The sequence below is a fragment of the Cygnus atratus genome, chromosome 5 (genome assembly GCF_013377495.2).
Source record: "Cygnus atratus isolate AKBS03 ecotype Queensland, Australia chromosome 5, CAtr_DNAZoo_HiC_assembly, whole genome shotgun sequence".
NCBI lineage: Eukaryota > Metazoa > Chordata > Aves > Anseriformes > Anatidae > Cygnus > Cygnus atratus.
In genome coordinates, this window is record NC_066366.1 from 1,721,297 (window position 1) to 2,125,629 (window position 404,333).

Here is a 404,333-nt window from a genome sequence, read left to right on the forward strand (position 1 = left end):
TAGAATTGTATATAGAGGGGAGATAACTAAAATAATAGAAATAAATAGTCCTGGAATGTTAGGTATTTTTTGTTTCCTTGAAAATTATTTACAGATTTATGAAAGAAAACATGACTTCACAAAGGCTACAGATTCCTACAGGAGGTCATAGAGAAAAAGATTCCTACTTGATGCACTTCTCACTTCCTTTACCTTCCAACCGGCTTTTTCCAAACCTGAACACTAACACCTAAACACTGGCATACACATGCAGATTTCATTTAGAGTTTTCAAAGGTCTATTCTGAGCAAATATGTGCTTTGGAAATCCATTTAGCAACATGGACACTTTTCTTAGACAGTAAGGCAATGAAAATGGACATTTATGCCTCTAGCTGAATATTCCACAGAATTAAGGAGAGGACCATTCCTAAATAAGATTAGTATTGAGTATCTTGATATTCTGTGATTCTATATATTTTATAAGTTCTTAGATACATTTAATTTATTCTTGTACTAAAGAGTATCTTTAACTAGATATATCGCCTCCTAAATACTTTGTAGATCTTCTGGATACAGAACATGACCAGTGTGTGCTATTTGAACTTATTTTTCTGAATCACTTTTATTGCACAAGGAACCCGTGCCACTGTTCCGTACAAATGAATACAGCACACTGTATTCACCTGCAGACTAATGTTTTCTTGCCTATGAACTGACTTCTACCATACATTCTCTAATCTGTGCTATGTCTAGCCTGTCTCATTCTTCTTAACTACCTCATTTCCACTCTTCAAGTTTTTGACCTCGTGTAGCTCTTTTTGTTTCAGATGTCTACATCTTTGCAGTTAGAGTCTGAACCCTGACTGTTTTTTATCCAGACGGTCCCAGTTCTCCTACCACACCCCAGCTGTCAGCACAGACATAGGCAACCACTCCCCATGGCAGCATAGCAGAATGGGCATGAACCACATAGAACTGCTTGGCTCAGGGACCAGTGATTGCTCCTTGGAGGACATGACATAATCCATAAAGGTGTAGCCTGTTTGCATGCTCTTGTCTCCCAGTCTCCCCATAGTATCCTTGTTTTCTCTTCTTGCCTTAATGTCACTACTGGTAATCATTTAATTGCCCAGGGAGTCCTACTACCTTACAAAATGAGAGTCACATACATAGGAAGTACAGGGAAAAAAAACCACCACAATCTGTCATCAAGCCCAGGAAGATAAAGGTGTTTCTAGAAGAGAGAAATTTTACTTACCTAATCAGGGAGAGAGATGTCCCCACATGCTCATGGACTATGCTATCATACAGGTTCAGCTTTGTAATTCTGTAATTACTTGGAGATATTTAGTCAAGTACAGCTGTATTGCATACCAAGATTGCCCATTTATGGGTTACTGTGTAGCCAAATTCTTCATAGGTGGCAGCAAGGCAAGAAAGTAATTGTAATTCAGCATTTGGAAAGTTGGCATACACTTGTATGTCAGCTTCCATTTTTAGCTAAATGCTGTTTCAAAAATCTTAGATGTTAGACAAGGATGAAAATAACTTTGATATTGGAGGAGCTTTTCAGACAGGAGTCATCAGAAACCAAACTCCTACTCTATCTCTGCACAATATAGACAGTATTTAAATATTCCAGGCATTTTCACAGTGGTTTGAGTTGGAGGAAATCTGTATAGAACACAGACCATAATCTTTTTAATGGCATTTTAAATTTGTTGAACACATTGACAGTTAGACAGACAATATTACAGGAAAGGGGTTATGTCAGAATAACCTAGACACATGCAGGAAAACCATTACCTTCTCAAGGCATTCTGCGTGGAATAATATTTTTGAGACCTACAGAAAGGAGTGGACCATATCACAAAAGTAAACTTAGGAAGGAACACGTGGTCTAATGAGCACTACAAAAGAGCAGAGGTGTTGATACTCCCCACTTTCCTGCTACAGAAAAAGAAGCCTAAAAGGCTGAATGCTGTTTAAGTGGAAAAGTTGACAGCATGTGTCTGGGAAAGTAATTGCCTTCTGCCTCAGGATAGCACTGTCAGGCAGTACCACCTCAGAGTACCAGTATGTGGGCTTTTGGGCTGTGTGGGAAATGCTGCGGTTCCAAAGTGCAGTATCACTTTCAGACTGGGAAGTAGCAGCTGTGAGGGAGATAACTGAGCACAGTTATTACCAGACTGTGCTGAACGGATTAAAACAGCAGGCTCTAAAGCTGTGCCATGGCCTAAAAACTGTATTTTGGTATGGTTCCATCCCAGCTATTTGAGGGACAAGAGCACTCTAATCAGCCATTTAATCCATTTACTTCTCTCTCACGTCTGTGACACCAAATGAAGTCCCAAGGAATTCAGAGCAAAACACTGAATGTGTCACAGTAAGCAAAAATATTTTTCTCATCTTCCTCTGGATTCCTAGGCTGTGAGCTAAATCATGTTTGCTTTCCTTTGCCATCCACTTCTACCACATAAACAAAGCAACCACTCATCTATTGCAGTGTGTATGAGGAACCTGTAATCACCATGCTGACAGTAGTTGGTATTTGCTCTGGTCACCTTTACAGTCATGCTAATTAAAACTGACTTTCCTACTCACATATTGAAAGAAACACAGTATCTGGAGGCAAGATCATGTTGTCAAGCATCCCAGGAAAGCTTTAATAAATCCCTGTGCACCAGTGTCTGCCTCCCTGAGAGCTGGCAACAGTCGGTTCCACGCTCCAGGGAAACAGTTTGTCATATTCTCTGGGCTCATGTCCTCTCAGTGTGCATCAACAATTCCATTAGGAGAAAAAGGAAGGTTTATCAGGCTAGAGAGCCAACTAGCACACATTGATTGGGCATGCGTGTGACAGCCAAAGGTATTTACTATTTTTTTTCTGAACAGTTTGCTTTCCTCTAGTGCTTCACTTGAGCACTTTTCATTAATGTGCATAACAACCCCAGAAAGGCTTAAAATAGAAAATACTGAAATAGGAGGAAGAACTATGGAATACAGATTGCAATTCCTCAGGTGTGGGATTTAGTCAGGACCCTGGAATCCTTACAGGATACATAACAAGCTCGATAATTATGACATGGTTTAATGTTGTCTTGAAGTATCTCCAGCATCCTTTTGCCATGCAATTCAAGTTGGTTCCTTATGAAATCAGCAGAAATTGCCCACACTTCTGAAACATTAGCACACTGCCCACTGTGCCAGTTCAGCTGGGTATTGTCCATCCAGTCACTCACTGGCTACTGACATTTGATAAGATGAGATTGGAGTCAGAGACTTCAGAACAATAGAATGACTTTGTCTAGTAACCTCTGTCTGCTCAACAAAAACTTCCTTGAAGACTTCAAAGTCATTGAAATCTAACATAATAGTTCTAAGAGGACGGCTTGCAGTTTCATAAGATATTAAATGTTTTTACTTACAAAAACTTGAAATCTATGCCAGGAAAACTAAAATAAAGAAGCTCAAAATTAGATTAAATAGATACCAGTGAATTTTCCAAGGCTCTTTCATCTTTCATTTTCTAACTTGTTAATACAAATGCTTCTGCAAGAAGGAGGTCAGTACCAAGAAGAAAATTGCAATGTTTGTGACTTGCTCAGCTTTAATTCATGCTATGTTATTTAACTGTTGTTTATAAACCACTGATAAAACTAAAGACATACTTGCCTCAACATCTTCCTTAAGATTTTATAACTGAATATTCAGGTTCTGATGTAAGTGAGAATCACAAAAATTGTAGGTTCTAAATGACTACAAGAACTACAAGATGTCTTGATTAACCCAAATCTACCAGCATGAATGTTAGCTTTTTCACTGTTCTCTAATGTAGGACAGTACAAAAAAAATAGGCATAGTATATTGGTGTAAGATGTTCACATAATTTGGTGGACATTGCATTTCTCTTTTTTCTTCTGTCCTGCATGGCACTGCTGTCTACCATACCATTTAGTAGTTACATAATTGTTCCCTCTCAGGCATACAAACAATGAGGTCAACTTGAGTCATGTCAAATAACAAGAGCAAATACCACATATGAAACCATTTAAGATAACAAGTCATGTGATCAAATATATTACCTCTTGCCTGAATTTTCTGGATCATACTGGAAGTGTGTTAGAATACACAAAAGCTACAGAGCTTACCAGCTGACTGTTTTGCCTACAATAAGCCACTGATGAGCAGTTTATTGCAAAGTATTTAATACAGACAAGCTAGAACTGAAAGCTACCTTCCTCTAAATCATTATGCTTCTTCTTTAAAATGACCTTTTCAAGGCAAAAACCTATGTTTTCCTGCAGGAAAAAAAATATGTCAGGGATGAAGGTTTAATTTTATTTTAGTTGTTTTAATAACATTCAGCTATGTTACATTTTAAAGCTGCCTAATTATCAGATGTAACATCTGGGATACAGTTCCTATCAGACTGTGTTTTATCCAAACTGGGCACGGATACAAGAAAGTGTTATTTGTGTTTATTAACTGGAACATAAAGAGAAAGGTCAACACTTTCCCTATTCATCCTTCATCAACACAGATGCTGGTGTAAAAAAGGAGGGTAAAAGTAAAACTCCTTAATCAACAAAAAACTTGTGACTACAGAAATATGCAAGACGCATGAAAGCAAAGAATAAATTCTTATCCAAGCATTTTTTTTTCTGTTATTGAATATCACTCAGTTCTATTATACTCTTAGATCATATACTCTTAGATCATTATACTCTTACATCATGGGCCTCTGCTGTTCTTAGCTGATGTCAGACGAAGTGGTTTCTCTCTTGCTACAGTGGTTGACAAGAAGACAACCATTAAAACAGTCTTCTTAAATAAGCAACAACTAAGAGAAAGAAGAACATGATTAAAATAGTTCCCATCAATACATTTTATTCCACTCTGCAGCACCCTTGAAGCAGTTGAAGTGGCTAGTTGCTTCCATGACCTTCCCAGCTATGTTCATGGTAGTTACAACTACTGGCCCATGAACACAAGTTGTTCTGCCTTGCATCCAGAGATTTTGTGAGTTTTTCTCTTGCTATCTACATTGCAAGGCCTCACAAAGTAGAGCTAACTATATTCTAATCTTACAATCCCAGAGTGATTCAAGCTGCTGCTAGAGGGTACACGGATGTATAGCTAGAACAATCCTGTCAGTATTTCTTAAGTATAGACATGTATTTTTCTATCAGTAAGTGCTCTCATTAGCCAGTTTTAGAGTCCTCTGCTAAAGCATCAGCACCATTCATATTCCCAGTATATCATGATAGGATGACTTTTCTTACACAGAGGGAATTCTCAACACGAAAGCTTTATTCATAAGAACATAAAAAGTGTCTGATTGGGTCTGAGCAGTAGTCTATCTAAGCCAATGTGCTGTCCCCGCTGTCCTGAGGTGAAAGAAGAAGGTAGAGTTTAGGCACAGCATGTGAACCTGGCCTCTTCCTGGGGTTTGTTCTCCTCATGTTCTCCCAGCATCATTGGATTAAGGAGTTTAAATGGTACGCCCCTGCCTATGCCCTATAGTATCTGTCTTGATACTGTTATATATTTTCTCATTCCTTTCTGGACTTGCTGATGCCATCTACCTCCACGACCTCACGGGACAAGAAATTCACCAGCTTCTGTGTAAAAAAAAAAAAATAAAAAATTTCTTGTACAAGTTTTAAACCATTTCCCTACTGGTTTCAGTGAGTGCCCTGCCCTTAGTTCTAGTATTGCAGGATTTGGTGAATGACACTTCTACATTCACCTTATCCACCATCTTAATGAGTTTGTACCGTTTGTACCTGTGATCATCACGCTCCTCAGCCTTTGTCTCTCCACATTGAAGAGTTCTGGCCTTTTTAGTCTCTCCTCAGAAAACAGCCACTCCATCCCTTTGATCATTTTTATTGCTCTTCTCTGTGCCTTCTGTAAATCCACTACATCCTTCCTGAGATGTAGAGGTCAGAACTGTGTACCAGACACAGGCTGGCTGAGGTTTTGTGTAGTTCCAGACTGACCCACACATTCTCAGTAACCTTCCTGATGATGTCCAACACACTGACTTCTGGCTGCTGCTATACACAGCTAGACGATCATTTTTCCCTCCTCAGCATTTCTGCTTTGGCCTACAGCACCTCCCCTCTTCTTAAAAGGATCAAGGATTTCCAGTCCCTTTCTCCATCATAGGTCTAGGTTGTTTGTTGTTTGTTTTGTTGTTTGTTTGTTTGTTTGTTTCCTCCAGCCATACTTACTTTTTATATAAGATAGCTGACAGAGTTAAAATCCAGGCTAATTCAGTAACTTGACTTTACTCTGAGGGTGGTGAGGCCCTGGAACAAGTTGCCCAGAGAAGCGGTGGATGCCTCATCCTTGAAGGTGTTCAAGGCCAGGCTGGATGGGGCTTTGTGCAACCTGGTCTGGTGGAAGGTGTCCCTGCCCATGGCAGGGGGGGTTGGAATTACATGATCTTTAAGGTCCCTTCCAACCCAAAGTATTCTATGATTCCACGACTGGTGGCTTCAAACTTCTGTGTTTTAAACCAAAGAGCAGAACTGAATCCAAAGTGAAAGCCAAAACTGGATCTGGAACAAAATTTGAAATATCTCTTCAAAGACCTTTTCAAACATATATAAGTATAGAGCTACTGTTTCAAAATAGTAATTTGACTACGAACTTAATCTTCTAGCAGAGACCTGTTCAGTACAGGGACTGTTTAGATTAGTTTTTGCATAATTCTTTTTTTCAAGACTGCTGCAAGGTTGCCCCAGCAGCTCTGTGTGCTCTTCAGATTCTTGCTGGGCTTTATTACACAGAGGTTTACCCCCACTACTTTTCATAAACAGCCTTTAATGGAAAAGGGCTGGCAGTAGCTTTGATTCCTCTTCTTCTATATTTGTCAGTTGTGTGTTTAGTGCTAATGATGTCCCCTGTACATGACAGTTGGCCCAAGTTTCTCAAGCCTTTTTCCTTCAGTCCTACAGTGCCTTACTAGTTAGGTGTGTTTACATGTATATGTTTCTGTGTTCCCACGATTTATATGTGCATGTGCATTAATTTATTGGGTAGTGGTGGTTCATTAGTCCTGTCTTCCACTCCTCTGCCAGAACTGTTGGTAACTGCAGTGCTTTACCTTATTTGTAGCCCTACAAATTTAGGCAGAGGGAAGCTGTTTTTCTGGCTTGGGAACATGACTGATACCTGTCTGAAAGCAAGGAAATAAAGATGTAGATACCCCTACCACTTCCATACAACATTTCCATTTTCACATTTGTAACCATTCATAGCAGAGCATATAACATGTAAACTGGATGGGCTAAATGAATTAATTAGTGTATCACTGTATATCCAGTATAAAGCAAATTTAACCAGCATTGAATCCAAAACAGAAGTAAATCAAAAATATGCTGCTTCAACCACCTCTTTTAAACACATGGAAGGGCTGAATGTTGTCCATAGGCATCACATTGTATATAACTTATGAAGAAATTCTACAGTCAGAGAGATGAGACGTATTTTGTTGGAAGGTCCTTTCTCCAATGCCTGTTTTTGTATTCAGCAGTATTAATAATAATTTTAAAAGTTCACATAAGCCCAGAGATCTTTACAATCTTTTATAAGATCTACTTTCTTTATCTTCATTAGGTAGAATTAGAAGAAACCTTTTATACTAGATATACTACTTCCTCCTGCAAGTGTTGGATTATCTGTTATAATTAATACATTTTGCAGTGGGTTATTTATTAAAATAAGAATACTTGTATTGTACTAAGTATATATAGCATAATTATATCAGAGTTAATATGACTGTGATTTCAATCCAAAGTTCACATCTAACTACCACTGAGGGGCTGCATTGTTTATGACTTAGATAAATGGCAGGCCAGTCTGATTCATCATACACTGTTCTAATTCCTGCCTTTTAAAAATATTTCTGTCTAGAAATGAAGAGCATGTGCACATCTCTCCATTCATGAATGCTCCTGAATAGGCAATGCTGCTCTTTCTAGCTTCAGCCTTCTTTACTCATCAGCGAATAGGTAATTCCTGTAACACTCGAAGAGCCAGTGTTCTCCTTTGATCCCTTCATGTCACACCTTGAAAACATTCTTTTCTCCAAAAATGCTGCTGTGGTCACGGCTATCTTGGTAGCCTACAGCAAAAGTGGTGTTGGGATAGAGGAGACATCTAGGCATCCAATGGGTAAAGTGTAAACCCTGAGCTTGCTAAGACTAACAGCAAGAACAGAATAGTTTCCTTTTTCCATTTCCTCAGAATATGTAAAGGTATTATGCTGTTCTTGCTTTTTCTGAGTAAAGCTGAGGAGATATTAAAAATTTGAGCCTAGGCCTTACTCAGCATACTGAGTAACCAGCCCAGGCCAGATAAAAAATCTGTGTAAACGCAGGCCTCCCTGCTGGCAGCAGCACTGTGCCACTTTGACATCCAGCAATAATTTTAAATGAGAGTGATTTATTTTTCTTTAGAAGACAGCAGATGGCAGCAAAGTTGTACAGATGTGCCAGACTAGTAGAAGGAGAAAAATATCTTGGTACACAAACTCTAACAACATTCCATGGAAAAAACGTATCATTTGTTTCTGTCTGTCTTGCAGTGTGGTTAACACAATAAATCAGGTTTAATGGCCCTTGTGCACTTGCAATATGAGGGTTTTTTTCCTCCATTATCAGGAGTTAATGAAATCAGACTGGGGCAAGTTTATGTGAGTAATCACTCAACAAATCATCTTTGTCTTTGCAGGACTCACTTCTTTGTGCAAATCTTTTTATACCCTTCATTAAATAGTTACCAATTACCTTGTCTGTGTGTGTGCCCTGACTGATGCAGCAGCTCTGACTGCCAGTTTCTGCTGTAAACTATGTACACCACTCATTGTCTCATTTGAATTGGTTGTCTGGATATGGCCTTTCATGAGGTTTCAGAATAGGTGATGAGATTAAAAAAAAATAGAGAGAAGAGAGAGGGGAGGAAGGAAGTGCTGCTATATAAACTCATAGTGTTTGAAATACTCCAAAATCCTACTTCATTAATGGCATCTGGGTTTTGGACAAGAACACTGGAAGTTTCTGGTATTCAGTGCCCCCTCATGAACACATTTAGCACCTCACTTCATACATGTATGTTTGCTGAAGCTGTCATTGCCAGCAGTACCACATCCACTTAAGAGGAGCAGCAATGATCATACATTGCTGAACTGATTTCAGAAATGAACAGTCTGGGTTTGTTACCTCTTTTTGACACAGTTCCTGTCCCTTACTTTTAATTTTTAGCAGTTTCATCAGTCTTCAAAAACAGAACTCATGAATAAATGAAGTACAAAGCGTAACTTACAATACAATTTTTCAGTGTAGAAATAGCCATGGGTTTGAAAGAATGCTATGGCTTAGGCGTTTTTCCTGCTGAAGTCACTAGAGGTTTTGTTTCGATTAGATGGGATCCGTCTTAGGCCTGGGATTTGGTGCTGAGATTCCTATCTTGCTCACCAGTACATCACCAACAGAACGTCTGATGTCTGCAGGCAGTAAGGAGACTAATGATATATGCCAGTTGCATATTTGTCTTGTTGTTTATCAATAAAGGGCCAGACTATGAATTTGTTCCTTATGCAGAATGGGATGCAGAGCTTCACAGCCCCAGGAAAAAAAAAAAAAAAAGAAAAAAGAAAAAAAAAAGACTTAGAAAAAGGGACTTAGAAACCCATCATTTTTTCCTTGGGTCTAAAGAGAACAAATACACTTTACAAGGTGCAGCTGTCTTCTTCCAGTGTGCAGACTCAGATCTGCTCCTGAGTCCTTCTGTGCAGATGGGGAAGTGCAGTGGCCTCTGAGGGCTTACTGCTTTCTAGCAGAGAGCCACAGTAGAGTCAGGTCATGTAAGGGGAAATGAGGAACCCCCACCCCCTTTACTGCTCTCCTGTAACAGCAGTGAGATGAATCCATCTCACATGGTGGCCTTTCAGTTTTTGAGTGTGTGGGTTTCATGATAACTCCTGTGACAGCAACCACCTATTAAAAGGACAATAATCATGTTCATTTGATGAACTGCTTAGTTTGCTCCTGAACTAACAGATAAGAAAGATCCCTTATGTTTGTTATCCTGTTTTCTGCCAGTACTACTGGACATCAGAGATTAAGACCCAGACGTTTGTTTGTTATTACACTATGTTAGGAAAGCATGAAAATAATATTAACAGTTTTATAATTACTGGAATAGCTACATTGAATTTGCAAACTGACATCTGGAAAGTGATAGTGAACTGGAAGTGCTGGAGGAATGTTTATTGTGCAAACATATTTTGAGAGTCAGTATTTATTACAAAATTTTTGACTTCAGCTGGGTTGGACTGGTCTTGCCTGATTTTGGAAAAAAAAACAGGCTTTTGTAAGCGGATGGAAGATGAGGAGGTGTAGTTACATCTTTGATAAAAGTTATCACATAATCAAACTTAATCAAAAGTTTTCATTTGGACTCCTCATTGCTGTTGTTGTTGCTGGGAATTTGGAAAGCAAAAAACTCCAGTCTTATCAAGCCATGGATTCTAGTTTTAATGGAACCATTTGTTTTTCATTTGGACACATTACACTTATCAAGCGCCTTGACTAGTGTGTTGTAAAAATGGTTTTACATAGCAATGTTCTTTACCTCATGAACAAATTATGCTTCCTCTCCTCATGAAGGATATATGGCCCTGTTCCAAAGAATTAAGTATTTGAAAATTAAAACAATTTCCAAGTTGACACAAATTATTTGGTGAAAAAAGTGTTCTTTAAGAAATATTTGGATAATAAAAGCAAACCCTTGTGAATGCAATAAACAAATTTTAGTTAGGAGTAATTGGATTTAGTTATTGGTAGTACTCAGTCATGTTGGAATTTTTTCTCCTGATGCCTGTGTGCTCTCCACTACTTAAGTATGATGTGAGATAATATAAAACGGTGTATTGACGGCACAAGGAAAATATTTGGATGGCTGTCTGGAGTTGCCATTATTGGCTTTAATTATGACTTGCTGTCCTTTGGGTACTAAATGAGCCAGAAAAGGCTTCATATGTGCCAAAGTGTTCATTAGTATTCCCCTTTCTGTCATTGTATTTGAAGAAAAAGTCTATATCTGGCACCTGACTGCAATTCTTACTAGCGTGGACCAAGATGCTTTGCAGATTTTGATAATCATCTGAAAGTACACCAGTATCTCTACTTTTTGGATACAGTAGAAGTCGTTCCTAGGTAACAGTGGCAGAACTCTTCGATGGCTTTCTGATGTATTCGGAAAACAAACGTCTTTTCCAGTCCTCCCCACGACATGGTTGCTTGAAGTAAATTTTGTGGTACCTTCTGGAGAAAGAAATATGATTACTTGGTTCCGTCCTCCAGGTTAGGGGATCTACACTAGGATTTATGGGAAAATGCTTGCATATCAGCATTTTAGGCCTCTTGCCACCATTCCATATAGAATAAATAATGGAGCCACAAAAGTCTTTCTGAGATAAAAATAGCCTTTGCAATCAATTTTGGTAATAGAAATTGTCTATAGCAAAGTCCTTTTTGTTTGCCATGGGATGTCTCTAGGGTAGGCACAGAGCAAAATAGTACTTCATAAAGAATATTCTGTGAACATTCCTGACACTTCACCATGGAGGCTCTGCTGAGAATGGTGACCGCTCCTTTGGCATTTGTTCTTGGATAGACTGATGCACAAGGATGAATTTCTGCTTCAATACGTATTCACCATTGCAAAACTTTTTTTTAATTATTATTATTTTTAATTCAGAATCTTGTTTGAACTGAGCTTATAGTCATGTTTCAAGCAGCCTTTGAAATGGTGGCTTACAAGGCACAAGGCTGTTTTTAGAACCTGATACTTTAACTAAGGTATTGTGTAAACAGATGCTACTGATTTTGGAGGCATTTGATGCCATCTTCCACTTCTCATCTGTCACATTAGAGCATAGGCTGGCCTTGACCTAAGCACCCCACTCTTCTTCAACTTGTAGGACTTTATGAGGAAGCTTGCTCTCATGGGCTGACAGTCTGTGAGCACTGGGAGTCAGCTGCTCATTTTCATCCCTGAAGGTCAAAGGGCTGCATCTTATTCCTGTGTTTTTTCCTGGTTTCACAGGCTTGTTCTCGCTGAGACCCCAGTGGGGGTCAAAACACTAACACTCCTCAGAGATTTTAAGCAAGTTCACATATGAATTTCAACTACTGTTTGAAAGTTCATGCCCAGCATTTTGCTTTCTGGGATGTTCATAGTGAAAAGATGCATTAACCAAAGTTCTTCAGTAATGTCCCCTGCACGGAAGAAAGAACTCTCACAGAAGGAAGAACTCTCACCTGGACAGATCTCATCTGGGGCAGGTGCAGAAATGGACGAGGAAGGAGAATGCTGTCTCTGTTTATTTTAGCCCTTAGGGAACAGCTCCCCAAGACTATCGTAACAATCCTAAGGATGCGGCCTTAGCCATGCCACAGGAAGGAGTCCCTGCTTGCTCTGTCATTCTCCCCCAGCCTATCTAGCCTATGGGTTAGATAAAATACTCAGTTGCTCTTTTTCCAGGGAGTTTACTTTTCAGCTTCATTCCTCCTGCCATTCAAAACACATGCTGTCTTCCAGACACAGGGCTACCCACTGCTTTCTGGTGTATCTGGTCCAGCGGTGCTGGTCTTTACACTTTATAAGTCATTATGGTTTTCAAGATTTGTGGGGGTGGGGGAATCTTTTCTTTAGTTCCTGTTTATTGCAACTGTGAAGTTTTGCTTCTCCCTACAACCACGGCAGGTGGTGCTCTTGAACCTTCCAAATGGGAATTGCACTTAGGGAGCTCCAGTAAGGTCAGAATTCCCGATTTTAACCCTCTGTGGTTAGGCCAAGGATATTTCAGCTTTGAGTGAAATGATCTTTATCAGGGAAAGGGAAAGGAGGGAAGAAAAGGTATTTTAAGTGGGCATTGTTTTTTGGCAGTAAATGAAGAAAAGATTAATACAAACAAAGGTAGCTGGTTGGTATATACATACTTAACCACTATAGTCCAGTATGTCCCAAGTTTAGATGATAAAGGTGCTAGCTTTGTAACCCATAAATAAAATACTGTAGCTATTAAAGTGTAGGGCTCTATGGAAGTCATTCCAGCTGTGCTATGTACTTGGGTAGCTTCGGTGCTTTCACCTACATATTGTAATTTCCCACTGCAAGCTCCCCAAAACTAATAAGTAGCAACTAGCCTAATTTGAAGAACTTTAAATGATTTCAGAATAGCCTCTTGCTTGTGTCTCAGCTGGCAGCTATAGTCTACATTGAAGATTGTGTGATTGCCATCATCCCTTGTCAACTAGAAGGTGGTATTTGGAAGTCTGATACATTTCAGTCCATACTTCTCTAGGTCTTTACGTTTTTACCCATCCTATGTTGGCACCCTAGAAAATCTGGACCAGCAAGGCCATCAGCAGCAGAGACACAAATTCTCTTTCAGCTGGTAACAAACAGATGGTGATTAAAACTGGCAACTGGCGACATATATGCCTTTAAAAACAAAACAAAGCAAAACAATGAAAAATAGAATATTTCAAACGGAAAACCCACCTCTCAAGATTCCTAGTTTGAAAAAGTTTAGGAAAGTAGCTTAAAAATAAGCACTCTGAGCAGAATTTCAAAACTTTGGGAAGAAAAATGATTACGAGTATATGCCAGTTACCTAGTTGACTGAATCCTACCCAAGCTTTTTTGCAGCAATTTTCCTGGCAGTGTACCATTGCTCGTTCTTTTGATTATTTCTTGGAAATAATGTTTTCCTTCGGCACTTAGGTAAAAAAAAAATAATAAAAAATACACCCACTTAATTTCTTCTAGCAGCATTTAGTGCTTCTGTTCCCTTACCCTCTTCTGTCTATGTCCACTGTCTTCAGAGACATATGCCTTAGGGGAAATGGTACGTTTGATCCAAAATGTTACTCAAATACACTTGTTTAGTTTTTTAGGGATTTGTTTTGTTGAAGGATGAAGAGTCGACACCAATAGATGGTGCTGTTGGTGCATTAATAAGGTTCAGTTTCACATTTGTTTTCTGGTCTGTGGCTGGAATTTGTTTAAAAAAAAAAGAACAAAACAACAAAATCCCTAATGCTAAGCTTTTATCCAAGATGAAAAACACTGCCCACACTGAACCGGTCACCGTTTAACTTTAACCTGAACTGTGGCCCAGGAAATCCTTCAACATAAATAACCTTGGAAGCTGCTATGACCATTTTTGGAACATGCTCCCTCAATAAATCTGTTACTTTGTTGTGCAATGTTGAAGTGTGCAGTTGTTTCTCTGATTAATTAGGGCAAAAAATAAACTTGCGCGATCAATCCAAGCTGTGACACGTTTCAGCCCTGGCTGGGACATGTGGGTAAAAGAGGCCTTAGAGCCTTCTCAACAGCTTTGCCCTGGGATTTTAACGTGCACGCTTTTGAGTTTATTTTATTTGACTAGATAAGGCAACTGCTAACAAAGTCTGTATCTGCCACATTTCAGGCTGTCACAGCATTGCCATGCCAGGTAGGTAAGGGTAGGACTGCAGAAAGTAAGGGTTCGTTCATCTTCACCACCTGCCCCTACTAAAAATGACAGAAAAGCTTTACGTAATAGTGTTTACTTTATTTCACATATTACCCATGGAGAACAGCTGATACATTCTCTACATCTTTCACCAGTCTGGAATGCGAGATAAAAAAGGTATGGAAAAAGAGTTTAACAACGTTTGACATTCACGATATGAAAAATAGAGGGGTTACAATGTTTTAAAATGCCCATATGCAATATATATATATAAACGTATAAAAATAAAATATATTTTCCAAAAAAGATACAAACAGGACATGACACAGGACAATCTTAAATATCGATACGTATCTCATGATCCACACACACCGCACCGCACATAATTAACAAAAACCACGTACAATTGCACTTTTCCTCTCTGTGACGTTCAAGTATATCGCAGTCCCCGCAGGGACTAGTGAGTGTCCGATTCCCTGCCGGGTGCAGATAGCGCAGAGGGTAGAGCAGGTGGGGGCGACCTGGCCTGCCCGGGGGCCGGCTGCGGGGCTCCCCCGAGCGCCCCTCCTCGGGGCGGCCGGAGCCGGGCAGCGCAGGGCGCAGCCTCCCGGCGACGAAGGCCCGGTCCCGGCCCCCGGCGGCGAGCACGGCGCGAGGGGCGGCCGCCTTCCAGCCCCAGGCGGCGGCGGCGGGGCCTCGCCCGGGGAGGGCGAGGAGACCGGGAGCGCCCCGGCGGGGCTCTCACAGCTCCCTCGGCGGCGGCACCACCGGCGGCGCGTCCCGCCGGTCCTCGCTGCCCCGCCGCCCCCGGCCCCGGGAGGGCGCGCCGGGGTCCCGCCCGAACGGACGCTCTCCGCGAGTCCTCCACGAGCTCCCGGGGTGTCTGTGCCTGAGTGCAGCCGGCCGAGGCGCTCACACCCCCAGCGCGGGTGCGCGGGGGAGCGCCCGCAGAGTCCGGGGGGAGCGCAGGGAGCGCCGCCTGCGGCCGTAGCCCTGGGGGCTGATCTTGCTGACGGGGGCGGCGCCGTCCTTATCCTTGTCGGTCAGCTGGTAGATCTGGTGGGCCAGCTTCTGCACCGTGCACGTCCCGAAGCGGCACCCCGTGCGGATGGCTTGAAAGTGGGGGAAGCTGTTAATGCTCTGGCGGTAGCGCTTGACGCGGATGTGAGCATCCTCCCGGCTGCTGTGAGGCAGGAAGAGAGAGCAGGAGTGAGAGCGGCGCGGTGGGGCCCGGAGGAGAGGGCAGGAGACCTGCCGTGCAGCCCCCCCGGCCCTGCCCTCCGCCGAGCGGCGGGAGAGGGGCGACCCGAGCGCGGGGCAGAGCTCGCTACCCACGGGAGGAGAGGCCCCGCCGTTTTGTGGCCGTTACTTTATCTAGGGATCCAGAGCTCAAGTTACTATTTATATTTGGCTTTCGCAGTGAAAGCGCTGCTATCTTCCGCCGGCTGAAGAGCGCGGGGAAAGGGAGGCGGCTCCCTGCAGGAGCTGTCTCCGGGGCTCGGGGATTTGCAGCAAGGACCCGAAACACCCGGAAACGAGGGGACCCGGAAACTTTCTGCTGGCTTGAGCAAGTGTCCGAGCCCGGAGGGTTCGAGCTGGAAGTTACCTGGGATGCGAGACGCGGGGATCCTCCTTCACGTCCTGGGGCCGTACGAGTGGCTGCACGGCGGCGGCTGCTCCCAGAGCTCGGAGCGCGCCCGAGGGCTTCACGTCCCGCTTGGCTCGGCTCAGTGCCCATTTCGTCCATCTGAAAGGAGCGCAAAGGAAGAGGACAGCCTGTTAGTGCAAGCCTGCAGGGCGGGAGCCAAGCCAAACAGATTCGAGGGGCGATAATCTTTGCCAGCGCTGAGATTTTCCGGACTTTTTTGGGGATGCTTCCTGAAAGGGCACGCGGCCCTGTGCAATTCCCGCAGGGAGTCCGGTCCCTCTGGTCGCAGCCGGAGCCCGGCGCTGGGGCGCGGAGGCTCCAAGAGCGGCTGGGCGTGCTCCCATACTCACTTTCTTTTGAACTCTGTCGCTACGTCCACCCTTGCAGCATCCACCCCGAAGAAGGTCGCAGAGCCGAGATAGAGCAGGGCTACGTGAACCAGTTTCATTCTGGCTGAACTCCTGGTGGATAGAGAAGAGAATTTATAAGCATGTTTGCTAAGATAAGCCAAATAAGGTCTGTCCGTTTCTTTTTCTTTCGGTGGCTCCGAGAACCTCTTCCCTCGGTAGAGCCCCCAGCCTACCGGGAACTTTGTGTGCGATGTGAACCAAAAGCTAGTATTTGCTCAGCAACTTATCGCAGAGTAAATAACAGAGCCTCTAAAGTTTACATTTGTCGAGAGTTTTACTTGTACAGGCGGCTGAAAACCAGCAGGATTGCCAGAATACCCCCAGCGGCTTGCATTAGGATTCAGCAAACCCACGAGATTAGAGGGAGCTGGCTTTCAGATGCATCGTTTCCCAACTCCGAGAAGTGTTTTGCTGCCTGGAAGTTTATCCCCGATAGCTCATCTTCTCGCTTCACACGCAGAACTAGCTAATTCTGGACCTTATGTTGTAAACTGCAGCTGATGCCAAGAGCCAGTGCAAGGCTCTGCAGCGTAACTTCAAGCTCTTCAAAACAGCCCAGATTTAGCAGATTTCCACTTCCTCTCCACCTCCCCTTCATCTTTTTTTTTTAGGGAAAAAACAAACAAACAAACAAACAAACAAAACTCTTACCTGACAGTGAGGCTAATCCACTGAGACAAACGTTCTTGCAGTAGCGATCCGAACTCGCAGGGTTTCCTGAGGAGCGAGAGCTCTGTCTTTGTGTGTCTGGAGCAACCACTGCCGAGCTGCGCTCCACCGCTCCCTTTTATAGCGCAGCGCGGGGGAAGTGGGTGGACCTTGGCGTGCCTGGCTGGGCGATTTCTCTTTGACACTTACCCCCACCCCCACATCCCAGGCACTGCTTAATCGTTCTAGCATGGACTGGGGGCAACCCATCCTGGGGGAAAAATTGGAGGATTCATGTAAATTATCTTCAACACCCCCCCGTGGTACTTTATGAATTATAACGACAGCTTTTAGGTGTGGAACCCGAGTCCTGGCATAACTTGCAAAAGCTGCTAAGCCCCTCGTTCTGTTTTGCTGGGGACAGTGGTTTTAACTGTCGGTATAGTACAGAAGTAAGTTTGCACGGTCTGTGCCGTGATTTCTCATTTCGGGCACGTTAACCTCAGGTGGGGGGAAGGAGGAGCATAGGAACCGGACCCGATCGATTTCAAGATCCATGCAAATCCAAAAAACAGCAAGGTTTCACAAATAAATCCATATTTGGACAACGTGAATTGTAATGAGTAACTATAATGAATGTCAGCCTTCTTTACATAAGCTAAGAGGTGACAAATCAGCCGTCATTAATATTTATGACTCAACGTAGGTGCATTTTTCATCTAATAAAGTGTTATTGATGTATTTGATCCGTTCAAATCAATCAGTTTCAATGGGTTTGGAAGGCGAAGGTAGGAGCGCACGTTGTGCCCTCGGCCAAGGGGAGCGGTGCCGCTGCCACAAACACAAGGCACCTGAGGTGCGCGGGGTCACGGCTCCAAGGAAGCCTTGCGCAGCTCGCCGGGTGCCGCAGCTCGGTGTACATGACTGCCTTTACTTCACCGGCTCCGCTGCTAAACCAGTGCCCGAACGTCTCCAGGACCGGGGGCCCTAACAGCATTCTCCTGGCTGACCGGAGGCAAAACCTGTTTTTTGCAGCCTGTATCATCTGCGCCCCGTGGCGCTTCGGCCCCGCAGAGCTCTCGCCGCGCAGGGGGTGCAGAGCCGGGCGCGGCCGGGCTGGTTTTCCTCCCCGCCGGGCCAGGGGTAGCGCCCCTCGCCCCGCGCCCGGCCGGAGCCGGCCCCGGGCTGCGTGTGCCGGGTGTTTCGCCCGCATCTCGCCGCGAGCGCGGTGTTTCAGAGATCAGGTGAATTACGTGCTCGTGACTCTGCCTTGCTAGGTAGCCGCGCTGCCTGCTACACCCCGGAGAGGTATGTGCGAGGGGATGACTGACACTTCCCTACGCGCGGCTCACTCGGTGGGAGCTGCCGCCTCCCTCGCCAGCAGCAGCAGGGCCCCCGGGGGCTCCCGGCTCCGGCCCCCCCCGACTGGGGCAAGCTGGTGGCAGCGGCTCGCCCTGCCCGCTGCCGCCCCGGAGGGGCAGCGCACGGCTGGCGGTCACCCTGCACCCCCGCTCCGTTTCCCCGGCCGGGAGCTGGCCTCTGGGGCAAGCCCGGATCCGCTCCTGCGCCACACCTGCCGGGCCGGAGCACGGGGCGGGAGGCGGCTGCGAGAGCCGGGCAGCCCCGGGCTCTGCCTCGTCCCTTCCGCCGCTGGCTCGGGCGGTCCCGCGGAGCCGCAGCCCCGCTGCCCTCCACGCGGACCGTGCTCCGAAGCAGAAGTGCACCGAGCGAGGGGCTCGGTTTCTTTCCCGGGGAGAACGGGGGAAGAGGTGGCCTAGAGAGGGACGGTGTCGCGAGCGGAGCCGCGCAACTGCACCACATCACAGTGAGCGGCCTTCCGAGACCTCATGAGGCAGCTCAGGCTCGAGGGAGTCTGCACGTTTACTTGATCAGCAGAAGCTGGAACTGAATCTAACTTCTCTGAATGAGAAGGCAGGATTTTGTGTCACGGGCATTGCTTTGATTTAATTTAAATCTCTTGTTCCAGTAAAAAATCCCACACTTCCCAAAATGCTGGAAAATCCCTCATTAGAATCCTTGGCCAAAAGGGAAGTGCATTTTGTATACTCTTAGGCAAACAATGCAGAAAGAATCCTACGTTGGTTTAGGAATAATAATACTATTAAGACAAGTCACATGTGAGTGCCATGCTGACTACAATGGCCATTTTAGTGACACAAAATTAGCTCATTCAACTTTGCGTGTGGGCAAACTTTGGCACATAAATGATCAGGCAAGCTGCAGTTTGTTGCTGACGTGATTTGTGAAAGGGCTTCAGCAGGTAAAGCTGGTTTCAAATCTAACACAAAACATCACATTCTCAGTTCAGATGCTCGTTTTGTTCTTCCTCAGCACTTGCATTCCCAAGCAGCTTGAAAATGAGCAATAGTCACTGAATTTGTGCAATGAGGTAGTAACAAGTTCTGCTTCATAAAAAATTACTTTGTAAATAGCTATTTACATTTCAAAAAAAATGATACAGAGTGTTCTGTGGACTTTTTTTTGGCAAAGTATTATTCTGAGGCAATGCCACATAGTTCCGCAAGACTGGGCTCTTTTCAAGAAGTGTAGGCTCTCCTCTGGGTGCTGCCTCATCTATCACAGAGAAGTTGGCCTGGAGAAACATCCGGCTCTTGTACTTGTTTACTGATTATCTTGGGCATGTCATTCAACCTCTCAGTATTGCTGTATGTACAGAAAATTTTACAACATCTACCTAGCAGGGAGATTGTGAGGATCTCCCTGCTGTTTTGTGCTCTTTTGTACAGTATTTTATTCAGGTGAAGTTTTATTCCAAAAGCAAAGGTCTTAACACCTGCAGGCATCAATGGCAAATAAGTTTGAGGCAAATATTCTATGTTGATTATGCAAGAAAATTGTTATTTGAAGCCAGTGGGAGTGCTTTTGCATATTTCATTCCAGGTTGGTACAAACTTCACTGAATTCATAGGCAATGAGTATGAATATACTTGATTGTACTTCAGGCTGTATGAAATCAGCACAAAGATGATACTAGCAGAAGAACGACACCCTATGAAGCGTGTAAAACCCTTGTCAAGCTCCACACAGAAAAGCCTCGCTGTTGGTGCATGTACTCAGACAGTGTACTGTGTCAAGGGTACAGTGACAAGGGACAATTCCATCTCCAGTGGTCCGACTGGAAATGTGATGGTTTCAGTGTGCCTCATGTCTGGTAGGTTTGAGTATGCTAAACAAAACCTCCTCAGTGAGGGAGATGCATATTGGCAGAGAAAAACTGCTCAGGGTCATGGCTGCTTTCCTCTTCTGGTAAGGGGTGTCACTAAACTGATGGGTGACACTGGATTAAGGGACTGCAGGCTGAATGTGACCTTCATACTTGCTGAAGGAGAAGTTGACTGTACAAGCTGCTGAGAACCTTCACATCTTTTTGGTGCCAAGCACATAGTCTGAGTGCTGCAACATTATCCCTTGTATGCTTTCTGTCTCCTGGGGGGCGGACACTGCCCCACAGTTCTTGCCCAGGTCCTGCTGGAGACCTAGGCCTTGGTGTCCACCCACAGCTGCTGCTCTAGGAACCCCTTCATGGCCCGGTAGCAGCCAAGCTACTCTGCTGGAACAGAGGGAATTTTATTTTTGGTGGTCTGGATGAAAGTTTACTTTGCATTAGACTTTAAGCGAGCAAACAACGTCTGCTCCACTTCCTCGTTTGTCCTATAAGAATATTAGATTACCCTCTACTAAAGGGAAGTTAAGGAAGTAAATTACGGCTGACTGAATCCTTTTGGTGTCCATGCAGGTACGCAGCCAAACAACTGTGTTGGAGCCCAGATGAACGGTGCCCTTCCTGTCACGAGTACCTAAGACATGCCACTTCTTATGACCTGCTTTATAGACTAACCAAGCTTTGGTTGTATTGGTCTAGATGGAAGAAGGAACAAGGCTGTATGTAAAGTGGGTGCTAGTACTATTGGGGACTCAATAAGTAATATTTTCCTCTTGATCTAGCATTTGTTAATGCCCTGAGAAAATTTTTAGGTGGTATTCTCCTCCCAGAGGTGCTGGCTTAAAAGAGAAGTGAGACTTAAGTACTGAGATTTGTCATTGCATATTGAACCATTTTATGAGTGCAGATATGATAACCCTAAGGTTCTGTTTGAGCTCCAAATTAGGTAATTTCTTAGCGTTTCTAAACTTTCTCTCCAGGTTTAGCTACACACAACATTATCCTGTGCTTTCATAAACTGTTGCATGTCCTGGCTTTGTGCTGTTGAACAGCTGCAGTGTCCACCCCTAGGAGTTATGGCGCTGAGCCTTATCCTTGTCCACTTCACCAGCAATATGTGGCTTCATTAATATTTGCATTCCTTTTTTGCTACTTCAGAAATGCTTTAATCCAAAAACTCATTGTTTTGAAAGCAGCTTTCTGGGTCTCAGTCATTAAAGCCTACAGGATCACGGTCCAAAAAGCCTATGTGTAATTTAAGAAAGGTATTCCTTCTAGCTCCTGCCTAATATAGGAAGTAACTGACCCCACAGCGTGCATCTCTTGAAAAGTATTTCCAATTTTTTCGATGTATATATATGTTATTTCCAAAGTTAATAAGCAATTTATTAAACCTTAGATCTTCCTACATGGAGTTTGACTTGAAAATAGTTAAGCCATGAAGCTGATTGTTTGAAGGAGATTTTGACTGCAGTCCTTCTGTGAGAAGGTACGAGCAAGAACATTGTAATTGATTCTTGAAGCTTCCCAGCTAATTTGCCCCTGGGTTATCAGCAAGACATTGCATTGCTATGTCTCAGCTAAGCAGGAGGTGTAAGTATTGCATGCTTGAAACAGAAATGTCTCTGTGAAACTGCTAGTGACTAACTGCTGGGTCCTTCTCAATGGTGGATGGTCAGGAGCAACTTCAGTGAATTTGCTGAATTTCCATGTGCACCGCGGCTGCTGCAGCTCCTCGCTGTGGTGTGACTGATGTCCTTTGTATTGTTTGTTCTCTCTGTGCTGTCAAACAGGACGTACATGGAAGCTTATCATAATGTTTTGGCAGACTCTCAGCCAGTTAGCCAAGCACCGCACTGGCAGACACCCTGTTTATCAGCAGCATCTCTGCGACTGCTGGCAAGCCCGTCGGGCTTTTGAGGGTAAAGAGTCTAAAAGGTGCCGGCCTCACATGCACGTTACGAACAAGCAGCGCGACCTCTCCCCGCCGCTTTGCGGGGCGCCCCAAAGCAGCACGTCGGAGGCGGGGAGGGCGACGAGCCCGATCCCCGGAACGCCGGCGCAAGCCCCGCGACCCGCACTGACGGGGCGGCCGCGTCGGGCGGGAGGCCGGGCAGCCGGCGGGAGCGGGCAGCCGCGCTCCGCTCCGCACCGCAGGGCCGGGCAGGGCGCCGCAGCCTTCGCTTTCACGCCCGCCTTGCCCCTGCCCCGCCGGTGCGGTCGCCGTGAGGGAGAGCGGGGCCCGAATGCTGCTCCCGCCGCGCGGCTGCCTGGCAGGCGGCCGGCGGGCAAGGCGGGCACGGCGCCCTTGGAGCGTTCAGCGCGCGACCGTTGGAGCCGTTAGCACCCGGCCGTTGGGGCCGTTAGCGCCCGGCCACTGGGGCAGTCGGCGCCCAGCCGTTGGGACAGTTAGCGCCGTCGCAGTCGGACCTCCTCTCGGCAGCGACATGTTCCGCGCATCCCGGACAAAACGTGAACAGGAAACATCCTGGAAATGTGGGTCACGATTCCCCAGGAAGAGCTCCCGGCCGCAGCTCGCAGCCCGCTTTATTTTCGCACAGGCTGAGGGGGGCCGTGGCCCCGGCCCCCGCCCCCGCCAGCTCCTCTCAGAGGTCCCCGCCGCAGGGCGTCGGGCAAAGCCCCGCTCACACACCGAGCTTTTGGCAGAGAGCTGGGCGCACACCGCCGCACTAGGGGCTGCCCGGGCCCGCCACCATTGCTGCAGAAAATACCCGGTGCCCGGGGGGTGGGTGTTTCACCGGACGGACAGCCCGTGGCGCTGCGAGGAGACAAAGACCGCAGCGGGCAGGAGGGACCCGGCCGAGGGTAGCATCTGCTGCGGGGGTTGGCGGTCCCAAGGCCTCCAGCGGCCCCGCTCGCCTCTCGCCTGGCCCGGGGCAGCGCGGCCGGACCGGGGCCACAGCGGCCACTGCATCCGCGTGCCGCCGGCGATCCCGCAGCCCACGCCCAGCCCGGCGGGGTCACGGCGCAGCGGGCTCGGCGGCGCGCAGGCGCACAGCGCGCCCGCGCCTCCAACATGGCTGAGATGGTGCCGCTTGTCCTGCGGCGGGCGCGCCGGGGAGGATGCTGAGCCGCCCGGGAGCCGCCGCCGCCGCCGCAGCAGGGGTGGCCAGGCCCGAGACGGGCCCCTCTCAGCCATGGCCAGGCTGGCCGACTACTTCATCGTGGTGGGCTATGACCACGAGAAGACAGGTAGGTGTGGCTGCGCGCAGGGCTGCTCCGCCGTCCTGGCCTCTTCCCCCCTCCCCTCTCTCCTGCTCGGCCCCGGCCCCCTCCCGCCTCCGGCGGGGCCGCGGGAGGAGGAGACTGGCGCGCACACGGCGCCCGGGCCGCACCGCGGGGAGCAGGGCGCCCGGGGGCGACGGCGCCGGCCTTCCCCCCGCGAGGGGCACGGCGGGCTGGGAGCCGCGGGAGGGTGAAGCCCCCTTTCCCGAGGCGGAGTGGGGCGGTGAGGAAGCGGGGGGGCTGCTCTCCCGGCCGGGCCGCGGCACCTCCGGGCGGCGGGGCGGCCTCGCCTCCGCCCGGCGGCCTCAGCCCACCTGGCCGGCCCCGGCCCCGCAGCCTCGTCCCGCTGCCCCTCGCCGTTGTTAGCGGCAGCGCTTCTCTCGAGCAGCGGGGCCGCGACAAACGGCGCCTGGGGACCCGCCCGGCAGCCAGCGGCCCCTCCCGCGGGGACAGCGGGAGCGCTCTTGCGCGCTTCTTTCCCGAGTGATCTGCACAGAAAGCAGCGATACCGACTGCTGGCCCCCGTCTTCTTTGTGCTCTTAGCTGAGGCACGTACACACGCAGCCACAAAGGAAAACGAAGACAGGGATGGTGGAAAGCGACAGGGGTTTTGGCCGTTTCAACTGGGGGTTTGCAGCTTTTCAGTTAACCGGTGATTACAGAGGTGCCGCTGCTGACACCTCGGGAAGCACTGTGCGTTCAGTAGGCTGTTCAGGAATGGCTGCTTTTCTTAGGGGATCGTTTTCTTGTTTTTTGTCTGCTCGGAAGAAAGGAGAGTGGTGTTATCTCTTAACATTTTGTGGGTAATGAGAGTAGCTTCAGTTGTGTAATCTTCTGTTTTGGTAATGTCACACTCCTTTGCTGAAAAGACCCGAAATCAGTATGTGAACTGATTTGAAAATGAACTGATTGCCAACTGATACGTGCATGTGCTGGGTATTTCAGAATGATTTTTTGAATGTATGTTGTCAATAAAATAGTATTCTAAACAGTTGAATGTTCCTTAATTTATTTGGCTGTACATAAAACAAACAACACTCAAGTTTGTTACTCTATGTTATTCTTTGAAGTGGCAATTGCTTGGAGACTATATTTGTTCATTGTAAAATATTAGGTAATAAACTATTAGAATAAGATCTCTTTGTTTTTCAGAAAGATAACATTCAGAGAAATTATGGTATCTATGTGTTTAAAGATATAGTTGCCCACAAAGTTGTACCAAGAGTCTCCAGGATTTTACTATACCAGTATTATTACAGTAATTATGGTGTGGTTCCTCCTCCACTCACTTTAAATAGACTTGTCCTAACTGTAGTGGCAAAATTACAAGACATTTGAAATGGAGAACACTTTGTCTGAAATAACGTCTTTCCACTCTGCTGTTTGGAACATTTTTCCCTGCAATATTAGAGAGCCCAAGTCAAAACAAAGAAACAAAAAATCCAGGAGGAGGCAAAGGAAGTAGACTGCCCTCTTAAAGGTTATGATCGGTCTGACATAGCCACTATGTGGAATAAAATTGCAGATTATATTGGAAAGCTTTATGTTGGCGGAATGTCTTCATCTGTAGTATTGAAGCACGTGTTTAGCTTCCTGTACATAAATTGTCTTAAGTTTAGTAGAATTGCTTGTATGTATGAAGTTGAGCAGATCCAGAAATAAGTCCAGGATCAAAACCTTAATTTTTAAAGGTCATGCCCAGAAAGTAACTATTTAGACTTCATTATTTAAATTACTTCTTGCTACTTTAATGCTTCATAATAAAAATGTTTGAAGAAACAACATTCTGTTGGAGACTAGGCATGCATTGTTTTCCAAATTCCTTTACCCCCACATCCAGTCCCATAACACATGGAGTACTGACCTTTCTTTTTCTTGTAAAGTCATAGCTTACTTGATGTGTTTATGCTTCCTTCTCAATGAAAAAGCAGGAGCATATGTTTCTGGGACTGTGGACTTATTACCTGTGAATCTTTTAGGTTTTTAATTATGTTCTCTCTTTTTTTTTTCTTCTTCTTCCTATTTTCAACAGTATTCTGGCTTGGTTTAAATACATTTGATTTTAATTTTGAGTGTAATCATATTTTGTATTGTTTTTCAAGGATAAGGTATGGAATATCTTTGTATAAACAAGCAAACAAAAATCCTGTAATTTTTCCCTTTTTCCCCAACCTATATGTCAGCAACAGTTTGGATAATATGCACTTGAAGTTAGTAAGAAAAGATGTTTATATTAATGACTGTTAGCCCCCAAAAGCTCTCGTGCCTCTTCTGTCTCTTTCTACAGTAGCCATTATCCGTCCCGATTTCAGATGGGTTAAATGGATTTATTTACATGTGCCAATATCTGCAGTGTATTGAAAATGTGGCGAAGATGTTTTTTTCATGTTAGTCTAGCAAACCATATTTTCTAGTTTATCAGATTATGTAGCTTTATTAAAAAACATTCACTATAAGTATCTAAAATTATGCATTTGTGGTCTTGTGCAATTTGGGAGTGGGGTTCTAGATTTTCCTGTAGTGGAAAAACTTTGATTTTGATGTTAAAAGTTTTTATCCAAAATGATTGGAGAATGTTTTTCTTGTCCTCAAATGAACCAAAGAGAGTATCTGTATCTCAAACATTGCAAAATTCATTTCTGTTACTATCTGGGTCTGTGTAAATTGCTGTTAGTGCAGTCCTCGTGGCCATCCCTGTTAAGTCTTCCCTTCACTTGCACTAACACTGTTGGTGGACCTTCTGATGGCCCACTCTAGGATGCTGACCTGTCAGAAGGACCCTTCTTGCTGACTAATTTGTCTATGTGACTTATTTTATTTTTTTTTCTGAGTTAGTTTTCTGCTCATTTTTCAAACACAGTTTACTTATCAGGGTATCAGATGAGTGCAGGATCAGCATAAAGGAGGAACAGGAGCATAAGTCACTGCAGCCTGAATTTGTTTCAGCTTGAATCATCCTAGAACCCTGAGCACAAAGCTTTTCGTCAGGTGCCTCTCTCTCCTTCGTACTGTGGGTGCCTAAAAGTAGATCATGGAACAGGCGGTTTATTTATGCCTGGCAAGATGTATGGAGATCAGCAGGAGTGGAGAATGAGCTTTGCCATTGATTGCTTAGATGTCAGTAGGCTTTCAGGCACCTAGGAAGTGAAGAAAAAATCTTTGTTTTAAAGGATGATCTCAATCACCTAGCCTTTTATCTATTTCAGACACAGTTGACTATATTTCTGTTTAAAAACTACTTTGTCCATACCTTTCCCCATGAAAATAAACTTGAATTTATCATAGTTATTGGTACTATATATTTTAAAACTGATTTTGAACCACTACAGAAAATCATGATAGTGGTAGTTCCTGCTGGACTTTTGTGTTCATTCCTTGGCAGAGGTGGAGAAACCAGATTTAATAAATTTTCCCTGCTTGTTTTAACAATGGAAACGTGAAGGATTTCAGTGATACACCAAGGTCGATTGCTTTACTGTGTTTATTTTGCATTCACCTGGACCTTTACTAAGGGGGATAACATTTTTCTCCAACATATCAGTGCAATATAAAGCTGTTACATAACTTGCTGCAAAAGGCATTTACAGAAGGCTCTTTGAAGGGAACAGATGTGCTAGAAAATGGAGGCTCTGGGTTATAAGCAGGACAAAATCCCAGAAGTCCCTACTGTATAGCCACTTTGTTTTTCCATCAATTTTGAAGTGTACTTGATGTGTTGCACCAAAAGTTTCCATTTCATATGTTTGAATAATGGAATGTGGATGAGATTTAGGAAGAACACAGATGTTTGCAAAGATCATAGAAGGGCATGAGAAAATGCTTTTTTTGTTTTGTTTGGTTTTGTTTTTGCTGGTATAAAACTATACTCATAAATTTATCACTTGAATTTCCACATGGTGGCACATGTAAAAAGTAAGAGACAACATTGTGTGTCTTTCTTGTCTCAGAAACTGTAAGGTAGGATTAATGAAGAGAGAACTAAATACTGGATTTGTTTATTCTGCCCACGCACCCATAATGGTCTTGCTATAGGATGCTGTTTTGTACACACCTGTGAGAGGGAGAGAATGTTTTCTGTGAGACTTTTCTGCTGTTTTTTTTAATGTTCTTCCTTGTTGTGTGTAGTTGTAATGCGTATGGCAGAAGGTGTAAGGCTTGCAACAGTTTTATAGCAGTTTCATTTGACTGTTGTCATAACTGATAAATGCTGATACAATGTGTAGGCTCTGTTGTGGTTGTTTCTGTTATGATTTTTATCAGCTTCTTTTCAAGGAAGCCTTTCTTGTCTAACCTAGTTTCATATCCTAATGGGTTTTGAAACTAGATAAGTGATTACTGATAGAGTGGGAGAAATTCCTAAATGCAATTGTCTGATACTGTTTTTTTTTCTGTTCTTTTTTTCCTCTTTTTTCTTTTTTTTTTTTCTTTCCATGGGCAGATTTTGCCTGTGAAAAAGTATTATTTTCATTTTGGGGGTTAAATAGCATATAATATGATGAAAAGATGTTTTTTTTTGGGGGGGTATATTTATTGTGTATTCATAGTTGGGCATTCCACTGGGCTAGCACATATATAAGGAGTGGATGATTTCTTGGTGTCTTAATATGCAATTCTTGTAAAATAGAACAAGTAGAAAAATAAGGGTATCAAGTAGTTACTTCAGTGGTTTTCTTACCTGTGCTGGAGCTTAATTTGATTCAAGTGTGATCTAGATCTGAACATGCAAATCTCAAAGTGAAAAAAGACCATAAAAACTAGATTATTTCTTTTGTGGCAAAAGGAAGAATCTTTCTTGTAACTGTAGTTTAGTGAAGCATTAGCTGTAGCATCAGAACTGAATCAGAATGCAGATATATAAGTATCTGCGTTTTGGCAAGAGATTACTGTGGCTGGGTATGGCTGAAGAAGGGCACGAGTGCCCTAAACATTTTCCAAGCAAATTAGTTGCTCTAATGTAGGAAGGTATCTCTTGTAACCTTGTTCTTGCTTGGGTTAGTCTTTTGATACAACAGTCTCCCTTGTACCACACAGAAACAGAAAAACAGAATGAGAGAAGAACACTTTTGCTGCTTTTTTTTTTTTTTCCTTGTAAGATAAGGCTATCTTGAAAAGCTACTTGGAGGAAAAAAAAACAGTATTTTTCTGGTAGCATTTCTTCCTTGAATGTATTCAGGCTATAGATTCTAATATGTAATGTTGACAAAAAACAGGAAAAAGCTACTGTTGTTTTGATTTATAGATTCACTAACATTTCAGAAAAAAAATTAACACAGTTCATTTTAACTTTTCTTTCCTGCAAATGTCTGTTACTGAATCTTTCTGAAGAACTTGTATTTGAAACTCTCTGCTCACTTGGTCTTGCCTTCATAGCAGCAGTAGCAATATTTTTTTTTCTGCCTATTCATTTAAACTGAGACATTCGCGAGGTTTGAATGTTTATGGTGTAAGCTATCTTAATTTCTCCTAAAACATAAGGACACAGATTTTCTTGAGGGAAGTAACATTTCTTGTCTTTGGGGAGGTTTCAAGGCTAAATTGCAATAAAGAATCTCTTTTCCCTTTTCTGTCCTGGATTAATGTTGTGGATTACCTAACAAAAAGACACTTTTCATGCAGCATGTTCATGGAAAACAGTTTGTTATGCAAGCCTGAATACTGTTTAAGCACTGGCCTTCTATAACTGCAAGCATATTTTTCAGTGGGGGACAATGAGAGTGGCATTTAACTCCTACAGCATCACAAACATAACAGCCTTATCTTACAACACTGGGGAAGATAATTTTTCTGCTGTGGTAGTTCACTGACAAGAATTTAAAACACCAACCACCTCCTGAGCTACTGGTACTTACGAAGTGAAAAACAAAGGAAAACCACAGTCACTGTGGAATCATTTACATGTGGAACAGTAGATTCACTGTTCAACCTTAATAAACATCAGTGTAAGTTGCATCTTACAAATATACACTGGTAATTAGGAAGCCCTCCGTTCAGTTCATCTGTTCTTTTACTCCTTTGCAGTAACATGGGATTTTGCAGCTCATTGTTTATATAGTGAAAATAATTATTTCTAATAATGAACTCTGTTGATGCATTTTCTTCAGTTTGGTGTTTTGGGGCTTGTATTCCACTTATATGTACTTGTTGAAATAGATGATTCCTTTGGTGTCAGTGGTATAATCTGAAGTCAAAGACCATCCAAATAGCATTGATTTGGATTTGACAGCTAAATCCCTGCTCATTGAGCCAACAAGATGCTTGTCATTGCTATCTATTAGTGACATGATTTCACATCTCTGATGTTAACAGTTCTCAATTTTCTAATTTTCTACAAATGATATATGAAATGATGAAATCAATTAATGCAGTTTCACTTTGTTTGCTTTGTAGTACTCTTGGGCTCAAGGTAAAGTAACTGATCACAAATTTTCTTTTAAACTGGACATAGGTGACAGATGCTTAGTACTGCTGCCAGAACCAGTGGTAGTACACACAGGTTTTGTGTAGCTGTAGTAGAGGAATGCTAATATACAGAAAGTATAAAATTGTCATAATTCTGGATGCAAATTCATGACAGCTGTATATAAAACCACATTGGACTCTGGAGGGCCTCAAGAGATAAAAAGAGACAAAGGAATATTATTAAGATTACAAAATCAAGTACTTGGAGATTAGGAAAAAAAGGTAGGAATAACATCCTTTTAATGTGACTTATATGTAGCTTCATATGAGTGAAAAACACTTAAAACACAGAAAATTCATTATCTGATACTTGGACAAGTCTTCAGCAAGATTGGAAATGTCTGTTGAAATAGTACAGACTTGTATGTTGGATCTAATGGAATAGTAACTCAAAGGAAGATGAGACATTCTGGCAGAGGTTTTCACAGATACTTGCAGATGCAAAGGGATGGTGACTCCTCTCTAGAATTTTGAATTCAGTTGTGGAAAAATGTGCTTTGGAAAATGGGTTGCATAGAGTTACTTTTGCCAAATGGCATAATTATTAATGCCAGTAGTATTGAGTGCTGTCACTTGGCAGTGTCCTTTCCTCTCTCAGCTCTGTAGTGGGCTGCATATCACTTTATGTATCTTGTGACCCCTTGCTCTGTATGACATTGGTGGCTCTTACTGCTTATGTTTGGAGTATTCGGGTATTTTGGAGTTCTTTATGTCTTCTAGTTTGGTTTTCCAGTCTTATCCTGGAAGAATCTCTGACTTATATGTATCTCTTCCTCTGCTTCCTCTTTCCCTTTTCTCTTAATATGTTTAGGCAGTTTTATCCACTCTGTGTTTTTTTCTGATATTAAGTCCTCTGGTCCAGTCAGTCTGGTTTCTCCTGGTTTTCATCTTCTCTTCTTTGTAGCCTGCCTTTTGTCCTTTGTTTCAGCTCCCAGCAAGATTGACGTCTGTTGGCACATAGCCTATATGAAGGAAGATGTCACCTGATTCGATTCAAGTGAAAAGAAGTACTGTATTTCTGTTCCTGTTCTTAGGCAGACTTTAACCCACGGTTGTTGCTTTTGCAGAAAAGTTCATCTTCAGATTGCCTTCTCTTCTTAGCTTTGGACAAGAGCACGTTTTGATAGCATGCATGTGACCTGATCATTAGTTGGGTTGATATGACAGCCATTAAGCATTACATTTGAGATGAAATTTTCAAATGGTTAAAATAAATATCTGTTTGTCATGTAAACACAAAGGCTGGGTTTGATTCTGATGTAAATTTCAGGCCTAAAAGAGTGTTTGTAAGAGTTTTAGTTCAGTCAAAAAAAAAAGTCCTTGTCCCCAGTCTTATTTCTTAGAAACAGCGTAAGTATTTGCTCTGAAGTTTTCTGAAATAATTCAGTTAGAGGCAGATACTAAGCATTGAGACATAAGATGGTACATTTAGTTTGGCTAAATTAGAAATAATTGAAAATAGTTATATTTATGTAAATGGATTAGATAAATTACATAGCTATATCAATTTTACCTTATAGAATAAGAGGTTAGAACACCCTGAGTAAGGCTTATGTCTGTGAGCTATTTGCGTATTTAAAGCATTGCACCAGCTATAGCACAATAAACCTTTTAGTTTCAACACAGCATTATTTAACTCTTCATTTTCACATTTTTAATTTGCACACTTAACATATATATTTGTGCTTTGGACAAAGAAATATGGACGCTGGTCCTTTTCCGTGACTTCTGTTCTATGAAATATAAATGTAATTCCTAAATGGCAGTAAGCATAAGCTGACTGTACTACTAACAAAATACCGATGACTTTTGAAAAAGTACGGTTATGATCTTGTCCATTAACAAAGCATAAAGATAATGTAATGGATTTTTAATTCTTAAGTACCGGTGAATGGGCATACCATACTTTTTAAATAACTGTAAATTAGGAAACTGTGTTTTCTAATGGTATTATAGGGACAGCATTTCATAAGAATATAAACTGCATAGAAAAAGCCATGTGTTTTGTTTCTGCAGAACTATTTCTTCATAGTAGCCTCTTCTCCCAGAAACATATATAGTGGGTCTGTGGAGCTTGTGCAATGACTAAGCTGTTATTGTTCTATATTGTTAGCATATGCTATTTTAAAACTGTTTAACACAAATGATTCTAGTAGAAGTTACCAAAGCACTTCATTGTCCTTTCTTCTTGACTGGTAACTTGTGAAGAGAGGAATTCGATTTTTTTGAAGAACTTGGAAATTTGAAAGGATAATTTCAAAGGAAAAATGATACTTTTCCACCCTAAAACACTGATTTAAGACCATATTTTTTTGCCATATGGTATTGGTAATTAATTTATTTCCCATCTCTTTCAAGTTGTGAGTTTTACAATAACAAGACCTGCAGAAAGGTGAAAAAAAATCTTCACTGATTTTTGTTTAGTACAACTCTCAATTCTGATCCTGTCAGAGATGGTAGTGGACGCTGATGTGGTTGGTCTAAAGGTGTTGTTGAATTCATCATGTCTAGTAGAAGTGGCCAGATTTGCCCTCGACATACTCCTCTCTCTCAGCTTTGAAAACTCATAGTACTTCCTGTGGAGTGCTGTGGCCGGGGGTGGCTTTTGTGCAGTTCAGAAGGTTGCCGCTCGGTGTGTGAGCGCAGGGTCCTTCTGGAGGTTCCTGGTGCAGGCACTTGATTGCTGGTGGGCTCTTAGGCAGAGGCTGCTTTTGTGAGGCAGATGAGCTGGGACATCTATCTGAGCAATAGAGGGTGCCTGCACTGTAGCTGAGGCACTAGTCTGAGGCACTGAGGGAGGGGAGAGCTGCTGCCTGAGCACTGCCCACTTTGAGGTTCACCCCACATTTCTTAGAAACATTATTAATGAATTATTCTTATTTCATGCTTCTGAGGACCTACTTGCTTCGGCAAAATATGAAGCTGAAAGTGCATGTTTCTCATGATCAGCAAGTTTTGTCAATGGTAGAGAGCACAAGGTTTGGAATGGATGCTTTTAGAAGTATTTCCGAAACACAAGTTAATTAGGTGTATGTGCAAAATAAAATGATGCTTTCTGTAGTAATAAATAGTCAGGATTTAGAGCTTGTGTTCAGAAATGCAAGCCAGTTCATAGGGCTGTGGAAAAGTAGCTTCCTCTCTAGATGTTTTATGGGTACTTTAGTAATTATTTTACTTATTCTAAGTTTTAGCAACGAATTCTGGTCAACTTTGCTGAAGGGATGTGAGGTAATGCCTGTTGAACTCTCAGATTTGCCCTTTAGCTGGAGGCAACTACCCCTACAACAATTTTGGACACTTGTGCCGGTTCCTTGCTAGTTCCACTAATGAACTGACATTTTGACTCAAGCTGCCAGTAAACGTGCTTTAAGCTGAGACACCTGAATTTGTGTTGACGTGGTTGGAGCATGGGACACATTTTTCCAGCTCTGGGGAGCTGATAGTTTCCAGCAGAAAAGCAGCAAAAAGACCTAGAGGTGTTAACATCCCAAACCATCTCAGAGGGTTTTTCTAGGGCTAGGGTGTCAAAGCTGTGGTGTCAGCTGCGATGGCATTGTAATCCAGGACTGCCAAAGCAAGTGTTGTGTTTTTTCAGTTACAGGCAACCAAAAAGAAAACAAAACCATATAAACGCACATGCTCATGATTTGGAATTCAAAACTCATCTTTCAAAAGATTCTCTTTCCTGTTTGATTAATCTGCATAAATAATGATACTAGGTTTGCCACTGCATAAACAGTGTTGATTCAAATAGTGATACTTTTATAAGGTTGTTTTTTCAGTACTCTGTTTTCCAAATATTTTGTTTATAGTGTTTATTATGAAGAGAGATGAGATCATACATATTTAACAAAATACCCTTGTGGAGGCCGTTTTTATTATTTTGTTCTCTTTTGCTACATGCCATATTTTTGGAAGAGGCAAGACTGTCACTTGAAGCATTTAATGTTTTGTGAGAGTGTGGTCTTGAAATATGTCCAGAAAACATACTTTCTAGCTTTCTGGCTTTGTAAGATGCTTTTGCATTTTTTCTAAATTAATTTTGTTTGTATATTTGCTCGCTTGTGTATGTTGGTATGCAGTTTAAGAACACGCAGCGTCACTGGTCCAGTCTCTAGACATAGTCATTGACACTCCGAGTTCCTTTTTAATAGTCTAGTAGCAGAGAGAAGATACTGATTTACTTCCATGCTTAATTCAAACAAAGCTGAGGATTGTTCTTCGTTACCATGAGACGAGGATTTTAGAGGCCTACCTCAGAAGACTATAATTTTAATGATCTGTTGTTTATATTTAAAGTTAGAAAATCCAGAATTACGATTTACATATGAGTAATAAAAATAAACTTAAAAAAATCAAGTCCTAATTCAGACTGGACACATAGTGTCGTAGGTCTTGCAGAATCAACTGTGGAGGTGCTCCCTGTTCCAAGGTTGTGATGACTGAAGATGGGATGTTGGGAAATAATTGGTAACTCTAGTCTTTCTTTGTTATGGAGTTGTGTGTGCTCTGTTTATTCTCTCTGTGTGCTTAAAGTTATAATAAATTTTGTGAGCTGTGTCATCTCCCATTGTGAAATTCTTTCCCTTTTCCCGTCCCTGTTCTCCGATAAAATCAATAATCTTGTTTCTTGTCAATCTTTAGGTCCTGGCTACCAATATACTTTGAAATCCTGAAGCAGAGGACTCTTGACCTGCAACATATAATTTTGAAGTAAAAACAATTTTCTGTTCTATAAAGACTGGGTTTGTTCATTCTTCTTGAGGTTGAAAAAAAGGGGGGTAAATATTTCATCAGAACCTAAAAATGGATCAGATACTCTGGTCGGTTTTGGTTATGCATCCTCATGTTTGCTTATCAGTTGCACCATTCCAGTTATCCAATTTTTCTTCCTCTTCTGTCAAACCACACAGTTTTTATAGTGCCCCCCGAGCCCACCCCCCCCCCAAAAAAAAAACAAAAAAACACAAAGCCTCTCCAAAGCCAGAAGGATGACCATGTAGCTTCTGCCGAAAAATGATACAGAGTTGTAACTTTGAAAAAATCCCCATGTGAAGCCTAGAAATAAGCAGCAGTTAGTGAGCATGAAAAATCTCTCATCTTCTGTTTAAATCTGGTATGTACTCCCTACCTGAGACTAACCATGCTTCCTAAAGTATAGATAGTAGATTTGCAAGGACCAAAATATTAACTTAGATGTCTTATTGGGTTTAATTGATTTATGAAGACTGGATTTAATTTTTTTTTAAAATCCTATATATTGGAGTTACCAAAATGAGATTTGGTCTACAATAATCTTAATATGGTAGTACAAAGCATCATGTGCTTTTTACAGTTCTTTCAAAGAGTCAGCAAGCAGATGGACAAAGATGTCAACACTGTCTTGCCAATCATAATTTTCAGTGAGTTTTCCTGTCCAGGGCCCTTTTTAAAGGACCTAAACTGTTGCTGGTTAAATGGTAACAGTCCAAAGAATAAATTGAAAAAGGAAGCAAGTGGTCAGTATTTGTAGGCATGGCTGGTAGCATGGATTCCTGGGGTCCATTTTGCAGACCTTTCCTGTTCAACATGTAAATATATCCCATATGAAATGAGGGGTTGAATAGTTAGGGGGTGAGATTTGCAGATAATCTAAAAATAAAAATAAAAAAGAGTGTAGCTGAATCTAAAGCTTACTGTGAAGGTCTTCAGAAAGAACTCTGATACTGAATGAGCAGATACTGAAATTTTGGATGAAATGCAGTGTTGAAAAATAAAAGCTAATGTACAAGCAGTGAGGAGCAAAGATGATCCTAAGCCATTCACAATGATCTCTAATTTAGCTATCGTCACTTAATGAAACAATTCTTGGGATGAGTTGAGGCAGTTCTTAAACATCAGGCTAGTGTCTGGTGATAACAAGAGTATAAGCTAGAAATAAAAAGTGTTGAATTGTGTGAGAGAACTGAAAAACCAAGAGAAAACACTGCAGTGTTGGGACTTACAGCCTAGGGGACAAGAATGGATTAGGCGGTTCCCAGAGGTCCTGTTTAGCCCTGGTTTCTGTAGTCCTGAATATTATGTAAGAGTGGTAAATAGCTCTGGGAATCATCTGATCCATTCTTCCTCACTAAGCTGTAGCCTTCATTGGTCTTGGTGGATGTTTGTCTAACTCATTCTTAAAAACCTCCAGTGACAGCAGGCTTCCAGCCTACAGTGTCAGTCTATTCCAGTGCTTCGCTGCCTGACCTTTAGAAGGGTTTTCAGAGTGTTTAACTCAAGTAGTTTTCTGGTACGGTTTTAAGCATATTATTACTATTCTCCTTGAAGTGTGGTGACCAACTGCATGTAGTAATTTACATGAAATCTTGCCAATACTAAGAGCGACACTGTTATTTCCTGGCTTTGCAGGCAGTTCTAGTGTGTAGACATCACTCTGATGTTTTTATTTTTTTCAACATCACAACACTTATGGTCACTTAACACTCTACTTTAAGCTCTCCATCCCTTTTAACCAAGCTGCTACCCAGCTAATTGGCCACCCCATCTATGTGCAATCAGCTCTTCTGACCGAGCTCTGAAGCTTTGCATTTCTTGTTAGCCATACTCCAATATTTTTCATAACTTTCTCCAGTCAGGATAATTTTGAATTCTCATCTTGTCCTCTAATATGCTCATTATCTGCATTTTCTGAAAGAAAAAAATTACATCTGTGTTACGTATGTCTGTATTTTTGTGTATAAATATACAAGGAAAGGTGTAGAACAGCTTCAGTTACATTTGTATTGCAGCCTGTAGTGATTTTAATAAAACAAAACACCCCAAAACAAAACTGAGCACTGAGCCCAATAATCACTTGCGTATTGTAGCTAGGAGATTTTTGCTAGGAGATCATTCTATGCGTTTTCGTCTTTTGTCTTGTGTATCCCTGCTGCTAATGTTTCTGCTGCCCTGGTAATGTTTCTACTGGACAAGCAACAAGGTGTCTTGAATACTTGTTTTTTTCAGATTAGGTTTACTGGTGACTATTTATTGAGGTAAAAGGCTGTTGATCACATAGACCTTGTTTCTAATGGAAACATATCTGAAAGTAGCATTGTTACTTCCAAGATCATGATTTACTGACATGTAGAATACCTGCTTTCCTTTGTAAGAGACACATTATACTCTTTTATGCCCCTCTTAACATTTTGGGCTTGTCACAGCCTCAGAAGGGGGAGTTATGTTCTGTTAACTCATTTTGGACTCAAAGTGGTACTTAATTGTTTGCTAGGATATGGATGCAACTCTGTTTTCTTCAATTATGTTTTAATTTCAAGCAATCAATTCCTTCAGTTTCTTAAAACTTCCGAGTATGGGTTGAAGATTTTTTTAAAAATTATTTTTACTGCTACTGATGCATGCGATGGAAATGCAGTTTGACTTGTAAAATCCTGGCAGTGTGGATTGTTTATGGGGAGGGAGACTGCAATAAGGGAATATGTCACTTTGGGTTACCAGGACAATAAACACAGAATCGTGTTATTTTTGCAGTACAGTTTTAAGAGAATTATCTCAAACTGAGGGAACATACTCATTGTTTAAAATCTAAAATCAGTGTTTATCTTAGGCACGTGTATTTTTTTTCTTGCCGTAGTTACCTAAGTATTTAGCAGCATTTGCAGTACTTGTGTAAGTATGCTTACAGGTCGGGTGACGTGATGTTACTCTACATGGACAATTGACATGATACAAAGCTCAGCTTTTGTGAGGAACTGACTACTAGTGTCAAGAGAACTGGAAATACACAGTAACATTTAAGATGTTTAAAAGTTCATAGGTGTAGATTTAAATGAAATTTAAATATGTTATATTATTTTTCAGTGTCTCTTAGAAATGACTGCATTCTTTGTGTTGATCCCTGCTTAATTTAAGTAACTTTGGCAGCTGTATTCATAGGGGAGGAGGAGGTGAAATGTACTGTAACCTTTGAAAGCTAGAATACAAACAAATACTGTTAACTTGTGGAAATTTGTGGATGTTTCAAACAATGGTGTTAATTTTGATTGCCTTTTTGAAGTCAGCCTGTTCTTTTTGTTCTTGTTTTGGAAGCTAGGCATATTGTTTGAAACATTTCTGCAGCTGTGAAGAACAAAGTTGGTCATGCAGTAGCTTAGTAAGATGACATCATGAGTTGATTTTGACCACTGTGTGATAATCTTTCTTTTGCGGTTGTAGACGTGATCATTGGTGTGTACTCGTTTCTGCTTCATTAAAATCAAGAAAGTATTGATAGGGTTGCATTCTGTGGCTATTTACTTGACACCGTTGTTCTGGGCTATTGTTATTTTGATCTGAAAAGCATTCTGCTCAAACCCTGCCCCAGTTTGTTCTAAAAAATGCTCCAGGTAAAGTTGTTTTGTCTTTAGGCAGGGGAGCATTCCTCCTGGGAATGGTGGGTTACTTGGGGATGTTTGAATGGTGCCACACCAGTTCTTTGAAATTGGTGCATCACAGAAGGCCAATAACTGCAGAGTTAGGCTTGAGAGTCCCCAGTCACTGTGTCGTGTGTCGTTGTTGCTCTTCCCGCCACCCCCCTCCCCCTAATTAGTATTGAAGAATGCAGAGCAAAACCCTGAGATCATCTTACGTTGCTTTACAATACTGACTTGCACATACGTGTGTATTCTGGTAAGTGAGTAAGGAGCTAGTTTTTGTTAAATACATATGTGCCATAAAATATGCTCACATTTACTGGAAACTCTTTGTTTTTGATGTGTTCTTAGTCTATAGTCAGTCCAGACAAAATATTTGTCCTACCAGGATATGTGAATCATTCTTTGTAAAGTTTTGTTTGTCATCTGTGTTCTGAAAAAATGTTTTGCATGAGGGAAACATTGAATACCTTCAGTAATTTTATTGTTAACGTGCGTTTTTACAGCTGTTAGGTAAAAATCATACTTTGGTGAGATCAAAATATTATTTAATTGTTTTATCATACTAGAACCACAGGAAACACACAGGGTGGGAAACTTCTAAATGACTCTTCACTCCTTGTCACCTGTAGGTGAGCAAAAGCATGCACACTTAGAAAACAAACAAACAAAAAAAAACCAAAAAACAAACAAAAAACAACCCAAGAAAAAAATCTTAGCAGCTCATTATTTCTGGGAAGAGAAAGGAGAAAAGCTACTCCTTCATCCTGTATGTACAGCTGATATTCTGAGTAGAAAAAATACTTCAAATTTTCCTTTATCAATACAAAAAGGCATATATGGTATTAATTTGATGCTAAGGATTGAGTGAACATTGACTTCTTTTTTTTTTCTTTGGAGTCTGGTTTTAAAAGATACTAAGGGCATGTGGACGTGAATCCAGGCAGGAAGGGCTCTGTATAAAATTTTACGTGGATTTTCAGTGTGTGTCTCATTACCTGAAGGGATGCAGCAGTTGTTATGAAGTAGAGGGAAAAATAATGTTCCATGTAGACCACTGAGATGACCTTCCAATCATGAAATGCTGCAAGTTTTGAACAGATTTTCAATAAACATGCCATCAGGAAGTTTGATGGTGTGATACGTATGAGTGACCTCTGTTGTGATGGGAGCGCATACAGCTCCACGTTCCAATTCCTCTCATTAAAGAAGCATGGCTCTCTAAATACGTAGAGGGAGGAAGTGTTATAGAGAAGTGGAATTTTTAACAAGAATAATTGTAGAACAAGGGGACTAGAAGAGGGTTTGAGAGAATATAATCATTGCCTTCTAGAGAGCACGTCTGCAGTATGCAGAAGAATGCTGGGAGAGCAGTGGAGGGAGAACTGTAAGGATTTGGAAGGTGAAGAAACTTCTTATGCAGAGGCTTTAAAAGTAGATAAGAAGGAAGTCAATTTTTCAGAGCAAATATTTTGAATAAGATGTGGTAAAATACATTAACAGATTGGAGTTGAGATGTGGGCAGCATGAGCAAGCTTTGAAATAGGAATTCATAGTGATGTGAGTGATAAGGAACTTTAAATAAACACTTGATTGAAGGCTGATGTGAGAAAGTTGGAGTAATTGGTTGCATGGTTATCTGTGCAGCGCTGTCTTTGTGGGGGCTATCTAAAGGGCCCTGTCTTTGTGGGGGCTATCGAAAGGGCCCTCGAGAGGATGATTCCATCTGTACACATTTCGGATGTGAGGAGGGTTGTTTTGATTTGGGCGATGAAAAAGACAAGTCTGAAGATACTGTTTTTGGAAAAAAAGGAAGTGAAGACAGAAGGGATTGATCTGTCTCTACTGCCTGACCTATGCTGTAGTTCTATATAGACCCAGTGTTGAAAATTTCAAATGAGCTGTTACAAGCTTGAGTATAAGATACTCAAGAATATCTTGAACTTTGAGGTGTTAATTTTTAACATAGTTGGCAAATAGTATTCAAAAGTAATTTTAAATCTTTGAAAGTTGTGATAATTCCCAGTCTCTAGAGTGACAGTGTGCCCAGTGTAAAGCAAGATAAAGCTACTCAGATGTTGCAATTCAGCAGGAAATGTGGATCTTTCAAGTAAGTTTTGGGTCAAGTATGTATTTCCTTTAATTCCACACAAGTACTTCTTACTAAACTTTATTTATTTATTTTGTTTAAGTTACGGTAATATTTCTGTTATTGGTCAACTACCTAACCTTGAAATATTTTTGGAAGTGGTGACTGCTTTGCTTCAATGTACATGGTACCAACTTGAACAAGCTGCACTGTGCTGTTTTCGTAGAATAAGTTTCTGGAATTAAAAACAAACAACCACACAAACGAGATTTAAAGCTTTGTTATCCTTCACCTTCAAAAATGCAGAAAGTTTGTTACCTTCTTTATAAAGAATGTTATTTAGTGAGGATTCTGTTATTTACTTTAAATCAAGATGCATATTGTAAAGCATACTTATTTTGGCTTCTTGTTTCTTGGCTTAAAGAAGGGACTGCTTTTCTGCTGCTGTGTCTTTTACACAGATGTGCGTTTTATTTCTTGCTTTATTTTACTGTAATCCTTCATATACACATTTGATGACAAAGTAGTAGTAGAAGATCCTTTACAAAGCATTTGGATATTTTATTGTGTACCAAATCATCATTTTGAATTTTGGGGAAAATGAACATAATGAAACAGCTGAGAATGAGATCCAAACATGTCAGAATTGAGTTTGAGAATAAACATTCTGCATTTCCAGCTGCTATATGCAAAACACTCTTTTAAAGCATGAAGTATGTAATTGCTATGTGTGAGAAGATGCAAAGCACTTTTTGTTTGATGTAAACACTGTCATAATGCTTCACGACCTATTTCACTTTGTTGGTGATTACTTACTAAATAATACAAAGTGTAAGAAAACATCAAGAATCTCTAAAGAAACATCACAAATATTCCAGATTATCTCAAAGATAAATTTTTTTTTTTTCTTAATGGCAGTCTTTTCTTATTTTTATTGGAAGACTTTAAAACTTTATTTTTCAAAACCAGAATACAAGCGTTTGTCTTTGAGCCATTAGCTAGACAGGAAGCTCGAAATGCCACAAAATGCTTTCCACTAAACCCAGCAACTCTTTCTAGCTTCTTCTTTCCCTTTTGCCTTGAACTCCTCTCCCTCAAAACAGACTTGAAACTTTTTATGGGTATACCTCGCTTAACTTCTTCTGCTTGAACTTGTGAAATTTAACTTCATTTTTCAAATGGCAAGCAAACGGTTTCTTATGTGTATAGCCACTGCTCCACATATAGTGTGTATGTGACCGCTAGATTGCCCAGGCCTGTTTCAAGGCATCTGAAATAATCTCAGGCTTAAGATTTTTATTTGATTTTTTTTTTTCAGCCTTGTGTTTCAAGATTTATATGCTAGTGAACTCAGTGTCTTTCTTTCAGTCTGCGACTTTCATCAGGCTTGATGCCTCATAGAGTTGTGTCTGTTCTCTTTAAACAAATTCAGAATTGCGAACTCAAGGTAAACTGGATTTTCCCTCTCCCAGCCTCTTTGCATGCTGTTAAAAATAAATAGTCCCCTTCTCTCTCGCAGGAGATGAGCTTTCTAGAAAGACTTGGAAAATCCTGAGTGTAATGATGATCAGTTCATGCTCTACCTGTAGATGTACATCTCTGAGGTATCAGATGTATGTGGAATGTATATGGAGTGCCCAAAAGATTGCGTAAAAATTCCAGGTCTGTGTTGCAAGCGTGTTGCTGTAGATTAAGGTCTAGGGCTGCAGCAGAAGCTTGCTGTAGATACTCAGAATGGCTCGTGTAGATTCTGCTGTACTTACTGTCTTATCTGCTAAATGTTCATAGTTCCCTTTTCAATTTTATATAGCTTTTCCTGTTCTAGTAACAGCAAAAATCCATTTTTTTTCTATCTTACTTACCTGCAATAAGATTTTTTTTGCTTCTAAAACAATGACTAAGCATTCTGATTTCTCTGTTAGTGCAAAGCCTTGTGTATTGTTTTGGTGTTTTTGTAAGTTTTGTTTGTGTTTGATTGTGAAAGTTCATTTTTCGCTTTGAAAGCTCTGGAGTTTGACTCCTCTCTCTCCAGCAAATTCTTCTCTTTGTTTTTCCATAGACAATGAACTTTGCAAAAAAGTCTGTGAGACTAATTAAATGATGACAGGTACAGATTTACAATAAGAGTGTTTGATGTTGTCTGCAAGCCCTGTAACTTCTTTTTGTAAGTTTCTGTGAAAACATTTAGGACTTACGTAATGCAGGTCCTCAGAAGACTTAATTAACATGCAAGATGTACATGCAACGCTTGGAAGTCATGGTGATGCCAAACAATATTGGAAATTCCTATTAAAATTTAAAACTGCATTCGCTGTATAACTAGATGCAGAATATGTTACAAAACAAACGATATTGTCTCATGGCTTCTGAGTTTTTAGTGTATTATCTGTTGAGCTTTCTGAAAACAACTTCTCTTGAAAGACTTGGAAGTTTCTACCAGCTAATAATCAACTATTTCTGTACGACGGTATGACTGTTTTGCTAAAACAAGAGAATGGCAACAAGTTATAAATGCTAGGCAGTAGAAAATCTGCATCTTCTCTGTCTGCAACTCTTCTCAGTAATTGTCAAAACATAAGAATTTTTGTCAGAAAGCATTAAGTTACTTGTCTCAGCTGCCACTTGAACAAAAATCAACCTCCAAAGCCAATCCTGAAAAGTTGCACAAAATGAAGGGAGACCTGGAAAAACAAAACCAGCAGAAATAACTTTCTTTGTTTTCCTCATGTATTTCCAATAGAGTTGGGCGCCTTCAGATCCACAAGTAGCTTCTGTCATGTCAATTATTGAAGTACCTGATAGCAACAGGTTTTCATAGTGTATGTGATCAGCCACTTGAGGGAGGTAATACATAGCATGAGAACGGAAAGGTAAGATCTGTTTCTGCTGTACAAGACTTTTTTGTCTGTTTGTTGGTTTGACCTTATTCTTTCAGGAAGGCCCCTTTGCTAAATCACGCCAACCTCTATATGGTTGAAAAACTGCTCAGTAATAGGGTAGTGAGGTGCAGAGCATCAACTGTTCAGCTTGTCTTCTGCAAACTTGTGGTGTTAAAATAATAAAAGTACATGCCATCACTAGTTCTGTATGCTGTGCATGGAGATTAAAATGATTCATTTCCAGACTCCAGGGTAGGGGAAGGAAGGAAGAAAGCAGTAGAAACAGTATCTTTATTTGTGAGGGGTCAGGAGGCATTTTTAAGATTTGTTCTGGGTATGTTCCTGCCTTATTTCATTATGCCTTTGCATTAAAATCTGTCCTACTTCTGTTAATTTAAAATGAATATATATTACAATTGTATTGTGCGTAAGTAGGTCATAACCTGAGACATAGTTGGAGTATATGAAAAACTACTTTGGTTTAAGAACAAATTACTTCATTATAAGCTGCACCTTTGAATACTCGTGTTGCAATATTACATGTGTTTTTGTCATAGTGATTGGTTCTGCGTGATGTATCAAGTATATAGAGGGCCATCTTATTAGCCAGTACTGTTCCTGATTTAAATAGAAACCTTCAAAAGACATTGGTGGATTTTTTCCTCTCATATTCTTTCACAGCACTTGACAAAATAACAAAGAAGAAAATGAAGAAATTAACCTAGCAAGATTTTTTTTTTCCTGATTAACCTAATGTGTTTTCTTTTTGGCATCATACCTATTAGAAAAAAAACTGAAAGCAGGACTGAAATTCAGACTTTTCTGTTGCCTTGCAATAATAACTACTTTGTTGTCATGACACTGGAAAGTAAAAGACAAGTAAGGAATGACGAGTGGGGAAGATCCTCTGCACAAAGCTGAGAGTTGTGTAAAGGAGATACAAAGCGAAGAGGGAAGTAGGTAGACAGTGTGCCCAGGAGAGCAAGCTGAGTGGAAGCTGTTCTTTTACCTTAATAACAGTTGAAATAACGTTGATGATTGACTGTTGGGAAGTTGGCATGGTCCATAAAAAGATTCATATGCATCTAAATGGTAGATTTGTGTTGCATTAGTATGGATGCTCCTTGGACTTTTTTCATTCTGACAGGTTCTGCTTTTTCTCTTGCATTTCCATGGAGACTTTCTGGAGTTAGAGTTAGCAGAAATTTTGTACACACAACATTGTCTTGTCATCCAAAACTTCTCAGTTCTCTAAGCTACTCCCAAGCATTTGTTCAGTGTGTGATATCTAGATTTTTACACTGTACATAAAAACAAATCTTAGAAAGGAGAAGGCTGCTTGTCTTGGACACTGTTTTTCTGCCATGCTCTTCTTTCATTGTCAATGTTCTGGCTGATACCCAACGTGGGTCAGGTGAGTAAAGAAGCTGACAGCTCCTAAATTTAGAGAACAGCTCTCATTTGTGGCATTATTTATTTCTATTACACAGCATGCTGAGACAAAATCAGACAAGTGCATTACAATACTTTTGTTAAGAGTAAGGGTGGTGAAACCTTTTCCTTTGGCAAATAGATTGTTTGCAAAATAGAGATTTGCTTAGAATACGTGTCAAATTAGACTATCTGCTAATCATTTTTCTTTTGGACCAGGCTTAAAGTGTTAAAATGTTATCCATAGAAGGGCAAATGGAAACAGTTTTTAACATAGAGCATTTCCTGGCTTTTGTCTCTTAAGCTTACAATAGTTTCTTTCTTATTTCTACAATAGTTTCTTTCTTATTTCTAAGATAAGATACACGTAAGTTACATGTTTAACAAATATATGCTATATGTTTTTGTTGCATATGTATTCTTTGGTAACACTGGCAGGGGGGGAAAAGTCATCCTGAACAACCTAGTGGACCATAGCCAGGTTTTTGTTGTCCCTTTACCAGATGCTCCAGTGGGGGAGACGCAGTTTGTGTAATTACTCTGTGTTGTGTGGGGGATTTTTTTTACCCCTCAGTAGCCATGCAGGGAAGGTTGGAAAACTGAGGAAAGGATCGACTTGAAAGCGTAGGGCTTTTTCCTTAGATCTTCAAGTAATTTATTTAATGGGAAAAACAGTTAAATAGGATTTTGCAAGTCCAGTGAAGAGAACTTCAGTGTTTTTTTATTTTTATTATTTTTTAAGTGCTACTATTTTTTTTTAAATGACAAAGCTATAAGCTTTTCCATTACATTGGGAAGAAAAGTAATGGAATATTGTGGTTTTCAGGATTTGCTTACTTAAGGAGGAGAGGTTTCAGACAGGCTGTTACTATGGGTGACCTTAGTTATAGTGTAGCGGTAGCAGAGTTTAGTACTTAGTTTCTCAGGTCTGCAGAGGGCTAGCAGTGTGGTGAGGCAAAGTGTTTTTATAGCTGATAAATCTTCACTGAAAGAAAGTTTTGTGCTATGTAGAGCTGCTATGGTGTCTTGGCAATCTTCAGCTTCTGTAACAGCCACTTGAAGGGTATGTTTAAGAGCAGCCCTTAGGCTTTTTGTATAACACTGAGGATTGGTCTTATTCCTGCCAGGCAAAGGGTAAGGGAAGTGGAAAGGTGGCTTTTAACCAACTTCCACTTGCCCTCTGGTCCTGTGTGGCTGTTCTGGGGCACCTGGCCAAACATACATAATGTGAAAGACTTGCTAGGAAATCACAGTATTTGAAGATAGAGATTAAGTGTAATTTGCAACAATTTGTCCATGATATTGAACAACGTTGTGTTTTGCAGGTAGCAAAGAAGCAAGCCAAATTACATTACCAATTTGCTCAACAATGAGTGTTTTATAACTTGCAGTTTTCATCTCAATAGTATTTAAGAAAAAAAGTAATTTCAGACATGCTAGTCTCACGATAGATCCCTCATTCCTTAGAAGTTGAATTCTTACTCATCTTTTCCCCTGCTAGAAAGCAGTAGCTCCCATGTGCTCTCCTTATCTGAAATGCATTGTCTAAGTACTAAAGAATGTGAATGGTATTTCTTAAAGTAAATTCTTTTGTACTCAGGGAAAGTATTTACTTATACTCTTTAAATATTTAAACTTCTCGACTGAACTGTAGTTAACTTAGATTGTATCATTCTGCTTGTTCTAGACGTCTTACGTGGAACACTTTTCTAGTAGTTTCAGTTTGTAGCTGGTACATCTCTGCTATTCCTATATCTAAAATGTGCACTTCCAAAAACAAAAGCAAAACAAAACCAAACAAAAAAACCCACAACCGACCCCCAAACACCCCTCTCCCCACCTCCCAAAAGACAACTTGTAGTGTTATCTTCTTATAATACACCTTCATTAGAAGTACAGATGATGCTGAAGTCATTCTGCTATGAATATTCACTAATGTAAATGATTTTTTTCTTTCTGACTTCTCTTCAGCACTGAGATCAAATGCTGTATTGTTCTCTCATCTCTACTTCCCTTTCTGTGCAGGACTAAATCACCAATTGAGTGTTGCTTTCAGTGTATCAGTGTATCAGGACCTAGTTATACCTTTGTTCATGATTATTAATTTGTGTCATTTGAAGCCAGTTTTTAAGTGTGTTCTGGCTTTGGCATGTTGAACTACATGGTCCCCAAATATTCTTTAAGAGTCTAGGTCAAATGCTTAAGCTTTTATCATGAAGCATGTTGCTATGTATGGAGATATTCATAGCTATTTCTGTATTCCTCTCTTCAGACCTGACTCACATTTGAAACCTTTTTTCCTTCCAGTAGAGCTCTGTGTCAGTATGCGTTGGTTTGAAAAATATAGCATATTTATTTATATGTCCAACTTTGGTTTTGTTTTCTTGCTTGTTTTGTAAAATAGTGTGATGTTAAGTATTGTGATACTTTTTCCCATGCAGATGACCTCCAGAGGAGCTGCTGAAGTTGAATCCATTTGTTGCAGTTACAGTACAGTACTGTGTGTATCTCTGTCACAAACTGGAAAAGATCCAATATAGAAATCTTTGAAGTATTGCATCAGAATCCACAAGGTTGCTAAAATCAGTGTGCTAGATAAATACGATGTATTTAAATAATGTGAAGTTGTCTCATCACCTCTGAAACTAACAGGAAAGTGATATAGGTGTGATTTTATGAAAGGTTTACTTGAAATTTAAAATTTTTCAGAGGTAGGTCCATTCTTTTTTTTTTCTTTTTTTTTTTTTTTGAACCAAAATGAAAAAAATGCTTCACTTGTTAAGGTAAAGTTTACTTTTAAACCTGTGGCAGCCTTCCTCTAGATTGTACATTGTCTAACTCACAACCATATTAGATCATTCATTCTTTTGTTAATGAATCATTTGAATTATTTCTTTAACAATGAATCACAAAGCACATTTGAAAGAAGCTAATCGAGGAGTGTATTATTATATCAAATTTGCATCACAAATGCAATGTTCCTACGTATATTCCATTTGGTTTCATTAACTTACTGATCCTGTTCTTCCTCTCTACTCCTTTCTACCCCCCCCGTCTCATTTTATGTCATTCTCTAAAAGGACAGCTTGAATTCAAGCTTACTGCCTTAGATAGTTGTTGCATTTTCTTTTTTATTCCTTTAGCATGATGATTTGCCAATCCATTTTTGTGGATAAGAATCTGCCCTAGGAGTAAAGTGCACCACCTACTAGCTCACACTATTTTGTACAAGTAAGACTGGATATAGAAGTGTTTTATTTACAATTCTGAACATCTACACAGGTAATTTCAGGGTATTAAAAGAAAAATTTTAATGTAAAATTAGCTGAGAATGTAGATATTAGTTCCTAGGTAATGTTAAGGAAAAGATACACTGGTAGCGCCTGGAAGTCATCTACACTGTGGAGGTATATTGTGTGTGTTTAGGAGTTAAATTATGCATAGCTTCTAAATTTTGCTTTGTATCACACAATCAGTTTTCACCTGAGTTGGATTTTAATTACAGATGTTTTGATTTTTTCAATATATTCTAGGTTATCTTAAATAGCTAGCTTCTGATCTTCAAACTGTAATAATATTTTGTCTTGAAGTAGTATGTCCCTGCCATATAACAGCAATGAGGGCATCTTAGGTAGCACTAACAACAACACTTGATATCTCTGTGAAAGCAGAATTTTCTGAATATGTTGATCCAGTTGATAAACCCCCCAAGTAACTGTTATATATATATGTCTGAGTAGCTTGGCACCTGTGGCTGTTTACGAACATATTTGGTTCTTGGTAGAAAAAAATACGGTAAATATTAGTTCACAGCAGTTTACATCCAAGTAATTCACAATAAGTTGAGATTTTCATTTATCCTACTTCATTTTATATGGTTCATAGTGCTCTGGTTAGTTGGCTAGAGGAAGTTGTTTGTGGAGTAATGGGAAATTAGTGCTAATAACACATTCAGTGTTAAGAGAACTGCACAATGTTTTTTATTGGCTTTGTTACTTGTTTGGAGTTGTTCTAGATTTTTTTGTGATTGCTATTTTTCTTTTATAGAAGGGGAAAAACATGAAAAAGCAAATCAGAGTAGCAGGAAATGTGTGATATGTTATATAATTGATTAGCGAATGAAAAAGGCAAGTATATGTGCGTTATATTGACGCATAAGTTTTTATTTAATGTATATTTTTACAGTGTTTTATGAGTTTCTTTCTGTGTAGGCATTTTTTCCCTGAAGACCTGTGAGGTAAATGATATGCAATCAGGCTGTGTACCTTCTGTCCATGTTCGTACCCTTCATGCTGTTTCCACCATCTATACGCTGAGAAGTGCAGCTGTTTCTTAATAGGTGTGATATTTGGCTTTACTTTTGCTAGGCAATGCCATGGCTTTCAGCAGCCTCTGCTGCCCTCTCCTGCTGTGCTTTCTGGCTTCTGTTCTTGGAAAAGTGAGTGACTGCCAGGGAGGAGCCAGGACAAAATGGGCTTCAGAAATAGGTAGGGTGGAGGGCTCCATGCACCTTGATGCTCCTCTGTAAAACATATTTACCACTTAGTATGGGTTCCCCTGCCTCCTGAAGCAGCTCAGGGTTAGTTATGGAGTGGAGAGAAAGATTTCAAACATGCTACATATATTAACCTGAAGGTAAATAAAAAACACATCAAATTGCCATGCTGCTTTTGATGGTAGCATAGTTTCTCACATTTGAAGTGGTAGGCCAATCTTGCACAGTCAGGAACTTCTGTTATATTTTTTCATATTCTTTGGTCACAAGTAGTAGAAAATATACCTTCAGCTGTATTATTAGCGGTACAAGAAAAATGAACGCTGAGGTATGGAAGTTAACATTTCAGGTGTAATTCTGGTACTCTAGTCAATGTTTCATCAGATGCAGGCAAGAATTAGAGGTTTTTTTTGTTGATTTGTTGTTTTTGAAAAAGACAATCTCCCATTTAATAAAATATTACACATATAATTGAAATGAGGAAAAATAGTATTGAAAAGTTTGAAAAGTGAAAATTCTGTGTAAAGATGTATAGTAGGGTATGCAAACTACTCTGACAATTCCTACTGTAGGAATTAGTTGGTCTGAGGATAGTCTTTGAGGACACTAAGGAAGGGATTAGAAGCGTGTCTTAGAAAAACAGTCATGTGGGGTTTTGCATGTATCCCATTAAATGGTACAACAGCATCTTTAAGAGCTCCTGTTTTGGGTAACAAATAGAAAAACAGTTTAGAAAGAGTTTTTGAAAATGCATTTCATTGAGACTATAAATATGCAACGAAAACAACTGGGACTTGGATGACATTGTACAGGACAAAGAGTACTTAAAATGAAGACCTCTGTGGGAAAAGTATTGTTTACTTCAGTGAGTATCATCTATCAGTTTGACAAATTAAGCTTAACTGGCATCAAGTTCTGTTATAAAAATCTACTTATGTAAAAGAATTACTAGAATTTAGTTGCACAGTGAGACCTTACTGGATATATTAATTTGAAATGGCAAGTATCTATTCTGTTGTTTTTAGGTATTTGTCCTAGCTAGCTGTGTTGCAAAATGTATTTAGTTATCCAGCTACTTTTGGTGCTCAGGTGCTCATACAGAAGGCTGCACCTAATTCAGTAAGCATGCGTCTCTGGTGGAAATCAGTGTATCAATCGTGAACATTAAAATACCATTTAAGTTGTTATCTCTCATCTGGGGAATGTTATAGGTGCATTTATGATATTATCAGCTGCTCCTGGCAAATGTTTGATTGAGCAGTCTGTAACTGGCTCCCAAGAGCGTATTCTTCCTCAGAGCTGAGGCGAGTTCCTTTTCTCTTGCTGCAGGTGATGGGGAACTCAGTGTCAGGATTTGGAAAGGCTGTGTATTCTACGATAGGCATTGAGCAGTTACCGGGGGCCCAGTGCGCACTGATCGACACTCGTTTTACGGGTCTAATTTGGGTCAAAACTCATCCCAAAAGACAGAGTTTTGGTCTTATAAAAGTAAAGCTAGTTAACGTCTTGTTTCAAGTCAGCATGACATGCTAGGCATCTTTGTTGGAACATTTGGTAGGTTTCAGATACCCCTGGAGTTTAAAAAAATCTGTACTTAATTAAGGTGACAACATGCACAAGGAAGGATATCTCGAAATAGTTTGGGGTGTCTTTTTGATGTGTCACTTCCAGCACGCAGAGAAATTCTTTCCTTTTTGTAGCTGTGGCGATCTGGAAGGATACATTTAAGAACAGGTGGAAGTAATTTGGCAATTTGACATTCAGACTGTATTACACATGCAGGTCCCACAGGATTGCAAAGTTTGTGAGGCTTTTGCACTTTAATATCATTTTGCATGTAGTGGCAAGGCTGGATACTACTAGCATAGTATTTTCTTTTGGAGATTGTGTGTTAAAGAAGGTGGTGCCTGTAGCCCCTGGGGTTCTTCAGTGATAACATTCCAGGTCTGGAATCTAGGAAATGAAAAAATCTTAAGCCATAATCATTTGCTCCAATTTTGTTTTTTGCATTTTAAAACTAAAGGTGCCATTTCTAGTTAAGGCTTACAGTGGAGGTTCAGTTCGATGATACTCATCTGAATAAAAACAGATGAATAAAACTTAACGTATGTGGTGCTGTGTTATGGTTCTGAATACTTTCTTAACATTTCCATTGAGTCTTATGATTGTGATATATGCAGAATTCAATGAATTCCAATTATTGCTGATAATATACCATTTGGACACTCATAAATGGTATACAGATTAGATAGAAGGCATGCTAGAGTCCTAGCCAGTAGATGGAATTGCAGTGCAGTAGCTTTGTATGTAAATGTGAATGTTTGCTTGTAGATAGGTAGGTAGCATAGTTTTAATAGGCCTTCTTTTGTACAATCTTTTGAAATATGTACGCATGGATTATATGCAGAAGTGAAGCAAGTCCTCGGCTTTCCTACTTTCCTAACCATTAATCATTTGTATCACTCTTTTTTTTTTTTTTTTTTCCGCCAGCACATTTGAACTAACAGCATAGAGCTTAATGCGCAGATGATTTTAATCCTACACCAGTGTTCTTTATATACAGGTGATACTTATTTCTGGAAGAATTTTACAAGTCTTTCCATTGTAGAGCTCCTGTCCAATGATTTTTCCTTTGGAACTTCGGATGCAATTTTCATTTAGTTTCTTTTGGGAGGTAGGAGTGGAGTGTTGTTGGTTTTGGTTTCTTTCCTAGGGTGTTTTTTAAAGTGTTCTCTCTGAGTGACTGCAACATGTCATGAGTAGGTAGGCAGCTCTCCCAAATTAAATATTTAAGGTTTAGTCATGTTTAGTCATTTAAAGCAGACTTTGCCTGAATGTGCCAGAATTAAAAGACTTTCTCTGATACATCTGGTTCTGTTCCACTATTGAAATCCTTGTATGATTCAAAAATAAGAACATACGGGAACAGAGAACATCAGTACAGAACAATTGTCCCTGGTTGTACTCTTTTGTCCTCTATTCCAGAGGGTTAAAATATCCTTATGGGAGTGTGGTCAATAGGATTTTCTACAGAATTATATTATAAACAGAAGGAAGGCTTCCTGGGCCCTTTAACAGTATGTCTTCTGTAATGCATTTTTTATTTGAAGTACTACAGAATGAGTAGTTCTGTATTTGAATTTGTAGCCCACGTGAATATGAACACACCGTTTGCTGTTGAACATTTGAGAGTGGGGAATATTTTCCTTTTTACCGGTTCTGTAGATGGAACATTCATGCTCTGTGCGTGGAGAATGAGAAAACACATGGACGCATTAGCTGGAATGCTTCTGGCACGTCTCTTCCTTGGGGAGATGGAGTGTTCCATAGCTGTGAATTGTTTTCCTTTCAAAGTGGCAGAAAAAGTTCTGTATTTGTTCTTTATCCAAGAATATTCTGGCTTCCTGACTTCTTCTTTTGCAACTTGAGAACTGTCTCCATCTTGTACTCCACATATGTTGTATCCCACTTACCATGAAATGTTAAGATGATCTACCAAACGTTATTTATCAAAAACAAACAAACAATCGAAAAACCCACAAGATTTTCAAATTGCAAATTTGTCTTCTTGACAAGCCACTGAATATCTCCCTGGATCTGAGGGCCTGTGTCTGCCACAAGGTGATGTCATCTAAAGTCAGACCATTTAGCACAACTTTGGTGCCAGGCAAGTTTTTGTCAGCAAGCTCATCAGGTGTATCCATCCTAAAAAGTCCATCTTGAGGATATTACCTTTCTGTCTACATCATAAATTTGTCAACCTGTTCAGCACCAGCTCATTCAGTAAAATCCAGGAACACAAAGCTAAGATATGCTTGTAGTGCTGTCTTTAAGACCTTGGCCCTTGGACAGTATGGCTACTTGTGCCAGGAAAATGAAGGTAAGGTGCCAGAATTGTGACAGTAGCAGTCATCCTCCTTATCTTTGGGTTCTAGGTTTGCCTTCACAAGAGCTCTATTACTTATCTGTGGCTACAGTGCAGGCATTTGGTCAGTCTGGGCTGGTTACAGTACACTATCACAGAAAAAATACTGTAGGCTGTTCTAATCAGGTTCATCTCTTCCAGTGAAAATTCATTCTCTTCCAGTGAAAATTCCTCATCTTCATGAAAATAGTACCACAGAACCTTCCCAGAATGTGGTCTCTGTTGGAACTATTATTTTCTTCTTGGAAAGGATGATGAAACCTGCTGAAATAAATTGAGGATGCCCTTCAGTGTGGGAATGGAACCATGCTTTTTGGTCATGTTTTATCATCTGTCTGCAGCTTGGATGCCATTGCATGTTAAGAAAATCTGATTAACCTCTTTGAATTGCCTATGTGGTAAGTTTGCCCTGGCCAGCAGATGAGCCCCCCCCTACCCAGCTGCTTGCTCACTTATCCACAGTAGGATGGAGGAGAGAATCAGAAGGGCAAAACTGAGAGAAAATGGTTGCTTAAGATAAAGACATTTAAATAAGTGAAGGGAAAAAACAACTGATGCAAAAGTAATCAGTCACCACCTCCCACCAGCAGACTGAAGCGCAGCCTGCCTCTGAGCAATGTCTGCTTGGTAAAAACTCCCCCAGTTTTATTGCTGAGTGTGATGTTTTATATGGTACTGGCATATTTCTTTGGTCAATTGGGTCAGCTGTCCCAGCTGTGTTGCCTCCCAACCTCTTGTCCACCCATAGCCTTATTCACTTTGAGGGCAGAGGAGAAACAGAGGAGGCCTTGACACACTGCAGCAATAGCTAAAACATTGGTGTGTATCAACACTGTTTTAGTCACAACTCTAAAACATAGCACTATGTGAGCTGCTGTGAAGGAAATTAACTCTATCCCCACCAGACCCAGTACACCCCATCCCTGAAAGCCTCCAAATTCCGTTGTTTCACTGTTCACAGGGTAAATAGAGACTTGGCGTAAATGGTGCCTAAGGGGTTTTTAGGAAAGGTTTTAATCCTTTTTCATATGGATTGGCACTTGGTATAGAAGTTCCAGGTTCAAAACCAAGTATCTTAAGCACGCATCTGATTTCAGCAAAAGCATTTATTCCTTTTCCTCAGTGCATTTGGGCCGTCAGATTATTTCACACAGCTCTTCTGAAGTGAACAAGCTGTTCTTCTTTGACTTTCTGCCTGCTGAAACCAGACAGGATTAATTCTTACTCCAAGTTGTCTCCAGGACATTTCTTCAGGAGTTATTAAGAGAGACCTTGATGATACTGGTCTGTGGAGCTGACTGTGAAAATGAGTATGTGCAAAAGCTGAACACTGTATCGCTATAAGTTGTGTAGTAATTGGAGTTACTCTTGAATCCTTGGTGAGGAGAGAGCTTCCTGTGAAACAGGTTCCGGTCTTTAAGTTTGGTTCTACAATTGCCTACTCAGCTGACCATTGTGGTAAATCAGTACGTCTTCCTTTTATGACAGATGACCTATTTATCTCATGTGACTCATTGCACCAAATGTTACCTTGGATGACTTCAAGTATGTGGATTCTGAATTCTTCTGGCAAGTGTTCCCTTGGCAAGTGGGTCAACATTTCTTATATTTGCTGTGATAGTACTGTTCATCACTTGTACTTCTCCAAATCCTCCAAAACAGTGACATCAGATGTGTTTCATGAGAGATGGGAAACCCGGTTTCACTGCTCTGTTGTGCAAGAACTGTAGTCTTGGTTAGAGAAGTTGTTTTACTTCCATGTACTATGGCTTGGGCTCTTTGAAGCGAGGGAAAGCTCGGCTATGATGGGTAACCTCACCTTCTGTTACTAGATTAACAGATAACATGATGCAAAGTACTTTCTCTTTCAATATGCCAGTTGTTGGGGGGAGGAGGGAGAATAGGTGCATGGAAGATCATCAGTCAATAGCTCACCCACATAGGGCTTCAAACTCTGATATACAAATTTGGGTTGTGTTGCTTCTAAACCATAAGCAGCAGACATAATAATCCAATGATGAACTGTAATGATCAGTGATGATCAGTGATATCGTCCTGCTTTCCTTTCTACAACAACTGGAAGCTCTTCTGCTTCTAAATGTGTTTGTAGCCAAACTTTCTTGGATATGCTCTTGATTACATCAGAGTGTCTAGCCATGCTTATGTTTTTCAGGTTCCATTGTTTTAAAAAAAAGATCTTTCTAGCCCGAGGTGTGTCGCTGATTATCCACTTGTTTATATAAAGGTGATTTTGATATTTGGACATTCTGCAGTTCTTGGTGAAGTCTCTGAAATTGTTATTCCCTTACTAGCTGCCATAGATCATGCTATTAAAGTGCTACACCTTCCAGGCTGTCTTCTGTCAAGAGAAGACTGTTCTTGTAAATTGCAAAAAATTCTGTCCTTGTAAATTGCAGAAAAGCATCTACTGAGTGCATTTATCATGCTAGGTGGATGACTTTGAAGTTATAGCCATTTTTTGAAGGGGCATGTGGGTTATGTTGAAATACCAGCTTGAGCAAGAAGCTCATCTAACTCTCTTAGGTCTTATTTTGTGTTAATTTCTGCCCATCTGTATTTTTTCTTGGGGTTTGTTTATAGCTTTTCTTCTTCAGTATTTTTTCTTTCAGACTTTCCCCTGATATTACATATGGGTCCCCTGTTAACTAGTGCCACACCTGTCTCTGTTAGGTGGCTCCTTTATTTTTTGTGGTTTTCAGTGAAAGAGGTAGAGGAAATGAAAGGCCATGCATAGCCTTGTATGCACCTTATTTCTCAAGACAAGATATTCTGGTTGAATGCATTCCTCACTCTGCATTAGAGTGTTCTCCAGCCTCAAGTAATACGATGTTTTGTGCTGCGTGAGCACCTTGTAGCTTCAGCTCTGGTTCCTGGTAAGTAAACTTCCTGTGGCAATATTCCTTCTCTGTTGTTTCCTGTTTGTGTGGGTGGAGTGTGATAGTCTGTTTCCGTTCCAGTAATTTGCCTTTTTCCATCTCAAGTAACCGAATTGCTAGGCTTTCTGTGAGTTAGAATTCATGTCAGGTCATTCAATTTACATCCTGGCAGGGCTTCAGAAGTATATATAAGAGTGTTAGCTGCTGTTTTCTTCAGAACTACTGTAATACCAAAAACGCTCTTGGAGAATCACTGCCTGGTGCCTTTTATGCTGCAGAATTCTTCTTGCTGTTACATTAAGAAAGCATTCTATATGCAGACCACATAGGAATACCACAAAATTAAAGAGAATTATTTACTGAAGTTTAAAGAATGTCTATTATTAGGCTACAGCTGAGAACAGAATATGGTAAGAATTATTTTTTGTGGCAATAGTACTGCTTAGTAAAAATCAAATGACATTTTTAAGAGTTCAGATGCATGGCGACACAAGGACTGAAACCCCTTGGTGGAGACATTTCGCGAAGACATAAAGTAGCTGTACGGATGTTTTAAATAAAACTATTACTTGTGGCTTTGAGCAATTAATCTTTCTCTGCATATAAGATGGGGTATCTCTGTTTTGACAGGTTATCTGTCACCATGGTAACCAAACATCGTGTCCTTTATTAGAGATTTTGAGGTGTTAGGATGGAAAGTGTTATAAGTTGAAATATTAAGTTTGCGTTCTGACATCTGCAACAATGAAAATATCTTTTGAGTACAGCTGTTGGACCGAAGATAAATTATCAGGCAAAATGTTTGAAAATTAAATGGCTTCTCCTTAAATCTAATGGTCCAAACAACGATTTTATTTAGTACAATGTAGCCTCGTACACGTGTTCCTACTTCCCACCACTGGTTTATACCCCGTTTCATGCAGGGAGTTTCAGGGCTGCATCAGCACTCGGTGCAGAGTATTTTATATCATGTTAATGAAACAGATCTGTCAGCATAATAGCTGTTAATGCAAGATTCTGAAACTATAGGAGACGATACAGATACTATTCCTTTATGAGGTAGTAGTTCTTGAGACAGTGTTACCAAACTTAAAAAAAAAAAAAAAAAAAAAAAAAAAACCCAAACTGTTCAAATCTGAAGCTGACAGGATTTTCTGATAAAAATGCAGTAGCCACTATTGGATCCAGGCCTGCGTGTATTGGTGCAGGTTGACCAGCAAGTTCTTGCCTGTTAATATCTTTTAAATTAGGGATAATTTTAGGAAAGAAGAGTTGAAGGATGTGAACTTGTAGTTCCTCCTTATTTATGAATATCTTGAGCATTGCAGAAAAAAATCTGAACTTCACATTTTTGCTTTCTTTATGTATTTAAAGCAGTGCTCTCTTGTGTTTCTTTTATGTGCTTCATAAGATTATTCCTGTGGAAAGGAGGGTAATAGAGTTTTCATCTGTGATCTGTATGTGGGAATGGAGTAGTGCAAAGAACTCTGTGTGGTGTGTTAGCCAAAAAGAGAGTGGTGGTGATGGGTAACTCAAATAACACCTTTCTACCTGGTAGAAGAGTTAGAAGAGCATCTTCAGCTATTTCTGTTCTTGTAATAAACGTACTTTTTTGCTCAGCTACTTTTGATGTTAGCATCAAACCGATAAAGATGTTAGAAACCAGACTATGCAGAACTATCTCATTAACAAGTTGATCTTCAAGGACTTTAATATAACTTCTTTTGGAAGAAAGAGCCAGCATATTTGGATATTTCAGTAAATTTTTCAGATAGTTTCTGTAAAATATACCGAGATCTAAATAGTGACAAATGGCATGGCTTTATAACATTGATTTGTATATTCTGTTGGTTTTAAAAGGAAAACAACCACTTTTCTTGTTATTAGCTCTTTATACTTCACAGGTAGCTGCAAAACGTTTGGCTGCCAAACTATTTTAAAATCAATCACAGAAATAACTTTTATTGCTATAGCCATTTATCTCTTTTTTTCATAGAGGTCAGGAATACTAAGCCAATTGAACTTGTAACTGTATGTTTCTTTTCCTACTCCACCCATATGCTTTACATAGGTCAGTTTACTTCAAAAGATAGATGAGGATCTAGGGAAAGGCAGAATACATTCAGTTTCTAAGAAAAAAATGCTGATTTGTAGTGAAGATAAATCTTTTGCTAAGAGAGTCAAAATTTTTACTTCAATAATGTGAAGTCAAGACATCTAGAACTGTGTTCTGCTGTGTTTGTTCTTCCTCATAGCATAGAAAATCTGTGCTCAGTCTTCTTTCTGTCTCTCAAAAAATGTACTCTGCTTGCTTATCATGGGTCTGTATGTTGGTGAGCCTCACACTGAACTAAAGTTATCAGCCAGCTCTGGGAAGTGTTTTGCTTACTCTTTTGCAACATTGCATTCCCTGCTAATTAGATATATCCGACTCCCTGGTGCCTTTAAAACAAGTCAAAGCTTGAGAAGACACATTTGGTCTTGTACTGCGACATTTTTCCTCATCAGCAACATTTTCAGGTGATAATTCACCCTGGTACTCTAATTTTATCTTTTTTTCAAAGATAGACTGAGGTAGGGATAAGATTCTTCATGCACTCTTAATGTTTGCGTGAATTCCCTCTTGACAGGAGGTCTTAAATGCTGTTACACAAACCATTGTAATTTTTGGAGCAAACTTTTTTTTTCCCTCTTAGTGGTTATTTATGAACCTCTCCAATAGGGAAAATATTTTATATACATTCTGAGAAACCCATTTGCTTTGTATTATTTTGACTTTATAGATGCAATAGGCATGAAATTTTTGTCTTTCGTTTTGGAATGTGCTTTTGAATCACCATTTTTATGAGAGTTAGCTTCAAAGCTCTTTTCTTTTGACAGAATTTAAGCTCTATGATTCCTTCCCTCAAACAAAACCACTTTTTCAGATCATTGGATATAAATGTGTGCTCCGAGGGAAGTCTGCCTTAAAAATGTCTTTGTCCAAAACTTCACAGATCTTTTCAAAAGAAGACCCGTGTATTTGCTTATTCCAACATGTGTGTTCAGCTACTACTGATCTTGTTCTGTCAAATAGGCTAGGTCAAATACTATTCTGGTAGTGTGTGCATCAGTTCTGGAAGCATTTCCTGAGCTCAAGACACGGTTTCTGTAAAAGAAAAATTTCCTTGTTTGGATCTCAAAATAAACAATACAAAGGCAAATATTCTGAATGATGCATTGAGTTTGATAGTAACTATGTTATTGTTATATTATCAGGTTGGTTTTGTATTCCTACTTTTATTTTAATTATGCTTATAGCTAGCAGCTGAAGGGAGTAGAGAGAAGCTACAGGCTAACACAAGATGCATTGCATAAGCCTTGTTTCTTCAGGAAACCAACTCAGGAGCAGTGAAGATATCCTGTGCAAGCCAGAGAGCTAGCAGTTCAGAAGAGGTTGAAGGTACTGAGTTCTGATAAGTTTTGTGGAAACTTTTTTGTGTGTGTGTATTTAGGTAGTCCCATAGAACTGTAGATGTATTCTGTATTAGAAAAAACTTACATATAATAAAAATGCTATTGCACATCAGACAGCATGTGGAACAGGTGTTAAAGATATATTAAAAAAAATTATCTGCGCTCTGACCTTATTAAACTGAGATTCTAACAACTGGGATCAAGCCATTTGGGAATTCAGCCTTCAATAGCTTGATGCTCACAGTGCTGCTACCTGTTCTTCCTTCTTGCTCTCCTCATCTAGATCTTCAGTATTTTTTTTGTCATTTTGTCATGATTTTTTTCTTTCCCTTTGTTTAACTTGATTATTCCCTTCTTCATTTGTTATTCAGCATATGTTTATGAAAATAGAATTCCAATATTAAGAAATTTTCTTTGACATCACATACAGAGTTTTTGTCTGTAACTTGGCTAAATATTAGAAGGTCTGAAAGGACCAATTAAAAATTTATTTTCATAACCATATACATGGGTCTTTCAAAGTGAAAAATTTCTTATGATACTTCAGACAGCATTTAAACTGAAATTACATTGAACAGTGTCTTTTTGCTACTGTCACATGATCTCTCATATTTCCCCAGAATGTCACAGAAAGAATCTCTTTTTGTCTCAGCGTTGCAACCTTATTTTTCAAAGGTCACACAGGTACAAATAATGCTGATTTAAAAACAAACAAAACGCAAACATGGGCCCAAGCCAAAACCAATAAAAGCAAACTGTTTTTCTGACATTTTAGACAGAGTTTAATGGCATATTTCCATATTCAGCATACTGAGTCTGAATTTTGTTTAGGATTGTTATCTGTGTAATATCATCCATATAATTATGCATACAATGCATATAATTATGACTTTGTCTGTCTATTACCAGGCATGATTAGACACTTCCAAAAGCTGTAAGATCTTCTCATATTTCTTATCTTAGCTGTCAGATGTTTCTATTTTATTATTTTGTATATCTGAACAATAACCTGTACTTGGTAAAATAATAGATGTAGCATTCCCCCCCCACCTTAGTTTTGTTTCTACTCTGCAAAAAGAAAAAAACAACACATTAAAGCATGCTTGTACTTGAAATAAATAGCCAAAAGAAGTGTTTTGACACTTAGAGAATATCTTATAACTGTTGCATTTATGCTTGAATCTTCATATTCAGGAATCCCCTAAATGCATACTGATACCAAAAAACTGTTGTAAAAGATGTACTTCCATTTTTTTTTAATTTTTTTTTTTCCTCGAGCAGTCAGAGAAGCTCTAAGACCTGGATTCTAAGTACAAAGCAGAGGGCAGTTTTGTCATCTTAATTTTTATACCTTCCTTGAAAATAAATAGAACAGATTTTTCCAAGACAGCTGGGGAAGTCTTGTTCAGTTTGATGTGTTCAAAAGAATGTTTGTTCAATATAGAGTGTTTATTTTTAAGTCTGGTCTTCCTTTCCTATCCAAAAGCTGGCAGAAGTCAGTTGTTTGCAAACAAAAAGGGGAATTGTCTGTGAGCAGGAAACTTTCTCCCTTCCAGCCCCCCAAGCTTTTTTCCAACTTCTTGAATATTATGCCAGCCATTGGTGAGGGAGTAGCTTGAAAGCGTTTTAACATTCACCATTGCTTTGTCTTGTCAGTTATTTTCTTTCAAGACTTTTATAAAGTTGTGTTATCGTCCACCCAGCAAAAATGTAGTGTATGTCTGGAAGTGTAGTGTGTCCCAGAGTTCTTTTTGGAAAGGAGGTTCTGCAGACCCAAGTGTTAGAGCCAAGCTGTAGTAAATGCACCGGTAACTTAGATAAAATCTGGGGGTAATGAGAATCCCAGCGAAAGGTGGAGTATGGTGGTAATGAAGGGTACTTCAACAGTAACTGACACCTTTATAGGCTCTAGACAATAGAGTGTTTTCTTGAGTTTCTAGTCCTAGAGTTTTAAAGAACACTTCAGATTATTGCCAAATTGCTACATAGGCTTTTAAAAACAGTAGCTGCCACAGCAGCAAAAGGAATTTTTTTTTTTACATAGTTAACAATTGAAAAATGTCAGTGAGGTCCTTGCCACTAGTTGCTAAGCTTTTGGTCTAAAACACAGCATTCAAAATGAGATAGCACTGTACATGGCTAAAAAATTTTCAGGTATAGTTCTGACTTGGTGATGTTTGGTATGTGGCTATTCAGAGAGAGAAAAAATGATGGAGTGAGTAATGGCTGGCCAAATCATTTTGTATGCTGTCAGCCAGTGTTGTTGTGTCTGATACTGAGCAGTATTAGACATTGTTGGAGTAGGTAAATATGCATTGAACCAATAATGATTATAACATTTGTTTATTCACTCTTCTACCTCTTCATTCTGACCATGCTTCACTTTCCTCTGATTTCGCTTCCTTGCTCTTCTGCTTTGTATAATATTTGTCCATTTTCATTTTGCATTGCATTGGATGAAGTTCATTCCTAAAGGTTAATTTTTCCAAGACTTCCCAAACCTACTTTAAAGATTTTCTTACTGAGTAGGAATTGACAGCCTTCTTTTCACAGAAATAACTGTTGAATTAGTGGAACGAGATATGGTATAGATTGCCATTTTTTTCTTCTGTGCTTTAATTTAATTAAAATATAAGCTGTAGAATAGAGGCCTTTTCTCTTCCTTTATTTACAAAGCACAGAAATGATTTTTTTTTTATACCTAGGAATGAAGAGATTAGTAGTTGACCTGCACAGGAAAATATCTGTTGCAACAGCAGGAAGGATGATCCTGTGAATAAGGCACTGACCTGCAATTTGGTGGTATGGATTGGGGCCACTTCTTGTGTGTCCTCTGGGGACACAGACCACTTTTTCTGTGCTTCCTTTCTTTGTGTGTAAGATGGGTTATTGGTTCTGCAAACAGAAAAGTACCAAAATCAAATACTCAGATGTTCAGGAAATGGGACCATCCAAGTGTCTCAGGTAGTTCTGACTAACCGTGTCAGTGTTGCGTTAAGGGGTGTAGCCAATTAACCGTTATGGGTCCAGTTGGATTCAGGGTACTGAACTATCACAATCACAGATTCACCAATAACGCATTAACCGATATGGGTCTGATCGGATTCAGAACACTGAACTACCACGGTCACGGATTCACCAATAACATATAACTGTCCTTACTCTAGTCGCTTTCAATGAGAACTATCACGGCTAGGAACAATGCACAATTTATTACAGCAACAGGTACACAGGTTCTTTGGATTGCCGGCGATAGTTACTGTCTGCAAAAGCAAGCTAGCATGCATGAAATACACTGGTGCGCAGCCTGGAAATTAATGCGTTAAAAGGCACAAAGACTCTATAGAGATTTCTAAGTTTCCACGGAGACACAGTATAATCAAGTGTTCAAATCTCACCTGAAGGCGTCCCAATGCGGGGGGGAAGGGAGGCTCAGCCCCTCGACTGATCCCAGGAGTCAGGAGGTCCTCGGGATGGTATCTTCCCTAACATCCTCTCTCTCTCTTAGGCCGATTTATATTATTTTCTATCTTTTAGGTGGAGCTTGAGTGACTCTAGTCAAGCATATCTTAGTTACGATTGGTGAAAAGTTTTCCCGTCTCTGTTTAAAGGAATAGGCTCCAAGAAATTCAGAGCACATGCTCAGTGAGGGGTGGTCACACCTTGGAGGCGGGTAGCTTTTGGGAGGGAGGTGTGTTTTGGTATTATAATGATATTATAATGAGCAAAAGTACACTAGAGTACAGCATCTGTCAAAACATGACAGGTCGTTGGCTCAGGGTAGCAAAAAGTGTGGCTTATCGGTCTCGGTAATGCAGCTACACCCTACCCTGAAAGCCTCTTCAATGCTGTACATTTTCTTTAAAATGTCGATGTTAGTTTTATTTTCCTAGTTACTTTAGGCAATTGCACCCCAGTCAGTACATTTGGGGAGGATTAAAATATAACTTTTTCTTCTCTGAGAAGTTCAACGCAATTTTCCTGTTTACAAAGCGAGGGATCTAAAGATCATCTTATCCTGTTATTTTTTTATATCCTTGATAATATGGCAAGCATCCAGGATGTCTGTCGTTCAGATTCCCAAGACTGTTGAATGCATTTCTTTGACTTCATTAAGATGAACTGACTGAATTTTGCCGGTTGCACAAATAATATATGTGGTCATTGTGGGAAGTCTGTCTTGCTAAAAGCACCAGCATTTTTTTTTAACCTTTTGTGGCTGTTAGGCTGCAGTAAAGTGTTTCCTCTGTAGAATACACTAGTTAAATTCTCTTTAGGTAAATTTTAATGTCCACTCTACTTCAGACTTTAAGATGCGCATAACTTGTAATGTGTTACAATGGCTTTGAGCAGATTTTTAGAACTTTGTGCCATGTTTTTTAGGCCTATCAAAGAAATATTTTTATTTCTAGGTATTTAGTGTTCTTGTTCACCTTGGTTCCAGCTCTGATTTCCATTTTGGGACTGAGTTAAACTCTTCTAAAACAGAGATATCTTTTGTGATATTTTTTTCTTGGCATCAAGACTTCTGTAGCATAACTGGAGAGTTACAAGCCAAATAACAGAAGTCCTTCTGTTATCAGGGGTGGCAGGACTGAAAAGACCATCTTAAACACACCAGAAACCACAACTGCACTCCCCAGAGGCCATAGATAGTGCCAAGAGTTGAATTCTTTGGTTCTTTCTTAGTCCAGCTTCCAGTAAGCTCCAATCTAAGTGTTGTTCCTTAAGAAGCAGTTTCTTAAAGAAAATGTCACTGTAAACTGTGCAAAACAAGAAATCCTGGGAACATGTGTTGATACAAATTTGATTCTGCTGTCATCTAGACTATTTTATTCCTCTGCCACCCTTCTCCCTGCCGCAGCCCTAGAACAGGAAGACATCAAGGGGGGAAAACTGGAAGGCAGTTATTTTGGGTGGGTTCTTTGTGAAGAAAGAGTGAAGAATGCAGACCTGCTAAAGGGAGCCCAAAGGGACCCATAAAGGGGCCATACTCGCAATTTGTATTGGGATTTAGGGGCAGGAACCTCTTAGTTTATGAACTGAAGGTTGGTTTCAGTTGTGCTTAGGTGTCAGTGGTATGTCTTAAAACAATTGCTATGTTGAGTGTTTATTACGTAAAGGATATCCTAATCTGAGCTATTGTTGTTTGATGTAATCCATGCATATTTGTAAACACTAATTTCAGTAGGGGAACCAGTCTGCAAACTATACAAGCATTAGGTAAAAATGGTCTACCGATCTTTCTAATTGGTAAAATTGAGAGTTTTCCTCTAATTTTCTTTTTTTTTGTCATGTTCACATTCAGCTATCTGATCTTGCTGAAGGTCATGTTACCAGTGGTTTCTTGTGATCTGCAGGGGAATTCAGGTAGTTGGCTGCTTGTAGGTATGGCTGATAGGTGTTGAGGAGAAGCAAAGGTCGTTGTGTGTGGAAACGAGTCAGAGCGGTTTGGTATTAATAATGGTTGCTGTGACAACTTTTATCTGTGCTGGGCTCCAATTCCATTAATTGCTTGTTAGCATTCTTGTTGTGTGTCTTCTGTTAGATTTAAAAAGTTTACCCTCTGCTGTTTCAAATTGTTTAAGAGCATTGATGCAAAAGATTTCACTTCCCAGCAGATTTTAGTTATTTCTTGAGTACTCAGTACTGTTTTGTGAAGAATGATTAGCAGCACTTTACTCTGCCACTTGCACCTGTGTATCTTTCACTGTCAGTATATTTCTGAATTTCAACATGTAAACCTTTGCCTCTGAGTACTCAAAATGATTTAGTAACTTTATATCTAGGATGTATAATGGTAGCTTTGAAGTATTTTGTGTGGATTAATTCTTCTTTGTGTAGTGCCCCCTCATTCTTGATGATCAGTAGTGTTTCTTCTGTGCAGACTGAAAACGATGTATATTGTAGTTTTCTTTACAGATCGCCAAAGTGCTTATACCCTGAGCTTTGCTTGTGTAATTATTAACTCAAATGTACAACTCAAATGTATTTTTATCATGGGTTTGTAAGTAAAAAGACAGAGTTTATCATAGTTCTCATTAATTTGGAATGTAAGTTGCATTAACAGCTTGCTTCTGGAATTCCAAGGGCAAGCAAGAGATGACATGTGACCTTTCATGGGGAAAGATTTATATAAGAAGGGAGTTTAGGGGACTAGGGTTCAGGAACCAGCGAATTGTGCCAGAATTTTAATGTGTTGCATGTTTGTATTGCTTAAAGAGAAAGATGGGAAGAAGGGAATGAGAAAGAGGGCAGATTAGAAGAGTTTATCTGGGGAGAAAAGTTGCTTTTTCTTTGATTTCTTAAGGTATACACTGCTGATTCAGAATTCTTACAGGCTAAAATTTTGTTCTGGTCTTGGACAAATTAGCTATATATATGTATTGTACAGGCACAAAAATGTATGTCTAAAAATTCAAGTCTAATTTGCTGTTTGGTCAGCATTGGTTTGTAATACATTGACTTTAGTAATCCTCAAGATAAAGATACTGTTGGAGTTCTTTTTATTATTATTTTGTTCTACTTATCTTCATGCAAATGAAATTGTAGTTCATTGTTGTAGGTGTGAAATCACATCTTTCAAAATTACTAAAAGATCATCACAATTTTTGTACTCTATAGTACATTTAAATATCTTATTCAAAAATTGAAGAAAAATAATTGCAAAATACTTCAGTTAAAGTATAGGAAGAGTCTTGCTTTTGTAGGGTGTTTGATAATAGTAATGGTAGTGATTTTGTTGAAAGCACTTCTTTTGATTACTTGTTACTGCTAAGCATGTTTTGCGTACATAAATAACAATGAAAGCAGTTACTGTTTTACATGGAACACATTGTTAATATGCAGTGATCTTTCATGCTGTGCTCATGCATGTGTATGCTATACTAAGTAGTTTGAGGGATGTGGCTAGTGCATCTGAGTTTAAGCAGTCTTGAAAAATAATAATAATAAAAATTCCATGTAATCAATTTGCATATAGTGAGTAGTGTTGGTTATGGCATTTCCACTGGGTTTTGGGCAGCTCTGACATTATTTGAGAGGATACCAAAAGACAGAAACCTTTCCATCCTGCTGACTGTGACTATCTGAATCCATTAATATGGAAATAACGTGTTTTTCCAATTTAAAACCAAGGTGCCTGTATTAATGTCTACCAGTTCTTCCTGTTGCTCTCAGTAAATGGAGTCAAGTGAACAGGAAAAAAATTTGGGGATCTGTGAAGTTGCTGGAGGCACTAACTGAGGAGGCTGAGCTGCAAGTCCACAGGCTGCTCAGTGTGTTTGTTTAATGGGGCAACACGTTTGTTTAATTAGCTCTAGTTAACAGGACTTTCACTTGGTATTAAAGGAATGTCCTTGTAATGTTAAGAATTAATGAAGGGACCTTGAAAGGAGCCTTTGGAAAGGGTAGATACAGAGTGGGGGGAATGTGGTAGGGATCTAGCACTTACTTCATTGGAAAACCTTAATCACCTTATTTTATTATTTTACTTAGATAAAATGGGCAAAGGCTGTTACTTAACCAGTGAAAGCAGTGGAGAGAGGGACAGAGGTTACTGAGTTACTTCCTTCTCTATTTTAACCAAGTGAATTGTACAGTGGAGTGGAATGGGAAACTGCTGTTTGTCACAATGTCAGCATATGCACTTTTGAAGCCCACCTGATGCAGAGTGCCTCAGTTCGGAGAGAAACTTTATCTGTCATACAAAATCTAGGACACCAGGGGATGCATCTAAATGCATGCTGAAGGCATAGGGCAAAATTATGTATGTAAGCATTCCTTCCTCCTGTTCTATTTTTTGATTTTTCCTTAACAGAGATCTGCAAAAAAACTGTATACTGGAGTAGCAAGCAAAACCAGCAGTAAACAGTTTTCCTACTAACATCTGTATAACTAACCAGCTCTCCTAACTGAAGAGCTACCATCCATAGCCTTTACCTCCAAAGACAACGCCATCGTTCTTAAAGCCAGCACGGGAAGTGTAGTTAGGAGAGTCAATTGGTGAGTATTCCTCTGGCATTTTTGTAGTAGTCCCCTCTGTTGGTAATATTGTTTCAGTTACACATATCACCCGAAATTTCACATTTTTCAAGGCTCGTTCCGTCTCAGTTGCGTTAGGCACTCCTGTGATGTTTTCAGTTAAACCTGAGCCTGAAGAGGCAGTTAAGTCCGTTGGTGCACTTGATGATGGTCTACTTGTAGTTGGATCTGGTATACATGAATTAATTTGAACATCTGCAGTAGAGAAAGGAAACACGTAAAGGTTATGCTTCTGTTAGGTTTGTACTTACTGCACGCACATTTGCGGAAATTGTTACCCAGCCATTCCCTTCTGCAAATTATTTGTTGCCTTATCCAAATCAGGCACGCTTATTTCATATGTGTAGCTAAGACACCGATTATGCCCTTTTTATCATTACTCACATAGTTAAACACTTGGAGTAAATGCGATGCTCATTTTGTATTTGCATACCAATAATCTATTCCTCCTGAACAATACTTAGAGTAATAGTCCGTATTAAACACACACACACCCCGACCTCCTGCAGAGCAGAAAGCTTAACTGCAGTTTCAAGCTTCAAATATTTCCAATATATAACACACTTTAAGATAAATGCTATTTTAGGTACCTTTTATCCTTATTAGGTACCTTCCACGACCTAAAGGGGTCCTGCAAGAAAGCTGGAAAGGGACTCATCAGGGAGTGATAGGACAAGGGGTAATGTCTTTAAACTAAAAGAGGGGACGTTTAGATATTCGTACGAAAATCTTCACTCAGAGGATGGTGACGCCCTGGAACAGGTTGCCCAGAGAAGCTGTGGATGCCTCATCCCTGGAGGTGTTCAAGGCCAGGCTGGATGGGGCTTTGGGCAGGCTGGTCTGGTGGGAGGTGTCCCTGCCCATGGCAGAGGGGTTGGAACCAGATGATCTTTAAGGTCCCTTCCAACCCAAGCCGTTTTGTGATTCTATGATCTACAAATCTCTGTCATAGGAACTCTCTGTGGAAGGATTAAGTGTGTTGTGCTTTTTTTTCTTTACTTGTCTTCACACCTGATAGGAAACTTCTTTCTTCCAATGCTTGTATCTTGTGATTAAGAACTACTCACTTCCACATTTATCCTTTAAAATGGGCCGTTGCTATAATGTATCCTTCATGCATCCTTCCACAAAACTTTATTTCTAAGTTAGATCCTTCTTTATGTTGATGACTCTTTGAAGATTCATCTTAACTGGGTTGCCATAAAGACAGTTTCCTAGGTAAAGGAAAAGCTGTGTGCACAAGCCAAGCAAAACCAGGAATCCTTTGCTACTTCCCATCAGCAGGCAGCTGTTCAGCTGCTTCCAGGAGAGCAGCACTCATCATGCGGAACAGTTTCTTAGGAAGACAAACACCATCACTCTACATGCCTCCCCACCTTCCTCCTCCTTTTCCCCAGCTGTTATTGCTGAGCTTGACACCACATGTTGTGGGACATCCCTTTGGCCAGTCAGGGTTAGCTGTCCTGGCTGTGTCCCCTCCAGGCTCCTTGTGCACCCTCAGCTTGCTTGCGGGCAGGGCAGCACCAGCAGCTGAAATGACCTAGGCTCTGTGCAAGTTCTGCTCTGCAACAACTAAACAAGGTGTGTTATCACCACTGTTTTCATCAAAAATCCAAACCACAGCATTGTGTGAACCTCTACGAAGAAAATTAACTGTTCCAGCTAAAAACCACCATGACATATTGGTTAACGTAAATTTACTTTTGCTTTGCTACATTACATTGTGCTGTATCCCAGAGCTAAACTTCAGTAAAAAAGGTTATGGTTCTTTTCAAGATGTTCTCCAACAGTTCCAGCATGAGGAACACGCAGATTCATGTTTATGCATGTGTTCCTGTACCATTCAGGATGACAGAACACAACAGTTGAACATCTGTGTCTTGTCTGAAGGGCTTTGTATCTATTGCACTGTATCTTAAAAAAAGAAGGAAAACAAGAGAATTGGATGAGCAAAGTTAGTAGAAGTAAGCATTTTTTCTATACACTTTTCAGTGCAGAAAATTGCTGATGACTTGTCCTAGGAAGCGAACTGATTCATGTCAGGGCACTGTAATGTTTTAGGTAAACTGTCTAAACTTTTAACCTATGAACTTCACCTTTTTGGAAGACTGCTTTTTGACAAATGTTTGATTTTCATTTTGATTTTCATTTTTTATTTTTCTAATAATGGATGATCCATTATTTTTTATTTTAATTTACTTCTGTTTGTAGCCTGTAATAGCCCCAAATCATTTATCACTGTAAATGTGCATGGCAGCTGTAGGCTGGATGTAGCTTGCAGCTTCATTTCCTGTAGTGACTCCTCATGTTACTACTGGAGAATATTAAGATTGTATTTATTGTGTGACTTCAAGACACATTTGAGGAGCCTGTTTAGCTTCTTGGGCTGCTAGTATTGGTATATTCTGAAAATATTCTAAAAGTTATGGCAGTTGAAATTTCACCAGTTTGTATTTGAACTTTATCTTTCAGTAATTGAATTTATTTTTCAGCAGGCCCAGCAGAAGGTTTGGGAAAAATAATACAAAGATTTCCTCAGAAGGACTGGGAAGATACTCCTTTTCCACAGGGAATAGAGTTGGTAAGTTTGCACTACATTTTGTAATTTTTAGAACTTCTTTAACGTATAGTTAGAAGATGTGTCTGCCTTCACAATAACATATTATTTATCTTGACAGGGAATGGAGACAAGTTATGTGAGTAAAGGGGATAGATAATGGCTTTTAGAATAATAATTTATTACTGTTCTTTACATGTAAGTAGGTATTCCTAGAATACAGTAAGTCTGCTGCAAAGTTACAGTGTATTTATGTTTGGTTTGTGTCAATAAGTTTATCATTGACTACATTTTTTAGAAGTATCCTTCAGATTGCAGATGACTTTTCAAATCATTTTCAAATAAATAAAAATGTGTAATTGTATACTGTAAAATAAATAAATTAAAATAACTTCATGATTAACTGGCTTCATTAAAAGGGTTGGTCTTTACCCAGTATTCTGTCCTGAACAGATAGCACAAGGAGTGCTAAGGAAAACTGTGCTGAACAAGACTAGCATACAGTGATCTATTTTAAATACTCCTTGTGGTAATTCATTCGTTCCTTCCCTTGGTCTGATGATGTGAGATGCAATATGTAGGTTTATCTTACTCATCCAGGTCAGGAGTTGACTAGATACACAGCCCCAAAAGTCCTGCAGAGAAATGAAATAATGTGGTCATACACTGCAAATTAGGTTTCTGAGAAGTCAGAGTGAAACTTACTGCTGTGAACTTAGGAACTTCTGGGACAGGATGAGCTAGGGAAGGAGATGGTCTGTAGGAAATGTTGCAATAGAAGTCTTTGCACTGCAGGACAAAATCGGCTGCAGAGGACAAAACACTGATGCTTCATTAAACTTATTACACAGATAGAGCAGACATAGCAAGCTTTTATTGATATGATACCTTTCAAGTGCTGTTCAGCTAGCTCACAGAGTCATGCCTTTGGCTATGTCTTCTCCTGTGTAAGGAGGAAGGGGCGTCTTGGTGTTTAGTGCTTGCACCTGCTCTTACATGCCAGAGGTTTGTGTTCACTGTGTGCTGGTGTACACGACTGGCTGCTCGTTTTCAAGTGTGGTCCAAATTTCTTCATAGTCAAGCACAATCCTTATGTTCTGGGGGGATGTCATACATTAATTACTGGTATAAGCATTATTTCTGATACACGTGATGGATAGTTACAGTGTTTGTGGTACACTTGCGTAATACTACATTTAGCAATGTAGTGCTGTGCTGAAACAATGGAAGCTCCTGCTTTCTCCGGAGTATTTCTACTACTGTTACAACATTATACCACTATGTATAGCAATTGTTGTTTACTCTGTCTGGGAGCTGTCTTCTTAGTACATGCCTAGCCAGTGTGTGCTCGATGACTACTGACTGAGTTCAGATAAGTGACTATTTTACACAGTACACACACTTGCAGATCTTTAGAAGAAAAATAAGGCCTAGGTGTTTTTTGTTTGTTTCTAAACCACTCTCTTAGGGTTGAACTAGGTGGTTTGATCTTGCCTTAAACAACTGCAAGCATCTGAAGCATACTAAGGTGTTTTTTTGTCATAAATTACCAATTTCAAAGTAACACAGCTTGTTTACAATGATGTTTTGAAATAAATGAGCACGGTTTTAGTTAAAGCAGTGAAGCTACTTCATACTGTATCTGTACCCAAATGACTCAGTAAGCAAAGTCTTTGATACTTTAAACTTCCCAAGTAAAATGAAATCTAGCTACTTACAAGTTGAGGACATCTGTTCAGCTAGTCTGTAAAATTATGCAAGTTTTGAATTGCTATCTAAACTTGGTAATAAAATTTTATTTAATTAAGATCAAAGAGATATTGCAAAGATCATGTACTAAAGTAAATCATTTGTGAGAGTCAGATACTGGCAGGATGTTCTGTTCAAGTTTTTGGCTAAGTGTAGCATGAATCAGCATTGGTGGAAAGAAAAGAAGAAACACTATGTTACGACTTTCTGCTTGTCATCTTAAGGACAACATTAGTATCATCAGGTGGGTAACAGGCAAACCTGGAAAAAAAAAGGAGAAAGAAGATAAAAACAGAATAGTTGACAAAAATGTTTGAGAATGAAGATAGACATTTTTATGAATAGTACTTAGTTCTATGAAGAATTTGAGGAATTTGAGTTAAAATCCCTTAAGTGTGTTTCCTGCCCTTTGAATGAAGGATCTTTATGGAATTACATGGTTTCTCTAACTGGGAAATGAAAACCAAACCAAAACAACAATGGCTTGTATTAAAAAAAATAGTGTTATCCACTGTGTTTTCATGAAGGGAAAAAAAGGTCAAAGCTTTTCATGTCTAGTGTTAGGGTTGAAGGGGGAATTTTATTTTTGAGGCTTAAGCTAGTTCTTCTACCATGAATCACTGAGACTGTTGACTGATAATTGTGGTCATCCCCCACCCCCCAGGTGTTTTATGCAGTGTATTATTTGTCTGTGAGTTTGGACACTGAATGTCCAAGTTATTTGGACAAATAATTTAGGTCGAATCAGATAATTCATCATGGCAGCTAATGGAGGATGTGATTTAATACCATTTCCATCCATGTTGTTAATGGTATTTTATGAAACAAGGGGGGCAGAAATCTCAGAGAAGACCTATGCCCCTACCCACTCCCCAGGTTTTAGTACTTTAACATGGAAAATGCCCTTTTAGAACCCTAGTGATCAGCACAGCTTGTAGAGATGCAGTTTGCCCAAGCTCCACCCAAAAACTAATAGACAAAATCTTCTAAGACTTATATGGAGGGCTCTTCTCTCCCCACAACCCTGCATATATCCCCAAGTAACTCCAGTTTGGCCAGATTTCTGAGACCTGAATAAAGTCAGTGTAGAAAACAGAGTAGGTAAGGTAATTTTAAGCTGAATAATAAAAGCATTGCAGATAATCTTTTTCATTTTGTTGAACATCATTTTGAAAAATGCTAACATGGGAAGAACTGCATCTAACGGACCTGCTCTAGGCTGAGTGAGAGACATCTTGCTAAGGAAAGATTATGACAATGCAAGAACTTGTAGCATTCACTGTATTTGTCGTTTAGTTAATTTGACATATATATGGTGAAAATTGGGTCGCTATAAAATGTAATTGCAGTTTGAACTTTCCTGAAGGGTATTACTTTTGGTGTGTGTATATTCTGCATTTTAAGGATCAAGAGTGTTACTTCAACTGTTTTCTATTTTTCTATGTGCTGTGTGTTAGGAACATCCTGGTTTTGTTTAACATAAGCATAAATTCTGAAATAAACACATTGTCCAAAATTCAACAGAAATACACTTTAAGAAATTTTATGGAAGTCAAGAGTTTGAATTTATCTTGGTAGATAAATTTTATGGTTTCTTGTTGTCACTGGTAAGTGAGCAAAGCTGTGACAGTGTTCAATAGGTCTTGGTCGGTGTATTTTCTTAGAGCTTTTATCTGTCTGCATCTCATAAAATGACCTAAAGGGATTTTTCTTGATTTTTCATTCTTTGCATTTTCCATTTCTTCTATAGCTTTACAGCTTCTACCTTTGTTTTGTTTATAACTGAACAGGGAAACATTGAGAATGGAGTCACCTGCAAATTCTTGTGAAACATCCTGTAGATTTTTTAAAATGGATTATTGATTATTACAATTGCTAATAAGGACACTAATACTTTTTAAACTGTTTGTTGAATGTCGTATAACTGAGAATAAGGTGTGAGATTTCTTAACATTGCATATGAATATCTACTGACTGCGTTACTTCAAAAGCAGCAGGACGCTCTTCTCCAGTATGCTAGAATCTTCTGTGGGCTATTCACAGGGCAAAATAGGGCAAAATTTTATAATTTCAGCTTAGAATCTGAGCATCTTTAGTTTACTGACAAATCGCAGACCAATGTGAGTTTTCTCACGCATGCTTCATGGAAATAAGCTGATTTTGAAGAACAAAGAGAGATTTAAGAAAAAGCATTTTTCTCAGAGAAGCATTTAAGTCATCAGCTTCTAGAGTATGCAGTTAAAATTTACCAGTGTGATTAGTTGCATGGTATTTTAGGTACATATGTTTAGGTATCCTTCGCCATGATTTGTCTGGAGAAGTTGTTTCAGCTTTACACAGATACACCTCAAGTTTAAAAATAACTCCAAAATCAAGAGAGATACACACTGGTTTTATATTAGGATGGTCAAACTTCTTGTTCTCTCTTGTAGAAAGAATCTTTGAGAGAGTATGTTGTTTGCATGAGTTGGCTTTACATTTCTGCATATTTTTTTATTTATAAGCCAATTTTAATTCTGTTATAAACCTTTCTAGTTATCTTAATTAGTAATACATCAAAGGAGGAAGCTTCAGTATGTAGTGTGACAATGTATACTTGCATACCTTGGTATTCAAGTGTTACAGTGTATACTTGTTTTGGTCAGAGGGCTAAATTACCTGAACTACATGTCATTTGCATTACTCAGAGTTAGGAGGATAATGCTAATTAGGCCAATGAAAGTTACACTTGGAAATAGATTCATTGTCTAAAACTGGATACAATGTATTTGCAGTTTGTGAGTAAAGGGAAGAAAATTTCCCGGTATAACCGTTAGTAGTATTAGAGCTATCAGTTATTAATAATTTTGATTTCAGACATAGGCAAGCAGACAACTGAACATACATTTCTATACAAGCAAATGGCCTATCCAAATAACTACTTAAATTATAAGATGTAATTGTAAATTGTAAAAATTTTATATTTTTTTCCTTTTGAGAAAGGCATTACAAGCATTATGATGCAAAGAGAAATGCTTCTGAAGAAAGACTGTGTGCATCCCCTTGAGAGCAAGCAGGATGCTTGCCTCCTCTTAGAGGAGGAGTTGATGTTGTTGATATGAGCATACTATGCACTGGTGTTGATCTCAGCATTTCTAGACCTTTAAGCAGCTTCAGATATGAGCTCTTAACTATACATGAAATATGTCTTTTATGAAATGCTGGATTCAGCTTCCAGATTCCAACTAACTGAGACTTGGGATGTGAAAAAAAAAAAAAAAAAAAGAGTGTAAGGAAAGATGTTTTTGCATTTTCAAAGCATGTCTGAATTTTGACTGACTTAAAAGATCTCAATCTTTTGACAAAACCAGCTTTGTAGTCCTGTACAGCTTTCCACTTCACAGAGATGTACAGTTCTTAAGAGTGACTAACAGCTATACCTCTGAGATCTTAAGCGGATATACAATGCTGTTAGAGCTTCACAGGGGAGACAGGGGAGAAGAAAGCTATCAAAACAAAACAAACAAAAAAAAACAACAAAAAAATCAACCACCTAATTTGTCTTCATAGTTGTGTTGTAAAACAGAGTTGCTGTCAGTCAATTGAAGACATTTTAAGGTAAAACATCTTAAAGTAGCAATCGCCTAAACTTTTAGAGATTCCCGACAGAGAGTCTCTGAAAATCATAGAATCATTAGACATTCCTACAGAAGTGATACTCTTAAAATTCAAGTGCCAATCATTTAGTGTTATTTTTGTTTTACTGCTTTGGTGTAATGCTTGTTTTCTAGAAAAAATATCTGATACCTGAACATTTTACCTATATTTTAAATAAGGCATAAGGGAGAAACTGGGTTGCAAATGAGCCAGTTACAGCCTGAAGTGATTAAAGTTTTAAGGGGGTTAATCTTTAAATGCTTCAGTCTTAACTTGCTGATCTGTAGGCCAATTTTTCTGCAACATTAATGCTTTTAAGAACCTGAATAAAGGCTTGTCTGTGGTGTCTGTTTAACCCTCAGTGCACTTGATCAGCTGTAGATATTTTGGTTTTGATTTTTTTCCCTCTTTCCTCTCAGATGTTTTTTTTAGCTTTCAAAAATCATTGTGTATATAATTATTTAATGAACAACTACATCACAGAGCTTAAGGTAGTACTTCTAAATGCATTGCGGTGTTCTTTCCTTTTCATTATCTTGCAGCACTGGTGCTTTCAGCAGTGTAGTAGAAAACAGATGATCACAAAAGAACAGCTAACGTTTTTATTGGAGTTTTATTATGGACTCAGTTTATATTCCTTTAACTTGTCTATGTTAGCCTCCAGTGGAAATCTTACAGTGCCATAAATGTGTTGTGTTTTACAGCAGTGTCTCTGCTGTGCTGTAAAATAGTTATATTGAGGTTTTAGAATCCCACTACTCTTACTGATTGGATTTTAACTTCTGGATTTTGTAGATTAGTGGGGTAAAGTAATTTGATATTGAAATCCGAGGACTTGCAAGTAGTCCTTGTGTAGCAAAACTTGGTCCTACTTGAAAAAATACTGTGAAAGGATGCAATGAAAATGTTTGATCCATTTTTTTTGTTTGTCATCAAACTGTAAAATACAAATAAACAAGGAACATACCATAATACAGGCAACACTTTTGGTTAAAAAAAAAAAAAAAAGTTAAAATATTGAGGGAACACCTGTTTGGACATTCTGTGTTCACAGAACAATTCTGATGTAGTCCCAAGTACACAGAAATGAATGCGGATGTATTTATGTGCACTCTAACATCCAGATCTGTTGTTATATGAAAGTCCTGTTTTCCATCCGTTTCTTGTGCCATATGCACTTGACCTTGTCTAAGTGGTATACAGGTGTCAGTATTTCCTCATCCTTTGTTTTTGCAAACAAGAGTGTTGTGCATGTTGAGCTAATCATGAACCAAGGAAGTTTAACTTTTCAAAAAACGAATGCTGCTCAGAGCTGGACAGGTTAGGCATAAGAAGACTTCAGATAAATAAGAGACTACTGCAGAAGGGAAGAGAATGAACTGTTGTCCTTATCTTTTGAAAATAAGGTGAGTAATAGTGTATGGATACTGTAGCAAAGAAAATGTAGTGTAAATAGTAAGAAATTCAAATAGAGCTTAGAATGAAAATTTTGGTCAGTATTGTTCATTTTTGATCTCAGAAAATGTCTGGGAGGAATGACTTTTGTGAGGTTAATAGTGAGGCATGAAAGCAGAGTAGCCTGGATCATTTCCTGAGGTTCTTTTTTGATTTGTTCATCTGGAGGCTTTGGATCTCTGTCTGTCTGCTTGCTTGCTCCCTCTGCAGAAAGGGGCAGTGGTAACTAGCAGGTGTTTCCTCTAGAACTTTATCCTTGCTGGCCAGAGTTCTTTTTGTCACTGTCAGATCAGGTTCCTGTACCTATCTCATAGGAAGATAGAAAATCAAAATTAGAAAAATGTGACAATACAGTAGGACATTGAAGTGAAATGCCTCAGAATCACTTAACAATTTGTTGTTTAAAATTCCCATGTCTTGTAAGAAATTGGATTTTTTTTTTTTTAAAGCTAGACATGCTGTAATTTTTGCATTTTTGGACTGAAATTTCTGTTTGTATTTTTTTTCCCTGTGTGTTTGTACAGTGAGCTAAGAATCTGTGTGATTTCGGAGAGAGCCAGAAAGCAAGACTTGTCTACTGAATTCATAACTATATATCCAGTTATCACAGAGCTATCCTTTCTAGGGTTTTGTGAAGGAGCAGAGAGGCAGATAATGTGCATCTAATCAAATACAGTCTATTGGGCTGAATACAAGATTGTGAAATTTGAACTGGGTCATTGAATGTGTTCTGGAAATCCAGAAATAATTTATCTGTGAAGTTGATTCATATGAATATAAATCAGTTTGGAATGTTTTCTAATAGTTCAAGAAAACAGAGTAATGGAAAATAACCTTTATGTTTTTCTAAATAAATTTGTTAATGGATTGTATTTTTAAAACTGTATTTTTTAAAATAATATAAAATAAAAATAATTTAAAATAAAAACTGTATTTTTAAAAAATTGTATTTTTTAAAACTGATTGTGTTGGTTCCAAGAATTTCTAATCCATAGTACTTATAAATTGGGATCCTTCTCTCAGTTTGATCAACTTTTTAATTTTAACTTTTTATGTCAGTTCTGTTACATTTGATGCAGGTTTCTTCTGACTTAAATCATTTGGGCAATTTTAAAGATTGACTTCTTCAACTTCAAAAATGTTTGTGATACCTTTATACAGTGTAAGTGATAATTCACATTGTGTTATAAAAGGTGTATTTCAATTGTGTTCATTTAAAAAATAATTAAAGCAAGTGACAGATTTTAAGTAGTCGAAAGACTTTCCCAATTTGGCATATTCTGTGTGCTGCAGCTCACTGTTAGCCCTTGTATTATTCAATTAGAAGCCAAACCAGTATTTATACAGAGACTTTTTACTGTTCCCAATTTATTTAACCCCTAGTTTTAATTTCTAGACAGGGCAGAGCAGTTGCGTGCTCTAAGTGTACACGTGGCACAGTTACCTGTGCAGGCTTGGGGAGAAAGCTGACTTGAGCTGTTCAGCGCCTCACAGAGACTGTGCCATGCGGAGCCCTAGGGAAAGGACTTGGAGGCTTATTTCTTAATTTTTTTCAAAATTTTTTTTGTTGGCCTCAAGTACCTCCACTAATTTGAATTCGACTGCTTTTGATACTTAAAAATCCTGAGGCTGGTGACATTGGTTTGTTTGTTTATAAAGCAAAGACTGCTTAGTACTATTTCAGTATGGCATGTTGGTGCCAGCTTTTGAATAATTGCGTGGAATTGGCAAAAACGTGTTCAGATCTTTCAGTTTTTATTGTACAGCATTTTACTCTAGTTCTCTTTTGTCCATTACCTCACAACTTACAGAATCTGATATTTGTAGATAGAAAAAGGACAACCTTATGAATTAACTTGCAGGTTTGAAGATTTAAAAGGAGCTAAGCTATTTAGATGGCCTTCCTCCTATATTATTCTGTAATAATTTGTGGCAAGGTCTAACCTCGTTTTATTTAATAAGCTCTGGGATCTGTATGAACATTTATAATAAGGTGTTAATTTCAGTAGGATTTGGTAAATGGCTGTGAGAATAATGAAGATAGCTCCTTATTTTAAGTAAAAGTTATTAAACTGATCTTATGGAGTTCACTTTTGATCATAGTAAAGTACGAGTGAAGCATAAGCATGGCTTAATAGTGAATTTTGTGTCTCGAATCAATATTGTAGAACCTGTAATTTTGTTATCAGTTTACCTGAGCTTTTCCTAGCACTAACTTTCCTTCTGTCAGATACAAAACAGTGTAGGACAACCCCCTTAGAAGTGGTGGATTTCTAAGATGAGAGTGTTAATGATACAGTTTGATCTGTGAAGTGATATGACCTTATTTAGTGTTGCTAAAAGAGACCTATCTGACCTGTGTTTAGTTGCAGCGTCTTTATGTTCTTCAGGGACGTGCTGTCAAAGGATCATTTGAAACAGGTGCTTTTATTTAGCTGTAATGGACATCAGGATAAACTAGAAGATAATTTATTTCTGTATGAACAGTAGAGTAATAAATTAAGCATTTGAACTGGTATGTAGTATGGTTCTCTGAAGCTCCAACTTTCACGGATTTGGAGATAAGGCAGTTCAGACTTCAGCTGAAGTCAGTGTTACTTGTATGGTGATCCCTTTAAGGTTTGCAGTTCTTTCTCAGCCTGCAACTTAGTAAATCAGAGCTGCAGAGTGAACCTAGACAAAGGGGAGGAACAATGGTACCCAAATCTTTTGAATGACTTTTGGAACTCAAGGGCTTCCCTGGCAGTATATGGCAAATCTTGTTATTCCTAATGCAAGTTGAGGAGATAGAATAAGAGATAGGACATCACGTTTCACCTCACCTTCTCTATGGACATGTACAAGTGTCCCTAATCAAACAATCTGTGTTTTGATCTGACTCTTACCATTACCCGATTCCTTCATTTCTGTATCTGCATGCTCTGCATGTTTCCATAACATTAAAATATCGCAGTACCAATCTCCATTTTGCGTTATATCAGGAAAAAAAATAACGAACAAAACCCCAAACCAAAAATCCTCTGCATATTTAAAACAGAAGCTTGATCATTATGTGGTGTTCCTGAAGTGACTTTTTTCCCCATCTTTTTTGATTTGTGTATCAAACTAAGGTACTATTGTTCTTTTTGAAGCAACTATTCTGTCTAGATTTTGTCATAAAGGTGTCCTCAAACTGTTGCTCATCTTTTTCTTGCACTGGCTGGTTTCATAATCTTTCATGAGAAACCATCTTTTATTTATGTCAACAAAAGGAGATATGAAAAATAGATCACACTCAGTTACTTAATAGGTTTTCAGTTATCCTAAAGTCAAAAATGTCTTTGTTCTTTTTGTGTTGAAAGAGTACATGTTCTGACATGAGTCTCTGCGAAGTTACATTAACTAAAGCAACCAATATATACATAAAGTTAGGAATAAAACAATGCAATAAATAGTGGGCAATAATACTTCCCTCCCTCTGTAAAATGGTCTACTTACAAAGCTGCTAATATTCCTGTTGTTATTCAGTAATAAATTGAGAAGTTAATATAAGAGCTGGCGTTCTGCTTTTTTTCCTCCTTTCTCCATGATTTCAGAATTTAGCATTTAAGCCCTTTACCTAAGTAAAGGTAATTAAATTCAAGCCCATGGTAGCGTCTCTCTAAAATAAACTGTGATGGGGCAAACCCAGAGTATGTGATCACTTTGTAATATACTGTGCCAATCTACACATTGGATTTTAATTGAGCAAATACGATGTTAGCACTAAAAATGCCCAATGAAATTATGATTCTGTTGCTTTATCTTAGGCTCACTTGGGAGCTAAGAGCTCAGGAAACACATATTTCTTCTAAAAAATATGAATTCAGTCTAAGAGAAGATATCTACTTTTGTAATTTACTACAAAAATCTACTTTATAATGTAATATTTTGAAAGCTAGCACTAGTCCACTTCTCCAAATGGCATATACAAGATCATCCTCTGTTCATTTTTCAACTGTAAAAGTTGTAAAGCTGTAACCCTACAGCATGTAGAAGAGAGATGTTCATTAAAGTAATGGCTTATAAGTTTAGAATGAATAACGAATTAGATTTAATACCAAAATAGTGGGATAAGAAGTGGGTACTAAAGTTACAGAGTGCATTTGTGACCTCAGTATTTTTAACATTCTTTGAATACCAGATTTGTCTGCTTCTCGGCATCACCTCATGATTATTTGCTATAACTGCATACCAGAAAAGCTTATTTCACAATGATTTTCCTTCATTCTACACCAGTAATATACTTGTAGAGACTTGTTGGCATTTGCAATTTTTAAGATTTGTTAGACCATTTTCATATCAGTTTCACGTCGTGTATGTTGAATTTGATCTCCACCTCTCAAGTAATAGAGGAATGGACAAGACCTCTCCAAAGCGGTGTGGGGTATGGTGGGAGGAGAGTACATTTTCCTCCCCCAACTTTAGGCATCTCGCTGGTATGACCAAGATGTTTTAGCAGCAGTAACTTCTGTATTAGAAGCTTTTAAGCATCCACAGCGAGCTGTATTTACCCCGAGTAACAAAAATTGCATAGAAAAATCACTTGTTGCTAAATCGTTTACATGAGCACACCTTCAAAGCCTTCTGTTTTAAAATTCAAGATTTGTTTCTTGTTCCACTTTGATCAATAGTATTACTTAAAAGAAAATGTTGTGGTCATTTCATGTTTGAATGTCTTTAATCTAAAAGATTAGCAGCATTTCCAACTGTGTAGTTGGAAAACTGTTTTGGAATATTGTAATAAATAAATATCTACTATTTTCTTTGTTCTTGGGTAATACAATTGTGTAAATTTGACATGAAATGGGAAACAGTTTCCAATTTATATAACTGAAGAGATATAAAATGAACAGAGATACATTAAATAACAATCTTCTTGTCAAGACTGATTAGGCTTGAGGCATTTTCGATGTTAGTTTTTTGTAATAGTATGCCTCAGATGAAGAAAATAAGTGGTTGAGTTATTTTCAGTATGCCCGAGAAAGCATATAGTAGTCATAAATTCTATGGAATCATATGTGGTTAATGAATATTTAACTGCATTTCAGTTGAGTTTAAAACGAAGGCATATCAATGTTCAATTTTGTTCATTCTGGCCTGCCACAAACATACTTTTTTTGTACTTTGTGTGGCAAAGGTCGAGTAGTTAGTTTTCAGTTAAGTGTTCAATAATACATTTTCCCAAACGTTCAAGTTTACTTCCAAGGTGAATAAATATACAGTTAAGGAAAATATAACAATATCTGATCCTGTGCTGACTTTGGCTTTAGACTGCAAGCGGTATGGTGGTATTGTGGAAGAGTTCAGCGAAAACCACTTAACTCTTCAGTCTCTGAGTTCAAACTGTGAGTTAATAGAGGTAATTGAAGAGGGCCAATTTTATTAAATTGCTTCTTAGTTTGTTAAAGTTGAAAGGCAGATACAGTTTTAACCAAAGAAACTGAGCCTGCTTAAAGGTTTTTTTAGCTGCACATGTCTTTCAAAACTCACCTTTAAGCTTGCAAGAATGCTTCAGAGTTACAGAAGATGAAAGAGATTGTTTCCACGTACTCTTCATTCATTTTTTTTAACCTTTTTCCGTAGGAACTATGAGTGCATTACATAAGTAATTTTTAAAGATTTTTTTTTCTGTGTTTGTAATTTGATGGCGGTGAAAAATTTTGTTGAAATGGTTACCGAAGAAGGAACATTCTCTGGCATGGTTTATGTTTTTTTTTTGTTTTCCTTTTTTTTCTGATGAAACATATCACCCCCTAAATAGGCACCTATTCTAAGTATCCTCAGTTAATTTGTTAAATGCATAGATGTGATCTGTACTGAAGCATTTTAGGGTGTGTAGTATGGGATAATAGTGACATACTTCATGTATTATTAACTATTAAGGTGTGTCATTATTACAGCATATGCACACCCTATTCTGTCTTACTGCTTAAATATGATAAGCTTATAAGCTTTCCTTTTAAAGTATTAATTTACTGTGATGAGTTGGGTAATAGGATATTTATGTACATTATTTTACCTCTTATGGATGATACTTGCATGTGGGTTGCAAAAGCAGTACTGCAGTGGAATCTGTAATTAAATGAGGGATTGAATTTAGTAGTGGTTTCTGAAGAGTATTCAAAGAAATAAACTTAATGGCTCTTAGCTCTTCAGATTATCAGTTTTAAGGGTGGTAGAAAACATACCTTTTCAATGTTGGTTTTCCAGTGTTTTGTGTCTTACACTGTATGAAGTATAAATGGATTGGTCCTAACTCTGAGTTATTTAGCATTTTGTTTTAATACCATTTATCCCCTACCTTAGGTTTTCTTCCTTTGAGGTGTGGGATTGGGATTGCTCTCCATGCCAGAACTGATCCAGTATAAGAGAAGACCACCCAACTTTAGCTTCTATCTAGAAAGATGTGAACATGATTTGCAGGGAGAACTAAGTTATATCAGACCCCATATGAGAGAGTACAGAAAAGATGTGTGCTGTCTTTCTACCGAGACAGCATTAGGATGACTTGTTGTTTAAATTTCAAGTTGCAAAAAGCCAACTACAGTTTCTACAAAGTTCTTACTAGATATACAAGCAGAACCTTCTATTTCCTTATTTTTTCCTTCTATTTCTGTTTTTTATTATATGCTTTAGTGCTATGGGGCCCATATAAATAATGGAAGTCTGTCTTTTAAACATCAGTTTTAGCAGTGTAATAGATAAGTAAGTGTAGATATATTAATTCTGCCACAACTAGGAACATTATGCTACAAAGAAGCTGAGCTACTTTCCGTAGGTCAATCAAGGTTTATGGGAAAGTGCTGAAAACAAAGTTTTGCTTTTATGAGACTCCTGGAATAATTACACTAAATACCAATGGCAATATGGATATCCAGGATCAGAAGAGAAGTCCATCAGGCATATTGTCCAAAAACCGACAAGAATTGGCGCTAGGTAGTTTGGGAAGGCATGAGAGGTATCATGAGATGGCACACTGTTGCTTCTTTTTATATATAATGGCATATGCTGTTCTAATTTCAAGCAATCAGTAGTAGGAAGTGAAAACTGCGATCAATAACTAACTTTGTGTTTTGTTCGTTTGGAACTCTTGGAATAACACTCTCTCCATTCCTGGTGATTTGATTATTTGAGTTTAGTTTTTGTTTTCTGAAATATATATCTTTTGCTCCAAAATTACGGGTTTGTTGTGGGAGCTTCCCCAGACGTCTCTCCACTATATCTGAATATAGAAAATTCTTACTGTTTTGGGGGGGTTCTAGATAAGCTTTTCTTGAGTGATCATCTTTCCTTTAGTCATCCATTGTCCTCACCAGTTTTTACAAACTTTATACTTGTGATGTATTTTGAAATCTTTTTATTAGTCAATATGCTTTTTATTTTATTCCTCAGCAAGCTTCACCAACAGATTTGTTGATTAGTTCTGTTGGTAATTTTACACTTCATTTGCCAGTGTTGGAGAGTTTGTGCTCATTTTTACTTTCCTCAACTGGGATGAGTATTTTTTAGGCCTTTTATACTGTTCTCAGAAAATATGTCTAGTTACTGTATGATACCAGAAAAACAAGCTTTTCTGAAAATACTTAGACTGTCAGATCCCTGAGAATAGGATTCCATGGGCATCTCATGGAATGTGCTCTGACATGAGGAGACTTTACAAACTCATTACCGTTTCTTGGGGCCGGTCAAATCTTTGTGAGTTTTGTCACAATGACATGCCACAAACAAAACTGCTACATGTTATTGCTGTTATTTGTTATATTCCCACTCCTCCGGCTTTGGAGCCTGCTTGTCCTACAACCTGAGATCATTGCTATGAGATTGTTTTGTGCTGCCTCGTTGGCCCAGCCTGGTCCGAAGGGCCTGCTGCTTTCCTGGCAGAGAAGCAGCTGCATCATATTTGGAGGGGCAGTGCCTTGGGCCTAGCTCGACAAGGGAGCTGCATGGGCCACCTCCTTGTGGCTTGGGATGTGACAGGAGGAAGGAAGACAAATTGGTTAGTCTGGATGCCGATCTTTCAGCTTTTTCGTACTTACTGTCAAATTTTTCTTAACTTTTCAATTGATATTTGATGCAAGAACATCTAATAAATGTTTAAAAGTTTAAAAGAATGCTTTTAATGAGTTTTACGAAACAGGCATTTTGACTCTGAAATTTCCAACCAAGTTGCCAAGAGCGTGCTTTCATGAAAGCACGTGGCCAGCTTGCTCGTGTTCATTTGGAACAGAGCTTTGAAGCTCATGGTGTTTATCACTGCTTGATTTTTCCTCACGATGAACTGTTTTGAAATTTCCATGACAAATCTCCTGTTTGCGATTATTTCCTCTTTGAAATTAATTTGTGTATATTTTCACTGCACAGTAAAAAAAAATAAAAATCCAAACAGTATATTTTTGACTTTGTATGTACGACTTGTTTACCAGAGTCACAATATTGGAAGTGGTCCTTAAACATTCTATATGACGTCCTAAGCAGGGGGGAAGGAAAGACCCCTACAATAGGTATGTCCAAAACCAACCAACACATTGAAGCAGAAGAATATGTATGTGTTTGTCTTCCTGCAATTGACTCGAATGTCAGGGGCTGTAAGTGTTGAATTTTCCTGATTAAGTCCCTTTCTTCCTTTTGCGAGAGTCAGACTTGAAGAGAGCAAACAATTCAGGTCAGTCATCTTTGCTGAGGAACCTGAATAAGATGCTTGGATGCTCGTCTCACTAGGAGGGAGAAGGGTTAAAGCCACACATCCTCCAATCTTGACCAAAGCGGGTATTACTGAGACCCATGAATTAGACTAGTCCTGATTTTTCAACCGATGTTATACTGACTGACTTTACTTTGATAGGAAAATGAAAAGATTTTACTTAAAAGCTATACCAGTACTTACAGAACAGCTTACCAGTATTGTGGCACTTGTGGACTTTTTTTTTTTTTTTTTTAAACAAAATTTCAGGCTCTAATTCCAATGCCATATCCCATAAATTTTGCACAAGACTGCAATTCTCAAGTGATGTTTTCTGTTATAGTAAACATTACTAATGATCTAATCTAGAAAAGAATTATAATGCTTGAGGTCATGAACCTAATCCTTGGAAGCGCCATGGGTCGTAATTAGAGATGAGTTTAGTCAGTGTGATTATGTGTATGAATATGTGTAAAATAAAAACATAATCAGTTTTTTCATATATATATATTTTTAGAATTTCTGGATAGTGAAAGAGAGGGTGACTTCCAGAGCTTCATTGCATTTTTACTGTGGCTTTTTAAACACCTGTAAATAAGTATTTTCATAGTTTAAATTGAAACTGAGCATAAATGCATGGAATGATGCTTAGTAATTTTTGTCTTACATACACTGGCTATCTCAGTACAGGTTATTCACTTCCAAGCATACAAGAATGTATTCCCTTTTCAGTAATGCAATGTCTTTTTTTTTTTTTTGCCATATTTTGAATCAAATTAATCATGATCTTAAACAGAATTTAGGAACAAGCTTTGTGTAATACTTTGTTGAGGAGAGGGGCAAGAAGCTTGTTAAAGTCCATTAAATGTTGACATACATTTCCACAACAATTTGTGAGTACTTTTGTGTGGACTTAGTGGAAATGACGAGACAGAATATTTTTCTTAGATTTTTTTTTCTCTTTTTAGCTGGCAATATTCCTTTCTAACTTTTTTTGAGATTTTCCTTTACTAAGAAATCTATTTTTATATTAGGAAAAAAAAACCAACAACCTACTGTCTCTGGAAATAATTAGTTTAGATGAGACATTAGGATTATGCATAAATACGAACAATTTGATTTTTTCCTAACTTTTAACATTTGATAATATGATGACTTCCTCTGTATATAATTTCTAACATTAGTTTTGCAAGTTTAGACTAGCAGACCTCATGCAAGTTGGTCATGAGTTCTGTTTGCACATTTGTATAGAATGTAGTGCAAGCATGCATGACTCTTAACATTTTATTGTGTTGTGCCTTAGTGTTTTGTTTTGACGTTGGGATTAAAGGAAAATATTTAGTCACGTATTTAGCTTCTGAAGTTATTTTTGCTGTCTCATTTTGAGTATCAACCCTTGGTGCTCCAGACTGTCCTTGTTGAAGTGAATTGACACTGAAGAACCCCTCTGTTAGTATAACCAGTAGAAGCTGGTTCACATCAGTTGCATGAAGAAACCACAAGTATCTGGCTTCCAGCAAATACTGGAATCTGATACTGGAAGATACTATCTAGCGGATACTAGATTGAGCAGTCACAAAAAAAGCAGTGCTTCAGTCAATTTTCCTTTACTTTTTTCCCTTTACTCTGAAGTAAAAAACTCTTTGTTAATATTTAATGTTGCACAAGGATTTTTTAAGTACTTAAATGTATTCTGTAGTTTCACTTCAGGAAGAGCACTATACAATGTATGATTTGCAAGTCCAGGGATTTTTTAATGAATTTATTTTTTACTGCTTTTATGTGAGAGATGGTAATATTTAACTACCTTTATTATTACACTTTTGGGTTAAAGTACCTTTCTGTTTTCTTTATGCCGAGATACATAACTTCCTACTACAACTGAGATTAATGAAGCTAAGGAATGCTACCTTGGCTCGACCACTTGCAGTCCCTCAGTCACATTCTCTGCAGTCTGCCTGGTGCATTGGATGCTGGAGTGGAGACAAGGAATCGCACTGTGGTCCAGCTGCAGCCTCTTTCCATCACCTGACCTTTCTTCCTCCCGGTCTCTTACCCTATCCCACTAATCAGTTTACAAAATAATGACAGTGGGGGAAATTAAGCAGTTGGTAAGCTATTACTTTTTTCTTGGGAATAATGTTTTGACAATGACTGCTTAATATTTTGGATAAGCATCCTTTTTTATCTTGCATGCAGAGAGAGAGGTTATCCTGAAGAAAAAGCAGGAGATACTAAAGTGTATGTATAATATAGCAGTCCTTTAGGAAAGAAGCCAAAATACAGTGGATGTGAGAAACAAATAATTGTCTCAACATTAGAGGTCATCTGTTTGTGTGGAAGAGAATTTGTATTGGTAGGAGGTTTGCAATTTGACCATCATCATACTTACTGTTCTTTCAGCTTGCAGCTGAGAAGGTGAGGTGACATCACCTGATTATACACTATATTCAAAAGTGAAGAGAGCTCTCAAATCTTTCTGTCCCCAGATTTAAAATAGTTTTAAATGGCTGATCTGCTTAAAGTAAATGGATGCGTATATATATACACACACAAATGATGTATGTGTACATACAGACACACACACGTATATATAAAAATAAAATCAGGGCTCACTGCAAGATATTTTTTCAGGTATTTGCTGAGTCTTTGCAAGTGATTGCTCCTACAGATCAAATTTCAGAGGTGGAATTTTAGATTGTAAGATTGCCTAGAAATTTTCTAATTCCATCTGTAAGTTTAAATGTAACACGTAACTGCCTGATCTACTAGCTGTTCCATTAAGGACATTCTATCAGTACTAATTTTACTGTATCCCATTTTTGAATAATCTCCATCCTTGAAGGTTTTTACGACTGACTTGGTAAAGCCCTGAGCAGTCAGGTCTAAATTCAGGGTTTAGCCTACTTTGAGCAGGAGGCTGGACTTAGACCTCCTGAGGCACCTTCCACAGGCCCTCCTGTGATCTGTACCATCTTGTCTGTCATACATGTGCCCAGCTTGGTGATGAGAACGAAGAACTCTGCAGTGGGATTACATCTAGATATCTGGATTAAAGCTGCATCCCACCTTGTCACAGGTGGCTTTACTGAGTTAAAGACGATTGGTATAAAGAGAAGAGAATCCTTGCTGAGAAGTTTTTTTTTTTAAAAAAAAAAAAAAAAAAAAAAAAAGCATGTGCTTTCCATTCTAAATTCTTCCCATTCTTGTGAGGTTCAGTGTAGCTTTACATTTCCATGTGTCTTGGGAAAAAACCTTTGGGGTCAAAGGAAAGTTTATTTAAATCATTGGTAAGTAAAGGAAAAAATGTTGTAGAAATCCATGTCTGATGTGAGTTTAAACTACTTAAGTAGTTTGAGCTTGTAAGGTGAATTTATTTGCATTCAAGTATCTTGAATTTCTTTTGATATTAGCATTTGTTGTTAATTTGTTGGCAATCTATGTGCAATTTTTGGATTTTTCCCTGTCATCTGTTCTTGATGCATATTTCCAATTTTAACTGTTAGTGCAAAGTCTAGAATTGTAGAAATAGGAAAATATCAGTTGTAATTGTGCTGAGAGCAAACACTGATGTGAACTTTTCTGAGAACTTGAGGGACTTTTTAGTTAGACATAGTGTTTTTCCATAGTGAAGTTTTATTTTGAAAACATTTCAGTTTATATTTTCCTATATTTTTCAATTGTAGTTTTTTAGAGAAAGAAGGGATGATATTCTGTATAAAAAAGTATGAAATAGTTCCTGGTACTGATATAAATGTATTGAATTTACAAAACTTTCTTTCTTTGGACATCAGGCTCCTTCTGTGTAATACTTAGTGACATATTTTATGGTAGGACATTTAACCTTGGAATTTTAGTGGTTTGTTTGGCGAAAAGCCGTATATTGGAAAAGTATCTGGTAATTCAACTAGTTTTAGCTAGTTTGTCAGAGTTTTTGTGCGTGTGTGTGTGAATTATAGTAAAGCTGTCTGAAAAGAAAATGGGCTGTCTACATACTTATTTTAGTATCTTTTTAGGCTTGAAGTATTTTTAAACAGTTTTATTCAGTAAAAAAATCTGCAAGTTTACTCTAGAACTTGTAATTTTACATTGCATAGCAAATCAGTGATGTGTGTTTCTTATTACTACAACTTCTATAGTCTAGAACTCATGCGAAACAGGACACAGTAATGTCCTAGATGCTGAAATGTATTTCCAAGTTAAAGCTTGGGGTCCCATGGGCCAGGACGTTGCATTTGCCTTCATTGAACATGATGAGGTTCCTGACAGAGTCCATTTCTGTGATCGGGACAGGACTGCTTCAGTTAAGTCAGCTGCTCCCCTCCCCACCCCAGCTGGTATCATCTGCATTTTTGGCACCTTCATGCCCAAGCATCAGCTGGCTCAGCTGGAACAGGACTAGAAAGTAAAATTGCAAAGACCATATTGGCAGATTTTAAGTATTTGCATTTCTGAAGAAATCTTTTCTATATTTTAATATTTTATTACCTGCACAAATAGATACAGTTCTTCTCTTGCACTCAGAGAAATGCAACTGATTGCAGGTAAAATACTCGATTTGCGGTTGTAAGCCATTAATTTTTAATAACTTTTTTCATATGTATGTTAGCATTACTGGAATGAATATATTGTTTCTCTTTGGCTTCATCCCATCAGTTACCTTAACGGAAAAGTTTGCATTCAGACACTTACTTCTCTCTCAGGCAATATCATTTTTTTCATCTACTTTTGTATTTGCTCTTATTGATGCTTTTTTTAATAGTCTGAAAGTACATAAGAATCCAAAAACAATAAGTACATTGTCTGCTTGCCATTGCAGTTTGATTTTTAATGTTTAGAGACAAAATAATGCAACCATTGCATTGCAAAATGGCCTTACTGCTGCATGAGGTGGGCAGAGGTGAATCCCAGCATGTAGCTCATGGCATGACTGCATGGCTCACGCACATCTTGTGATTAATTCTGTATCCGTAGCAGTGCAGAATTATTCCAGCTCTCCTTGTGCTCCTCGCCCAGCATCACAGGAGTCCTTGCTCTGTGAAGGGGCTGTGGCTGCCCTTCTGCAGCTGTCAGTAGGGAACAGCAGCTTCTTCAGCTGCACAGAGCTCATCCAGTGACTGCTGGTGTGACCTGTTAACAAAACCCAAGTGCTCATTTCCAAAGTACCTTTTAGAGGATCTTGATGGAAATCAATGCATTTTTAAAGCAAAACATTGACAAAAAGCTGAAGTGTAATACAGGAGATAGGCCTACTTATTAACTGCTACAAGGTTTCCAACATTTTGATGTAATTAGCGACCCACTTCACAAGCCTCCACTTGAAAAAGATGTCTGAATATGACATTTCTGGAGAAGAATGCAGACAGGCTGAAAATACTTTTTGTCTTCTTAACCTTTAACAGGTATTGACAGGAAACTTGCATTTTATTGTAGAGTTGTTTTCAGTGCTCCATTGAATCACATGGTTTCTGTTTATTTTTCACAGAGAGAACCAAGTACACAATATATTGGTTTTAGTAATTGCTGTGTCTTGGCTTATACTGTGTCAGCAGCATCTGTTTTATATCAATGTGCAGTGTTTGTAGAAACTTGTACAAGAGGCTCTCTTCTGGCTCACCAGATCTCTGGTCAAAAGTTATTGGAGGCCTCAAAGCTCTTCCAAGTGCATCTGCTGTCAGCCCTATTGAGAAGCAGAGTACCTGCTTGGTTAACTCAGGGTACCTTTCCTTGTGATAAGTAATGCTGATCAGCTGACATGTTTGGTAGGAATTCTGTAGGAGGGTATGGATGTCTACTGAAAAATGCAGTGAAGGTAAAAATGGAAAACATCATGTTCAGTTGGTCTGAATGTTTTCATGCTGCATTCTCCTTTCCTAGGAGGATGAGCGAGGTTGTTCTTTCTTGTGCTCTGGGTGGGCTTTCTCATCCCTGCACTTGTATTGCTTGTAATTTGTACACTTAGAATGTGAGAAACAGATGCTGCAAGGGCTGGACAAATAAATTAGCATGCTTTATCACCTAATTATTTAATTTTCAGGAAAAGAAGCCCTTAAGCAATTCAGAAATGTTTCATGTCAGTGTGTGAACTTATTACTCATTTTCTAATCTCTTCCATCATAGAGGTCTAATTGTGGCCAATAGGCAAATTTTTCTTTAAACTTTATAAATGCTTAAACAAGCCTACTGGGCAGAACACTGTGATTTGTATTTTGTCTTTTAATTTCTTAGAAGAGCAATTTTTAATCACGGGTTAAATTTTGAACTCTGTTTAGATTATGAAACTCTATTTGTGTATTTTTATTATTTGTGTATATAACTTCAGGAAATGATGTGAAAAATGAAGCCATAATGTGTTGCACTTACCTACTATCTGTATCATATGAAATTATTTTTAATAACTCATTTTTTATGTTATCAAAATACTCAAAACTGAAGTGAATCAATCTACTGCAAGAGCTTTTCTAATTAAAATAACTGTTGGCAAAGTGGGATATTTTCTCTGTAAAAATGCTAAGCATTAACTCTTTTCATCTTGAATATAAGTTTATTTTTGTTTACAAAGTGCCTAGTAAAAGGTTCATGGGAATTACTTTAAAAGATATATAGATATCTTAAATATGCAAATCGTTGAAATGTGGTTTTGTATCTTATAGATGAAGTGTAATGAAACTGGTATTTTCCTCCAATTGAAAACAGGTGGCTTCTTAAAGTACCATTCTGGAAAAAGTTACTGAAATAGAAAGTGAAAATACCTGAATGGTTGTCTCCTATTAGTACTGGAAGATTCATTTGAATACAGAAAGGGAGTGCCTAGAGAAATTTAGGCTAAGACTGTTTTTAAAATGTGTGTATAAAGACAACTAGGTGGTGAATCTAAAGTTTATGTAAATTTATTTTTTTAAATCTGTGGTATTTCTGTGTTTTATTTCATTTTATGGCATGGCAAACCTGACTGGGCTTCACCAGATAGTTATGCATGGAGGTATTTATCTGACAGTGACTGCTTGACTTTTTAAACTCTTCTCATTGTTACAGCACAGTCCCAGCTGTAACGTGGAATGCAGCATGAGCTTCCGGGAAGTATCTGAACACAGCTTTAAAAAATGCCAAAATAGGAGTATCATCAGTTGGTGACTAAGGGTAACTGAGCTCAGCTTAGCAATTCTTTAATTCTTTTGTTTTCCTGTCCTGCAGTGAGACATGGTCTTGGCAATGAGTCTTATGATAAAGGAAAAAGAGAGGTGAATGCTGCTAATAAAGCAGGAACTGCAGGAGGCTGTGTTTGTTTCTCTTACTTGTTTTGTAATGAAATCTGTTGTTACAGTGAATAAGCAAGAGGCAATGACATGCAGAATTGCACGTTCTAGTGAGATACTGACCTGCCAAGATTCCTTTCATTTACAACATACTCCAGGAAAAGCTTTTAACCAGAAGTGTCATGTTACCACTTAGTAAGCTGTTGTTAGAACAAGAGAATCCAGCATTTCTGAAACTGCAATTTGACATCATGGTGTAAGAGGTTTTTGTGATTGTAATCAGAAGGGTTGCTTTGTTTAAGTAGTGTTGTAAAATTCAGTATTTTACTTTTTTTTTTTAAAAGTTACTGCACTATATACTACTTGCAGTATTTCCTCACGTTGTAGCTAGCTTTTGTTGTTGTTGTTTCTGAATTCATTTCAGGTTCTCCACTTGTGAGAAGTGGTACCCATTATTTATGTCTTTGCATCTTGAGAGGTTCTTTGCAGTCATTTACTGATGATGCACTGGAGCTGGAATTCATTTGTTTGTACCTGTATTGTGCTGATGAGAAGTTATCTTCTGATGTCTTTGAGTAGCAGTGTTTTCGTGACATGGAAAAATTTATGGCTATGCATACTGCACACTTACTGCCTACATATTTCTAGTAATTAAGAACACCAAGTCTTAGAGGAAAGGTGTCATTACTACATAAAAATACAGTGAATGATTTAATAAGAACTTTGTAGGTCAGGTCTTAGTTTAATTTCACAAGTGACCAAAACTCTGCGGAGTGAAATGGGCATTTTTTTATTTTGTGTATATATATTTATTTATTTATTTATTTTTTTAGAGCTAGTACACTCCTCACATGTTATTAAAACAAAGTATCATCAAATCTTTCAAGTTTGTGCACTGAAAGGCTAGTAGGGCTAGTTGTTATCAGAACAACTCATTAAATAATAGTGGATGTGCATGATTTTTTGTTTGCTTTTTAAAAAGGTGATGAACAAGATTCCCAAAAACAAAAAGTTGTTGGTTCCATGAAAGTAGTGTATTCAGGTTTGAATGTACATTCAGAACTGTATCCAGCTGCAGTACGGGCTGCTTGGTCCATACAGCTGATCCCTTTATCTTGTGACCTGGAGTGTGTGACACATCGGATAAGGGATTCATTCCTCTCTCCTGCATTCCATTTCAGTAAATCCTTCCATGCCCATGGCCTCATCCTAAGCACGTTTTCGTTTGTCGGTTCTGAAGTTATTTAGGGAAACCCCTGAAACAACGTACGCAGAAAGAAGGATGCATCCTGCTGACATGCTCTTCCTTTTCCAGGAACTGACGTTCCTTCACCTTGACTGACAAACACACGGGATATTAAGTTTTTAATACTTGTGTGAAATAAAACACAAAAGTGGGAGGGGAACGGCAGTATTTGAGAACTTGAAAAGTAACTTGGGGTAGTTTTTTCATTTGTTATTAGCCTACTAATTAAAATACACAGGTTTTAAAAACTGAAGCTGATCAAAATACAGAACAAAATTCTCGTGGTTCCACAAAGGAAAACTATGCCTCGCTAATCTATTAATATTCTCTGAGTGCATAAACCAAACAGTGGATACAGCTGAAGTCACTGACATAGTTTATTTGAAGATTCCAAGTCCTTTGCCAAATCTCTTCAAAATAGGTCAAGGAAATTACAAGGCAAGGGGCAGTTGTGAATCAGGTAGTGACCAAGAGCACAGAAAGGAAACAAAATTTTACCTTACGGGTTCATCACAGCAGAATTGTTCCATATTAGAGCTGAGAATGTTTATATGCAGTAAATATCAGGAATAGGATTAGCAAAATTACAGATATTAGTATTATTTATATAGTTAGGATCAGATAAAGCCCTTGAGGGAAAGTTGGGGGAGACAGTTGGATGAAACAGCAGATGAAATCCAATGCTAATGAATGCAAAAGCATGCATATTGAAGGCAAGTAATTTGAACTGCACATAAGCTTCACTGTGTTATGAATTAATTTTACAAATTTAGAAGACATCTGAGCAACATTTTGGACAGCAGAGTTGAAGATCTCTGGCTCAGTAACCAACAAGAGTCAAAGAAAAAAAAAGCAAAAGCTAAGATGCATTGGGAATAGCATTATGGAAATAAAACACAAATCAAGAGATCCACTGTTGCCTGGAACGACAGAAACAAGAAATTTGGCAATGATAATTAGAATGACAAGGTAGATGAAACGCTTGTGGAAATGAAGAGGGGGGCTGAACATTTGGACCATTTTTCTTGAAGATCAGCTGTTTGGAGTTCGGGACAAGTATGCAAAGTTTTAATTGGAAAGCTCTGATCCAGTACAAAGACAATTCTCAGCTCATGTTGAGCAGGGACGTTCAGTAGAATAGATAACTTATGAATGCAGATCCGTCTTAGCTACTGCTCTGGAGACTGCAAAATTGGATTCTGACAGCTGTACCTGTAGGCTTATTTTGAAGGTCAGTAATTTAATTAAATTTAAAGTTAGTTCTTTATAGGTGCTTAAAAGTAGACAACAGTAATGGCTCAAGAAAAAAATTTGAAAATGGTATCACCTCTGTGCTTGTGGAAGAAGTCCAATAGCAACTAACTAATGTGGTAGGAAGCATTTATTAGGACATTATTCTGTTGCAGTGCTGTAGCAGGGTTCATTCTTTGTAAGGTGATACTTGAACCACTAGTTGTATTTGAAGCAGAATGAGAAGTAGGTGAGTTTCTTCAGATTAGGTTGTGAACCTTTTGCATAAAATTACCATACTTGTTTCTTGAATGTTTTACAGAAAATATATTACTTGAAAGGTTTGAAAATGTTGTATATATTTTTTCTCATCTTCTAAAACATTGTATATTTTTATATCTTGTATAACAAAGGATGCATATTGGCAGGTCCAAAGACAAAGAAAAATGAGAAGCAATCTAAGTGATCAAACGGAAAAAAAATTCTGAACAAGGTGAAATAAGAGCCTGTGACATATGTGGGAGACTAGTAGGTTCTTTTTCACCAGTAGATTCTTTGCATTTTTGTATAGAAAGCATTCATTGTAGTTGAATGATTTGCTGGTTAGTGAACACAGCCTTTTAGTTTTGCTAAAGTGAATTTTTCAAATCCTTTAACTCAGTTAAATCTAATTCTGAATAGAAATTCCATATGTAGAGGAATGGCTTTTTTTTTTTGTTAACCCCTTTTCTTGACTCCCCCCAAGAAATCAAAACCAAACCAAACCAATCAAAAAAACACTAGTTCTATCAGAGCTCTAAATTGTGTACTTTATTTCAGCAGATGATAACCAATGGCATAATGAAATCTTTTCCATGCCTAACTGTACAAAATATCAAGTCTTGTGACTTCATAAATGACTAGTATAACATATTTGCTTGGGGAACTATTGTGATTTTAATTATTTAGTTATGATTGTCTATAGTACTGACAACTAATTGTCATAGTGAGTCCCTTAACTCTATTTGCTGTGCTTTTATAACATCCTACATATTGGTAATGTAGTACCCATATGGCATGTACGTTGGGCTTGGACATTGTGTACATCTGCTCTTAGCCTACACGTCTCGGTTTGTTTTTGAATACTAATCTTTGTGCCTTAGAGACTGGTTGTGTCCTTTTGATTTATGGGTCTGAGTTTATTAAGCTAATTATATCTGAGCATCTCATAAGATTAGCAAATGTTACTTTTCCTGCTTGGAGCAAGTGAGGCAGATTTCATATTAAAAATTAGCGTGCTAATTAATGGACGTGGTAGTTCTGATTTAAATAATCTCTGTAATACAAAACAAACTTTGTAGGTGCATAAAAATAAATTTGGGATTCACAATGAATTGTATGAGGCAGCAAATGTACATTTCTGTGTAGCAGGAGAACTACTTTAAATAGGCTTTCTGGCCTAACCAGATTTCCTCTAATAGGTATTTTGCAGCCTTTTCCTCAACATTGAGAACAGTTGCTGTGAAAAAATATGGTAGCTATCATGACTATTACATATCTTTTAAATTCAATATCCTCACTTAAAAGAATGTTGCAAAAAACACGTACCATCATAAAGAAGCACTAATCTTGTCTTGTTTTTCTAAACAGAGCAGGTTATTGTAGATAAAACCAGCAATTCTGACGTAAATGTATCTGCTACTGACAATTCTGTTCATATTAGTATGGCATGAATGGAATAAGCAGTGGCTTATTTTCTAGAAATTGAAAGTTTGAGGGGGTTGGAAACCAGGTTTGGTTCAGGGAATCGCTGGGAGTATAGCTCTTGTACATTTACCATTAAGGATGACCTTCACTGTTTAAATCCTTTTGTAATATAATAAGTAGGTATGTAAAGGACAGAGTGACCACTTTAATTTTTCCAGTAGTTAACATGGATAGCAGTGTAGGGTAGCAGACAAAAAAAACTTTTTCACACAAAAATGAAGATGTCATCCTGAAATACAGACCGAGGTGGTGTAGCAGTTTCAGTTCTGAAGTCAGAAAAAGGTGCAAGAAGAAATATATCGTGGACATTTTTTGTCACTCACTCATTAGGTACTTCCAATGGTTACACATATACTAGAGCTCTGCATTTGGCAAGTGAAGGTGAGTGGCAGTTGGAGGATGTTGTCATTCCAGGCAGGCATTCTGGCCATGAAAGAGGAGGGGTGGGTAGTTAGGAATTTGTCATAGTTGTACTGTCCTGGTCACTGCATTGTTCTTCCCGTTCATTGATCCACAGCGTTCCAGAGAAACTCAGGATGAAGTTGACCTTGAGGACAGTAATATCTAATGGATAAGATTATTCCTGTTCTCAGGTTTGACAAATCCCTATGTGCTCTACAGCTATATGTGATACCCCCAAAAGTTAGGTTACTTATCAAAGTCTCTTTCCTGCATTCCACATCATGGATTAAAGTATAGTTTACTGACATGCCTAGAACATTTTTTGGAAGAGCAAAGCCTGCTTATCCTGGATAAAAGCCCCAAACCTGTAGCCAGTGCAGAGATTTGCAGTTAGGGTTTAATGTTACCAGTTGTTTACACAGAAGGCTTGGCCAGCGTAGCCTTCCCTTCTGAAGAGCTGTGGCCTTTTCTCTGGGCTCCCTGAGTGTCCACATCATTCATTCAGTAGTTCAGTTGTTTGACATTTCTTGTCTCAAGGAAGCTACTTTTCTGAGCAGCTTCCTTTGTCCCTGGTTAGATAGCTTCCCCTTCTGTGTTGTCATTAGTTTCCTGAAGAAGTTACTAGGTCCACTTCTTTGTGCCTCAATCTAGATGTCTCAATGTAGTCAGTACTTTAATAATGAGAAAAGCTTTTCCTGTAGTGAGAGAGAAAGTTATGGCAGCATGATACTGTCCGAGGAGCTACAAATTAAAAACAAAATAAAACAGGAACACCTACTGTCACCAGCAAGAAAACCTGTAAAAATCCGCAAGGCTTTTCCATGCCTTGTTATAGTGGTCAATAAGATTCTTCTAGGCAAGAGTATTCGAATGTGACAGTATATGTAATGCATGTGCCTAAACAGTGACTTGTATGTGTGGCTAACAGCGTAAAGTATTTAACAGCAAACATCTCTAGCTGGCAGTACAGAATCAATGATAAGCAATATGAAGCATGTTAGTTCAGTCAGATGGTTTGCTTGTGAAAGTCCCAAGTGTCAGTGTAAGTCATTTCTATCTGGCTAAGAGTGTACAAGGAACTGCTTGTTTGTGCAATAAACTTTTTTTTTTTTGCTTGTAAAGCTGAAATCAATCTATATATGCTTATGTGTGTGTTAAAGTCATGCAGAAATGATCAGCCTTTGTGAATTGCCACCTGGATTTAGTTAGAGAAAATCTAAGTTGTCTGAAGTTATGTATTTTCAGGACTGTTTTTTCTTTTTCTGGCAAAAATGCAGGCAGGATATGCATGTTCTTCTCTTGTAAGAGTACTGACTGGTTACATTTAGACACATTCATAAATTCTTGTATACATATATTTAGCTAGGTAGTAAAACCTTGCAGTCTTCATTAGAAGACTAAATACTTTTCTTTGCATAGCTAGTTAAGGCCTTATTGTGAATGTATGAATTTCAGTTCTATGATTGAGAATATTGCTTTTTGAATAATGTTCAAATAATAGTTGTGTATACTAGCTTCAATTCAGTTGACAAATATAGGATATGAGAATAGATCTCCATGTGTATAATTTCACTTCTCTCTGCCCCTTTAATTGAGAATTTTATTAACCCTTATTATGCTGATACTTGAGGGTTGTTTGTTTTGAAGCATTATAGTTATGTAACAAAAACCCCAAAACCATAATGAATATTTATTAATGCTTTCTCATGTATTTGTCCTTTCTGTATAGCATCAATTTCAGGCAAGAGTGAATATTGCTAAATATGCTCTGCTAATTGGAAGAAAAATCATCTCTGTTTAAGGTTTAATTTCTTAGAGTACTTCACCTGGTATGAGCTAGTACTTTGCACTAACTTGAGGCAGTCAGATTAGCATGTTCATGCCAGTGGCAAAATTTTAAGCGTATATATTGCTTATTGGCACAGAGGATTGTGTGTTCCTTATCATATATCATGGAACTCTTTGTAAAACAAACAAACAAACTTAGTTTGGAATGCAGTCTTTTGTATCACATTGCCTGCTTATCTGTGTACTGCTTATATGTTGTACTTTTTAGTAAAAGAGGATTTTTTTCAGTCTATTTGTTTTATAAGTATAACCCAATTATTTGTCCTTCTCAAAGAGAAGAAACTAGAGATGCATTGACAAACGTTAGAAATATGGGCTTTGAAGTCTGACATTACTGTATGTGGTAAAATCTAGTCAGAAATAGAACTCAGTGAATTAGAACACATCTCTGTTTTACTTGTTGAAACTGGAAAATTATCAGAAAATCCCTATTGACTGGAGAAAGATATGTTGCACGCATCTTCAAAAACAGTAAAAACAAATAATAAAGCAACAAAACCAAACAACAACAAAAATGGCTCTGACTTACAGATCAGCCAGCCACTCTTTGTCTGTGGGGAAGATCATGGAGCAAATTTTCTGGGAATGCATTTTTGAGCACCTGAAGGGTGATGTCTGGGAATAATCAACATGGATTTTGCAAGGGTAAATCACATTTGACTGACCTGATTGCCTTCTGTGATGAAATGATGGATTTGTGAATAAGGGAGAGCAATGAATATCAGCTAACTTGATTTTAGCGAGGCTTTTGGCATGATCTTCCACATCGTCCTGGTATTCAAGTTAAGATGTTAAGGTCTAAGTGGCTGGATTCTACTGAATGGGTGAAAAACTAGTTAGATCATTGGGCTCATGGGACCCTGTCTGGAGGATGATTACACCTAGAGTTTTTATAAGAACCTACCCTGTTTAATACCTTTACTGATGATGTGGAGGAGGTGGCAGAATGCTGTGCAATCAGATTTGCAGGTGATGTCCAACAGGGGTGCAGTTTAATGGACTTGAGGGCGGATCTGTCATTCAGAGAAACCTAGACAGGCTGGAAGAATAGACTGTCAAGAACCACATGAAGTTCAGCAAGGACTTATATAACAGAAGAAGAACATTTTTTATTGTCAGGTGAACCAAGTACTTGCACAGGTTGCCCTGGGAGATTGTGGAGTCTCCCTCCTTGGAGATATGCAGGAGGTGTCTAGATGTGGTCCTGGGCAACCTGCTGTAGGTGGCCCTGCTTGAGCAGAGGCTTGGACTAGACGGCCTCCAGAGGTGTCACTTCCAAAACAAACCATTCTGTGAACTTAAATTTGCAAAATGTAGTAAAGATTACAGAAAGATTGAAATATGCTTAGTCAGAGTAATACGCATCATGATAGTTTTATGCTATAGTAAAGTCCTCTAAACATTCAGCAATCCATTGAGATTCATCCAAAGTGAATTCTCATTATACTTGTCATACAAGCAACTTTATGATCTTAGCAAACATATTGCATTTTGAGATTTATTTAGATGAATAGTGTTTCAAATTTAGCTGCCTAAGGTAACTGCTTGAGAAAAAAAAAGGTGCTCTATGTGGGAAGATTGATGTTCTTTTCCGTGCTTGTTTACTGATACTGGGCTCGATAAAAATCATTTTCTAAATCAGTACACAGAGGGTAGGTGTGTATTTCAGAGATGATTGCCACCAGTACCTGCTTTCCAGATGTCCAGAAAGGGAATAATGCACATTCCTCCAGCTCAGGAGAAATTCCAGAGAAGATTGGATAAATTCTCAGTTGCCAATTCTTCTACTGTTTGGTGTTTTCTAAATCTTAATGGGAAACTTTCCCATCTTAGCCAGTTTTCCAGAATTCATCTATGGTCTACCTCTGTAGAGCACTGAAGACACTTTATTGTGGTAGCACATCTATAGGCTATCTGGCAGACCTTAAACTGAGTATGGTTAGTGAGATCTTTTTTCTGTAGGCATTTTCTCAGTGTTAAATGAGACGAATGTTCTTGGAAAGTGCTGTTGTTTACAGGCCTTGTGCCTAGAGGACTTGTGTGGTATCTCTAGGATCTGGGACTGAAGAGATGGGAGGTGATGCAGCTGGGCACTTTGGAGAAGTTGGGCCCTGCTTGAAGGGTGCTTCTTTAAAGTCTGATCTGCTTTCCTGGATTCTCAAGCAGAGGTTGAGTTGTGATGGCGAGAGCATTGGTTCCTGGGCTCACCTGCTGGTCAGGGCTCCAGGTATGAGCATGTTCTTGGTCTTTCTCCTAGGGCATGAGCTTGGAGGCTGCTTAGTGCACTTCCTGGGACACCCCAGGTCCTGTTGTCAGTTGCAGTGCTGAACTAAGCTATTTGTGTTGCCAAAGATAAATGGCTATCCAAAATAGCAATTAAAATAATGGAAACGTGATCTGTGGTGAAACTGTAGATTTGAACTATGCTCGAGACCTGAAAAAGAAGGCATGCCAGTTTTATGCTGCTTCTCATGAAATAAATAACAAATGTGGTAAAGGGGCTAGATTTTAAAAAAAATTTTTTCTGTCCTGCTTATGCTTTCTTTTTATTCTTAGTAGAAGAGATTCTAATATGGTTACTGTTACTTGAATTAGCCTAACTCCTTGCGGAGAAGAGATTCATTCTCTTTGTGTTCTTCTGTCTGCATTTCATTTCTTAGAAATTCAACCAACAGCTACTGCTCTGTGAAGTTCTGAGTGACTGAGGGTAGAAAAAGGGCATTTTCTTTAGCAACAGGAGTTTTGCATTTGCACTTGTCCTAGATATCTTTCTCTCTGGCAAAGAGATGTCATGCAGATAATGTGAAATAATGATGCATGTTTGCAAGGTGACAAGTAAAGTAGAAGATGAAGATGAGGTGTTTTGACAATTTCTTCTAGCAATTAAAAATACAACTTCTAAAAACAGATTTATATTCAATAAAACATAGTGCTACCGAAGATTTAACAAAAAGGTTAAAAATTTGCTGTATTAAACATCTATCTGCATACGCTTTTATGGCAAGACCTCTTTGCTTCCCAGGAAAGTAGGCTGGCAGTTCTTGCTCTCTCCTCGCTTGTATCTAGTCATTTGGGCCATGGTTGGGAGGAAAATGAAAAAAAAGAAAAGGAGAAGCAGAGAAAGTCTTTTTCTGGGCTGCACAGCCACTGTGGCAGGAAACAGTTCGCTTCCTACACAGAGCTTGTCTGGGGTTTGACCATTTGAGTTGAAGACTGACTTTACCTTGATATAGTTTCATAAGGATGTTACTTTGCAGCTTCTATGCTAGCTTGGTTTAGGAAACAGTACTGCTCTCTTCTGCCCCTGTGGAGGTCTGTGTTACTGGCCTGGGGCTGATTTGCCTAGAACCTGCTGTGAAGTCTGCTCTTGAAGGGGGGTGCAGTGGCAAGTACACTGCAGGACTTGTCACAATAGTTTCTGCACTCTTAGCTGGGGTCTCACAGGGGTTCTCAGCTTCAGATCTGAGCTCGATTCCCTGTGGGACCATACCCGCAATGTTCATCCCAATGCACGGGCTCAGGAAACCTTTCTAGGATCGGGGTTGTTATGGTCACTCTTGAACTGAAGTTCCACTCAGAAGACAGTCGAAAAGTGCTTCCCAAATGACAATGCGTGTTATTAAGGATTATTGATTGAGAACAATTTCTGTTATCAATTTGTGACCAAACAGAGGGAAAGGTAGAAAACATGAGCCTCCTTTAGCAGAGTCAGAGGAGGGTTTTTTGCCTGGTTTCTGGGCTTAGAAAGGAACGTACTCAATTAAATTCACATCTGGTTGGCTGATTCTCTTCATGGAGAAGCTCCAAATTCGTTGTGAAGATTAGGGTAAGCGTTTATGGTTTTTCAGGATTTTGAATGGAATTTGAAGTATTGTGTTTTCAAGCAGTGGACAAATCAGTTTTCTCATAGGTATTTGTTCACGTTCTAATTTTGGCATTTCTTTGTCTATATTATAATTTTAAAAATTGTTTTATACTTCATGTTGTGTCTTGGGATTTTATAACGTGCTCAGTCTTACTGTAGAAATGCACACAAATCCATTGAAGTTCCTCATGACAAAAAGTTTTCATCTAAAAGACATTGCCAAGTTAGTTGGAGTCAGCTTATTTATCAAAATAAGCTGCTTATTAATGGGAGTGGAATTTGGAAATCATAAAAAAAAATTTTTTTTGATAAGTATATAATATGCACGATTTGTTTTAAGAGTACAAACACCCTATCTTACTGTTGCTTTTTCTTCATAATAATGGTTAACAAATGCATTCGTATCTGAAAGAGGTCTCATGAGCAAGATAAAGAAAAATAGTTAGCCTGTAAAAAGTGCTTGCCAGCTAAAAATGTCCTTCGTTTCAGACTTTATGAATCCCTTCTTCTGTATTTAAACTCATATATTGCAAATTATGTAGTCTTTTTGTGTAAATTGGTGTGGGTTTCTTAATGTCCAGCATTGCAGAACTTGAGAGTTTTCCACAGTATTGGCAATTAGTTATTAACTCATTTCTGGCATGTCTTTCCATCTTTGTTCATATATATATATTTCTTAAGTGTCCTGTATTCCAATAAGCTCAGAAACTGGAATCTCCCCCTAAACGTTTCTTGATCTTTATTTGAAAAAGGATTTTTTTTTTCTTGATTAAAATGCATTCATACTAATGCCTAGCTTAGTTTCCTCTTTTGGATATCCGTTGTGTATAAAGTGCAAGAATTTATAGAAATTGAAGATCTGTCTATCTGTCTGCTTATGCAATAGCCTAAAACTGTGTTTGAACCTTTGTGCTCTGTCACATAGGCAGAACAGTTTGTCTACATTATTTCATATTAAAAAGCAGGCATTTGAGCCTTTGGGCTTATTTAAAAAGAAATCTTGCAAATGTCTTTACTTAACTATAAATAAATGGTTGCATGTTGATTATATATGTGTGGGATGCAGGTATTACTAAAATACTTAATTACTGATTTTGATAATTGTGATGCAGATAGCAGCCACAGAAAATCATCATGTGGTCATCTTTGACATTTGAATTAATTGTTTGAAGAACTGTTTATTTTGGCTAAGACGAGGATAAAACTTTAGATTGGAAGTTAGTGTTCTGAAGAGTCCTAATCCACATTTTGTTTTTTTCAAACTTCAACGTGTTGGTTTCAGCAGGAACTTGAATTCTGTCAACAGCTTGTTGCAAAACATCTGTGGACCAGGAATCTAAAGACCAAGTTCAAGAAAAACTTTTGCTTCCAGTTCCAAATGTTTTTAAAGGAAAGAAGTGAAGAAGTTTAGTTACTCTAAGACTTCTGGTTGGTTTGTTTGTTTGTTTTTCCTCTGAGTCGTACATGCACATTATACAAAGTCATTGTAGGGGGGCATTGCTCTAAAATGCTGTGCTCTTTGGTTAACCACATCAAAACAAAAAAAGCCTTCCTGAGATTTTTGTTACAGGATGCTAAGGTAGCGACAGAACAGTCTAGAACAGTCATTCCGTAGATTCTTTCTAATTTAATTTTAATTTCCACACTGTATTGGGAAAGAAGATCTCAAATTTGTTTAGTAATTGATTCAAGGAGGATACCGACAGAATGATGCTGTTCTGGACTGAAGACAGAGTCCATGAGGTACAAATGAGGTACATGAGGTACAAATTCCCTCTCTGGTGCTAGTTTGGTCTCTTAAAGTATTATCACTGTTGAGCTGTCACAGCTGATGAAATAAACTTTAAAAATATATTTTAGAACTCTTATTTTTCTTTCTGCCTAGACACCGAAGCCAGACATCAACACCATCAATTAATTTTAGTGTTTCCATATTTTTTCCTAAAAATTCTGTGGATACGTAAAGGTTTTGTTGCAGTAGAGGTGGAGAATGTATTTGCACTATATTACCACACAAAGAGGGGTTCTGGGCATGCCTGATGCTGTAACCTTGTTCTAGAAATGGTTGTCATTGCTTTGTTCTGAATCTCTCTCAAGAGGTTTGGTGATGGTGGTGGTGGTTGTTACTGTTTTTAGCTATGTATTAGAAAGTCTTAACTTTTTGATTACTGAATTGAAAAATGTATTAGACGGAAGTAGTGAATACCTCTGAGATGATCAGAAGGGACTAAAATCACTAAGGGTCCTAGGTGAATCTGGATCGTCAGCTCCTAGCCTCTGATGCATTGAAGGGGGAAAGGGTCTCAACTCACTTTCTTTGGTGTAAGTGGTTCTGTTCCTCGCTCAAGAATCTTATCACCACACTGTGTTTTATTAAGGTGTGACACTTTTAAGTCTGCATCAACTTTGTTTGCCAAATCTGAATCGTTTGACCCAGATTTTTCAGGCTGGTAACATTGCTGAGTTTCCTGCCAAACTAAACATTTTCAAGAGTATTCCTGCTCAGCACTTCTGAAAGTCGAGCCCTGTGACTTTGGTGTCCAGTTGTAGCAATTAGGGAATACCTGTAGGGAATACCTGGCTTTTCAACATTACGCAGAAAATCTTTGGCAAGGGCACAGGGTTATATGCTAGTTCCCAAAACAGCAATCAGTTGACCATGTGACTGATCAAACACTTGTATTATTTCACTGTACAAACACTTCCCCTGATTTATTTTCTGTTTATAATTGTCCACCTATTGCAGCTGTTCTCTCCCTCTCTTAGAGGCAATGAATCTTCTTTGGAACACTTAATGGATTAGTGCTGGAATCAAGAAACAACCTTTAAATTTCAGCAATGTCAATTACAGTATTATGCATTTATCTTCCTTATTTTATAATGAGCTCATAAGTGTTTTTATAGCAAGGATTCTTATGAAACATGTTTGTATTCTTTTTGCATTTTTAAAGCAATATGTTTTTTTAAACACTGATTGTCAAGGCATAAGAGACTCTGACCATTTATATTTGCTTTCATGGCAGTATTTTTCATAGCCTTAGCTGTAGACAGTCCTGGTTTCATAACATGGATTGTATGTAGAATGTATTCCTAAGTGGTCTGAGGTGCCCTTCAGCCCTGTTCTGCCATAGCGTAGTTGTCTAAAATCCATATGAACTGTCAGTAGCATGTTTGCCTATGTATAGGAAGCTCAGGGTACATTATACTGTTAGCATCCTCTGTTCAGCTTATCTCATTTCTTGTGACAGATGATATGCACAGCTTTTCCACACACCTTTGCTTTTCTGAAGTTCCTTTTGGTCACTTAAGGTGACACAGTTACAGGCAGTGAATTAAAAAAAAAATAATCTAAATTTTGCTGTGCGGCAAAGAATGTTGAGGTCATCTTTATGTTCCATCTGAATTTTCTCACATTGTAAAGTGGTTCTAGTAAGCTCGTAAACAAGTGGCTGCAGTCGGTTCAGGGAGATCAGTGATTTCCCACTCCCAGCTTTTCTTTTAAGGTATGGGAAGTACTAGCACCATTTATACTCTACTTTCTGGCATTTGGGATACAGTTTCCAAGCTGGTGTGGAAATATTAGATTTGTAATAATTCTTCAGTTTTGAACAGCTTTTTGGTGTGCTGAAAGACACAATGTATGCTGTTGAGCATCGGATTATCTCCTTAAACATATTTTGAACATGTTTGAAGGCTGGGGTGTTGGGAGGGAGGTTCTGAAATGATTTTAGAAAAGTGCAAGGCATTAGAGCAAGTGAAAAAATTCTTGTTGCATTTAAGTATGATAGATCAATGACACTTTGCATGCTAAGTTGATTAGTGAAAGTGCTAGATAAGGTGAAAATATTATGGTGCAACTTTTCTCTTTATGTACATCTTAAAGATGTTACTTGAAGATTTGTAACTTTTTCAATACTAAGAATATTGGCATTGAATCATAGGCCATCGTTAAATCTTCATTTAGGCATGTAATTATTGTACAAATGTTAGCACGTCATGTGTTTTGTAGAAATAAAAAGGCATGATCCAGGCTTTCTTTTTGTAGCATTTATTTTCCCTCTAGTAACTCATGCTGCAGAATATTGAGTTGCAAGCTACCATTTATAGATGGACATCTATTTACCTAAGGCAAGTATAACTCGCATAGGTATAATTTCATAAGTAATTTTTCTTCTCAGCTATAGAGTTTGTATTTCATGAAGGACAGAATGTAAACCCTTAGGAACCTAAGAATATCAGTCAGTGTAAAGATTTCCAACCTTTTTGTTTCATTGCTAATTTAAATCTTTTGAAAATGAACAGTTATTTGTGTGATTTACTATTCTTTTACTATATTATAAGCAGGACACGGTTCTTGATTTTTCTTCTGTGCTTTTTACTTTATCGCTGCAAACAGAGCTTAATTTGCTGTGTGAGCTGTATTTGCAGGTGTTCTGAAGTCACTGGGGACAAAAAGAAAAAACAGAGTAGAATGTCAGTTTTGGGGAGCAAGTGGACCTAAAGATTACTAAAGTATAAAGAATAACCCTAGTTTTAATTGTAAATACTAGCTAATGCTAGTAAGCGTTACTGTAGCTGGGAATTTACATGAAATGATACAGAAATGTATCCATCTTGGTGTGGAGAAAAAAGCTGTGTTTTTTCTCATGCCTATTGTAAAACATGATCTGCTGGCATTGCTCTGGTAGCTATGAATATAACTTATAGACTATGCTGCATTCTCAGTGTCAGGATAAATTCTTTGTTAATTTTTTTTTTTTAGCCACTGACTAAATCAGTGAAGTATGAAGTCAACCAAAATTAAAGATATTAATGAAGATGCTGACTTACTGCATCCAATAACATTAAGCAAGTGTTCTTAAAAATATACAAGTCTTTATGTTTTTAGTTAAGTACAAATGCACCTTTACTAAACACACAGTCACCACAGAAGAGGAAGAATGCCCGGATTGTTCAAATCCTGTCATATCGTTCCAGAAATTGTGCTCACTGTTATTACGGTTAGAGGGTGCGGTCAGTGCTTCAGGCAAGAGGCCAACAAGTGAGATGCTGTTGCTGTGCCAGTTTCATGAAGATGGGTTTGTGGAAGTGGACAGCGTTAGTCACTTTGGTTCTGTCAATTTAAGATGGTACATAATTTTGTTATCGAAGTTGCCTATAGGAAAACCAATCTAAATCTGTAAAGTTCAATTATGTAGTACTTACCTTCTTCCTTATTGCCATGACTTCACCTTTAGGAAAAAATATCACGGACTATGTTGCTTCTGAGGCAAGGCCTGAGATTTTCTTCCTGCAGGCCACCAATTTCATTTTTACAGGATGTGTAAATTCTGCCTAGGAATTGTTCATCTCTGAGACTGTTGGGGATAGGATACTTGGCACATGCAAGACAAAGTCAAAATTCACAATGGTACAGGGAATAGGAGCTGATATTCTTGGGAATGAGTCATGGCTACAGTATTGCTGTCTCATTGTGGCTTTGGGGAAGTATTTTTTGGAATGGGCAAGCTTTTGATGAGCCATAAAACTGAGGTTTGCCCACTATGAGTATTGAAGATCTCTTCATGCAAACGTAGGAGTGTTAGCCACTGTTTTCCATAAGGCTGTGTCTTGAGTGATGACATTCTGCCTGTGTTTCTCCAGCAGCTTCCCTCTGATGAAGTGCAATATGTCTAGCTTTAAAATTGTTTTTTAATTTCTCTGAATGGGGAAAAAAAAAATCAATTTCAAAAAGAGAGTGTTACTTTTCATGAGTGGGATGCTGCCAAAGTATTTATGTGAGTAAAGTGCGCATTGTTGAATGTTAGGTGGAGTTGGACTGCAGGAGGCGGTGTAACACAGAAAGTTCCCTAGTTGTACAAATGGCTAAAAAAGAAACTACAGGACTCTTTCTCTATGAAGTTTGGATTAATGTGGAAGATCTTTGTAGTCACAAATGAAATTGTTTACTGCAACTGTTAGCAACCACAGTGGCAAACAGAGGTTTGAAGGTAACATGAGGAATGAGAAAAGAACTGGCAGGTAGCATCACATCTTATACCTCACTACAAACGGCGCTTTGACTTTAAGATTACTTGTTTCCCTGTTAGGGAGAATTAGTTTAAGTATATGCCAATTTAGAATTAAAGGCTGATGCAAAAATTAAAGAAAAGGATGCCCAAAAGTCTTAATTTAACCAAAACTTTTCATAGGAAGATATCTCAGAGATGAGAAGGCTTAAGGCATGCTTGACGTTTTTCCAGTGTGCATTGATTGTATATTGAACTATTGAAGAAAATGAATACCAGCATAGAAAAAGTATGTTACTCCTTAAGTGTCTGGAGAAATATAACATTGAAGAGAAGTAGTGGGGGGTGGGATGGAATCTGTGAGGCCATGTAAGGGGATGGTAAATTTTTAGTCTAACATATTGTAAGCCTTGTCATCAGTGTTTAAGAGAGAACCCAAGAAAGGGTTCTGCAAAAGATCTGATGTAGTTGCAGCAAGGAAAAACGATTGTTCAGCAGCCCTTTTTTTTTTTTTTTTTTAAATCATGTAGAATTATAGACTAAATTTCTTCAGTACAGGGATCAAAGGATGTGGCATCTCAAACCATGTACTTACCAATGGAATATAAGTGAAAGATATTTATTAGAGGTCATAATGGAAATGTTGTAAGATAAAGCAAGATTTTGGAACCAGAGGTAAGTGAAGAATGGGTCAAAAAGCTGCATGTCACTGGGTGACCAAAGAGTAGGTGGTCAGTTATGATAGAAAATTACATTTTCCTGGATTCTGGTGGGAAGGCCAACTGAAACAGACTCTGTGGATAATGATTCAAATTTTGGTCTGCCACTCAGTCTGTAAACATGTTTATACATCCAGTTCTTACTCTGAAATGATGATAAATCATTGTATATTGTTAATTTCTTTTGGCTTAACAATAATGAAATAAATGATGTCTTTTTTTTGTTGATATTTTCCCTCTCCCCCTACTGTGGTTGTTATAATTCTGTTTTTGAACCATAAAATGTCTGAAACAGTGAGCTGAGGGCACAGAGATGTCAGTTCTCTTACTGGCAGTATGTAGTTTGACGGCTTGGTCGTTACATCTGGACGTTTGATGGCAATTTCTGTGACTTGGAGGTAGTGTTTTGCTTGTGGTTTGCAAACTGAGAACACAAGTCAGTGAGCTTTCTCATAACCTATAGTTTCAGATAACACTGTCTAGATCCTGGCAGAACTATTCTTTTCATTCCCTCTGCTTAATTTTGACCTGGGTGTTGTAGTATGTTCTCCATTCCCATATCTGCTGCTCATCTGCTTAAGTCACTTGTTTATTTTCTTTACTTTTTTTTTAATGCGGACAATTGGAGGAATGTTTTTAATATTCGTGAGTTGTTCCATAGTAATACAAACACATTTTTTAGTTCATAGCTATGAGAAGTCTAGTTATGAGAAGAGAGTTTAGACTTCTGATGGTTTAGTAGACGGTGATATTGCATGGAGCAGGTTACAAGCATTTTCACTAGGCTTTCATGTCCGCCTATCTGTATTTGTTCTAATGAATCTCTTTCCATATTTGCAGGTGGACGGGAAGTTGAACCCATCTATAAAAATCACTGGATAGTAACGATTAATTTGATGAACTTGTATAGTTTGCTTTTTAGAAATTATTCTCCAGGTTCAGGACTTGGTATTTTCCTTTGTCAAACTTGTGAAGTTTTTAATATATGGATGTAGGATAACTCTTGGATTTAAGTTGATGGGATCCAGGGTAATTATATAAAAAAGCATAAGTCAACATAAAACTATAGCTAGTACCAGCTAGTTGGCATTGTCAGTATGTGTACATTATAGGTCTTTGTTATTTCAGGCTGGACAGTCTCTGAAAATATGAGCTTCAGTCCTTCAAACCAGCAGTACCAGCAGGAGTTGTTTTTACAATAATAATAAGAGGAGCTGTTTCTTTTTTCATACATTTATTTCCTAGCCTTAGGCAAAACTGCAAAAGATGAAATTAGTTTGGACATTTAACTTTTAGGCTTACAGTCATATACTGAAGATTTGAGCTAAATTAAAAAGAAATTAGAGCATAGTTCTCTCTTTGTATAGAGAGGGTTTTTTTGTTGTTGTAGTTCTGGGTGTAAATGTAGTTTATGAAATACAGTACAGTAATTTTCTGACTACTTACAGGAATTTGTAGGCCTGCATGTAACACTTTGCCTGTATACAATCAGTGTTTTCAAGTTGGTAATGTTAAAGTATTTAAGAAAATGTGCATTATTTTGAAAATATATCTATGGGGTGTGGGGTGCAGAGCAGTATTTATTGAAAAATAGAGTCTCCATCCATTGGTCTCTGTTCTCTATTTAGGTACAAATAAAATCTGTGTGTAATTGAAAAATCATTAAGGCACTCTATTGTGAACTTACTTGTGTTGGCCAAAATTATTTAGGTAATATCTCATGTCTGGTATGCTTTTTCTTAAGAAAAAATAATTTTTTGCAAATTCCATGATGTTCTGCTCTGTTTTTAAAGGGTTCTCCAATCCCCAAATACTCTGAAAAATTGCTTTTCTTTTGTGCTGTTGTAGATTGAGTTTAGAACAGAACTGTTAGCTTTCCAAATGTCGTGGGTCAACACATGTTTCCTGGTATGCAACTGTTGAAAGGGTTTTTTTTGCTTGTTTTTTCAGTTCATTTTTTTAATGTAACCCATACACACATTGTCAAAGCTCATATACTATTCTTCTAATGTTTGTCCAGTACTGCATAGTTATTTTCAAATTTTCACATAATTTGTTTGGAGTTTACAGCAAATATTTTTCATATTTTTTTAGTATGATCTGTTTTGTATTTTGAAGACTTAAGAATCTAGGAAACACTGATGCATCAGGAGACATTGCATGCAGCAGACTATTTCTGCTCATCTTGTATCATTACTCCTGAGACAAAATGATGAATACGCTGATGCACGTGTAGGCAGCTTTGCAGTCCTTGCTGCTCAGACAAGACCGTCACGTCTGAGATGTTGACATCTCCAGCACATGACATAGTCATCATCTTACCAATACAGATTTTGTCTTGCAGTAGCATTTTATAAACTTCATGATATATTGAATTTTAGTTTTAGTGTGAGCATATGGAAAGCTGTGTTCTTACTTCCCTGTGGAAATGTTACCTGTCATCTGTTGTCTAAAGCAGCAGTTTCACACTTTCATGGGCTTGTAGGTGTCAATGCTGAGCCACTCACACAATTTGGACCTTGTATTTCAGTCTTCTTTCAAGCTTGACTCTAGCAGCTGTGGTTTGCTTGGCTGTGTAATATATTATATTAAATGAGGGATAAAGCAACAACAACAAAAAAAACTACTTCAGTATTTCACCAGCACACTGTACAGTCTATTAATAGGGGTTAAAGAAAGTCCCCAAGTTTTCAGGTGATTTTCATGGTTCTTGTATCATGAAAGAATAAGTAGTCATTCTTTCAAAAGAACATGCTGTCCTTTTGGATAGCTGTATTGCACAAGTGATGTCCAAGTCAAAAGTCTGGTGTTGTGTTTTTTCTTTTTTTTTTTCTTCTACTTTTTATTTTTCCTGCAGATGGCTTCCTCTTGGGTATAATTTGGAATAAAATTCAGTACTGTTAAGTGATTTGGCTCTTTCTTTTATTCAAAGTATGTAGGACATTACAGATGCCTTGAAATATTTCTATTTCCTCTGTATACTTATGGGACAATAGAAGGGAACCCCCCACGGCTGACTAGTGTTTCTATTTTTATATATAGGAGTACCATGAACATCTGATTAGTTTTGAAGCAGAAGCATGTTATTCGTTTAACATTTTCAATAAGAATGTTGTTGTTAACATTTTATTTTCCATGTACCAATTTTTACAATTCAATAGCTGCTGCTATTATGTAGCAATTCTTTGATAATATTTTGCTATCAAGTTTATTGTAATAATTACATATATTGCCCATCTCTTGTTTGCCGTTTACATGAAAAAGATGTGGTTTCTATTTCAACTCCCTGTATTTTATGAGGTGATCTATAATTGATGATGTTCAACAATGGTCAGTTTGAAAGAAATTACAAGGGCAGCCTAGTTGCATTTGGATACAAGCAACTAGAGTTACCTTTGCCAGTAAAGAAATAAGAGGAGGCCTTTTCTGGGTGTGCAGTCACCACAGAGGTAGCTTGCATGCAATTGAGATGTGCAAGTGTATTTATACAGGGTATTTTTCTGCACTTGTTAGTTGTCTTGGGACATAAAAGGAAATGTGTGCTCTTTTCCACGCAGTAAAGTAAGCAGCTTGCATATTTCAGTTGTCTTAACTTTGCATTGTTTTAATTGATTAGCAATCACTGGCATTTTCAAGCCGTGAAGTATTTTACAATTATTGAGCCTGCCAATTATTTTCTATTAAATTATCAAGCCATGATATAATTACCTAGTGCCTATCAACCCACATGAAAATTCTTTATGCCTCTGTATTCAGTCCTATTCAGTACAAGAACCAAATTTTACTTCAAATGTTATAGCATTTTATATTGTATGTTGCTTATAAAAAACAACAACAACAAAAAACTTCCTTTTTTAAACAAATTGGTTTCTTTTTTAATCTTTTTCTCCCAACTTTCTGGCTTCATGGAGAAGACATATGTAATGCGTCAGTTGATTTAGTCTGACCAGAGTCTATTAATTAGCACCACTGATACGTGATATGATGTCCAGCAATTCCAGTTACATCAGAAAGATTCTGTTCTGTACAAACTGATGGCATTTTGAGGTGAAGATAAGACTAGAGCATCTCCTGAGCTTAAGTGAATTGATTGCCCTGATGATACCAACATGCTATACACTGCAAAGGAAACAAACAAACAAAAAAAATCCCTGAATCCTGTCAGTTTGATTTGGTAGAAAATTTCTTCTCAGCCCTTGGTTTGGCACATGACACTTAGTCTTGTAAGCAAGATAGGTCAGCCAGAATTCTCTGCAGCACCTGCCAGCCCAATGACGGGCTGGATCTCTGCTGTTGGCTCTCTTGCAAAAACTTGGATGTCTGATTAGGTACTTTGGTGGAAATTCTGTCTAAATCTCTATGCATGAATGGCTGAAGCTCTGAAGTATGAGATTTGATTATAATATCATAGTGTAAAGCTTCAAGTATTATGAGCACTTTTGAGCCCTAAAATGGAAAGAGGTGAGCAAGAGGTTTCCTATACAGATTTGAAGGTTAGAGGAACCTCCACCACAGTATGGGCTGACTTTCTCTGACACACAGGTGTTGAATGATGTCTTGCAAAAGCTAATTTCAGGAGCATCTTTCAGAATTACATATATATATATATATATATATGTATATATATATATTTATGAGTTAAGGACTTGGACTCCAACTGTGGTGAGCCCACTGCTTACCCCAATAACCTGTCCCAGTTTTCATCCCCTTCTTAGAGAGTGACATCTTATTTTGAGGTTTGAATTTTTATGATGATGACTTCTGGATCTTGTAATACACTGGATCTGGGAATGCTTTTATCTGCAGTCCACTTACTAGTAAACACCTTATCTGTGTATCTTATAAACCTCTTATCTAACATCTCACTATAAAGTGTTTTTCAACTCTCTTAGGAAAAAAAAAAAAGAAAAAGCTGAGATTTCTTTGAGATTTGTAATCAAAATCTTTTGAGATTTCAGCAGAGATTTGACAGATTTTGGAATCTCTTATTGTTAAACTCACAATATTATATTTGTTTTCCAGCCCTAGTTATGTATTTTTGTATTAGTTAGAAAACTTTCTTCTGCATTCTCTACACCACATTCTCAAGTGATTTTTGTAGCAATTCTGGGACTTCCCAGTAATGACACATGGGAAGGAATGAGGATTTTTTAGCTGGGAGGAGGTTTAGGGAATTAGATAATGCTGTCTTGAGGTGGTGCCTTCTACAACTGTCCTCAGTCCTCTGAGTTATAGCTTAAATGTGTGTGTGTGTTGGGGGGGAGGGGGAATGGGAAGCATTAACTGCAGTTTCATTTGATTAAAATGCCTGATTTTAAAGTGCCTTTTTTGTTGTTGTTTTTTCTTCATGTGTTTCCCGTCGGATTAATATTTTAATCTCATAATGTCATACTATTAATTTTTGAGTTACTGGTGGTCTTTACCAGTAAACTTTCTAGATGACTGTTGATTAGGTTATAAATATACCAAGCAGTGGTAGACGAAGCACTGCTGTCTGAAAAACCCCAGTAGAGGTAGCTTCATTGATGTGTATGTCTGCTAATAGTTCTCTTTCCCAAATTGTCAGGAAGGTAGTCTTTTAATCCATAGAATGTAGCTGTAGTAATTTCTTATAAAAAGTTTAATCATCACATAGCACCAAATCAAGTATCTTTAATCAATTAATTAAATAAAAAATCCTGTATGTCCTGCTGTTGTGGTTGCATTTATTAGCCGGGTTGTAATTCTGTTACCCCACCTCCACCCCCCCCAAAAAAAGGCTTAATGGCTTAAAAATGTTTTAATGGCTTTTTTTTTCCCTACATAAACATACCAGTTATCATTCTGTTTCTGACTTTGATTTTTGTCTCTGATACAGCTTCAAACTACCTTTTTGTTGATTTATGTGAGCTCACTGTTGTGCTGAACTAGTCCATAAATTCTTGTGGACATTCTTGTGACCCTTTTAAAGCATAGAAGTAATGTATGTGGTCTCTAGTTCCCTGGTATTTTCCCCTTCTGGAAAACTTGTGGAATATTAACTAATATTAGTGGTAAAGAGCTTCTCAGCGGTTTCATTTTACATGCAAGTTTCTTGAGCTAGTCTGTTTGAAAATGTTGAATTTTATCAAAGTTTCTTGCACTCTTTTTTTAATTCCGGTAACATCTTATGAAATAAGATGCTCCCATTTTACAGACATACAATTCTAAATAGAATTCCTGATGTTCTATTTTACTCTGCTTATGATGGAGAAAGGAGAACATACAAGCTGCAGTTTTCTGGAGATTGCACAGAACTCAAACCCAAGATGTCTTTCAAAGATGGAGTACAAAGGAGAAATGCTGAACTGGAGAAAAAGCAGGTACCAGGATTAGATAGGAACTGAGAAGTACAAACTTTCTCATTGCCAGTCCTCTCTGAAGTATCAATTTGGCAGATTTTGGAATCTGTTATTATCTTGTTTAGAAACTGCTAAATTATGCAAACCTACCTAGAGGAAATGCAGTTTATTTGTCAGAATTGCTGTTCTGCTGACAAGCCATTAATTAGTGCACGTGACAGCATTTGCACTGGCACCAAGTCTAGTTGTTTACACTAGAGCTTTTGCTAGACCAGCTCTCGCACAGGTATTTTTCGTGCCACATGCATAAGAAGTCATGCCTGTAACGTAGTCTGGCAGCAGCACTCACTGGTAGTAACACAGCACTTGACTTCGGGGGAACAGAGGACAAGTGTGGTCCTGTGCTGATTCCCTGTTTCCACACAGGAAACTGGAACTTCATGGAAAGCACCAGACTTTTCAGCTCTCTTTTCATGCTGCTGCAGATGGTGATGTATTTTAATTTGATCTCGGGGAGCGTGCTGACAGGAAGTGCATTTGATCTTTCTTCATTAACACTATGGAAATGTAAAATTCTGTAGGAGCAGCCAATGCACAGAATTCATTGTTTTAATGGGATACATTCATCTTGCAATCCAGTAAACTTTTTTTGGGGATTTATTTCAGGTCCTAGTCGAGGCTTTCACTCGCATGAGAAGTTGTTTCTTTGTGAGATTTTTAGCCACATTTTCCTGTTTATGTACTTTCCCTTCTGTTTCTTTGTGGAAACTCACACATGCAAAAGGGGAAATTGATTGTGACCCTAAGTGGGTAACAGTAACATGAGGCATGTAAGAAGTATTGTTAAATTCCAACATGAACAGACCAGAAGAACGGAGAAAAATATACCTCCTTTTCTGTAAGTTCCTTCAATTCTTTTGAATTTAAGTTCCCTTGGCTGCACGAAGTTTTTGGTGTGATGAACCTTTATCTCTGTCCCCTCAGTTTGCAGGTGAAACCGAACAGAGTGAGAGGTGGCAGAGATCGATGTGAGCGTGTGCTTGGCAAGGTGCTGAGCTGAAGGCTGCACTCCTGGATGCACTCTCATTTCAGGCCTTCTACTTCTCACGTGGATAGAGGTGCTTATGCTGGGCTAGTTGTCTGCCAGACCATGTAAACTCCCTTGGGCTTTCCAAAATGCCCTCCTCACACTAGCTGTCCCATACTCCTTGTGCTGGATTTCTCTGTAGTAATTGCAAGAGTTCAGTGGGCAGACTGCCTTTCTGGTGTTGGCATTGGAGGGACGTGTTCGCTCTGGTCTAAGCTAGCAGAAGGCTGCTTGGGGTGAGCGTCATCCACACGCCAGATCTTGGAGGCATACCGTGTTTAGCAGTATGTGTATGTGAAAATAAAAGAATAGGAGAGGGGAAGGCAGATGAATTTGCTCTCCGATGACCAGAACAATCGGAAGAACTGTTCTAATGTTCAGAAAAATTAGAACAATTTACTGGGATAGACTGCACTGCAATTTTGCTGGCATTATTTCTAGAGGATAGACCAGAAGACTTGGCTCCTGGTTAAGGAAACTGATTAAATTTCAGTCTGTGGATGGGAGGAATCAAACAAGACAAGAATAAGTAGTAAGCTGAATCCTGCAGAGGTTGAGTATGACGTACCCCAAAACCTGGAATGGTTTGTTTTACAAGCATATGTTTTAGTCTAATTTCTACTGTCTATATTAAGACCAAATTCTGAATTCTTGATTTGTTTGCATATTTCAAGACTTCCTGTTCTGCGTTTTGTCATCTGGAGGCTGTTGGCATCTCCTTCAAATCTCTAAGCCTATTTTGCTGCAACTGGCACAGGCCCTCTCACTGCTAGGCCTCTGTCAACTCGGATCAATGTTGGTTTTAGTATACAGGGCGTTACCACCTGGTTATACATGCATGCACTCATGTATGCACCTTCTCTTGAAGTGTTGAGTCTTGGAACCCTTTGCTGGCAGGTTTATTCTAAGGAATTACAAGATCATGAATGCAAAGATCGTAACCCAAGTTTGCTGATGTTTCTTTTTTGCTTGTTTGTTTGTTTGTTTGGTTTTTAACTGTTAGAGTACAAAGGAATGCATCTTTAAATGTGTTCATGGTAGCAAGGTTGGATGTGGTATTAATGGTGTGGTTTAATATCTGATTGTGCAGGTATGAACTATAAAAATAAGATAATGAGGACTTGGTGTATTATGGTAATATTTTATATAACATTGACCAGTTGCTCTGGAAGAATAGTTTAGCATTAGAATGTCAACTCAAAATTTATGCTCATATAAATACTTTACTATATGCCAGTTGTAACTGCTGAATGATGCATGGTAATTATCCTGCTGTTCTTTTTAAAAAAAAAAAAAAGAAATTGATCAATGCAATAATTATACATGCTGCGTATCTTTTGAAAGATACGATATAGCATTATCTAGAAAATCATTTGGGAAGTCATTAAAGACTTGAAAAAGTTTATGGTTGCTGTTGCATCACAGTGCTGCTGCTGTCAAAAGAAAAAGGATGAAGGAGGGAAGGCAGAGGAGAGAGGGAGAGAAGAAAGTGCATTAGGCAAGGCTAATGTTTCATGCTTGACTAATAAATACTATAAAATACTCAAGTGCATTTCTAAATTGAAGCTGTTTTTCTAGGGTCCTATTCTTCAGGTGACTAGCAATCTCCTTAAGTATATAGACAGCACTCTAATAACAGGGGGAAAAAAAAACACCAACAAACCAATTTAATTGTCATAGAAAAGTGTCCCAATGCATTTTAGAAAATACTTCTGAGCACTGGTAGTTCCAGGCTTTTACCTGGAAATAATTCTGAGTAACTTTAAGTGCATTAGTTTCATTTTAGACTAGGCTAAAGAGAGATAAGCGGTTTGTTAGATACAAGATGTTGAAAGGCAGGACGATGTTACAAAATTTTATGTATATTTTGTGTTCTGTTTACGTTCAGAGATATCCCCAGAGTTTCAAGCATTTCCTCAGATTTACAGCTTTATAACATTACTTTTTTATTATGCCAGTGAGCATTGTAATTGTTTTGTTTTGCTTTAAGTAGAGGTATGCATCTGAAAAAGAAAATTTCCCTGTGCCAAAATTCCGTACATAAGTGATTGGCGAAATGGTGAAATATTCAGCAGCTGGTGCTAGGTCATGCAAGTCCAGATGGAACAAAATTCTTTCACATAATGTCCAGAACATGGTCCCTTATTTTCAGGGAGTTTTGTAGAAAAGTTGATGATGGTTTGTGTTAAAAACAAAACACAGTTATTTGAGAAGTAAAAGAAAGCCTACAGAAGCAGAGTCAATAGAATGAAGCATTGTGCCCAGAGTGATCCAAGGGAGAATCAAACATTTGGTGAAGGAATTAAAATGAGAAGGAAGGTGAATATCTGTCAGATGTTTTAAATCCCAAAGGGATCTCTTAATTCGAGTCTTGTCAATAGATCTCAATTGTTTATTACTTTATGTGCATTCAGATAGCTTTTGATATTATTTAGCAAGAAACAAGTGCACAAACATGTTTTGAGAAAATACAGTGTGAGAATATATTTTAAAGATGTTTAATTATATATCTGCAGTGGTCTGTAATGGTATTTCATGGATGTAGTCATCTGTTCTCTTTAAGCTCATCAAAAAATGCTTTCAAAAGATGACTTGCAAAGAATGTATCATGTGGTAACCTTTCTGAACAAGGTTTTTCCCCATTCTGTTCTGGTAGTGCCATCAGAAGTAGTGGATTTCTGATGGAAAGCTTAACGGATTGTTGATACAGAAAACAATGGGAAGTGCAGACAGAGCAGTATTCTAGGCTGTAGCTAAACAGACCCAACTAGAACATTGGTCTGGGTTTTTGTTTGGGACTCTGCTTATCCTGAGGGTACAAGCCCAGGGGTAAATGACACAGTTCTAACAGGCAGTTCAGCAAATGAGTAATTTCTGCTCAGCAGGTACGGAGGTTAAATAATGCACTTCAGCTGTAATAAGGATACAAATTACTAAATTTTTTCTGTAATGACACTTGTACACCAGATATGTACTGTTCAGTATAGTGATAGCATCAAGTCTTCACTTCCATAGCATCCAGTAAGACTCCTTCCTACATCCTAATTCCTTCAGCGCTAGAATAGAGGTTGTGACTATTGCCTTCAATTTTTCAACAGACTTTAGAAACCTGTATACAGTATATCAAAGGTATGTGCTGATAAGTACAATGATTTATTTTCACAGAGGAGGACAAGGTAAGGCGTAGTACAACTATGGCTCTAGGTAGGAAAGAAGAACAAACTTATCAACTAAGGAAAGACGAAGTTTTTGGCTTATAGAAATTAGAAGAAATAAATGTCACTTTTAACTGAGCGCTAATCACATTTAGACCTTAGAGGGAAGCCTTGTGATGATGACATAAACACTTTTTAAAGGTGGCAAACCCGGCTACAGTATTTCAAAATGTTATGTATGATTTTTAAACCCGTGTAATTTCTTATTCTTGTTTGATCTGAAAGCATTTTGTGGGAGTAACTAAGAGAAAGTGCTTTGCTTCAGTGAACACCTGCAGTTTCAGGCAATGTTTGAAATGTCATTTCAACACGTTGACTGGAAGAACTCTGTTCCATATTCTTCAGCCCAAATTCTGGGTATTTGCACCAGATTTTAGAAGGCAATCACTTGTAATCTGGAGTGGATTTGAAGCACTCACCACGCTTAGAGGCTGAATTCTAGAAATAGTGAGTTGGACAATCTGATTCTTTCTAATTTTCAGTGTCTTTGATAGAAGCTGTGTTCTGGTTCCAAGAATTCTGGCAAATAAGTGAAACAGTATGGGAGTGCATTCATTTTTAAACTCCTCTTTCTTTTCTTGTTTACTGAAGAAGCACATGACCTTTGAATTATGTTCATAGTGGTGCTTTTGTCTGTTTTGGTATAGCGTCTGGTTGGTAAGGAAACATTTTCCTGTTCTTAGTAGCCAGACTCTAATGACAAGCCTACTGGATAGTAGCTTGTATTTATACTAATTCGGAAAGTTCTTCTCAGTGTTGTTTGCATTTCAAATATTACACTAATATTTATTACCTTATTTTAAGGAAACTGAGACTCATTCATTGTTTAATTTCTTGGAGGAGCATGTTGTCTTTATTCTCAATCTCTGTATTTATAAATTCCTTCCAGTTTATTTAAAAACAGATTCTCTGTATAGCCAGTGGGTGTACTCTGCTTCAGCTGTTTTCCTTAACAGTCACTAATTGTTGTTCACGAGTAATGAGTGAAATGTAGAAAGCATTATACACAAGATCATTTTAAGATTGGGAAGGATTTTCACTGACATGAGTAGGGCTTGGACATGTGCGGAAGTTGAGAGAGGGGTATTGAGAGCTCCCTGCCCAGCTCAGCAGTCACTTGGCATAGTTAGAAAGGTTTTCACTTTGCATTTCCAAGTTTACAGGGCAGATGCTGGTATAAATTTTATATGGTAGACCTGCCAATAATGTTTCATTACAACAAAGAGAAATATCATTTAAGTACACTTTATTTTTAAAAACATTAAAAATAGACCTACTGATACTTAAAAGTTTGAAATGAGTAGATTCTGTGTGTACTGTGCAAAAATCAGCTATGCATAAGATGCACATATCAAGCTCACATATTGGTCGTTGGTGTGCCCAACACCTTGTGGTTTATTCACAAATCCCAGGTTTTACGTGCCCTTAGGATGATGTTACTCAGCGTGCCTATAACGGACATTGGTCTCGGGATTCTGGACTTTCAGCAATCTGACAGATTCCCACTTAAAGCTGTGCGATGAGGAATTATCCTGAAAGCTAATGGGCAGTGAGCACCAGCGGAGCCTGTGGAGGCAAGCAAGGAGCTCCTGTCAGAGCTGGTAGGCTTGGCAGGTCTGGAGGAATGCTATGGTTGTAAACTCAAGTGTTCAGAGCTTGAGAAGTGCCAGAGCCAAGGCTGTGTGAGCTACTTCATGTGTATTATTCAGTTTTAACTGTATACCATGAAAAGGTTGCATTTATTTATTTATTACCAGAATGTTACTTTATTTGTTGCATTTTGGCTTGTAGTCATTGAACAAACGGCTATTTAGTGGTGTTGTGTTTTTCTATCTTTTCTGAGGTATAGATTCCAGGCTTCATTTACCAAATACCTCCTGACCTTTGCAATACATACAGATCTCTAATGATTTAATTTTCAAACTTTTTGATGATCCTTTCATCATAATGTCTGTATATATCTACCATATTATGTTATCTTTATAGCAGTCCTGCAAGATTAATGGTGGTATTTTCTTATTTTTAACTGATGTGGGATGAAAAACAAAGGGAGATTAGGTCAGTATTATCAAACTCGGGGACTAATACTGGATGCTTAGCTTGGAATGACTAGGATGTCTTTTCACAGAGTACTTTTTGATGCTCACAGCAGTCATTCTCAGTTGCAGGGAGGAGTGCTTAGCACTTCTAAGTATACAGACTCAGAAGTGTTAAGCTGAGTATCTAGGATATGAAGAACATAACATGAGAAACTTTTGGTTCTGAAGATTTTCCCAGGATCATAAAACCAACTGTATATCAGGCAGAGTTTTAACCGCTTTTCACCTAAGACTGCCCAAGTTTTATTGTAGGGGTTCTAAAGATGAATGTGTAGTAAATGCTTGCGTACAACTTACTTTTCAAAATCTTTCAGCTTTTAGTGGATGTCCAGGGGAAAGAAGAAATTGATAGAAACATGAGATCTCAACCTTTCTCTCTGGTTCCTTTGCTATCTTTATTGTTTAACAATTCTAGAAATTTCATGTATTTATTTATTTCTATAATTCCCAATCCAGGCATGGCCTGTTGCCTTCATGCCTTGTAAATTTTAAGTTTATGATTTTGTTAATAGCAATGTATTGTGATTTTTCTGTGTATGTGACTTCAAGTCTTCAGTAAAAGAAGCAATGAATACAAAATTCCATAAAGGGCATTTCAAGAATCTTCAGCAAACTGACTTCTCAATTTCAACCTTTCACTCTTCCATTTCTGGAACTTGAGCCTTCCACTCTTCCATTTCTGGAACAAGTTATCAATCAGTGATGTATTTCAGGCATAGAAAGAAGGAAAAACAAAACTAAACACTTTCCCCTTTGCTTTTGAGCTGTATTTCTTTTTACTCATGCTTCTTGTGTACCTCTGTTCTGAGGTCAGAATTCCTGCCAGTGGTTAGGGTGACTTACACAGCAACAGCTCTTGTCAGCTTGGAGGAATAAATACAGAAGAGACTTAAGCTTATTTGATATGTGTGATAGGTATTGCACATATTTCATCTGCTTGTTGCTGCAAGAGTAACGTCTTCAAAGAAAATATGATGTATTTGAAGAATTACAGCATCTTCGAGGCAAGAATTTTTTTGTCCCTGAGACATACGAAGTCATGAACTTTGAACATATTTTTCACAGGGATGGCAAAACTTATCCGTGTTATGATATGACATCTTACAAAATTTCAAATGTTCACAATTAAGTTTATAGAGATAATTAATAAATAGTTGAAAAATATTGCTCTATAAATAAGCATTTGTGGGAGTAGGTATTGAATGATTTTAAGTAGGTGTAAATGGAATATCTAATTTTGACTAGATAAACTAATGAGGAAAGCTGTTTTTGACAGCTAAGAGTGATTGTTAAGGACAAATACATCACCTGTGGCTCAGAAGGCTTGTCAGCTGAAGGCTAGTGGAAACCTTAATGGTAAGGAGACAGAAGTAACTGGGCAGTTACCCAGTCTTGTACTCTTTTTAAGCTTCTGCTATTAGCTCCTAATGGAAACAGGATACTGGACTTCTTTTCTTATCCAGTGTAGCCATTCTTAGATTTTATAACTCCTTATAATGACTACAGATGAAGAAATCCACTTAATCCTTTGATTTTTGTAAGAAGAGAGTGTGGGAAGCAGAAAGGCAGATCTCATGTCCTGAACTTCTACAATTTTGTTTTAAAAAGAGGAAGGTATGTTGCAGGGAGGAAGAGAAAAGGTTTGGATACAGCTAGTACTTGCACAGGAAAGGATTACACTGTAGTTGTGACACTGCATGCAAAAATCAATCATATCTAAAAGCAGCATTCTATGTTTGTATTTTATGATTGTCTTGACTATCTATTATTATATCTATTATCTATTCTTATTTCTATTCTATTCTATTTCTATTCTATTCTATTTCTATTCTATTCTATTATTATATCTATTATACATGTGCAAAAATGTGTACAACTCGTACTGTATATCAGTAGTTTTGTACTTCCAAAGATAATTTGAGTTGATCTTCTTGGTTTCTAATGAATCTGTAGGTTGCAACTTCTAGTTTTAGGAGTCCTGAAATAGATGGAGAAATTAAAAATGTAAGTGGAGACATTCCAAGACACGATGATTTTTAGCTTCGAATTCTGACCTGTTATCCAAATGAAACCTGCATTATCTGTCAGTTTATTCCTGTTGTTGCCTGTTAAACCCTTGCAAAGATTATCTTGAATACTGAATTTAAAGGGAACCATCTTTAGTGTGTACAGTTTATTACATCTCCCTGACTAATTCTAAGACGTGTTAGGTTTTTCCCATTTTCTCCAGATTTTGCAATCCTGTATATATTTGCTTTCAATGAAATTTTCTAAACTTCTTGTTTCAGACAGTATTTTGTTATCTTGTTTAAAACTATTTCTCATATTTCTTAGTACAACAGATATTATTGCTTAACTCTCTCTCTCTTTTTTGTTTCTTTAGTTTTGCCAACCTGGAGGATGGCAGCTTTCAAAAGAGAGAAAACAGCCAACGTTCTTTGTGGTGGTTTTGACTGATATAGACTCAGAGAGACACTACTGTTCCTGCTTAACTTTCTATGAAGCAGAGATTAATCTGCAGGTAAAATCTTTACAGTAAGTTACAAAAATGCAGAAAAAGGTGTCTAGACATAGAAGATTAATAATTTTAGAAAGTATCTTTCTCTTCTTGCTAAGAATTTATTGTTCCGTCATATATAAATGTGTGTATTTTTCTTCCAAGGTAAACTTGATGTGCTTGTTTGTGTTTTGTTGTTGTTGTTTTTATCTGCTTAAACAAACAAACAAACAAACAAACCACCTTAATAAAACCGAGAATGAGAATCTTAGAAAATCCCAGGTTGGAAGGGACCTCAGAAGTCATCTGGTCCATCTTAAATGCTGAAAGCAGGGCCTAGGCAAGATAGTCTAACACCTTGTCTAGCCAAACTTTAAAGGTCTCAAGAATTAGAGAATCCACCACATCCTTGAGGTTTTTCCAGTATTCCAATGATTGATCGCTCTCACACTAAAAAAATCCTCCTCTTATGTCCAATTAGAATCTTCCCTGGTGTAACTTGTACCCATTGCCCCATGTTTTCAACCAAAGGCTTTTCTTTTCTCCACCATATGCTTTTTTATTTTTTGCCACCATTTGTTTTGATTTTGTTAATGGGACAGTCAACAAAATGTTCCTTTCATTTATTTCTGTGTTTAACATAGCAGGAATGATTCTCATTTCCTTTAAGATAAAGGTTTATTAACTTCTGCTCCCTCTGCTGGACATCTCTATCAGACTAGCACAGGATAAATGTGTACACGTATGCTGTGATGTTACATACATATTTCTGGAAGTGCATTTATTGGCAAGACTGGTGTGGGTGTAAATAGCAAGATTGTAAAACTAATAGAAAAATTCTTCAGCTTTTAGGCAGGTCAGATTTTGGGTGTCAGCTACTTGGCAGTGTTTGTTTTAAACATGCATTTAATTAATTTTGGGCAACCTCAATCTTTCAAAAATAGACATTTTGTTTCCCATTTGATGTAAAGTACTTCACAGAATCTATGCTATGACTTAATACTTGGAATCTTTAGTAGCTAGAACCTAGGGAAAACCTAATCCAGTCCGTAATTGCAGACTGTTATGTTTTGAAATATTTTCTTTCCAACATGAAAAATCAAAAATAAGTAAAGCCTTGGCATTAAGAATATTAAAAAACTAGTTAAAATTACCTAAGGGGCTAAGTAAAATTTTTGTCTATTTTAGTGAAGAACTGTAACACCATTAATTATTTTAAGAACATGCTTTTAGTGATCCAAATGTATTCTGTTCGATACTGGTGTTGAAATCCTTCTCTGCCTTGTAGAATAATTAATAGATGTGAAGTAGCAATAATATTGTGCTTTTTCTAGGCACAATTGGAAGCCAGAAAATAATAATTGTTCCTATTTCGTTAACGCTACCATTTAAATGGCTATTTTTGTACATTATTGGAAGGAGCTAAAAGCGGAAATGTAACTGAAGAGTAGATATATTTTAGTGTAGATTAGCTGACATCTTCCTATTGATTTCCTTTACTTAATAAGTAAAGAGTGAAACATTCTACAGTAATTCTTTCCCAGCTGATAAAAATTTACAATGGTTGACTCTTCTTGCACTCTATGTATTTCATAACATATACTAAATTTAGCAAACTTGTTATTTATCCTGTGGTTTCTAGCAGCTGCTTTTGATTCATGATCCACATCTTCCAAGTAATGCTCATCCCAAAACATCCAGTATTAACTAAAAGGTTATTTTCTTATATTGCCTAAGTAGTGAAAAAAAAAAAATTAAATTTGAGTGCAGCAGGATGTTGGTTCTCATAATGCCATTCCTGGCTGTGTTGTAAAGAATGCATATTTTTCAGATGAACTTGCTGTGGTGAAATTTATTCTATGACTGTTTTGTTTATAGCCAAACTTCCTGTTTCTTTCTAAAACCCAAAGAGAATAATTGAATGTGCCCTGTTACATGGTCATTAGACAAGAATTCAGCACATGTACAATCTGTAATGAAACATAAGCTTATGAAGCATTGGGCTACGAAAGTGATGTTGATTTAACCGTTCACATGCACACCTTATTAAACAAACAATCCAGGAAACAATGTCCATGATTTACAATGAAATCTGGACAGTGCTTTTCACAGTTAAATTCCATTCAAGTTTTAACCTAATAATATAACACACTATGACAAAGATTCAGTTTCCAAAAGGAATGGTTCTTTCCTTCCTAGTTAGCCTGCACCAGGTAAATCTTGCACGTATTTAAGACTGGTCAGATTTCAGCTAGTGTAGATATGCTCTTTGACTTGGCAGAATCATCTTCAGAAAACACCAAAACCCCAACCCTTGGAAGTTTCTGTGGTTAGTTAAACTGCAAAGTGAAAGCAAAGTCATTTCTCTTCTTTTGAATGCTAGAGAAGTAGAGAACCTTTTTTGAGCCTCCTGCATAAAAATACAATACTCTTTTTGACACAATTTGTTAAGCTTGGCTTGAGAAGTCTACTTTTCTCACTCCAGTTGCTTTCATTACTGCTTCAGCTGTTTGTCACAGGATAGTTAGCATACATATGCCACTTGAAAAGTAAGGAGACTGTACTCACATGGTGTGTCTAGGTATACCTATGATAGTCTAGGATACAAGGTTAATATAGCAATTGTCAAAGCTCTATGCAGGAGCGTACAGGAAAAAGTATTGTCCTTGGTATCTCTGAAAGCCCTGGATTCAGTTAATCTCTTGGCAGTTGTCTGTCATTACAACTTTTCCAGAGATGATAAAAGCACAGGTTCTAGTAATATGCTGATGGGCTCTTTTCAACTTCCCAACCCTGGGCAGAATATAGAGTATTTGATAGACACCTGTGAATCGTACTTTGCATTGTTGCAATACTGACATTTTGAATCAATGCAGTACTTAGTATTTGTATAGATGTTGGTCCATTGTTTGATCAGCCTTCATCAAGTCATGACAGTATATCAAAAAGATCAACGTTAGATCTAGTCTGATTAATACTCCAAATCTGTACTCATGAAGAAGGTAAATATACGACAGTCCATTACATAGGGGCATAGAACTCACTTCTTGCCATGAATGCAGGTGATGCAGCTTTCCCATTTAATCCCCTGTGAATTGTTATAAGATGCTAGTCTCATTTAATTGTTCCAATAACAATTGTAAAATATATATAAAGATAAGTTCCTCATCTGAAATTAAAACCAAGCATTTGAAAGTTTGACCCTAACAGGAATCTAAAATTGGGAACATGACTGACTGATCATTAGACTACGAGGTAGTCTAATATAATCAATCAACAGTGGTAAAGACAGTTTAAAGACTTGCTCAGTTTAATTAAAAGCAGTTTAATATGCAAGATTTCTGTCTCACCTCAAGTTCCTACCAATACAAATGTAAAGAAATCTGAGATACTGCGCCAGTGTCTCCTTGCTTCCTGCTTTTTTTTTTTGTCTCCAGTTGGTCTAATCCGCTTTCATGTCTGCCTTAAGAGATCCTCTTAAGCATGCTTTAGAGATGCTCAGACAAATAAAGCTGGTTGCCGTACTGACTTGCATGTATCTACAAGAATTAGGAGGAAGAGGACAATAAGTCAAAAACACCTCTATTGCTTCTTCCCACACAGTGCTTTCAGGTTTTTTTGCATTACTGTATTTTGATCCTTGTTGTCCACTCTCTTGCTGTAAATTGTCATTAATTTGAAGAAAGCCTCATCCTCTAAACCAAAGTGTAGTATATGTTCCTTGTTATTCTTCTGGTGACTGAAGCTGAAAGTTGTTAAGAGCCAGAGGTTATTCAGAAGAATCATAAGGTACATCTACAAAATTCACCCATAAAACTCAGTTACTCTGTGTGTAACTTTATTTGCTGTCCAAAAAAATACACGTATGTGTAGTTATTTCTAATAGCAATTTCTGGATGTTACCACTTAACACACAAAGACTTGATTAATATATTTGACTCAGCAGTTACTTCTGTCTACTTCGGTGGTGCTTCCTACAAAATACAGTCAGAATTTATGCTAACAGCACTTGGGAAGAGCACCATAGATGGAATCTTTAAAAACAATAAAAAAAAACACATTGACTTGCATCATTGGGAACTTAATGGTCAAATTGTATATTGCTTTGTGCTTTGGAAAAAAATATCCTCACCCTAACCCCACCATCAACATATTAAACAATGATTTATGTTAGCAAATGAGCCTGTGCAACCGCATTTCTTGCATTTCAGAAATTCTGTTCAATGTGATCAGCAAGAAACTTCAGGTGTTAGTTTCTTACAGTCTTACTACAAGGTTTTATCAGTCTTACGTGTTGCCTTAAGTGTATGTATGTTAAAACATTGTGATCACAAAGTTAGGAAGAGTAAGTGTATCACAGACAAATGCAAGTAAGCAGTAATTCATCTCTCCTATTTCCTCTCATTCACGTTCTCTTCTTCTCTCTGCCCCCTTGCAAATATAGAAAAAAGAAACTGTAAAAATCCCAAAGCAGAAAATGGCAGATTAACAACATTCACAAATATTTCCTGAGTCAAAGGAAAATTTGCCAACAAAATGACATCATGCTTCATTAAGTTTTAATTTTTATGCTTGGACTGTAGAGTTGGTGATCCTACTGTGCTAAAGCACATGCTACTTGATGAGTCACTGATGTTTGGTTTTGAGCAGAGGATGAGAACACTCAGTTCAGTTGTATCCTTGTTGAAATGTGAAACCTGATCTTCTTTTGGGTATTACATTAGTGTATTGTTAAGATGAAGCTTAATAATTTTGTGAATATCCCAAATGTTAAACTTATCCTGAAAGTGACCTTATTATCAGTGCCTCAAAAGACATTCTGTAGGGGGTGGGGTGGGGGGGAGACCATTTAAAAATAATCAACATCTTTCTAAATCTGTTGAGAAATGGATGTTATGAAAACATACAGAGATCAAAGCAGTGCCTTCTTCCCTTCCTGTGAAGAGAAAATTACAGCTAATGTTCTGTATGATAAGAAATAGCCTTGTATTTTGAATATCAAATTATATGTTTAAGGTCTTCTCTAGACCAGAATTTAAAGTTAAGGTGAGAATGAATGAAGAAAATCATATTTTCATCTTTCTAGTAACTGTGGCAGTAATTTATCCTGTCCTGTTTATGTCTTGTGTGTGTGCTTGTGCATTTACGCACCTTCTTCCCAATTTGATTTCATGTTATTGCAGGGTGCAAAAGCTTATTTTGGGTAAAGGTAGTTGTCTTGTCTTTACTCCTGCATGGAGTCTACACAGTAGCCCATGGACTTCTGGCATTTATGTCGCACCTCCATGTGCGTTACCTTGGAATTCCCAGATCTTTTGGCATGTACATGGGCTAATGGCCCACTCAAGAAATATGTGTTAGCCTATGGTGCATACTTCTTACTGCTTTTTACAGCTGCATACTTTTACTTTTATTCCAAAAATCTTTAAATGTGTTTAGATGAAAATTCATATACGTACCTTCTGGGGTTTCAAAGTGAGGTGTGTTAAGTGGTATTCATATCATAGATGCTGCTGGTGTAAATTTTATGTAATGCTGGAAGGTGCAATGGGAACTCCTTATTTTCATATAGGAGTACTCTGCAGTGTCAGCAGTATTTAGGGAGTGAATGAATTGATTGTTACAGGGGCTTGAGGTTACTGTATTTGATAAGTTTACAGTCTGATCTTCACATAATCTTCTATCTTTGGTCATTTGTTTTTGTAGTTGGTGGAGTTGCTACTGTGAATTGGTACAGTTTATTCCTGTTCTGAAATGATTAAATCAAGATAATGGCTTTTTTGCTAGTATAATTATTCCAGTATAAATGTAGCTACTGTGGTATGATATATTGTGCATAGACAAGCCATGAAGTATATTTCTCACCTGTGGTTTTAGTTCAGTAGACCAGACTGATCAATGCAGATTGGTCTTTTGGAGGCATTCTGCTAAGTTTATTTTAAATTTTGTACGTGTCTTAGAATTTATTGGGTACGTGCATTTGCACAATCTGAAAAATAAATAAAATGAATTGTTGCTGAATGGCTTTTGGCCTTTGATTTTTAATAAACCAGCTATTTGGCTGCAAACAAGGCCAGCAAAGCTTAAACGATGTGTAGAGAAAGGGATCTGTCCCAAATGAGCAATTGGCATGAGATTACTAAAGCTTCAAATAATTTTTCTTAAAATAAGGAATCACGCGTGGTCTCCAAATCTCATTTACTGTGCTGTTAGTAGAAAAACAAAGGGCTTGCTGACCTTGACACAATTTCTGTGCAAAGTTTTGCAAAGGGCAAACTGTTTTTATAACTATTATGAAGAACTACAGTGAAAGTTTTTGTAATGGCAGATGTTCATTCTCTCTGACTGACTGAATTATTAAAAGTACAACTATAATTTCACTATTTGTTCATATTTCATAGAGTCATAGAATCAATAAGGTAGGAAAAGGCCTTTGAGATCATCTGGTCCAACCATACCCCTACCACCAATATTACCCAGTAGACCATGTCCCTAAGCACCATGTCCAACCTTTAATTTCCTTCGAGTTTGAAATTATGCCTGCCAGCTTCCACCCTCAGAACTGCAAAGCTACATCAAATGTTTTGTATTTTCTAACTTTTCTATTAATACCTCAGTTTAAATGGGTTTTCCTCACTCTGAAATGAAAAGGAACCTAATATTTCTTCTCTGCCCAATGTTAATCAGAACTAAATGCACTGACTTGAATGGCATGTGCATCCTGAGTGGAGATGTACAATCAGCATGCCTGGGTTGTCCTGATGCCTGAAGATTCCTAATGTCCCTAACAAAGGCAATTCACAGAGGTGGTGCAGATGTGATTCAAAGACCTGGAAGTACCTAGTCATCCTTCCAGGGGAGTCAGAGCCAACATAAACTAAGAGCAGATGGACAGCTGATAGTCTTGGAGAGTTGGATTACAGTTCAGAGTTGCTTTTTCTAGAAGTCTTCAATGTTGGAGATTTGATAAGCAGCAGATTTGGGCATACAAACTCAAGACAGACATGTTGAGGTTCTGAAGATGGAGGTAGGGGCAGAAGAGGAGGGATGGTTATGGTTCATGTGTGCTAAAATTCAGCTGAACTTTGATTGAACAGTTGTTCATGTGTTCTCAAGCTGGGTAAGTCCTTTAAGATCACCTACATTCAATAGCATGAACAGCTTTTTGGACTATGTTGGTAGGTCATTTTAATCTTTAAAAATTTACTTCAGTTCCTAATGTAGATTTTGGCTAGATTGTTTGTTATTTTTAAGTTAAATGTCAGTTGTTAAAAGCAGAGCTGACATCTTAAAATAATCTGATTGTGGTAGCAAAAGTGGGTTCGTGCAAGTTAAAGACTAGCCCTTAATGTTTGAGGGCTAAATCAGAGCAATGAGTATGTCTGTTGAATAAAAAAAGATACGGTTAACATGAGTAAAGTTGGCTGCTTTCATCTGTTTTCTTGGCTGCCATGTCTGTTGCCTTTAAATGAGCTGCTGTTTTTCACTGAAGTAACACAAAATCAGTCACTTCTTTCTACTCAAAGTTTTAACATAATTTCTTAAGCTGAAACTGAAGTTCATGTGAAAATATCCATTTATCTGTTCATTTTCCACAAGGAACATTTAAAACAGGTCCAGTATCAGTCACACGTGACTGACAGCAGAGATCTCCTTCCAGTAGGTTTTAAGTATGTAAGTGGGTAGGAAGCAGAAAGAGATGTTTTATAGTCCACTGCTACATGAGGGAAAACTATAAGCCCTTGTCCGACATGAGGTAATCCACAAATCTTTTTAATCTAATGACCTAAAGCTACAGGAAATGAAATTAATTCATTCTGCTACAAGGAGCTATTTGCTAATTCATTCTGCTACAACGAGCTATTTGCTCGTTATATGGGTGCTATAATTATTTTTCTTCTCTATTCCCCATAAATGAGGCCAAGTCTGAAATTAAGTCAGTTTAGGTTTTAGAATTGTATACATTTTTTCATTTGTAAAATTTGGTTTGTCAGAAGAAGTATGGGAATCAAAAATAGGTCAATATTCACCTAATTGGTTTTTTTTTCTGTATTTAATAAACTCTAATTTAGGCTTAACCCTGCATTAGTGTTTTGTGTGTTTGTGATTTGGGTAACAACAGAGAATTAATATGTTCTTAAAGCTGTTACATAACATCAAACACTGAATATAATAGTATGCTAGAAAAGTTATATTGCTTTATAATCTCTGAGTAATATTGTGAACCTATATCATAAAGTAAGATGCATTCAAATACGTTACTCTAAATGCTTGGAAGAAAATAAGCTATAATTTGGGGGCAGAAAGGAAAAAACATCTTGTGTAGTATTTTGTCTCTGAAGGTGGATAGGAGTAAATGTCAAGGGAGGAGTAGAGGAATGTGACGTGTGGTGCTTCCATGGGTGCTCCCTCCTCTGCAGTCTTTGGAGCAGCTGAGCCACAAACACCTGGTGCATGTTTAGTAACTGCTATGAATTTCATGAACATGTCCAATCCTCTCATGGACCCTGTGCATTTCTGTTACTTGCAGTGTTTCGTAGCATAAGAGTTTCATAAGTTAAGTAACTGTTGTGTGAAGAGCTACCTCCACTTGTTTATTTGAACGTATTTCAGTTAGCATGCTGATTTCCTGGTTGTTACTGTTTTTATTGTTGTCCCTTAAGACTAACTGTGAGCAACTAATTTACTTTGCATTTGCTGTTTTGGTTTTTGGTCAGATGTTGAGGTTTCCAGTTTCCATGTGAGGCTATCGGGTTCAGAAGTCAGAAGTATATAAAGAGTAAAACTAAGCAGTAAGTAAAGGACCTGATCCAAAGGACTTTTTAACAGTTTTGCACTCAGTTTGATTGGTTCAGCTCTTGTCATGTTTCATGCAGTGTGAGTGCTGCTGCTTTGGCAAGCAAGCACACAAAGTAGCTCCAACGAAATGTCTTTCTGACACTCCTTTGATGCTAAGCGTGGAAACTAAACAATTACTCTTCTTGGCCTTTACAAGATGTCATCTGAAACTCATAATTTTCAACTGTGAATATATATTTATGATCTAAAGCAAGCAAAATGCGTAGGATAGAAAATGTAGTGGGATTACTTGATATTCACCTTTGTTCCTGCTTCAGATTTGCCAAGTAGTGCATACAGTATGCTGAAGGAACAGGAGGCAGTGATGAACTTCTGAAACGATCTCAAGTAAATTTTGTTAACTGCACCTGTTATATTGTGCCCAGTTGGTTTTACACTTTTTCACAGCTGTGGAGGTTTTATTAAAGCAAAAAGACACTGTTATTGATTGTTTAATTTAAAGCAAAGTAATACCTTACTTAATAATGTGTATCAAGCCCACAAGTATTTGATTTTATTTACGTCTGAAAATGCATTAAACCGTTTTGTAGACTGTGGATTTGGGACATTGTGCCTGATCTGTTGGCAGGTAACTCCAGTTGTCAGTTACCTCCTGTATTAAAAATATTTGAATAATTAGTCTGAATTTGTCTAGTTTGGGCTTAATGCCATATACATCCCTTGGCTGAACTGAAGAACAAATAGTTCTCAGAAAACAAGCAAGCAAACAAATAAATAGCAGAGTAATGATTAACAATGCTGATCACAGTTAATTTTTCTAAGCTATTAGCTATCAGGCGGTTAATGCTGATTGTTGTGGTTTTGTTTCTTTTTGTCATCTGAACTCTAATTGTTTTGAGGGATTTTTTTTTTCAAATGCTTGCACAAATACATTTTATTAATTTGGCTACTTTTATTGACAAAGTTCATGAACTATAAAGTGATTCTGTTAGTTCTGTATCTGGTTATTGTACATTCCAGTTTACCTCAAACCCATCTGTTTGGGACACAAACATGCTAAATGTCCATTTCACATGATACGAGAAGAAAGGAAAACAGTTGGAATATATGCACTCGTGCTCTCTCTAGCCCTGTATTCTCATTTAAGTAAGAACCTAAAAACTCATTACTGTGTATTGCCAGGAGTTGACATATGAATTTTTGAGTTTAGGTGTGGATGTGTACATTCATTAAAACTCATGGAAATTTAAGAATGTATTGGTTTGCTGTAAATGTACAGGCCACACAGTTTCTTGGTCAGTCTCTGAACAGTTCACTATACAGCAGTGGCAAACAAGTTGAGGAAAATGAAATTGCATCATACCTTCAAAAGAATGTTCACTGTTTTCTGAGAGTTCATTATGTTTTTATGTATTATTCATTGGTAAAAAGGAAAAGAAAAAGGAAACAAACAAACAAAAAAAAAATAAACCATGGGTAAACAAATTAAGCAGCCTGCTGTAGAACCAGATCGGATTTTTCTGTTTCAACTTAAATTGATACATCCTCAATTGTGTTCTACTTGCATACACAATAACATATACATGCCTATTTAATTGTATTTAAAAACGTTAAAGATATAAATCTCTATGTAGTTTTAGAATTGATCATCATCTTGATTTTTTTTATGTTTTTTGATCTCATGGGAGATAGGTATTAACATTCATTGTTGTGCTGTTGTGTCTATACTTTCCCAACAGTTTGCAATATGACAACTTAAAATTAGTCTGAGAAATGCCTAACGTTAGCAGTTTGGCAGTGCCAATATATCCGTTTATCCAAGGGATACAGTGGAGCCTAAAAGAAAAAAGGCAGCCTTTAAAACAAGAAAAAGACTCCTATATACCTTCCATGTGTCAGATGCCAAGACTGTCACAATCAAAAATATGTGAACAAGGAACAAAGATTTATACAAAGATGGTTTCTGTTAGCTTGGAGACTTTGTGGATAAAGAACTTTTGTGATAAATATATTAAGAATTTTAGTATTATCTGGTGGGTTTTTCTGGACCAACTGCTTGATGGACTTGAGTCAGCCATAGTTTGCAGATTCCCTGTGTAACTTAATTTAGAAGCCAAGTCAAGATATGGAAGCAAAGAGGATTCTGGCATTGACAGGCAGGGGACAGGATCCTGATGAGCTTCAGTCAAACTCAATTAAACTTCAATCAAATAAACTTCAATCAAATTATAATTACAGGTGACCAAATATTGTGAAAACTTGTATGATCGCACATTATTATACAGTTCCTTTCGTTAATACAGTTAGGTCAGTCTGTTACCTATTCCTTAGCCTGACAAGAGTCTTTTTTTTTTTTTTTTAAGACCTTAACTCATTTGATGTTTAAAAAAACCACAACACAGAACATTTATTCGTTTCTGTTCTAAAGTCACAGATGATTCTGAATTAGATTTTAAATATTTATCACTTTTTGAACTAAATGGATCTTTAAACATCTGGAATACTGTTTTGCTACCCAGTGGTATTTTTTCCTCATCTTACCTGTTTTAAAAGTCTGTCTATATGTAGAGGTAGAGAGGGAGGGGAAAAAAGGAATCTGTTTGAAAATATAATTAAAATTAAGAAAATTCTGAATATGCTCTACCATAATATGAAAAACTACTAGCCAACAACATAGATGAAAGATGTTGGAGAAGCTTCATAGCAGTATGCCAAATACAATTATCATCTTCTTCCAACCAGTACAAGTGCCAAAGGAAAACTGTAGTGATTAACTAGATTTGTTTTAAAAAAACAGTAACAGCATTATCCCAGTTCTTATTGAAACCATTTAATTTTATCTTTTAATTTATGTATGCTTAGAAAGGTTTTCTTTAACATTCAATTATTATTAATTTATTTTTAAACTGAATGCTATGTATAAAAATCTATTAAGAACAAAACTTGATATTGTTCGTTGTTTAGAGAATATTTTTTCCTTAGATGAGAAAGGGAATTAAAAAAGGTGAAATGTGCATGTGTCTGAAGAGAAGTACAACTAGAAAGAATTAAGTTTGTGGTTTTACCACTTTGTATTTAGCATTGCTAAAGAATGCATGTGCTGTTAATACTTTGCTTCAAAGTAGGTTAGAAGTCATGTTTGCCATGAATATCTGCTTAGTTTCCTGACTTCCGCTAATATGCCTGCCTGCCTATCAGAATGCTTAGCTCGGGAAGGAATATGGCTGTAGTCACGTTGTTACATTTGTCTGTACATCTTGAAGTAAGAGAAATTGTTTTAATAGTCTAAATGATTTATCAGTTCAATACCGTGCTGCTATTGTGCGCTTAAAATTTTAAGTTGTATTTAGTTATGAATTAAGACAGGACTTGATATGAGGTTGAGTGGATTTGATGAAAATGACCTTTTATAGAAATCTCTTCCCTGTCTATGGATCCTGAGTTTTCATTATCTTAGTACCGCTTTCATCTAGAGAAACTTCCATGTTCCTTTGCCTTGAGAAATGTTGAATAAGTTTTAATTCATTTTTCCCAATGTTGTTGTTGTCCAAAATTTGTTGGCTAGCCAGAACCTGCTACTTTTATGCCTAGAATTTATAATTGTTCTGTAGAACAGTTGATCCAATAAGCTTTTTTTTATATGTTTAGTGGTATATGGTGGTTGCTGGAGGTAGGGAGAGCACGCTGGAGAAATGGCCACGCAGAGCTTGCTCTTTTTCAGGGGTGCCCGTGACATTCAAGATAGGATACTAAGCCATATATGAGCCTTTTGTTTGATTCCTAACATATAAGCATGACTATACAATTTTTGATATCTTGAGAGACTATAGACTAAGTGAATACCACCCAACTTCAGTGTCCTGAGGAACCCCAGGCAGTTTTACAGAAACCCCATAATCTTGTTTACTTTGTGTATAAAAAAGCACTGAAATATTTTATAGCGTTTGTCTCTCCTCTGATATAAATACAAAACATTACATAGTCTTTCAGGTCTGTATAGTAAGGCAAATAGAGCACCAAGGTATGTGTGTTAGCCCATGTTCTTGTGAATCTTACTTTTAAAATACAAGTATTTGTGTGCATTTGTATGTAAGTGCTTTAGTGTAGTTTGACACAGTACTTGAGAGCCGTTGAGCAGCTTCCAAGAGGCACAATTCTGTTTTTTAAGAGCTACATATTAGTCTGTGTGACACTATGAAAAATCAGCGTGTTTTTTTTTTTTTTTTTTTTTTTATTCCCCCCAAATCAGTAGGTGTGCTAGTTTCCCTTCTATACTGAATCTTTGTTATGTGACTGTTGCTTTCTATTTCTGGAATCTTTCTGTTCAATGTCTTTGCTTATTTTTCATCCTGCTGTGTCATGTTGAGAATAAGGAATCTTTGCATGATTAAACAATTTGGTTATTTGCTTTGTTTTTATGCAATTTTATTAAAGAATGGGCAAGGAAAGAATTCTGTACCTAAGTGTAGCAACTTTGTGCAGTGTTTTTTACCAGTTGTTTATGATAACTCTCTACATTAGAGAATCTTTTGATGTTGTGGAACTCCAGGCTGGGAATGATAAGGTTGAATCCCTGTGGGTTAGGATCCGCGGGAAGGCCGGCAAGGCTAGCGTCCTGGTCGGGGTCTGTTATAGACCGCCGAACCAGGATGAGGAGACGGATGAGGAGTTTTATAGGCAACTGACAGAAGTTGCAAAATCGTCGGCGCTTGTCCTCGTGGGGGACTTCAACTTCCCGGATATATCCTGGAAACACAACACGGCACAGAGAAAGCAGTCTAGGAGGTTTCTGGAGAGCGTGGGAGATAGCTTCCTGATGCAGCTGGTCAGTGAACCTACCGGGGGTGGTGCCCCGCTAGACCTTCTCTTCACAAACAGAGAAGGACTGGTGGGAGATGTGGTGGTCGGAAACTGTCTTGGACAGAGTGACCACGAAATGGTAGAGTTCTCTATTCTTGGCGAGGCCAGGAAGGGGACCCGTAAAACCGCTGTCTTGGACTTCCAGAGGGCTGACTTTGAGCTGCTCAGGACGCTGGTTGGCCGAGTCCCTTGGGAGGCGGTTCTGAAGGGCAGAGGAGTCCAGGAAGGCTGGGTGCTCCTCAAGAAGGAAATCTTAACGGCACAGGAGCGGTCCGTCCCCACGTGCCCAAAGACGAGCCGGCGTGGAAGAAGACCGGCCTGGCTCAACAGAGAGTTGCGGCTTGTGCTTAGCAGAAAAAAGAGGGTTTATAATCTTTGGAAAAAAGGGCGGGCAGCTGAGGAGGACTACAAGGATGTAGCGAGGCTGTGCAGGGAGAAAATTAGAAAGGCCAAAGCTCATCTGGAGCTCAACCTGGCTACTGCCGTTAAAGACAACAAAAAATCCTTTTACAAATATATCAACGCGAAACGGAGGACTAAGGAGAATCTCCATCCTTTACTGGATGCGAGGGGAAACCTAGTTACTAAGGATGAGGAAAAGGCTGAGGTGCTTAATGCCGCCTTTGCCTCAGTCTTTAGCGGCAATACCGGTTGTTCTCTGGATACCCAGTGCCCTGAGATGGCGGAAGGGGATGGGGAGCAGGATGTGGCCTTCGCTATTCATGAGGAAATGGTTGGCGACCTGCTAAGGAGCTTGGATGTGCGCAAGTCGATGGGGCCGGATGGGATGCACCCGAGGGTACTGAAAGAACTGGCGGAGGAGCTGGCCGAGCCGCTTTCCATCATTTATCGGCAGTCCTGGCTATCGGGGGAGGTCCCAGTTGACTGGCGGCTAGCCAATGTGACGCCCATCTATAAGAAGGGCCGGAGGGCAGACCCGGGGAACTATAGGCCTGTCAGTTTGACCTCAGTGCCAGGAAAGCTCATGGAGCAGATTATCTTGAGGGTCATCACGCGGCACTTGCAGGGCAAGCAGGCGATCAGGCCCAGTCAGCATGGGTTTATGAAAGGCAGGTCCTGCTTGACGAACCTGATCTCCTTCTATGACAAAGTGACGCGCTTGGTGGATGAGGGAAGGGCTGTGGATGTGGTTTACCTTGACCTCAGTAAGGCTTTTGACACCGTTCCCCACAACATTCTCCTCAAGAAACTGGCTGCTCGGGGCTTGGACTGGCGTACGCTTCGCTGGGTTAGAAACTGGCTGGATAGCCGGGCCCAGAGAGTTGTGGTGAATGGAGTCAAATCTGGTTGGAGGCTGGTCACTAGTGGTGTCCCCCAGGGCTCGGTACTGGGGCCGGTCCTCTTTAATATCTTTATCGATGATCTGGATGAGGGCGTCCAGTGCACCCTCAGTAAGTTTGCAGATGACACCAAGCTAAGTGCGTGTGTCGATCTGCTCGAGGGCAGGAAGGCTCTGCAGGAGGATCTGGATAGGCTGGAGCGATGGGCTGAGGTCAACTGTATGAAGTTCAACAAGGCCAAGTGCCGGGTCCTGCACCTGGGGCGCAACAACCCCAAGCAGAGCTACAGGCTGGGAGATGAGTGGCTGGAAAGCTGCCTGGCCGAGAAGGACCTGGGAGTATTGGTTGATAGTCGGCTGAATATGAGCCAGCAGTGTGCTCAGGTGGCCAAGAAGGCCAACAGCATCCTGGCCTGTATAAGAAGCAGTGTGGCCAGCAGGTCTAGGGAAGTGATTGTCCCCCTGTACTCGGCTCTGGTGAGGCCGCACCTCGAGTACTGTGTTCAGTTTTGGGCCCCTCGCTACAGGAAGGACATGGACGTGCTCGAGCGAGTCCAGAGAAGGGCGACCAAGCTGGTGAGGGGTCTGGAGAACAAGTCTTACGAGGAGCAGCTGAGGGAGCTGGGCTTGTTCAGCCTGGAGAAGAGGAGGCTCAGGGGCGACCTTATCGCTCTCTACAGTTACCTTAAAGGAGGCTGTAGTGAGGTGGGGGTTGGTCTGTTCTCCCACGTGCCTGGTGACAGGACGAGGGGGAATGGGCGAAAGTTGTGACAGGGGAGTTTTAGGTTGGATGTTAGGAAGTACTTCTTTACCGAAAGGGTTATTAAGCATTGGAACGGGCTGCCCAGGGAGGTGGTGGAGTCACCATCCCTGGAGGTCTTTAAAAGACATTTAGATGTAGAGCTTAGCGATATGGTTTAGTGGAGTACTTAGTGTTAGGTCGGAGGTTGGACTCGATGATCTTGAGGTCTCTTCCAACCTAGAAATCTGTGTCTGTGTCTGTGTCTGACATTTAACTTCACATAACTGATATTCCATTTTGGAATACCAAACTCAAGTAAGTATAATAAAGGTTATTTGAAGTGTGGCTAATGATCAGAATGCTACCTGTAATTATCTGAAATTATAAATATGAAGTAAACTGCTCATCACTTCAGGTGTGCATGTCAGAGCCTGAATTTCTCCTGTTCAGAAGGAGCAAGGGTGAAGACAAAAGAGAATTAGCAACAGGAGCTCTGTATTTTGGCTTATAGTAACTGAATGTTTTTCATAATTAAATCATTTATAAAGTCATTCAAAGTAGTTATATTTTTTTCCAGTTTCTAATTGGGTACATTCATTTGCTTAAAGATACCATACGTTCTGAATTGAGGTAGTAAAATAAAGTTCATTCCCAGCATTCCTGGCATTTCAGACAATTTTATCAGGTTTCTTTCCTTTAGTAGAAATGCAAAGTTGGATTTATTTATTTATTTGTTTATTTTTAATAAACTGAAGTGCTGACCAGGAACATGATAGAAATAGAAGGCCGATATTTCATGTTGTCAGATGGAAAGGGAAGTCGTTTTTCTCGTGTTCCCAATTAAGATAGTACAGTGATTTTTGCTTAAAAGAATGCTCGTTTGGAGGAACAAATAATACACTTGGAAATTTGGTGGGTGGTGTAGGAGTGGAGAGAATTACATGCAAAAATTGGAACGAGCATACTGTTTGTCATTTGAAAACTAACTCAGTTAATGAATTTGTCAAAGAATGCGAGGAATTTCAGAAATTAAAATAATTAGTGACATATTTAGTTTTGGCCAGGAGTTAATAATAAAATATTTGTGACTGAAAAATAAGTGCTGGCAAGGAGGTTATAGCAAGTTGCACAATATCATGAACAACTGCAAGTTTATCTGCATTGTACCATTCTGTTTTTTCTAACCAGAAACATAGTGGTTCCTAAGTTTGAGAAATTGAGAAATTTATTGAGAAATTTGAACTACTTTTCCTGTGAAGAAATTCCAAATTTGCTGGATCAGGCTGGAGATGACTATATAGATCCAGATATAGATATCTGTATTCCTTGTCTCAGGGAACTTTATTTTAGATACACCGGTGCATGGCTTTACAGATGAGTTTTAGCAAGTTGAACTACATCTAGAAGGTTTTAGAAAGTTCAGGTAACCATTGGAATGATCTCCTCTTAGTTGACTTCATTACTAGTTTCAAACAAGGCATACGCTTCTTTTCTAGTTAACAGTCTTTTTGAAATCCTGAGAAATGTGGACTTCTTATAAGAATGCCAAAATTTTACCTAGAGCTGGCTTATTAATTGAAATGTTTCTGTTTTCAAGGGAACAAAAGAAACCGAAGGTGAAGAGGAGTCTGGTTTAATTCCGCCTGCTGAAGTATTTGCTCCTAAAAGTTTGGTGTTGGTGTCCAGACTAGATTATCCAGAAATTTTCAGGGTAAAGAACTTACCATTGCTATTTATAATCTCTGTCAGCAGACAAATCTGGTTTTAATGAGTAGCAGTCACAGGACTCTGATTTAAAGCATCTCAGGACTGATTGGGGAATTTAACAGCAAAAGTAGAGCTTAGATTGAACTAGATAAAATTCAGTGTTTATGACAGTAAATAGCCCCTATAGGTTAAAAGAGTGCTTTTTTTTTTTTTTTTTTTTTTTTTAACACTCCAAGTCCATGTAAATCTATGTAGAAGACAAAATAGAGATTTTTCTGGGCTCAGATTACTATATGTTGAGGGAAATTATTAAGACAAAAATTAACTTGCTTAGGTAAAAATAACACATTAATGATAATCGATTAAATATATAGTGATAAGTTAATAGTGGAATCCAAATTTTCTTTCATTTATAAGATAAATATGTCAGAGCTCCTTCCAGATAAAATTAAGATTCATAACGGAGATTTAGGATCTTGGATCACTTTCAGCTGATGAGATATGGCTGATGGGAGAAATTAAGAGTTTAAATTTTTATTAAGCTAATATATATTAACAGAAAGAAATATACTTCAGTTTACAGATCAAGGGAGGAAAATCATTCGACAGTAAGTTGTCATTGAACATGAAGAATGATTGTACCAACTCAGACTAACAATCCACATAACCCAGTATTTTGTCTGCTAGCATCGGTTAGCAAATACAGTGCCAAACGTGTAAAAAAATGGCGGGCTGTAGAAATAATTACACAGAATACTTTCCTAGTCCGGTGTGAATTATAGTTTAATGACATCCTGAACCAGAGGTGTCAATTGTATGGGTTTTCATATAATTTGTCCAATATCTTAACTCTCGATTTTACAACATCCCATGGCAAGGAGTTTCTCAGCTTAACTGTGTGTTGTATGAAAAGTTACTGTTGGAATTATGTCTAAGAAGAGAATTCCTAAGATATTTACTGAATTATCAAAATCGTAGCAGTTAAAAGGCACCAAAAGGATGTTGTGGGACAGAGTTATTTCCTTTTATTCAAAGGCTTTTTGGAACATAATGTTAAATTATCTTACATTAAATTAAAAATGATAAAGCTGTATCGTGATTTCTCAATCAAAACTGAATCCATGCAAAACAAATACAGAAATGCTGAAATGTTTTTAGAATGAACAGCATATTAACATGTTATTATTGAAATAATAAAATAAAGAATACAAATTAAACAATGTACAGAATTGTTGATTCTTGATGTTAGTTTTACAGTGAACATCAAAAGCTCATTGGTTCATCAGTGTTTTACTCTGGAAACCAGTCAGGTTTAGGTCCAGAGAATTCAAAGTGCAGACGAAACTATAATGATTTTATCATTTTTAAAAGTAATCAGTAGTAAAGCACTTTTTATATAATTGAACAAACTCAAATAATTAAATATTGAATTTCTTTTACAAAAGAGGATATCTGCACCTGCCAACACATACATCACTTTTAAGTAGCCAAGTTAATTTTTTTAATGAGTGATTGCTTTTAATAGCAACTTACTTTGTATTAGATTGGAATGTACTTCACTACGTTATCCATTAAGACATTTTTTAAAAAATTATATACATATATCTTTAAGTAATTTGATAATTAAAATTGTAAATTGTGCCCTTCCTGTATAGCAGGCTAACATATTTTGTGTGTCTTTCTAGGCATGCCTGGGACTGATCTATACTGTGTATGTGGACAGCCTGAATGTGTCACTGGAGACTCTCATTGCAAATCTCTGTTCATGCCTTGTCCCTGCTTCTGGAGGGTCTCAGGTAAATGAAAAAAAAAAAAAGGGGGGGTGGGGGTGTGGGATATTTTTCCAGTTAATTTAATTTATGAAGAAAACAAAAAATAAATTCTTTAAATATTTTTGTTGAAAAAAGATCATAGTTCAGCTGAGTGCTTTCCCTGTGGCCTGTGAGTGCTTTCCCTGTGGCCTGTCTTCTAAAGACAGCAAAAATTCCATTCCAGGATAAGGTCAAAGGGTTAATTTTGTCACTGGGTTGGCTTTTTACAAGGCACAGTAACAAATCAAGCAGTTTGTGTAAGTTTAGTTTTTAATAATAATGTGTGTTCAGGAGTATTTGTGCTTGCTATGGATTTTTTAAGTTTTTTTTTTTCCTTTGCCATTTTTGACATGTCCTTTCCTTTAGTTCATCTACCTGTGTCTTTTCCGTGTTGCAGTTCAGGATTCCAATGGACTTTCCTATGGCAAATGCTAAAAATAAAAATAAAATTACTTGGACATGTTTTTTTTTCAGAATTAATTAAATATTCCTGGTAACCCATGCATTCAAAAATAAGAAAAAAGTTTGTCAGTAAATACACTTCTTTCTGCATTTCACATTGGCTTTCTGCGAGCAAAAAGTCAGGTTTGTTTGTTGATTTACTTTAAATAACATTCCTATATATTTTTAGGTTTCCGTCAAGCCAGTTGGGTCTTACTTGCTTGGTCTTCACATTATGCTGTAGCGTTAGTAGGAAATTGTAGTCCTTATCATGAAACATACCTGGAAATCAAGAATGCAACTGACAATATTTGAGGATAGATTTCATACGCATTTTCTCACACTTTATACCCAACCTATGTATTATCGGTCTTCTTGAAATCCTACAAATCACAAATTCTTCTTTTTTTTTTTTTTTTTACCCATAGCCGTGTTTACTTTGGTATTTCTCTTAGCTCTAAAAGAGGCAAAATCTCCTCTTAGCTTAATCAAGATCTACCTGATTGCTCTCCAGGCAACCATGTCTCTGTCGTTTTGCATCCCAAGCCTTTCAGTTGTGAAGGGGAGTAATTAGATTGTATCTTGTCAGGAGCCCCCATTTCCAATGGTATTTGAACCTCAAATTACAGGTTCTGGTGGTCCACTTAAATTTCTAGCTCTTCCTTCTATCCTGTTCTCCCCTAGCCCTATCCATAAACAGGGCTTTCAACAGTGTCTTTTTCCGCTGCTAGAAGAGGGAGGAAAATGCATGCTCCTCTGGCTATTCTGCCTTCTGCTTTCTTTCTTCAAATGAAATGGTATTTCATTTGGAACTTTAATTTCTTAGTTTCAAAGTTTCATTTTAACCAGAAAATTAGTTTTTCTGTTTTCTTTCTTAAGCTTTGTGCTTACAGTGATAAATCTGAATTATGTGTCTTAGAACAGGAACACTCTTTTGATGTCTATCTCCAGAAGACCTTGAGGACCTCCAAGATTGTTCGTATGTCCAGTGCTGAAATGATCAACTGCGAAGCTTTTAGGTTGGACATTAGGAGAAATTTCTTTACTGAAAGGGTTGCACAGCATTGGAATAGGCTACCAAGGAAAGTGGTTGTGTCAACAAACTTGGAGGTCTTCAAGAAACGCATAGATTTAGCATGTCTAATTCAATAGACATGCAAGGATGGCACTATCAGGCCATTCAAAGAGACATTCAAAGAGACATACAATTGTCCTCAAATGGTATTTCAGATCTACATTGGTCAGTTCAGTTATTGGTACTGATTTTAAGATTCTGTATACAGAATTTTTGCAGGATGAATCACTTATCTGTATGACAACAGTATATTTATTCTGTATAAATTAAATTTATAATCAATTAAAAAAAATTCTTTCTACAGAAATTGTTTTCTTTGGGAGCTGGAGACCGACAACTGATACAGACTCCTCTACATGATAGTCTTCCTGTTACAGGCACCAGTGTGGCTCTTCTCTTTCAGCAACTGGGTATGTCTAGGTCTGATTTGAAAAAAAAATAAACTACAGAGTGAATTATTTTCTGTTCTCATTCAGCTCAAATCATGTGCCAAGAAAGCTACATGGTAAATATTAATTTTTTTTTGGAATGAAAGAATGACTAATAGCGCTTTTATCCCCCTAATCAGACATTCTTATAAACTTTTTGTACTTCCTGCCTGTGGTAAAATATCTGCAATGTTATCTGCTGTCTGCAAATGTTCTGTGAGCAGGCTTTTCGGTTACAATGACATTCATGGAAAAAGATTCTCCACCCCTTGGTTATCGTACAAACTGGACAAAACCAAGCAGGTTAATAAACTATTGTAACTGGAAAAGCTCATATAAAAGATAGTATATAGTGATATTGGTAACTACGTGGAATTCGTATTATTCTGTTATCATCTATCTTTCCATATCTTTTATGAAGAAGATGTAACACACTCAGCAAATGCTTACTTGTTCATTACAGGAACAACATCATGTAACTATGACCTGGGTAGCTCAACACTAATCTCATGCCTCTCGTTAGATTTTAACAACCTGTGTTAGTCTTCTTTTCCTGGGCTTCTGAAGTGACTTGGAAGCACAAACTTGTAGGAGCAATGGATTAAGGGCAAAATCAATAGTCTTTTCTTTGAATCTGTGAGCCTCATGGTTAGTCTTAAGTAATTAAGTGGCCTCAGAATATATGTTGTTGTCCATTCTTCTCATAAATGGAAAACAAGGACACATGCTAACTGTTTTACCAGTTTACCAGTTAGAATAGTGAAGAGAAGTAAGAAAAGTCTGAGAACTTGAAAAAGCATCCCGAGGGGGAGAGAGAGAGATAGTTCTCTTTCATATATTCTACAGAAAGAGAAACAATGTGCTTAAGGATACAGTTTGCAATAAAACCTGGCGTGAAATTTGACTGGAAAGATAGCTGAAATAAGAATCATTAAATAATTAAATATTTTTTTGCAGAAATAACATACTGAGGTAATATCCAAGCCAATAACATTCTCTTATTAAGGCAAAATAATTTCCTTTCTGCTATCTGGAGAGGATTTTTTTTTTCAGGCTTATGATCATTCTGTCTCAGAACACGATGAGGACTAAGAGTTAAAGCAGATGAATTGTATAGCAAATTTTGTTGCTAGACTCATGTTGAGGAAATTGCCTTCCTTCTAGGAAATAAAACAGTGAAAATCTTTTCCCAGTCTCATTCATAGAACTACTATTTTTAAAGATAAAGTCTAGTATATATTGTTTGAAAAAGGGTTGGTAAGCTCTTACTACTTTCCCCAGTCAGTCATAATAGAGAGTTTAGTGTACAGTAAGCAATTGTAAACAGATCCTTTGTAATGGGAACCAAATTTAATGTAGATACTTAAAATACTCCAATGTAGCCAGATCATCTTTCTTCTTCGTTAAGAGACTGCTTTCAAATCTTAAACCTTACTTAGGCATGAAAGAGACTGGGGGAATATGGCCCAAATTCTCAGCCAGTATGCATTTTCGTAAGCCACAGAAAATACATCTAAGTGATTGGATTTTGAAAACTAGCTGCACTCTGGTCACCACATGAAAGAGAAAAACAGAAGTGTTTATTTTTTGAAGCCATGTTCTTGAATGCTTCAAAAATATTGGAGAAATGTTACTTTTGTGTAATAACTCTTGCTGAGCATCCACGGAGAAATTATTCTTGTCAACGCAGTAGTAACTTGTGTTTCCTACTCCAGCTAGTTGTAAGACCTAGTCATTTGGCAGTAGAAAATCCAGGCAACAGAAAATTTCAGATCACAGAACCATTAAAACTTATTTTACAGGAAGCGGTATCAGATCAAATAAGTACAATGTAATCTACTACTGGTAAGGTTTAATTGTATCCTTCCTAAAAGAATATTATTCCAAATGGAATATTATTTTGTTGATAGTGGTTTAAATTAAAAAATGCAGCTAATGTATTATAGATGCTTCTTATCCTGACCACAGTCAGGTTTTACTTGGGTTATTATGTCATTAATATTACTCAGAGCATACTACAGGCCATGGTTCAAACATGAAAAGGCCCAACAACATTTTCTCTTTTGTGAAAATGTAAAGTATGGCATGAGGCACCATAAGTATTGTATGGTATGTCATGTGGTATGGTATGCTTATTCTGTAAGTATGGTATGAGGTACCTAAGTTAAGGCAGTTTATTTGGGGCAATTCTAGTGAAGGTTACTGTAAATTCACAGTTCTGAAAATGTCAAAGAAAGCAAGACTTTTAGCCAGTGTTTAGATTAGCTAACATGTGACACTTGTCCGTTGTGTGGCAAACTTGGGTTGTGTTTTATGTCGCAGGATTGATCTGAGACCAACAGCAAAGGCAATCTGAAAAGTCATTGTATGCATCAGATTTATAGAGAGAAGCTGTGTGAAGGGAGAGTGGGAATGTAAATATGGAAGAGGAAATCAAGAGGACCATCTCTTCCTCTTGCATTCTTAGTAAGCTCATGTGCAGAGTGAGCTTTATAAATTCCACTCATGTATAAAACTGAATAACACTTTCATATGAGAATTGAAAATCACTTTCAGACACATGGGATTTAAGTCAATTTTATTAATCACATTTTATTAATGAATGAATGTCAACAGATGTCATGTAACTTTCTGAAGATACTATAGAAGAGTATTAGAGTGTTTGGAGTGTGACCAGGACTCCTAAACTGTTGTGCTAACTATCAGTAATTCTTTAGCTTTATTTTTTGAAATTGTGTAATTCCTTATTAAATCACTTACACTTTCTAGTGTCTGCACATCTGACTTACTCTTTGTGTACCATCTCTTCTTTTCCCATTGTCCATTAGCATACTTGCTATGAACAGTCTGATTTCTATATTTTTACTGCTTTCTTTTCTTACCCTAAGTTGCACTAAATTTTGGAGGTCCAGTCTTTCCTTCTTTATGGTGGCTTGTAAGGAGTACGAGAGTCAGTAAGCATGTATGTACCCAGTACCCCTTCCAAGTATGCTGCACATACTGGATATGAAAGAAGGATATAAAAATTAGCAGGAGATGGAGAGAAAGGGAGAAATTGCAAGAAAACTTGCTCATTACTCACAATTCTGGGTAGTGACACTTCATTTGGCCTGAAGAAGAGAAAGATAGAGGAAAGTATGTGATTATAAAACTTGGCACATCATCACACAGAGAATCTACAGGCTTACATCCTGTTTCTCTGAGGAGATCATACAAGTTCCTAGGAGGAAGAAAAAACATATTATTCCAAAATTATCCCAGTACCCCATCTTTTCTGTTGAGGCATCATTTTTTCATTTACAACACTTTCAGATCTTTTAGGAGAAACCTATCTGATGGTCTTGTGTAGCTCCTCTTCCTGTCTCTCTCCTATTCTGTGGTGTGATGGAGGACAATCTTTTTTAAAATTCTATAGAGTGGGAACATTAGTTCCCAGCTGATGTCCCTTTCAAAGTTTTTTGAGTCTGAGTATCTGAGAATATAGCACAATAGTAGATTCACCTTGTGTCTTGTAAGGACAGAAATTAAAAAATGTTTGCATTTACTTAGTGTATGCCACTTTACAGAATAGCCCTAGTTCCTTTCACATGTAGGTGGTGTATCTCTTTGAAAGGATTGTTATGTTTCTCTAGAAGCCAAGGTTTGTTAATGTGAAATTTCTGTTTGGATTTACTGGAAAAGAGTTATATCTGTATGCAAAGGTTGTGGAATAAAACAAGCAAACAAACAAGCTAAATGCATGTTTGTCTCTACTGACCTGGGCAAAAGCATTTGACTTCTGTTGTCCAGCAGAGTGTTGGACAGTAGTTTAATGACAGCTGTGATTCCATCAAGTGCCTGTGTTCAGGACACAAATATTGACTATGCTGTTTGTCAAGTAACGATATGTTCAGTTATTTCTTTTCTGGTACAAGTCATTTAATTCTATTTAAATTATTAATAGAAAAATGAGGAGTAGTTAGAAAAATATTTGTGAACTGATTAAATCACCTTTTTAAAAATAGCTCTTTCTTTGAGAAAGATGGGCAGCAAGACAAAATTTACCACTATGAATAGATACAAAAGTAATTTCAACATTTATTTTGAGAAATATTGTGCAATAGTAGTCTCATCATGCTTTTTCTGCTTGGCAGGATAGCGTGTCAGAGGATGACCCTCCCTATATTACCAAGCTTGCAGCATATCTGGAAATTTTATTTTTACTTAGCATTAAGCTACAAGTGGGAAAAACATCCCCAAATGTTTTAAGCTTCATAATAAGGAACATCAGTCTTTGACATTTTAAATCATAAATGATTCTTTTTTATTGAAAAAATTAATAATAATAATATATGGGAATAATGTGACAAAAGCCAGGCCTGGATCACTACACCTAAAAATTATTTCATCAACGAGGATTAGCTGGAAAAACAATGATCATAATATTGCGTTTCAAAATGGTTCATATTATCTAGAAGTCTTTAAAATACTTCACTATTTCTCATTGTCTATTAATGAGATGGTAGATGTCTGTTAAACCTTTAAAACACTCTTGCACTTTTCTGGCTTAAAAGAGGTTTTTGTTATGCTTCTCTTTTTGTCCCTCTTACTATATTAAAAATACATTCATGTGTTTCTGCTTCAAATTCATTTCCTTTCTCCAAACTCAAGCCCCACTTGCCTTCTCCATCCTGGTGGCGGTGTGGTTATTCAGCACAACCTTTGTCAATCATTTGTATCTGAGACATATGCCTACAGCTACTCAATGGGCAGTTTTTCCTAAAGAACCAAAGACAGAAAGTTAAATAAGGGACCTGAACAATATGCAGCCAAACAAGAAGCTCAGGTTTCATCAGCACTTTTAATTTTTGCATGTTTCAAGGACTGGACACTCCTAAACTGATCAGAACAATTGGGAAAAATTATGTTCTTTAAGAATTAATGTTTCCAAACATTACTTTCCAAACTCTTCGTCAAAGACAAAAGAGTTTTCATTCCTTTGCTTCTTGTTCAGTCTCTTTTCTGGACTGTCTTCCTATCCCCACATTTCCTTTGTTCTGTTTAATGGACCTCAGACCTTTCTTATCACCATGGACTTGTCTGGCTGTCTGGGCTTGCTGCGTGGCACCTGTCTCGCCTTCTCTTATGGAGCAGTCTGCCATTGCTGGTCCCTGGCAGCTAGTGGTTCTTCAGTTCCACTGTTTACCTTCTAAAAGTCTTGAGAAAGTTGATATTTTAATACTAGTTCTTAATGATAGGGTTTGATCCCTTTGCTACTAACACTGAAAGTCCTACAAGAGATGTAGTCGTGCACCCCTTCTTGCCCGATACAGTTTGATCCCGAGGAAGAGATTTTTCTTGATCTTAGAACATGCATGCAAGTCAGATTGTCAGTATGCTGCAATAAAGCTGGCTTCAACTGTTAACAAACTTCCCAACATTTTTATTTATTTATTTATTTATTGCTTCCCAATGCACTACCTCGAAGTCATGATGTGAGCTACTGGAACGTAGTAGTTTATGTATCACAAAGATAAACATTACAAAGTTCAGCAACTGTTGATCTGTGGAGCATACAGAGAAGTGATCTGGTGGAGCTCATCTATAATGTTGCATTTCAGTTTTAAGTAAAAAAAAAAAAAAAGAATCACCGTGCTGAGTCTTCCCTTTTAACCCACTGTCGTTGGTGATAGTGATAGACAGTTAAAGATTTTCCTCTAATAGATTGGGACTTACCACTTAGAGAGCTACGATAAAATTTTCAGCATACTAATTTCACATTTTTGGGTTCATATCAAGGGAATCCAATGTACAACAGAACTTTCAAGCAGTGAAGAGAGGTTAATGATGACTGATATATAGTAATGCCCTTCTGATGTTTTGTTTTTTTTAGAATGATAGAATGTGGGAAAATCATCAGACTAGAAAAAATGAGCTCCAGCGTGTGACAATCTGCAGAGCATATAATAATAACAGAATTTGGCTCATGGTGGATGCTTTCATTCCTAATAGAATAATCTGCTTTGATGGACTATATTTTTAGTTGATTTCCTCTTATATATATATTTTTAAATGCATTACTGACCTCAGGAGACTTTGATATTTGTTACATATCCTTGCTCAAATTAGAGGTTGGTTGCTTAGTTTCTAGCAAGTTCATTTCTGGTTGTGTAGAGGTTCCCTGAAAAAATAGATGATTGCTTCTTGGAATAGGCAAGGAGTTGATGTACTACAATAGTAAGAACAAAGGAGAGTTTACCTTAAGGGTAAAGTGCATACTGCCAGGTTAGGCTACTTACACCTAAGAGACATGGTGTTGGTTGTATCTAAATAGAGGAAAGGGATTAAAAAAATGTGAAAGGAGAAAAAGGGTACAACTCCTTATGCTACAGAAAATGGTGAGCACCAAGGACAAACTAATATAAAAGGGTCATAAATCAATTAAAGATGGAAATTAAAAATGATTTCTAACGTAAGAGGACAAAAAATTCTGAAAACACCTTCTGTTGTGAGTGGCAATGACAAGCAGGATCGCAGTATCACTACATTTAAGATGAAGCTTGATCAGTTTAGAAATGTCTGATGTAGTTGTGGCAGTAAAGGGCTAGACTCTTTCACTGCTTGTAGACCCTTTAACTCGATGTTTCTAAATCCAGGATATATTAAAATACTCAGAATTTTTGCTTTTGACTACATTTGTTCACACTTCAAGGAATGCGTTCCGTAATGTAATAGTTTTCATTATTTTAATTCTGGTTTAAGGGAGATACAATGTTCAGCCTCTCCTGTGCCTCTCCTGTAGAGTACCTTATGTCAACAGAAGACTATACTGAATTACAGAGTAAATGGGAAAAGACATTCAAATAATATGCATATTTGTATTGCTGAGAAACATTATGAAGGGGATGCAGAGCCTGCATGTTAGCTGGCTTCAACTGTTGATTAAGAAAACCCCTGTGTCTTCAAATAGAGCAGGATTTTTTTATATTAATAATTTATTTTGTTCAGAATTAATGTAGGGCCAGCTAAACAATAAGATATTTAATCTGCCCAATGTTGTATGAAGTGACCAAATGGAGCATTTTCAGTACAGTAATATTTATAATTGTGAGATGCACTAAGATCAGACCCTCCATGTTCTTGCATCACTTCTCTGCATCCCATGTTTGTGATGAGCCATCAGTGATACAAGCCAGAACTTTTGTGATTCTATCAGGTTGATTACAAACTTCTTACCCAACTCATTTAATTTCTTTTCTTTCCATGAGATGTATGTAATGTAAGATGGGAACATATATTCCCTTTGTTGAGATTCAACAGCGTGTATGATCAATAAAACAGTCCCAAATTAATTTGAAGTATATAATCAAGAAACATCTAACCAGTCTTTGATCTCAATAAATTGTGTACTCTCCAGCCTCTGTGACCTGGCACCACCTGTTGCATGAATGGATGCTACTGGCTTTGTTGTAGTTGCAGTTTAAATCACAATGGCCAGTGAGCTGTGATTAGCTCTATAACCCAGCGAAAGAGAATTTGCCTTTCAAGCTTTCCAAGTAGATTTCTGTCATCTGTCAGAGAACAAATAGATTACTGAGGGATTTGGACATGGCATCTTTACTGCTAATGGGCACTTACTGCTGCAACAGCAGAACAAAAAGACAGCATTTTTTTGAAGCTGCTGGAAATAAAAGGATATTGTGAGAGTGAGTTTTGGGCAGGGACTCTTCTGCACTCCGAAGTCACATCTGTTTTCTGTGAGCTGCCTCAGGTTGTGTTTTGTTGCTGCGGTTGAGGCAGTGTAATAGCTAAGTGCGGCCATGAGAACAGATCCATCTTTCTGAGTGGGAACTAGCTCACCTTGGACTCTTGCGAGCTTTAATGTGGGTTCAAAGAATGCTTGTGGGTGGGATAAAACCATCCCTTTCAATGACAGCCACTAGAGCAGCCTTCAGTAGATGCTGCTCACGTTTTTACATTTGGCATGTGTGGACACACTGAGGGAGAGCTGTGTTGTCCACTAGCGTGGCACTGGTGCCACAATGCCAGCCAGCAGGGGAGAGGGCTCCGAAATGTATTGGGTGGCAGGGACTGACGTTTCCTGTAGTGTTTGCTGTTTAGCAGAACCACAAATCACATGGAATAAGATGCACACTTACGTTTTATGCAGTCCAGTCTTGTATTACTAATGGATTTTTAGTAACATGAAAAATGCAGTAGTTCATGTTAAGCAAAGTATAAACCTCGCAAAAGAAAGTTAGCTAGCATAAGTAAATACTACTGTTAAAGAAACCCCAAACTGTATATTTAAGTGCCTGTATTTAATAAGCTGTTTTTACAAAGCTTTTCCAATATGAAAAATAGTACAATTATATATTACTTTTTGTTCTATAACAATGAAGTGATATTTTTAATTGTTAAGTGGAAATGTCCTTTGAGATATATGAGAAGAGAGTAACTAACATTTTTTCTACTGAGAGTAGAACTTTAGAAGATGCCTCTTGGAAAAGTGAAAACAGATAAATGTTTCCCAGAGATGAGAAAAATGTAAATTCCAAAAAGCAAATGTCTAATAAATAAACAAGTAGTCATACAGGTAAAAGAAGCTTATTTTTGCTTATAGAAAAAAACGAAACAGATCGTACTCAGAACAGATTACTTGTCTTTCTATTTTTACTGATATGAATGCAGAAATAGTTTTTTTTCATTATTCCGTAGCAAATTTTATAGCACTTAAAATTGTAAGATATTTAAATTTCAAAAATTTAGTGTTAATACTTGTACTAAAGAGGAGAGAAAAAAGCAATTCTAGAGGAATTTCATTCCATATATTTCTTCTTGTAAGATCATGCTTAAACTTTTGCTAATATAGTTTTTTTTTAATAAGTACATGGTATTTTTAAATCTGAAATACGTAGATATTAGTATTATATATATTTTTATATATATATGTTTATATATATATATTTATATAATACTGATTCAGTAAGACTGTTCTGAAGCTATTTAAGTTCCTAACCCCACTGAGTATCACTCTGATTGATAACACTGATAGCTCTGCATGCCTTCATACCTGCATTCTTTTCTGTTATACTGGCAAGGTTACAGGCTCAATTTCTTTTTCAACATATTGTTTTTAAATTTAGTTATATTTTTGACATCGTGTAGAAATAAAACCTAATTGGTGATAAGTCTTTTTTACTTATTCATTTACACATCAGTTACTTCCTCATTCCTTCGTTCATTCATTTACTCAACATCACCACCATATTAGGTCTTTTCGATTGCCAGATAACCAGCTGTTACTGCAAAATGGAAACAAAGGTGAAATTATATCTAAGTTAAGTCATTAGTCAGTGATTATAATGTAAGAAAAACAACAGTTACATTCATTTGTATAGTACGAAAATTTGACTTTTCACAAGTCTTACTGAATTTAATGAATTTTTAATATGAACTACAATTAAAGAAAGCAGTGGTTGATTATTTTAACTTCTGACAGTTGCCATCAGGAAAATAGTTAACTACAGGAATATATTTTCATCCAGTATAGTTTAGTTTAATTAAAACGGAAATATAAACTGAGCTTTTCATGCTCTACTGTGAAAATACTTTATAAAAAAGAAAATGTTTGCCATACTTATCAAACATTAAGGCGTTGGTGTGTTAAAGGATTGTGGTTCTTTCCTCAGTGGTATGTGTCATGGCACGTAAGCTCTTTAGTTTCATAACGTTTCTGTTGAGGAAGAACACAGCAGGATGAGCAAACGTTTTTCTTTCTGCTGCTTCTTACTCTCCGTGGTGGATGTATTGTTACCCAATTCTAAAATCCTTCAAATTGTTTAGCAGTACATACTTCTTTATATCTAGCTATCATGAAGCCCCATGCTGTAACACAAAACCGTCTGGTCTGTCTGATACCCTCTTCTTGAGGACCCAGGCTGATCTGTGTTTGCTTCTTTTCCCCACCCCACACAGAGAATTTTGCAACGTACCTGCAGGTTTCTTTCAAATAGATCAGTGTGCATCCCACACCATTATTCTTTTCGCTGTTGTTTTGGCAAGGGGAGTTGCACATGCTATCAAGTTTCCTTTATTCTGCTAGAACGTACGGAGCAGGCGTGTCATGCACCAGAATACAGTCTAGTCAACTATCCTAAACTAGTGCGTGCATAGATTTATAGCACATATGATGAATACACTTAAGACTAACTAAAAATAACATTCATCCTTTGTTTACTGCTGAAGAATTGCTAGCTATTTAGTTGTAGTTTGTGCTGAGGTATCAGTATCTCGGGAGGTCGGAAAATCTCAGAGGATTTCACAAAGATTTTTTTTTTTTGATTTCTAAACATTTTGCAGAAAATCCAAATACTTAAGAAACTAAAGAGACTTTATTCACTTTTCCTTGTTATAGTGTTCTGCAGTTTTCTTTTTCTTAACAAGACTACCTGTGGTTTTATGCTTCACGAGTATCAACCAACAGAGTTTGAAGATGGCTTTAAGAGAACATCCTGGTCAGCCACCTGTGGTCTTGCTGTCTTTGCATTTCTTTGATTCCATTAATGTAAGGCTGCAGTAGTTTTGTCCCTTGAGAAAGACTTTGTAGTCCTTAGACAGGAAACAGATATGTCTGCAGTTTCTTATGTATCCTTGACCATTTTTCCTGTGTACAGTTCAGGAACGACAATACTCTTCTCTTTCTTAGATATTTTCTTTCTAAGGATCTTCATGGTATTGCTCCCTCTCTGCTTTGTTTGTCAAAAGACATTTTTTGTTTTAAATGAGTCCAGTCAAATTATGGGTATCCATTTGCTCCCAATGGAGTAAACAGATACCTCCCCTCTATTTAGGGGATTCAGACAGCATTTTAGTTCATTAATATGTGTCTGTTATCCTAGTCCAGTCAAAATTCTTTTACAAAATTCTTTCAATGTGTTTTGGTTCATTGAGTCTGGGCCTGTGGTAGTAGTAAAGAAATTCTGTACACTGATGTTAGGTTCGTACAGGATTACTGTGTACTTCTACTTGCATCTTTCTCAGGACTAGATATGTATGGGATAAATGTCAAAACCAAATAGCTTCCTGTTTTAGGTATCTTACTAGATAAGTAAGCAAGCAAAAGATGAGACGTGAAAGTGAATTAAATCATATTTCAGCAAAACAGGCTATTACTCAAATGATAATGTATCCATATATGAACAGTCAATGAAAGAAAAAAAAAGTTCTAATTTGCTAGTTAACAGCTTCATATTAGAGAAATATTCTTTGCTACCTTACCTGTAGGTGAAAGAAACCTTAAATAATATCTTTCCCTTAACAGCTCTAAGTTTAATTTTATATGCAAACCTGCTTTGACTGACATTCTGTTGGCATTTATTCTTTACGAGAATTGGTTTTGGTATGTGTTCAGTAAAAAGAAAAATAATAAAATACAAACCCAGCACCTATCAAATTTGTCTGTATGAGACAGACAATCAGGCATACAATCAGTTGCAAACCTTCATTGGTAATATGGGTTACATTTGTACAATTCAAAATGATTTGTCATGTAAATTTGGCATTTACCTTGCCGCCAAGTGAATACTTTCAATATATGCTTCAAGCATTATCGGTCTGTTTTACCTTCCATTGTCTGTTCTGCTTTATTGAGAAAAAACTCAACACTGCCATAAATCTTGAGTTTATCTTAGTCTTAGTCTTGTTTTGGATGTGTATAGCTTTAAAACTATGCATATGAAATGGTTTTGCACTTCTGTCTTTCAGAGATGAAGACCTTGTTCTCTAAATAGTTTGTGTTTGATGGCTCAAGAAATCCAGGGGGCTTTTGTTCCTCTTTTAAGTAGGTCTGCAGAGGGTCTTAATGAAATTGGTAATAACAAAGTGTTATGCAAATGACAGACATGGCTATGTGTCTTCCTAGGTAGATCATATACTGTGTTTGAGCCCTGTTTTCTCATGCTTGCATAACTGAGTTCGGATGACAACCATTTGCTTATATCAGTGTAGACAGAACACAATATTGTTAGACTTGGAGGGCGCAATAGTGGTAGGAATATTTATGCGTCAGCTGAAAGGGCTTTTTTTGTTATACCCATTTTCCACCTCTTTGATACAACGTTGAATAATCAGTTGGCCTTTTTGGTATTTATACCATAATCTTTCTGTATGGTCTTCCTGTGCCTTCCCTTTTCCCACCCTCCATGAAGACTGGTTTGCAGAGAAGTCTTTGTCTTGCTCTGCTTTTTATAAAGAACATGCAACATTTGTGGTTTGGATACTAAATTACCTTCGGTTCCGTTCCAAAATCCAAACTTTCTTTCTAAAAATGTGTTTTGATTTTGGTACTGCATGTCACACCCACTGTTTGCTTCTGTGTGCTTAGAAATGAGTAAGAAAACTTTATTTGTGAAGTGTTCCATTCTTTGAGGGAGTTTTAGCTGAAGGCTCTGTGCTTTTGAAACTGCTTCTCTTCCTCCTTAGTCTGACAAAGTCCAAATAAATTAATCTCTTGGGGCACTTGTCTGACACACATTTTCCATGTTACCCAGCCAGACAGCAGGATAAATTAACCCTCACAAAACTCTGTGCTGGCACAGCTAGATTGTTCCCCATTTGTGAGCAAGTCTGTCTGTCATTTAATCATGTAGTATGGAGTGCAGTCCTACTCTAAGAGAACTGCATAATTTGCTAAATGTAAATTGATCCTGAACTGAATGACATAACACTTTTTAAAAAACTGCTTGTAGTTGATTGTAGATAAGGTCTAATTTTTTGATTGGGTGAACAAATGCATTTTGGCAAGGATTACCTATATGAGTATTGAGTACAACTGCTGCCACTTATTTATTAGCTAAGCATGTAATTCATTCATTAGCAGTGCTTTGCAGTTACTTCTAAAAATAAAAATGAAAAGAGTTTTGTGTTTTTTCTTTATTTTGTTTCCCAGTTACCTTTAGAGAGTGATGCTGCCTGGCACAGAACTTGTGCTGTGCAATCTCCACTGTCCTTTCAGAGAGGCTTTTCAGTCTTTGTAGACCCATTTCCTGGATTAGTCTGGCTAAATTATGGATTATTTTGTCTATTAAGCTTTTTCTTGTGTCCAGTAATTCAAGAGTGGCATATTGGCATAATAATGTATTCAACTAGTTGAGTTGAATATAAAATCCAAATCTTGTGTTTATAACCCTTTAAAAAAGTTTGAAGATGTTAGTGACAATATTTTGATTTCATGCAATACAGAAGACAGTTAATAATTTGTCAAGTACACTTTTTTTTAAAATCATACTTAAATAAATACTTATTCTACAACAACAGGAAGCAGCAGAATGATACATCTGTTGATGTAGGATGTCAGATAATTTAGAACAAATTACAGATTCTTTAAATACTTGAAAACAGTGAAGGTCAGGAAGCCTGTATTCAAAAATTTCCAGCATATGTATAATATTTTACAGGATGTATGTCTGTCCGTAACTGCAAAAGAGTAATCTGTAAAAACCAACTTGTTTGTTGTTTTTCGTGTTGTCTATTTATGCCCTGACAAATTAGCATCGGATGTAGTGTGGAGTCTGAAGACCAGTGTGCAGTTCAAGGTTACAAACAGGCACGATTCTGTCTTGTAGCGTGAGGAAACTGGACTCAGGCTGTTATTCTGGACTGTTTGTTTTTCAGTAAATAACATTCTGGGCTTGAAATAATACCTTGTTGGCTTGGCCAGATAATTTAATCAATTATTTAAATGGTTTAAAACAGGAGAGTAATGAAAAGTCTTTCTATGTGTAATCTGATTCTGTCAGATGTAAATTTCTTTCACAATCATATCACTTCTATTCTTGCAAAAAATGTTTGAAAAAGAAAGTATGTGTGGAGCAATAATTTTGCATCAAGTTAGTTAGTGACTATCACCTTGAAAATAAGAAAATACTAGGTTAGATGTCTATCCTGAACACTTAATTTATTTCTTTTATATTCTTCTGTGTTGTGTACAGAGTATTTAAAAAAAAAAAAAAAAAAAAAAAAGGCTGCCGGTATAAGAGCACCTCTCTGGGCTCCCTGGGCTGTTCAAGTTAGTCAGTAGAAGTGGTTAGCCTGGGTTTCACTATCCCAAGTGCGACTCCAAACAGAGTAGCCAGCTGTCAAGAAGTTGGTTGGTATTGGTGCTGAGTTTCTCAAGAGAAGAGTACTTCTATTATGCAAAAACAAAACAGAAAAGATTTTAGAACGTCTCCTTTGGTGTAAGTTCCATGTTCTTTAGGCTGTGATTCTTTCATTCAGGAAAGGAAAGGGGAAAAGCCAACAACGTTCTCCCTTAAATCTAGCTTTTGTGAACTATAACTGAAGAAATAACCATGGCTATTCCTTGTTGTTTATTTGCGTTGTATTGTTATTTCTTAGAAGACATTTATTGATTTATATATGGATAGTACAAATCAAATACTCTCACCGTCGTATATTCATTTGTATTGGAGGTACCTTTCTGAAATGAAAATAATTTTGTTTTCAAATGTAAGCACACAAGATTCCTAAGTCTCTAAAAGTCAAGTTTCCGGTCTCTTTTGTCTGCTTCTGCTAAAATGCGGTCAGTTTTAGAGAGGTGACTTTCTGCTTTTCATGCTTTCGGGATGCCAAAAATGGCTGAGAGAATTTAGAAATACCTTTGAGATGGAGACTGAAACCGTTGAAATCCCAGGCTCAGGCTGAACTCGAGAATGCCTTCAAGTTCTGCCAGTTATATTAGGTAACCGGTGCACGTTGCTCCCGCGCTTCTTGCTCGCATCCGGCCTTTGTCAAGCTGCACAGACAGGGTACACCGGTGTCTGTGCCCTGTGTGCTGCCCTCCTGTCCTCCCCGGCTGGGTCATCGGGGAGGGAGTTCAGCCAAGGACTGGTTGCGTGGCAGCAATATACACGTTTCACAGCTGCTTTTAACCATTTATTCCAAGGACTGCAGACATTCAACAAGGTCCGCCAAACTGGAGAGAAAATGCTTCCTATCCCTTCCCATGTGTTGGGCAGTGAGCACTCCTTACTGCTGCCAGCCCGTCTCCTTGCTTTGGTGACAGCTTTCATTTGTCCCTTTTCAAATTCACAGTTGGATCTTCCCCAGTGTCCTGTCTTTTTCCTGCTACTCCTTGCAGAACCTGCTGGTATATGATAGAGATGCTTTCAATTTTGGTTACTGTCACAAGTTCTGTAGATAAAACGGTGCGTCTGTCTAACTCAGCAAAGCTGGGGCTACAGCTGCTGCATTTGCATCACAGCAAACATTTCAAATTCGTCTTCCGTGGCCAGTGAGAAAGTACTTAACAGTTGAGAGGGCAACTAATGGAATGTAATAAAAACTGTATTTGCAGTAAATACTCTTATGCGTGGCGTCAAGTTCATACAGGGGAGGCAACAGCTAAAAATAGTCATCTTAAATGTCAGATCATACTGGGGTTGATTAAGCTATAATGCGAAATGCCTTTGTGAAGTGCAAACTACATCTTTATCTACAGCTGCTAATATACAACAAAACCAGACTAATTTCCCTAGTGAAGTTATGAAAGCCTCATATACAGTCCTTGCTGCTTAATAGTTTTTGTTTTTTTTTTAAATGGTTGCTTGCTTGCTTTTTTTTCTTCCTTTTTTACTCTACTAAGTGTTGTCTTTTGAGTATTGTCACTTTGTCCTTCAAGAAAACCAGGGGAGGAAGGAAGGACTGTAGTTGAATTCGGATGACAAACCTGATGTTGCTGTATCTTTTTTGTTCGTTTATTTTATGGAAATTAAGACCTTATTTTTCAGGTTACCAAGATCATACTCTATTAAGTAGAAGAGTTGAATAACTGAACCTCAGCGCTGAGTTTTGATGTCTTCTGATATAGTATATATGAACTTGGTTCTTAAAATAAACCATTTCAAAAAATCAGTAAGAAATAAAAAAAATTATATGTACTAGATGTCCAGAATTTTCTGTAAATTGAAGACACTTGCCAAAACCCATTTCTTACAGTGGTAAAAATAAAAATCTAACAGATACACAGGTTTATGTTATAAAAGAGCATGAAGATTATCTATATTAGATATACAATAGCATGTCATTTTATTAGTCTCTAGGAGACCTGTGATCTCATGCTATACTGCCACTGTGTTCTCAGTTTTGTTTTTAATAGGACAAGAAATAAATTTAACCATAACACTTTGAATTTAATCATAATATTTTGTTCTGGCACTAGAAAGAAGGCTATATGTGTACCTTTTTAAAAAGACCAATTTTCAGATGCCAAGAAGTTCTTGCAGGTGTCCTTGTACATAAACAAATAATGCTGATTTCCGCTTCATTTATGCATTTTGTTAGTAAAATATATATATATATATATGTATATATAATTTTAAGTGTTCAATTGTTATGTACTATTTAGAACCATGTATTGTTTTGATATCTGATGAGGAATCCTACATTTAGAAGAGATCTCAAGTGAATGATGTTGATCCTGGATAATTTTTATGACTTTTAAAAGTATTAGAATTAAGATATTTCTTCTAGACTCTTGAATCATTATAATCCACAATGAGAGAATGTCACATTGCAAGAAAAAAGGTTGATTTTCCAGTTGAATGCTTTCACTACATGAATGTTTTTATTTTTTGTAAAATACACATTTGTGTAGTCAATAATATCCAGAAAATGTTTTGTAACTGTCATGTTCAGTGTTTTTATAACTCCCAGCCTAGGTTGTGATTTTAAGATGTACAGAGTGGAAAACCACCTCTTGCAATAATCTTTTAGTTATGGATATTTGAATTGTAAGAGGCTTTTTGAGATAATTACCAAAGTTGTATGCTTATATTCACCAAAAGTGAATATTTATGTTGTACAGGCAACAGTTTCTAACGTGGAGTACAAATCTATACATGCTTGCATACAAGAAAGGACCCTGTTTCAAGTTAGCTTCTAACCATTTGCTGGGGAGTGGTGTTTGATTCACATAAGCAGACTTGATTTTTCTTGAACCCTGTCATTACATCATGTATTGCAAAGCAGTGTGATTTATACTAGCACAGTATTATTTATGCTGCTAAAGGCAATAGTAAGTATTTGCAACAGTAACTTGCTAAGATTTTCCATGACTCCCATCCTCAAGTCCTCTCAAATCTCTGCCTTGATTTCATGAGGTGGCTGTTAAGATTCCTGGAGAACAGAGTTCGAAATAACAAGCTTTTATGTTATTGACTTTTTCCTCCTAAGACCTGAGTCTTTTTCTCAAGAATCCTCTCTGAATCCTTGTCCTTTATAGGAAGCAAAATTTTAACGTCACAGAGGAAAAAAATAGTCAAAACATGAAATAAAAAATACTAAAGCAAAATGAAGTGTTAATTATAATATGATTGTGGTGGCTCTTAGTAGTCACACTTCATATTGGGAAGATTGTTTTAAGATAAGCAGTAGTTTTGTTAAGGTAATACAGGCTATTTTACTGATAGCAAAAGCTATATCCTCAGGGAACCATCATAAATTCCAGAATATTTCAGGAAATTTCATAAATTTTGGCATATCTCAGACGTGTCTGTTTCTCAGGATGGAACTTTTGTTTTAAAGGAAGTATATTTTTGGTTTTCCCTGTAAGCATAGGGAAATAGGGATCTCCTAGAAAAGTTATATTGTGTTTTTTTAAACAAACAAACAAAAACATCATCTGATTCACCTGTCTTACTCTAAATCTAGTGGGGCTTGTTTAAGCAGTCAGCTCTTCTTTAACAGATCCTTCGAAATGACATGCACACTCTTACTGCCCTTTTTTAACCTTGTGACTCCTACAGTGCTCTTCACAGATAAAGCATGAGTGTGTTTACTAGGAAATCTGTCTCTTTCTTGGTTTTGAGCTCTGCAGTATGATTTCTTTTCATGGATTTTATATCAAGGTTTAGAAGTTAAGCATGGATCAGTGACCACAGCTGAGTTCTAGATACAGAGGAGGCTATGCAGAAGATGCACATAGTACTGTTTGAAGTCATTATTAAGTGTTGCTGAGATGATGAAGTTCTTGAAAGTGATGTTGAAAGGGAGTTACAATATATTGTAAATGTAGAAGTATATGAAATATATTCATATAGTGTTTTAGCAACCTGAGAAATAGAAAGGAAGCTACGCTAATTAGAGGAAAGGTAGAAAAACTTGGTCGTTGGCGATTTATGCATTTACACATGGTTTTTTGAAAATTCCTCCAGAAAATGGTTACATTTTAATGTAGTTTTGTGTCTTGTTTTGGCAAGTTGTTATATTTTCTTTTTCTTTGCTTTGCTTTTTTTTTTTTTTTTTAAAGGAATCCAAAATGTACTCAGCTTATTCTGTGCCGTGCTTACAGAAAATAAGGTTCTCTTTCACTCTGCAAGTTTTCAGAGGCTTAGTGACGCCTGTAGGGCTCTGGAGTCTTTGATGTTTCCCCTCAAATATAGGTGAGTTGAGCTGTGAATCTCTGAACTCTTTGACTCGTTTTATATTTATAACTCATATTTCATTCTCTTTAACAAAAGTTGTGCTATGTTTATTCAAATAAGCTGAGTTTTTTTCACAATCAAATCAAAAAGTCCTAAGCTGTACACCGCATCAGTGAAAATCTGATTGTGTTAAGACAGTGGAAACAACGAAAGGAGAAACATCCTACCTATAAATACAATAGAACCCTACTTACAGCATCAGTCAGATGGTAAGACTTGATAGTGATAATTGATGAGTAAATGCCTGGAAAAGGAAGCAGTTGGACAAGACCTAATAGCAGTGTGCCAATAAGTAAGAGGAGGTACGTGCCAGGAGAATGAGGGACTGTGGTCATAAACTGAAATAGCAGAGGGATAGGTTTCTGACTGGATGCAGGGAAAACATGTTTTATTATGAGGATAACTAACCACTGGAACAGAGTGGAAGACTGTGGAAACTCTGTCCCTGTAGGTTTTCAGGACCCAACTGGACAAAGCCCAGGACAACTTGGTCTTTATTCAGTCTTGACCCTGCTTTGAGCAGAAGATTGGACTAAATGATCTCCTGAGGCCCTTTATAACCTGAAAGATTCTTTGATTCTAAGATAACATCTGTATTAACTTGTAACACAGTTTTAAGTCATTGACAAATGTCCACCAGAGAATGAATTTAAATCAACAAGTTGATCCTCTCTAAAAAGTCATAACTGAGTCCAGCTTTCTGAAATGGAAAACTTAATGTCAAATTATTTGGATTTTAAGCAAAAAGACATGTAATTCTTACTCATCTGTTTTAAAAGAAGCTTATATTTTAGTAGCGTCTTTTATTTGTTTAAAATATTTCCTGGGTGGACATACTTTCATTATAGAGTAAGAAAGAAAAAAATGGAAAGTAGTTGGAATATGTTTGCTTATATGATGGAATAGTAATGAATGTAAATTTTTAATCATAATTATCAGTTAGGAGTTGAAAATGCATTGATTGAGATCCAGATTTTAATGTTGCTCTGATGAAAAGACTTATTTTTTTCAAATTGACAACTTTAATCAAGTAAACAGTATCTGAAATAGTTCTTCTTATAACATGTAGCTGCTACTTCAGTATCAAAGTGAACGATTTCACCTTGAGATTTCTTATTAATAATATTTTATGAAAGGATGAATTGTAGCTTTCTCTCCAAAAACTAGCAGTGTTTTGAAAAATGAAAGTATTATCCGCAACCTTAATGTCCCTAATTACCTGAAAGTTGTGGATGAATATCTGTATAACACAAACATTACAAATATAAATTGATTTTTATTTTGCAAAATACATTTTATATAAGAAATTGTAGACACTATAATAGTTTCTGAGTTTACATCACAGATATTCCTTTAACAGGTACTTTATAAAGAGGTATTTCATCTTTTGTCTTAAAAAAAAGAAAAAGTTGTTTATAGTAAATTTAATTTGCAGCAGGAAGATTGAAAAAAATATAAGCTGTGCTATGCAAAGAAATAGTCAGAAACTTTTATTTTATTTTTATTTTATTTTATTTTATTTTATTTATTCTTTCACAGTTATCCCTATATTCCAATTCTTCCTGCACAGCTATTGGAAGTTCTCAGCTCGCCAACGCCTTTCATAATTGGTGTACATTCTGTCTTTCGTAATGACATTCATGAACTTGTAAGTATGTCTACCTAGAATATTCATAGTCACAGAGTTATCTAGGATGTTTAGTTGCAGAGATTTTCCATACTTCAGAGATGTTCGTATGAACCATTCATATACTTTTAAAATATTACTGTAGAAGGCTTGATAAGACCGAGGAGGAAAAAAGGAAAATCATTAATTCTTCTATAAATATTTTGAGTCTATAAAGTAGAAGAAGGAAATTATTTGATTCCAGTGCAGGATGGGAAGGAATGGATCTATTTCCAGCTTTGTCATGTCAGCCATAAATATGAACAAATAATTTGGTATTTTCAAATATATTCCCAATTATGTTATTTTATTCATACTTTTAAATACATATTTCAGAACCTGAACCAGGGTTACAGAGGTTCCTAGAAACATGTAATTTTACTTAAAGAGTTGTCATCATTGTGTCTTTTTGAAAACAGAGTATTCAATATCCCAAATCACTGAACACAGAAACATCAAGAAGGAGTTGGGTTTCCATTCATTTTTCACAGCTATGTTCAGTAATTTGAAGTATTTAGAGCATTTCCTTTCACAAAAGCATTCTATATGTTAAAGTTAGTACTGTTTTACTTTGTTTATGTTAATTTATGCGCAGATCATGAAATTTCCACTGTTGTGTTTTTAAACTGTGCTCACAGGATAATGCTCACAGCACAACCACTAATATTTTTGTCCCTTACAGTTAGATGTAATCATTGCAGACCTGGATGGAGGCACAATTAAAATTCCTGAATGTATTCATCTCTCTCAGCTCCCAGAGCCACTGCTACATCAGACTCAGATGGCACTTTCTCTAGTATGTTTTGACAGAAAACCATTTTCTATTCTCTCACCTCTTTTAAAAGCAAGAAAAGAGAATTTTGGTATTCAGTTGCTTTCAAACACACTGGAAATGTGAGATTTAAAACTATGATACATGCCAACACTCCTTTCAGAATAATTTATGATCTGAAGTTAGAGTTAACATCATCAGTAATTTAACTTACTACTAAAATAAGGTTTTTCCCTATTTAAGAGGAAGGTAGTGATTTTCCTAATAGTACATTTGAAATTCTTAAAGTTTATTTCTCTAATGCCTCTTTATTAATATCTGAGAGTGATTGATAAGGAATTACCCAAGAAAGCTGTTGAGTTTTCTGTCTAGGAAAAAAAAAATTTTTTTACTCTGTTAATTAGATTCATTGACTGTAATAGGAGTTTTTGATAACTAGCTTACATGTAGAAACATGAATTTGAGAAATTAACCCCACCTTTATTTCCATTAAGTCTTTATAATTTATCTCAATCGATTATTTGAAGTATTTACTATCAGTAAATATTATTTTGAGAAAGCAGAAAAAGTAAATTGTTCTTGCCTCAGCAAAATGAGGGGAAAAAATTATTTTAAAAATTCTCTAGGTTTTGCATCCTGATTTGGAAACAGCAGATTATGCATTCCCTCCCCCACGAACAGCTTTATCACACACAAAAATGCTGGTAAGATTTCTATGTTATGTCTGACTTTCTTAAACAAAAAACCCTTGAAATTTTAGACTAAATTTCTTTTAAGAATTTTGACTTTGTGTTTTCTCTTCCATATCCTTTACAGTATTATTGGTAGAGCAAAGAGTTGGCATAGGACTTTGCATTCTGCTCTGTAGCAGCGTTCTGATATCTAATAATGATAGGTATTTTATATTATATGTTTGAACATATTGGGAAATGAATTCCATGTTTTTTTTAATATTGCTTTTGGCTTTGATGAACTTCAACCTAAATAAAATGATACACAGTTGTCTATAGTTATTTTTTTTTTTTAACTAAAATCTAGTTAACTTGGATTAAAAATAATTGCAAAGCCATGACAACTTAATAACTTGGTAAACCTGCTTGCTTTAGCCTGCAAGAATGTGTAGAATTGAACTGGAGTTGGTAGTCTAAACTAAAATCCAAAAGCAAATTCAATTTAAGAACATATTTTGGTTTTATTGTGTAAGTGTATTTCAGAACCTGTGAAGTTCTACGTGGTACAAGATACATATATATATATATATAAAAATAGTTCTTATTTGTTGCTTTAAGATTGTGGTTTCATTGATGAAGACAGAAAATGTAATCCAAATTTCACTTAGACTAGTTTCAGAATTCAGCTAAGATCTCATTTTGGACAGTGAAGTTATAAATTAATGTCATTTTATATGAAAATATGAATTTTGTTAAATCTGAAAGAAATAACTATGTTTTCAAGATGTCGAAAAAGTCAGGGAATGTGTTAAAATCCTAGAGAGGAACTTGAACCCAAACAAACCTAGAATGTCTCTCAGTAAAGTGAGTCCTTACAAAAATAACGTAAAAATAGAATAACAATGATCAGACAACACATCTAGAAAAATATTCACAAAGGACAGCTTTATGGAATCTTACAGATCCCTATGTTTAGTTCTTTTAAAAAGTTATTGCAAGCTTTAACTTACTTAATTTAGATTAACTTGTTGATTTAGATCATCAGCTGTTTACCCGATCTGATAATCTAATATTCTTTGCTGCTTGCAATTTTTCAAGTTGAAATTTGTTGAAAAATTTGTTCGAGATGCCATAAAACCTGAGGTTTTAAAACAAATTCTAGGACCTCACGTTTTAGACATGGCCATGGTCTGGTTAGATACTTGAGGTAGAATGAAAATAATGTGGGTGACAGAGGATTTGAACAATGTTTTTAGGTGTATTTGAGCTGAAGATGTCCCTGTCCCAAGTCTGCCCTCATCTGTTCATATCGTTTCTACTAAACCCTCAATGCTTATTTAAGCATTCCCCTGCTCATTTAAGTCAAAGTTAACCAGGACTTTAAAGATCTACTATTTAAAACATTTTAAACTAACCCTGGCTTGTTTTGGCTGCACTAGATTGGCACGTGAAGATTTGAGTTCGAAGAGTCATAAAAAAGTAGCTGAGCAAACTCAGAGCAGTCCCCGCAGCTGGCTGCGCAGCATGATGCCTGCCACGCTCTGAGCCAGGCTCCCAGCACCACTGCCAGCTTAGACTCCTGCGGCTCCCTGCCCCCCTGCCTGCTCCAGTGGCACTGCCTTTGTAGTGCTGCAGAGCTGCCCTATTTGAAGGAATAAATCCAGGCAAAGATACCCCTTTTTCTGTCACTGGCATCAGTTTGCACTCAGGTTGGTTCCTTCTTGGGTTTTTCCACGTGACCACTCAGCTACTCTTGATTACCCTGACACTAATGTGCAGGTGTGAAAAAGGAGCAACAGGAGCGACAGGGTGGATATGTAATAATCATTACCATCTGTATTGCCATCCAGAGACAGGTCAGTGAAACTGTAGCCTTGCTTGCATCAGATAGTTTTGTATGCATGCACATATCTCCACTTCACATGCTGCACTGCTTGGCAAATTTGTAGGCATTTATCAGATAGCTTTATACAAGGTGTAGAAAAAATTAGGAAATGAAAATGTTTTGACAGCATGTTCAATTACATCTTGCAGGATAAAGAAGTGCGAGCAATCTTCCTTAGGCTATTTGCACAACTTTTCCAAGGATACCGGTCATGCCTTCAGCTGATCAGAATTCATGCTGAACCAGTCATTCATTTCCACAAGGTAAAAGAGAAAGTTATTTTTATTTAGTTAGCATTTGTTTGTGTTGTTTTATCCCCAGGTGCTTGCCTTTTAAACAAGTGTTTAAAAAAACTCAGTTTTTTTTTTTTTACAGTTGCTGTTGACATGCCAAAATTTATCAACTTACAAGGATATAATTTTGACATAGCATTATATCAGTGCATTTTAGTGGGAGTAATTGTTGAGATAGTGATAAAGATGAAGCAAAGTTAACATTAAAATTTAATATAAAGAAACATTTGATGGATCATCAAGGAATTTTGAAAACATATATATGTTGCTACAAGACAATACTTAAAAGTATCAGTTTTATTACCTGTGAGATTTATAAAACATGTACATCAAAATATTGTTACTTCACTCCTGAATTTAGGTACAAAGACATCTTATGTAATATAAAAACTTTCTCATTAGAAAGCACCTCATATTACTATAAGCTGATGAAAATATATAGTTGCTTATACATAAATAGTTGAATTTATGATGCTGATAAAATACTTGCATTCTTTTCTATCTCTAATGCAGGCAGCCTTCTTGGGCCAGCGAGGCTTAATTGAAAATGACTTTCTAACCAAAGTTCTCAATGGAATGGCATTTGCTGGTTTTGTGTCAGAGAGGGGTCCTCCCTTTAGAGCCTGTGACCTTTTTGATGAGGTGAAAACTGTTTGGTTTTTAATCCAAATAAATTAAAATGTACCAATGACATTTTAACATGTGAAAAACTTAAATGCTTCCAAACTGTCTATTATATAAAGTTTATCTGTTATATAAAGTTTATGCTAATCTTCTCAATTCTCATTTTCTACTAAACATGCATTTTTAGCTTACTTTTATAAAACTGTGCCCTGCTCATATGTATGAAGTTAAACATTTGTGTAAGTCATGATAATGCTGTTCTTATTGTCAGGTTTGGAAATTTATAATGAATCACATGTGCTAGTACAGAATTATTTTGAGTAATCTAATTACATTCTTAAAACATTGAAAAAGTAATGAAGAAATATTAAATTAAATACATACCCAACAAAATCAACTGGGACAAACATTTTTTCTGTTAAAAAGCAGTACCATACTTTTCCTGTGCTGTTTTTTATTTGAATGTACAGTACAAATAGAGTTTGCATAGTAGCAGTGCATTAGAGAAATGTAGATTATAATATTAGAAACGTTAAAGGAATGTTTTAGGTTTGTAGGACTTTGTGTTAGGTTAGACTCTGGCAGCAGAAGCTCTATAAGAATCTCATGTTCTAGATCAATGTGACAGTGCAGGTTGTTCTTTTTTTTTTTCTTCCTTTTTTCTCAGTTTCAATTAAGATTAACATTTTGTAATTTAAACAGGCAATAAATTATTTTAGTTGAATCATAAACATTTTTCTTTTTTTTTTCTTTTTATTTTTTTTTAAGTTGGTAGCCTTTGAAGTTGAAAGAATTAAAGCTGAGGAAGGTAATCCACCAAAAATGATAAAACATGTTAGAGAACTTGCAGAACAACTCTTCAAAAATGTAAGTTTACTATACCTACTGCACTTTAGTATTGATAACACTAGAAGTTCATGTGTCTGAGATAGATCCAGTGTCTGAAAACAGAAATGACTGCTTGTGGTAGTTATCTGCATTATGACTGAAGACTTTGGAACTTTAAATACCAACAATTTTATACATTAAGGATGTTCAATATATTGACTGCTATATTAATGCTAATATTGATTTACCTACTGCTCTTAGTACTACTTAGCATACTGTTTTCTTAGTGTGTATTCACGTAATGTTTATAAACTGTTATTTTCTCTGCTGCAACCTGCCTGTGCCAAACATGTCTTCTTACTTCTCAACAGTTTCACCTATGAAAACCATACATCCAGTTTGACATGGTGTATTTTTCCAGCAGATCTCTCCTGCTGTGTAACCCAGGCTCCATGATTTCCATTCTCAGCAAGTGTTAACTATCCCATTTCTTACATGTTGTTTCTTGAACTCTTTGGGTTTCCTGAAATACCATTTCCAGTTTCATTCTTTCCTTCCTATCATGCCTTTATCTTGTACAGTGCTTTTGTAAAATCTCTTAAGATTCTATTTGATAGGGCATTTTGTTTGCTTCTTTTATTTGGCATCAGCTAATCTCCATCCCCCTCACACTTCCTGTCGTTGTTCAGACTCCACAGAGCAATATCTGTTTTGCAATCAGTCAACACCTTTATCACCCTATCTTTTCGCTATCCCACTTCCCAAAAGCTATGATTTACAACTACACTGCTATAAAAAACACAGGAATTACTAACTGCTGCTGAATTCTGGGGTGTTTTTGTTTGTTTGTTTGTTTTGATGTTTTTGTTGTTGTTTTTTTCAAAAAAGAATTGCTTTTGAGCATTTCATCAGTATTAGTGCAGTCTTTGCTTTGGATAAGATTAATATCTTAGTATAGAAAATCCAAAATTTTACAACTATTGCATTCAGCAGTTCTTGTGTCTGTAGGTGTTGGATGAAAAATTACATCTATGTATTCTGAGTGGAATGTGTGAATAGTGAGGAGTGTGAACTGAGATTAGTCTGACTTTTAATATTGTCCTTAGCTGATGAATTTGTGTATCTCTTCAGACATGGATTTGCTCTTCACCACTCCCCCAGCCATCTCTTTTTTCCACTGAAATTGTCAAATGACCTTTCTGCTTTTTTTTTTTTTTGAATGAATGAAAGAATTGATACACAGGTTAACCTCCCTTGTTGATATTAGACATTAGAAGAGAAAATAAATATATCTTAGTGGACTGAAAACATTTCACATTTAGAAGTGTGTATGAAATGTTGTCTCTTGTCCATTTGTGGTATAGCATACTTGTTAAAGTATTTTAAAATTGATGTCTATATACTGATGTCTTAGAATTATTGTAAGTGAATGTACCTTGTGGAAAATGTAGAGGTATGTCAGACATGAGAATTTTTGTTACATAGACTCATTTCATCCATGACATTTAATCTGTAATAAAATGTTATTTATTTCATGGCTTACCTTCTTATCCTTATTAGTGGTAAGTACTGGTGGAATCATCTTCTATTACAAGTTAAAATTATGTAACCTAAAATAAAAGCTTCAGAATAAATGTTAAATGTCATGCTACTAAATTAATAACAGTGTTTTGTATACCAAAGTGCTTTTTCCAAATTCATGTCTTTATTTCAAATTAATGCTGTCAGGAGGTATATTGGTTGACACTCCTGCAGCATTCATGACAATTAGTTTCATTAAAAGTCGATGGGCAATATTCAAGTAAAGTAGTCTGGTTCTTTTTGATCAGGTGGCAGAGATGTGTGGATTCGAATTTGCAGAGTGTATGGCAGAAAAAAAATCAGGAGTACCACACTTAAGTTTCATTAAAATCAAGTTATCTTTTTTTTTTTTTTTAAACAAGTGTTGGAGCTATAATGTTATAAGCATATGATTATTGCAGTACTGTCCCATAAATATAGGAAATTTCTTTTAAAAATATAATTGTTATTATCATTCTAAATTACTACAAAGGAAATGAAGAACATTTGGATTTGTTTTCTAGTGTATATGGATCCTTTTTTAGAATGAAAGAACCTATAAAGCATAAATGATTGCATATGTGCAACTTCTCATAATTTCTTAAAATCAGTGTCAAGACTTACTCATTTTCATCTGTTCTTATGATGAGATTTCCTTACACCATTGCGATTGACCAGCCACTACTTCACTACCACCAAGTTAATGATTTAAAAAGTCAGATTTTTAATAGTTACGTATCTTTGAATAAAGCACTGTGATAAGTAACATTGCTTCTAAAACTTATGCCTAGAGCTGTCTCATTTAAATCACATTGCATGACATATTTTGATATCTTATTCCCCAATTTTAATAGTCATTTAGTTGTAGCTGGGACAGTCTAGATATATATGAGGAAAAGGTTCATTGGGGAGAGATAGTGTTTGTATTAGTCTAGCTGGTGCAAGTGGAAAATCTAGACAAGTTTGTGGCATATACTGCTTCAGTAGTTGAAGGCATTAGACCTACGTTGCTGATCTATATGTCATTGCATATGCAGCTGGCATTAGGTTTTTGAAGTCCAAGATAAAAGTAACTCTTTCTAGATCTTTCCTCTGGACCTCTCTGTTCAATTAAATGGAACGTGAAATAGTTATTTTCCCTTTCTGGCTTTTTCCTATTATATGTCATCTGTTACCTCCCGCTAAGGTTGTGTTTCTTTTCTCTGCCTTGCTGCTCTTGGCATCTGCTGCTGTCATCCTCCTCATAGCTAGATTTTTGGCTCATTTCATTAAACTCTCCTGTGCAGAGAATTTGTATGGCTAAGTAGCTGGTTTGTTTTTCTACATCTGAGACCAAATGCATCAGTTTGAGACTGCTTTTTCTCAAATTGATGCATTTTGTCTCCTTGTTGCCTTTTACTTCTGTAAATGAAAGCATCAGGCTAACTCCTGATTCTGAGTTGTGTTGCAATCTAGTTATGCTTTTACAACAGAAACCTAATTGTTTGCATAATGCTCTTTAGCAACTATACATAGCCAACTGCATAGAATCAAACTGAAACAGAGTAAATTCAAACGTGACTAATGACAATCCCTTCTATATGAATTAAGAGAAGAAAATACCCTGTTTTATTTGACAACTTTACACTGCTCAAAACATGAGATGTAATCCTCTTAATGGTGGTGAAACCCTTGTGGTACATTTTAATCTCTGCCGTAATTTTGGAAAAGGTACAACCTGAAGCCAGAAAAGAAACAAAAAGTGAGAGAAGTTCATCAAGCATTTGAGGAAAAAATAAAAGAAACAGTGCATTTTCATATCTTGCAGTCTTCAGGATGTCATTCTGAGAAGTGTGTTTTACACATGCTGAAGTCAATGTGGAGGCATTTAAGAGAAATTTAGTGGTTTGTGGTGTACATGGTCTTTATAGTTGCTGACCACCAGAGGCAGAAGATTTGTGTCCACATATAGGAACATACTGTGCCCTGATACTGTATCTGGTATGACAAATACGTACCAACCCAGGGCAAGAAGTAAAATATCACACACACAACATCTCTGTTGTATAGTACAGAACATATTTTGGCACTGTCTTCAGTACTGCAGTATTGCACAATAATGTCAGACCAAGACGAGTATTGGAACGGTTATTTAGCAGACGGAGCAATTATTTTGGTAGAATAAGTATGGCAGTGTTCTGTGATGTGAAACTGAATTATTATTATTTTTTTTTTTTTCCTATTCTGGGGATCTCTTCAAGAAAAGTGAAAAGCAAAGATAAAAACTTTCTCTGGGGCTTCTTATTACATTTTCTTTTAAAGAAAAAGAAAACAAAGACCATAAAAGCACTCTACAGTGAAAAATCACTGTAGACAAACATCTCTCTTTGCAGTGGAAATTCTGACTTTTTGCAATGATAGTGATTTCTATCCATCAAGAACATCCCAAAATCTGAAGTTACAGCTTCTTTTTATTTTCCTTGTAATTTGTACCCATTGTTTCCTCTCTTTGATTGACTGTATTAATCTTTTTCCTTTCTTTAGTGCAAGCAGTGAATTGTATAACATATTTTGTGGGACATGCAGAAGTTACAAAAATGTTACCTAATGAAGGAGGGCCACAGTTTCAAACATGATATGAAAATGAATTTTCACTTTGTAGACTTGACCAAGATGAGAATGTTTCTGGATGCTTGGTGCAGAGACTGTATATTATATTTTTCAACCCTGTCTCTAGTGTAGAAGCTAATTGTCATGCTATTTTCTACTTAAGTCCTAAATATTCATTAAGTTGCATAAAAGCAACCTAAGTTAAAAAGTGATATTCTTTTGCTCTCTTTCTTTTTTGAATTAATTTGGATGTTGACAATAACTTTATAAAAACCTTTAAAGAGGTTGGAAATATTAGAGTTAATGAATCAAAGGTGATGTGAATTTGAAACATGATATTAGTCAGCTGTATTAGTTGGCTTCTTAATCTTTCAGGTGTGACAGATACACAAAACAGTGATGAAATTGAGTGAGGCAGCTGGTAACAAAACATAACATGTTTGTGTTTAATGTTTTGGTTTTGGCCTGCAGGAAAATCCCAATCCCCACATAGCATTCCAGAAAGTGCCACGGCCCACAGAGGGCTCCCACTTGAGGGTTCACATCCTCCCATTTCCCCAGATCAATGAGTGCAGAGTGCAGGAGCTGCTCCAGGAAGGCCTTGCAAGGAGTCAGGGCGCCCCCCCTGCCACTCGGGGAGACAAGAAGTGCGTCGTTCCAGCAGGTCCCCCTGTTGGTATGTTTACTTGTTCACTAATTTACCTGTTTGTCATCCTATCTCATGTGTTGAATATATAATCAGCATGGCTGCAATGTGTTGCATCCAAGAAAGATATTGAGTTACTGGAACATGTTCAGAGAAAGGCATTGAAGCTCGTGAAAGGACTAGAAAACTAGACATGCGTAGGAGCTGAGGGAACTGGGGTTGTTTAGTCTGGAGAAAAAGAGGCTGAGGGGAGACCTCATCTCTTGCTACAGCTACCTGATAGGGGGTTATAGTAAGGTGGATGTCAGTCTCTTCTCAGGTGACAAGTGGTTGGACTTAAAGTGGCCTCGAGTTATGCTGGGGTGGTTTAGATTGGATATTAGGAATAATTCTTTAAGGGAAAGTGTTGGTAGGCATTGGAATGAACTGCCAAGGGAAGTGGTGGAATTGCCATTCCTGGGGATATTGAAGAGACGTGTAGACATGGAGCTTAGGGACATGGTTTAGTGATGGACTTAGTAATGTTAGATTGATGGCTGGACTTGATGATCTTCAGGGTCTTTTCCAACATAAGTGATTCTACAATTTCATGTTCGTATGGTATTTTTAGCAATCACTGCAAACTTCAGTACATAGACTTACTCATTTGCCTTTGCAGTTTTAAAAGCCCTCTTGCATCAGACTTCAATAAGAAGTGAAACATCTAGAGTGCGATTGGCATAATTAATAACAACAGTAAAGGATTTGGTCTCAGTTGGACTGAGCCTAGTAAGTTAGGTACTTTCTTCGTCTAGCTGTGATGAATATCACCATAGGTTAATTGTATGGCTGGCTGAAACAATCTTTGAAGGTTCAGGTTTCTCATCTGGCACTAGTGGAAGATGGTGGAAATCTCTGGAAAAAGATAAAGAACAAACAAGCATATGTAATGATAATATATATATAGGTATCTAAATATAAAGAGCAGATGTACACATTTCTCAGTTTAATTTTAGAACCCCAAAAACCTCGATTCATCATATTCATCAGTCTGGATAATGGCAGAAACAAGTATATTTAGTAAACCTTCAGGACACATGAAGGTGGTAGAGCTTGCAAAGTTATTGAAGAAGGAGATTAAAGTTCCAATCAACCTTGGAAAATTAGAGTCTGTAGTCTCTGTTGAATGCTGTCCTTCTCTACTGTTTTTCTTTAGATAAAGTATTGCTCTTGCATAGGCATGATCAGCTGACTAAACAACATTTCTTCAGAAATTCATTTTCGGATTATAATGGTCATAGGGCAAACATGACCCAGCAATGTCAAGCTATTGCAAAAAATACAAACATATTAGTACAATGTATAAACAGGAGTACAGTCAGTGAACCCCATGGAGAAATCCTTTCATTGTTCTCAATAAGACCTCAGCTGGATTGTTTGTATCCATTTTTGGACAGTGGAAGACTGTCTCCGTTTTTGGTTCTGTTGGAGTGAGTCCAGAAGGCAAGAAGAATGACCAATGCTCTGGAGAATGTGACCTACGAGGAAAGATGGAGAATTGTTTAGACTGAAAATTGGAAGACTGAGGGGACACATAGTAGCAGTCTTCAATTACATAAGAGGCTGTTAAAAAGAGGGATCTTACCGCTATCTGTAGTGATAAGAAATAATGGGTGTAATTACAGCACAAAAGTCAAGTTATTTGTCAGGGAAAACTTGGTAAAATGAGGATTGTGAGGCATTTGAATGGATTTCTTGTGAAGCCAAGGAGTCTCTGTTATCACAGAACTTTGGGAACTTATTAGACAAACATGAGGAATGACATAAATACAGTTGATCCAGTCTAGGGACAGCAGGATGAACTAGATGGCCTCTTGAGGCCTGTGTCAGGCCTGTTTCTCTTTGGTTTTGCGTCACAAGAGGGTAAACTTTATTTACCTGCCTTTGCTGTTGACTAGATCATTGAATCTGTTAGCTACTGAAAGTTAAAAGGATATTCTGTTCTGCTGCCTTTCTTTAAAAGTATTTCCAGGCTAAGTGCAAGAGAAAGTTTCCTTTCTTAAAAAGTATATCTTTTTGTCAGTTTTATGTTTTTTCAAGAAATAACTTTCATACTCTTATTCCCAACTATCCTCTGTATCAAAATCCTTGGATATTAAGAGCGCATTGTTATCTACAAAAAGGGCATATTCTATGTTTATATTCTGTTTACTTGATACTAAATAGAGAAAAAGAATGCTAGATCTCCTATTCTGATTTTTCTTGAAATTCAGAAAAAAACACCACATTAAGAAAATAATCATTGTATCTCAACAAATTGGAATCTAGAAAAGAGAACAGGTCTGTTAGTTTTTATTCCATGTTACAGAATTCTTGGCATGGCCAACAAATTCTTTCAGAACAATGTAGTTATCTCCTGCTACACATGAAATGTACAAGAGTATGCAGTTCACTACAGAAGTGTGTGTGTATTTATATATGCATGCAAATATGTATTCTCTATTAATTTGTATTTATATATTTCATTAATATGTTAGCTAGTTGAGGTTGGAATCTCCTTGTGCCTGTATGAAACAAATGGAAGAAAGTAGTAAAGAGAATTTACTGCTTTAGTTGAAATTAAGAGCACTCATGAAGGTAGTATAGAAAAAAAAAATTCTATGTTCCCATCTGTATATATTTGCTTAACAGAATAAAATGGAGGGCACATTATTTATTTTTTTATTTTAAAGAACATTCTGGTATTCTTTGTGACTCTTGCAGAAGAAATTTGCTGATGTATATTCATCTTTTCTGTGATAGTTTCCATAATGGAAAAAGGAAGCACAGTTTTCAATAGTGCACAAAGGCTGGAAGTTGTTAGAAACTGCATCGCATTCATTTTTGAAAATAAGTTTTTGGAGACTGAAAAGGTAATAAAATTAAAGGTAATAAAATTAAATTTAAACTTTCCCAAGTAAGTATTAACTCTGTTAGCGTGTCAAATGGAGACTGACCTCATAACAACAAATTTTGTTTTGAAGTCTTATATTTCAAATACTATTATTTTAATAATTTAAGTGAATGAAATAAACACTAAAACTTATCTAAATGCAATATTATGTGTAATATGAGGCATATCGATTTGGAAACCTGCATGTTGATGTTTTTTTTTTTTTGCTAATTTATATTACCATCATAAATAGTGCTGTCCACATTTTTTTCTTTTCAGAAAAGGTATGTATTTTTCTGACAGTGTTGATATGAGGAATGTAACAAAAAGTATACATAGGCATTTCACTGTCAACCAATGTTCTTTTGAATATGACTCTTTGTCAATCAATGTTCTTTCAAATTTTCAGTCCAGTTAATTTTGCTATTTTTAAAAATCAATAATTTGAAAAAAACTTAGAGGTGAATATAAATATTTGGTATGTCCATTTTTGCTAAAATGTACAAGTTGTCATCATCCTTAACATCCTTATTTTTTCATGGTAAGATGCTGCCCCTTTTTCTTGATTCTGTCCATATAATTTTATAATTTTGATTCCAGAACAGTCACTCAAACTTTCACTCAAATTTAATTATGTGTATGAAAATGATAGTAAAATTATTTTCAGAAATTTTTCAGTTTCCCAGAGTATCATCTGTATACATCTCTCAGGCTATGCAGTTCAAGATAGGAAAGCAGTGTTTCTTGATTTACAAGATAACGTTATGAAAATACATACAAGAAATGTCCTAATAAAATGTGTGGCTGTCCTGAAAGAATTTTGATGCATGTGCAACACAGTAGTTCTTGATGTCTTTCAACTTGCAGGCACCTAGAAAATTTCAGTAGTGTTTTTTTGTACGCCAGCATAGTAAATTTATCCTTTGACAATAAGCTGCCATTTGATATTTATCTTTTGCTGTACGTTAAATCTACTCTAAAGGGCCACAGTTGATAATCACTGATGTAGCACTTGATACATCTTTAAAGCATTGGTATAAATATTTTATTGGCCCTAATTTAGGGTAAACTGCATAACAGTCTTGTGGCCTCAGTACTATGAGTGGTATGCATCTTCTAAAACTATTTGGTTTTCACTGTTTATCAAAAACCATGCTAGCCGGCCTTGATATGCTAACTTGAGGCCTAGCCTGGCTGGTACAGATAAAGCACGTGCTTTCATGCACAGTAATCCAGTTCTGATTTCCTGTCTGTTCAGTGCCTATCCATGATCAGTTGTTCCTATTTGCTGATGCAGGTGAGATGTCATTTAATGCATTTGAAAAAAAAAAAACAATGGAAAAAATTTAATATTTAATTTTTGATTTAGCTTGAGTCCGTTATGTGAAAGCTTGATGTCCAAGACTAGAAATCATTCAGTTGTTCTCTATACTGTCGCATGCAGTTTATTGATAAAGAAGGAATGATATTCACTGTTTTGGTGCCATTTCATTTTAATGAAGTTAGACTTTCTCGTCTCCAGACCCTGCCTGCAGCCCTGAGAGCCCTAAAAGGAAAGGCAGCTCGGCACTGTCTCACACAGGAATTAAGCCTGCATGTTAAACAAAATCGAGCAATTCTGGACCATCAGCAGTTTGACTACATAGTACGAATGATGAACTGTGCTTTGCAGGTACAATATGCGAGGTTTTGTTCTTTGGTTGTCTTTTTGTTAGTATGATAATCAAAAAATTGTTTACAGTGATGTGGACAAAATAATTGAATTATGGGGCTGTGTACTACAGTGATGTAGCAGATACTACCTGACAGTGCATTTAAGACATTTTGTAGTTCAAACGATAAAGGACAAAATGCAAAGGTCTGTACAGATCTGCCTATATGAAAAACAGAAAGAAAACTGTTTCCATTATTAATAATTTAGATATAATCAGTTCAGTATCAGTTAAGTATTGAAGTGATGTATAGTAATAGCTCTAAGTATAATTTTTTATGAATGGTGTTAGCTTTTCCAGGTCATTTTCATCTGAATTCCTAAAATGTGTAATACGCACAGCTCTGTTTAACAAAACATAAGTTTTTCTTCTTTGTCATCACAAGTGCAAACACATTTCAAGAAGAAAGCATACTTTCTAATTCCATAATAGGTGGTGGTAGCACTGCTTTTCACTCTGTCATCTTAGTTTGCCAAAAACTCACTTTAGTTGGTGTTTGCGGTTCATCTACTGAGATATTCTACAAATGAATTGCTATGTAATTTTGTGGTAAGTAAACATTAACCTGGTAGCAGTTAACTATAAGAGTAAACTATGTGGATGACTTCTTTTGACCTTCACTTGAATAATTGTTCTGATTTAGCTATATTTGTTGGCAATTCAATGCCACAAAATGCATTTTTTTATAGATACCGGTGTTCAGTCTGATATCTGAGAATGCAGTAATTTTATGTATATTTATATTTATAATGTGATCACGCTTTGTTATAATTTGCCTCCTCTTGCCGCTATCTAAGTTAGTGTGTTAGGGATCTGAGCGAGACATCAAAATATTTTAACCCCACTCACCTCTAACCTTAAAAAAAAAAAAAAAAGAAAGAAAAAAAAAAAAGAAAAAAAAGAAACTGCTAACATTATTTTGCAGCAGTGCGTTGACCCATATATTTAAAAGGTGAGTGCTAAATACAGCTTACAGGAATATAGAAATAAATTAACATTGACTGAGCAAATGCTACCTCAGGTCACTATCCAAGGCAAGTTTTGTTGTCTGTTGTATTTCTGGTTATTTACAGTAGATATTTTTCTACTATTTAGAACAATACTCAGCTTTGCGTGAGTAGTGGTGTTCAGAGTCAAATTAGCTGCATGTTGCAGATGAAGATGTCAGTCAGCTGGCTAAAAGTGCATGGCTTTTACCAGAATGCACGTTTTTGGCACAGCCATTGGCCTTTTCCAAGTTCTAAGTTTAAGTATAAAGTTAAAAGAAAAATAAAATTACCTGTGAAAGTGCATTTCTCTGCCCAAAATCATGACTAATGAAATACTGCACCTGCTCTGCATTCCAGAGTCAGAAATGTTACTTCAAACCAAAAACCATAATTTTCTAGATGTGCTACAGATTTTGGTCCTTCTCATGATTGTTCCTGGGTGAAAAAAAAGAAAAAATCCAGAGAGGTTTTCAGGCAAAAGGAAGGAAATACAAATCCCCTTTATTTGTAGCATCATAGTACAAAACAGCAGAGAAAAATGTTGAGTTGAGGAAATTTCCTTTACTGAGGAAAGAAATACTGACACCACCTCTTAAAGCAATAAAATCCAATTTTTCTGTTCAAGAAAAATTAATATTTTTTTCACAATGATTTGAAAGCCCAAGGAGGACCTTAATGCTCATAAAAATGATTTTTTTGAAGTAATATGGAAATAAAATACAATGATTGTTATTTTTCTTAATAAAGGTAGAAAATATAACTCAAATCATGCAAAGGAACCAAATATATAGATTAAGGGGGCACAATTTTTACCCTTTTATTTCCCCAGTAGTATTTTTATATCTTTGAAATGTAAAATGGAAATTTCCATTTCTCAGTAGTAAGCTTAGCCAATATGAAAACATCTGAACTCCTGACACTGGGCAGCTAGTTAGAAACAAGTATTTTCAGTACATCTACTTTTATGACATGAAATCATTTATTAAGATAAAAGCATGATTTATAATTTGTCTATGTACTTTGTTCAACTCTATTATTTGGAACAATGTGTAAATTGTGACATTTTGGAGCTTCTCTATATCAGTTAAAGACAAAAATACATTATCAAGAACTTCGTTAAGTTTGCTGCTGCTGCTTGCCATAGCGACAAGAATTCTGTTAGCTGCACGTCGTAAGACCAGGCAACTTAAACAGTGTCCGTTAAAAGATACGGAAACTTAATGTAAGAAAGATGGTCTTAACTGAAGATGTATTCAACCTTTAGGGAAATATAATGTTAATTATGATGGAATTTTGAGGGATTATGGATTGCAGTGTTGCTTTAAGACCTCACAGACCTATTGGAATTGTAGAAACTGTGCCATCAAATGTCTTTTCATAGATTTTTCTGTTAATATTAGTGTTCCCATTGAGGGAGGGAAGGGCCCGTGGGATAGCTGGTAGGTTGGGCACAGCCGTGGCTCTCTACTGGTCATACTGTACGTGGTGGGTTGAACTGGGATGTGCATGCAGCAAGTCCCAGTGTGATGGTTTTCTCTGGGAAGTACCAGTCTCTCCTGGCTCACTTGCTCATGCAGATAGGAATTCTGATGCTCTCCAGCCACCAAACCTCTGCTACTGATAGTGTGATTTGTTGCTAACAATGTGTATTTCAAGAGATACAGGTAGGCTGTTTATGGAAGTGTCTTTTGACCAAGAAGCTGTGTTATTGTCATGTATAGAGTTCTTTGTCTTACTGGGAACAGTGCCATATATTACAAAATCAGGAAGAGTGCATTCTTTATAGTTTATTGCAGATCTCTTCATTACTGTTAAGGTTTTCCTTGTTGTTTAGTTTGGTTATTTTTGTGTGCGTGTGTTTTTTTTCTTTTTTCTTTTAATAGAATGCGCTCTCTTGTTTTACTTGAGTCCATAAAAATAAAGGTCAGATACTTTTTCAGAGCTTCTATATACTCATTTAGTAGATGAAAAGTGGTATGTTAACACAATGGTGCTAATAATCCCACTGTGTATGTTGTTGCTTGTCTCCTTATAGCTGGTGTAAGGAATCCGCTACCACAATTCTTGAAAATAGATGAAGGAAGAGGAATAAATGCTCATAGCATTGCTTCAGGTTATTTTAGTGAAAGATGACGTAGGCTGTATTTCCCCAAGTATCTGATCTCTAGACATTTTGCAACTGGGAGGAGGGAAAGGAAGAGGTGTTTCACTGATTTCTCTAGAGATGACAAAACTTGGGCTTGACAGATCTCTGGCATTTGTCAGCTTGAGGCTCTCAGTCCAAGTGCAACATTCTTTTGGACTATTACTATATAGCCTATTTACAGTTTGAAAGAAATGGGCAGGACCTCGCTGCAAATTTTTAATAGGCCTATGATATATGGAACAGTACAATAGAATTTCATAAATTTTGCCTCATTTAGCAGGCATGCAGTTGCATGTCAAACCATATGGTAGACTTTAGATAGCTTTACAAATACAGTTAAGGTAAGACTTGATGCAATAGGTCAATACTGAAGTGAAAAATATGCTTTACTGGTCTCTATTCTTGTCCAGGAAGTAGTGACGATCTACTGTAGCTGAAATGTAAATGTAAGAAATATTTCTGACCATTCTTAGTAGTACAAGAATCAAAATGACATGGAGATTGTATAGCTAATTGTTTAAAGCAGATATCTTCTGATGAGGTCAATTAAATCACCAGTTAGTTGCTTTTTTCTCTCCTGCGAGTAGTCATTGGCCACTTGCTAAAAACTTTCTTTTCATTCCCTGAGTAAGAATTCTTCCCCTGACAGATCATATACTCTGAAAAGACTCTGCAGCCTGTACTACAGCAGTGGTTAGTATCTGTTATAGAAAATTATAGGAATTACGTTCTGTTCCATATATTATATAGCTTAATTACTTTTAAGCCATCTACAGTGTTGTGAAAACTCAGTGTATTGATTGGCAATTTATTCATACAGATGGCACTGTAACGTGAAATTATTTCTCTAGACATTGTTACCATGGTGTTTGTTTTCTGCTACTGAGGCAACTTCCAGAATAATTTAGAATTATGTGTAAATTCCTAGTTCTTTCTCTTTAATTTTCACTAATGAAAAGTTTTTCTCTAGCATGTTAGAAACGACTGCCAATACTTGACTTTTTTCAGCTAAAAAGGCTATTTATTATCAGAGGAATGCTTTTTCTAAGTAATTATATTTACAGCAACACATTTTATATTTAATATTAATTAAGAAATAATGACCAAAAAAAAATGTCAAGGTTGAATTTGCATACCTCTCCATTAATTAGTCACAAATCATCGACATGACTTGTCCAGACTTTCAGTTGTCTCTCTGTTTTTCTTCTGGCAGTAGCAAATGAACTTTGTATTTTGAAACATAGCAGCACTTAGTTTGATAAAATGGCAGTAAAGGCAAAAAGAGGCCTGAAGATTCTCCCATTGTATAGGGGGAGGGTACTTGATAATCACAACTAATAATTTTTATGTTTAAAAATACATTCTAAACAATTTGCATAGAATACTGAACAATAACAATAAGCCTTGGTAAAAAAAAAAAAAAATTGTTTTGGCAGAAAAATTCTCTTCAGATAATTAGTGCAGGACTATGAGCTAGCTTCCTTTGGTAGTTGGAACAGATAAAACTTTTCATTTAAAATCTCCGAAACTAAGATGATGTAATTTAACATTTCCTGTGTAAGATGTTGGACAGTAATACTGCCTAGCTGCACATTAATGCAAATATGTGTCAAATTGGAAAACACCTGTGCCCAGGACATCTGAAATACTTAATCTAAATGTGGTTAAAGTGGAAATAAAGTACATAAAACTGAATAATATATAAATACTTCCAAAATTATTGTTATTAGGTGTAGGAAAGGGATGTTGCCTTCTAATGATGTGATTTAATCTGGCAACCTACACAATCATCAATACTGTTTTAGGTCCTGATTTGCTCTGGTGTTGCATCTGTGTGAATACACATCTCTTGTACTAGTGTAACTGAGGGAATATCTTTAATAGTAGACAAATTGTTCATAATTTTAACACTTTAGATAATATCTAATAAATTACTAAGGCTTTCGATAGTGGTAATAGGCAGAGATTTAAAGGACTACTCTTAAGTTTTTCCCCATATTTATCTTTGAAATACAGTATTCTGAGTACTCTAAAAGCATACTTAGAGTTTACAGTATAGAAAACAAAGGCGGGAAGTCATACTAGCAACCAGGGCAAAATTAAAATTTTAACCTGCATTAGGTTACGCTACACATACATCTGGGGCAGCATCTTTTCTTTGACAATGGCCAAAAGCGGGTAAAAGATAGTATTGACAAATTTTCTTTCTGGAATTTCTCTTATGACCCTTCAGTATTGCTTTGGTATAATATGGTCCTCTTTCTAGCATTTACTATTCAGGCTACTGTGAAAGAAACTTTAATATACAAAATTAGAGTAATGGCATTCCATAAACTTTTTTTCTTATGTAAATAACATTGTCAGCAGATGAAGTTTAAAACTTGTCAGTCTCAGAATTCAGTTTTGCAAATACTGTCCAATAACAAGAAAGATTTTATTACTCCTGAGAGAAAATCAACCATGTGTGTGTCATATGATTCAAATTCTTGGCAATATAAAGGTTAAATGAACTTGCATTTCTCATATTTTATGTTGAAAACTACATTGCCAAACATCTTTCTTTTGGAGGGTTATAGTAGGTCTTTCTTCTTTCAAGACTTTTATTTCATGGCCTGCCTTTTGTTACTCAGTTTGACTTGTGTTCCTGGAATCAGAGACTCTCAGAAATAATATTTGAGCAGCGGCAATATTAGAAAGTCTTTTAAGGTATTTTGAAACAGAAAATTTGTCATGAAGAGAAATCATGGGAGTTTAACAGCGCCACGCTTAATTCTATTAATTCATCAGTTCTTAACACCTTGATCTTGTTCATCCTGTTAGACATAGTCATGATACTATTTAAATGAAAGAAAGACCTTTCTTGGTCTTCAGTGTTTAAGACTTGGACTTGAAGCTTCCAGATTTAACTCCATATCATACTGTAGATTTATTTCTTTATTTTTGTCACAAGAAGCTTGTCATACTGTTTCTCTGATCCATGTTTTCTCACCCCCAAAGAAGAAACAACAGTTTTGCTAATCCTGCTGACTTTTCAGGAGTCCACCTATACTGTTCTGGACTGCATAAAAGAAGCTGCTATTTCTGAGTCTTTCTGATGATGTCTTTTTTATAAGAAACTGCAAGGTACTTTAATATCATTGCACGTGGCTGAACTGATAGCACTCACATAGTTTTTCTAGAAAAACAAAACAGTAAGTATATTGAAAAAGGCTGTATTGCTGATCAGTTCTTATTTTTCTTTTCTTTGCTCTGAGGAACATAATGTTATGTACTCATGTTATCTCATGGGATGCCCACACAGTCAAGGCAAAATCAATTCATAGGTGTCTTTCTGCCAAATACAGAAAATACAGTTTCTTTCTTTGCAGGACTGTTCGTGTATGCATTCATAAAGTAGGTACCTGTGTCCTACTTTCACTCAACATTGCAGTGTTTTTAGCTTTATTACTGCTGTTAGAAGACCAGTCTGCAGTTACCTTGTCTGCAGGGACCAAGGGAAATGACCACCTTGACACAGCAATGGCCATGACTATTCTTCTGCGGGCCAGGACTCTCTCTGCAGAGCTGGCCCCATCCAAGTAATTCCTTTTTGTTTGGGCAGCAGTCTCTGTGGAGGGGCATCTGGCTGTTTCTGCATACATGTATCCAGACAACCAAGGTGGTTGTCTCAGACTGTGTTAAACTGCCTCTGCAGTTTAGTCGGGAATTTCTTTGTCTGATAGCTGCACAGCAGAAACCCACAGCCTCTTTTCAGGCTGGCACTGGGCTAGCAGAGGGGTGTTCAGAGATGAGTTCCTATGTGGCCAGGCACCTCCTAAATTGCTGTTTGCTTGGAGACTTCCAAGCCCTTGCTTCTGGAAAGCTAAAAGTAATTGCGACTTCTGCTCAGACTTAGATTCTGTTACTATTGTGCAAGACCGTTACTTAAAGAAAAAGGGGACGATTGGCAGTAATGAGAGTCCTATGATGTGCTGTCCATATATACCTATATATGCATATGTGTGTATATACAAATATATATTTGTGTGTGTACATGCCTTCAATCTCTCTCCATCTCAGCTTCTCAACAAAATGTGTTGTAATATAAATACACACACACACATATATAAAATCATTAGTAACAGAGAATTTAATCATGAGGGTAGATGAATATGCATCTTGAACAGACACCTTAAGGACTCTGGTTACACAGAATCCTCCAGTTTTGCCCAGCCACCTTGTTAGTAATGTGAAAAGGGATGAAAAGCAGAAGAATAAAAATGTGATGGTGTCTGTCTTTCTGTTTATCTTTCTGCCATAGATATAATTTGTTTTCTAGCCTGCCATCTGTGGGATTAGTGGTTATGTCTTCGTTATAAGCAAATACCAGTGCAGGATTCAACCTCTTTTTTATTATTATTTTTTAAAGGGTCTCTGGGTAGTATTTTAGTACAAATATTACATGATAGTAGGGTGTTGTTGTTTACATAAGAATAAGCAAAAATGCGTGAGCAGAGGCAGCCCAGCTCCTCTGGTTGATTGCCAGCTCACTGTGCGTCAGCCGGACTGGCCAGAACAAGCTGGAACCGGCTGGAACCGGTTGGAACTGGCTTTGACCAGCCCGGGGCACCTGCACCCTCAGTCAGTCCGTGTGGTGCCTTCAGAGGCACAAGCGAAATTAAGGCCCTGAAGCAAAACAACAAGAAGAGGTATTTTAAGAGTTGTGAAGATCTTAAAGATGTTTTTAGCAGATCTTATGTGACATTTACATAGCAATGTAAGCATTTTGGAAAAAAATACAGTATATGGTATCCAAAGGGCAGACAGCTGGTCTGTGTCTGGGTTGCGTTGACTTCAGGCAGGTCATAGCTAGTTTGCAGATAACTAAAAATGTGATACCCTTTAAAAAGGGTATATGCCCTTTAAAATGGGGTACCCCTGAAGCAGCAGACCTCCAGACTCCAAAGGAGGGTGTCACAAAAGGTGGCCCCTTGTCAGGGTTGAGGAGAGGGCTACAACCCCACGCTGCCGGCCAGCTCTCTGGGACGTTGGTTTGCAGACAGGTCAGTGCTCCTCATGGGCGTCTGCTATCACTGGCCTTTCTTCGGGCCTCCAGTATTTGCTGTTAATGCATGGCAAGCTTGCATGTGTTTGCTCACACATAGATATCTTATTGAAACCATGCAGCTTCTTGACGTGGTAGGCTCTAACTGCTCTTAAGTGTTCATTACTGTTAATTGCATCCTTGTGGTTGCCACGCATTTCTAATAACTCTTATGTTCTAAATATTTTTGGTTGTCTTGATGAAAAGCAGACGTGTGCATGTATGCTACTCACTGTTGTAAATAAAATAGGTCTGGTTTAGGAATTGTGTTATACTGCTGTGTAGTTATTCTGTAGCCTGCCCATGAAAGAGGTGGACTGATGAAAGGTAGGTTTGTTTTTGTTTTGTTTTTTTTTTAAGGAAAAAAAAGTTTTTGATGTTGAAAGAAGTAGGCATTTTGCTAATAAAACAAGTTACGTGAAATCAGTGACTTCTGTTTTCACGAGTTTTATATTTAAAGAAAATATGAAACGAATTCATGGAAAATATTCTTATTTTAAATGTTATGTGTATATATAATTTGTATTTCAGTACATTGATATTATACAGTATAGATTTGTGTGTAACACTGTCAAGCATATGTATATGCACTTAATCAGTTTTTTGTCACTTTTTATACAATAAGTAACAAAATACAGAGTAGTATTGATGTACAGTACCCAGACATTGAACATACTTCTGTGGTGGCTGCCAATATGCATGTATGTATGTAGGTTTAGTTCGGTCTTTTGTTACTAAGATGAATGGCAAGAGTTTTTCTGTCTGACATAGTGTCTCACTCTGGGCTTCCCCACCTGCACATCGCCCTTCAAATAACTGTGAAAGTGAGGTGTATTAGAGGAGCTGAAAGAGAATGCTTTCCTGCTCTGCCAGCAAGGCGTGTTCTCCCTTGATTATTGGTAGTGCTCAACTTACCAGAAGAAACATGCCATATAGAAGACTGGTTCGTTATTCCTTTGAGGAACTTTTTGAAGTTGTTTGTTTTAAAATGGTTTCTTTCTCAGGAATTTGCATCAAAAATGCCAGTGTGCTGTAAGATGATCATCTTTTATTTATTTTTCACATAAGTCATTTCTAAACCAGAACATTGAAATATATTAGGAGTCTTCTAATCATTTGGTTCCTATGATGTTTGTATAACCTTTGGTTTAAACAATTGAAATCTTGGCTGCTTGTATTCAAAAACTGAAGTGTGATGTTGAGATAAATACCATAAAATACAGCAGAGTTCTGGGTTTTGTCAATATTTGATGTAAACTTTCACAAATGCATTACTATGACGAGCATAAAGTGACGAACGTAGGTGGCGTATGTGTGATATTTTTAAGGAAACAGGCATCAGAAGAAAAAAAATCATTACAATAATAGACATACCTCTACTGTTACATAACCAAAATGTGTACAAAGTTTTAAGAACAAAAATACAAAAGATACAAACAAAAGAACATGTGATATTCTACATAAATTGTAAAAAAAAAAAAAAATAAATCTGGCACTTGTTGACATAAATTTTTATTATTATAGCCCAGATCTATGACTTGCATGAATTGTTTTTTAGGATGCATGGGAGAATACTATGTAAACAAGCTGTGGTGAAGATTACTTTTTGTATTTCCCCACCATAAGCAGTCTATAGTAGACTGTCAAATCATACTAGTCTATACTAGACTAGTCAAATCATACTAGATCACCTCTTACTTTTTTTGTAATAATAACATACTAAAAATCAACCTTTATTATGAGGGATGCCATGGTTTTTAACATTTATTCTTTAGAAAGAAATCTTTCCTATCTTAAAATATTCTGTCTACCTTTGAACGTTAGGCCTCTGAGTTTTACGTTCGATGCTTCCTTTGACAATACCGATGATTTTAATTCTCAACAAATCTTCATTTTTCTGTGTACACATCTAACACCTTATATTTCTAATACATTAATGTAATTCCTAATGTTATATGTTTTTTCCTATACTTTTAAGTCTTCCAGATTTCTTTTCTATAAATACCACTCACGCTTTGGTATTTTTCATTTGTACAAGAAGATTAGCATTAGTACAGTCTAGATTCACAGATGGCAGAAATATGATGCTATGCACATGTTTCTTGGATCAGTACACTTGCCCATGTGCCAGCAGAAGTTGGGGTTCATACCCTTAAACTAAGACTTTACTGTTTTTTTTTATTTTATTATTAGAACAGAGGCAAAACAAGTGGTTGTTTTGGGCATTTTTTGTTCATAAGAAGACAAAGCATGTTAATGCAGGCAAAACTAATGGACTAAAATAGCCCTTAATTTATTGTTTTCAGGCCAAATTGAAGATTCTAAACTATTGATTTCTTTGGAATTTAGTCCATTTTATTTATGAAGTTAAAAGGTATAATTGCTTTTGTAAAAAACAATTTAAAGGAAAATATTTATTTTAATGGACTATTTTGGAGCCTTTCCTTTGTCATTTGGGAATAGCTGAAATACTAACCATATGTATTTCTGTTTAAAAGCCACAGGCCGCAATAACAGTTATGTTAACGCAATTTGTTACTTAGCCTCTGAATTGTATGTGTAGGAAAGTCATAGACTTTGATCCTGACTCGATTATGATAGATGGCTGTTACCTTCCCAATCCCCTATTTGTTTCGCCTCAGCCCCTACAGAGATAGATACCATGTAAAACATTATTTTCTGTGAAGAAGACTGACAGTAGGCTTGTGGTTTTTAAGTTACTTTTCACAACCTCTTAGGCATGGTTAGTGGGTAAGCAGTGTTGCATGGATCAAAAACATGAAAACTGTAACTGCAGAGAATATCAAAAACAGGATGCTGAGAGATATTCTGAGAATCACTTCTTTGATTGTCTGTATTTCAGCTAAGCTTTTAAGAAAGGCACTCAGACTGCCACATGCATTTTGTACATACTTACTGCAAAGAACTGCTTAAGGATAATTTGGTATAAAATGCCATATAACAGATATGAATTTGATCTATTTTGTGTAATTTCTAGTATCAAAAGGAAGATAAAACATGCATATGAAAACAATAGGCATCAGAACTGATTCACTTAAAATCAGTCAAGCAAACTACTCATGAAAAATGATCTTATGGAAAGATGAAAGATCCTACATGAGGTCTAATCATGGTGCCATTGGTGGTACTCATTCTTGGCTTCAAAACTGGGGGCATTCTGTTCTTACTATTAAGAGCAGATATACTAAAATAAATGTATTCTGATCATCTTTTTTTATCCAAAAATTCACTTTTAATAGCCTACTTGAAATTTATCTCTTGTGAGGTCACTTAGGAGTAAAACTGTGGGGAGGATTGCTCATTCTTGGATATGCTTTTCCACAAGAGCCTGTGAAAGTTTCTGCAGCCAGAAGTTTTCTGTGTTGTCCACAAACTTTTGATGTCACTTGCCGGCTATTCAGGTTTTATCCATCTCCATAAATACTGTTATATAGCATGATTTTTTGGAGAAGGGCATTAGGATTTGTTGGAGAGGGGGGCTTTTTTCCAAGCCATCTTGAACCAAATCCTATTTAATGAATGTTCCTAAGTCAACAGGCATTGGGACGGGTTGTCCAGGGAGGTGGTGGAGTCACCATCCCTGGGGGTGTTTAAGGAAAGGTTGGACGTGGTGCTTAGGGACATGGTCTAGTGGGTGACATTGGTAGGGGGTGGTTGGACCAGGTCATCTTCGAGGTCTTTTCAAACCTTTATGATTCTATGATAACATATTTTCTTGGTGTATATTGCTTCCATAACAGCTTAAAAATTTTGGTTTCAGTTACAGATAACATATGCTTAAGAGAGCACGGAGAGAAATAAAGATGCCTGCTAGGTGAGAGAGGGAGTATAGTAAGGAGTGTCACATGCTTCCCATTAATTTTTGGCAAAGGGCCTCTTCTGTATTTTCCATCTTAACCAAAACAAAACCAAACCAACCAACCAAACAAACAAAAGACAACAACAGAAAACAAGCAAAAAGACAAACAAACAAAAGCCTTGAATCTCCTGCATCTATTCCTATTGGATTTTCAAAATTTAAAAAAAAAAAGAAAGAATTGTAGCTCAGTTCTTTGGTCAGTAAAAAGAATCTGACCTTAGATGTCCCTGGGGGTAGTTGAAATTCTGGTAAAGCCTGTAATCTTCATGGTAGTGATGAAATGTCATTGGCTACTCGGGCACTAGTCTAACAAGAAAGAAATCTCAAACAAATTAATTTCCAGATAAGGCATTTTAAGTCATAACCTAAATGCATTAAAAATTCTGTAAAAATTTTCCTGAGGAGAGGCTTTCAAAAACTTACTGAAAAGGCAAAATGCAACATTTGATCATGAACGTTAATACCAATTGCAAAAACCTTTAGCTTGTGTCATACCACTGTAAAACATGGCTCTATCACAATTTTGTATGAATATGTAACTTTTAGAAATAAAAATTGAAGTGCTTAGATGAAAATGAATTTTGGTTGGCAGTGTATAGAAAAACTAGAGCAGTTAGCAGCATTTCTAATATGTATTAATAGCAAAAATGTTGATACATTTCTTTTCTTAGCATACAGCTTTGAGTTCAGGAACAGATGTCTGGAAGCTTGTTCTATGTTCTTTCTTCGTCTCCTTTTTATCCTTCTTTACCCTTTGTTTCAGCACAAGAAAACGTCTCTGTTCTTTTTTGCCCTTCTTGTTATTTACTTTCTCGTATTGAGTGTAGAATCATAGAACAGCCCAGGTTGAAAGGAACTTCAAAAGATCATCATGTCCAACCTAAGGCTGAGGATGTTGATTTTCTGTGTCTAAGACCAAGATAACAGGTAAGTTCTCTCATTTAGTGGGGTTGAAGGATATTAAGGTTGGTGTATTTTTGGTTTTCCAGGCAAGTGAAGCCATTGAAGTTTTTACTTTTTCTGAGCTTTAAGCTATTACCTAGATAGATCACTGATGATTTTAGGATCCAGGTCTCACATTCTGTATGTCTGATGACCTGCTTTGTTTTTTCACACTTTAGTTTTTCTCTATTCTTTTCACTGTGTCTGGCAGTCACCATTTGGCAGTCATTTTTTAATTACTATGAAATCTCTTGTGTTTATTTTATCATCAATCCATAGTCATTTCTCCAGCTTTTGTTTCCTCATGACAGACAACCAAATTTACTAATTGTTATTGCAAAATAGTTTTATCTTTGGGGATAACTGAGAGGTGTTTCCTTAATTTAATATTTCTTCATGTCTTGATTTGAATCTCTCGGGTTATGGGACTCTTATGTATTTGTTCCAGAAATGTTTGCGGTACTGTAGGCTCTTCTGTGATCATACAAAGATTACAATATTACCATATAGATTTCCTTTATCTCACATCAGTGATCACTGGAATGCTAGTAGAAGCAGGCAGGTAGGATGCTTTTCTGACTACTGTGTCTGTTCCAACTGCCCTGCCTTGAGCTGGCTGCCCAGGACCATATCCAGGCAGCTTTTAAAGATCTCCAGGGAGGGGGACTCCACAGCCTCTCTTGGCAACCTGTGCCACTGCTCAGAGATTTTCATCTAAATCAGATGTGAAGCACCTCCATCCTATTGCTACAGCAATGGTGAATGTTGGCCGACACTTAAGTGTCATGTTTAAAGTCAGGAAAAAAACATGAACTTTGAAGGCAATGGTGAATTCTCTGGAAAACTTGGAAAAATATTTTTATGGTTGTATACCTGATAGTTGATATGTTATCACCAACAAAAGTAAGAACTTTTAATCTTTGCATTCTTGTAATTTGTAAAAGTTTATCAAGTTTAACATATTTTATGAGACAACAACTGTATGTAAATATTGTATATACATGTTTATTTAATACAGTGAATCTCTCAAAACATGTTACCTTACAAAATTTTGGCACTTGCAGCTTTCTACTTAATTCATTCCACAAATAAACATAAACATAGATAATTAGTTATTATAAGAGAAAAATACTTAATTTTGCCTATGTTGCTGTAAAAATATGGAATAAGCAGATTACTGCCTTGCAATTATTCCCAGTTATAAAGTTTAATGAAAATACTGTAAGTGGAGGTCTAATCTTGAGTGATACCCAAGGAGGGGGGAAAAAAGAGAAGACTGTTTTGGAGTGGAGTCAAACTGATGTAAATATTTATGGATTTAATTTATAAATTAATTAGTGTAAATAGAAGATAACAAATGAGATCAATTGCAGATTGAACCATGACTGCAGAGTGGTGAGATAATTTTCAGACGATGTAATTTGTGTAATGTTTGTGCCAGAGGAGCTTTGCCTGGTCAGAGGGAGGAGTCTGTCAGTCCTCTACACGCCTGTGGCACATCAAAATGTTTTCTATTCACACACTAAAATCTTTGCAATTTTCCTCACCTCACTGAAAATGTAGCAAGTTTGCTGTTCAGTTCATGTGCCATTACTCAGGTCGATCCAGTAGTACTGCTGCAAGTGCCATATTGTGCTGTCTGGGATCTTTCCAGGTTGATGAATCTGTTTATATATAATGTACTCTTGGGAGTAGCTTAGAGTGCATGTCACTGCATTCTGTATGCTAGAACACCACTGCATCATCACATTAATCGTCTCACTCCTCAAATGGGCATCAATATACTGCACAGTAGCATTGTACTGTGCTTTTGCATCCGTCTCTGTTACTGTGCAGTCATATAGAAAACACAAATAATTCTTATTTATTATTTTATCTTCCATGGAGAGGAGAAGGTTCAAAGAACTTTAGGAAAAGAATGGTAAATACGAGTATTTCGAAGTTTTTATTGAATGGTTGACTAAGATGGCACAACTGGATGTATTAGAATACTAAATCAAAAACTGTGGTCTTAAATCTCCTTCCAAAACACCCAAGAATAAAATTAAGTCCTTCAGCAGCTTTTCACTACACGCTCCTATTTTTCAGCCGTTGCAATCTGGCTCATCCTTCTGAAAGCTCCAGCTGAATTTGTGGAAGGATTTTTAAGCAGCATGAATGTAATTCAGATTAATACTTGATTATTATTTCACTGTATCCCAAACTGTCTTGTCTGAACTTTTCCTTCACATTGCCATTTACTGTACTTCCATAGCAGGACTCCCCTTTCCCTGTATTATTTTTCCCTATCATCTCAAGAAGATAGTAACAAAACAGTAAGGTGTTTGGAGTAAGCCCCTTAGGAGGGAAGATCAGGTAGTCTAGGAGAACATCTGTTAGTATAAAAACAAAAATGTATTAGTTCACAACTCAAAAGCTGACAAAGGCCTTTTCTGTGGCTAGTTTAGCTGAACACTTTTAGTAGCAAAGATTTAGAAATCTACAGAACAGAAAAATACTGTACCGAGATTTCTTATGGTTTGTATCAGACAAACAATTTTGCTGGAAGGCAGAGCTACCCTGACATTACTACTGAACTTCTGCTTCTTTGGTCCACACAGCAAGCTCAAGGACTTATTTCCCTCTCTAGCACTGCTCACACTGCAGAACTTTATACAGGGAACAGGAATTTGTTTCAAGAACATCCAAGCATGTCTCTTCAACTAGATGTACAAACCAGTATATTTTGGGAGCTTACTTTTTCACTTCTGTGACCAAGTGGAGGAGTTGCTTCAAAGTATTCTAATCTTCAGATTTCCTGGAGCCATTTGAAATTCCCCAGAAGAAGTACTAATATAAGAAGTTTTAAGACTGAAAGAAGTGGAGGATAGTTTTACAGTTGTCAGTTCAAAATTGTTTTACAGTTTCTGCCACTGTCTTTATTTCTCCCTTACAAGAAATGTTTCACACTTGTTTTGATCTATATTCTTAGAAAAACAAGCATTCATTAACATTAAAGGCACTAAGTTTTAATAACAGCTTCATAGAAACACAGTTCCCACACGTCATATGCACTTACCATACTTGTCGTATTGAACCACAAAAAGTGTAAGATTTCAAATAAAGCCTGTATCCATAAGAAAGAAGCTGCTGCTCATGCAGTGGAAAGTACAATATGTACACTTAAAGTACTTCATAATAAGTTAAATGAAACTTCTATCTTTTTCTAAGTTTTATTTTCCATAGTTTAAATATTTCTATTAGAATGTATATATGTCATTGATGAATGTTATCTTGGAAGGAACACTTTACTAAATCAAGCAGCTCTTGAAAAGTCTGAATCTCTTGAGCTTTCAAGGCTTTTCAAAAGCATTCTTTCTTGCTCACACAGATTTGATGTGTTAATTGAGATGGACATTGCTTAACAACATGCTCCCTAACCCTTCCTAACATATGTCCTTCAGTTTCTCCAGTTTGCTTTAGGTATTCTTTTCTATGAGCCATTTAGCCTTTTAAAAGACCTTATCAACAACGGTTATATAGCCATAAATTTGTTGGGTTTTTAGTATTTTTTTTTTGTCCCATTCTACCACCTCTTCTCTCCTCCTCGAAAAGTGGGATATTTCCAATAATGGCTTTAGTAGTGTGATTTTTTCATGATAAGAAATAAGCCTATTCTGATATTCTTTAAGGTTGAGTTTTGGATTAAACAACTCCTACAGCAACTTGTATTAAAGTTGTTAAAATTGCAACTACTTTCTGAAACGCAATAGACAATTTAGATTCCAGTCTCTTAAGGAACTGAGAGGTCTGGCTGCAGCATTGGCAACAAGGGATTCAGGTTCCATCAAATTCACCAGTGTAACTACTACAATGCATCATTTGTGCCTTAGCATGGAAAAGCCATTGCTGACTTTCTGAAGTCACAACCCTGTAAGAATTACCAAAAAAAAAAAAGCCCTTTGTCATCCTTGAAATTCTGCAGCCATTGCAGATCAACCCAGAAATATCTGCTTATATCTGCTTCCAGCAGCTGACACTTGTTTCGTGAACCACAAATAGAGCTGCACCAATGAGGCTGATCCAAGAAAACTTCTTCCAGAAGCAGCTGGTCATTGTCATTCTTCTTGTCCTTTGGTGCAGCTGTACACAGGCTAACTGATACCTCTGCCAAAACTGTAGCAAAGCTTCTGAGTACTATCGAAGTTGGTGTAGAAAAGCTGAAGCTGTCCGACAACAAGATGTCAAATACAAACACACCTTGAAAAGAAACTCCACTTTTGGCAGTTTGTGGAAAATGTGTCTCCCAGAAGCAGTGTTATACTCACACAGACGTGTACTTGGGTTCCCGGGGGCACCTGCCAGAAGACTGTGGATGCAATTGGTGTGTGTGTATCTATATGTATGCATGTGCATCTCTGATAATTTTTTTCCTGTTTGTTATGCATAATGTTTTCTCTTTATATATTTTCTTAGTTATTCTGGGCGTCTTAATTCTGTACTCTCTTGCTGCTTTCCTTCTCTTGGTTGAGATCCTTAAACTCTCTAATTGTTTTGTTTGTTAGTTTTTGCTTATTGAGTATATCTCTTGGTAAGACCAATGTTTTTAATGTTTTTGACTTGGTACAAGATATTCTTCCCCCTCCTATTTCGCATCAGTCTTACATGTTGTTAAGAAACTTAATATCACTACTGTAAATCTGTTAACTTCTGCCAGTTGTTTTTCTTACGATGTTTGTTTCCTGATGTCAAGGTACTTCATAATATTTGCATTTCCTCTCGTTCTGAGCATCTGTTCAATTCAACTGCAATATTTTACCTATTGCTTGGAGATTTCTATGCTCGAAAGACTCTGCTAATATTTGTAAACAGCAACAAAGCAAGGCAATTCATTTTGTACTTTTTCCTGAATTTTAGGGCAGAGTCTTTGTTTGACACAGTACGTGGTTCCCTGGTCAGCTTGTGCTTTCTGTTCTCAATTTCTTGCTCTTCACTTGTCTGGAAATGCTTTCCATAAGTCTTGCTCCCTAAGGTCGCAGAATCACAGAATCATCTAGGTTGGAAGAGACCTCCAAGATCATCTACTCCAATCTCTGACCTAACGTTAATAAGTCCTCCACTAAACCATATCACTAAGCTCTACATCTAAATGTCTTTTAAAGACCTCCAGGGATGGTGACTCAACCACTTCCCTGGGCAGCCCATTCCAATGCCTAACAACCCTTTCGGTAAAGAAGTTCTTCCTAATATCCAACCTAAACCTCCCCTGGCGCAACTTTAGCCCATTCCCCCTCGTCCTGCCACCAGGCACGTGGGAGAATAGACCAACCCCCACCTCGCTACAGCCTCTTTTAAGGTACCTATAGAGAGCGATAAGGTCGCCCCTGAGCCTCGTCTTCTCCAGGCTGAACAAGCCCAGCTCCCTCAGCCGCTCCTCGTAAGACTTGTTCTCCAGACCCCTCACCAGCTTCGTTGCCCTTCTCTGGACTCGCTTGAGCACCTCGATGTCCTTCTTGTAGGGAGGGGCCCAAAACTGAACACAGTACTCGATATTCCACATTCACAGCCTTTCCCTCATCCACCAAGCAAGTCACTTTGTCATAGAAGGAGATCAGGTTCGTCAAGCAGGACCTACCTTTCATAAACCCATGCTGACTGTGCCTGATCGCCTGCTTGCCGTGCAAGTGCTGCGTGATGACACTCAAGATAATCTACTCCATGAGCTTCCCTGGCACTGAGGGCAAACTAACAGGCCTATAGTTTCCTGGATCTACCTTCCAGCCCTTCTTGTAGATGGGCATCACGTTTTCTAGCCGCCAGTCGACTGGGACCTCCCCTGATAGCCAGGACTACTGATAAATGATGGAAAGGGGCTTGGCCAGTTCTTCCGCCAGTTCTCTCAGCACCCTCGGGTGGATCCCATCCGGCCCCAACGACTTGCGTACATCTAAGTGCTGTAGCAGGTCGCCAGCCATTTCCTCGTGGATTGTGAGGGCCACAATCTGCTCCCCATCCCCTTCCACCAGCTCAGGGTACTGGGTATCTAGAGAACAACTGGTCTTGCCGCTAAAGACTAAGGCAAAGAAGGCATTGAGTACCTCAGCCTTTTCCTCATCTCTTGTCACTAAGTTTCCCCCCGCATCCAGTAAAGGATGGAGATTCTTCTTAGTTCTCCTTTCCTGTAGATCACCTGAACCTGTTCCTTGCCTTCATGAAGGTCTTGTCCAAGTATTTTGCTTGTGTTTCCCCAGAAAATCACCCATAATTGACAAAGTACCTGTAAAAACTTAGTCTCATACAAGAAAACTTCAGGTTTTAAAGTTCTCTTTTCGAAGATGACGTCAGTGAGAGTTTTTAGCGTAATTAAAAATCACTGTACCATCAAAAATAATCTGCTGCATACTTTTCCTTTGAGTATCTAAACTTTTACGTACCAGGGAAGGTTTTATCTTGATAGAAGAATTTTTTTTACAGTGAGAACAGTCAATCACTGGAACAACCTTCCCAGGGATGTGGTAGAGTCCCTACCACTGGAGATTTTTAAGATACAACTGGACAGGGTGCTAGGATAGATGACAGGGTTTTACCGTCATGTGGTATTTGATGGAAAAGTACTACTTCCAAGTTGCATTTCATCAACCACTGTTTGTTCAGTCTCTCCAAAGTGAATCAGACCCAGAGCCTTTTGGTAATTCAGTTGTTTGACCTGAGTGTTGACTGTTTGCATTTCAGAAAATAGCTATAAAATTCCACTTCCATCCAAACAATATTTTTCTAAAGTGAAAAACTCATTTTTCAGTGAATTGCTTTTATATACTTATACAATTCTGATACTAAAAAAAGTGTTAATTCATAGTAAGTTATAAAAATTGTATAGAGTATGCACTAACGATGTGGTGCATTTGTATTGCAAGTATATGAAATTAGAAAATCCCTTGAAATTTGGAGAAGAAGGATAGAATTAAGGAAGGTGAACATGCTCTTACGTGTTTGAAATTTTGTGACTTTGCTTATAAGAGATGCTGCTGCATACCAAATGGATGCTTGAATGCATAGGAATGTGTACCAAGTGCTTGTGGACTGATTCGTTAAGAGGTAATTGGACTATACGGCAATATTGCATCTATTTTAATAGCTCTTTCAATATTTTAAACCTTTTCGTGTTACTTGCTAGCTCAATTAACTGGGCTGTCTGTAAAGTGTTTTACAAAGTATCCTGCATTTATGTTTTGCAATCACTGCATCAGTGCTTTGGTCTACAGGGGTGTTAGACATATACTGCAGTGGAAATACATTATGAATCAATCACCCCTTTCCAACTAAGTAGTTAATGGATATTGATCGCTGTTCAGTCATGAATTGCAATGCATTCTATCATTTGAGGGTTGTTTGTCAAATAGTTTTTACAAATTACTATGCAGGACCTTGTATCACAGCTGGTGTAGTTTAAGGTTTGGACAGAGTCACTGTGAATGAAGCCCTGCTGTGAAATAAAAGTCAAAAGGCATCTTGGCATCCCAACCATTTCCTTGGGAGAAGATTACAGCCTGAGTATGTTGAACTTTATTGCCATGGGCCTCATGACAGTATTCAGAAACATGAATGGCATTTCTGTTAAAGAAACTCAGATGTGCTTAGACGCAAGGGATGGCATTCTTGTGTTTATCAGTATCTTGAAAAAAAAAAAAGTTACACTTCTTTACTCCTTTGGGGTACAGTAAAAATCCAGTGAAGAATGTGTAATTTATGCACATAAAAATTGAGGTTCTTGATTTCCTAAACCTAATTTGTTATGGGAAGGAGGAAATGAATAATCTAAATCCTAGACGGAAATGTATTTATTGAGAAAGAAAAAGGGGGTGGGGAGAGAGGAGCTCAACAGCTCTTTGAGTAAAATGTTGCTTGTATTGGTTTGTTGTGATCAGAAGTAAAATGAAGCTGCATGGAGAAAATGTGCTGCATTGTTAACTTCTTAACATGCAGAGTAAAGCAAAAGGAAACATTAAAAAATGAATAAAAGTTATCTGTGTGTGTAATTGCATCTAAATTGCATTAATTAAATTCTGTCCCTTCTGTGTTTCAAGGACAGATGAACCTATGAGAATTCAGGGCCAGGTAAAGCCAAATATGAAGCACTTTGTGAAATAAAGTACAGAATTGGTTCTCCTGTTCTTGCAGTACAGAATTGGTTCTCCTACTGCCCTGAATGGCAGATTTACAACACGTTGCATCGCATTGTAGACGTGAAAGGTTCCTTAACAAAGTGGTCCTTATGAAGGCTTGTTGTCAGGCAGAAAGACCACAATGCCAAAACAAATCGCTGAGGATTCTTCCAGGTTGGGTGCCGTTCCTTTGTCATCTGCTTTGGCTCTCATACTAACATACAACAGTCTCACTGTCATGTGATGGTGATAGAGGATGAAAGAAGTATTAGGTCTGGCATAATTCAGAGCGCAGGTGAACTCTGTCCCATATGGACTTTGTATCAAATTACTGCTGTCAAACAGTGACTAGGTAGCAATCTGAGAAGTCGTTTTTCAAAAGATTACAGCATGATTTTAGCGAATGGTAAGCCTGGAAACAAGAGATAGTAAGAGTTTGTATTTTCGTTCCTATTTACTGAGTATCACTGTAATAGTGTTTTAAGTAGAACAAAAGTTAAAATCGTGGGCTATTGGGTAACAAACTTAAAACGTGCTAGGGACATTTATGAAGACAGACTTGATTTTCTAAGTTAATAATTTTGTAATGATATATATCCGTATCAAAACGAGAAGCTTTAAAAGTAATGAGAATTGAATGCCCAATAAGCAGTAACATAAGGCAGTATCTTCCATGTTTCATATTCTTGTAGTTCTGTTGGTAGATCAGTCCCCATGTTATCAGCTATATGGGTCTTCTAGGTATGCCTTCCCATCCTGTCTCTGAAGTCCCAGAAGAATTGTATCTAATTTAACAAAGTCTTAGTTGTCTTAATAAAGTCGGATTTCACCTTTAGTGACAAAAAGAAAAGAAATCTTTGATCTCATTATGAAGGAGAGCAGCAGTGAGCAGGGATGCTGGATTAGATTTACTAGGCAAAGTTGCATATGAAGGTAAAGAAGAAAGTAACTGTATGTTAATTTTCACTGAAAAAGTAATTTTGCTTGTTATTTCAGTAAGAAGATTTTATCTAAAATGTTGTCAGAAAAATCAGATTATAAAATTTCATTTGAAGTTCATTATTGACTGGTAGTAATAAGTAATGTAATCAGTTAGTGTCATATTTGCATTTATTTTAACAAAATGTCCTTTCGAGTATTGCTCCAGAGGATGGATTTATCTGTAGAGTTAAATCTTACAGTTTAAATACTGTATTATTACACTGTATTACTGTATTATTACTGTATTACTGTATATTACTGTATTATTACACTGGAAATTCCAAATTGGTCTCTCTTGTCTCCTTTTTATCAAGGCAGCATATAATTATATTAGATATAATCAGTATATTGTAAAATTAGTAGTTTATTTACTTAGATTTTTAACTCTACTGAGACTGAATATAAAGGACATTGGTCATACCATTGCTCAACACGGAATAGGTATTCTTTTTTAAATCCTATAGTGTATTATTTTAAGTGCTTCTTTCAAGTCAGAATGAGACTTTGTAGTAATCTATATTTGAATGGAAATCTTGCCTTTTTCTATTAAGGAGAGTAGGAGATTGTAGTAGATGATGTCTGTAATAGCTCTGTGGGTGTTTCTGAGGTGGTAGAATATCTTTACTTCCCTTATTTGATAAATTTGGATGGATCCTATGGTTTTGATAGACTACCATTTTTATAGTTTGATTGCATTAACGTATTTATATATGGATGCAAAAGGTTTATTCAGTTTAACAAGTGAAAATAAATGATTTATCTAAAATCAACTCATTAAAATTAAATTCTAGTTTTGAATTAAATTGGAGTTCGACATGATGATCCTTACTCCTTTTAACAAACAGACTTTTTTTTTTTTTTTTCCTAAACTGGACTGCTGAATTCTCTTACTGCTTTAAATTAAAAGAATAGTCTTTGCCTTAGGTTTGATAGTCACAAGTATTTCCATACTATAGACTGCATTAACAATAAAAATGCTGAGATTCAGTAGAACTCTACCCACATAGTATAGCTGTAACAATAAAAATTAAATCCTGGCAACACTGAAATCATCTGGGAATTTGAAACGAGTATTATACCTGAAATTTGTAGCCAATGTACGTAGTTTATGGTTACCTTACACATGTTGAGTTAGCAGTTCTTCTCTTAGTACTTTAAAAATACATGTAGCTCTAAAGTTTCTGGCATTTTTTCTTGATTCATTACGGCCTTAGTCACACATACTGACGAATGGTCTCAGTCTTCATGAAAATTGACAGCATTCAATACTTCTCAAGTGGTGCAATGCAGTATTGAGGGTTACTTCAGCAGTATTTTTAATAGAGTGTGTGTACATCATATAGTACATTTCCCGTACTGTACTGGGGAAAAAAAAAAAAAAAAGGACCAAAAGTTGACATGTTTTGCTCGTTAGTTTGAATGCGTTCATTGCATGTTCATTTCATGCAATAGATTTGTAGGTAATTCCATTTATTTATAGTGCTGCTGCTTGTAAAGCAAAGTTGGGTCCTAAATTTTCAGCATACTCAGATTTCTATAGATTATTAAAAACATGATGTCTGAAAAGCTTACTGTTCACAGCAGAGCATGGCATAGTACAGCCACAACCTCTATTAGCTAGTGCTTAATGAGAAAGACTATCAAGATGGAATTAAGAGGAAAATTGCAGTTCAGTAGGAAACTCCAAATGTTACCACATACTTAATGTGTCTCTACCAGATTTTTATCATGTGACAAAGAGAAAGCAGAAATCCCTAAATCTCAGTTTTTATTTACTGTGGCCTGTTCAAGAACATAGGTAAGTTTGTGTTTAACTGTTGCTGTTTCACTCACTTCAGCTTGCTCTTGTAGCCAGTGGAACATCAACAGTTGTTGAATCCAGGCCTGCACTTTGAATAGCAGCTCAAGAAGAAACCTTCTCCTTGTGTGTCTTTTCTTGGCTGCTCATTGCTAGGATCAGATTGTGGAGGGCATCTCAATTTGATGATGAAGTACCATGTTTTCCAAACAAAAGTTCAGGTCAGTACTTGTTCTGAAATCAAGAATGAGGAGAAGAGTTACCTCTCCTTTGCAGTATTGGAAGCCTGAGGCACCTACCAGACTCCAGAAGCCATTGGTGCCTTCCTGTGTGCCACCAGGCCCAGGCATCCAACCCAAGCAACCCAACTCTGCAACTTCTAGCTGTTATTTCTGCGATGTGATGATAGTATCTAACCGCGAAAGTTTTGCTGCATACTTAATCTGAGTAGAACATAAAATTAAATCACAAATATTATCAAAGTAAGTAATGTAAGGAAAATCATTTTGATTTTATTACTTATTTTTTTATTCAGTTTAGCAATACTAAGTACATTAAAGGTACAGAAATTACTGTAACACTTCCAGTTTGCTACAGACTTCAGCAACTACCTATCAAAGAAATATGTGATCAGTATTGCCAGAATATATGTCAGGTTCTCACCTGACTTAGGTGTGGATTCAAAGCACTCTGCACATGGCATGACTGAAGTCCAAATTTCACTGTCGTTAGACATTGTTTTGAATAAATTAATTTGCTGAAAATATTTGGTCCCTCCCCACCCATGTGTTTCAGCTTCATTTTGTGCAACATAAGAAAACAGCTCTAATTGTTTTACAGTATTTGATTTGTATACTTCTGTAGCAGTAGAAAGAGATATTTTTCATGATTGGTAAAGGTATTATTGTGTATAAAGCAGCTGGATTTCTTTGTTTCGAGAGCCTAAATTCATTAAATACAATATGACATTTCCAGTGCCTTGGTTTGCCTGTAATTGAGAGGCTGTGATTTCAGTGTAACAGCTCTGTTAACTGTGGCGTTCTGTCATGCTACTACAAGGAAGATGAATACTTGGTTAATTTCACTGTTCTCAAAACAGCGGTATTATATTTAATTCCAAACAGATCATTTTACACGTGCTGGAGAAGAAAATATATGTAGATAATACATTCATACTACAAGTCCAGGGGGTACTGCTGACATAGAATATGTAGAGAATTTCATACTTGCAAGAAGGAATGGAAAAATAATACACTATGTTGTTTACGTGGCTGTGATGTATATCTTTGAGACATATGTTAGCTCTTGGTATATTGGGTGCTCTCTAGGTGAAGATACATTGCTCAGTTTTAGTAAAGATATTTTTATGTATATTTGGGGTAAAAGCCAAAAGCTCTTATAAATAATTTGAGCTAAAGGATTAAGTAGATATCTTGAAATAATCAGGATGGATCACTTGGTACCTGGTTATAAATAAGCACACACAGAAATAAGATACGTATTTCCTTGAAAACTGTGGAGTATTCTTAAGGGTTGTAAAGTCTGATTTTAAATGAGAAGTTTTCTTACTATTTGAAAAATATTAGCAGTATTTTTTGTATCTTTATATAAAACTACAAATACACATCCAAAGTTCCAAATGGGAATTGGAAGTATGGATAACAATAGAAAATAATGCTGATATTGAGAATGAAATGCAGCTCAGGCTATGTCCTTTAGTGTTACTGTTTTGACTTTGACATAAAATGATTCTGCATACAAATTTTGTGTATTCACATGTCAGAATACTGAAAGGCATCATTACAACATACATCAAGTTTTTCAGTGTCTACTTTTTGTACTGTTTTTCTCTACCAGATTGGAATGTGTTAGAAAATCTGAGCAGCTGAACATCTTTTGTTTTCCATGGACAGTTAGTATACATGCCTTCGTGCAGAGTAAGACAAGTTATAGCCTTCAATAGCTCTATGCAAAAATAGAGCATTGTCTACCTACAACATATACATACAAAATACACATGTAAGTAATTTTCTAACTGCCACAATGTTTGACTGTGTATGTCCAGCAATATTTTGTTTAGCTGGGCTCTATTAATAGAAGATGAAGTATTTATTATTGGAAAGGATGAAATGGACTTTTAAAGTATAAGAAGAAAAATAGTCTTGTAACAAGCTTTTTAGTCTATGGTTTTAAACCTGCATTGCATAATCAGTCAGCAGCCATTTGAGAAGGAGCACTGAGGGTACTACAACTACCATCCTAACGATCATTGTTAACATGATTGTTCCAATAATGTGGATATTTTTGCTATCACAGTTGGCTGGTGCCAAATTTTTCTTAGTTGTGTTCTAGAGAACTCCAAGGAGGAAATACAATGAGAAGAAGGCATAAATGAAAAGTCTGGCAGAGGAACACTTGAGATATTTCAATTTTGGAATTTGGTTGAATGTTATGTATAGTTAATAGAAGTATGGTTTGGGCTGAAGGGTACCCATTGTAGGCATGAACATTAATAGTATTGAAATGAGTTATTCAAATGGAAATGTTTAGCCATTCGTCATACAGGGGCACAATGCTGATAGATTTGTCAAGTTAGAGCTATGTGCATTGTTATGTTTTCCAGCATTAGAAAAAAGAGCGAATGAAAAAAAAAAATCGAGAAATAAAAAATGTATCTTTTTCAAACTCTTGATGAATATTTTTTGTTCTGTTTTTTGAAAGTCTTAAAAATTCAAGCAGCTTTGTTTTTAAATATTAAGTTACATTCCAATTGTTTCCAATTAAAAGACTTCCATAATAAAATTACTATTTTCATCGGCACAATTACTGGTTGATTTACTTTGGCATACCCTTTTCAGCCTAGAGAGACATGTATGACACACTTGACAGTTGAATGAGGCATTCCAAGACTGACAAGAGATGGTTTTCATCTTCTTTTAAAGTTAATCTTGTGTCAAGCTGTAGTAGAGGTGATTATTTCATATTAAATAAAAGTCAGTTTCTTTGTATAAATTATTTGAAAGTACATTTTTTGGTCAGCACATCACTTCCATTTTCCAGTCAAATTTGCTATGGACCTAAATGGAAGCAAGCTACCTTTTTTTTTGTTTCCTGTTATATGTAAACTGTGTTGGTGAACTTGTGATTCAGATATAGGAATGAAAAAAGACTAATAGAGGCTAATAAATTCTTTAAATTTGAACAATCATAGCAAAAGCTATCTAGCCAAAATCAAGGGAAAATGTGCACATGTACACACATACACATATATATTAGTCTTAGGTTATTTCAAGTGATTAAAAGATATCTAGGAAGGATAGTTAGAGGGACTACGTGAGGAAGAAATGAAATTATATAATGCATAAAATTGAAAATGATTGCTAATTTCCTTCCTGTGTTTCTCTTGAAGGATTGTTCATCTTCAGAAGAATATAGCATTGCTGCAGCATTGCTACCCCTGACAACTGCTTTCTATAGGGTAAGTTTTTCTTATTCTTCATTTAAAACTACTCCTATTTTGTGTAATTTTAGTTTACATATAGTTAAAAGGAAGAAAGTGATGACAGAAAGTGCATGATTGGTAGGAAGCCTTGTTCTAAAGTTGACTGATGTCACTGAAAGTCTTTTATGAGGAAAGGTTGACTTTGTTTTATTTTCTGATTTTAGTTCCTCTAATAATTGCCAAAAGGCAGTAAATTAAAAATATATATATATATGTTTTGCATGGAGTATCATGCGTGTTGAAATAGCTTAAATAAGTTTTGATTTCACCATCAGGGAGAAAAGGCAGCATTGAACATAGAATCATTAATTTATTCTATAGGCTTCTAGTTTCAATAGGAGTACTGAGATCTCATACCATCTCTCTCACAAAAAGTTCACTGACATCTTTTGTGTAATAAAATAGTCCCCTACTTATATTTAACTCTGAAATTTTTTACTTAGTAAGTTGTGAGTCCCCGGATATAAGAAGCATGATGACTTTTTAATGTTCCAGACCTGAATTAAAAAATAAAGTAACCTGACTGTTGCTTGCAAAAACCAGCTGTTAATGCATAATAGAAAAAGAATTTTGTTTTTCCCAGATCTAATCCTCAGGTTCAGTGATGGTCCCCTTTGGTATGTCCCATTAGATACAATTGTTTGGCAAAAGTACTTATTTTGGTATAAAACTTAGTTATTCATACTAAACACATACTGATGTGTTTTCCAGCACATAAGATCAGTAGACAAACTCTGTAGTGATTAGTTACAATTAATAGTTTATAGGTTCTGTTTGGAATTCGAGTCAAAGTGAAACTTTTTGAAGCTTTTTTCAGCTTCTCTAGAGGTTTTCAGTATTTTATTTTAGACTGGAATGAGTATGCTAAGTGCCTGACATGAACCTGTGTAGGAACAACAATCTGTATCAATATTCTTAAAGTAAGAATAATGGGTGACATTTTTCCACCCCCTTCAAATCTCCCTTTATAATATCTTGGAGGGATTCCTGCTGTACAGTTACTCTAAATGAATGTTCCTCTTTCCTTGTTCTGGGGAGAAGTTGTGGCCAATCCTGCTGCATTTCTTTTTTCCCTTGAGCTTCCTGCTTTCTAACATATCGATTAACAGTTTATAAGTTTTCTATTCACTGGGTTTTTCTTTACAGAAATCTTAGATAGAATAGTATATGTTTTGCTACTTAAGAAGTCATATTGCTATTCTGTCTCTGGTAAGTCCAGAGGAATGTACAAACTGAAATTAAAATCATTTGGGGAATTAATTGTTTTTATTAAAATTCATAGTGGCAAAACTGGTATGTTTGCACTGTCAAACCATGTTATGGCATTTTCTGCTGAATTACTTGTCAATTTTACTGAATTCCCATATACAGTGTTGTTTATACACACCTCAAACTATGTTCTGTTTTCTGTAGGCAGCGTACAGATATTTCAATACTGTTGCTTCAGTATGTAGAACTATCTTGCCTCTGCAGTGTGATTGTCACTATGCTTTAGAAAAATGTTGAAGTAGTGCTTAGAAGTATGTACTTGTTTTTACTGATGTTTTTGTTATCAAAACACCATGTTTAATGCCAGAAGTGTATTAAATATTATTTCACCTGGCTACATTGAAGCTACACAGTGTTCTTGGAAGCCAGGAAAAGACAGGAAGTGAGAATCTAATACAGGTTTTCATTTTTGTGTTCAGTCGGTATTACTACAGAAGTGATATTCCAAATAAAGTTACCAGTAAGAAAGACAGTAAGAAATCTAAGGACATTGTGGAATTGTATCAGTCAAATATATATTTTACCATTTGTATTTGCTGTAGTATTTTGATGGGAAATTAGGGGATTTCATTACAATACATGTAATTCATGTTACTTAAATGAAATAATGAAAAGAAGTTACACAACAACACAGTTCCTTTATTAGAGACCTATTGTGCATATGAAATATTAAATTTCAGGATGTGCATTCATTTTAGTTACCTAACAGAAAGGAGAGCAGTAATGAAACAATTACCTTTTCATCCTAAATAGCTTTACCATACATGGGTGCACAAAGACAACAAGTGTTTGAGGTCTATAAATAAAAAGAAAGATGTATTTTCATGCAAGTCCAGCAGATGAAACCAAGAAACTAAGTAGTAAGGAAACATATTCTTAGGGGTAATGTCTTTAAGGTTCTGGAACAGTCTCATGAAGTAGCCAAAGCTGTAGCATTGAGGTATTTTAAAATATTCTTGGGAAAACAGTATAAAATACATTTTAAGAAACAAGCTTGTGTCATCTGACAGGTCTTGTGCATCTCCTGTTGTCTTTGCTTGCATAATGATTACTCTAGGGTATCTCTACATAATTAAAAGAACGAGAAATATCATGGAGTGTACAGCATGGTATCAGCTCTTGGGATGTCTGTTGAAATTTAAGAATTCCAACTCTTGAAGTCTGGTGAGTGGCCTGTTGTGAAACTTGATCGGGCAGGATTTAATCACAGAAGTACGCTAACTCATAGCTGGCAGGATTAAATTCATAGACAAGAAGTCAGTACTGGCTACATATTTGTGGCCTGGAGAAATAACTTGAATTGTTCTAGAAAAAATGGTCACAACGTTATTTTAAAATTTTAGATATTAGACTTGAACTGTTAGCAAAATGTGACTCACCAGTGACAGTGGACTTCTTGATGTGTACTTTTAATGTCACAAAAGCAAACACATCTTTGCTTTTGGGTTAGGAAAAGGTTTTAGTTTACCATTAGTAATGCTGTTGGAATTTTGTTTAAAATTGAAACAATATAAATAAAATGTTTTTATACGTTAAGATAAAAGAATTTTTCCATGGTTGTTTTTTTTTTGTTTGGTTGGTTGGTGTTTTTTTTGTTTTTTTTGTTTTTTTTTTTTGTACAGATGGCCCATGCTTATTTGGTATGCAGTCTTTCTTTCTGTGTATAAAGTAGAAATGTACTATTCTGTATTGCTGCAGTAGAGTTCTTCTACACATGGGAAGTAAGGGCAAGGTGAAAAAGATATTTTTGAATTTTGGTTTTATTTTATTACTTTGGCAAGGAAGACAGCTTCACAATTGTATAATTGGCCTTGTCAAATTCACAAAATTTGGATATACCGTTTCAAATTATGTCTCTTTGTAAGGTGGGAAGCTGTAGTGTAGACTACACTGTATTGAAGGTTTAGTGTGCAGCAAAAGTGATGATCATTTGTAGATACCAGTTTCACACTGTCCGCTGGACAACAGGCAGAGGAAGCAAAATCTCTTTTTCTCCCTGCTATTTCAAGCCACAGGCTGAGCCTGCTTCTTCATCTTCCCTCCCTTTTCAGCTAGGGTGATGTTCTCCAGTCTGATCACAGATTTGTTTGTTGCATCCTTCAACCACTGCAGAACCTGAGTGTGCAGAATATAACACAATAAAAATCTCCTGACTTTCAGGGAGTTTTTTCAACATTTTATAATTAAAATTTCCTACTTGGACTGTCTGTAATCATATGTACTCAAATACAAGAAACCCACTTGTGAATTATTGTTATTGGGCATTCAGAAGTGACAATTCTGACCACCTGTGTTTGATTAAAGGAAATGCCGTAATAAGAATACACTTCTCTGAAACAGAAGTTTGTTAGTAAAAATGTTGAGTGGACTACAATATTTTATAGGTGTCTTCAAATTGCAGTAGCCAGAGCAGTTCGTAATCACAAGTGTTGGATTTAGATTTCTGAGTCAGTAGTTGTTAATGTTTTGATGTACAAAATTCGGATAGTGTTTATCTAGTTTTAGTAAAAAAACATAGCAACAACAACAAAAAATCTAATGCAGCAAGCTGTCTTGTTGATTGGGTGAATTACATAAAAGTTGTCACTTGTCCTTTACTGTAACACAGTGAGATGCATTGGAGACTGGTTCATAATTTTTACGTGACTAAATGATATGCTTCTTGGAAAGAATAGGGACTAGGATTCATTTTTTTTGTGCTTGTAAACGAACAAATTTTGAATAAAATTTCATTTGGATACTGATGCTAATTTTATTTTAGAATGTGCAGTGAAACATTGGAGAAATACACATGCTAGGGCTCAGTGAAATCCTCAGGTTAAGGTATTGATTGGATGTTCTTGCGCGTCTGCCTATTTATTTTTTGTACTCCATACGCCTAAGCCTTTCTCTACTGAAAAAGAAATAGAATTACATAAAATAGGAGGTCTGCTTTATTCAGTCTTTTAAAAAAGTCTACCATAATTCGGTGAATCATTTACATAAAGCTTTTCAATATGTTACAAAGTATTTATTCAGGTCATCTTAGGAGTTATGGTAGCATCATTTTTGAGAAGTTAGTGTTTATTGGAAGTGTTGTTTGGTTTTAATCTTCAAGGTAGTACAAAATCACAGATTAAGAAAAAATTAATTGAAATTAATGAGAAAATGTGAAGTTGGAATTTTTGATGCTAAAAATGATATATAGTCCAAATTTTTTCCGTAGCAGCAAATATATGCTCTTCAGCGTAGCATAATAACAAAAGGAAATTAATTTGCGTTTATACTTTCCTGGTTGAAATGAACTACAAAGTTGCAGTAACAGCTGTGACAGACATATAATGGATGAAAATCTTCCCACCTTGAAATGCCGAAGTAAATGACCTCTTCACTCCAGAGCTTCTTAGGTGTCAGAGGATTGCCACTTACAGGGATAAGGGCATTCTCTAAAGATTGAAGAGGGAGTACTAGAGAAATTCAGAGTAGTTTATCATATTTTAAATATTGCCATCAGACCTTTTTCCAAGAGACACCCAATTCCAGGATGATTACATGTAACAGAAGCATCATCATGTGAAATGCTCTCTCTCATGTAGCATCAGGTACAAAGTGACATGATGAAAGGCTGATTAAAGAATCAGCTCAATTTTTATGTCTTTATCAGGCAAATCTTACAGTTAGTATCGGATGAAATCAGTGGAATATTGGCCCAAATGTACAGTGAAAAGCAGTGGAAAATTTGGCACTAATGTTATCTTCTGTTACCTTTCACCAAATAATGCATTAATCTTTATCTTGGAATTTGTATTAATGCCATGAAATTGTACAGAGGTAGCTGATGATGGCTGATTTTGAAAAGCAAATTAGTGGTGTTGTGGGTTTGTTTGTTTGATTGATTGATTTTGTTTTTGCTTTTACACTTAATGTGAGTTTTCATTCTTAATTTGCATTTCTACTTAACTGTAATTGGCCCAGGTAATTCTCATAAACAGCAGTACTTGTTGGTTAGCCTTCTATAAAGCTAAAAGGACTTTCTGTAATGTGTTAGCTTTCTATACTGATTGATTTTCATTTTTAGATCTAATTACTGTTTTTCCTTCTGGTCATTTCTGTCTTACTCTGATGTGCTTGGGATGAAACCACTTTAACATTCTGCACTCTTGAATTGTTGGCTTTAATTTAGAAAACTCCCATCCTGAAAGACTTCCTTTATTATCCTGGCAAGAAGCTTTGTCTGCTTCCATTAATTTTCTTCTTATATCTCTATATTCTGCCAGTTTTGATGCTATCTTAGTCTGTGTAAATGTTTTCGTGACTGAAACTGTATTAAGTAACGTTCTTTTAGTAGTAGTTCTTACTCTTATTTATCCGTTCTCAGAATTTCTCATGTCAATTACCTAAAAGAAAAAATACATTGTTACATGCTTAAAAACTGCGAGAGCATACCTGTAGCATATATTGGATGTTAAGGGATAAACTGAACCACGAAGAAGAAAGTATTTGTAGGCAGACTTCAGGTGCTGACTATTTTTACATAAACTCTTCTAGAATAAATAGTAGCATAACTAAGGACATCACACAGCAGAGAATAAATCCTTTTCTGCAGTACTTCTGATGGAGTTATAAGTATCAAAAGAATTACATATTTGCTTTCATTGTTGGATTTTGCTATTATTTTACTATCAGAGCCACAATGCTTCTTCATATCAGCAGAGATTGTAATGTTTCAACTCCATGTAACAGTCTGGCTAATAAAGAGGGAGAGTAGTAATGTGAGGTGAAAATGTAAAATGGCATGATATACAATAATCGTTTTGCAGGACTGGAAGTGGATTTTTGGATTTTAATCCTTACACGCAATTCATATTTTGTAAGGAAAAAGTATGTGTTTAACCTTTACGTTGAGGTCAGTTCCTAGACTTCTGGAGTGTAACAAAACCACCATGTGGTATTTTTATGATATAAACTAGATTTTAAAATATGAACTTAATATACCAATTGCTTTTCCATATATCATCATATGTAATAGTTCTTCATTCAGAGATATTAGTCGTTTTGCATGTATACAAGCTGACAGGCAAAAAATAGATTAAGGATGATTTACAATGTTATCACATCTTTGTCTTAGTAGTATTTGTGTTACTGGAAAATACAGGAGCCCTAATTACAGACCAGAGCTGCTGGTCTTGCTTTTGTACCAAAGAACACAAAGATGATGATCCCTCTCCTGAAGTGTTTACAATATGAGTTTGAAATAAGTACTAATGCTTGAAGCCAGGCAGTTTGAGGCACAGCAAGGAAGCTGTAAAGCAGTATTAGTCGTCATAATTGTTGTTGCTTCCGTCCAGCAGTAGGTTAAGTATGGCTGAAGGTTTTACAGAGGTGACACAGAAACATTATTTCACTGAATGTTGAGAAAGGATAATGTAGTTACTTGATAGGTGCACATGAATTTGAGTGTGGTCATAGAAGAAAGTATTAAGGTGATGGTCAAAGTTCTGTCAGTATTTCCAAACACTCTCCCATTGAGGGCTTTTATTACATTCATTAGGAGTTACTTTCAAATAAAGATTATAGTTCAGTACATTATTTTTGTAAGAAGCAATCATACTTCTTTTAGTTAAAATAGGAATCTGGGGATTCTTCTTAGCTATGGTCAAGTGGTTTTGCAGTATCACAAATGCCAAAACATCATCTTTGACCTTTAATATTTTAATTTGTGTACTTTGTTTTTGAAAGGATACATAATACATGTCTGCAGAACAGATTTTATGCCTTTGCAGGTAGAGCAAATCTCACTTTCAAAGCTATTTTTAGGTGGAAAAAAATCCAGAAGAATTTCTTCACGGAAAAGAAGAGTATAATGTGACTTTAGCACATTTGTGGGAGGGACTAACTACAGGATTTTTTTAATGTTTGTCTTAGCAAGGAATTTTGGAAGCGAATAACGAAAATGTCACCATTTTTTATCTTTTTTTTTTTTGCGCCTTCTGAAAGTCCATCATTCTAGATGATTTTAATTTACCTAGTGTGATCTGTGTATAATAGAACTTTGTAAATCTTTTTATCTCTTCAGAGAATGAAGTAGTATTTCACTGTGTATTATTTAATGTTACATGTAATTTTGTGTTAACATATGTCTGTTGTCATACATCTTTGTAGAAATCTTTGAGATACTCTGTATAGCTTCAAGTAATGCATACATGATCTTCATGAATCTGGCATTAAAGACAATATGTATTTAGATGTTAAGTCACCTTTGCCAGAAAATCTATACAATAAGTAAAATTCTATTCAGAGTTACATCCCAAATTTGCAAAATTCTAGAATTCTATTGCCCTCTGCTGGTTTTGTGTACCCATTTGTGATTTGTTAGCACTGAATTGAAAGTCAATTGGCCTTTCTTTTATTTTTCTTGGTGAAATAACAGTAGATTAGCAGTGTAAGTTGCTATTTACAATTTAAAGTATTTTAGAATGTAAATTAATCTTGTGACCAGTCCTGTCAGGGGACTTTCTGAAGGTGGGTGGGAGAAGGTGGCAAACAGTTTTCTCTCATGTTGCAAAGGTTTTGGGGTGAGAGAAGATGCTTGATCTAGTATTGTGTGTCCTTCTTTTTCCAAAGCAGTAAAAAGCAAAACTAAAAAAAAAAAAATAATGGAAGCATAATAATTATTACTTTATGCTTGTGTGACCTTTGCCCACATTTGTGTCTACAATACATATGGGTATAATTTTGTATTTTAGACCAAGCGGGAAAGCCATTTATTGAATAGATTAATTTTTTTTTTTTCTTACACTATCCATGCAGCACGCAGTCAGGCTTGAAAACATATTCATATACACGTACACTAGTTTCAGTATTTGTATGCTGTGGTGAATATTGATATAAGCATGATGTGATGCAAGTTGTATGAAGTTAGTACATAGATAAGCCTTACCTCTGCGGGTCAGTCTCTGTAGTGTGATCCTCTGGGCTTCTTAGAAGTCCTTTGAATTTATCAGGTGTCTGTGTGGGCACAACAGACACGTGAATACAGGACTGGGTCATGGAATATGGCCACATGCAGAGTTTGGTTTATGTCACTTTTAAGAGGGGCAGCATGTTGCCTGCAGTAAGTGGAACCTATTCTTGATATGTGATGGTTGGTAATCAAATGTCTGCATAAACTGCTCCAAGACGGGGAGTAACCCTTTAGAGTATCTGTCTTGCTATGTCCTGGCTGATCTATAAACTTACATTTGCAGACTACCAGGGAGAACATTGCCCAGCACAGAGGGAGTGCTTTGATCCCCTTTGGTATGCAGAGAAGTTTGGGGGGTAATTTCACTAATGTTGCAGTAGCTTTCTCTCAGAAGTCAAGCAGATAAACCATAGCATAGTGATTCCTTGAGGAGTTGAGGACGAAGCTTTTATTTGCTTTTATTCAGCAGCAACCTCCGTCTCCCCTCTCTTCCTTCATCTTGTCACCAAAAATATCCAAACCCGTAACCCAGAATACAAGTTGGAGACAGAAATTAAGTTTACTTCTGAAGGTCAGTGTTTCTGGCAATTTGGTGGTGTTGAGTTTGCTCCTTTAAGAGGCATGCAGTAAAACCCTAGGTAATACCGGTGAGAAAAGAGTAGTTTTAGTTGCATTCATATTCTGCTTTTTACTCTTTTTGTTTTTTTCATTCTTTTTTTCAACTTTGTAATCAAGAACTCGATCCTTTGCTTTGCTAGAACAAACTTGCTTTCTTCTTTTAGCTTGTGTGGTGTCGCAGATAATGACTGATGAGCGATCAGTGCCAAGCATGCTTTTCTTTACCAGAAACAAGCAATATAAATAACATAATGTAATAGAGAAGCTGCTGGGGCACCTCACAGTGTGCCTGGGAGTCCTGGGAGTTGGTACACATTTTTCACTGAGCTGTAAGTATCATTTTCAGAACCAGAAGTATCCAGTGTCAGGAAAAAGAGAAAAAAATTGAGGCAGGTATTGTCCTGTGCCACTCAGTAAGGTGGAAACAATGCAAATTTCATTCCTGATTTCAGGAAATTACATACAGTCACACATAGCAAGTCCCAAATCTAGCTTGTGTTTTCACAGACTGTAGAATGTAATTCATTGTTTTGATATGGGTGGTGTCTCTTTCATATGTAATGTGGGCTGGAGGGGATTTTTTTGTTGTTGTTTAAGTGCTCTTAGTCTATTGCAAGATCTCGGTGTACTTTGCAGAAGATCACTCATTTTCTGGAACTTATTACAGCTTACACCTCAGTGGTCATTTAGGCTATCATACAGACAGCTTTAGATGAAGGACTTTATCTGTTCAAAAGTATTTTTATGATTTTCTACTGGTGTGTGTTTTAAGCTGTCAGCCCTTAAATCCTCCCTTATAAGTAGGAAATTCTTTTGCTGACTCCTACATTCATCCTGTCTGGCAGAAATTAATTATCAGGACAGAGAAAAAGAGCATAAATATCATTATACTTTAGCTGTCTTATGGAAAGATAGGTGAAGATTCATGTTATATATGTAGTATTGCTTGAGGAAAAACACTGAACTACTGTTTTACTTAAATCAGAGAAATCCTGTGCAAATTCCTTTTGCATGCAACAGTAAACATTGGGGCCCATTCAATGTATTAGATTAGTTTCCATTCTAGGCTAAGCATTCTCAGGACGGAGAATATAGACACTTGAAGCTTCATGGAATGCTTGTATTTGTACTGAGAGAACTTCTACTCCAAGGATTTTGACTGCATAGGAGCAACCATGAGCTTCTTGAGGTTTCTATTCTATTCTATTTTTCTATATCTATTTCTATTTTTCTATATCTAATTCTATTTTTCACAAATTAACTGAAACAAGGTGAGAATCCTAAGTGGTTTTGCCCCCCCAAAAAGGCAGAGCTGAGCTTGGAACTGCAAGTCCTGACTTTGATTCAGTGCTCTAGCCACTATCGGATTTTGCCATTTGTTTTAGCACCTGTAGGTGATAGGAAGGATAATATTTATGATAGTTTAGCATTTTGATGGATTTTCCTTCATCCTTTTGTAAACGGGCTATTTTTATGTTGCCTAGGAGTTAACTGGTCAGTACAGATTTATGTCAATATATTTGAACATAAATCTATCCTTTAAAAATTGTGATTTGTACATGGCTATTAATAATTGTAAATTATGAGCACAGGAAGAGCATCTAAAAGCCCCTCAGCTTTTCTATCACATTCATCCCCATGTGAAAATCATTTGCTTCATTTTTATTTCTGGAACACTGTTATTATGGACCTAGGATTATGAGTTTAAACTTTCTTTTATTTCTTTCTTTTCTTTTTTCTTCAAAAGCCATCTGGACAGGGAGCTGGGCAACCTGCTCTGTGTGGCCCAGCTTGAGGCAGGGGAGGTTGGACGCATGACCTCCAGAGGTCCCTTCCCACCTCAACCATTCTGTGATCAGGAAGAGATTATGTGAGCTGTTCTGGTCTGTGATTTAACAGCTAGATCAGAGATGGGAGCTCTTACTGTGCAGTAATCAAATGATCAGTTATCAATTCATGTGAGCTACCATAAACTTCATCACAACTGAAACCTGGGAGCCTAAACTAACCAGTTGTCTTATGTTTCGATCCATAATGAATAAACAAAGTCTCCTTTAACGTAATTTGCATCTTCCATATATTCGGATTTAACAGGTTACTAAGAAATTTTGATGAAATTTGTGCATGATTAAATAAAATTTATATTTATCACTTTTTGATGGTTAATTGCAAGAAGATATTTCAATTGGCTAAATTTTAGTAGTGTGTTACAAATTATTTCCTCAATCATACCATTTCAAAGGAACTTGTCTTCAATAGGGAATGAATAAGTGGCACATGATCAGGACTTTCAATTCATGTTGTACTTCGAAGAGCATAGTGTGGAAAACACAGTTCAAAGAATTGCAAAACCAGAAATCTGTAAACCAGACTTTAAAATTTTCAGTAACAATTTTCTAGTGTTCCACTTGAGTTCTTACTAAGGGATTATTATATGTACTGGCTGTTGTGTATGATTGTAGAATTGTAAATATGCAATCAAGTAGTATTTTTGCTCTAGAGTAAAATGTTTTAGAACATAATCATTAAGGTAAAATTCTGCTTCTAGATATAGTGTGTATTTCAGGTATAGGTAGTAGTCTGACAGTGAAAAATATTAAATGAGGCATCTGGTAACGCATTCGGTTTTACTGTAGAAATAAGTAGATATTTAGATTGTGTGCTTCTTTGCTACATGCAGTATAAAACACGATTGTTTCTGTGGACTTTTTCAGAAAGTGAGAACATCTGGTAGAAGATTTGATGCTTCATATTTGGAGTTCTTGAAATAAATTTATTTTCACTGTATGTGGTTATCAAGAATATTAAGCATCTTGCTGAAGGACTAGTGCCACTTAAATAAATAGACCTACTTGAAAAAAACAATGCTTTGGTAATGAGTGTTGATACTGTTTGTTTGAGACCTTAGCATAGGGATCCAGACCCTTGTGACTCCAGGAACATGTGCATTCAGTGAGTACTCTTTCAGGAGCTGGATGTGGGTAATACAATGCAGTAGATGGCAGTGAAGAGAACAATTTATCTCATCTTGTGCTGCTGCAACAAATGCAGCCTATTGGAAGGACTCAGTTGCCGTGTACAGTTATTTTAAATTTCATTACCGTAGTTCTGACTTCTAAATGAAATGAGAATTTTCTTCTGTTTGAATACTTAATTCTGTGATGTAGGATATTAAAAATATTACATTTTGTTGGCAAGGAAAATATTTTGTATTAGAGCAGTGTTCTGTACTGTCATCACAGAATTCTCCCTCTGGAGTCTCATTTTTCTATAGTGAATCAAGAAAGCCGTGCCTTGCACTGGCACTAGACTTGTATACAACATTAATTTCTTTAAGGGCACAAAACCAGAGATAATTTCTCTTTCCTATATTACATTACAAAAGATGGCATGTATTGCATATTTAATTGTGTACAACTGCTTTGATAAAATTTTCAATATTCAAGTCACAGCCTTTGAACAAAACTGAAATAACAGGAGAATTTTGCCTATTTTGTACTTTTTTTGCTTTCAGAAATTAGCACCTGGAGTTAGTCAGTTTGCTTATACCTGTGTACAAGACCATCCTATCTGGACTAACCAGCAGTTTTGGGAAACAACCTTCTATGGCAATGTGCAAAATCAAGTTCGTTCCCTCTACCTTACAGCCAAAGAAGACAACCATGCAGTACAATTGAGACAAAAGGTAGGAGAATGTATTAAATATCAGGGTAGTATTTTTTACTCACATTTTAATTATCTTCTAAGTTATGGTTTCTCAAATTTTCTGTGTTTTTCTCTCATTTTTCATCTGTTAAAGATACTGATACATATCTATGTTCATATGAAGATGTGCTACTAGTTAGTGTCCAAGTTAAACCTATGAAAAAATACCTGAAAATCTCAGTCAGGAAGAATTTTGCAATTGAAGAAAATGTCTTAACATTTACCTATATACTTTTCTGAAAATAAATACTGTGCTTTAGAATATCATCTTTAATGTAAAAATGTTGTTTGCACTTAATTTTCTGAAGAAAAATATTCTTTAGGAGGTCAGCTTAGAGAAGTACAGAAAGAGCATTTTCACAGTTCATTCACTTAAAGCTTTTTTAGGGCACTTACACACTTAACAGTGGTGGAAAAAATAATCACACTGATACTCAGTTACTGATCTTTGGCAGTATTCATTAACAATAAAAATAACAAAAATTTGGACTTATCTGCAAAACATTATAATTTGATGTTGCCCTTATGATTTTTATGTAAAACCACTTTTTGTGTCATTTTTCCACCCTTTAAGGTGTATTTTTTCCTGAAAATAGTAACTTATCATATAATAATGTGACAACTAGCAAGAGTTCTGTTACATCAACAGCTTAAGATAGCAGCAGTTCCAGTGTCCCTGTAATAGACTGTTACCAAGCCCTAGGCTGGTTTCTGTTGAATGGTATTGCTTGCTTTATTAAAATTGTACAGATCTTCCAGAACACAAACCTTTTCAATAAGAGGAAAGTATGCCTCTAATGCAAAAATGTAAGTATAATGGGAAGTCTTGCAGCATACTAAAATTAGAATTTTTAAGGAGCACATACACATAGTAAAAAGCTATTTATAATCTCTCTTCTTTTATGAAAATAGAGCTATCAAATAGGCGACTGAAAAATGTGTGCTTCCCAAAGACATACAGCACTGTAAAGAGAAGAAGTAAAATAAAGAGAGAGATTACCAGAAATGTAGTTAGAATGAAGAATTGAAAAGGCATGTCAGACATACCAGGAGTAAAGAGAAAAGGACTCTGTGGTTGTGTACTGGGAGCCCTTTTCAATCTGACACTGTGTAAGGAAAAATTCAAAGAATAGTAAAACTTAGAAGAAAGCATCTACTTAAAGTGTCACATGTGTTTGTATGCTAAATTAGCTGAGCTTTACGTAGTATGAAGAAAAACGTTTACAGGATACTTAGTCCTCTAATAATTTAACATCAGGTGTTAGGTCAGTCATATCAGCTTCCAGATTCCTTTATTCTAATTTCCTCAGGCTATAATATAATTTGGCTGCATGTCATCTACCTAATTTGGTCCAAGCAAATGCTAGAATTGGACTCCAACATGCAAAGACTTGAATGTTTTCAGCTGGTCTGGAAACTATTTATATAAAAGCTTGCCTCACCTGGACATCCTAGGAATTTAGAAGATATCATCTGCATCAAGCAATCAGCTGCATGTTGTTTCTCAATCTGATTTATGCTTGATGTTATGTGAGCTAAGCGGATAGGCTAAGGAAAGCAGCTATAGTAAAATCAGTAAACCACTCTGAAGTAACATAAAAGATTATGCAGCATAAAAAAAGATCTAGAAAGAAATGATGTTAAATTAGACCTGTCTACAGTAGGCAATGCTACTTGTGTATTTCAGTAAACTACTTCAATCCTGAGTTGCTGTAATCATACTCTCCTTAAACCCTACTAACCATAGCTATCTGCTTTTTATTTTTAAATAAATATATAATTAAAACAATCAAATAATTTTAATAAACATTTTAATAAACTTTTTTTACTAAAAGTTGTTTTTTAGAGTTATAGTTTATTTGTATTTATATGTCTTTTAGGAGAAAAGTTCTGTAGGTCTGGACCACGATAAGACAGCAATGGACCTGGCTGCTGAACAGTTGCGATTATGGCCAACGCTTAATAAACAAACTCAGCAGGAACTAGTCCAGAATGAGGAAAGTACAGTTTTCAGCCAGGCAATTCATTTTGCTAACCTCATGGTCTACCTGCTAGTACCGCTGGATACAAGTAAGAACAAATTATTGAGAGCATCAGCTACTGGTGACTGGGAGAGTGGAAGTAATAGTATTGTCACAAACAGGTGGGTACACAAGTTCAGTGGTAATCAGTCATGTTGGGACACTACTTTCAAAAACTTGCTAGTTTTCAGAACTTCATCTAAACATCAGTTTTTTCAGTATCTTCTCTTATTTTCAAGATCGTTAATTAAGGAGAGTGGAAATCTAACGTGGTTCCTCTTAAATGATGGAATATCACATCGACAAATTTGCTGCCACTTAAAGGAACATGAAAATTGTATTGTTTCAGTAAGATTTTTTAATGTAGTAATGCAAACATTGAAGACAAACACTAGAGTATAACGAGAAAGAAAACAGCAGCCCAAAAATTACTGTTTACTCTGTTAGTTTTCCTATAATTTGAGTTTATGTTCATGAAGGGTGTGTGTTTGTTTTTTCCAAGAAAGTATATATATATAAATATCCTTAAAATTACAATTTCTGTGCTGCTACAGCTTCAAGGAAGAAAGTTACTGAGGTCAGAAAAAGCAAGAAGGCTATACCACTTGGACAAATGTTAGATTACTAAGGGGGCAGGAGGAGCATAAAGACAGTTCCTTTCCCTAGCACACAAATCCAGGAGATTTCATAGCAAGCCTTCCTCCCTCTCTATTTATTGTCTTCATTATTAGCTATGACCAGTCAAAATTCTCATATGATAAAATTGTAGAACACTATATGAGGACACTGACATCAAGCAAGTAGGTTATGTGTATTGAACTCCACTGTCTACTAAGCACCTCTAAACTCAGTCATTGAGATATGTTCAGTAGATGAGTTGCAGCATATATTACAATGTATGAATGTTTTTTCATGTTGTTATGGGAAGCCTTTTCAGATGTTTGAAATACATCTCCCACTGACTTGATTGTATTTTATACCTGAAGCACAAAATACTTTTTTATAGTCTTTTTCTGTTTTTAAATACTTTACTCTGCAATTATAATATTCATTTAATTAATTCTTCTGTATTTAACATGGGTTGTAAATAATGTAGTTAACTTTTTGAGAAGACGTAGAGATTATTTCCAAGCAACTGATCTGTTTTTTTCTCTTGTGGGCTGGTCTTCACTACTGAATTCATGGAGAAAATGTTCTATGTCGTCATGCAATTCTGAAACCGTTAATGATACTGGGAATACAGTGTAATCGTGGTAGGAGCATATGTTTTCAGCAAGTGGTTTATGTATTTTTACTAGAAAAAGATACATCTTTTATGTGTCTAGGCAGGTATCACGCGTTTCACCGGCTTATTTTTTCCACACTTGAAATATCTTCTATTTATCTCCAAAGTATTGCAGGCAGTGTTGCAGAGAGTTATGACACTGAAAGTGGGTTTGAGGACTCTGAGAACAATGATGTGGCAAATGCAGTTGTACGCTTCATCACCAGATTTATTGACAAGGTTTGCACAGAGAGCGGGGTTACACAGGATCACATCAAGGGTCTTCACTGCATGATACCAGGTAAGAATTGTGACAAAAAATATGCATTTGTAGTCTTTCATTTTTCTTCTTTTCTAATGAGAGAAATGCACATTTTCCTTTCAGTTAATTTCAGTGGGGATAGAAGATCAGATTTCCTTTAAAGAGTGTAATTGCTGTTGAATTTCAACTAACTATTTCCTTGATGATTAAATTTGAGAATTTCAGAATATCAGAGTTATAATTAGATTGCAACTTTCTCTCTCATATTATGCCAGACTTCATTTATGGTATTACTGATTTCCAGGCATTGTAGCAATGCACATAGAGACCCTGGAGGCTGTCCATCGTGAGAGTAGAAGGCTTCCACCAATACAGAAGGCAAGTATTATGAAACATGTTTGTATTCCTTACAAGTATTAGAATCATGCAATTCAGTCATTTTTTTCCCCCTCATAATGTTAGGAGGAAACATCAAAACATTGTTAGAAATTTTCCACCAGTGATAAATAGCGCTTGGCTTTGGTCTCCTGAAACATGAACTTACAAAACTAGAAGAGCCAGACTTCTGATCATAAACAAGCTGTTGCATACCCTCTGTTTTTTGAGACCCATTTCTCTTAGTTGAGTCCAAACACCATCTCCCTTCTGTGGAATCAGTCTCATAACAATTTTGTTTTGAATCTTTTTTATGCCAAATGTAACTAGGCTGAGCTATAACACTGGTATCCCTATTACACTTACGCTAATTTATTTGCATCAGCCCAAAATTCTACGACCAGCTTTACTGCCAGGAGAAGAATTTGTTTGTGAAGGACTCCGTGTGCTACTGGATCCTGATGGCAGAGAGGAAGCTACAGGAGGACTGCTTGGAGGTCCTCACATCCTCCCTGCTGAAGGAGCTTTGTTCCTTACCACCTACAGAATTATATTCAAAGGCACTCCTCATGATCAGCTGGGTAAGAGAAATAAACAATGATAGCTGTAGTACTTCAGATAGGCAAGACTTTGAGTTGGCCTATCTATCTATTCAAGCATCAGCATCAAAATGCATATACCTCTAAGTATAATTTTTCATGTTGATCACATTGGAATAATCTTTTATTATAGGTTTTCATCACTAGCTTTGACAATGATTGATCTTGATTTTGTATTTAACTTAACTGGATTTCTTCAAATGAGGCAACGAATATACTGTGCTCTTACATATTTTCCTATATTGATGCTCATATATATCTGTGGTTTCCACTACTCCTAGCTTTCCAATAAATCATTTTTTTCAGATGCTGGAATTGTGTAAAATGAAAAACATTCATAAGTTAGTATTCTCCTTTCAATGATTGTTAATAAATTAACTATTGCTTTTAATATGTAATGGAAATTGCTCTTCTGAATGATAGATTTTTATATTTTGACACTTGCCATTAAATTAAATTGTCTTTCAGAAGTACAAGTTTATTTTGGAAAGTTCACAGTCATATGTAAAGAAATTAGGATACAACGTTCATTGTTTATAAGGTGCATAATGCAATACAAAAATGGAGTAAGTTTGAAGCTGTTTCTTCACCGCCTTCCAACCTAGATTGTAGGAGTGCATTTCCAATATGTAGGAAGACTCAGAAGGAGAATATTTTTCCAACTATGCTAAATTAAGCAGAAAAAAAAAAATCAGATTATGGATAATATTTGAATTTTCAACTTTTCAGGTCTTTTGCCTGAAATTAATTCTGTACTGTTATTTTTCCTATTTCTTTGTACTTGGTCATTCCTATCTGTTCAAAGTACAGTGTGACCAAAACAGAACTGATTCTGTAATCTAACAAGTATCTATAAACAACATTCTGTGGTCCTCAGTGGGAGAGCAGGCGGTGATCCGGAGCTTTCCTATTGCATCTGTTACGAAGGAGAAGAAGATCACTATACAAAACCAGTTGCAGCAGAGTATGCAAGAAGGACTGCAGATCACTTCAGCTACCTTTCAGGTAAAAGGAAATTTTGTAAAACTTACGTGACACAGAAAGCTCAGAATACTTTTGAGCAGCAGTTTGTCCTGATACTTGGGAAGAGCTCAATTTCCTGCCCTGTCAAGTCAATACAGAATGTGGACTCCTCTCATAGAAACTCTCACTTTTTTTTGGCCCAGCTGATACTCACAGCATTACTGTTTTCATGTTTCTTTCTCTGCTTTTCTCACCTTTCTATTTTGGATCCAGTCAAGGGCTATTTCAGTGTGTTCAGCAGAGGCATTTAGTGCCAATTGACAAAGATGGACTTCAAAGAATTGGGAATCATAACTTCTCTGAAGCCTCCAAATGTTCCTTATTGGTGGTAATCTAATCTGTGGTTAAATCCTAGGAGATGGGAAGTTGAAGACAATGAATTTATATCACAGACTGAAAGTAGACTTCAGTGCTTAAGACAAGAAATACTCTGCTGGGGTGGCTGACTGCAGAAATAAACTTTCATTGAGAACAATAACTCTTTAATATCTGAAAATAAAATAGATTATCAACATTTTAGTAGTTGCTTACAAAGTGGACATTATTTAACTGATCATCCTTAAATATCCCAGTCAAAAGGATAAGATTAGGAATACAAATAAGTAAAACAACCAAAAAAAAAAAAAAGTTGTTCCTATGGACTTTTTGAGAGGACTTCATGAAAACTTTTTTTTCCAGAAATATTTTACCAGGATAATTAGCATACTTCAGTGATGTGCTAAATGCAGACCTAGCTCAGTGTTTTTAGTGCTGGATTCTGGTCAAACATCATATCTGCTTTTGTTTAGCATAGTGCTGTATTAGGTTATGAAAATGAAAACAGTTTTCTTTCTGTTCCCTTTGTAACAGCTAGTGTTTGATACAGTATAAGATAGCAGCGACCCAACCCCCATCTTTGTTTATTAATTAGGATGTTCAGAGTGTTTTGGCTGTAGTTATGCTATTTAATATCTTTAAAACTTTGTATCAGTATAGCTTCTAAAAATTCTTTCAAGGAGATCATAGAACAACAGAGTTATTAATCTTTTGGAAAGTAATTACAAAACAAGTGAAATAAAAAAAATGAAATCCACCTTCAAGATGACAAGCAAACTTCAAAACGTATGTAGGTATGCAATCAAAGATAAAGCTCTAGGATATTTCTTTGTTTGCTTTTTGCACATTCTTAAAGTTCTTTTGAGCCCTTTTATGGATTCCCTATTTTATCTCTGCCTTAGTTTTTTTAATTCTTTTTCCCTGAAGATTTGACTATCATACTTTTATCTGAGGATGATGGAGTGTAATTTAAAGAAAAATAATAACAATAAATAAATGAGAAGTTTTTAAAAAACATTTCTAACGGGCTGAATGGATCAGTGTTGAATAGCAGGAGGTTAGTTCCTTTCCAAGGATCAGATTTCACTATTACACTTTATTATTAGCAGTTTTCTAGACTTTGGAAGGTGAGGCAAAAATTAGGATCACTAAATAATGGAAGTTTAATGCTTGTGACATATGAATGCTGAATTTGTTGATTTGATGAATGTACATTACCAACTTTACTTTCTGATATATAGTAGAGCTGACAGAATATTTCCAACCTGAGCTATCCCATGTGGCTAGCACCTTAACTGTTGTAGACATCATAGCACCAGCACAACCACTTAAAATATTTCTGTGTTTGGTATTATGAGAATTCCAGATGCTTCACAGTGAAAATACCTTAGTATTAGTTACAACAAAAATGCAAAAAGTAAACAACAACAACAAAAAAGAATGAGCTGTATGATATCCCTCAAAATCAATAGGGTATACGTATATATATTTGTATATATATTTTCTGATGGGCATAGTACTACCTAAGTATGTGGGTTTTATTAATATATAATATTATATTATATATGTAATATATATTAGGATCTTTTAATTTATTTTATCATAGGTTTTTTTTTTTTAGTTTCTAACATGTCCTGTCTTTATATGCAGTTAATTAAAGTAGCATTTGATGAAGAAGTAAGTCCTGAAGTGGTGGAAATATTTAAGAAACAGCTAATGAAGTTCCGCTATCCTCAATCTATCTTCAGCACTTTTGCATTTGCAGCTGGGCAAACAGCACCACAGATAATTTTACCAAAGCAAAAAGAAAAGAACACTTCATTCCGGTATAGTCATTCTTCTTCTGTCACTCTCTTTTTGTTTACTACTAGTCAAATAGTTCAAACAGTCAGACAGATTTTCAGATCTCCAGATCATTTAATCAGTTCTCAAGAAAACCAAAATAACTGATTTCTATTCTCTGTCTTTTTATCTTTACTGAAAACAAGGTAGATTGATACGAAATAAATGTGTATATAAGAACATACTGTTTATTCTTGCTGCAGTAAATTTGAACAAGTATCTCATTACATTTTGAAACACGCACAATATAAATAACATTTTCAGCTATGCGAACTATGCCAACATAGAAACAGATTTCTTGTGTATTACATTTTAGGTTAGTAACCTAATGTAGGCTAGAATTCATTTTACTCTTTAGTATAGTCTGTTCAGTTGTCCTTGTTACTTTAATCTAGTGTTTCGGCTTTGGGTCCCCTTTTGAATCTTATGTTGCACATTAGTTTTTACTAGACCAGATGGATTCTTATGCCGTTTCAGAGTGGTAGTTTCAGTGATTCTTTCTTGATTATTGCATTGTTGACATGGGGAAGCAGAATTCCAAGGTAGTCATGGAATCTTAAAACTTTAAGGTAATATCTGTCTTTCCTGCCTTCATTCTGCCTTCTTCATAGATTTGTTACATTGCTAGCAAAGTACAAATATCTAAAGAAAGATTATGGCTGCTTATTCATTATGCTATATATATAATAGGTAAAATTACTCTCCAAGTAATAAAATTGGCATTTAAAAATTAATATAGGAAGTCATATTTCTGGTGGTCATGGTTTTGTTATTAAATGAGAAAATACGAAATGTTTTTTATATGGGTAAGCCCGTTCATCCTAAAAATCTGTATGTGCTATTGTGGAGAATTATATCCATCTTTTGTAATATTTTTATTGCTATGAATTTGTAGTACCTTCTCAAAAAGTATTGTGAAAGGAGCAAAACGTGCTGGGAAGATGACAATTGGTCGCCAGTATTTATTAAAGAAGAAGACAAGCACAATAGTGGAAGAAAGAGGGAATCGTCCAGGCTGGAACGAAGATGATGATATCTCTGGTAATAATAAAGTATTATCAATTTTTGTTGATAAGTCTTACCTAGAAGAAGAAATTGTGAAGTCTTCCTAGACAGGAGAAAGAAAGGTTGCAAACACGTACATTTTTAAAGTGTTTTTGTTTGTGATGACCAGACATACAGGGCAAAAGTAGTGAAGTATAATAAATTTATTATTTATATTAATTATCAAGCTATCTTCATATAGTATCTTTAGAAAGCCTGACATCAGCAATTATTCTATAGTGAGAAAGCAGTATTTGGTGAGATTCAAGAAACAGCCAATACTATAGGCAAATTTTGTATTTGTGAAAGTGACAAATGATTTCTGAAGGCAGCAGAAGTCATTATTACTGACAATACCGTTTTTCCAAACTTCCGTTGAAAGGGTTTGGAGACAGAAGGTAGAAGGTGATTTGGACTCTTTGTATAGTTCATGTGATGGTGTGGAGTTTGACTTTCTTCCAAACACTTCTTTTCCTACCATGTGCTGCTGTCAGTATATCCTTATCTGGACCAGTGCTAATTTATAATAAACCACTAGAGGGAACCAGATTCTCCTGTACATAAACAGGTATTGTTTTGTCATACCATTCTTTCTTCTTTTTTTATTAAAAAAAAAAAAAGGCATTTCTGATAATGAAGTGTTTATGAAACACTAATAATTTCTTCAAAACATCAAACAAGCCAAATTTGCCTTTTGAATATTTAGTCAGTGAGCAAGGTGACTTAAGTGACTTACATGCAGATAAATAAAAGTTTTCTGAAGTCAGAGTATGAGAACGCACTTGATCTGTTCTCTCAAAAAGAGAAAAAAAGCCATTCCAGGAAAGAAAAAAAAAATAATTCTCTTCTTCCATTCCAGATAAATATGGTGGGAAAAAAATGCACAAAGAAAAGGTTATGAAATATGGAATGTCTGTATACTGCTGAAAATTTACATTCTTAACTGGATTTCCAGCTTCTTCCTTAAGTGCTGAGTTAGTATGTGTTCTAATGTTGCAGAATCTTCAGGTCAAAAGGAATTGTGCAGTCAGTGCCTGTTCTGGGTGTGATTTTGTGTCCTTCACTCAGAGACACCAAACATAATTAAGCCTGTGTATTCACACTTCTCTTTGCAATGAAGAAATCATAAGAGTTGTTGCATTGCATATATACAAAACAACTATATTCTTGAGTACAGGTGTTACATAAAGATTAATGACAGTCATTTTTTTCCTCCTCTGACAAACTTAGAAAAATATAAATTGTGAGGCTTCCTACCTGCTGCTTTCCAGATGTTGTGACTGGGTATGTGTGAGGTGATTAAAGTCTGACAGCTTGCTTTTCTGTTCACACTGCACTGACACCTCAACTGACAACAGCACTGACACCTCAGCTGACAACTGTAGTACTCCTTGCTTCAGACAGAGTACAAATAGCTGTAGAAAATTTGCCGTTTAATCACTGAAATTTGTTTCATATTGCTTGCTGTGAATTACTGTTTGTTTGCAAGTCTCAGAAACTGAAATATAGGAAACTATGTAGCTATAACAACAATGAAGCAAATGGGAGCAAATGGGCACTATCTGCAGCAGGTGATGCATTGTCTTACAGAAAGAACCATTAAAGATAGTGTTGGAAGGAGCTTTGATCATCTACTCCATCTCTGCCGCAAAGCAGGATCAACATACCTAATATGTTCCTCATACGTGTTTATCTAACTTTTTCTTAGCTTTCAAAGATTAATTTTTCACAACTCTAGACAATTTGTACTTTAACCATCCTTAACGCTGGAGAATAACAAGCAACTTTGTGATGCTCAGGGCTAAACACTTACTTGCCACAATTTAAATCCTTCATTTCTTATTCTGTTACTATGTACATGTAGAAGAGATGACTCCCTTCATTTGGATTGCACTGTTTAATGTATTTATGGACTATTGTAATACTTCCTTTCTCTGTTCTTTTCTGGATATTAAATATCTGTAGTTCTTTTCAGTCCTATGCATCAGTCTTGACAGAGTTCTGATTATCTTCATTGCTCTTCTCTCGGTCCTCTTGAACTGGTCCACACATAACTTTTCTTGATTTTCAGAATTGGGCACAGTTACAATCTGTTGCTAATGAACACTTGTAACTTTTCTTCCCTACATTTCCTCCTAAATTTTATTTTTTGGAGAGTTTAGAATCTCATCATACTATAGGTGATCATAGTGGTGTGTTCAATGAAACGGGAGACCTTCTGTAAAAAGTGCTTTTACAAGCAGTCATATCTCAAGAACAGTAAAACAGAGGATTTATTCCTCTTATTTTCAAAATCAAATGAAAAAAATGCATTTTGAACTTGAGATAGTAAAATGTATCTTCCTCTCCCTCTTCAGGTTAAAGACACTGATATGGGCTCCTATAATCTTTAGCTTTTTTACACATTCAGGAAGATATTTTGCACATTCTGATCACCAATATACCTGCTTTCATGAGAGAAAAATGCATTTAGGAAAAAAAAATCAAGAAATGCACCCTCATGTTATCTAAGTCAGTTATAGCATTTAAAATTGTTAAATACCAAGCTTCTGTGTTCCCCAAAATAAAATGATTTCTAAAACCCCTTTACTTTGTTTCTCTTAGTGCACTTTATAATTGTAAATGTTTTGTGACTTCTTTCTTACTAGGACAAATATGAAAATATAGGAAGAAGAGGAGATATCTGTAGCACTAAACTCTTCCTTATTTAGGTCAAATAGAAAATAGTTATTTTTGTATGATGCATCATTGGGGCAAAAAAATTATATATGTAGCTTTTATGCTAAGATAAATAAAAAGATGTATCTAGGTTCTACTGCTGTAAATTCTGAATGTTGTCTGCTGCCAGTAAACTTCTAATCGTATCATAATTTTAGGTTTTAAATGTAATTTTAATTTCCAATTTTATAAAGTACTGTTTTAAATTTAAATCTTTATATACTTTGTTTTGCCTAATTCATGAAGAAATATTTCACCTCATATGCACATGCTTTAATGCTTGAGATAAAGTGGTAGCAAGTAACTGATACATACAGTGAACAGTAAATCTGCTTTCAGACATATTTGGAAATAGTTGAAGTGTTGAAAACAGGCAGGTGGCAGGTTTTGTACAAAGACCCTGCTTGACTTGAATTTCTGTGTAGTTTGAACTTGTGACATGGTTTTTATCTTTCATGGTTAAAGTTTCTTTTGGTTTGGAAAGTGCAACTGATTTGTATAGCTGAAGAAAGCTGCTGTTTGACATTGAAACTGAAGCATTAAGAAGCCAACACTTATCTGCTGTGAAATTATGACACAGAAACATTTTTAATTTGAACCAAGCTTTAGAAAGATTTTTACATCTTTTGAAGACGGTTTTAAAGAATTTACGAGATCCATTTTATCTTGCATGTTTAATGAATTTATGTGCTCATTTTTGATTATTCTTTCTGATGTATATCTTTGTATAGCAGTTGTGAGTTTAACATGCTTGCATAAATACACTGTTAATAGAAAGAATGCCTGCCTTCAGTTCAGTTCAAATAAATGTATGAGAGAAGTTTTTCTGGAATTTTAGCAAAAGAGAGGTGTCAGCCATGCCAACCACTACAACAGTAGGTAACTTTGGGATATACTTAAGTTTCCTGACTGGAGTATTATTTTGTTGCTTATAATTTCTGCAAACTATAGCGTCTATTTGTTAGTGTCTGTAATTGATCACTGACAATAAGACAAACTAATAATTAGTTCAGAAAGTAACACTGGTTTTTTGTGTAATTGCTGGCTTTTGCAATAGCAAACTCAAAGATTTTTGATGTTAGTTTCAGATGACAGTGAGCTGCACACAAGTGGTACCCTAAAAGCTTCAGAGAAGTCAACAATGGAGCAATTAGTAGAAAGAGCCTGTTTCAGAGACTATCAACGTTTGGGACTAGGGACCATCAGTAGTAACACTTCTCGATCAAAACCAGAATACTTAAGAATAACTGCATTGAACAGGATGTATTCACTTTGCAGGAGGTGAGTTTACCAACTCAGTCAAGTATTTGAAAATAAAAATGACATAACATGTATTCCACATTTCATATTCATTTAAACAACTTATTCTGACTTCTTTTTTGTCTGTACTAACTGTGTTCAACCAGTGGCCTTGAAGCTATTTGTATTCCACTCTTAGAGATTCCTCTTCTGTCACATGGTGGTTGTGTATGTAGTCATCAGATTTGGAAAGACTGCCAGTGATAGTAGCCAGAAGTGAGCTTTCAGAGCCTCCCCAGAAGCTGTCAGACAAGTCTTTATTTCTAGATTCTTTTCATTGCCTATGGAAAGAGCGTGTCCTTGGTGCTTTCAGAGGAGACTAACCTAGATACTGTGAATTGCCTTCTGATGTAGTTTTTCTCTTGGCTTTCTACACTGAAGATTTGCTACACTGAAATTAAGAGGCTATTTTCCAGCTAATTTAGTGATCAAGCTAGATGGTAGAACTCAGTCTGCCTTGATGGTTTGTGTTGGTACTGGAAATTATTTATGTAGTATTATGTAGTTTATGTAGCACATACTCTGTTCCTTAAAAAAAAAAAAAAAAAGCATCAAAAACAAGTAATTTAACTACTTTCTTCAAATCAAAAATATGTTTTAAAATTGAATTCATGAAGGTATCTATACTGCTTTAAACTTTGTCATGTATTGAAAGTCACATGCTGTACATTAATGCATGAATGTTACTAACTCCCTTTTTTGGTTGTGAAAGTGTAATTTGCTACCACTACCCACAAAAATTCTTTATAATAGAAAGCATATCTGCATAAGTTGTATCAGGAGAGCATCTGCATTCTCTAAAGCCAGTTTTGGCTAGTCATTGCTTTCATTATGGATAATGAAATTGCCAGCGCTTCATGGAAGAAGGGCACAAGAAAATAGTAGATCCTTTCTATTTTCTTGCATACATAGAATAACAGATTAATAACTGTGGTTTTGTTCAATCCCCATTAAATACAATGCAAATAAAAGCATTTAAGTCTGCACATTTTGGCTGTGCTCTGGGCATTATGTAAACAACTCTTCCCTCTCAAAAATCTATCAGTTTTTAATATAATTAGTTTCTTTGGTAAAGATAATTGATGTCTCAGTAGATTACAAATCACTGGATAGAAATACTTACCTAATGCCATATTAGTTTGACTATTGTGTTCTAAGAACCAGAACATAAATGGTATGTACATTCTTTTTGTATGAGGGTAGTTCATTAAATGTCAAAGTACTGAATTTACAAGAGCAGCGTATATTCTATAGGAACAAAATTGTTCAGTAAGCATTAACATTTCCCAGCTCATTGTGTTAGTTTCTTCTTAACATATGAAATTGGCACTTAAATTGAATATTTTTTTAAAGAAATAGAAAATAATCTTTCTCCTTGCTTGAATCCCTTTTTTTCTAACAGAAACACAAATACCATCTTGTTCTCTGTTTTTACATCTATTGTATTAGTAAAGTTCCTAATCTCTCAATGTATTGTAGTGTTCTAAAAAGTACACAAAATTTAATTTTCAAATACACTGTTCCAAGGAATATGGTTATAAAATACATTTTGACATAAACCAGTTATGACCAAAAATTATTGTTTTAGTTCTGATACTCTAGGCAATCTAAACATTCTTTCATTTCCATTCTTATATTCTATATACAAGTGTCAAAACAAAACTACTGTATCATGTGCATGCCTCACAATTCTGTTTTCTGTCATTCTCAAAACTATGGCTTCATTATAGTGATGGGTAAGAGATCCACTGGGAAGAGAATAATTACCAAATATAACATAACCTTAGATGGAAGGACACTGCAAGTGGCAGTCTTACGATTTTTTCCTATTTTAAGTTGTTTAAAAAATGCAGTTTTCTTTACAAATAAATGTATTTTAAAGGATTGGACTAAAACAGGAGAGTTGTGGAATAAAAAACAGTAGTACCAGTTAGCATGTATTTTCATAAAGATATATACTCTGCCTATAGTTTTAGGACTTTTTGTCGTTGTTTAAAATTTTGAGAGCACATTTAATTGTTGTTCAAATTTTTCACCTTTTTGTCAATACAGTTATCCTGGACTTCTGGTAGTACCTCAGTCAGTTCAAGACAGCAGTCTGCAAAGAATTGCTCGCTGTTACCGTCACAATCGCCTACCAGTTGTGTGTTGGAAAAACACGAAAAACAGTACTCTTCTACTTAGGTCAGGGGGCTTTCATGGAAAAGGTGTTGTTGGCCTCTTCAAATCCCAAAACACACATCCTACAGGTGAGCTGATTCAATTAGGTTTTCTGTATATGTAATTTTATTTAGAAATACTTACCTTTCTAGAAGAATCAGTAAGATGATTGAATCAAAAATCTCAAGGTATGAATGCTTATCAGTTCAGTTGTTAAATTATCAGTTCAGTTGTTATCGGTCAAGTAGTTCAGTTTAATTACTCTCTGTCATGAAGCAGACCTTGAATGGTATGAAGGTGGTTCAAAAAATGTTAATTGAACTAATCTGAGTAGGTTATATATATGAACTAGAAGTCTTCAGTAAAAGCTTGCATCTGCCAAATAAAGCACCTATTTTCTGATAACTTCCCCACTTTGACTTCAATTATCTGTTTCCATTGCACTGTTTTCGTAATGAGTGTATGTTGTCATTTTTAATAAAGTACTATATAAAATACTAGAAAAAACATTATTCAACAGATTTTCTTATGTCTTTCAATTTGATAGTAGTTGAACTTTTATCTTTCTTTTATAAAATATAGGCCTGAAAGATTATTGTTGGGGTCTTTGCATTAAGTAAATCTCTTCCTTTGTATGATGAAGACTGGGCCAACACAAGATTTGTCACTAGTTAATTTTTCAGAAGAATAAAATATAGGGTAAAACTGATTTTGGAAAGAACAATAGTTGACTTCTTCAGCACTGTGTGAGGGGTGATTGATGTTAAGGTTGAAGGGCAAATCTTCCATCTGTAATCTTCTGCAAATACATTGTTGCCGTGAATCTTTAGCTCACATATACATTTAGTTCAATAACAGAATTTCATATAAATCAAGCTATTCATCTCTTGGGTCACTTTACAAAAAGACACACAGTGATCTTCATAAAATAAAACTTTCCAAGTGGAAGTGATAAGGACGTTATCCTTTCATTTAGACATTTCATTTCATTTAACTAAGTTGTTAAGAACTAAAATGACTTTGTGGCATTGCTTCAAGGGCTTGAAGTCCTAGAAATCGTTAAAGTAAATTTCAGGATGTGCACATTCTGCTTAAAAGTTGAAGAGAAAATGTTTCTCTTCAAACTTCTTCCACTTTCCCAGACTGCAGCAGCATGATGCTTCCTGCATGTACATTTTCTAATCACTTCCTAATTTTACTATTAATTTAGATACTGCTTGAATCTATCTTGAAACTTCTTAAGCCACTTCTAACTAATCAGGTAACTGTTAGTTTCCAGCGTAGCATCTGATTGGAGCATCACAGAGAAAACTATTTGTAAGTTACAGTAGTTGTGGCTTGTCGAAATGTGCTCGCTCAGGTTCTTTGACTCCCTCTTTCATCACAGATTCCAAATTCTGGCTCTTGTGTTCAAGTTATATTTTTGTCCTATAGCAAGTCTAGATGTGGCTGTAGTAAGCTAGAATTCAGAAAAAAAATAATCAGTTGGCATTTGAAGAAAATCTGACCCCTTGAGTCTGGACAGTTTTTTGTCTTCATAGTCATAGTATAGCCCAAGACCTAATTCATCTCCTTCCCTTCCTTCTAAGTCCTTGCAGCCGGACACAAATGGATGTTTTTTCTTGTTAAGGTAGTTTCCTCCAATGATCACCTAGTTTCCTAATGCACATTTAAAACTTGCTTTTGTTTTTGCATTGATTTTGTGTTGTTGATTCTTAACTTCTTGAAGTCCTAAGTGGATGTCTGTTCAACTTCATTGCAGTAATTTCTCAGAACATCATGCTTTCTCATTGTGCTTTTTCTGTTTTTTACACCCTGTTTTTAAACTGTGTCTGTGTCTTCTCTAGCTTTGCTTTTATCCAGTCTTTTGCAGCCACTTCTCTCTCTCTGAAATGGTCCTCCTCAGTGTTCCCAAGTAACTCAAGCAACACCAGTGACATCTGGAGAGTGATTCAATTTCTGAGATACATAGAGGAGTCATCTGAAACGCCACGTGTGTCAAGGATTATTCAGAGGTTTCCAGAAAATGAATTACGGTTCTTAGAACAGTGCAGCTTCTCCCCCCACCCTTCCATCCTCCACCCCACCCTTAGAGTTTACCTAAGTAGGTGGGAAGATGCTTCCTGAAGTTACCTACTGGTGAAGGAGTGGGTAGGCTGTCACTGGGGAACAGGAATGTTGCTTTTCGTAGCAGGAGGTTCCTCTACATGTGTTATGCAGGTGTGCATACACTGTCCATCCTCTTTTCTCTTTATATTTCACTAAAAACATCAGAATCTTGGGGTAGGGTGCCTGAAAGATTTGAGGGTTGTGTCCAGTGATTTCTCTAACTGCATAAACAGATGGCATAAACACTGGTGTCTTTTAATAAATGTATACTTTCAGTGAATGGGCAGCATATCTCAAGGAACCTCTGCTTACGTGTAAGACACCTTCCCTTACTGTATTGAGAAAGAGCCGACTGAGTATGGTTTTATCTTACTTCTGTTGAAAAACTATTTTATCTGTTCTCTACACTTTTTTATTATTATTATTTTGAGGCTGACATTTGCTGACAAATATTACAAACTTATAAATGTTACTTTCACTTCTGAGAGTGAGGGGAAAACTACATCATCTCCATTCTGTTTGCGTTGACCACTTGTGAATTGTCAATGTTTTGAATGGTTACCACTGGATAAAAGACTCTTAGCTTAGCTTTAGCACAAAGCTTAGCTTTGTGGAGTGGAATGCAAGAGAATATTGCTGGTGCTGCTTGCAGCCAGGTGATGAACATCTGGGCATTCTTTGTCATCGAAGAAATGACTTTTTCAACATAGGACAGACAAACCATGAAATTGTCAGCGATCTTTTTTATATGGTTAGGTTTTTTCTTTTGTTATTCTGTGTATTTATAAATATATGTTAATGTTGTCCATTCTTCCTGCAACTCTTTCTAGCTCCTGCTTCTTTAGAATCTTCAAGCAGTATAGAACAAGAAAAATACCTACAAGCCTTACTTAATGTGATAACCGTCCACTGCAAAATGAATGGCAGTAATACTCTCACTGTTAGACCAACAATTGCTCTATCTCCAGGTAAAATTGTTTGGTATAGGCCTTTTCTGTGGCTAAGTTGAAAAGCGAATTTTCTTGGATTTGGTGTTAGTTCAATTTGAATTCTGTTGTTTCCTCTATTGTTTCACTTTCCAGATCGTTTTATTCACTCTTAGTTTTAATGAGTGTGTCTTTGTACATAAAGGATGTTTTTAAACTTTTTCAAAATGTTTTTCAGTGTTCTTAATCTGATGGTAAGTGATTCTCAGCCTATGGTTCATGGTTTTTAATGAAATTCACTTCGGTATGATGGGCCAATCTAGAGGCATTAGTAATTTTAACAATTCTGAGCTAATAATATGAAGTCCTCCAGAATATCAAGATGCCAAGTTGTTGGTGTTTTTTTTAAATATCAAATGCAACAATTATATAACAGAATCAAAAACATAGATACGCTTTAAGGTCTTCTGTAACAAAGTAGGCATATTGAAAACTATATATAGAATAAGAGAATGCCAACCTGAAGAGACTGTGAAATGCTACTCTGTTTCATACAGTGAGAAAATGTGAGATTGGAAGGCCAGACTTCACATGAACAGATGCACTATTTAGCTACAAAAGTAGTGGAAGTCATTTAGGCATTTTCATGTGTTACATACTCACAATAGGATTTTAATGCTATTTCCATGTAGAGCTTACTTGCAGTGAAAACTCTTTCAAAAGACATTATTTAAGTTAGGTAAATGTGGAACCGTGAAGAAACAAATCCATGTTTTATCTCAATTACTACATGATGAAACTGATATGCGAAGGTATTCTCAATGTCTTAGAGAGTATGTGACTTGAAATTGTCTGTCTTGCCTTATTCATTTGGTGGAAATTGGCCTAATAGGGTCAGTGGCTTTTCTAGTAAACAGTGGCTTTTCTTGTAAAATAACATTATTTCCAAAGTGTGCATGCTTTACTTCATTTATTGTAACATACGTTGATTACTTAACTGTATCTAACATCAACATTTTGTTGCCAATGTATACATCTGTCTTAAAAAAATACAGCAGAAGTACAAAATTGGCAAGAATTAGCTGCATTAAGTGTGAAAAAAGGTATTTTCATCATTTATGTTAAGTGTTAGTCTGAGTAAGTGTAGTTTTCTTTTAATCTTCTGTTCTTTTTTTGGCTGACTTTAGGCACTGAAAGGAGGGCTTCAAGAATGTCTACTGTTTTTAAGCAGGTAGTGCCAGGACATTTGGATGTAAATCTATCCAATAGCTTTGCTCGAGGAGGTTAGTAAGACTAGATCAAAGTCTAAGTACCTGTGTTATTTGAAATAATAAATGATAACAAAATGTCAGTGAAATAAAAATAATTACACTGCTTACAAATTCATTACATTCTGAAACAACAAAATCAAAATTACCAATTAGCCTCAGTCCATAACATACTCTTAGTATCTAATTTCTGTTTGTTTTCTACTTACCATTGAAATAAAGCTAATTTCATGTTTGAAATAAATGGAAAACTAAGCACTCAGTTAGGAAATATGTTTCTAAATACTTTGTGATACATCCATATTTGTAATGTACCTGACATGTATGACCTAAAAATGCACATTTTACATTAGGATTGAATGCACTTTACAATCCCCAGTTTTGTAATTTGTATTAGTCTGGCATTTGTCTGAAGATTAGCTGATGCTTCATCTAGATACAAATAATCAATCTGAATAATTTTACTCTAGGTAAAGGAAGGTGTTATGTGGCCAGGCTGTAAGAGTAGGGAGATACAGTGCCTTCTTTGGGAATAGTTATTCCTAGTTACAAGGGATTATCAGTGTCATTTCTACAAGAAACTCATTCTGTGAAGTGAATTCCAGTTACTTTTACTCTTCTGGTCTGATGAAATTATGAAGATTTTTTCTGTGCTTAAACTAATGTGTTGAATTACTTAAATACATTATATGTTTGTTAGAATAAGGGTAAAAATGTTTCTCAAAATGGAGAATTTTAGATTTAGTTACCTTTTATCCATGAAGGCTACTAATACAAATATTTTTAGGCATCTGAAAGTTGCTTTTCTTCCCTTATGACTCAGTGCAGCTTTGTAGGCAGCAAAATACCAATCTTACAGCAAGTTCAACTCAGATTTTCAAAGGTAGAAATGAGAAAAGACATAAAAAACTTCATCTGAAATTAAAGTTAGACCTATTTTGACCTGCTGAGGTCTATTCCAACCTAAATTATTTTGTGATAGAAAAGCTGTAGCTTTGTATGGAGAAAAATAAAACAATTTTCTAGAGAAAGACTTCCAAAAGAGATGGAAGAGATTAGAAAAACGAAGGAAAGAAGAAAGCAGGGGCAAAGGAGGAAGCAAAGGAAGGAAAATACACACAACTATATAGAGAAGTTATATGAGGATTATAGCAGAAAGAAAGAGAGGAAGGACAGTTTATGGGGATCATCCCAGAATGGACAATTCTTTTCACTTTCATTAATCATAGTATATGCATAGTTAATATCTAAAAGTTCTGTTGATGTTCTCTATTCACTGTCTTAAACTATTGTAGTACATGAAGATGAAAAAAATACAGAGATTTTAATTGGGTAGGTAAAATTACTAGGAACTGAAGAGAGCAAGTGTCTGGAATTGTTAAATGAACTCATGGCTGTGCACAGCTTGTCTTAGTACTGAAACAGTGAAAATACTGGGTAGCTGACAGCAGACATTTTGTTGTATTCTACCTCCTCATGTTGGGATAGAAGTGCCAACAGCAAAGTTTTGCTGAGGAGCCATGAAGATACTCCAGATAAGAAAGGGAAAAGCTTGCTGTATGACTACATGGAAGTTGTCTTTTGAAGTGTGATAGAGTGAGCTACTCAGTGAAGGAAAAAGGAGTCTCAAGGTAGTGTAAGAGTCACAGACATCACGTTTTCTTGTTGGATATTGTCTCTTGGCTAAATTTCAGCGTTAATCAGGAAAAGGCCAGAGAAATTATCTTGTATCTTCCTGGATTGATGCCACACCTGCTCTATATATTTGAAGGGTGTAACTACAGACCAGTATCTGCAGTCTATTTACAGCTCAGCAGGATACATGAGGACTTTGCTGAAAAATAAGAATGTTTGACAAGTACGATGGGAGCCCTAGTGAAGGTGAGAAGTTGACAGGGTAAGAGAGAAAAGAGAAGGGGAATATCTTAATGTAAAGAAGTAAACTCTAGGGTCTTTTTAGGTGAGATAACAGATTCTTTTAGAAGAAACTCTAAAATACACAGATTATATAGATTGCTTAAATTGCTGTTCTCAGATAAATGGATTCACATTGTTTATTATCACAAGGATTTTTACTACTTTTGCAAGCTAGTTATATCGTACATGTGAAGTAGTGTCACAATACAGTATGCAGGACCAAAAATGCAGATTTTTTGGTCAGCTACAAAAGGAAACTTATTTTATGCAGGCAGTCTAAAGTGCCTGCATAGTCTAAAGTCTAACTCTTCACATTCCTTAGAGTAATTCAAAAACAAACAAAAAAAAAAAAAACACACAAAAACAAAATAAAGGCTGTGTGGTTAGTTAGTTACTTTGTCATAGCAAGCATCTGCAGCATCCATTTAATAACTGGATTTTGCACTACGCTGTACAAAATGTAATAGCAGTATTTTTGTACGTTTAATTCTGGATCACTCTTTCCTTCCTTATTTTTATTGTCACACATAGAGGGCTCAAAATACAGATTCAGCTTGGATGCACCAACTGAAAATGACATTTTCCATTCTTTTGTGCCAGACACTGTTTTTTTTTTAATATGCGTACATTTAAAATTAAAAGGTATGTGGCAGTGCTTGAGTAGTAGTTCCAATTTTAAAAATCATCCTTGTTCTGAATACTCATTGATATTTGTGTCCACACTAAGTACTGTATTTTTTTTAGTTTATCTGGAACATTTAGTAAAGTATTTGCCTAAAACACAGTTTTTTCTGATCAGAAATATTAGCCAAATACTTATATTTCATAATATATTTTCATTCTTGGACCCTTTTTTTGGCAGTAATTTGGTTGATATCTTTCATAAGTTCACTAAAAAATGCATATCTTTTCTTCTTATATTACTTTATAAGTACAGTGTAATTATAAAGAACAGCAATTCTTACCTAGTTTTGTTGTGTAATTTAATAGAATAAAATTTTAATAAAATCCTTTTCTCAGTATGATTTGCTACTGCTGGAAAATACTAAGATACTTATAATGAATAAATACAGACTCAGCTCACACATTGATTTGAAAATCAAGATTCATTAGCAAGAACATGTTTTAATAGAACGTTTTAATGAAAAGAAGTTGCTTGTGTAGATGTGGCTTTGCAGCCAAGAACATACACTCTGATAAGCATATAAGACTCCAACCAAAAATGAGTACTTATACAAGGGAGGGAAATTTCTTTGTCTGATAGATATTGCAAATTTTCTAAATCATATGGTTGTACTTAATCCTTTAGAAATTTCTGTATGTGTATAGAACTAATCATGTCTTACATTCTGATCTGATTTTGAGGTCCATTAAATTACCTACTTAAAATAGACTAAAACAGTTTTACAAAAATGCACTAAGATTTGGGATTTTTAATTAAGGTAATTTTCAGCTGGAGAGAAGCCTTCAATAAAATATTCAACAGAATGATTTAATCATTAAGTTTCCTTTACAACATTTTATAACAATAGGAAAAAAAACCAATGATTTCTGCATTCATTTAAAACTAATAAAATGATAATGAAAATTACTGTTTTTTGATAAAAGGATACTTCCTTCCCACTTAATACTGGTTTTCTGGCTTGATTGATATTTTGTCTTGTGATGACTAAGATTTTTGCTGTCTGATAAATCATGTAGTATAAAAAAATTCTGTATATACTTAATCTTTGGAAATTAATAAGTAACGCTTTTCTTTTCTCCTGCAATGTCTCTTGCTGCAATGTGCATTCCATTCCTCCTCCTTCTGTCTTTACTGTTATCTACCAGTGCTTGGGTACAGAGATAAATGTTTCACTCATTCAAATTCCAAATCAGCAACTAAGGGAAGAGTCCATCAAGGTACTGTATTCTGTGTCCTGAAAGCACATTCTGATCTGCCATCTCCATAACTACTACTATATTTTAATATATGCTAAAGTAATGCTGTCAGAAAGCCTTGACTCTGCATTAACAAAATTTGGGATTTTGGGATTCACTGTTGTGGTTTTGTTATGATTTGGGTTTGGGTTTATTTGACCATTGAGTGTATGATGCAGTGACACTGATAAGCCACACACTTCACCACATTATACTTTAATATTATGACCTAATGCAGAGTGACATGTCGAATTTTTAAGTTCTTTCAGAAAAAGTTTTCTGTGCCAAAACTTTAAACTGCAAAAAAAATAATTCTGCAGAAAAAAAAAAACATTTAGTACTCCTACTGCCTTAGTAGAATAATTAAGAAATACTGTTACCCAGTCGATGAACTTTCTTTACAAAATTACTGGTAATGTTAGTGAACAGGGAAAAATTGGTATTTGCCAATTTATAAACTTGTAATAATACAATACATCACAAATAATGAAAGTTAGATACTGCTACCGAAAAAATAAGATACTGGGCAAAGTTAGAAAAGAAATACAGTTGTCTTTTAGTCACTGATATCCATCAGTGGTAAACATGTTCATCTGCATGTATTTATAAACAGTTTTTATGCTTTTGGTGTGCTACAGGCTCTAATGATGCCCTGCATTTCTATATGTTATAAAGTGTGAGTGATATGATATTTTTGTATGCATCATCTTGAGAGAAGAGTTGTCTGTGTTGGAACTAGCATTTTTTCATACCAAATGAACAAGAACTTATTTCTTTTATTAAACGCTTTCTGTGGTTTCTGTTTGTGTTCTTAAGTCTTCATTGTATCGTCTGTAGCAGTTCAGATGTGGAACAAAAGTTTACACTAGAAATACTGTGAGATATTTTATAAAACTGTCTTTCTTTGAGGTTGGAACTGTTTGGAACTGTTAACCAATTCATAGGTTTCTAGCCAACCATCCTCAGTTAATCCTATTTGTTTGCTCACATCTTTTGGATGGACAATAATGTAGCTGCATTAGCTACAATATGCAAACTAAAATGTTGAGAGGCAGAGTTTATTAGATTAGTACAATGCCATTCAAATACAGATGTGCTGCTTTCAGATGCAAGGCTGTGGTTCCATGTTACACTGCACTCACTGTTCCTTACTTAGGTTCAAGCTCATGTTGTTGCTAGCTTTGGGATTTCTGTACCATGCCAGAGTATTAGTGATCTTAGTGCCAGATTAAAACTAGAACTGTGATCTTCTAAGGATCCTTCTGTCTACTCGCACAGCTTTACTATACTCACATCTGCTAGAACATAGTTGTGAAAAATGTGATTAGAAAATAACTTCCTTAAATTCATTTCCATTTTTAGTTGCCCAGTAAACATGAATAGTTAGAAACTAAAATCCATGACATTCTGCATTTTAATCACTGTAGTTGGAGAGCAAATATGGAATACTTTATCCTGAAATGTAGTATTTGAATTGATCCTTGTATATACATTTTTGTTATAATAGGATATGGGGTGCATTATTAAATAGTGTAGGGTGAAGGGAACACAAGAATTCTAGACAAATGGGGAATTTCAAGTGATAGTATTTCCATTTTTGAGGGAAGTAATTATTGCATAATATTCTTATTGGTTAGACTTCCAAAATAATATGCCTTTGACAAGGAAATGGTTGACTTTTTTGTCTGTACTTCTGAAAGGAACACCAGTAATTTCATTTCCATGTACTTAAATGGATGTTAGTTACTTGCAAATTGTGATTTCTTTTATCATTGTGTAACTGATTTCATAGCAACCATTTTCTCTACAGTAGAAAACATTGATTAGAATCTTAGATTAAAAGACAGTACAGTAGAATGATTTTGACAATTTTTGTTATGAAATGATTTATTTGCAGCACGTTGTTAATTGTGTTCTATGAGGAATGCAAGTGACACGTTTAAACACTGTACTTTCTAAATTACATTGTAGCATATGCATGAATAGTTATCATCTCTAGTGCCTCACACTAAGAGGTTTTTAAAATATTTTTCATCTTTATGAAGGTGTATGGGCAAGTCTTCGTTCAAGCAACCGATTTATCAACGCTCAGACTCCATTCATTGATGTTGGTGCAAGACTTGCAGGCAAAGACAATACCACTTCCTACAGTAGCAGCACTTTTTTGCAAAGTCAGCTTTTGAGACGTCAAGCAGCCCTCTATATATTTGGAGAAAAATCTCAGTTACGGGTAATGTCATTTTTATGTTAATATAGTTTTTATTTGGCTTGAGTTTAATAGCCCTAATGTTTTTACAAAACAAAAATAATAATCTAGATAAGTCAAGTGGATAGCTCTCCTAAAGGTGTAAATTCTCATGGGCATTTTAGGTAATATTTGCTACACAGGCATGCTCTCCATTTTGTTCTGTTTTGCTATGCCCTGTATTGCTATACATAGAATAACAATGAATGCAGCATAATGTGATGGGGGTTAGAAATCACACTCTGGTTATATAATACAACAAAGTTAACATAAATAAAAGTTTATTGAATTGTTTTAAAGAACAGCTAGACACAAGCACAAACTATGTAACTAGAGCCCTGTTTGTCACTTCTGGTCAAGTACTGATGTGTTAGGTAGAGATGAGGGGTACAAAAATGGGTAACATGATTAGAGGATTGGATTAGCTTTTCTACAGCATGAGGATGTTTAAATTGGAAAAGACATGACTAGGAAGGAAATGAAATGTATTGTGTGGCAACAAAACATCTAGCAAAGCCTTTGTATTTTGAAGTTACCACGTCTTCGCTGTTTCAACAACATTGGCTTTGCAGGGAGAAAGAGCCGCAGAGTTCGGCTGTGCCAAGTGTAGCTGCTGGGATAAAGATCCTGGCAGCTGCCCCTTTCAGAGGCTGTTCAGAGCTATTCCAAGGAGACTCCTGAAGTTCTGTATATGTATGGTCTTCCTGTCAGAGCCATGCTTAAATACACCTAAATGCTTATTACTACTCTGATTCAGCTGACTCGTCACCTAATGTTCAGCTGAGTTGTCATCTCACAGTGATGTCTAGTTTGGGAAATATAAAACAGGCTTATTTGCAGTTTTATTTTTCCTGGTGTGCTGAAATACATTATGTAGCAAATGGAATTTTATTAGACAGGAAAAGCAATTAGGGGTAACACTTAGAATCTTATGAAGTCAAATTGATGTGGATAACACTAACTCAGAAGTCTGTTCATCCTGATTTGATTACATGAAGAGGTCCATGATATCTACAGTTTTATACACCTTTTGGGATAAATTTTAATATTTTAGACGCAGTTGTTTAGGAAACATGTATCCTCTTTATTAAGTCTTTACTTTTTAGAAAATGTTTACAGATTTTTTAAATCTCTGCAAAGACTGAAAAATCTTTTGTTTTTGTTTTTCCAAATATGAGCATATGTAAAATACAGTGCATTTTGTGAAATATATAGTTTACAACAGCAGTTATTTGTAGTAAGTAAAAACATCCGTTTTCAATTCTTTATGAATGAATTTACATTATTTCTGGAGACGAAAGAATCATGCTGTATTAGAATGACGAATCAAAATGCTAAAACTCTTTGCAATCTGTTTCAATTTTAACTTTTCTTTTGTAGTTTCAAGTGTTCTTTTATATCTTACTTTTACTCAGTCATATTTTATATATATATATATAAAAGATATCAGTTCTTATCATTTTTAATTTATCTTTTATAACTGATTTTAAATTTATTTTCCTTTTGGTTTCTTCATTAGACATTGGTTGTATTGGCAATACAGCAATCATAATAATAATACTACATAGCAATGAAATGATTGTTTTGAGCCTGCTCTCATTGATCTATATCTGGACTACAAAATCAATTCAACTTTGATTTTGTATAAGGAAAGCTTGTTGATTTTGATTGTTTAGTATTTCTCTAGCTTTTGTTAGCATCCTGCTAACTTGGAATTGTTGGCTATATTTATTAATTGTTAATTTGCCTAAAAGTCCTAAAGGAAGCATGTTCTCTTGTGTATAAATAGCTCAACAGATTTATTCAACTCAACTGTGTTATAGTGGTAGTGGTATAACTCTCATGAATACAGTTTTGTTATGAGTAGTAGATGGATACTTTTTTATGGTACATTTTACAAGTGTTGTAAGGATTATCATTATACTGGGCAGATATTTAAAAATAATTTGAATTAAGAACTGAAGTATTTAGTAATAAAGCAGACAAGACTATGATATTTGATAAGATTTTCACTGAAGAATATGCTTCCCTTTTAAATTATATCTGCTGTTGTCCTTCACACACAGGGCTTCAAACTTGATTTTGCTTTGAATTGTGAATTTGTTCCTGTTGAATTCAGTGACATCCGACAGACAAAGGCAAGCTTTAAAAAGCTGATGAGAGCTTGTGTTCCCAGCACTATTCCTACAGATTCTGAGGCAACATTCCTAAAAGCACTTGGGGAGTCAGAGTGGTTCCCACAGGTAATTTATATGACAGGTACTTCTAATAATCTTTGTGCAATACTGCTTACACAAAATAAATTTCAGGCTCTTCTGACAGAGACCTATTGTATTCTAACCAGCTGTTGTTCCTCTTTGTTCTTTGTAATTACTTTGCATGCTATCAATTCTGTCATTACATAGGCATTATTGTTTTAATACAATCATAACATTTACAGATGTGGGAAGCAGTTTTTATAGCATAATTTACTGGTTACATGGAACACGTATTGTTACATGGAACAAGTATGTAAGTAGAGATTACCATTTTTATTGCATATTATCAACTTGTGGTCTTGGTTTTAAATGTTTTTTTCTTATTTTATACATTACAAAAATCAGAAAAAAGTACAGAACAATAAATAAGCCTTTTGATTTTAAGACTGATAGTCTACCCTTCATGTGTGTTCCTACCCTGAATTTCCACATGCACAAATATTTAGCAAATAAGCTAGCATCTGTTATCTGTTGTAGAATAAGGAGAAGTGTTTGAAGGAGAGAGGGGGTTGTGTGCTCATTCATCTATTAGTATCCGTTGTCTTTAAATCTGTTCCTTTACTTCCCTATCCCATATTTCCTTACATAAAGATTAACTAAATGAAGGAAATCACAGAATCACAGAATCGTCTAGGTTGGAAGAGACCTCCAAGATCACCTAGTCTGACCTAACACTAACAAGTCCTCCACTAAACCGTATCACTAAGCTCTACATCTAAATGTCTTTTAAAGACCTCCAGGGATGGTGACTCAACCACTTCCCTGGGCAGCCCATTCCAATGCCTAACAACCCTTTCGGTAAAGAAGTTCTTCCTAATATCCAACCTAAACCTCCCCTGGCACAACTTCAGCCTATTCCCCCTCGTCCTGTCACCAGGCACGTGGGAGAGTAGACCAACCCCTACCTCGCTACAGCCTCCTTTAAGGTACCTGTAGAGTGCGATAAGGTCGCCCCTGAGCCTCCTCTTCTCCAGGCTCAACAATCCCAGCTCCCTCAGCCAGCTGCTCCTCATAAAACTTGTTCTCCAGACCCCTCACCAGCTTCGTTGCCCTTCTCTGGACTCGCTTGAGCACCTCCATATCCTTCTTGTAGGGAGGGGCCCAAAACCGGACACAGTACTCGAGGTGCGACCTCACCAGAGCCGAGTACAGGGGGACAATCACTTCCCTCGCCCTGCTGGCCACTGTTTCTTATGCAAGCCAGGATGCTGTTGGCCTTCTTGGCCACCTGAGCACACTGCTGGCTCATATTCAGCCGGCTATCAACCAATACTCCCAGGTCCTTCTCTGCCAGGCAGCTTTCCAACCATTCATCTCCCAAGATTCAAATTAGGAAGGGAAAGTTAGCTCTTTGCAAATCTAAAAATATTTTAATTACAGCGAGTGTTTTTTAACAGTTGTATATTTTATTTGGAATCTTCTGTTGCGTAAATTCTCCTCAATTGTAAATAATCGTAGAAAACAGAATAGACTCTGATCAGAATAGACACTGATTTCTCAAGGAGAAAATACGTATGAATAACATAGTCACTTCAGAAATCGTGCATCGGAAAGCATACTGGCTGGAATGTGCTACAATGCAAGGAATTGCTTAAGTTTTCTCTTTTAGGTGTGATGATTTCTTACAGAACACAGGAGCTGGCCATTGATATGTCTGATAACCACTTTGTTCAGAGAGGGAGAAATCAGGAGACATTAAAGACTTGATGCGCCCACCATGTGAACAATTCCAATCATGGAACAGTTGAGCAAGTTAATAGATGTAGATAAGGAAAATGAATGTCATTTTGATGAAATAAACATGTTTCTATAGCAGCACAGAGATCAAGGAGAGGTTATCCCATTGTGTTACTCTCAGGAATATTTGAGAGGAAAAGTAACAGTATCACTCTTTGCTCAGGACTAGATCACAGTGTCATATACTACCTCTGATTCATTACCAAGACATTTCCATGGTGCAGATCATGTGGTAAATGACTTATGTGATAAATTTGATTTATGGACTGATTTGTCACATTTCCTGCTGATCCTGTGAAAGGACATAGATCTGTCATCTTGGAAATTTGTTTTTATTGTATTAAGTTTTCCACTCCTGTGTAACAGTAGTTGCATAGTATTGATTTTAACGCTGTGTAGATTAAGTAGTTCTTTATAAGGTTTTGAATGCAGATGAAGAAATTCAAAGTATGTTCTGAATACTAACAATACAAATAGTATTTTGCATTTCTTTATGCTGAATCTGTATAACCAGATTGTATATCAGTTTCTCTCATTAAGGACAGCAAAAAACAGTCTTTCTTCTATTCTGCCTATGAAAGCATAGAACAATGAATGAACTGTTTGATTTTAAAAATGAGACGCTTTTCAACCTTTTCCTATTGAAAGTAGCAGGAAAATTAGTTACTTTTATTTTCTAAGTAATGACTGTGTGAATGTTCAGAGCAGTTAAGTGTTTTCTGTCATAGTTTTCATGGTAATATTCATAAGATTGTTTTTTCTTCTTTTTTTTATGAGGCAAAAATCAGCCTTAAACAAGGATGAATTTTCTAGGGTTTAACTGTTGTTTGATTTATCTTTTTTCTTTTATTTTCTCCAGTTTAATTTTGCCTTCCGTGAGTCTGTTTCCTGTGCTTTCCGAACTTTCTGAATTTACTTTTTTCCCATACATAGGTGGTCTTAGATGTCTCTTGCCATCCTTTGCTTATTTGTTTTCCTATATTGCTTTCTCCCTTTCTTCAGGCTTTCGTATTTCCTACTGTTACTATGGGTTGGGTTGTATTTGGTGCTCTGCAAAGAGCAATTTCATTCAGTGGTTAAAAAAAAATTTGCTTACATATAGTCTGTTACATTATTTACCAAGAATGCCATCTCAGTATGACAGAAATGGTAGGAACACTGCAGTTTTTCATTTGAATAGTAAAGAAGAGAACTCTCTTCATAAGGTAAAAATGCTCAAAGTCACCTAAATTCTTTAACTTGCTTATAAGCGATAGTGTTTGAATAAATCTCATTCAAGTCAATAAACTTTGTCCCAAAGAAATGTATTGACCCTCAGAAATTTTTAGTATCACTGCAAAACAAATTTTAGAATGCAAATAATTAGTGTGTCCTCTTAGCCAGTCTGCCCAAAAGCAAAAAAAAACCTGTTTAATCTACCTAAACTATTTCAGATAATAGATTTTTTTTTAATATTCAGTTCATTAATTTTCAAATTCCATAAGATTGCACATTAGAACTATTATCTTGTAAATATGGATTCTCTCATCAAAGTACTTAGTGATTTTATGCAACCTTAACTTTTCACAGGAAAAGATTTAGTGTTAAGCCCAGAGTGGAATTTCTCTACAATAAATCTGTCAACTGTGTCATTCCCATTCCACTTTTTATGACAACTGTTTTATTACAGTGCTTATTGGTTTTAATAGTTTAAGTTCTTATCTTCAAATATTTGCTTAGTTTTGTTGTAGTTCAAATGAAAATCCTCTGAGATTGTTAAGTTTTTTAGTTTTCTAATCTGTTACATCAGTTAATTTCTCTGATATATGTAGATTTTGTAATACGTTTTTAATGTTAAATACAAAGGGATTCTATTTATTGAAAATATCTAGACATTTCTCTTGAGTGTGTTATTGATTTGCAATACTCTGTAGCTTCACAGGGTAATGCAATTGAGTGTGATCATCTCAGAGCTCCTGGAAAATGGTTCTTCTGTTATAGTTTGTTTGGAAGACGGCTGGGATATTACCGCACAAGTAAGCTGCTATTAAAACCTTGAAATAACTAAATAATAAGAAAAAACACCAGGCAATACTTTTTTACGTATGTGATTGATAATTTGATACAACATTTAAAAAAAAAAAAAAGAGTTGTGGCAGCAGGGACTAGCATACATGAATCCTTGTGTTCCTTTGCAATTTACTCCATGAAAGCGTTCATTAAAATGAACTTTTACCAAAAGTCCTGAGGGACTTGGAACTCGATAAGGCTTATCTATAAGATCTGCATTCCCATACTTGACCATATGGAAGAATGAAAGATGAAGGTTGTCACAACAGATGATTTATCTTTTTAAATACAGTATGCTTTAACATAGAAGGGAAGGAGCGGAATTCTTTCTTTTGCCATTCACTTACCATAAATGAAGTCAGGAGAGCACACAGAGAGAAAACTAACTTTGTGCCAAAGTGACTGTAACACACCTGCTGCAAGGACAGATCACCAGAACAGATAACATTGTGAAACAAACTGTAAATTATGTAAATGATGACCCACTGCCTCATTTAATGGATACATTGTGTCTATACATAGTTGCTTCATAATCCAGAAAAATTGTAATGAATAAAAACATCATGTACAGCCAGCATCCTTATTTCAGGTTTAAAAAAAAAAAAGCAAAAACAAAAAACCAAGATAATGTTAACATAATTCTTGCAATCGCTGTCAAACAGTGAAGAATAGAGAAGGACACTAACATTGCTGGAGGTGGGAGAAGTCTGTGCTGCATTTTAAAGTCTCTTGGGATGCTGTTTACAAGAACAGGCCGAAGTTGGCTGGTGAGCACCCTAGCATGGCAACAGTGCAGAAGCTCAAGTCACCCTCATGACCAGTTATTTAATGCTTTCTTTGTTGAGGTGTAGGCAGTGCTATTTTGTAAATAATATCTTACTAATTAAGTCACAGTTTAATTAAGGCTCTTCCATGCGAGATGCTATTTGTATGGTTTTATAAAAATATGTAACCTATCTGGTAAGATACTTGTAACTGAATTTATTTGAAGTCTTTGGTTTCCTTGAACTACGAACAGATTATGGAATATTTATTTTCATTGTATAAGGTGTTCTCCTTTTAACTTCTGTCATTCTTATCCTGTTTTGTGATCTAGGTAGTATCTCTAGTGCAGTTACTCAGTGATCCCTTCTACAGGACACTTGAAGGCTTCCGAATGCTGGTGGAAAAAGAATGGCTCTCTTTTGGTCATAAATTCAGTCAACGAAGTAATCTGACTCTGAATTGTCAGGGTAGCGGATTTGCACCTATTTTCTTACAGTTCTTAGACTGTGTGCATCAGGTAAGTCCATCCATATCTAGGCATAGATACCACTATTTCATAAGCAATAGATAACTCTTTGAGAGAAGACTAGTAGCCTTCTTCTCTGGGTTTTATTAAAGATAATGGGCTTCACATTAAGAAGAGATGGAAAATGAGCGTGGTTGCCTGGAGGAAACTGACCATACAAAACAGACTGTCTATTAGGGATGGTTGGCATTATGGATCTTTTAAGGTGATTCATGCAGAGGTTTCAAACTGATGTTTTTTAAGGGTAAGACTGGCTTTTGGCAGTCTGGAATGCCTTAAAGCAGCAGAAGAAATTGACAGGTTGTTAATACAGTGAGTAGACAGTTTTTAATTTCCTGTGTTTGACTGTGTCTTGTACTCTGTCAGTTCTGGAAAAAAAAAGCTACATACCACCTCTGTAGTGGTCTGTGATGTTTTCAAACTCTAAAGTAGAGGTTTGTTCACTGAAATTCTATTTTTTCTATTCAATGCATTCCAATAGTCTACTATGCTGCTATTACTTCTAGACAAGTACAGCTACATTGCTAGTAACAGCAAAATTTTGTTGGGAGTACTTTTATACACTCTTTCTCCTTGCTTATGGTCTGGTGAGTAGTCTCTCCTTACTGAGGATAATTCTACCTTTTTTCATATTTTATATTAGTCTTTAATTTTTGTAACATACCTGCTCTAATAATCAACTCCATCCAAAAATTGTGTTTTGATCTTTGCTAGCTCCCCTTCAGCTCCATTCTCCATACTCATTTGTAGACTTTTCTTCAGGCTATAGAGGCTGAACTATACTTATAGCCAGAAGAGGGGTTCCTATTTCCTTTTTAACCCTCAGCATATAAAGAGGGTCATGATTTCTCTAGGTAAGGTTTTTTCATTGATTTTGCTTGTCTTTTTTTTTCATTATTATTTATTCATAACTAAATGCACAGAGGTAGCTATGCCAAGTCTGCTGCTACAGATAATTGCTATAGGCATATTCCCAGAATGGGTGAGCTTCTGAGCAATCTGTCATTGGGCCCCAGCCTACTTCCTTCTAAAAGAGGGAGTATTCTGGGGCAACCAACAAGAACAACCTGATAATAGGAAGACCACTGGAAGTATCTCAAGAGCCTGACCCACATTTTGCTCTCAATCAGAGTTATTAAGGACAAACTTCCAAAGTGATTATTATTATATAAATATTACCAGGGCACTTTTTCCATCACTAGCTGATTAATCTGGGATCACTCCAACAGCAGTATGGCAGTCCATAACTCTTCATTTCAGTTTTTCAGATCATGCTCTTGCATAGAAACAAGGTCGAGGCACAATGATTAGGTTTTTGGAAGTATTTTGAATTCAAGACAATGATCTTTTTCCAGGAAGTTGGTTGCAGACCTGATCATCAAGTGAGCATTATTAGTCAGAAACTCTACTATCAGGAGCATGTTAACAGATGTACAGGATGGTTTTGAAGTAAAACAAGTGGTTATCACAGAAGTAAAATGTTGTTGTTCTTGGAATTCTGCTTTTCTCATAACAATAAAATTTTCTGGTCATACAGCCCAAGTAATGGTTCTGCAGGCTTTATGTTCTTGTAGAGATTTCAGTTGTAATTTTCAACTTCTGTAGTTGATAAAAAAACAGGTTTTATGGGGTTCAATAATAGTACTAGGAAAAGAAAGAACACAACCTATAGAAAGCTTGAGAACAATGGGTCACCTAAGATGTTCTTATTTTTCTATATTCTGTATGTTCACAAGAAGATGAATACTCACAGTTACACGGTGTAGCAAAAGTCAGATTAAGAATTTCATGCTTATTTCAGATTAATTCTATAGTCTGTCCTCTTTTTCATCTCAAAACAGGAAATATAATGCTTTGCAGATTCTCTGTGTGTGCAAACCCAAGATAGGAGTTGGTATAGTTCCTCTTGTATTTGTCTGTCTTTTTTCCATTTCTCATTTTTCTCACTGAAAAATCTGGGTGTTACTAACCTGCACTTAAAGTATGGTTGATTGTCTCACAGAATAAGACTGTTAAAGCACCCACCTGCTTTCTTGGAACAGACTTTCATGGTGAATTCTTGCATGGAGTAGACCCTGAAAGAGAAGTCAGCAAGTAGACTTACTCTGTTGCCTGGAACAACGTCCACAGATTAGATATCATGCTAAACCAATGAAAAATAATCTTTAGATATCTGGAAGAATGGTAATGAATGAGTTTATAAGAAAATGAGTAAAGACTTAACCGAAGAACATGTTGCAAATTGTATGTATCCCAATGTTAAACACCATTGCCCATCATTATTTCTGTCTTACAAGTGAATAAATCATATCCTTGGAATTTGGTTCTGTTCCTACAACATTAGAAAACCTTGCAAGTATTTGTCACATCTCCTGTCTTATCAATCCATTTCCCAATGGCTGTGATCCTCAGGTTAATTTTTATTCAAAATGGGGAGATTTCTTTGAGGAGAATCAATACTACATTTATCATTCGAACAAGTTAATCTACTCTCAGTTGTCACTCAAATTATTCTTTATAGTAACTTAAGGTTATTTCTCCTTTTCTGAAGTAGAAGGAAAAATAAGAAGAAAAAACAAAAAGACAAGAAGACAAATATCTGCGTCTTCAAATAGTGAGACTCATCTGTTGGGTGGTTCATTCAGTTCTTTGTAAATCATTTGTCTGGTGCAGTTTCTCTCTGTTATCAGATGTCGTCTTGCTTTAATGAACTGGCTGGATAACATTGTTTGTTAGTAAAATGGAGTAAATCAGCATTTGATTTGAAGCAGTAGTGTAATTTTGAAGTGAATCCCTTAAGCATCTCCCCTTACCGTTTGTTAATGCTTTTTGGTACATGTCAACTACATTCTTCTTGAAAGAATTTACCCAGAACCTCTGCTTCAGGTGTGTGCCAAATGCTCACCAGCCCTTAAAAGGATCTGAACCAACAATTTATCACTTCTCTTAAAACCATATGGTAATCAGTTCAACTGGACCAGGCTAAATCTAGTCCAAGTTAAAACAAATATGTCGTGTAGCTGCTACACTACCTCATCACCAGCAGCTTGGGCTTTTTGTCTGCTTCTTCTGCTCTGAACTACGTGCTAATGTAGACATAGCCTTACATCATTTTAAACATCCTGTTTCTGACTATGGAGAGACTTTGCTCCAGTCTTGCTGTAATAAATCTTAGAAAATTGGCTTAAAGTAAAACAAGGAAATTATCCACGCATACCTGTAGAGTAGATTTTTCTTCAAGTCCAGAGGTCACACAAACTTTGGAAACAAATGAGTTATCCAGAACAAAGATGAAAATTGGCATTCAAGGATTTTTTTTATTGCCCTAAAATAGGTTGTCCTCTGTCTTCTTCTTGGCAAAATTCTTGTATTTTCTTTGAGTTATGTCTAACACAATCTGAAGTTTTAAGAACAAAGAATAATGGATTATAATTTTCCTGACTTCTGAAGTTAGGTCAAAATGTAAAGTGGGATAAATCCCTGCTGTTAACAATTCACAGGTGTGACTCTGCCTCAAGGTGCACTATCTCTAATCTTTACACTTTCTAGGGAGACAGGGAGGTGGAGGAGCAATTTCAAACTTTCCATTGTGCTCTAAGTGTTTTTTTCTAAGACTAATCTTGAAATTAAAGTATATATGATGTTACTTTTTACATCATCCAGGATTGTTTTCAATTTGATTTGGTTCTCCTACATGATAGAGGAACATCCCTTTAGCAATTCATATCAGCAGCTTTGATAGTATCTGAATCTTCTCTATCTTCAAGAGTCAATAAAAAGTATACATTTCATTAGCAGGTACATTTTATGTAAAGATCTGTACCCTCCCCTCCCCTCCCCTCTCCTCGTGTTTTTTTGTATAAAGCTGTGTCCACATACCCTGGCTGCAGCTATGTCAGGAGAAAGGTCACCTCTTACAGGCCATCTGGAGCTATTTATCACCTACTCTCTGGTGGACATGTTGTTCTTCCGGTGTGCTAGCTAAGGGGTTCATGTGAACCTGCCTGCCAAAATGGCAGAAGAAAATAGGTAGAAAAGACCTACTGTGAAAATCTTATTTTGATGGGTACAGGTCCAGAAGTGGTTTGTCCTGACAGTCAATCTGACAGAGGCCATAACTTCTTAGCCAGAGTGATAGAGCTATCTAGGGACTGTAATCTTTTCAAAATGTATCTTCATCTGAAAAAGTACCTGTGAACACAGCTTGACATGTATAACCAGTGTATTATAGATAATACAGATTTGTCTGTTATGAGAAAAAGGCGTGAAGCTAAATTTCTAACACTTAAAGCTACAGGTCTATTTAGAATGCAACTCTGAATAGGTTTTCTGGAAATAGACATGAAGACTAACCTAGTTCCTGATGGCATATATTGACTTATCAAATTCTAACAGTATGTTAGCAAACTCTAGGGAGATTACTTGCAAAGTTAAATTAATGGTTGAAGTTTCACAGGAATTTACTAAGAAAAATAAATGTACTTAACATCTGTACTTGAACATTTCTGTTAAGCTTGAATGGTTTCTGTAAAACTTATTAGATGACTACAGAACCCAATTAGACTGCAGCTTCACCCCGATATCTAATATATTATGTTCAGGGTTTTTTTAATTGACTTGTTCACTGGAAGTAAATATTTGGTCCTTTCAAAAAAAATTCAACTATTATAGTTTTGAGATACAAGGTAATAAGAAAATCACTGTAGAGCCAGTATGGATTAAATGTCATTGGTTAAACTAATGATACAGAGAAAACAAATGAAGCAGTGATTCCTAAATTAGAACTACATCATCTTGTAAGAAGTCATTGTTTATGCCAATATCTCCAGGTGTCAGCTGCATTATTAATGCAAAATCGTTCTTTCACAATAGCAGCATCTGGCAGATACTCGCACTGCTTCTAAGAAGACTGAGTTTATGAAAGTGATGTCAGCGCAGGAAGCTTTCTTATTTTTCTTCTGTATCTATTCAGTAATTTATTTAATTAAAACAATGCTTTTCTAGAATTGACTTTTTTAAGGCTAAGAAGGAGCTGTGTTATAACACCTTGAGTAAAAGGAGGTGAGTGTGCTACTGTTAGTGATTACTAGCACAGAGCATTTTGGACTACTCTATTTCTTATGTAAATGAAGTAAATATTGATATATAATGGAAAGACAAAACCAAAAGGTACTGGAAAACTAAGAACAGCTGACAGAAGTGTAAAATTACTAAAAACATTTAGGAGAGATTTAAATTAATTAGGAACATTTTGATTTGAAAAAGGAATTCTGAGAAACTGAGTTTATTTAATCATAGTTTATTTAATCATAACACCTATAGGCTTACTCAGGTTTTAACTGTCCATATATTATGGAGATTAGGAATTCTAATAAGTGATTGTAATTTTTAAAGATACTGGGTTCCTGTAGCCTATCTAGAAATCCTTATCTAGGTGGTATGTGTTGAAATTGTAAAATATAAAAACTGCTTCTAACTTACATACAATTTTTGAGTAAAACTCTTGAAGTCAGTGAATTAATTGAAATGGGACCAAAGAGTTTCCAGAAAGAAACCACTTATATTTAACCTCAACTAAGTGGTTACATTGCTTACAGTAATGAATAATCTCTCTTGCACATTTATTTTTAATTGCTTAAAATAATCCAATTATTTTTTCCAATATTACATTTAGAATTTATCACCTGTGATACTGGAATTGTATTTTATCAGGAACTTTTTTTCATGATAGCTCATCCATGTTTTGGATTTTGCACACAGTGCACTCATCTAAGCAAATCATCAATAACAGTAGTCACTTTCCTCAACTGTGGCATATTTCCCATCTCCAAGTGTACTGAAATGAGCCACAACCACTATAATGTAGTTCCTGTTACTGTCTGTATTTTTCTACCTTCATCAAATAAATGTTTTCCATGGTAGTTGTTTTTACTTTTAAAAGGCGACTTTTATTATAACTTCTATTTACTTGCAGTTCCAGAAATCTTAGAAGTGGGATCGCTCACAATACCTATATGCATGATAGGATTTTATTACCTGCTTATTCTTCCAACTCTTCAAATTTATTAAACTAATTACTAGACCACAAGTAGAAATTAGGACTCTGTGTAAGTCATATCAAATAACGGAGTATTCTAATTTATCAAAAAGATTTTGTTTCTAACAGTGTATTAAATAAAACCTCCTAACACAAGGTGGAAAATATATAGTAAGCTATTTGTATTTGCATTTATGTCTCTGAACACGCAAACACACATAAAGCGCTTTTTGGGATCTCAGCTCAAAAGTACATAATATCATTTTTGAACAAAATTATTGTATTCTGATTATATCTTAATCTACAATATGACAGAAAAGATACTTACTTTTTATAAGGGTAACTAAAAAGTTACTTTGTCTATGAAGTTAATCTTGAATTTATTATAGAAAAAGTTTTGCTTAGCGTTACTCTTACAAAGCAGTGAAGGTATATAGTCATTTGTATCTGGGAAAAAGTGGGGAATAAAGTAAGAGTGGGTATATTGAACTGAGATATCTTACTGTATCTTAGTATTTTAAATGCCTAGCCTTGAGCTAATATTGACGTATTACAAGAAGTGCTCTGACCAAACTGCTGTGTATGTATTTATAGGGTTTTTCAAGGAATTTTCCTGTCACTATTGTAAATTTGATAGTTAATCTTTTCTATTAGACGCATTTTTTGTTTCTTTAATTATTGTTGTTTTTTCAACTAGTACATGTGATAATTTAAACATCAATGAGTTTCAGATAATCTAATTCTTGTTTCCTTAATACTGAATAAACAAGTTTCTCTCTTTAGGAACTTATAAGTAGAGATTAGAGAAAAAAAAGGTGGAATGGGAAAATAGGAGTGGTGGGAATACAAAAGGCAAGACGTAGGAAGATTGTAAAAATAAAGTTATTTTACAAGTTTGATGTGAAGCTAGGTAAATCACTCTGAGACATATTTCAAATGTTAAATTCCATCAGCAATTTCTTCCTGATTGTGAAACTTTATTTCCATTGTAAATGGGGGGTGTTTGGTTCATTACCATGCTTAATTCTGAAAATGAAAATCACAGTCAAAATGTTTACTAGAGAGTAAATTTTAAATCTACAATTAAAACATGAAACTTGTGAGCAATATCTCATCAAGATAAAATTTTGTCTTAAAGTTTATATGGAGAGCAATAATGTATTTCATTAATAATTAATGTAAACAAATTTGTCAATGAATATTAAACTAAATGCCTGAAAGCATATGCCAGGCTCTTTCTGATGATGTTCAAGAGGAAGCAGTTGTGAGGAGCCAACTGTCCCACATTGCTGTACTCTAGTTTTTGTCATCTTAAACATCTGATCCTGACTCCTGTTGGAGACATTCACTGAATTAGAACCCAAGCCTAACTGAAGATAACAAATTAAGATGTTATATTGTTTTTACTATTTTAAATATATGCATGTGAATAATGGCAAGGCGCCTCCTCAGTATGTTTTTTGTTCCTTCATACTTCAATATTTTGCTGTATAGTTTGAAGACAAGGAAATATGTATAGACTAGCAAGTACTTCAGAAATGAGCCATTCCAGCAATGACAGATAGAATATCATTTGTCAGCATTGCTCCTGTACGTTTGCTAGTTTGGATCCTCAGCAATACCTGGAAGTCCACTGCAAAATGTGCCAATTAAAGTTTGATTCCAGCTATGGAAATGCTACAACTAGGAATACCATCTTTGCCTATAAATTTGCATGGTGTCTCATGAATTGACATAAAAGACTTTTATCCAGTTTGATTACTTTGAAGAATCCCGGGTTTTATACAGAGTAAAATAATGCTTATAAAAATGTACTCTATCTGCTGTGAAAATTTTTTGCACCATAGACATGAATTTAAATGACTTTAAAATATCTGTAGACAAAATGTAGAAGGGTTTCTATGTACAGAGAAGATAGTTTCCTGTGAATGCATTTGTATTATATTGTATCTATTTATATAATAATATTAATACATATAATATTATGTATCTATATATACATCATATATCTGTATATATGTATATATAATAATATGTATACATTTAATATTATGTATCTATTTATATAATGCCTCAAAATTATCTTTTTTCCCTTTCATGTATTTCTAGATTCATAGTCAATACCCAACAGAGTTTGAGTTCAATCAGTATTATCTGAAGTTTCTCGCTTTTCATCACATATCAAATCGATTTAAAACATTTCTTCTGGATTCAGACTATGAAAGACTAGAACATGGTAGGTGTGATGTTTGTTTATTGCATATTGTATCTGTTATCCTTGTTTTTCTCTTCAATATTTGGTCTACAAAAATTTGAGATGGTTCAGTAGTTGCATGGTGATGATCTAATGAATTTCAGTTCAGTAATATGAAGCAAAATATAGGTGGTTAATGTAGAGTTTTCTGAAAGAATGAATCCTGAGACATACCCCTGATTGGACTAAGAGAAGGTGAAAGAAAGTAGTGCCATGCCTCAATTTATGTTTGTTTTTTGTTTGATTGTTTGTTTTTAGAAATTTATCCACTTGGTTCAGTTACCCCTATTAAAATTCCTTATTTTAACAGAAACAAAGTCCTTGACAAGCCTTCAGAGAGTGCATGACATTTGAGGAGAAGAAAACTTTCCATCTGCTGTCTCTCACTCCTTTCTCTTGCATTCTCTTCGGTGTTGCTGTTCTTTTATATTTTTTTTTTACTCCCTGCACATATCATATCCAAGCTCACTGGTTCCAACCAAGGCCTTACCTGCCCTCACAGCCCTCTTATTAAGACTTTACAACCACAGTTGAGGCTGTTCTTGGAGCTTGTTCACTAAGCACAATGCTTAAGTGCTCTGAATTTCACTGCTCTGTGGGGTGTTTCTCATGGCATATGGTCAATTTTAATCCTTTTCTTAAAATCTATAGTAACTGTGAAACAGATTAAACTTGAGCAGCCATTTTATTTCAGCAAGAAAAATTTATTTCCATTATTTACCTTGGTTTGAACAAAACATTGGAGTCGATTAACTCCTCTCTTTCCTTCCAACTTTTATTGTTACATGCTTCTACAGTGTGTTAATATTTTTTTAAAAACATTATTTTTTATATAGTGTAGTTATACTTTAAAATACCAACTGATGCAATATAAAATCCTGTTTCCAGTAGTCTGGCGTAATTGTATGTCCTTCCAAAGTCATTTCAGATAGCACAAATCTATGGCTAACTATTTACACTAGCCTGATCTGTTTTGCCTGAAATGAGTTGGCAAATAACTCCAGGTGCAGCTGGCCCAGCAGGTGGGAAGGGCTGATAACATCTCACAGAAGGGGGCAGAATCAGTTAGCAGGGATTTGGTGATCTGTTGAAGCAGCATAGCTGGATGCAGAAAGGGATGTTCGTAAATGCACTCAAGTATTTCAGTAAATTTCAGAAGAGTATAATATAATTCTATTGAATGTTTTTCGTACAAAAGTGGCATTTTGCCAATTTGTGGTGGAGTGGCTGTTACAAAGCACAGCAGTTGTTTCATCAAATACAATCTCTTACAGCAATGGCATCTGATGGCAGATTTTACTACACATTTAGTTTGTGACATTTCCTTTCGCTATGCTTCGGTGTTTGTTACATCTTATCATAAGCTATCTTTTTACTGCTATTATTTTCTCTAGGGACATTGTTTGAAGATAAAGGAGATAAACATGCCAAAAAAGGAATTTGTATTTGGGAATGTATCGAAAAAATGCACAAAAGGAGCCCTATTTTTTTCAATTACCTCTTTGCTCCTACTGAAATAGAGGTATGTTTTTAAAAAAAAAAAAAAAAAAAAAACAGGTTGTTATTTTGAGTGATACCCTGACTATGTTTTGATACCTTAATTGTTCTCAGCTGAATTAAGCATTTGGCAGACAAAGTTGACCCTCCTTGATTGATTGCTCTAATGTCTCACAGGCTTATATTCTCAGTCATCCTAGTTATGGAAATTTCATGTAAAGGGCCAATTCTGTAACATGTTTATGCATACCACTGAGGAAAACAAGGTTACTTGTTTGATTTCATTCAGTTATATGACTTATTATCAAAATGATCTTAAAATTTGTGCAGGTATTTAAAAAAAATACACAGTTATGGGAAAATGAGTTTACAGTACATTCCTGTCACAATGGGATACATTTCATAATGATCTGATTGAGTATTATCTATATCACTGTCTAATATGATATTATGTACGCTCACTAGATTTGACTGCATCTTAAATAATTAGATAAAATTGGCAATACACTCACCATCGTAGAATTCTGCAATAGTCAGGGAGGAAGCAGTCAAGATATCTCAGGAACTGCAAGAAAAGGGTGCTGCTCATACTGTAGGTCTGGAGACAAGACTGATTTAAGATGATCCAGCCTTCCCCTGCCCTGCAGATATTCACTGATGTGCTGCTGTCTCCTACTTTGCTAGTGAGCTTCACCTTGATAAATCATTTGTTTGCATGTCTGTCCACTGCTGGTGTCCAGAAAACATAATGACAGAACAGTCTCCGCTGTTTTGGAAGTCTTGTTGCCAATGTTACTTTTGTTAATGATTCATGGTTTTCCGTTTTCCTCAAGCTTTTTCACCACGTTGTATGTAAGCATATGTAACACCTGGCACTCAAATCAGTAATATAAACTGACCTCATTTAAAAATAAATAAAAATAAGTTATTTTCTTTAAGATGTTGTTGGCAGTCAACAGTGCAGACCACCTCAACCCACATACATACCACACACGCACCTATGCTGACTAAATAAAGTGGTGGTACAAGAGAGAGGAGGGAGAGAGAGAACTAGAGGGTTACACTGAATGGGTAGGAAGTTCTTCACCTGTCTGTTTCAGAGAGACATCTGTTTTCTCTGTTAGAACCATCACTGTGATGAATTTGGAGGTTGATAGGCATCTTGCTCACTGTATGTTCTATCTATTTTACTGTAAGCAATAGTGTAATTAGTAAGCAGTTAAGATTTGCTTTCAGTATTTTGATAGTATTTTCTTTCTCCTTTTTTGAACAAACTATTTTTCCTCGTGTGAAATGGTGTCATAGTAGCAGAATAAGTGATTGTGACTGAACATCACTCTTCAGATGTTGAAATTGCCCATTGAACTGAGGCATTAATTCCCATTAATTAAGATATATCAAACTGAGAGCATTACCTTATTTTTTTTAAAGGAAAAAAAAAAGTATGTCTTTAATACAAAGTCATCTGTTTTTAACTACTTTGAAAGCTTTACAGTCTCTGGCTGCTTTCCTCATATTATTGTGGTTATTCCAAGTGCTTGGCCACCTAAGTTATACAACCTTTCTCCTTTCTCTGATGGTCTTGGTTTTTCTGCTGAGGAAAGTTGAATGGTGATTGCTATTGAGTACCTTTTGTATCTTTAACAGGGGGGCACAAAGACTGTAAGGATAGCAAATGTGTATGCTGAATTGGAGTTCGTGGTGAGCATTTGTTTTAGTGGAAGGATAAATAGGAGCAGTATATTCCCGAAGCTAGTATTACTTTTACTTCTTGATCTGAGCCATATCCCAGGATCTTGCTGTGGAAATTATCAAACTGCAATATTACTCACTCAATGCAAAATACTGCTAAATTTTGAATAATCTAGAAAATATAGGTATTGCATTTTTCAGTCTGAAACTCAAAGACTTGCTTTTTCTCATTATAATAAAACTTTCTTTCAAATAGGCATTGAAACCAAATGTAAGTATGTCCAGCCTCAGAAAGTGGGATTACTATGTAGAAGAGATTTTGGCTACAGGTCCTTCTTATGACTGGACCATGGTGACTGCAAAATGCAGTGCTTTAGAGGAAGCTGAACAAATGGATGGTTCAGTCGCTCAGACTAAGAGGAAAATAGTATGGCCATGTTATGATGATGTTAAAAAACTACAACCTGATGCCATCAGCAGCCTTTTAAATGTAAGTACATATGTTACACAGAAAAATAAGTTATTCTATATTTAGGAAATTTATATTTACTTTTTATTTATGTTATTGCCCTATGATACACTATTATTAAAAGGATCATGATAGCTGGTCAAAACAGGTATTTAGTAAAACTGACTGTTTTTTTTTGGGGGGGGGGGGGGGAGGGGTTTGATCTTGGGAAGTGATAGTTGGTCTAGGAATCTTTTTTTTTTTTCTGGGTGGGACACTTCAATAGTAATTAATAACTATGGGAAAGACAATAATGGATGCATTTTTTCACTGTTTTTCTGAAACAAAAAGGCAGGTAGCGTAATAGACCTCTTGGTTGCCTTTTATAAGAAACGTACAAACTGTTCTTTCAATTGGTGCAAATGATGAAACTATCTTTCTTGTCCTGTTTCTATCAATTTAAAGTATGTGTATGGTAAAGATTTCTAAAGAGATCATTAAAACAGAGTCCAACAGCTGTTGATTTAGTTGAGAGGCAAATACACAAGGATACCACATAGCATCCTGGCTCAAATTTCTCAACAAAGATTTCTGTTATTTCTATTAGTATATTTATTTTTACTAGGACCTAACTCATACTCTTAGATGCTTCAGAATATTTTGGCACATGGAATAGATGCTTGACTTGAGCTTTTTCTTATTTGGGCTCAGGTAGGCTGCTTAGGTTTTGTTCTTTCTTCATTAGAAAATGAAAAAGGATCACATTTAACATGGTAATTGTTGTAGTTATTTAGAATGATTGAGAGAATGATATTTTCTTAAATGTTTATTGTTTGACTGTAATTAACTAGCGGTCCTAATGTTTAGGTTATCATCTGGATTAATAGCTCAGAAAAAATGACATTCTTCATTTCCTGGAGCTATTGTTTGTAGCCACGTGCATATTCAGATATATACACCATATACCTTTTTTTTTTTAAAAAAACTTTTTTTTTTTTATTATTTGCAGACTTCACTTTATATTAGAGCTAGTATTATGAAGCCTAATACAGCAGTTCTTGGAAGTGGGATATGCTTTGGGTCCCTGAAATTCCTGAAATTGAAGATGATTTTTAACAAAATCGTAAGGCAGGAAGTTTCTGAATGGATTGGAATCCTTGAGGATGGACTTGCTTTTGCCAGAGAGTTAGCTCTATTCAGGAACACTCCTGGAATCTCTTTTGGTCAATTCCATCCAATCATAATTGATCAAAAAGAGGAAAAACGACCAATTTTAAAAAATAAAATTCAGCTATGAAATTCCCCTGGACTCAAAAGAGGATAGCCAGAACTGCTCAGATCTTATAACTTCGCAACTGCAAACAGCCTAACAATCTCTCAGCAGGGGATCTCGTATCAGGGATTCTTTCACCAAAAAAGAAAAAAAAAAAATAGAGAGAGAGCTTTTGTTTCAGGTAACTGGAGGCCAGAACTACGTTAGGAATATAGTAACAGTGTTCTGCATTTCTTCCTGGGGTAAATGTCAAACTTATCCTATCCACAACTGTGAGAAACTGCCATATAACAGGAAAATTAGCCATATTATAGCCCAAAGATACGTGGGTCAGATTTTATAGAGTTTAAATGTTATTTGTGAATTAGATTATAGTAATAAAAGATAGCAATGGAGAGGAACATTTGGAAGACTAGGAAGGGGTTGTATAAAGGTTATGAAAATACTCTCCTAAGTTTAAAAAGCAAAGTGAGCTTTCTTTTAAAACAAGTTGTTAATTTAGGGCTATTGCTGATGTAGGAGAAAGACCTCTCTTTAATCATAAATCCATTGAGAATGTATTGGTATCCAAAAATGCTTGAGCTGAGGCCATATTCAGCAATGGTAAACTATTAGGGAAGGATGATTCTTGCTTTGTTTATAATGATAAGACCTAATATAATCATTCTAAAGGAATTTTTTTAATTGAAGACAAGATAATACTCTTCAAGATGTAAATCTGGAACAAAGAAGTTATTAAGTGATTCAATTCACAATATTCCTTGGTGCTTTTCTGCGGGGAGCAGAAGGCGTAATATTTTAGGAGTAAATGTTCTAATGTGTTTTGGTTACATAACAATCCACCTTTAACCAGACGTGTGGTGGTTCTATAGTTTCCATAAATCTTCATTCTTATGAGTTTTAGGAAGTTAACTAATCTGAAAATTTAATTCACTTAATTCTAAATTAAGCTTTTTCAAGATTGTAGATGATAATGTGCATTTTAAAATACAAATTTTTGTGTAAAACTTCTCAGTTCACTTCCCACTGTCCTTTGGCATGAGCAAGTTGTGATACATTATAAATGATCTAACCAGTCTGAGTAATGTTCAACAAAGGGAAGTGCAAAGTCCTGCACCTTGGGAGGAACAATCCCATGCACCAGTATATCCTGGGGGGCCACCACCCAAAGAGTCGTAGTCATAGAATGGTTTGGGTCAGAGGGGACCTTAAAGACCATCCAGTTTCAACCCCCCTGCCATGGGCAGAGATACCTTCCACTAGATCAGGTTGCACAAAGCCCCATCCAGCCTTGCCTTGAACACGTCCAGGGATGGGGTATCCACAACTTCTCTGGACAACCTGTTCCAGGGCCTCACCTCTGTACAGAATTTCTTCCTTATATCTAATCTAAACGTACCTTCTTTTAGTTTAAAAGCAGATCATCCCCAATTCTCTCAGCCTTTCTTCATAGGAGAGTTGCTCCAGCGCTCTGATCATCCTAGTGGCCCTTCTTTTGGACTTAATCTAGTAAGTCCAAGTCCTTCTTGTGTTGGGAGCCCCAGAACTGAACACAGTACTCCATATGGTGTCTCAGAAGAGCAGAGTATAGGGGGAGAATCACCTCCCTAGATCTGCAGGTCTTCTTTTGATGCAGCTGGAAAAACAGCTTTGCAGAAAAGGCTCTGGGGGTCCATGGTGGATGTCTAATTGCATCAATCGTATGCCTTAATCAAGGGCAATGTGCCCTTGCTGCAAAGAAGACTAATGGTATCCTGGGCTGTGTTAGGCAAAGTGTTGCCAGTCAGTCACCAGGTAATCCTTCTTTTCTACTCAGTCCTAGTAAGGCCACACCTGAAGTACTGTGTCCACTTCTGGGCTCCTCAGTATAAGAGAGACAGGGACATACTGGAGAGAGTCCAATGAAGGGCCGGAAAGGCACTGAAGGGACTGGAGCATCTCAGCTGGGAGGGAAGGCTGAGAGAGCTGGACTGTTCAGCCTGAAGAAGAGAAAGCCCAGGGGGTAGGGAATGATGGCTCTCAGTGTGTATAAATGCCAGTGGGGAGGGTGCAAAGAGGACGAAGCCAGTGGTGCACGGTGCCAGGACAGAGCTGTTCCATCTGAACATCAGGGAGCCCTCCTTTACTGTGGGGGTGACGGAGCACCAGCACAGGTTTCCTGGAGAGGTGGTGGAGTCTCCCCCCTTGGACATATTCAAAAGCCATCTGGACAGGGTGCTGGACAGCTGGCTCGAGCTCAAGGAGGAGATGACCTCCAGAGGTCCCTTCCTACCTCAACTAGTCTGTGATTCTGTGAAATTTTCTTTCAAGTAAATGCAGCTATTCATACTGCACTGCACTCATGTAAGAAAAAAAAATCTGATGTTTTCTGTAGAATTTAAAACTGAAGGAGCGAGAGTAAATCTTAGTGATTTATTGCCATGTAGGTTTTTTACAGAGAGTTTATTAAGGGAGAGTTTATTCCTAACTTTTCAAGATACATATTGGAGATCGTTGAAAGTTTTTCATTTTAAATTCTGGAAGCATTACTCATTGTGGAGCCAAAAAAGAAGGAATGTGATCCAGTTGCTAAGTAACAAGTTTCAGTTATTTCCAGACTCTGCAGAGAGAGACTTGTATTTAGAATTCAAGACTGGGGCAGAAAGAGAATTATCAAATTAAAACCTGATGATCTTTTAGCACTAAGGAGTTTGTCTCCTTTTAATGCAATTGGGGTAGCCAATTATATATATATATAAAAAGTATGTGGTAAATATATTCAGTCCTATGTATCCCCTCAGGAAACATTTTACACTCAGCATTTTAAAATAGGAACAAGTAATCTAGAGAAGCCTTTAGTCTGGCTTGTGTTCGCCATTCCTTGTTTTTGTATCTGTCAATGAAGATATTCCAAACAAAGCTATTCTAGTTTTATTTCTTGGCAGGAAGAAAGTCCCATATTCAATGTATATGTGTATTTTCAACTAGCTTCAGTATTTTAAACTTATGGCTTGATTCTTGCTGTTCAGCCAGGTCTCTTATATTTGGCTTTACTTTCGAGTTCTCTAATTTACCTTCAGCAAGGAAGAATCTAAAAATATTTTGTTGCTGTCAGACTCTCTCCTACAGTTTGTTTTTTTTTTTTCAGTGTTGTGTTCCAAATTTAGTTCAGCAGTTAATTTTCTGGGCAAAATGTTTTCTTGCCTTAAAATTGTAGGCATTTTCTCTAAGTCTCAATCAGCAAGGATTTCCTGTCATTGTAATATACCTATAGCAGTTGGAGAATATGATGAAAGCTACATTAATCATGTGGCATAGTGGAAATAAATAATTTCAGAGTCCTAGTGTCTCTTCTCTGAAAATAAATGTCTAGGGCTTTAGTTGGCTTTTATATAGCATGGAATTCTCTGCCCTGTGGCAATTCTTGTGCCATCGTCAATTCTTAATTGGATTTGGAGTTTTTAATTTGATTTCATTAAGAATCATATTTTCATGACAATATAGTTGTTGAAAGTAAAAATGTGAAAAGGAAGGATGGTAAGAATATGGACCAAATATCAAAGTAGTGACAAATGCATTGATGAATGTCATATTTAAGCTGGTTCGCAAGTAAACATAAACTAATGAAATTGTGTCTTTTTACTTAACTGGGCACACACTGTCTTTTTAGCAGGAAATAACCCTAATGGAGGTTATCAACATAGGTCATACTCCCAAGTTCCACAACAAGAACATGTTGTTACGGTTTGGCATCCAAATTGAATAAATCTTTCTGTTTCATTTCCTTCTTTTATTATAGCTTTGTATCACATTTTATAAACCAGCGTAAATGTTAATATTGGCAATGTGCAATGTTGGTGTCACAGCACAGAATTTGCTCTTTGTAAATATTTTTATAAAATATATCCTATCGTTATCTCTATCATGTTTCTATTATGGCAGTTGGTGCTGACTATTGTGTGTTCAAGAGAACTGGAAGAGAATTGAAAGAATAATATCTCCTTCAGCCTGTGACATTCAAGAAGAATGATATGGCTGATGCCGTACTTGGTTGCCTCAGACTCCTGAGTCTGGCTGTTACCAGTTTATAGCTCGTTTGACAGGGGTTCTTGTACTTTACTGGGCAACATGGCCTTGAAGTTCTCTGTGTAAAAATATTGACTAGAAAATTACTGTGTTAATGTAATTGTCAGGAAGTGAACAGGTAGAAGTGTTTATCCTTAAGAAAACCTTTGGTTTTTGTTTCAGGAAATAGAAAGGTTGGAAAGTAAATTAAATCAGAACCCAGAAAGATGGCAGCTTTTGTGGGAAAGGGTCAAAATGAATCTAAAGGATGACACCAGACAAGACAATGTAAGTAGCAAAAGAACTCGTCCAATAGAATAATAATTTCATTCCTGCTGTATAGGTTACCTGGGACACTGACAAAATCACTGTATTTCTTGGAGTAAAATACTGCTTTTGAAAAACGAACATGTTACTCTAACCCAGGATACTGGCTCAGTGTTTCCTTCTGCATGTAGAAGAACTATTTATGCTTGGGCCGTTTATCTAATTGCTTCTCAACAGTAGATTGAGGCATACAGACAAAAAGAGCATGAGCATTTTACTAATATACAATTATATGATCTTATATTATTAAATATTCACTGTGTCTGATTCTTCAAGTACAAAAAACTCAGTTCTTTAAATTAGCCAAAAGGAAATCACATAGGTTCAGGGATGAGTGAAGATATTTCCATGTCTAAATGGAATTTTGGAATTGTTGAATCTAGTAAAGGCAGGAACTGTTCATGCTGTGTTTACAGTTCATGACTATTGTAAAATGAGTAGATGACTCCAAAGGTACTTTCTAAGTTGAAGGCTGGCTCTTTGCTGTCTACATGCACTAGGAAGTTTGTTAGATAATGATTTTGAGGAGCCTTCTGTATAAACTTGGCATAATGTGTTACCAGCTCAAAACTGTGCCTAGCTCTTCAGCTTCACAAACTTGTTTATGTTTGCCATCAGTTAACCACTGATGAAGTGGTTAGTCATCAAACTACGTTGTTATTTGTCCTTTGCTCTCAAGAAAGCAATATGCTTTATGTCTGTCATAGTCATTCAATTTGACTTTATACCCTAGATAAATCCAAGATGAAAAAAGTTTTATCCTAGCAAAGCAGGGGATTAAGATTTTTATTGAATAATTGGAAGCAGAAAAGAAAATGCAAGTATAAATATACCTGACATCAGTCTTCTGTCCTGGTTGTTATTTAAGGATTCTCAGATAAATGCAATAGCTATGGGTCAGCCCCAAAGAACTCCATCTCTAGGATGTTGTTCTGAAGATTAAGGCCAAGTTCAGGCTACATCTTCCTCCAGGTTATTGAGGTTCTACTAAAGTGATTTGGATCTATAAGTAGCTCTTGGAAACAGCATCTTTTTTCTTTCTTACTAGTGAATTTAGGGGAAATTATTGTATCCAAATGTCTGATGTTCTAGATGCTTTTGATAAAGCAAGAGAAACATTGTTCAAGCTTATGTCACTGGAATATACAAGACTTTTCTGAAATATTGATTTATCACACAATGTGAATGCTTCTGCTTAAGAAATGCAGTGAATTGCCATCTCTCTGACTCTTCTTTTTGGAGGCAGCACTGACTTGTGTTATGAAGGTGTTTTTTTTTTTAACCTCATGATAACTCACAACTTAGACATTGTACCAAGTTTTACTTGTATAATATTGAGAAAATCTCAAAATACAAGACAGCTCAATTTCTACAAAGGTCAGAGTGACAAAAAAATATTACTGAGCAAGGTGGTATGTATCTCCCCCATCCATTTGTCACTTTAAAGGTTTGGCCTGTCACAGTGAAGAATGATTTTGTGTTCTGTGTGTTGCTACACACATTTCACATTTAGCAAATAGTAAACTGTAGATCAAGCCATAAAATTCTGTTGTGGATCTGCTGAATATTTATAATAATAAAGATGGTTAAGCATTTTACCTCCTCACAAAAAATCCAAGTTCTGTTGCTGTTCAAATACCTGCATGTTTGTTTTAGCAAATTCTTGACAAGTATCTAAGTAATTTACCAAGGTGCTTGCACTTATCATCAAAGTACTAGTAAAATTAGCGCTGAAAAATCAGTCAGAATGTCCACGGATGCATGCAAAGCTGAAGTCTGAAATAGCGCAATTATGCCAGAATTAAATTTGATGAAATACTCTCTTAAAGAGTGCACTTCAGTTAATGTTATATATCTGTCTGTCCTCTTAAGACTCCTCTTGCACAGTGTAGTATGAATGACTGCAGTGAATATACACTAGGTTCTGATTAATCAGGGCTAACGACGAGAAAGGTGTGTAAAAATAAAATTATTAATAAAACTTTACTTCAAGTTTAGTATAGTAATAGACTAGCTACAGTTCTTTGCTATTCAGGTTTTTGAAGTGCAAATTATTAACCACATAGATTACCAGAAAGAGTTGTGGGTTGCTATATTTATTAGAAAGAACTATGGTTAGTTCTTCTGCTGCAATACGTTTCTAATGTTTTAGTTCAGCAAGCAGTCACATTTCCCAGTTGTAAACTTGTCTAGATCATTTAACCTTTTTTCTTTCATTTTATTCTTTCTTAGCTTCGGCGACATCCTTCTGGCTCCTCAGGGATGATGTCAGCTAATCTACATTCCTATCAGAAGAGGTCTTTGTTGGAAATACCTGACAATGGGCTGGGTGAGGAACAGAGTGCAAGCATCTCTCCCTCCAATGGAGTAGATAGAAGAGCAACTACACTATACAATCATTTCACATCAAAGAATGATGAAAATAGGTAAACGGAATAATCAGAGAGTATTTATGAACCTTGTATTAGAATGGTAAAGGTATCAGCCTTTGGGAAGAAAAAAAATAAATTTTCATATACAGATTTCTCAGTCTTCCTCTTTATATGCCAAGCAAAGCGTAGCTGCATATTTAACACATCCAAAATACTGAAACAGTTAGTGTTTACCAGCATATCACAGTTACCAATACCTAAACTAGTCTATAGTTTAAAACTGTTGTTTTACTACAGTAAAAGAAGTGTTTGAATATCTTTTAGTCATGTTAGGCTTTATATGTCACCACCATACACGTTATGGAATTGTGTCATTTCTATTTTCTGTATCTTCCAGATCTTTTGAAGGTACGCTATATAAAAGAGGAGCTTTGCTGAAAGGTTGGAAGCCTCGCTGGTTTGTGCTCGATGTGACAAAACACCAGGTAAAGCCTTTTCAGTTAATGGATTTTTTATGACTAGTTTGCTGCAACTTTATTTAGTGAGTTTGTATAGGTTAATTTTACAAGTAATAGTTATTTTCAGAAGCAATGTGTGTATTACATTGAATATACCATAAGTCTATGTGTGTCCTGTGTGGCTGATAAATAGGCTGATAAATATTCTGAATGGACAGAGCTTGGGGAGGTGGAGTTTTTTTGTTTGTTTTTTAAACAGTGATAACTATTTAACATATAATCATAAAAGACTTCCTGGATAGGAAGGCATGCATCATTATTAGTGCCCAAACACTTTTTGCCTGCTTTATAGCTGAAGAAGAAAAGTCTGGTAGTGCCTCAGGACATTTTCTGGACATAGTGTTACAGAAGCAATAAAAGCAATTTTTAGAGCACTTTTAACTCTAGCAAGCCATTACTCAATTAAGTGTTCAGCATAATCTGGCCTTTAGTTACCAAAAGAACCAAAAATTCTCTGAAATGGAGAGTTAAAAATGTTAGAAGATAATTTCTTGAGTGCAGTTGTGATGCTGAGAGCTAATATGATAGAAAGTTTCATTCAGGCATTCTTGTTAAAACCATAGTAGGTACCGCATGCTCACGAAGCGTGCATTTTACATCCTCTTTCTTCCTCAAGTACTTTTTCATGAGCATTTTTCTTTGCAGATGAAAGGACATCATATACTCTGGAAAACTATAAACTTAATTGCTTTAGTAGAAAAATCCATTTACCTCACTTGGTACGTTCAGTGATTTTCCAGAATTGGTATGACAGTATTTTCAAAGCTAGAGAATAGGATCACCTATCTCTCTGAGATCAGTTTGAATTTTGTAAACTACTTAAAGTGAGTTAGAATTACACCCCAGAATTTTCTCTCTAGAAGTCCTCAAATGCCAAGTTCCTGACTGAACAATAATTCGGGGTATACAGGAGTATCTTAGATTAGTCTTAGTGAGGTAAATTTAATAGCAAAATTATTCAAAAATATTCTGACAAATCATTGTACAGCACGGAGCACTAAAAACAGGACACCTGTTAAACTGAACATTTTACCCAATTTACCAAATATGCCAGAATTCAGCAGTGGAAATTTGTGATCTCATTAATTAACATTGGTTGATTGAGAAGTAACCTGAATTGAGTCAAATGTTCCACACAGTGTGGGTTGTTTAAATAACCTCTGAGACTTGTGCAAGCTTTTTGTTTAAAATATATGTATAAAAAAATGTATTGTAATTGACACGTCAAAAAATATGCAATATAAAGAAGTCATTTTTTAAGATTCTAATTAAAGATCTCTGGATTAGTGTGGTAATATGCTAACAAATGTGCTTGTTATAGTTATTCTATAGTTATTCTTCCTGATACACAGGTGAAAAGACTCATTTTGCAGAAAAAAACATTACTTCTAAATTTTTTGTATAACCAAATATCCTCCTAATATCGCAGATGTGCAGAAGTAAGAGTAATCTGCAGTATGCAGCAGATACTGGCGATTGTTGTTGGAGCTTGCTGTGAGGGTTTGCTTTACTATTATGCGCTGGTTTATGGCATTTTTTTTTTTAAGCAGATAACAGATTTTATCATCTGAAACTATTTGCATATCAAAGCTCAGTTTATGGAGTGGTTAACATTCATATCAAAGTATCTTTGAAAGGGAAAGAAAAAAAAAAAAAGCAAGCTTCATTCAACCACTAAGTGCAGTATAGGAAAATGTGAGTTTTCTATGTAGTTTATAATTATCTAAAATCATACTTAAATTTTTGCTGATCACTTTAAATTCTTGAAATACAGAGAATATGTGTTTTGTTAACTCTTTGGTGGAGTAACGTTCTTGCGTTAGCTTCATTGTAATGAACAGGGAAGAGATGGTTCCTGTTAGAAAAACTGATAAGGAATGCAGACTCCTAAAGACTAAGTTCTGCTGTCATCCTTCATGCATCCTCTGCCCAGAAGCAATGCTTGACTATTTGAAGCTTTTCTGCTCCAAAATTCTCATGACAAAATGCTCCTCCCTCAGTTCAGTTCTGCACAGGAGTGGATGATGGAGATGTTGCCATTACCCAGAGAAGTCAAATACAGGACTGACCAGTTAAGAGCTATTGCCAATCCTACCAGTTTGTATATACCAGACCTATGGTTTTATCTTAGAAATTGCCCATGTCAGATGTCTTCAGGTCTTAAGTTTTCCCTCCCATTCTCACCCCCAAGCCCTCAAGCTGTATCCAGGAAAAGTGAAGAAAAAGTAAAAGGTCCATTTAATAGCATATTTGGATTTATTTTTATTTCTCATGTCGTCTAGTTACGATACTATGACTCTGGTGAAGATACAAGCTGTAAAGGACACATAGACCTTGCGGAAGTAGAAACAGTGATTCCTGCTTCTCCAACTATTGGAGCCCCGAAACATGCAAGTGAAAAAGCATTTTTTGATGTAAGTATAGCTAGTCTTGATCCTTATCTGAAACTCTTCTTGGTGTGTTTAACTTACTACTTTCATTTCTGCTGGAAGGTGTGAGCTAGGAGGGAGCTGTCATGCCAACTCACAACAAAAAGTTTTTACACAGCTAACTGGCCCTCATTCTCAATAGCAGAAAATAAAAAAGTGGTACATTCAGACCCATTTTTTAAGTTATTACAGTTTAAAGTAAAATTTGCAAGTTTCTTTTTCTGTTTTGCATTTTGACTTTTCGTGTTCTTATTTTTCCTTTGCAGTTGAAGACAAACAAACGTGTGTATAATTTTTGTGCCCAGGATGCACAGAGTGCTCAACAATGGATGGATAGGATCCAGAGCTGCATTTCAGATGCTTAGAAACGTATAACATTCCATAATCAAGACATGGTTAAAGCACCTCTTTTTGTAAGAAGATATGTTCTGAAATGTTGTTGATGGACAATGAGCCTTTCTTACATTTCAGCCACAAACATTCTTAATATGCTGAAGTTCCTATTCTGTTCAATAATGATAACCGCTGTTATTGCTCTTTTTTTTTTTCTCTCTCTGCAGGGAGGACTTTGAAAAATAATAATCCATGTATCCTTAATTTCCACTTTCTTCAGTACAATTCCTAGCTATAAAAGTGAGCCATATTTGCATTTTCTAATCCCAGTTTTCTCATTTCAGAGTTACTCTGATAGGAAACCTGTCCAAAGTAGATTGCAGAAAGTTTCCCTCCAGCAGAAAGTCTGTTTTCACCTTATTTATATATTTAAACAGAAAGTTCTTACTTCCAAGCTAGTCATTAATGAGGGAACATGTCTACAATTCCTAAAAATAAATAATCAAACAAAGCTTATAAGTCCAGTGACATATATATCTGATTGCCAATGTTTAGACAGTTGATATTTTTTTAAGACCAAAAAGTGAAATTGCCTGATAACAGATTTTCAAGTGTCTTCTCAGCATGCAGGCCAGTCTCTAATCTTGTGCTCTACAGAGTGCTTCAGCAATGTTGTTACGGTATTTCAGGTTCTAGGGATTATTTGAAGATCATAGCACTTTCTTTTTTAGATTCTGTTTGCTATTATGATGGAATAAATGAGAGGAAACTGGCTGACTCTGTCCAGGAGAAACAGAAAACAACAAACTAGGAATTCAGTAGAAGATCTCTTAAGTGTGAGTTGTATATGTTAATTTATACGCTGTTCTGCTCACTGTAAAATAAAAAAAATAACAAACATGATGATGCACTAAACAGTGAAGCAAGCACTTGCACTGAAATCTTTAAAATACTCACATTTTGAATGACAGAGGTAAGTTATTTATAGCAGAACAATACTAGCTAGTTAACAACATTTACAGATATTAAATATGTACATAATCGGGTTTGATGTGTTGTGATTTGATACTTAAAACATTTTTTGCACATAAATTGTAAGACTTTATAGATTTTTACATTTGATAAAATTGTGTTTGTTCAGCTTAAAATCTTGGAGAAATGTTTTTAATAACCCCAAATTATTAGAAATTTTACAGTCTACAAATAGTGATTGATGATATAGAGTAGAATCTTTAGGTAATTAAGCTATTGTTTTTATTTTGAAATGTTAATATGTTGAATAGCACACATATTACAAAAGGTTTGTATATATGATTCAGTATCTTCTCATTTTTTCAGACATTCTGCTTATAATTTAATATCAGCCTAACCAAACTGACTCTACGTAATAAGATTTTTCAGTTATTAAATTGTTGGTTTTTTTTTATAACTAATGTATTTTGTCAGAAATTAATATAAATTTCTCACTTCACATACACAATAGGAAATGCAGCTGTTTTTAATGCATTTGCAATTTCAAAACAAGAAAATGAAGGATTTTTCTAGCATTTTTCAATTGACAAATTTCCACCTGTGACAATGGTGTTTGCACATTTGTATGTTACTTTGTATATGAAGTACTTTTATATGTACTTTGTAAAGTACTGGTCCCGCTCTTAGGTTATATAAAAATTTACATACCACCTCTTATTTTGTAACTAGTTCATTTTAACTCTTGTATGTTATGTGATATATGTATGCTAACCATCTTGTAATAAATACACTTCTTTAGTAAAACCCTTCCTTTTACTGTAAAAATGAACTAAGCAAGACCCACATGTTGAAATATTTCCACAGACACAAGACAAATCCTTACTTACTCTGTTTTAAGAATAGTGTGGTCTTTTGTGTCCGTGTATACACCCTTACATAAAAGTTGCATGTGAGCATCCTTAACTCAAATACTTCTTAACAGTAGCACTAAAGAAATCAGAGTTTAAAGCAAAGTTACCATTCTAACAAGTCTCAATGTATGGCCTTTACTAAAAAGGCTAAATACGTAATGTTCATACTAAGTTGTTGAATAATTATGTTAAATATAACAAAAAACAAAAAAATCCTATATGGTATCACAACATGGAACAGCCACATTCTTTCTCCCTTAAACGTATCTTGCTCATTTATCTCATCTTATGCATGTGATCTAGTTCATAAGAAATATAAGAAATGACAAGATCTTTCGTGAGAATGTGCGTCTAAATTGAATTCCTGAGTGTAGTGTGAGATAGCAGAGTTACAATGGAAAGGGAATGTGTGATGGAGGTAGGGGACCTGTGACAATTCTTAGATGCTGTGGTGCTTAGATGATAAGGTTTTCATATTGAGCTTGGAATGAAAGCTAATGTTGCCTTAAATGTTGATCTCAATTTTTAGTGTCTGTATTGATGGAAAATTGACTTGAGCAACTTAACTTAAAAATATCCAAATAAAAGCTGAAACAAGATATATGATATTTGTGTTGTTTATGTAAGGAATATACAAAGGAATGGTAGACATAGGCTCTTGGTGTGAAAACAGAGTTGGTAGTGTCCCTGATAGTCTCTTCTACGCAAACTAAAGATTCAAACAGAGACTTAGAGAAAATACGGATAAGTCAGAGTAGCATAAGCTACACGGTTTGTCAGCCTGTTTGAGATGTGGCAACAGAAGTAGATAAATAGGAGTAGAAAATTTGTTTGGTAAAAATTGTATGTGGAAAGGGATCCATTATCATATTCTGTGAAAAAATTCTAGGAAAAATCCATCCAGGAGTTGGGGATAAGGTAAACATGTGCTTCCTCTGTTGTGTCATATCACTATTTCCATACTGTATATCATAAGATTCCTACCATAGAAAAGACAGTATATTATCAGGGGCTTTACATAAGGGAAGAAGATTTCTTGCCTTTCTGTGTTGTGAGTGCATTTTGTAGGTGATGGGATGAACTGAGTTTAAGTTTTGAAGAGTTGTTACAGACATACTATATTAGCAATTTCTCCTTACACATAAGTGTTTTCTATTTAAGTCTTTACTTTTTATGGAACTTTAGAATTAGTATACTAAATAATATGTAGTGTGCCACATGTGTGGGTCACAGGTTATGTAAAAACATACAAACAGCTAGCAGACCCAGGAACAAATGTTCAAAATTTTGTATCACATCCCACGCACATTATTTGTATCTGATACTTTGTGAACTGCAGACATAACAGAAATGTTGTGATCTTGTCCAAATACTGTAATTTTGCTTTTTCATCCTGTAATATTCTTGGAGTATGCCTAAGTGGCTGCACCACATTTCTCATTTTTCATATTTGTGATCATCCAAATACTTTGTCTGTTCATGATTATCCTGTGGTTGCTTTGGGGAGTCAGAAAACTGAAATGAATCCACCGGTTCCCCATTTATGCTGAAGTTCATGCTAAGTATCACTGTTGCATCTATTTTCTGATTTTTTGTCTGCATTATATCAGTTCCTTGCCAGATTTTGGCTACTGTGCAAGCCAAGGGCAGTGTTAGCATTCACATTTTCATTTAGAAAATTTTTCTTTCTTTTTTCACATGCAGCAACTTTTTCTTAATTGACTGTCAAATAGGGATGCTCCAAATTCGCTGTCGTTTCCTGTCTTTGCTTACTCTTCCAGCTAGACTCTTAAAGGGATGGATTAGTAATATGAAGAATGCTGATAAGAATTGTTTTTGTGAGTTTTTTTTCACAGTACAAAGCCTCTGAAGACTGATTTTACCTATTGTTATTCTGCAGTAAAGCTTTTTGGTTTAAGCTGATAGGACTTTTCACCCAGAGGGACTCTTCAGTTCTTTATTTTTAGTCCTCTACCCTTTAAGATTGTCTGTAAGAGCAAATCAGTTAAGTGTAATGGACTATGCCTACCATCTTTATCCACAATCACACTCCAGTAATTAAAACTCAGATACTGTTAGAAGGGTTAGAAAGATTCCTTTCTTAGCTCTGACAGGGAAGTTTCTCCTTCATCACATGTGGCAGAAACCAAGACTGCCTGTGCAAAGTTGAAGGGACTGAACACTGATGTCATTTCTGGTTTAGCAGAAAACTATAAAATAAACACAGCATTTAATGTGTTGAGAGTGGCATAATGCTCACCAGAGTCATCCCTGAGAAGATGAAGTCTTTCTTAAACTGAGATACTTGGTTTCATATGTGGACTCCATTTGCTACTTCTGGAAAGTTCTCAAAATCTAAAGTCGGAACAGAAGGTAAAAGCTGAAAAGTAGGCTAACATTTTGATGTTGTTGTTGTTTATACCTTGATCTCTATGCAGACCCTACAAACCAGGAGATGTGCTGTTGGCAGCTGAATTAAAATTCCAGATCACTAGTCACACCTAGCTAAAATACTGTCCCGTTTATTTATTTTTTTCATGCTGGTATGATCTGATTGTTCTCTGCTTCTATGAAATACTGCTTGTTATCAACATCCAGAGTGAAATTACACTGTGTCCAGTTTCAGTTCGCACCATCTAATCCAAGATTCTCTTCAAATTTTGCACATACGTGAGCAGGAAATGCTAGTAGTGCTAGTGAGTTCAAAATGATATTCACGTTCAATATCGCTAGTAAGTTCAAAATGATAACTCATAAATTTGTGGATAAGTATATGAATTAAGTTCAATATAGTAGGTGATAGTACAAATAAAATCACTCTCATGTTTAAATATTTATAGGTTTGTCTTCTTTTATGTTGGCATGTTTTTGTGCCACTGCAATGGTTAAAACTTGGGGTTTTATTTCTGCTGTGCTCAGATTATCACTTGCAAACATTTTAACTGAAGGAAATGTTTGAACTAACTTCTTTTTTGTATCGAAAATACTTATTTAGTATAAAGCATTCAAATCTTTGTAGTATTTTATGCATGCAAATGATTTAGGACTGGAATTTTGAAGAAAAATGTTGGAGGGTTCGCAACACAATCATCATTGAATACGGATGAAGTTGGACAGCCTGTTTTACTGATATGCCTGTAAGATGTTATTCTTTATGATACCCCTTTTATGTTTTCAGGTTTTTTAAGGTTTTTATTTAGAATATCCATCTTGCTGCTAGTGTACCCTGGATTAGTCTTTGTAGCTCTTTGTAGTCTTTGTAACTGCTTTTAAATTAAGTGAAATTAAGTTCAAAAGTCTTTTCTGCTTTCCTTACTTTGTTCAAAATAAATTATTTCCTCCTTCTTTAGAACTGTATTCTAGCAAAAAAAAAAGGTCAAAATTATCTTGGCTTCTTCCACTTCAGGCTCCTGACTCAAAGGAAAGTTTGCAGTCAGTCTCATTCTCTGGTATGACTGTGTAGCAATGCCTGAAAACCTGGAAAATATCCCATCAAGTGATAATGAACTAGAGCCAGAAACAAATTGAGGAGTTAGTTATGGTATGTAAAATCATGTCATTGACCACTATTATGGATTTTATATATTTTAACAGTGTCAAGACAGGTTGAAGGTCATACTACAATCTCTAAAAGTATCACTGTGTTGCTACAGCAGACACTGCAGCAAAAACAGACAATTGTTTTTAAACATAAAATATCTAAGATTTGTATCCTCTTTTTCCTGCAGAATTATTCTCCTAAGACTTTGTCTCCGTAATGACACAAATCTCTATATAGAAAACACTTTTTTTATCATTTATTATTTCAGTTGTTAAAATCACACATCTGATCAAATACTGATATTCATGACAAATTTCTCAGCCTCGGAATAAAAAACAAACATAGCTATTCCCTATGATACTGAATGTTTTTCTAATTCAAAGAATACATCTCACAGACTTATGTCATGTTAGCAGATTTTCCATTTTTGCCATCAAAACCAAGTGCTGCTGTCCATAAGGTCACGTATAACTTAGCAACTTACTGTGGAGTACCACAGATGTTTTAGCTGTAGTCAGAAAGGCATCAGTTTAAAAATATTTCTTTCCTGTCCTAGGTAAACTGCATGTTACATTATGATTTTTCAAATATTTCCTGAAAACACAGTTCTGTGCAAATTCTCCACTTTTTCTTGTCTTAGACCAGAGAGGTGAAGACCTCTCAGACATCACAATTTCACAGTGAAACATGCATTTTTGCTTTGTTTCACATTAAATTAATGTGGTACTTTCAATAAGGATAGCATTCCTTGTTTGATGGTATCTCAAGAGAACTTGGTAACTGTTTGGAAAAATAAGTATGTGCAACCAAAGCACACAAGTATCGTTCAGTTTATCTTAGGATTCCAGTCCATTGTTTTCTATTAATTTTCATTATCACTCTGAGTCACATGAAGGTGTGGTAAGGCCTTCAGTGATGCTTGAAATTACAAGTAAATGTGTTACTGCTATGACTGGTCTGTAGTAGAAGTTAGATTTTAGGTTAACCTTTGTGTATATTCTCTTCTCACCAAGTCTGGATGAAAAGAGATTATGAAGGCTATAGAAATCAAAATGTAGACGCACAGGGGCAAAGCAAACTCTGGCTGGTATTTAGTGCCAAACACAGCAAGGAGCGGATGCCAATGTAAAACAGAGATTGAAATAGCACATGTAATAAGCAGCTTACTGCTGGTTTGTCTGTTGGACAGATGATGAGAGAAAGAAAAAGGGAGGTGACAGAGCAGAGTGTAAGAAAGCTCATACCTGGAGATGGGAAGAAATGCAGGTAAGCAGGCTGTGGAACTGGGTCCCATAAACCTGCATCTCCAAATTGTAGTAAATGAAATCTTCCAGCCTCCTTTACCTTAATCTGAGCAGTTGCATTATCTATTCACCGAAATCTCCCTTTATGCTTGTCTCACTCCCTGGTTGATATCTCTGACCTTTACTTGTCTGATCATATCTGAATTTAGATGATAAATTTTTGAGAAGCAGAGATTGGTGTTAACTTGTTCCCTAGAGGTGTCTAGAATATTTCCAGGTACTATAATGTTATTAAAGATGAAAGGGGAAAAGTCTTTGTTTTTCAAAGTGCTCTGAAACTAGGGGCTAATTCAAGTTGTTATACCTATATTTTGGAATTTTGGAGCATGGGGGAACAGTGTTGGTGATTGAGTTTGGTCTGGCATAAGGGATAAGGAGCCACTTCTTAAAACTGGGATCTGAGCCTGGATTTCAGACACTCTCAGCATTTGACATATGATTATCACTCTTTGGAACTAGATGAACAGCACTGAGGAAAGAGGTTAACATGAAGCCAGCAGCAAGTGAGCTGAACCCCAGTCATTGAAAATACCATTGATAATACTGCTGTAAGTGTATTTCCAGTAGAACGTCCCAGCTTTGTTTATCAGAAGCAGTCTCAGCCAAATTATTATCAGCTGCTGGAGATGGGTGCAAAGGATGCACTGTCATGTCTCTACTTCAATTCCCAAATTTGGGCCATTCTTTCCATGATGTAACAAACATTGTTCTGTGTTAGGTGGATGTTCTCAAATGTGGAATAATTAATTATACATTTTTTGTATTATTACAGGATAAGATAAGTAGAATATGGATGCCGTTGGTTTAATGCTTAATTAATTGCTTTGTCTGTTGTGTAACCCAAAACAGTCTGGTTACAAGTTTTCTTGCCCTTTCATCAGTGTAGCTGAGCATGAACTACTGTTGGGGACAGCACAGACTGTGAAATTGGCTAGTGGGCTTACCAAAAATGGCTAGCCCGTTGCAGTGTAAGGTAATTGTTGTAAATATTATTTTGAGCTATTATATAATTAATACTGTTTCCTGTAACAATGAGAGAATTCATAGTGGTTTATTTGAAATATGCATAGCACACATAAAATTAAATCTTTGGCGCATATACTGAATGTTTTCCAAACCAGAAACCGTGCAGCCAACATGCCTCTTCCATTTTATGTGCATAGCAAAGAAGCAAAACCGGGAAGTGATACGCCAGTAAAAGTGGGCCCAAATGTCACTTATCAGTGTTCATAACTAGTTGAGGAAAGTAATGCTACTTAGAACTATTATATTTACTCCTCTTAAACAAACTTGGTAGGTAATATAACCACTTGATTTTCAGTAGTCTGCTAATATGTAGTCAAAGCAACCAGAGCTTTTGTTGCATTAAAAGCTGTTTCTTTTAAAGACACAAGCACAGTGTTAATGCACTAGACTTTGTAAGAAGAAAAATAGTCTACAGCCCTTGAAAAAGATGACAAAACACCATGCAGCATTTCTTGCAAAATCAGAAATGACCATTATCAAACTCTGGTTTGCAAGGCTCAAAGAGAATGGGAGAAGAGAGAAAAACCTGTAGTCCTTTTTGGAGAATAAACTTGGATAGCAGCTGCAAAGAGAGATGTGATGTCTTCAGGAAACAAACAGTCATATTTGCCAACATCTGAATTAATCGCTGCTGGATTGAAGAAAAAAAAAAAAGTCAACATAGTATAATTTTTTTCTTAAATTTGGAATTCTGAATTTCTAAATAAAAATTGTAGGCCTTTGTGAGAGGGAATATATAAATATAACACAGCATAATAAAAATTGCATAAAGTAGATCCTAAAACTGTTAGCTCTTGCCTTGTTACACCAGGTAGTGTTAAATGAGGAGAGGGACAGAGGAGCAAGGTGATTTAGAGCTGGCAGGACAGCAGCTAGGAAAAAGGAGAAAATGGAAAATTGTTTTTTACATAGAAAATTTAGAAAAGGGTCTCATGTTGCTTGGTTTTGCACAGGCTAGCAGAGAAATTAGAAGAGTGAAAGATTAAAAATCTCACGCCCAGTATAGACAGAAATTGCAGTATTTTTATCTAGGTTTGATTTGCTTGTTTGAATTGTGCTGCAGGAGCATGGAAAACCTTTCTTTGAAGGAAAAGACTGGAGGACAAACAGTGATGGAAAAATGTGTGATTTATGTTAATTTTAACATTTTAGTAGATGTTACTTGAATTAATACTTTGTTTCTCTGCAAGGGAAAAGAGGATTGTCATGAGGACAACAGATTATTGAAACCCTTGCCAGAAATACGTTCTGAATGGATGAAATGACAGCTTGTGCACCAGAGGAGTTGCCCTCGGATGGTGGCCCAGAACTACTGTTAATATGCAACACAATACAACTGCGTAAGTGTTGGAAATGGTTAACCAACATGAAAGTGTCTGCAGCTGTAAATGGCTCTGGCCAGCTGAGGGCAGGGACCGGCTGCTGGTTGTGCTTGGCAGCAGTGCAGGGGGACTGCTAGCCTCCACAAAGATTGTTAGAAGCCTTGAACTGAACAAACACAGTGAAAGAGAAACCCACCTAATGCATTCTGAAACACACTTCTCATGCCCAGTGGGGTTTACCCCTACTTGTTCTGAACCCTTCTCAGAAACAAGTGGGCCTGTGCCCAGCCCAGGTGTGCCTCATGTACAGTCCAGCTGGGGCAGCACACCCTGATGAGTGGCACCTGTGCCAGTAGCTGGGGCAGGGCTGCTCTAGACAAAGAAGGGACAGCAGTGGTGGCCATGTCTGTGACTCTGCATTTGTTCCTACCTCAGCATCAGAAAGGTGATAGACCCTGAAAGGAGCAGGCCATGGTATGTCGCTGGGTGAGTCTGCCTCACGTGCAGCAGAACTCCTCTGAACCTTGACTGAAAAGCAGGTAGGAGCTGGTGTGTGTGGCATGTAACCCCATGCTCTAAATGTCGTTTTACCTATGGGGGTTTCCAAAGTTGAGCTGGGGCCATGCTTTGGAGGGCAGTGTTGGAAGTTTTGATATGATGATGATGTAATTCCTAGAAGTACTGTTCTCTAGAAACTGCTAAAACAGGAAGGGCTTTTGAACAGTAATAGTTTGGCATGTAGCGATCTGTTAATGTGGTATTTCAGGAACATGGTGTTGGTTTGCTTGAGGTTATGTTCTATTCTGGATGATTTGTCTGCAAGCCATGTTGGGAAGATATTCTGAGATGTTTTTTGTGTCAAAGGACCTACTACCTGAAAGGAAGGAACTCTCCAGTGATTTTTTTGTGTGCGCGTGCATATGTGCTGTTCGGCATGTCACCTCCAGCTTGCTTTGTAGAGAGTTTTAACAAAACAGTACGTGATGTGAGACTCAAATGCCATGATCCAGGTAATGAACTCTTCCCTGAGAAAGGAAGTTTCTAGCTACTATTCAAATAGCTGTTCTAAGACTAGCTGCATAACTTGGCAGGTGGCGTTTAAAAGACATGTTGCACCACTACCAGTACATTTTATGCAGAGTTATTAAAGATATGTGTGGATTCTGCATCCTGCTTAGGCTGCGTCTGTGTCAACTTCGAGGTAAATTCAAAATAGTTTTACTTTCCTTTAAGTGATAATAACTAGAGCTTTGCAAAGTCTAGCAAAAACTGATCTATGCTATAGAAATAGAAGCAAGCCAAAAAGTAGCTGCAGCTGTTGTTAACTACATCGTTACAGGTTTTGGTTACATTTGTACCTCTGTGCAAAAGAAGCACTGCAGAATAAACAAATAAAAATCACACAAATGGGAGAAAATAAGTACCACTAGGTCACTTTCAGCATCTGATTTTCACATTAAAATAGAATTTTTCTGTAACCAGTCCCAGCTCCCCAAAGCATTTTGTATAGATCAGAAATACCTCTGAATCTAATTATGTCAACTATGTCAAAAATGAAATACCAAATCTGCACATATGCTGAATGTGTTGAAATTATGCAGGATAAAAGAAAGTTTGGACATTGTGTTAATGTGACAGAATATTTTGATGTTGTAATTTGCTTAAAAAGCACGTGTAAATAATTGCTGCAGGAAGGTGCAGTGAAGTCAGAGTGACTGTTCGCAGATGCAAATATTTCCACCTCCCAACCAAAGATTACTGATTCATTTTGCAGTACAGCGTATTAGCAAGCATTGATAGGTATTCAGCTTTTTCCTGTTGTTAGCCATGTCTTCTCTGAAAATGTTCATGCTTCTGCCTTCTTGGAAAACATTTTTTCTTTTAATTGTTACTACTGTGAACAAGGAATCTCCTATGCTCAGAGGAAGGGATAAGATGTCCCTCTCTGTGTTGGTCCTGGGAGTAGTATACTTGCATGCTTTGCATTTCATGCATTACATGTGTCACTGACATGTATGATGTACCGATTGAGACAATAGCTAAAAAAGTACATAGTAGAAAGTATGACATGACTTAGTATATGACCAACTAAAGAAATTCCCTATAGGTTGCAGGTGAATTGTGTAGGTGACTTCTGTATACGTACATACCCCTTAACAGCTGGCTGTTCTGGGAGACAAGCAGTAAGATGAAACCTGCAGTTAGCCCTCTTCCTCTGTGCAGTGGGATAAGTGCATCATCTTAAACCCCTTTTTAAAGATCCCTCAGCTACTGTATTTTAATGATTGTAGCAATAGCTTCAGATAAGTCTACCATCTTAAACAAGGATCTTTCTTTGCATTACAGCAATACTTCTGGATGTAGCTGTCTCTCAGGAGGGATTGTTTGCTTTTCTCGTGGGCAATATTGTAGTCAACCAGAGCATTTCTCAGTGATTACATGAACATAAACAGCATATACTGGATATTACAGTACTTAGTTTGGCTCATACTTAACTTTCTGAATAGTATTGTCAACGATAAAAGTATTTGGAGTTCTCCATTTTCCTGGCACACTGTTTGATAGGTCTGTTACTTTGTTGTCATAGGTAGCAAAATCCAGGAAAATGTGCAACTGAACAGATGTCCTGTCTATGGGACCAGGAAAAGGTCTATTTTTAGTTTGCTTTTTTTTTCTCTTGTTCCTGACCTCTTATTTTTGGGGTGAATCATGGTCTGCTTAACTCTTTGGCAAAGCTCACCCCAAGTTAACTAAGCAGAGATCTCATACTTCAGGAAGGTTATTGTATCTGTTAAATTGAATTTGAGCTTTGGTAAAAAAGAAAGCAATACTTGCTATTATTATTGAAGTTGCTTTCTTTTTAGTAGCATACTTTGGAATCATGTCCTCTCTGGATCTACCATCATAATTTAAAAAATACTGTGTTTTGGAAAAGGAACAAAAATAATACATTTTAATAACAACGGGATGAAGGAAAACTTCGGTTGGGTTTGCAAGTGACAACATAAATTGCTTGTAATTGTATGGATTTATGATTTCACAACAGAAATGATGAGATAGTGTTTGTTGCAAGTAATAATCAAGATGAATATATCACGCAGGAATTATTTTCCTGCAGATTCAGCCAGTTTGATGTAGCTCTGCAGTAACGCAGCAACTATAGAAACTGGTTTGTATACCATATGCATTGTGTTCTGGTTATCTGTAAAACATGTACAAAGCTTTTATGTTGAAACCTTCTGCAGTCTTCAGTGCACAGCCAAAGGAGTGACCCTGAGATCTTGCTTAGGTGGGTTATATTTACTATATTAAGCCCTTATTTAAAAAGACATAGCTCAAAATAGACTTGTAAAGTCGAATAGATGCATAACTTACAATGCAGCCTACATTTTTTTTTTTCCCCAGTTTTCTCTAGAACTATTTATAAGTAAAACATATTCCTAAAAGATGTCAGATCGATGTTTAATGTAATGAGGTATATCAAATTCACCACCCAGTATGATCACCAACTGCCCCTTTGAGGAGCGGGAGTTGGACTTCACAATCTCCAACCTTCACGATCTGCCTTCCCACCTCAGTCTTTTTGTGATCATGACAACTTTCCTTGGGTGTAGAGGAATGAAAGGGTGCATGCTGTTTTCCTAAATTCAGACTTGCCTTGCTTCTAACTTCTAGTGGTTACTGTACTTTCTTCCACCAGGTTAGAAAGCCCTTTTCTACCTTCTGTTTTGTTCCCAGTGTAGTATACTACATATAGTAGTGAAAGTACATGTTTCTGAGAGCACTTCTGCTATAAAGCAGTAATTCTAACAGCTTTTTCTTCTGAACTACCATCATTCTACAAATCTGGCCGTAGCCTGTTAATATTGCTGTCAGTGATACTAAACATTTTAAGATGGACAGCTCTTTTAATAGAAAAAGGAGATAAACTTAAGCAGGTGTATGTTTGTTCTCCTCAAGTCCCATGCTGTGAGGTATCCACCTGGATACGTAATGCAACTCAGAAACATCCTCATGTCCAGGATCCAGTGCAGGGCTGAACTTGATGGATCCATCTGGTAGTTACAGACTAGCTAAACAGTTTGAATCCAATAAATTCTTTAAAAGCATAGAGAATTAAAGATCCGGTATTCTGGTTCAAGTCAAACTCTAGTGAAGCCATGTGATGTAACTTAGACCATTTTATGGTGAAGAAATTTAGTATTCCAAATATTTCTAAAAGCTAGTTAGTGTTTATGTAAGTTTGACAGTCTATGTAATGCGACATACGTCCTGTTCTAGCTTGGTTGTCAGCGTGGCTTGCCAGCAACATTTTTACTGTGGGAGTAAGATACGTAATACTTTAAAACTCAGTTTTGCCAATATCTCTCTGTCTCAGACCCTTTAGATGGAGACTTTTCATATGGTTTAGATTCACACACTGCTTTGTATTGGGCTTGGATTTGTATTGATCAGTCCTAGAGTCCTGCTTAAGTCTTCTAGTCTATCCTTACAATGTGTCACAGACATAAAATTGCTATGTAAGGACACCACAAAAATGCTTCTGTCTTTGGCAGCTGTGCTTTGCGTGTCGGAAGCATTTATTTATTTTACATTTTTTCCTTTTGAGTAGCCATTATTTAGACTGTAGAAACAGTAGCAGTTCGTCCCTTTAACTCTGGCTTTGATAAAGTTACAACCATTGCTTCTGAAGGATATGAGGCTCTGTTCATTGGAAAGAATTTGGCAATTTTTGTGCACAAAGCAGCTCGTTCTTACACAGGGTAAAAAGCCTTGTTCATTATAAATTCTGTAAGACCCAGACTTATGTCGGTTGCTGTAATTGCTATGAAGGGTGATACAGCAGCAAGAATGCACCAGGTATAAACAACTTGGTTTTTTTTATTTTTTTTTGTTTGTTTGTTTTTCCCTACCTGTGCCCCCCTTTGCTGACATACAGAGCAAAAAGGATCTTCCTGGTCTATATGAGCTCTACTAGCTAACACCTGAATTGGTTCTATAAGTGTGTTAAAACACTGAGCTTCACAACAATCCCAAGCAACGCTACAGGCTGGGAGATGAGTGGTTAGAAAGCTGCCTGGCAGAGAAGGACCTGGGAGTATTGGTTGATAGCCAGCTGAATATGAGCCAGCAGTGTGCTCAGGTGGCCAAGAAGGCCAACAGCATCCTGGCTTGCATAAGAAACAGTGTGGCCAGCAGGGCGAGGGAAGTGATTGTCCCCCTGTACTCGGCTCTGGTGAGGTCGCACCTCGAGTACTGTGTTCAGTTTTGGGCCCCTCCCTACAAGAAGGACATGGAGGTGCTCAAGTGAGTCCAGAGAAGGGCAACGAAGCTGGTGAGGGGTCTGGAGAACAAGTTTTATGAGGAGCAGCTGGCTGAGGGAGCTGGGATTGTTGAGCCTGGAGAAGGGGAGGCTCAGGGGCGACCTTATCACACTCTACAGGTACCTTAAAGGAGGCTGTAGCGAGGTAGGGGTTGGTCTGTTCTCCCACATGCCTGGTGACAGGACGAGGGGGAATGGGGTAAAGTTGCGCCAGGGGAGGTTTAGGTTGGATATTAGGAAGAACTTCTTTACCGAAAGGGTTGTTAGGCATTGGAATGGGCTGCCCAGGGAAGTGGTTGAGTCACCATCCCTGGAGGTCTTCAAAAGACGTTTAGATGTAGAGCTTAGTGATCTGGTTTAGTGGAGGACTTGTTAGTGTTAGGTCAGAGGTTGGACTAGGTGATCTTGGAGGTCTCTTCCAACCTAGATGATTCTGTGATTCTGTCATTAACATCTGTGAGATCATCTTTCTCTTCCTCCCATTCCCCAGAAAAAGATCATATACTTTCTCATGTGCTGAAAACTTTAAAAAAAAAAAAAAAAGTTGGGAAATTGTTACATTTGCATTAGAAGAAATACTGGTGTTTTTGGTGTTTCCTTCGTTTCCACAAAGACCCAAATTCAAAGGCATCAAGTAAGCCTTATGATTAAAAAAAAAAAAAAAATCCATAAAACATAGTTAAGTAATACAGTGTTAGTGTTAGACTTCTGACATTTTTAGAATGTCCTCCAGAAACTTCAGCAAAATATTCAATCTCAATATAACTTTCATACTAGCAAATGATCTGCACTGCATGCTCTTTGATAAAAACAAGTAATCATAATTTCTCACTTCATAATTCTTAAAAAATAAAAATAGTTCTTATGAGGACTCAAAATAATTCCTATTTAACTTGCTTAAGTCTCCCATATATCTTCCCAGATGATAGCTATTTGTTTTTATGCCAGATTTTAAAGTAGCTGTAAGATTGGATTCCAAAATGTCAATGCCATTTTAGAATACACGTCAGATTTGGGGCAGGGGATAGGGATGGAGGGAGCAAGAACAAGAACATAGTTTGATTTCAGAGAACTTCACCACATTCACGTGGTTTGGGACATACCTGAGATCATGTTTCATTAGTTTTTGGTAATAAATTGAGTTTAGTTCTACTGTTACAAATTATGCTGATCTAACCTTGTCTAGATGATTTTTCTCCCTTAAGAACTTACTCCATCCCCCATATCCAAAGATTAAATATATTGTTATATTGGATATGGATATTTATTCTTCAGCAGTGCCTTGTGAAATCTTTCACAATGTGGTTTACTTGGGAGCAAACCATCTGCATCTAATTCTGTTTCTCGTTTTCAATTTGTTCAGGAACTATTATTATAAATTCTTCAATGTGAAAATGGTTAAGATGTTGTAAAAGCCAATGACTTTGTCCTCTTTTTGCCTTTATCAGTAACCTCATTTAGTGAACAACATTGCTTGCTGGGATATGTGAGTAGATGAAACTTTCTCTTTCTTCAGTGATTACCCAGACTGATTCCCTTACTGTTCGTGGCTAAGATGGTCGTAGTTCACAGCCTCTACCAGCAGCCCAGCTTCCTCTGTGTTCTCTGAGCAACTGACACCTACCCTGCCCAGAAGCACAAAGGACAGTAGCATAGCCATACTTCACTTCCTTTCTACTTTTGACAGTGAGGCACCCTTCATGGTTCAGTTACCCAGACATTGGTTTTATTTTTATTTGGTTTTGTATGGATCTTTCCTATGGTAGGAGGGGAGAACAAGCAAAACCTTAAGATGTACCATCTTTCTTTAAAACTATCCTTATTCTAGAAAATTATTCCAGAGTCATCTGGGAAGTGAAGGAGTTTTTTCCTGCATAATACTCCAGTGCTTGCCCTCAAACCTAACATGCCTGGATATGCCTCATCAAGTGTCACGGACTTTGAAGGCTACTAAGAAGTGGAGAAAAAGTTGTCAAATTAAACACATTGGTACAGGACTAAGTAGGCATCAGAGGGGAAGCTATATGAAGTCTTCAGGCAGTTTTGCTTTTGATTAGTGTACAGTTCCATCCTGATCTCCTGAGCCATTTGTGCTCCTGTTCTCACCTGCAATATTTGTTTGGGGCTCACTTGTACAGGTGCTGTAGACCTGAGAAAGACTGCTCTTCTAATTAGGTACCAGCTTTACACAGCGTATGTGATAGTTTCTAAAGAAGCTTACCTCATGTGGCAGGGCATTTTCAAGATGAACCTTTTAAAATCATGTGTGCTCAATCCTCTTGTGAATTAGAACACGAGAATCTCAAGCAATATTGAGAAGCATGGAGACATCCTGAGGGAAGCAATAGGTAGCTTAAGAGCTCTATTTTTCCATTTATTCATGGAGAGGAGATAATGATACTAAGTCTGTAGTGTAGATATGTTGTATGGCTGAAGGCTTCCTTAATACCAGAAAGTGATAAATCTTCTGGGAAAGCTCTAATGAAAGTCTATCGATAGACTGAAGCATTTTATTCTACAAAAGGCGGTGTATGTGTTGGGGGTGCAGGGGGACTGATAGTCTACAGGTTTCGACAGCGTAACTGTATGTTGCTACTGTCCTGTTTCCTAACTAGGGGAATGCTGGACTCTGCTGCATAATTAATGAAATGTACATTTTCTTATATAAAATGCAGAAATGCCCTTTATTTTTTAGGACAGGAACTTGGATTAACTGTCTGCAAATTTCCTTTCAGAAAGTCATGAGTGATTTCTAACCATGTGGTGATTTTCAAAAACATCCAGTACTGCAACCTGAAATGCAGCTCTAGTACAGAGCTTACTTTTAGTGTTATTCTAGTATCTTTTCTCAAGGGTAAACGTCAGATATCATTATGTAGGTTATCGAACAAAAATGCCATGACCGTATCAGCAGAGGGAAGTGCACGTTCTTTTGCTCTGTTTTTATTTATAGCTTGATAATGAATTCGGAATTGTATTTAGCTTTCCATGGAGCCACAGTTGTGAGAATAGATAGAAATGCAAATGTTCTTGTTGAAAGCAGCAGCGAGTATGTTTTTTGCTTGTTAATTCAAATGGAACTTAATTATGCTGGACATATATTTACTGCTGTTCTGAACTGAGGTCAGCAAGACCTGGCATTGTCAGAGTAGTTTTTGATTTGGTTACTACAAAATGATTTATATAGGTGAAAGAAAAACTTGTTTTTGTTTTGAGTCCTGGGCCTCTTGATACAATTTGATTAGTATCTTGAGAGCATAGTTCTTGGTATAATCAAAGTATTTAATTATAAATCTCTGTCCTTTACATTTCTGCAAACTAGCTTGATAGATGGAAACTTCTACTTATAAATATTTTCTCTGTTTAAGAGAGATTGCAATTGTGTATACCCTGGTTCCGTTCAAGTTCACTGTAGAGAAAGTTAGAAATGTGCATCAGTTGGATCCAAACTTTTTCAAATTTCAGGAATTCTGCTGAACGCATCCAGGGCTTCGAGGGGAAGGAACTGTGAAGTTCAAGTTCAGACCCAAATGTTTGTAAAGAAAAGGCACAAGTTGTAAGCCCTGTGATAAATGCTGTGATGAGGGAGAGATGTCCAATTAGACCTTCTTGAAGTTCACTGTTAATGATCATAATAGTTTATCAGACTGCATTAATATGTATGTCACGAATCATCTTGAATCATGAAACTGACCATTTACTTCCAGGAAAGGAAGTTTATGGGGCAAAGCAATCTTGTTTTTCCATATATCTTTTAACACCCAAGAATGTTCTGGCACATGCCTTGCAGCCTTTCTGCAGTAACAGGCCCAAGTCACAGTGAGCAGAAAGCACAGTCAGACTCTGCCCTTGATGAGGAAGCTGATCTTTTTGTTACACCATGGTTTGTCTAGAGGAGCCCAAGCCTTGTACTCTGAGGGTGGCATTTTCCTTATTTATTTGTTCTTTGTTTAACCCTGCATTTTTATGTGCTGGCTGCAAGTCAGTCATTGCTCAGCCAGCAGCTGTACTGGCCAGTTTGAAGAGTCACTAAATTGAACTAAAATGTTAGTTTGTTCGTTTTTAAGCTTCCAAGGATTTCCAGCAGTAAATCTGGAAAATGCATCTAATCCCACTGAAGCATTCTTCAGCTTTTTGACATGAGGGATCATGTGGTGGCCATTGTGATTTGTGTGCGGCGGTGGAGTCTCTGGGACACAAACCAGTGATTAGGAGCTGTGTGATTTGGGGGGAAAGGGGAGAGTTTGTTTGCAGTTTCTGGGTTAGAGAAGGAAGGCAGTTAAACTTCATATTAATGAACTGGCTAGAGGAAACAGACCCAAAATCCAAAAATCCTGCCAAATATTAACTTTTTGTTGATGGTAGAATTTGTTCAGTTTATACACCTGCTGCAGAAGTGCTTTTTTGTTGGAAGTTGGCTTATTTCCAGAGATGAGTATAAGCCTTTGGGCAATAAGAGAATAATAAAGAGAAACAAAAACAAAATTGCAAGCATCTGTCCGTGGTGATTTATTCGTGTTTTCATCCACATGGAAAGCAAATGTTTTGATTAATTGCTGCAAGTTTACTTCTCTTGTTTTCCTTAACATTTTTCTTTATTATTAGATTTACATCTTAATACAAAGTCTACTATATATTTAGGTATATTGTTATGCTTATAACAATATAATCAGAAACAAAGATGAAATTTGAGATAGCTACTAAGATACAATAAATTAATGGTTATCAAATTTGTTTTCAGATCCCTAGTGCCTCTTAACTTTGAAAGGCAGAAAAACAAAATTTCATCAGAATTTTGTTTTTCTTGTCATAGATGGTAGTTTCTGTGGTGCTAACAGGAAGGTTGATGATGGCAGAATTGAAATTGGGAAGAAGGGGGGGGGGGGGCGGGAAATAGTTGTGATTTCTTAAAATGAAATGAAAGACATCTTCTGGCATTGTACTATACCTTTCTGTCCATAGATATGTTACACAATTTAATCTTCTGGCTCAAGAATGATCTTGCCAAATAAACCAAAGAGGGATTTGAGAACTTTGGTCCGATGCTGTAATTCCTTGTGAACTTAGACTCTCTGGCTGGTGCAGGAAAACTGGAAGGCATCTGTGAAGAAGCAAACAGATCTCTTGCTAGGCTTTTTATTTATTTATTTTTAAGTGTTCTGAACTGGTGCATCCAGTTTGGGGCAGAAGCTAGGGAAAATCTGAAGCGTTATTACCTGGAATCTTATGAGTTGTTTCCACAAAATTCATGCAGTTATATGTTTCATATACTGGAAGAAATATCAGCTGTTGGGTGCTTCTCTTTAGAAAAATGCCCAGCTCCTAACATCCTTTCTGATCTGCCCACTCTAAGAGCTTTCACAGTTGCTGATGTGAAAACAAGCAGCTCTTTTCCTGAGGATCTGAAATGAGCAGGGTGACGCTTCCTTTTTTCTTCTGTCTTGCTGGGAAAGGGTAGCTGGCTATGGCTGCATGCACCAGCTCCTGCCCGCTGTCTTTCTGAGGGGACCAGCCTCTGTTTGGCCCTCCTGATGTGCAGAGGGGACTGCAGAGGCAAGTTGCATCCGGGCTTACCTTTGCTCTCATGGACAAGCTAAGTAATTCTCCCCAACTGTTGTGATCCACCGGAAGTAGCGCTAATTTATTTAAATGAATAGCACATCTGACTCTCCTGTTTGCTGTCTGAAAAGCTGGATCCCATTTTCCATGGCCTCACTCCTCCCTTCCACCCCCGCTCTCTCCTCCTTCCCCCAGAGGAGGACAGCGCTGCCATACGGCATAGCAATCCTCAGTGCTGGAAGTGGCCAGTTCAGGACAACTGGAAAGGAATTTGAGCCATTACTGGAATTCTAATCTCAGACTCTTCTAGAAAAGAGCTTAACAGCTTTTTGCTTGTCCTCTTGGGTCTGATGTTTGACAGGAAATGAGTTTGAAGGGTTCAGGAGCAGGTCACAGAACTCGCCTTGCTGCCAGCTGCTCTGCCGACCTTAACAGTGTGTTTGCAGAAATCTGATACACTTGCTTATTATTAAAGCCTTTTCTCTGAGAAAAGTTACTTCCAAAGCCAGGTCCTACCAGACGTATTGCTAGCATATTGCATCTTTGCCTCTCTGAATTCTTCTCCACTGACACTTGTTATGACCTAAGACTCTAGCCATGTGAAAAAACGCTGTTTTGTAATTCAAGGCAGAGTGAACAATTGTGTTTGCAGGCATGTTTATGTTTGTCTTTTGCAGCACTTATTTTGTTTGTCCTTCATTTGCCCATCTGTGGGATCTCAAAGAAACACAGATACTTTCCTGATCTCACATAATTAACGTTAGACTTCATGAAATACCTCAGATCTGGTCTCAAGAAAGTAATTTTAATGGATGGGCCATTTCCTGTGTAGCAGCTGAGAAGTATATTCCCAAGCAAATTTAAAAATAAAACAACCTCCATACTCTCTTGGAATCCTACTGGCAAGTGAGTGTTGTTCAGACTAGTACGAAGTTCAAATAGGCCATGGAGACTGATGGCACGTCCCTCTTTCTTCATCATGTTTCTGATTTATAAATTGCTTTTTTAAAATCAAAAAACATCATAGCAGGGCAGATCAGATCAGGACAATGTGGAAGCCCAGTAAAGAGCTACACTGGCAGTAATATTGCAACTAATACTGAAAAGCTGTAGCAGAAGTACCCTTGATCACCTGCTTTGGGAGTGCTGTGTCTTCCCAAGAAGACAGTTTAGCAGCTTCGTGTGTTTCATGTACAAATACATGTTTATAGAGGGATCCTTCAACAAGCCTGCCATTTCTACCCAGGAGGCTCGGTTTTCCCCTGTTCTGCCCTATTACCCAAGAAGTATAGGTGCTTTTGCAAAAAAATAATTAAAGAGACTAAATGAAAATAACATAAAATATATCAAATAAATTGGTTATATCACTGCAATTTTAGCATCTTTGTCTTTTTATTTCTCTCTCAGCTCGTTGCTTCGGTACAAATTTGGCTCATCTGCAGTTTCTGCTGCTTTAATATGTTGATCAGTTTGTGTTTCAGTTCAGCCTTCTCAAGTGTCTGCTGTCTCTCCAAATCAGTATGTCCTGGGAAATTAAATGTGTGCAAATATACTGACAAAAAACAGACACACAGAATACAGAAATGTACCATTATTTTGACTTTTTAGTTTAACTGTTGAAAAATCTTCCACAAATCCTGAGAAATAACTGAAACGGGCTTGCAAGCTCAAAAGAACTATCATTCCTGGATAATGGCTGCTTTGGCACTAATCATTTGTGGTTCCTGCCCCAGTTTGAAAATGACTATGTAAGCCAGTCTACTATGAAATGCAGAGTTGAACAGTTACCCCTCTGATTCCGCAGAATGATTACCAGACTTGATAGCAATGAGTAAAAATAGGGTGTTCTTTCTGTTTCAGCACCATATATATACAATTCTCTATAGAATGGGAAGGCATAGGCACAGCCAGGAATTAATAACAATTAGGATTCTGACTCAAAATATTTCTGGTTTCCTTGTCGTCCTTAGGGGTTCTTAAAAGCCCATCTTACTGTCCCTAGCTACACTATTTGAGAGAAGTTACTTCTATCTTAACAGAAGATTTCTTAAGAGAATACTTTTGTTTGTTTTCTTTTGTAATTGCTGAAGGATGCCTTAGTGAGATAGGCCTTATTAAATGATCTCCTTCCATAAACCGCTATTTTTGAGGCCTGTTTTGAGGAGAGACATGGGGCATGATTTGTTTCATAATTATGAACAGTTTGTTATAAAGAAATTAATGTATCTGTTAGTACATCAAAATTGAAGTTGTAATGATACCTCTGTGGTAATGTTGGACCTATCTGGAAGAGGATCTGAATGTTTCAGCTGTCCAAAGACAAATGTTTAGTCTCCAAAATTAAAAAAAAAAATCAAAATGTTCTAAATTAATAAATTGCTTCTGTCTCATACCTTGAGAATATCATATCCTTCTCATTTTGGTACGGAAATGGAAAAGCTGATTTGTATTCATCTGTAGGTACCATCAGAGATGGGAAACATGGTGGAAACACCAAAGAGACTGAAGTTTGGCTTAAGTACAGCAGAGTGAAAATGAAGCAATTGGAGGATAGCCAGTTTAATGTTAGAGGAAGAGAGACAAAACCTCATTGCAGTAATCTAATTTTTACAGCAGGTATATAGTGACAAAAGCTAATAGCCTGGTTCTGGGTTACTGGTGACCTGCTGAGACAAGGACACAATACAAGGTCCTTTAGACCATTTTAAATTGGCAGTGGCTTTGTAAAGGTGTGAGAATCCAAACATGCCAACTCCTTAGTCAAGGGATAGTCAACCTTCCTGACCACTAAACAAAAATATCTGTGACGGGGGCCACAGGACTTGTTCTATATCTATATATTCAAGATCTGAGGAAGGAGAATCAAAAGTTGCTCATAGATATGAGAGAGCAGTAGCTCTGTAGAGGCCATATCTTTCTGTTGCAGAGGCTGGGATTCTGCTTACAACTTCACTGTAATCCCTGGCTGAGCACAGCACTGTTGTGGCACTGTTCTCTGGACGCTGCCCTGGAAGCATCAGCCCCACAGGTTGCCTTCACTGCCCATGTGAACATAACTAGCTACCTTTTATCATTCTGTTGTTCCTCTGCATTGTAAAAAGTTAAGTGCAGTTTTTAAATTCCTCTCTACTTGCTGACTCTTTCCTTAAATTTTTAGGTGGGTTAGCAAAGTATACTGAGACAAACATGAAAAAGAAAGTTCAGCCTCAGAAAGGTTAAAAACGGGAATGTTTGTAGAGGACCTTCACAGCACAGGCAAATGCTTGACCCAGTGAAGTCACCTGGAATTGCTTCACTGCATAAGGTATTGCTTTCGGGGTTTCTTTTGCTTATGTTTTCATGGTTTTGTTTTTCTTAAAAAGAAAAAAGAAAGCATTTTTACCACAATGGAAGCTGAGAAACCAGTACTGTTCTTGACTGGGCCTTTGTTTCAGAATGTTCATATCAGAATTAAAAAAAAAAAAGTGTGACCCAAAAGATAATAACGATTCCAAGAAGCATAAATTTTCCACTTCTGGACAGAGTCCTGAAAAAATTTGCTTCTAAAGGCAGAATTTCAGGGGAAACTCCAAATTAGAGTCATCATTGACTCACAAGCCAAACAACTGTAAATGATGAATTAAAAGCAGTTTAAGACAAATCTACATACAAATTCTCTAGACATTGTCATATACTATCAACTTTGCACATTAAAAGGTTCTCCTCACTGTTGTAAAAGAGCTACACAAAAATCAGAGGGAGGAAACAATGACCTCAAATTGCACATTTGATAACACTTTGTTTATAGTTCATCAGGATGGAGGGAAGGAATGGAACGCAATTTTCTATTGTCACCTCTAGTCATCCTGCGTGTGATAACAGTAAGTGGGTAGAAAAATTGTTAAATGCAATTGCTATTTTCTTAAATTAATGCTATTCATAACAATTCATCCTTGAGTGAAGAGGTTATATTCACTGAGTTTTTGCTGTCTCGTGGGGTCTGTAATTACCTTAAAGGAAAATGCTGTCTGTTTGTTTTTTTCTGAAACAAACTTGGTTCTCCTTGCACAGCTACTTTAGTAATCATCTCTTGTGGCCTGATCAAAAAATCCAGTGGAGCTGTAGTGGGAGTCATTTCATTGACTTCAATAAGCTCTGGATCAGACCCATGGGGAATGAAGAATGACTTTCTCCTAATCTCTTAAATTCTTCTCCTCTCTCGTTCCAAAGCAATTACAAAACTGGTGAAATGGAAGGAATAGTTTCTCTTGGTCTCGTGCTCTTCATCAATCTTCAGGTTTATTTTAGTCTATAAATTGCCCTAATCATGGATGCTTTCTTGTTTTTCACTTACAGTGTTTAGCTGCAGAAGGCCAAAATGCATGTTTACTGCCCTTCTGCAGCTGCTGTTGTACTGAGTTTGTTTATCTGCACAGTGCCTGTCTGCTGTGGCTTCTTAGGTATTTCACAATCAGAGAAGCTCAAAACTCTTTAGTAGGGTTTTCAGATTGATAAGAGAACCAAACCACAATGTTCTGGGAAGGAATCTACCACATTGAAAAAGGTTGTTTATTTGCTGCTGTTGTAAAAGCATTGCTGAGGGCCAGCATCATAATAGCAATTTTCTGTGGCTGTGTTGTCTTGCGGCACTGCATGTCCCACTTCATTGTTGGCAGAGCACAAATGTGTGCAGCAAATGGTTTGCTTAAGGGTGAGTCCACAATACTAGTAAGATGATACATGCAGTGGTTTTATATAGTTGAACTGTATATCCATAAACATTGTGCAGTCGATACTGTGTCATTCTACAGGCAAAGTAGTTTTAGGTATGTATCACTACAACTGTCTGGCATTGCAGTGTTTCCAAACAAGTGCTGAGCTCTTTAGCAGGCTTCCCAAGATGCGGTACCGTACCCTTGCTATGTAAGATCCTGAGACTTCACATGCTGTGCATTGTGGCATCCAGCTGAAAGATGATGGAATTTTGAGGCTTGGAGTGAAATTTAAATTCCCATGGTTCTTCTTATCTCACATCCATCTCTTTTTTTTGCAACCTAGCCAGCGCCAGTTTCAAAACATTGGCAAGCACTGAGATGTTCATGGTGATGAATATAAACAGGCAGTTGCAAACATGTCTGAAGTCATGCAAAGTTTTCAGGACCAGGGCAATAAGGGCAGCCAAGGAGGAGCCTGACACCAAGCACACAGACTGCCCCCTGCCAGGACAGCCTTGCTCAGTGGAGTGTGGTCTGTCTTGGGCAACCAGTGATGACTGGTAGCAGGTTAGTTTCACAGCTATGGTATTACAAATTAAGGTAAAATCCCCTATGATCAAAGTCCTCTTCAGAGCATGTACAGAAGTCATTTGAAGGGACAGAAGGGGATTCATTATATGAAGGCAGTTCTCCCTTTGACAGCAAGAGCATCATGCTCCTCCATCCTTAAACAACCTACAAGTTGTTCACTGACTGTGCTGGGTAGAACAGCTGCCTGGCTGTTGCATAGGAGCTACGTGCGGCTGCCGTGAAGACATTTTAGGCTGAGCAATACATAAAAGGTACTTGCAAGTCTGTGCATATGTAAGTCCCCAGGTTGTTTGATTTGGATGAGATGGTTGCTTATGCTTGAAGCCCTGGGAATAACTCCACAAAGAAGGACCCACCAAGCCTGCAATTGCTGTGAGAGTTTTTATGTATGCCTGTATTAAAGCATAAAGATCCTAAAAAGTCCCTTGTGCCGTGCTCAGGTTCCTACATCCATGTGTGCAGCTCTTGCCCTTGCAATACCTCTGGCTGTGTTCCCCACTTCTACTGCAGAGGAGAGACAAGCTTGTTTGCTTTTTGTCTCCGTGTCAGGGAAGTCACCACCAACATTTACAGCAACTGCACAAGCTCTTCTACACAATCTTTTGTGAAAGAAGGAGCTGCAGCCATATGCACTGTATGGGGTGCCAAGGCTAGCAGACCCTGAAGGCAGACTTATCCTATAGTAGTTCAAAACACTGAGCAAATGTTGCTATGACTGGACTACAGTCACTCATGCTCCTGCTTTGAGGATTAGGACTGCTCATGGAAAAATGTGTGTTGTGCTTTGTTTGGAACTCATCCCACATGTTCATGTTGTGATGTATATCCTCCGTCCTCCCCTTAAGTGTGTGGCTGGAGTGGTGAACATGCAGAAATGCTTTATATGGGGGAGGGTTCATGCTTTGTACAAAAAGAGATTTCTAATAATAAACACATTTTGTGTGGGTGTGTGGTGAGTTGTTTGTTTGCTTGGCTTTGGTGTTTTTTCTAAAGAAATTATTTGTGAAAGTTCATAAGTATTTGTCCTCAATGCACATTGATTACTGAATGCTAGGGATAAGCTATCCTGCTGCTAGGGAGACAGCATTAAGGGCTCTCAAAGTGCCTGGAATGCTCTTTGCCCTCACCTCATGCAGAAATGCATGACAGCAGGCCAGACAGCAGTGTGCAGCATACTTAGAAGAAGGTGGTTATAGAAGCAGGGGCATGGAGAAGATGCCCGGGCTGCAGTGTGCAGGCTGTGGCAGACTCCTACCATCTGAGTCCCTTGGCTGGAACTTGCTGCTGACTCTTCAACCTCTGTAGCAGCTGTGTCTGCAAGGCTACTTCTCTCTCCCCTGTTTCACTTCTGGAACCCTTTCCTCCACTGCTGCGTCTCTTTATTCGCCTCCTGGGATGTCCTTGTGAGCATTTTGAACGTGTCGTCATCTCTGGAGCTCTTCTTTTTCCTACGTAGATTGGATGAGTATTTGCTTAACGACAATAGCAGCCCTGTCCTTAGTTGCCATGAGATGTCAGCTGTTGGGGGGAAGGAAAAAATGAGCCATTGTAAGAATGATGCTTTCATGCCAACTGGAACAAAGAGCTTGGGTTGCTCCCCCTTCCCCCTTTGTTTCAGCTTTCTGGTTCTTCCCAGTCTTGGAGACAGCAGGACACTTTCAAAACCCTCTGCCCCTGAAGAATGGGGGATATCAGTCTACCTTGGAAAGAGGAGTTTAGAAAAACTCAGTGCAAAGCAGGCTAATGTCTGTGTCTGTTCTTACAGAGCATCTTGTGGCAAAGGGAAAACAATGGTGCCTGCAGAGGCAAGGTGATATCTATAAGTACGCTGATACTGGCTGTCCTTACTTGAGCAGGTATCTGTTTCCCAAAAGTTGGACAAATGTAGCTGTTGCATTGGAGTGGAAGGACAACACTCACTCCAAATGGTACAATCTGTATGAGTCACTTTGAGAGAACTGCGCTACTGTGCAATTCTCTTCCCTAATTTAGATTTCCTTAAATCTCTTTTTTGGTTCTTCTACCTTTCCCAACAACTGCAGTCAGCATGAATTGCAGAACAAAGTTAAGTGACCCAACAGTCCAGAAAGAGGTATGTGAAACCCCAGTTGTGCCTTGAATCATTTGTATTTTTGCAATCTCTGGCTGTTTTTTTTGGTTTGGGAGTGTTTTTTTTTTAAATCCTTAGCAGCTTTTTTTGCCACTATGTTTAGAGCATGTATTCCTGATTTGTTAGTATGTGCAGTGCTGCAATCCTGTTAGGTGACCTTTTAGGGTAGAGGTGAAGAGAGTGTCCAAAGGAAGATGGTGTAAGCATCCAGATCATGCGTGGTAGGACTGAGCAAGTGAAGTCATTCTCACTCATTGTTAAGTGAGTGCTTTTTCCAGCACAGTGACTACTTAGAGTGAGAGATGCTGCCATTTTTTTCCTCTGGGGGAAAAAGGGTGATGATAATCTGTATGAATACAGCAGCATTTACAGTGTACATGGAACCAGGTTTCCTTAGTGATAGCACTGTAAGAGCAAGAGGAGCTGTGACACAGTAGAAGCACTCCCACCTTTAGCTCTGTGGTGCACCTTGTTTCACTGACCAGCACTGTGGTCTTCAGACTCGCTCTTCTCTGGCTGAACTTTCTGAGATTGGGGGGTTTCAATGTTAAATTGATCTTGTTTGGCTCCCTAATTACCTGCAGCGGGGACAGATTTTTTCCGTGACACCCGTGAAGTGCTGCAGTGGGCTTCATTGGAAGTATATCCTCATTCAGGATGCAATAAGGTCTGGGTCTCTGTGAGCACTAGGGTCACCTGAGACTCTGCTCTACCCTTTTGGCCGTTGTTGGCACTGTTATCTGGACAAGCACTTTTGTGGATGTGTTCCTCACGGTGACTGGAGCTTCAATGTGTCCTGCTGGCCACCTCTTCTTAGGACAGTGAAAACAAAGTCCTGGGTGCCGCATGGGGCAGGGGCACACGCCATGAGTGTTTGACCAGGCAAGATGGGGAATGCAACATAGCGATTAGAGATCCTCAAAACCAGATATTCTAAAGAAGGTCCCAACAGCACTGTCTGTGAGGTGAGCTTCTGTTGGGATGGTAGTGGCATGGTGACAGGCCTGCTAATAAATGACACAGATTTTTGGAAAACCGGGGGTTGCCAGCAAGTTGGCACCAAAGTCTAGCTTTACTGGAAAGAAAACTGCTTTCCCTCTCCCTTGTGCACACCTGCTGGAAGACTCACAGGTAGCAACAACAAAATTTGAATTCACAAGCAGCGTTTGGGGAAATAGGAAGTATGTTATGTTTGTTTGTTTGAAGTGGAAAGTGTCTCTGATCAATGCATGGTAAATCACTGCTATAGATATGCCCTGAAAGACAATACGGTGTGGATTATATGGTCTGCTGATAGACTCCAGGCATGGGGTTATATTGAGGGTTTGTCATAGACTGACCATAGTTTAGACTTTATCCACTACAGGTTTAGGTCTGATTCCTAAAGTTGTTACGTGCACATGTGATCCTTTTTCTCCCTGAAGCCTCATTAAGTGTGTATTTTAGTAAATTGCTTTATGTTTCTTATACAGTTGACTGACCCCTAGTGCTTAATGGAATTTTTGGTAACAGAAGTGTTGGAGCTGCAATGGGATGATGGATAGCATCAAACTGTAGGGCTGCTTGAGAGATGCATCAAATGTGAAGTGAAAACGTATGCATATACGAGGCGCAAACAGCCTTCACCAATACAAATAGTTCCCTATTGCCATATGAGTTAGTAAGTCACGAGAATTAATCAATAGGTTTATTCCAGGAAGTATTCTAGGGCTGAAGGGCAATATGATCATCAGCAGAAGGATATTGGTGCTGCCAGAAACCAAGCTGCAAGCTGCATAGGAATTTCAGAAAATGCACTCAATGATGTATTTGTAATGGCTTTACGTATTTGTAAAACTGTGGGATGAATTAATTATATTCCCAGTGCTTACAGTATACGGCAATCTGAGAAGATAATATTTTCCACCGATGATGATAATAAATGTGATACACATTAAGTAGTTAAAAATACTTGAGCCAAAATTCCATAAAAATTGGCAAGTCATGTATGGACAGTTTTTCTTGAAAACTGTCAAGAATGTGAACTGAAGGACAGTTGCTGGAAATCTGTATGTTTAGCTATGCTTCTAATGCTGCTTGGAAAAGCCAGAAGGTTTTACACTGGTTTATGCAAAAATATGTAAAATGATGAAACACCACAGGGAACTGAAATTAACACACACACACACGCCACACATTGCTCAGTGCAGCTCCCTTCGCAGCCTTTGGGAGCCCTTTGCCAGCTGCCTCGTACTGGGGCCAGGAGGCACAGCCACTTTGTTGTCTCCCCTGCCAGGGCTGGGCCAGGGGCGCTGTTGTCACAGGGCTGTGATTGCCTCCAGTCTGCACCACTGCCACACCTGGTACCCGGGAAATCCCTCCGCAACCAGGCTGTCACTGCTTTCAGGGCAGGGAGGCAGGGACGTTTCTCCCTGACTCCTCTAGAACTTTTTAGTATTTCTGAAATAAGGTGTCTTATTCCATGTTGAGAAGGGAAACTTTCAAAATCCTGTGTGTATTTATAAATAAAGACATCTCTAAATATATGTGTTAAGAGCTATATGTATCTGTAAAATAAAGATATCTCTAAACACATAGTTAGAGATGAGACTGAAGCCAAATCAGTCTTGCCCCTTTTAAGCCCCAGATTGCCCATGTCCCCTCTGAGCCAGCAGACACACAGCAGAGCCAGCTGCAGAGATAAGTCAGCCTCCCTGTGGCAGAGTGATTAAAACCTCCTGATCCGAACTCCCGCAGACTCCAGCATTTCTGATCCAGATCTAAGCTTGGTGGCACAAGCTTGTTTCTAGCACTAGTGCAGATAGCTGAACCACTACAGCAATTGCAGCTGAGCGCTAGAAAATGGAAGGAGTGAGTCACATGAGGGAGATGAAAGCCAACACTAAGTGCTGTGATTATTCTATCAAAATGACTGCTATAAACATGGCTTTAAAAAAAATTCTTAGCTAAACGATACCATCAGGTGATATTAACTGGTGACACTTTCTAATCTGGGATTGTGAACTGGCTGGCTTGTGTATGCTTTGCAGCAAACTGTTGGGAGGAGAGGGGTAGCCGCACTCACCAGGCTGGAGGCCACCCAGGGTACAAGACACCGGAGCTGGAGAGGGGCTAGCAGCCCCAGATGAGTCGACACATAAAAATCATTTGTGCTCCTACCGCCCCATAAACATTTTGCACGTGCCCAAGTGAGGGGCAAGGGTGATGATATGTCATCGGTGGATTGCATAGGAGGGTGGTTGGTGTTTCCTTGTTGGGGACCCAGGTGATGCCTGTCTGGCAACAGGGTGAGGAGCACCATGCCACAGGGCTGCTGTGGTAGAGGAGTGTGCGACCGGGTGCGTAATGCCACTTGTCTGCTCCATAAATGGGCTTTGGCTGGATTCTCGCATGTTTACGTAATCCAACAAATTCTTTGCTGCCAGAGCAGGAGAACTAACCTGTAATCCCCAGGGGGTTTGTAGCTCCGTTTCATGTACCTGTGCTAGCAGCAGCCAGAGGTTCACTGCAGCTTGAAAAACCTGACCAGAAATCAGTAAATTTTATGACCTTAACTGGGGTGGTTTCTGTATGGTTGCTTGGGATGGTAGTTTGAAACTGGCTTGTCCATCTGTACACATGCTGCATTTGTGTTGTTTGAGCTGCATTGCAACATAAGAGGCACAGCTATGCTCGGGCTAACTCTTGGTTCAACATTCATGGCTCAGCCACTTATAGCTACTTTAAAAGTCCAGTTCTTTTGTTGGCCTGATGGGCAGGTGAAACCCACTATTTCAGTGCAGTGGGTGCGCTTGCACCTGCTGTAAGCAGCTCTTCTTGTGCACTTCTCCAGCAGCCAGGTTTTATGGAGCCCACCTCAGTAAGAAGATCATCTCTTTGTATAATCAGAGATATTGACTGACCTGTTCAAAGAACACAAGAGCAGAAGAGGGAGAGATTTTTGTCACACAACTGACTTTTTAAATGAAAGCAGGAAAGATAGACTCTGAAAAGTTCCTTTAAAATGTCAAGATGATGTAAGGTACCTGCGTCCCACCCTTCTTGGGTGTTCTTGGCTCCACTGTCCTTGACCTGAGTAATTTCAGTACTATTTGTTTTGAGTAATTTTGGTTTTGCTGCTGCATGTCCTTGTGAATAGAAAACAATGTTTCTATTGGCAGCAGTTAGTCCTCCATCCACCCATGTCTCCTAAAGTATGATAAAAGCGCAGAATGAACTCCCAGTCTCTGACCTTTCGAGTGTGTGTGTGTGCGTTTTGTCACACAAGTAGACTGAGAGCGACGTTTCATCCTTCAAATGCTCATGTGTCCATGCTAATGGAAGAAGTTGAGGGTCGTAAGATTTGGGTCTAGCCATTGAAGATACCTCAGGATTTGGATACTTAGGTATGGTTGATGCCACTCACAAATCCAGATCTCACTTCAGTGACTTGAGAACTGACTGTGTGAAATCACTGGGAGCTCTGCCCATGCCTATTTGGGCATTACAATTTCATACTCACAGTTTCCTGGGTTTGAGATTCAGGCTTTCTAGCCGAACCAACTTTAAGTAGAGAGAAGCAGGTTACTAATAAGGTTAGCTCTTTAGGGATTATTTTTCATTGCATGTTCACATTTCTGGGAACTCCACACTGCAAAGCTTTGGACCAAAAGTCTTCTCAGGTTTAAAAAAGCAAGAAGAGTTCTTACAAGTTTGTGGGAGGCATCTCTTTGGCCTCTGTGTGCTCTTGGCTGTAATCATCAAGCCTATTGGGAAATGAGTGAGAATCTAGTCTTCTGTACAGAGCATCACAATGTCTGCTAGTTTGAAGCTTACATAATTTAAAGTGTTTTAAACAATTTCTCTTTAAGAAGAATGAATCTCCCAAGATGTATGTCTGTTCCAAATGAGAGGGCTGCAGTTCCCATAACTTCTCCAAAGCTTGAATGCGGGTCCCTGCTAGATTTTTAAGCACATTCTGTCAAGTTTTGAGTTACGGGAAGTATTGCTTTTGGGATCAGATTTCATGTTTTTTTGTCCCTTGCAGAGACTATAATCTTCTTTACTCTTCACTCAAATGTTGAATCACTAAATTCATAACGGTTACTGGTGTCAGTAGCTGCAAAAGGTAAAAGCTGTCACTTAATAGGAGTGTTAATAGACATGTTGGATGACTTTGTGAGACGCCTAGCTTATTTTTGTTCAGCACTATTGCATAGACATGGCTTTTATCTTGCTATAATCCTAGAACCAACATCAAAACCTGCTCTTGCATCTCCCCCACTCCTTTACGGCCTAGAAAAGAAAGGGTAATGCTACTGTTCAGGAACATTCTGAGTGGGCTGCACAGCCCTGTGGTAACAGGGTGCATGGTGACTATAGGTCCTTCTGTGACTGGGTGTCTGCCCCCACAGTATCTTCAACTTGGAGTTGTGCGTGCCTTTTCCTAGGCAGAATGCTCCCAGTGTACACTAGAGTAGCTACTCCTTAATGTGTGACTATGGCAGGATAATTATCCTCTGATGTGAAATTCTTCTTCATGCTGTGCCCAAGGTTATTCTCATTCCAGAACAGAAAAGTATATATAAGTTATATGCCTATAAAATATGTACATAAAGTGCTGAAACAGATAAATACTGATATTGTTTGCAAGTGGAGCAGATTGAAGCTGGAGGGATTGTAGTATTTTATGCTCACCTGAGTCTTTGGGCCCTTTTTCCCCACCCTTAAAAGACAGTAAAAAAAAAAAAAAAAAAAAAAAAAAAAAAAAAAAAAACTGAATGTTTTGTCAAGGTCACATAATGGTTATATTATTTATATATATATATATATATATATATATATATATATAAATCCTTGAGTAGGCCATGCTTTATTTGACCTCATGAAATCTTAAGTCAAAAATCCCATGAGAGTTAGACAAACTGTGGAGTTTGGACTTTTTTCTATGCATGCATGTTATTTTGGTTGGAAGTTCCCTTCACAGTACTGCTTGCTTCTATGTAACACTGTGTGAATCCCTAAATTTCTCAGCTCTTCACTCTCCTGCTCAGTGAAACGCAGAAAATCTTGATTTATCCCTGCCTTACATGGTTAATATGTTGCTTGTTTGCACTGTGTTGTGTGATCCCCTGATGAAAGCTATCATATGAACTCTGATAATCCAGCACGCTCATACTGAGAAGCATGCAGTCTGAATAGTTAGACATGCTTTCTTCTCACTTTCAGAGAAGACAAGTCTTTCAGCATGTTTTGTTTTCAGATTTTGATCGTTAACCTTGACGCTTACAATGGTCGGAAGAGGGAGAGGGCTGGCAAGTGTGTTTCTGGTAGAGATTAACCAGACAGAGACCAGTGGAGCAGCTGGGGGGTATCCCGGCTCTTTCCTGTACAGCACACCTAGCCCAAGAGTAAGGTCTGTGTCATGTCAAGAAGGAAAGATCTGCCTCCACTTTGGCAACAAGTCTGTATAACTAAACTTACTTTCTTGCTGTTCTTTCTCTCAGTATTGTTGGTATTTTCTTCACTTTCTTATGTCAGCTTTCTTCTCTAGGCATAAGGAGGGTCACCACAAACAAACCAAACAAAGGTTCTTAACAAACCTGAGATGAAGAAGTAATGCTAAATGGTAGTCTTATAATGGCGCTTAAGGGCACTTCTTTCCCTTCCTTGGGAGCAGGGAGAAGTTTTAGGATTTTGTTTTGGGCTTGATTTGCCAAGCTGTAGAAACTACATGAAACAGACAGTCTGGGTTTTCAGTTTCATTTGTTCTGTCCTCTGGTTTCATCATTTTGGAAACGTAAACAATGCACAGTGTCTTGTTGCGATATCTTCCGATAAGACCAGTATAAAATTGGCTTGGTTACATAATTGTTTTAAATCCCCATTCTCCATAATATTCTTTCTGATTAAGTAATTTAAAAGAATATATTCAAATGAAGATGTTCTTAATCTCACTTGTTCCAGAGTGGCTTCTGTCTTAGAAAAGACTGTAGGACTTGGACCACTTTCTGCAAAGAGTCAGTGTGCACTCCTGCAGCTTGAATGTTAGTACAATATTTTAAAAGAGGCTGATACTTCTGTAGTGCCGGGTGAAGTGATGCCACACTCCTGGGCTTGCGCCAGGACAGGGGTAGGGAGGAGGAGCAGGGTTTGTACCTACTGGGCTAACTCCTGGAGATGCAGAGAAATGCTCACTGGGCATATTGTGAATGAATCCCACCTACACCCCAGAAATGTTCTTTCTTAGAGAGGTTTTGCATGTGTCTGAGCCATTTCCTGAAGTATTTCATTTTTAAATCCGATATGTTTGCTATATACCAATAGTGCTATGGTAATAAACAAGTGAGACAGTTCTCAAAATTAATGCCAGTGTGTAGCTAGTCTCTTTCAGGCTAAAATAAGTAATTTCAATTTCACAGTCTTGTGAGTGCAGCTATGAGGAAAGAGATTCTGAAATACCAAGTACTTGAAAGGATTAGCAAAAAATGCAAACGTTTGTGTTTCGGGTTAATAGCCTGTGTGGATGCTGTCATTCTGCTGTCAGGACCTGTGGATTGGCATCAAGGCTGTCTCTGAGCGTGTTGAGAGAAGTTAAAGTATTATTAATATGGGCCACATTCCACTGATGTGCAGCTTCAAGGTGCTGAGTACGCCCTTGTTAAAATCTTGGCAGATCATCACAAGCATCTTCCATGCTTTCAGCCTGAGGGAGGTGTTCCTTCATGAGCTCCATTAGTCAGGAAAAAAAGAGGAAGGTTTCAAAATAAAGTTAAAGTTCAAACTCAGGAAAAAATCTTTTGCCTTTTTTAACTAAAGTCTGGTTCTGGGGCATGTAGTTGCAGGCATGCGCAAAGCCCTAGGAGTCATGATGAAGGTGTAAGGCTTTCTGAGAAAGGAGTTCTTGATCTCTATGCATGGTCTGACTTCTCTGTTGAACACTTGCTCTTTGCCAGGAAGTTTTCCAGCTCTAGTGACACGTTCCTAGCAATGAGGAAAAAAACACTTTACTAAACTTCAATGAACTTATAGAAAATATCTGAACTTTTACTGTAAAAATCTTTGCGCTGTGCTTGTGAACTGAACACATGGGGCTTTGTGTCCAACAGCAAAAACTTTAGAGCAAAATGAGGGTGTCTTAAAGTCAGTCTGCTCCTTAGTGCCTGGCCTCCTCGGAAGGCTGCTTAGGGGGCATCCTCTTTGCCTCGCCTCTTGCAGCTGCATCAGGAGCATGTTGATAATCAATGTACTGGACACCAGTTCTGCTTCCTCTTCATCAGGGGAACTCATCAGCTGCGTGAACACATCAAGAGCAGTGTCCTTTGTGGTCTTACCCTACTAGCTCCTGTCCTAAGCTTAGGTTACATACAGATGAATATTAATTTTCTGGGAAGGGAACAGACGAGCAAGCTTTGTAGAAAAAGATAATCTCTGTTACACTGAAACTTTATATCTGTTGTGCATTTGCTTTGAACAAGAATGCTGGAAGCTGGTTTAAATAAGTGAGCATACTTTAAGTTCCTCTCTGCTATGTACTAAATGTTTTCAATCCTAGCTTTTGGGTACAGAGAGATAAGTCCAAAAAACATTTAGTTATAGCATGTAGTTAGCTTTACTTTCCCCTCAAAGCTTGGAATCTATTCATTTCAACAGTTTGTAAAAATAAATAAATAAATAAATCACAGTGTTTCTAGGCTTGATGAAACACTACTAACTTCTGTGTAGCTGGGGACCCCTGCTCCCCACTGTATTCTTCACAGGAGACAATTCTTGACATCTCTGAAGATTTAAGTGGTCCCTGGAGTAGTCACCAATTCAGGCAGTACTGCAGTTTGAATATTGCTGTGGTTTTAATGCCTAAACTTCTCGGGCTGAAAGTGCTGGTCTGCTTTGGTGTTGGTGGTAGAGCTTCTTTGAGGAGGAGGTTGGGCTCTAATGTCCAGGGGTCCTTGCCACCCCGTGTTTTGTGCTGCTTTGTGGTAGCTTGTGGAGGTGATGCGGAGGTTCAGTAACACCTAAAGCCAAGCATATAGGTGAGGGTGCAGAAGCAGAGTGTATAATTACAGAAGTGTTAGGCCCATGCCAAGAAGGGGTGTTGAGGGATGGCAGGTTCACATGCCTGTATGTATTCTGGGGTTTGCCTATTCCTGTATTAAGCTAGAAGTGTAAAGGTGTAATTCTCCATTTCCAGAGCTATCCAGCCTGCTTGAAATGTTCACAGCAGTTAGTTTCTCTGTTCAGAATAGGCCAAAAAGATTGGTGTGCTTTGGATGAGTGTGCCTCAATTCGTATTTCAAACAGTGCCTTCATCTTAAACCTTAAATTATCTTCTGCAAGCTGCTATGAAGAGTGAAGCATCAGGGGAGAGGCTTTTTATAGTTGTTAAACATTATAGTGCTCTGATGTTGTATTTGTCATATAACTTTCAAAAAATAAGTACAAGCAGAGGAGAAAGCTTCCTGTTTTAAATCTGATTAGTCTGTGAACAGTTTGAGTCCAGTTGGCCTAAATCTGGGAGGGATTCTTTGGACAAATCACCTTTTGTATTTTCTACTGTTTCAGCTAAAAACAAGCAATCTTTTAAACTATCCACTTTGAAAGGATATACGGTGGCTAAATTCAACAAAATTTTAAGTGCACATTGAGGGAGGGATGTTATGAGAAGTCTGGAAACACCACCGTGTGCTGTCATGAGAAAACTTTGATCAGGGTGAGGAGAAATTATCTGGGATTGATTTTGAAATTGTTAATTATTTCTAGAAAGCAACTAAAGTGGGTAGAAATCAATTCTGCCCCATAGCTTATATTGTAAAGTAAGGGATGGTCACTCCCAACAGCTCCCTGCGTGGAGATGAGAAGCTACAAAAATTACACAGGACTCTTTTGCATCTCTCTGATGTGTTTGCAGGGGGACTTCATGGTTCAGCAAGTGAAGTCTGAAAAGCTTGGTCATGGCCCCCATTTTCTTCCCTACGGGACCTTCAGATGGATATAATGCTGTGTCCCCAACCATTGTCCTGCACCCCACTAATAACAGCCTGAGCCAGGGTTCCTCATCCCAGGGGAAGCAAAGAGCTCTCCTGAGCAGGAAGCCACACTGTATTTGTAGCTTTCCAAACTTCCAGAGAGAGCATGTTGGTGGCAGCAGCAAGTGTGTCCTCAACAGCTGTGCTGGCTGCAACCCACCACATGGCAGGGGAGGAAGCTACAGCCCAACCAAGCCCAATGAAGGAGAAGTGTCCTGCATACAGGGAGGAAAAAAGAAAGTATGCTGGGGTGGCAGGAAGGTCTGCTTTGAGGAGTTGTCCAACTGAACGGGTCTCCCACAAGGTATCTAGGTTGAGTTTTAAAATCGACTTGGTGCAGCATCTGCCAAAGGCAGATCCAGGAGTCTCACTCTGTCCTGTGGGGCCTTGCTGAGACAGTCAAATATATATTCAGGGGTATGCTGGAGCAGAGCTAAGCCCAACAGCACACAGCTGTTTCACCATCTTAGAAAGTCTAACTCACTCACAAAGAGGAATTTTTGCTTGTTGATTCGTATGATTTTCTTTGGAGAGGGACAGTCCTTTGGGCTCTCTGCTTTTTCACTCATCTGTTAAAAAGCCCCATTTTGGGACATCCCGATTCTTCCAGCCAAGAAGAGCTGGATTCTGCTCCTGGCTTGCTCAGAAGTGGTTGCTCAAGAGCAAAAATGAAGCATTCCTGTCAGGAATTGGATGCACAACATCCAATGTGCTCCCAGGGTCAGAGAAATAGGTCTCAGTCTTGAAGAGAAATCCTCCGCATGGCAGTACATTACGTCAGTACAGAACTGGACTGTCCAATTTTGCATTCCAGTACAAAACACAGCAGCCAGGTGATATGTCCAGCAATATACAAGTTTAATAAACTTCCTGTTAGACTTGTGGACAGAATAAATAGTTCCATGATGTCTGCTTAACAAAGCCAAATTGCACACCTCTCTGTATTGTAACTAGAGCCGCTACAGTTAAGGGACTGTCAACACTTCGCATCTGGATGGATGATTTAGCTGCCTTGCCTCACATCAGGGCTAATTTGGCATTTGACTTACCCAGTGCTGCTACAAGATTTCTGTTTTTACCAAGTGTAATTTATGTTGATTGACCATGTCATTCTTGGGCTTGAAAAAGGAGTTTTAAGCAGTAACAGAGTAGAAAGAAAATGAATATTTAAACACATGATTTTGCAAATACTTGGAGAATGAGAAGAAGCTTAGACACAGACACGCACAGAGTCTGGAGATGGCAACTATTCCCTTTTCCTTGCTTTTAGTATTAAAAAGGTCCATGGGATTTAACTATTACTCATTAGTGTCTGCCTCCCCAGCCTTCTGTTCCATACCGGACGTACAGTGTTTGTATAGAAAGCAAACTTGTTGCACTGTGTAATAAGATTTGAATGCAAACATTTAATTAACATTATCTGTTCAGAAGCATAGCTTAAACAAAAGTTAACTTTTCTGTGCCAAAGCTGAATGAAACTTTGAAACTGAAGTTTAGTTTTTCCTTCTCTGACCAGTGCCATGGATTGATGTGCTGTTGATACAACCCCTTTCTCATATTTCACATATGGAAGTCCATGATGGAGTAGTAACTTCATTAATTTGGCCCATACTGGCTCAGTTTAATACTAATATTTTGACCTTATTCCCTAGGAAATATTCTTCCCGCTGTGCAAACTTGGAAAGCGTGACCATCCCTGCAGTGTGAGCCACATTTATGACAAGCTTTCAGAAAGATAATATTTCACGTGTAAATATATGGCTGTTGGTTCTTAACACTTTTCTTATTATCAGAAAGAGGTATGGCCTGTCATTGTCCTGTGTTTTTTGTTCCTTTCTTTCCCTTTTTTTAGTGTTCTGAGATTCACATTTCTGCATGCCCTGTGACCCAGGAGTGACAAGGATGTGAGTCCTGTGTGCAGTTCACCTCATCTAGGCTGATAGAATTTTGAACCTCAGATCCCAGGACAGAGAACAATCATATCTACAAAGGTACTGAAGCAACCAGTTCCTTTAATCACTTTGTGCATCTAAAGCTCTGTAATAGATCTATTGGCCTCCATTAAATAGGGATGTGGAGAAGCTGGGGCATTGGTTACACATTGACCAACCCATGTAGTCTAACTCAGTGATCACTGAGGTGGAATCTGTCTGGTTATCTGAAGAAGGAGGAGGAAACTGGGCTAGAAATTATGTTTTCTGAAAACACAATACAAATTCCTAACTCAGTTTTCAGTCAGGAGAGCATGTTATTGTTGAACAATTGATACTGCTTCATGGAAGCTTATTTTCAGTGCCTTAAGGGAAACTCAATTAAGTGAACTTCTATTTTAAAACACATCTCTTTCCTGTCACTGAAGAAGCAATAACAATTACAGAACATGGGATTTTCTGGGAGTGTTGGTTGTTTGTTCTCATTGATTTTATTTTGCTGCCTCTATTTAAATCATATCTATAGCATTCCCTGAGGCAGCCCACTAGAGACCTAACCAATTTCCCTGGTGACTCCAGGCTGGTGTATACTTGCTGCCCATTAAGGCAAGAAGAAGGGCATATCCCACAGCTTGCTGGCATCAGTGTTGGAGGTGCTGTGGTCCTGCAGGACAAGACTGTACATGACAGTAGCTGAGGTTTGTGCTGTACTTACCCATAGGCTGCTGCTGACATCCAGATGAGCTGGTTTCCCTACATAGAGAACTGCTTCTGTCACTAACCAGCCCAGAAACCAAAATGTTCACGAGTGGTGCAAGTCTGTTGTCTAGTCCTTGCCTTTCCACACTCATCGCAGCTCTGCAAATGCAGAGATTTGAATCTAACATGACAAGAAGTGTCAGAATTGGGGATTAATTCTCTGTGAAATTATTTCCTTGATGGGATGCTGCCAGGAAGCTTGATTCTGCATTCTTTGGACACCCCAGATTCCCACAAACTGTGAGGAGAGGACTGTGTGGGCAAGGAATGCGATATGAGCTTGTAATCTTTTCAGTTAGAGATATCTTAACACATAAGTGGGATGCTCTCAAGAGCCTGCTGTGCCAAAAAGATGACCCTTCTAGGACTGGGACCATTTATAGAATGTTGATTTTTAGTGCAGAGCACATTTTTATAGCTGACTTCTATAAATGTGAAATACCAGGCCAATTAGGCTTGACAGTGCTGACAGAGCCTTAATTAAATCAGTGTGAACAGTATCAGTCTTGCATAATTCTGTTTCCATCAAGAGCATCAGAAATTGTGATTTTTTTTTTTTACTTTGTCCCTTGCAAGAGATGGAGCTTTGACAGGTTATTCCTGTTTCCAGTACTGCTGGTTCATTAGTTTGTGTCCATAATTCTGAGGTTTCTATTCCATTGCCATCTCTCTTCAGTTCTACATTTTGCTTCCGTATCATTGACATTTTGGCTCATTCCCTTCAGTGCTATACACTGGCTACAGAGAGATCGTATGTGCCTTTCCTGTAACCTTTCTGTCCCTCGATTTAACCACAGAGGACACAAATCTGCAGTCCTACAACAAGGATAGATCTTGAAAAACACTAACAACCAAGAGCTTGAATTTGGTGCTCAGCACCTCTTTTTTTTCTTTTCCTTTTTTCCCTGTGGAGACTAGGCAAAACTGTCTTTTAAGCACAGTGGAAATTCAACATGCAAATAGACTGCTGAGTCAGGGCTGCTCCAGGATGATGGCTACCCACGTGACTTCTGTGAAATGGGTGCCGATTAGTTACTAGGTATTTTAAGATGTAAAGGTGATGAAATGTCTGCTCTTGCTGTCAGAGACTCACCTTTTACCTGTCTGCCCGTGCACAAAGGGGGACTGCTGCATGCCAGCCTTTGAGTCTTGCAGCAAGATGAGGGCAGCCTTGTGTGTGAAAGAGCACAAGCTAGGGCAAAATCCTCTGGTTCCTGCAAAGATGAGGGGCAGGCCCCCTCATCGTAACTCATTTATTTCTCTGGTTTTGATACCTGCTAAAGCAGACGGAAACAAGAAGCAAAAGCTGCCTCTCCACCATGGCCTTTATGTGAAGCAAGGGCAGGAAATGCTCATGTGATTTCTGCAGCTTCAGCTGGCTGGGCTTCTCCCCACAGGACTGCAGCACTGAATGCCAGTTGTCCCTGTGTCTGGACGGCTGGGGAGCACCCACTGTTGGCAGAGTGGACAGCATGAATCTGGCTTCATCTGGCCTGACACCACTTGTGGGTCCCCCCGGGAGAAGGAAATTCCCAGCTGCTTCCAAGGACAGCTTGAAGTCCTCTCTTCTTCTGGAATGGTGCAAGGGGAACTTAACCTGGACGTGATATCTGGGATCTGGCCTGAAATCTCCTCTTCAGCTCAAGAAATAGTTTGCCTGTCTCTCTCTAAACATTTTTGGCTGTCTCTGCTTAAAAGCTTTATATAATTTCACAAAACTACTCACACATCCAGCACTGCAAAACAGATAAACAGAGAGAGGAGCTGAGTGTGTATAACAGGCTGGAGTACAACCAGAAATGCTTAAAGCCTGTGATCAACTTGGTAGCACACAGGGACCACGAGGGATGGTCACGCGGGTTGATTTGAGTTCTGCGCTCTCTTTCTCTTTTCTGCTTTCTTATCCCATTTACATCCTTGATCTCTGAGTTAATCATTCTATGATGACATAGGCTTAATCAAAACTTGAGCTCATCAGTAAATTTTGCTAGCATCTTCACGGAACATGTGGACCAGGCTTTAGTCTTGAAAGTGTCACCATGTCCTGAAATTCCACTATTTCTTAGACTGTGGCTCATCTTTCTTGTCTGTTCTCCCTTTAGTGCCCTGATGATACGTGTTCAGAATCAGACCACATGATGCAGAATGCAAATAAAGAGATTTTGTGGAAGACTACCAAAAGATCGTAATCGTCTGGTCTTATCTCTCATTCCAGACGTATCCTGAAATGACTTGTTCTCTCTTCTCTTTTTATTTTACAATGTAAGCATTTCACAGAGGAGGTGACATCTTTCAGTGCTTTAGAATTTCATCTCCCTATGTCTTCACATTTTTTTCCACTTTCTCATCTGCATGTTACAAACTTAATTGAACTGCACAATGACTTTAAAAATACAAATTCTAACAAAGACTAATGAGGATGTTTCTTGGCAGTTGGTCATTGTTTTGCCTTTGGCCCATAACTTTGCTTGCCGCTCTCCACTGGGTGCTGAATCCATGCTTGTGTTTAAAGATAACTGCTCCGAGCATGATTATATCACAGTTTCTGTGTATGCTTTCCGAAGGGTTTAATGTTGTATAATTTGTTCATTGTAACCACATTTGCAGACAATAGCAGGCTGCAGAATACAGTGCAAGAAAGTGTTAGCAAATCTCGTTGCTGTTCATTCCCTGTCATTATATTTAGGTTACATTGAGCCAGTTTAAGAGAACACAGAAAAGAAACATGGGTTCAAAGCAATGGCTTCAAATGTAGCCAGTTTTGTTAGTCCACAAGCAAAGGTGTCAAGGCCTATATGCAAAGTATGTGATATTTTTCCATCTGAACCTGCTTGTGAGAACTTTTTAGTGTTTAGGTAAGACTTTTTTTTTTTTTTTTAAACCTAATCATCCAAATTGAGTAATTATGCTGATTTGGCTGGACCAGCCTTACATAAAGGCATCGGGGAATAATTGCAGCACCTATCTTTTTTCCCTGTGTGATTTCAGGTAAATTTCTGCAGCGTCATGTGTCGTGCAAGTGTGAACAAGAAGAGTTGGTCTTTTGAGAGCAGCGGAAACTTCCCATTCTTCTTGTCTTCTTATGACCTGTTTTCCATAAGCAATACCACAATACTTTTGTAGCCAAGCAACTGGTCATTATTTACCTATTTCTTCTGTAAGTATAATTATTAGTTGAAGGAGTCACATTCGATTCAAGATTAGTATATAAGTGACTTTGCCTTAGTTTCCTGTCTTACTAAAGATACAGGTGATGTTTGAAGAGTTGAGAATTGATGTTCCTTGAAAGACCTGTTCCTTTGAATTCCTTCTGTAAATGAACACCTTTAATTTCTGAGTACCACATGTCAGCAAAATCCTGAACCCATTCTGAAGGCGTGTTATTGCCACATAATGTGCACGGGTCAGATTCATCTTTTGCAAGACTAGAAAGGATCTGAGCTTGCCTCAAAGTGTACTTCTGGTTCCTAGAAATACTCTTGCTAAAAGATAAGCAAAATGATGTAATCATGGATGTCCACTGGGTATTCTGGATTGAATGAAATCCTCCTAGTGAACCATGGGAATGGTCATAGAAGAAAAACTCCAGATGGGCTGATCATAAAGCAGTACACTTAACGAGGTTTCAAGCTGGGGCATCTGAGAGAAGAACTATGGAGCAAAATGCTAAAAAGAAAGAATGTATTCATCCTAGTGAAAGCTCTTACCTTTGAAATTGTATAAGTGGCCAGGGCTCCTTTCTGAGGAGAAATGCTCTCTTCATTTGGCCAGTGTTAATTAACGAAAGTATTTCCCAACCAGTCCACGCTTGGACTTAAAGGCAAGTTTATGCAGTTAGTTACTGGGTGGGAGGAGAGGCCTACTGGAGAGCTGTGTCCCTGGGAAGGGCACTGTGGAAATCCCTTGTGCCTGTGTGAGGCTTTAGTGTGCCCCTTGTTATTTTTGGTAATATATAAATTTACAGTGTAGAGAATAGAGTCAACCTTGAGTTTGCTCTATGTGCCATCTACAGAGACTTCTTCCTCTGTTGAAGCCATCTTTATGCTCTGCATTTAATATAAACAGCGTGTTTAGAAATGCATTGTCTGGGCAGATCTGACATCATAACCAAATTCTTTAAAATAAAATGTTTAGGGGGAATCATGTGTCAGCTGCCTAGCACTGAAATGTATGGAATGGAATTAAGCAAACCTTTTCTTAATTAAAAAATGAAAATGGATTCTGAACTTTATCTAAGGGTCACTTTGGGATGATTTCTAGACAGAAAAAATCTTGGCTTTCTGGCAGGACAGCTGTGAGGGAGTGTTCTATTCATTAGAACACAATTTGTCCAAGAAAATATGTTCCAAGTCCTAATCAATTTAGATGAAAACTTACTGGACAGGGTTCAAGCAGGCCAGTTATGGAGTCTTATAAAGCCAAACCCACATGTCTCACTGGGCAAGAGGCAAGATAATCTTAGCTTACAATGGAATGTTTAAATTTATACAGCTAAGATACTGACATAGGCACAAGGGTTGGTTCTTTTGTGTGTGTGTGTGTTTTGTTGTTGTTGTTTCTTTTTTTCTTTAAACAGAAACTGTGAAGCATTAGAGGTTTTAAAGTAAGAGGGGGGAATGGCCCTTTAAGATATATTCATTCATGGAGAACGGACTGCAGCCAGATTTTTCCTTGCTTTAGCATCTATAGAAAGGTTTTTGGAAAAGGCCAGCTTCCAAAGCACTAGAAATTTAGGTGTGCCTCCAAATGAAGGTCCTTGGCATCACAGGCTTTTGCAGAGCTTTTAAATTCCCAGCTGTATAAAGATATGTTTTTGTGAACTGCAGTACCAGTGAAATTCAGCAGTTTGGAGAAACAGTTGCACAGTTAGCCCTTGGGAAATAATACCATACACAGCATTGTTCATCGTTAAATGTACGCTCTCTATGATGACATATTGCTACTGAAAACAGAAAACCGCAGAATAACTACCCCCCAACCTTCCTGGTGTTAATGGTGTTAATATTTTAGGGCTTGCTTTTCTGTCATTCATTTAGTTTCTCCATTATTACAGCTAACATTTCAGGTTGCAAGAGGGCACTTAAATAACTTAGAAATTACGCATTTTCAGATTGATGCTAAGAATTCCTACAGAGATGAGACGTAACCTGAGAAATCTTTTAAATTGTGGAATATTTAGTTTCTTGACTTGAAGTGTTTTTTCTAGCTTGCATAGTCTTAGCCAAGGTTAATCTCCTCTGCAAACATGAGTCAAATTCATTTTAGCAGTAACTACCTATGCTTGGTAAACAGCCACAGAGGCAAGTTGATCTCTAAAGTGCCAGTTTACATCTGCCTCTTTGCTCATGGATCCTCTGCTCTCCTGCATCCGTTGCTGGGAAGTGACAGATACACCATTTCTCATCATACTCTTCTGGCACTTGAAGGCCTTCACTGTCTTCAGAAAAATATTTTTCTTTTTAGATGTGACTAGCCCTATCTACACCACAGGCAGTCCCTCCATCCTTAACTTGTTACTCACCAGCCAAGGGCCAAGGCCTGGATCAGGAGCCATCTTTTCTCATCACGACTCCTGTAACTTCAAGAGGCAATGAAACACATCCTCCACAGGTCCTCCTCTCTCCACCAGCACCATCCTTAATATCACCCGTGCACCTGTGGCCACCCTCTTTGTTCAAAAGGGAATTTGTCCACATGACTGGGGCTGGATGTGAAAGAAAAGGAGCATACAGTATTGTTAAGCAATTTGTGGTTAAAGTCACAAACTCTTGAGACTCCTTGACTACTGTAAACACCAGCGGTTCATTGTCTCACAGCCTCTTCCTTCCTTCACGCCCCGCTCTGCCAAGTCAGCCACCTGAGACTCTGTTCATTGCTCTTGTTTTCCCTGGCTCTTCTCACTTGTTTACTTAAAATCTCTTTCCCTCCCCTGCCCTTCATTTGAATTTCTTTCAGGAGGGTCTTATAAGGACACCTACTTTTCGCAAGCAAGTTTTATTCAGAATTTCCTGGGAGTTAATAGGCAGTTTTTTTCTTTTTTTTGCATGTTTTGAAATAAAAACGTGTGCATTTCTTAAATGCCCCTTTCACAAACTCTGCTTTAAAACAAACCCTTTTTCTACAGAAAATAATGGTTTTAAAGCCCCAGTTTATAAGACAAACACCATACTAAGGAGAACGGGTACTTTGGATGCAGCAGGACAGTATGTCACCCAAGGGAAGATAGCCAACATACTGCTGAAGCTGACTGCATATTTTCATTTTCAAAAAGCACTCAAGACTAAAAACACCTGTTAGAGAGTCTAGCTTTTTGGGCTGATTTAGGAGGGCCTAGTGCAGAGTGTCCTATCAAAAAGCACACTTATTTTCACAAGGCAAATCAATCAGTTTTTATGTGGCAGGGCTACAGTTCATTGGGATGAACTCATTAAAACTTTGTACAACAAACCACAAGTGAGAGGTGCAATATTTCATTATTCAAACTCAGAGAATAGACAGGCGTCCTATGGAAAAGTGAGTCATATTCTCTGTAGTACATTCTGTTCATTCTGCTATAATAAACACGAGTGTTTGTTTGCTGAGCCCATTAGCATCCAACTATAAACTTGATTAGGAGGATGAGATCCTCGGCCCGCTGCTGGGTTAGCGTGCGCACTGCCGTTTGGTTGTTCAGTTGTGTAACAGCACCAGTCATGTCAGTCTGCCATTCCAAAAGGAAATAACAACACTTTCCTCATTTCTTTCAAATCCATCCCAAATTTCTATTAAAGACATCAAAGCAATGACTTTAATACTTTCTATGCTTTCCAAATGACTCATCTTTTAAAGAAACTGCTGGGAAATAAGGCACCACCAAGGTTCCTTAATTTCAGGGTTTGAGACTTTTAAGAATTTCATGGAAAAAAGTCAAAAACAAGAAGCCACAAATCCATCTTCTCGTAAAACTATTCTCCATGTTTTATATTTTTGCATCAATTTCTGTGCTACTAGTTTGAGTTGGTTTTACAAGCTACAAAAAATATCAGAAGAAAAAGCAGGTTCTTAGTCTAGCTGTTCTCTTTGTGATCTCAGAAGAGAAGGTAATTGTCACGATTAGAGAAGGTAAATTATCTGATCAAACGTATTTATTATCATTGCTGGAAGATGACGACCAAAGGAATAACTTTTAAATAGGATGATGGTTGGCTGTGTCCAGAACTAGTAGTGAAATATGGGATTGTCTGCTGGAAACAAAGGGACTTCTGGGAAGGAAGTTTCTATGCAGCATAAATAGTATTTTGGAAATCTGACTCTTGCCCAGTTCTAAGAACGGGCAAGGTCTCCAAATTTTGAAATGCTTGCTGCATTTCTAATGACTCTAGATGTGGTGGGGAGGGATTGCTGCTGACTTCAGTGGGAAGAGAGTTGGAGATTAGCCATGGGTTAGAGAGTGGTTATAACTGCAGTCAGTTCTGCTGAACTGTTTCATCTATTTCCATAGACCCGCTTGCTTATTATAATTATTTGTCTAATGCAGCGTTCCTGGAAGCGAGGTCAGTATCCTGCAGTATCTGAAAGGAAGAGCTGACAATGATCAGTATCCACTATCTGACAGGAAGGCATTTTCCAGCTTCTGATGGTATGCTAAGTCTGTGCATTTTACTGACTTTTTTTTCTTCTATTCATTTGTCAGAGGGGCAGTGGCATATGGTTACAGACTCTCTTTAGTGCAAGATTCACCGAAAAGCTGTGAAGTGACAGTATGAGACTGCAGGTAAAATGACAACTTCACTCCTTAAACATACATTGGAGATTCAAAGTAGGAAATAAGGAGTCTTTCCTCTTTTACTTAACATTTTAAAGCATTAGAGTGTTTCAGGTTCTGCAGATCACACAATGGAAAATATCTGGTTGTAATTTTAGGGGGTGTCCCTAATAATTGGCTTTTAAAATAAATTCCTCTTCAAGGTACTCAGTTACCAAAATCTGTTCCTCTTTTTAAGTCCCATGTTGTAGGTATTTTTAGCAGTCAAGGGAAATACTGTATTGTCCCTCCTCAGTGTCTCCTCATGCCATTTTTTTTTTTTTTTTTCCTCCAGAGAAATGTATCAGAGTCATGTCAGAGGCTCTCGTCTGCAACTACATGGATGAGCCAGCCCCAAAAGCCGGTCCAGCTCCAGGTTCCCAGTAAGATTCCTCCAATCGCATAGCAAAGCAGCGGACAAAAGCTCTCCTCACCCACTGCAGTGCTTCAGCTTACCTCTGTGAGTCATGCATCGTGGGCAGGCATCTCCTAATTATAAATGGGATATTCAATAAGCCTGAGGTTTTTAATATTTGGATGTTCACAATTATTCATGAGAAATAAAATGCACTGACTACCATTATTAGCTACGTACTAGGAAGAAAATATAGTGCTTGAAAACCTTGAACAGAGCCAGGGTATCTTAGTAGGTTCTCTGGCATGAGTGAATGGTTAGTGTCACATTTTTCTAGGTAAAATGCAGGAAGTTTATCTAGTAACAGAGCCTGTTGAATCCAGACCAACCTCAAGTCTCATAATAATCCCTACATGCAAATGCTTGTGTTGTAGATGGAAATACCACATTTAAAAAATGGAGAATGACTTGATTTCTTCTATTTATCGCTTACCTTTCCCCAACAGCAAATGTCTTCTTCCCATTATGGAAATTGTGACCCTGCGGCCACCTGGTTAAAGTGATTTTCTAATATTTTTTAAAATCTGCTTTCCCTGGAGAGAAGGATGCCATATGTGTGTAGGTGCTTTGAAACAGGGGTATTGGTAGCTGCATGTCCTGGTCTTTGCCACGGTTGCCCCCACTGAGGCATGAGCGTGTGAGCCTGTTTGGTATGTGCTGCTGCAGAAAATGCATATGCAAGCACAATATGGTATCTGTGGGTGCAGGAGCATCTCTTCAGGGATTCTGTTGTCTGATTTGCTGATGCTAGCAGTCCTGTGAAGAAACTTTTAGTTGTTTCCCACCTCAGTTTGTTTATCTTCAAAACAGGAATAAGGAACTTCCCAGAGAATTCAGAGCTAAATTTTTAATTACTCATAGCTCTTGTGTACCATTGAACAGAGCATGAACTGGAAATCTTTGAAGCTGCATACCAACATTTCTGTGATTTAAACACCAGGGGAGCCCCTCTTCTGAAAACACTGCTGTATTCTCCTGGCTATGTGTTTTGTGACAAGCCTGCTGAGTTCAGCCTTTGGCACACAGAGTTGCAGCACCTAGACCCCATGATCCTTTTCCATGTGAAGGCCCAGGTTTTGCTTTGGGGGACTATAGGAGCAGGGGAAGCATCTATTGTGTGCACTACGTTTTGAGGTGCAGGAAGCAGCGTTTAGCAGACCTGTACTCTGCATTGTGTAGGTGCAGCCTCTACATGCACGGTGGTGGCCCTCTACCAGCATCAGCATTGCCCTGACCCAACCCCCAGCTGCGCTGTGTCCGGTCTGGGGCTGTAGGCATGCACAGCACCTCCCAGACAGGCTGGAAGGTCGGTCAGGTCACCCCCTGCCTCTTGGTAACAGGCCCTGATGCTTTACCGTCAGCTCCTAGGAGGCTGCAACATTTGAGCTTATGCTGGCTGCCCCAGCACACGGAGGTCAAACAAATTGAATTACTCTTCAAATTAGCTGGATACAGCTTTGATCACTGTCCATTTGAGACCTTGTGTATTCTAACTGGAAAAATGCATGCCATGTTCCAGCCACCTCCTCCAGCCAGGGGAGCAGTGATGCCACTGGCAAATGCATACACTTGCTGAGCATTACTTAGCTGGAAAGTTATAACTGAAGTGTGTCCTCTATCTAGAATGATCTCAGCTTTTCTGGGCCTATCTCTTGCAGATGTTAATTCCTAACTATTATCTTTACAAGTTCCAACAGAATAGTAAGCTGCAGTGAAGAGGGGATATGTTCAATTTAAGCAATGAGATTACCATGTTCTGAATGAAGCCACTTTTATTAATAATTACCTCTCCGCCGTGACTTTAAATTCAAACAGCTGGACAGCCTCTGGTCTTTATTAATTTTCTTGGATCCATTGGCATGAAGCCCTCAATTCCTGTGATGTAATGGTATAAAAAGTTGGCTCCTGTCTGAGCTTCCACCCACAAGTTCTATATTTGGAGCATGGCAAATTTCTGCAGATTCCAGAGACAGGCTATGCTCAAGACGTGCTGATGCCTTCAGTCCCATCCCATTGCACCAAACAAGATTGTGTGCTTTTTATAACTGGGATCATAAATATGACTCAGATGCACATGTTGTCTATGTAAGCACTTGGGGCTGGCTATCACTTTATGGCACTGGGAAGAAGCCAAGCCAAATAAAAATTGTTTTGAGTAAATATTACATTTCTAGAGCATGAATAACTTTTCTCTGCAGCCAACGTGTCACTAATGGGAATAAGGAAGAAGACGGGGTGGGGGGAAAGCAGTAACTAAATCATCTCACTAAACACAGACAGTCTGCAGCAAGACCTGTTGTTTCGACTTGTCTGGGGTGTAATATCCCAGATAATTCGTAGCAGGTCTCAGCAAGGCCACAAGTGATGGAAATAAAAATAGCTATATAGTTCAGCGCCATCCTGCTGCACAGCTCTCTCTTGGGTGGGATCTCTACCAGTGGTATGTAAAACAGGCAACTGAAGAACCAAGTGTCCTTCTCTCCCCAGCTCTCAAATCAAGCATGTGGATTGCTCCACAGAGATCAGCATTGCTACTCACATGGTCAGCACTAAGCATGTGCATATGTCTGTTCAGGATCTGGGCCAAAAGGAAGGATGAGTTTTTCATCTTGCGACTTCAAGACCCCAGGGGATGTCTGCATTGCAGAGCACAGAGAAACAGAAAGCGAGTTGTCATGCAGCTTTGCGCTGCTGCACCAGAAGGTGAAGCAGCTCATCGGCAGCTCTCTGGGGCACCTATGTGCCATCCTGCCACTAGCACGCACCGTTGCAGGGCTAGCTCTGCTCCAGCTCTTCCAACAACTTGTTATGTCTCGGTTTCTTTTCCCTCCCTGCTCTCCCCCCTCCCCCCCCCCCACCCAAAAAAAAAAAAAAACCTGCCCTTGAGCAGTGCTTAGTGAACAGGTTATGAAGTGCTTCATATACCTGAAAAGGGATAAGAGCAATGCTTTGTTTTCTAAAAACATACATAGATGAGAAAAAAATTACACTGATGCATGGAAAAGGGTAAGAAATTAACAAGAAACATTGCCTCATAACAGGAATCTTCAAGTCTCCCAAAAAACAATAGCCAGATAGAAGTACTGTGTGAGAGTCTAGCTTTGAAATTCATTAGTGGTTTTCCTATTTTCCTAATGACTATGTAATCCTGAGCATTCATGCAGGTTGCACCTGTGAGTCTTTGCATTATCAGATGAGTGCTTTCCTGAACTTTGCTGTCTTTTCCTCTTTGTTGTAGACTGCTTTGGCATAGGAGGAAGAAAACCTGACTTTAGAAAAGGAATTCAGACAGGAAGCAGCAACGTTCCAGGAAGATTTCCGAGTCAAACAGGAAAGCAACTGGATTCTCAAAGTGCATATTTCAGAGATTCCCCAAAACATTTGGCTACAGAGTTGGAGCAGGTGAGTGGAGAGGCATCAAGGGCACGCGATGTTCTCTGTCCCAGCCGTCCCTATCAGAAGCATTTGAGGAGCTTTTCTATGTTGTGGGCTGGACAACAGCTTGCAGATAAAACATTTCAAGGGCTGTGAGCCCTGCAATAATGACAGCCTTGACGTCAACAGACCTGCACCTGCAGGGAGTAGGGCTGAGAAATCAGTGCCTGTTTGCCCAGCTAAGGCAGCTTTGACTGTGTTTCCAGTATCTGGGAGATAAGTCTTTTTTCCATGTCTTACAAAGCTGCCAGTGGTTATTTTCTGCCAAGAGAACAGCCCAAGCAATGTATGAGGGACTAACTCCCTCCCCTTTGTAATGCATTTTATAATTCAGAGGAACTTTTGTAATACAAGAAAGTGTTTTTACATAGAAGAGCTTCTAAATTGTTAGAACAGTCGGAAAATCCTAAATTGCCTGTAGCAGACAAGAAAAAACAATGAAAATAACATTGTGTATTGGAGAATTTACAAAAGTGAGAGCTGAAGATCAGTTTCCAAGACTGAAAACATATTCAGGGACTCCTGTTGCACTTCATGTTTAACACAAATACTGTAGCATTCAACAAGTGAATTGCACCCACCTGCAAAACTTATTGCTCTGTTTTGCAGAGCTTAAGCTCTGAAAACTGTCTGGAGAGACAGTGTCAAGGTCAGTCCTGTTTAGGTTTACCAGGATGTTCCTGGTCTCCAAGTGCAAAAGGGAGGTGAAAACTTACCTGGGATTGAGTCAGCAGCCTGAATTAGAGATGATGAAAGAGGGTTTGGCTGGAGTGCGGCATAACTTTATGACTATTGCCATGAGTTTTCATGACACTTTGGGGCTAGCTACGTGGCGATTTAGCTCTTGTTAATTAGAAATCTAAGGGCTGCTTCAATTTGTAGTTGTTACGCAAGATCACAAGAGGTTTTCAGGCCACCAGGGATTAGGTGTTAAAGGTGGAGGAGCTGAAGGGTTCTTTGCGAGTGGCTGGCAGATGGTTGTGCCAGAAGGCTCTGGTCGTGCAGGGGTTGCCCTGGTCGGAATGACCCTTCCTGAGGCCTCAAACAGCAAACTCTGATCTGCACATTGCGGACACAGTTTCAGCTTACCGTGGTATTGCTTAAAGAGTTCTCTTTTTAGGAATAGCTGAGTATTTTGCAGACACTTATTAGTCTCTGTGCTTTTTTTTGTGGACAAATATCGGTCACGTTCCCTCAGTGGGAAACTGAGGCATAAAGAGGTTAAGGGACCTGACGAAGGTGATAGCAAGTCAGATTGCTTGGAATTTTGTAGCTCTGAAATATCATCTTTCTAAAACAGGAAACCCTCCCAGGAGTAGTAGGTTTTCATTAAAACAACAGTTCAAACCTGTCGATCTTGATATATCAGGAAAACAAGGAATGTAGAAAATGTGAGAGTTAGCTTAGTCTCTCTTAAACTAAACCACCAGGTTCACGTTCCTACAGAGAAACAAATACCCTGCAGGCATCATGGTGTCTTTGATTTATTTTTGGAAGTTGAACCTCCTCCCCTTTTGGTGTCTGAACTAAGAAAAAAAAAAAGAATTTGGGGGCCAACAAAAGGTTTCTGGAAAAAAAAAAACAACCCTTCAGTCCCACTTCTCAAGTTTATGACATGAGCAGTTAAGCTAATGTAATCCAACTTAGCCTCCCCTACATTTCAAAATTGGATTAAAGTTCATAAGTTGTTGAGGGAAAATGTTACCCAACAGAGTAACTATATGACTCTCAAAGTAAAGTTGGGCCTTTGCAGCTGTGGGTGCAAGACCTTGGTTTCAGTCACCTGAATAAATCAAGATAACTAATGTGCCCAGTGTGCGCGAGGGGGTGAGATGCATTGCTGCTCCTCAGCCCTTGCAGTTAGGTGGAAGCCCACCAAGCTGTGATGACTCTGTGAGTTGACAGTCTTGTCATTCATAATCTCCCTGGTTTTTGCTCTCCTTGCTTTTTTTTCGGTGAAGTAAGTCATATGAACCATAAGAAAGGGTTTTGGTTTGGTGTTAATGTGTGCTTTCCTTGCAAAAAAAGGCTGAGTTTTTCTTTGTGCACTAGCAGTGTTTTGCTGCACGTACACAAGTGACGCACCTCAAAGCATGCTACCAGCTCAGCTGTAAAACACTCACGTAGTACCGCATCTGTGTGAATCTGCCTTTCAAAACAGGATCCGCAGATGTGATTAATTACAAGTCTGCAGAAGAGACGCTTTGCTCTTGTGAGCTGTTTTCAGCGTGCCTGTGTGGAGGGCCGTGCAATGGTGTCCGGCTGCCATCTGGCGTCCAGCGCCCAGTGGGGGCCATGGCAGGGAGCGCCCCACAGAGCATCCCCCAGGCCACCCCAGCCTGACGACAGGGCTGCTCAAGTGGCAACCTCTGGTTGACATCCAAGCTGTGAGCAAATCCTGACCAGACTCACCAGGGCCCCCCGCCACGGTATCTCCTACATTCCTGCGGCAGATCTGGTATTTCTTATTGTTCTCCCCGTCTCTGGGGGAGCAGCTGCAGCTGCCTGGCCGGCCTGCCAGGGCAGGAGCTGGCGGAGTCTTGTGCTGCGGGTCCCAGAACTAGCCGGGGGCTTTGGAAAAACTGTGTCAGTCTTCTCGCCCTGCTTCAGCACGTAGGGAGCCAGGGCTAGTCAGGAGGGCTGAGGTTAAAAGGAGAAAAGAATGGAGAGCTGGAAGAGCAGTGAGTGGCTGTGCCACACCATTAGCCCAGAGATGGTGCACGCTCAGTGTGTGCTGCCCTGGGCCCAGGAGCTCTCTGTTAAAATTGCACCAATACACAGCAAGAGCACATCTGGTTTGCTGGGTGGTGAATGCCTGCGAACTGGTACGCTGTTGGTGGACTGCAGTAGGGACAAGCAGGGACATCGGTAGGAGTGACTGGTTAGAGCTAGGTGAAGAGGGGAAACAGAGCCAGAACTGTTGTCAAAGCCATGAAGGACTGGTGTGGTCTCTGCATAGAGCAGAAATGCCAAGGGAGCGGTCTGGCCTGGTGAGGACGTGTGGCACCCAGCATGGTTTTCTTTTTCCCTTTTTCTTTAGTGAGCTGTTCTGCCAGGCTGGTTCCTGTGCTGTGCCCCATGCCAGTGCCCAGCCCTGGGCTGTTTATCCCCTGGAAATACAATTTCAAGGAATATGTGTTCTGGATCTTTTCCTGCTGGCAGGAAAGATTTCCCACCCGGAGGAAGCCTCATAGCAGTTGGTGGTTTGGCTCTTACCATATGTAAAGGTGACAGTGAAGAGAGCATGTGGGAGCACGAGCAGGCAAGTTTCTTTTGCAAGCATGACTGTGTACAGCTACATTGCAAGACCAGCAACCAGTCATTTACGTGATTTATGCCTCACTGCCTCCACTTTCCCACACGGTACAAGAACAGGGACAGAGGAAGTGTGGAGAGCCCTTTGCTTAGTCGTGCTGGGGTTAAGCCAATGGGAGGCCTGTGTGGACTAGCATGAGGGGATAGTGGCTCCCAGCAGGGTCCCAGTGGGGTGCCTGGGGACTCTGGGTAGGATTGTGCCACCAGCAGACACATGGGGAGTGGAGCTCCAGGGCCATGGCGGCTTGGAGTGATCGTCATCTCTGGCCATACATCTCATCTGCCCAGGCTGCTCCATGGGCCAGCAGCAACCCACTGGGCATTTGCAGCCCCTGTGAGCAGGCAAAGTCCATGCTAATACAAAGCAGAAAATGCAGAAGATGCCACCTGCATGCCTGCAAAGATCAGTCCCACACCAAGTGTGCAGACCCTGCAGTCCCACTCAGCTTTTCGGGGGAAACCTGTGTTACAGCAGGCTGTGAGTCCCTAGCATCACTTCCCACCTTTCTGTGGCTTCTTTCTGGGAAAAAGCAGCTCAGGGCCAACATATTCTTTCTGGCAGGGGCAGCAGTCAGGGGAAACTCGGCTGTGAAATGGGGCATGCTCCTCCCTCGCAGGCATACATGGCAGTTGACTTCATGGCTGGGAAAAAGCAGAACACCCCAATGTGTCCCTGGCAAAGGAGGCAGTTGGGAAAATGCAACCTCAGGTTCCTCCAAATTGAAGATTTCAGTCCAGGCTATGCCATAAGATGAAATCTCTAAAGGTTTCTAAGCAGAGTCTGTCCTTAAACATGTTTTTAAACGCTTTTTCCTTTTTTACACAGGGCTGAGGAACCAGTGCCTCAGATGACCTGGACTCCCCAGCACTTGTGCAATGTGTCAGAGATGAGCATCATGAGCCTCTCTGGAGCAGAAAGAGAAACCCCTGTACTCTGGTAGGCATTGAAACAGCTTATAAATGACAACACTGGGGAAGCCTGGGCTTTTGAAACTGTCTCACAGCAACGTGCAAGTTTTAAATTCCCATCTGAGATATTCATGTGTTCTAATTAGATTTGTTGGTCAGGTTAAGTGAAAGGACACAGGTTCCTTGTTCAAGGATACAGATAAGAGCAACCAACACAAGCCTGTGCAAATTGCACTCATACACACTCAAAAACACCCTCCTAGGTTCCCCACGTCAGCATCTGTACAGCATGAGCAAATCACTTGCATGCTTAGAAAACGGGCAATAGGAGTAACAGCAGACAGGCACTTGCGTGAAGATACGAGGCCCAGTTACATGTGGTGTAACTGTGGCAAGCAGCTCTATTAATTGTATAACAGTGTATAAAGCTGGTGATAGAGCAAGTTCCTTTGATAGGCAGAAGAGCTATGTGAGCAGTGAGCACACTGATGAAAGTAGAAAGGATGGGTTATTTTGCATGCTTGTTTGATTTTTTTAATGAATTGAAAATAATGGCCAGAGGGAAAATGGGAGTGCAGTTGTTCTGTTTTTTTGTTTGTTTGCTTTGTTTTCTTTTTATCAACATATCAACCAAAAAGGTTGGACATTGTGCTTAGGGACATGGTTTAGTGGGTGATATTGGTGGTAGGGGGATGGTTGAACTAGATGATCTTGGAGATCTTATCCAACCTTAATGATTCTATGATTCTGCCCAGCCAGTCACCGGCTTTCTGTCTGACTAGCTGCTCATGTCCTGTTACATTACCTCTGCCCATTAGGCTAAATATGAGAAATCAGGGGCAAGAGGGGCTCTCATCAAGGGGCCTTTCTAGGATTGTGCTTGTAGGTGTCATTAACTTTCCCTTCTAAGGCTTTTCAGGATGTGTTTTTTTCGTGATCTTTTGTATCGTATTGTTCCAACTTTAATATCTTTTGGAGGTGAGAAGCAGCCACCACGTTCCAAATCTTTTCATTTTAAGTGCTAAAACAACCACTGGCCTTGCCATTATTTCAAAGGTTGCCCAGTTTTGACATAGATAATGCTATTCTGTACTTTTGCTTCCTTGGCATTTCCAACTGGTTAACATGCACAGTGAGACTCAGAGTGTAAAAGTTACTACCTCTAAATTCATATAGTGTTACAAACTTTCTCTTTTTGTTTTATTCTGGGACTCGTGAAGTACTTTGTGGTCACATTAGCAGTAACAGGAGTCCCTAAGACAAGGCGTCTGCATGGCTGCTGATCCTGCCAGGTGGGGAGCCCCCAAAATGTGTTTTAAAAGTGCATTTTTATCCTGCATGTCAATGAGCAGTGTTCAGTAGGATGAGAGCCAACAGGGTGAGGGTAAAGGATAAATGAGGTATGTACACAAGGTATCTGGGAAAACCTTATTTACAGGCAAGTAACCTTCCTTACATGTTTCTCCTTGACCCTGGCCTTACTCTCTAGCAGAGCCATATGGCAGCTTCAGCTTTGCACTGTAGCTGAGAGCTCACTGAATGATGTATCTGCATGCCTCATCCTTCCTCAGTACAGTGGTGGGTTTGTTTGTTGTTGTTTTGTTTTAATATTTGTGATTTAGCTTTAAGGCTCTGAACATATTTATCCTCAGCTAATGGTAACACTCATGTTGTAAAATCTTTTTTTTCCTAGGACAACTCTGGGATCATGTACACTGAGCTGAGATGGCAGAAGAACTAAAGAAGCTCATGAAGTTGAGGATGGCAGAGCACAACGGTGGTGGCAGCAAGGTAATCATAATACAGCAGCACTGGGTCACTTAACAGTTCTTCGGCCATTGTACATCATTGCTCTTGTAAATGTCTGTTGGAGTTGCTGAAAGGGAACGAAGCAGAAGCGTGGTTTTTCACTGTCTCAGGATGGTCACAGTGTAAAACTGCTGTTAATAATGCTAGCTGGGGAAGCTGAGATGCTTAAGGGCTGAACTACCACCAGATGGCAGCTGAAGTCCAAATATGAGACCGGCCCCAGAGCCCCCGCGGTTTGCTAACGGCCGCCTGCCACCACTGCCAGGCCCAGCAGGCAGCCTGGTTTGAAGTCCCAGCAGGGTACAGCCAGATAAGGCGCTCTGGGGCTTCCCACCTTGAGTTGAAAACATTAATTAAAAAAAAAAAGGCAGCCACAGTTATTAACTAATTGGCATGGTGCAGCCAGTGTTGGAAAGTCCCTGGCTGAAGGGGGGGGGGGACCGGGACTAAAATCTTTCTAGTGTTGCAGGAGTCTTTTTCATTGCATTAGTGACAAATTTATGGCACTTTTTAATCCCTCTCTTTTGTTCCCTTTACCTAGCAAGTACGAAATTACTGCTCTGTGCTACATGACAAAGAAGACCTCAGGGATATCTCTTTTCCTAGGGTACCCACTGGTGTATTAGCCACACACACTTTATTTTTTTTCTCAAATATTATTTACCTAAAATGCTTTATTTAATCAAGATAAAATTCGGCGCAATTATTTTCAGCTCACTTGTACAGAGATAGATGGTGTGGCTAATCTTCCAGAAGGAACTGCAAGACTGAACATTAGTTTGTTTTTTTTTTGTTTTGTTTTAAATCTCCCCACTCACATCCTTAGAACTCCCCAGGATACAGATAGTGTCCTAACACAATGTTGCTTCACCATATAGGCTGCGCATGCAGGAAAGGTAAACTGAAGTAATAACAGTTGCTGGACTCTGTTACAGTTTGGGAATGAGTAAAGGTAGACGTCTCATGCACCAGCACCATAAATGGTCACAGAGCAAAAATCCTGTCATGGCTTGGGAGAAAAGAAGAATGATACTGTGCTATTGTTTTGCAGGCTGTTCTTCCGTCAGCAGAAGGTTAAACCAGAACTGGGCAGACAGGATTAAGCCTTCCAGCACTTCGTACTGAGGCATCAAGAACAGAACAAGCAGCATCCTACTGGTTTCTGCACAGGTAAATCTGCTGTGTATGAGCGACACTAGATTTTTTGCAAGGCATGTTTCAGGGATGACACAGAGACTTACTTAGCATCACATTTCATTGAGGATAGCCTCTCCATGATCAGACATTTCTCTCTTGGAGTAAGAATGCTGTAACCTCAGGGCTCACCAGAAATGATCATGCACCAATAGGCTGTGGGTTTTTTTTTTTTTCCCATGCTGCGCTGTTTCATGAGATGTGGTGACTGACTCACAGCGCTGCTCTCTCTTTGAGCAGTATGTTTGGGGTGTAGCTTTAATGGACTTACTCTAAAGTGGAATTTTTAGCTCTAAATGCAATTGGTCAGCTTTTAAGTCCTCCCCCCCCCCCTTTACTGTGCAACACTTCACACAAAGCATTTCCTTAATTTGTCAGAGCAAGTGGGGATAACAAAATTAACAGGAGATTTGGCTCATTTCCTCACCTAATAGCAACTAAGAAAAAAATGAAATATGTGGCTGACATTTTAATTAAGGGCCTGTTTTGCCTGCAGAGGCACATGTCTATATGTGCCATCATACCCTAACTGCAGCCATTTTCGTTAACTCACTAATAAGAGGAAGTATAAATTAATTTCCCATCCGCCACACTTTGCGTTTCAGAAATTACCTAAATTGCACCCTCAAAATACTGTTACTGAGTGCTGCTGTCTAAAATATGTTCATATTTAATGTGTCTTAAGAGTATAATGATTCTAACATAAGATATACTGTCTCTATGACTACTGCTGTTATGGCTTTAAACCAAATCCCATTGGTCACACTATTAAGGGTATATTTGTTCCACCAACGTGGAAAGAAACCGATGCAAAAAGAAACCCAAAAGAAACCGATACAAAAACCCAGCAGTTCATTCAGAAATGTAAATGACTTCGTATTACTTTATTAAATAGCCAATTCTAGAGAACAGTAAAAAATATGAAAACATGCATCATTTGGTGTTTTTTTAAAAATACGTGTCCAAAATAAAGACTGTTAGAAAAATTAAAAAGTTTTAGGCCCAAGGCACCTTCTTCTTTCCACATCAAAGGTGTTGGGTAGTTATAAATACTGTTCCACCTCCTTTAGCAAAGTTTAACAATGTATACATTAGTATTTCCATTACAGTTTTTTTTCACATTTCATTGTAAACAAAATCAATTTTAAAAAAATGCCTTGTTAGCAAGCTTAAGGAACTATTGCCGTCCTGTACAGTAAATACAAATAGGAAGAGCCTCAATTTACCTTCCATTTTAATCAGTACTCCATTTACCAAAACATCAAAGATTTCAATTAGTATAAAAATATAACTAAAGACCAAATGACTGCAGAGATTCAGTATTTGAGTGAGTCTTAGTTAACAGGGAAATAAAATGCTATGGAATTCCAAATCTGAAGTTTGTTTCTGTACAGCTGTTGCTCTTCTGAGAGCTGAGTATCACAATGGTGTGTACAAATACACTGGTTATCCATTAGAAACAGTCACTTTTTATTTACCACAAATAATTTAACATTTAGCTGAACTAAAAACCACGTGCTAAAAGATGGTTTTCCATGTTTTGTGTATGTACAGAGGTCAAAGCTAATTAACAAACTGCTTCAATGGGCACCTGCTCTTTGCAAGGCGGGACTTCCTCTTGCATTACATTTTTGGAATCTGGCCTCCAATAAAGAATAAGACAAAACAGAGTGCTGCATCTATAGCAATGGTAATTGTATAATCAAATTTCTTGCATAAACATGGCCAGATATCATCTGCATCAAGGCTTGTACATACCATCAAGTTCCATTCATTCACTCCAGAAATCTGTAAGTCAAAACTGTACATCTTTTAAACCATGAACCGAAAGCATTATGGTTTTCTAAGCTCTGATTTTTTTTAAGCACTTCTCAAGTACGAGGCAGTAACAAGCTCAATCTTGCATGACTGCTTTTTCCAAACGTTTTACAGCAGCATTTTGAACATACCTATTTCCAATTCTTTTGTTTGGATTCCTGCAAACAAAGGACACAAAAATCAGACCAGCCAGGAAAACAGCAGCAACAGGCACCCAGTGATGTCAGCCTACTCTCGGTAAGGAAGATGATATTAAGCACTAACCCCCCATGTGAAGAGCAACGGGCACATACAGAAAAATGAAAGGAGACTAGAAGAAAGGAAAGATAATGCTCTGTCTCAGAGTTGGACAGAATCTTCAGGATTGACTTAGCCTGGGCTTAAATTATTACTAACTGAACCAATATAACAATTGTTTCCCTTGCTTTTTGGAATGAAAATGATGCTGCCTGAATGGTTAGATGCTATCAGATTGTTACAGGCTAGTATAGAAACAATACTGTCACAGGCTACATTTGAATAAAAATCTTGAAAAATTTTGTATAAAAGAACAAAGTATCTGAAAACGTGAAGGAAAACAGCAAGTACTGTCAGACACCACACATTATAGTTACTGAGCTCTTAGTAGATACTCCTATGTGGTAAACGGTATTTCCTTTTTAGAAAGGCCCAACCTGCTGGGTAAACTAAGATCTTCACAAGAGCAATAAAGAGCTGTTCTGTGCGAAGCAGAATGAACAAAGGTGGGCTTCTATTCGCAAATGGTATGTCAGCTACCGTTGTTACTCAGAAGTAGCTTTCTTCCCTTTCCAGCTCTTTTGTCTTTGCTCCAGTTCTGCTTCAGTGAAGGCTGCCGGGCCCCAGTTTGTGATTAAGTGAGGATTCTTGGAACCTGGAAGACAAAGTGCAATACTTGAAACAGGCATTTCCGACAGTAACATCACACACACCATCGGTGGGGCAGAGTTGGAGTTGGCACAGGATGATTCTGTAAGTGCTGTCTCTTCTGTGACTGGAATCCCTCTCAAAGGTGGCCTGCCTAACTGAGGAGGGAGGAATGCCTGGGACACAGTCAGTGAAGGTGCTTAGTGTGAGAAGTTCTCAACTGCTGCCATCTTTGGCATCTTTATCTCCAATTGCCCCTGCAAAATAGTTGTATAGAAGTAACTGTCTTCTGTTATTCTTGCTGTTAGAGATGTCCCTAACGGAAAGCAATCTCTCCAGCACAGCATCACAAAGACACTTTCCTGTAAGGCTGGCATGGTATTAATTAAGCTAAAAAGTTAAACTTTTTCTAAAAATCCAGTAAATATTTTAGATACCTTTACTTTGTGGTTTTGGCAATCAGCATTTAGGCTAATTGCATTAAACACCCAAAAATGCAATGTTCAGGTAGATCCTTGTGTTGTTTAAAAATAAATAAGTAAAAATTAAAAAAAAAAATAGTTTTAGCAGGGACAGTAAAGACTTGAAAGTTTCTTATGTTTAATTTTGCTCTGATTTCAACACATCCTAGGTATGAGGCTTTAATACTAATTAATCCTTCTCTCAAGCAACTATGAGCCTGTATTTGTTCCCACCATCATCATTAAATTTATTTCAAGCAAAACCAAATCCTCAGGGGGCACTAATCTTATCAGTAAAGATACTTCAGTGCTTACACTATACCGCACAAAATATATTTTGAAGGTCCGGTGCCAACAGTGTTTTCATAATGCATTATATTGCAGAGTTGCAAACTTTTTTTCTCTATTTGGGTTCTGAATGCAGAACAATTCTACCATTCTGAGGGAAGACCTATTATGATCAGCAGTTCCGACAAATGTAGTAGTTATAGGCTGTAGTGAAACCAGTAAGCTACAAGAAAAGGCAGACTTCAATAAATAGCTAGGTGATGCAAGTATATGAGATGGAATTAATACAGTGTTTTTGTTATTTTTCTGTTGATAACATACCTGGCTCTATTAGTCGAATTAATCCCTCATGATGAGCTACTTTGTCTTTCCAAGTCTTGGTGTTATTAGCTGCTGTTTCCAACTTCTTTTTAACCTCCTGAAATAAAATAGAGCCCATTTGCAAACAAGAACAACTTAATTTATATAAAAAGACAATGCCTCCTTTTAAACCTAAAGACTGTACAATACTATGTCAGCCTGCCCTCTGTTTGGTATAGACAGGACCATTTCATTTCAGATTAACATTCTAACTATTATAGGCAGTCACTAACGGTATAAAAGCAAGCCCTCAAACCAGGTTTTTATAAGATTGTCTAGCTGCACAGTTAGGGTTTGTCTCCATGAAGACTGAAAACACACACAAACTATAGTTTCAAATTAGAGACTATCTAGAACTACTATGTTCTGATCTACAACGTTCTAGTGGACATTACAAGAAATCATAAAACATAAGCTAGGAAATGGACCACTGCTGATAGCCCAAGCACGGAAGAGGTATTCTTCTGTCTAAATTGGTCTTTTGGTCAATTGCAAATGGAAGACTAGAATGTTTAACGATTTCTAAAATCGTATGTCAATTATTGCAGTGACCTATTCCACCATTTCTCTTCTGATTTTCTTGTTTGTTTTGCAAGTGTAGTATATTCTAGATGTTTAGATAACAGTAGATGTATTCTGGATGTCTAGATAACAGTGGTATTTTATTTTATGTACAAAAAGCCTGAGATGTCATCTAAAAAAAAGTTGAGTATTACCTGAAAGCAACTCTACTGATTGTGCCAGATGTAACACCAACATGGTAAGTTGTAAAATGGGCAAAAAATACTCCATCTGGGCCTGTTCTTGTAGTCGCTGCAGTATTCTGTGCTGGTCAAGACAGCTCAATAGTTTGTCCTTCACAGAACTTATTCCAAGGGCACAGAAGACAGCATAAACACACTCCCAAGTTAAACAGAAATCTAGCTGTGTTTTGTTTCGTGACCTGAACAGATGCAGGATTAATACCTCCCTAGCCATAGAAAGTATGTAGAAATTCAGTCTCTGTAGTCACTGGATTCTGATAAATTCTTTATATTTATTCCATGAACACAGCTACTGGCCTACACCAAAAACACTCAGTGGAACAGAGAACAGCCCTGGCACTTGGGACACCAGGCACTGCTGAATTTGAGAATTCATTTGACAAAACTCCATTTGAGAATCTGGACTAATTCCTAGCTATCCTTGACATAATTCAGTGCTTAAATACCTTTTTAAGGAGCAAGGGCTTACAGTAGCACATCAATTTTTGTCTGTAGAAGACAATATTGCCCCCATTAAATTATCAAAACATTGCAAGGATAACTAATTCAAAAGTATAAGGCATTGGGTTATGACAGCAACAGGACTGCACATGGATATGTTAGTCTATAGCAGAAGACAAATGTATATAGAATATTTCAGGATATGATCAAGCTGGCTTGCATGTGAATTGGGATAAAATAATAAAGGGGGGTATGTCTGAAACCCATCCTTTTCCTCAAATATATCTACTGGTCTGGGGAAAAAAAAAAGACACATAACTATCCTAGCTCTACTTAAAAATCTTTTGTTTACTAATCTTTAAACAAGCATGAAATGGACGAACTTCAAATTCAGTTAAACTACTGCAAATCCGGCTAAGCATGAGAGTTAAGATAAACAGAACAGCTCACCTCATATTGCTCAAGGGCCTCCTTCCTTTCCAGTTCAAGCTGTTCCAGTTGCTGCATAGCAACTTGAAGAGCCCGTTCCTTTATCATTCTCTGGTTTTCTAGCTCTTGCTTCTCTGCTTCTGTCATCTGAATGGTCTGCTGCTGCTGCAAGTGCCATTTTTCCAGTTCAGCTCTCTTTGCTGACTCTTCTTCCAGTAATCTGCAATGGGGATTGTGATGTTAACTGCACTTTAAAGTAAGCTGTATCCATCATGTAGCATACACAGAGGAAAGCCAAGCTAATTATTGAGGAAAAAAAAAAAACAAAACAACAACAAAAAAACACTCAGGAAGGAGGGAAAAAATTACTGCTTCTTGGCTTGTATTCAGTGTAACACTGAAAATCATGCCAGAAGTGCAAGCAGACTCACTGCTACAAAGGGCTATTCAGAAAATGCAGTCGATAATGCAAATGCACAACACTGAAAACCACAGAAGAAACAAACGTGCATGAGTTATCTTAACTGTCTTAGGAGGACTGACTATATGAAGAAAGAAATCACACTAAACGAAGCCCATATGAGTAAAAGAAGACTTAACCTTTTATCAGTTAAAATTTAAACCTGTGATAAAATGTAACAGCAAGTCATATTTACAGTTAGTGCTTTATAAAACATAACAAAGTTTGTACAGAGTGATCTCAATTTTGGATGTGTGGACAGGCACAATGCCTGATGAAAAATAAGTGAGCCTGCTTTTCTGGAATTGCTTGCGTTTTGGACACTTTGCTGGGAGGCAAGACTAGCTTAAAGTGCAAAGATGGTAGGTATTTTTTTCTTAAGATCTGAAGGCTAAAGGTGATATTTATGGTTTTCATATATGTTTCAATTAGCAGGGGTAATGCTCAGCAATCTTTAAGAGTAGAATACAGTTGTTCAATATTGCAGTGAAACAGAAATAAGTCACTACTAGGTAAAATGCATACCTGGCTTGAAGTTTCCTTACAGTTTCTTCATCTTGACGTGCCTGTTTTTCAACCTCCAAAGCTTCCTGTAGCTGCTTATACATTTCTTCCAGCTCACGTACTCTCTGTAAATACTGTTCCAGTTCAGATGACTTCTGAGCGACTTGCTCTTCCATTTTTTGTCTCACCTAGCAAAGTAAATTGAGGACACGTATGAACTACCATTCCATTCAGGTTTCCAATATTGAAGGAATTACCAGGTTTCTCTCTGATAGCATTTTCAGAGAGACCTTTTCCTGCTACCTGCAGAGCAGAACTGATAAAATTGAGTCAAGATTTGTAGCTGTGTAACTAAGCAAGTAAGGAAGAAAAAAACAGTGGTCACTTACATTGGCCTACTGCATGCTGCACAGGATTTGTACAGTGGTTTAAACCTATCTTCAATCAGTTTGATCACATCACTTGATTTACAAATACATACTAAACTGAAGGAAGAAAAAGCTTGTAGAGTGTCTAGACACAAAGATCAAGCTCATTTAATTACACTCAACTTGTTTCCTCAGGCAAGTCCTCCCTTGGCAGTAGCAGATTTCACACATATCTGGATGCTGGCACTGCAACTTGAGATGTCAAAGGTTGGACACCAGCTAGGGATGTTGGCTTTGCTAAGAGAAGAGCAACTATAACAAAAGAGTGAAGGTAAGTGCTAGAGGAAAGTGAAACAGAAGCTGAATGTCCATGGTCATTAAGCCTCTGATCCGATTTCCCCTGTTTCACTGACCAGAGCAGGAAACTACAGGTGTTGTGGCACCAGAACCAACCGTCCTCCTGTTTGACTCGCACTGTCGTTGAGCTGAGGGGGGATAAAGCACCAAAACCTCAGCATTTAGTAATACGTAACATTTACTTCACAGAAGGTAAGCACTGCTCCTTAAGTCAGCAAAAAAAAGCTTGTTTCAAGTGTGATAGGATGGCCTGTCCTGCTCCACTGCTCAGTGGACTGCTTTCCCTCAGCTAACCCAAATCCCACTGACCCAGAAAGTGAGCGTATTCAAGAATTCACACTCATCCCATAAAGTAGCACTGCACGTGCATTTGTCCTGAGATGTTCCATTACATCAGCCTATTTCTACTACTTTTCTGCAGCTGACAGAAGAACCTATTATCCCTATTATACCGACAAAACCCTTGAAGATCAAAAATTAGTTGTTTTATAAATCCTTGGCATGATAACAGCATTTTAAAGCTGCAGTTTTTCTTTAATTTTGCATGTGTATAAATACAAAAGAATGAACAGTATAAAAAAAAAGAACAGTTTGGGGAATATAATCAACTCAGAAAATTCCTAAAATGCACTAATTATACCTTTGTATGTGTTATATGAATATACAAAATGAACCAGTCTCAAGTTCTTCATCCCTGAAAACTGCAACGATAACTTCAGTCTGTGTTTTATCTCGTAAACAGTTCATTCTATTCATGATTTTCCAATAATATTTAAGCTCTGAATGCTATACAAATTGTAGGTAGGGTGTTTCAATTCTTTTTTCACTACTAAATATATTTTATGTCTCTAGTAAATGTAATGCAGACTGCACTCAACTTCCTGCAAATTCTTCTGAAACCTTTCAGTGATTGCCTATGAGGGAAGTCATTGCTGAAAGCACTGCTCACTATGTGGAATTATAGCAAAAAGCCATGTGTGCTACTCACCATTTTTTCTCTCTCCAGCTCCAGACTGAAGCGATCTTGTAACTCAACTTGAGTCTGAAGTCTTTTCTTTTCCTCCTCTGCAGCACGTGCAGCTGCTGCTTCCAGTTGCTGGAATAGAAAGAAGGATCAAGAAAAGAAGGAAAAAACAATTTGTAAAAACTAAGCCATTTTGGGGAAATTGAAATTATTTATTTTTATTTAAAAGGAAGAAGCTTTCAAAAGTATTACAGTGCCAACTGTTTGGTTGTTGTTTAGTTTTTAAACTCTGTAAGGTTACTGTCAACCTCCAAATATAATTTTTAGTCTTATTGCAAGACAATTTTCAATTTACAAATGAAAAATCGATTTCCTCCAAGTTTCCTTTGAGTTCTACTTTGCAAAACCAATAGAAATGACTGTATTTCCTTCTCTATCTCACACAGGATAAAAAAACTATTACAGAAAACCACATTCCAGGCAGGACTGCACAAGAGTTACAACAGTGAAAACATGACAACATATATAGTGTTCATACAGAAACAGAAGTGAGACATACTAAATTGCCATGGGAATGCAGAAGTGCCACAAAGGTTGACTATAATAAAGCAATTGCGCTATCGTGAATCACAATCCCTTTAACATCCCCTAAATTGCCATGTAAGGTAAATGAAATTATAGTCAGTAATTACCATTTGAACATTAGGGGGGAAAAATATCCTCAGAACTACAGACCTGTGAACAGCTGCTGGTGCTGTCATGACTTCTTGCAACTTATTTAACATTTTTTTGCATCTTGATTTTACAAATAAAGAGATAGCCATTGCATTTTTTCCTTTCATCTAGGCTTCAATAGTGTGTATGTTTAGAATGCTTAGAAGGTTAGAAATGTACAAGTACTAGTCAAAGCATTAACAGTACTGAAAACAAAATAATTCTTTCACAGATTTTTCCAGAGATCAGATTCTGTACAGAAAACAAACACCCTTCTGTAATATGCCAGGCTGGTGAATTTGCTTCCACAGCCCCTCAGTAAGAGAGGGATACCCATCCTTCTTCAGTATTTGGGAAGGTCCAACACTTAAATCATTTTCTTCTCACACAACCTATGTGAACTAATCAGAGACCTAAACAACTAAAACTGCCAAGCCAAAACTCAAAGTAATTCCTTGAAGTGCTAATCCCATTCTAGCCTAAAATAGATGGGGAGAAGGGCAGAAAGCTCCTAGTTTCTCTTTTTAAGCCATAGAACATAGTACAGAAATGTTCTCCTTTGAAAGGCTAAAATTACACTACAAGTCTTTTAGAAGTATTATTCCTCTTCTGTAATTGGTAAGCATATAATTGGGGTCAAACTTAAGATGCTATTTAAGTGAAATTTCTTTTTGATTTCCTCTCCCACCTTCAAATCAAATAAACATTGCCAATACTGAACTGAGATGGCAAATGACCCCTTGTGGTAACCAGCAAGAGTAGGTGCTAGGCTTTTGCCAGCCAGTTCAACAAGAAAATACACATTTGTCCACTCTTATCAGCAGTTTCCTGTTTAGTTCATGTCAGAGCACATCAGTTGCTGGCTGGTAAGGTTACTGGCTATTCATGACAACTAGGGAAAAGTTGCAAAATGTGAGAACTGGAGGGGGGGTGTCAACAAGAACACATCATTGCAGGAGGAGTTAGCACAGTCTCTGAGTTCTATTCAAGACTCCAAATTGAAAGAGTACACAAGGCTTGTGCATGCTCTCTTGGTACGAAAAACTTACCTTTCAGTCTATTCAGCATGCATATCTCAAAATTCCATTTAAAGATATGAAAAAACAACTATTTTAGACAAAGGAGCTTATTCTTCTGAAATTTTTAAGTGCAGGAGCTATCAAGATAAAAGCCAGTCTTGGGATGCACTTTGGCAGCTGCTATGCAAGTGCTGGCTCTCACCCATCAGGAGCAAATTGAACTTTACAGAACAATACAGTTTTCTGAACCATTTACAAAGCCTTTTCCTTGAAGATTACTTTTTAAGAAACAAAAACAAAACAAAACAACAACAAAAACTAATCAGACAGTTTAAATTCTTCCAGCATAGCAGCTCCCCAATAATTCATGTCAGAGACTAAATTATCTTCCTCCCTGTAGTTTACCTGTTGTGATTTCAGCAACACTCCCTGGCACCTGTAAACATCTTACTGCTCCTTTGGGGTTGCTCTCATGTCATCTTTCCCCACTTTCTCTCCATGAAGTAAACTCAACACAGAAAGTCATCCTTATGATTTCTGTTAACAGGCATTATTACCAGTAACTTGTAGGTAAACACAGGCTACCTTTTAAAGCATATTTTGCATTATGAATCTTACACACATCGTAGAATATAGGTGCTAAAATGAAATAAATGTTTTCCCCACTGTCAAACCAAAGATACATTTTGGGTGATTTGCATTTGCTTTCTAGACTCACCACCTTTAACACGCTCTCACAGTATTTGTAGTGTTTTTTGTTTGTTTGTTTTTTGCTTTTTGCTTTTTTCTTCAAATAAGCTAGTGTTTTAGCTAGCGTTTTTCATTTAGAAAAAACTCAAGCACTGAGGCAGATTTGTCCTAAATGGGAATGCAAAAAAAAAAAGAATAAATTTAGGAATATAGTGAACAAAAGACTCTAGAGTAAGCATAGATGGGGACTGCTCTAGCAGCAGGGCCTCCGTTCAGCAGCCAAGATGTTAGGCAGCAATGAGGAATTTAATGGCACTCAAGGCTATTTCAGTACACACTCCTCATTACAAGGTATCACAGCAATAGGAGGTAGAAAGTATATCTGAATAATACATTCTCTGTGAAGAACTATTACAGAGGCACCACTTGTTCTAACATACAAAGATCCATCAGCATGTTCAATCTACTGTTAGAGCATGCAGCTGCAGCAAAGGCACCTTTGGTCATTAGATGTAGGATAAAACCTATCTACGAGGAAATTAATTTATTGAGAAAGACTTCTGCTAAAACTCAGAAATTCTTAGTGCAGTTTTCAGGTTTCTAAAGTCAATTCAATGTTGACAAGGAACATACATTTAAACGGTTTATAAATGGTTGCTATGTTTCTCAGCTCTACAAATCTCTCCCAAACTACTATAATAAAATTATGCCAATACATACTCACAAAAATCAATGTGCATCTTTGGATTCACTGTAAATTCAATTTATATCTCTGAAAACTATGTCTGTGTGAAGAGACTCCTCCACACAGTTCAAACAACAACTGTGGAAAAACTACCTAAGAAAATCTTAATGGAAAGCCCCAATTTTGGCAGACATTCCCAGCAGGAGGGGAAAAAAAAAAAAAAAAAAAAGAATCAACCAAACAATAATGAGTAACTGACAAGACTAGATTCTCCAGTCCCTGAAGCCCATCCACACCACAGTCGCAGTTCTCCTTCACACTAGCTTCACAAGACCTTATGTACAGGCCTGGGCCACGTGAGTTAACCCCAAGGCCACTTGGTCAGACCTTAGAAGCTGCTACAGTCAATGCTTAAGGCTTTATGGCAAGCTGACCCAGCAGACCTATTTACTTAGCGGCTTGAGCTGACATAAGCTCAACTCCTCTGCAGGAATTTCCTTCATGTGTCTGAACACCTGAACAGGAAATAGATGCCAAATATACTTCAAGAAGCCCATCTCAACCACAGAGACTGAGCTTAAAGCGTGAAGGTCAGCAGCTTGTACTCCCACCTTTCTCACGGTCTCTAGTTCCTTCTGCTTGTTCTCGTTGGCTGTTTGCAGTTCTTTCATCTGCCGCTCCAACTCTTCTTGCTCAGCTAACAGCTTCTGGCGCAATTCTTTCCGTTTTTGGCGTGCTTCTTTGTGAGGTGGAGGACTCCCTGCTCTCAGCAGGCCCACAGTGGTCTGTATGGCTGGAAGGGATCATGCAAGGCAAAGGGAGAGGAACTGTAAGACAACCCCAGTGAAGAAAAATGCTAAACTTTCTGGACATCCTAGGTAAATGAATACCTGTGTTCTTTTTGGTTTGTTTTTAATGTATTTTTAAACCAGAAATAACTTGTTAATTCTCCTAATTCTCATCAGGCTAGCTGTCAACACAAACCACTAGTAAAAGACACTTAGTTTTCAATAGTCTGTGTGCCACAAGGTCAGGCAATTCCAATATTGATTTCTGACACGCAGCGGACATACAAATCATTTGTATGCCTAGCTACGCAAAAACAACTTCAAGATTTCCCACTCCCTAGAAGATTCGGTGACTCTAATCAAGAAGTAGATTATGTTATCAAAGATATAGTTGCACCTATTTTCTTATAAACAACCTTAAACCCTCTTTTATTCTCACTGTTATTCACAAGAAAAACATTCTTCCAGTTTAAAAAGTTTTCATTTACTTATATTCAAGTAAGGAAATACACACACAGCAAAACTGAGGAGTAGTTGATGCTTTATCTGCCACGTGCTATGAGAAAATATCTCATTTGGGAATTTTGGAATCAAGTAATTCTTCATACATCAGACTTCAGTGCAATTAAATACGTGCTTCAGGTAAAAAGGGCAGTGTGAATGGAAGCACACAGCTCCAAATATTAAAATGCTGTACATATTTCAATGGTCTTAGCAACAGTGGCTTTGCAAAGGCTTCTACCTCACCCTGCAAAAGATGCATGTAACCATCATTCAGCATATTACCTGGAAAGGTCTCACAGAAGGAGTAACTCCTTCGTGGTAACAGAGAAGGAAGCCCCAGTTACAGCCTTATCCTCAGTTCATCAAACCACACTACCTCAAGCAAAACCATAAAATTAAAGCCAATTTATGATGCTGAACTGAAGAAGCTTTCCCTTTCTCCCCAAACTAACAATTTTCTGTGTATTCCCTGCCCTTTCCCACATGTGCAGCCATACAGAAAAAGCAAACAATAACAGCAGTTTCATTTTGGTATTGGCTGCTTAAATTGAGGCACCTGATTGAAAGAAGCTGATTCCCACTACATGGATCATTAGTCCTTCCTGAATCACCAGTTCCTTGAAGATCACTTCCCACATGCACAAAATGGAAATACCAAAAATTACAAGACTGAGAATTTTAGATTTGAGTAAAGCACTTCTGTAAGACTCCAGCTTACTTTGACAGGACTTTAAAAGTTTTGGAGCCTTACCTTGAATCCACTCCTGCTTCTTCTTTTTATCAGAGGCACTGATCTCAAAGCTTTTATCAAGACACTTTATGAGAAAAAGGCATTTCTTTCCATCTTTGTCAGGCAATGCCTGGAATGGATAACAGGATTATTGTCACAAACATTTATTTTAAAATTATATTCTCAAGCCCTATTTCTGCAGTTCCCTCTTACATATCTACAAATTCCACTATTAATAATGTTTATCAAAAGAGTGGGTATGGACTGTTTCACATAAAGTAAAAAACATTCTGTTAATTAAAGCTCTCAGGAGGTCCGCCATGCTCACAAAAAAGAATAAATTCCTATCTTTAGAGACAGTCATGGTTGGTTGGTTCTTGTTTTTTTGTTTTGTTTTTACCTCTACGCAACAGTTGCCATCCAGTATGATGTCTCCCTTCTTGTCCTTTAAATCTTCACTTACATAGTAGGAAATAATATTAGGTTTTAGTACAAACCACCGTTCTGTCCAATTTTTCCTTTTGTGACCTTTTTTCAACATATAACCCTGGAAAAAAAAAAAAAAAAAAGATAAAGATAGCTGAAATTCTTGGCCTGTGTTGAATCTCTTGGTCTTTTGGTTAGGTGGCCTAAAGGTCCAGCACACTACCCAGAAAAGTTAGATCAAGGCCCTACAGACTTCCCCTACACGTTTCCATTCCTAATACCAGCACACTGGTATTGTTTAGCCCATGAGAAACCACCTACTGTTCTGTCCTGTTTTTAAGTAACAGGGTTAACTGAATAATTATGCCAGTATTAAGTCACTATTATGACTCCTTGATGACCTTTACTATTTAATTTTCTTCATTCAAGTAGACATTTGCCATCACTGAAATTCATGGCTATTGCTTTAATGACAGATGTTATAAATATATATATACATATCAACCCTGTTTGGATGCACACCCCAGCGATAGATACGGACCTAGACACCCTGTATCACCACCTTGACACCATCTGGGACACGTTCCCAGGTACAAAGCAAAAGCACCTCTGTCCTGGGAGTGGCCCCACCCTGACGGTACACTCATTTACTTTACCCTGCGACAGAAGTGATCCTGAATGAGCTGCTTCTATGAGCACGTTAGAGAAACTGATAACAGAACCATTCTCTTGGTGACTTCATTGGACGGGAGACAGCAACACTGGTCAAGTCTGGATTTTGCCTTAAGAGAACCAAGTTGTATCTTGATTTAAATGATGTCTAGGTTTCACTCACAGTATTTTACTTGTACAGAAAGTTGATTCAGTCATCTTTTAGGAAAAGAGAAACACTTGTAAGCAAGTCCTGAATCTTGCTATTAGAAAGTTTTTCAAAAGAAGGAAGAGAAGACCACACTTTGTCACTGAGCTTTATACAAAGACTAAAAATTGCAATAATCTGTAATGATAACAGGTGTCATGATCAAATCATCCACGTTTATTGAATATTAACTTATCTAAAATATAAGCACTGATACTAAGTGCAGGTGTACTAGTAACCCTTTTATACTTTATCCAGTATAGTGATGGCAATTCAAAAGCCATCTCCTGGAAAAGAGGGTGCACAGGGAATGATACAATAGTTGGTCGCTCTTTCAGGCACTTGATTGTTAGTGGTCCTACGCAGGGGCGCTGTTGTGATCTAGAATCATAGAATATCCCGAGTTCGAAGGGACCCATAAGGAACATCAAGTCCAACTCCTGGCACCGCACAGGTCTACCCAAAATTTTAGACCATGTGACACAGTCCAATCGCTTCTTAAACTCCAACAGGCTTGGTGCAGTGACTACTTCCCTGGGGAGCCTGTTCCAGTGTGCGACCACCCTCTCCGTGAAGAACCTCTTCCTGATGTCCAGCCTAAACTTCCCCCGCCTCAGCTTAACACTGTTCCCGCGGGTCCTATCACTGGTGATAACAGAGAATAGGTCACCTGCCCCTCCACTCCCCCTCATGAGGAAGTTGTAGACCGTGATGAGGTCCCCCCTCAGCCTCCTCTTCTCCAGGCTGAACAGGCCCAGTGCCCTCAGCTGCTCCTCATATGTCTTCCCCTCTAGGCCCTTCACCATCTTCGTTGCCCTACTCTGGACACTCTCCTACAGTTTAATGTCCTTTTTGTACTGTGGTGCCCAGAACTGCACACAGTACTCAAGGTGAGGAGGCAGTGATCTAGGCAGTTTTTATTCTAGAGCTTCAAAGTTTGCAGGTATTTCAGCTATAACTGACACTTCTGGAACAATGTTTCCCAATTGCTTATGTATTTTTGTCAGACTCCTAACTTCACAAGAAGTTTCAGTTTCATCTGGGATTGGACCACCTATATTGATAAAACTATGAAAAAACTATACAGAAAGCACTGTACCCAAAATATTTCAGGTTAAGGGGATGGAAAAGTTGGAAAGGAGACCACAAACGTTTTTCTCTAATGTCTCTTAGCTATAGCAATTTTGGAGATAAGCAAACAAATGTGCTCTGACAAAACCAAAGGTGTCTTTCTTTATAGGCCTGGGGGAAAGAATCAGAACAGTTGGAGGAGCTTGTTTGTGTTTAAAAAACAAAACCAGAGACACAGAAAATGAAAACCCTCCCCCAACACACACAGCTCAGCTGTGCTCTGCTCTTCTAGCTTGCTAAATGTGGCCAGAGCCAAGGCCGTGCCTATTCCCTTGCTATTCCACCTCCTTGCTCTAGGACAGGAATGCACAAAACAGCTTGCTTTGCCTCCGAGGTCTGGGTGGTTGCAAGGGCGCACGAAGGATTCCCACAGCTTCACTCTTTCACACCCTGCACACTCAAAGTCATAATCAGTTTTTTTCCCCTTGCTTATATACTGAGACAATCTTCTTTCAAAGCCAAGCCACACTGATATTTCCCCTACACAATTTCTGCAGAACCTGCATCTATTATGTCTGTGCATCAGCTTCATTTCTGACAGTTTCAGGAGATATTTTCAAACCAGCTATCATGAGGGACACTTATTTCAGGAAACTAAAATACGACAAATTTAGTTATGACTGCTAACCTCCATAGTCATAGAGACCCGGGATAACAGCACACAACAAAAGGGGTAGCGTGAAACTTGGCTACCATGTCGTCTGCCATTAATTGACACCTTGAAGCCATCGGGTACTGCAACAACCAGGACGATTCTGTGAATCAACAAGCTACCGGGAAACAAGCTGTGACTGAACTAGTTGGGTGAACAGAGCTCCTTTCTCCATCGGGCCAGTAATTGCCCAAGGGGCGCCGGGCCAAACCTTGACACAGACTATTTTTAAATGTCAAGGAACTATTCGAAGACACTCAGACATCCTTGAGAAAGAGGCCCAGCCACCCAAAGAGGAAAGTAAGGAGACAGTCAAAAAAAAAAAAAAAAAAAGGGGGCATAGGGAGAGGGAGAGACAACAGTCTTTTAAAACCAGAAAGCAATCCAATTTCCTTACAATTTTCAAGTGGAAGGACTGATATGACACAGGTTATTTTATTTACATGGTATTGCGCAGCAGGATGACTTCATTTTGCACTCAATTGACTGTGTGTGAGTCCACCCCAGCCCTCACCTCCAATAAGCAACCAGGACTTAACAAAAATAGACCTCTGCATTGTTCTGTGGATATTCCAAAGGAATTTCCTGTTCCAAGACCTTCTGATGATTTCTTCAGAAGCCTGCCAAGAAAGCCTTTTTTTCCTCCTCTCCTCTCCAAGAAGCCAAGAAATCATAGATGAAAAAAAATTCATATCAGGTAAAAGTCATTTTTAAATAGCTATCTAAGTAGGCTCTGCTGTGATCACACAGATCCCTGAGATATGTATATTTCCCATGAAAGAAATGCAGTTTTAAAGCCATTACTAAGCTGATAATCTTGCCACTGGAAACCTGGAGAAACCAGAGACTGACAGGAGCTTGCTATGAATATGAAGGCCAGCATGACTTTTTGTGTTTGAGTACAAGTTGTTAGTCAAGTCACCTGCTAAGCAGAACAAGGAAGAAGAAAGCTCTGGAGCTCATCTGCAAGTTTTTGACCTGCTGAAGTGGTGCAACTTAGAAGCAAACATTTCAGCTGGAGCAGTACCTTTCTTTGTACAGACCAGGCTGAATACACAAGGTGTATCAGCACAACTTTGCTACATTTTAACTCCAACTGAAAAAAAAAAATTTTGAAGATTGAAGAGTTGTCACAAAATTAAGAATTGACAGTGTGTGGTAGCTGTTCTGTCAGCTAACAAGGAATTCATGCTATGGTATAAGGTTGTATTTTAAGACAGAGCACACTTCCTTTCTAAAAGCAAATTCTCCCAACAGGCAACTCATTTACCATATTGCAACAATTACAGCAATCTGAAAAGCTGCAGTTTCTCCAATAGAAGTAAAGCCATATTAAAGAATCCTTAAAAATAATTTATCTGATTTCTCCCTGCTCTTTATCCATCAGGTAAAGAAATGTCAGTACAAGTTTAACATTTTGTAATGATGCAGTAACTTGTTCTATTTTAAAAACATTAGTTCTCAGTGGTTCTTACCTGTTTGAGTACATCTAATATGAGCTCATTGAAGACTTCATTAATTGCCATTGACACTGTCTGTCGGTCCATCCCTTTGCTGAACTGCCCACTTCCAATGAGATCAATCAGCTCCCATGCAGAAAGACCTTCTCGGCTGGTGTTGAGAGCAATCTTATAGTGGTCAAACTGCTCTTGCTGCCAGCCTGCTCCCATTGCTTCAGTGATTTTTTTAAGTAAATATTCAATCTGTACAGAAATATACACAGAAATTAATCATTTTCAGCAGACATGAAAATCAAGTGTTTCAGAGCTATAAACTAAGCTTCTTGTAGAAACTATCACTTACAGCTAGGTTCCTGTGTTCACATTCAGGCCCTTGAATGTACACAGCTTAATTAGCAAAGATTTTAGGCTCCTGTAGCCTTCTGTCTCGGCTGAACTTTTGACTGCCAAGCCCATCTGCAGCTACTCTCTTCATGGCAAACAAAGAATCGAACCTGTGAGCCTCTGGCAGTGTTCAGATTCCTACAGAACACATAGGACCTTCCCTGCAGCACCTTCCAAGCCATGACGACAAAAGTGTGAGAAAGCAGGAAGTTTCAAGAAGCGTTTGTGGGAAATAAAAAGCAAACAAATTACAAACAATAACAGTAAGGTGGCAGTCTGGACAAGAAGCAAAATGAAAAACCACCAGTCTATGACCACATATCTTAGTCTTTACCTGGCTCCTCTTCTCCAGCTCTCAGCCACTCCACCACTGGACATAACGTTGACATAGATACCAAGAGAAGCAAAAGAACATATTTTTCACCTCTGCTTTTACTGTTTCCAAAATGAACTCTTTCCTCCTTTAATGTTTCATCATTCTGTACACATTACCACAGGGCAATACTTCTAATAACACTAGTCAAACAAACGCAAGAATGTAAAAGATGGAAAGACAGTTGGGTTTCTTCCTTTTTTTTTTTAATTCATTTTTAAACTCATCACTCTTTGCTTTTTGAGCACCACAATATTTTTAAACTAAGTCCATCTACGGCTTTATGCATGGGGAAAATTGCTCTTTAAACAAAATAATTAGCGAGAGCCGTTCTACAACGACCTCTATACATCAAAGGAAAAACCACACTTCTGAGTTTCTGTAAGTGAGGTCATATGATACCAATTGCGGAGTTCAACCCAGTGCTGAAGACAGACCAAGCTAATGTCACCTTCTGCGGGTTTGGGTGACAGTTGACTGTTTCCTCACCAGCTTTTGCAGGGAAACACGCTGAGTGGAGTTGCACACCACCACCTGTCAGTTCTCTGCAACCAGCCAGCAGCCTCTGTGCCCTTAGGAGGCCTGAGCTGAGCGCTCAGTGACCCCGCACTGCAGACGCACTTCCCGCCCAGCTCCCCAAAGGGCCGGAGCAGAACTGCATCCCTCAGCGCACTCCTGCGGGCCTTCATCCCAGCTCCTTGCATCCCTCCCGGACAGAAACTGCATGCTGCAAGGCAGAGGTGAGGAGGGAAGGCAGAATGATCCCTTCAGGTGCTCTCTGTGCGCATGGAAAGGAGTGGATTTCTTTACGTGCTGTGTTTCTGAAGGATAGCCCTGATGGATGGTCCGGTCCACTTTCAGCTTACCTATGCTAGGTATGGTTTTGGAAACACTAAGTGACTCAGGAGTCTGAAAGCCATTATCAAAAATGACTTAGGTGGACAGTGTGAATGTGCCTCACTGGAAAAGGGTGGAAACTGAATGCTTTCCAGGACTTTGTTTTTCTCCCCCCCTGATGTTGCTTCACCTCTGTTCCTCAGCACTGCTTGGGAACAGATCGTAATTCCTCCTAGAGCTAAGGAAAACCCCAGCCAGGAGAGCCAGGGATGTTTCACCACAGAACAAATGACCTTTTCAGCTACAGCTCAGAGTCACCTTTCAGCTGGCCTAGCAGGCTTTTGAGCACTCAGCAGTCTCTTCTACATAAGAGGTTTGGGAGTACAAAGAAACACAGAAATGTTTTTCCCCTGACACATTTCACAACAAGGACTTGCCAAGCCTTGAGCTTTTGCTGCAGTGTACACGCTGATTTTGTGGCTGCTGCTTCTCCCGCTCACAACTAGTACAGGCAAATCCCTTCTCTTCCCTCACATCCGTGATCAAGAAACATGTAACCAGGACACACTCATCTCACAAAGCAGTAAATTACCAAACCTGAAATTCACCTTCTACAGATGGGTGAGGTTTCACTACTATTTCAGCTCAGTAACTATTCTTAGTCTTACAGCCCCTATTCTAACAGCACATGGGGATTAACGCTGCCACAGCAAAACAGAGGAGCTACTGAAAGCCACGGCACTGCCAAGAGGGAAAGTTCCCATTGGCAGGATGCGCCTTTTCCCTTGGAGGCACGCCTTCACATCCTCCTCCTGAGGAGCCTCTTCAGAGCAGACACTAGCCAGGCACACCTTAGGCCCTTCGGGTGGGTGCAGAAGTTGTAGCTTTCCATGTCGGCTTCACCAAGTAATGAAGGTAAGTATTTTAGCTCCCAATGCAATTCTTACCAGCCAAGACACAATTTGATTGGGGGCCTTCACAAAAGCAGCATTCCAGCTGTAGGCAAGTGCAACTCCTGCAGGGCACAAAGTCTGTGGGAATCCCCAGCGGTGACTTCCAGCCCTGCACGGCCACGTCTGTGCCTTGGCAAGTGGCCCTGGGGCTGGCAGGGGCTGCTCGCGGCAGAGCGGGTGCCTGCTGCCTGCAGAGCACGGCCTCCGGCCCAGCCTCGCAGCGCTTCCACGCACAGGCTCATTAGAGCAGCCAGATGGCAACCAGGATGTTTTGGCATGCCCTCCCAAGAGGCCAACATAAAACTTTGTCAGGTCTCTGTAAAATTCAGTACTCGATTCCGTTAAATATCTTTAAATACACTTTACTGGTTTTCGCTTTCCAACATCCTTATGTTAAAAAATTAATCTAAGGCTTCTGAGCAGTAACTACCATAAATCCTCAGCATTCAGTTAAAGGCAGGAAGCAGCACACTTTCTACTTCCAAATTTTATAGAAATGGAAATTACAAAAACAGAAAATAGCAACAACAAAACCTTCACAGCATGCAACAACAGTAGCACTGCAAACTTGTTTCCAAACAAACCTAAATACTGATGAGCTGAAATTATAATCGATAAAGGAATAGTTTTTTTCTCATGTTTTAAATACGTTCTGTTCCTCTGAGCAGCATGAATTCTGAACTACAATTCTGTACTTCAGTTGAAAGGGAAGCTAAAATAACTAAAGCTTAATTAAGGAGGTGTTGTACTTGCGAAAATGCTAGATAGTAATTAAAAAAAATAACTTTAAAATTTATTGTTCTGATTTCACAACCTATTACACTGCCTTGAGGCACATGATTCTCAAATTGCTTTGGTTAATTACTTCAAAGTACTAGGACTCACTATCAGAGAAAGGAACAACAACAAAAAAATCATACCTAAACAGATATTTTTTTTCACTTCTTTGCTCAAACCATATGAACAATACACATACCAAACTAATGGTCTGGAAAAGAAATAATGCAAAACTGTGCAAAACTGTTGGCTATTACATGGTATCACGTAATGCACTAAAAGTAAGCACTAAATATAATGCACTAAAAATATTCTTTACTTTTATGTAATTTGTGTACATTTTTTTTCAATTATTGGAACAGATTTTAGCATTTTAGTCTGCTAACCTCCCATCTACAGGTGACTAACATCACCAAAAATATCATAAAATCCCAGTAAAGTATGTATTTTAAAATAATGAGATGTCTTAACTTGTCTTATATGAAAGGGACTCGTGCATGTTACAGTTTAGTTTTTGAAATAAAACATCTCAAGCTTTATCTTTTCTTCAGCTAAGCACAGGGCTAACCAAAGTCTCCATACAAATTATGTCTGATGTATCTGCTCAATAGCAACAAGTGTTGGGGTGGGCTATGGATCACCGCGAGATAAGTATAAGCAAGTAAGTTGTATCTGGCAAATATGGAAGCAAACAAGAGACCATTCATTACATGCTCAAATGAGGAACCTCAGAGAGCAAGCGACATTTCCCCTCCTCCATAGAGACACGTCCACTCAGCAAATAACTGACAAATTAAGCATACTGGCTCACGCATAATCTGCTCTTGTGGTTAAGAAGTAGAGCGTTAAAAAGCAAATGTGAAGCAACGTTTGCTGCTATTCTGACAGGACCTTACTCACTGATACAGACATAACATGGCTGGGGTTTTATTTCAGAAGGACTGACGTTGCACCCGCTGTTATGAACCAACTGGCTCTGCAGTACAGAAAACTGATTCCATCCCAAATCAACATTTTTCAGACAGAACTTCGTCAGGAGAAAACAAAAAAGAACATAAAGAACAGAGGCTCTTTAAAGCAAGCTGTACAACCTGCTTGGTATCTTCTTTCAGAGGACAGTTTTTCTTTTCCCATGTTTCAATACCTATTTGTTTTTCCCTTCCAGATATTCCTGGCACTATTCGCCACAGGGAATGAAGTTCCACAGATGTTTCACATATTCTTCTGATATATAAGTGGATCTCTTAGAGAATGAAAAAGGAAAAATAATATCAAGGAGGCCTTCATGCCCAGCAGAGCATGTCAGACAAGACTATTCTGGTTCATGCTATTCAAATAGGGTTTGTGATATTAATAGTGCAGATGTAAAAAAATTCTTTTTAAAATTAAAAATCCACATTGTACAAAATTATGTGGAAGCACATGTTACTGGGCAAGAGATGTGAAAACAATTATATCCCATTTCACAGTCCTCATCGATTCCTTTCCCCACCCCATCAGAACATCACATACTCTAATACTCTGAAGCCAAATGTTTGATTCTGCCTTTCCAACAACCAAAAAAAATCCCCGTAATAGAATTCATTGAACCTCACAGACAACTACTACTCTGGAACAATAGTTTGTGAAAACTGTTCATCATCCAGGGTATAATTTATTTTTTTTTTAACTGAAATTAACATTAAATAGTATAACAAAGTTCAACTCAAAAAACAGTGCCCAAGAAAGTCCTAAGGACAACTTGCTGCATAAGCTAAAAATTCTCTCAGCTTTCACAGCAGTCAAGGTAAAATGGGAAGAAGTGATACAAGTCAAAGGTTTCTCTTTGCCCAGAGAAGCTGTGGATGCCCCATCCCTGGAGGTGTTCAAGGCCAGGCTGGATGGGGCTTTGGGTAACCTGGTCCAGTGGGAGGACCAATCAGAACCACCACACACAAAACTTTTATTCTAGTTGCACCAGTTTTGTTTTTATTTCTGAATGGCTAAGGTTCAATTCCCAATATTTTGTTCATTGTATCAGTTTCTGAAGATAGAATGCAAACAAGAAAGCAAAAGTGGCCACAAAAAACATTTCTGCAAAACATTCCTCCAGAGGAATCACCACTGGACAGCTTTAGACTTCCACCTCCCAGTCTAAGAAAAAAAAAAAAAAAAAAACACACAAGATTCAGATCCTCTTTGTACTAAGTGGAAGGATTAGAAATGCCATGTTAATACAGCTGAAGGCTGGAGGATGAACAGAAAATGACTGTACAACTCTTGCTTCCTCAAGAAGTCAGGCCTAAAAAGCAAAGATAATAAATATATTAGGCTTACTTAAAACAAGTTATGCAAATGCTGTATTGCAACACAGCGGGTGTACAGCTTGCAGCACACATATGGGCAAGTTTCACCATCAAGGATGGCCCTGTAACACAGCTAACAACATACCACAGCTTCAGGCAATAAAGCATTCCCAAGACTGCCGTCACATGTCCAGAAATAAAAAAGGGGAAGTGTTTGTAAACCTTTTTATAAAACAGAAAACGTCTGGTTAAACAACACGAAAGCACACAAACAAGACTGCAACAACTAAAAGGGGAGACATAATGAAAGCTCATGGCAGACTAGAAATATTTCTCCTCTTATGCCAGCAGTTCTCTCCACATCTCTTCCTTTTAATTTTTACTTTCTTGTGGAAGAGGTACGCCCTGTGAGAGCTGAAGGAAACACATATTTGGATGCCTGCATTTCAGACGATCTAGTGGAAGAGACCAGCTGTGGGGAGGGGAGCAGTTACCACCTGGGCTCTTGCCTTCTGGGCACACGAGCGACACAGCTGCTTGGTAAAGTGCTGCACACTGCAACAGGACACAGTTCTGTTGTTAGCCAAGAATGATATTAATTCTGAAATCTGTCCATCAGGACTAATTTTAACTCAAGCAAACAAAATACAGCATTGTTCTTCTCCAGTCCAGCTGTGCCTCTATGAAACACCACCTTCACTGAGTTTACAGAAACGTTTTACTTTGCGCATACCCCAGCTTCTCACTTGAAAGGAGAGGGAGCTTTCAGCTTTGATACCATTTTGCATTTCCTAGGGACAGGAACGCCTTTGCAAAACAGACACTTGTGGACCTCTGTTCTTTCCAGCTCTCCTGCCTGCTCCCAGCTGCCAACCAGCAGCCAGCAGAAGCCACAGTGCAGTCCAAGGCTGTGACCAGCTGAGCCTGGTGCCTTCCACAGCCAACACAGAGGCACAAGCTCTTGTGCCTGTGACCCGGCATCTCTCCATAAGCACAAAGTCACATCCTGAAACAACACACCCTGACCCAGACCCTTCTCCATGCTGGATTTCACTAACCTTACTCCCCTCAAAGGGCAGGCTGCCATCCCTCCTTCCACAGCAGGTGAAGAGCCCAGACCAGGCACTGCCTCTGGATTTCTGTCCAGCCTCTGCTAAGCGAGCAGCTGGGGCAGCTTCTGGCCCTTGTACCACCTTGCTACTGCTTCTGAATTTCCTCTTTGCAACTGCTTTCCTTGCTCTCAGTTTCTAAAGCTCTCCTCAGCTTGCATCTCTGAAAACTTTCCAAAGTAGACTGTGTTCCACTCTCTATTTGAGCAGCTGCTACAGCAGTTTCCAATTTTCTGCCTGATCAACACCTGGACAGGGAATCAAGCCTTAATGCTTTGCAAGTGGGGGTAGCCCCTCCACAGTTAGCTTTCTGATATGAAAGCCCTAACACAGCAGCACGAGTGCAAATGTACACAACACCAGTACAAGGAAAGACAGCAGCATCAACTTTCAGTCCAAGTAGCGCAAAGAAGGTGAGATCGCACCCAAGGCAGAGAGTTTTCCAGATAAGACTGCTCAGACGAGTGCAGAAAGAGTTCATTTCATTAAAATAAAAAAGTAAAATATCAGATGTGCAGACAGATCTCAAGGAGCGGGTCCTCTGAGGAGGAGGAAGAGAAGGCATCCTTACAGCCACATGAAGTTGTATCAACACCTTCACTGGGGACGTAAGAAGTTCCCTCTATCATAATCCTGCCCTCCACAAGAGGGATGCGAAAAGCAATCACCTCTCCAACCTGAAAGTATGATGGAAGTTTCCTGTTTCCCTAAAGGGTGGGGGGAAGCCTAAGAGGTGGGAGGGAGGAGGTGAAACAGCTGGATTCCACACAAAGGACTCTGACTAGAAACTGCAGTAAACTGCATGTTGCAATATTCACAGCCAACGATAAGAGAAACAAACAGGGCTGGAGGAAGGCTTGCTCCCTGGCTGAGAAGTTATAGTGATTCATGAGAGGTTTACATTTGTCTTACCCAAACACAAACATTGCAGAACAGCAACGGTTCCATCACCCTCCGATCTGTTCTATCTACACTTCGCAAAAATCCCTCGTCATAGCTCATTCATACATGATGTGGAAGTCATTTTTAAATTAAATGATAGGCAATGCTATAAAGTGGCAAAGACTAAATATATAACCAAGTTTTATTTTGAACTTGAGAGGCATAAAAAGTAAATGGAAAGAAAAATACCTTGATTAGGTATCACTACCACTCTGAATACTACTGAAAAGAGATATATTCAGATGAAAATTCTCAGTATTAATACAAAAATTGCAAGTTTGCACAAAAAAATGCCTTGGAAATCTGGAGCTTAGATGTAACATTTAAAACAAAACAAAAACAAATAAACCAAAGACATAAGAACTTAAAAGGCAGATATGGTAGGCCATACAGAGAAAACAATATATGTATATATATATTCAGAAAGCAGTATATATATATATTTATATATGTATTTATTTATATTTATAAAGCACCTATCACCATATCGATAAACACTCCTAAAGTAAAACTTTGCATCTTTACTTTTGGAATTTTGAGTAAAAGAGTGAGTAAATGTGGAATTTTCCAGAAGCACAGACAACTCCAGGAGGACCGACAAGCCAGAAAGGAGTGCATTCAAAAGACAGCATTCCTCCACTGGCTGATTACATTACCTGTGTGGTCTAAGGCAAAAGGTTAAAGAGTGAATACAGGCATTGTATATGATAAGAACAGAGCAGCCTTTCTTTGCCAGGCTCTCTAAGTGTTCTTTAAAGAGCATTGCACAATTTAAATCTTGCCATAATCAAGGATATGCAGACACAGATCCACCCTAGAGTTTTAAAAATAATCCGAGTTAAAGAGCAATACAGGTTAACCCTGGGCATTAAGGACGAGAAGAAAAGCAGACAACAGTAGCTACAAAATCTGGAGAACCTCCTTTGGGCTCAGCACTGACTGCCAACAAACAGCATGTTGCCATTACCCAGCATCAGCTTGCTACAGCAGCACAGCCTGGGGGCTGGCTTGGTGGAGGGGTCATGAGCGAGCACCTGAGAGCTGGCAGCTCAGAAGCTTCCAACCATGCCAACAAACAAGGAGATGTGCAATATCTACCCTCAGGCAAGCCAGGCTGCCCAACCGAGAGCACAATGACAAACCAGAGACATGGGCGGATTTGAGTCCCAGGTTCAACAGCCATTAGTGGCTCTCACCTCCTACCAAGGCCAAATCACCACCATTAAGAAAGGAGCTGTGTTGGCTTTTATAAACATGATCTCCACCTCCTAGAACTGAGAACAACAACAAGAAAGTGAGAAGACTGTCCTATTTCCCCCGGGAATATAAAAAGGCCTGGTAGGACCCTAACATCACCAGTCTGGCAAAACCAGAAATATGTAGCGTGAAAGTCTCCTGTGAAAAAGTAAGTGATATGGCAAAACCAAGTGGTTCATTTCGATAGGCAAGAGGCATTCTCTCTACTTCATGGTTTGGCACATCAGCTCAGAGTCACTCAGTTATACCATTTTGGCTGACTCTAACTTTTCAAAAATTTCTAAAAATGTATTAATTGGTAACTCCAGTGCTGTCCTGCTAACCCCTGGGATTCCTGCAAATGGTTTTGCAGAAGACTATTTATGCCTAGAATTCTGATCTTTCTCCTTCTTGCCTCACCACTCCCCAGGGGGAAAAGCTTTAAATTGTGAAGATTCCAAAATCTTGCTTTAGGTTTAAAATACCTACTTGAGTATTGCCCCTACTTGCTCATGCGCTTAAGGCATAGAGAGATCTCCCTGGCATTTTGCTCACTACAGTCTATTCCTTCAACCATTTAAAGCAAGAGTATTCAGATGGTGGCTGCTTTTGTTCACAAACAGACATCATCTGAAAACTTTGTACTTCTCCTTTTTATCAGGAGGGTGCCATGAGACTAAAGATTCATCTTGCAAGTCGTGGTAACACAGAGCACAGAGGAGATTTTTTTTTAGAATCACACTGATGTACTAACTGTGCAAAATTTTAATCACATATAGGCAAGTGCAGTGATTAATTACCACAACAGGTACTACTCATGAGTGAGATGAGAACCTGAACAGCTCCAAGTGCTTGTACTGGAACTGGCCACCGTAGCACCTGACAGTCGTCACAGACTGCAAAATAAGCTGTGTACTCGGGGCCAGCCAGCACGTCCCACTTGCTCTGGGCTGTTTAAACGACAGACAGAAAATAACCATCAGTATCTAAAGTATCCTGCAGGATCCCCACATATGCATCCCAGAAGACAAAGAAAAGCACCTGAGGCATTACATTATTAAAGGAGGAGAGTTAAAGTTTTACATTAAAAGAAAAAAAATCTCTGAAATCTCTAGGGAGTAACAACCATTAACATAGCCCAGCTGGGGCACTAAGCAAACTGATGTTAAATGGCACAAGTTTTTGTTTCTTACCTCCTCAGGTACAATGATTAATGGATATTTGTCCTCTGATAAGAAGTTAAAAATAACCCACACTTTAAATGCATCTTCATCACTGATCTGCAAAGGACTCTTAGAGAGGTTCTTTTTAGCACAGAGAGTCCAGCACATTCTGTTGAATTCAACCTTGTCGAAGTTTCCTTGAACCTAAAATGAAGAAATTGAACCAAAAAAAAATTAATATGCACGAATGGCACAGGATGACAGACAGACAAAGTTTAACAGACTAAGTCGTACTAAAAGCACCAAGGAAATTCTGGTTTGCAAGAAACATCAAGGCCCAAAAAGAGCACTGCCGCAGCCCGATCTGATTTCCTGCACCGGGTAAACTACAGAATTTCTTCCAGTGAAATCTGCATCCAACCTCCAATTTCTGGTCGAGTTAATAACACCCTGACTTCATGTGAAGGAGGCTACAGTGCATTTTGCGTTTCCTCTAGCTCATTAGCCTTAGCTCCCAAACCATCTTCATGAACATTTTTAGCTCCAGCTGCCCTTCTGTTGCACTTCTGTTGAGCACTAAGACACCATATAGTAAAGCCATTATAACAAAAGCTACATGTGGACATGCTAGAAGTAATACAGGAACAGTAATTGGAAAAGACCTTTAATGTTCTTCTACTTTATATTACTCAAATGTAACTCTTGTAGGAAAATATTCATAAACATGTAGTCATTTTTTCTGGAACACTAATCCACCTAAAACTTTTTCTCTTTCTCCAACTCCCAAATCTTCACTTTACTGATAAAAAAGTTCCTCATTTGTATTATCCTTTACCATACCTAGCATCTGTACATACCCATCTGTGAATTATTTACATATCTGAAAGCTTTCATTTCCTCTATTTTGTTTTTAAACCCTCATTTATGTTAGAGATTAAATATATTTATCTCCCTGTAGCTTTGCCATGCTATTTCTTTGCCGACATGAAACTAATGAAAACATGTTCGGCACTGTAATGGAAGTCTCTTGAGATTTTGGAAAGCATGTGTAAGAAATAGGGTCTTGCGCCTCATCTGGGAACAACACTGGTCATATTCTTCGCCATTTTCTTATGATACGCCAAGCTTGGATGCCGCAAGGACACCATCATAAGCTGCATGACTTCCTATCCAGTCTTGTAACTGGTCAGATATAATGGAGGGTGAGCCACAGTGGCTTAAGTCAAAGTTAGGCTAAGGAAGTGGATAAACTGATGTGGGTGGAGGAAAAAAAGAAGGTCGAGGTAAACAGGAAACCAAGCCTTTGCCAGCCAGCACTTTACAGTACAGTTTCCAGGACTAAAAGTGAGACTACGAAAGAAAACCATAGACTTTGCATGCTTGCAGAGCAGGCCACCAGTGTAAGTGTCAATGGAAGAGGCACGCTATTACTGTCCTTCGAAGGAGGCAGAAGCTGTAGGAGCCACAAGCTCAGCACTGTGGCTGTTTGCACGAGAAACACGGTATTTAAATGGAACATTGGCTAAGCAAACAAACACCCTTTGGAAGAGCAGCTAGAAGCCAGGTTTCCTCCTCCTGTCTGCCAGCACCTCATCCCTTGGCTACTTTTGCCTGTGCTTTTTCCTGCCTGTCCCCCAAACCCTGCCCAGCAAGACCTGACTTCCTTTCTAAAACAGCTTTACTCGCTCGGATGATGAGCACTTCCACCTTGGAAATGTCCTAGTGGTTGCACTGCTCCGAGGAAAATGCTGATGGAGTGGGAAACCTCCCCTCCTCCAGGAACCGCCCAGCCAGTGCTCCAGGCACCACAGGCAGGGCGGGTGGCTTTACAGGCAGCTCACCTCGGCACGCACAGCCATCAGCAACCACGTGGAGACAGATGGCAGGGAGATGCCTCACACATGGGCCCCAGCTGGGGTAAAAGCCAGAGGTTTCTGTCCATCATGCCAGAAAGAAGCATCAAAACCCAAGTCACCCACAGCACTTACTGCCACCAGGATTAGGCAGCAGATGAGCAGGAGGTTTCAGGACAGCTCTGACTGGGTCACACCACGCCACAGTCCCATGTCAGATGTGTGCCTTTTTGTCAGAATCCAGACTTGATTCTGAAAGGGACTTCATAAAGAGTGTCCGTGTGGCATCCGGAGCACAGACACTGTTTAGAGATTATTCAGAAAAAACAATCAGATGAGCACACAAACCCCAGCTCTCCAAAATAACTCTCCAACTCACCTCTGTTGTGTGTGGTTTTTTTTTTGTTCTTGTTTTTTCCCTAAATGATCACTGGCTGGCTGTTAAATAAAGGATATAATTACCAAATCATTGTTCTGGGGTTACTGGGAGTTGTGGGTGGAACTAAATACTTCTCTTTAATGAAGGATAAAATTTTCCCTGAACAATTTCACGTAGCAATGCTATCTATTTCTGGTACATAAATTCTTGAAGTACATTTGTGTAGGGTGGAAGGGGAAGGAAGGAGAAAAGTCCACAATGAAAACCAAATCAACTTTACAGCTAGGTCCATGCCACACAACTATTGGCTGGGCTACTTTGGCTCCTTGGCTGGCAATGCTCCACTCCAGGTGACTATAATGATAATTACTCCAAAGTAATAATTACTCTGGTGAACAATCTATCTGGATGTATAAGAAGTAATTTCTAAACTGCTTCAAAAATTTAAAATACTTGAACAGTTTCTAAAGTTATACTTCAACTCATTTGCAAAAGTACCTCTAGCTTAACTAAGAAACTGTAAAAATATAAAATTTTCAAACAGGAGGAACTGATGACCAAAAAAACCCAAGTCATAAACACATACACATGTTGCTTTTTAATGACACAGACAAAACATATTTATAAAAACCAGATTGGGTCAAAGACTACCCTGGAATTTCAATTTAAGAAGAATTTCCCAAATGGCTTTAGTTATTATGAGACTCTACCATGAATCTTATGCTGATGCAATCTTGATGTGAAACTAAAATGGGAGATTTATGAAACTCAACTGAGAAACCAGAATTTCTATTCCATTAGGCCAGAATACTCATCCTGCTTGCAATCTGCACAAATATCACACAATTCCATTGCTTAATGAATTAATGAATCCTTGTAAAGAGATTTTTCCTGTGCACTAGTACCTGATTTTAACTGTACTTTACAGAGTTTGTCCAAACTATTTGAAGTCACCTTGTTATTTGGAAACTTCTACAGTACTCCACACTACAACTGCACAGCAGCTATTGCTTTTATTTATGAATCTGTCTGAATGATGGAACATGCAACATGAACCAATGCTGCCAACTGCTTAGAGTCTTAGACATCAAAACGTACTGGCAAGATACCTACTTTCCCTTTCTGAGAAATTCAATGAAATAATCAAAAGAAAAATGCAGCAAACCCCATACAATTTTCTAGATCTTAAATTTATAGCTATATGCAAAGTTTAAATGACCATCATCAGTAACCTACCAAGTAACTCTAAAACATGAGGAAATACAAAATATATTTGGCTTAAGTACAAATGATGAGACCAGGCCCCAAAATATTATAAGCACTGATAATGTAAACAGCATTCGCTAAGTTGTCTGGAAGATGAGATAACAATATAAGGGGTTTCAAATGATGCCCTTCATTGTCTGCCCCCAATATGACTCTTCCCTGCCAAATAAGGCATACTGTAAAGTACCGCTATCAGCACTATAGAAAAGGAAACAACGTTTTCAATTGGTATTAAAAGACATGCATTGTAAATAATGGAACACATCTAATGCAGTTATGAACCCAAGTCAAACAAACAGTGAAGACGTTATCTGTCTGCTAAGTAACAAGAAGCATGGTACTGGAGTGCATCATTCAGACAATACGAGTTATTCAAATTATTTATTCAACTTTCCTATTTGGATAAAGTAAATTTGTTGCAACCTATTTGTCTCATCAGACTGCCAATTTTGCTTTTCTTGATGATTATTTGGTTTTATATAAAGAGGCTCTATTGCACAGTAAATTAAGGTAAGCCAGCACTAAAGAATATAAAAAGTGACAACTGCATTTAAGAGTATCACAGGGGTTATTTTAAAAGATTACAAAGTCCACCCAATAAAATTATAACAAAATTCTTAGAGTCACAGTTACATATCTCTTTTAAAAGAAATCTAAGGATTCATTCTTCAAATATTTTGCTGGCGTTTTAAGGCAAAATGCCTTGAGATCAAGTTCTCTCATAAGCCAGTTGCTCAAGAAACCAGAAAATACGTAACTGGAAATTGAGAGAACTTCCTCTGTATCTGGGGTTATGAAGTACTGGTCCTTCTTTAGCAGCTTTACTTAGCAATATGAATTAATAACATTTGTCCTACAGTCACCTCATCTAGAAGAGCAGACTATGCCTTGGAAGAATGAAGAACGAAGAGGGTTCTTGTTTGCTTTTTTTGTTTGTTTGTTTTGAACAAAGGAGACATGCCATGAATCAGTGACTCATCCCACTGCATGTTGTCTTCTGGCCTGACAAAGTCATCTCTGAAAGATGTGATGTCACAACTAGTCCACAAAGGTAACCTTCTGTCTAAAGAATTTCTCTGATTTTTAATACTATATATATAAACTGTTTTGAGACATTTAGTCAGGATTAAATAATGTGAAGTTACAGGCAATTTAATACTGTTCCCTACCATTTTCAGTTAACAGTTCAGATAAACCAATGCTATTAGTATATCATGCAATCATGAGAAGCCAGAGTAGGGCATGAATAAAAAAAAAGAAAAAAAAAAAACTACACAGTCGCACTCTTTCCTTTCATAAGAAAGCAAGGTAGCTTGTCCTGTGCTTCTACCATGGGGTAGGAAGATGGCCAGAGTAGCCAAATGCTGTAAGTTCACACCAACTGGTTTATGTAACCAGGTCTTTCATTTTTAAATTAAATTAAATTATTTAATAAATCCAATTGTTCCTCATTTCCATAACTTTCTTCCTATAAATACCTTTTAACAATAAAGCATGCTTATAATTGAAAAAGCCTTCTGTCTCTTTTTATAATTTGACTTAATGGCTTGCTACTGCCTACAAATGGTACTAACAAAAAAAAATGTGGTTCAGCCTCTGGAATCCTTCACTAAAATAAGGCTTCCCCCCCCAAATATGTATACAATCTGTTTGGTCTCTATCCAACCTTACAGGAGCTCAAACCACCAATATTAAGTGGAAACGAGATCATAAACTTCTGAGGGACAAAGCAAGATTTTCCAATAGAAAATAGCCAAGGCAGCAAGTGGGTACCCTGTAAGTGTATTAACGGCCAACAATGGCCACACACAAATCAGGGCACAGCTACTGGGCTGGAGGGAAGCACAGACTAGAGAGGTAGAGGAGCTTAAGATATATGAAGCTTTTCCTGTTTCCAGGGTGACAGACTGCATCTCAGGTATATATCATATTTTTCACCTGTATTAAATGTAGATTAAAGCAGAGCAAAAATTAGCAAACTTGGCTATGGAGCTCGCATAATCCTCAGTTGTCACACTGGACTTTTCAGCAGCAGGACTTAACATAAAAGAAAGCAACCATCCGTGTATCCCTGAAGCCACAAAAGCAAAGCTTCAGGGTTTCTGGGGTCAGCCTCCGAGTGTAAGAGAAATCAGTAGTATTGAAGCTAGCATGTACATACTGTAACACAGGCTGCTTTGTATTGTCTAGACCAGTTGCCCAGCTGAATTTGTCAGAAAGAAAGCAAGACAGTTTTTTACTTTCAGGAATTTTAACCTAAATCTCAAACATGCAGCTCCCAGAGGTCAGCTCTGGCCCAGTGATTGCCTCGACTCAGAATAAGATGAAGAGCGGTGGGAGGGAAACCCTGCTGGCCTTCCAGAGCTTCCTCCAAAACAACAAACAACATGCAACCACAGAAGACTAAGGAGTGCTCAGGCACCAAGAGAACGAACTCGCGAGATGAAACTTAGCAGCACTCCCTGACGTTACCCACTGTCAATGTCTGGGGGGATCTGTTTATTAAAATCCCTCATCAATAGACATTGAAGATATTTTTCCCATCCTGTTGGCAAAGGAGCCCATGGAAACATTCTGTTATAACCATAGTCTAAGGTGGGACAACCTATAGCTCCAAGACACGTTCAAATCATTTTAAAGTGTGGTGCTTGATGAACATGGTTCTGCATGAGCACAGCTCAGATAACCACCAGATGTTACAGGAAACAGAAACCAGGGAGAGAGAAAAGAAGCAAAGAACAGTGCGCCCTGGCATTTTAAGGCACAGACTCTCCAGATCACCAGACCTGCTACCACCCAGCAGAGACACGCTCACAACCAAAGGTCTTCAGAGCAGAAGGCTTCCTGCAAGCAAAGGCCAACTGTAAAGACAACACCCTAAGTAAAGACGCCATGACACAAAACCTGGTAAAGGGAAAAACGGAACATAAGAACCCCAAACTTACCTTTTCCAAGATGAATTTGTTTAAATATGGCATGTAACCCTGATTGGAAACCGGTCCTTCATCATCATCCCTAAAGTGCTCTTCCAAGGCCACCGGGTCATGGGGAACGTTTAACACCGTGCACAAGTTGTGAGAAAGGACCTAGGGAGAGAACAGAAATCAGTGACACCACTGTCGACCTTACCAGGCTGTCTCCCCCAGAACAAAGCTGTGAGCAGAAAGCGACACCTTCATATCAGCATGAGTTCTGCCCTGAAGGTTTCTGTCAAATTTTTATATATTTATATATATATATATATATAAAGATATATAAATACATCTATAAATATATATATATATATATATATCTATATAAAGTCAACTCCAAGGATGTGACTGCTTCCCACAGTTACAGTTTTACAAAAGCAATGTGATTACATATAGGTCCATTGCCACAGAAGTGCGAACACACCTACAAAAGCTGCCCTTTGTGTGCACACATTTATATGCTTGATAACCAGGAAAGGCATGGAGAAACACCCAAGTAATATGTACACAGTGAAATTAGACAGGTAGGAAAAATGACCACTAACATCTAGCCTTGGAAAATATAAATAATTATTATCCAGGGAAAATGAGTAGTGAGGAAAACAACTCAATATGTAACCTTCAGTTTACAAAGGAATGACCATTCAAATTGTAGTATTAGCTATGGATTTCTCTCATCTGCTTGCTTTTGGATTACTTTTCAATATTCTCATCATGTTTTAGACCATAAAGGAAAAGTAATGCTATGGAAAGAGGAAGGGCTGAGATGCGCTTCTCCAAGTTTTATTTTAAAAGGGTATTTGCATGAATTATGTCAAGACCTTAACACCCACCATCTCTCATGACTGTTCTTCAGAAATTGCCTTCAAGAAGAAGCTACATGCTTGGTTAGTTTTAAGGAAGTACAGAATTATTGAAAACTAACTGGTAGCCAATGCATCTTAACTTCTTCAACGCAGGCCGACCTTTGCATGCCCAAACTAACACCTCAGTACCAACAGGAAGGCAGAACCAGAGTAACAGCTGCTCCTCTGCCACCAACACTTTCCTAAGAAAGTAAGATTAAACAAAACAAAGCAAAACAAAAAAGAACAGACCCAAATGACACAAAGAGAAAGCAGTAAAATAAAGAAAGCAGGCTCTAAGGAGACCTTACAGCATCCTTCCAGTACCTGAAGGGGACCTACAGGAAAGCCAGGGAGGGACTCTTTGTCAGGGAGTGCAGTGACAGGACAAGAGGGAATGGGTTTAAACTAAAAAAAGGGAGATTTAGATTAGATATAAGAAAGAAATTCTTCACTCAGAGAATGGTGAGACCATAGAACCGGCTGCCCAGAGAAGCTGTGGATGCCCCACCCCTGGAGGTGTTCAAGGCCAGGCTGGATGGGGCTTTGAGCAACCTGGTCTGGTGGGAGGTGTCCCTGCCCGTGGCAGGGGGTTGGAACTGGGTGGGCTTTAAGGTCCCTTCCAACCCAAACCAGTCTGTGATTCTACATGCAGAAAACTTACAAGCAGATCAGTGTAGGTGAGTAGACACACAGCAGTAGAGATGGCGTAGCTGCAAAGTAAGAAGTAGAAGACTGAGGTCTTCAGACTTCCTAGGAAATCAAATGTATGCCACATGTTTAAAACACAGTTGTTTTTTTCACCAAATAAAATCATATACATTTACTTTTATATATGTTAATGAGACATGCAGAATCTAAGCACTAATTAGCATGAAATCCTACAGAGATAGCCCAAAACATAAATTTCATTCAGAGAATTCCTGTCTACACGCTTCCAAAGTTACACTTTCTACTAGGAAAGCACATAGCTCCATAAGAAATACATATTTTCATGCTTGCATGCTAACATTAAGCCACTAGATCCAACCAGAAGTTAAAGAACAGGAAACCAGCATCAGCCATATCACAACAAAAGCTGCATTTCCCAAAGCAGGAAAATAGTATTGATAAGTTACACATTTCAGACTACCTTCCACAGGCACTCGATTTCCCTCCAATGTATCCTTATTTTTAACAAACAAATTATACCAAGTAGTTGAGTCCATGTGATTTACTTCTGGGGGAAAAACATGCTATCATGCGTGTTTCCCCTTATATTTAAGGCTTCTGTTGTTATTTAGAGAAGACCAAGGGATAACCAACTTTCTGAGAGAAACGTGATCTCACTTTTGCAACTAGGCTGCAGCTGCTAATACTGGAGCTACAATAGTTCATGAAACATGACTGATTTGAGCACATTACCGAGATCACTTAAATTCTCAATAAAACACTTTCTCATCATGTCCTCTCTAGATATTTCTTTTCTGCCCTTCTTGGCCTTCTTGCTGTGCTTGGGCTGTCAGAAAGTTAGGTGGTTTCCACATCAAACAACCAATTACCAGGGAGGAATTCCACTTTCAATCATTTTCTAAGACCTGCCTTATCTGTGGTCTCTCCTGTGCCCAGTGCTCTCTTTTCATAGTTCAGGAAATTCCTTAGCGCTTGCCAAAGCCTGCCATTCTCCAACACGGCCGAGTGCCAGATGAATTCTTCACTCACAGGGCAAGCCTGAAAAATTCTGCCACCGAGGTCTCCTTTTGTTTTGTTCTCTCAAATCACATTAATCATTAGAGTATATGATGGTCCAGATAATCTTGTTTTAAACAAACAAAACCTAAACAAAACAAAACAAAAAAAACCCCACACCATTAATAGCTGAGTACTAGATTAATTAGGGTACAGAAAATTGCCTTGCCTTGCTGAAGCTCCATCAACCATGAGGAAGTTTTGCCCCAGTAAGGGCTGTTCCACAGTGCCGCGGGGTTGCTAGGCAGCTTTTTCTTTCAGCACTTATTATGCTCTGGATGCCACGTTCAACAACCTACCCTCGTGCCAGAGCCAGCTCCTATCCCAAGCCAGCGACTTCTCTCTGTGCTGCAGCAAATGGATCCGGCAGTGGTCCCCAAACTGCAGTCCGCGAGATGCTGCAAGCGGTCTGCAAAGGGTCCCAAACACGCAGTACTCACTGTTGGTGCAGTTTTTCCTTTTTCAATTAAGAGCTTTCTAAGAGAAGTGCCTAGTGGTACCCGGGAAATAATGGTGTTCTGCTATAAATACGAATAACTGGATGAAACAAGCAAGCTAACAGCAGAAGTCTCAATAGCACTACCACTGCAGGCTTGGGATTTACTTCACTTATTGCCTGTCTTGTGCTGTTTTACCTGGAGGACTGAGCTCCAGCCCAGCTCTACTCTACCACAGCTGCTCCCCTCTGGACCCTGGTTTTCCAAATCATTGATCTTCACAGAACATTAAGCAGGTGGAGAATTGTTACCATCTGAGTAGATCCATTTAACCTCATCCCTAAAAGCAATCTGTCTTTCTAAAAGAAATGAAGACCTGCTCAACTACTTCTTGCTCAGGGACAAAAATTTGGCCCAGATCATAGTAGGACCATTAAGAGGACAGATTAGTCCTACAGTGGCTATTATCACTTTCTTCAGTACTTTTTCTTCCCCTCCTTTTCCATCTTTCGGGGGGGAGGGGGGGGGTCTCCTCCCTCCCCCATCTCTTTTTAGGATTTGAAGACTTTGGCACTGCGGATCCTGACAGCTCCATTCAGTGGCTTCGTGTGAATTCACTCCAAGGCATTCTTGGCTCATCTCTCCCTGACATCCATGTCAGCAGCCAGCCAGCCAAAAGACGGCTCCTCACAAGTACTTTCCCTTTTCCTTTTTTGATCAGTGTAGAAACCAGTATCAGACAGGCCCCCTATCACAGGCACGAGGCCTTTTCAACCAGGCTGTGCCGAAGCATGCTTGCTTCACAGCTTCTCTAGGGCATGGTTTTCTTGTCTGCTCAGGTAGCACGCGCTTGATTTGGGCTCCCACTGTTCAGCATCTGCGTCAGCTCAGTGTCGTCTTCCCTCTTCCCCACCCAGGACGAGCGTGCTCAAACCCAGCCCCTGAGCCCAGTGCCACTCGCCCACGTCACCCTGACGGCCAGGTTCACACAAACGCTTCGCAACCCGCTGAATAACCCAGCGGCAGGACCCTCGGTGAGTCACAGTGACTAATTTCCTACCGTCCCTCAATGCTGGACAAAGCCAATTGTCTGACTGCGGTCCTGCCCACTGGTCACAGCCTCTCAACCTTTCCAGCGCCTTGCTACATTGTTCAAGGTCTTCCTCTCCCTTGGACCATCCCCCTTGCCACTGATTACACCATTGTTCCTCTTCCCACCAGCCAGTGACTTCCCATTTAGTAAAAAGGCAAAGCAAAGATAAGAGGTAGGAAAATCCTGTCACAGCTCAGATACGATTAAAGACTGCTTTAAGTTTTCTAAGCCTGACTAGTAACTTTGGTCACCCACATCTTACAGGCGAGAGCAAGACCACACTTGTATGAGGTGCTTGCCATCCGCATCCTGTGGATAACACACCAGGAACCCAAGACTTTGCAAATTTATCCCAATGGTAGCACACCAAACAAAACAACAGTCAAGTAACCCACTGTCAAAGCAGAGACGATTCTCCAAGCAATGTCAGGGACAGCTTCCAAAGGCAATGTAAAAAAAACTGCTACGTATTAGTTCCAATCTTACAGACGTACTATGAGGGAGGAGTATTATTGGTTGTTACGTGTTTAAACCCATTTAAACCCACACCACTTCAAGATACAGACGAAAAGCAGACTGAATGTTGACACATTAGAGGAGGAACTTTTTAAATCAGTCAATTTTCAAATAGCAGATTGCAAGAAAGGTGAAATTGGATTTAAATATAGGAAAGCAAGCATTTCCACATAGCTCAAACCACAACAGCAGCTATAATTACAACCACGAAAATTATACTTTACCTTGCTATATCAGTGTTTGAAAGTGCTGAAACATGCTGACAAAGTAACAATTGTGTCCATATTTAAACACAAAATTTAAGAATACATAAATGTTTCTGCAGAAAAGAAGGGCAAGATCTGAAGCCAGCAAAATAATAGAACCTCTGCAGACTACTGATCAGGCCAAAAAATAATTAAAAAAAAAAATCAGTGCACCCTGGAAGAAGACAAAATTCAAAATTACACAGAGGGCTGATTTTACCGTCTTTTCTTAGCAGCTCAGACTACATACAAAAGATATAAATGCATAAAAGGCATCTCGAAGTCCTTAATATTCCAAGCTAGTCCCGGTTTTTCCTCCAAGTGTTTCCTGTACCTCCAGGCTACAAAACAGAACCAATTCACTCATCTCCATCCATTTCCTCTAGATAGATTAAAACCAATGTATGATGCAAACCGTCGTAACACATTTGCTTGTATAACTGTATTTCACAAAAAATATTTATGTTTTATGGATGGTATAAAGATCACTTTTGGGTGGAGAAACTAGAAGCTGCTGCCTTTAGCAAGCAGCATGTTATACTGAGGACCTTCTGCATGATGATGGCAATTCCTTATACTGAATTACACAACTCAAAGATCCGCTGTCAACAAGCTTCCTTACTAAGGGTTGAAGACTTCAGCAAATTACAAAACTGCACGCTGTTCTCAGAAAACAATTTGCTTTTTACTAAACGTTTTGATAATAGGAGTTTCACTAAATTATTAAACTTTTTTTTCTAATGCTGCTGATCTCTACTAACCCGTTTACCTTCAAGACTCTTCTCTCCAGTTTATAGGGGTGCTACTTTTTAGTCCTTGCAACGTGGATGAGAAATACGTTACTGTGAAATACCTTTACAGTACAATACAGCCCTAAATCAATCATGCAGGAACTTCTGCCCTGCCTATCCCAACAGCTGCGGCCGTAACACATACTTTTTGTCTGCAATGGGACTGTCAGTTCAACACCCACATTCATCATTTGCCACAAAAGGCTTCACAAGAATACTCTCTACCTCTTCCCAGGTTTCCTGAAAAACTAATTCTTGGCGGCAGAAGGCAGCAGCCTCATTTCAGACCTGCTTCTGCATTTGCAGATTCCCCAGCTGACACTTCCATCAGGAGCCTTTATATCATAAACTGCACAGATCCACAAAGACACTTTTTTTCCAAGCCTCGTCTCTCACAGAGACAAATAGTGTGGAACTGCAAAACACTTTAGGAAGACGTCTGATAGGTAATGAGGGGACAAATTTAATTTCCTCTCTCCTTTTTGTTTTTGAACTTTTTAAAACACAAGCATTTGTAGGCATGGGACTCTAGTAAGACAGATAACCATGCTTGTTTGGAAAGACAACTGGTAGTTTAAAACCCAGCCAGCTCAGTGAACAATGTTAAAGAAGAAATGACGATGCCTCCATCGGAGCAAGCCATATAAGCCCACCTGCGTGCTCGCTTCTGCCTTAGCCATTTACTCCCCCCAGCACCTAGGGCTACAGAGCCACGACCACTTGTTCACTGACTGACGCTGTGACATGTGCTGCAGACACACCTCCTGGGCGACAGCACCAAGCACACAAATCACAGGCATGTGCACCGGGCATGGTAGCATGACAGGAAAACAGGATTCCTTTAAAAAATGTGATGAGAAAAAAACCTCCTCTCTGCAACCTGCTTCATTCGGCTAGCCCTACAGCACCACAATGCGAATGCTCGCTGTGAGGGCTGGCCTCTTGCCCGGCTCCTGCACACGGACACGCCTGGCTGAGCAAGGCTGGTCCCACAGCCCCTCCGCCCCGAGCAAAGAAAAGGAGAAGAGGAAGGAGTTGCGGGCTGCAAGTGCTTACTCCATAACGCTGAAAACAGCCCGGGAGCTACTGGCTGCGCTTAGAGATGCTGCCTGCAGCAGGGCCGCTCTTGCTCGCTGTGTTAATCCCACAGAGTGTTCAGGCTCGAGCCGACTGTCACAGCCAGGACAACCCCAGCACTCAGAACAAGGACCCACAGTCTCAGATGTCAACAGGTGTTGCGTTCTTATTCAAAATATTTATTTAGTTGGATTCCTACTATTATTCCCAGTCCAAGACAGTCCCATAAAGCAGGGCCAAGATGGGATCGGGTTCAGCAAGCTGCCTGAAAGCTCTTTTAAGAGTACAAACATTACTTCAGAGTATAAGCTAGGGAAGAATGGCACAGTTGGAGCCCCTTGACTAATTCTCCTGTTTATACTCAAATAAGAGAGCATTGTGGAACCTCGCTCTCCCCTTGGCAAGCTATGAATTTCACTTGGACGCAGCCAACCCCTATAGATGGGACCTTGTGGCTACCCCACAAAGGATTTTGGCCAGAAAGGGTACCAAGGACATGCAATTGAAAGCGGACCAGAAGCACAGCACGGGTTTGTGCGTTCACGCCCCAGGGAGGATGAAGCGTTTGCCAGGCAGCATGCCAAGGAGCCTCCCTGGGCGGCAGGAAGGGCCACGCAGGTGCCCAGGAGGCACCGGGACTGGCGACGGCACGTTCCCAACGACAGCCTCAAGGGAGAATAAAAACAATTTTCGGCTCACAAACGAGCTTCGAAAGTGGGCTGTCGTGTCCCCCTGTCCGGCCGCCTCGGACAGGCCCCGGCCCCAGCCCTCCCCGCGCCCCCCGCGGGGCCAGCCCGTGCCGCCAGCCGCGGCCCCACAGCGGGCTCCGGCCCCACCGGCGGCCCGCGCCGCCCGCCTTGCCTTCAGCTGCGACTTGGAGACCTTCCCGCTGCGGTCGAGGTCGAGGGCGGTGAAGGCGTGCCAGATAGACTTGAGCAGCTCCTCCTTGAGGCCCACCATGGCCGTCCCGCCGCCTGCCGCCACCCCGCTCCTGCTGCCGCCGCTCCCGCTCTGCCTTCGCCTCAGCCGCCACCGCCGGGCCCGCCCCGGCCGCCGCAGGCACCTCCCCGGCGCGGTGCGCGGCCCGCCCGGGCGGCGGCGGCCGCCGCGATGGGACGGCGCCGGGGCGGGGCCCGGGGCTGAGGGGAGCCGAGCCCGGCGCTGAGGGGCGGTTGGCACGTACTGCCACAGAGCGCAGGGGCGCGCGGCGCTGCGAGGTGCAACGCTGCTGGGCCGGCAGTGCAGAGAGCATCGCGCTCTGCACGCTGCCGCCGGCAGCAAGATGTACAATAGATACAGCAAGACGACTGTTTTCCACCAGGCAGTGCTGGCTCATTACGATCCCCAGTAAAAAAGACGCGCGGTCTGTGAAGTGTCACTTAAAATGCCATTTACTGGAGCTAACCCTGGGATGAAGAGGATATCGCAGACAGTCCTGTAGCTGCTGGGAAGGCCAAGCTGTGCAGCACCAACCAGCTCTCTAGTTGAGGTGCAGCACAGGACTCAGATTTGGTCTGTGGAAAGGTTACCTACCCATTTTTGTGATTTTAGATATTACAGGATCTTCTCACAAAAAAAAAAAAAAACATTTTTTACAGTCAAATAGAAATGATGTCCCCATGAGAACCTCTTGCTGCACTTCTAGATAAAGGTGAGGCAGAAGTGGTATATCACAGGTACACCACAGGGGAGCTGCCTGCAGGCTCCTCTGCTACAAGCCACCAGATGAGCTCAAGGGACACCTCGAGAGACACGTACAGACCCACGAGGGCCTGAAGCCAGGCACGAGTGCAGTTACAGCACAGACTAGGTAGGCACAGGCCTAAGTTACACGGTTCACTAATCCATGATTTACAGTGCTCCCTGGGTTGGGATCATGAGAGATGACCAGATAGCGAAGTTCGCTAGAGGAAGCACTTTTAATTTTCACTTACAGTTAATTCATAAAAACTGGGGTGGTTTTTGGTTTTTGTTTGTTTGTTTTAGGGGGGCATTGGAGACTAGACTCATCGGTAGATTTCAGCTACATTTTATTCTTTAGTATCTGCTCTAGCTTACAGCAAGCAAAAATATTTTAGCAATGTAGAGATGACGTAGGCTTTCAGTAACAGTGAACAGTCAAACCAGTGTGCCTTATTCACAGGAAGTATCCTAGCACCTTCCCCACCCCCCCTTTTTCTTAGCTTTTCCCCTGCATAGTTAATTCGGGACTTCGAAATCCACAATTATTTTTCTTTCCTTGAGATGGATGACGTGAACTGCACAATTAATATCAAAGACTGATTACACCAAGTTTCTTAGCAAATCTGATTTGCTAGGATTATAGCTGCTAGTATTACCAGAAACATCTGTCATCTTGAAATACACGAACATTTCTCCAATTGAAGTGACCACAACCCCACTTGAGGAAGAAGGAGGCAGCTTTTGTATATACAGGTCAAGCTATTTTATTTGATAACTGAACAACCACAAGGTTGTCAATAAATACAGAACATCCCTACTGAAGTGCGTTAAAACACAGGTAGGTTCTGTGAAATGTCACAACTGTCTTAATTGTTTTTCCTCATATTGATAATTATTAGCTTGAGCGTTGACCTCATGCTTTAGATTCGGACTTCAGTCCAAGTTTCACATGAACTTCCTCATGCAGGGACTTTTTGCACAAAGTTCAGTGATTTTTAGCACATTATTTTTATAAAACGATCAAAAAATAAAATGCCTTACAAAAAGTAATTTTAAAGAATAAAAACATGCTTTTCTTCCAGTCTTTTTCCTGGCTTCTGTTATTCTTAATTTAAGTGACATGGTTAAATCCAATGCCAGAAGAGGATTTGTTTTCCACTGAAAATACAAATAGTCCCATTCAGATTAATAGAGTAGTAAACCCATGCTTAAATATTTTAATAAAGTTAGTAGTTTCCATAAGCCTCACGTGCTTCAGTTTCTGGTAGGTTAATCAAAAAGATACAAGTTGTGTGTAAAACTAATACCTTATTTTATATAGGCACACATATATAGCTTTTTTTTTTAATAGGATTGAACCAATTGATCAAAAACATTTAAACTGAAGTTCATAGGCAAACAAACCCGTTGAACAAAACCTTTGTTTTTTTAAACCTAAAGAAACACATTACAAGGGCTAGCTGCATCCACATCCAAACTGTAACCCTGGGCTATTTTAAGCAACAATCCCATTAAAACTGACTAGTTGGGTCTGCGCATGTCAAAACATTCTGCATTTAAAACCTTTAAAGGTAAGATTGACATATAATCTGTAGAATACTAACAGTGATCACACTTAATTATGAAGTCCTTACTAGCACTACATAAACTCTAATTCATTTGCATTACATATGGCACAAAAGTAAGTTCTGAAACTTAACACACTTCTGCTTTTCTTGGAAGTTGTCTGAGATCTCAGCAACTTTATTTTAAAATCTATGCTGCTTCTAATCTTGATTGCTCACCATGGTTAAAAGCATGACCGAAGGGTGCTGGAGAGACCAGGGAGGGAAAACTGGCTCACAGTGTCAAAGTGACTCACTTTAAGGAAGCAGCTTTAGTTAGACCTTGCTAAGGGCCAGCCTTAAGAGGTAGGTCACTTCTCTCTTCCTCCTCCTTTCAGAATTACTCCTTGTTAGCTAAGTAGTAAGTATTTGTTAGGGAGCTCCTAACCAGAAGAAAGATTACATATTTAAATTATCTCTAATTTTTTTTTTATGCCACTGAGTCATTTAAATCGCTATCAAGGAAAGAATGCAGACACATTAAGCAACTCACAGTTTTTGCTCACTTAGCTCAGAGAAAATCACCTGAACCGTGACTAGGAGTCATTTTCATTCTCAGCACAGCTAAATTGAAGCAAACAGAAATTGAAGGTCATTACTACAACTTTGTAGCCGCCTTTGAAGAAAACCATTTCTAGTACCTGTCATTTCTCAGCAATGTTTCAACAGAAAATAAAGTGAAATCCAGTGTTAATTGATCAATATATTACTGTTCCTGAACAGACAGTCCCACCCTAAAACATTACAGAAACATTGGGGAACAGGGTGAAAAGCATTAAGTTTATTTGACATTATACTGTAACCTGGTTCTCAAGTCATTTGATGAATTTGTTTCTTCTGTTATTTTAAAATATGTTTCATATCTGGCCTTATACACACACATCAAACATTCAAACAAACTGTGTAGAAACAAAACATGAATATTATTTTAGGTGAACTAGGCAGCAGCATTAGATATTGAATTAGAATTGAATTAGAATGCTACCTCAGTCTCTCCAACAAAAAAGTTGATCTGACATTCACTTTTAAGATTTCTAGAACAATCAAGATTCCAGAAAAGTAGACATATTTTAATAGAGTTGTAAGCTATTTATACACATACACAAAACATGCTTTCTCATTCAAAATTGACTGAAGAAACATAAAGAGGGGTTAAATGGAGCATTAAGTTACCTTTCAGTTCCTCCTTGGTAACACACTTACTCTACGTTTGTAGTTGATAAAGTATTTCTCACCAAGTCATAGAACACACCATGGAACAGAATACCACAGCTACCTTACTTGAAGAAAGGAAGAGAAAATTAAATCCCAGGTGTGTACTCCAAACTAAGCATCTGATATGTTTTGGAAGAGGAACTGGAAAGAGAAGTGGTCAACAGAAAAGCCTTGTAAGCAAGGTTGACAGGTAAAAACCTGTCAATCAACATTAACTCAAGGTCTACAAGACCAAAGGGAGATTAAAATCCCATTTGCTAAGGCAGGGAACAAATATACGAGGTGATTCTACCCTAAACATCCTAACACCTAAGTAGCTAAGAGTGAAGAGACAATGAGAAACTACAGAGATAGAAAGATCACCCAATTGAGACTGCTAAAGGCTCATAATAGGTCTCACTCCATCACTATCCTGGACACCACCTTCCCTAAAACACCTGAATTGGTGGCACATTTTACTGTCTGTAAATCAATAAATGAACAAATTTTCTCCGTCAGAATAAGGCTTAACATGCAGAATCTTCTCCTGTGCATAAACGGTAATTCATTAACTGCAGAATTTACGACCATTTGCTCACCTATCTGGCAGTAATCTTAGGGATACACAGAAGATCAGAATTAGGCCAGTGACTCTGCTTTACCTCGTATCAAACAGAAATCAATTTAGATCAGCAGGATTACTCAGAAGTAATGCTAAATATTGATGCTGCACATTAGAAAGGGAGTCAAGTGATTGGGGAAAGGAAGATCCTTGAAACAGATTCCTCAGATCTTTCAACAGAACTATCTTAAATAATTTTTGAACTTGTACAAGCTTAGGTTTCCAAGCAACATGTTAAACAGTAATAAATTGCTTCCTGTTTAATTAGGCACAGTAATATTGTCTCCTTGAGGCACCTCCCTTTTCCCTACCCCAATTCTATTATACTCAAGATAGGATCTCCATCCAAATCCAACTGTTTAAACAGAAGCAGGACCTTAATTTCCTGTGTGCTGCCCTGCCCAGTCACCGCTTCTTCCTGCTCTCTCTCTGCAGTGTTTCTTCAGATGAGAATCTATGTCAGTTCAGCAGCCTCCAACTGGGGGAGCTAGAAGCTCTCGAATGGTTTCCACAGTTCACTGAGAGACAGTAAGGTTCATGCAGGTGTCCTGGTTTCAGCTAGGACAGAGTTAATTTTCCTCCTAGTAGCTGGCAGGGTGCTATGTTTTGGATTAGAATGAGAAGAGCACTGATAACATGCTGATGTTTTAATTGTTGTAGAGCAGTGCTTACACCAAGCCAAGGACTTTTCAGCTTCTCGCTCTGTCCTGCTAGCGAGCAGGCTGGGGGTGCAGCAGGAGCTGGGAGGGGACAGACCCAGGACAGCTGACCCAAACTGGCCAAAGGGGTATTCCATACCATCTGACGTCATGCTGAACAATATATAGGGGTGGCTAGCCGGGGTGGGGGGGCCGGCTGCTCGGGGATAGGCTGGGCATCAGTCAGCGGGTGGTGAGCAATTGCATTGTGCATCACTTGCTTTGTACACATTATTAGTAGTAGTACTATTATCATCATTTTTTTTTCCCCGTCTTAATAAACTGTCTCTATCTCAACCCACAGGCTTAATTTTCCTGATTCTCTCCCCCCTCCCAGTGAGGGAGGGGGGAAGGTGAACAAACGGCTATATGGTGCTTAGCTGCCAGCCAGGTTAAACCACAACAGCAGGGAATAGCCACACTTAATTCTTGCTGGCCACTGCATTAGAACCAAGCCCTCAAGAACAGCTACAGCAATGATACTGGCAGGCAGCACAAGTGCTGAGAATTATTAAGCATGCATACTTGTTAAAAATCACATGTACAGCGAAATCATGATATTGCCTTTTCCAAGGCTACAGAGCTGCTGGGAGCAGAGATGAAAAAAGGAAGCTTACCTTAGGAAGCTCACCTAAGCTACTGTTGGTAAGAATGCTCAATTTCTACTGCAGAACAAGACAATGATTTCTAAAAATCTGAGTGAAGTGCTATACTGGTACACAAACACACATGATAGACAAAAAAATTAATTCAGTTGACTATTTTGTCTAGCAGTTGTTGCTGGGACTATTAAAGACAAGGTCACGCTTTTGGTAGGGTACATGTGTTTTTTTTTTATATATCCAGTTCAACAGGAAAATAGGGTAACTAAGTACACTTTCATTCATAAGATTTTTAGGTGTTACAGTCTAAAGTAATTCAATCTGTAGAACTGGAATCATGTTTTCAAATATACAAACAGTGCCCATCTCCATTTCTAAGTGAAGGTGAAGCTCGTTTATGACTTCATATAAAAAAGCCAAATAGTCATCAAGTTTTTTAGGTTCTTTATCTTCCTGATATCCAGCCCAAATAAAACTTACTAGGTCTGTGGTAATCAACAGTTTGTACCCAAGAGCTTTTGGGGCTGAGGTGGGAAAAAGAAATACAAGTAAGAAAATATCAGTGAGTTTACAAGAAACCAAGAAACTGCAAAAACAACAACAAAAGCAGAAAAGTTACACGTATCGATAGCTTAAAAGAGAGAGACTAAGCTGACCCCGTAGTAATTCTAGCCAGTTTACCCACTGTGAATTCAGGACAAAAAAAAAGTCAGTTTGATCTTGAAACCATGAAATTACATCAACAATTTCTAGTTATATTAAGTTTTCCACATTTCCATTAGTTCAGTGAAAGAAGGTAAAGTTCGTGCAGGGAACAACTAGGAACGGGAGAAGCTAACTTCTCTTTAAAAACATACTCTTCTTCTATATGTTGGCATTAACAGACTAGTAGCATGCCTGACTAGCACAACAGTTTTCTGGAAAAATATTCTCTAAGTAAATCTAATTTTGTTTCCACATGATAGGTTGGTAATGGCATAAATAGAATTCTATGTAATATCAGAATACCATATTTGACTTCAAATATTTAACAACTAGCACAACAAGGGGTTGGAACTATATGATCTTTAAGGTCCCTTGCAACCCAAGCTGTTCTATGATTCAAAGGAGAATGTTTGTTTTTGAAAAAGTGGTATTTAAGTGTGACGTATCACGTCTTTACAGGAAACTAATTCTCTAAGAGCTTTAGTTCCCCAAACCACCCACTCTTCGGGCATGAGAAGTGAGAAGTCCAAGCAAGACTAGACAGGTAGCGTTACCCAGTAAAAGATGAATCATTAAAAGATGAATTACAGGCTCTGAATTCAGATTCAGGCAGAAGACAAAGAAGCAGACAGATGTCTCGAGAAGGTAGGGATATAAAATACCTGTTTTACAGTTACTTTTAGGTTCTTCCTATGTAGTTCTTCAAGAAGTCAAGTACCCTGAATCAAAGTAGTCAAGGTACTATGCTATCTGTTTTGGAAAGTGGAACTAGAAACACAGTGAAACATTAAATTTAGCTATTTTGAATAACTTCTATCACTCACCAATGATATTTTCTTCTTAAATAGAGATAAAGCTCTTAAAGTGCTGAAGCTCCTCTTGTTATACCATGCTTGTTAGAATTTCTCCAATTGACATCCAACTTCTTACGTTTTGTAAGAGGCTAGTAGTTTCTTCTTCCACCTGAAAAGATGGCTTGCATACCTACGTACAAATTTTGCTCAAGCCTTTTTGCAGTAAATTCATAAGCTACCAAAATTACTTGAAGATTATTTTTATTTTAAGAAAAAAAATCTTTCAGGGGCAGTAAAATAGAGACACCACTTCTCATTCAGCAAGCATTTGAACCACATATGACTGGATGCTAGGAGCATTCAAAGGAACCATTAACACACACACTACAAATCTCAAGCTCTTCCCACAGGCCACTCTTGGGACCACAATTCTCAGTCTCCCCAGTGGCCTGACTCAGGAAAGTTGTTCCTATTAAAATGAGATAAACTTCACCATTCTTATTGTTCCTGCAAACTACTAAAAAACGCTGAAGCTTCCTTTTTAAACTTCCTCCTTGGCACATAGAAGAACGTTAAAACATCTAAAACCACTTCAGTTGCATGTTTTAGACTGGGCATCCCTTACACTGCAGTTACAAAACTAGCAACCAGCAATAGCCTACATAGCTACTGGGTACAACTTGTTCGTACAGCAAAACCTCAACTAATGTTACAAGCCTGCAGAAACAAGTGAAGTAAAAGCAGATAACTATCATAGGTAGATCCAACTTATTTACACTACGGCAGGGGAGGGAGAAAGGCTCAAGTGTGTTGATCCCCCACTAACTGATTTTCATTACTGCTTAGGAGCATGCTCTAAGACTGCTCAACATAGATGAACCCTAAATTGCTGCAACAAAACCATGCAACAGATTTTTAACTTCTCTTACAAATAAGACAAGACTATTGTACCAAGTCAAATCTTAAAGGAATTACAGTCTATCAGTTTTTACTGATGTAAACTGCTTATTAGAAGCACGTTACCTAAACCAATCCTCTGAATTTCACTATCATATACATAGCACTGAGACCTCTTACAAAGAAAAATATTTCATAATTTTAATGAGCAAATTGCAGTTTAAAATTTAGCGTCCACTCAATTCATATACATTATCTCTGCAAAGCCACCTGAAATTCTTGGATAGAGCAGCATAAAAGCTTCCCAGATAGGCTAATCTATTACGCCTTTAGTACTTTTACTGCATCTCTCTTTACATGGGATTTTAATACAGTAATACATATACATGAATATCTTACATCCGTGCTACAGAAAACTTGTCATTATTGTCCTCTATAAGCTATTCAGTCCCTCTACCACCCTTCTCTCCCCATTCTCAACAGTGCATGGGTATTCAAGCCTCCTTACCTCAGGCCCAGCAGGTCCTTCTTTGCAGTTTCATCTAGTATTCCGTCTTCACAGTCACGTCTCAATACAAATCGTCCACAGGTTTCAGCTTTCCAACTGGCTAAGTACCGCTCCTGAAGCTGTAGAGACAGACCGCAGTCGATATACACTAGCACACACAGACTGGTGCTTTTGTCCCAACATAACTATCAGTGAGTCCCACTCTCCTGACAGGGAACCACAAGCACTAGGCAGGAACAGGAAGCAAATCTAATCAGGACTTGCTGTGGTATATTCCTGAGTCAACGTTTTATTTCCACAAATATCAAGTTTAAATAAGCATTAGACACTATTAAACACAACTTTTAACTTTAATATTCAAATTCAACACTAGTAAGAACAAATAGAGCACAAATGGGAAACACAGTTTAAACTAAAATTAATGAAGAGAGAAGCCAGGAATTAGAACAGTTCTATTTTCAGCAACATCTGTCAGCCAGCATCAGTGTAAGTTTTGACAGACACATTTGGTTCATACCGGAACTTAAAATTGAACAGTTAAACTTTGTTGGCATCTCAGACTGCAGTTTTAGTATAGTATGCTATATAAGCACAATCAAACTTATGTACATAAACAATGAAGAACAACCTGAACACTTACACTAAACAATTATTTACAAGTACTCCAACATAAAAAATATACAAGAGCCTCAAGAATGAAAAACTGAAGAGAATACCAACATTTAGAGAACCTTATTAGAAAGGATTACAAAACATCAACAGCCAAGACATTAACAATTGCACTACACTAATACAGAGTCCAAATATTAAATTGGTGCATTATTTCACAATGCACTAGCTTCAAGAGAGAAATGCTGCCTTCACTAAAATGCAGCTTAGATTTGTTTCACGTAATTGTTTTAACAAGAAGCCTATTAACACAATAATGATTGTTTTAATGCTACAGTTTACAGCAAGGACAAAACACTAAAATAGCAGCAGTTCCACATGGCACTTAATTCCACAGGTTTCTAAGCTGTGGTTTATGCAATGCCTACAAAGTGCTCCCAGTTGAATATACAAATAAAATTCACAATAAAAGGTTACCTGATATCAGGTACTTTGAGTGTAGGTGGCCTTAAAGCCCGTCTTTCAAAATTTATTCCCCTCTGCTCCAAAATCAGTAACACAGCAATGCCCCTTCCCTCACTCTTAAAGATCATTAGGGACAGTACTTCTCATTACAATGCTGTAACACTAAAAAGCAGCACACCACTATAGTGGTTAACCCTGGGATGATGTAACATCTAACAGTGTAACTGAAAGGTTTATGGATTAACATCCAGGATCCTCTACGGACAGATAGTGACCAAGTCCATTATCTCCAACAGTTAATACAGCTAATCAGCCATATTGTTGATATTAAAAACCCAGAAGCAATTCCTGTAAAACTAGTGACACTCATCTAAGACAGGACAAGAAACCAGGAATTGAATGCTTCCTTCAACTCCTTAAGGCTTCAGTCCAGCAGAGATGCTATAGCCATCCTCAGTAGTTCTTTCGGACTTCATAGTTCAGTATATAGTAAGACTAACTGAGCGGTTCATTTTCTTTCCAATGAGTCGAGATGGTCTATTTTGTGTCGTAGATCTAGTTGTCATTCTGTCAGTGAACAGTGCTCGTTCCTCAGCTGCGGCCTTTGCCATCTGTGCCTTCTTCAGCTCTCTGCAAGACATTGGAAGTCATACACGCAATAATCAGTAGGGACTACAGGCATGTCACAGCAAGTGACATTTTCAGAGGAATTACAACAATTCCAAACTTAAGACTTGCCATCAATTCAGGCCACATTAAGACAAACAGATGCAAATGATACTTAAACCCACAGGACAAAACACCAACGTTCCTTACTTGCCTAGATGTCCTTTCTTTTGAAAGGGGAAAGAGGTGACAAATTCACGTATCTTGGTCAAATTTTGAAATCCAGATTTTTATAAGCAGCTCAGCAGCTTTGATCTGAAAATCTTTAGCTTGCTATTGCTTATATTTGCAACAGGCAAAATACTTGCTATCACTGGAAGTGTGGCTGCAACACAGAACACTAGTCTTTCTAACCTTACGTTTTTCCCATTGCAATTCAGTTTGTCACAATGATAAGTGAGGTGGAAAAAATTATTATGTTTTATGATTGAAAGAAGCAAGGTTACCTACAGCATTGATCACTGACCTGGTATCAAAAGAATTTATTCCACTCTATCTTATGTATCAATTACAAGATTATAGGATGTTGTTTACTTCCTAGTACAAGTCCTATGATCAACAAGTGAAAAGCTAATTACAGAAGCTCCCTCAAATGAAATGTTCAGCCACAACTGAAACTCCCATGGAAGACTCAGGCAAGCAGACACACTCTTAAACGAAACATAACTAGCAACAGACAACTCAGGAAGCATCCTTTTCCTCTTGCATACCACATCAAAAACCTATCACCACATAAATCTCGTTTGCCTAACAAAAATTTGAGCCTATTACTGCAAGGCTGTAACACTGAAGATGACGAAGACCATTGTCCCTATATAACATTCTGCCAAGCGTTCTGTTTCAGAGAATTACCAATTGTCCTGGTTTCAGGTAGGACAGAGTTAATTTTCCTCCTAGTAGCTGGCAGGGTGCTATGTTTTGGATTAGAATGAGAAGAGCGCTGATAACATGCTGATGTTTTAATTGTTGTAGAGCAGTGCTTACACCAAGCCAAGGACTTTTCAGCTTTCTCGCTCTGTCCTGCTAGCGAGCAGGCTAGAATGGACTGTTGTGGTTTAGCCTGGCTGGCAGCCAAACACCACACAGCCGTTCGCTCACCCTCCCCCCTCCCTCTCCGGGATGGGGGAGAGAAACGGGAAAGTGAAGCCTGTGAGTTGAGATAAAGACAGTTTATTAAGACAGGAAAAATAATAACAATAATAATAATAATAATAATAATAGTATTAATAGTAATAATGTGTACAAAATAAGTGATGCACAATGCAATTGCTCACCACCCGCTGACCGATGCCCAGCCTATCCCCGAGCAGCCGGCCCCCCCCCCACCCCGGCTAGCCACCCCTATATATTGTTCAGCATGACGTCAGATGGTATGGAATACCCCTTTGGCCGGTTTGGGTCAGCTGTCCTGGGTCTGTCCCCTCCCAGCTCCTGCTGCATCCCTAGCCTGCTCGCTAGCAGGAAAATTAACTCTGTCCTACCTGAAACCAGGACACCAATACACAGTCTGAGGACTAAGTTAAACAAAACTCAAGATATGAAATTATGAAATAGTCTGACTAAAGAGCACAGTTATCCTTATCAAGGATTTCCCCCATAATCCTTTTCTCCTTTCTTTAAGTGCTCACATACAGTAAAATGTAAGGATTCCCCCGTACGTCATCTTATCCCAAGCTACCCCTCAGAGAATTTTCTCTATCCTAACTATTATGACTTGTAATCTCACTTTACACCTCATCTCCAAAGCAAGAGCAAGTTTCTCAAGCACATTATATATTGGTATAGATGTATTTAGCTTTAAGTTTGTATTTAGTTTTTAAGTTTTAGTTGGCTAGTCCCATTCTTGTTCAAGTACTGTTCATTTACACCAGTGCTCCATCTAATCCTCTCCATGTTATCACTGTGCCAGTCCACTGAAAGAATTTTTTTTTTTTTTTAAATCAGCTTCCCTAATGACTGGAGGTCAGTCATACACGCACATCCATGCACACACCCAACCACCAAACCATTACCGGGAAATTCAGTTTTAAAATATTCTTCCATTCTTTCCTAAAAGTAATCCTACCTGAACTACTTTATGGAACACTATTCCCCCTGAAAGTTACTGTGGGTAAGTGTTCTTTTCAAATTATTCTTAGCTTTACTTTACAGTTATTTTTGTAAGGATGAAACTGCAGGCAGTTTTGCCTTCACAAAGCATTAGCTTAGCCAACTTCCAAAAAAAAAAAAAAAAAAAAACAACAACACCCCTTAATACAAGCAAGTTACCTTGAGAAACCCATCCTTAAATAACTGCACGACTCATCAAATTACTCTTTCCACAGTCAACCGTAAAAGCATATAAAGAACCATTAGAAGTTAAGTTATATTTAAGGATCCCAAGGAATTACTTACTTCTGCAAGAGTGAGTTTTTGAATTTTTCAGCATTCAGTTCTATCCTCAGCTGCTCTGCACTCTTTTTTGCAGCAGAGAGCAGCACTGAATGCTTGACTAGTGCCACAGCTGAAGGTCTTTTCTCTGGATCAGGATTAATCATAACCTTGGAAAAAATAAAAAGTCATACTAGTTAAGGCCAGTAATACAGTAAATTACACTAATCAGAGAGTCACTGGAACAAGAGTTCTTACTTTTAGTAGATCTAGTAATTCTTGAGAAAGCACTTGTGGTATTCTCGGTAGTTTTCCTTGTCGAATTTCATGCCATTGGTCCCCATTAGTTGGAAGCGGTTCAGCCCCAGCAGCACAGACAACAGTCAGAGCAAGAGCAAAAATATCTGCTTTTGGCAAATGAGTGTAGTTCTTTAAAAATAAAGAAAAATAAATTTACTATAGATACTACCCAGTATAAAAACAAACCTCAGCTAGATTATGCAACACCAAACACATCCACGCTATTACATTCCGACTAGCGTTTGGGGAGATACCATCTAGGAAGTTTCTTTCAGCAAGGAAGTGGCAGACAACAAATCATTACTCTAATGAAAACAGCATACAGACCTAACATGACTATTTTCTACAAGTAGGATAGCTACCTCTTGTAGGACTTCATTTGCAAGAAAACGGCTATCACCTTCCTCCACTTGTGGACTAGATACTCGAGTTACATGACCAAGGTCACCTGCAAAAAACATAGCGTTATTTCTCAGAAGACATAAAATGATGCAACTCTTAAGCACAAGTGTGCTGCGTACCTATTTTAAATATGACTCTATCAGATGACCACTCATCATCATCTCCTTCTTCTGAAGTCGTACTTGGGACTGATGTCCTGGATATGAAGATGTTACCTGTAAAAGAGCAGAACTGTTAAAAAACACATTTGAGTCCAATTTTTACTTCATCTGTTTTTATCGGTTTGTTTTAGCCACACAGAAATTTCAGTTGCATACCCAGTTCGTAGAACAAGAAATTACAATGTGCACACACACACACACACACACACACACACACTCTGCACCCCTCTGCAGGAAGTGAAGCCAAGCGTTGTGCAAGAAAGAGTTAATTACACAAAAAAGACCCAAGATAAATTCATCAACAGTTACAAGTTTGCTAGCCAATTTTATAACTGACATCTTTGTACTGCCACTTAAGACTTCAGTAAAGAATTTACGGTTAACAAGGTGTGGTTAACTGCTCATTTCTCTACAGATTAAATTAACTGAGGAACCTGTCAATAGAGTAAACCAGTTTACACACTTACTAGGTTTAATATCCATGTGTACCAGTGACATCGAATGAATGTACTTTAAGCCTCGAGCCACCTGAAGTAATAGGTCCTTCAGCTCTGGCTCAGTAAAATAACGCATATTCCTGTAATTTTCACTTATGGCATCTGCTAAACTGCCACCTAAAACAACATTAAAAAAAAGTATTTATTTATTTACAATCAAACAGTTCAGAAAATAATGACAACTGGCTTCCAAAAGTAAATACAACTGACTTCCAAAATCAGCAGTGACTTCCAAAATCACCAAAAATTTGCTGATGATACACAGGGATTGCTGTATCCCCTCTCCTTATAGCCGTGTAATGCATTAAAATTATTTTTCTTCTGTGAAGTCTACTGCAGTTGCCATGTAAATTAACAGGATACCAAAACACAAAGGAAAAGGACTCTAGTCCTCTTCCAGATCTCTGGCAGGGTATCAGCCACAGCAACTGCACCCTTTTCAAGGGAAACTTTTTTCTCTGTATTCCAGCTTGAGCTATTATACAGAAGAATTAACTACTTTGCTGCTCACAAATACCTCAGTGTAGTTCCAATATTCTTGAACACTGAAGACTTTGTCTGCAATTTCGTAAATTATTGTTTCATTTATCCAGTATGCCCTTTGCAACAGAAAGGAACATATAGACCCACTTCAGACAATAATAATATGAGCTATGCATAAGGATGTAAATTCCTACTTAGCACTAGGGATGTGTAGAGATACCTGTGTATCTTCAAAAAAAGAGATTTTTAAAGCAAGTTCAGAACAATCAATTTTTACTTACCATTGCAATATTCATTCTGTATGAGCATATGATCATCTTCTGCCCATGCAGAGTAGTATCTTACTACATGTGAATGCTGCCCCAGAACTGCGTGTGCATAGACCTCTCTTAGAGCATTTTGCCTGTTACAGTCACACAAAAAAATAACAGCACACAGGAATATTATAAAGTGAAATTAGTTCAATTTCAACTTTACATAAACACTTATTAAAATATCACGCCACTCTTCCAGCACAGGTCTCTAACTAAAATCTTCACATTCAGTTCTGCAGAACCTTATGTTGGATTTGTATTTACATCCAAACAGCCAAAGCCGTTTATATTGCATTAACAGATCAAGCAACATGAAATATTAAAACACAGGCTTTGTTGCAGATGATTCTTGAGGCAACTGCCGCTTGCATTACTTACTTTCCAACCACTATCAGCAGCAAGCTTTCAATCTGCATGTCACTTAAACTTGACAGGAACATGGACATGGTTGGGAGTATTGTTTTCCTTTCACATCTCAAAGGATCACCGCTGCAGTTTCATATAGTACCTCCTACCATTAATGCAAGCAAGCATTTCTTTTAGTTTCCAGGTGAGGACAATCTGTTTCCACTCAGAAATTTCGGGACAAATCTCTGTTGGAGTTGAGTAAACTTTCCTCCCAAAGTTTGAGCAGTATTCGAAGAAGAAATGTAAAACGACTTCAGAACTGTATCCTACTGTTTTACATTTAATTGAAGTATATTTATGATTTTATCATAAATGCCTTCTCTAGATACTGACACAAAGCAACACTGCAGGAAAAAGCACCAAAAAGCATGTTTTAAGAGCAGGAAATACTCACTCGTCCACTGAGCCAGCTAAGGGTTTCTTAGATCGCTTTATAGCATAAATACAGCCATCAAGCCTCTTCACACATTTAAACACAGAACCAAATTCACCGGATCCAATCTTCTCCAACTCATGAAATTCGGTTGCATACCGTGACTTCATATTACTTTCTGTTATTGTGATCCTCTGTAAAGATCAGAAAGAAAAATACTTACACATGCAAATACATGAATTGCCAAACTTTGTACCAAGTTCTAAAGGTTAATTACCTTAGCAGGTCTGATAGTTTCATCTTCAAGCTCTCCATCACTTGCTTCCATGTCTTCTCCACAAGAGCTGAAATTCACACTAGTTATTTTTACAGAATTAATACAGCTTAAGAAACTTAAAATTAAAGTCTAGCAGTTGATTTTTTTTTTAAATCCAATTCTCCCATACTACCCAAGTTTAGTCTAATTAAACACTAGATATTTATAAGCACAAGCTCATAGTCATAAAATCATAAAAAAAACTCATACTAACAAAACCCTTCATAAAAAGCAGATACTCCAAGAGCTCTATCTTGCATCACTAACAGATTTGGAAGGAAAAAACATTTCACAGAAGCAATTCTTAACAGAACTTTTGCAGTTAAAACATTTTTAAGGGTAAGTGTTACAAGGAAAGATATAAATTACTCACTCATTCCAGTGCGTTCTCTTTCTCCTCCGACACTGTCCTTCAGAGTTGTGAAGGAACATGGAATCGGGAGTGAAGGGATTAATGTTCACATGAGGTGTTTGTCTGATATCAGAATCTCGCTTCTCCGACTTCCCAACATTCATAAATAAAGAGCCCCCTCGAAGTTTGACTGAGCTGGAACCTAGTCCTTGTGCTTTAGAGAGCAAACTCTGTATTTAAAATAATAATGAGACATTTATGAGCTCAACGTTGCTTTAGACACAAATAGTCACGTCATGTTTGAAAGTCATTATTGCAATGCTGTCTATTCAAAGCAAGCATGAGTTGTTTAAACAATGCCTGCATTTCCATCAAAAAATTCCACAGACACTATGAGGCTTTACACTTCACACAAAAACAGTTAAAGAAAACATTAAATGTTGAAATAATTTTGAAAAGATAGGAATGATGATGAGAGAAATGTTCTGTCTTTAATCAAGTCATCACCCAGCCTTCCCCATGGACTGTTCTAAGTTCATGAAACAAACACAGATGAAATTCATGGACCATGCTGTGTTGTATTGCCATATTTTCATATAAAAGATATAAAAGTTAGACTAAATATAGAAAGTATCTTTCGTTATCACAAACTTAAGATAGCAAGCTTAAAAAGAACAAAGATTTAATACTGCTGCAGAAGCCTCAATGGATCTACAACACTTGCTCAAGAACTGACAGCACTATTCAGTGACATCAGTCTCACTGAATCACCACAGGACAGACTGAAGCAGCAACGTCGGAACAATATCACACATGAAACCGTTGCACTTCCAGTACAATATTCAGAGTAGATATCTTGGGCAGTAATCCATCAGGCATTTTCTGGGCACGTGATCAGATCTCTCCTAGTTACGTAGAGAAGTTTGCACCTGAGTCTCCCACACCCTCATAAGGATGCTAACCAGTGACCTCTTGGATCACAAGCATGAGCATCACCTCATCCGAGGAACATCTTATCACATAAAGAACTGACATATCTCAAGTCTAAAGCACCACAGAGAATAAGGTTTGTACTTTGGGAATCCAACTGTACTCTCCAACCCTAGATTAAATGAAGACCTTCAAGTCTCAGTGGAGTCTCAACACATTTCAGTATTTCCATTGGGTAACTTAACCAACTATTTTTCCAGATCTGGGCACCTAACTCAATAATTCCATTGAAACACAGTGTTAAGATGTTACTTTTAAGTATCACAATACACAAGACTCTGGCATCTCTAAAGTGTTTGCTCCTGACTTAAGATCATCTCCCATTTTCCTATTTCTAAACAGGGTTACTAAGCTACCTTTGAAACCTCATTTGGGACAGAAGCTGAGAAGAATAACAAACACCAGAGCCAGAGGGGAAAAAAATTAACGTTGCCCTCCTTATGCTTACTTGTTTTCAGTGGGTAGTCTATAGACCCCTGGGAGATCATCCACAGGGATTATCATTAGGCTACTCCCGAAGGGTTATGTGGAAAGTAACAAAGAAAGCAAGACTACTATCACTGGATTTAAATGCACTATGTTTATATATTTTCGTGTTTTAGGTGAGCATCGAGATCAAAATTTGAAATGCCTTCCAAACGTCTGTCGCTGACAGTCTTAAGAGCTACCTATCCCTTTAAGCTTTCAAACCCATCAGTTTAACGACATCTCTGGCTGCTGTCTCCCAAATTCGACGCAGAAAAATGCAGACGCTGCACTTGCGCTGGCACATGGTGCTACACCAGTACTCAAACAAGATGTAACTACTTGCTGGTAAACACGAAGCAGCAAATTCCCGTTCAAGGTTTGACTTTTTAGTAGTAAAGGTCCAAATGCCCTCACGTAACGTAACAGTATTAAGGTGTTTGACGTTCTCCTTTCACCGTTACCTAGCCTTTCCCAGGAACGCAGCGGACACAGGGTATTTCTCCGCCAGCCTCTCAGAGGCTCCCGGCAGGACACCGCGCTCCTCCTCACCCCGCCGTGCCGAGGGGGCGCCGCTGCGGCCTCTGCCTCGGGGCCGCGCCTTACATAACCCAACACACAACCCAACGGCCGCACCGCCGCGGCTCCCCGGGCCGACGCCAACTTCTCCCGGCCGGCACCTCCCGGCCCGGCCCCCCCACGCCCGGCCCGGGGGTAGTAAGGCCCCGTTACCACCCCCCCAGTAACGGCTGCGGCGGCGGGTGCCTCACCTTGGGGGTGTGCGGCGTGTCGAAGAGGCGCAGCTTGCGGAAGGTCTTGTGGGGCGGGGTGCCGGGGTAGTCGGGCAGCGGCGAGCCGAGCTCCTCGCTCCGCGGCCGGTAGCCGCCCGCCGCCAGGTGCGGCGGGGAGTGCCCCCCGTAGCGCCGGCCCTTGTGGGGAGGCGGCGGCGAGGGCGAGCCGGCCATGAAGTAGGCTCCGGGCGACTTGACCGGCGAGGAGCCGAACCCTTCCTCCTCCCACGAGTCCCCCTCGTCCGGCAGCGGCGCCCCCGCGGGCTCCATCTTCTCCTCCTCCTCCTCCAGCAGGGGCGGATCGCCCCGCGCCGGGGTGCGAGCCACCGAGAGCGGCGAGTCCGCCTCCTGGAAGGCCGAGTCCTCGCCGGTGCTGTTGCCGCTGCTGCCGCCCTCCTCCTCGTCCTCCTCCTCCTCCTCGCAGTCGCTATGGCCGCTCAGGAACAGCAGCTTCTGACGGATCGGGGCGGCCGCCCGCCGGGCCGACACCCGCCGCGGCGGCGCCGCCTGCTGCAGGCTGAGGAAGCTCATGGCGGCCCGCTGCGCTGCGAGCCCCGCTCCCCGCCGCCGCTGCGCTGCCCCCCACGCCTCGGCGCGCTACGGCCCCGGGCGCGGTGGCGGCTGCTGGGCGCGGCGCTGCCCCGGCTCGGCACGGCTCGGCTCGGCTCGCGCCGTTCGGACTCCGCGGCTTTCCCGCGACCGTTAGTCACGTGGCGCGCACGCCAGCCAATCACGCCCGCCCCCTCGGTTTGAAAACACGGAGGGCGGGGGCGCAGCCACACACGGTGGCGTCACGGAGCGCTTTGGCGCGAACGCGGAGAGCCGAGGGGGCGGGGCCGGGCGCGAGCCGCCCAGGGGCGGTTGGAGGGGGGCGGGGCTCACCACCCGACACCGGCCCGGCGGCGCCCGCACGGACACGTCCGCCCTGTGCGGCGCGCGGCCCGCGACCCGCCGCCATCTTGACGGCTGCGCCCGGCAACGGCGGGCGCGTGGCTGGGGGCCTGAGGGACTCCGGTCTGCCTGCCTCCTGCCTGTGCGCTGCGGGACGCCCCGCTTCGCAGCCAAATTTTTGCACTCCAAAACTGTTTTGTGTGCCCTAAAGCGGTAACAACGCCTTTTAGGCTAGTTAAAGACACTTTTTTTTTTTTTTTGAGCTAATCAGCGTTCTAATCCATTTCAGATAGTGATTCATCTGATTTAAACACACCCAGAAATAGGAGCCTCAAACACAGCAGCCCAAGATGTCACTAATAGTTTCCACAAGACCTTTTTAAAAAGGACCAAAAAGTCCCAGTGCAGCAAATGTGACATGCAGCAGGTGCCATTAATCAGACAAGCAATCCCCTGACAGATACCACAACTTCACCTCCCCACTTCCTTTTGTCTTGTACTACCTTGATTACATGCAACCCAATAAAACTGCCAATCTCTCTTCTGTACCAGATCACCTTAAAACAAATTGCTCGAGTAACAAAGGTCCTGACAAATCTTGATGTTTACAGCCACAGGAGCCCAAGCAACCCACAGAAAGTCAGGTGCACATCCCTGCTGAGTTCCTGTCAGCCTCCCCAGTCTCTTATCCCCTAAATATGGGGGCAACACCACAGGTTCACTTTCCTGAGAGGTGAGGAGGCTATGTGGGATGCTCTGACCCTGAAGAACAGAACAGCCCTGATGATGTTAGCTGGTGCCCCCTGCCAGCCTCGCCACCAAAACTGATCTGCTACAAAGGGGACATTTCTACAAAGAGCACAGTCTGAGTCTGAAACCTGATAAGACAATGCATTAAAGCACACAGTCAATAAAGAATAAAGTTTGTACTTAACCATGTTTCTGTTGTTCGCTGTTTCCTTTTCAATGGGCTGATCTCCAGGAGCTGAGGCCTCAGGGCAAACCTGAAGCACTTGTTCTGCCTTCCTTAAGGGCTGCCCCCACTCAGCAGCACAGGATATTCTGGATGCTTCACAGCACGGACAACAGCAGGTCTTGAGGGCTCCTCTCTGCAGCCTGCTGAAACAGGACACCTGTCTCTCAGTCATATAATTATTTTTTGGACAGATTTTTTATTGAGACCTAAACCAAAAATACAGGGATACTTTCTTCTCCTCACACCGAGTTCACACAACTGCCACTGGTTTTGGGATGCAGGAAACAGTCCCCATGGTTTTGGGATGCAGGAAATACCACAAGGGATGACAGTATCCCAGGTGAGGGCCAAGAGAGTTTGTTACTCCACTTCTTGTAGTGGTTCCCCCTTTTTTAACCTCTCATGCCTCAAAATACCTGTTTCTTTGTGGAGAGCTGCTGCACAGCTCTGAGCAGGGCAACACAACTGTCACCAATGGCTTTCACTGGTATGCATGTGCCACTGGTGCTGTATGAACGTGTCTTAAATTAATATGGCTAAACATTTCCAGTCATCGACAGAACTCGGTACCCTCACACACTCCCACTTTGTGCACAATGAGATGGTTTTGCTTAGAGCTCCATTGCCTCAAGGCATATAGGCCATCAACTTTTCTTCTTGTAAGACATACAGAGGAACATTTCCACCTAAATATCACATCCCTATATATTCCTACACTTTTGATGACCAGAAAGCTTTTTGTTTTCAAGACAAGCAGTGACATACAACAAGAACACAATTTCTGAGATTATGGAAATCTCGTGAAATTTCTGAAAACTGAAGTTAGCCAATGTAACCTATGAAAACGGGACTGGACATCTTTTACAGAGAGATGGTTACACCAAGTGAAGTGCTATCCAAATGCTTGCCTTGCAAGAATTTAGAATCACAGTAATGGCCCATTCAAAATACTCATTTTTTAAAATGGGAATGCACTGTATAGTAAATACGAACTGAAACATCTGAGTTTCAGGACAGATGATGTACAAGAAGGCCATTAAAATACCACCTCTATCTCAGCAACCTCTATCAATCAGTAGCCCACAGAAGGCGATGCAAAGCAATTCGTAATAAAGGACCCAAAACATCCCATCCGTGAGCTGTGGTTTGCTTCATTTGTATGTGAAGTTTTCTTCTAAAAAGGTTAAAGAATTTTAACTTACAATAAAGAAATATGCCCTCCTGCCCCCCCACAAAAAATGCCAAAGCTACAGTTTCCTTCCCAAACTCAACCAAAATATAACTGTCACTGCATTGCTTTCTGGAGTCTACAGACACAGCTATTTAATGAGGGTAAGTGGCAAACGGAACTTCTGAAGCCCCATTGTACAGAGTTACTACTGAATTGCTGATCACTGTAACAGTTTAAATAGGACAAAATCAAGTGGAACAATTTAGAGTTTGTGCAGAGGAGGAACTATTTCTGAAGAGTGAGAAGACAGAAAAACACAAGACGAAAAAAGGAACAGTGAAAGAAATAAACAGCTGAAACCCAATTGTTTTACAAGAAAGTTTATTTCCAAACTGACAGCAAATAAGAAAATGAAGTATTGAATAAATAACTATAACAAAATGTGTAGTTGATATATAAAGACCACATTTGTAGGCTCTATATATGTGCAATCCTGAATCTGCATCAGTTGTACTTTTGCTGTAGTTTGATGGGATTATAAACAGTTGTATGGAAGAGATTATTTTCCCCAAGCACGAGCGTGGTAACTTGGCTATCCTGCCCAACATGACAAGAACTATGATTAGCATTAGCAGGCCTATAAACAGCCTAAATAAAAAGCACTACAATTTAATTTGCCAGAGAATACCTTAACAGTGGAGATTGTTGCAGGAAGAAGAGAGGTGAATGGGAGAAGAGCTGAGCAAAATTCCACTGTGCCATACTCTTGTAGCCAAATTCAGCCCAAATTCTCTGAGGCTAATTAAATTGCACCTTTTGAGACTCTGTAGATCTTGCTAAATAAATACCTGATCCTATGGACAAATGTAAAAGCATGTACCCTGCTGTCCAGACAGTGCCTGACTGATATTCGTAGGAATTTGAGTGGCTTAAAGGTTTTCAGAATAAGTTTGCAAAATTGGCTTTTATTATTATTTTTTATACTTGCTTTTAAATTAAAAAATAAGTATACCAGCCCAGTGCACTCAAGATCGTGCTACCAGAAATACTTACCTAGGCCAGCACAGGCTCACTGAAAAACAGCAGCGTTTAACTAGGAGTTTTCAAGCCCAAGGGGAAACAGTTGTTCTCTCTTTTGTGGGTAACAGGGGAACCCAAATAACGATGAATGGGAAAGAAGTGAAACAATGGCCAATTTGTCTAGCTGTCAGAAGTAACTGCCACAGAAATGGGTACAATGCCTTCTTGTCAGTATTTCCTGCACTTACAAGTTCACCTGAAGTCCACCAAAAACTCTTTGATCAAATTGGAACAGTTCTGGCAAAAAAAATGGATGAAACCCATTGTAGAGCAGCCAGCATAGTCTTGAAACTGGTTCATCTTATATGAAGGTAAACAAAGTGAAAAAGCCAAAGAAGAGGAAGGTCAGGTTGCTTCTATGACAATCTGAAACGCTACAACCGATTGTAGTTGATGCGCCAGTCCTTCTACTCTTTTTAGCATGTAGTCTGTCTGCATGCAGATAGAGCATTTCTCAAGAATATTATTTACACTTCCTGGGTGAATACAAGAGCAAGAGACTGAGGTGGACAACAGAAAGTGGAATTTGGCAGCTAGGACACCCCCTATAAAGGCAGTAGTTCTGGGCCCAAAATACGTAAATTCACGGGAAGATCTGAAGATCCTCAGAAAGAAGTTATAATGCACAAGTTAGATTAAAAAAGTATAGGTTCTACAAAGCAAGTCAGGCACAATTCTTCAATATTTTTCTGCAACTATGAAAGCATACACTCTTAACAGTTTTTAAATGACTCCCTTTCTGCCTACACTTCTGCCTTCAGTTACAAAGAAAATGGCAAAAGAATATGATCATAAGAGTTGTATTCAGATCTGAAATTTCCTTCAAAACATCCTAAAAGTTGAAGAGCAAATGATTGCCATGACTGCAAAACAACAGGTCCAATCAGAATGCCTCTTTCCTGTGCTAAAGTGAATTTAAAATGATAAGAATAGAACAGAAAGCAAGTTTTTGTAACTGCGATTAAAAGCCTCAAAATGTCTAATGCACATTAAGGAATCATCACTAATTCACTAGTACTGCTAACCTTTTTTCTTTTACTCCTTCCTTCAGGGAAGATACAAAACCATAAAAGAAGTACTCTGCCTTTTCCCAAATCTACTTTTATTTATTTTATTAATCTCTTATGTGTATCAATTTAATGTAATTTCTTTTGCAAGCATTTCTTAGAAATGTAGATGAGCAGATAAAAACTTTGTAACAGAGTTTCAAGAAGCTCAGCCACCTTCTTGGCATTCAAACTATCCTCATGAACCTATGAACATTCAAAAATCTGTCTTTTCTTCAGCATACCTGTTTACAAAGCAAAAAGAAGCTAGCCCTGTCTGCCCCACAAATCATTCCTATATTTGCTGATTTTTCAGAGTCATTATAACTTATATTCAAATTGGAATGAGTTTTACACGAGCAAGCACCCCACTGGAGACATAGCTTTGGAACACTGTTTTTTCTCCAGTAGCTTTCTACAGCCCCATGGTAGTTTCTGTTATGTCAGCAGACCTGCCACGTCAGGAATGTCTTTTCCTTGTCTTGCCTAACATAGATGCTCAGAAACCTCTCAGTCAAATGCTACAGAATTAAACAGTAACACACACAGTGGTAAATCAGAAAGTCCCCAGGTAAGTACTTAATATGCAGCAGCCAGTCAACCTAAAGCCTGGTAAGAGATTTAAACAAAGGAAGGGGTAAAAGGATGGGATTTTGACAGTAACACTTAAGACTTATTTTGTTGTAGAAAAAATTCCACACAATAATTTTTGCCCTGAAAGTATAATGCTTTATCATTCCTTTTAGTAAAATGCTACAAATAATCTAAACAGAACAAAATTAATACAAAGAGAATCTCTTACTGGTTCAGAACCTGAGCAGGATGGAATTTAAGGGGGCTACATTTCCATTTGAGAAAAAACATACAGACTACGTATGACAAAATGCTCGCTTGTTGATACAAGCTTGTATGTTTATTGGGATAATTAAATTGAATATAACCCTCAGTTGAAAAAGTCTGGTATCACATTCCTGACGGGGTTAGGTGTCAGCGATTTACTATTAAAGGTGATAGTCTAATTGCGTTCTCAGACTTCCCTGTGGCCAAGCGAACTTTGCTAGCAGAATAACATCAAAGGAACGTCAAAACTACTGAAAACACCTAAGCTACATTTTTAAATACACATAACATGACAGCAAAAAATGCTGGCTTATTGGTCTAATATACAGTACAATTTACTATTTATGACATGAGAACCAAGATTGGCTTTTGGTCTCTTGTCATATGGGTCCAGACTTCATAAGGCTTTTATCAATGGAGCAAAAAATATTTTGGGGAGATCTGGTGCTCAAATATATACTGCTTTGAAAAAATAGGAGTACTGTATTATCAACAACCAGCTGAAGCAAAGACAAGGCACATGTTAATTTCTATATTTTTCATAACAGAAATGATAAAGACTGAATTAATGTATTTCTGAAGTTTCAACCAATTGTAAAGTAATAGCTGAACAGTACACAAGTTAACCTTCACTTCCAACTCCTAGAATTTAAACACCTTGCTGCTTTAGAAAATCAGCTTCCTGCCCACCCTGCTTGTAGTGAAATTTCATCTGTGTTCTATTTGAAAAGTGCACAGAAAAATGTATAGAACATTTCATTATTACCATTTAAAAACAAACTAAGAGTGACTGGAATGGATTCATTACAGCGTACATCTGCATTTTGGTTAAGTAAGAGCTATGGTCTGCAATCTGATTGAGCTGAACAGCTACAGCGCTTAAATTGCTGGATTCAGAAACAGTCTTCCTCACATCCTTACTCTGTACCATATTTTTCTGGTGGCTAAAGTCTGATGAAATAGCTTCCTGTCCCTGGGGGAGGCTCCCTGACTGCCTGCTGAGAAGTACACAGCATGCAGTGATTTTTTGTTGTTCAGCATGATTGTCACAGAAGCCAGAACAACCAGTAACGCAAATTACTCCCCACATTTTAATGAAGGTTAGGAACTAGAGTGAAGTTTAGGAAGAACTGCCCTCCAAGATCAGACTTCTTGTTTATCAAGACTATTAGCTTTCTCCTTCTGTTGTATGCTAAGCAGACATCACATACATGTCTTTTTTTCTCCCATACTGTGCCTCAATCTCTCTGGTATCAGTCAGTTGATTGGTTGGTGAGATTACTTATTCCATCATGGATTATGGCTTTTTACAACTTTGTTGTCAGTCTTCAGGATTTACTCTTATAAAAACACAGTCTTCCAACTTCAGTCTATTCATGTATGCTTTGGCATTAGCTCTTTTAGGGTAAAAACCGTCCTATTGTTATGCGTAGTGTGTCTGGCAAAAAAGGTCGTCAGCCTGGAGCACCACTAATGATTGCCTCCCTCTTTTTACAATCACTAGAGGTACTAAACTACTGTAAAGTGAAGCAAAGCCCACAGTGCTGAAAAACTGTAGGAACATTTAAAAAGAAAAAGTTGACTGCAAAGTCTAGAGATAGTTAGCTTTCATTCCTTTAAGGGAGGAGTTTATGTAAGCCTGGAATCCAAATCTGAAAGAAAAATTGTGACTGGCAATGCTGGAAATGTGGGAACCAATTTCTAAAAGGAAGTGATACACCAGGATGCTTTACTTCATAGGATCCCTTTTACAAACGACTTCCTTCTTCTAATGTGCCAAAGCATTCCCTTAGAAATAATTTTCAAAAAGAGGAATAAAATCTTTGAGGAAATACAGATTTCTACTCCCAAACACCCAGTCCTTTTTGGCATATTGTTTCCTCCTCCCCAAATCCTCTTGACCAATATTCCTATCTAACCCAATTTCATACTGTGTAATCCTCTGCTACAGAACCTTCCAATACCAACAGGCAGTATCTGCTCACAAGACAGTTCCTTCCACTCTTATCAGAATGGAAGCAGCTTGGAAAATCACAGAGGTCTCTCCAGTCTGAAAACAAGTCTGTTATACAGACAGGCCTCATGGTGAAGATACATATAATCATCTC

General features: G+C 38.0%; 4 protein-coding genes and 4 long non-coding RNA genes across 16 annotated transcripts; 3 read left to right on the forward strand and 5 right to left on the reverse strand.

Moving 5' to 3' along the window:
• Positions 1–14,601: 14,601 nt before the first annotated feature.
• On the reverse strand, positions 14,602–17,723 carry ADM (adrenomedullin). 2 transcript variants are annotated; one of them, XM_035550384.2, is made up of 4 exons: positions 17,233–17,723; positions 16,522–16,632; positions 16,130–16,270; positions 14,602–15,706 (listed from the first exon to the last, which is right to left on the reverse strand). In XM_035550384.2, the coding sequence occupies exons 2-4, from the start codon at positions 16,617–16,619 to the stop codon at positions 15,436–15,438; spliced, it is 510 nt and encodes a 169-aa protein (XP_035406277.1). In that variant the 5' UTR covers positions 16,620–16,632; positions 17,233–17,723; the 3' UTR covers positions 14,602–15,435. The 2 variants fall into 2 exon arrangements, with proteins under 2 accessions (XP_035406277.1, XP_035406278.1); XM_035550385.2 differs by lacking the exon at positions 17,233–17,723 and having other exon boundaries at positions 16,522–17,208.
• Positions 17,724–19,181: 1,458 nt separating this feature from the next.
• On the forward strand, positions 19,182–279,509 carry SBF2 (SET binding factor 2). Of its 6 annotated transcripts, none has more exons than XM_035550135.1 (40): positions 19,182–23,647; positions 70,240–70,328; positions 125,270–125,407; positions 142,682–142,795; positions 144,477–144,587; positions 146,423–146,528; positions 164,833–164,965; positions 166,547–166,655; positions 167,356–167,469; positions 168,072–168,149; positions 170,151–170,264; positions 170,808–170,936; positions 171,687–171,785; positions 176,367–176,571; positions 179,323–179,432; positions 180,975–181,124; positions 208,534–208,602; positions 220,971–221,141; positions 223,042–223,304; positions 224,575–224,747; positions 225,013–225,086; positions 225,469–225,664; positions 226,560–226,687; positions 228,671–228,846; positions 229,758–229,903; positions 233,707–233,905; positions 235,976–236,172; positions 239,023–239,160; positions 246,269–246,453; positions 248,535–248,711; positions 252,377–252,478; positions 253,609–253,794; positions 261,950–262,076; positions 263,489–263,616; positions 265,540–265,773; positions 271,232–271,336; positions 273,608–273,801; positions 274,145–274,232; positions 276,548–276,679; positions 276,961–279,509. In XM_035550135.1, exons 1-40 carry the CDS (start codon positions 22,681–22,683, stop codon positions 277,057–277,059), a joined length of 6,453 nt encoding a protein of 2,150 aa, XP_035406028.1. In that variant the 5' UTR covers positions 19,182–22,680; the 3' UTR covers positions 277,060–279,509. The 6 variants fall into 6 exon arrangements, with proteins under 6 accessions (XP_035406028.1, XP_035406029.1, XP_035406030.1 ...); XM_035550136.1 differs by having other exon boundaries at positions 70,243–70,328; XM_035550137.1 differs by lacking the exon at positions 125,270–125,407.
• Positions 49,074–63,227, reverse strand: LOC118249788 (uncharacterized). The gene is made up of 3 exons (XR_004779207.2): positions 63,103–63,227; positions 62,494–62,599; positions 49,074–49,453 (listed from the first exon to the last, which is right to left on the reverse strand). It is a non-coding gene; the product is annotated as an uncharacterized LOC118249788 (long non-coding RNA).
• Positions 107,471–108,841, reverse strand: LOC118249789 (uncharacterized). Its single transcript, XR_004779208.2, has 3 exons — positions 108,644–108,841; positions 108,343–108,551; positions 107,471–107,880 (listed from the first exon to the last, which is right to left on the reverse strand). It is a non-coding gene; the product is annotated as an uncharacterized LOC118249789 (long non-coding RNA).
• Positions 279,510–320,102: 40,593 nt separating the features above from the next.
• LOC118249785 (uncharacterized) lies at positions 320,103–336,658 on the forward strand. Of its 2 annotated transcripts, XR_004779205.1 has the most exons (8): positions 320,103–320,231; positions 324,747–324,827; positions 325,153–325,317; positions 328,511–328,674; positions 332,849–332,959; positions 334,152–334,223; positions 334,625–334,722; positions 335,792–336,658. It is a non-coding gene; the product is annotated as an uncharacterized LOC118249785 (long non-coding RNA). The 2 variants fall into 2 exon arrangements; XR_004779204.1 differs by lacking the exon at positions 334,152–334,223.
• Positions 336,659–336,789: 131 nt separating this feature from the next.
• On the reverse strand, positions 336,790–378,015 carry SWAP70 (switching B cell complex subunit SWAP70). 2 transcript variants are annotated; one of them, XM_035550130.2, is made up of 13 exons: positions 377,814–378,015; positions 370,194–370,334; positions 363,781–363,954; positions 353,707–353,934; positions 349,564–349,710; positions 349,185–349,293; positions 347,753–347,934; positions 344,058–344,165; positions 342,366–342,532; positions 341,402–341,600; positions 339,708–339,804; positions 338,530–338,644; positions 336,790–337,910 (listed from the first exon to the last, which is right to left on the reverse strand). In XM_035550130.2, the coding sequence occupies exons 1-12, from the start codon at positions 377,910–377,912 to the stop codon at positions 338,535–338,537; spliced, it is 1,761 nt and encodes a 586-aa protein (XP_035406023.1). In that variant the 5' UTR covers positions 377,913–378,015; the 3' UTR covers positions 336,790–337,910; positions 338,530–338,534. The 2 variants fall into 2 exon arrangements, with proteins under 2 accessions (XP_035406023.1, XP_035406022.1); XM_035550129.2 differs by having other exon boundaries at positions 336,790–338,644.
• LOC118249786 (uncharacterized) lies at positions 338,598–343,340 on the forward strand. Its single transcript, XR_004779206.2, has 3 exons — positions 338,598–338,742; positions 342,908–343,043; positions 343,129–343,340. It is a non-coding gene; the product is annotated as an uncharacterized LOC118249786 (long non-coding RNA).
• Positions 378,016–386,590: 8,575 nt separating the features above from the next.
• Positions 386,591–396,807, reverse strand: WEE1 (WEE1 G2 checkpoint kinase). The gene is made up of 11 exons (XM_035550128.2): positions 396,201–396,807; positions 393,997–394,205; positions 393,585–393,651; positions 393,329–393,501; positions 392,494–392,615; positions 391,700–391,846; positions 391,191–391,286; positions 391,032–391,117; positions 390,628–390,798; positions 390,394–390,539; positions 386,591–387,963 (listed from the first exon to the last, which is right to left on the reverse strand). The coding sequence occupies exons 1-11, from the start codon at positions 396,750–396,752 to the stop codon at positions 387,813–387,815; spliced, it is 1,920 nt and encodes a 639-aa protein (XP_035406021.1). The 5' UTR covers positions 396,753–396,807; the 3' UTR covers positions 386,591–387,812.
• Positions 396,808–404,333: the final 7,526 nt, after the last annotated feature.

Excerpts from the sequence above, each read along its gene's own strand:
- ADM (XM_035550384.2), bottom strand. The coding sequence starts at position 16,619 with ATGAAACTGGTTCACGTAGCCCTGCTCTATCTCGGCTCTGCGACCTTC. Across the intron at positions 16,271-16,521 it reads GCGACAGAGTTCAAAAGAAA|ATGGACGAAATGGGCACTGA; the intron begins GTGAGTATGGGA and ends CGCTCCTTTCAG. Across the intron at positions 15,707-16,129 it reads CCCCGCGTCTCGCATCCCAG|CAGCCGGGAGGATGCTCACA; the intron begins GTAACTTCCAGC and ends CCTGCCTCACAG.
- SBF2 (XM_035550135.1), top strand. The coding sequence starts at position 22,681 with ATGCTGCTCCCGCCGCGCGGCTGCCTGGCAGGCGGCCGGCGGGCAAGG. Across the intron at positions 226,688-228,670 it reads TCACTTCAGCTACCTTTCAG|TTAATTAAAGTAGCATTTGA; the intron begins GTAAAAGGAAAT and ends CTTTATATGCAG. Across the intron at positions 236,173-239,022 it reads CCAAAACACACATCCTACAG|CTCCTGCTTCTTTAGAATCT; the intron begins GTGAGCTGATTC and ends AACTCTTTCTAG.
- SWAP70 (XM_035550130.2), bottom strand. The coding sequence starts at position 377,912 with ATGGTGGGCCTCAAGGAGGAGCTGCTCAAGTCTATCTGGCACGCCTTC. Across the intron at positions 363,955-370,193 it reads ACAAATTCATCTTGGAAAAG|GTTCAAGGAAACTTCGACAA; the intron begins GTAAGTTTGGGG and ends TCTTCATTTTAG. Across the intron at positions 338,645-339,707 it reads AATTCGACTAATAGAGCCAG|GTTCCAAGAATCCTCACTTA; the intron begins GTATGTTATCAA and ends TTTGTCTTCCAG.
- WEE1 (XM_035550128.2), bottom strand. The coding sequence starts at position 396,752 with ATGAGCTTCCTCAGCCTGCAGCAGGCGGCGCCGCCGCGGCGGGTGTCG. Across the intron at positions 391,118-391,190 it reads TAGAGTCATATTTAAAATAG|GTGACCTTGGTCATGTAACT; the intron begins GTACGCAGCACA and ends TGTTTTTTGCAG. Across the intron at positions 390,799-391,031 it reads CAAATGAAGTCCTACAAGAG|AACTACACTCATTTGCCAAA; the intron begins GTAGCTATCCTA and ends TTATTTTTAAAG.